Genomic DNA, 576,716 nt, shown 5'->3' on the forward strand with positions numbered 1-576,716 from the left:
GGGAATCACCTCACAACCATAAAATATGGCAAAATATGCATACTTACTTTATGATTGGCGCTCTCAGAGATTATTTCCTAAAGTTATGCATGTATTACCTGCACTAAGTGGACCTAAATTTGTAATGCAGTTTATTTAACTTGCAAAATATGGTAAAATATGCTTTGTATATTATTTACTAATGTGGATGAAGAAAACAGGTTTTTTGTTTAGTAGTAACTCAAGCAGAAGAGAAGTGCCTATAGAATGAACAAAACATAAACTGAAACTACTTATATTCTCTCACAAAGAATTAGAAAATTATTACATCCTTTTCCACCCTCTATATTCCCAACCAACATATCATGAGTACAACTATTTACATTTCAATCTTTAATTTTATTTTGAAATTGCAGTGGTTTCCTAAGTTGAAGTTCATTTAATATTAATTTTTTTCCTTTATTCCATTTATTTTACCTGAAAACCAATGTTACATTATAGAACAAGAAAGGAAATTTGTTTTAATCCAGGCAGCCACAGGAACATAAGAATATATGACTTACCGTATCTCCCCAAATGAGTAATTTTTGCAAAAGCTTGGGTGTTTTTTTTTTACTAAGAAGTCACTGAGAAATGATTCTTCAGAGGCAAGTGAAATAAAAACAATCTATAATGCTTTGAGTCCCTAGCCAGATACCAAAATTACCACACTGACTTGAAAAAGTCTCTTTTTTCTTCAAATAATGTGCACAGTTTTAGTGAGTGGATTATCATTTGCTGAGATACTGTAGAAAGTCCACAATGGTCAGAAAAAAATAGCTAATTCTTCTTTACTGTTGTACACATCCATATAAAATATATATAAAGGGAGGAGACAACTAAAAACACAGAATCATGTTTGAGTGTGCTATTAAAACAGTTTTATTGTTCAAATTTCTTTAAAAAAATCATGAAGTTTTTACTACGTTCAGAAACGGGGATAGACAAGCAGATTTTATGATTCAGAGGTGATTTTGGACACCTCATCATTGCTTTTCTGAAAATAAAAACTAGTAATTCAACTATTTTCTGTAGCAGATAAGCATTTTAAAATAAGCTTTTATTAACTCAGAAGAACTGCCACCTATTTGGCCTATGGATTAACTGCCCAAGGAATACAGCAGGTAGAAGAAAAATTTTCAAGGCATCTTGACCAAGGGCGACATGCAATTTTCCCAAATATATCTACACCAGGCACACGACTGGGGCCTGTGAAAGAGCCTTTGCTGAAAACGCGTAACTTTTTGTTTTGGCACAAGAGCAGACTAAGGAAAACAACAGAAGAAAAAAAAATCCCTTGTTCCAAAATTGTGACTGTCCTCTGTCTAACTTGCATTTAACTGTCTTGAGGCTCAAGTCCTTATGTGTAAAAATGCAGAGAGAGGTCCCATTTTGCAAGCGGAACAGCAGCGGGACAACCCCCACTTTATTTCATCCCTGTCACAAGGAATGTCACTGAAGCTGACATTCATTACCAAGTACTTCCCACCTCGGGTGGCCCATGCCTTCAGCGCCTCTGCAATGACACTGGAGGGTTGTACACTCTTCACATATTGCCTATGATTTTTGTAATGGAAGTATTATGCTGCCCAGGGATTTTGTGTTTGCCATCTCTAGGCTGCTGGCTTTATCCATTCGGCTCAGCCCAGTCAGTACCTGTAGAGTAGGAGACAGAACTAAATATCTGTTTTCTATGCACGTCTAGCAGCTGGGGAAGCACAAAATAAAATGTTGTTTCGTTCTGTCTCCTTACAAAACGTGCGTTTCAGTGAAGAAGCTGTATGTTTCTTTGCGAGTGTTCCTCTGATGCCCTTGCCACGTCTGTGAGGCAGAGGCAGGGGAAGTAGTGGTGCTGGTGAGAGTGAATCAACCCTTCAAGACGGGTAATGATTTCATAGTCGGGAAGAGCCAAACTGGCAATATCAAGGCCCAGCATCCGCGAGACGACCTCTCGGAAGTCTGCCAGCTGCAAGAGCAAACAGAAAGGAATTACTAATAAATTAAATATCAAGCAAAGGAAATGCCTGGAAAACATAGACATACAAAGTGTTTGTATTAGCAGTGCAAAATATAGGAATGTCTGCTGTCGCTCAATACAGAGAGATGAACAGGATGGAAACAGTCTTTTGGGGCGTACCTCAAGTTAAAAAAACAAGTAAATAGCTGAGGTGCTAAGGATCTTGGATACAAATCACAGTTTCAAGTGTTCTTTAGTATCCTTCACAGGCATATCTTCCCTCACCCGCGAAAACTGAGGAGAATACTTGAAGAGGAGTTGTAGTTGACCTAGATGACCGCAAACTATACAGACAACTGGAAATTCTGGTGGGCACATCCCACAGCACAGGCTAAGGTGCTGGTCCTGACCTCCCAGCTCCTGACCACTGCCTGGCACCGCTCCCCTCCACCCCACACTTTCTTGTGAAAACTGCAGCAGAAAGGAGGAAGTTCAAAGATAGGTGGAAGTTTGGCACACCCTTCCCACCCTTCCGTCCAACTTTGACTTGGAATCAGGATGCAGCCAAAATTCAAGATGCAGCCTGGGAAATGCTCATTTTTCTTCTGTGTGCAACTGCTGAAAATATATCATAGGAAGGGTATTTGGCAAAGTAACTAAAGAAACCAGCTTCCTCTCTGCAGTTCCACATGGAAAGACATCCACAAGTAATTGTCATCACTAGTGACCCCGCCAGCAATCAGATTGAAAACTTAAGATCAGATGAACATGAATGCTGATTTACTCTTCTCAACGCAGAATATGGATCATTATAAGTCCAGCTTCAATGCCCCTTCAATGGACAATGCATTACACAGTCCAAATGACCAACACCTTGATACCCCTTATCATAAACACACAATTAAAAGAGGAAAATGTTCCTATTTGAGAAAATACGCTTCTCTTGGTATCTATTTGAATGTCAAGATTCCCACTCCCAAGCAGGACAGAGACTCAAAATGTCACAGAATCATAAAAAGCATCAAGAAGCTGGACTCAAGCTCTAGTGTGGCAGCGCCCTCACTCCACTGATCATGCTGATGGCTAATGGTAAGGAGGAGATAAACACACTCCTGAAAAGGAGATAAAAGCACTCCTGAGATACTTGTCCATCCCCAAGAAAACTGTGCAGAACTCTAAAGCAGTTATAACATCTGTGAGCAAGCTGCAGAAACCCTGGAAACAAGGTCTCTGTTCCAAGATTTTGCCAGTTTTTTTCATCCCAGTGCAAACCCTAAGGAGCTGCCATCAGTTCGGACAAAGAACTATGGAAACCAAGACAGTACAGGGCAGAAGGATTTGAGAATTTGGTCCCAGCTATCGCTTACCAAGGCAGTGCAATGTCTTGGATGAAATGTTGATCTCAAGGTCCACGCTTTGCACGAAATTTCTTGCTCTCATATCTTCACTATTGCAAGAAATTCAGCTTAATTTCAGCAACTGTGAGTAAACCAAATTGCACTACAACCATGTACCAAATGCAATCAAATTAAATTTGATGCACAGATGCAGATTATTGATCTGGCAGAATTTTGCCAGAGGAAATAGATACAAACAAAAAATGTATACACAACCACCTCACTCTTTATTTCTGATGGGAAAAGCAGGTCACAGCTATACTGAATGGACAATAAATATGTTAAGAATTCAGTAACTTTCATCAGCAAGTAACCTAAACTGGAAAGAACACAGAGCTGTTAAAGACATCCTTTAAACCATTTATTTATGTGAATTTTAAACTGAGGATTTTTTTCCACTGTAATGTAATAACACTTAGAAAAAAAACCCAACTTTTCTGACTGTTATATTGTGGCATATAAAGTACAGTGAAGAGAAAGCTGTAGTTCAGTGAAAATGCAGAAAAGGGTTGACTACAAAGAGAAATTCTCCACATAAACTGACACAGAGAAGCATCACTCTTGGATGTAAAAGCGTCCCACCAGAGGACATCAATCTGAATTTTAAAAACTCCAAACAGAAGCAACAGAAGATACACGCTGGACAATCTTTAGAACACTACCGCATGTCTCATGCGGAGCATGATGTGTGTTTATAATCTTAAGTGAATACAGTGCTGTAAACACGACATGAATAACTTCTTTAAATCTTGCAGTAAAACATATAAGACCTAGGAAAAGAAATAGATGAGAAATGCATTTCAGCTTTAAAAACAATGCAACAGAGGTATTTAGAACAGAACAGTTCTGCTGAAATACAAGCTGACAGAAGTACCAGGTAACTCTCTATTTAAGGCTGTCTTCAATAGCAGTTAATATTTCTAAGAGAGTCACAATTTGAAGTAAAGGAGAGAAATAATAAAAGACAATCACTAAAGACTCAAAACCAAAGGTTTGCTACAGCAGGAAGCACTCATGATAAATTTTCTTTGCACCTTCCACCCAGTAAGTAAAATTATCTGAAGTAAAAGAGGGGAAATGAATGCAATTTAGAGCCTTAATCCAAGATATTAGGAGGGGAAAGCAGAAGTAATAATTAGACACTACAGTTTGGTTTTACCCTGTAGCTACAGGAAAGTAGCAGGGATTTTATTCCAATAGAAAGAAAAAAAAAAAACAGGGGGTTTGGACGGAAACTAAGACTGGAAAAAATCCTTATAACAAAACCATCAAAACCTCAACCAAAACAATAACATTTACATTCTTACTCTAAGGCTTTGAGTTAAATTTCTATAAAAATAAAATATATTCAGATTTTAATCTGTAGTTGACTGCAGTGGTCTCATACTGATGTTCTCAGTCCCTGTGAACATCTTTTTGTCATCAGTCAGTAGGCATACTCTTTATCTACTCTTATTAAAACAAATGGAAACTATGCTGATATTTATTTATATTCAGAAATATGCAATAATGATATATGAAGTCCAAAAGCTTTTCTGTTCACCCCACAGGCAGAGGAAATCCAGTATGGATATCTATAAACTTACACTTATTCTTGTAAAATGTCGATATATCCAACTAATTCTCCTCTATACATCCATTCTAGTAATCTCTACTTTTATGACTCTTCACCTACAGTTTCACCTCTCCGGCTTTTACTCTGTAGTATGAGTTAATAATGCTTTGAACACCACTTTTTTTATCGGTCTTATATGTCTGCCCAAGAATATGCATGCTTTGTTTTATTTGCTACAGTCACCAGAGCTGACTGTTAATCCTAAAGCAGATTGGCAGTCTTATTACAACCTCTTTACAGGACTTCACTTCTAACAATTTAGATGCTTTGATTCTTTGCATTCTTTAAAAAAAAAAAAAAAAAGAAGAAGCAAAAAATAAAAAACACAGAAATGCCAAAGCTTATTTATTCCTCTTAAACTTAGTAGGAATTACTAGTCTAAAGAGTGAAGAACAGCCAGAAATACTGTGTTAAAGCCCAATTATGAGTTAATTTTAAATAATTTCAATACGATCTTAATTTCTGACTGCACTTGGGTATGTTCTGCCTTTCTTTATGATCACTAGACAAATCAATGACTTAGCCAGTTGGCAGTAGTTAAATTCTGCATACTTTTAATTTTGACAGCATGGAAAAGCCGTGCAATATTATGATGTTATTTAACGTTACACGTAGTGATATCCATGGAAAGCAGAGCATACCTGAAAAACAACATGCAAATGCATGTACAAGCGGGCAACCTGGCCACATCAACAATTCCATCAGGTAACGGCAATTTCAGTTTCTAGTGGTTTTCTTAACACACACACACACACACACAGAGATGACATGGCTGTGTTTACATTCAGATTAAATACATACGCTTATGCTCAGAGAATTATTTAACATCTGCATTCTCTACATTTTACAGAGAATGAGAGAAGCCTGGTCTTGTTTAGCTTCCCTGAGAAGGAAGAAGGAGTGAGTCCAAAGCAGGTGAAGAACTACACAGGGTTGGGGATAAGGAAGGAATTCTCCTTGGGTAATGGCTCAGGAGAAATCAGGAAAAAACACTCGTGTTAGTGAAAGAGAGAGTTTAGAACAAATTCTCTTATTTAGCAACAGTGGCTTTATATTAAGGGCAGATTTTAGCTAAGTAAACTGTTAAGATACAGGAGAGTGTACTATAAATATTACTGGCAATTCTCATATTCTTAAAATGTCATTACCGCTAATCAGCACTGCACAACTACCAGGCAAAGAGCTGGTTTTGGAAACAGCTTTTATTAATGTGCTACCCACAAAATCCTTACACCCTCCATAAGGCGAGTTACCACAAAAACTTTTCTTACCTAAAATTTAACAAAGTTATATGTCACAAATTGGTCCAAAAGAATTACATTCAATATTAAGTCTGGTTTGTTTTGGTTTTAATTTTCTGATCTTTTCCAACATTCTTCGAATTTATGGGCTATACATGGTAACTTGCAATTTTTATACCTAAGATATATGGAAAAAACACACCTTAAAAAGATACTAGGATTTTAAAGCATTTTTATACTTCTCCAAAAGATAATATAATATTTTGCAGTGAACAAATAAAACAATACCTGTACTTATTACTCATTCTGTTGCACATATAACTTGAAGATGAGCTTTGTCTCTCAGAATCACAACTGCCACTCTGGCTCACAAGCTCGAGCTGAAATTTCCTTGTTTAATAATGTTCACAAAAGTTTTCAGCACCGCTGGAGAGCTGGTCCACATATACCACATTCTTATATTCTAAGTAACAGCTAGCACTTGTCAAATACCTACACACCTACCTGTCTCTCTCTTTTTTCCAGTTCTGCAAGGGTTGTTTTAAGCACCTTCATCTCACTGGTAACTGCTTCTAACATATTTTTTGTTTTTTCTTTGTCTTCAGCAGCTTTATGCTCCTTTAAAAGAAGTTCTGATCTGACAGAGGTAAGTTGTTTCTCAGCCTTTTCTTTCATTCTTTCCAATTTGCCTTGAGACTTATTGAGTTCTTCTATTGTTCTGTTCTGCTCCAAAGTTTTGATCTGCGATAACATAAAGTAATGTTAAATTTGTCACACTTTGTCACACACAAACAAATAATAAAGATAATCATGAGTAATCACTTTAACGTGGGTTCTTACGGGTTCTTGATGAAATCACATGTACATGTGAACTGAAAAGTGATTATCAACTCAATTAACAAAAATATTTTTGTTTCAAAGACAGTTAATTCTCTACAGGTTTTGTGAAAAGAGGTAACTGAACAGACAAAAACCCACAGTGAGAGTTCACTCTCTGCTAGCCTCTGGAAAAATAGGATGAAAAAGAGTTACCACATGTTTTGCTGGTAAAAATCCTTCAGTTGGAATGCGCACCTACTTATCTATTTCACTCCATCAACCACAAGACACAAACTCACATAAAATCAACCTTCCTTTTGTTCCAGCAGTGACAAGCTATCAATGACTGCAAACCACTTGTTTTTACCTGAGTTAAAGCAGGTAATTTATTACTGCTGCAATGTAATAAAACACAGGAACAACGAAAATTTAGCATCTTGTCTGGTTTATGTGGAAAAAAAGCCTTTTTTCCCCCCATACTTATCAGAATAGATCTTCTGTATGGGAAAATATAAGATTACAGCCATATCAGCAGGAAAGAAAGCGATGCATATGTTATATTTTTCTTACACTAGCCCGCAAATTTACATTGTACTTTACAGATCCTACTTAATATATCAAGACAAATTGAAAAATACCCAAAACATTGTAATATTATATTTGCTTTCGCCATCTAGGTGGGTTTGAGCAGTTCCCCATATATTGTAAATGAACTCCAGCTGTATCCAACTGGAACTGAAAAATGGATAGAAGCACAAATGTAACCTTTTGACTCACCTTAAGTTCATTGGTTTCAGACAGCTTGGCTTTGAGATCAGTATTTGTTTCCCTTGCCAGATCAAGCTGCTTCTGTAGCCTCTCCATCATCTTATGTAACTTTCTGACAGCGAGATTGGCCTCGTCCCTCTCCGCAGCTAAGGCGGACCTGACTTGCTTCTCTTCTTCCAGCTGGGTTATTTTCTGCCGCAGAAGGTTCATGTGCAGCTCTTTGCTTTCAAGTCTCTCTTTCTGAGACTTCAACTAGTTTTCCAAACACAAGGATATTTGAAAAAATATATGTGAAAGACAATAGTACCAGACAGATTGTTTTGCAAATCTAATCCCTGTGTTGCGCATTTAACTTGAACTCCTATTTCTCTCTTGAAAACTCTGTAAAGCACTATAAACATACACACTCTAACTTATATACCTTTTATATTACCAATTCATTGTGATTCTCCATCCCTGAATTTGTGCACTACCTTTTAGAATGAATTTACATGTAGACTGCACCCTATTTGAACATAAACACTTGTGCATCATTCAAAACATCTGAGATTGCTTGAAATATAAGACACTAGTCAAATGCAAGAGGTAAGAGAGATTCATTAAGGAGGCAGTGGTTTCAGTGGTGGTAGCTTAAGATATTTCCACCTTTAAACAATTAATTAAGGCTAGTGTGCAAGAAGGAGAACCAACTGACGGAAATAAGAAAGCTTTCATCCACTGCTCCAGTGCAAGGTCCAGCAGCTTAGTTTTGTAATTTTGGGGCTCAGGGAGCTACCTGTTTTCTGTTTACCTGAGCTGAGCTGCCAGGCTTTACTACAGAACATCTGAGGAATGCTAACATACGTACTGTACTCCCTGCTAGAGAGGCAGTTACTTCCAGAAAAAATACAGTGCCATTTTAGACCTTAAACAGACCTAATTCTAAGCTCTTAACCGTTCTGATAAGCTAAACCCAGAAGATTTCACTCTGTTGTAACAGGATGATGGAGGGTGTCTGACCAAATTTGAACAGATTTGCTCCTAAAGGACCACAGTTCTTGTTGGAAATCTTGAAATTGTTGGTGAAGTACAACCAGGGTCCTATTAGTTTCTAGAGAAGTTTGTGTAAGATGCCCCCCTTCCCAGCAGATCCTTTTAGATTTAAATATCGACAGTAGTTGTTTACAGAAGTATATTTTTAATATTTATCAAAAAGTAGACATATCTACACATATAAACATGCATAACTTTATACATTTATTTAAGAAGTTTTTAAAAACACTATCATGTATTTTACCAACTGCTGGGTTTAGCTGTTTTAATACACAGTCTGTTTGCACAGTTTGCAAACCTTACCAATTCTTTTTATGTAATGGATGTCTTTGAAATTCCTTGTACACATATGAAGCTCCAACCTGCTGCCTCCAGCAAGCCACTATAGAAATATAGCCATAAAAATGTTTACCTGTGAAGCAAACAGTAATGGCATGTCCTTTTTGCCTACCTTCCTTCTTAGGCTATATGCCATAGTCTTGTTTTCAATCACTGCATCACTTTCCAGTTTCACCAACTGCTCTGCCCGGGCTAGAATCGCATCCACATTCATATCAAATCCAACCTCTGCTGCTAGGCTATCCAGCTTCATCTTCTCATTAAGTTGCTCCAGAAATTTCAGATACTAAGAAAAGATTTGGAAAAGTGGGTAAAATAATAATAAAACGTCAATAAAAGTTCTGAAGTGCAATTTAAAAGCAAGTCCCCTTACACCAGCAACCAACTACATTTAGCCAAGTCCACTATCCACAAGAAATAACATACTCAAAGGGTATGTTTATAGTACACGTTCCTGACACAATTGCAAATTCTCCATTTGTCCTTTTTTAGTCAACATTTATTTTGTGCATAACTCCCTGGACCTACTGTATTTATCTTTTTAGCAAGACCTAGCAGACCAGATTGGGTTTTGCTCCTCTGCAGTAAGAAGAGCACTAGGTGTTTGTGTCTGCTGCTGACTCCAGTTTCCGTCTGTGGCTCTGCTGCTTTACACAACCAGGCACCAGGAGAAGTTAGAAAGGACAGCTACATCCCAACTAATTGCAAGTGCTGTGATTGCCCACTACTGTGAGCTCTAAAACAGGTAAAACTGGTACCAGCGATGGCAAGGGTGAGATCCAGTGTAGTCTGACACACAAGAATAACATGATCAATCTTTTACCTATCTTTGGGACAGCAAGTTTTAGAGATAAGTTATTGGTTTGCAAATTGCTTTAAAGATTATTTTAATTGTATTTCCATCTGGTTTACTCATGTGAACACATACAAATATCAAATATTATTTAAACAACAAACTTGAGCCCAAGATGATACAACATAGCAAGAAACTCTTTTTGTTTCATGATGCTTCTGGTTCAAAAAGTTAAAAACAGCAGCAGCAGAAAACACTGCAAGGTGTTCATTAACAGGGAAAAATCACAACAAAAAATCTAGAGAGGAATTAAGAAACTAGGCCCACGTGTTTTTCACAGAGGAAGCAGAGGGGAAGGAACAACTCCATTTTCTGGTTTGCTCCCAATGTGACGGTGGATGCTTCACTGAATTTCACTGAATTTTCACTGAATTTTTAGAGTTGGAAGGGACCATAAAGATCATCTAGTCCAACTCCAAAGCTGGAACTCCGAAGCTTCATTCACGAAAGTTATTGTATCATAGACTAATGCAAAACAGACAGCACCAAATCATTGATTCTTTGCAAATTCAACTTTCCAAGCATTGATCTTGGCCTGGTAACACGCTACAACTTCGTCTTTCTTAGCTGTATTGGATGGCTGGTTTAGCTTTCCAGGTATTACTACATCATTTTTCAAACTCTTAGTATGCAGACGTGCTATAGGCTAACAGTGTGTTCATTCATAGAATTAATAAAAAAATCCTGGTAGCCTTGATGGACTAAGGATGTAAAAGAATCAAGGACTGTACGATCTTGAGAGACTGCAGAACAGATGACATACTAGAGAAAGACAGAGATCAGAGAAAGCTTTGAGATCAGAGAACCCTTGAAGGACTTCTGATGTATTTACAGACTACTTTTAAACTGGGTTTTATTTTCACGTTAAATGGACTTTGAACTCAAAAGTTTAGCTAGTTTTTCCAACTAAAATTGTCAGTCAAAGAAAAGATATTACTACTCCCTACATGATGCCTGATTTCGCTAATTCACATTACTTGCAGCACTGTGAGTAATACTCCAGCTGATCAATGCAATACAATTAGCTGTATCTGTCTTTTAGTGACTTTTATACAAAAGAAAACAATGCATGCAACTACTTTTTGCTTCTCGAGCTTCAAAGCATCTTGCATTAGATCTACAGACAGTAATTCCTCTTCCAAATGTTTCAGTTGATCCTGGAAAGCCTCAGAAGATTGTTCAGCTTTCCTGCTCCTCTCCAGAGCTTCTTGGTACAATCTTGTCTGATTTTCCAAAGCTTCAGTCAATTTAGTTACTTGAGTTTCAAGCTGAGATATCATCTAGGAAGCAAGCAAACCAATAAAACATACGGGGTTAGGTGGGTGTGGAAATGTTAGAAAGATATGAAAGATGCATCCTCAGATTATTAAAAATAGGGTAAAATATCTAACTTTAAAATAGATGCATTTAAAAAGACAAAAAGAGAAAAATCTGCAGTAATTACCAGGAGAAAATGGCAAAAGTAGTGACACGTGAGACATCCAAAAGTGAACAGCAGAAACTGTCCTTAAGAGGAGTTAACTGACTAAAAGGGGCTAATATCTATACAAAATTAATACAAACTGATTTAGACACAATCTTTCCAAAGATGTTAGCAAACCAGCAATACCTGGCAGTCAACTAATTTTCTTCAAAATAAGCCAAAAAACATTAGCCTATTGAGAAGCTGAGTGAAAAAAACAGATAAGAGATTTAGAAAATGCATGCAGCATTTAGGGGAGAATAGAGATACAGATAACTAAGTCTCAGAGGAGTGCTTCCCAATTGTGAGTTGTTAAAGGGTGTTTAACTAAAAGATTTTGCTTAAAAAAAAAAAAAAAAAAAAAAATTCTGTAATCCAAGCCAAAGCCCAAGGCTAGAAAGATAAAATCTCACAACAAGAAACTAGACTAATAATTCTGAAAACACTTCTAGCTCTACACTGTCAAGTTTGCAACACCTACATCTAATGTAACGGATTTTATGTTGTAAACTACTTATAAATTAAATGCTTGAAAGCATCCGAATATGCTACTGCCAAATAATGACAGTTCTATCCAAAAAGTTGCTTGCCTCCCTCTTTCTCTCTCTCCTCATCTTACTGTCATATAATTATTTAGTTACATAAATAATTATGTTGCATTTGTAACTCAGTGTTCAGACACTCGTCTCCAAGCCGACTCTTCATTTTAAACATCTGTTTGCCTCCTGTTAATAAAATGAAAAATAAGCACACAAAACTCCTATTCATTTTAATGGCACAGAGACTGCAATTAAATACAAACAATAGTTTGCACCCAACTCGCCTAAAAAACACTGAGAAATTACTGCTGCTCATACAGTGGTAGAAAACACTAAAGAATAAAACTGCAAAAATCCACACACGTATTTTATGCTTTTCTGTATCACGTATCTGCAGAGCAGCTCTGGGCACAGCCCAGCCACGTGGGGTTTTTACCGGCTTCAAAGGTCCGTAAACATGAGAAGGTGAGGGATCACGCCATGGAAGGTGAGGCCACAAAACCACCGAGCTGTCAGTTCATCTTCCAGAGCACGCTGGCCCAATCTTCATCCTTCAACAACTTAGGCATTTCCTAAAAGAGAGCTGTGCCCTTCTTACCCACCCGTGCTTGTGTCCACCAACTTACAAAGGCTGCGTTTTTGGTCCCACGGTTCTGACCTCCACAATTTCCTGTGCCGATGACTCGCGCAGCTTGATTGACCAGGCTGCAAAACAACCCATGTCCTGCTTTTTTTTTTTTTAATGTGGCTACCAGATCATTTCAAACTAACACCTTTTATTTCTTGTGTTACAAGAAGTTGCAAATATTCATTTCCAGCAGGGACTCCTAGCTTGGAGACAGCAGGGTTCACCCCTGCTGCAACTAAAAAACCCTTAGTAAAATCTTCCTGAAGCTTATTTTTCTCTTGTGCTAAGCTTTTATTTTTTCTTGTGCTAAGAAGAGGGCATGTACAAGCCCCAGGCCCAGCCCCACAGCGCACCAGAAGAGAGAGCAGGCTACAGCTACACAGTCGTCAGGGCATTTCCCTCAAGAGCGCAAGGGTCACAGAGACGGCCACATGGTGGACTCAGGATAAGTGCAAAAAACCAGCTTGTAGGATGAAGTTACAAGGTCCTTCACATCATAGTGGCATTTTTTTTTTTTTCTGTTTTCCAAGATAACTAAAGATTCTAATATTATTATTATCTTGGTATTCAATAAGCTATAGTGTTCTGGTTTGGTAAGATGTTATCTTAAACTTCCACTGCTTTATACATACCCATATATGCACCTAGTACACTTTTTTTTTACGATCCCTACCAGCTGAAAAGCATTAGAACTGCCACATCTCTTATCATGGTACTTACAACTTGTATTTTGCTTTACTGCATTGCACTCACCGTCCCAAGCTGAGAAGTTCTTGTCTGTTGAGCCTTTCCTTGCACGCAAGCCTCTAGACACTCTCGTGGCCCTTCCTGATACTTTTTGAACGCCCTTTTTTTGAATGAAATGATCATAACTGTGCGTGCTACTCAGAGTGCAGCAGCCGTGGATTTATACCGTTGCATAGTTATGGGTTTCATCTTCTTCTCAACTCTTTTCCTAGTAATTTCTCACATTCTAGTTGGTCGGGGCCCTAAGTCAGTACGTATATTACTCGGCTTTTATCAATGTTTAATTTAATTTCCCAAATAATTTCCCACTCGGTTCTTTCAATTGGAAGGATAAAGTGGATAAATCCCTAAAACTAAATATGCATTTGTGACATTGCCATAAAAATCATCAAGGAATGAGAACAACAGGAAATTTTAATGGGAGCAGCAGTAGAGCCTAATCAATTTTGGCATTTAAGAGTCTGTATATCAATATGCAATGACACAATCTGATAAAATTAAAATAATCTACAATCAGATCAGCTGTAGGTAGTCAAGAGAAATGGTTTTGGCCATATGAATTTAATTTGCTGCAAGACACCTGCAACAAAACTTGTCAAACAGAAAGGACCTGATCCCAGAGACCTCATAACCAGGGCTGAGCTCCGAATGAAATAAGAACATTTGTTTGCCTTGGACTCCAGGTGCCCATGAACTCCTCTGCTATGTTACAAATAATAAATGACAAAAACACCCCAAGAGCTGTCCAAGCATATTCAGATGACACACATCTTACTGTAACTGCTGAAAAGATCATTAGGACACTAATTAAAAGCAGTTTCTTAATCCTGAAATAGAATACCTATCACTGGACATTGTCAGAATATATACTGATTTTTTTTTTAATGAAATTACAATTTTTGCTAATGTTAATGCTAAGGGCTAGTATATGACTAACTCAGATGCCCTTCAGATACCAAAATCACCATAATTAGGAGCCATAATGTTCAAGAGCATTTCAGATTTCACAGAAACTCTGACTGTAGCAGTTGCAGTGAATAATTTTCTCACAGGGCTTTTAAAATTTAAACTTTTCACAGCTCTGACACGTGACAAGTGCACGTGCAGGGGTGAGCCAGACATAGCTGACTGGGGCTTGGATGTAAAGGCGAACATTTTGCCAGTTCATCTAGTATATACGATCCTATACGCAAAACTCCTAGAGAAGCTGCAGTGATGATTTAAAAATGAAAAACCTGTTTAGAGAAGCCATCAAAACACTCAAACAGGGAGGGTCCTCTTTCTCCCAGATTCTTGCATTGTTTTCTCCTGATCCCACTAATCTAGTTCGCAAAGACAAGCTGCTTGCAGCGCTGTCCTGACAGACATGAAACAATCTTTACTCAGGGAAAGGAAAGACCTAATTGTAACCCTCCTCCTGTTATACATTAGTGCATTCATTAGCACATTTTTAATTTCCAGCAGCAAGCACTCATACCCCTAGCTCTCCTGGCATTGCTGCTGGATTGCAGCCACAAAGGGGCTGTTTGGAAACAAGCTGCCTTGGGCACCAGCAAGGCTACCGGCTAATTTACCCTGCCAAGAAGTTTAATGTCTTGTTTTTGTGGGTCTTTTACTTAAGGCAGGACAGTTTCCAGAAAGGTCTATAAAAAATCCTAGCTGAAGACAACTAACGTTTTTCTTAACTGACTGATAGTAAACCACACATATTCTAACACTGATGTTATATCCAAATCTGGAAAGAAATTCACCCAGAGATGCAATAGGAATCTGACTGACACTTATATACCAACATGTATATTCTTTACAAATGGAACCTGAGAAAATGGTTTTTTAATTCTGATTTGCAGAAACAAAAACAGCTCACTGTAAAACAACATTTTGATAACAAAGTCTATGACCTATTAGAAACAGATTCACGGATGCATAATATTGGCATTTTAGCTTATTATTTCAAAGCCCCTAATCTTAATGTAGAAACTCTTCTGAGGACAGATGCCAGCACTGCTTTAGAAACATAGTTCGCTTTGGGGCAATGCAAATAAATCTTTTGAACTGAGTCATAGCAGTAAAACTTTAAAACTCCATCACTTTACATACTTAGCAAATACAATGATCCACAAAACTTCATCATTCAACTACAACCACGAAATTCACTAATCAGTATTAAATTTAAAGCTAATATTTACATTTTGGGAAACTGAGCCAATTTTTTAGAAAGGTCTAGCATTTTGGGGGAGTACTGCTACAAGTATAGCAGGCAATTGCTATATTTGCTAGCAGAGGCAGAATGCTACACTAGACATACCTGACATAGCTTCTCTACTATATAAAAATAAACCAACAAAAGCTGGCAATTGCAAGACCAGCATCCTAGTTCCAAAGCACAGATTTAGGCAGCAGCAGATTGGAGCCCATACCCGCTCTGTCTTAGGAATAAAGGCTTCCTTTTAGCACATATATTTCATCTTACAGCAATAATACTGAAAAACAGATTTGTCTCCATCCTCAGACACACCCCCCCCCAAAAAAAAAAAGAGAGTTACTTTCCATTGCAAAAGTCATCAGGTCTTTCTGGGAGAGAGAGAGAGGTTAGAGCACAAATGAATCTTAACACTGTTATGGAAAACTATCTGTTTTTCTGAACACTAGTTTCCTTACCTCTGAAATAAGAACAATTACAGCTGCTTAGAAAAAGAATAGTCAATTATTGTATATTTTACAGTAGTTCTCTGCAAGAGAACATGACTTCTCCAAGCAATGCTGTTACTTGGAAAACCAGTCACATCCCTCTCAAGCAGCTGGAAAAATTCATATCTGCAACAAAATTAAGACTGAGTTTGAATCCTCCCCAGTATTACTGGTCTGCAGGATGATGAAGTGGGCAAGTCAGCATGTAAAGCTAATATTAAGGAATAATATCAGGAGCACTAGGAACTGAAATAAATAGCATGCAGTATGCATGTACTGTAGTATATCCACAGAGAGACTAACAGTTGCTCAATGTGGTACGCAAATGGACTTAGACGCAGCTGAATCTTACAAAAGCAACAGATCACCTGAAAAAATTCCCAGGAGCAAAACCTTTTTACTCAATAGCTACCAGTCGACTTAAATTTGCCTTTCTCAGCAGTTCTCAAAATAATCAACATCTCAACAGAGTGTACTGTATGCCAAAAACAACAAATAGTACAAATACACATGCACATAAAGTTCTCATTTTATTTCAATTTGAAAGCATTTCGCTTATGGAAACAACACTCTGTGACATATAGCAAAACTTTAAGAAGCTTCTATATGAAAAAATTGCTGCGACACTTCCACTTCAGTGGATCGCTTTCAAATGTTAATAATTTTCACAAAGTTTCTTTCCATTGAAATTTGGCATACTGACTCTCAGACTATGGTATAAGGGGGCTGTTTTCTATTTTTTAACAACATATTTAATCAAAATGCACAGGGGTATTTTCAAGACCTACTTCTGATCTTGGACAGAACATAAAAACATTTGCTAACATAAAAAATTGTCACATCAGCAGGTCATGCTATAATCTTAAAATCTGGCACGGACACAGAAGTTGTTTTTCAGTGGCTCGGTAAAAACAGCTTTTGATTTAGTGTGTGACTTTTAATTATATAATAGTTCTCGCTGACAAAATTAATATATGCCCATGTAAGCAAGTGAGAAACTTCTGTGCAGTGTGGGGATACTGACATTGGTCAGACTATATTCTGGCTCGCCTTCCTCCTGAGCTGGCCCTTCTCTACCTGTACGCACAAACACACCTTTGCAAACACTACCAGCCAGACCGCCTCCAGCCAGAGCACAGAATACCCAGCTGCCTTCCTGTTGCCTTTCTCCTGGATGGGGTATAGTTACGGTTTCAAAAATGTTTAACTGTAAGTGTTAAAATACTTTTTTCTTTCTAGTTGCAGGTTTTGAGGATTGAAAGGAAAGAAGTTGCCTGGGGCAACGCATCAATTATGTCTGCTTTGAGAAACAAGTCTGTTCTTGAAGTCACTATTGTAGCAGCAAATCCATACTTGTTCACATGTTCCACTAAATCATAGTGACCATGCGGCCACTTTTGATGTCTGCTAAGTGGCCCTGAAAACAAATTACGTCTTATCTGAAAGGCCATTCCATGTCTTTTCTTGCTAACAGCCCCTATTATTAGTTTAATTTCTGACCTTTTCCTACTTAATAAAACATAGATGCTTTTCACCTATTATTTCAAATCAATAGACAACAAAATTAAATGTTTCTGAAATTTCAAAACCTAAGCAGAAGGAATCAACACTCTAACAGGTGAATAAAATGAAAAATAATCCAAAGAGAATAAATACACACATTGGGCGAGTGCAGGAGTTGCTGACTTACTATTTCTTTACTCTGCTCTTTGCAATTTATTTCTTGGATCCTCTCCAAAATGGCTTTCTCGGAAGGTTTAACTATTGCAGATCCACCACTGAGTAGCGTAGCAATTTGCTCTTTAAAAGCTTCTAAAGAGCTCTGAGCAGTCCTGGCCTCTTCTCTGCTGCTCTTCAAGCTCCCATCCAGCTCACTGGAAGATTTCTTCAGACTGTGCAGTTCCCGCTTTGAGGCATCCAAAGCTTTCTGGTTAACACTCAGTTTATCTTGGAGGTTTCTGATCTCCATCTCCAAATTCTGTCTTTCTATTGTAGCGCTGCCAAGATCCTAAAATACATGAAAGATTAAACCAAGTTTTTAAAATTTGTTATAACCCCTCCACACACAAAGCAGGGAGTAACTCAGAAGCAGGTACTGCAGATAAAAAAATTAGGACCCATATTGCTCTTATGGGCTCAACATCAGACCTTTATAGAACTCCCACTGAAATTGATGAAAGCCCAAAATCTGCTGTTATCACACTGTAGACTAACCTCTTGCAGTGGCCTGCAAGAAGTAATACATGAAAAAAAATTTGCAGGTAAACAAAAAACAATTTTTTATTGTAAAGCTATTGCTATCTTATTTTTTCATTCAGATAATACAGACTTAGAAAACAATCAGTGAACAAGATGTAAAACAAATAAAGCCAAAGTATTACACCTCAGAGGGGAAAGAATGGGATGGGATGGAATGGGATATAATATTTCAGTTGGAAGGGACCTACAATGATCATCTAGTCCAATGCCTGACCAAAAGAATACACAGGAACTCTTTGCATATAGTGTTAAAAGCAGAATTAGAGGTGATGTCTGAGATAAGCTTTCCTGAATGTGACAAAAATTCCTGAGATTATTTATACACAGATATGGGGAGCGAGGGGCCAAACATAAAAAAAAAAAAAAAAAAAGATCATGACATAAAGACAGAATACAAAAAAGTGAGTCCAAATGCTCAAATACCAATTTTACCTCAAAGAAGAAATCCTTAGATTGTGAAAGTCAGAAAAGTTTTCAAGAAGACAATTATTCTGAGTTACGTCATCTTCTGAAGAAAGCAAAATCCCTACTACCATAAGGTCAAGTCTGCCTGAGGAACAGAATAAAGTCAACGAAGAACTATGTGTACTTCCACAGCACCTACAACTGCCCCCACCTTCTGCCCAGCTGGGCTGCTGGTGTACAGAAGCGTGACTGGGGAAGGACTAATGGGATGGTGGTTCTGTATAGTATCCTTTTAACTTTGGGGGTTTTTTTAAGAAGTCAGTTCTTTGCATTTCAAAATACACTTAAAGACAATGTCATCTTCGGTAGGGAGACACGGTACTGTAAGATAAGGCTACCTGGTGAATAGCCCATAGGACTTTCTGCTCAGGGACATCCTCAGATCATTGGCATTTTGTCATGGCTCTCATTCAGCCCCTGACACCCATGATCCTTTCTTTCTAAACCCAGAGTTTTTAGAAGTTATTTCCCCTTTACCTTCTGATGAATCAAGACTCAGTTTGGAAAGAAGAAAAAATAGCCAGTACATATATCAGTTGTATAAAAAATATTGACCCAACAGGGCAGAGCAGACAGACAGAACTGTGTCTCCTGAGTCATGATGCGAAGGCAAATGATGATAGAAAATGAAAGAAAAATATTCCATCTAAACATAAAGAAAATATCATCTCTCTTATTCAGTCAGCTTGTGAACCTCTCTCCTTTCCCCACAATACCAATATTAAGAGTGCTTACACGTTCACATACAAGAATAACATTTGCAGTGAAAACAGCTAAAAGACTAAGTCTTCGTTCCTCAGGGTATTATCTGATTGATAGGAACAAACAGGAAAGAATATTACTTCACACAAGACACAAAATTATGCCAAAGGATGGAATATTTATAGAAACTGATTGAATTTCTCTGGAAGCTTCAGTTATGTAGTAGAGGCTCAGTAAGTGGATTGATACGAACTAAGATTGTGTACACTGGAGTTAAAAAATTGTTCCCGGAGCAGCTGTGAATATGGTGACTACTCGGGGCTCTCTCAGGGTCTATGTGTGCTTGCTGTGTAGCATAGTAACTCATTTGTATTAATGGAATACACGCCAATCTAGTAGTAAATCTGGGACAATTTATGTAGATCAGCAGTGAGGACAGACAAAAATGGAGTTTGGGAGACACCCTTGGAAATAAAGTATAAATATACAATACTAAAAATACTAAAATTTGTAAATAGCTTCAAAAAGGCAAACATGGAAACACATAAATGAAAACAAACCAAAACAAACCCTGTCATTTAGGAAATTATTTCTTACTACCCCTTTCTAAAGTAATTGGAGAACTCTCTTGGAAACAAATGTTGGCATGATCCCTTGCTATTTTCTCTTTTTTAGTCTAAACAAGTCCTATTAATAGAAAATTCCCACCTGTGCTTAGAATTACATTGTGGTAATTACAGCAAAGAATAAAGATTGGTTTATTTCAATTACAGTTTTCAGCAGTGTGTATTTTTCCTTTCAGAAAAGCACTGCAAAAGTAGCTTGCCAGTGCCAGGGAGCTTACCTAATTACAATCTTGTTTCAATTTGTGAACATCTGCAAACACAGTTGAATCAAAAGACCAAGGTATAAAATAAGGAACTGCAAGCCTGTTGATGCCCAAACATTTACAAAAAAAAAAAAAAAGAAAACAAAAAACCCCAAGCAATTTACAGAATGAAAAGCCATAAAATTCAAAGCATTAAAATTCTGAACAATCTTCCTTGAAACTTGTCTTGAATGGAGAGCATTCACACTGGGTAGCTTCATCAAGGTCAGCCTGAACATTGAACGGTATCCAGAAATATAGGGACTGCAACACGTAAAGGTGGTATCCCAACTAGAAGCAAACCTGTAAGAGCCGAAGTGATCAGTGCACGCAGATAAAACAATTTCCACCCCAGAAGACTGAAAGGATGGAATTGCAACAGCTCATGTTTTCTCTTTGGCTCCTCGACTTTTATGGCTAATGTCCCATGGCTCTGAATTATATGAAGGTTTTGGTATGCAGCTTGTAGAGTCAAAAAAGCTACCCAACACTGACACACAACAAATTTTGAAAACAAGAATAATTATGGAAGCCAATGTTCAAAGGAAACAGAACTAGACATTAGGTGGATTTACCCAGGGTGTCCCAAGTGACAAGAAATTGGATGAGAGGAAACGGCCTCAAGTTGTGCCAAGGGAGGTTTAGATTGGTTATTAGGAAAAATTTCTTCATCAAAAGGGTTGTGAACCATTGGAACAGGCTTCCCAGGGAAGTGGTTGAGTCACCATCCCTGGAGGTATTTAAAAGATGGGTAGATATGGCATTAGGGACACGGTTTAGTGGTGGACTTGACAGTGCTAGGTTTATGGTTGGACTCAATGATCTTAAAGGTTTTTTCCAACCTAAAAGATTCTATGATTCTATTAATACTGGCACCTTAATCAGCATCAGGGTCTCAATATACTAAGCCAATTACACGCACATATACAAAAAACGCACATTACATTAACAGAAATAGTAAGGTATAAAGGAGAACGCAGGTATCTAAATTAATTCTTACACCAGCAGCACCAGTTACCAGTGTCATACCACTGTAAACTAGCTTGCTCTTATCTCCTGTCTTCTCTGATGATTCAGGCTGCAAATATTTGTGATGCCTGTTGAAACCGGTCGCTAATACGTATTTTCTTCATGAAATCTTAGGAAGTAAAAAGAATCCAGGTTCTAACTGAGAAACTCATTACTTTATTTATCTACTGGGACAATAAAAACCTAAAATCAATTGATTGTGCCTCCTACAATCAAAGTATTTGGGTATATTCAAAATGTAGGCAAGTTTCTCAAGGTTAATTAATTTCCTTAAATAATAAGTTTAGATTTTAATTAACTATGTTTTCATACAATCAATTGATTTTAATAAATTTACACTGATTAGATGCTTCTTAGATAAATTTTGTTCATCAATAACATAATTTAATACAAGTCAATATTGAATATTGAAGAGTATTTTCTTGGGTAATTTTGCATCAGTGGTACATGCAGATATATTTGTATTAATTAAAATTAATTGATTATATTTCAAAAATTTTCTTTAAAGACATCGCATGGTGCACATCTTTGCAAAACAGATGGTTAAATTAACACTTCAGAGGGAATCACAAATATTTCCAGGCTGAATCATCAGCGAAGATGTGAAACAGAACAAGTCAGTTTACTAGTTCCTGTGGTTCATCAATGGTGATGCTGTACAAAAGGCAAATTCATCTGGAAGTACTAATATATGCATCTTCTTCCATACCTTAAATAAATACCATATAGGAATTTATTAAATAGTAGAAAGAAACTTGGTTAGAGCAAATAAGACATTTTTTAAGGACATACAGACATTCTCAAAGAATGTTATAATTCTGTAATTATTATTATCATAATCAATAATCACTGGCTGGATACACAGAAAGAAAGAATAAGTACTCTGATTCTCAGTCTAGAAATCTGGGCAGCATTTAAAAGTTATTTTCCATCAAATGCAAATTTGATATCCAGCACTGCCAGAATAAAGGTATGCACAATATTTACAGAACTTTAGCAGCAAGGTCTTGCAATATTCAGTTAGAAATGCAAGAAATTCAGAATTCTAAAAGAAAAGTAATACATTACAACAAAACCAGCATGGTGCCTTGATTTTGTTACTTTTATTAGTTTTGAGACTGTATTAGTTTCTGTTGTTAGCTATTGTGATGGAGTGAGGTTGAGAGGGGAACAGATAAAATTATCATTCACTTCTTAACGCTCCTCAAATGAAAACGAGTTAACTGCAACAAATACTCAAGTATCAAATATACCAAAGAACATTCTGAATTACTCTCGTTTATTAACCTTAAAACGTAACCAACTGCCTTTCATTTTCTTCATCAAGAATTTCAGAATCTACAGTCTGTTTAATTTATCATTGGACAGCTGCCTCCTCCTGGGACATAAAGGCACCTGGTCAAGAGAGGGAGTTCATAGAAATCCCAAGGAGCCAGAGTGAAGAACTCCCTGGCAAGAAAAACTGACAATGATTCAGAGAGGTGGCAGGGAACAGTGCGGTGGCTGAGGCTTGCTGGAGAAGAACAGTGACAGAACAGAAGAACTGACAGAACAGTGTGATGGCCTCTATACATTTAGGAAGAATTTTGAGAGAAAACTGGAGGAAACAGGCCACCATCTCAAGATGGCCATACAGAAGATGGCCAATATGTTTGGTCCTGGGAGCTTCAGGCAAACGCAGGCAAGAGCCGCTTGCGCTCAGTCTGTGCTGGGTAAACTCTGCTACAGGCAATTCCATTAATTAAAGCTCAGAAAACAGTCCAGGAACAGCCACCATGTGTGCGTGTGTCTTGTGGCGCGGGAACAGTATAGATTTCTGCTTTTCGCCTTCACAGGGGAACATGTCACAACATGTGCAACTCTGTTCATGTGCTTAAACTGGGCAGCAAAGAATATGACAAAGTCAAAGAGACTTTACATTATGGATGCCCTTCCTGTAACCTAATAAGACACCCATCAGGGGAACAGGGGATGCCATACATTCTCCTTTAGATACGTGGATTTAAAGCATTTTTGGGTTTTTTTACTTATTTTTTCATTACTGAATTTCTTAATATACTTTTGTGAACACAAAACCTTCTCAACGGATTTACTCGGTATCTGCAAATTTAAGTAGCTAGACTGAAGCAGCACTGGAGGAATCTGCAGCCTCTAGATAAGCCCTGATGGCATGCACTTCATTTGAAAGGCAATGCTAATAATTTAGCAGGACATTTCTGCAAAATGGAATAAGTAAATTATGGTTTTGGCATATGCACAATAATGAAAGGAAAATATTTTTCATACAACTAGCTCAACTTTGGAAATATCTTGGCAGTCAGAGCAAACTTGCAAAACAAACCACAAATGAAGCCCTCATCGTGGTTTAAAACATCTCCCGATTCTGGCTTACTTAGTGAGCAAACTACACTCTGCTCTTACCCACACACCTGTGTTTGAAGTCAAGTACGAGAACAGAATGTTTGCAAAAAAGACCTGTTTTAAGCTTTTGGTGCAGGTTCTCCCTCAGACCCATTTGAGTCTTAGAAAATTTTACACAGCTTGGTAAGAAGTGTTTTCAGAGGTAAGTAAAATTTATGACCCTTGTGGTACTTAACATTTATCTTCCCCACAATAAATTCTTTCTTCTCCAGAGCACACTGTCAGCTATTTCTCATTTCCTACGTATTTTGCCTACAACCAAGTCAGAACACTATATCTTTTAAAGTGTTTGGTGGTGGTCTTCTGTTCAGGAAAAAAAGTAATGCCAGGGGGATAGGGACAACATTATATTACATTTGCAAACTTACTTGCACAAGGTTGCCTTTATGTTAAAAAATTCCACAAACTCAGTCACACACAACTCAGATACTATTTGGCAGTCTAAGCTTCTTCTCTTATTTTCTTAAGTTCTGGCCATCAGCTTTAACCACACAGCTCTAGTACCTGTGGGAAATTTTCATTATTGTTTCAATAAACTGCTCCCTTCCCACAGTTATCACTCAAAGTACAAAGTAATAAGGGAAACTGCTACAGAAGCTCACTTTGTTCGTCCATCGTTTGCCAAGCACAAAAACTCTTAATTGTGAGTTCTCCTGGAGCAATTAAATCCTTAAATCACATCCATTTCCTTTCCAAATCAAACCTGGGTGAATTTGGTGAATATCTGACTTACAACTTAACTCACGTTTCTCATTTCAGCATCATTTCCTGCTGCACAGATTTCTTCTGTGGATTCCCCACAGCAAAACAGTACTTGCCTGCAAGAGCCATCCTACTCGCTACAACTTTTTGGTTATGAGCCAACTGAGTATTTATAGTTATGAAATACAAGTTTATAATGCAGTGAAACAAGATAATCTGAGGTGTCTGGAAGCCAAAAGACTTTACTTCTAGTTCCTTAAGAGAAAGAATAAAATAGTGTCCTATCAATTCCTTTCAATTTCTCATTAGAATTTTTAAAGAAAGCGAGTAGAAGAATCCTCAGAAAACTTGCAATATCATATAAATATTATTTAAAAGAGCATTTTTTTGTTGTTCCATGCTTGTGCCTCAGATATACTCATTAACTCTATAAGCATGTTTGTGCAAGCACAGCAAAGGCTACAACAATATGAATGAAGCAAAAACATAAATTTGCAAGCATCATCGGAAGACATCAAATCTAAATCAGATCTATCGTACACAATGTTATTGTTTAATCTCCATATACACTGAAGCTTTTAAAAATGCCCTTTTTAGGAAAGACCATAGTTACCTGACATCTTTCAGAAGCATTTTTTTGTCATACAACTCTTATTGAAAATTAATTTGAAATTTTGAGAAAACATTTGAAAATTAGACAAACATACACGTCATGCAATTATGTACCTCACTAAGTTTTTCCATGTCTTGACAGTATCCTGCTGCCTTTTTCTGCTCCTTGGTCACTTCTGAAACAAGCCTCATGATAGTTTCTCTACTAGCTTTGGACTCCATCTCATGGACATTGATAGCTTCTTGAAGAGCAGCAACCTGGTCTTTTAGTGTTAGGTTTTCCTTACATATCTCAGAGACCTAGAGAAATAATTCAAATATTAGTAACTTTTTTAGAGCACTTAACAATGACGTATATTCGTCTCAGTATCCCTGCACCTAATCATCCCAATAAAGACATAGTGCTTCTGGTGACCCCTAGGTCAGATTTAAAATTACATTCATAGAATCACAGAATCATTCAGGTTGGAAAAGACCCTTGGGATCATCGAGTCCAACCATCTACCCTACTCTACAAAGTTCTTCCCTACACCATATCCCCCAACACCACATCTAAGCGACTCTTAAACCCATCCAAGGATGGTGACTCAACCACCTCCATGGGCAGCCCGTTCCAGTGTTTGATCACTCTTACTGTGAAGAATTTCTTCCTAATGTCCAGTCTAAACCTACCCTGTTGCAGCTTGAATCCATTCCCTCTTGTTCTATCGCTATTTGCTTGTGAGAAGAGACCAGCACCAACCTCTCTACAATGTAATTCTACTACTCCTTTCCAAAAACAATAGAAAGACAACTAAAATGAGAACCATATTCCCACCAGAAACCCACACTTTATAGTGTAATGTGGTTCACATTTACTCCCACGCAATCTCGGTGATCTATTAAACAGGTGGAGAGCTACTGTCGCTGCATTTCTGCGCTGGACAAGAAGCAGTCAGAAAATGAAAATGGATCACGCAGCTAACTTCATGGAAAAAGCAGACCATTTCAGTTTGGCTTGTTAAGATTTATGCCTTTCATTTGGAATAAGAAACTGAAAGCTACATTTTATGCTTCAAACTTTTTAGGCATGGGGAGATTTTGAGTTAGTAACAGCTATTTAATAAGCATTTTCAAGAGCAGGGTCAAATACCTGGTGGGCTGCTGTTCTGAGCAGCCAAAACCTGGGAAAAAGAAGTCACTTCCAGGTGGATTCTAGGGATGTTTTGGTACATTACGCTATTTCCAAAAAGTGGAATAGATGAATGTGGGCACTTCAAAGAGTGCATAAGGTAAAAAATGTACCCTGACTCCTACTGGCAAGATGTTTGCTAGGACTAAGCCAGATCAATTCAGTCTTAAATAAAACCACAATGTGGAAAAGAAGCTAAATAGACGTGCCATGACAGAAAAATGAGTTGCTAAGTTTTCCTAATGCACAGAGTTTTCAGCACAAATTAGATTTCCCAACTAGATTTATTACTAAATTATTAAAACAAGATGTCAAAGTATACTTTTTTTAACTCCAGTTATTTCCTTAATTTAAAGTGTGTAAGAGTTACAGCTTAATACAAGCATCTTTGCCTCTAATGACAACTAGCCAAGTTTTGTTAGAGTATCTATTACAATTTCAATGTGCTTGTAATATTATGAGGACAAGTACTTTAAGAAATCAGTGATATGTACCTTGATAATCTTAATTTATTAAGTATTCCTTATAGCCAGAACTCTTCCAATAATATGAATTTAATGAAACAGAATTTCCTAAAATATCTAATATGCTCCCAAGTGAAGAAAAATAGGGACAGCAAAGACTAGACAGAACATGAGAAAAATGCATAAAATTAGGATAAAATGCCCTTCAGCAGCATCAATATATGTTAAAAGAGTATACAATTTTTATTTCCTAAAAGGAAGCTTAGTTTTTGGAACTTTAGAAGTATTCTGAAGGGAAATAACAAAGAAAGACTTATGATTAAGTCTCAAAAAGTTATTTACAGCATTTTGTTACAGGACATAGTTAAGGTTGGTTTAGGGTATGCCATTTAAGATGTTTCTATTTAATGGTATGTTGGCTGACATAAGTGTTAAGATCTAGTGGTACAGTTTACACGTCACCTAGTGACTCCCAGTGTTACTGTTTTCAGGAAAGCTTTCAGCCAACTTTCTAATCAGGGCTGTAGTTGGGAACTACAGGCTGATAAAATATTTATGCAGATAAGAGCAGACTGAGTTCACTGAGGTCTATTAGTGTTCAGCACCTTTGAAAATCAGCCCAATATGAAAAAAAAAAAGCTGCCTTAAATGATAGCACTGTCTACAAATCATTATTTAACACAAATATTCCTGTCTTCATCACTCGCTTTATTTCTTTGACAACCAAATATTCTTCTATTAAATCGCTATACAGAAACACTTGCTTAGACATAATCACCTTTGACGTTAAATGTTCCTGTGGTTTCTCTTTTTCTCTTATGTCTGTGTCCAAGAATCCAGAAAGCTGTGTAAGGAGCTCCTCATACTTTCTGCTCATTTTAGAAACTTGAGTCATACTTTCTTCACGCTCCTTCAAATATTTACTAATCAGACAGAAAAAAATACACACATCAGTATGAATGTTCTCTGAAACAGAATTTGAGGCAAAAGACATTATCCCAAGATTATTGCTAGCTTCTACATACCACAAAATGAATTTCACAGAATCTTCTTCTTGGTTGGAAGGGACCTTTGAGATCATTGAGTCCAACCACAAAAAAAAAAAAAAACCAAAACCAAAGAAAAAACAACACACCACCAAAAAACAAAAAACCAAACACCACAAAAAAAACCCAAAAACAAAATCCACACAAAACAAACACCCACAACCACACACCATACCCACCCACAAACAGACACAAACCAACAATCTCGGGCACTAGAGCATGCCCTGAAGTGCCACATCTACACGTTTCTTAAATACCTCCAGGGATGGTGACTCCACCACCTCCCTGGGCAGGCTGTTCCAGTGCCTGACCACCCTCTCAGTAAAGTAATTCTTCCTAATACCTAATCTAAACCTCCCCTGCCGCAACTTCAGACCATTTCCTCTGGTCCTGTCATTATTCCCTTGGGAGAAGAGGCCAACACCCACCTCTCTACACCCTCCTTTCAGGTAGTTGTAGAGGGCAATTAGTCCCCCCTCAGCCTCCTCTTCTCCAAACTAAACATGCTCAGTTCCCTCAGCCTCTCCTCATATGACATGTTCTCTAGACCCCTCACCAGCTTGGTGGCTCTCCTCTGGACACGCTCCAGCAGCTCAATGTCCTTCCTGTAGTGAGGGGCCCAAAACTGAACACAGCACTCAAGGTGAGGCCTCACCAGTGCCGAGTACAGAGGCACCATCACTGCTCTACTCCTGCTGGCCACGCTATTCCTGATACAGGCCAGGATGCTGTTGGCCTTCTTGGCCACCTGGGCACACTGCTGGCTCATGTTAGGTCAGCTGTCCACCAACACCCCCAGGTCCTTTTCTGCTGGGCAGCTTTCCAGCCACTCTTCCCCAAGCCTGTAGCGTTGCCTGGGGTTGTTGTGACCGAAATGCAGGACCTGGCACTTGGCCTTATTAAACCTCATCCCATCGGCCTTGGCCCATTGATCCAACCTGTCCAGGTCCCTCTGTAAAGCCTGCCGACCCTCAAGCAGATCAACACTCCCACCTAGTTTGGTGTCATCTGCAAATTTACTGAGGGTGCACTCAATCCCCTTATCTAGATCATCAATAAAGATATTAAACAAGACTGGCCCCAAAACTGAGCCCTGAGGGACACCACTGGTGACCAGCCGCCAACTGGATTTCACCCCATTAGTTACAACTCTCTGGGCACGGCCATCCAGCCAGTTTTTTACCCAGTGAAGAGTACACTTGTCTATGCCACAATTCACCAGCTTCTCCAGGAGAACGCTGTCGGGGACAGTGTCAAAGGCCTTACCAAAGTCCAGGTAGACAACGTCCACAGCCTTCCCTACATCGAGAAGGTGGGTCACATGGTCATAGAAAGAGATCAAGTTGGTTAAGCAGGACCTCCCTTTCATAAACCCATGCTGGCTGGCCCTGATACCTTGGCTGCCCTGCACTTGCCGTGAGAGCTCACTCAAGATGATCCTCTCCATGATCTTTCCCGGTACCGAGGTCAGACTGACAGGCCTATAGTTTCCCAGATCCTCCTTCCAGCCCCTCTTGTAGATGGGCGTCACATTGGCCACCGTCCAGTCATTCGGTACCTCTCCTGTTGACCAGGATTGTTGATAGATAATGGAGAGAGGCTTGGTGACCTCTCCCGCCAGCTCTCTGAGTACCCTTGGGTGAATCCCATCCGGCCCCACAGACTTATGCGTGTCCAAGTGCATAAGCAAATCATTAACTACTTCCTCCTGGATTATGGGGGGTTGTTGTGCTCTCCATCCTTATCTTCCAGCCCAGGAGGCTGTACACCCTGGGGGTAGCTGGTCCGACTACTGAAGACAGAGGCAAAAAAGGCATTAAGTATCTCAGCCTTCTCCTCGTCCTTGGTCGCAATGTTTCCCCCCGCATCCAGTAAGGGATGGAGATTCTCCCTGACTCTCTTTTGTTGACGTATTTATAAAAACTTTTTTTGTTGTCCCTTATATTAATGGCCAGGTTGAGTTCCAGCTGGGCTTTTGCCTTCCTAATTTTTTCTCAGTATAACCTAACAAGATCTCTGTACTCTTTAAAAGTTACATGTAATTCTCTATATCTGTTATTTAATACACATAACTTTTGTTGTTGCCTTATGTGTAAACATTTCTTCATCTTTGCTTTTGGCTTGCACTTAAAAGAATATTCTATGATCCCAACCTTATTGTCAGCACAAGAACTCAATAAAACACAAGAACTGCGTGACATCAATAAACACTGCCCTCAAGATACTAGACATGGAGGCTGCAAGCAAAGGCTTACAAAAAGTGAAGGGGAAGAGAGTGTTCAAATTGTAGGAAAATATGCTAAAAGCACTTCACATCCCATCTCTGGCAAAGCTGACAGTGCTGGTCAACAAACTCTGGGGAAAGAGAAGCCCTTCTGGACTAACGGAAGTGTAGGACACCCAGAGCAGCTGCAAAGGGAAGCTCACCAGCAGAAGCAAATGGAGATGAGAGACATGACTTTGCTGTACATACAGTCTTTTGCAGTGTAACACTACCCATGAAAGGAATCAAATAAAAAGTAAAATATCAAGGGACTACCACAAAAGTATTTAAAAAAGGTGGCTTTTTGTCCCCAATTTCATAACTCTCAAAAGGTGCGTATCATGCAGATACATATCCCACATGAAACCTCTGTTAGCAGCCTTTAGCAGCTGGTATCAGTTTGTATACGCTCTATAAGAATGAACCACCAAATAACAGAGGGGTCTGTTTAACTCATTGGCATAAACGTGGTTACATCCCTCCCGTTGCCAGGGTCAAAGACAAGTCCAGCAAACAAGCATTGCCCCAGTCTGCATAGGTGGCAAACATAGAGATGCAAATCTTGCTCCAGATGCTGCAACACCGAGCATCACTTCTGAAAAACTACAAAGAAACAGATTAACAAAAATAGCCAACAAAGCTCAAAATGACCATTAGTGTAATCCAAATATCAACTCCAATACCTCTCAGGTAACACCCATGAAAGAGTTACTCAGTGGTAGAGTGCAAGAGCTACTGAGCTTCGAGTGGAGAGACAGGGTACCTTCTAAAGCAAGTTCTTCACAAAGATTTGAACACTAGAATAAAATGAGATCTGAGATATCACCAAAGAGCTGTCTAGAGCACATATTTTACTGAAACTCAATTGTTTATCAGAGCATACCACTATTTTGTTTTCAAGGTGGACATGCTAGTCATTTCTGGACTCATTCTTTTCCATTTCTGATTTCTTCCTCTCTAGGTTGGCAATCAAAAAGGCAATGGAGCATCACTCCATAATCAAAAAGCAGCATGAGACTCCTATAGTAAACGCACGGTGAGTGTAAACCTGGAACGTTAAATGGTTATAAACCACTAAGCAAAAGAGATGGTCCATGAAAAAATTTAAGATGTGTGTTGCCTTAGGAGAGAGATCAGCACAGTTGTTGTCAATGCTGCAAAGTGGAAGAGAGTGGAAGAATAACAGGGAGGAATGGAAAATATTAATTACTGCTCTGGACAGGACGAGGATAGTTCCAGGCACAGCACATGCTGTGAGCCAAAAGAGCTCTGCCTTCTGCAGCAGGCACTGGCCCTCAGAAAACAAGTGCCTCACAGCTTCCTCACCTCCAGGCACCTTCCTCCCCTCTATAGACCCTGCAAAACTAAGCTGTGAAATGGTCATTAAACTGCAGCCCTGAGGAGGGGTATGTCAGAAGTGAAAAGATAGGAGGCTCCAGACACGCCATACATGCATGCCTATATGTTAGAATATTGTATGAGATCCATCGTCAACCCCGCAAACTGTTCTGTGGTTCTGAAAAATCAAGGCACATCACACACAGAACCATGCCTGCTTCTAAAAATAAACAATCTGAAGTACAAAGCACATACTTGACAACTCTACGAATAACCTAATTACCTTCAGTAGGGCCATAAAGATGTAAGCACCTAGAAAATTGCCAATCGGGTACAAAAAAGTAGAATGCAGCTCTTTCACAGTTTTGCTAGCTCTTCAGAACTAATGAGCAAAGAGAAGGGGAGGAAAAAGAAAAAAAAAAAAGTCTTTTCACAGTTCAGGCTCTAAAAATACCTTGGCAATATATCTGTTAAGTAGAAAAACACCATTTCCAAAAGGAGAGGTGTACATCTTGGAAACCAATCACAGAGTTCATTAAACATTTTTTACTATATCCCTAAGTATAGAATGTAAATGTGCATTTCATTCCTATTGGCTTGCTCTTCCCTTTTACTAGTGGTTTTCAGTGAAAATCTTTCTTGAACAGCTAATTAAGACTAGTCATGTGCCATGTACTACTTAAGTGGCCACACTAAGCGAGTAAAGTTCAATAAGTCAATAGATTGACTAGTATTGACACATGTAACCACTAGCTGAGGATGAGAAAAAGCTTTGAAAGCACACACTGTAGGCCCATCATGGCCAATCCAACATGTTTGTACCTTCCAAAAGAGCAGACTCACCCTCCATTTGTCCCCTCTCTTTTGCCAGCACTCCAGCGGTACATTCCAGGTGCACAGCAAACTGCACCTGGGATTGGTAGAGCTGGAAATGAAGCTTTTTATTTTGCTCACTTCTCTCCTGGAGCAGTTCCCTGGTCCCAATCACCGTGCAGCAACAGAAACAGAAGTGCTGACACAAGTGTCAGGGGCAAAACAGAGCTGCCAGGACCACACTGCGAGTGACAGCACAGATTTGTGCCGCATACAATTGATCATATCACTGTAATGACAGGCTAGCAAGATACACAGTATTTTGGCAGTTTTCTCCCAGTGAGTCAGGCAAACAGGATAGGAGGTTTTTCTTCCTTTTTTTCTTCCCGTTTTTCCCTCCAGAAGTAGCATTTTAAAGAATCTTAACAACCGTTATCTCGGAGACGGTGATGTTTTCTATGTTGCTAGGATGCATAATACACTTCTTGGCTTAACTATCTCTTATATCACTTATATTGGGATCGTATCTAAAATGTTTGGTGATCAACATCAGCACACTCCAGGCAGGGCTTTTGGCAAATCAGCTGGTAATAGACAATTGCACTGCAACGGATCTCTCTAGATTTAAAAAAAAAAAAAAAACAAAACTTGATTATCTTTTTCTAATGCGCAAAGCCTGGAAGAGCTGTGCAAAATACAGATTTGGAAAATACAGACAACTGGTGAACAATTTCCTTGCTTTTCACTAGACAATATTGAGAGAGACATAGATATTAGCCTCGTAATGGTGGGAAAAAAAAAACATTATAAAAGTCTATAAAGTTGTATTTTAATATACTATGACTGGCGCTGATTTGGGAATTTTAGACTTCAGAATATTTTCACACCAATCAATTTTATTTGTAATCAACACTGCTATCAGTCTCCATCCCACAGTCCTAAAATATTAGCAGTTATGCAGAAGTGACAGCTCAGTGCTCTGGCACACTATGCTAAGAACACTATAGCTAAGGATACCATCTTTTATTAAAAGTTTCATGCGATCAGTATGCACGTTAAAAACAAATAAACAAACAAACAAAACCCACACAGCCATGTCCAGAAGAATGCAGAATAAAAGTCAGACAAAGCTAACGTTACTGAAAGCTGAACAAACATTAGTACGCTCCCTTCAGGTTGCTACTAACTAGGAATTATACCATATTTTCGTTATTACACTGCTCCTAACGGACAGATTTACGCTAAGGAAGAAATTCACTGGACGCTGTTCTGGTTCCAGCTGTGACACAGAAGAGGGGAAAAGAGACCAGACCAGTGCAGCAGCACAATCACTCACCACCGCAGGGCCCACACAACGTGTCAAGTGACAGGTAAGTGTCTGTAAAAGATGCCATGTGATAAGGACAGACCAGGGCAGTAATCCATATTTGTAGGTACTGCCCATCACAAACATGCTGTGAAAGGCACAAAGTTTTCCTCAGTGCCATACATGGAAATACTTGAATGAGGAAACCATATGTATTTTTTCTACTGCGTTCAGACAAACAACCCTCTGTACTCATTTTTTTTAAACAATGAGTTTACACCAAGCTGACTCCTATCATCATTTCTCCTCCACAGGACAAATCTCTCAAAACCCCATTTATGGGCTAACGACTCAAACCAAAATTCAAATTTCAATACCTTCCACACACTTAGGTACAACAGTTGTGCAAGGCATTGTAACAGAATTCAGACCTGCAATAAAGTCTGTCCACCAACGTAATTTTCTGCATCAACAACTGCACCATTCTGTCACCCCAAACAAAAAATATTTCTCATCTCACATGAATCTTACTTAAGTTTGGCATTTTGCTCATGGAGCTCCTCCTTCAGCTCCCTGTTCTCCTTGAATGCTGCCTGAGCTGTCAGCTCAGCCTGGTTTTTAGAAGTGGCGAGCACACATGCCTCTTCCTCCATCTCCTGAACTCGGGTTTGCAAAGACAGGAGGCGAGACATCTGTCTGGCATTGTTTTCCTTGTAGCTTTCAGCTCTAGCCTTCAGCTCTTGAAATGAGGCTTCTTTAGAGGCCATTCTGGACCTGAGTTCAAGAAGCTACAGACAGAAAAGGAGAAAACTCATTAAAAAAGGAAGAATAATTTTGCCCGGGCTGAAATACATGACTGCATCACAACTTTAATAATGTGACAAGAAACACATTTTGGAACAAAAGACTAAGAGTCTTCTATCACTACAAGACTGAGTGGAGATATGCAACTTTATTTTCACATATCTAGGAAAAAGCAATAGAAGAAAGGGGTTTGCTAAACGAAAAGCTGCTGTTGTGATACAAAATAACTTTTCAAGATAATCTCCTACAGGAAGATAAATTTATTTACACATTCAGAATTTAGATAAAGCCCACCTTAAGTTCTGCTGCACAGCCTTAACTCGCCTACCTTATGCATCTGCATTACAATACAGTAATTAACACCACTATTCCCTCTTTTTTGCCTGCTTCTTCCCTGCTCCCAATTCTGGTGCACAATTCCACAGATAATCTATAGCTGTGGGGAGTTGTAACAGCAAAGTATCCTGTTTTACGAGGGTGGAGCCTTTTGATGATATGCAGCATATTCAGAGGCAAAGAATTTTTTGGAGAGTTGTGCTGTAGGCAACCTCTTCTTAGTTTATGCAAATAGATTTTTTTTGGTCTGATAATCCAATAAATTTAGCTGGATTTACACAGAAGTAGCAAGAGAGCCTTTTAAGGAAGGGTGGGAGGAGGGACATCACTGCCAAATGTCAAGAACGTGTCCCAGAGACGATGCTAGAACTTCCCAACAGTTCATGGTGTTCAGTTGTTTTTCTTTACTTTCCCCTCTCTCTTTAGGTAAAAATACCTTTTTCCATTGAACTATTTCTGCTACACACTACTCTAAAAGACTGAGCTTCAGGCAGACACACCAGGCACATAAAATTTCAGTGTGTTTTGTTAAAAGGAACACGTAATTTAAAGTGGATTTTTTGTCACAAGAAGCGTTCAGGCATGTTTCAGCTTTCCTGACAATTCCAATCATAAGCAGCAAGATGCAATCTGAAGCATTCATCCCCTACTACATAAAATTAACAGGCAAATAGTTAAGCTACATTAACTGCTCTTTATGACACGTGCTAGGGCCTTTAACTTGTAGCAAATGTTTTAAGGGAATAAATATTTAAGACATTAAACTGCAATTCAGGATGTCAAGAAATCCATGGCTCTGCCAGAAGCTCCCAGTGTGACCAAACACAAGACACTCAGAGAAATTCCAGGAGGCTGGTGAGCCGACTGAGTGGCGACTGCCTTGCAAAAGAGAAGTCTTGCTTCTCCTGCTCCCAGCCACGCTCGCCTGTCCTCTCCCTCACACCAGCTCTGGTATTTGTTTGACTCCTCCACAAACAACTTAACTAATGCAGCTGACAGAAAAGAATTCACTTTCTACAGAGGAGGAGGAAGAGGAGCTGGCCACATCACACCGAGGAGTGAGGTAGGAGGATCGCTCTTGCAGCAGCAGCATAGTCCTGATGAGCTTATGCTTCACCTGCAAGTGCTGGTTTATCAGACGCTTTGGAGCTGCCATAAAGCAGCACTGATTTTGAGAAAAGCTGCTATGCCTTGTCCCGGGCTCACAGGCTTCTTTTCCATACTCCACACTCTTCTTTGCGCTAGCAGAAGCACTTATATTGCTATGAGGTGAAATAAGATTGGAAAACTGACCCGACTGAAAAACAACCCAGGAGAGGCTTTATTTTTCCATTGCATTAGTCCCCCAACAACACAGCGCACCGTAAAACTACACATACTTTGTGCCAACGCAAGGGATGGGGCAGTGTGGGGAAGGAAATGGGCAGCTGAAGGAACAATAGGATTGCTTTGCTTGGCAGCTGGACCAAGCTATGGTAGCTTAAAGCATTCACAACCTTAAAATTTCTCTGTGGTTCAAGTCCCCATCTGCAAAATGTGATATTTTTTCCTCTGTCCATTGTCTTTGTGGTCAGTTCCGATAGCAGAAAAAGCAAGAATAATCCCATATCATGAGTTTTACAGCACACTCAGCAGAACAGGGTTCTGACCTCAGCTGGGTCGTGAACGCCTTTATTAACAAGAGTACAAACAGCTGCTTTCTTGACTATTCTGTCACTTTTGCAAGCACAGTGCTGAAAGTTCTATAAAATTGGTCAATCATGCTGGCAATAAAGCCATTCAACATTTCCAGTAATAAATTCTTTCTATGAGAACATGAGATTCCGTATGGCCTTTTAGAATTGAAATGTAAAGTACGGATCCTGGATAGCCCTTAAACATAGAGGAACTCTGCAGTTATTTCAGGATCAACTGGTCAAATTCAGGCTTAGATGGTGAACACTCACTCCTGTAGTTCTGACTGGACACTGTATTAATTCATTCTCATACACTATCACACTTTCTTCCTGTTTCCCATTCAGCTATCCACAATTAAAAAAATTTTATTTCATTGACAGAGCCTTTTTTAATGTTCATGTGCTATGCAAGTATATTGCAAAGTACTTTGCAATGTGCAATGGAAATATACATTTGTAAAATGTACAGATGTTTAAAGTACTAGTTGGATGGATGTTCACGATTTCCTATCAAACTTTATGTACCTATGAATATTTATGAATGTATACACCTACGTCTAAGTATGTAAATAAACGTAAGCACTTTATGCCTCCTAAAGGCAAATTTGACTCTATTTTAAAACTGACCTCTGCCTGAATTGCTGAATTGGATCAAACCCATCTTATTCAGTCATATGTTAAAAAAAAAAATTAAGTATAAAACTAAAATTATCCTCTAATAAATCCTCGCTCCCAAGAACCACCATTCCCACAGCAGGGACAGCAGAAAAAGATGTATGTGTGTTCTTCAGTCTCTCTAGTTAAAAGCAACTTCATTACTCAATCACTACTTCACTGGTGATGAAAGTAAAGCAAATTTGGGGAGCTGTAACTTGACTAAAGTGGAGGAATAGCTGAGGACAGTTATATCTTAACTCACTGGCAACAGCAGGACATCTATCAGAACTTTTATACAACTACAATTTAGAAATATTAACTTGTTTAATTACAAAAGATTGCATTTAGATGATGATAAAAAGCTAGATTGCTTTAAATCTTTCAAATATAAGCTTATAAACAGTTCTTGAACATAGAAGCACGTAGAGTAAAAATTGCATGGAAATTCTATGCTACAAGAAACAAAACTGTATCAAAAGCAAGAAATTCTGGACTTTCTGCAAACTTTCTGTTCTCTGCAGAAAGTGACTGTAGAGAATCTTCATGCTTGGAGAAGGATTTGGAAGTATTTTTAAATGTACCTCTGACTGGGCATAATCATACTTCACCGAAAGTGCTGCAAGTTCACTTTGAGCAGTTTCAGCTGCAGCTCGATAGTGATTCATCTGCTCTCTAGTGACAGGAATATCCAAAAGAATGTGATCATGAGATTCCTGGGAAGACAGCATGAAAGCAAAACCATTAGACATCGAATCTTTTGAACATTTTTGTTCCAGTGCTTTTTTGATTAAGCTGATTAAGGGCATCTAATTCCAAATATGTTATTACCAGAGTAACCAACCCTTACTGCAAAATAGGATAAGCAGCTACTTTTCTACCAGCCACCGCTTTCATCTGCAAGTTCAGCCAGCAACATCAGTGCTAAAGGATCTCGGTGTGCAAGATATTCCCCCTCAACAATCCCATGGCCTCTCACTATTTTCAGCTCAAGTTGTTTCCTGCAGTTTCAATGCATTTAGCAACATTCAGAATGTCCCTTTTTTACAAACTTACCCAGTCACTCCTTCAACCCGTGTAAACTTTAACCCAAAGGGAGGTCTCAGGTGTCTCTTATGCAAAGAAACACTGGTTTTTGGACTTCAGTTACGTTGCCTGCACGCTCATTGTCATGTTGCAAGAAATGGTGAAAAAGAAAAAGCAACAGCTATCAATCCTCTCTGTGCCACTCACGATTTTGCAGATTTCTATCATATCTCACCTTCACTGTCTCTCTACTAGGTTGAAGAGTCCACACCTACTCAAAACACTCCTACTTGCTCCTCAAAGTCACTTTGTGGCTTGCCCATTTGCGCTCTTAATTCTAATCTCCCAAGGCGAAAGGTTCTTTTGAACTCCTTCACTTGGACATAACCTCAGCTTTCTTGATGATGCTGTCTTGTCCCCAGAAATCACCACACTGACACCCTTTTTCAAGCCCTTGTGATAGATGGCAAGCAGGGGCTCTGTGCTTCTAGCACGGTCTCCTCCACACCACTTGTACAACTCTTTAGCTCTGCCTTTTAGATTCTTTATAGGAAGCTTTCTTGGTTTTGTGTGGTTCTGCTCTTCTACAGCAGAGCAGAAACGCGTCGGATTTCTTTGCCTTTGTTACTTAAACCTTTCAATATGAAAATTCAGACCTGAGGTCTTGATAGGAGTTTCATTAGACAGGACATTGTTTTCAATTGACAGTGACTACAAAATTATGAAATTTAACATCTTCGGAACAAGATTGTGTTTAGGTGATGCTGGGAGCACACATGGCAGAGGACAGAACATGAGATTTTTATTCCATCAGCTCCCACACAGGACAAACAAAACTGCGACCCTACTGCATTTAGGTATGCATTACAAAATGCAAATCTCCTCCAGCTACTGACCGCTGTTAAAACAAGATATTCCAATAGAGACAGAGACAAGATGCCTTCACTTCATGCTCTTCTACGTCAGCATTGGTTTCCAGGCTGAGATGAATTACAAGTTCAGCTCCTACCCATTCTAAATAGAAAACCAAAAATTAACAGCTTTCTAAATAGGTGAACATCTAGCAAAAGAAGCCTCCACAATGAAACACACACAGATAAACCCTGGGCAAAACTACTAGTTTGGACTGTATCAGAAGATAAATTACCTGGGATTAGTTTCTATGATATTGTCAACTCTTTTCTTTAATCTTTCTTCAGTGCGCGAGGGCACACCGGATTAGATCCATGAAGTTTAATCAGCTGTGCTCTTCCACAAAGGAGTTGCCAGTCTCACCAAGCCAGACCGATACGTGTAGCAGAGCTCACGGCCACGTGCAACACAGCGCACAATCTGAGAGATAAAAGGGCTGCTGATTTTCTCAACACGTTATCACCTTTCTGAGGGAGTAAGAGAAGGTACGTGCCATCTCTTTGCTACTTTGTCTTCCTTTTTTGCTTTAACTCCACTTGTTTCACATTGTACAACCACATGGAATTCTTTGATGTAGAGAGTGTGGTTTTTTTTCATTCTGTAATACACCAGGGCTCCAAAACCATGGCTGGAGCTTGCGAACAGTAACACTGTGTATGTTATTTATGTACGTTATTATATTTATCTTACTGTACTGCTGTATGTTTTCTTATTCTTCCCTAAACAAACACAACCACTTATGACTCTACAAAAAGAAGGAATACATCTCAAAACTGATAAAATAAAATTTAAAAAAATCAGAGCATAGCTGAAGAAAGGAGCTCCCTTCAGCGGCAATAATCAACACGAGAAAACCCTTTACAGCTGGAACTTCTGAAACCTACATTTGTCACACAAATCTATGAGCACTTTTAAGACGCAGATACACATCCAGAAGGATTTAAAAGAGGTTTAAATAAAGCCAGGTGCAAAAGTCAGTGTGAATTACCATTTCACTCATTTACAGCCTCAGTGAGATTTACAGAAGCAGATTTCTGCATCCTCCAGTGCCTTTGTAAATACGAAGCTGATCATACACGGTGACACCATGCTAGGAAAGTTGGTATGATACTTTTGGCTTTATCATACTTTTGGCAGGGAACGTGCACGCTTTAATATTTAAGCAAATAGTTTTCTATGTTTTGCCAGCAGCCATTCACAAGTCTGATCGTTAATCATACCTATAACAATGCAATTAACTTGCCATGACTCTACTATAGGGGTAAAATTTGTGATGCAGATGTGGCAGTTTTGTATCTCTGGAAAAACTCAGATTTGTAATGTTTCATGAGTACTATGTAGTTTATACTTATTACTGTTAAGAAAACAGAATGAAGAAAACGTTAAAAGAATAAAAGGCAGTGGACAGGAGAAGCCTTCATATGTTATCACTCAATCAGCTCTAGATAATTTAGGTTTTGGGTGTTTCTCTCATTCATCTTATTTTTTAATCCCTTTCAACTGACCTGTAAGAAAATGAAGTTTTAATTTCACTTCAAATGCTAAACAAAAGCTAAACCTATATTTACAATAGAGTAATATCTACTTGGACCTTTGGCTTTACTAGCAATAGGCGATCTTCAGAAGACCTTTTTCTGCCTGTAACTAGGCCCAACTCATTGCTTGCAGTTTGTGCATGCAATTCAAAACTTCTTTTTGTTGTTGCTGTTATATGCCTGTGGAATTTTTATGCATTGGTGTACTGTTCCAGAAACACGTAAAAATAGGTAAAGTGTTCCCAACAGCTCAAATAAATTACTGAAGAGATTATCTAAATACTTTTCAGAAGGGTACTGCTTAGTTCTACCCTCCTCCCTTTGCAGTACTCATTGAAAGGTATTACTGAAAGATAAAAATCACTCTCTGGTGTTGCTCATCTACTGAAAAGGCCAATTGCAAGCTTGATTAATGGGCCCAAATGAAAGTTTCATTACCATCGAAAGTTTAGTCTTACCCTCTACTACTACAAGCAGCAGTTAAAGCCTTTTCATCTTTCATTTTCCTCTTTCTTAGAATAAGGTGACTTTGCATCTAAATATAATAAATGCATTTGTGATGAAGGACAGCAGTCATCTCAAGGCAATTACAGAGATATGTCACCTACTGCAAATGTTACTTAACATGCTTTTTGTTTTACTTCATCCTTTGCTCTTATGGCTAAATTAAGGAACTTGGATTCTCCTGATGCATTGTCTCACAGCTTTTCCAAAATTAATAACAAGAAGGAGCTGCTGTGTTTAATCTCAAAATAAAACAGAGCAATTGCTAAGACAAAATTTAGGAGAAAAATGTGACAAAATTCAGTGCTTATGCAAGAATTTTTGGAAACCACTTGCTGTTCTACTGTTTTTAATTTTTCAGTGCTGAATAGAGTTAAATAAATTTTGTAGGAGAATAGCTTAAATGAGAGATTTAAAAAACAAACTATCATGCAATGCTAACACTCTTGCAATTTTCGTACAGTACCTACTACAGCCAACAAAATGGCAAATATTTTAGATATATTTAACTGTGTGGGTATATAAAGTATATATACTATTAAGTATAAATAAAACTAAGACTGAGTAGTGCTGTAGTTTGATTTATCATTTGAAATCCACATTGTATAAGTATGTAGTTTCTAATGTGCTTCCGAGTCACGAAAGTAACATTCCCAAACTCTCTGACTTCAGGTGGGTAGCATGTGGAGCAGGTTACTCCCAACTCTGTAACTAAGCAGTGCTAACAAAAACTTTGTTAATTGGGTCAGAACAGGTGTGTTTAATATAATGGCAGTGACAAACTACCAAAATTCTGGGGGTTTGGTCTCAAGATAGCGTAAGTACAAAACTGATATTCAACTATTGAGGATTTATTTATTTATCAGTGTGTGAACACTGAGCTGTTCACACAGTAATAAACCGTTTATCCTTTGGAATACAAAACCGTTACAAGTTTTCTACTATATCTTTAGTACAAAAGAGTTTGCTCCTTCTAAGCAATATCCCCCAGCGTCTCCTTTAAATTCCCATCAAAGCCGGCAAACCAGTTTCAAAGGAAGAAGAAATGCAAAGAAGAAATTCTTAGATAACCGTAAATGCCTACTCTGCGAAAGATACTCCCTTCTGCAACACTTAATAAGAAAAAACTTCTCGTCCTTGAGCGTATAAAGATAAGCCGTAACGATCAGCTGAAGTTCATTGAGCTGAAGCGCAACGCCTACCGCCGGCACAGCTCTGCAGCTGCACAAGCTGGGGTTTTTTTTTGTTTTTTTTTGGTTTTTTTTTTTAAAAAGGCGAAATTATATTTAAAATTGAAAAGGTAACTCGCAAGGGGTGGGGGTGTGTGCGTTACGGTCAGCCTCATCATCCGTCACCCTCTACAGAAACCGCCAATTGAAAGCTACTGAAAACCGGTGGGGCGGGATATTTTTCCAAAAACGGGCTTTATCTTTTAATAAGGGAACTGAAAATAAAAAAAAAAACACAACCCCCCCAAAAAAAACACCGAACAAAACAAAACAAAAACCGACAAAAAAACCAAACCAAACAAACCCAAAACAACCCCAAACCCTCTACCCTTTCTGCCTTCCCCTCTGCTCCCGCCCGGCTGTGCCAGCCTCGGGGGCTCTCACGGGAGCCACCGGTGGCCTTTCAGCGGCCCGGCCCGGCCCGCCCGAGGGCTGCCCGCCAGGCCCGGCCGCCGTCCACCCCTCTCCCTCCTCCTCCCCGCCCGGGCTGCCGGCCGCCCCGCTCTCCCTCGGGGACGCGGTGCCGGGACGGGCCGCGGCCTTCCGTCCGCAGAAACCACCGCCGCCCCCGCAGGGCAGGGTCGGGCCGGGTCGCTCCCCAGCCCCCGCGGTACCTCGGCCGCCGCGCCGCTGCCCCTGTCAGCCAGCCCAGGGGCGGCGGAGGCGACCCGGGGCCCGGCCCTGGCGCTGCGGCTCATGGCGGCCGCGGCGGTACCGCCGTCCCCACGGCAACACGAGGCGGGCGGCGCGGCCTGCGCCCTCCCCTGGCCGGGCCGGGGCGGGTCGGGCGGGCAGCGGGGCTCCCAGCCTGGGGCTCGCGATGGCGTCCCCTGGTCAGGGAAGGGGGGAAGAACCCTCGCTTCCTGGAGGTGGACGGTCTTTGCAAAGGGATGCTCATAGAAACGGGTTTTTTCCCCACTTCCAAACAGACATTACACAACAAAACTTTAGAAAACTGCCTCGATTTTTTTTTTTTCCCCCTCAAAAAAGTCAAACCAGAGGCAAGCAGAGCAGATGAGATGTGAAGGGCAGCGGGCTCTGACTCAGGCAGGCTTTCCCCCTCCCCGCCCCGCCCCAGCAGCTCCCTCCGGCGGCCCGGGGCCGGCAGCCCGTCTCGGCTACCGCTGCGGAAGGAACGGGGACCTCCTCCTCCTCCCCCCTTCCAAATATCGTAGATAAAGATGGGAGGAGAAGAACCACAGGTCGCCGTAAAAGAAGGTTAAACCCCCAGGTGTGTGGGTGCCGCGCACCGTTTGCTTTGGAGGCCCTTTTGTGGCTGCTGACCCAGGGCCACCGGGGACCCCGCAGCCTGGCGCCACTGCTGTACCCACCCACACCTCAACAAGTGTGTCACCTTTCCTAGGAACCCTGCCTTATTCATGTTTTTCCAGAGAAAAAAATGGAAAAAGCTAGGGATGGTACTGATTTTTATTATGGGCCACGAAGACGGTCAGAGGGATGGAGCACCTCCCCTACGAAGACAGGCTGAGAGAGCTGGGGTTGTTCAGCCTGGAGAAGAGAAGGCTCCGGGGAGACCTCACAGCAGCCTTCCAATATCTGAAGGGAACCTACAGGAGAGCCGCAGAGGGACTCTTTGTCAGGAAATGTAGTGACAGGACAAGGGGTAATGGTGTTAAATTGGAAGAGGGGAGATTTAGATTAGGAGGAAATTCCTTCCTGTGAGGGTGGTGAGGCACTGGAACAGGTTGCCCAGGGAAGCTGTGGATGCCCCATCCCTGGAAGTGTTCAAGGCCAGGCTGGATGGGGCTTTGAGCAACCTGCTCTAGTGGAGGTGTCCCTGCCCATGGCAGGGGGGTTGGAACTCGATGATCTTTAAGGTCCCTTCCAACTCTAACCATTCTATGATTCTATGATTATTCTTTTTTTTTCTGGTCCTCCTCCCTGTGTGGGTGATGCCATTTCACCACCACCACTGCCAAGGACAGGGAAGACCCCAGCCCGAGCAGAGGGGGGCCAGTGTGGATCATCACCTTATTTAAAGTGCTGCATCGCTAAAGCACAGAGCGAGGCAATGCCACGCCTGGGACGGAATCTGCCACTCCATTCATAAAGGAAAGGAGAAAACTCGCTAAATGCGAGGAAGCAGTGCTGGGAAGAGGCTGGGGGAAGTGGAGACCTGTGTGGGGCTGAGGCCATACAGCAAAGGTGGTGGGAGCCACCGTCCTCCATCTCGGGGAGCATCTGGGGACAGAGACAATCACCACAAGCATGATGTGATAACAGCTCCCTGGTGGCACGTTGCCATTTCATCCTCAAGGGCAAAGCAATGCAACATGGCATAGGAGGTAGAAGAATGCATTACAAAAACTGTTGTTCTTGAGGACTGCCTACACAAAGGCTCTTGCTGTTGTTGCTGTAGTAAAGGAGTGAAACCAGTCGGGCATTTCGGAATCAAAATTACCTGGTGCTGACAGAGGGGATGGCGGTGCAGAGAAGGTAACTGTGAGCAGCGTCTCTGAAGGGAGACAGCCCCTGAGCCCAGTGACCGCTGCCTGGGAGGAGGGACCCAAGTTTTGCAGTGCTAAACTCTCAAAAGGAGCCAGGCAAGAAAGCAGCCAGAGGAGAAGAGCAGGGAGCTTGGCCAGAGGGGAACTGTGCACCCAGGCTGTCACCACACGACTCAGAGAGAAACACCCAGGCAATCCCTAGTTCCCAGTTTAATTCCATTCAGTTCCCAAGCAGAAGTTTATTCCAAAGCAATACAAATATTGATTAACACAAAGCCTTAATAGTTTCATGAGGGTAATGATCCTGACCTTTTTTTTCCCCCTTTTCTATGTCTGTGACTGTTGTATTACATGAGGTACCTCAAATACTGTGCTGATGGCTAGGGACCCCAAAAGTTTTTGTAGTTTCAAATGCGGGAGTCGTACTGGATCAAAGCTGCTACCACCATGTGGTGCAGAACGATGATCCAGTGTAAACTCCTTCTGCAATTTAAATCTATTCAATAGTTTTGACAGGTTAAATTTGTACTGGCTGTCTTACATAAAACCAGCATAAATTTGGCACAAGTTTTAATGTCCTCTGCAAATTTGGACAAAAATATCATCCTGGATTTGTCCAGCATCTGACTGCAGTCTAATCTGTCCCACTACCAGAGCAGCGTGCAAATGCAGGGCTAAATGATTGTGAAACTTTGTCCTAACTTTCTTTAGCATGTGCTTGAGCGCATTTCCCCATCGCCAGTCCTGCAGTGCCACGGCTGGTTCAAGAGCTATACTTCAGCCACTTCTACAGCCTTCCCTGATGAGGAGAGAATGCTTATACAGCGGTACCTTGCTGTAGCTCTATGAACTTATTCGGCTTTAAAAAAATGCTGAATCTGATGAACTGTAGCGAGAGTAACAGCAAAAGGGGCAAGAAAAAAAGCTGAGATAGAACAGAATTGTAGACTAGCAACATTAAAAAGGAAGATGAAATGTGTTTCTCCAAAAGAGATTCAGGGGTAATTTAATCCACAAGAATTCATTATCTACAAATTTAGCGAGAATAACTAAAACAGACACACTTTTACAAATAACTTGGCATGAGAGGCATGGGGCATGGCTTGCCATGGTTCTCATTTGCTTGCCTTCCACAGGGTATCAACTCCAGAAGCACAGCATGTCCCAACACCAACCTGCGCTCCTCCTCCACCCACCTCGAATCACTGGTATCACATCCTGTAGTAGAGAAAGTTTTCTTGAGGAGTGCCTTATCCTCACCTTACCTACTTCTAAAAATAATGAAGAAATCAAGACGGGACTTATTCCAATTTCTTTTTTTGTCAGCTGACGCAGAAGCCTGGCTCACGACCAGTGACAGATGATTTCGTGTAGAAATCCTAAACATGTGTGTGAAAATACAACTTCATTTAACAAAGGGAGATACTGCCTCTCTGGAGATAATTTCATAACGCTTTTACAGACTTCAAAGTGGAAAAGGTATTAATGCAATTATATTATCAGGAAAAAATAGGCTCATATGGGAAAGTGGAGAGACAATATCATTAACTAATATGATTAAGATGTGTGTGTGTGCAAATTGTGCGTCTGTAAATTGTGCCGTACCAGTTACTATTGTAAATCCAATAGTGGACAAGTTTAAGAAGGATTAACTAGATGAAGTGTAGCCATTCCTCTGCCTAACCAAAATGGGACTCCTTTTTTTCTCCTCCAGAACATTGAGTTTAACACTCTCCTCATCCCGTGTGAATTTGCACGGCTCAGCTAAACTGATGGAGGTATCTTGTGGGGTCAGTAACTCTTCTGAAGGAAATAATCCAGATGGTTTTGCAAACCTGGACTCCCCCACTGGGACAAAGCGGGGCGGTGAAAATGCAATACGCATATGGGGGAACTAATCAGACTTGGGAAAGAATTGAGATTCTAACACGGAATCTGTTTAAGCATGATTCCACCCCATATTTCAGGTTTGAGCAAGCCATTTCCCAGGGAAAAAAGAGATCGCTTCCGGACAAGTTTTCCTGAAGATCTCCTGAGTGACAATGAAACAGTTCAGCCTGCCCATGAGCGAATATTAAATGTCTTTGGACGACAAAACAGTAACCAAACATTTTTATGATAGCATTACTAGATACCTTCTTATCTTGTAAGGGCAGAATAACCGTGAACTGAAAACACAAGGCAAGCAGCAATAATGAAAACGATGTAAGAAACACTGTACTTACGCTTCCCAAAGAATATATTCTGAAGTTTGGGAAATTACAGTTCAATTTTTAAACTTGTAAATGCAAACATTATATCCAAAAAGCAAGCTATGTTTTAGTGAGAGAGAGAAAAGAGGAGTACTAAGGTATTGTCCACATAAGCAAATATTTGGTTAAAAATACTTTATAACAGACTAACATATCTCTGTCTCTCTGTGTATGGAGACACAGCAGAGAGAGGACACAGAACAAAATGGTTTGCACAGCTGCTTTCCAGCTCAGGACATCAGCAGTAAGCACACAATGTTAAATGAAAGCAAAGGCAAAAAATTTCATTATATGATAGCTGCAGCTATTGAAAAACAAGTATGGTTAAAAAAAAAAAAAAAGGCAAGTCAGGACAATCTATAAGAAATTACTTTCTTTGAAAAACTAAAAGTTTCTTCTTCGAAAGCTTCTGCTGACATATTGGGTCATTTTCAGTTTGGGGAACTTAAAGCAGATATAAAGTCTTTGAAAGTCTAAACTCAATTCATGCAGTTATTTTGGAAATTCTCTATATGTGGAACTTAGGTTTCCACGTATGTATGGAAACACCCTGATTTGCTCTGGGCGAGCAGCTCCTGCTCATGCTCCGTCACCATCCAGAAAAGTAGCAGCAAAACTTCTAAGGGCCAAATCTAACACCAGTGATGCCGTCAGAACTGTGTATCCAACACGTTCTGAAGGCATTCCAGTGAGTTCTGATTCAGGACTGGTGGAAATCAAGAACACAGCCTGTAACACAGCCCGTAACAGGCAAATGGGGATACTTTTTGTTCAATGTAAATATACCAGGGCCCTTGCAGCAAATTGTAGGCCCTTCTCTGCCTGGATGAATTTGCATTTTGTCTGTCTCCCAGATCCCTGACTTTAGGCCATGGGTACAGGCACTCCTGGGGTTGGAATCAGGGCCATTCCGCAGATAACACAAGAGTCACTGGAGGGAAGGAAGAGCAGCTGAAGGGATCCTTCAGCCAGATTGAGGGAGCACTCCTGGACCCTAACCCTTTTCCAGAATTGTTTTGTATTTCACAAACACACATCCTAGACCAAAATAACAATGATATATGTATATAAGCCATGTAGGACCAGAGCCCAGTACATTTTTTGATCTACAACAGCTAAGACGTTTTCCTGGGAGGTGGGAAATAAGAGCTGAAACCTATTCCAGGCCATGAATGGCTGTTAAAAGCCAGGTCTCTGTTTCCTGAACAATCTTTCTATACACACCACCGCATGGGTTTACCAGTTTGCAGGTCCTTCTCTCCTGCGTTATTTTCATATACACAAGCATTTTACAGATTGAGCCTTGCTCAGCTATTTTAAGGAAACTCTATGTCATATATCTTACCTTAGTCTGCTCAGCTTTTAATCTTCTACTTCATGGAAGACTTGGAAAAGTGGAAACCCAGGAAAGATAAGAGAAATTCCTACAAGCATGGAAGTTTTTCTTCACAGGAAGTTTGAAAGACTATGATCATTTAGCTTACTGAAAAGTGATAAAACAAAAGCAGCACACAAACCACTGAAATAGTATAATGATATTTGAGTTTTTCACAAAATTATATAATTTATTTCAATATTCTTTCAACAGTTTTCAGTCATACAATCAACTTATTTTCCACATAAGTTTATTTTAAGCCTTATATATATAATTATTGTATATGTCTTACCTAATCAATTATCAAGTATTCAGACAGATGTGTGTACTGCCTTCCACTGTGCCTGGGACGTTACTTTTCCTCTTGTTTCATCACAAATTAAAATCATCGCTATCAAAAACTGATTCACAAATACAGTTGCTCAAAAGGCAGAACAAAAAAAAAATAGAAGTCAGAAGATGTTGGTCTGTTGTGGTCCTCAGAATTGCTGAAAATGCCCTTGTTTTTGCTGTAAATGTTCAAATGGCACATGAAAAGAAAATCTCAAGAATCTGCGTATACAATTCAGTAGTTCCCGAGTTATGCCATGCAAGCATTTTGGGCAATCAGTTGTAACACCGATGTACAGAAGCAACTTTCTAGAATACTCAAGAAAAAAAAAATAATGCTATATTTTAACATATGCTTTTGTTATAACATATGCTTTATATTGTATAACAGTAAATGCCACTTAAGTGCAGTAGACACATGCTGCCATTTCATGAAGCTGTATTACACGAGTAATTTACACTAAGTATCTACAACAGCATTTCCTATTTTCAACTGAACTGCAGCTAACCCTACAGCAGAACACAGTGCCTCATCAGACTATCTGTCTTCACTACTTTTTCGTGGCATGGAAGAATGTAACGCTGGCATTACAGCACCATTTTATTAATTTATTTTTTTTCATAGAATCAATCCAAATTTTACACAAATATAACTAAAACACAGAAAAGTATGCTGCATATTCAATTCTGTTGATAGATACCACTTTGCAATTACAGCTACAGAAGTCAAGGAATGAAGTATTTGGAAGTTACGGCTGTGCACTCCTCATGTAACTATGTAGTCATGCTGTATATTACCATATAAACTTCTCTTGTGAGGGGCAAAACGTGAAAAGTGGACGCTTAATAAACTGGAGAACAGAACTAATTCAATTTCTTTCGTTTTTTTCCATCATGACATCACGTCTTATATTACCATTCAAATGCTAATCTAAGAATTGCATGTCTTACAGTACTCATGAAATCACCACCCTGTTTCCTCAGAAACATCAATGCAACCATCTCCCATGAGCTGACTCAGTAATACCGAGTGAATACTGCTGCGTCTCCCGAGTGATTTACCATTTTGCAGGATTCCATTTATCATAACTTCAGAATATTAATTTTCAATGACCTGCATTGTGGGTTCCCAGCTTGAAAGCAACCTGAGCCCAGAGAGGCAGATTAACAACCAGTGGAAAATGAAACCAAGCTTCTCAGCATGCATAAGGATTGTGCAAAAGGCAAATCTGTTCTTCAGGGGTGGCCTCAACAGTGAAACAACCCGTTCTCTTCTTGTCCATTACACACTTTTAAACCTCCCCAGCAAATTAAGTCAGCACCTTACAAACAATCTGTCCACAGGCAAAGATTTCTTCCCCTCATCATGTTGCCTCTCTGAACAAGGCAGGAAGCTTGCATTGCACGTATTCCACAACTTCCATCCCTCTGTCCTCAACCCAAAATTGTTGCTTCAAAGTGCATTTAAAACAAGTTACCAGCATTTTCACAGGTGAGAAACTGATGCTCCAGTGCTCCATCGTGTCATTTATGTATTTGATCAAAGTACCAAAGCTGGAGTCCCCCTGAGCTCTGTCCAATCAAGAGACCCTCAGCTCTCTCGACTGGATTTCTAATTTATGCAGTTTAATCAGGTGCCCAAGGATAAGCATGAATTGATCCTTTAGGAGTACTAAGTCAGAAATACAAAGGAGATGGGAACACTAAACCCAGGTCTCAAAAGCATAACCCTACCTACAATATCACATTGCCTCCTGAAATTCCTAGCATCTTAGTTTTTGAATACCTTAACTTGGAAATTTACAATACTAATATACTTTCAGATGTAAGAACAACACCACAAACACAAATAATCAAAGTCATCAGCAGTTGGAGCATATTTATCCACTGTATAGATCTTTATTGTACAAACACAACAAGCTGCAGCTGATTCCAGAAGACAAGCTTTGCCGGCGATTTCACTGACCAGAAGAGGAATCCAGCTTCATTTTCGAAGCCTGAAATAGGTACAAAATGCTGCCCCATCTTTCCCCTCCCACTTCTTTGGCCTGCCAAAGCTTACTCTTGTCTTAGGTTAAGTGTAAACACAGAAGTCTTTCTAAATCCACTTTCTACCACACAGTCATTTAAATTCCCTGGCTATAGCAACACTTCCAGAACATACTCAAATAACGCCACTTCTGTGCCCTCTTTTTCACTGTGTAAGATGTAGGTAAAATGGAAAAGGAATTTTCTCTGCTGTCTACTCCTGTTGTCTGTAACAGCCACCCTGGCTACCAGGGGCAAGTGCACCTCCTTTTAGCAGCTCTAGACAAAAGCACAACCCAGTCAGACTCTACAGCTAATTCTGCCACCGTTTTCTAACAAACCTTTGGTTATCACTGACATTGCACCAGTCCTCTGTCAAAGGCCCTATTTCAAACCATAAAAGTATTTTAAGACTTAACAGAATCTATTTTTCATTTTTCCTCTATAAATAGATAATGCATTTCCATTTTCCTCTCACTTCACCCTGAAAAATCATTAAAATATCCCTAAATTTTCCAAAAAATTCTGAGTAATTTGAGACCAGGGCAGAAAAGAAGAATTTGGCATCTAACAGCTCCAATCAGCAGCAACTTGTATGGTGTATGTTTCTGTCACATACACTTCTCAGTGTGACTGGGGTTGTATTTTCCCCATGAAAATCATGGCATCCTTCTTAAAGAAACATATACATTTGACTATAAATAAAGAGAATTATCACAATAGAAAGAGGCAGCAGTGCTTGAACCACAAACAATGCTGACAGGCCACCTTTAATTCAGATCTGTATTAAATCTAAAATCCAGTTAATGTAACTGGTTGGATTGGTTGGTTGGTTTGGGTTTTTTTTTGTGTGTGCTTTTTTTTTTTTGGTAGAGGTTCTTAGATAAACAGTATCTTCCATATTCTTAAAATAAGATTGTCCTTCCTCCCCCTAATCTTCCTGCCAGATGCAACAACTCCCCTTCTACAGGCAAACTGGCTAGCAACATCCACTTGTAGTTTAAAATTAAAATTTAATTTTCAAATTCTAAATTAATATTTACAAGGTATCACCCAAGAACTCTTCTCTTAATGTACAGCAAACTATACTCAAAACATCAAAAGTTATTTGTCCAAGGACACAAGAAACAAGTAAAAACAATTTATGTAATAAAGTCTTGGTAGAAGTCAACTCAGTTTTCAACAGCTTTAACATAGGATCCTACAATGGGTTGCAAAGAATCTACCTGGAATTAATTTTTGCATTCTCTAAAATATTAAATTTCATATGATGCATGACACATGGAGCGCAAATTATCCTGAAATAAGTAAATACACACTAGTGTGGGATTGAGGAAATGGTTTCTGAAGCAGATTTTTCACTTGTTAGCCATAAACTCATACCCACTCCTGAAGAAAAAAATATTATGGACAACTACATGTTCATCTTAAACATCTGCTGACACTGGGCATTAGGAAAACAAAATATATTGAAATGCAGATTGATTTATGTATACAAAGACAGCTTGTGAACTTTTACACAACACTGAAGTCATTTGTGGAACAGAAACAACAAATCACTTGGGAGGAAAAAGTGCAAACCAAAAAAGAATCTTTGCCGAAGCCAAGCACAGAACAGAGAAAGTAATTAAAACTCAGACTGAAACTCTCTTTCAGAATATTAGGAACCATTTAACTAGAGAGCAGCATCAAACTGAACTATCCCGTATTTTCCATTTATCATCCATTCAGGTTCAGAAGCCTGAATTTGTTCACCTTGTCCAGGTTTTAGGCCAACCTGAGTGTCAGATTTCAGTGTCCTCAAACTACAGAGAGGCGCGGGTTGAAACTTGTTCAAGGCTTGATGAAATGGAACACTATGTTCCCATTTCCTATCTCCTGTTAATTTTCTGTAGTTTAGATCACCCTTAAAAAGAAGCAAGTTTGACTTCTGTAGATCAGCATACAATTCAGGAGCAACTTCAGGCATACGAGAGAAGTCATGTGGCAAAGTCCAAAACATGTGATCATGGTAAACCCAAACTCCCTTTTTCAAATTGCCCTCCCAGTTTATCCCACATTTAGACATCCACTTATGATTAGCTGACTGCAGCTGTTTAATAGTCCAGTTAAAATCATGCTTTGTGGTATCTGACACATACCATGGAATACTTTTTCCATGAAAATGGACTTCATCAGCTAGCTTTGATGATAACAGGAAATCAGCCAACACAAGATCACTTAGAAGTTCAAATCCAGCATTATCCAGGATTATGTCAACTCTAACTTTACTATTTTCTGTATTGTTTTTTTTGGCATTTACGAGTACCGACCAAAGTTTTTCCATATCATTCACTAAGATGTAAGGTAAGAGATTTTCCAGGGATTGTAAAGGACTAGATTTCTGAGAGCTGTCTTCACCAGCTGAAAAAGAAAGGTCACACTTATTCCCCCACAATGACACCTAGAAGGAGGCAAAAACAAAAACATTTGCTAAGTCTCCCTGTAGTTACATTCTAAACTTCACATATACTAAAGATGTTGTTTGTTTTTATTTTAGGGACACAAAGGCTTTAGCTCCACATTTTCCTCCAAGTTTTAATAAAATTCAACTTCTTGTCCAGAAATATAGACAAGATTTTGTGGAAGAAATTAAACAATGCTCTGTATTTATGCAGGCGACAGAAACACGCATCAGAAGTGACAGAGATGGAAGATTTAGATCAAAATAAATACAGTGATCACAAAGCTTAAACCACAAATATTCTTCATACTGTAATTCCAGAAAATATCACTGGAAACATAGAAAAAGGTTATTACATGCAGCCAAGTAAGAACTTGTATTTTAAGTATACACTAATGAGGTCTTTATGAAGATTCCTTAAATACTTGATGTGTGCTGTTGCCAGCTAATGGACTTATTTGTTATCCTATGATATTTCGTATTCTAATCAAAGGCATTATTTTCCAAGAATAATGCAGTTACAAGCCTTTTAAACCACTTTTGGCCTAGACTGACTTCTCACTTTTTTTCCAAAGAAGTCTACAAATTTTTAGAGTGTCAATAAAATTAACTGTTTTAAAAATGTATAGTTAAATAACAAAAAGGCCATCTGGAACTTGACTTCAAATGTTTTAAGAGATACTGGTTTTGAGGGAAAATAAGCTGGGTTTTCAAATACACAATGAAGAAAATGTGTAATGAAAATGTCACGTTTAATACAAGTAACCGACAGCAATACAGTATGGCTGTCAGGATTTCATCATATTTTTCCAAACAAAAGAGCTATATTTTAATTTCCAGATGAAGTTCAAATTCCTTATAACCTCAATTTTTTGTTACATAGGAGACAAATTTTAAATTCTTATGTTATGCACTACTAGTTTACCTGCAATAGCTTAAAAAGTTCCTCCTTAAGTTGCTTTTCATCTAGATCCTCGATGTTTTTAAGAAGATCCTGAAAGTAAGTGCATAAGGCAGTAACAGCTTCTTGGGATTCAAGGAAATTTTGAGCCTTTCCTTCCTTGAATACGTCGAAGTTGTCAATAGGTGGGCTAGAAATGGAAGAACAAATACATTAACACACTTGCCACATTTTCCATGACAGCACATGAAACAGCTGATAGCGCAAGCTCAAAGCTCAGGTTTTTTAGGCCATACTACAGGCCCTAGTTAGATTTTCCACTTCTAATTTGTCATTCTAGATTTTCACACATTTCAATAACAGCCTGATACCATATCTCGCTGAAACAGTCAGTATAGAAAACATCTTTATATTTCTAGCAATGTATTCTGAAAATGAACAAGTGTTCAGTCACAACAATCCTGGGAATTGCACATACAGTGACAATTTTGAACGCCAGTCTTCAAAACACAGAGAATTAAAACTGTAACATAGAAATGAACTAATGTAGTGAATTGCTGGCCCCATTTTAAGCATGTTTGTGTGGGCTGAAGTGTATTTCCCTTACCAAAGCCTCTTAACAGTGATATGAAGTTATTCTTATGAAATTTTTTAACTAGAACATTAGAAATTTAACACAAAGACGACAAAACAATTCAGCTCTTGTAATACGTGAGAAACGTAGACTCATCTATTATGAGACATACCTGCACATATACCTTTTGACAAATGACAAAAAACTTCCACCCAAGCATATACGTAAGAGCAGCTAAATAATGGAGATAAGAAACTTAAAGCTTACTAATGAGAAGTATCTGCTCAGTTTTTTAAGTGCAGCCCAGCAGATCCATCCTATATTTGAAATTTCTGCTACAAGAGTTGAAATTACACAATATACCAGCAGAAGCAGAGTCCCATTACTGCGTTTGCATCACTGTCATACTATGGGCAAATCCAGTGCGCATGGAGCTTTCCATTTTTTTTGGCAGCAGTGGGAACTTAAACTGCTCATTCCTACCCCATTACATCGTACTGGCACCTCGCCACAGGACCAGCACAACGAGATTTTCCTGCCAAGTTATTTTTAACCAGGATCAGCTCCCAAAGTTCAATGCAACACATGGTCTGCAAACACTGCTGTAACCAAGAAGATGGTGTAGAATGAACACCGGGGGCTGCTTAAGCTGGGTCTGCTGCTGTAATGAACAGGTCTCAAACAGTAACTTCAGATGTCAAGCAAAACAAGTTAGAACGGCCAACAGCAGCTCTCACATTCTGTGTTTTAGGCTAACATTCTTAAGAGATGATTCTAGACTAACAAACCTTTTAGGAACGCTACATAACTTTTATATTTCAATGCACATCAGTCTGCAAGAAGGTCAAGCTATACAGTCAAGCTTAAGAGTTTTCGTGTAGAGCAAGTCACAGAAACTAAAGCATAAAACAACCTAATAAGCTTCACAATCTGCTGCATGGAAAAAGTGTTAATTTTAAATCTGAGGTGCGAGATGAGAGAAAAAGGAATATGGTAAAAGCTTAAGATTTTCCTTTATCTTACTCCCCACCTGTTTTCCTTTCTCCTAAAATAAAAATGGGATAGAATAATGTTTTGCAGAGTAACGTACCAAGCTAGGAAATACTTACTTCTGTGCTAATGCTGCATGAATTCTTCGGTACATGTAACACTCCACAAATAACCAAGGGGATTGAAACCAACTCGGTTCTCCATTTCCATTTGATAAATTTCGTTGGTAGTCTAGGTATTGGTTCCACAGTGCAGCATCGGGCAGCTCATCTTCTAAAGGGGTCACTGGCTTGTCTGTCTGCAGTTCATTCCGCAGTTTGGAGAGAAAAGATATAGCTCTCTTCTCTGCTTCAACACCCTTCTGAAATAAGCGAAAAACAAAAGTTCCTACTCTGAATATTTACTCCCGTAGAGACACAGATCAATTTTTCATGAAAGAAATGAGCAGTAAGTTTTAACGGCCAAATAGAAGTCCCTGGCAAATCAGAGCTTGATTCACACATTTTAGTGAACAAAGCTCACTTTCCACCTAACAACATAAAATGAATCGCTCGCAGGACTTCTTTTTAGATTGGACTTTTTGCTTATTCAAGAGGAATAAAGAATTGAAATATTGCCATGTTCAGGAGATGCTGAGGTCTCTTAAACACTGTATCGACACAAAAACCTGAGAAAGCAAAGCAGTTGCAGAACAGTGTCATTCATTTAGTGGCAGGACAAACAGATCAGAAAAAGGTTAGACAGAAAGGTGTACAAAATTAATGAAAAATAGCTACAAAAAAGGAATTATAAAGAAAAAAAACCAAAAAGATTGAGACAGACAAGTAATGACTGTAGTAAGAAACTAATAAAAACAAGGCAGAGAAGGGGTCTCAAGGATTAAGGGGGGAAAAAAATCTCAGGCAAAAAAAGACCTTACTCTTACCTCACCATGTTCTTCAAAAAATTCATTTTTATGTCGATGCAGAGTATCAATAACCCTTGTGAGGATCTGGGGCAGTCTGTCTTTAATTGTAAAATATGCAAAGGATCTAAAAAGGAGAGGACCCAATTTTTATTACTTAGAGGAAACGATAGAGAATAGAAAATAAAATATCTTCTATTTTTTAAAATAGATGTAAGGTCTTAAAAGTAAGTTTATGTGCCTTTAAAGCAGCGGACACCAATAAAAACCAAACAAATCTCAAATTGCCCAAGTTCTTAGGTCTACTTTTGAAGAAAAATAAGTTAAACGGCAGTCATTTCAGGGAAGAAAATGCAAAGTGACTGGCCCCGCCAAAGAGCAAAAATTGCAGTTAATTCTAGGCTAAAACGCATTCTCCAATTGCTGTTACCCAGATGTAAAGTGAGGGAAATTTAAAAGCACAGAGATTTGTTTGAAGTTTAAGTGTATCTTCTATCAACAACAAAATTCCTGCTACTTGCTCTCCACTATATACTTGATTTACGGATTTACGTTTTCCCGGAACGCTGTTTATATAGAAGGAGAGCGATCGGAACATGACCAGCCCTACGGGGAGCTTGAAGAATGATTTTTATTCGAGGGTTTCCATCCCGTCAGTCGGAGCCCCAGTCTCAAGGACTCCGAACCCAACGCTGAACCCAAAGAAACCCGGGGAGAACAGACACAGTCTGCACCCTCCCAAGCCCTGGGCGGGTCACTAACGGGCCGGGACAACCGCAGCGGCAAGGGGGGACGAGGCAGCAGACGCCGACTCGGAGAGACGCCCGCTCCCGGGGCTGCGGCGGCGGCAGCGCGGAGCCCGCGGCGCAGGGCCCACAGCGCCGCCTCCCGGCGACACCGCCCAAGCCGAGCGGGCCCGGCCACAGCGCAATGCTGGCACTGCCCCCACCCGCAACGAGGAGGCCGGAAGCCGGCCCCCGGCGTCCATCGCTAGGCCGAAATCCCCCACCGAGGGGCCCGGCGCCCGAAAGCGGGCGCTCCCCGGCCGGGGATAGGAACAGCCGGTGCTCCATCTCCCTTCTGCCCCCCACCCCGCTGCCGGTAACGAGCGCGCCAGGCCGTGACGGACCCCTTAAACCTGCCCGAGAGGGAGACGGGTAGCGCCGCTACCGCCGCCATCTTGCTCCGCCCCCGCCAGCCGGCTGAGCCGCCCCCCGGAAGCGGCGCCGGGCGGCCGGACGTTACTGCTGACTCAGCCGCGCCCGCCGCGCGGCACGGCGACGGCCGCGCGAGCGAGCGGGCGGGCGGGGCCTGGCGGCCCGCGCGCCCTGGCGGAGCTCGGCGGGCGGTGGGCGGGGCCGCTGCTCGCGCGGCGGAGAGAGCGGCGCGCCCCCCCCCCTCCCCCAGGTCAGTGCTGGCGCGCGCGGCGGCAACCGCCTCGCCCCTCCCGCCGCGGCGGCGGCGGCGGCGGGCGGGCCCGCGGGGAGGGGCGGGCGGCGGGGCGGCCCGTGGCGGCTCCCGGGGCTGCGGGAGGGAACTTGTGCTGGGGGAAGGGGCTGTAGAGCCCCTGGCGGCACCCCCCGGAGCGGGGGGCGGGACGGCGGCACGAAGGCCCCCGGGCCGGGCCTGCCCTGCCGCAGCGCCCGCGGGAGGAGGTGGGCGAACCGGGGCGGCCTCGCCCGCCCTTCCCGCCGGCTCTGTTCCTCCTGCTGGTACGAGGGCCCCCCGACGCCCACGGGCCGAGCGAGAGGAGGCAGTTTCAGGGGTGAGAAGGAGCCCAGCCCACGGGAAGGACAGATGGGGCCGATTTCCTGCCCCATCCCTTCCTTCGCGCCCCCTCCCCCGCCCTGGGCTGCCCCGGCCGGAGCCGCCGCAGGAAGGCGGCCAGGCCGCTTTCCTCCGCGCCCCCCACCCCCCTCAGGTACCGCTGCCCAGCCGGCCGCGCGATCCTCGCCGGTGGCGCGGCGTAACGGAACGGGACAGGGCGGGGGGAGGGGGAAGGTACCCCCCCCGCGCGCCGCCGCTGGGCCCGGCGGTGGCGCCTCTTCGCGGCCGCCAGGGGCGCTCGTCAGGCGCGCGCAGGCCGCCGCGGGGCAGGGCCCGAGCGCCGCGGGCCGGGGCGGTGCTGGCCTCCCTCTTCCTGCGGGGGCGCTCTCGCTTCATGATTGGCTGCGTGGCGGCCTACTTCCTGTCCGTCCCGGCAGGCAGCCAATGGGAGCGGGGTTCTACCACTCCCCCCGCCCATACCGGAGGGGGCGCTCTTGGCCTGTGGTGGGTGAGGCCTTTCAGGGCCCGGGCAGGCCTGGCCGCCGGCGGAGTGGGCCTAGTTTATTCGCCCATCTCGCCGGCCCTGCCACAGTAAGCTTGGGCTGCCCGGATCTGGAAAAGGCAACGGGCATGAATAAAGTTTGTCTTGTGTTAAAGAGACGTTGGAGAATAAAGGGCCGATTTATGCCTGCTGCCCGGAGATGGCGCCTGCTGTCCTGTGGTGGTAGCGCTTTACCCCGCTTGTTTCGTGGATTGCTCAATTCCCCACTTGCCGGCTAGGTGCCTCTGCTGCCATGCGTCTGGCATCCAGGCTCCTGGGTGGAAGTTAGACCATATGGTCACTGCTTCCTTGTAACGTACTGTTAGCCTGTACAGTTGAAAAATCACCCCTGGGGTCACTGTGATTCAACAAAAGGTGTTTGTTGGCTAGGAAAGTACAGATCTGCCTGGCATTTGTGAGTCTCTTTCCGCTAGTCACACCACGCTACCGGAGACTTCTGCCCTTGCCCTGGCTTTCAACCGCCTTGGGTTGTGGTTGCCGAGTTTTTCAGCGGTCTTGATTATCCAGAGGGCACGGGCCTTTACACAGGCTAATGTGCCTTGTCCTGGGCAGAGTCTTCTGGGCCACTTTTTAAATACAGGACGTTTAAAATTTATATAATAATTAGTTTATTCTAATAAGTATGCAAATAACAGGCTTACAAATTGGGCAAAAAGCTACAAGTGAAGAGCATATAAGATTATGCCAAATATCAATTACTTATTCTGTGGTAGCCTAAAAGTGTTTTATGTCTTTTTTGTTGTTGGTGGTGAATTGTATACCTCTTTCACCAGAATTAGCGTAGTCCCCATCCATTAAGTTGTGTCAGGATGAGGTTTGGGTTTGCGTTTTTCAAGTTGAGCATGTATTGTGCTAACATCTAGATATCCTTGTCAGGATGGAGGGCTTGTTCCAGTTGGCCCACAATGATTTGTTCTCACAGGAAAATGCTGATTTGAACTGTTACGTTAAACGTATGCGGTGGTATTGAAGATCCTTCTTAACACAGTTTTTGAAAAATATTATGAAATTGGCAGGTTTTTCAAACTGTACAACTTAATGACTTTTTTTTGTTGTTAATAACTTGCTGAACATGGATTTTGTGTCATGATGGAAATGGTCTTGGTTAGTAAAAGCAGGTGGGGGCAGGGTTTTTTGTGATTTTTCAGCAAGTGAAACACACGCACTGAGGTATTCAGTCTGTGAATACTTTTAAAAGTTTATTTGATTAGTTCATACAATGTAGCTTAAGTATAATGATTTGCGCTTAGTTTGAAATTACAGAATATGGACGGCATCATGTTACCATCAGATCTACAAGCAGGCCTTGAGGTCCCTGTTGCCCCAGTATGCACTAGCAGCATCAAGACTGTAACCTGATTGACTCGCCTCTTCCTCTGTTCATGACAGACAAACAGAGATGAATCCATACTTGGCTGTTTGCAGTACAGCAGTTTGAGCTCACACTGGCCAATCTGTGTATTCCGTAGGTGACGTTCCCATACAAGCACATAATTGTGGTTTTTATTATGTATAAAATAATGATTCTCAGAGTCTGATATCCTCTTTAAGGTGTGTGCTTGCTCATGAGTAATTTCGTCGGTGGGGTTACTGAGAGTAAAGGCTGCTACACAAAATGAGCAATCGAGGGAAAAGATGCCTGCTTACATATTGACATAGCAACCAATTTCACTTTTCCACCATGTGTTGCAAGCACATCTCTGTAGCGTGTTTTGATCTTAATTAAGAGCATTTCCATAGCATTGAAAAAAAGCTGTTTAATTCCACCAGTGCTCATGTGCTTAGGAGTACTAACACATGCAAAAACAGTATGGGTCACCTTTTTAGATAAGGGGAAAATAATACTATTTCTTTCCATAGGATTGATGGAATGATGTATTTTGTTTTAAATACAGTTCCAAGGGAAGCAATGAGACTGAAACTTCTGCGCCTTCAGGCTAGACCTTTCCACGTTTTAACAACAATATGCCAGTGCCAAAGCTTTAATAAAACTGGACATCCGCTATTAAAGCTGGATAATGAAGTTGACAGAACAGCTCACAGAACAGCAAAGTCTTGGAATTTCTATGCTCTGAAAACGGCTTCCCCTTGTTTGACAAGTCGACATGTGCAAGTCAAGAATTGGCAAATTCTCCAAGGAAATGTATCGGCTATGGGAAAAAATGTTTCTCATCGGAGTGGGGAGGGAGTTTTTCCATCCTGGAAACCTTTTGGTGTGGCAATGATGGAAAACTACAGTCTCGGTACAGAGTGTATTAAAAAGCTTAGGAACATATCATCAAGATTTTACTCAGTTGTATCAGCTGGTAAAATTATTCCAAACCCCAGTAACCAGCCAGTTAAGAGGCCTCCGAAGGCACCAAGGACCAAGCAGCCATCCAGAACTAACCAGCCACTACTATCGGACATGGAGGTAAAGTATAAAATTTACAGTCTGCATAACATTAAGGGAGCTTCATCAATTTAATTTAGATTCAGATTTTGGTTTAATTAACATTTTAATGAAATTAACATGTTTATTTGGTGAGGAGGTTTTTTCGTTATTAACCCTAGCCTGGCCACGAAGAGATTGAAACTCTGCAAACAGAAACAAGTTTGATAGAAACTAGCATGTCTGGTATTTTGAAGATAAAACGGAAATTTATGAGCAATGTGTAAACAAAAGTAGAAGGAAGATAAGTTATTATTAAAGCAGAAAGACAAAATCCATTAAAAATCATTTTAACCAGTGCTCTCAAGTCACATTAGTATTGAGAAATAAAGTCCAGCTTTTAGAATAATTTGACTTTCCCTAGGTATCCTTGCCTGTCCAGTTCTGCTTAATTTTAAGGCTTCACTCAAACAGAAATCAAGATGGAAGCAAATAGTATTAAGTCTATATTCAGATTAAGTTTCAGATGGGAAACAGAGGTGCAGATGTAGCCTGTGTTACTTAAGGAAGATTATTCCATGTGTAGAAATAGCCCCTTGATCTCCAGGCTCCTACGTCTACAGAGTAACTCCAGCAGGAAACTGGTTTGGATAAAATGAGAGATAATTAAGTGGAATGGTGCATAGTTGTGGCTGTTTCTCCTTAAGATAGTTCTTTGCAAGCCTCAGTACTAGCCAAGGCAGACCTTGAGCGTACTTGAATATAAGCTCTCCGAGGGAAATCCTGGTGTCAGAAGTGTTACTGTTCTCCTCAAGCTACAACTGTGTTCCAGGGTATTGTTAATAAAATAGTATTCTAGATGAGACTGAAACAAGTATTGTGCTTTCAGAAATAGCTTCCACGTTGCAAAATGTGTCTGTTACATGATCTACGGAATGTGAGCACAGAAACTGAGGTTTTAATGCTTGCCTCCTCATCAGCTAAGCTTCTGTTTAATATTTTGTGTGATGAGCAGGAGTATGTTTTAAGGTAACATAAAGACTGCATTATAGACAATTTCGTTCCCACTTGAATTTTCCTGGTGCTTTGAAAAGAGAAAGTGAAGAATATTAGTCCTGAAACAGCATGTAATGGTTCAAGCTTGTTATTCACGCTGTGGCATTACTTTCAGAGGTTGCTTCTTTTTGATGGTGGGTGAATTGAAGTGACTTTTTTTTTTTTTTAGATTGTTGAGGCTTTTAAATGGCAGCATAGAAAGCAAACAATTTCTTTGTTGGACATTTTCATACATATATATGCAAGTAATATGCACTGCTGTTTTTACTTTTCTTCCATTGTGAAGAAATGGAGAAAATACTGCCTGATATACTGAAATAATAATATACTTTCTGAGGAAGCTTCCACATGGCAAAATGCTGTGCCAGAAACCACATAAACTCAGACCTAACAAAAACATTTGCTATTTTTGAATAATCTCCATGTGGTTTTATCAGATAGACAGCCTCATCTACAGGGGTACAGAGAGGCTCTCACCTTGACTGCAGGCTGACGGTATTTCGGAATAAGCTTTTTTTTTTTTTTTTTGCCTGTTTGTGTATTTCTTTATAGGTGTGTAGTACAGAGAAATAACTAAAAGATGTGGCTGATTTCTGCAAGGTGAATCCTTGAGGGTTTTTTCAGCATGCTGTTGGTTTTCCCTAAACCCTGGTGTCACGAAAAAGCTGATCTTGCCTTCTGTGTGGGTGTGGAGGCAACCAAAAGCCCTCCAGTGATGCGTGCCCTGTTGCCAGGGCAGTTACCTGGAGGCAGGTTGTGGAGTCTTCTCCTTCTTGGTCTGCCACCCTCCAAGCCTGCTTCTAAGGTTCTCAGATGAACCCCGAGGATCTCTGTTGGTTTCTGTCTGGAAGGGCCTGACAGTTGACACCTTTCTTTTGCAGGACAGTCCATGAATGAGGTTTTTCTCACCCCCTCCCAGCACTGGTCTTCATGTGTTGTTTACAGGCAGACTACTGAGCACCAGCAGTGATAAAGGGTCGGAAGACCAGTTTTTTCAGGACAGATGGAGGAGTTACTTGAAAGCAGAAACTTTATTGAAGTAACTAAGTAAAAGTAAACTTGTTACTAAGCAGTAACTAATTAAAATACTACTTTAATTAGTCCATCAGTGAGTAGTGCCACTACTCAGTTTAGTTAATCTTGTAAAGTCTGGTAGCATGAAAAGCCTCTGAGCTAATCTTTAGTTATAGCTGTGTAGTCTAGAAAAAGCTTGAAAGTCAAGTAAAGATGTAGTATTTACGATGCTTAAGATAAAAACTGATTCCAATGGTGTTGTGGGAATTTAAATTCATCTTACAGGTTTTCTTTCTTAAAATTTTTTGTATGCTTAAAGTGGAAGGGATGGGCAAGAATTGTGGTTCCATGAGCCTGTGCAGTTGATATGGAAAATTAATTGTTCAGGTGCTTAGGATGGCTCCTCCTAAGGATAGCTGTTGTGGTGCTCTGAAAAGAATCTCAGTGAATCCCCAGCTGTAGGCAGAAAGGAGGAGGGTGGTGAGTAGCTGGAGTTTCTTTCTAGCACCAGTACACATCTTGTATTCTGTCATTTTGAAGTTTGCAGGTGAAAGTGATGTAACAGAAAGTATGCCATTAAGCCTGACCAACCAGTTAACACATCTATTTTAGGATTAGCTGACTCACTCAGGGTATATACTTCTTGGCTATATCTCCGCCAACTATCATGGGAGTTTAGACATCCAGAGAGCCTGTGAAAACATGTATTTTAGGTGTATTAATCAAGCAAACCAGTGCGTATCTGAAGTGCTGCTTCAGGCATGTAGTCTTAGCCGTGAACTTCTGGTTCTAAGTAAATGTAAAGTCTTTACATTGAAACTAAAGTTCCAGCAGTAAGATAGAATTTGTCCTGTAGTGCATCTGCCTTGAAATGAGCAAGAGCACAAGTAATAAACTATGGGAATCATGGAGCAGGATAGAGAATTTCAGATTATATACTAGCTGAAGGTAAGTTTGCTCCCTTAGCTCTTGACAGAAGAGTTTCATGGCAGAGTGTGTGTAATTCTAATAACCAGAGCTTTCTGGAAGAATCTGAAATATATAATTTGCATTGGCAGTTTAGAGATTGAGGATGGATTTATACAGAGGAAATAATGATAATGCAACTTTTCAACAGTACTGCAGTAAGGGAAATGAAAACACAATTTGGTTCCACTGTTAAACTCAGCCTTGTAGCACAGTCGTGGAAATATGCCTACAAAATTGCTCATTGAATATTGCAGTTACTTTTAAAGTTTATTTTCTGTTAGTGATTACTTAATTAAGATGATAAGTAAGCAAAGCTTTACAGCGATAACAAAATGTTAACATTAAAAAAAGAAAAGAAGGTTTAAATGTGTGGCTGTGATTCTGATGGCTAGTAACAGGCCCCCCATGGAGTAGAAGTCTTCTTAAGCCTTGCTGTTTGATAGCGTATGAGTGCTACAAGAGTATAAAATGTATTGAAGTGTATTGTGGGTATAAATGTTTGCAGATGAGTACAGTTCTTTTGTTCATTTGTTGTTAGTTACATACCCATTTGTATTAGTTACAAAAAAGCTGGGAAGTGACTGATCCGTGAGACACATTGCTTTCTGGATATCTTCCACTACATTGTACTAAAAAACATTATCATGGGACAGATGGTATCAGAACAAAGAAATCCACTTAAAATGAGTAGTAGAATTTTTAAATCGGTTTATTGTGACTTGTTTGATTAATCAAGAAAATCTTTGCACAGATGACTTTCTGATTTCTTTGCCATGCATGAGTCAGTCTCGTTGCAAGTCAGTATCACTTTTCCAGTCATTTGTTTCAATATGGCATTTTAGTTATTTATGATTGTGGAATATTGAGACAAACTCTGGCTGTTGTAGGCTGTTTGACTGTGGTGTCAGTCGAGACCATGTTGTTAGTGCAAGACTCAGCTCAGGATGGACACTGTAGATCTGCAGCACCTACAACTGTCCCAGAAGATATGAGATTTTCTGTGCCGTGGTGCTGCAATGGCTCCTACCCCAGGGGTTACCTGGGCAGTGAGCTTTGTGCGTGGAAGAACGTGGAACTTCTGCTTGAGAAGCAGGCTGGGATTGTTGAACTCCGTTTATCTTTAAAATATGAATGTTAAAGCTGATGTTGGGGGTGTCTTGCTTTTGATTTCGGTAGTCAGCCAAGTACGTCATAAGCTGTAGGATGGGAGAGCAGTAGCAGGTGTAGCTCTACTGTCAAAGCATTTGATTGGTGTTCGGGGAAGAAAAGTTCACTTTGTGGCTCTATCACAAAGTTTTTTGGTGCAATTTACTCATGTGACCTGGTTTGATCTCAGTCTGTGATTTGCTTTCCCACTTAACAGGGAGCAAGTAATCTCGATAGTATTTGTACACCAGGTGGACAGCATGGCAATGATATCGTAGAAAAGAGTGAATAAATGAAAAATGTCACTCTTAGGATAAATTTGAGGCAAAGAATTGTCTTATGAACATCTTGCTTCAGCCTTGCCCTAACTCAAATTTTATTCCTTTGGCACAGAATCTGATGCAGTGCACAGCCTTTGCAACAGCAGATGAATATCATCTTGGTAATCTGTGTCATGACCTGACTTCACATGGATATGTTGAAATAACAAGTTTGCCTAGAGGTAGATTTTTGAAACATATTAAAAGCAATGTTATACCTTGGGAAATGGAATATGGGTGAGGTATTTAATTTTTATAATTTCATGTATTCTGATTCTGGTAATACCCTGCAATATATCATACTGCCTATAAAAATTGCTTTGCTTAAAAATTCCATTTGCCTAAAAAACCCACAACTAAACCTTTCAGAATAGCAGTACAACCAGCACTTGCTGTTACCCTATGATAATTTTTCCCTCAATTACAATAGCACTAGAAGTATTGAAAAATTAGACGCACGCAGGAAAAATAAATTTAGAAACTTTCTGATATGAAGAATTTCTATAGAAATTCACTAAGTGAAAAAATTCTGAAACTTTTCTTTATTTTAATTAATCTTTCAGTAATGTGAAGCACCGTAGTGCTTCAGCTGTCAAAACAGGTTTGTAATTTGAAGTGTTGCATCTTCTTTCCATATCCACACTTCTATTAGTGTAAGTCACTGAGGGTTGGAGAGGAAGGCCTGCAGAAGAGAATATTGCTGACTAAGTGACATAGATTTGTACATAAATGCTTAGTTCTAGTAAAGAGAATGCAGTTGATACTTTTTTTTTTTTTTTTTTTTGGGGCCAAATATATCCTAGCAATTGTTGAATGCTTTACTTAGCTAGGCTTCAACAAAATAATTGGTTCTAGTTTCCATACAAAGTATCTCTGAAGACTTGGGAAAGTATAGCTTGAAAATAGCTGAAATACATACTACAAGAGAAAAACAAATGGAGCTTTTTATAGCTTAAGGAACCTTGTGCCCTAGAACAGCTGTGATTTTCATATGTTGGCAGAGAATGCCTTTTTTTTTTTTTTTTTTTTCTTCTTTGAACAGACTATATGAAGCTAAGACAGTGACAAATAGTGTTTATGGGCATTTCAGTAGAGCTTATCAAATATCTGGTTGCCTCTCAAACACTTAATAATCTAAGTGCCATAATGCTCTGGTGGGTCTCTTTCAAACACAAGATTTACTAATGATCAGCTTGCTCAGGAAGATGAACATGGAAAAATAAGGTGCTGTAGAGTATAAGCTTCATGTTCCTTTCTATTTTCTTTGTATTAAAACTAACACTGATTTCACACCTTTGGGACAGAAACTTTCTACGATCCCCAGCATAACTGAATTATCGTAAGGCAAACGTTGCTGGTATTTTACTCGAGGAGTGTGGGTTTTGCCAGTTCTTTCATTTCTTTATGGTGTGTTTTTGACTCCTCACAATAGATGCTCTATTTATCAAAAGTTTGGAGGAAGTAGTGATGAAAGAACATTGGATTGTGCCAGCAGATGTGTTGTGGTGGTTGGCTTGTGCGTGTAGCAGTGGTTGGTTATAAGCTCAAACACTGAACCTTGGAAAACTGAAAAATATTAGCACATAGAAATCTAAATCAACAGTTACTGTGAGGATTTGTTGCTTTGTAGTGTTCTTCCTAAACATTATTCAACCTCTTCAAAAATATTTTAGAGGCAGATCCTGTAGCTCCACTTACAATGAAGCAAATTCTTTTCAGTTGTGTATGTTTTGGCTGGAGTGGATGAATAAAGATAAGGGTGATATTTGAAAAGGCGAATGAGAAAATGCAGACAAATATTTCTTCCATGGTAAACTCAAAGTTCACACCCCAAACTCGCTCTAGTGATTCATCAAATCATGTGTTTCTGAACTGGAATAGCAAGTGAAAGAAAAGAGTTCATACAGACCAACTGTGTGGTCTTGATTCAGGTATTAGCAAAAGCGCTACATGGGTATGTAGTCATTGCTACCTCTGATATGTAGTCATTTCTCTCTGCTGCCTTAGTCTACCTGGCCTCTATGGCTTGGGCAGGAAGGCAGAGAGTGGAATTTGTACACGGGCTGAATTTGATGCCTTGTCACTTGTGATCTTTCTGCAAAGGGGTTGAACTTTTTAAGGCTTAGGTGTTAGGCCCTGCAAATTCCTTTTTGCGGAGTCTCACTTTATAACAGACGATAAGGGGTTTTGCTCATCTAGCTTCCACTAGTTCTGGAACAAAATGAGTCATGCTGGAAAGTAACCTTTTTTTGGAAAACCACATCAGAACTTCTAGAACTTTATCTACGTTAGCGAGTAGTACATTGGGGCAGGCCTGTAGGGGAAAAAAACAAAACTCTGTTTTGAGAACCCAGCGTCTGCATTTTGTAAGTTTTTCCTTAACACTAGCTCAAGTCTGGTCCTTTGTAACAAATGCCCATTAGCAGTTGGAGTACCATAGATGCATTTTTGGAGCTCATCTTTCAGTTTAATTTAATGCAAAAAAAAAATCCAGTTTGAGTACTCTGACACTGTTTTGCAATGCACACCAGAAGTGTGGTAAATAAGGGTGGCTGAAAGATTGGTTTCAAAAGCACACTTCTGATCCGAAGGAAAATGCAGATGTACCTTCTCCTGTCTTGGGGGTACGCTCTTTCAAGTTTTTGACTGTCAAAGCAAAGTCAGCACAATTCGAGTGCAGATTTAGATTTCGAGTGCCTTTACTATGTAGAAAAGAGAAAGATGTTCTGAGCAAGTAGATTTGAATGGTAATTTCTCTGCAGCTGTGGGCAACTTCCACAGTTCCCTCACGTTGCGTGTCCACTTCTGTATTCTGTTCTTGTTTATTTACTATGCCCTGCATCAGTTTTCCCTTAAGTCTTTTGTTCTCCAAAACTGTTGCATTTCATTAACTAAAGATTCCAGTGAAGTTCAACGTAGCGGCTCAGTCTGTCTAGAGTGTGACACTTCAGAGAAGCAGTGTAGCTTGATACTGTAGTTGTTTCCTGGCGAGCATTTCCATGAGACAAATAAAATAAGGGGCTGACTGAAGTGTTAGCATGTAACTGTTAAGCTGGAATTATATGCTTATAGCCATCATATTTAGAAGTTTGACTAATTTTTCCAATTTTTTCATTTATTTCAAACTAGATGCTGCAAACGTTTTGGTGATTGGGACTGAGAAATCTGCAAAAGAAGATGATCCTGGCATGATTTTTTTCTTCAGGTAAGCTAGAAATCATGCCCAAAACACGGAATAATATTATTAATAAAATAATAACAATGGTGTGAAAGAAGTGCTGCAGGTTGATAGATCATTGCATTGTGTTACCTCATGAAACTCAAGGAATAACTGTCCAATCAGAATGATAAAACAAAAAATCAGAATTATTTAAACGGTTAAAAAATAAATTACCTTCTCGTGTTTTTTCATTAGACTGTGGTTAAAAAGCAGCTATTACATAGTTTTTGTGAAGATAGTATTAAGTTTCTTGATTAACAGTGACAAAAATTACCATTGTACAATGAGTATTGCATTGAAATACATTTAAAACAGTATAATTACACCTCAGTTTTTCCTTGAATTCACAGGGAAGGGGCTGTTGTGTTTTGGAATGTGGAAGAGAAAAGTGTAAGTAAAGCAAAACTGTTAAAATGTCTTAAGTAGATGTTTTGTTGTTCCCACAAAGGAACATCCTCATCCTCAGGATGCTTGGGCTTTGGGAGCTTGGATCTCTCCATGAAGGAAAAGGACTGATTCTTCCCTTAATGAGTGCAGCTTGCCTGCTGCTGCCCTCAAGTGCGTGGGTTGCTCATATATATCACCTTTAAAACTTGACTTTCTGCACAAAATGAGCAAATATATGTGTGATGTATCAAGTGGATAACATTTTCTACTTCAGGCCAAAACTCTGAAGCATTAATCCAGTGAGATTGACAAAAAGAAAGTTCTTGCAGCTCTATATCCTGAAGAAGTAGATCAGAAAAATCAACCTGTGAATGTTTGTTTGAAAGGCACTAATGTAACAGGAAATGTGGTAGAAGCAAAGTATCATTCTAGACCCGTTACATTCAAAACTATTCAAAACTTACTTTCGGATAACTTTGAAAGAGACGAAATTTGTAAGCAACTTTTTAATACTGTTTTTTGTTCTACCAGTTAGCAATTTTCCTGAAGAAAGATTTTTATTGGTTGGCATAATTGTTAAAATATGTTGATACTGAACTGACATACCCCTTATGATAGTTTGGTGCTCTTTATTATATGCCACAGGCATACCTGTTTTTATTAATATATTTATAGTTTGGGGGTTTTATTAATATATTGATTTTTACTACTGGTTAAGTCAAACTGGATTCTATATACAAAGAGAAAAGGTATCGATCTTATCTGTATACAGGCAGAGTATGTGAAATTAAATGGTGTATTAAATAGATGATACCGAGATGCACAGAAGTTCATGGTAGGATTTTCATTAAAGGAAAATACAGAGCAGTTATTTCCAGACATGAACAATTTCTGGATTCAAGTTGGCTTTTTCCGTTTCAGACCTGAAATGTTCCTGATTTCCTGTCTGTTTTGGGGGGTTTTGGTATATCAGCTGGCCTACAAAAAGATACTAGTTCTCTCTTCAAACCTTGCCTGTAGCTTACTTAGGCTGCTACAGCTGTAACTATGCTACTGATTCACAGGTATTACCGAAGAACGGCTGACTAACTCCTCTTGATTTTTATGATTTGGGCACCTCTGCCCACTGGAGTACTCCGAAAAATGTAATTTTGTTGTACATGCCTAAATACCTTTGAAAATTTGATACCACATTTTTCTTGTCAGCACTAGTTACTTTAGTTGGTCCCTTGCTAACTTTATTTATAAAAGGAGGAAAACTGCCTCTTTCTGCTTATTGAAATCATAGTCAAAGTTTTAACTCCCATAAAACTCCTTCAAATGGAGGAGGTGTTTTTATGCACACATTTTGATGAACTGAAACCAAAAAAAAAAAAAAAAAAAAACAAACCACCAAACTGCTCTATGAACAGAAACTGAAAGTAATTCAGTAAAACAGAATGTAGAGAATCACTGTGGATGGACAAAATTGCTTTTTACATGTACTTCCGAATGACTATTAGGAGAAGAAAAAGTATTTTATACTAACGGACACTTAACAGAAGAAGTAATAACTACAGACTGATCAATGAGTAGAAATTTAAAATGTAAAGTACCCTTTTCAAATACCTGCGTAGGAAGGTTGTGTAACATCTTCCCCACCAAAAATAGCAAGGGCAAAAAGCAAAACTAGCTTTGAGATGGAGTCTCATCTGTTGGGTTTTTTTTTTTTTTTAAAAGGAAATTGTGTGACGTGATTGCCTGTAATAGCAAGAATTTGCATTTAGTGAATCCAGAACATCTCACTAAATGCACTGTGTCACAGGTAGTCCCTTCTATAAAATTAGGCTGGGCCTTGATGAAACTCACATCAGTCAGTGGAAGCCTTTGTATTACTCCGAATAGGTAAAAAGCTAGCACTGAAATACAATTTCTCATTATCCAGAGCAATGGAAGAACTTTAGAAGTATGCATATTACAAGACACATGAATTTCACAGAATTGGTTACGGTCTGTAAAGCTTTGTTAAATCTTGCTCTGTACTGGCCCTGGGAAGCCTGAGCTGGTTGTAGTTCTGGAAAGGACTGTTAGTCTATTAACAGCATAATTATTACTGTATTAGTAACGACTTCTCAAAGCCAGCTGGAGCGCTTGGATCCAAATGAACACACTCTTGGAAGTCTGGCATGCTACGTTATGGATTGGCTATTAACTCTGGCATTGTTTTAGCGGGGCTGGCATTGCTGAGCTGCCCCTGGACGCAGCATAGCTGGTTGGCTGAGCTGACTGGCCTCACAGCAGACACTGCCTTGCTTAAAAAATGAAAATAATTCTTTGTACCCTTTTGTTACCACAAGACTTGGAGTATATGGCTGGTACTGGTCACGCTAATACTAAATTCAGGGTTATGAAACAAGCAGTTGCAGCTGTAGGGTTGGGTTGGGTTTTTTTAGTGAAAAATGTTACCGTGTCTTACATAGACAGTATCACCAAAATTCTTGAAAGCAATGAAGAAAGGCAGCACTGCAAAGAAAATCCCTCTTGCAGGTGCTCCAATAGATTTTTTGGGAGTACATAGCCTGTAGAATATGCTTCATGAACTATTTACTAGCATACAGTTTTGCACTAAAAGATTAACTATATCTGTTATTTTTAAGAGAGTGTTTTGAGTATGGCTTAGTAGAAGATTCACCTCTTCAAAGAATTTAGGCATCAAAAGTGTATTGTGGTGTGTTTTGTTGGGTTTTTTTATTGGCTGTTGTGTAGCTAAATGCCTTTTAAAAACCTGTAGGTTTTTTAGTTCAGAATTTTTTCTAGTTGCAGAATGATTTTTACAAAGGGAGCCTTGTAGCACATAGAAAGGAACAAGGATGAGGGATCCTAAATCAGATGTCAGAGGAGAAAGTTTTGTGAGAGAAAAGGGTTCTTTCTTCCTGCATCAGGCTTTAGTGTGCTTGAGAAGAAAAAGACAGATTACTTCTGCAAGTAAAATGGCACATGTAGCTGTGTACAGGGTTGAATGTTGGCAGCTGAAGTTATTTTTACAGATTCCTGTAGTGGTAAAGGATTTTTGCAATATAACCCAACTCTAGTAGCTGAAACCAAACTATTGATTTTAGCAGCAAACTAGTAATTTTGGCAGAAACAGCCACCTGATGTGCTTATCCTAAAGATTCATTTCCACACTCGGACGTCTCCCAGAAATCTTGTGCAGCTCGTTGTTCTAATACTGAATACGTCTGCATTGTCTTCACTGCCGCTGTCGTTAATCCTTACCCTGTTTCATATATGCAGCCATAAAATGACATTTTAGTCTTCACAAATTCCTTGCAGTTGTTCGTAGCCACAAATTCTTTCACAGAGTGACAGACAGCTTCAGAAGTAAACTGTGTTAATAATCATTTCTGTACTTAGCCACACCTATGTGTTGTTATTTAAATAACTTCAGCATGAAAGTTGCATTCATCAACCTATTATATATATGCGAGGTCTTAGCAGAGTGATGGTATCCTGCATGGTAACTGTTCCTACGTGTGCAATTGTCTTTTTCTTAGATGAAGAATATAATGCGAGTACTGGAACAGCATGAAATTCAGCCATATGAGGTTGCACTAGTCCATTGGGAGAATGAAGAGATAAACTATAGAATAGGAGAGTAAGTATCTTCAGACACTCTTGATATTAATAGATATCTAAAACAAATTCAAGCAAAAGCAGCTAGTAAAAATATACTTTTCCTTACTCTTTTTCAAAAGAGTAAAATGGGGAAAGGAGAAAACAGTAAATCTAAATTGACAAATTTTGCTGAACTTCTAAACTTGCAAGAAATGGCCTTTGTGACTTGGTTATGCACTAGATTTTGCAAATTGTGAAGCTCCATGCCCATAAAACTGAACATGTTCTTCATTAATCCCAAACAGAAACTGTATCTCATAGAGAGAAGGTAAATATGCATTATTGAGACAAATCTGATTTTAAAGAGGATTTTCTGTATAGGCTTTCCTAAGTGCCATCTAGATTCATATATGAAGATGTAATTCTGCACATACTTCACTTCCTAGGAAAATTGTAACTTGAATACTGTGGAACGATAAACTTTGCAAGTTGTCTTGCCTTGTTAAATAATGTTTCTTCACCATGGGGAGCAAATCATCTCTACAGAAATATTTCTCGATGTTGAATGATTATAAAAATTATCTGTAATTTTCCAACAGCACCAAAAAACAACTCCTAGACAGGACACTATAATACTAGAAGCTGAGCTAATGAGGTTGAGTTTACTTAAGGTAACTTGATAAAAGGACAGGTTTGGGGTTTTTTTTCCTGGCCATTTGAAAACTGCATGTAGTATCCAGTTGTGTGATTCCTGACATATTCCATTGTGTTTATGCAAGTTTCATAGTGAGATTGACGTGATAAATGGAACGAGTTTCGTGCCCCCTTTTCTTTGCTCCTGGTCCCTTATGCAACAGAGGTTTCAGGAAAAGTAACCTCATATCAGGGAGGGAGTGGTGTTGATAAAAGCGACAGAAAAGGAAAACCGAAACAGAAGGATAATAGAGGAGAAGGAGTAAGCAGGATGCTGGCCTCTCTCCTGCTCTCTGAGCTATCTGTGTGTATATAGTAATGCTGTAGTTACCATCATAGCTTGCTGCAGTTTCATTTCAACCTAGAAAACTTGGTCATAATGTTAGCCTTAAACTGGAGGAACTAATTTTCAGTCATTTGTTTTAGTTACTGTCAGGTTAAACATGAGTAAAATGCATGGTTGGGGAAGATACCCATATAGATATGGCATACTTTATATAAATAGCCAACCTTTCTTGCATTGTTGATTGTTCTTTAACTGTTCCTTTGCTGGTGGCTTAGTCAGTGAAGATGCTTCAATCCTGTTTTACAGAGGTCAGTCAAAGCTTCATAAAGGAGAAATCTTGTTAAATTCTGAGCTGGATAGTGATGAAGTTATTCTGCAGAAATTTGCTTTTTCAAATGCCCTTTGTCTTTCTGGTAAGTTAATATTGTTTGTAATACCAGCTTAATGCTACAGATTTTGTGAAATGTCATTATAAGTGGGGCCTGTACAGTGGCAGGTTGGAGAAGACTCAGCGTTCGGTTTAGGCAAACTGTAAAGATTAATTGTGCTTCAGTGGGAGGATCAGTTTTCGAAGCTTTTTTTTGTTTTCTAGTTCTCTGTAAATTGGAATTACCTCATTCAATGTAAATCATCTTAAAGATGAACAAAGCATATTAAGAAGCATACTTTGCAAAAGAAACACATTCTACTGAGCATCCTGTCCCCCACCCTTGAGAACTATTCTAGGAGAGCAACAAGTGTGGAGTCCAGTATTAGAAACCTGTTAGTAATCTTGGGTAATTCATCCTGACATCATTTCCCGTAACAGAAAAAGCTAGATGTCAGCTAAAGAAGTAATGTAGAGCAGTGATTCCCAGCTGGGGAGGTGTACCAGTATCAAAGGTGGGGACCAGAGTCACGGATTATGTTTTCCAGGCTTATTAGCCATGGCAGGAGACAGCGGGAGGCACTGGGAAGGAGTCAGGCTCAGCAGTGGTGCTGCTGCTTGAGGAAATAGACCTCTCTGCTGCTTCAGACCTTGAATGAAGTTGGAAGTGGGAGTAGAAGCGAGCAGCAGTAAGGCCATCCTCAAAAAGATCTTTAAAGGAAATCTGTTCTGTCTGTCTACCCCTACTGCTTTTAGGGTAAATTACAGGATTCCTGTAGTATTTGGGGAAGTGCATCTTTAAACAGAAGGGACCTCAAGCCATACGTTTTTGAAGTGATACACCGTTTGATCAAGGAGTGAAGCATAACTAGATGGTTCTTGACTGTCAAAAGGAGAGCTATTGAGGGGAAAAAAAGCATTTTGTTCTCTATAGTTTTTGTATTCATAAAGCCACTGCATGGAAGAGTAGCGCCACGTATAATGCAGCAAGCGATTTATTCCCACAGGTAATTGGTACCAATTTACATTAGTGTGAGACACGCACATCATAAAGGAAAACAGTTCAATAATGTTCAATAATAATAAAGGATGCAAGTACACTCCCAAGTCGCATTTATGACACAGCAGAAACCAACCTCCGTCAAATAATTGGTGACAGCTAAAATGCCTATTGGCTTTTTTTCAGGGGCTAAATTAAATGTCATTTAAGTCACTGACTTGGATTAGGCCTCTCTATTCAAAAGATGAGTGTGAAAAATGCTTGGCATTGGATTTACTATCAGTGCCCTGACTAGATGATACTGTCAGTTACTACCACGAAAGAGTTCATTTTGACAATTAAATCTTCCCTAATTAATTTTCTGAATGAATAGGGTTAATTTTTGATCTGTTGCTACTTCATTCTTGTCTGGGAGTCTGTGACTAAAGAACAAAGGCCTGAGTTATATCATCTTCCTGTAGAAACATCTTGGCAGGCTCAAGCTGAGACATGGTAGAATTTGTGTGGCCATTGCCTGTGCTGAACAAGCTTCCACAGAAGAGAAGTTCTATCTTCAGTGAACAGTATATTCACCTAAAACCAAAATTGCTTGAGTTTAGCTTCCACAAGTGCAGGGAGTGTGTCCATACAAGCTAACTCCCCATGGTTTGAGGGTGCTGCATCAAGTACTGGACAAATGGAGAGTGACACTAGAAACACAGTGGAGACGCTTGAGTGGCACCACATGAAGTCAGCCTGATTCCAGCGCAGCTCATTATCTCCAGCCTCCTTAGAATGGAGTTTGCAAAGGCTTCGAACATACAGTAGAGCTCTTAAACACACAACTTCTGTGCTGAAGGAAAAGCTCAAGGTGGTTCTGCCTGTAGAGCTGTGTCAGTGCCCGGCCCAGATCTGTCCGTAGCTGTACGAACATTGATTGTAGAATACTAACAGTAACTTCCTGCAAATAATTTTTGTAGGTACCAACGTGTCTTGAAGCAGCATGTTGGCAGATTTAAAGTTATGATTATTTGAAAGCATATTTACCTCTCACAGTGTTGTGCTTTGTCACCTCTATGTTGCAGTAAAGCTGGCTATTTGGGAATCATTATTGGATAACTTTGTGGAATCTATCCAGTCAATTCCTGAGGTGAGGCCTTGTTTGTACCTCTCCCTTCCTTTTCTCCTGTGCTTTGTAAAGGATCAGCCCAGACACAGCTGAGGATATGGAAAAAAGCATTGAATGCTTAATACATTTGGTGGTAAAGCCATCAACATAGAACACCTGCAAAGCGGTGGGACGAGAAATCATCAGTCTTTAAAGGATTGGGAGTGGGGTTTTCTATTGGAATAATGTTTCCCACGTTGTGCCACTGTCAGCTGCCACAGTTGAATGTGTATCAGTGACAGGACAAGCAGCATTTAAAAACGTGGCCAAACACAGTGTGTGGCAGCTTGGGCTGAAAGTAATATGCTTTAACTTGAATATACTGAAGAGTTTGAGTGAATTACTTAAACCACAGTTTTTCAGAGTTTGAGTGAAATACTTAAACCCACAGTTTTTCATGAGACTTAATTAAAGTACAAAGCCTGTATATAAAAGGTCGCATATAAAAATGAGATGCGTAGGGTTCAAAAGAAATAATATACTTTTTATTAATTTTTTTAATGAAAAATTAAATGGTAGCACATTTCTTTGTTGTAAAGAAGCCGTCTATAAGAAGCCTAAGTTGTAGCAAGGTAAAAGAACACTGTCATGACTTAACAATAGTCGGAAGAAAAAACAAATGATCTCTTGTTCAGGAAATCATTCATAGAAATGCTCCAGGATTTTGCACAGATACTGATGATGACTCAGTGATTTATTGAAAAACCTGGATGAACAGTTGCATGGTGATACTGTGACAAAACTATATAAGCAAGGCACTAAGCAAACAAACCCCAAATGTTTATAAAGATGATATGCATTCAGACTTTAACTCATACACATACTTCAGGCTGTAAAACTCCAGGCTACTTAACTTCTAGTACATGCTACTTGATCAAGCAGTGAAAAACTTGTTACTCTGCAGATACTGAAGTCACGAAGGAAGGTGAAACTGTCTCATGCAGATGTAATGCAGAAAATTGGAGAACTCTTCGCGTTAAGGTAACTTTTTTTGGTTACACCCAAGAGATTGTATTACACAGAACTTAATTTTTAAGTTGCGCATGATACAAAGACCAGAATACGCACTAAACATAAGGAGCTTCCCAGTACTAATTCATGTAGTAATTCAGGTTCAGTCAGCTGCTGGCATAGTCAAGGACTTCTCTGCAGATCTCTAAAGTTAAGGAAGGTGAGAAGTTCAGGGACAGTGTTGCCATAAGGCAAAAGGCATTTATGCCCAAAACTGTTACACTGAATTTCACTGAATTTTTTTTTTTTAGAGTTGGAAGGGACCATAAAGATCATCTAGTCCAACTCCCCTGCTGAAGCAGGATTGCCCAGAGCATGTCAGAGCATGTTACTCAGGACTGCATCCAGGCGGGTCTTGAAAATCTCCAGTGAAGGGGACTCCACAACCTCCCTGGGCAGCCTGTTCCAGGGCTCTGTCACCCTCACCATGGAGAAGTTTTTTTTTCATATTTGAGTGGAACCTCCTATGTTCCAACTTGTGCCCGTTGCCCCTCATCCTCTCACTGGCAACCACTGAAAAGAGTCTGGCTCCCTCCTCCTTCAACCCACCCTTTAGATACTTATAAGCATTGATAAGGTCTCCCCTCAGCCTTCTCTTCTCCAGGCTGAAGAGGCCCAGCTCTCTCAGCCTTTCTTTATAAGGGAGATGCTCCAATCCTTGAATCATCTTTGTTGCCCTTTGCTGGACTCTTTCCAGTAGTTCCCTGTCCCTCTTGAATTGGGGAGCCCAGAACTGGATGCAGTATTCCAGTTGTGGCCTCACCAGTGCAGAGTATAGGGGGTACAGTATTCTCAGAAAAGTTTCAGGAAATGTGACCAATTTTAAACAATCACTACAATTGTATTCTTATTATGAAATGAGATTCTTTTCATATTGTACTTAAAATTACAGGAAAACTTTGGGGTTTTTTAACTGCTATGTAAATATTTGGTCCTATATTCACCAAAAGGAACTTTGAATTACTGTAGTACCTATTCTTTTTAGACACCGTATAAATCTGAGTTCAGACCTGCTGATAACACCTGACTTCTACTGGGACAGAGAAAAACTGGAAGAGCTTTATGACAAGACTTGCCAGTTTCTCAACATTAATCGCAGAGTTAAGGTAAGTACCTTACGAGAATTTCCACACTCAGATCAGCTGTCTTTGGCTTAGCAGGGTTACAGACTGCTCCACGAATGTTTAATTGTAGAAACTGAATAAAAAATAATAGGATCTTATACACTAGCCCCTTTTCCATGTGTTCATAACCCACTCGCATCTTTTGCCCAGTTTAGGTTACCAGCCATGCCTCACATGAATGGATTGCGTATTTCCTGAGCCACTAAATTAGGCTTTAAATAGTTATAAAGAAGAGGAGATTTAATCATTGTTCTGAAACGTGTGCAAGAAAGCAAGTTAAAAAAAAAAAACAGAGTTGTGAAGCAGTCTTCTTACTGACATGATCGTTCAGGTCAGTTCGTTGAAGGGCGACGTAACGCTTACTGCTGTATCAGAGTAAGAAGCGCAAAAACTACCTCTTCTGGTGGTACAGCAATCTTAAATATTTAGTTACTTTTGAGGCGTTCAGATAAGCTGCATCTTCTTTTGCTTGTGGCTGTTTTCACAAGTAGGTATCACCCAAAAGCAGTTTAATACCTGCAGATGCTTACCAAAATTCCTGTTATTTTTGTGAACGTATTGAAGTAACAGACTCATTCATACTGAAAACGCTGTTGCTTGTGCACGTTGCCTTACAGGGCTTTGCGTTCTATTCTTTTGCGGAAAAAGGGCAACACCTTTCTAGTTCTTCTGTTCAGTGAGCCCTTCTGTGGATTGTGTTCCTTTATTTAGTGATCTCATTCCATTTACGGACTCCGGATTTCCCATGTATTTGGAATCTCTTGCAGGTAATGAATGAAAAACTTCAGCACTGCATGGAGCTGACAGACCTAATGCGAAACCACCTGAATGAAAAGCACGCTCTGCGCCTCGAGTGGATGATAGTAATACTCATCACCATAGAGGTTGGTGGGTTCCCCCCCCCCCCATCTCACTGAAAATGTATTAACAGGTGCAGTTTGTATACTTCATATATGGTTTCAGAATCAAGATTATTTTATTAATGTAAATGTACAAGGGGCTTAGTCTTCAGTTCTTCGCAAGTAACTTCTGAATTGCAGCTATACTTCTTTTTCAGATTATCTCATTTACAGTGTAAGCTGTTTTAAGGATTATTAAATCAAGTAAGAATTCCTATCAACGTGTTTGCTATTCCACAGGTTCTGTTTGAACTTGCGAGGGTAGTTTTCTGATGACAGAAGAAACTCGGGGAGAAGAAAAATGACAAAACCATAAAGATTGTATGGCCCAGAAAATTCCCGTCTATCATATTCTTTTGGAAAACAGTGGAGTTGTGTCTCTTGATAATTATGTACATATTCTACTCAAATAAAATTTAAAAAGAAAAAAAAAAATCAGTCCATGAATATTATTCCCAACCGCTGTACCTAGTGATGTTAAAGAAGTCTTAATCTATGGATGTGCTAGTGTAAAGCTGAGCTATTAGTGATGCATTTGTAGGGGAAGTAGGCCCAGATGGGGGACCGATGCAGGGAGAGATTGAGCTTTGTCTCCTTCATAAGCAAGGACAGAAAGATGGGTCCCTTCTGTGCTGACTGTGTTAATTTGGTGAAGGAGTCTACTACCTTGTCCCCTTGACAGTGAAAAAGACACTTCATGCATCTTTCACCTATCTACTTCATGCATTTCTGACTGATGATCATGGTTTTCCCTCATTTTCCCCAGCTCCTTCCCGGATAGCCATGACACTGTCCCAAGCTTGGAAACAGCACTACTACTTGTTCTCCTTAAGTTACCTGGCATGATTTTAATATACCCAGCAGGTATATTTAATGTTATGTTCTACTCCATGACAAAAAGGTATTTACATACTTGTATGGGAATGCATTTATTTAGAAGGTATTTCTATAAAAGGGGAACTAGCTGAACTTTTAGCTGAGGTTACAGGAAGCTGTAGCAGAATGAGAAACTAAAGTAAGGCTCATGAAATTTCTCTATTATTAGACTGTCTGTCTTATCCTATTACCTGATTTTTACCAGTAGAAGTTGCAAGGAGTGGATTAGCACAGGGTCAGATGTCTTAATTATCCTCTAAGGTAAAAAAGTTTCTGGGGGTTTTTTTTTGTTGGTTTTTTTTAATCTACTCCTAGTCTACAGGTCTGTAGATCGCTGTCTCTACCACTCACTCTTACAAGAGGAGGAGGGGACTTTCTCCTCAGCAACTTCTCTTTCTAAACATGTTTTCAGGAACTACTACACAACTGCTATTTTATATCCTTTTTCGGAACCAGGTTACTCCAGTGTAGTGCTTCAGGAACATAACCTAAGAATTTTGTTAAAAGCTCCTGAAGCATCATTAACAAGCCACAATGACTAAATTCAGGCTAGAAGTGCAGTTACGTTTTCAGGAGCTTTCTGCTCTCTCATCTCCTGAAGTAGCATTTCCCAAGTGTGATATTAGACTTCTCTTGAATACATCAAACACTTACACAGGGAAGAGAGTAGAGTCAGGCAAAGCCAGGAAAAACATCCAACTACAGACCCATCCTTCCGCTGTAAGTTATGTTACCAGTGCCACAAGAACCTCTTGAGAAGCAGCAGCTCCTCCTCAGAGTAGGCTGTCTCCTCAGAACGGGTCATACCTGGAGGTCTGGGTTCTGGAACAACTCAGCTCCCGCTGCTCTGAGCTGCTGAGAGGGTCCGAGCCCTCACCCCCACACAGGGAAGGGAATGGCTCAGCTGAGTGGCTTGGTGGCAGAGTCTCTCAGTATGACACTGAGGAGCAGCTCCTCGGCACTCACCTCCTGATTTACCCAGGGTTATTATAGAAACAGTGCATTAGATCCTTTATGCAGTAGAAAAACTTACCAAGCACCACTTAATTCCAGTAACAGAGAATTAGGTGATATTTTAATTTTTCTAGCAAACATTTTTCACCCCTTTAGGCAAATAGGCTTCCCCCCCCCCATTTGAGTGTAATACTTGCGCTCAAGACTGTGAGTTCCCATCCATCTCACATTTAATGTTTCAGTATTTCAGCTAAATGGCTAAAATGTAAATTTGCAGGCCAGCTGCATCCATCAGGAAAAGCGACTTTTAATGAAGTCGTTTGAGGACCCTAGATGCTCTTTAAAAGCATAAAGTGTCAGGCTTGATTACTTCAAGTGTTCTGTCTTGGGAGCTGTGTCACATTATGAGGGGTTTTTCTTCTACCAACTGACCGTACAGTCTCCTGTGAAGTGAGAGAACCAGAGGAAATGGTCTGAAGTTGCGGCAGGGGAGGTTTAGATGAGATATTAGGAAGAATTACTTTACTGAGAGAGTGGTCGGGCACGGGAACAGCCTGCCCCCAGGGAGGTGGTTGAGTCACCATCCCTGGAGGTATTTAAGAAACGCATAGATGTGGCACTTCAGGGCATGCTCTAGTCTAACCATGATGATTCTGTGATTCTGAGAGTATTCTCACTATGTTACACGTAGATAACCAGGACCAAGCTGGGAAGTTGAGCGCGTCAAGAACCTAACTTGAGCTTTCACAGCAGAGCCCTCCTGTGACCAGACAGCACTTGGGAAACTCCGGGAAGCTTAGGAGATCTCGTGGGGACCCTGTGCCAGTGCATGCGTGGCCTCACCAGGAAGAGGTTCTGTGGCAGAGGCAAGATGAGACTCCAATTCCAGAGGCAACACAAAACCGCCTGAGCTGTGAGAACACAACCCATCTTTTATCTGCCTCATCCACCACACACCACCACGTAACTGGAAAAAACCACCTTCACAGTTTGCACAGTTCGAGCCTTCACCAAAATGGGTCTATTCTAACCAGTAAGGGTCACCTAGGGGAAAAAATAAAGATGCAGTAGCAATAAATACAGATTATGTATCCTGACTTCCAGTCCCATTTTTGTGGGGTAGCAGCTCTCTTGTCAGTCGCTGTTCTCCATCGTGTGGCTCAGCACATCAGCCCTGCGGGTGGTACATGACACCTCCCTGCAAAAATCTCATATATTTTTCTGCAAAAATAACGTAGATTCAGTGCAGCCAGCACGTACCAGCTTGGATGAGGAGGATGACATTCTCACCAACTTTAAGCACCTGCCTGAAACAAGAATACTAAATACAAGAACACTAAAATATGGAAGAAAGAGTCTCTCCTTCCCCATCCTACCTTAGTCCTAGGAACTGAACAAACTTCAGCTCCAAGTTTCTTAAGGGGAAAATGAGACAGATACTTTGTGCCCGCTAAATGACTTTATTTACTGATAGCTCAGTAACAAAGTTATCTTGCACAAGGCTGTACCAGACATAAAGACAAGACAGGGATGGATGTCCTTGGTAGTGATAATGGTTGTGGGGAACCTTTGCCACTTTATGGACCCTTCATGTATAGACCAATTTAGAAATTGCAAAAGGCACTGGTGTACTGAGTTTGCCAGTTTACTTTTCTCAGGCACTTTCTGTAGACCATCAAGATACTGTCCAAGGAAAGTCTACAGGCTGGAAGCTCCTGATCTGTGATGTACCACCTTCCTTCACCAGTTAGAATTTACCATCTACCAAGAGTCTCATTATCCTTGTCTACAGACTAGCCTCTGATACTAGCGTGACAATGACAAAACAGAAGCCTGAGGTACTCAGATACAGTAAGTGATACCCACGGTGCTTAAAAACCAAAGCCACTGCCTGAAACACATGTTGTCTTGGGGGGAGAAAAGCTTAACTATCTGTCTTAACTATCTAGGAGGGGGGTAGAGCGTCCTGAAACACATATAGCCCCAGCTGAAAAAAAGATTATTTTAAGAGACTGCAATTTTTTTACAATCAGCAGGAAAGCAAAGGTCTTTGTTAGCCCTATAAAATCATTTAGCTGTAGCTATACACTGTAGGAGGTAGCCTGTTTCTCCCCATCCCCCAGCTGCCTGCCAGTGACATACTTCTTGCCATCACGGTACTACACGTAAACCCCAGCTGCCTGAATCTCAGAAAACAATGCAGTTCCAACAGTTTGGGGTCCTCCAAGGCTTTTGACAGAGTTGGACAGACCTAGTTGCACTGTGGATACAACAAAAAAGCCCCTCTTCTCACACACATAGCATGACAACCACCCCCACTTCTGATTCTTCCTAATAAAGTTTGTTTAAACAAGGACAAGCATTATTTTCCTTCGCTCTGTTTTGAGCTGTTGAAGGCATCACAGCTACGTCTAGTACCACCATTTCTCCCTGTTGGTGCTTTGCCCGTTTTATGTCCATCTTCAAGCTCCAGCCATTCAATAAGTACATTTTCCAAACTGGTGAAACATGCCTACTAAACGAGGGTAACCACCAATGAGTATTGCCTCCCCCGTATACTTTTTAACTTTCCTAACTAAGCTTGAGCCAATGCTGACAAACTACTTATTCGAAACTGTTTATTAAGTATCTCATGAGCTTAAAGTCACCATTTAGATGATATTACACAGTAACGTGAACATAGTATCAAGGCTATTTCACTTGGAGCATCTTTCTCTACGCCATATCTCACCCGCACGGGCTTTAAAAAAAGCACTCCCTACAGCTGCAGTTTGAATCCTTTCTTCTAGGGAAAACAAACCATGCAAGTACATACATTCCTGTAACTTTATAGTCATGCTCCACTAAAAAATGTCACTCCGGCCAAGAATGAGGCCGTGTGAGGAAGAGGAGGCTGAGGGGAGACCTCATCACTCTCTACAACTACTTGAAAGGACACTGTAGAGAGGTTGGTGCTGGTCTCTTCTCACAGGTAATTAATGACAGAACAAGAGGGAATGGCTTCAAGCTCCAGCAGGGTAGACTGAACATTAGGAAAGAATTTTTCACAGAAAGAGTGGTCGGGCATTGGAATAGGCTGCCCAGGGAGGTGGTTGAGTCACCATCCCTGGATGAGTTTAAGAGTCACTTAGATGTGGTGTTGGGGGATATGGTATAGGGGAGAACTTTGTAGAGTAGGGTAGATGGTTGGACTCGATGATCCCAAGGGTCTTTTCCAACCTAGACGATTCTATGATTCTATGAAGAATGTGCTGTCACGTTTGAACTTTTCCCAGCTAAAAGCGGGCAGGCCCAAGTAACAGGCTAACGTGGGACTGAGGCAGAGCCAGAAAGTCCAGGAAGGGCTGACCTGCACTGCAGAAGCAGCGTCAGTTCAGTTACACCAGCGATTCCTGACGGAGATGAGACTCCTAACAAGAAAAATTATATACATACAGTTAAACCATTTCTTTAGATGATACGCATTGTACTAGCAAAAGGATTTTTATTATTATTACTACTTTTTCCCCCTGGTCTAACTTGCAGCTACTCACTAGCTGATGATAAAGCTTTTGTTCACCAGGTGTAGAAACAATTCCTAATTAACACATTGATACCAGAAAAACAGCCTACAGAATGACTAAGATCTATTTCTTCACTTTTTCACCTTATACAAAAAGTGGGTTACACACACCATAGTCCTCCTTCACCTCGAGGAGAGACAGAGCTACTCACAACAACAACATGAAAGCTCAGATCTGCTTGGGGGCTGCCCGCTCCCCTGTTGCGAGTGTGAGTGTACCCCAACAGCCTCCCCACACCAAGGAAAAGCAGAGCCGTTGCACAACCGTACGTACGCCAGGGGTTTTCCTGGGGATCACTGTCACCTGCTTTGTGCTTCCAGTGCCCCGTGAAAGATGAGTGAGATTCGGATGGCGTGTGTGAAAAATACTAACAGGGAGGGAGGATACAGCCCTGGATGAAAAGGTTGGAGACTATCAGAGGTACAGTATTTACTCATCCAGCGAGAAGCTACTGCAGCTGTGGTGCTTCCCACCCAGCCTTCTCACCAACACACGCCACAAGTGGAAGTGTCAGAAATGGCAGCTGCGCTAATAAAGCAGATTTTACAGCACTGGTATAAACTCGTGGTTTACTACACTTGTACCAGCGTGGAAGCGGTGCCCCACACCTTCAGGGAAGGGTTCCTGCCCATTGCCCAGGACACAGGCTCCCAGCTCCCCACGACTCCCCACCAGCAATGGTCCCGCAGTGAGCAAAGAGCTCCTCAGAACAGGGCCTCTGCTCTCTGATTTTTCAAAGACGCTGAGAAGTTTGAAAACTCGCTGAAAATCTGAGCAGTTTTAGCCTGATGAACATCACTAGAGCTGTGAAGGTTTTGACTATAACGATAAAAATCTACTATTCCATTCCACATTTCAACTGAACTCTACCAAAAAGACACACTGACAGGACTCGGGTCTGTCTGGCTCAAGTTCCTCCCACTGCTTGAGTGAATTTTTACTTGGATTAGCAAGACACCTTCATTATCCTATTAACACTTAAATCAGCAGCAGTATGCTCATTTACAATGCAAAACATGACATTACCAGACAAAATTCTGCCTTTCATCTGGGTACGTGCAGACCAAAGCAAACCCAAAAACCTAGGGACTGATCCTATCAGCAGCAGCAACGCAACTAAGAATGCTCTCAGGTGTGCGGCAATATCTGAATCAGTCCAAACAGTCCTTTTAAAAAGTCCTAAAACTAGGAAAGGAACCCTAAAACAAGTACCTCAAGAAACTGGGGCGAAAAAAAAAAACCCACCAGCATATAAACACTAAAAGCACAATAATACCACCTAATGAGACATGGATAAATTTTTATTATAATTTCAGCTGCATGGATTGTAACTATGTTAAAAAAAAAAAAAAAAAAACACAACAAACCCTCAAGAGATGAGACTGTAATAGAATTTTAGAATCGCGTCTTAAGTCAGGTGTCCAAAATGCAACAGATGAACTGCCTATTGCTCCCTGCCACACAGATGACATGTCTCAGGTGTAAGTCAGCATCGAAGGTGTGAAGTTCAGCAGCGTTAAACTCAACACAGAAATCTTCCTACAGATTTCAATGGACCTTGAATCAGACAGGATACTTTAAGAATTGTTGCATTATTGCCGGATTAAAGTATTGTGGTCCAAACCAAGGTGCTTTAAAGCTGAATTATGAGCTATTAATAAAAAAAAAAAACCACATAACTAAGTTAGTTTTTCTCCAGTTTCAGAGACAGCACAGAGGAGAATCCCACATGAATGTCGACACAGAACTACTCAAGTACAACACAGAAGAGAAAAACCAGGCCACAACGCCTGCCAGAAACACACTGGTTTTCCTAAATAGCCCGCTCTATTTAATTAAAAATTATATCACTTTCACCACCTTCCATGAGAATGAGAGCAAGCTTCCACTACCAAGTGACTTGAGTTCAAACGTCCATCTACTCTCTTCACTTTGTGTTTAGTTTGCAGAGCTGAAATGCAAATGAAATGCACAAGGAAAGAATGTGCCTAGCAGACTGCTTAAATACACGCTAGAAACTTTTTGCCACGCGCTCCCACAGCAGAGCTCAGGGAGCTCTTAGAAACACGTCCCTTGTAGTTGAGCACATCACAGGTGTCCTTAGGCAGGTCCTAGAGACGCAGTTCTGTTCAGCTGCTTTATTCAAAATACTGCAGCAGCAGCAGACTATCAACTTCCAGCTCCGCTAAAATTAAAAGTTGCTGGATTTTGAGATTATTTTTTTTTTAGGACCTAACTAGTTAGTTTTCAAGTGCAGCTTGACTTGGATAAATAAATTAATATTCATGAGCTATACAATCAAAAGGTCCCAAGCCATCTCTATCGAGACTTCCATTAACTTTGGCGGGAGACGGCAGAGTCAGACTCACATAAAACTGGGTCTAGTCCTTGATCAATTTAGATCCTGTGAAAATAACCACAGCCTGGAATGACTGCAATCATCTGTGGATCCACAAACCAGACAAGATACAAGACTGCTCCTCTCCCTCTCAGCACACTTGCTGTCAAGATGCTAAATTAGAAGAGTCTGGGCCTTTTTTCCATAGCACATCTTATTTAATGACTGTGGAAACATCATCCCAGCTCCAGCTAGCCCCTCACAAGCTTGTTCAGATAAATACCTTAAAAAAAGTAATAATAATCTGGACCTAATTCAATTGTAGCATGTGCTGTCCCTACGAAACAGCAGAAGGCATACAGACAGCAGGAGCAGCCCCCCGGGGCGAGGGGTGCAAAGGAACCCCCTTTAACTATTCCTGGCCAAAATACCTTCCTACAAGTTTTTCAACAACAACAACAAAGTTTCCCTCCGAAAACCGTTCTGCCCGCGCCAGTGCTCCAGCTGGCGAATGCCACCTTACAACGCGGTGCGGGACTCGGGAGAAATCACACCCAAGCCCGACGCGGAGCTCACCCTTCCATTTCCTCAGGGACTTCTCAGCCACTTGCCGACCTCTCTGCTCCACGCTAAAGATTCCCTGTTAATAACTTTGCCAGACTGACATTTATTCCCCCCCCCACGTATGGCAGTGGCCGTTAGCGCATTTATCAGTAGAGTTTTTTAAGCACCCGTAAATTCTATAGCGCATCTTAGATTGGGATAAAAGGAGGCCTGGCTACAGCCACCTTCCCACCGCGCTCCACTCCAGCCCAAAGCTGCGGATTTGATTGCCACAGAAGACTGTTAGGTGCCCCCATCCAAAAGCCGAGTTAAAAACACCCAGTTCAAACCTCTCGCCCCCCAGAACAGCCGACAAGCGAAGCCAAGCTTCCCACGCTCCCGCCCCGAACGGCTCCTTTGGGCAAGCGAACTCCTAACACCCACCCCCCACCACCCCGACGGCTCCGCCACGGCTCGCCCGGGCCCCGCAGCCCCGAGCGCCCCCCGGGACATCGCGTCCCACCCCCCCCCCTTCCCGGCTTCCGCGGCCGCCGGTTCGTCCCCGCCTCCCCCACCGCCGGTGGCTCGGCGGGAAGCGGAGGGACGCACCTGCGCCCGCCACTTCTCCCCGGGAGAGGCGGGGGGGGGACACGACACACGAGGCACCCCCCCCCGCTCGCCGGCCAGAGCCTCGCCTGGCCGCCAAGCACCGCCCGCCGGGAGCCACCCGGTGACCCCCGGCGCCGAGGCCGGGCGCCCCCGGCGGCGGGCAGCCTCTGCCGCCGCGGCGAGGCCGGCAGGGCGCCGGGAAGGCGGTGGCGGCGAGCAGAGCAGAGCAGCGCCGCCCCGTCCCGTCCCGTCCCCGCACGCCGCCGCGGCCCCGAGCCGGGCCCCGCTGGGGAGCCGGCAGCCACCCAGGTCCGGTCCGGCCCGGCCCGTTATCCCGCAGCCCGGGCAGCAGAGGGGCGCTGGCAGCGGCAGAGCCGCCCCCGCCCGGCGGCGAGCGGAGCGGGCTCGGAGGGAAGAGAGGGCCGCCCCCCCGGGAGTTTTAAAGGGGCAGCGCGCCCGCCGCAGGGCCCGCGCCCCGCTCCGGCGGGGGCGGCGGCTGTCGGCCCGGAAGGGTGCCCGGGAGGCGGCGGCGGGGCCGGTCCCGCCGGGCGGGCGGGGGAGGGAGGGGCGGGCGGGGGCTGGGTGGCTCCTGCTTCTGCTGCCGCCGCCGCCGCCGCCACAGCGCTCGCCGCCTCCCCTCCCCCCCGGCGGGGGCTCCTCGCTGCAGCCTCTGTGCTCCGCTCTCGGTCATGTGACCCTAACGTAACCGGACAGGAAAAGCCGCCGCCGCCGCCGCCGCCGCGCTGACTCCGTTGTTGCCGCTGCTGCTGCTGGGCGCGGAGACGGCGGCGGCCCGCGCGGCACCAGGCGCTTCGGCGGCCCGCGCCCCCCAGGTGAGCACCGGCCGCGCCGCGCCCCCACCCGCGGGGGGGATCCCCGCCGCTGCCCGCACGTGCGCCCGGCCCCGCCGCACCGGCCGCGGGCCCGGGCTGAGGCGGCGGCGGGCGGTCGGGCGCGGAGGTGGGGGAAGGGGGGGGGGCGCGGCGCGGCGGGGCCTGCTGGGCCCTACCTCCTCATTGTGTGCGAGGGGCGCCCGGGAGGGTTGAGGGGGGCGCGGAGGGGGCGGCGGGGCCGCGCCTGGCGCCGCCGGGGCTGCCTGGCCTCCTGACAAACCCCCGCCGGGCCGGGCCGGGCCGGGCGGTTCCATCCGGGACACAGCCCGGAGCGGGGAGGGGGGGAGAGGGCCGCGCCGGGGGAGGGAAAGAGAGGGCGGGGGGGGGGGGGGCGGGGGAGGGTGCCGGTGCCGACGGGCTCGGCCGGTTTGGGGCCCGCGCGCCCTCCCGCCCGCGGCGGGGCGGCCCCCACCCCCCCCCCTCCCGTCCGGCGGCATCCGGCGGGGCGCGGGGCGGGGCGGGGGAGGGAGGGGGGAGGGCGCCGCGCGGCGCGGGAGGGGCGGCCCCGCCTGTCTCTCTCTCTCCTCGCAGAGGCTGGGCGGCCCCGGCGGCGGCGGCGGCGGTTCCCGTCTCGCGCGCCCTGGCGGCTCCGCTCGCGCTGCGTCTCGCGCCGTCTCCGTCCGTCCGTGCGCGCGTGGCGTGCGCGGGGGGGGGGGGGGGATGGGGGGTGGGAGGGCGGAGGCGGGGGGGGGGAGGAGGAGAGGAGGGGCGGGGCGCAGCCAGTGAGAGCGGCGCGCGGCCGCCCGGCCTTCCGCCCCGGCGGCCAATGGGAGGGCGCCGTCACCTGTGTGCCACAGAGGCCGAGCGTGACTCCGGGGGGTGGGGGGGGAGCAGCAGGCCACGCCCCCCCCTCCCACCGCCACGATGGGCGCCCCGCCGCGCGCTACGGCGCCGGCAGGCGGCGGGAGCGCTCGGGCGGCGCGCGCCCCTTCCCGCCCGCCGCTGCCGGCGCGCGCGCGCGGTCCCGTTGTGGCGGGCGGGGCCGGAGCCGGAGCCGGAGCCGGGCCGGGCCCCAGCGCGGGTTCTCCGGCCGCCGCCGGGGCTCCGGGGCCTGTCGGGAGGCGGGGTGGGAGGTCTGGTGTCCGCCGAGGGGTGCGAAGGCGGAGCGGGGGAGCGCCGGGCCGGGGCCGCAGCCGGGCCCGGCAGCTGGTTCCCGTCAGCGCGGCCGGCGTCCCCCGCCCGGGCGCGCTTCTCCTCCCTCAGCCCTCCCGGCCTTTTTCTCCTCGGGCCGTGTCTCCGCCGGCGGGGTGCGGTACCGGCTCTTTCTCGGTCTCGCCCCTGACTGGAGCCCACCGCTCTTCCCGTCGGCGGCGGCGAAGCGAACGTGCGCTTCCCCAACGGGCTCGGCCTCGCGTGGCTTTTCACCCACCGTCGAGCGAAATTAGGTAATCTCTAAAGTTGGGCTAAACGGAGCCAGGCCGGCCGGGCGGGGGAAGGACGGTCCCCGCGGGTGTGCGGGGCGCAAGAAGTATTTGAGAGGGCAGCCGCATCGGTCACCACTAGAACCCGGCCTTGCTGGTGCTCGTCAGCATCTTGTAGAGCTGAGGGTAACACTCCTGAACGTGCGCATGCCCGTACCGTACGCTTCTATATGTAAAAGAGAGGCAAAGTGATTTCCTTGCTCTTTTCCTCTGCCCTGTGATTTCCGTAGAGTACAATTCTTCCGGGGCTTGCAGTTCAAGCCATTTAAATGTCTTTCAAACACACGGCAAAAACCTAGAAGTGTCGCGCGCGTGAACAAACGCCGTACCGTTCTGTGAAAAGATTAATTCGGGTCTCTGAGGCAGGGTAACATCTTCAGCTGCCGCAGCCACTGCTGTTCGGATAAGGGTGAAACTATAAGCTAAACAAATTCGGGATGATAATAACTAGAAAGAATGCCTTTCTGGCTCGGAGTTCCCTCACATCGATGGGTTTGCTCTGCCTGACAAGCTTCGCTGTCCGTGTACAAACCAGACTTGGCACTGACGAGCTAAAAAATGTAGCGCACAGAATAATCTAAATTAAAGCTACCAAAAAAAAAAAAAAATCTAGCGTGTTTTCCGTAACATCACAAAGTCTACCCGCGTGGAGCACCTTGTGGGATTAAATAACGATAAACATGATTTTTGTTACTGCTGACAGTGAGTAGTCCCTCTTTCGAGAGAGAGAGAGGATTCTAGCTTATTGTTTCTACAAACATAATTATCCAAACAGTAATTTAGGGGGGAGAGGATGGACCTGAAGAGAGTTGGAACCTGTTGTTTTTGGGTTTTTTTGTCTTACTAACTATAAGATAATAATCAGCTGTACCTTAAATTATATTTCTTTCTTTGCCCTTACACCCCTGACTCAAATGAGCTCCGATCTCATGTGGATGCAAAGGAACGCATTTGGTCAGCCTGGTTCTTGGTTTAAACATGAGGGCATTCTTCACTCTCCAGCAAGTGGAAATACTTGTTTCTCCAATGACTAAACATACTGGCATATGCGGAATACGCTTTTATTCTCTTTCCTGAAAAGCCACACTCTCACTGTATAGAAGAAACAAGCTGTTTGTACGCTACCTAAAATTTCAACGGCTTCCTATCAGATTTGGAGGGGGAAAAAACCCCAAGACTCTTTATAAATCTGCCCCTTTTGATCCACTTCTCCTGGTTTCAATTTCTCTTTCTTTTCACAGAGCATCTGCACTGTTCGGGGCACAACGTGCCCACATATTTTGTTGACTTCTCTTGCTGTTTTACATGGCTGGGTACAGACCTACATTACTTCACGCTTTCACTTTTTCTGCCTGAAGCTCTATTTGTTTTATAAGTTTATATCCACTTGTTGGTCTTACTGCCATGTATTCATCCATCCAATCGTATGCGACTGCCCTGAGGAGTTTCCTTGGCTATTTTTTTCGCCAAGTTATCAATTCAAGGCTACCCCCGGATCCTTGAGAAGAAGTTCACAGCTCTTAAGTAGTTGAGGGCAGCCTCCAGCAGCTGGCACAAGGACACAAGGAAGCGGGGGGGGGAATGTGTGTGCTGCAGAAGCCCTGGTTTGGGGGGGGCTCGGTTTGGTGGCCATGTCTTACCTACCTTGCGCCCATGGGACAGAACTGCACCTCTCACCCTTCAGGTTTCTTGATGAGGCACTGCAGCACACAGGCTCCTTACAAAATGCAGTTGTAGCTGATCTCAATAAATACACAAAGTAGTTGAATGAAAAGATTGGCTCCTCCTGTTCCGATAGTCCGGAGGGCTTGCCAATACCTAGAATGAATTCATTGTTTCAGCCTGGGAAGACTCAGGTATGTATCTGGTGTTTCCCAGGAGGGGGCATAACCATCAGAAATGATGAATTATTTAAAGTTGGGTTTGGATTCAGCTGGATGGACACTTGCTTTTAACCTGAATTTTTGATACCTCGCTATATCTTTTATGTAAAAGTTATCTAACTTGTCTTTTATTGGGTTCTGCTCTTGTCTCTCCCACCCACTGAGGTGACGGTGACTGATACCAGAAGGGAGATTTATTTTTCCCGTTTGAACAGACAAGTGGTAGCCACCACCATCTTACCACTACTGTTACCAGTCTATTTGCAATTCTTTGCATTGTTTTTACTACTTATTAATATATTTCTTCCTCTCCTTTAGCTGTTTATGTTTCTATATCCAAGTCCCCCTGCCATGCCTTTTCAGAACTCTTTAGCCCTGGCTCTGCTTGGCTCTTTAAGCCTCAGCAAATCACTTGCACCTTTGTGAATTGCATTGCCTGGTATGAAACAGAGATCCTTGCCAGTGTGTAAGGTATCATTTATACAGTAGCTTGGGATTAAGAGGTGTTACTAAAGCATGACATATGGATATTAGAGGAAGCGATTTGTTAAGAGACAGCTACTGTTGCATCTGTGCATCTACTGTGAAGTTTTACATGGAAGTCATTTGCTTTTCAGAGTGTAAAAAAATGGATTTGGCCAACCATGGACTTATTCTGCTGCAGCAACTAAATGCTCAGAGAGAGTTCGGTTTCCTGTGTGACTGCACCGTTGCCATTGGTGATGTCTACTTCAAGGCACACAAGTCGGTCCTTGCTTCTTTCTCCAACTACTTCAAGATGTTGTTCGTTCATCAAACCAGGTAACTATAAAAAGGTTCGCTGTTTAAATGTTGTTCAGTTTGGTAAAGTAAGGAGGTCTAGCAACATTTTGAAACCCGAAAATGTTCTTTTCCCTTCTTGCTACGACATAAGGAATATGGAGTCCAGTCTTATCTGCAAACTAGAATCTCAGTTTAAAACGTGTTAAAGTTGAACTGTGATTCATTAACGTTATAATTTAGCACAAGTTCATTATCCTTAAAAAAGCGTAGGATTTCCACAATTGAATATTGAAAGGATCCTGTCTTCACTCTTGCACTTTCCTTCCCCCGCTTACTGTCCTCTACTGTCTTGGTGTTATTCTTGACGTTTCCATAACATTATATACAACCCAATAAGTAATAAAATACTACATATTGGAATGCTACATGGTGGAAAGTAAGGGAGTACGTGGGTTTTGGGGCTTTTTTTGTGGGCAGCCTTACATGGAGGGCATTGAAAAGACAACAAAAGTGTAAAACTGTTTGAAAGATTTTTTTTTTTTTGGTCTTTTTTTTTGTTCTAATTATTTGAACTATCTCAAAAAATTTATCTTAAGTGAGTGAAACTCTTCTCTCTCTGGCTAAGAGTTCTTAGCCAAAAGTAAATATCGAGGACAGAAGCGCATTTACACTTGTGAGGCAGGACTGCAGGCAGATGTATTGGTCTTGATGCTCCATGAAGAGCACACAGTCATCTCTGGAAGACAGCATTGCAAAGGTTACTTTTGAGTAACATATCTGAATTCAGATGCAGTCAGAGAGAGCGCTCGAGAAGGGTGCACCTCAAGAAATGGAAGAATTGGCTATAATTTCCTCCTCAGCTTGGTAGCCTACTGTGGTTAGAGCACTCAGACCACAGTGCGCAGTCATGTCCGTTTCTGGATTTCTGTCTTTTTATTTAATGTTTGTTTAATGTAAAAGCTACAAATAACTCTGGAAAACAATTGAAATCCCAGATCCTCTCCTGTTAGCTAACTGTCCTAACCAAGACATTCCCGATTTCCTTTCTTCTTCTGTGAACCTTGCCTCTCTTTCTGCACAGAGGTCCAGCTTCAGCCGTAGTAGTGGTGGGTGTTCAGTCCAGAGTATCCTAAAGCTGGAGAGCAGGGTGTGCTCTCAGCTGGAGGATGGTGTTGGTTTCAGTCCTGTTAGGCTGAAGAGGGGCATCACAGCCAAAGCTCAGCCTTTGTTGAGCGCTCTTACAGAGGGACTGTTAGGCTGACTAGGTGTACCACCAGTGCTACTGTTTCTTCCTCCCTGTTCAAGGAACGAAGCCAGCATTCTCCTTTGTAAGGAGCCCGGCCTCCACAGGTTAGATGTGCCCAGGCTACACCTGCTGCATCAGATCCTCAGGGGATTCACACCCTGTCCTGCATGGTTGCTTGGCTGTAATGTAGTTGAGACAAGGTGATACCACACATTTGCAGAACTATAAACCTTAGTAAACCATAGAAACCAAACAGGCAAGCGCCAGGTGAATTTTAGGTGTTTTCGGGGCTAAGTACCAAGTAGAAGTTTAAAGGATTGTGAATGTAGAGTCCAGTGCTAGCACGTTTTAATTTAGCTACGGATGGGTTTGAATCCAACAAAAAAGGCAAATCTATAACGTAACAGCAATTTACGAAGGTGTAGATTGCAATGGGACAGCTTTGTCTTTCAAGCCAGTTACTTCCCTGAGGAAAAATATGTCATCTTTCAAGTGGCCAATAAGATTAGCTCCTTTACATTAAAGCATTTCTCTATATTTATTGCAGATTCTGACTTTGAATTTAAGTAGATGCTGCTGGTTTTTATCAGTGCTTGAATAAGCTATATCTGGTAAAAAAGATTTGCCTTATCTCTTACTGATCATTTTGTTTCACCTTTCAGTGAATGTGTCCGTTTGAAAGCGACTGACATACAGCCAGATATCTTCAGTTATCTCTTGCATTTGATGTACACTGGGAAGATGGCACCACAACTCATTGACCCAGTTCGGCTAGAACAAGGAATAAAGTTTCTGCATGCATATCCACTAATTCAAGAGGCCAGCCTTGCAAGTCAGGGAACTTTTTCTCACCCAGATCAAGTTTTTCCATTAGCATCTTCATTATATGGCATTCAGATTGCAGATCACCAGATAAGACATCCCCCTAAGGTTACATCAGCGACTGACAAACTCGGGAGAGAACCAAGGCCACAGACATCACGGATGAACCCAGAGCAGGTTTCTGAAGGCTCACAGCTCTCGCAGTTAGCTACGACTCTGCCACAAGTGACGCGGACAAATATGTCCACTTCTGACCCATTGCCATCTTCGTTATCTCCGGAACTGGTATCTGCTGCGGGTAATAATTCGCCTGCAGGAGAAGAGGCCAACATGGAAGCATCTTCTTCAGATGAACAGCCTGCCTCGCTCACAATAGCACATGTCAAGCCAAGCATTATGAAAAGGAACGGAAGCTTCCCAAAGTACTACGCCTGCCACCTCTGCGGTCGCCGGTTCAATTTGCGAAGTAGTTTGCGTGAGCACCTGCAGATCCACACGGGAGTTCCCTTCACATCTAGCCAGCAGGGAGAAAGTAATATTTCTTTGTCTCTGTGTAACAACACAGCTGATAAAGATGCCGTGGAAGTGCCTGAAGCAGGGATGATTAGTGACAGCGAGCTGCAGCAGATCTCAGACTCCCCAATAATTGATGGGCAGCAGCAGTCAGAGACACCGCCCCCGTCCGATATTGCAGACATAGACAACTTGGAGCAGGCAGATCAAGAGAGGGAAGTAAAAAGACGGAAATACGAATGTTCCATCTGTGGTCGCAAATTTATTCAGAAAAGCCACTGGAGGGAGCACATGTACATACACACTGGCAAGCCCTTCAAGTGCAGCACTTGTGACAAAAGCTTTTGTAGGGCTAACCAGGCTGCCAGACACGTGTGCCTAAACCAGAGCATGGACACGTACACGATGGTGGACAAACAGACTCTGGAACTCTGTACTTTTGAGGAAGGCAGTCAAATGGACAACATGCTAGTACAGACCAACAAGCCCTACAAATGTAACTTGTGCGACAAAACGTTTTCAACTCCCAATGAAGTAGTCAAACATTCGTGCCAAAATCAAAACTCTGTCTTTACACTAGAAGAAGATCGCTCCATTCTGCTAGGTGGTGGGGACACAGAAGCCACAGAGACTGATAACGCAGTGTTAGCCTCCATCAAAAAGGAGCAGGAAGCAGTGTTGTTAGACTGAATGTGAAACTTATATCAATTTTTTAAAGTTTCTTTACTCATTTTTTTATTAAATCAATTTTTTCCTCCCCCCACCTCTTACCTCACTTACCCCCGCCATCTTTTCCGCCAGCCTCCTTCCCACCCTTTGTCTTCAGCAACCAGAACTGTACTGGCACGTTAGGAAATTGGACTTTGCCTCTCCCACCAAAACAAACAAAAAGCTCTTGCATCAAACCACAACATAATTGATTTTAATACAAAGGAACATGTGAAAAAAATAATCCAGCTAACTATGTTGATAGTATTAGTTAATCCAAATTTAATAGATTTTAAACAAAATTTAGATTGCTTAAAAGTGTATTTAGATACAATGATGAGTGTAATGAGAAACAGAATATCAGTTTGGTAAGCAAAGAATATATATGTATTAGTTTCCCTGGTAAAAGGCATTTTAAGAAGATCTGGCAAATTAAAACACCATGCTTTTTAGAAGTCCACATGCAAGTTGATTAAGGTTATAACTCAAAACCCTCAGAACTTTTCTCAATGAATGCAAAAATCTCTGTTCATTGTGTTAAAAAGAGCTGAGGATGTTGGGTTTCTTTCAGCCTTACGTTTTCCTTCAAGTATGCCTTTGGGTATCTGTTTCAGATAGCATCGAGTCAAGCAAAGTAGTTACTTAGTCAAATTTTGACTTAAGTAGCTGTAATAATAATGTGATGGCAATCTTTATATATATATATAAAATACTGTGTATGTATAAAGATTTTATATATATATATATATATATGTAAGGTGTTTGTGTGTATATCTGGTACAGGTAAATAAATGCACACATCCTTTTTAAGTAACAAAAGGGATGACTACTCTCAGATTCAGCCCAGAAAGTCTTTTAGTTGCTTGAGAAAACTAGTCATGGCACAGGTTATTTTTAATCAAATTTAAAACATCCTGAGCTGCGTGCATTTTTATTGGCCTGTTGGAAGAGAAGCTAATAGGTAAGTGTTGTCACCCAAGCTACAAAGGAAACTAGAGAAGTGACATACTGGTAAGCACTGGACCATCATCAGTGCAGCACATGCATGTGTTGTTAAGCTCTAGGTTTGAGTCATTCTGGATGAAAGGAGAGAGAAAAGCTTTATTGCCTTACTCAGGCAAGGAATGTCCATGATTTCACTTGGTCTAATGGCAAGTGGTGCAGAGACGTTCCAGCAACAGGGGATCATGGTTGTTTTAAAGTGAATCTGTAGTGCTGGCTGGCAAATGCTGCTCTGCGAGAGTCCCATTATTTTCAAAGCCAAGACAAAGTCTGCAAAAACTGATAGGGTGAAATCTGTAGTTTTAGTTACTGCTGATGGTAGCACTGCATCTTTGTGTTAAAAATCAAGTTGCTGATTCTTATTATTTTATATAGATGCCCTGATATTTTGCTGGTAGCCTAAAAACCTAAACTGACAGCAGCAGTGAAGCCCACGGAGCAATTACTGGGCCAAGAGAAGGCATAAGCGGACAGAACAAGTGCCCCATCGTAAATGGAGACAGTGTGTGTTTTGGGGGGAGGGGCGGGAGAGGGCAAGTCACAAACCACAGCTCTTCTCTGTGTATACGTTTAAACTGAATATCATCTTTTTGTGTATAGTTAAGTTCTCAGATTTGTAAGTTTTTATACATCATTTCATTGAATAAAAACTGAATTAAATGGGATATGATTTATTGAGTTGAAGGTGAAAGGTTGTTGGCTTTCGATCTTCCTGAAAGAGCTATTACTGAATTGGTTTTAAAGCCAAACAATGTATTCTGTGTGTTGGACTAAAACCTCCGTCATACAGATGAACAAATAGTTTAAGCTTAAAACAGTGGATTTAGAACAAAAAGTCACTACATATTTCGGTTTTTTCCCATTTATTATAATGTGATAATTATTGTAAAGTTTATTGTAAGCAGCGTTGAGTTTATTCTCTCTCTTGTATTAGATTTAAAATCAACTGATTTTACTTCAAAGTATAAAAGTGGTTTGAGGTAAAAAAACCAACACCTTACAGAATTATTTTAGTGTTGCCCATTTTAAAACTTATTTTAGGATCTTCATCTACCAATATAATATGTGCTTTTTATTTCATCTCACTTAATCTGAAATGCTTTCAGAGTAGGAAAACGAAAGAATAAATCTTTCCTAATTCAGAGTAAGGTCAGCTTTTGAGGTAGCTGTGGTTTAGGGGATAGTCACAAGTTCATTTCCAAAATGACTACAGCTGCTAAAGGTGCTGCCACCTCAGCTATTAGTTACTGCTTAGTCAGATGCTCTTTTTTTTCAGATCTCCAGTCGTGCTCCAGCGTAGAGCACAACAGTTTAGCTCAACTCCCCAGGTGGTTGGTTGTATCAGAAGGGTACACATGGCCACACAATTTTTGGTGATATATTCAGTACCCCAGGTCCTTACCTTATTCCCGCTCTCACCCCTCCTTCTCCACTCTTTGGAGAACATGATGATTGCTCAGTTACATGTTGAATGGGCTCAGGTGAACTGATTCCACTGAAAAACAACCAGTCTTAAAAATGCTTTTTTTTTTTCTGTCAAATCTGTTCCCTATTTTAGCTCTGCAAAGGGCTTCAGATGACTGCAAGGGCAGAAATGGGCAGAGCGGAGGAGTGGAGGCTTACTGAAGCCAGTGTCACTGCTGGTAACACCCAGGGTGAAGAGGGTGGGAAGCGCTGACTCCCAGTGGGGCAGGTCCCTCCTCTGGTGGGAGTGTGGCCTCGCAAGCCTGTGTACTGCCCAGAAAAAAGGGACGTTGTAGGGCAGGGAACAAGCAACCGTGGAAGAAGTTTGTTATGACAGCACTGCTACTGCAAGAAATGTGAAATTGCAGGCTCAGCAGAGATACTTTCACCTGATAATATTTATTATTGAGAAATAACAATGTCAGGTAAAGAAAAAAAAAATCACAATAAAGAGATTATTTTTATATGTGTTCAGCTATCATAATGGTTTATTCTAAATACCCTTTATTTTCTGATGCTCCATAGTGATGTTTAAGTCATTGCCTCTCACTGCTTGAGCAGTTTTGTTCCTCTACAATGAATTAACAACAGGATATTCTGGTTATTAACAGCTGCATCAAGAATATGGGTAATGGCAGCACAACTATAGTTTTGTTCAAGCTTCTTTGTTACATCTCATCTGAATTATTATTATTACTGTTCCGGATAACTTTAAGCTTTATCTTTAAACTTTTGACTCAAATTTGTGACTGAGTTGCTCATTACTCATTGAGTCTGCTCACCTGAAATTGTTAATTTTCTACCAAATGAAAGAAGACAGCTTTGCAGGAACTACTGAATCATTAGTGAAAATCTGCCATCATTCAAGGCTGTGGGCTGGATTTTCAGCCCCATTATATTTCCGAAGGAGTAACTTCAAAGTTAATTTCCCAGGCACATCACTTGACAAAACCCCTCTGCCTTGACTTCAGAAGTACCAAACACCTACAAGTCTAGCTGCTCAATAGAAGTAACAGATGATTATCACTTCTGAAAGCAAGTTTGCAGTCCCCTGCAATCAGACAATATTTTTTGTCAATTTTTTATCAGGTATCTTCTTGGTCACTAGTCTGATAATCACTCTGCTAGGAGATAATTTATTAGAAGTACTAGTGTTACAAGCATTCAGTAGTTTAAACTGTGCTCTTGTTTACACTGCAGGGCCTTTAGTTGCTTTCTTGATGTTTAGAGAATCTGCTTTCTGGCTCTTCAGCTCCAAATCCCATAAAAAAACAGCTTCAGTCACAAAAGACAGCCAGTTACAAGGAAAAAAAAATAGATTTGTTTGCTTTAAATAATTTCTTTGACATTACAAAATCTTTTTACATTAAAGGGAACCAGGTTCTGTGGTGCCCGGTGGCATCACAATCATTTGCAGTGGTTTTCACCCGATCTACTTAACAGCAGGATTACCTTTTTAAATGACTTTGCCTTTTTGGAGAGTAATATATTCTTTAGTTTTATCTTTGGCAATTGAAGACCATCAAGCAATTATCAAGCAACTGAAGACCAAATTGATTCATTCTTAACCAAGTTAAAGTATTTTGCCTTGTTTATATTTCCACACCTTTTAATCTTAAAAAGTAAACAGAACTACAGAACTCCTCATTTTGGAGGTCCATCATTGGCTTATTTGTTCCTTCCTAAAAGTTGACAGATGTTCCCATGTGGCAAGATACTTCATAACTAGGAATGGTTAGGAGTATTCAGGCCACTGAAAGAAAACAAATTCCATTTAACATTTTGACTTCAACACTGTAAATAGTACACTTAGTTACAGCAATGTTAGTTACCTTCCTAATGAAATCTAGGTGATACACCACCAGTGGTGATAAAGGCTGGCTGTTTAAAAAGCCCAGCTGTTGTGCTACCTGAGGCACTAGGTTTCCATTTCTACAGCTCGTTTTGTTCATTTGTTTTTGTTTATAAAATTGCCTGTTGTTGTCACTGCCTAATTAAATCCCACTCATACCAAAACCAGAGTAAAACACAGAAAGAAGCAATGTCTTTCGCAGCACGCCTCGTTACCATATATTTGCCAGATGATCCATGATCATCTCTAGAAGAGAAACTGACTATCCTTAAATATGGGGTTCTATCAAGCCTGCAATTAAAAATGACATATTTTAATGACATTCAGCCAAAACCATGAAACAAACTTCCTCCACAGTACAGCCTTGCTGCAGTGCTGTCTGTGCATCCATGCTTCTGAACAGATCACGTGTGCCAAGATACAGCGCTCGGCATGGTCTCTGAGCAGCTGTCAGTAACTGTTGCCACCCCTTGCAGTACCACTATTTTAGCCCTTCTGCCAAAGGAGCTGCCCACAAGGACTTCTTCATATTCAGTCCATGTTGTGTAGCCTTGGGCAAAACTGAAGCTTTCCTGGAACCTTAAGAAATCTCAGAGAAAAGAAGCAGAGCCAAAAAATGCAAGTTAACAGAAACGCACACTTACTGGTACTGCTCTGCAGAGTGTGGAGAAGGTACCCCAGCACAATCCCTTTTCAACAAATGAGTCTAAATTCTCAATTCTCTAATTTATTGCTTCAACAATTCACATGCTCATTAACTCACTAAATCAGTAAACCACACACTTATGAGTGAAAGGGTTCCCCAGGTGAGGGCGTTCATCCTTCTTCCTCCATCATGCTGCAGGTGTCCCCTCTATCACCCTAGGAAGCAGGAGAGGCTCAGCAGCCCGGGTGCAGGTGGATCTGCTTCCAAAAGCTTTTGGGGATAAACTGAAAGATTCCTCCCAGCTTAGAAGTTTGGTCTACACCTTTCCCATGGCTTACTGCAATTAGTTCTGAAGTCTTTCAGAAGCTACCAAACAGTTCCTTTTGCAAGGCTGCAGAGGCAGCAGACCTAATCTCCTTCTGGCCTCGGTAGCCAGCGTACTGGCCGCTCTCTCTGCAGCACATCAGGCCTTCGCAGGAGCCGAGTGAGCAGCCACTGGGGGTCTGGGCCCCATTTCTGCTGTTGCCTTGTGCGTTCCTGACTTGGCACTGAACACAGCTAGAAATCTAGAACTGAATCTGCAGTTTCCCTTCAGAGACCACTGAAGCAGCTTAGTATTTCACACGTGCATTTTGTGCACATACATCACTGACGCCAGCTGGGGCTGTCATGCTTTTTCCTCTTTAACAGCTCTCCAGGCTGGAAGGAAGCTCACCTACCAGGGAAGAGAGCGGCTAGAAGAAGCTGCTGCCTGTGCCACATCGATTCCTCCAGCTTTTGGGGTGTTAAGAAACAGGAAGCATGGCTCTACATGCATTTGGGGTGCAACCCCTGTCAACTTGTGAGAAACCAGTTGAGGCTCCTTTTGGCTGAGGGGCGAGCGGTGAGTGTGCAGAAGACAGCACTAGATGGTGCAGTCTCCCCAGCGCAAGCACCCAGGCGTCCCGGCTCGCTGGCCGGCAGCCCTTCCCAGGGGCAGGCACTGCACACCCCAAAGACCATTTCCTTGACAGCATTCCCGTACCGAGGAGCTGCACTGGGAAGCCAAAGGCGGCAGAAAGGACTCTCACAGCCCTGCCTTGCAACAGGCTTGTCCCCGAGAGCAGAGCTCTTAGAGCAGTGGGACGCAGAGCACTCAAAAGCACCAAGTCCCAGGGCTTGCAGTGTCAGGTACACAAGGGGGGACCTTTTCGCATCTTCACCGACAAGAAAATTTGTAATTTTAAATATTATTAAAATTTAATTTTTATATATATATATTTATATATATCATACCGTCACATTTGCCATTCAGGACTGACTAAGACCTTTTTCCCTCAAAAGGAATTGACTCCAAATCGGGTTGATTTTGTGGTGGCATAGTTACTCAGTCCCTGAAAGTGCAGTCCTGTATGAGGACAAGTGTACGCTTTTGGGAAGCCCTGAACGTTGACACTGGTCACAGCCTCTGTGGTGGTTAAACCACCACTGTGAGCTTCCCATCCCAACAGAAGCAGGTCTTTCCTGACTACCCTACAAAAGGGTAAAGCCTGGGAAATGAGTAGGGCTACACACACACAGAGTGGGTCAGGTCCTTCCACCCCAACAGCAACACTTGGGGGATGTGAAGGGAAATAGTCTCTCAAAGCATGTGATGTGCACGTGCTGATGAGGAAAGGAAGGTGATCAAACCATCACCAAATCACCACCACTCCCGTTGCTGGCGGACAGGCCTCCACACACAGACATATACACAGAATACTGAGTCATAATTGTTCAATAGTAATCTTTGTCTTTGATATGATTGCATTCTTACACAGAAATATTTTTTTTAAATCTCATTTTGAAGCATACATGAGCCATCTTTGGCAATATTGATAAAGGAAAGAGACCCAGGACAAGTCCTGATTTGTACAAAAGAACTGAAAAAGAACCTTTGGAGAAACTTCACCCTTGTTTGCTGAGTTTATTAAAGGTGAAAGTTTTGCTGCCCTACTTATTATTTTTCAATAAAGCTGTAGTACGATCGGCATTTACAAAAAACATCCCAGAGGTATGACTTGAAAAGTGTGCCACTGTGCACCACTCTCCTGTCATAGAAGGTTTGTGAAAGAAACACACTCCTTCTCCCTACAACATCAAGCATCAATAGTTGTGGTGACAGAGCAGCAACCTGCACGCTGACTTTCAGCACTGAGAGGCCAGGGCCTGCAGGTTCTACGCAAAGTAATGGCAAGTTACAGAAGAAGCGTGGCCAGCAGGTTGAGGGAGGTGATTCTCCCTCTCTACTCCACTCTGCTGAGACCCCACCAGACCCCACCTGGAGCACTGCATCCAGTTCTGGAGTCCCCAACATAAGGACATGGACCTGTTGGAACAAGTCCAGAGGAGGGCCATGAAGATGATGAGAGGGCTGGAGCACCTCTCCATCGAGGTCAGACTGAGAGAGCTGCGACTGTTCAGCCTGGATTAAAGGAGGCTCCACGGAAACCTTATTGTGGCCTTCCAGTACTTAAAGAGGGCCTACATGAAAGATGGGAGCAAACTTTTTAGCAGAGTTTGTTGCAATAGGACAAGGGGTAACAGCTTTAAATGAAAAGAGGGTAGATTCACACTAGATATAAGGAAGAATATTTCTTTTACAACGAGGGTGGTGAGACACTGGATTGCCCAGGTCGCCCAGAGAGGTGGTAGATGCCCATTCTGCCCATTCTAGAAACATTCAAGGTCAGGCTGGACGGGGCTCTCAGCAACCTGATCTAGTTGAAGATGTCCCTGCTCATTGCAGGGGGGCTGGACTAGATGACCTTTAAAGGTCCCTTCCAACCCAAACTGTTCTATGATTCATTGATTCTATGACAACAGACGCCGCGGCAGGGCGGCGGGGACTCCCCACCCCCGGGACGCGCAGCGATGGCAGGGGTGCTGGGGGCCAGGCGTGGCGGGCCCGGCCGCGCAGGCCGCGGGCCGGAATGGCGCGGCCCGCCAGAGGCTGGCACTCACGGCTCGGCGGCGTCCGGCGGCGCTCGGTACCTCAGGCGGGCGGGGCGGGGCGTGGCGCCGCAGGGATCGGCGGGGGCGGCCTCTGCCGCGGGGCGGCTCCGTGAGGGAGCTGTAACGGCCGCCTTAGCCGCGGCGGGCGGTTCCGCAGCAGCGCGCGGGGGCAGCGCCGCGCATGCGCGGGGCGGGAGGGCGGCGCCGTTGGTGCCGTTGGTGCCGTTGGTGCCGGGCGGCCGTCAGACCCGTCGGTTTCCCATTTCTGCCAGTGTCACAGCTTGTGTGAGTGCGGGGACCTGTCCGTGTTCCCCTCCCCGCCGGTGGTGGGTGTCTGAGGAGCTTCACGGGAGTGTCCCAACCGAAACCTGCTGCTGGGGTGGGCAACAGAAATTGGACCCTCCCACTTGGCTTAGTAACACCAGTTTTACTTAAAACTGGACGGACTGGGGCAAGGTATCGTCTTTCCCACAGGCCAGAGTGATTTTGGGGCCGGAGTGCAGCAGCCCTGGGGAGTCCCCACGGGTAAAGGTGTGTCGCAGAGCAAAGGGCCGCGATGTCGCCCGCCTTTTCCGAGCTCCATCTGCTGCCAGCCAAACAAAAGCAAAAACCAGCTGGAGGAACCACCTTTCAGCTGGGCGCGGAGCTGTGCCACGCAGAGGGGACAGCTGATCTGTGGTGGCAACAGCAGCTCAAGCGAAACGGGGAGAGAATGAGAGACGACTACGCGGTTACTCAGGAAGCAGCCACCTAAACAGTAAAGCTGTGACCATGCCTCGCAGGACACCACCTTTCCTGTTTTGGGGTGGGGTTCGGGTTTTTTTGTTTTGGTTTGGGTTCTTTTACATTCTGTTAACTGTTTCCTCTTAAGAGAGTGGGAACGCACAAGGCACAGAAGTAACACTGAGGTGTTTTACCTTTACCAGAGGATTTTGACATTGCAGAGGTTTCTGCGCTAACTTTGCAAGGCAGGTGTGTCACTTGGGCAGTTCACAGTGACAACAGTTTTCACTAAGCAGTCGGACCATGCGCCCGTCTTAAAGCAAGAGTGGAAGCAGGGGCTTCTAACTTTCAGTGTCTTTCACAGATGGAATTGAGGACACACAGCCTCTGCTCTGCCAACCAAGGGGCAGCAGTGCTCTCATGATAGTGCTCCTCTTAGGGCTGCTGCTTTCCCCTTGCCCACGCCACCCGGGCAAGAGAAGGTGCTACCAAACACAGTATGCTTGCCACAGAGAATGGGAGCACCAACTTCGGTTCTCATTAGCTCAAGGGTCAGAGGTCTCTAAGCATGGGATTTGTATCTGCATCTTGAAGAGAAGACCATACCAGGAATTTGGAGATTATGGTTGTATTGATGCTTTTTTCCCCCTTCAGAAACTGTGACAGATGGATCCCCTTGCTCTCAAAGGAATTGCTTTCTGCACCAAAAAGTTGTTGTCCTACAGAAATTAAAAGTTCTCAAGACCTGTGTCTCAGCACAAGTCCTTGGTAGACCCATGAGAAAGTCACCTTGTGTTGCAATGTCATATAAAACGTTTTCCTGCTTCTGGTACTCCTGCGATGGAGTGTGAGGTGATGGCTTTACCATCTGGCTCTGCCCTGCTGATGTCTCCCCCAGGGTGCTTACAGCAGCTGAGGATTTGGTTGGTGAGAGGAAACAAGTGCAGCAGCTGCTGCTGAGAGGATTTATTTGCTCTGGCATGTAGCTGCTGGTAGCGGTACTCACTTGCAGTGCCACACCTCGGTGGTGGCTCTTATGTGGGAAATGAGCACATTTATTGCTGTCAAGGAATGTGATTAAACATGTCTTTGAGGACCAAGAAATAAGGATACAATGCCACTGGCGCTTAGCACTCATGTCTGTGCCACTGAGCATAAGGGAGAGAGGTCATTTGCAAAAGAGGAACACTCCAGGATTTAAGCTGTCTCCTGGCTAGCGTTGAATTGCTCTGACTGAAGCAGGTGGTTTTGCAGAAGCACCAGCTTGCAAGCACTATAGAAGAGGGCAGTTCCTCAGTTTGTCTTTAAAACCTACCAGGTGAGCAGCAAAATCCTTCTTCAATGTCTGATGGGATCAGGGTGCATTTCTTGGTATCATCCTACAGTAAGAAAAGTAGTAAGATTACACAGGTGAATTGCTCCAGCTACTCAGAAACCCAAGAGAAACTGCAGGGAATAACCAGAGCAAGTTAAGCACCTGCTGAAGAGGCAGTTAGGTCCAGGGGTGTGCGCCAAAGGCATACGCTGCAACCAGCCACACTGGACCTGTCAGGAAAGCCACAACCCCAGCACTCACTTAGTTTTGATGCAAAAAAGCCACAGCCTGGAACAAATCATGTAAATGTGACCAAGGGGCCACAGTTTGCCCTCCCAAAGAGTTTTCCACCTTGTGCCAGGGCTGGGGCTTTTGGACAAGGCTCAACTTGTAATCAAGGTGTAGATTTAGGATTAGGGTTGGATTGGGAGAGAGAGCAGGAGCCTCTCAATGGACCGGGGCTGCAAAGGAGCTGCCGAAGGAAGGGGGAGGATGCAAAAAGTCTGTATAAGAATGGGTGGGGAGTGCATCAGGACACTGCCTGTTCAGCTGGAATGACACCAAACGAGTATTTCAAGCATTGCAGCACTAAGCAGAATGTGTTTTTCTCCCCTTCTTTCTCTGTCTTTTCATCCCTAATTTCAGCTTCAGTTTTCCCTTTCACCTGAGAGCAAGCGCAGGAGACACCTCTGTTTCTGTCCCTGTCTCCTCATAGGAAAGGGGAGAAGGAGGCCGGCAATTCCTTGCTGCTCCCTGTGAGAGAAGTGGGTTGATCTGCTGGGATCTTTGGTCAGTTGTGCAGGCCTTTGCATGGAGCACACGTGTAGCTATACTGAATATTAAAAGCTTTTTAATGGCCATGACAAAAAAGGTGAAGTCTTCAAAAGAGCAAGCGTTAGCATCCCTGAATTAATCCTCGTGGATAAAGCTCCTGGCTCTGCCACAGCCTTGCCAGTTGTTCTCTAAGCCTGGCATCTCTCCCAATGGCACATGAATGCCTAGCGCATCTGACAGAAAGACAGTTAAAAAAGCTTTATTAATGAGAACTTACTCTCTCAACACCACCTTATTTTGCCAAGCAGTTCTCAGAGATGGAGGTAACAAAGGTCCCAGTTAAGCAAGTGCAGTAAATAGTCAAGGGGCAGACAATACCTACCATCTTTTCTAATTCAGATTTCACTGAACTGCAAAAAGCTTTAGGAGTGAGGTGCTCCATGTTTGCCATGGAAAGAAATGCTCATGCTCTTTTGAATTTTCAAAAAACTTTTCTAGAGGGGAAGTGAATTTGGCCTCATGATGACCCCACTGCCCAGCTTCACACTGTTCCTGTAAAGACATAATCTCTGGTTTCCTATTCAACATTAGGTTTTCTTTTAATAATTGTTTGATAGTAGTCTTATTGTTATATGTGACTGCATTCTTACACAAAATTCTGCTGTGATTTGGAGCCCAACGTGATGTGTTGATGTGTGGATCCAGGGAGCCCCAATTGCTCTAGTCCCCACCAATATCCCTCTCTCCCACCTGGACGTGCAGTGAGAAGGGCCACATAGGGTAGATGAGTCCCAGTGACTGATACACATTTATAGTTTTCTTTAACAGCTCTGGGGGCCTCGTTACGTTGTGGGGTCCATTCCCAGATTGCATTTTTCTTTAGTAAGTTATCGAGTGGTCAGGCTATTATACTAAATCCTGGAATATGTGCCCTCCAAGATCCTAAAGTCCCTAGCATGGCACATAACTTATTATAACTTTCTTATTCTGGGGCAGGGTTAACCATTGGATTTCTTGTAGCACCTAATTGGGGGCTATTTTCCTCCCACCTATCCATCTGACTCCCCAAAAGATGGATTCGTGACTGGGTCCTTGTTTCTGTTCTTTTGGTATCTCTACCCCAGTTGACTGTGGGTGTGTTATAGCAAGTCTTCGTAGCCTGTTCACAGGTTCTGTGAAGTGGCCACCTCTCAAAGACATCACTGATGCGCTGCCCCACAGTGACCTCTTGTGGAAATTTTAACATTTCCAGCTTTTTAACTACTGTAGCATGAGCTACACGTATGGTGGGACTATGGTTTAAGCCTTGAGATAGGCAAGTAAATGTATACTGGAGTCTCTGCCAGATGAAAGCAAACCTCATCCTATCTGCCTCCAGTGCTGGGATGATAAGAAACATATCTTTCACATCGATAGTTGCTATGCATCATTAAGAGGATCGACTATATCAGCTATACTGGGAACAGCTGCGGTGAGCGGTTTGGCAGCAACGGTCAGGCCTCCATAATCTGCCACTTGCCATTAGGCTTCTTTTGAGGCCATAAAGGAGACTTGTAGGGGGATGAGATTTGCAAATGATTCCTTGTTCTTTTGCCTGTTTTGTCGATTCAGTAAGAGGATGGATGGCACCAGGAGGGGACTTGAAATGTGGAGTGCCAACTAGCTTGCTATGGGCTAAGGTGGCACCTGTTTGTAACAGGCTAACAGGGGTGCATCACTATGAGGCAAACTGTGCGGTAAAGGGGGTGGTTACCCTTGTTTGCTCTTTTCCCCATGGGTCCACCCACGAGTGACCCTTCAGTAAATCTGGCACCTGTGGTGAGGACCTAAGAGTAAGGCTTGGTGGACTGCTCGTCCATTAGACAGAATTAATTTAGCCCTGCCAGTGGGTAGGTAGTGACTTGCCCATGGATACCTGCAGTTGAAAGTAATTGCTTGCTAATTGAAGGCGGTCCTTGGGAAGTGCCCATATCTACCATCTATATTTGGGCTCCTGTGTGCATGGCTAATATCATAAAGTAGTGGTCATTAACTGCCACCATCACGTCAGTGCTTGAATCTTCAGCAGAGCAAGTAGCAGCCACTTGGACTGTCACAGGATCAAGCCCCAATCTTGGTTTCCTGCATATTCATGGTCTAGGGTCAGTGCAGACAAATGTGAGTATTCCAGAGCTCACATCCCTAAATCCTCTGCCTTAGTCATTACTTTCTTAAGTTGTACCGTGTCACCACCATCCCTAAGTACGGATCCCAGAGGATTATCATGAAGAATTGATGGGGAAAACACAGCCAATTGCTGTAAAACAGGTATTGTCAGCGTTTTTAACTGAATCGGAGATTGCTCTTTACTTAAACACATTTTCCATAACCACTTATGCTCAGTAGTGACAGTGGGTGCTCCACTATTTCCCCATTTTGCTTTCTCTCTTTTGCATAGAGAAAGGCTAGCTCTTTTCCATCACTTTTACTTTAGCTGAGATTCTCCTCTGGTTTTTATCATTTGTGGTATATACTGGTATATCTGCTAACATACACTGGAGGACCTCTTGGAAGATATTACCAGTTAACCCTGGCTAAGGCTAATGATTCCAATGCTCCCTCTGCTCCCTTTCCATCATGCTACAGGTGTCCCCTCTATCACCCTAGGAAGCAGGAGAGGCTCAGCAGCCCGGGTGCAGGTGGATCTGCTTCCAAAAGCTTTTGGGGATAAACTGAAAGATTCCTCCCAGCTTAGAAGTTTGGTCTACACCTTTCCCATGGCTTACTGCAATTAGTTCTGAAGTCTTTCAGAAGCTACCAAACAGTTCCTTTTGCAAGGCTGCAGAGGCAGCAGACCTAATCTCCTTCTGGCCTCGGTAGCCAGCGTACTGGCCGCTCTCTCTGCAGCACATCAGGCCTTCGCAGGAGCCGAGTGAGCAGCCACTGGGGGTCTGGGCCCCATTTCTGCTGTTGCCTTGTGCGTTCCTGACTTGGCACTGAACACAGCTAGAAATCTAGAACTGAATCTGCAGTTTCCCTTCAGAGACCACTGAAGCAGCTTAGTATTTCACACGTGCATTTTGTGCACATACATCACTGACGCCAGCTGGGGCTGTCATGCTTTTTCCTCTTTAACAGCTCTCCAGGCTGGAAGGAAGCTCACCTACCAGGGAAGAGAGCGGCTAGAAGAAGCTGCTGCCTTTGCCACATCGATTCCTCCAGCTTTTGGGGTGTTAAGAAACAGGAAGCATGGCTCTACATGCATTTGGGGTGCAACCCCTGTCAACTTGTGAGAAACCAGTTGAGGCTCCTTTTGGCTGAGGGGCGAGCGGTGAGTGTGCAGAAGACAGCACTAGATGGTGCAGTCTCCCCAGCGCAAGAACCCAGGCGTCCTGGCTCGCTGGCCGGCAGCCCTTCCCAGGGGCAGGCACTGCACACCCCAAAGACCATTTCCCTGACAGCATTCCCGTACCGAGGAGCTGCGCTGGGAAGCCAAAGGCGGCAGAAAGGACTCTCACAGCCCTGCCTTGCAACAGGCTTGTCCCCGAGAGCAGAGCTCTTAGCACAGTGGGACGCAGAGCACTCAAAAGCACCAAGTCCCAGGGCTTGCAGTGTCAGGTACACAAGGGGGGACCTTTGTCACATCTTCAATGATGAGAAAAAAATATCCTGTCACACCTGGCTGACCAGGACCGGGATGGTGCATTGATGTCACTCAACTGTTCAGAAGGCAGGAGACAACCCTTTCACTGCTACTGACCTGCCTTTGTCCTCAGCATCTTGATGAGGACACTGTGGTATGGAATGACCTGTGGGAGGGCCTTGTATGAGTACCTGTCTTTCCCACTGTAAGCACTTTGAGGTAGTGATAAATTAATAGATAGAAATATATATGTGGGTAGATATTCTGAAGACAGAGACAGACAGTTTCCTAAACACCAGGATGCATTGCTGTTCTTGAAATTTTTGCCTCTGTGGAGAATGGAAGCCTTTCTCTAGATCTAAGCAGCCAGTTCCTGCAGGAAAAGATGCTGGAGGTAGAATAAGGCATTGGAGAGCAGCAAAGAACAGTGTCCTCAGTGAGCCTCTAGGATGCCCAGGTGTGACAGGTCCCCTGGCCCTGAGTGGAACAGGACTGGAATGGGAAATGAGCCTCGAGGGGGTGTTTTGTGTCCCCCACACTCTGTCAGCAGCGCTGCCAGGAGAGAGCTGTGAGCTGATGAGCAGGTGGTAGAGAGACTTCAGCAGGGCGGAAACACCATCACTTCCCTGCACGCTGTGTTCCAGCTACACCATGGAAGTGCAAGGCCAAGGGGAAGTAACTGTTTGGGCTTCAGTGCGGCTGCTGCAGTTCCCTGTCCCTGGTCCAGAGAGGAGACAGGGCCTGAGCATGTCCTGCCAGTGGGAGTGTACACGTATGCACACACACACACATACACAGAGAGTACACAAATGTCTGACTGCTCCTCCAGCCCAGAGTGTCGCCTTCTGAGGGGCATGAGAAACATTAATTCTCCAAGCATCAGCCCTACCACTCCCTCTAATTTTCTCTGCTTAAAAACCAGAGTATCTTCTCCCTTTAGGGACACTCTGTTCCCATGGTTTGGTTACATTTTGAATTCACAACAGAATCAAAAAGAAGTGTAGGTTTTTTGCTGGAACATTGAGACAGGCTAACCTCAGTACAGCTCATTCAACAGTCTATTTTAAGCTCTTCTGAGCTGAACAATCATTAATATTTCAGTCTAGCTCATTTAAAATTCAAACATAACCTTCTAAACTTCGGTCTGTGTCCTATATCTAAAGTAGGAGTCAGCTAGATGGTTTTGGTGTCTTCCGTGCTATTACTTAAGAAAATAGGTAATGAGGGGGAAAACTGAGCTACACTGAACTTTACACTTCACAGATCATAATTAGTTGTCCAGATACTTTCATAATTATTTTTTTTTTAGCAGATTTTAAAAACTCTTACCCCCTCTCCTCCTGCAGAAAGGAAAAGCACTAGCTTCACAGCGTCTTTGGTTCATTGCTAAGTGTTACTTTAAAGACACGAACTTATCTTTAAAGTTAAGATATTCTTACTTCAAATGTTTATATATATGTGTAAACATATTCTTTAAAAAGGACTGCATCACAGAGATGTCACTGTGGTCATAAAGCCACTATTTGCTGCAGTTACGTATTTATTGATGGAACTCATTTGTTACAAAGCTAGTTTTCTCTCCACTGTGTACAGAGGGAACTCACTTCATTTTGGGTTTTTGTTGTTTGTTTTGTTGGGGTTTTGGTCAATGTGGTTTTTTAATGATGGGGGTTTGTACATAGCAATGAGTGGTTCAGAACATTTCTGCCTGGAGGAGCAGCCCATGGTCACGGCAGGCTCAAGTTCTGGGAAAGCATATTGGTTAAAATGCAGTTGGCTTGAGGAAGGAGAGTATAAAGTTCAGTACCTAAAATGTAAGCTCCATAGCCAGTATAGTGCACTTCCTGACTACAGGACAAAAGGTAGAGAATAAAGAAACAACATCCCACCTTTTCCCTTCCATTTCCCACTTGTCTCTGTAGAGTGGGATCTGCAGCCCCCAGGAAGCTCCCACTCTTTGCATGACATCCTGCTTCCCCCGGCTGCTCTGGAGGAGCTGTTTCACTTCTTTGTGTTGCTGCGAACAGGTCACAAATTAATGTTCAATAAAAGCACTCACTTTTTTTTCTACTCGTTTCAGTCTTTTTCTGGTTTTGCAACAGATTGTGGAGCCTCTCTGATTTTCTTCTAATGCAAGGTTTATCATAATAAAAAAATTTGTTTCCATTAACAACAATCTTATATCACTTGATGCATGTTTGTCTCTGCTCCTGCAGCCCTTCAACTGTGCTCTTCTGCTTCCCTGCATGTTGTCAGTACCACTCACTGACACTTTCCTGCTAGTTGTACCTTGCCGCTCAATGGGGACAATTAATCAATACCTTACATAGTTTACAACTCAAAATTCAAGAGGCGTTACATTATTTTTCAGTGATGTGCCAAGGTTCCTTGTTTCTATGGTATGTTGTAGAAATATGACAGGTTGGTTTGCCATTGTACATCATCACTGCACCTCATTGCTCCTGTACATTAGCCACAATTAAAAATAGAAGGTTTGATGTCTTCAGCAAAATCCTTTCTGCTGCTTAGATTGTAAGGTTTGATGCTCCCCTGTGACCCAAGCTCTTAATAGGAAAGCGAAAACAAAATGTGATGTCTCCTTTATTGGAAAAATAAATAACTAATAAATAACAGGAATGTCCAGAGCCTTGAGACACATCAAGAAGTGATTACAGAAAGAAGTATTTTATCTGTTTTTTCCATGAGCAATTACTGTTTATGAGTGAAAGAAAACAAAATAGTAATGTCAACATAGTCAATATGCTGCCATAGTGAATATGAGCATACTTCTACCAATTGATATCAATATCGGCTTAAAGGGTTTGTCTGTTGTTTTGTTTTTTTTTAATTAAACATATTTTTGTGTGAAGGGCTGTAAGCAATACGCTCAGTCTTTGCCGTGCCATTCATACTGATGCAGGTTCCTCCCCTGCATCTGTGAGGCATTAACTGGCTCTACTGTGGGTAAGAGAGAGGATGTAGGAGCTTGAATCCAATTGCAGGATCAAGACAGATTATGCAAAAATCCAATAAAAGCATTTCCCCAGCAGAGAGACTTATGCCAAAGACAATAATGCTATTTTCATGATTGTTCAGCAAATATTCTAGTTTAGAAGAACTCGTGTCAGCTCCAGAATAATGGGCAGGTCATATTTGTCTTTGTAATTCTTAATTGCTCTAATGAAATTACAGTGAAAACACCACCTGGGAGATTAAAAAAAAAAGCACAAAACAAACCCCCAAAAAACCAAACAACAACAAAAAACCAAATGTATTTGGGTTAAGAAAAGCTTCCTATGAATAAAGACCCCCATTGCCACCAGGGCCTGTGGGAAGGCTACCTTTCCAGCCAGCATCTCAAATGGTTTGGCTGACATTTCCCTCTTGCCCTGTCTCCCCCAAGCACAGCCTTCCCCCAGAGCTGTAAGAAACCTTCCAGCCTCCTTTGCTTTAGTGAGCCAGACTTGAGAACTTTACTTTCTTTGGCCACCTCCTCAACTACAAAAGCAAGTGAAATTCAAATCCCAAGGTCAGCCTCCTCCCATGTTTGGCCTCTTCCATTGATGCAGTGCCAGAGGGTCTCAGCAGGCACAAAAGGTGATCCTAGTGCTAGGGGCCGGGGCCAGATGCACAAGTCTGTAAAACTCACACTCACCCCCAACACTGTATGGAGGGGAGGCAGTCCAGGACCCTGGATTGCCTTGGATCCGGACACCCTGAAGCCCTGGGCATGCACCACCCAGGCTACTCTCAAATATTGGCTGAGCATCACCTCTCTCTGTCTTTTAGTTTGTGAGCCTCATGGCCAGCACTGGAAAGGTGAGAGGGAGAAGTGTTAGTACAGGCAGTTGTGTGTCAGGTTTTCTGCTTCATACAGCTGTTTCTATGGGAAATGACAGGCACCGCTGATTATGTCACGCTGACCCTAGGACTGTCTGCTGAAAATCTCCTAGAAATGAGTTTAAAAGTTCACAAGGAACCTGCTTATCAAGCGGAGACAGGTTCAGTCTGCCAGTTCAACTGGCATCACTGTAAGGCCAAGGGTGCACAGAAGACCGCGACAAGGGGACAGTCGTGTGGGAAGGAGGTGGGAATTGCTGTCAGACTGCTTCCCGAAAGCTTCTTGGGATGTCTGCCTTTCAGGACAGCAGCTGGCTTGTAAATTCCTTGTAGTTTTACACAAGTCCCTCTTGTCTAGCTGCTTAGAGGAAAACGCATCTTGCTGGTCATTCTTTCTAGTCTGGTGCCTTTGTGGGAGGGACAGGGACATACCTGTAGGCTAGATTATGAGAGGGTCAAGCTGCTGCAGGACTTGACACAGAGACCATCCCCAGGAAGCAGTTCCCATGGAATACTGGACTTTGTTTTCCTCATTTTATCATATCATCAGTCCCAGCACCAAGAACTGAAGTATGAAGGTTTTCAAGCTCTAGAAACAGATGTCATTTTCAAGGTGGAACAGGAGACACTTCTTAAAAACATTCCTCTAGTTTTAAAGAGTTGATATTATTTTTTCAAGAGGATGTTGAACAGCCACAAGCCTTTACTACACCCTTATCTTTCATTCTCACTTTTGTAAAGACAAAATATAGCATCCAACTAGAAACGATATCAGCACTAAATTAGATATTAATATTGTGGTGGCCAAGCTTCCATCTTGTTTGCAGCATCTTAAAATGTTCACAGAGCTAAGAGTTACCCTCTTTTAACACACTTGATCCATCTCCCTGAAAGCAGGACTCTAAACCTTGTGCTGCCAATCCCACTGGGCTTCTGCTCCACGTTGCTCCTCATTCCAAACCATATCCTTCCTTGCAGGGCCATCAGCCGCCTCAGGCCGGCTCCCCTCCCATGTGGCAGCATGAATGACAAACACGCAGCGTTCCAAATCCAGACAGGACCATCTCAGGAATCCTCTGTGCTTTTGGCAAGCTGCCTGCCTATCCCCAGGCACTTGCTGTATCCAAGCTGTGCAGGTTCCTCAACGAGCACAGCTGTCTCCCATATGCTCTGGATCTGAATGGGAAAGCCAGATCCGCTTCCATAGCTTGAGCTAATAGGCAGGATACTTGAGCTATTGCCAATAAAACAGCTTTACAGAAGAGCGAACAGCAGAGAAACCTCCCTGGGATGCTAGAGGCTTGGTCTCCAACCTCTACTTTCATGCCTGTTTAGGGACTTCATGTTAACCAGATAGTATAAATGCATAACCTTGCAAAAGGACTGGCAGAGGTTGTGTGCCCTGAGCACAAAGTCCTGTGGGAGATGCTGGTTTGAGCTATACCTCCAAATGCCAGAGCTGGGCAGTGAGATCAGTTGCCTGCAGCATGACCCCCCTGATGCAATATGAAAGCAAGAAGAGGCACAGGCACCCTATAGTGTTTGGACATCCCTGCCTTTGCTGCGACCAGTGCAGGTATGTATTTGCAGAGACTGGATTTAGCATCTTAGCTGAGACAGGATGGTAAACATGCGGCTTTACAAAATGAGTTCAGGTGTGAATCTATGCAAGTCTTTCGAGACACAAATGCTGCTAAACGTCCTTAGCCATAGAACACAGACGGCTCGAAACGTTTCCAAGTCCAAAGTCTGTGAACATAAATCACAAGCACCTCTTGATGCCTGGTGCCATGAGGAGTATACCCCAGCTGAGCAGAAGCGAAGGAGCCTAGAAGACACCAGTTATGGGCCCAAGGTCCTTAATCTATATTCTATGCCAACTTTTTTGTGGACGTTCGTGTTGTTGCTTTGGTTTTTTTATACTTCAGTTACACCGGCAAGGCGTATGATTTACTAATTTTTCATTCTGGCTCACTGAATGCTGTTACCTATCTTGAATTTAAAGAGGTGGGTTTTTTTTTTTCTTCACAGTCCTTTGAAGTACCTTATTCTTATTACTTCTTCTGAAGTACACATATTTTATGGAAACCTACAACCAAACTGCAATTTAGTTCTGTAATTAGTTCCTTTAATTCACATCAAAAGCTCAACAAATGAAGCGTCAGGAGCAAATCGAACTCTCTGAAGACGCAGCAGCTATCAGAAAATAATTTACAGTAAGCAAGCTGAAAAAAAACCACCGCATACACAAGTTAGAACAAATTTGTAGTTGTATTTTATTTAATTAATGAAAATCTACCTTAAAAACACAAAATCAAATCTGGTAACCCAATACATTGGATTAGAGAAAGCTTCAAGCTTTTAAGCACAAGCCAGAAGTCACAGTCTCAAATGAGAGTTTCAGAGGCCAAAGCAATGCGCTGGAACAAAGTAGTATCTTTATGTGGAGCCATGCTCCTTGCACCATTAGCCTGGGTTCGGGTGCTGTATTTTTTTAGCTGTCAGTTATAAGAAAAAGCTTCTGTATTTGTTTTATAGTTAAGTTTGGTGCATTGCTTACCTAGGTCCTGGATTAATGGAGAAAACGGGCAAGTTAAAGCACTTGCCTGTCCAATTACTACCAACAGACAATTTACATTGTGGTAAAGCTAGCTTTATTTAAATGAGGTTCAGACAAGAATTAACTTTACATATTATTAACAGCTTTGGAGCTACAAACATAAGAATCAGGATTACACAGGTCATGCTATTGTTATTTCATTTTACCTGCTGCAGTTATTGCAATATGGCTTAACGTACATAGGTATACAATTTGTACAAATTCAGCCAAGTTTGCATTTGTGAGGTGTTATTAAGAGCATGATTAACTTGCAAGCCAACTTAAACCTGTGGAAACCAACCAAGGTTCTTGGAGTTGTCCAAAGCCAAGGGGGAAAGCTGCCGCTAATGATGGACAGAGATAGACTGGATTGTTTGAAACCACATTGTTCGGCTTTAAATATTTATATAATTTGCTCTGAGGTAAGGAGAAATCTTTTGATGCTTCCACGCAGGGCAGCACCAGATGGTGCAATCACACCAGTGCAATCAGTCAATTGCTTGCTGTACGTGCAGCCTCGAGGAGAGGCAAACACCTGCCATAACAAGAGCATTTGTACACTAAAAGTTGATTTTAAAATAAATTACTATACAGGTAGGATAGTGAGCTATTGTTCAACTTGATGGGCATCGGGTTCACAAAGTGCGATCTGTAACCTTCACTTTAGAAATCAGAGCTGAAAGTACGGACTTGTACCCCGTGTTTGATTTTAACGTAAACAACAAAAGAGAGGGCCAACTCCTGTTGGGGACAGACATCCCAGGACTGTCTTGGGGCTTTTTTCCATCGTTAAATCACCCTGCTCATACTGGTCTACAGCTGCTGTCAGTCCAATCCACCTTATGTGAAGGTTTTTAAGATCTCAGCACCCCAAAGGTCTCATCAGCTTTTTACAACCCAAAGCAGAAATCATCACCAAGCCCTCACCCTCCCCTTCCTACTCCCCCGAGTGAAGACAAGGAACTGATAGGAGTGGGGAGGATTTCAGGAAATGCTGTGGTGGGAGAGAGGTTCAGGCAGGGGGGTTGGGAAAGGAGGAAGCTTGTATGCAGGAAGGACCTTAGATGGTGTGGGTAAAGGCTTGGAGTCGGATGGGGCAGTGACCAGCAATAAGCAGACTCCAGAATAAGAGGGCTGTGATTTGAGGGTTGTGGTACCGCTGGGGTTGCTACATGAGCAAGACGGCAGGGACATGGTAAGTCTGGAGGGTTCTCAGAAACCAGAGAGGACTGGAAGTAGAAGTGGTTGGTGGATCTGACACAGGTCAGGGCTCTCCTTTTGTCTTGAGAAATATCATAGTTCTACATTAAAATCACAACTGGGTTTAGGATATACATATAAATATTCAAAGCAAGACAGCCAAGTTTTTGAGAGATTTTACAAGGGGAAAAACCTGGAACAATAAATAGGAAACTACATGTTATCAATTTCCGCTCCAACAGTATTAATTTCCTCTCCAGACTACTCTAAAAAAATTCATTTAAGGGTACGCCTAAATAGTACAGAAGTATCATAGCTCTACATTAAAATCAGAACTGGGTTTAAGACATACATATAAATATTCAACACATTACAGTCCAGTCCTGAGACCTGAAGTCTGGAACAACAGAAGAAGGGTATTCTCAACTTCCTTTCAAGCTACACTGTAGAAGTAATTTCCGACTAAATCAGGCCTGCACAAATACAACTGAAGGATGGATAGAGATACCTGAATGGGACTGAAAGGCAGCAATCTTGAGCATCTTGCTCAAGAATTTGTGCGTGATCCAGTTCCTGCTCTTTGATAAAGACACACCTGCTACTCGGCCAGAAGTCTCGAGTGTTCTCATCAGTCAGCCCTCCTCTTCCCCCTCACACACAACTTGAGCAGCATCTACGGCCACTCGTAGGTCAAATCAAGGCAGCTACGGAAGATGTGGGGGACAAGGAAGACTGCAGAAAGAAGGCAGGGGGATTCAGGCATGAGTGAAGGGATTCAAGGAGATGGGACAAACATGACACATGTTAAGTGAGGGGACAGGAATAACCGTGGCACAAATTTTAGTGGTCTGTCCATTCACTCAGTTGTGCCTCTCCAGTCTAAACGATATATTTCGGGCAGAGGCAAATGACCTTCAAATGGAATACATGTTGGATATAGCCAACATTAAAGGCATTGGTTTTTTAATAGAAATGACAAAAAACGTGAGGTCTTCGAAAGAGCAGATGTTAACATCCAAGAATAAAGGGTAGTGAATAAAGCTCCTGGTTCTGTCGCAGGATTGTCAGTTGTTCTCTAAGACTGGCATCTCTCCAAATGCCACGTGGATGCTTAGCACATCTGAAATAAAGACAACAGTAAAAAAAGCTTTATTAATGACAACTTACACTCTCAAGAATATCTAATTTTCCCAAGCAGTTCTCAAAGATAAAGGTCTCACTACTTAGTTAAGCAAGTGCAGTAAACATCCCAGGGAGAGACTGTACCTACCATTTCTGATTGAGATTTCACTGAAGTGCAAAGAGCTTTGATATATGAGGCACTCCAGGTTTACTGTGGAAGGCAGTATTCACATCCTTTAGGATCTTATAAAAAGAGCTTTGTTATAGAGGAAGCATGTTTGCGGATTAAATCCCATACATTAAATGCATGTCATGTAAGCGTGTATCTAGGAAAACTGGAGACCACCTTTTCTACCTCCCAGAAATACCACCACATATCACATGAACTACAGGCCAAGTCAAAGGCCATTCAAGTGAGGGTAGCTGTAGAGAAAAGAAACAAGGTGTTGAGTAGCCAGAGAGAGGGGCAGTAAAGCGAGAAGAAAAAAATAAAATAAAAATAAGATCTGTGGCTTGTTGGTTAAACTGGAGCAGCTGCCTTTCACCAGAATAAAATAAAAATAAAATAAAATAGACACACGGGGGTTTTACAGACCCTCAAAAATATTTTGGAAAAAGAAAATAAAATTGCTGGCTAAAAATGTTACTTACATTCAAGGCCTCAGGAGCCACCGAGTTCTGACTTTGTGGACTATCACAAGATATTCCTTCTGGGCAACTATCATCTTCCCATGTCTCTGTTTTCCCATCTTCCAGTGGTAGGTGATGTTGTTCTTCCTCACTTTCTCTGCATGTTTGCTGACCTGCGTGTTGGTCTGGGATTTCCATGATCCGCTCAACCTCTTTTTCCCTTAATTTTGGTGGGTGTATGTCTAGGGGGTCTTTGGTTGAATCTTCTGAAGTACTTAGTTCTACTGTGGATTTCTGAAGTTTCATACTTTCCCTTGAAACATCTTCAGGGCTAGTCATAATTGTTAAAGAATTCTGACTTTGTCCATCTTTCAGCATTTCAGAAGTTAACAGCATGTCTTTTGTTTTTTCTACAGTTGCATGAATTTCTGCAGACTCTGTTAAGGTAGCAGTTTTCACTATTCCCGATTGCTGGAGCTCTTGTTCTTTACTCCGTATCTCTTTCTCTTTTACTGGAAGTTGATGATCCACCTCTGTACTTTTCAGGAGTTCAGGTATATTCTTATCCGATGGGCTTTTCTCTATGGACTTAATGCACTGCTCTGACTCAAAGGCAGCTGACTCTTCTGTTTCTGCAAGTTTGTGAACAGCCGTCTGGATGGCATTTAATACAATTTTCGTACTCTGAGACTCTATAGTCACAGACTGAAAAACATCCTTCTCAAATTCCGTGTGGGTGAGAGGCAGACCGTCACTTAGAGGAAGACCATTTTGTTCGGGTTGCCCTGTGCTCTGGGGTCTCTCTTCCTCCTCTGATATTCCATTCATTGATGCAGGACTTACTTCAGGCTCAGGTGCTTCCGCACTACCAAGCTCTGCAGTCCCACAGCCTGAATAGTCAACAGTAGTAACTGGGACCTCTTCAGAAGCCATTTGCTCTGGTGTGGTTGCCGAGGGCTGTACAGTTTCGGCTGTTGTGTCTGCAGGTACTACAGTTTCTGTTGTGACATGCTCTTCAGCCACTGCAGCTGCTACAGGCACAGGCGATTTCAGAGCCTCCAAGCTTTCAGCTTGTAGGAAGGCTGAGTCAGAGCCTTCCTCTTGCTGGACAGCAGTTGAACATTCTTCACCTCTCACAGCTTCCCATTTTTCAGATTCAGATACTTCTTTGGCTCTTTCCATCGATTGCTCATTTTTTTTATCTTCTTTCTGAAAGTCCTGACGGTTGGAGGTTTCCACAAGTTCTTGTTCTTTTTCCACAGTCTCTTCTTCAGCTAAGCTGCTTAGTGTTTCACATTTCTTGGGACTTATGTCAGTGAGGACAGTGCTTCCATTCTCAGTGATACCTGCGCATGTTGATGCTAAATTAGATACGCTGTCTGCTTCAATGTGTGTGGGAGCCTCAGTGACAGCATTATCTCTCTCTAAGTGTGTTTCAGTTTCAAGCACAGCATTTTCCATTTTGCCACCTTCAGTTTCATCACTCTGGGAGGGGGGTTCAGTTGTTTTTTCTCTGCATTGTGGCTCTAGGATGGGCACAGAATCTTTTCCTGTAATCTGCTTGCCAGCCCCATCCCTTACACTCTCCTCAGCAGTTGCAGCTGCTTCTGAGCCAATTGTTTCTGAAGGAAGGGCAGAGGTTTTTACCTCATTCTGCAAAGGAACCTCAGTAACAGTGACTTCTGTGCTTTTTACTCCAAGTAGCACAGGATCATCTTCCTCTCTCTGGGCAGGTGCCCTGCTAGGAACTCCTTCAGTACAAGCTTGTTCTTGTGAGTCTAAGTCAGGAATTGCATCTTGTCTTTCAGGTTTATCAGAGACCACAGTGACAGCTGCTTCTGTGCACTCTGGTCTCACGGTGAGGGTTTTGTCCTGTCCTTCAAGCTGCACAGGCTCTTCAGCTGTAAGCCCCAAGGCTGAGGTTTCATCCTCTGTCTTGTCATGCACCTGTGGAGAATTAAAACAGACCTGTGAAAAAGGGTACGAGCAGGGAGGAACCAGGAGTGTTCTGGGTGAAGAACCAGGAGGAGGAGGATTATGGGAAGAGTGTGAGGTGACTACACCGAGATTAGTGGGTTATCAAGATCCCAGCTCACGTTCAGTTTCTTGGGACACACAGCTCATTAAACAAAGGGCATCCTAAAGCAAGGGACAACTGACAGCGCTTGAAACAAAGACTAAGCCAGGAACATGGTGGGGAGGTAAGGAAGAAGATAGGAAAGCAACAGACACAATAACTCCTGTCTATTTGAAGCTGAAGATAGTGGTGTCATTTCATTACCCCTCTTAGCTGAGGTACTTCTGCTACAATTGTAGCTCTGCCTACAACTGAAGATACCATCTGCTACATATGGTACCATATGGATCGCATATGTGATCGTCCCATCCCTGGAAGTGTTTAAGGCCAGGCTGGATGGGGCTTTGAGCAACCTGCTCTAGTGGAGGTGTCCCTGCCCATGGCAGGGGGGTTGGAACTCAATGATCTTTAAGGTCCCTTCCAACTCTAACCATTCTATGATTCTATGTATCACATGTTTTCATGTAATATCTTCAGTCACACTGCACTGTGCAGGAGCCCTAATAGCAATTGTTTCAGTACCTTCTGATCCGCACACATCATATCTCACTCCATTTCTGCAGGAATTGTATCCACCTCACTCGGCATACAAGCCTCAGTGGCTGCTGCTTCTGGACATCTGTGTGTCTGTCTCTTTGGAAACAAACTTCAGTTGCCTCAGGCTGCGCAAAGAAGATCCTTGACCGTAATATTACCACAACCCGCTTCTAAATTACGTATAATACCTAATACTTGCTGATTATTTTTTTTTTATTTTTTTTTTTCTTCAGAGAAACCTTTGTGTTATATGTAATACTTACTGCAGTCTGCTCTTCTGGAATACATTCATCTCTTGTCTCATCTACTGTCAAATCTGCTATGGGCAGTTTCTCTTGTTCTGAAGGCTCCTGCTTTGCAAATGGCTCTTCTTTGGGAGTGACTGCTTTGATAATGTGAAAGTCTCTGTCTTGTGATGAAGGTTCCTCTACTGTCCTCTGAACTTCAGATATTTCTTCATGAGCCTCTACAACTGGTTCTTCACATGCCTGCCACTGGCTTTCATCTTTCAATACATCTACATTTTCACATACTTCTGTGCTTTCTTGTGTTGCAGCAGATATTTCACTTCTCTCTGAACCTTCCTGTAGAATGCTCTCTTCAACTCCATTTTGGCCCTGAATGCTCCCTGCAGTTCCCAGGGCCTGGAGGTCATCATCCTCCTTGTGTTCTTCTTTTTTCAAGGACTGTTCAAGCAAAACAGTTTCCTGACCTACAACTTTCCCATTTTTTGCATCATCTTTCACTTCTGATTCAATTCCTTGCACTGTTGCAATTACAGTTGCTGTCATGGTTCTTTCACTAACCAGCTGGGCTGCATCTGCTGACTTTACTCTTTCAGCAACTTCGTGAAGAACTTTTTGTGTCTGTTTGTCTAATTCTTTCAAGTTTTGTTCAGTGGCCTCTACTTCTTGTACGGGTGTAACTTCCTCTGTAGTATCTGGGGTTTCTAACAACTGTGAAACAGCAGAAACCATCTCAGTTGTCTCCTCAGCAAGGGACACTTCCATTGTTTCCTCAGCACAGGAAGCTTCTGCTCTCTCCTCCAGAGCTGTCACTGCTTCTGAGGTTAGCTCTAGCTCGCTTGCTGTGGTGTCATCACTTACATCCTTTCCTGTCTCTAGCACTGTCTTAGCAGCTACCACTGCTTCTTCCACAATAACATCAGATTGAAATGTTTTCTCAGTTTCTTTCTCTTCCTCTTCTTTTGCCTGCTCAATGCACTCTGTCAGAGCAGCAGATATCCAAGATGGTGACCTTTCTTCAATACTGGTAACCGCCCTTTCCCCTTCCACAACAGTAACAGTAACCGCATGTACCAGCCCTTCATGTCCTTGCTCAATTCTTAGGGTCTCCTCTAATTTTTCTGCTCTCACTTCCTCTGAGGTTCGCTCTCTCATTGCTTCAGCATCTTTTGCTTGTTGGGCTTCAATTTTCTCCTGCTCTGCTGCTTCGTATTCAGATAAAGGAACAACAGCTGGAATATCTGAATCTTCTTCATTTGTTTCTGCCATGTCTTCTCTCGCTTGCTTAAGATGAGCTGGTTCTGATTTCCCATCTGACTTTTTCTTCCTACGCCCAGGCATCAGTTTTCTGAATGGAACCCACGATTCATCTTTTCCAGGCTCACCATCTGATGTTGAGTGCTCCAGGCTAGATCCCACAACAGAGTCTTCAGTTCTCTCTTCCATTCTCGTTTTGGATTTCCTTCTTGGAGTGACTAACCTTTTAAATGATTCCCATGTTGAAATACCTTCACCTTCAGATGGGCTTCCAGCTTGTTCTGGGGAAGAATTCCCTTGCCCTTGATCACTCTCCTGAGAACTAGTAAGAATTGCATCTGTTGCTGTTTCTTTGCTCTGTCCAGATTCTTCTACTTTTTGGCTTTCTTGACTAAGCTTATGTTCAGTTTCTTCATCAGATGATGATGATTTTCTGGCTCGTTTCTTTGAAGAGCCTACACATATAAAAGCTTCCCAGGACACAGAGGTGTCAACCTTTCTTTTGGGCTCTTCTGTGGCTTTCTCTGGTTTCTGGTCCATCCCGTTTTCTTTTAATTCTTCCTGATTTTCATCAACAGCATTTTCAGTTGCAGACACTGCAGCACTCTTTGTCTTATCAATTTCTTCTTCTTTATCACTTTCAGAAGGTCTTCTGACACGTTTCTTGGGAGTCACCATCTTCTTAAACGATGCCCATGGTGTAACACTTTCTCTTTTTCGCTCCACATCTGAAATTGCAGCATCTTCATTTTCAGTCACCTGCATTGCATCTACAGATTTTTCCAAAGAAGGAATTTCATTCACCTCCTCAGGAGAAGATGCAGAGCTCTCCCCCTTTTGTTCCTCTGGGCTATCTGGGGAATCTGATAAGTGCTGAATTGGTTCACCCTGTTCCCCTAACTTAGATTCTTCTCTTTTGCTTTTATGCTTCTTTCCAGACAGTTTTTTTAATCCAGTACCTGTAAAGAGTTTCTTTAAAGGGCTGCCTTGTAGTTTAGTTTTTTCTTGAGAAGACAGCAGTTCAGCTTCATTTGTGATACCTTCTGGAGGCCTCTTTCCTGCTGCCTCTTCAGGAGTTATTTCTGTGGTTATTTCATTTGGTTTGATAGCATCAGTCATAACTGTGCTAGTTTTGACTTGTAGACCTTCATCACTGGGTTTGATTGACTGCTGATCATCCTCTGTGTCAACTGAATGTTCAGAAGTAGAAGAGGACTTCAATCCAGGGGCACCCAGAGCCAGTTTTGTTTCTTGTTCTTCGCTTTCTTTCTTCTCTGTGGTTCTATCTTGAGCTTCTCCTTGCGTGTCCAACTTTCCAGTGATGTCTTCTGATGTGGGTGAAATTTTCAATTCTGCTTCCTCTGTTTTTTCATCAATTGTTTCTTTCCCTGGTGGAGCAGGTTTATCTCCTTCTCTTCCTTCAGATTTTTTAAGCTGTTCACTGGAAATTTCAATTGCCAAAGATCCTGCTTCAAGTTTCTCTTCAGAGGATATTTCAGTTCTGTCCTCTATTTCACACTTGACTCCAGTTGACTCTGTTTTTTCTCCCACAGGTAGGATTTCTGAGGATGTTTTCAGTTCTCCATTCACACTGTCAGTGATAACAGGTACCACTGACCTTGTTTTTAGTGGTTTCTCTGTCACCTCACTTTCTTTCTCTCCTTCTTCAGTTTTTTCTTCCTTTTTACCAAGACCCTCTGAGATGTCAACCAGTTTCCTTTCTTGATCATCTTCTTCAGCTTTTTCCTCCTTTGCACTTTCTTTATCATTTGCTGCTGCTACATCCTCTTTTTGTCCCTGCTCATCATGCTTCATTAGCTCTTCCTTCTCACATGCTTCAACTCCTATGGCTGCCACAGCCTTTTTTGACTCCTGCTTTTCACCTTCAGTTTGCTCTTTCTCATGCGCTTCAATAGTTACTGCTGTCACATTCTTTTCTTCATCTTGCTTCTCGAACTCAGGTTTCTCCTCCTTTTCGTTGGTTTCAGTTGTTAATGTTGCCCCCTCTTTTTCTTGCTCCTCTTCTTTTGTAGGAGACGGTAGTTCATCTTCTTTAGGCTTCCTAAAACTCTTCTTTTTTCTAAATCCAGTCCATCCCTGAGTAAAAAACTTTCTTAATGGTGATGCAGTTTCAGTGGCTAAGGCGGTTGACTGAGAACAAATCTCATTTGCTTCTGGTGTTTTAGGAGATTCGTCTTCTGTTTTATCATTTTTTGGTGTGTCTTTGGTGTTCTCTTCTCCAGAGAGCGTATCCTCAGGCATCGCTATTTCTTCTGAGCTGACTTCTTTTTGATCATCAGCTTCTTCAGGAACTTGTGTTTCTTTTTTTGCAGTAAGCAGTTGAACTGGTTCTGCTTTTCCTGTCTTTTCCTTCTTTACTGTGAATCTGAATCCAACAAATTTAAAAACCCTTTTAAAACCCAGATCATAAGACTGTGGCTCAGATGCGTGGTCTTCTGTGTCTTCTTCTTCCAAAGATGGCAATTGTTTAACTGTATTAGCATCCTCTTTCTCAGTATCCACACCATCCTTGGTGCTCGAGTCAGATGGACTTGTCTCCATAGTTTCAGTGTCTTCCTTCAAAGTTACACTGGAATGTTCTGTCTGTCCAACTGTTAAAAAAGAAAGAAAACAAGCGGAGTTAGTTACCTTCTCAATTTAATGTTATATTATACCTTTACATAAATATATTTTTTTTTTTCATTTTTATCAAACTTTCCTAAACAGACATGTTCTATTATCTGTGTGCCTCTTCTATGTGCTACTATTTATATTTATTTATATATTTATTAAAGACTAGCTTTTGTTCTAAGATGACTATAATTCCTTAACATAATACCATGGGTATTTCCAAAGTTTATTGGCAAATGCACCTTTCAAGCTTATATTCTCGCATTCTCTCTCCTCTTGAAGGATTTTTGCTTTACTTTTTTAAGGGCATGGATTTTGTGTTTTGGGGTTTTTTTTGCTTGGGTTTTTTGTTTGGTGGTTTTTTTTTTTAATTTTATTTTAAGGCAAACTTACATGAGAAAAAAAATGTAGTTATATCCTATCATTACTCAAAGAATATACAGAACAATATATGTAATTATTCCTGAAGCAAAGCTCAGTGAATAGAAAATGAAAGCAGAGAGGCCTCTGAGAGAAAAGAAAAAAAAAAAAATTTAAAAGTACGTTGACCTAAAATGATGACAAGAAAAGAAAAGCTCATTTTACAGCTCTGTCCCAGAAGAACAATAAGATGTGAAAACGCCCATGGGAAACTTCCTATTTTTCTGAAAACCTGTAACCCCTAAACCAGTTATATTACAACAGATTTGTTTTAAAGATCACGAGTCATAAAATCTATGGCATGTTCAAAACACCAAAAGATTCTCGGGCCTGGATACTGCCAGGATTTCCAGTTTAACATAGTTCTTGACCCCTGATTTTGTACAATAGGTGAAAGTACAAGGGCATGAATGAGCAGGTTCTTCTCTCTGACTGAACTTTTTGGAATGCTAAGACAACAAAATAATAAATTAAAAAAAAAATCATCAGTGTTAAGCAGCAACATCTTGGGAGAAGGCATGGCCCCTTTCTTCTAAGTTATACATGTGCTACTTTGACGCCAAAAGGCATACAGGACACAGCTTTCAAAAGTATGTGCATCACCGAGTTCCCCAAAGTGATTCAGTTTTTACTTGATCCATCTTGAAAGTCAGATCTAACTCTGCAGTTGGTCCTGCTTTGCACAGGGGCAGGACCACCTGATCTCCAGAGATGGTGGAGATCCTTCTGACCTAGGCAAGGAGAATCCAGGAAGCATCTATGTCCCCTTTGAGAAGAATAGCATCTTCATAAGCACATAGACCATGCAGCCTATGAAAGGCTGAAACACAACTAAATAATAAGCAAAACTAAATCTACAAGTATACTGGCTTCTAATAGCTATGTAGAGGATAAATTATGTTTATATTCACTATCAGCAGCCTACTGGTTGTTGTTTCTCAGTTGCCCCAAGCAAAGCTCGCTATTTTTCCCTTTATCTAACAGTTTAAAATTATTTCCTTTAATTGTTAACTCCCAATTCACTTAAAAGTCTGACCTCTGATAACACCCCGACTCCCTGAACATTATAAAACAGAGATGTTCAAACCAAGTAATTTGTGAGGGAGCGCAGTAAGAAGAAATGGATGTTTTACTTGATTATTACTCCATTGGTAATATGCCTCTTGAAAGCACCAGAACGCTCCACGAGCGACAATAACTTACTGCAAGAACACTGCAGACAGTGAAGGGAAATAAGGCTGTAAGCACAGACAGAAGCAGCAATAACTTTTTATTTTAAGATGGTTACCAAAGAAAAACTGATGTGCATATTTTATTAATATTTTTGGACTCTCGTGAATCAAGGTCCAGAAAGAAATTCATTGTCATTTCTGTAAAACTATGTAATTTAACAGAAAGTTTATCATGGCTTAATGGGAATTCACAAAGTCAGAGACATTTCTTCAAACACTAGGGTACATATCACATATGTTATAATTATTTAGTGACAGGTCCTTTAATATATTTTATAATCTTTAATATACTCTAGATGTATACACACAGGTAGGTATCTATCAGGTAGATAGACATATATTAACTCTTCTCATTTTCCTGCGTGAAGGTGGTGATATTTCTTCCCTTTGTCTATGATAGGAAACAAGGTCTATAGTCTCCCTTCTGTTCTTCTTCAGTCCTGCATTAACGCCAATGTGCTTACCCTTAGACATATGGAAATCTCCTTCTCCATCTGACAGGACTCAAGACAAAGGTAGAGCAAAAAAATGGGGCTGAGAGGCAGTGGGGAATGCTGGTAAGAGGATATACAAAAAGTTGCAGTTGAGTCGGCATTCCTTTTTTTTTTTTTTTATTCTTACAACACAAATTTAGTGTTTCAGAGGAGTTTCAGGGGTTTACAAGTAAACAGGATTACTGTAAGAGGGGAATAATACAGAATATGAATGAGTGAGGTATTCTATTTCCAAAGTGAGAGATAAGATGCAAGGCTAGTGTATAAAGGCATCTCGTCATATTTATGATAAGCATTCAAAGGATATTCACTTATTCTAGCTCTAAATTGATGCATTTGTAACACCTTAAGACAAAGACTTGGTATCTGTAAAATGCTTTGCGTGTGAGAAGAGCTGAGTAACTATTACAAAATCTGTAGGTATGGGTATGTATTAAGATAGCAAACGCAATCGCAAAAGTAGAGGACACAGTTTAGAGGCACAGTGATAAGCTTTCAAAACTGGTACATCAGGCTGACAGTAATTAGGTTTTCCTTGTGAGTCCAGCAAACACACCACCTTGCAATACTTCAATGAATAAATTGCAAACGGAAAAACTAACAAAAATATTGACTAACTGAATACGTACTTTTAATACCAGTCTGAAAAGCTGCAACTATGCTACACACGTCACATTTCCATCACTCCCTCTTAGCGCACAGTGGATATGTATACTTGTAGCCTTAGTCCAGGCACTACCCCTTCAATTCCACAACAAAAAGCATTTAACCTGTCCAGAAGGTATTTCAACCCCAAGGTAACACAGAGCTTGGATGGCAGCTGTTAAGTGACCTGCTGCTGTCACTCCCGATCTCTACTTTGCCTGCTTCTTTCCCATTTGAATTACTGGAAGAATCTTTTAAACTGAATTTCTGATGCCCTTTCTCAGCATTAGAAGAGAGAGATGCCATTCGGGAATTTGCCTGCACGCTGCCAGCATTTTTATATCCAGTGAGGCTCAAAAGGAACAGAAGACCCGAGAAGTCAACTGTACACTCTGAACTTTATATTTAGCAGTCAGATTCTTTAATGACGCTTTTATTAATGACATTCTTGGTGCCCAAACGTTGTTGGTACACTTCTGAATGCAAAGCAAACCCTGAGTAACCCCACTTTGAAAGCTTTGGAAGTTATTTACACAAGGTACTGTCGTTCAGAGTACTGTAGTGTGTCACTACCACAGAAAGTGCTAGTTATCTTGCCAAAATACCTGAATAAATTAACAGAATTTGAAAGCATCTTTAAGAAACACAGGAGAGCCTCATCAAAATACCTCCCAGGAAAAAAGAGGAAAAAAAAAAATAAATCTAGTAAAACGCTGCTACAAATACAATTTCTTTAGGTCTGTACTTCACCAGCTATGAGCTAATCAAGGAAAACAATACAATAAAGATATATCCAGAGGCAGTGATACAAATCAAAGGCGATATCATACAATCGATCCACTTTGCTATTTAAATCCGCTGTGGCTAAGAACTAATGCTGAAATTCAATTTTAACTGCTTACGTACCAGTTAAGCTTTCAAACATTGTTAATTGAATCAAGGTGCTGCTTGTGTTTTAATAACTACAAGTGTTTTGCTTTATTCTGAAACAAACATACGAGATTGACTATTCTAGGGAATCAGAAATACTCGATTTCACAATTTCAGAGGTAGCTTAGTCCACGATAAGAATTTATTTCTGCTTTATCAGAAGTATACTGATCAGATGTTGGAAAATCACTATTTTCAGAATGACTGAATTCCTGTCTCATCCCATTAAAAATGAAATTAATAAATAACATTTCTCTTCTGGTAGGCTGAAAGACACTATTGCCGGTGCAACTTAACTGCTCCCACCATCTCATCTGTCTCCAGAAGTGAAAACGTGTTTCTCCCTTGGTAGTTGCCAGAGGGTTAAAAAAAAAGAAAAGCTAGCACTCTGACTGCAAGAGTTAAACCCACAGCACTTCATGTGCTCGCAGTCAACCATGGCAACATCTGGAGCTGATTGACTTTTCCCCCTAAGGATTTGCAGCACGGCGCTGGATTTTTTCCATGAATTCCCTACATTCTCAATCTCTCAGATGGATGTCACACACAGCCAGCGCCCGCCTCGCAAACTCCACTGGCCACCGAGAGGCTCCAGAGGACTTTGGGCTGTTTTCATTTATTCAATGTTTAAGTATTTAGGGCCAAATCGTGCTTTCGGTCACATACACAATACTCTCAGTAGGTTTGCATGAGCATAAACGAATGCCGAAGCCATTAAGGCTGAAGGGGTATTTTTCAATCATTTGTCTCCATTGTATCTAGATTTGTCACAAATATGACTTTTTTTAAAAAAAAAAAAAAAACAAAACACAAACACAAAACACACCTCCTGCTCTAAAACTCACATGACACTGAAACAGGAGAAGGCGATTAAAAAAAGTGAATTTGAACTGAGTGTCCACGATATACCAAGCTTTTATTTGTTAAATGCAGTTTTCCTTTAATTGCACAATTCTTCTAAGTGTTAGCAGAAATGCTTAACAGCAAAGTCAAGAAAGGGTAAAAAATGATAAAAATGGAGAAAAAAATAATTAAAACCCAAAACAGTCTGAAATGACAACATCTGAAAACTACACTGAACAGATACATATAGAATGAAGTAGGTATTTGCAATTATTAGTGAAATTGAGTACTTTGCAATGAAAACCTAAAAGCACAGCTTGCTTCTTTTAATTGGTAGAGTGTAAGAATTGGACATTGTACCACAAATCCTGGCTCTTTTGACCTGAAATTTCAGGAGGTAGGTTTTAATAAATCAAACAAACACTCCACTCACTTTGCAGTAACAAAATTAAGCAGAAATATGTCCAGGTGTTACCCTTCTAACCATTTTTTTTTTTTTTTTTTTTTTTTTTGAACTACAAGCTTTCAAGTCTGTGGCACTGCTGCTTCTTGACAATATATTTCACGTATTCTTCCTTCCTTTCCCTCCCATTCACAATATTTGTTTCCATTTCAGTGTACAAATACTTCTTTCATGGAAAGCACATACTACTTCCTTCCCCATTCTATTCACTCAATTATTTCCAAGGACTGACTTGTGGCATTAATTGTGGAGAGGGGTTTCTTTCAGAATAATTAATAAGGGAGGATTTACAGGCATTTTTGCATACTAAATTTCACAATGCATACACACAATTCATAGGCTTTCAAATCATGTTCTTCTTTCAGAGCATTAAAAACAAATACCATTAAGTTCTCTGGTACTTGGGTGGCAACTGAAGAGTTAAGTTTAAAAATTTGACTACTTTTATGTCCATTTTTAAAAACAGACACGAGGAAAAACATTGCAAAATAGCTTACAATTTTTCATGGCTTAGAACTCTTTAAGAAAGCAAAAGCAATGTCCCCAGAAATGCACATAACCTCATATGAAAGTAACTTAAAAGAAAGCACAATCATTTCCGCTGTGATGCTATAACATTCCTCACAAACCTTTTATTTTTAGAAGTTTTTGCTTTAGCTGTACTTGTCTGCTCCAACCTAGAGACTAACTTCTCAAATTCCAGTAAGGGAAGTTATATGTTTCATTCATTCAAGATTTTAAGATATTTCTTCTTTTATTTCAACTTTTCAAGAAACAGCACTAAAAATCAAAAAAACTGTTAAGTTCTTCTAAAATTGTTTTGTTTGTTTTTAAACCAGAAGGGTCCTTAGCCATGGCTCGGATATACAGTTACTATTCAAAGATTTTTCATTATATGAACTCACAGCAATAAACTGCCCTCAAACCAGTCCAGCTGTTCTGCTTGGGAACCAAACCAGCATGCTACAAATATTTATGAAATTTCATGGTTACCCAAGCTGTCCATGTCTCACATTCAGTGACTTGGTTCCGCTTTTTAAACAAAATGTATTCACCAAGTGTAAGACAGATGCAACACTAGCACTTGGGTATTTGGGGGAAAAAAAAAAAAAAAAAAACACAAAAACATTTTTTTCCACTAGGAACAAGATCAGGATAAGCGATACAGGTCAGTAAATGTTGGGACGTTTTTGAGAACCCCAAATGACTAATGAAAATGCACAATGAAAAACAGATTGAAGATTTTCTTTATCAAAACGACTGCATAAAGAGTAACATAAGCATCACAGACAAACTCACCACAAAGGAGACGTAGCTGCATCTGCGCGAATTAGACACAGGATGGCTTAAGACACTCCCGCATACCAATAAGGAGAGGTACTCTGTCCCTTGGAAGAAATGCTAGCTTGTACTACCAGCCAGATGCAGTTCTTGCACAACGTACTATAGGAGCAGCTGTGCTGCAGTGAAAATCCAAGTTTCCACAAGAATTATTAAATAAGGAAAACCTCAAACGATCAAACTGTGCAACCCTATAAAGAGATTGCTTTTGAAAAACAGTTTAACCTTTAATTACTAACAATAAAAGGAAATAAAAAAATAGAGAACCCTTGAGGAAAAAGACTCAGCATGTGATAAGCTCATTAAACATCAAGTTTAATGAAAACCCTATTGTAAACAGCAGTAGGATATCTCCTCCCCTACTAACTGATTCAAATCACGTACAGTCCTCCCCAGGGTCAGCTCCAAACGGAGCCAGACCTCTCCAGGCTTTGTTGTCAATATGTATTGTAACGCTAAAGTATTTTGCATGAATAAACCCCCGCTATTTCTTGAATTCATTCATTAGCTCTAGCAAATAAGACATAAGCAAGTAAACAATTATTAATACAATAAAATAAAAAAGATTTCTTAGATTGCTAAGACATACATCATCCATCTGAGAGAAATTCTGATGCAAATTAGTTATCTTCAGGAAAAAAAGTGGGGTTTGTTTATTTAAATTTTATAACGCCACTTTGTTTCGCAGAGAAAGACACATGTTTGTGCAAAACCAGCAGTTCAAGATAATGTTTTTTCCTTTTAATTCTTTGCTCCTCCAAATACTATTACCTTTTCAGAAAGCCCCATCAGTTTATGGTGCTAGCTCTCACACCTCAGCAGCTCGTGCGCTACTTTCTTAAATAAGACGTAGAGAGTTCAATGCACATAGCAGCGAGGTTTGGGGATCCCAGGCTGGGATCCCACTGCCACACACGGAGACACACACACACACACACACCCCCCCGGCACGGTGTTCAACTCCTATGGATTTTGCTTCACTAAAATTAAAATAGCTATATAGCAACACCTTCATTTCTCTCGTGCAAATATTTTTACAATATATAAATGAAGGTAATTTCTACATTTCCTTCACTTTCACCAAGTTTAGCTCTTAAAATATTTTACTGCATTACTGCTTGGTTAACATAAAATAGCATCATCAGCGTGGTGATGCTGGGAAGATAGGAAACTATCTTCTCCTCCTGTTCCTCAAATTTCAGACACTATGTCATATTCCGGCCCGGCAGAAGAACACCTCGTGAGCATCTTCACATTTATAAAAGCCTTGTATTCCAAGTACCGCATCAAACATCTGACTGAGGTGACGAGACATTTTAAAGTTTCGTCAACCTTCAAACTGGAAACGTTCACATCGTGATAAAAATACTTAAGCCGGACCTTTTAACCCCTCATGCGCTGCCAGGAAACCTGGACTAAGTAAAACAATACTTTCGGGGGCCGGAGGGGCGCTCCGGCACGGAGTCCACAGCAAGCCACAGACCTGCTGCAGCACTAGGTCCCCAGATGTCACACAGCCACACGCACACAGCGTAGACCCAGGCGCTAAGCAGCGGAGAGAAAATAAAACCGAACGAGCGCGGTCACAGGATCGCGGTGCCGCGCTGCCCGGCCTTACCCGCCATCGTTACGGTCCCCAGCATCTCTCACGGTACACCGAGCATCAGAACCTTCCTTCTCACGGTCTGCGCGGCGGGGGACGCCCGAGGGGACAGCCAGGGGACAGCCAGCCGCCCCGCTCCCGCCTTTCCCACCGCCCCGCTCCCGCCCCGGGGGCGGCTCCCGCCCCGGCCCCGCCCGGCGGGGTGCGGGCAGCGCCGGCGGCCGAAGGGCGGCTCGGCCCCGCTCCTCCCACGGCTGCGCTGCCGGCCATTGAAATCCTTATGCCTCGAAGCGTTCGTCTCGCAACTTTCACTTCAAGGATTTACTATTTCCACTCTTCCCCCCCCCGCCTCTGGAAAGGGGAGACGCCGGCTCTGCAGTCAGACACAGCCGCCTCCTAACCAACAGACCGCTCCAGTTCCCACCTTTGTTAATGCCCTCTTGCTGCAGGCTGCCGCAAAGCATCCCCACCAAACCTCAGCAGATACAGCTCAACAGCCCCGACGAGTTTACCCCTCATTAACAAAAAACGTACGAAACGCTTTTGTTTCTCTATTATGAAACATTTGCTCCTTTGCCTATTAACAGTCACTTAGGGATTGGGGTTTTTTCGTTGTTGTGGTTTTTTTTTTTTTTGTGTGTGTGTTTTTTTTTTGTTGTTGTTGTTTTTAAACTGGAATTCTCTACAACCTACTTACAGTATAAATTGTCTCAAATTCTGCTGTCAAGGGTTTCAGAAAGTTACTACTCCGGAGACTTGTGCTGCAGTAATATACTCCAGCAGCTCTTACTGCTAGTAAAAAAGGATGCAATATGATAAAATGTAAAGGATCAGTATCTGACACATCTGATACAGGTGACCTATTACAGGAATTGCCATGGATTATGTTGGATACCTCCAAAGTTCTGATGATACACAGATACCTGGGCCAGCTGTTCACAGCCCGCCTGTGGCTCCAATTGCCAGCACCAATACACTTCCCAGTTAATTTAATCCAGTAGTGGCAACTTTGATGTGTCTGGATCATCTCTCCAAATGTGAGATTTAAATAACAATGACAACAACAAACACATCGATCAACCCAAAAAAACCTTCAATCAAACATTCCTTCACTGAAAGCAATTACCTATGTTGCCTCAGTGTCATGATACTTTATTCCTGATTTTACAAATTTTGCAAACAAGATGAAATAAAGAGTGGGGAACGTGAAGTGTACAGCTAAAATGATTTCTTTCTCTATGTGGAGAGATTTGTCTACATGGACCATTTAAAAGAGAATTCTTCCCCACCCTTATTTATCTGCCTGAACACACACGGACCAGACTCTGTGAGGTCCAGAGGGGTGGATATAGACAGGTACAAATACCTGAATGTTATCTTTACTCGAAGAACTATCTTTTCAATGCTTGACCAGACAGGTTTTATTTGTCGCTATGGATGGTGTCATTTTCAGCTATTGTTACCAGAAAATACATACCGCATCACCTCCATAAAGGTGTTTTTTTTTTTTTTTTTTTTACTTTGAGAGCAAACCTGTAGAATTGTTTTCCATTTCATACAAGTTTGGAGCCAAGCTTAGATGGTAGCATAAGACAACAATAAAATAAATCCCAATTAAAACATCAACATCACACAACCACATGAGAGATGATCATCACAAGAAAGCAGACTTTTCAGGCAGGCTACTCATATACCAATTCCTAATGCTGTCTACGTCCACAACATCCTGCATTTGGTTACATGTAACCATCTGCATTCAAAGGGAGCTTCTCACCTCTTCTTCACCACACATCCTAGGAAAACAATTTCTGTATAACTGAAGCATCAACCCACAATTATTCAACAAAAATTACCTTGACTATTAACTTTAAATCCATGCCTTTTTAAAGGCCTTCTCTGTTACTTGATCCAGAAGTTGAACATCAACATGAAATCTCTGATACTACTTCAAATCATCAGGTATTTTCTCTTCCTTCATGACTTTGTTTACTGAGTATCCTCTCTCCATTTCCATCCACTTTAGAGTGAAATTTTAAAAGGTAAATTTAAGAATAAACATAAAAGGATTTCTGCCCTATGAAGGAAGGGACAGGCCTGTGCAGCAGAAACTAACAGAGGAGGTTGAAATTGAGCTGTTCCTTCAGGTGAATGGTTGAGACCGGCAGCAGGCAAACGGAGGCACCACAGGGCACACTGAGAGAAGAGGACCATCCTTAATGGGGAGCGTGTAGCATCCCCCACCTCCCCCACCACCACTGACAGCTTCAATCCACAACCCATTTGTTATCACTGCTATAAAAAAAACTCATCCCAACACAACAAAGCCCTAGAAGAAGCTCTTGAGCAACCAAGAGATCACTTGAGTAACTACCTGTTCTCTAGGAGATGGCTAGTTGAGCCCCATTTCAACTTCTCACCCCATTTAGCATTCAGGCCTCTACAATCTGTCCACTGAATGCAGATTTTTACTTACCATATGTTCCAGTGGCCTCTGCTTGCTCTGCGGGTGGTTCTTGGAGGGGTGAAGCCACCTCTGGCTGCTGCTCATCCGGCTCCTGAGATGCTGTAACAGCTCCTGGCTGCTGTGGCTCCTGCGGTGGGGCATCACGCTCCAAATTGTCTTCATTAATATCAGGGACCGGTAAACTTGTATCTAAAACCTGCATGGTCAAGTATTGGATGAAGGATGGTAGGGCGGGAGAAAGAGGGGGGGGGGGAAGAAAAAAGTAACATCAGTATTAGGCCAACGGTTTTTTCCCCACAGAATGTTTTTCTTTTGTTCTCATTTTGCATCTATACATGCAAGCATTTCAGGAAACAAATACTTCTTTGTAGTATCGCTCCTTTTCAAAATTATTAACTTTAATAAATCAAAGTACTTTTGTGAGGAAAAAAAACCACACAAGACATAACCTGGGAGTATTTATTTTACTATTCTCCCACATGAAATATGTGGAACAAATAAAAGAACCGAGGCTTACAGACAATGGCCTATAACCTTGTGTAAAAATTGGTTTCCAGCATCCTTCTAGCATGAATGAAAACTTGAGGATGATATGAATCCAGCTGACGGAATGATATTTGTCATTCTTCAAAACATCTGGCACAATTGCTTTGATATATGGAAGAATTTTGGCTACATTACAGCCTTTGGTATCACTCTCTGCTGATGTGCTTATCTTACCATCATAAACAATACATCTATAAAGAAACTGAACTATTCAGGAAAGAAAGCAGAATTTTATATATAAATCCTATGAGGAAATTCAGTGAAACTGGGATTAAAAATGGAATTTTTGTGCTTCAGTTATTAGGCAGACATTATTCTCACGGGGCGGGAAAAAGCTCTGCAATTCTTTGAGGCTCAGCACTATAGCATCTGAAATATTTTTTCTAGATTTTCTAATATTTTTTTTAAATAATCTTTTTCAGCTTCCACATTTGATACATTTTATTTTCAGAATTTTAATAGGCTTGCCATATAACAAAGGAGATATTTTTATTTAAAAAGTATGCTTCTGAAAGTACAAAATGTGTTGTGGTCATAAAAAAAACCAAACACCAAGCTTCCTTACCCTTTAATTATTTGTTTAATCAACTAGCTTTCCAACCAATTGTATTACCTTCCAAAAGAAACCATTTCAATTAATTAACCACATCTTAAATCTCTATTCCTGAAGCGTAGGTTTGCAGTTCCTCTGGTAGAACAGCAAACCTTAATTACATATCGTTGTCTTATTATTCAGCTGTACTCCCAAAATACTGGCATTGAAGCCCTGTTAATTAAGTGAAGGAACCACAGGATCCCATCTTTCAGTGTAACATAACATCCAAACACTTAAAGCACCAAACCGGGATCACAAAGATGCCACATTCCTGACAATTCTCTTCCAAAACTCACTAAAAACAAGCTTCTGAATGGGAAGATCCATTTATTTATTTTTATTAGCAATTAGCCCTCTGCAACGGAATTTCAAATCAACATGCAAAGTGCCGGGCAAACGGCTTTCCTCTTATCATTCAACCCCCTTTTCACCCTCTGGGCGGGATCCAAGGGAAGTGCCGTACCCCGGCTTCCACAGGCAACGAAGTGTGCGTTCGGGTTCCCAATTTTCAGTTCAGAAGCCCTTAATTAAGCCAAATTGTTTCCACCTGGCATTGCTGCACTCCTCAAAGCTGCCTTTCACAGCCACATAATCCACCTCACGAAAAAGGACCCCATTCTGCTCTACTGCCAATACCACAGATGGAATAATTTGGCTTCAGAGTTTTCACATGCTGAGACCAGATATTAAATAGAAGAAATACGGAATGGCTCAACACTCAGATTACATTCCTGCTTCTCACATCATCCTTCTCATAAATCTAAAACACAGGAACTCAGGAGGAATGAAAATGCCACACCACCGAACAAAGGCTTGTAAACTCTGGGAAGCTCTTCTGCAGTTGCACAGCATTAACCGAATGGTAATAACCAATTAAAGAATAACAACAAATAATAGACACAGGAAATAGCAACCTAATTCTTAAAGGGCTTTGAGACTCTTTGATACGAGCTTATCAAAGGACAATTTTTTTTTTTTTAATAATAAATTTTACTCATGCATTCTTGTAAGACCTGCAAACACAACCTTAAATTTGCTGACTCTTAAGAGCACTTGGCTACCTGAAGATAAATCCACGGATGCCTATGTCAAGATGAGACCCTCAGAATTAGCACCAACAATTCTTTGGAGTCACAAGAAAGGCAACAGCACCGAACATCTTACCACTCCTCACTGGATTCAAAGATTTTCTTGCGTTTCTTTCCAAACCTCCCCCCGTCAGCAAACCATTTTAAAGCTAGAGTCACCTATAGACACGTAAAGTCTTCCATTTGCCTAAGTGGCAATATGGACCTATGGTCTCTGCAAGGAACCAGGGTATAAAGGGATTAGGTACCCCAATACAGTACAACTTGTCTGCTTTTTAAATTGAGCCCTGAGTGTTATTATAAAATATTAACTATGGTAACACTTAATGTTCCCCCAACTCTGAATTTTTCCTACAGTCATTACGCATTCAGGAAAGCAGTGACTATACATCATCCTGAAGATTTGTGACCAAAATTCAGAAGTCACTGGACCTAGCAGATAACCCTTTGGATCTGTAAAATGCTATGACACCTTCCAGTATGAAGAACAGAATGGCATGTAAAAACATTACTACATGTGAGACAGTTTTACTACCAGCTGGTATAATTACAATTCCTGTTCACTCTGTAGATAAATGCAGTTTTGAAAGCAGGACACATCAGTCACAACTGCATAAAAATGTAAATACATGAAAAACCTCAGTATTCTCAATTTGACCAGACGTGCAGCATAACCCCACCCTGCCAGGGAATAGGGACCTTTTTACCCCAGTCTCTTGGGAAAGAGTTTGATGTGATTCTTGGCCACAGGAAGGCAAATTTAGATTTTCAAACCAAGTGTTCTACTTTAAATAACTGAACAATAAAAAGCCTAATAAAACAGTCATATTTTTTGCAAATTAAAATACACACAAAGCAGAAGAAAATATGCCTCTTTGGGGGGTCGTAATGTGAAGGGAGACACAACAGCATCACTAGTTTAAAAAAAAAAAGTTTTCTGTTATGAAAAAAGTTGCTCAGGCTCTTTATGAGGGTCAGTGCAGTCTGTCCCATTGCATTAGTTCTCAAAAGAAACTAATTTCAATTTTCATTCACATTAACTGCTTCATTTCTCTGAAGGGATCTAAACTGCAGTTTAGTCCAATTATGTCTAATTTAGTGAGCTGTGTTCTTAATTCCACCGAGAATAGTTGCAAAGTTTAGACAAATATGAAGTCAAAGTTTAGAGAGAGATGGGTAAAAACCTTAAAGACAAAATTAACAATATTAGGAATCTTGTTATTCAGCTCTGTGTATTTATCTACAGATAATGAGACAATACAGGTTTATTAACATTTATCAGGCTTCTGCAGCACACATTCATCGCTGTCCTTAGATTTTTAAGTTATGAATTTGTTGTTTCATCAATGCAGGAGAACAGAATAGAATGGATTATCCAGTTCACTGATCCTTCAGCTTCTTCATTCCCAAGACAAAGGGCCACCACTGAAGCAACACTTTGGGTCCTGTCATGCCTCTATTCTATACATAGAATCGTCTAGGTTGGAAGGGACCTTTAAGATCATCTAGTCCACCCATCAACCTAAATCTGATAAAAAAAAAAACCACCCACAACCCATCACTAAACCACGTCACTAAGCACATCATGCACATTTATTTTTATTTTTTAAAGATTTCCCTCACATCCACCAGAAAGGCGGAAACAAAGGGTGGCCACACAGCTAATGATACAAAAAAACACATAGGGCTTGTTGCCCACATCACTCCAACCAACAGCAGCTTCTGCTCTATTTTGCATTACAGCGCTAGGGTCCAACTGCGGGACTAAATGCATACAAAATTAAAAATATATAAAGAAAACTTAACACAGAGTTACATGAGATACGGATGAACAGCAGGTCCCTGATCTCTCACTATACATTAGCACACGCTTCATTCACTATTCTGGAGAGGCGACCAGCACCCAGCTTCTTCCCCCACCAGCAATCACCACCATTCCCAACATTCCTTGTACCAGACCCGAATCATTCCAGGGATTCCTCACACCAGGCCCAAATGCACCAGAGTTAATTTTGCCTCATTCTGTTAATCCTGCGACACTGATTCTACTTTAGATTACTAAAATAGCCAGATCCAGCTGTCTGAACAACTGAGCAAACTAACATAATGGTCTCTAATATTTTTCCCGAAGCTTGATTTTGAAACCTTGGGAAAGCTTGCGGCACTGTTGGTCTTCTCAGGGGGTCTGCTCTTAACACACGCTGCTTCATTAAAAAGATATTCAAACAACATTTGGAAAAAAAAAAAATGGAATTTAGGTCATTCCAACTCTTTGTTCACAGCAGTTTGTCTTGTTTTGCATTAGCTAAGGCATTAGAGGTTCGTGGGGCATCGCAAATTCCAGGTGGAGAAAACATAAGGCCCTTACTCTTCAAGGCACGTAACAGCATAATAAATTTCAGCATCTTATTTCTGGGTAACATCTCCCACAATGTCAAGAGCCTTCTCCTTACCTTTCATTCCCTCAGATCCATCCTCTTCTGTCCTAACTCTCAGCCTGACTTTGTTGTAGCATCTCTTTAGGGATGACTGCCCTCAAAATCCACACGGCTAACACAGAACTGGCAGGTTTTGCTCCCAAATCATCTCTGTGATCTCTTTTTGCAACCTGTGAAGGAAGTGTTACTCCCAACTTGTCATTCTGGTCTACGCCTTCAGCCCGATCTGACCTGAGCTCCTTCCCAGGTCTCACATCTGTCAGCTCTCTGCACAGCAGTCCTGGGACACCACCTAACGTGAGCACCCACAGAGGCGCAAGGCATCCAGACGCCAGGGATCAGTTAGAACAAGGACTCTTCCAGTAACTACAGCCAGGGCTTGCATTTCCAACCAGAAGGACTTTCAAACACCCAGCGCTCCTCTTTGCATCTCTTTGGCCTCCATCACATCAAACGCAGGCTAATTGCCTTGGCTTTCAAAGTGCTGGGACACTCCCTCTACCACCTCCCTCTTATCTCCTGTAGGATTAGGGGGTTATTTCACGCCTTCAGTGGATCCATGACACTAATTTCCATTGTGCGTTTTTTCAATCAAGCGGTTTTACCCATTCTCCCCAGCCACCCCACAGGCACGGGTGGACCTCCAAACCCTACCACCAAACTACATCAGGCTCTTCCTTCCTTCCCAGTCGGAAGAGAAGTGCTTAAAGGGAATCTGACCCTGCTGAACCAGGAGAACCCCATAGCCTCCTCACTCAGACCAAATGCCCCAAACTGGGGCTCTGAGAGACACAGCCTAGGGACTTTCCTCCAGTACTTGATTAAGCTTAGTTGTACCATCGCTAATGTCGTATTTTCAGGCTGACTCAGCTCCCTCACCAGAGCGCAGTTGTTTAAACAGCAGATGTAAGTCTGTCCCAGCTGTTATTTGTCAGGCACTCAGACAATAAGACACTCTGACATCTCAGCTGGTAACCTCTTTAGAAGAGACAGTTCCAAATATTTACTGTCTAGCAGACACTTGCTCTCATTACAACGCAGGTAGCGTAATCAAGTTACTACTCAGAAATGGGAACTATCCCGAAAACACCATTTGAATGATTGACTACACTCGAGTAGGGGCCCTTGCACACCAGCAAGCCAGGAATTCACCACACGACATTCTAAAGCCATCAATTGCTGCAAAAGCTTATCTCTGCCAAAAACCTAGATTTTACTGCAAGAATAGGTTATTAGCGTGCCAGTGTTTTTCTGGATTCTCTCTTTAAAAGTTATTCCCCACACCATTTCAGGTAGCTGTTCCAACCCAGCCCTGCTCCCTCAGCAGGGCCACAAGAAGAAACCTGTATTTAAAACTGGTACCTTGAGCTTCTAAATAAAATAAAAGCAGTGGGTTGTTCGCAATCGCTTTAGCTGAGATGCTGGTAGGATGACGCAGCTCTCCTCCCATCGCCCATGCGGCTCGTAGCTGCTTTACATCCCGTGGGACCTCAGAGGGCACCCCACTGGCATCTCTTCCCAGTCTCTCTCGGAGGGGCATCTCTTCCCAGTCTCCCTCCCATACCCAGCATCCGAGCAGGAAGTCAGGTGAGAAGTGCGTCACTGCCACCAACACAGGAGGAGCTCACAAGATGGAGATGGCCGAACCAACCCAGCCATGTGCTGCCACCACCAGAGGTGTCAGCCAGCTCGCTACCCAGTCCTGGTCACAAGGTCCTGCCTGGTTCCCTGAACCTGCCATTTCTGCCATCCGAGTCCCAGAAGCCAACACATTTTCCTAAATCAGCAGAAAGCAACCTTGCCAAAGAAGCTGAAGAGCTTTCTAGGGGGTTAGCTCCCGGAACAAGCTCATCCAGTGCCAGAAGCTGCAGAGGGGAAGCTGGAGATGCCCTGGGAAGGAGGCAGGAGCACAGAGCCCATCCCGTCAGACACCTCAAAGCATTCGTCAGTCTGGGGCACCCGAGGTTTGCCTGCTCTCCTCTTTGAGACTAATAATCTTGTTCCTACTTTTGGCACTATTATTTTTGAAATCTGTTAAATCCTTCTCAGGCCACGTTTCAGTTTTCTGTGCTGCTCGGGGCAGCCTGACCGGGAGGTTTCACAAGCAGACAGGGTCTACCAGCTTACTGTCATGGAAAGTTTTTTCATTTCCCCTCCTGACCTGCTGCAGATGCTTACCTTGTCCTCGCTCTGGGTCTCACCTGGGCATCATCGAAGATTAGTGAATTCACTAACACATCAGGAAACCGGCCCAGCAAAAGACCCATCTGTTGTTTCCTGAAGGGTTACTGAGTTTAACCTGCTTTTGGAAAGGCAAGGTGAGGGCCAGACACGGTACGAGGTGAGACTGCATCATGTGGGGCAAGACAGGGAAGAGGGACAGGGGAGGAAGAAAAGGGGGGGGGGAGCAGGGAAAAAGAGTACTGCTGCTCAAACAGCAAGGAGATAACTCCACCAGATCAGCCTCCTGTGGGACCACACCCTGTCCCTTGTTTTCAACAGGACTTTGGGTGTCAATTCACAAATCTGATGAATTCACTTCAGGCATGCGAATGGATTAGTACCTCCAGGACCTGTCACGCACCCCTGCAGAGGAGGCTTCCCACAGCAGAGTGGCTATGCGAGATAAGGAGCAGTTCCTCCACTGCCAGTTTAAGCCTCGTCTGCTACAGTAAAAAAAAACAAAAAAAAAAAAAAAAAAACAAAAAAAAACCAAACCAACCCACCAGTTTCAAGTCCCAGTAATATGCTGGGCTGGAAAGCCTGGAGCTGCTTTACATATGATTCAGCTGTGTGAAAGGACGGGGTGAAGAGCTGAGGTCCCAACCCCCTGAGCCCGCATTTAACCTGCGGTGCGTGTGAGCCAACACCCAAAGCCTCCTAAATACCCCTCACACTGTAAACCAAGTGCTTTACAGGGTCTCTCACACCTCCTGGGCTGCCCAAGTGAGAAGCACAGAACCAAGCGTACACTCCCCCCTCCTGTAACCAGGACACCTCCAAAGCTGGTGTCTGGCCAAAGAGTCACGTGTGAATAACAAAACAGCGTACAGACTATAAATTCGGCCCTTTCTAGATGAAAAGGCAAAGAGGCTTTCATCTCGTACAAACATGTGATGCAACTATGTCATGAAAGAAACTTGATTAAGTATTTCGAGGAATTTCCAGTGACAAAAAAGCACAACTGCCGTGAGATTTTATAACCTAGGTTAGACTAGTTGCCTAGACAATTTATTTTTGATTGACTTGCCAAGGCTCGCTCAAGTTGGATTTCCTTACAGTCAGTTTTCAAAGTTTTTCTTCTAAAAGAGGGGCTCATGATAAGCGTTTTAATTTGGAAAGCGCAAGAAAGACGACCATCCTTCAAAATGTCCCCATTGTATCTTCTGCAAACAAATTAGCTCTTTGACAGATTTCTCCAGGGGCATTACAGGATCTGGTAATTTTCAAATTCAAAGGGCTGAAAGGAATAACGATGAAAAATTGCGTCACAAATCTGCACGAAACTACCTTACTGTAGTAAGAACAGACTAAATGAGATAAAAAAAAAAAAAGTATGACTAAACTTCATTAAAACTTATTTTTTCAGCAAAAAGTAGCTGTTTTAGAACAACAGTAGCAATACAACTTCTTACAGAAGTGAAATGCTAAAAGAACTTCCCCACCTTTAAACAGTTCTACTTAAGTAACAAGATAAAACCTCTTTGAAAACATTTTCATGAAGAGTGGAAGACATAAAACACAGTATTAGTAACAATAATAATCTGTATTTGAGAACAGTATCAATGGTATTCTCTTTTTTTTTTTTTTGGTTCTTAGTTCCCATAACTGGATAAATATGGCTGCGAACGTTATGTCCCTTCCTCTAACTCACATTATCTTGATTTCTAAACAATCACAGTAGCCAAACGCTTGCCCTCTACAAACTCACTCCCGTCTAAATTTCAGCATCTGAAGTCTCAAACTGCCCAACACAACTGCTAAATATTTTGTTAGCCAACACCAATCCCTAACGCTTACTTGGTTAAAAGGAAAATAAAATAAATCTCATTTAATTTAAAGCTCATTCTCAATGTGGTTTTCAAATCTGTCAAAACACGCACGAGGAGGTCTAGTGGCAGCCAGGAACTATGGGAAATTCAACTTGAAAGTTAAATCTGAACCACAAGGTCAAAGAAACAAAGTCATAACCAGTTCTCAAGCTCCAACACACCCACGCACCAACAACAGAAACTTCTGAGTATCCCCGCTCCGAGAACCCAGACTCTGAAGAGCCTGAAGAGGATCTCGAGTAAAACGTGGTATTATTTCCCTCCCAACAAACTAACACCTAACCCCAAAGCGACGCTGTGTAAACACCTAGATGCACATAACCTCCCTTTCAGTCCCAGAATCCCCGAAACGCGCCTATTCCAGAGGGATAAATGGCTTCATTCATAATCTATTTTTAAACACCAGACACGTTTAAAAAGAATTTCTTTCAATTCTTCAACGTCTTTATTAAAAATAACACATACCTAGAGCTCCCCTACTCCCCACTGGCTGAGAGTTGGCCAGTCACTCCCCCCCTCTCCCCCCCCCCCGCCTTTCACCCCAATGCGGTACGACACCAGGGAACACGAAAGCCATGGCTACGAGCCTACGCCGCGGCCATCGCCCCCCTTCTCTCCCTCCCCCCCCCCCCCCAACATTTCCCCACCCGCAAAACCTCTGGCCGCACCTTCCACCTGCATCCCCGGGTGGGGAATTGGATGGCGGGGGAGGCTGCGGAGGAGAGCGGCGGGAGCCCCGGGTACCGCAGGACCGCAGTCAGGAGGTTCCTTGGCGCAGACCCCACCGCCGGTGGGTGCGGTCCTTCTCCACCCCCCCCCCCCCCAACTCCCCACGGCCACGCACAAAAGCGCCCCCCCGCGCCCCCCGCCCGCCGCCACCGGGAGTTTTATGACTGCGGCGCTGGCCGTGTCGCAGTCCCGGTTGCCCACCCACCCGGGAGGTTGCCCACGGTTGGCGGCAGGTGCCCGCTGCCGCGGCGGGAAAGTTTCCCCGTGGCGTGGGTGCGCCCCGCGTGTTCCCCCCGCCTCCCTCTCCCCACTCTTCCCACTCGCCCCCCCCCCCCCCCGCCTTACCTTGGCGGGCTCGGCTTCTTCTGCCGATAGCGTCTCCGGGGGGGTACGTGGGGGCTCGGCGGCGGTGCCGTCCCCGTCCTGCGGGGCGGGCGGCTCGGTGGAGCTGCCGGCGCCCATGGCGCTGCCCGGGCGGGGGCTGGCGGAGGGGAGGAGGGCGGCGGCGGCGGCGCAGCCGGGAATGAAGGAGCCCGGCTGTCCGCAAACTCCTTTAGGGAGCGAGAGAAGAGGGGGGGGAAGAAAAAAAAAAAAAAAAGGAAAAGAAGAAAAAAAAAAAAAAAGCGAGCGAGAGCCAGCGAGGAAAATCACCTCCTCCCCTGGTCCCCCCGCCCGTCTGCCTCTTGCTCCATCACATGAGCAGAGCCCCGGACACGCCTTGCAGCATCAAACCGGGCTGATAAGGAGCGGCCAAGAGGGGGGCAGCACCCCGCCCGCCGCCTCCGCCTCCGCCCCGCCGACCGGGGGCCGCTCCCCTCCCGGGCACCGCCGGGCTGGGGGCGCCGCCCGGCCCCCGGCCCTCCTCGGCGGCACCGCGGAGCTGACTCAGCGTTTCTGCCCCTTCCCCGCCCTCACCGGGACCGGGACGAGCCGCCGCCCGCCAGCACCCCCGGGGGGGGGGGGTCCGTCCCCGGGGCTGCGCCCCCCGCCCGGACGCGCTGCCCTGCGCCCCCCGCGGGGCTTCGCCCGGCTCCTGGCCCCGGGGGCTCGGCTCCGTGGCCCCAAGGCTTCAGCGCCGTGGGCTTGCAGACCTCGGCCGTGCTGGGCCTGTCTGCGAGATGGACGTCCGGATTTCAGCTGATGCAGAAAAGTAGGGTCCTATGTCTTAAGCAACTTTGGAGAAAAAAAAAACCAAAATGGTTTTTTTGTTTTTTTTTTTTTTTTTTGTCATGCAGGACAGGTTTCCTTCTATTAATTCGTGCCGGGTTACGTGGCATAAGCAAGCAAAGCAAAGAACACGGTAGTTTCTCTCCTTGCCCAGGGCACACAAAGCTGCTTCTCCCATGACACAAAAGCAGGACCAACCTGTACATAGGCATGCTCTTACCCAGTACTTTCCAAAAGTATCAGCAGGGAAATACATTAAAATAAAGCAGCCACAATGTGACAAATGGGTAGCGACCAGATCCACTCACTGTTCTTCGCCATAACTATAAAACCTTTTTTTCTTAAACACGTAAATCTACCCATCCTCTATGGAGTGTGTTGTTAAAATCAGGTATGATCAGAAGAGTTCACGGTACATACTATAGAACCATATACAGTTTCCTTTAGAATATTTGAACTAGTTGTCACCCACCAAAACACCCATTCATTCAGAGAAAAGAAAAAAAAAAAGCATTCTCTTAAAAATTCATTCTACAAATTGTCTGATTTCTGCACACAGGTTAGTTTTTTCCCTAAAAAAGTCAAGAGAAACCAAGTCAATGGCTGAGAAAGCCCCTGCAACATCTCCCTTAGCTAATATGAGAACCTACCAGAGTTGTTGGTGTTCAGCAGAACAAAATCGCTGTCGTGGATCACACAGATGGAATCAACATCTCCCCCTTTCTGCTTAGTCTCGCTCATTTTCAGATCGGCCTTTTTTCCTATACATATGTGAGTGTGTGTCACAGCAGGAGCACATTGTCCTAAAGCCACTTACCCGACCAACAGTTTTCTTAATCTTTCACTATTTGTTCCTCATCTCCGGGGTTGGTTTTACAGGAGAGCAGCAAAAGTTAGAAGGGAGTGAAAATCAGTTGAGTGGTCACTCGGTTCAGGGAGGTAGAAACAAAACCCACCGAAAGTGATGGTTAACCCTCGGCTTTGCCAGGCTGGAGCTGATGGGGAGCTGCATGCTGAAGGGCAGAGTGCTCTGGTCCTCACTGGAGGAGCAGTATCTAATGCGCTCTGGCCTCCAGGCAGCCTTTGAGGCCAGAGACACAGAGCACTTGAGGTGCCCGGCAGCTCCAGAGAGGAGCCACAGGTCTAAGCTTTCGGTAGGGTCTAACTGCATCTCTGTCGAAGAACTCCCCCGTAGCCACCTAATGCTCCTGGATCACCCATCAGCCAGCATCCACAACAGGGATCCCCAGCCTTTCCTGACTGTCATCCTTCAGTGCCCACCTCTCTGGTGGAAGAAGAGCTGACACCATCTCCATTCCCCACCAAATGTGCCTTTTTCCCTGCCTTCAGCTTCTCTCTTCCAGGCACCGCTGATCCCTGAGGCCAGCCCAGCTGCTGCAGGACCATCTCGGGCTAGTTCCCCTTCAGCCATGGACCCTGGACACAGACACAGAGGCCTTCTGGGTTTTGGCAAGGGAAGGGCAGCTGCAGGGCTCAGTGGCACAGGAAGGGCCAGCCGTGGGGCCTTCTCTTCTCCAGGCTGAGCAACCCCAGCTCTCTCAGCCTGTCTTCATAGGGGAGGTGTTCCATCCCTCTGATCATCCTCGTGGCCCTCTGCTGGACCCGTTCCAACAGGTCCATGTCCTTCCTGTGTTGAGGACTCCAAAGCTGGACACAGTATTCCAGGAGGGGTCTCACGAGCGCAGAGTAGAGGGGTAGAATCGCCTCCCACGACCTGCTGGCCACACTTCTCCTGATGCAGCCCAGGATGCGGTAGCCATGGGCCAGTGTCCCAGCCCTATTTAATCCCTAGTACGGGCACAGCTTCCGTCTCCTTTCCCTTTGCATTTATTTCTTTATTCGCTTTTGGTTTCTTTCCTGGAGTAAATATAGCCTAGGGACTTTAACAGAGATATCCAACATCTCCACTCTCTCCCAGAGACCGGTCGTTTCCCTTTTAGCCTTTTATGATGCTCTGTGCCCTGCCCGTACAGAAGGAGTCGCGATGAATGACAGGTCTGACTCTGGCGTGTGTCGGCCCGTGTTTCTCTATCTTCTGCAGGTGTGTAGAGCAGTTATTGTCCAGACCTTTGCCCCGAACACTGCAACTGCCTCTTGCTGTATCAAAGTGTTTTTCAGGCACAAAGTGTGTTTCTCTTGACAGCCTTTCCAGTGAAGTGGAGGCACGTTTGGTTCAGATGATCCTCTCCCTAAGTCGCCAAGTGTTGGCGCTGAGGCAAGAATGTTCAGGCTATTGACAGAAGTGTGCATACACACTTTTTAGGATGAAACCAAGGAAGCCAAAAGGATAATAATTAAAACGCTACTGGCATATTATCTAGACCTATTTCCAGTGACACATCTTTGAGGAAACTTCTACTAAGAGGTCCAATCACAGACCTTCCGAATGGCAGGACAATCTTTTAGCACTGCAGCTGGCATTTCATTGTTTTAAACTTTGAAATCTGGATAAGTTTCATAATGAGATTTAAAATGCGAAGTCTGTGGACAAGGTTTAATTTACTTACTTTTAAAAATTACTACTTATATTTGATGTAACTGCTGCTGATGCATTTGTAAAGAAGAGGTGAATCACGTGTCTCTGCCAGTGCTGGTGAACTATTTTCCTGCCGTCTTCTGCCTCATCCCTGATTTTCCTCATCTGCTCCCTGTAGCCTTGACTCAGTTGGTCCCTGCAAGTGATGAGCTGTGCCTGCAGAGCAGGGCGGTGGTGAGGTGGGGATGGGAGGGCTGGTCCCCAGCATCTGCGATGGGGAACGGGGCCGCCTGTCCAGCCACAGGCTCCCCGTATCTGACCCAAGCCGGCTGTTCACAGGTTTGTGCAAGACGGCAACTGGGAGCACTGGCAGCTGCCTGGAGCCCTGTTTACACGAACACTCCTGCTGCTTTTATCAGTGGCGGAGCCGCACTGGGATATTTTTGGCGTAAAAGCTAAGTGGAAACATATCATATAAGTGTTCTCGAAATGGGAAGCTCTCGAGAACATACCTTAGATCTGGATAAAGAATGTAGTGCTGTGACTTCACCTCAGCTGTATTTACCACCTATCTTCAGCTTTTTTCTCCTCTCTTTTTTCCAGATGTGATAGGAAATCCCAGGGTGCTGTTAGAAATAAATGCATATGCCTAAGGAGCCAATATGTATCAGCCTAGCAAAATACTGATGAGTGCAAAAGGAAGAAAATGACAAAAATAGCCATGTAAAAATAGTCTGCTTGCAAGCAGTATTGATAAGGCCATAGGAAGAAACAAAGAGAAAGGAATAAATTTTGCAAATTTAGCTGGGAGAAAACCTTTTCTTTACTTCCCAGGAGCTAACACACCCCAGAAAAATCACACTGATAAACGAAAGGAACAGAACCTCTAAATCTAATATGTTCATATCACAGAGGTGATCTGGATCAGAAAATACCTATTCATGGATGAAGACATCTGTGCAATTTAATAAATAATACTAGTAGCAGAAATGGACTTTCAGTCTTGAATTTGATGATTATTTAGGTAAAGGCCATACTTTTAAATAACAAGTGTGTTATCCAGTGCATAGTTGCATGTTACTGCAGGACCCAGAGACCACTGTTGGACATCCCGGAGCCCTTTTGAGAGAGGCAGACCCAGCCTGGAGTATAGTTTCTCTCCTCACCAGTTCCTCACTTCACCTGCTCTTCCCAGGAGGTGTTGGACAAATATGTTAAGCTTCAGTAGTCCAGCTGTCATCACCTGCCCAAGGGCAGGTCTTCATAGGGACATGGGACAGGGCAAGAGATTGCAAAGGTCCATCCCATTGGGAGTCTGGCTGAAGAGATGCACAGCATGGCCTGGCCACTGCCGAAATGATGCTGTCTCAGCCCTTTGAGAGCTCCAGTTGCTGGACAGGCTCTGATCTGTCCCTATCAAAATATTGGTGTTTCCAGGAGGCAAAGTTTTTGTCTACCACAGGAAAGACATTGAGGTGCTGGAGCAGGTCCAGAGAAGGGCAACGAAGCTGGTGAGGGGTCTGGAGCACAAGTCTTACGAGGAGAGGCTGAGGGAGCTGGGGTTGTTCAGTCTGGGGAAGAGGAGACTGAGGGGAGACCTTATTGTTCTGTACAAGTACCTGAAAGGAGGCTGTAGAGAGACGGGGGTCGGTCTCTTCTCCCAAGTTACAGATGATAGGACAAGGGGTAATGGCCTCAAGTTACGCCAGGGGAAGTTCGGGTTAGATATTAGGAAATATTTCTTTACTGAAAGGGTTATCAGGCATTGGAATGGGCTGCCCAGGGAGGTGGTTGAAGCACCATCCCTGGAGGTATTCAAGAGAGGAGTTGACATGGTGCTTGGGAATATGGATTAGTGTTGGGTGGTGTGGTGGTGTGTGTGGTTTGTTTGTGGGTGTTGTGTGTTTTTTGGTTTTTTTTGTGGTGTTTTTTTTTTTTTTTTTTTTCATCGGTTGGACTAGATGATCCTAAAAGGTCCCTTCCAACCTAGGTGATTCTGTGATTCTGTGAAAGTTTTGGTGTTCAAGCTTAAAAGACACAGTGGCTGAAAATTTTTTCTTCACTGGGAAAAAAAATAATTTGGCTTTATAAAGGAAAAAAAAAAAAAAAAGAAGTGTGCTATATGACTTTTCAGAGACAGAAGAAGCTCAAAGGACTCCATTTCATCATTCCCCTGTAGGGCCGGGTGGTCTGCTCTCCTGCTGAGGAGGGGAAAGCTACACCCAGGCTATAGTTTAGTTTCGTGTTATTAGTTTTATAGTCATGCATTGTATGTAAAATAAATAACAAGAGTAAATAACGTTGTGCAGGTGCAAGGACAGTAGATCACCATTGTGGACCCCAGCTTACCAGCAACCTTAGTGACAGTGGCAAAAGTGGAGGAATGTGACCTCCGCTGCAGCGTTTTATCTGCTGCACAGATAAACGCATCTCACCCAGAAAGCCTTTCAGGCAGTGCTCTGAGGAAATTCCTCATCAAGGAAGGAATGCCCAGAGGAGAGAGATAAAGAGGCACAGGAGGTCCCTGTAATGCCATTACCCCATTGTCCCAGCAGCAGGTGAGTGAGGCTGCTTTGTCTTCAGGAGGAAATCCCTGTGGCTTGGGACTGAGAGCACAGACCTTTTAGAAATGCCTTGGCACTGCTGATGTTATTAAGAATGGCAGCATTCAGAGACAGCAGGTGCTAAAACACCACGCTGAATATTAAATTTGAATCTAGAGTGGGTTCAGAGAATAATTTAGGTTGGAGGGGACCTCCAGAGGTCATCTGGTCCAAACTGTTTCTCAGAGCAGGGTGAGCTTAACCTTAGATGAGGTTGCTCAGGGCTTTGCTCAAATGAATTCTTGCTCCCCCTTGCCTATTGCCAGCAGCTGTCCCATGCGTGCACATCAGTAGTATGTGAAGAAAACACCGTCCCTCTGTTACTAGCAGCGATACGCTTCCAGTCTCTGCTGCTGAGGGACCCCCATCCTCTGCAAGCTCGGGTGTCCCCTGAGATGCCTGCCCTTTGCCAGTCGCCCCAGCAGTCTCTGCCAAGCCTGTGTATCTCCATCTCCCCTTCCACAGGCTTGGTGCCATGAGTGGTGCCATCTCCCCTGCGGGAAGACCACCGATACTACCCTGACAGGCACTGGGCTCTGCCCACCACCCGGACAGCCGCTGGTCCCCTCTCAAGAGCCTCATCCCATAAATACGAAGTGGGGTGTGAAGCTCCTCCGTGCACCCCTCCTACACCCCACACCACCTGCCCCCCTGGCAGTTTCTCATCATGTTTTGTGGCTCCTGGCCAAGACAGGAGTGTGTGGAAGTGTGGAAGTTTGCAGTGTGGAAGCTGCATAGGCCATGTAATCCTTCCTCCCGTGATGCGTGCCCTGAGCAGCGTCAACCAGTCTGGGAAACATCTATAGCTGCACATAGGAAATGGCAAAATGTTTTCTGGATCACAACACCAGCAAACAGAGCAAGAAAACAAATTTAAAAGGAAACACAGGGACCATCAGGATCATGTCTTACTACTGTCTCATTCTTCGTCTGGCCTCAGCAAGCACTGCCCTGCTCTGCTACTGCCCACCCGGAACGATGCTGCAAGGATAATTTCCCTAGCCCATTACCTTGACCTGTCTCTTTTCAGCATTCCTCTGGCTCTCCATCAAGCAAGATTTACTTCTCTTTGTCTTCCTCATCTAACCCCACCATATTTATAATCTTTCAGTATTGATGATGGCCACGGCTACCCACCTCCTTCATTTGCTTTCGAGATTTTCAAACAGGGACCTCTATGCTTTGCCTTATGCTGCTCCTGATGCCTGTAGGCAACGTCCTCCAAAACCTTCATTAAATCATGCCTTTGACATCTTGTCTACAGAAAATGGGACAGCAGTTCGGTAGCGATGTGCCTGACCTACGATTACTGATTACTCAGCAACATTATTTCCTTATTTCCCTGTGTCCCTCCATCGGCCCATCTGTATCTATTGCAGACACATCAGGCTTCACCTCTGAGAGTCACCCCTTGGCCCTGACCCCCTGCCTGCATGGTTTCCATCAGCCCCGGGGGGGGTCTGGGCGCAGAGGGGTCCCGTGTCTCCGTCAGCAGCTGGGTTTCACTGGTGAGCCCCCCGCGCCTGGGGAGGCAGAGCCATCGGGTGGTCCTGGGTGGGCGATGCCTCCTCCCTTTCCTGGACCGGTGCACGCCGTCACTGAATTGGGGGAAGCCGCGGGATCTGCTGTTTCCGTTGCTTTGTAATGAGATTGTAAATTCTCCGATGCAAGGAAAGCGCTTTTGTTCTGCCCGAATACGGAGGGGTCTGTCTATGACTTGACGTGCCTGTTTCTGCAGCAATACAAACAATAAATAGGCCTTTCCCATTCATAATTTATAATTTTTGTCATGAGCAATAAATAGAAATTTTAGGCTGGTCGCTTGACTGACAAAGTACAAAGCAGCACCCCAACTTTTAACCAGAAGCTTTTAACCTTCTGTCAGCATCAGCATGATCAAAAATAAGCTCACTTCCAGAAAAATAACCAGAAGAAAGATAGCCGGAAAGATAACCATCATCTTTCAGACTTCTAAATAATTCCCGAACTGGGACTTGAGCTCAAAGCATTTTTAGCCCCTTTGTTGTCAAGGCGCATAAAAAAGATTATTGAGGCAGGAAGGAAGCAAGAAGTAGAGCGAGTGTAGATCATTTCTGTAGTCCAGGTTTTGTCTTGGTCATTGTAGAAGAGGGCACTAACGCACCTGACAGGCTGAAACCTTCAGCGACAGCGAGAACTATCTACAGCCTTCGTGTGGATCTGTGTATTAGTCTTGGAAAACAAAAATTACAGAGCCTCTGGGGTGGAGGCAGGAGTCTTTCTGTAAGGCGTCACGTACAGGTGTAAAATTTAGATCAACTTTTGCAGTTTTAACAGACGAAAGGTAAAATGCTTTCCTCGGTGGGTCTCCACTTTTAAGAATGTATAACAATAGCAGCACGTAGTCGCTCAGTCCAGCAAAGCTCTGCGCCTCCCTTGTAACAGCAGGGACAATGACACAGCTGGTGTCACTTCTACGGCCAGCCAGGCTGCCACTGCACTTGGAGTGATCCTTGATAAGATTTCGAGTGAAAGAAGGAGAGAAAGACAGAAAGACAGAAAGAAAGATGGCAAGGAAGCCTCCCTCACTTCAAATTCTTCAGGCTGACCTGTCAGCTTCTATGTTACTACATTTGGACTTGGATTTCTCACCAAGGTCAGAGTAGATTAGAAGCCGCTTTCATATCTGACAGAAATACTACTCCCTGGTGAACGGGGGGGTGTAGCTCCACCGTCTTTAAGTGGAAAGAAAAGTTTGGTCTTCTCCAACCAGCAGCGTGGAGTGCACGGGGGCCTCCCAGTATTAACTCCGATGGGCACCAGGGGGTCATCTTCTCTCCGTAATCCACATCCTCCCCCCTCCCTGTTTGGATCTGAGCAGTGGGCTCAAAAAACACAACTGAAAATACCAGAAAAACATAGCGAGATTTGAAAGATCATATGATCATCTCATGATCACCAGCATTCACTTCTTTTTATGCTGTCTGTGGGAAATGTATTTTCTTTTTTGCTTCTAAATCACCCTAAAAACACAACAGCAGAATTATGCGCAGCCAGGCGAGGGCTTGATTTCAGGAGTGACCTCAGGACTCACATTTCCTCTTGCCTGAAGCTCAATTCACATTTGTAGGGAACTTGCTCAGTGGGAGACATGTTTTTCTTAAATGTTCAACAGCTGCATGGAAGCTAGGCAGCAGGAAAAACAGAGGGGCAGGCGAAGGATAATAATAATAATACTGTATTCCCCCCTTGTCTTTTAAAACTCCGGCTCCCTCAAATAAAAAGTAAGAAAAGAAAATCTGAAAATCCCGATGTGATGAGAGCGAGGCCCATTGGATGAGTGGCATGCCAGGGGTCATAAAGGAGCCCAAACAAAGCACAGCATCCATAGTCCAGCCGTGTTTACAAAAATGTCTAGCTCCACCAGAATTAGTAATTGGATGCCAGAATGCAGAACAGCTAGAGGGTTTTTTTTTCCAGTACAGATCTAAATAACACAGTCCTGAGGAAACGCAATGTGAAAGCAAACGGGAGACAACTTTATAAAAACTCTATATCTTAGAGCAGACTGGCAAAGTAAGAGGATTTGCTGAGGAAGGTGTTTGGGGAAGATGTGCAGTATGAGAAAAGGAAGGAGCCTGTACTAGTCAGCACAAAGCGCCGAAGGTCAACAGTAACCAGAGTTTTCCATTTGGCCACTTGACTTCCCGTATGTCATTTTACATGTCACCGACTGAGCTTACACCCCCTTTTTTCTCTGCCATAGTGATAGTCTACAGCAGTGAGAGCAGCTACTCAGGAAAATTCAGAAGAAATGTTTCCCTGGTTTACCTTCCCTGTGTGGGATGCCTTGCCCCGGCTGGAAATTTGTGCATCTCACAAACAGGGAAGGAAGGGGAAATTAAGAAGGGGAAGCTAAAGAGAAAGCAAGGAGGAAAGAGAGGCAAAGAAGTCAGGAGTGGCAGAAATCAGCAGAGATGATGGTTAAGGTCTCCAAAGACAGAGGAAGCAAAGGGCAGGTAGGAAGGAGGCAAAGATACTCATCTTGTTAAAGATGATAGGTCTTCCAAAAACGCGATTAACAACTTCAAGATGTCCTTCCAGGGACTAACAACACAAATCGAAGTGCACAGGGTTTATCCTAGAAGGAGTGGAGGTCCTTCAAAACAGGTAGACTCAGACTCAAAAGCACGCGTGTGTCCGTCAGACCACGGAGAGGAGCATCAGCCATGTTTCTCTTCCCCCCCCCGGGGGAGCGGGTGCTGGCAAAAGCCAGACTGGGAGGCAGAGGGGGGCTTTGGTGTTCAAAAGGTTTGTAAATAACTTCCACCTGACGCTGCAGAGGTGGGTGACTTGAGGACCAGAGGTGTCTCAGAGAAGTGCTGGCATGGCAGCAGCCCTCTGAGGAAATCAAGGCTTCGTATGAGCATGGATACTACCCCATAGCTTATTTCTCCTTGAATCAGAAGTTGTAAATCACTGCTGCGTTTGCCAGTACAGGTTTGAGACTCATCCTGTGATGGTGACATACAAAAAGATCTTTCCAACACAATAGGAATGCTCTGGCAAAGCTTAAAACCAGCTCTTTTGTATAACTCTCTTCCTGATTTTCAGACCTGTCCTCAGATTTAAGTGGCGTAATGCAGAAGCTCGGTAAATCCCTTTGGCCACTGCACCTGGCAACCTGCAAACCACTGCATTAAGAGCACGTGCAGTTAGCACAGCCACTACATGATAACCAAAGTCAAGTGGACTTTTCTATAGTTTATTCTCAAAGTAGTCAGTATAGACTTAAATCTCCTCCCAGGAAAGCTGGTTGTGGGACAGAAGCCTTTCCAGAGGACTCTCAGTTTATGTTAGAGACATTTTCTGTGCCTGGCAGCCGTTTCTCAGCACCAGCTCTTCACAAATAAGTGCAAACCCACCGGTGGGGCAGCAGGTCTCCCCATGCCCATTCCCTGGCTGGGTATTGCTGCCGGGATGCTGAGGTGTTTGCCACTTGGGGGGCTCAGGAAGGTCGCCTCTCAACCGGCACTGGCAGAGGTCTGGGTTGGTCTTAGACAGAGGCCGGGAACCAGGCACCTTCTTTATTCATCAGTGGTCTCTTCTCAGTGCTATCCAACCTATATTGAAATAACTTAGTTTTTGAGAAGGGCTGCTTTTTAAAAGCACGTTACTCTTTTCAAGTCTGAAGGGCTAGTCGCACCAGAAAGGCAGAGGTGGTAAGTGATGCTTTGCGTGGGTGTTTTTCTTTTCGCACATCTTTCCAGTGACAAGCTGGGACCCCGCACTGGGCTGCACGGGCTGAGCCCTGCGATTGACTTGTGTGAGCTTCTCTGCAACCACGTGCCCTACAGGCAGGGATCAACCTGTGTGACAAAAATTATAGGTTAAAGCCAACCTCTCTGTCGGCTTGTGATTCAGAGGTCAGAAGGCATGAGAGGAGAGGCACTGTCCTGTGGGATCAGACTAAAGTCTGTTTAGCTCAGCAGTGTGACACGGATACCGTTCAATACCAGATTATTACAGAGGAAAAGATGTCTTGATGAACACTTATGAAATTGCTTTTGATTTCATAGGTTATGTTCTTGCTAAGCTCTGTTATGTAGTGGCTGACAGATTTCTTGAGGAGTGAAGTGTTGCTCTTACTTTTTATCTCCCTTACTGCATATTTTAAATCTGATTTCCAGAAACAATAAATATATTTGGAAACTACCGCAGATTGTGTTTTTGTGGTGTCAGGAAATAAACCTGGCAATGGAAAAAGTGATAACATCTTCTAGGGTTTTAACCACCCTCCATCTAATGTTATGATTTTGTCATTTTAATCTCTATTTCAGTGAGCACTAAATCTGATTAAACTACTTTGCACATTACTTTAATTTCAAATCCATCAGCCATTTACCCCAAAGCATGTAATAATGTGACTACTCGCCCATATCCCAAAAGTAATGTGAGACCGGGGTGTAAGCTAGCCAATTAGAAATTTTTTTTCTGTCTAGACATCCACACTGCAGTATCGAACAGATAGTCAGGTTGCTCCTCTGTCCCAAGGGGCTTTTCACATGATTGTCTGATCCCTTTCAAATAAATGGGGTGTGTGCATCAGTCCAAAAGGCAACATAAAGCTGCCCAGAGCCATATTTCTGCAGGTTCCCTGAAAGGCACAGGCAGGAGATCTCTTCCCCTCTGAGGGTCAGAAATGCTGCAGGAGTTGATTGCCTTTACATAGCTGCTGAGGGCTTCCCATCCATCAGAGCGAATGATATTTTTTCCAGGAGGGGATGGTGGTGCAGAGGCAGAAATTCCCTGTGAGTAGGGTGGTGCTGGGGAAAGGATTCCCCTTTCTTGTGCTGCCGTTCTCCAGCATGGCACTAAATATGGCATGGGTGGCATTTACATTGTCCTTGTGAGACTCGGGAGCATCCACACTCAGCTGTGCCTTTTTGTTTGCTTTTTAGCTCTGGGAATTTTTATTGGGGGAAGCAGTGAGCCTAGTTTTTACAAGAACTGATATTTTATGATGTAAGAGAAGTTTAGTTAGTTGATAACTCTGTAGATAATACATCATGAAAGAGTAAATGCAAACCACTGACTGAGAGATGCATATGAGGGTTAACTATATGTACAGTGTTAGTCAATGAGGATGTGATCTACATCCATCCCAGTTGAACCATGGCCCTGCTTAAACCACAGAAGAATAGGAGTGGAAAAAATCATAGAAAATCATCAATTTTGCCTCTCTGGCCCAAGGGAGGATCAACTGTAGCTGAGCTATTCTTGACTGCAGCTCGTCCGCCCTGTTCTCAAAGACCTCCAGTGACAGAAACATTTCAGCTTCCTAAAATAATCCCTCACAGCCCCATGGTGGAGCCTGGTGCCTGCGCAGCACCCTGTCCGCTTCCATGGGAGGCCAGGGGTGTGCCCTGGAGCCCACAGAGAGCTTTAGAGAAAGGGAGAAGAAAGGTCTTTGCTGCTCTGGGGCTGTGCTTCCAAGCTACGCTTCTCTGCAGCACCACTCTGATGCACCACATCCACTCTCTCCCTTCCCCGACCTCTTCTGCCTGCCCCCCCCCCACATCACGGTTTGCTGCTCTCCCTCAGTTCGTGGGGCTGTGACGTGAAGTGGATCCCTGAGACCGTCTGCATTAGGAAAAAATACACAGTTCCCCTGGCCAGTGGTAAATAGCGCTGATGGGGTGGTGGGACTGGAGCACGGGAGGGGAGTGGTGTCCAGGACAGGGAAGGTCAGGGGGGTTTCACTGTGTTTGCTGCCAGGGAAAATGGTCATGGAAGAGGACTCTAACTCGCATTTCTCACCAGTTAACTAACAGTAACTGGTCTTAATAGGGATATTTCAGAAATACTGTTACGCTTAATCCCAGTCTTCCAAAAAGGACCCTACACCAAAGCTTCACGGACTCCTTTCTCAAGCACATGTACGAAGACCAGTCTGAGCCTCAGCCTCAATAAAACCATTTCGAATGCTTTTTACAAAAGATGCTGGATTATGTCATAAAGCAACCCATTATTAAATATATCTTAAATTAACTTTGATATTTCTGAGTACCTGAATTTGCTATTTTTGCCCTTTCTATTGTACTTTGCATAACTTTAAGAAAAGCTGAACTGATTTAAACAGTTTTTGGAAAGGGAGGAGGAGTACCGCCCTCAAGCCCTGCCTGTGGGGCTTGTTGGTGATGTTTTGCTCTGCAGCAGCGTGTTGCAGCAGAGATCTGACCCTCAGCACCGGTATTTACAGTGGAAGAGTTGACAGACCCATAAATATGGAGAACTAACGAGCACAGCTCTGCTCAAAATGTTTCTTTGCGAGTCACACGCGCTTTTCTTATCCAAACTGAGAGAACATCGTGTTGCTAACACAGTACACAAGGTCACGTCAATTTGTGAAGTAAAAATTATTTTCTCTTCGCTGGTTTTATTTTCAATGCCATCATGTCCCGGCTCCAGACATTGTTCTGCAATGTCTCCCTTGCCAGTTTTCCAGGTATCCCATATCGGAGACATTTGTCTGTCCTTGGCCAGAAACAAATGGCTTTAGGAGGAGATTTTCGAAAGAATAAAGCTGCTTTGAGTATTTTCTTTAATACCACAGTATTTTCTGTTTGAAAGCAAATATTCCAAGAACCTGACTACTAGGCACGTCCCTGCTCTTCTGACTAACAACTGCAGCATAGCTGGAGAAGCTGCTCAGGTGAGAGAAGCTAATGGATGGGTTAATGTAAATGTTTATTTTTATATCCCTTCATTCTTCAGCCGCTGGGTTGTACGAGCTGGAAAGCAGGGTAGATTCAGCAAATGTTTACTCAGTTTGCGCCAGTTTTCCAGCATGTCTAGACTCAATAGGAGAATCCACGGCTCTGCACTTGAGCACATGAAGCAGATGAATAATTTAGTTATTGGTTATTGAAACCTGATGCAAGATGCTAGTAAAATGGAGAAAGACTAAATGGCTAAGTACCCTGTTTTTCACAGGGCATCCTTAGTTACAGTGTAATGTCCCAGTGTAATGTCCCGTGGTATCTATCCAAGGAGGAAATACTTTGGAGCATTCCATTAGATAAAAATATGCAGCCAAGAAGAACTCCAGCAAATGATAATGCTCTGCTACAACTGTGTAATGTGAGTAAAAGGCATTGTTCAGTAGGGTCTCTGCAAAAGCAATCTCAGTCCTCTTAAATTGTCGGGCTCTTGATATTTATTCTCCCTGGTCATTATAAACATCATCAATTTCTTTTTTTTTTTTTTTTTAAGTCTTTCCAGTGATGTGGGATGAGATCCCTGGAGGCAGCAGAGACATGAGATAATGTGGGGCTACTACAGATGCAGTTAGTCTTCAGTGGGAGGATCTGTTTAGTGTCTGGAAGAGCTGTGATTTTATAATGTTACCCGTTTTTCAGAGAAAAAAACCTTTCATAAGCTCTGATCCAATTGTTACAGAAGCCAAAGTGAAAAATTAAACTGAAGGCACAGAATAAATGTTGCTCTGCTTAATTTTTTTGAGCTGTGGTTAGTTTCCAGGGGGCTTTTTTACTAATCTTACTGTGTTGTGTAATCAAACATGGTAAGGAAGCGCCACATAAAATTTAGTGTCAGTATAAGCTTTTGAAAAAAAAATGTTGAAATATATATTTTTTTTTTAGTTGTATTTAATTCTGTTTGTTTAAGTTTTAACAGCCTTTGTTGTGCTTGCAAATGCTTACAGTGAAATACTGTGTTGGGGCAAGGGAGACAGAATTGGCAGTGACTGAAAAAAAGTTCAGCTACAAATAAAAATTAACCTGATGTCTGTTTACATAATCTAGGCAAAGTACAAAAAGTAAACACAGAGCATTATGAAATAACAATTAAACTATTGGATTCATTCGCTTTTAATAGTCCAATAATATAACGTGTTTTTAAAAACAGGCTTTTTAATCTGGCACCTCCTTTACTCAGGAATGCTCTGCTGCAATCCAGAAATGCAGACAAGCATTGTGTGTGTCAATAGCTTAACCAAAGCAGGGGAGATGTTTGAAGATATTTGAAATATGAATTACATGAGATATATCTGGCATTCCAAGCAAAGTGTGAACATCTTGTGAAGCTGGAAATGTTAAGCTTTACATCCTGATCTGAAAGAGTCACCTTTTGCACAAACTTCAATATAATCATCTGTAGTTAACTAAGAAAAAAAATAGTAATTCCCTTCAAAAGAGATGAACAGAGTTTGTCTGAAATGTATTAGAGACCTAGGAGAAAGAAAAATTAAAAAAAGACTCTTTTTTAATGTCTGTATCTTGCAGGGAATTGAAATCTGGTACACTGAGAAAGGCTAAATTGTCCTGTCTGTATTATGGTACGTATAATTCAGGTCACCATCGCTTAATGACAGTTTTTAACAGCAGGATTTCACCACTTTTAAAATACGCTCTGAAAGCAAAAAGTTCAGGATGACCGTTACAAATTAAATGCTGGAAGAATTTTTTCCTCTGAGAAGATCTTATGGTCTTCCCGCCTCCGTCAGGATGTTTGGATCTTCTTGAAAACTTGCTTGGTTCTGGGGGGGTGGGGGGGGGAAGGAGGCCATCAGGTACCAAAGCTAATGAGAAAACATCCCATGGAGGGGCAGCTACAGGTGGAGAAGGGGACATGAGTCTTTCTATAGCTGATTTCAGGCGACACTTTGAGATGTATGAGGAGAATTATCATTGGTTTTGTAGATATCTTTCAGCCCCATCTTTCCAGATCATAAATACCTGTCTACAAGTCGGTTTAATTGTATTAGCTTGTGCAGATAAATATTAACTCTTGTACTATTATTCCACTTACATTGTTATACTCTTGTGTGCTGTGTAGTAGTTCTTATGTTATCGCCACGATAGTCTTAAGAGTGTAACCAAAGTGTGGCTTGTAGTGAGAAACTACATTTTCATTAGACTAACAAATGTTACTGGAGAAAAAATAGGAAGGTTTTCATCATACAAGCTCCTCTTCAGAGCTACATGATTTTTTAAATTAAAATACCATTTGCAACAAACTGTTTCATTTCAACTCTAATAATTATTATACTTTGTAAGATAGCCTATCACACGGCCCATGTTATCTAGGTAAAATATTGATGTGTTACTCACATGTATATGATTATAATATTCTCATGCCTACCTGACATCTTGCACTGATTTAGCTGTCAGTTTGATCAAACCCCACTTAATTAAACTAGTGCAAAGTCGTTGTGACCACTCATTTGAATCAGACTTGTTTGATTTGGCCAGACCCAGGTGGGCATTGGTTTAAGATGAACTGAAACAAATCATTCTCATCTGAGTTCATGTGGGGTTCATAACAATAGAACTGCTTGGCTTAGTTAGGCTTGGAGTTTGATTTCACTTTTGCTAAAATACCTGTTTTGATACAACCTTTCTTGCAGACATAAGCATAGCCATCGTGGGATGCTTGTGATGGTGGCTGTACTCATCAAACACTCCTCTGCGCCTGCAAACTCCGTCCCTGGCAGAGGCATTGACCTACTCTGACGGCGCTGGGACAGTGCCCAGGACTGATTTACCAAAGCAAGAAGGGAAGGCTGAGGGAGGTGTGGGATGTGCAGTGCCCTGCCACTGCCGCCAGCCCTCTTACCACGTGTTGTCTCCCTGTGAACTGATAAAGGAGCAGTCTCATCAGTCCCAGCATTCGCGTTCAGCTGTGTCTGGCCCTGCAGAAGCTACATCTGCCCTCCAGACTTCGGGGGTGCCGGTTGTGGCAGCCTGGGGTGCGAGGAGCTGTGAACCCACATCAACGGCCCTGAGTCACCAGAAGCATCTCCGATAGACAAGCCATGCTGCCAAATTGTCATATTTACTGAGGTAGTTTCTTCATCTTGGGGAGGGGGTGGTTGTATTACCCACAACGTACTGTATGATTTAAAAAAAAAAAAATTCAACCCCAAAGCAGCTTTGGCAGTGAATCTGCCAAGGATTTCAAATATTCCTGTGCTGGCAAAGTGCTCCTATTGGAAACGTGTCAGTATATAGAGAAGTCCTGTGCATGTGCTCACAGGAGTTCACATTGATCTACTTAGATTGATTTAGCGTATGATTTTAGCTCACTCATAGCTGTGTCACGGCTGAGACACAAGACCCATAATCACTCCTCTCTTAAAAGCATTATTGGCAGCGTGAGCTCTTAGCGAGGAGTCGTCTCATCTCTCTAGGCTGGAAGAGTTTCATTCCCAAAGTGAGATGCATTCGTGTGCGTTGCCCTATGCCGTTACACGTAGCTGATCCTGTTATTTGTATGCTGCTTTTGAAACCATCACAGTATTACCCACAGTGATGCCCAGGACAAAAGGACATCAGAGGAGCAGTATCCCTCCCAGCAGTGGCAACTGCTTTCCTAGGAGCTGCCTACTACGTTAAAGAAATGAAGTCTCACTGTTTATCGAGCAAATAAGCAAAGTTAATTTGATACCACAGGCAAAACGTCAAATTCCCATGTGACGTCCCTTTCCCTCCTCCCTTCTCACTGCAACCAAGTGGTGGAAAAGGACAGTCCATGTAGTACAGCGCCTGAGAGGAGGGGGGAAGGCAGGCGCACCCCTCTTCTCCCACGGGAGCTTTCCCGGGGGCCTGCCCCACTCCTGGCAGCATCTCAGAGACCCACAGGAGACCCAGGGGCTGCAGCCCAGAGCATCTGCCTTTGATCTCTCTGTCCTGATCTCAGAGCAACCCTGCCGCCACGCCAGCCAATACTCCCCACTGGAAATAAGAAAAAGAAGGAGAAGCTTTCTAAAATATTTCTTCAGCTGAATTTTTGTTCATCCAGAGAAGGGGCCGTGAAGTGCGTCTGCCTCTATGGCCTCTTCAGTCTCCTCTTGTCAGCAGAGCAGGTTCCTGGACCACAGGATGGCAAGAGGAGATGGTAAAAGGAGAGTGCCACAGAGTCAGCAATCTTCCTAGCAGAGGACGTGGGGATCCCCCTGATTCGGGGATGAAAGTCCAACCTAATGACATGACTCTATTTTTTACAATTGAAATAGCAGTAACATTTGACTTAAGCATAAATCTGCAGTTCAGTTACAAAGAGTGAGTTTCAAAACTTCTGAATTCAGAAGGTGATACTCTCATACTGGAGCCATTACGGTCACAGCTGTATAAGAATATGGCCCTGGGGAATGCCATCATTTTCATTATTCATGTAGCCTGGCCTATTTTCTCCCTTGTTCTGGAAAGACCCGCCTTTGTGTGTGTGTGTGTGTGAGTGCATAGGCACGTGTGTGCCTGTGCGTGTGTGAGAGAGAGAGGATATAGATAAGTTACATTTTTCAAATAAAGTAGCTGGAAAATATCGTTCTCCAAAACATAATTAACTCCATGTGTATTTTGCTAGTGCCACCATAGCTGGCAATGTCCCCAAGCAGAGTTATGGCTGCTTGACCGCCCCCATATAGCACTGAGGCATGAATTTCTGGCAGGTCCGTGACGTCCATGCGGGGATGTCCCAGATGCTGCAGCGCTGCTGCTGATGGGAGGATGGCGGATTCCTCCACTCAGGGGACAGGAGGGCCACATCCACGGGTCTTGTGGCCTTCAGGGACTTCCAGCGATGAAACCCTGAATACAGACACAGGCGGGAGCACCTTCTGGGGCTGGCTGGGCTTGCCTGGGTGGAGGCAGTGTCCTATGGCAGGGGGTCCATGCTACCCAGGTAAGGGAGGGTGTCCCTTTTGCGGGGGGCACATTGGGGCCTTTGGCAGGACAGCAGTGCTATCACAGCAGGGATTGGACACTCAGCAGTGCCACGCGTGAGTGACAAAGCCTGTAAGCAGGTAAGTTACTGCATCCTGAGGGAGCGGTGCTAATAAACCTATTTAGCATCTTGTTCACGTCCCCAAAAGGTTTCACAAATATTAGCTATGCTGAAACGTTTTTACCTGCTGTGCTGTGGGAACCAAGGTGATGTCCTAATCCAAACTTCTAAATTTTTTCCCATTTTACATTCATAATTGGGACTACATTAGTACAAATAAATCAGTGGCAAATGCTCCTCTCCTCCCCCCGCCCACGCCGCGGCTGGTGCTGGGGCTCCGCAGGGTGCCAGCAGCCCGGATCACTCATCCCTCCTGACATTTCCAACTTCTCTCTCTTGACTGAACCATCTGCACGTACACGAAATGGTGGCACTTAATGGTTCTCTCCACAACCTGCTTGGCTTTGACACGATGCTGCTTTTTAATGCATGTAGTGAAGATGTCTAACATTTCTACATAAAAGCATTCCACTTCCATAGCGTTTTAAAGTGCCACATATTTTTGTATTAAAAAAATCCACAAAGCTGTGGTTCTGAAGGAAAACAGTTTAAATTCAAGCCATAATCACTGTTGTCAGAGGCGGTTTCTGATTCGCAGGGCAGGTGGGCACGCAACTGCGGGCTGGTGGCATGTCAGTGGGTACACTGCATCCAGGGGGTCAGCCTGTGCTCACAATGCTGGTGGCCACAGGTCTAAGGCGCATGTGTGCGAGAAACAGGCTGGTAACTCAATCAGATGTGAAGAGTCACCTTTCTGCTTCTGAATCACGCCTAAACCCTTTGGAGAAAGTAATCATTAGACTAGTTGCAAAGATAGGGGGCACTTAGCGTGATGCTGAAACATGAAGCTGGAAAGATAAGAGGTTAAAGATAGCGCCTGCTCATCATTCAGGCCATCTGGATTTGGTTTATGGTACACATTCCTCAGCATCTGTACTGGAGACCAGAGGATTTCCTTGTTTTCCTCGGCTTTCATTCCCTCAGCCTGTATCACAGCCACCCACCACTGCAGACGCAGTGTGCTGCGTAAAAAAATTCTATGAACTTTAGGGGAGCTACAAGCACTCAGCCGCTTCCAAAAGCTGGTGGATGAGGAGTCACCTAACGGCTGAACATCATTCTGCCTTCCTCCCTGCTGTTACAGTGCCCTTTATGCCTTTATTCACATGCACATATGGGGGGAATAAAAAGAGCTGAAGTAGAGGAGATACATCATCCAGCCCACGTCCTCCCCAGCTCCCTCCAGAATCACAGGATCACATGGGGTTGGAAGGGACCTCCGGAGATCATCTAGTCCAACTCCCCTGCCAAAGAAGGTCCACCTAGAGCAGGTTGCACAGGAACGTGTCCAGGTGGGTTTTGAATGTCTCCAGAGACGGAGACTCCACCACCTCTCTGGGCAGCCTGTTCCAGTGCTCTGCCATCCTCAAAGTAAAGAAGTTCCTCCTCATGTTTAGGTGGAACTTCTTATATTCAAGTTTGTGCCCATTTCCTCTTGTCCTATCCCTGGGCACCACTGAAAAAAGACCAGCCCCGTCCTCTTGACACCCTCCCTTTAAATATTTATAAGCATTGATCAGAGGCAGTGGGACGCTTGCTGAGGTTTGCCGCTTCTGGGTACCCCTCTGTCTTCTTCTGTCAGACCATGCTGGGGTAGCAGAGACCTAATGCCATGGCTTCATCAGGTGCCTGATCTAGTTTTAGGACACCTGGTGCTGGGCCAAAAACCTATCAGTCTCATGGTGCCGAGCACTGATGCGGTGCCCATCAGTGCTGCCAGCTCAGCCTTCTCCAAAAGCTTTCTCCAAGGAGTGTCGGGTGGGCTTTGTGCCGGGTAGCACATTGCCTCCAGAAGCTGACGGAGAGCCAAACCCAGCATAAACACAGGCTGCTCTGACTAATGTGACAGAAATATGATATGAATAAAGTCTGCGCTTCCAGGTGACCCAATGGCACAGGGAGATAATGATTGAATGACTGTGGATCCGTGTTCTGCCTGCATTCACGAAGCTGGGGCATGGGTGTCTCCAGTTAGGGACCACATCAAAGCCCTGGGGCAGGGGAGAGGAGATCATTTCTTCCTTCACTCAGCTATTGGCACAGGAGGATTGTGTCCACAGTCTCTTTGGCAGCATTTACCCTGGGTCTGCAATATGCAGATTAAAGAGATGATAGTCATTGTACTGAGTCCTTCACCCCTGGCGAACAGTCTGAAGCAGTGACTGACAGAACCACTCCCTTTTACGGCCTGGGGTACTCTCAGTGGTCTGCAGCCCTCTTACCAGCCAGATCCACAGCTTGTGTTGTTTACAACAATTTGAGGTTTGAAATTGCCCTGTTAAATGAAGTACAAAGCCAAGCTGAGAAAATACTAAATAGATTCCTAATTTGTAGTTGGCTGCATTTCTGTGGAAATATGGATCATTACTGAAATGAAAACCGTTTCAATAATGAGATTAAAAAACACGTTTATTTGATTTTTTGCATTTAAAAGCAAGAACAAATTAATGGTAAAGAATACACAAAAAGAATAAAAAAGAACATATCTGTATCTCTGGCCAGAGAGGAACAGGGGGGAAGGCATCACAAAAGTGACTTTACCACTCCTGCAGTCCTTAGGCCACTGTTACTGTGACCTACGCAGACCTACACCACCCTTGCTCATCTTCATGCCTCTAACTGCAGCCCTACCTCCATAAGGGGGTCAAACTCAAGGGGACTGGGTCAAGGGAGGGTCTCTAGGAGCTGTAGGCACGAAATGTGGGGGTGGTTTGTCCAGGTGGAATAGCACAAGGTGGTCAGAATATGGCTCAGGACGAGCAGGTTAAGTGATAATCACATCCACAGTTATTTAAAAATAGCAAAGTCTGAGGTCACTCTGCAGAAAATGGTGTTAGAAATGCCACAAAGAATAATAAAGATCTGTGAGACTGATTATAAAAAGAAGGCAGCAGAAAGGTGGAGATTTATGAGAACTTCTTATAAGTCATTATGGAGAGAGCAGGGAGAAGAAACGGAAATATATGTAAAGACTCCAGGGAACATGTTCTAATCTCATATCTGAAGATGCATGTGCATATATAGACAAGTGATTACTCCAGTGTATTGGTAAAGGCATATTCAAACAGGTATATACATATGCAAGCATCCATTTGCATTCACTGCTATGAATTATGCATGTACAGTTTCCTGTAAATGCAGTGTCTTACGGCTTTTATTGGTACAAATCAAGACTCCGGCAGTTTGAAAATATGGTCCTTTGTGTCTACTTACACCTATGCCTGTGTTTTACTAGGCTATTGTGTGCATTTTACATAGGCTGTGCTGCAGAGATCTATACCACTAACAGCAGTAGACGGGGATGCTGTCAATCTGTACGGACAGCACAGCTACCTCCGGTAACAGAGCACTAACGTGACCATCTCTCTCATGTCCTGAGATGATGTAGAACAGGCTCATCACTTCACAGGATCCAGCAAGGAAGCAGTGCTGGCTTGGAAAAGAAGAAAAGCGCTGACAGCTTTGCTATCACTGATGTAAGTGAGATCGTCACCTGGCTTTGCTTTGAGGCAGGAGATTTGGTTATAAAGCTAAATAAGATGCAGTGATTGATTTTCAGCTGGCGATGGACTCACTGTGCAGCCATAAGCAAAGCACTCACTCTTTTGTTCTTGCTTGCTTCCACACACACACAAAAAAAAGAATATGGGTTTTTTTTTGGCACCATTAATCAAAACACCATTTGTAAGGTGCTCTGAGAGGATAAGGTTTCAGAAATGCCAGTGTTGTTAAAGGATTGCCTGAAGACAATGTCCTCCCAGGTGGGAAGATTTAAAACTTTATTGTGAAGGCTTCAATGGAAATTAAAAGCCATCCTAGCATTTGGGGTTTGCCTTCTCTGCTTGAAGGGTGAGTATGGTCCTGTGGATGTGTAGAGCATTAAAGCTCACTGGGGCTGGCACCTAAAGCCCAAGTACAGCACGAGACGGAGCTGCTGCCTACTGCCAGGTCCTGTCCTGCCTTTCCTCCTGATGTTGGGGCAAAGTGGAACAGACCCTCAGGTTGATAGCAGACCTCAGTTATCCTGGAGAGAAACAGAGGGGGAAACTCTACCCATTTCTTTCTGTTTTGAGCCAGAGTGTGAGTGCTGCCCTGTGCTTTGTCCCCCTCCTTCCCTGCCCATGCTTCTTCACGTAAAATCCCAGTGATCAATACTGATTAACTGTCATCAGAAGAAAGGTCCTTCCTTCCTTTGTGTCTTGCCAGAAAAGCAGGGATCTTGCCAGCCCATTCCATGGGAAATGTTAGATACTTCGCAGCCTGTAAAACCAAGTGATAGCTTTTGCCCTGGACAGTGTGTACCTGAGGTGCCTCAGTCAGGAGCGAGGTTTGTTTTTCCAGCTGATACAGCTGAGGAAGACACCAAATTCCTGGGCTGAGAGTCCTTTCATTTCCAGGTGCTGCAACTGATGGGGTAAAAAGATACCTGCCCTGCAAACCTGGCTTTTCTTATGACTTCAGAGTTCGTGTTAAAAAACAGTAGCATCACTAGGATTAGTTAGCAGTATTTAAGTGGAAAGAGAAATAAAAGGAGAGCCACAAAGAAAGATTTTAGTGCACAAATCTCATTCAGTGCCATGGTAGTTGTGTGAAAACGAAGTTAGTCACCCAGTCGGCAGCAGTTAAAACGTAAAGGATGGCACTGGATGAAAATGGACGTATTCCAAACCTTCTTAGGGCAGGAGCTCGCTACAGGGGTGAGATTTATCTCACCATCCCACAGAAAGCTGACCTTGGGGAAAAAAAAAACAAAAAATACCTTTTCTTTCTTCTGGCTGACTGGATAGCACTGGCTTATGCCAAGTGCACCAGACAGTCTGCAGCAAGAGATGAAGTGAGAGAAAAGGGGAGACTCCGTGTGATGAGGGGTGGGGAAGGAGAAGAAGGAGGCAGGACCACTCTTTCCAGCAGGAGCAAGCTGTTGGCTTGCCCAACCACCCTGCCCACCACCACGGGTCAGGCCATGCTTCCAGATGTGGAGCTGATGGGCAGCCCCGGCAGCACGGCATCGGCACAGCCTGGCCCCTGCCTGCTCTGTCCCTGCCTCCACCCACCGTCCCAGGTGGGTACACGTGTCCCTGCGGCTGGGGAAGAGCATGATTTAGGTTAAATTTAACACGGCAAAAACATTGCTTCTATTTGGAGGGCTGTGGAGAAGTAGAGCTGGAAGGGGTGATAACTTTCTCTCGCTTCTCTTCTGCGTGCCACTGCTCCTGCTTCCACACAGCTATTGGCACCAGCAAGGTCTTAATCTTAAGCAATTTGATTTTTGAACCCACATTGTTCCTTATGGACTGTAATAATTAGTCATATGGGCATGTACTTTGTTTTATCTTGAAACACTGGGCTAATTTGATTGACCACAATGGGTCCTCAAGTTAGACTGTGCTATTTTATATATGGGGTTTTTTTTAACATTGTGCACACACTGCGCAGCTATAACGGGACCCTTGTGAATCTCGTCAACAGTAACACGGAGACATTCTTTTCCAATTTAAATGATACTGTAGCATCTCGGCATGTTTGGAGGTCAGGCAGCCTGGCAAACCGATGAAAGCTCCCATGAAACAAATTGTTTGTCCTTTCGCAGTTGGCCTGCTTGGCACGTCTTGCCGAGGAAGCGAGTTATTTCAGCCCTGCAGAACTCAAGTCTGCAACCTTCACTCGAGTATCAGACTAGTTATCAGTGCGAAAGGGGAACAAGCATTTGTAAGACTAATTCCCTTCTGTCCAGAGAGTCAGCTGAGACATCTTCCCTTTAAATACGTTTTTCCTTCCCCTGCAGCAGTTTGCTCTCTGTTACCTGAATAGGGCAGATTGAATGGGTAATAAATCCTAAATCATTACCAAACCTTGCAAAAAGGCTCCAAACACTAACATTTAACTGTCTTCATTTATTTGGGAGTCTTTGCACTTTGGAAATTTGGCCCAGACACAATGTGAAAGGTTGCTCATATGATACTTTTGGCATAAAGAAAAACTAGAAAGTGCTTAGAGCCCTCTGCTTTCAGAAGGGGTTTGCATGGTTATCTAAAATTTCATATACTCAGCCAACTTTCTAGGCCTTTAGAAGCTTGCCAGCACTACAGTATGGGCTATCACTGTGTCAGAGGAAATTAAGCTAAAATGTTTGCTAGTTTCAAAATAAAAAATAGTTCCATCCCCCAGGATATAACAAATTAAGCAGTGGCTCCATTAGCAGCCTGCCAAGCTCTTTGGGTCTTGTGGAGGCTCCGTACCACCTCAGGTCCTAGGCCAGCTCCAAAAGATGCTGCGGCCGCAGGTCCCGTATAGCTGCCTCCTTCCTTACATTGTTCTGAACAGTATTTAGTGTCAGTAAAGAAATGGGTGGGGGAAAAAAGAGAGAGAATAATGCTGAGTGAGTGTTCACTCAGGATATTTACTGTGATCAAAAATAATCATGCAATTATCTTTTTTCCTACTCAGTGATTGGAAAACCAAGTGGTATTTCAGTTGTATTATCAGATTTTTGGAGCCCCTTGTTCAGAACGATTTCAAGCATTTTATTTCATATTCTTGGGAACTTCCTAAGGAAATATTTTTGAAATATTAGGCAAGAATGAAGAGGTACCACTTGACATGAGCTAAAGGTTTGGCTTACTCATTTTGTACTCCCATTGGCTTACTTTTTTCATGATCCCACAAAATCACAGAATGATACAGGGTTGGAAGGGACCTCTGGAGATCATCTCGTCCAACCCCCCTGTCAGAGCAGGTCCACCTCATGCGGGTTGCACAGGAACGTGTCCAGGTGGGTTTTGAATGTCTCCAGAGATGGAGACTCCACCACCTCTCTGGGCAGCCTCCCTTTAGGGTTTTTTTTCAGTTACATATCAAAATGGTGACCTTTAAATTTGCTTATTCATGACCCTTTAGTGCCTTTCTTTTACCTGTGTTTTAGGAAGCCCCAGACCGATCTAAACCTCAGCCCCAGACTGATCTAAACCTCGGCTTTCATACTGCAGATACAGCTCACACAGCGTTAGTGCAGCTCATTGGGTAAATAATTATGTGACCATTGTTTCAGATTACGTTAGACTAAAGCCATAATTGCTTGTAATTCAATAGGACAAAGGAAAGGAAACATCATACTCAGCAAATTAGGCTTCATATGACGGCATTACTTACGAAACAAGCAGTTAGTAAAGGACTTTTAAGGGCTATAAATAGTGGAAACTTGTAGATTCAAAGAGTGGATATTTTCCTGACAGAAAGCAGAAGCGTTACAGCCAGCAGCTATTGACATAACAAGGGAAAAAACCCTTCTGTAGCTGAAGAACTGAAGAGCAGAATAGGTGGATCGCATTCATTAAACCACCCAAGAAATGCTTTTTTCAAATTTTTCTGTACTTCTGATCAGTGAACTGCAGTGCTTCAGGAGACACCGGGACATGCTCTTGAATTGAAGTTCATATAACATTTCTGAGTGAAATCCTGCCTCCCCTGAGAGCAGCAGGAGTTTCGGTATTGATTTGGCTGGGGGTAAGATCTCAACAAGCGTGGCAGGGGGAAGGACAATATGCTTGATTTTTCTTTTTATAAATTCTGAGCATGTAGAGAAGGCAGAACAGTTCTGCACCGGGACCCTTCCCCAGCCTGCAAAGCTTAGCAAAAAATGCTTAGCCTTTTTTTTGTGTTGCCTGTGTCAAGGGATCACTGGGTGTCTGGAGGTGGCAATGCAGCAGAATTTAGTCACTTGGAGTCACTGTCCTGAGCCGTGTCCCTCCAAAGAGCTGCCCTTGTCCCCATGTCATGCTGCATACAGCTGTTGATGGGAACCCTTGTCTTGCCTTTTCTGAGGAAAAGGATTGGGTTTTGCAACACTCTGAAGTTTTTAGTCTTCCCTGGTTTTGATGAAAAAATTAAAATCAAAGTGCTTAAGCCCTAATAGAAAACTTGGCTTCATTGTGGATTTTAGTTTCATCTCTATCTCATTAAATTATTTGTCCATTAATGTCAGGCAGTAAAATGTTCATAAAGTATTCAAAAAGTGATACAAATCCAACCATTTCCTATCATTTATCCCATGGAAATTATAAAAAGCTGGGAAAATAAATCCTCCCCCTGCTCTGAAATGAACATTTGCAGATCTATTTATTTCCATTTTTCATCTTAAAAAAACAATATTCTGAAAGGTTTTTTCTTCTCTGACACATGCTTTTGCTCGAGTCAAACATTTTCTCTAAATCAAAACTCTTCGAATTTTCGATATTGCCTGCGGAAGCATGAATGTTTCTCACGAGCCTCTGATAATGAAGACCTTGTACCTACCAGTGGTGACTGAGGTATCTGTTGGGAAGGGATCACTCCCATCTTTCAGCAACAATATCTTTTTATCTTATCCTAGAGCATTGGTTCAATAGGCTAAAATCGACATTAAGTCTTTTATCAAGTCTATACACTTTATCAAAGCACTGATCAAGAACTCAAAAGGAGTTTGAGTCACAACCTAAACAGAGGGATGAAAGACGATGAGTTGTCGCCATATAGATTGATGCCAACAATCTCTACGTTCAAACAAAAGACTTCATTCCTGGTAACCTTGCCTTTGATTTTATCTCTAAGCACCTCCCACCTTCTTTTCTTCCCCTGCTCCCAGTAGGGCTGGGCGGGTGTCGGGGGAAGGGCTCATAACGGATCAATAGACGTGGAATCAGGCTATAGGTGATTCAGAGGCAGCAGTAAAAGATTATAGATAGCATCCAGGGTGTATTCAAGTCAGCTTTTCTTACAGAGACTAGGCGAGTAGGGAAAAGATACATAAAATTTACCCTTTAATATTTTTATCACATTCTGAAAATGGCAGCCAAAACTCCAATTTACCTTTGCCTTTCAGTATTTTTCAATGCTGAAATATGACTGTGTTTTTATCCAATACAGTATGGTTTTGAAATGTGCTAATTTTTATTTAAAATGTTTAAGAAAATGCTTCATTTCAAATTTTCCAGATTTACACTCGCATTTTTTAATTTGCCAGAACATTTTAAATCATTAATAATATTTTAAATGGTTTTGAACCAACCAGAAGTACTGCTTAACTGATTGTTTTTTGAACTGAAAAATCAGATGTGGAAACTTCTGTAATGCTGAATGCCTCTGCTTCCGCTGACGACAGTGCACATCACGCTGCAGGTGTACCCTCTAGCTCTTCCCCACTGCACAGTATTGGGTACAAAGTAAGAGCCCCACGTCTGCTGAAGAATTTTGCAAATTTTGTGTCATTGTTTTAATTTTTCTCTCATCTCTTAAACTGTTGTCTAACGAGCACTCACCAAACCATAAGAAGGTGATTTACAAATTTCTCTTGCTCCCAGCAATTTCAGCAGGCAACTGAAATAAGCCACATCTCCGCCTGACGTTGCTTTGTACGTGCTGCTCATGGGACAAAGAATGAAAGCTCCAGCCTCATCCCCAGCTCCTCCTGTGTGGCTCTGCAGTCCCCAGGCACAGATAGACTATTATAACTATATTTAAATTAAAGAGTAAAACCCACCCTGCTGGCATCACTGCTCTTCTGCAGGCAAGGGCTAAGCTGTGTACTCGGTGTAGCGGTGGGACCAGGTGCCAAGCAACAAGACCTGCTGGAGGAGGCACTGATGGGAAATGAGTTGTTCGTCAAGCCCCAGCCCTGGTGTTATTAATCAGCTTTCTAGTCTAAAGGTGGGCATCCAGACTGAGCCTTACACAGCGCCAAAGTTCACGGGTAGCGTGAGGGAGCAACTCTCAGGGCCAAGGGAAAAAAAGTCACACGTGAGCCAGTACGACAGTAAAATTATTGGCCCTTTCACCACGTAGAAATAGATGCGTTTTGTCTCCTCCAGCAAATCCCCTGGGCCTAATTATTTGCTCTTCTGTCTCCTCAGTCCCTCAGGTCTGTGGACAGTAAGTGTTTGGCAAGCTAGTTTTCACAGTCACTAAATGGTTCTGCAATAAAGCTCAGGACAGTAATTAAGATGAAAATACTTTCCTTCCTGTGTGTCCTCCTTTTAACAGAGCAACTAATGGCAGTGCTCTACCTCAATGTACGGCAACAGAGTACACCTGAAGAAGCAACACCAACAGTATTTTCCAAGCTTGAAGTTGTGCGATACATCTGCCTTTTCCTACTCTTCTTTGTGTATAGCACGGTATTTTTTTGTTGTTGTTGTTGTAGAAATAGAACCATCTACAGATCTTGAATGGTTTAAATTAAAGACACAAGTATGCACTTAAGAGCTGGAAACATTTGCACACTCACAAGTGCAGAGCCAATCTTGCCTCTCATTAAAAAAAAACAACTTCTCAGCCTTTTACAAGAGGCAGCCAAGGCGTTTCTCTCCACTTCAGCTCTTGAAATGCCAGGCAGCATTTACCCAGAGCACTAAGAAGCTATTGCATTATGCCCTAATAGTATCCACATATTGATCATGGGCAGAAGATTTCTAATTGCACATATTTCCGTGATTAAAACGTTCAGACTGAAGTGGTGTTTATAAATTATTCTCTTATACATCAGAAGCCCTTTCCTGTCCTATCTGGCCCAGGCACTCCCTCCTCAGGATGAGGACTCCGTGGGTGATGCAGGGTCGCGTGTCCCTGGAGCAGCCTGATTGCTTCAGGCATGCGGGGGATGCGGGGGGATGCGTGGCCAGGGCGGTGGGACACAGCGGGGACCAGCCAGCAAAAATGTCAGCCTCGCTTTCCCAGGCACCACAGAGCGGACAAGCATGGGTGGATCCTCTCCCACCTGCAAAGGAAGGTACTGTAATTACTAATCTTGTTTCCTTAGATAGGACAGGGGTGATTTATTTGGTATTTTACTCCTATAACACCTTCAGCGTGTGCGTTACCCCTTCGATTTTACTCCTTTCCTGCTGTAGCTGTGTTGCACCACTGAAACATCTTTTCCTGGCCATGAAGCAGAAGTGAGTGACCAGGAGTGAGAGGCTGAGACTGTCGATCAGCGCTGATTAGTAAAGCAGGTCCCAGTGGCCAGCGCTCCCAAGGTGGGGGAAGAAGCTGGGGAACATGGGAGGAATGAGTCCTGGGGAAAGCAGAGTGGGGTTGTGGGTCTGGAGAGGTGAGGCGGTCACACCTCTGTGGCTGGGGTTTGGCAGGCTCCTGCCGGGTGTGGGGAAAATATAGTCACATGAAAAATAATGCCAAGATTCATTTTTTTTTATTGGTCCATGAAACTGTAGTTTCTTAGCGTCTCTCCAAGGCCTTGCAATAAAAGCCCTCCATTTCTCCTGCCAGCGTGGGCAATGAATGGCTGGAAACTGGGACTTTTTCTTTACGTTTTTTCAACTTTGATGGAGAACTTTACTTGTTATTGCATCCACTTTCTCAAAAATAAAGTTGATGGGATTTAAGTATCAGAGCAGCTTTGAAGTCCTGAGCTTAAGTCTCTCCTCTGAACCAAATTTTTGCAGCCTCTCAGTCTGTACAGGTTGAAAAACGATCAATGAAGTCAGTTTGCCCTGTTTTGAGCATTATCTATCGGTGAGATGCAGAAGGGCCAGCTGGATTATCTCCTGTTCATGGGTTGTGACCCATTTTCAGGGCTGAGTAAAGGCCCTTACATGTGAGATTGTAGCAATTTAGGATTTTAGGAACATTACCTTGTCTTGCAATGGATTTACAAACTTAAGTCAGTAAGATTCCTGGTTCTAAAATATAACAACTGAATTACAAGCAGAAATATGTGATAATTAAAATATTCCATGTAATGAAAGTGTATCGCAGTGAGAAGTGGCATTGGGAAGAGTTTGCTCCTTATAAATTTCTTTATCACCATGAAAAGGATCTTGTCTCTCCCTGCCGTCTCCATTTCATACCTTCCTCTCCCACTGGCTCCCTGCTTTAATGAAATCTGTAGTAATTTGCTTGTCTGCCAATTTACAGAATAACTGTTTAGGGACAGGTTCAATATTACAGGATGGTCAAACAAGCAAAAATATCATGGTCACATAAAATCAATTTTCTTGAGGAAGAACAAAAATAAAGCTAATGAGCTCCCTTCCCTTTACTACTTGGTAAGCCTTAGAATAATTTAATATATGCAAATGTAAGCAAAGAGCCATGGAGGGATATACATTTTACTTAGCATTATTTTGGAGGTGATCTGTGCTATTGTACGACATCGGTTTGAGTAAGACGGCCATTTCCAGTTCACATTTACAGATGTGAAAGTGGTGTGTGTGCCTATAGAGATGCACATGTACACACACCCACCTGGCAGCGATCGTCAGTGGCGAGAACAACCCTGTGCTGCAGCCGACGTGTCAAAGGTCAAGTAGAAGTTTTTTTGTAAACCTGGGGAAATCCTGCCCTGAATAACCAATGACTTGACCTTTGCCAGCTATTAGTCTGGTCGGTAGTAATTATCCAAAGCAGATTAAATTATGAGACTCTCAAGGCGAGGTATTTTGCATAGTGAATAAAACCAGGGATTAAACACAGGCACTTTCCGAACGCCAAGGGAGCTGGCAGCGGGGTAACGGCTTCAGAGGAAAACCAAGTAAATTGCAGTTTTCTCCCCTGCTCCTTGCTCCCTTTCCTGAGCTTGCCAGCCCCAAGCGATCCCTGTTGCGGGTTGGTGACCGGGCACCGCTGGCTTATCCAACAGGCTGCAAGTGATACCCAAATAACAGCCCTGTGTTTGCAAACCGGGCAGGCGGTGTGTAGGTCCTGCCTATGGGAACACCTTCATAAACTCCTGTATGCCAGGTGAGGCTATTTTGAGGACAGATGTTAGTTTTCTAAGGCCTGATACCTATTCCAAAAATGCCATCCTGGCTCCCAAGGTACCAGCCATCTCCTCAGGCACCCGCGAAGCATTTCCCCAGTGGCACAGCCGTCAGCCTCAGGATAAGACCGGGCATGTGCGGTCGAGCCGGCAGAGTGGGCAGAGCTGGCTGGAAGGCAGGATCCAGACGCACCGGCTATTCCGACTGGCTTCCCTGCATTGGGACAGCCGATGGAGTGCTTCCCACACCTGCTGTCTCACCTGCTTCAGGTGGGAATGTCTGCATGGGCTGAAGCACCTGGAGGTGGGGGTTTAAACTCATCCCTTTGTTTTCGCAGGAGGAGGTTGTGGAGGGGCTGCAGTTTGCTGCCTCCACCATGGTGAGGGTAACCAACACCCTAACACTGACTAGCAGCTGGGAGACCAAAACCTCTGTCCCACCACAGCTCCTGCTCATCTTACCACACGGCCCTGCAGCTGGCAGCCCGCAAACCACATCTGGCCCCCTCAAGCCAGCCGGGAGTCCCAATGCCATCCCTCCTCCTCCTGTCTGATCCTATGCTGGTGGCTTCCAGATCAGCCGGGCAGGGCTACAGGACACTTTGGTGACCACAGGCTGCTCCAGCACCAGCGTAGTAAGATCGTTTCATGGCTTTGGGCTGGTAATGGCTGCTCCCCTCAGGAAGTGTGTGTGGGGAAGCAGCAGTGGGCTGAGGAGATGCTGTGTGATGAGAAGAAGGAAAACTGTGGGACCAACAGCCATGAGGAGAAAGCAGTATTTCAGATAAGAGGCTTATTGCAAGTATGACTTGAATCCTGGACTGGCTGGAAATTTGTGGAAGAGGAGACCAAGCAAGCAAACGAGGTGAGTCCAAGGCTTCTGGCAAAAAAACAAGAAAGCTCTGTGCAATGGGAGAGTTTGAGATATTTTAGAAAAAAACAAAAAAGGATATTGCAAAAATTTGACAATAAGAACTATATTTTCAGAGAGAAGCAATGCTAGGGTAGTGCAAAAAGCTGGCACCACCACCTTCCTCACCCCTGTGGGGAACAGATGAGCTCAGGGCACCCAGCGAGTGCCCCCTGCCTTGTGTGGGGTGGGCTCTGCCCTCCAGCCTTGTCCTGGGCTAACCCCCGGGGGGAAGGGGCTGCAGGAGGAGTGGGGAGCAGTGCCTCCGTCCCAGGGTGGCTGCAGCCTCCGAGCTGAACGATTATGTGAACTGTCACAGGGGGAAGAAGTATGGCCAGGCACAAAGAGGGGGTGCTGCTGATCTGTCTGAGGTGTCCTCCTGGCTCACCGATTGGGACTGAAGCGTCAGCATTTGGATAAATCGGTGGCACGAGATGTACTGAGAATCTTAACAAAGAGCAAATCGACCTTTCATCAGCCCTTTGCAAACCCTCGGGAGCTGTGGGGAGGGGTGAGAACCTGATGGGGGGTAAGAAATGCCTGCACCTGCCAGACCTCGGTTGTTCTAGAGAAAACTAAAACACCTGAGGGCTCAGGGGGTGGAGTGAGAGCTGGCTCGTCCAGGTGTTAGGACCTTTTTCTTTTTGTTTTTCCCTTCTGGTGGTTTGAAATAAGAGGCCAGGTCATTGCTCTTGAAGTCTGCAGGATGTTGCTTGGACTGCAGCAACCCAGTCAAACGATTGAGCAGGTCAGTGGTCTTAATGTTGTCCCTTTGAGAGGTGGTGGGGAAATAGCTGTAGTGCTTCTGTGGTCCAGGGGAGTGGTGGAGTCATTTGCTCGTGTTGATTTTGGCCTTCAAATCTTTGCAGGAAGCCTTTGGTTTTTCAGCACGCCTTCATGAGAATGATCAAGCCTTCCCATTTACAGGTAGTAAGTGGCCTTAGAATGTGTGACCCAGCTTTGCTGCCTTTGTCCCTAAATCTGTATGTGAAAAGTACAAGTTTACTTGAAGAACTTTTGCTTGCTAACAATTAAAAATTTTGAGCATGTGGTGGGACTTGGACCTCCAGAGGTCCTCTCCATCCTGAGTGGTTCTACATAAACTGTGTGTTTAGTGGCAGCATCTGTACCAGATCGGAATGAATGGTGTATGTGAATATTTAAAATTATTCTAAAATAATTTTATTAGAACAAATACAGACCTCTAACCTGTTGACTCTATGCTGGAATCCTCACTTGTGTTGAAAATAACTTTAAAAAATTGTTTTAAATTTATCTGGAGCCACCTTTATTCTTAACGTACTAGAGGATGGATCTGGAACATTGCATAGGTGTCGAAAGGAGGAGGTGGAGGGTACAGTTAAAACTGGAGTTTTAGTGTTGCAAGTTCTGTTTATTTCAACAAGAACCGTGTTTGGCGCAAACAGATCTTAGAAAAATGTCTCCTTTACATACATTTTGAAATGTTTTTGTCTTTTTTGGGAATGTATAAGCGTGTTCCACTTATTAGCTATTGTATAACATTTAATTATGTAACTATAATATGAAGCACAATAGGTAAAATACAATACTTGTTAAAATATTGTCCGGCTGAAGAGGGAAAGCAATTAATTTTGTAGTAGCGAGGTGATATTTAGCTTGCTAATGTTGTTTCATGGGTGTTTCCTTAATGCATTAAGTACATTGCAGGGATATGTGCAGTGGTTATACGAACCTCGACTTTATATTCACAACCAGTGTATCGGGACACAAATCCTGATGGTCCTTGCTGACCGTTAGTGAACAAACTACGGATGCTCAGGGTTTTCCTCCTGTCTACCCTCCCCACCTGCCAGCTTAACCGCTACGTTTCTGGCACAACTTCACAGTTTCTACTTAGACATGAAGAAAAACCCGAGCGTAAATCTGATAATAGCTCGTATGGGGCTTAACAAAACAAAACTGCCGAGCTAATTCCTATTGGTACCTGTATGTTATAAATTCTGGTTGTCATCTATGTGCCTGTTGGGCACTAGCATTTAAACAAAGCATGCAGAATTTGAAATATGGGCTTGATTTTTTTTTTTTTTTGAGTCCAGCATTTAATTTTATAAATTGTGGGAGAGTTTGGTGTGGCTTTTTGTTTTTAAATCTGCCATGTATGCCTCTCCACATACTGAGTATCCTCTGTCTTCACCTGGTGGTGGGCTGTGGGGAGCAGGGTTTGCCCTGTTTGTAGGGTGGGACGCTGTGGGGAGGGCACCTTGGCCAGCCCTGGACTTGGCGCGGCGCTGTAGCATGACAGTGGAATTTGAGTAATGTTCTCAGTAAAGGAAGCTCCAGTCAAACTGGTTCCAGTGCCGATCGGATCTGAATGGTCCCCAGACACTGGTTTCAAGATCCAGGCAAGGCTTTCTTCAGTCTTGCTGCAGGGAATGCCTGTAAACATTTCTGTAGCTGTTCAGGCTCAAGTCAAGCTGGTTAAGGCAATATGAAATTCAAGGTCAAGAGGTGAAATGCTGCTAAATTTAAGATTCAAGTTTATGCACACGAGTAAATGGTTACTTGGATCATTTCCATTTCAGACGCACTAAGTAAGGTATGGCTCTTCCAGCGTCCGTCTCCCCCTGCAGCTGGGTACCGTTGCCATTTCACGGGAATTATGAACTGAAAAGGTCCTCCCCAAATATGTCTTCCCAAGTATGCAAGCCAAACTGTTCTTGTGCATCCAGGCTTGTATCTCTAAATGTTTGGATGTGGCTCTGTAGGTTCACTTCATCTCCCTTTATACAGGATTAAACAGCATATTCTCCTGTTGGCTTGTTCCTACCTCCAAACAGTGGAGAGACTTGGGCATTAGAGATGCTTGGGATAAGAATCCATTCACAGATGCACAAATGTATCTGATGGGATCTTCTCAGTGGGAGAGAGTGAGGTTTTGGTGGTTTTGTGTTTGTGGTGTGGTTTTTTTTTTTTTTTTTTAAATTTTATTTATTTTTCTTGTGTCAGAGCTTAAAGGGATAAAACTAGAGTACCAGCAGAGAGGTAGTACTTCAGGGAACCTTTTTCCACACAGCTACTATATTTTTTTTTCCCCAGCATGATGTTGGGATGGCAATGCCGTTGGTCCTTTCTGGAGGACTTTCAAAACAGACCATCTGTCTTTTAAACAGCTTGTGGCATTCTGGGTTTGATAATTGCAGGTTGTCTATACAGCTCCCAGACGTGTTTAAATCATTTGGTCATACCGGGTGTAACTCTTCTGCTTCCAAGCTGGTGTGTGGTTTGTTTGTTGCTGAGTAAATGCAGTCATAGGATAGAGATGTCTGAATTTAGCAGAAGGTGAGGTTTTCTTCTGCAGTGACCTACGGCAGAGGAGGCACCTGTGAGAGGGGATGCCATAAATGCAGGAGTCTGAGACTGGTGCCTCCTGCCCAGCTCCACGGCAGTTGTTGCCACCCTGTTGATTCCCTGCAGCTGCTATAGGGGATGCCAGGCGTGAGCACAACGTAAGATCTTCCTTCCTTCTCTGGGGAATTGGTAGTCAACACTGTGAGGAAGAATTGATGGGAAACAGCATGCCGGCTGTGAATTAAAGCATTGGCTCTGGGTCTTCTCTTGTAGTGTTAACTTTCCCTTGGAAGATATTTTAGATGTCTTTTCTTTTTTTAAATTGATGACATCTTTCACTTGCTGGTCATCTCATTTTCTACTATTTCTTTGCACCATTTGATTACATGTGATGGAGACATGCAGGCACTGTGCTATATGCGCAACCAATAAGCTGGGTCCTGAAAAGCTGGAAGTCTTCTCTGGCATTAGGAATATAACTTTGACCAGATGTTGATGGTAATTGAGTTGCAATACCATGATGGGAATCGCTCAGTGGGAAACAGCTTTAAAAATGTCATAACTTAAAACTTGATTTAGTGTATTGCATAAAAGTGAGCATGAATTGTATTTGATACGTTCTCTTTTTATTAGCACTCCACAAAGAAAAGTTCTTACGGTCCCTATAGCATGTGTATTTCAGGTCTTAGAGCTTCCCCAGCGCTAACTCTTTCCACAAGCACTGCAGTTCATAGGTGCACAGAACAGTTTGCCTTGGAAGGGACCTGGAGATCACCCAGTGTAGGGCTGACTTAAAAAGGTCTTCAGGGTCTGGTCCAGCCAAGCCTATGCTGGCATGTAGCAGTCTGGCTCTTCCCAGTCATTACTCAAAGGTTTAAGTTAAAAAGTTTCCTTGGGAAGCAAATATTGAAGATTTGACATAAAAGCTGCATGCACATATTACATATACACAAGCATGAAAGAGTATGTATTTATTACACTCAAGTGCACGGAGCAGGGAACCATTATTATGACCACACTTGTGGAAATATTTGAATTTACCTTACTTCACATAAACACTCTGGCCTTAACCCCCCAGTGCAGGGTGACATGTGTAGCGCAGCAGCCTTGTCCTCAGGCCAAATGCTGGAAGGGGGTTTCACTGTTGCCATTTCAACCCTCTCAAGCAGGGGGTCCTAACTTGGCCTTAAAATTTTTCTCTGAAATATGTTCTCAAAAAATTTTTCTATGAAAAACTTCATGTTAAAAGGGGTGAAACTGGCTACTGTCTGTTGCCACCCCAATAATCCAGCGGAGAGCGAGCCTCCCCCGCCTCCTGCACTCGCTGTGGCTGTTTAGGTGGCCATCAGCTCCAGCCATGTCCTGCTGGAGCCCAAACTTGGTGCTTGAGAGCCATTACGTGTGGGTAAGCTCCTCACTAAAATGTTGTAGAGAAGGTAAAAAGCTGTTAGCTTTTGCATTGCTTGTATTTAAATCCCACCCTGAGAAGCTCACCTTGTTCTTGCACCTGACGTTGTTTCACATAAATCCAGCTGCCAACTGAGAAGTGGAAAGTGTCCAACTGACCCTTGTGTCTGATCTAGCCTTTCACGCCAAGGACCAAAGGCAATAGCAAGATATTTTGGGACAAGGACAGGATGTTAGTCTGGTGTGTCCTTCCCTCCAAACACAAACCAACTTCAGAAGGACTGTACTGGTGGAGAAGGTCCTGTGGACAACCCTCCTGTGCAACAGGCAGGGACCAAGCGCATTAAGTGGCTTAAGAGAAAAGAATGGTCACTAAACAGGCAAGATAGTAAATGAAGAGAGAACAGTATTAAATAATGGATGTACTTTATTAATGAATTCAGACTTGAGACAGGCACCACTTTTGCAAACTGTCCATCAGTACGCAGGCACACTTTATTTTCATGTTCACAGCAACTGACATTCCAGGGTTTTGCATTTTAAAATGCAAACGAAGAAACCCGTCGTACATAGTCTGATGTATCTCAATGTCACTAGTTTTCTGTAGCTCGGCAGTAGCAATAACAAAGTATTCAGTCACTACAAAAAGCAGATCTCCTGGTAATAAACAATGGGGTGGTTTGTAACAGGCTTTAGCAGACTCAGGGGTAAGTAGGGGAAGCCACCTTAGAAAGCTGCCATGTCACAAAACTGCTCAGAGCGGAAGCAAAGGCAGAGAATCCTTCACCTGCAATCACATTCCGAGTAGCAACAAGTGATGCACTTAGCCATAACACTTAACTTGAAAAGATTTCATTCCAAACCCCTTCTTGATGAAGGCATTTGGGCTTGGAGCTAGGGCGGCCCAAGGGAAGGTACGGTGGCAGTTTCTACAGCTCAGCTGATGGCCAATAACTCAGTCCCTTTGGATTATGAGACAGAAGCTGCATGCCAATGTGGATTATCTTTAACAAATCTAAAAAACTAAAAATGAAACTAAAAATGAACTGAAAGAACCCAAAATGTAACAGCTCAAGGGACTTTGCAGATAGTTAACCAGATGGGGGGGGGGAGCTATGACAAAACAAGAGAGGGTCATTCCAGCTTTCCTTGAATTATTGAAGCTATCAAAACAATATAACAAATCCTGTGCATGTGACGGTAGAAAAAAAAATTACAGGATGTTTGTCAACTCTCAACTAACTGAGCTGGAATGGTGTTTTTGGGAAAGTCAGATAAACAGTCCCAGCACATGTGGCCTGAAGGGACAACACGGACACTACAATGCAGAAAGCGTGTGGGTATCACACCGTAGTTTGAAGTTACTTATAAAACCTGTTGCTCAGACATCCATATCCCATATGGGATCTTCACAGGCAGGCAGCTAGCGCCACGTTTATTATCCCACACTGCACGGAGATAGGTCCAACACAATTGTCAGTGACCAAAAGTAGGGCACCATTATGGTTTTCCAAATGTCTTCAGGCAAGATGGAGGGAAAACCTCATTTATTTTTCTTGAAGGAATGCTACTAGGAAAAACTATGGCTGGAAACCACGCTGATTTTCTTCTGGAAGTCTTTGGATTTTTCTAGGCTGGATAGCTCAGTGTGAGCCGGACTAAATTACAACACAGCTATGTGTATGAATAACGTGGTTGTATTTTGGGGTACAGTTTAATAGAAAATATCAGAAATTTCTCTCCCCAGTAGCTGTGAGAGCCACACTTGAATCTTGCTTTCTACTGATCATGTTTGTCCTGCCCAGTGTAATTAAAGCATCCCCAGTCTAGGCTGTTATGAGTTCTGCCATCTAATCAGGCTAAAATATCAACTAGCTCTATTTTTTTTGCGTTTATCTTCACAGCAACCCCCACGGTGCTGGGGGACCACGCTATGAATAGAACATGTCTGAAATGCAGTCAGCAGACATTTCCGTGCTACTCCAGGGAAGGCACAGATAATTATTTTAATTGTCCCCAGTTTGCTCTTCTGTCCATAATTATAGTTTTGAGTTTATAAATAACAAAGCATGATTTTAAAAACCAAAACAAACCCCTCAATTACAACACAGTTCCTGAGATAATTAAGTCTCCAAATGTGGCTGCATAGAAGGGAACCAAAACTACATCGCAGAAGCCCATAACATACAGATGTGCGTAAGCAGAGCAAAGCGACAGGATGGAAAACGTCACCAGGAAAATAAACTCTCTCATCATTATTTCACTGCTTCTTACCTAAAAAAACAATGGCCTATTGTTTCGATTCAACCTATTGTTCTGTTGCATTTTTTGCTATTGAAGAAACCAAGAGTCAGTCAGAGAGAGCTTCCTGAGGAGCAGCAGCTTGAAAAGCTGAATGCAGTTATCCTGTACCTAAGGCTTGTTTTGATGCAGATTTAGGAAAAAAACGTAAAAGGCAAGTTACTGAGGTAAATTAAAGCCCACTGTTTAGGATTTAGCATGTTTGACTACCCCTTTCAAATAGAAAACACACTCCAGTTTTACAAGTACGGTGGTTAAAACCTGCACCACGAAGCAGACCAAGTCTCTGCCCTGTGGCATCCTTGCTTGGTGGCCGCTCCTCTGTTGTTACTGACTGTTGTGCACTGCCAGGAACAGGACAAGAAAAACTCTGGGTCGGGAGCCAGCACAGCAGGAGGCTTCATTAGCCACGAACAGGAGCAAAACAAGGCTTCAGAAGGAACCGAACAACCAGCTTCACCACAAGCGGCACAAAATCAGCTGGACAGCCTGTAACATACGCTCTGGATAAACAGAGACCTATGGATCTGAGACAGCTATAGCTTAAGTGTTTCAAAAGATCTTTGCCCGACAAGGAAACAAATTGTATATTAAAAACCTTTTACAAAACACATGCACTGGTTCTTTCTCTGCTTAATATCTTCCTTGCTTGAAGCTTGGCTGTTGCCCAAACGCATCCAGAGCAACGCTTGATGATAACTCAAAAATGCGCAGTTAATCTGTGTGTAGTCTCAGCTCCTGAATGCCAGGACCAAAAGTGTATTTTTCAGCAAGAAATAGTCTTGATCACCCAGTACAATCATGTTAACGCAAGTTTTTAGATGGCTAAGATAAGGAAAATATGTCTGTAAACTCCTTTGAGAAAAGACGAAAACTCTAAGGTGAAAAATTTCTCTTTTTCTCAATGTCATTTTATCCATAAACAAGTATAAGCCCCAGTAGAGAGCTTCCAGCACCACAGCAAGAAAAACTTTAGCTTGCCTTTTTTTTTCCTTCTTTTTTTTTTAACCTTACAGCTATATTTCATCATAAAAACTAGTTTGAAGAAAGAGTAAACTTTTGCTCTTTGGTCTATCTTGACATTCCTCTAGAGACACGTAACAGGAATATTTCAGATTCATTTTTGTCTCCTACTTGTAGGAAACAGGAAAGTTGCAGTTCTTAATTTCCAGGCTTCTGAAATGAGAAAGATAAAGAATTTATATGTTGAAAGAAGACATCTTTGCTTTCTTCAAATAAAAAAAATAAAAATAGAAGCATTACAACCCAAAAGCAGTGTTTTAGTGAAATTGGCTACTTTTACCTCAACCACAATAAGCAAAAGCATTTAGTTATGCCACATGCACCTCCCATTTATTATCTGCGTAACCCTACTAGGTGAGAAACAAAAATCTGTACTCATATTCCAGTATGATATGACTTTAGATTGTATGTTATTGTAGTAATTGCTGCTGACTGAAAGCCATTACTGTGGAATGAAATGAAAATAAGTCACTTTTTTGTTTCATCGGCTCTATTTTGTGTATGCAAAGGAAAGGTCTTCAAACACCTCCTATCCATACCTGAATGAATGAAACCATCTAACAAGCAGCTTGCAACTTTAGGACATCCATTTTGGTGTCCTCCCCTCATGGGGTTCCTTATGGCTGTGAAGATGCTCAGAGTCAGAGCTCTGGGATTCTCTCTCGCATTCAGAAAAGCTCTGAGGGTGGCAAAATACCCGTGCTGTGTATTACAATCACTCTGATGCTCTGCCAGTTTTGAAGAGGAGGCAAGTGCAAGAATATATTTGCAACTGTGGACAGCCATGGCCTTCCTAAGTCATAACCAACCGAGGAAAACAACCACCCCCCCACCATCAACCCACATACCCAAAGTCACATTAGCACAGTATGAGCAGGCACCTGCTGATGATTAAATTAGAGGGATCCTCAGGGCTCACAAGGGTTCTTAACAGCCTTTACTTTTGCAGTGTGGGTCAGGTTCATAAGTTTTAAAAAATTATTTCTTCTTAATGGCAGACTTCATGGAAGTAATTCTTATTCTGACTGGTCCTATCTACAGATAGGTCTGAAGGAAATAATTTCAATTATCTTAGTGTATGAGCTGGGCAGTATAATTTAAACATGGTACTGGCCAGTACTGGTACTGGCCAGTGAAGAACTAGCCAGATTCCTTTGGGTTCATTTCCAGATATTAATATGTTTCAGTTTTTTAATAGAGCACATTGCTCCTACAGAAAGACTGTAATATGTTGTCTTTCATATATTAACTATTTGTCAACAGAAAAAAAAAAAGCTGACTTTTTCAACAAAGTGTTTACTTTCTTAGAGTACATTCCAATGACTGGTATTCTGCAAACTTTTGTGAGAACTATCATCTGCTTCATTAACGCAGTGAAGGGGTGGAGAAAAATCAGAGAGGTTAATGACATCCAATGTTTCAGCTCAGTAAGAACCCCACACAGGTACCCCAGCAGCAGGAACTTTTGCCTGTGTCTCTTTCACAAGTCTCATGAGGCTGTGTATTGCAGAGGAGGATAAAAACTGCACACCAGAACAACTGTTCTCAGCTCTGCATGTATGTTTATAATGAAACATCTGCAGCTCTTCCACAAATTTCTAAATATTTTTCAATTACCACATCTTAAAGACTTGAATCAGTACTAATGAGTTGGCACAGTATCATATTACTAGAAATTCTACAATGTACACTAAAACCCTAAGAAAAGAAGACAAACTAAATGTAAACAAAATAAAAATCCTTGATCTGCCACCATAGAAACAAAACCACAAATACTTCATAGAGTAGTACCAGCTAGAGTGTGGGTTCACTTCAGTAAATGTGTGAAAGCAAAGAGTAATACTAAACTTCTCTACAGAAAGTTTGGAATAAAGATTACACAGGAATATAGTTTTTTCTGTCCAAAATGAGAAATGTACAAACCTAGCACATGAACTGGATGAATTTTAGAGCTGATGAACACTGACTACCTTGTGTGGTGCTCACTGGGTATTACAATACTCTCAAGACATTTATTTAGATTGTTAAAGGTAGTAACACAGCTGAATATGTGCCTATATTGATGAAAAATATATATGATCTGCCTGTTTTTACTTTAAAAGGCTTAAACTTGCCGAATCATTCATCTGTCTGATGCCACCAATACCTCCATAGTGAAATTAAGATAATTTTTTAAGAGTTGGATATACTCCTACCTGACTGATGTTTTTGTGACTTTGTTAGTATTGCTTTTTACATCTGAGAAAATGCTATCACTGACTAAAAGCCAAGTTTAACATTTTCATTTCATGCACAGCTTCAAATGAAAGACCTTCACAGTTGGAATGGAGGATTTAATCTGCTTAATTATCACTGTTCTTCAAAACTCAGCAATCCGTGGTTTGGATGGAACTGTGTAAGACGAGGCAGTAAAAGCACCGATTAAGCAGGCTATGTGAATCTGCATGTAGATTTTACATTAGGATTCTGCAGTCATTTCAAATGATTCAGAAGCAATTACATGACTGACAGATGATGACTCAATATGTATGCATGAAGCCCATCGCACATATAATGCCCATCAGTAGCAAAAATGGGATACATGCCAAGAAGTGGTATGCCTAACACCACCCAGCAACTGAACAGTCAGTGATGGTTTACATATAAGCCAATTACATAGTAATTAGTACCTGTGCATGCTGGTTAACTTTCAAGCTAACTGCTTTTTACTTGTCTTGACTGGCACACACGAAATGGCAGAATCTGCTCTCAGCAGATGTTATGTGAATGCTGTGACATTCAGGTATGGGCAAGCGAACAGTTAATGTGGTCTGAATGGTAATCTCACTGGGTTCTGTCTCCCCTCCTCCAAAAAATCCCCAAAACACAGAAAGAGAAAATGAAAGCCAGTTCTCTCAAACCAGAGCAGGCAGGGTTTGCTAGAGCAGAGCTCAAGTGCCTGGGCACATCTACCTCAAAGCTGTGGCTGATCTGGGGTCCCTTCACAGTCCTATCAGCTGACAGTAATATTGTTGTTCTGTGTAAAGGCAACCCTCTTACTCTCCAGACCGATTTACTGAGGGAAGGGAGAGAGTTAAGTGCTGAGAGGAGAAAGTCCCATCACAGGCACACAGGGTTTGCCTCAGTCAGGGTAACATCCTCCCTCACTCCGCTTACTATGTGACAGAGTTAAGATGGAGTAGCATGGAATATTTTCATAACAAGTTGGATTTTTAAGTGAGGGACATGAGCTCCACAAAATTAAAACAGGACACCAAGAAGATATACTTAGAGGAGAGGAGGAGGAGGTGGTGGTGGAACGGGTGGGGGAACTTCAAGGAAAAGGGAGAGAACCCAGCATGAAAAACAGACAGGCTAAGAGGACAGATTCATGTCCCTGAAATGCTTATTACCGTTTGAGAGATATGACAGCAATAAGGAAAAAACAAAAACATGAAAAAACAAAGCAAAGCTCATGAACAAGCTGAGAAACTTCTCCCCTTGTATCTACGTAATGACAGAAACACAAGAGAGTAGTATCAAAGATGAACTAGATTATTTCTTTTGAGGCGACTAACACGACACGATTTCTTCAGACTGACTTTTTCCATAGCCAAGAGCGGTACAGTGGCAGAACCAGCTCCTTCTCATGCCAAACTGACAGAGGCAGGACATCCAAAAGGCACCATCAATGTCCACCATTGGTGTACACCAGCAAAGTGCTGGCCACCATTCAGCAAACGAGAAACTCTTGTGACAAAGCGCACATTATGAAATATTCCCCCAAGTCTCCCCAAGGAGAAGTCCTTAAGGAAGATATCCTTTGTCCTTGTGTGAAGCCCTTAGTGAAACCAGGGCCTAGATAAACTCCTGACAACCTTTTTTTTATATACATATTAGAGACAAACATCCTCCTCCAAGCTGGAACAGGAAAATAAAGGCTGTTGACCGACCTGAATTTGGACATCACTCTCAAAACAATCCTTTCACTTGCTCTGTGACGGGGTCAAGGTCAATGTCATAGAAGCACGGCCTCGTGGGCAGCCCTGGCATGGTGCTCATCTGTGGGAACAATAAAATGAAGTTATACTCCCGCACCTGTAAGCAGATAATCACTCCACCCATGTAAACTTTAGATTAGGAGAAAGGCTGCATTGTTCATCATGGATTCAAACGCAGATGTGCTCTCCGCATTTTTTGTTTCTGTTAAAAATGTCAAGCTTGGTACTTTTTGGATTCATTTTTAAGTGTACGCTTCTAAAAGAGAGGAAAGAGAAAATAAAAGCCAGAAAATACAGGCTAGCATAGCAACCTAAGAATAAACTCCTTAACAAAATAAAGACACTTTGGGACTTGTTCCTCAAAATATTTATCCAGAACATTTATCCGTTTATATCTACTAGGAAAAATCAAACAGGAAAAGGTAAGGACATAATTGCCCGAATTCACCTGGTGATATGAATGTGTTGAACTTGGATCTCTCCCACAGAAAACCAGAATATAGGAGCAGAATTAATCGCAACACTTTCCTGACTGATTACTTGATGTATGGAACAAATTGGAATAGTTAAGTAAATGTACATGGGTTATAGTTGAATCCTAATTTAGCAGTTAGAATTAGCAGGTTGAGATATGAAGCTAAAGCAACCCAATTATGTCAAACTATACGTAATTAAGATCCTGATCTAGCATAAGACACCACCATCTGCATACTTTTAAACACGTAAATACTTCCATGGACTTAAAGTACACTGTCAGCTACAGCTCTGCTCATGCTACTTCTACTATTACTTACAGTTGTCATTTTAGCAGCAATTGAAGATGTGTAGATGGTGTGGAAATCTTGAGGTGCTGGTCAACAATACTTAGGCCAATTTAAAGCAGAGGTACCCCAGCTTCTCACTTCCCCTGCCTCAGGAATGCCCCCTTCTCCCTCACGAAGGAGATGTCTGCAGAGCAGGTTCAGCAGAATAATGCTATTTTTTGATCTGCTTCATCTTCTCCTGTTTCAGCAACTTGACCCAAGAGGGGCTTCCTCGGCCCCAGTGCCAGCACTGGCACAGGGTAAAGGCTGCGACTGTGGGGCAGTTTTAAGGCAGGACCAGTTTTGATCAACCTGAACCACTCTGGATTCACACCCTGTCTTCCTAGGATAACTGTTAGAAGCCCTGACTATCCCACCACATTTCCACTAATTCAAGGCACTCTAAAAATAGCATTTGGGCTCAAGGACTCCATAAACCCTTTTGATATCTTAACCTCAGAGGTGGAGGATGCCCCTCCTATATTAGGCTCTATACTAATACCCAAAGAGATGAAAGACATTGCAATCTCTGGAAACAAACCCGGAGTTCAACTTAGCTCAACCGTTTGTTGGCTAAGAGCCTTTAAGTATTAAAACTTATTTAACAGATGCTAGATTTTGAGGAAGAAAATTTTAGCTGGGGCAAGTCAGTGGAGCTCATTAAAGTTGGACTGATGTGACCACAGGAGATAACCTTCAAATATGGCTGTGTAGGAAAAAGCCCACCACACTGGCTTGAATACCAGACACACTCTGAACACAATAACCTATGGAAAGGGTCAGATTAAGGTGCGTTTTCATGATGTGAGCTGAAACCCATTGCTGAAAGGGGACAGTTGCACCCTGTGAGCCCCTGGGATGATTCCCCCTTGGAGCTGGCTCTGGCACTCATCTTACTGCAACAACCTCATTCAACACATTGAACTGATGAAAATACGTGTTTTTGTGGCCAGGGTTGGTCAGCTGATGAATTAAATCTGCTTACTGCATAAGCAGATCACCACCAGGCCACTGGATGCAGGGGAGCAGCCAGAGGACGCCGTGGCCATCACCTCCCAGCAGAGAGCACGGGGCTTGGGCGGCTTCCTCCCTCTGTCCTCCCAAATTCCCCAAGGAGCACAGCTCAGCTACAGTGTTTTCTCTGGCCAAAGGCAAGCTCTAACAGGCTAATTGCTCTCAAAAGAGGAAAAATACATGACCACCATCCTAGCTCCTCCAGAGAGACAGATTTACAGTCCCCCCCTCGGGCTGGAGCAGGCTGTATTTCTTTGTAAATCAACCTGTTCCGCTGCATATTGGGTGCCTGAGTTAGCATCTCCCTTATGCTTCAGCTTCGCTGATGTAACGTTTCCATCACGGGAATACAAGCCAACTGTAAGATCTCTCCACCACAGTCCCATTTACTGCAGAAAGCTCTGCTGCCATTTCAGAGGTTAGTCCCACGTTGGGCAGGGGGAAAGGAGCTCGGGGAGCTCGGTACCGCTGCAGCCATCAGCTCAACTGAGACCTAGCTCTGAGAAAAAACAATGCAACAAGCTCTTTTAGTGGACTCGGTACATTTCCTCTGTTTTTAAATATAGTCCTTCCTGATCTTTTGTTATTGCACACAGTAGGATTAAAAGACAAAACTGTCAGCTTGCATGGACCAAACCCTGCCACTGATTGCACGACATCATTTTATTGTCTGACGTTGTCTTGGCGTCTTAGCTAAGTACTAAAACACCTTGTTACTATTCTTTATCCGTTGGCCACACTAGTTGGACTACTACATCATTAGCATTACTGAATTATTTTCTGATTCATCGCAGTTTATGAGTTAATGCTTGACAAGAAACTCCCTTAATGAATTACATTTGGCTGGGAGGGGAATGAACAAATTGCCAAAGACAACTTTCTGGTTACTTGGTGACATCCGAAAGTAAAGTCCCAAATTCCAGGTTCCTCCTCCCCACCCCCCACGCCTTTTTTTTTTTTTTTTTTTTTAATTTTTTTAATATATCTACGAGCTTGGTCAGTCTTCATTTGCCCTGTATAATAAAAACAAGAATCAGTTTAGGGGAGTTTTTCCTTATTTTCTTTAAAAGAAAAGTCCTACATGTGTGCTTTGGGTTTGTTTTTTTTCATAGGCCCAGTTCTACACTGGTGTAACTCCACTGTATTAACTAATGGAAATCCATTACATCTATAAAATGTGAATAATAAACCAGTTTATTGCCAGTTCAGGGAATAAATTTTCAATATGAGAATGTTTGTAAGTCAACAAAAGGGAATGAGTTCATCCGAATTAAAATTACTGCTGCGTAAAATGAAGTACAGGGCAAAAAAACCCACAGAGGAAACACCTTGGGATGAATACCTATGCGAATTACAGAGTGAAAATAAAATACATCCTGTCACTTTCCCCATGGCTCGGTCTTCCAAAGAGGCAAAGCCGGGCAGATTTACAATCATTTCTCTCTGCTCTCATTATTTGAGCACACAGAGGTAACGTGCAGCAGAATCCATCCCTTTTTTATTACTTCAAGGTCAATAGGAGGAGACGGCTGGCTGGCTGAGGAGATTACTGCCGATTATTCCCCCGCCAGCCCTCCATTTCTTTCCTGCAGCCAAAACCGCAGGAGAGAAAAAGCGGGCTCAATGGAGGCTTCAGCTGACTGGCTTCCCGCAGGGCTGCGGGATCAGAACAATCCTCTTCCCTCTTGCTGTTCTCCACCATGCTGAACGAAGGCACTAACGAGCGAGCTCACAGGCTGTCCTGAACCGCAGCAGCCACGACCCAGAAGCATCCCCTTCTCTCTTTCCTAAGTAACCAGAGCCCAGATTATTGCGCGCGGAGGGGAGGATGCTAACCTGCCCCCCGGCTGCAGCACAAACCGTACCTGCGCAGTGGCTGGCAGACTCCCTCCACCTCTCCACGGCTTTCTGAGATAACTACTTACTAAAACGACTTCATTTCTAAAACTTGAAAAAAGGATGATGAGCAGTGAAAGAGAAAATATGCCTGAACCATAAATCACTCTGGTAATCAGCAGGTACGTACGGCATGAAAAAAAACAACAACAACAAACCACAGAAATTTATAGTCATATGGCAGCTTGCTAGGCGTCTCATACAATATACACCCTCTATACGTTGCATGGAGATCAGCACAACTCTCCACTCTAATATAACAACGTTTGGGCTGTAGATTGGTAGCTACGCAACATCACACAGCGTGGCTGCGAGAAAAGAGTGGGGTAAGAAGCAGTGAATGACAACACATTACCCACTTAAGACCACAAACTGAATTCAGGTAGCTGAAATAATCAGTACTTCATTTGACCAAAACTGTCATTATCACACTTCCCCTGGGAGAAGGAATATATAAGGCATAAACTTTGCACCTTAAGACTTAATGCAATTCTTATGAATGCGTTATGCAGGGGAGAAAAAAAAAAAACAACCAGTTTTTATGAAGAATTAATCCACCTGCTGCCCAAAATATATCACTTCGGAATTAATAGGGATTAGTTTTGTAGGAACTCACTGGAATGAACCATTTTCTTTGCAAACCATGCAACTGTTTACACAGCCGTGAGAGCAAATCAACTGCAGAAAGACAAAGTGAAAAATACAATGCCTATTTAGTACTATGGCACTCATGTTTAGGAGGCAAAAGCAGCAAGTCTTATCAGTTAGCTACCCTGAGGATCATTTATGTTCCTGGAAATGCACAACCGGTGGAAGATAAAATACAGGTTTTGTTAAGAAAGCCTGAAGGCTACTTTTACTAGAAATTTATGGTCTTTCAGAAGTTTACCTACATGACTAAACAAAAATAACACAAGGAGCATCCTTACAAAAGGAGGATGCCAGTTATTTTCAAGGAAGCTATATGAAAAGTGCTGTTCCACATCCTGTCTGAGAACCCATCCACTGTCACTGGAAGAGTGACTAAATTGAGCTTCCCTGGACTTTCACTTAAATTACAGTTACATGTTGACTTGTAATTTTAGTTGGCCATAAGGTCTACGTAACAGTTGCACAGTCAAGCACTGAGGACTCTGCTAGCCAGGTTTGTTATGGTCCCAAGAGGAACTATACTGCTGAGCTTCACAGAATCATAGAATGGTTAGAGTTGGAAGGGACCTTAAAGATCATTGAGTTCCAACCCCCCTGCCATGGGCAGGGACACCTCCACTAGAGCAGGTTGCTCAAAGCCCCATCCAGCCTGGCCTTAAACACTTCCAGGGATGGGGCAGCCACAACTTCCCTGGGCAACCTGTTCTAGTGCTTCACCACCCTCACAATAAAGAATTTCCTCCTAATATCTAATCTCCCCTCTTCCAATTTAAAACCATTACCCCTTGTCCTGTCACTACATCTCCTGACAAAGAGTCCCTCCCCATCTCTCCTCTAGGCTCCCTTGAGATATTGGAAGGCTGCTCTAAGGTCTCCCCAGAGCCTTCTCTTCTCCAGGCTGAAAGCTTCCCTTTTTACCATACAAACACCTATCAGTGGTTGACATATCCTGCCTTTTACTTCAAGTGTGTATACATGCATTCATATATGTATCTATATATTTTTTTCATGTATCTATATGAACAATCCTAATAGGACCTGAGATCACCTTAACTGGGTTAGCACAATGGCATGATGTGCAAAACAGATGGTCCTGAGGACTACATCCAACTCATGTTTAGTGTCTTTTTCACCCATGAGACAAGATGTGCCTGTTTTACAGGCATAGCATGGTTTCTAGATAGAGAAAGAAAACCAGAGGAATCTGTACTTACACAAAATAGGGAAAACAGACGATTAGAAGATAGGAAAAAAATCAGCAAACACCTTATTGAGGAAACCTCCCTATTCTGTGGCTTATGGAGTTATTGTCGCATTTGACAAGAGGTGCAAGTAGTTCATATAATCTAATTTTATCCTTTTGTTAATTAAACAAGACAACCCACAACCATTTCAAACTTGAAACACTGCAGAAAACAGATGTTGTTTCTCGAGAGAATCTAGCATACATGTGACTGCAGATGACTCCTCAATAAAATCTGATGGGGTGAATTGCACATCCCATACTCCCTCAGCAAGAAACAATACAATAGGAAACTCAAGAATAGCTCTATAAACCTGCATGCATTAGGTTCAACGTGCCAGAATGTGTTGGAATCCTGAGGCGCAGCACGAAGGAGCTACGCTTCAGGGTTTCAGTAACGTTTCCTAGTGTGAGCTAGAGCTCTGAAAGACAGATCCACCACCAGAAATTTGCTCCCCTGCAGCGCATCTGTCAGTCTCAGCGCAGGCGAAGCTGAAAGGAAAAGCTTTCCTCCCTTCCTCTGAAGAAATCCCTCCAGGTCTCCAACCTTGCCTGCCTTTAGAAGCACTCGTTATCTCCAGTGACAGATTACTCCCACTGACACCTGTGGGGCTGGCCACGCACTGGAAGCCAGCACCAGGGGAACTGCAGTCCATGGGGTGGGAGAGGGAGATTATCAGTCACCTCACTGCACTGCATGAATGGAGGAGTGAGTGCAGGTCTCATTACCGGATGCCTCAAGGTCCCTGCACTCCCCATTTTAAACCCACACTTGGAATTTTTTCATGAGACTATCCATGCAATGAGGGTAGCGGGTAGGACAACAGCACTCTGAAGCATGGGACTGTGCAAACACTTCCAGTGAGCGGTGACTTATTTAGTCTTCAAACTGGCCTGTCCTGCACTGCACAGAGGCACTCAGTGGGCGATGAAGAGGGAAGCCAGTGCACAAAAATTAGGCAGCATATCCTAAGTATCTCCAGCATCAGCTTGCAGTTTGTTCCACAGGACCGGAAAATTCCCCTGCTCTGCAGAGCTCTGTCACTTCAGAGGCAGCCCATATTTCCAATGACAGATGAAAAATAAATTTACATGAAAATGACAGAAAAGAATAATTGTTTGAGTATTGTTCGTCTTAATTAAAAGAAATACAACAGAATGAAATGGCCAAAACAAAATATACACAATTTAGTCTACACACATACACACACCCCAGTCCTCCATATCCAAGAGGGGAACAACACCATACCCAAGACTGAACTGATGCTCAAGTGACCTTTCACCACCTCTTAAAAACAAACAAACTTCAAACTCTCATATTAGGAAAAGCAGATGCACCATTATCACAGATTATCACAGAATTCTCGGAGTTGGAAGGGACCTCTAGAGATCATCTAGTCCAACTCCCCTGCTAAAGCAGGATTGCCTAGAGCACATTACTCAGGACTGCATCCAGGCGGGTCTTGAAAATCTCCAGAGAAGGGGTCTCCACAACCTCCCTGGGCAGCCTGTTCCAGTGCTCTGTCACCCTCACCGTAAAGAAGTTTTCTTCTCATATTTGAATGGAACTTCCTGTGTTCCAGCTTGTGCCCGTTGCCCCGCATCCTGTCACTGGGAACCACTGAAAAGAGTCTGGCTCCATCTTCCTTCAACCCACCCTTTAGATACTTGTAAGCATTGATAAGGTCTCCCCTCAGCCTTCTCTTCTCCAGGCTGAAGAGGCCCAGCTCTCTCAGCCTTTCCTCATAAGGGAGATGCTCCAATCCCTCAAGCATCTTTGTTGCCCTACGCTGGACTCTCTCCAGTAGTTCCCTGTCTCGACGATGGAGGCAAGTTGGGGCTTCCTTGGAAAAGTATCAACCTTTAAAAACAAACTAATAAATTCAGCTTTGGAAATGGCAATAATTTCTAAAAATCTACTTTAATAGCTACATAATGCTTAAGAAAATATTATCTCATTATTTTTCATTGCCTGAAAATAACAGGGATTTCTAAAAGCAGCTAAGCAACGATTTTAGTCAGTGTTTAAATAACAGTTTACTTATAAGTTTTAATGAAAATTTGCCAAACCTGATGCTAGCCAGAGGAGGTAGGGAGAGTGAAGATCATATTTTCCTTCTCAGGAAATCTTTAACAGAAAAAGATCCTGTTGCAACGTATAAGAATCACAGTAAGAAACTCAACACATTAACAGCTTTCAAAATGATCAAAATAACGTTTGAAAAGATGCTGATGGTACCCTGAAATATACTGTGTATTCCTTGCAATAAATGGCTCTGTTTCACTGGAATGCTGACTGAAATCAGGTGGAGAAGTCCACCTGGCATTAATTATTCTATTATCATTGACTCTAACTTTAAAGTTTCTACATTCTCTGGCAATTGTTCGATTTTGTGAAAGGATTTACAACAACAAAATGCATGGACATTGCTCTTTTGCCATCAGCATCTGGATGAAGTTATGAAAGTACTGAATATTGGTTATACAATCCTAATTGACCTTGCTGCCAGGTGCTCAAGTGAGGCAGAAGTGCCCTGTTAACATTCTCTGAGGGATTTCCAGGACCCTACAATTTACTCATCTTGAGTGGAAATACTCTGAATCTGAAAGTGACCTCCTGGGCACCCTAGGAAAAAAATAAAACCCACACAACAGTCCACATCTGTCTAATACAGCTTTTGGAGACATCTGTGGGTGCGTATCTCCCAAAGGAAGCAGGGGACGAGAGGAATCGGCCAATGAAGCATTGCCCGAGTTCTTGGTGAACAAGTCAGCGTAATGCCGCTGGAACTCAAATGTTGCTGTTAGTGATGTGCTGAAGCACCGAAGACCCAGAACTGGCATTTTGCTAGTTATTAAATAAAATGTTTAGGCATAGATGTAATCTGTAAAAGAATGAGCAATTTCCCTGATTAAGTAAAACATTTGTGACTCACAAATATGACTGCAGTTCCTCTCAGCAGAGTTGTCTCAACTCGTTTTCATCTTACAAGTTTATAAAACCATACTTGAAGCAGAAGAAAATGACCCCCCTAATAGGAGCACAATGGGATCAATATTTTAAATTTTACTCGAAAAATACATCTCTCTCTCTCTGAGGTAGCACGTTAGATGGTGTTTAGTGCAGTGTACTATTTTTTCATACCATCCCCAACACAGCATGATGTTTCACAGTGTATTCAGAGCTGTTTTCTGCCTTAAATAGGTTAATTTTTAAAGAAAATACCACACAAATGAAAGCTACAAAAAACCAAACAAACCTCAAAAAATCAAACAACCCTACTCCCTCCAAAAAAAACCCCAAACAACCAAACATGCAGGAGATAAAGGGGGAGAGAAAAAACAGGGCTACAAATTCCAGGTGTCTTGTTCCAAAACACCTCCCTCAATCCCAGCCCACTCAAACCCATTTCCAGGAGTAATTGCTCCCTTGGCCAAGGCTTACATCCTGATTTTCCTTTCCCCCTTGGGCTTTCAACAGAATCCCTGGCAGAGGATTCTCACTTGCTGCCTCTTGTACAACATCACCTCCTCAGCCAGAAAAAATCCTTCCCTCCAGCTCACTCCTGATGTCAGAGGCTCCCAGGACCGTTCCCATTCTTGACAAGTGTCCAATATATCAGACAGTGCTGGAAACGCGCCTCTGAGGGAATAAATCCAGAGGATAAAGGCTTTTCTCTCATCTGCCATTTCAGCAACAGGAATATCTGAAGTATCTGATGTTTGTGGGACATAATCCTCCTGCTTTGTCCAGTGCTCGGGTGTCCTGGTGAGCAGGAGGTGTCCAAGCTGTGCCAGCAGCTCAGGTTCTGCTGAATGCAGAGCAGGTTTTGTGGTGTGTGGGGGGGAGAGGTCTCAGGTGGACCCATCCCAACTGCCTCACATTTGCTCAGGGACCAGGCACCCTTCATTTCCTCTGAAATCTGCTTATTTTTCACTGATAGTTTGTCTAGAAGGGCCATTCCTCAAATACTGGAGCAAGTCCCACTTTGTGCTCTAGATCTTCATTATGTCATTTTGTTTAGAAGCTTCGTAACTTCCATATGAGACTTTCCTTGCTGGTCAGACAGCCCAACATATTAACACAGAGCCTCAATTACAGCCCAGAAACTGGAGACGGTGGCAGCAGTAGACAATGTAAAGCAAATATGTATGCTCAAATGCAACAAACTTTATCCTTCCCAGTAAGCCATGCTAGAAGGAGCATCAGGAGCATCATCCAGACATTTCAACGACAAAATACAACACGGAGAAACCCCAAAAGATTGTATAACTATGGTGAATAAAAACACATTTAACTGCTGCCATACTAGCCCTCTTGGTTACGATATACTAGATCCACTGACATCTGAGAAAGTAAAGTTCCCTACGAAACACCGTATCAGGCAAAGATGATGTGTGTATATATATATTTTTATATGGGAAGAATCGCTTGCAGAGAAAGTAAAGGGATTACAGCAGAGGACCACTGAACATTAGTTCTTTTTAACTGTTAAATGACCAAACTGGCTTGGCCTCGTTACATCACTTAAACTAATTGCCAGTGGTGACCTTTATAATACCAAAGGGTGTGAGAACTTTGGAAAACACCTGAAACAACAGGAGCTGAAAAAAGTGGAAGAAGAGGTGACTATACTTGGCTAATCCCATCTGAGCAGACACAATCAGCACTGGGAAACAATAAAACCTAGGATATACATTTCACAGGTGCAGTTCAACTTCCCAGTCTATAGTTGTCATGGGAGATGTCAGAAAGAAGAGCCCAGGGGTTTGTCTCCAAAGAATGATCAACTGTGGTGGGCACACACAGCATAAATTACTATCACTGTACCATCATCCATGTATCAACCTTGACTTGTGAGCATGTCAAATCTCATTAGTCAAGTTTCTATATCTACTTTCTCAAGTAACTTGTTACTTGGATCAACAATTTAAATGATTTGCTCTTTGTAGTCCCTAACACGTGTTATTTTGTGACAAACTGAAGCAAACAGGAAATAGGCAGTTACAAACAAACACCATACATCATAATTCCGGATGCGGCTGCTTTCTAACCATAGGCAATTTCGCCTCATCTCTCTCCAGGCAAATTACTGTTTTGATATGCTAGGTCAATGCTATCCTAGCTGCACTGAAGAATTAAAAAACTTTTCCTTTCTACTCGTTCCTAACCCAGAAGATCCAGAATGGACCTCTGTAAATCAGATATTCTCAGACAGAATTCCATTGCAGACCTCTAGCAGAACATATTACTCAATACAGCGTGTCCTCTAAAATCATATCAGAATGTAATGTGGTTCCCTTTGACAAGAAAGCAAATACAAAAGAAAGGATATTACTTGGCTCAGCAATTTTCACCCTATAGTCTCTTGACCCACTATTTTAAGAGGTCTCCAAAAGGCTGCTAAGAAAAGTGAGCCTTGAATAACCTATGCTGGAGCTCACACTTCCCCTGGAAAATGGAGGAGCATAGAAATGCTTTGAAAAAGGCCGAAAGCCACTGACTTCTAATGTACTAGTGCCTTAGAGCCACCTTCTTTGCAAGTTGCCTGAACTGCCAGGAAAAGGGAAAAAATTCTAGCCATGAATGTGTGACTTAACTCTCTTATGGCAATACTGATTTTCAAAATTTCTCTAAAGTGATACCTAAAACCCTAACTTCCGTTCACTGAGAGACCCACGAGTTAACAAGCTGTCAAGACAGATTTAGTTGTCAAAGGAAACCAGACAAAATTTTGCCAACTGACAGACAGCACAATCTTTATTCTACAAGTGTATATCTTTACATAGTATAATAAAGACTTATATTTTTATATTTATAAATAAAATTATTTTCAAAGTCCTTGAAAATATGAATTAAATATATTAAATACGTCTGGGAAACACATGAAATAAGATCTCCATTTTTAAAAGGTGAGTGAGATATAAGGCAGAAAAGGTTAAATGATCTGCCAAAAGTTACAAAAGGAGCTGAGGCGATGCCAGGAGAATGGAACTTAGACCAATCTATGAATCTATGAAATTGGTAACTGATTCTTATCCTAGTCCCATATAATTGAAACTCAAAAATAACTATGCTAAATAGTTACATTGCATGAAACATCTTTTTCTATTACATAATGAAGCCTTTGCATCAGTATTTTTAAATGAAATACAGCTTTCTCCATTTGTCAAACTTTGCTCAGTATGAACTTGCAGTAAGTCACTTTTCTAATCACAGTTTCTGCAATATAACAAAGGATAACAATATATTTGTATAAGCAACAAAAATGTTGTTAAACTGTTCAATTAAAATTAACCATATTTGGAAACACACTTTTTTTTTTCTGTCTGAAAACCAACCCAACCCCCTAACAGATGTTTTGTGGGTGGCATTCAGTTTTTTTCCCAAATTAATCATATGAAAGGATACAAAAAGTGGAAGGCAATAATGAATTTCTGCATCCCAACACAAAACAAGTTAACGTAACTCTTTTTTGTGTTTTAACAAACATCTAGTACAGGAATGATCTGTGGGAACTTCTCAAGCATTAAAAAACATATAAAAAATGCCATAGAAAGTTTATGTGTGCACATACAGGTCAATAATAAAAAGACTAAAATAAAATGATAACAGAGAAATTAAAAAACCAGTTAGAATATAATCTCTTCAATGCCAAAGTGAAGAAACAAGCAGACAAAGCCATAAGCTTTATTTACTCTTATGATATAGCCCCCAGGCTCCTCCTAATCAAAACAAGGCCAGTCTGTAATGAACTTTCATTTTTGGCAAACAAACCATTTACAACTCTGCTGCTCAGCCAAAGGCATAACAAACACAACCCGCAACACATCTGCTAACGTTCAGCCTGCCCCCTTCCCTCCTGGTGACCCCAGGAGCGAGGGCCCCCCGTGATGGCAATGCCCCCGTAGTGTGTCACTACCCACCTGCCTGGGCATCCTCCTTGAGGAGGGGCTGCTGGTGAGCAAGAATCACAGAATCACATGGGGTTGGAAGGGACCTCTGGAGATCATCTAGTCCAACCCCCCCCCGCCAAAGAAGGTCCACCTAGAGCAGGTTGCACAGGAACGTGGCTAGGCGGGTTTTGAATGTCTCCAGAGACAGAGACTCCACCACCCCCCTGGGCAGCCTATTCCAGTGCTCTGCCACCCTCAAAGTGAAGAAGTTCCTCATGTTTAGATGGAACTTCTTACGTTCAAGTTTGTGCCTGTTACCTCTTGTCCTGTCACTGGGCACCACTGAAAAAAGACTGGTCCTTTCCTCTTGACACCCACCCTTTGAGTATTTATAGGTGTTGATCAGATCCCGCCTTGGCCTTCTCTTCTCCAGACTAAAAAGACCCAAGTCCCTCAGCCTTTCCTCGTGAGAGATGCTCCAGGCCCCTAATCATCTTTGTAGCCCTCTGCTGTACCCTCTCCAGCAGTTCCCTGTCCTTCTTGAACTGGGGAGCCCAGAACTGGACACGGTACTCCAGATGGGACCTCACCAAGGCAGAGCAGAGGGGGAGGATAACCTCTCTTGATCTGCTAGTCACACTCTTCCTGATGCACCCCAGGATGCCATTGGCCTTCCTGGCCACAAGGGCACATTGTTGGCTCATGGTCACCCTATTGTCCGCCAGGACAAGAGCGCTCTCCCTTGGACACAGCCACGGATTGTGCTGCCAGCTCATCATCAGCATCCTGCTCAGCGTTGGGATTCTTGCAGTTATTCTTGTATGAAAATTGCGTATTGTTTATTTGTGGGAAAACTCAGCTTTATCTTTGCTTCCCCATTACATTCCCCCTTTGTCAGACTGCTTAAATACTGACTGTGAAGTTATTTTTAAATTGATTTTTTGGCGAAAGTTATTAAGAAATTTAGGTTTTTTTCTTTTTCCCAGAGAAAAGTAAAGAGACAAAGAGCTTCGCAAACTCAGAGGGAGCTTATTTATGCTGTCACAAACGTGCCCTGATCCCATTCTGGCCAGATTACCTGCAGAGCACTCGGTTTCCATGTCTACTTGCTGCATCACATCTTTACTACAGGTGCCAAACACAATGGCATTGACGCTCTTTATTACAAACCAGATCAGAGCTCTGCAGTCAGCACGACTCATTCAGGGTCTCGGGCACAAAAGTAAATCTGACACACGCAGTGCCAGCAGCACGACGTTGTTTCTCTCCGGTGCATACGAAAAAGGCTTTACTCTGCTCCCTGTGTGCCGCTGCACGTTCCCTCTCCCCCTGTGCTCCTGCCGCTTCCTTGCAGCCATGCATGAGCCTGCAGGACAGTGCAGGGCACGTGCCTGGCCACAGCCGAGAAATACAGGAATGGGGAAAAAGTCATTAAAGGCTGAGGAAGGTGGGAAGCATCTGTAGCTACTTCGCTGAGCTTTTTTGTGAAACATCTTCTTTTTATCTTCATTTGATGCAGTCAAGTAGCAAAAGCTCCTCGTGCCGTCATGTACAGAGCAGCAGGGCGTTGTGTCCGCACAGAAAACTGGTGCAGTGTGATCAATTAATACACAAGTTACAGGCTTTAAATCAGGTAGAAGGCAGGCAGGGAGCGTGCCGTATCGCATCAGAGCAAATGTGCGTGTTCCAGGGTTTTGTCTCTGACAGTGGCTGGTGCCAGATGCATTATGGAGAAAACGACGGAGGTTGCCAAAGCAATGTCCAACACTGAGAGTTGATAGCTGAACACCGACCGAACCCTTGAACACCATGCTTAGCGTTTTTTCCAAATTACTTACTTACACTAATTACAACCCTGCGTATTGTTGATGGCCAAAACCTTTTATAAATCTTATAAATCTTGGCCTCAATGGCTTTCCTGTGTTAATGACTTCCACATTTTAATCACACATGAGAAAGTATTTCCTTCTTTTATAGAGGTATTAATATAGATGCCTGGCAACGTCTCTTCACACACCAAAGATATTTCAAAGAAAAACTGGTTTCCAGGCAGCTTCAGATAACCTCTAAATTCTGCATAACAGCAGATGGATATAATACAGGTATAAATACAAGTCTATGAAATTCACAAGACTTCAGATGTTACAGATACAAAATTTATACGAATACAGCAACTTAAAAAATTCTTGGCTTTCTCAGTATTTCAAGTATTAGAAACACATTAACCTGTCAAGAGTCCTAAAACCGTTTCTGTGTTAAAGAAACTGAGAATCATTCAATAAGCTTTAATTAAACATAGAGAAACAAAATGGTAAAACTGCTAAAGAATACGAACCTACTACCAAATCGATTTGGGGATAACAGCAGAGCTCAGGTAACAGCAATTACCTTCGAGCACACATTTAAAATCAGCAAGTCTATAGAAACCACCATATTGTGTGCAAGCTTATGTTTAAAACCAACTTCAGTGCTCTGTTTTCAGAGGAGAATGCCTAAACATCAATGTGTGGCTGAATTGTAGTCTCTGTAACATTCTTCTGCTTTTTAAGATTCCTGTCTAGTTACTTACCCGCTAATTCAAATTTTAGCTGAGAAAGATACGTTACATGAATTTTCATTTTTGTGGGATCCAGGTTATAATGGAGAGGTAACCTGGATGATGTATGCCTAACAAATGCAATAACCTTCACAACTGAAAAGCTTTCTTTTTACTGTGAATAGTATGGCATTGCTCCTCCAGTTATAACTTCTGAGTTCAGCAAGCCAGCTGAAGTGGCTGCAATGTCACGTGAACAAGGATCTTTTACGTTTTTGTGGATCTGCTGGGATTACTCGGGAGGGTGACGAGAAGCCTGGCAGAACACTGAAAAAACCAGCACAGGTCAGGAAGTCATTTCTGGGAGCAGATGTTTGCTCTAATTGCATTTACAGATGGATGCCATACAAGGGGAAGCTGGCATTTAACAGGTACTGTACTCAGATCCATTTCACTGTCATTAAGGCTACTATTAAAAAAAAAAAAAGACTCAGTGAGAGAGAAGGGAAAATGATGACATACCCAGGGCGCAGCTCCAAATAACCTGGGAGACGCTCTGTGACATCCTTATTACATCCTCTCATTAGATTTTGACCCTTGCCTAGCTCATTCTAATATTTAAGGCTTATAGGCTCTTTGTTAGTGAAGACCCTTTGAGCCCAGGGTCCTCCCTACGGCAGCACAGATTTACAGCTTCCAGAGCATCTCTGCACCCAATTTGCTGCAAAGAGGGGCACGGCTGCAATCCTGCCTGTCTGGCCACGCTCCAGTTCACCAAGGGGTTGCATGAGATTTAGGTCTCTGAATAACCAGCAAGAACAGTGGGGCTTGGAGCAAGAGAGGAGACAGAGGCTCCTGCCATCCCTCTCCCTCAGCTCTTGCTGCCCAAATCTCAGTTGCTGCTCAACCAGTTTCTGGATCACTACTTTTGTTCTGGAGTGATAAAAAGCAAACTGAAAATAACAAAGGCTTACCTATAAATGCTAAATAAATGCTAACTATAACCCTTGTGGAGCTGATTTCACAAGCAGATCAGACGTCCCTGCACGCAGGGCACCACCACCCCTCAGAGTAGCAGGGGCTGATACGGCTTCAGCAATATGATTTTCATTTGCAGACACATGACTGTCAGAACCCTAAAATCTGATACTGTATTACCTTTGTGACTGATATTAAACACGTGTCTGGAAAGAATTAAAGGGCAGTCAGTTGTCTTGAATCAGGGAAAATTTAAGAATTTTTCTTACTCAAGCGTCAAAAAATATTAATGTAACTTTGTACTTTATAAAGTGGAAAGACTCCAAAACCAGGCAACGTTCCATGTACCTGCAGTGATAAGTAGAAGAATGGTTAGCTATAATGTAGCTTATAAAAAAAACCAACCCAACTTCTCTGTAAATTTCTTTCCCATCTGGGAGAATATGGCATTTCCTCATGATGAATGCCAGCAGCAAACTGTCATGCTGAATTTTCCTCTATAGTGTGTATTTGGTTCTGAATCAATCCCAGAGGAGACACCAGACAACATCAAAACAGAAGCCTTTAATTGCTCCATAAAATGAAGATGATTTTATCCCCTTAAAGGTGATCTTTTATGAATATATCCCTGGAAAATGGTGCCCCACAAAACCACTAGGCATTACACTGCAGTTATCTGGGATTCATCTTGCATATCATTTTTTTTTTTAATTAGAAAAACTGTATTGGAAATCATGTTGAAAGGCCTACAAGAAAGCATGTTTTTGGATTATCATGGCTTTTGTACCTGGGAAACAGAATTCAGACCATATCTTTAATGAAATGGTCCATTTGGCCTAAACAACCCAAGGAAAGAAAAAAGTTGCTATCCCTTTAGAAAATGTCATTTTAAAGCATATCAAATGTTTTCCAGTTGCAAGGTATATGTAGGTTTGGCTAACATTTCAGAGGGGATTCAGTTTATCCAGAAAAAAAAGCACTTCTATCCTGGAATAAGAATGCTCACAGCCAGATGTACCAGAACAGCCATTCTGCTTAAATTTTAACAGTACCTCATTCCAGCATGACACGTGTCCGTGTGTGGTGGGCATCTGTGTATATATTCACCAATTCTCCCATCCCAGTTTCTCTCTTTATGACTAGGGAGTAAAGTGAGTCTCCCAGTTGTGCCCATTTTGCACTGTACATGTAAAGCATTAGGAAAAGGCATTTAAACGATTTGAAATGATTGCTGACATTTCCTTTAGAAAATGGTGAAAGAATACAGTCTTATTACAGATTTCTGCAGCAGCATCTTTGTCAGCAATATAAGGAAGCGTGGTTTATTGACTGTCACAGCTTGCTCAGCTACCAGCGCTTCTTGTGCGGATGGCCTTTCTACATTCAAATGAGGATACCCTGCTGGTAAAATACATTCATATAATACCATTAAAGCTTATCTTTCAGTGAATGTGGCCTGTCTTCGAGAGCTCCCATGCTTTGGCTTATTAGCTTATTTGTTCAAACTGGCAACTCGGGAACGGAAACAAAGTTCCAGCTCAGAGGAAATGCAGTTATGAGACTTGATGGTCCTCACGCAACACAAGCATTCTGCATTACTGACCAACCTAAGCTATTAGGAAGCCTTATTTGCTTGTGTGGCTTTGTGGCCCATGCTTTTTTATGCATTGCCATGGAGGAAAGACAAACAAGTGCTTCAAAATGAGCTACCCAGGGCTTTTAATCACAGCTTCTGTGTCTACTCCTGAGTGACTTCAATTCAGCTGGTAAAGTGCAGAGCTGCTTGAGCCTCCGTCCAGCCTCAGTGGTGGAAGGCAAACCTTCACCACCCCAGGGATGCCAGCTTGTGGGCTGCAATGCCACCTTGGCTCTTTTGCCTGAAATGATGGCCAGAGCACAGGCCATTAGGATAATTTTTATTTCCTTTTTGATTGAGTGCCTGGGAGAGGGAAGACTAACCACTGCACTTCGGAGGCACTCATGTGATTTTTATGTCTCTGAAACTTTTTTTTTTTCTTTTCTTTTCTACTGGCTTTGACCACTTCAATAAGCTTCAGTATTGCTCTGAGTATCTTTCTCCCTCTTACATATAATCCTTTATAGATTACATGTCCAGTTCACTAGCAGGGGACTATTTGAAGCAATGCATCTATTTGTATGGCTGTGCCAGACAGTTCTTCCTCTTATGCTCTTCCTGTGCTGTGTTTGTAATTGTATCTGTCTTTCAAAAATTCAATTAAGGGACAGTTAATGAAAATTAATTAATTTAGTCCTTGACCCAGAGCAGCACCACATAGATGACATATTAAAAGTTCACGACGGAGCAATAAGAAAGAAGCAGGAAAGTACTGGTAAGACTCTTCTGCATTTCTCAAAAGACTGAGGAAAGATGCTCCAAAGTTGCTTGTTAGAAAGGGTGGAATGTGATGTGTTATACAATGGGAAACAGCTGCTAATTTCTAAATAAGGCAAGAGGAGGAAAGCAAGAAGGTAAAATGGATGCAAGTGTTGGATCCTGGATGTCTTCTTTATTCCTAATGAAAAGAACATCTCAGCATTTTTTTGAGGAAAAAGGGTGTAAAATATGTCATAATTCTACAAGTGAGGTTTAAAAAAGACTAAGTTCTTTGGATGAAGACTGGCAAGAGGGGGTTCCAAGAAATAAATAAATCAATCTGCAACATTTCATCAGAGAAAGAATTCTCCTGCTGTCCAAACTATTTTATTTTCCAGCAAAGATGCAAAAATCCTCAAACACATCACACTGTATATTGATGCAACTTTTGTATTTGATTCTATTCCAGCACATCCCCTATATTGGGGTGGGGGAAAAGAGAATAAAAGAGGAGGAAGGACGAAAGATATCCTAACGATCAGGAAGGCAGCTACTACGAAGTATGACTAACTTATTTGCCAACCAAAATAAATGGGTGAATATGCACAGGAATTTTATCCCCACGAACGCTTACTAGTTCCTCCTAACTGTAGTCAAACCATTCATATTCTTGACGATGTAACCTAGGCGTGAACGTTTCTGAAATCTGATTTGAATGACTTAATTTATTCTGAAAATACAAATCTAGACCTGGAAGCATCCTTAATTGTGTCCTGCCACTAAGGGTGTGCAGGTATGCCCGTATGTGTTGGTACGTATTCCCACTATTCTGAGTGCCTAGGAAGGAAATGTTTTCTTGTCAAAAGTAAACTATTTAAAAATAACTGTCTTGCAGTTTTTACTCAAATTTTCCTGCTAAGTTTTCCCCCCTTGTGCACATTAGCTCTCTGTTTATTATTTGAATTTATACGAGATTTTTCCTTTTTCTTTCTTTCTTTATGGTATCAGCTATTCCAAAGCCAAATGATGAGCGACCGGCTGAGCTGACAAGGTTGACTATGTTGAAACACTCCCACCACTTCTGGCTTGCTGTACCTGTGCTTCACAGCACATTAGAATCATAGAATCGTCTAGGTTGGAAGAGACCCTTGGGATCATCGAGTCCAAACATCTACCCTACTCTACAAAGTTCTCCCCTATACCATATCCCCCAACACCACATCTAAATGGTGTCACAGTGACATTAGTCACAGTGTGTGCCGCAGAGTGCATGCCCCACCTCGAGGTTCCAGTGCTATAAATTGAATTTGGGGATGCAGCCAAACAGCTTGTAACTTTCCCTCTAATACACAATGCAGGACTTTGTGTTGCTAAAACAGAAACCCAGGATAAGCTTGCTCAGGCGCTCTGCAGAGAGTTAGCACCGAGAACGGAGCACGTGGGCTGAGTTTGCCCCAGCTTGCCTTCCTGGGACTTACAGTATAGCTATTCCAGCAGCCACATTTCCCTTTATGGCAGGGCCTTTCAGAGCATCCAACCGCAGTAATTTAACCTGCCTGTAAAGCAAGGCCGTGTCAAACACAGCCTTTCAGCGAAGCTGGGCCGCCCCCCTGGCACTCATCCTCTCAAGAGCTGAAAATGACTTGACTTCACAGAATCAAACGGAAAAAATTAAAATCACGCTTCCACGCTGTTCTTCATACGGTCTATACAAACAAGAGGAAATTAGTAGGGAATATAAATGTGCCAAACCAATTACAGTTGATCACGCTTTTCAGACAAGCACCATTTAGCATTACCTGCCACCTGAACCGTCAGCCGAGACGGGCATGTTTCTGCTCAGCTGGAGAAGAGGACTGTGCCCAGCACAGCACCCGTTCACACCTAACCCCAGGGGACGTAAAGGGCTGGAAGCAGCGCTGTGCTTTGAGCTAACACTCTTAAAATGCTTCGGAGCAAGAGGAGCTGCAAATACTGTGGGTGGAGCCTGAAAAACTTCTAAGTGGATATTTCAAGGAAATGAGAATCAAATGATGCATTTACACACAGTCCGTTACAGTTATGTTGTAAGCAACAAATTAACCTTCCTTCAAGTATCACAGGACCTAAGGACTCATTAAATCCCTTAATAGTATGATACTTTATGCTAGTTCACCAGGTGCTATTAGTAGGTGTATTACTGTGTCCTACCACAGTAACTCTTCTTTTCCTGCTTCATTATAAAGCAATATTGAGTATCGATATTTTTTGCTGTTTGTGTTAAAAACAAGTTTAAATGAAGTTGGAACTTACTGTTACTAAAAATGACTAAAAGTTACTGAAAGTAACAACTAAAAAGAAATAATTATAAAACAATTATAACCAAAGCAATTGTTACTAAACCTAAACCTTTTTTTTTACAGCTGTTTCTTCCCTGATGATCACTCCTTGGACCTCTATAGTTGATGAATCAGTTTATAGATGGGAACGAATCAGTAGGTGTGGTATTGCTGCTGATGCACCGTTGTGGTAGCCATGGGCACCTGTTGTTCTTTGACCCTCAACAACCCCACAACAGAAGGATGCTCCAAGAGACCAGGCAAGGTAGACAGCTATTTAACTTCCTCCGTCTCCAAGGCAGCTCTGCCAAAAGCTCATTAATATCCTCTCGGGTCCTTGAAATGCCCTCTCCTGGGGCAGTCTATGCCAAGGATGCATGGAGCCTCTGGGCCAGTCACAATGGGATGCTCTTGCCACTCATTCCCAGTTAGGCTCACTTCAGCTTCCAGTACAGTCAGCTGTTGGGATTCCTCTATCGCTCCAGAAGTATAAATGGGTTCTCCCCCTTTATAGCTTGAAGGTATTAGGGTACGTTGTGCACCACTGTCCACTATTTAACTAATATAATAAATGCATATAACAAATTTGTTTTAACATGGTCTGGTCAGATCTGTCGTTATCTCAACCCTTCATTCCTCATGTTGGGTGTGAAAAAGGACTGTGGTGGTTTAGCCCCAGCCAGCAACAAAGAATAATGCAGTCGTCACTTGCTTGCCCACCCACACCCACCCAGTGACGGGACTGGGGAAGAATCGGAAGAAAAAGGACAAACTCGTGGGTTCAGATAAAGACAGTTTAACAGAACAGCAAAAGAGGAAAAAACAATAATACCAATATAGGAATATATAAAACATAATTAATGTACCACTGCTCACCAATCAAACCTGGGAAGCCCCCAGCCTGCGCCAAGGCCAGCTCCCTGCCTATATACTGAGCATGGCATCACATACTAATGAATACCTATTTGGCCAGTTTGGGTCAGCTGACCCAGCTGTGTCCCATCCCAGCTCCTTGTGAAAATGACCCCTATCCCCACTGGAACCTGGACAGTTTCACAAACCAGTCATATGAAACCGATTACTCATGATGAGACTGTTTATTAAGGAAGATCCTTGCCAAAGTGAAGGTAGATCTACTGGCTCAGGAAACAATCATGGAGAAATACACTCCGCTAAAAGCATATTATGCCTGAGACAGGAAATAAATAAACTTCATAGCATGATGTGAAAACAGAAATAACCATTCAGTAAGCAGAGCACGTGAGCTGCCTTCTCAGTACCACAGCTAATATTCCCCAAATCAGAGGGAAGACCTGTCCCAGGTTGCAACCCATGATATCTTTAGAAGCAAAAGTTAGCTTTATGTTCAGATGAACGCGCCATTGAGCCAAAAGGTATTCATTCAGGCACAGTGCCCTGCTTCGGCCATCTTATCAGCTTTGAGACCACAGGTAGTCTTTCCCATGCCCACTGTGCCATATGATGTACCATCACAGATGTCCATGCTGCACTGCCCAGCATGCGATGGGCTTCTCCAGCTTGTGCTCCATAGCCTAGAAAAGTGCTACCTTCAATGCTTCTCAAAAGCACCAAAAAGTTTATTCGTGAAAAGAGTTAAGTGAGCATAAACACAGAGCTTTGGAGAAGTTTTTGTTTCAGCAGGAAGATTTTGCCCATCTCCTTTCAAAACATTGATGTTTCTCACACTGAGTTATCACGATGCTAATTTGACATAATTTTTCTTCAGTTCTGCATTTCAAAATCAAGTTATATCATAGCAGTGGCTATAAATTTCTTTTCCACATCATACGCTTGCAACCCTGCTCCACGGGCTGGAAAGCCAAGTAAGAAACAAACAAGAAAACACTGCTTAATTTCCAGACTGGGAGGTCACCAGTAAACAAACTCCTGAAACCGCTACCTTAAAACAGATTTTCAAAAGCCTTAAAAGCTTTGGGTCAGTGACTAGACTATACATGCTCATCCAAAATCTGAGTTGCTGAGGCAACCAAAATATCTCTAACCCTATGCAGACCTCCAGGACCGCACTCCTTCCCCTGTTCTCCCCATGAAAACACATATCCCTGCCCACTTTAATCTCTGATACCATGGCACCCTTCCCAGAGCACTGTGATACCCCAACCCTGCCCCCCCCTTCCTCTCTTTAAAGACATGACACAGAATCCAGCTGCAACTACACCGAGATTTGGCTTGGAATAGCATGTGCAGCGTATCAGTTCCTGGAACTTCCATTTTGACATACAAAGCAGCGCGTTATTATTGCTGAATAAATAAAAAGATTACATGACAGCAAAAACAACCCACTTCCTTACAACATATTGCAAAATATTGCAAGTTTCAAATCAGTGCTGTGAAGTATTTTGTAAAGGTGAACGATTGTAGGAGTCATAAGGAAAGAAAATGGACTGGGATTGTGATGATCTCCTTGTGTGCAGGTCTGGAGCCCTCAATATAGAAAGGACATGGACCTGATGGAGCGGGTCCAGAGGAGGGCCACCAAAATGATCAGGGGGCTGGAGCACCTCTCCTATGAGGACAGACTGAGGGAGCTGGGGTTGTTCAGCTTGGAGAAAAGGAGGCTCCGGGGAGACCTCATAGCGGCCTTCCAGTACCTGAGGGGGGCCTACAGAAAGGCTGGGGAGGGTCTGTTTACAAAGGCCTGCAGCGACAGGACGAGGGGCAATGGTTTTAAGCTGGAGAAGGGGAGATTTAGATTGGATATTAGGAAAAAATTCTTTACCGTGAGGGTGGTGGAACACTGGAACAGGTTGCCCAGGGAGGTGGTTGAGGCCCCTTCCCTTGAGATATTCAAGGTGAAGCTCGACGAGGCCCTGGGCAACCTGGTCTAGTAGGAGGTGTCCCTGCTGACTGCGGGGAGGTCGGACTAGATGACCTTTGGAGGTCCCTTCCAGCCTGGACCAATCTATGAATCTATGAATCTATGATAGGACCATTTCATTTGTCAAACTGCCCATAGTTTTAAGAACTAAGAAATGGGGGGAAAAAAGTTCAATATGATAAAATTTTCAAAGCTTTGTGACATTCAGATACCCAGTTGCCCTCAAAAATAATAGGACTTTTTTAGTGCCTAATTCCTACCTAGCTTTGTAAAACCTCACTGTATGCAGCTCATTACAGACTCAGTTCACCTATATGTTACCAAATAAACTTCAGCAGTTTCTACTTTAACTTCATTAGACATTGAGTTTCCATGGAAAATTTAGCTACAAAGAAGCCAGAGGAAATCTTCCTAACTCCCAATATCAGCGATATCCCCAAACAAGATGCCAAAAGATCATCTTCTTGATTTCACTACGCAATTCCTTCCATTGGCAGCTCTGTCTCCTTCACTGTCATTTCAGCCCTTCCCAAGAGAAAAATCCATACTTTTCCTGCACCAATTGTCCCATGGCACTCACTATAGGATCAGCAGCAGCAGTGTGTGCACAGCTGTAAAACATCTGGTATACAGGTGTATGAAACTGCATTTGCTTGCTGTCTGGCTAGTCACCACACATTTTTTGGAAGGATAACAAACAGTTATCCTCTAGAAAGACAGTACCGCTGTGCTCGCTGTTGTAAGTTACATTTATCTTCAGTGTTGTAATCTCCAGAGTAAGGTTGAAGAGTAAATGTTATAATTCATTTATTAAGAAAGCAAACTTTTATGTGAGACAAGCACGGTCCTTCACTTTGGTACCGATAATCTAGCTCAGATCCTGGTTTATTTCCGAGGATGAAGTGGGTGGAGCTGCACGGCACACTTTAAATAAATCCTCCTACATGGTGTGAGATGGAATGGGAGCAAATACTTTCATTCACCAGCTTGAACTTGAATGCCAGCAACATTACAAACATTAATCTTAAATATAGTACCAAAGACAGACTAAACACAAAACTCTACAGAAGAAGTATAAAAGTAAAGTTGACATTTAAAAGGCAGCTTACACAGAGCACAGAAGAAAATGTTTCTTTCAGCATAAGACATTAGATATTAGGAAAAAATATGTAAAAAATTAAATCAATGTCGTGCTTGCCAAAGGCTTTGATTAGGCAAAATTGCTCATTCCAAAGTCATACTTAAAATAGTACAAGTCAGACCTACATGGCAAAAAGTGTAACTCGCGCCCAATGCTCACTCCTGGGCAAGTGTAACTCATGCCCAATGCCTACCACAAGCACAGCAGGCATACACGGGCAAGCTTTAACACTACAGATGCCACAGTAGCCCTGAGGATTTCAGCGTGGACTAATAAGCCACAAACGCTTTCAGAATCCCTCAAGAGCTTGTACTGTAACCGCTAACTGCATCTGCATCACTACCACCACCCACCCGGCTATGCACTTTCTTGCTCACAGTACAGACACCTGAGATTTCTGCATGTGTATCAGCAACAGACATCGGGCGGCTTGTGTTGTGGGTGAACGGGAGCAGCATTTGCTGTATCCCCGTTCATGCCCAGTAACTCACAGAAGGCACTTGATGAGACACTGGTGGCACTACGACTCTTGCTACCCAAACCAAGTTCTCAAAGAGCAGTTTAAGAAATAGATTTTCTAATTTACAGCCTATTAAATATATGTGACTTGGCCCATATGACAAGCCAACATGACAGTTCAGCTTGCAAACTCAACATGCTTACCATCCCAAAACTCTGAACTTTCCTCTGCTCTTCTCCTCCTCTTGCCATTAAGAAAGAGCACAGTATACAGCAACACAGCACCAAACTCAAAATGTGGGCAATGAACCAGAAAAACAACAACTGTGCAATCTAGTCAAGTTACTCAAGTGATGGTGAAATTGGGAAACACTGACTGAGCTTCTCCAACCACTGACATACCCAACAAAATGTTGGCTTTTTCCTTCTAAGTTAACTTTCTTCAGAAGGCTCTCTCCCCAACAAAAGAGAAGGTCCATCACTTTACAGCTCTCCAAAGCCTCCCATTACTGAAATGAAACTGAACAAGAATGAACGCTAAATGGATAGGCACGAAGACAGAAAACATGAGGCAGGGATTTTAGAAGGAAGGGCAAGTCTTTGCTATAAAGCAAAGCTTTCCAAATGTTTCCAGCTCTGAAATGGATTGGCAGCATGAGGTGATAGGTGCTTTGGCAGAGAGAAAACTGACAAAATAAAATGAAATATGGGTAGGTTATTAAAACAGCAAGCTTTGCTGGCACCTGCGCTTTGCTGAAATTCTAATCAAGTTTCCAAACAGAATTCCTATTTGGAATTAAAAAGGAACGTTTCACCTTTTGTCAGAAGCTTTAAGGCTCATTTAATTAGTCCTGAAAACAAACGGGTGCAATATTTTCTTTAACTGATGTTATGCAAACACACACGTTTCAGTTTACCTGTGTTTCTACAGACTTCATACTTCTCTATCTTTGCTGTTAAGGCAGCTGGAGTCAGTGAGCAGATGCCTCTCATTTTGATACTCAAACAGCAATTCAACTATATCCGTAAGTCTCCACGCAGGCTCTGCTCTCCATTGAGTCGCCAGTACAGGACCAAGCCCAAGCCCTCTAAGCGTGTTACTTGCAGCTTTTTGATTCAAAAGTAAATGCTAGGAAAATATACCAAAAGAAGTGAATTTACTTTACCTCTTGCAAATACTCTGTAGCTAGAGTGGGAAACGTGCCACTCCAAACACTTCCAAAACAGATGAAAAATAACAAATCCCTTCTTTTTGCTCAAGGGGTAAGAACAATATTCAGAGACATTACATCCATTGCTGAAGCATCAGTTACCTCTACCTTGTGCTCATCCATAAAGAACAATCTCCAAAAGATGAAGTGAAGATCTAATAAGGAGTTAGTTTTCACTGAATAAGTGGCAAGGAGTCGGAGGTGATATTCCAACCAAAACAGTGAGCATCATTATGCCCTAATGCACCATCTTTGCTGTAGCGGTTTCATAAGTTATTGCAAAAACAGGCTTTGCAGCTGCTTGGCTGTATCTTGGGATTAGTACTCAAAAACGAAAGCAAAACAAATACCTCAGACACTATTAAAAATCTCTTCCTGAAAATAAAGAGATTTTGCTTTCAATTTTTGTTAAAAGCTTGGCAGATCCCCTCAAGGATTTGCAGAAAAGTAGCTAAACTTCAAATTACAAACAATTTAAGGTGATTTTTTGTTTTGGTTATGGAGTTACTTGATTCTAGTTATCACAATCTTTTATTATTTTATTAAAAATAATAATTGTACCTCACTCATGCCTCCTCTGTGACATTTCAGAAAGTTATAGATGAAAAGTACTGTGTAAGACATGGCATGCTACTGCAAATATATTAGATAACATACTATCAAATGGGAAGAATGGCACTGCAAACTGGTTTTGAATAGTACATTTGGGAGTTGCTAAGGTTGACCATAGAGCAGTAAACATCCACTGCCTGCCACCTTGTTTGTCTACCCACTGACAAGCAGATTTTATATCAATTAATGAACAATACCTTTTCACACACTTTATCTAAGGGTATATGAAGGAACTTGTGATACGAGTTAAATAAACTTGTTATCTTATGCAAGTTAAATAAATTCAAAATAGGCAAACCTCCCCTGTCCAGTCTCCTTACTGTGAAGTTATTTACAACATACCTTATTTATATTTCATGAATGCCTCAAGGCATAAATAGGCACACTAAGAAATCAACAAGCAATTTTACAATTAGGTAATTGAGTCTGCAGACTGCAGTAAATATCCACAGTTTCTAGTCATCAGCTAAAGGCAGTATTCAGAGAAGAATCTCAACCCAAAGGGAATACATGAAGAAGACTGAAAAATGGCTAAGTGTGCTATTTGAATGAATACAAAAAAATATTTCAGGAGAAAGTAAGGTATCACTTGGAAAACCATGATTGATTTGGGGAGAGGTAAAGCAAAATTATTAAATAGAAGAATCAAAATATTTAAAGTCTTGCAGCTGGAAGAGGGAAAAAAAGGCATTGAGAAGAAAATGGCTTTGAAGACAGAGCAGAAAATAATATTCCATATATGAAATGATACACAAAATGGGTAAGTAAGTAAAAGCCCCTTCACAGCAAGAGAAATAACCAGAAGCTGTGAATCTCAGTGACTCGCAGATGCCAACAGGATGGAGAGGCAAAAGACTATTTGCTGCCAGCAGCCAAAACAGCACATCCCAAACCAACACATGGTGCCAGCTCATGAAAGAGGTGATGAGATTTGTCACTGCACGGAGGCCCCACCACACCACCTGCGATGACAGCCCAAGTGACTGAAGATGACTTTTGTTTCTCTTCCTGATTTTGCATTAAGATTTGCTACAGTGTTGCAACACTATTCCCTAAATATATCAAAACTACTTCTTCTCTGAAAGACAGCCAGGAGAACAGTACAGGGAGAAGAAACAAGGGAGAATGAGAGGGACTGGCGAGCCAAGGGGAAAACCTGTCCTGTGCAAACAGGGACAGCATCAAAGCCACTTTTAAAAAAGTAGCCAGCATAAGCAGAGGAAGGACGAGCTGAACTAACAGAAAAAAAAGGCAAAAGATTTCATCAGCAAAATGCAAAGAACAGAGGCACATGACTTCAAAAGACAACTATTAAAAGATGGAAATAATGAAGCAGCAGTAATGATATTACACAGTCGTTATAAACAGATACTGAGATCATGCATCATCTCTAAAGCGGTACAATCAACATCCATCCCAGCAGCCTTAACTTCAGGAACAATTCTGCCATGGTGCCTCGGAATTAGGTAGCATTTCCATTTTGAAGACCTCAAAATCCGAACAGCCAAAGCAGAAACGGAAACAATAGAACAGACCATTGCAGTTGGAAGGGAGCGACAACAATCATCTAGTCCAACTGCCTGACCAGGTCAGGGCTGACCAAGTTAAAGCATAATATTAAGGACATTGCCCAAATGCCTCTTAAATACTTATAGGCTTGGGGCCTGTATCGATCACCTCTCTAGGAAGCCCGTTCCAGTGTTTACCCACCTCTCGGTAAAGAAATGCTTCCAAATGTCCAGTCTAAACCTCCCCTGGTGCAGCTTTGAACCATTCCCATGCATCCTGTCCCTGGATCCCAGGCAGAAGAGCTCAGCACCTCCCTCTCCACTTCCCCTCCTCAGGAAGCTGTAGAGAGCAATGAGGTTGCCCCTCAGCCTCCTCTTCTCCAAATTAGACAAGCCCAAAGCCCTTAGCTACTCCTCATAGGACATTCCTTCCAGCCCTTTCACCAGCTTTGTTGCCCTCCTCTGGACGCATTCAAGGACCTTCACATCCTTCTCCCGTTGTGGGGCCCGCAACTGCACACAGCACTGGAGTTGGGGTCACACCAGCACCCCCAGATCCCTTTCTGCGGCGCTGCTCTCCAGCCACTCCTCTCCCAATTTATACTTGTGCCTGGCGTTACTCAGTCCTAGGTACAGAATCTGGCATTTAGCAATATAAAAAATACTAAGAGGTTGAAGTTTTCTCAGAAATACATGTTTAAAACAGCAGTATGAAACTACTTATTAATTTATCATATGCATCTTAAAAAACATTCTCTGTGTAATTAGGAATCAATACGCCATTGCATCCAAAGCCAGATAATTTAAAATGTAATTAATCTTTTATTCCATGTAAATTATAGAGAGCTGTTAAATACTCTTCAGAAGTAGTAGTAAGGTAGAAATATTTACACCTGATTTTCTTTTTTAGCCTTTTTAGGAAATTATTTTTTTCCGTTATTTCTACAGATTTTAAGAACAATTTCAGCAGCTGGTTTCGTCTATAAATATAGTGCTACTACAGTTGGGCTCAAATACATCATGAGATAAATGAAACAGAAAAGTACAGGGCAAAGACGCATTTATGTTAAAGAAGTACATTCCTCTCCATTTTATCTTTAAACACCAAAGAAGTCAATCAGATCTTGACTTGTTTTCCACAAAACTACAACAACCCTTTGACTTTTGTTGTTTTTCTGTTGGATTATAACATCTCCTGCAATTGTGTTCATCATTTGTAAGAAAACTAGCCTGCTATATGTCCCTGCTTTTAATCCTTCCTCAGTAGATTTATCTTCTGAAATTCTCATGGCAAGAAGTTGCATCAGACTTACTTAATACATGGAACAAAGCTAATACGAAGTACCCGGCAAGGCTTCCCCACGTCTTGCATTAGTGCTGAACACATCAACTCATCTATTGAGAAAAGCAGACCTAATCTCACCACCAAGTGAGAACAGACCTAGACTGTCTTTGTCTGAATGCCTGGTGGTTTCTCCTCGCTTTACAAATGAGCATTCCACTTTCAGTTTGATATGATCTTGTAGGTAATTTTACCTCATACAAAATGACATGCTAATGCAACACAACCAGCAGGTCACTCACAGCATTGGCCCAGCCCATACAAGAGAGATCTTTGCACTTCTGTTAAAATGGTTTTAGGTGAAGGTTTGAATGAAGACATTCATCCTACAATTACAGCGAATGTACTTTATGCACTCATCCACTTTTTCTCCAAGTTCACCCTTAATTTGTCAACTTTTTCTCTGAATTTACCCATAATAAATTCCTTGAGGGTCCACATGAAATTCCCTCCTTGATATTTTTCACAAAGGTACAGAATAAAATTTATGGAAGGAAAAGTACATTTTATATTATATATATATAAAAATTAAATTAACAAGTGGAAGATCATTCTCTGTGGCAAGGGCTAAATTAGGTTTTCCAGGGATTTGGCAGTAGTCAAATACTGCAGACTGCCATGGTTTCTAAAGATTACGCCTGAAGTTAATAGAGAGTCAGCAACCCCACCCCATAAACAGTAACACAAGATGGGAAGGAGAGCTAGGGTTGAAGATCAGGAAGAGTCCTGTGCTTTCTGGGGTCAGATGTAGGATGTCAGAGCTGCTTACTGCTTAAGCAAGTAGCATTAAGAACACACCTTTCATTCAGTACATTCCCTGGCTTGCTCCCCACTTGGGAGAAGCCAGAAGCCCTCTAACCGACATCCCTCCCTGCCCTTTGTCCTTTTTGGCAAGCCTGGAAGAACAGAACACGGTGACCCTCATGCAAAAGGATGTAACACTTCACAGTCAGGAAGTAAAAAATGGGTTTGAGTGACACAGTGATGGGGCCAGCAAGTCTCGCCTTTATAACTGCAGGGGCACAAGAAAGGAGGTAACTACACACACGCCTTGGGGGTATGCATACTCCTGCACTTCTGCACAGGCGCTGCAGGCACACGGAAACACCTACATACTTTAAATGAACTCAGGACAATTCATTGGCATGCTCATTTTGAAATTTCGACCACACAGAAAACCCCTGCGTTTGGATGCATATGCCTTTCAGTCCCGGAGTGATTCCCATAAGAGCATATATGTGGTTATTGTTTTTTTTAATATACAACTTCCTCTTGGCTGGATCCCCAAAGCTGTAAGTTCCACACTTTATTTTTAATATATGCCATAATCTGGTTTTCCATTTTGTTTCCATAAAATGTTAAGTTTTATGGTGCCAACAACATAGCTAAATTCTCTCCCTTTAAATAAAAAAAAAAAGCCCTTAAATTGTAATTTATTCTCCTCCTGAGCTGAAACCAAAAACTGTTTCTACTTGATGGACCAGAAAGCACACTCTTGATTTCTATAATACAATGATGGATTTTTTTTCCCCTCCATCAGTTCTGCTTCCCAAACTGGACACATTCCATCCTTTATGTCAAATGTATCAAAATAAAAACTGCCTCCAGCTGCCAAAACAGCTCCAAGGAGAAAAAGGGGGTGGGGAAGGAGGGAAAAAAAAAAAAAAAGAGGGGAAAAAAAGGAGGAAAGAGGTTGGGCTTTTTACTCTTATCATGAAGGGCTCATGGTCATCTATGCAATTACATCAATCTGTTGCAATAAAGTGTAATAAAATTGAACTCAACTAAGACAAACAACGCATGGTTTGATGCAATGGGTAAATAAATGCATGTGTTTCCAATGCAGTTCATAATCCAAACAAAATGGGGATAAACAATACAATGACGATTCTTAATACTCTCAACAGTCAGCAGAAATCTCTCTTGTTCAGTTATAGTGAAATTTTCCATGAACACCTGAAGATCAAACTAAAAGCATCCTTCTATCAATGGATTCGTTCTCACAATTCACACTTCTCTGTACTTATGAGGAAATTCTTCTTACATCAAACGGTGACTGCTCCATTCATTGCACTCCACCTCCAGTAATGACACAATGAATTGAGCCAAACAAGTACAAACCAATGGGTGGAAAACTGCTCTTTTAACATAAATACACAGAAATTCTTAAGACAGTTTCAACAGGAAAGAGGTACCACTCAAAATGCTGGTCAGTGGCAAAGCTGAGCAAGAACTGAACAGTATAGCATATACATTTCCTCTGCATACTGATATAGTGCATACAAGAACCTGAGTACTCCATGGTAGGGCTGGATTTGTGTGGGCAGTTACGAAATAGTAAAGAGATAGGAGAGCAGAAGCGCTACGAAAGTGCTTGCTGTCAAACAGGCACACGCATCTTGCACAGCAGTAACACGCTTGGAAACCAGACGCTGGACCTGGGCCAAAAGCACGGCGAGAAAAATCCGCGGGACAGCCTTCCGAACATGCACCAGCTGAACGAAGCCTGGAGCTACTTGCAAGGGAACTTCTCTGTGACCAGGGAAACAGGACATTCATAAACTTGTAATATGAACGGTACCGCATGCAGGACGCCCAACTCCACCAGCGTTTTTTTTTCCCAGGATAATAACTGCAGACGCCTGTATTTTGGCTTATTTCATGGATCAGAGATGTGAAAGTCACAGCCTTTGTTGTACAGCTTTCTTGACAAACTCCCAGATTAACACTTCATTTCTGAGCACTGGCAGTTTTTGACAGTAGCGCAAATGCAGTAACTTTTGAGCAGCAAGAGGCAAGTGTTGCACATGGAACTGGGGAAAAACAACTCAGTCATATCACCTATGTGATGCTACTGCTTTTTTTTAGCACACTTGGGAGCGCATTTGCCACATTGTGATACGTATCATATAGTATTGCCTAAAAGAAAAAAGAATAAGATTTTCTTACACCATGTTATCGGCATTTCTTAAAAATTCTCCTCTATTAACACCACTGAGATTCAACACTGTACTTCTGTGAAGCACCCTTCAGGTTACAGCTTGAGTACAATGGCCTCAGTGATGTCCGCAAGGACACTCCTCCAGCAGCATCCTCGCTCCTGACAGCAGACTGAAAATAAGGAGCCAAGCGTGAACTTTAAGTGGTGTTGAATTCCATGCGGTTTGGTGGAAAAGATAAACGAAGAATAAAATGAGGTCAGGAGATTTATTTTCACTTATCTAAGGCTTAAAAAAACACTAGAAACAGTACAACAGGTTTCTATAGGTGACAAACTGTCACCGTTCTTCTGGCCTCAGTCTTACTGACTGGTTTTATTAAGTGAGCCAGTAACAAAACCAGATTGTCTCAGCATTAGAGTTTACTGATGATTTACTAAAAGGCAAACACATTATCCACATTCCTCTGCTGCTTTCATTCACAGTACGCTTATTTGATTGCAACACTGAAACCAGAAGGCTATCATCTCAAACACACACCCAGTATTCAGTATTGCACCACTGCTAGGTGGCTTACTGCCTAAAAAAGGTTTGCTACCTTTGTAAGAATTGTTGTGAGACACGTTCCCTTCACACACATCAGTGCAGCTTTCTCATCAACACATACTCAATGCTCCTTTTTGTTATAAAACCAGAATTTAAGGAGAATCAGAAAAAGGTCTTTCTGATGATTGCAAGGGATATAAATGATATTCCTGTGATTATCACAAGCCTGCATAGATTTAAGAATTGATGTGTTGGCTGCTAAATGATGATTAAAGCAGAGTATCTTCATGCTATTTTGTATATTGGTAGAACCAGTTAATTTGGACCCAACCATCTTTTTAAAATTGCTGATACAAACACATGGGCTCAAATTGAAAAAAGTAAAAGCCTGTAAAAGTGAGATAAAGAATAGCCTCTCATGAATTTAGGGCAGCAGTGCAGAAAAGGAAACCATGACCTGATTAACTAATTCTCACTAATTTTCAAGAAAGCATATACTCTGAGGTTAAGTTTAGACTCAAAGTCTTCAGAGCATTGCTAAGCTTTAAGTAGGACAGCACGTGTAGCTCTTTAACATTTTAAAAATATTTTCTCTCCAATTCTAACATTCCTATATATGATTGAACGGCTCATTCTGCAGTTCTTCATGTCACTAGCTTTTCTTATTAAGCTCAAAACCCAGCTCCTTATGTTGCCTAAAGAAACATAGTTATTAAAGAAAGATGCTCTGGTCAGGCACTCCAGCCTAAAATATCATGCAATTACAGGGTTTTAACTTCAGAAAATTCCGAGTCCCTGGAGAGAAACTGTTTAGCCTACAATTAGCTCCAAACTTCGACACGTTATTAAAAAAACATTATTAAAAATGTGAATCTGGTTAAAGAGGATGTTCCACTTATATTAGGCATTTTTGTATGACTTCAAGCAAAAAGGCGAACGTCCAGCTGCCAAGCGCTAACCTGCAAAGTACCAAGCGCTGGTAGAGCTAGCATGGCGTTATCACCCACTGCATAGTTATGGAGGTAAAGAGTTTAAAGTGTTTCAAACGGGCCAAACTTTGCTATAAAAGCAAACACCCGTACACCTCGTGCCGCATCGCATGCAGATTTCTTGTGGCCGCCCCAGCCTGCGCCAGTGCCCGGCACGCTGTGTGCCAGCCCTGGGAACACCCAAATGAAAGGACGGGTCTCACGCACAGCCCTGCAGATGGCAAACCCAGGATTTCGGCACGGCATCAGGTCCTGATGTTTAGAGAGTCACCACAGCCAAGCCCGCCTTCACGCAGCCCCCCCATGCTTCAGTTTGGGAATACCTAACTAACACACACCTTCCAAACATGGGAAAAACAGGCAGAGGGTGGCTTGGGCTCCACGTCAGCCTAAGCCTTTCCATGCTGAGGTGGTTGCAGCTGCTGTTAAGTTCTGGGAGCTAAATAATGTTGACATGATTTTCCTCTGTGACAAAAGTACACCACGATGCAGCTGCTGCATCACAGTTAGCACTCAAGAATTTTTACTGGTGTTGGTAAGATACCTCATACTGATACATTTTTATATGTAATTGCAGTAACAAAATGGTGAGGAGAAATAAAGTTATTTCTTGCCTTACCTGTCCAACTGTTAGCTCAGACCTGATCATATTTCTTCTCCACAGGCCTATGGAAAGCTTTGGTTTTAGGAGTCCAGCTCCACGCCAAGAAATAATGTTTTTGGCTTTTACATTGTAAAAGAGAAGGAAGCATTAAACAGAATTTTCCCACAGCTGTGTGGAACAGGCATCGAACTGGAGAGGCTTAATCTTGGTGTAAAAGTAAATATACTCTTATCCCCCAAAATATGAGAAGAAAATGGTAGAGGGAAAAGATGGGTGGAGCTGGCAGACATACCCACCATGGAGAAATAGTTGTGAGAGAGGGAAGTCACCATTCTGGACCAGGTGTCCATAGCTGGGTTTTAGTCCCAGACACAGGAAACAACGTCAACTACTGAAACATTATTTCTGCTGAGAAACAGAATTTCCTCAAGTACACGAGGGTACACGCCTTATTCTTTCCTTCTATTAAGAAAAAAACAGAACAAAATCATCTTTTGACAAGTGATGTTCACCAGTGTGCAGGAAAAGCAGTTGGGAAGACAGATAACACTCATAGGTCAGCATCAAGTGTTATTTCCGAGTACCAAAAATGCTGCATCTGTAGCAGCCTGTGGGTCACTGTTGTACCATGCTGAGAATACTTCTTTTAATGGACTTTTCTGCCTGGGAGATGTCTCTTGACCTATAGGCTACCAAGGTGGTTTTATGCAGTCCTCTCCTCAGTTACTGTCAAAAGGTAACACTCCAGTCACGACGTTTCACAGTTTCAGAAGTGAAGAAAGTTTGGTCTTTTCAAAATAAACCCATTACCACAACAGCGAAATACAGTATATACCAGCATTTGCAACCTCTTTTTTTTTTTTCTTAAATAAGGACACATGAGGAATATCTCAGGAAATACTTCAGGATTTTTGAGTGGGTGGGTGGGTGGTGTAGGGGAAGAGTAGCAGCATAAGCTTCTTTTAGTGTTGTCCACAGAAAGTAGGTCAGTCTACTGTGATGGAAATACCCCCATCCGATTCCTCACATTCTTAGACATAAACATTTCATGATTTTGCAGGCCAGGAAATCATGAATTTTATTGGTGGTCCTGCCCCCAATTTGTCAGGGGACCTTACTGTTTGCATCCCTGGATTCCTTATTTTAAAAACTGTGTCAAAATTTTTCTTGTCTTGCAAACTACTAATACAAAGTGATAGTATGCAAATGTTGAGTATTATAATTTCTATAAAGCCTGTGTCACAATGTAATAAATTAGAGGAGCTCAGTTTCTAATTTCTTGATAAATGCTATTTTATGTACAGGATGTATTTCAATATAAAACAATTTGGAAAATGCCCTTCCTTCCCTATATAAGCTATTTTGAAACTAATAATAGACACATATTTTACTATGTAAAAGTATAACCTATTTTTAACCTCACGTTTTCAAGCAAAGTTTATGAAGAAAATACTTTAAAACAGGAAATCAGAGTCCATTTCCTGTTTTAACAAGGATAATCCCTTGACCAATAGGCACAAATATTCATTTCTCTTTAATGTTAATTAGTGCACCACTCATCCTATATTTCACAATTTAATGAAAGCAAGCAAGTTGCTGGGGACTTTATTAAAGTTCAAAACATCTTTTACCTTATTTATCCGGAACTCAATAAAACTGTTCAGTCACAGACTCGCAGCCTCCAGCTAGGTTCCTGCTATTAGCCTTAAATCACTTTTAGAGTTGCAATAACAGTAAGTTGCCAAACTCAAATATACAGCTATCTACATCTGCTAGATAGTTTGTCTCACTGCACAGTCGGGAAGAATTTCAGTTATTTGACCAGAACCGTAAAGATTTTTTGCTGCTTACCAACGAATCGATACTTTTAAAATCTGCACATTAGCATTTGAAATAAGTATCTGGAAGAATGTTGAAGGGCCAATGTTTTTTTTTTCTTTAAGTGAGCGTAAGATAGCCTCTCAAAAAAATTGCACGCAGACAGGAGTTTTGCAAGGTAACTATTGCTTGGAAATGGCTGAATCTCTAAATTTCCAATCTGAACCATGAGGCACCTTTTCAGAAACTGTGATTTCTTCAACAGAAGAAGCTGATCAGGCTGAACAAACAAAAATAGGGAGCATGAAACATCGTTTCATTTCGTCCCCCTATGGAGGAACAGCGGAAAGCTGGAAGTGACAGAGCACGGCTGCTGCTACCAAGCTGAACCAGGGCAGGCAGCAGCAATACCCACCCCTCCCCAAAGCCATCAGACTCGGTGACCCCCTGGGTCTGGCAGCACTGGCCTCCTCACGCAGCAAGTCATCCGAGGTATCATGAATGGGAGAAGTAGGTACCTGGTTGCCCTCTCTAACGCTCAGGTCTGTCCATCTTCTGTATGGATAACGTAATCAAAATACGAAACCTTAACACTGCTGTTTCAAGACCTTCCATAAACTGATTTTTGAGCTCTTCGCATTTGATCAAAGTGCACACATACGGGGCTGATTAACTGAATGAGCTCTTAATCAAACCCGTTTACTTGCTCTGAACTGGCACAAGTACCCAACAGGCATGCGAAGCTCGTACGTGCCTACGGTTCCACTGCAAAGTCCCTATTTTGTGTCCGAAGTCACACGTAAAATCTAAGGGCAGTGGAACAAAATTGCTGCTGGCTTCTGTCCAAGTTGCACTTCCCACTTTTAACTGGTATGTCTTTCTTTATAGCAAGCCCCATGCAAACAGGCTAATGTGTATCATTCAAAGAGACCTTATGTCCATATGGAACGTCAGTCTCTAGATTTTTTCCTTTCTGAACTGATGCAGTTATATTGATTCTCGCCTGGTATCGCGGACTGTAAATCAGAGACAAGGGAACGAAACAGAAAGAAAGCATAACCGTGCTCATAGTTAGGTCTTACTGGGACAGACAGCAAGGCCCTTAATGACTCCCAGATTCTCTGAAGGCCTGGAGAAACTGTTCTTTCACAGAGGTGCCCCCTTTGGCTACATGCACCCTACAGGTGATTCTCATTTTATTTGCCTGCACTAATGGCATGGGCAACCTTAAGACAGCTGCACTGAGTTCATTACACACAACTTCACAGTTCTGATGAGGGCAAGACGTTAAAAACCGCGCTGAAGAAATGTTTCAAAGGATAATGAGTTATCTTTGTTCCAGCATTGCTTAAACTTGTCCACGCTAGCGAGGCACTACCCTTGATCAATGAATCCGTACTGCCTGAGCTGATCTGTCAAGTCAGGTAATCTTAACTGAAAACACGTGCTAAAGCACTTGGGATCTAGGCATACCAGTTTAAGAAATTCCTCTGCAGCAGCTCTGACCTACCATACCTTCCACAGAGACAGCATGGCTGACCATGTCCTCTGCCCCTGGACGTGCAAAGCAAAAGAGGCAAAGTAAAATTCCCACTACAAGGGATGGGAGGCTATCAAAATGCGTTTTCAGGCTACCAAAATGACAAAAGTGAAACACGAAAGTCACTTTTTGCAGTTGTAAATAAGCGCCTGTTTTAAGGGTCCTGTTCAGAGAAACTACTTTAAGTTAGCAGTGGCACACACTCATTTTTGAAGTCTAAGGGCTTGAACATAATGTTACATTTCTATGGATGTATTTAATAAAAATATCTTTGGAAAAGAAAACCAATAAAACCTGATTGATACAAGTAGTACACTAGGTTAATTTTTGTCACTAAAAAGTTCATTGTCAAGGGTTTAGAGCCAAGCGTAAACATTTGCATTAAAAAAATTCTTCTCTGACAAGGCTTAAAATATGGTAAGATGGGAAAATATATAATATGGACACTGAATACAAAGAACTAATTTTACAATAGTCATACTGAAATTGATTGTAATGGAGGTTGTATTGAGAAAAATCTCATCTAATCTAAACATTAAATAGCTTACCAAACCACAGGGTCTATTTTCTTCTGTGATAGGTTGTATAATGGTTTCATTCTGTCCCAAAACAACAAGTCCTCCTCCAACTATTCAGTTTGCTGAAATAACACACATGCCTACACAACTTCTTTTTTCAAAACAAAGCAAAATCATTTCTTTAGTTTTGCTAACTACAAGTGCTGTCCCTTGAGGAATGTAAGGCTAGGCTGAAGGAAGCTGTAATAAACTGCAAATTAATTCTGCTGATACAGCCAGCAACGGGGCCTGGTTTTTCATTCAGAAAAGGCAATACATTGTATGATATTATAATGTAGGCTAAATAATGCTTACTAGCAAACAAACAGAGCAGTCAAGAGACACAGCATGAACTACACAGAATCTAAGTGCTTTGCCTCCATTATCTGTCAAGATATTTCTCAATGCCTGAGGAGAAACAGAGGCTGTTTAGGTTTTTTTCCTTTTTTTTGAGGATGTAAGAGGGTAATTTACCATATGTCTGTGTCACAGCTATGGCAGGGAGATGCAATGACCTGAAGCAAAGTATATTTACTCTATATTTCCAACAAGCACTGGCTTATCCACATCAGTTTAAAACAGTTGAAGTACACAGCAAATGCTCAGAGCATATGGAAATTTCTGAACTATCATTTAAATACATTCTTTTCTATGTACTTTCAAAACTTACAGAGACAATAATATTTTTTTCAAGTCAGCTAAGCTCTACTCTTCTTCTCTCCAATTTAAAAAAAAAATCCTTAGTCATCAGCAAGGCATGTTCTGCTCTCCTGTAACTACATTCATCAATTACTCCCCATGACTTCTTCCTGGCCAGATCTTAGATCATGTCATTGTTTCAACTAATGCTTCTGGAACATGTTCAAATCTCTTTTACACTCGTGGCTTTTGCTTCAGTGCCCTCTTCCAGTTCTCCATGTACATCTTGGATGTGTCTTCAAATCATTTCACAGGTATCTCCTCCTCCCGCTGGTATAACTCTCAATTTAACTTCTTTTCCTTTCCAGCCAGCCCCATCTTTCCAACCCTACCCTCAATCTTCCACTCCCATCTTCTCACCACAAAAGGTCATAATCATCCTTGAATCTTAGTTGCCTCATAGTCCACACACCTGGGACATTTCCAAAGGCTACCACTTTTCATGATAATCCACTTTTTCCTCATCCCTTCAGCTAAATCATTTACTTGGGCCTATTTTTGTCTCATCTACAGAGACCCTCTCTGGCTAACCCAATACCGCCACAACCACATCATGGAATCCACCAAGGAAGAGAAGTGGATTTGCTGTTATTACACTAATCATCCCCCAGCCTCTAGCTTTTAAACGCAATGAACTAAAGGTGACTGTCCTCACCTTCACTTCCAGCCATTGATCTTACTTATGTGCTCATCCCCTGCCTCGACAACCCTATCCTGAGTAATTCATCAGCCTTCCACCAAGTGTAACGTTACTCAGCATTTCCGCATGTGCACACCTGGTCGCTGTGCAGGAACGATGTGCCCTGTGTAATTCAAAAAAAACTTTCTCTGCCCTTCCTGAGAGGGATCACACGTACTGTAATAAATGCAAAGGCACATCATCTAACAGAGGAGTGCGTGGGCTTTTCTTTTCCTGTTAGCATTTTTCAATTCAGAACTACACAATTGCTAACCTATATTTCCCATGGGAGTTTAACTTCATAGCTTTCCTTTTCTGTTACTTTTTTCCACACTTACTGCAGTTATCCCCAAACCAACCTATGGAGTCTATGAGCATCTGGTATCTTCTCTAGCTATCTGTTTGGGGACCTCTGAGCACTGCTACAAGACAGCAACTATACAACACCAAAGGCATGTGCCAAATGCCGCATCACCAGGGATGTATTTTGGACTGAGAGAGGTCCTTACCATAGCACTACTCCTTTGTAAACCATATAAAATCGTATTGTAAGCTAAATGCTTTACAAGGCAGATATAAATCTCGTCATCATTCCTGTTTTTGAATAATCACCCTATGTTACACAGATCGTCAGGACGAGTTGGGCAACTCACCAATAATTATTCAGCTATCCCATAAGAGAGCCTGAGACAAGCGACAAAATGACAGTTTGGAGACAACCTGGGCCTCATACACCACCGGGAAACTGCAAAATCACAGGTGGGCCTGGACTCCAGCTTATGTTCAAAGGACACCCTCAAAACTTGTTATGCTCTTAACCACTATGAAGGAAGAAGTTAATTCAACAGGGAACAATATCTTCCTTCTAAAAGTATTCATAAAAATATTTACTTTCAGGGTCTTTTCTCCCTTACAATACTTGGGTAATATTTTAGCAGGACAGTCCTGGCTCTCACCTACAAATGAATTAGGGCTTTATTGCTCCCATAAACTTGTTTCAAACCACACTGGGTCGCCCCAAGAGTTCCTTCCCAGAGAATATATATTCAGAACTAGTTCCAGAGACTTGAACTGCTTTCTCTAGGGGGAGAAAAAGAATATTGCTGTAATAGACCAACCTTTCTTCAGATATGTCGATATCTGAAGGATGTCAGTTCATTGTGAGAATTTGGGAGCTGGCGTGGCTCCAAAGGCTCCATATATTTTCCAAGAGACCTTGCCTGTGATTTTAACCCATTAGAACAAAAGTGCATGGCTGGAAAAAGGTAGTACACATTTAAAAATCTCACTGTGATTTAAACACAGCTATATTACTTGCACCAGTGATTTGGTAGCCTCATTTCACAAAGGCAAAAGACAACAGATTTTAATTCTACGACCAGCCTGCATTCTTTGCACATCACTTGAAAGAACAATGGAAACGTGGCTGAATGTGAGAAAGGACCAAATTGCAATGGCTTTTTGGGTGGGGGTGGAGAGAAACATACACACTACAAAAATCTAATAATTCTCCACCCAAGCATTGCTAGTGAATGACCTCACTGGTTTCCTACATATACTCCAGCGGCTTTCCTGCCATCGCTCTGTTGAGCCAAGCAATGATGTCAACAGTCCACCTGTGTGAGTGATGTAGCCCTCTGGGTCATGGTTGCAGAGAACTTGGATAAAAGCTGTGCCAGTGTTAATTAAATGCACCTCTTGTTTCACTGCTGATTTCCTCCGATAAGGCCCAGCTCATTTTTCCTGGAAAGACTTCCACGCTGTAAGGGAACCAGAGCCAACCATAACACAAAACAAATATTGCTTAGAGAATATGAAGACAACACGTTAAATATTTAGTTTTAAAAAAATAATGATTGCCTATCAGGGCTGGTGTAAATATGAATTTCGTTAATTTTCATGTGCTAACGACGAGGTTAAACTACAACTGTTAGTTACTACAGATAGTTTATTACCTTTCAGCAGTACTTATCTCTTTCATTTGTAATGCTCTTCCCGGTTAAATTGGAGCAAAATTCTAACAACCTGCTTTACCACTGATAAGTTCTGCCAGGTTAGAGTAAGACGAGCTCGTTCAGTAAAAAATATGCTTCGAGAATCGAGTTTGACATTTAATTAGCATCAGAATTACCACTACAACTTGAATGAACGTGTTGTCTAATAGCATTTATTCTGCCATCAGAAAGGTCTTAACTCTAAGAAGGCTCTAAGCAGCTTAAGTATTAAGGATCCTCTTCCATTAATACAATTAGCCAGCAAGTAATGAAAGGAAAAAAATATATACTGCTCCTTCTTTTTTTCCTATATAAAGAAATCTAATCCACTGTCATGACTGGATGCTTTCACCATATGCTGTCACCAGGATCTCTGTAATCCCTCTACTCACAGCATCTGACCTCCAGCCACTTTAAGCCTTCAGGATGTGCCCTTTTATACTTGCTTTGTTCTTGTAGACATCTTCAGATAGCTTTATTAGTAAAACAATTGTCAAAGGAAGACTCCCAGTTTTGGAACCTGATATCCAATATATTCCTTCTTGCGCAACTTAAAAAGCACTTCTAGCCCTAAGACTCAATTGCTGACAGCAGTGCACACTAAAAATCTGAAGGTGGCAAAGTAGAAAAGTGATCTCAAAAGTAGTGGTACAACTCTATTATGAGAATTTTTTTCCTGATGATCACAAGTCTCAATTCTGAAAGGCAGTAAGGTGGACCTCTTGCCATAAATTTAATTCTAGAGAAAGAATTGTATGGTAAGGATGTTAGGAATACATTCATATTCATTCACTCATTTTGATTTGTAGCAATTGTGATAGTTCCAAGGAGTGTTCTGTCCCACATTCCTGAGCATTAGCAGTATTTTCCAAACAACCAATGATTTAGATCTTTAGCTCTTGGAGATCTTATGTTTATACAGTACCTTGGCCCACAAACTCTCTTGGAATACATAACAGTAAGAGTATACTGCCCACCCAGTTCCTGATATGGGAAAAGTTCCATGGCTATACTACCTCTCACCAAAGTCAGGGTAACTCACTTGGACGTAATTTTACAATCTCGCCCAGTAAGAAATCTCATATATAAAATGTCCTTCATAAGAATCATATTTCTTGTTTCTAGGCAGAAACCGAAAAAGAGAGGTAATCCTTGAATTTGTTTGGTCTATACTGCTCCTATGGTCAGTTCCTATGGATTTATGAGGCTGAACTGCAGCTAGTTTGTGTTGAAGCATGCAGAGTGTGACTCATTCAGAAAGCTCAACCCAAGAACATTTCACTCTAACATCCTACAGAATAGGTCCCTCATGGATTTGAAGTAGTTGCTGCCCATTCTTCACATTCAGTCCTTCTCACAACTTTATGACACACAACTTCCAGCTAGAACTTGTGACAAATTTTATTCTGTCACCAGTAACTGGAATCTGGTCTTACACAATTTAAATACACAGCTGTGTTCCACTTCTGGTGGATGCACATCATGTGGCCATGCAGAAGGAAAAGATATCCCCAAGTCCAGTGAGTTGAAGTGACACAGTTTCCTGAACTCCAGGAACTCTCCTGGTCAGAAAGTACTTCCTTCCTTGTTTCAAACACTTGATTGTTTCAGAGGGAATTCAAAACAATAGATTAGAAACTTTCAACCTTTCCTAAGCGTACTGCTACACAAGGAAATCAGGCTATGCTCTGGGAAGATGAGATAACATTGGGAGAGTACTCCTTCCGGAAATGCAATGGCTTTTGCATCCCTTCTCTAGCACCATTCCATGAATCAGCTACCTATAAGTAATAATTCATGCTATGAGATGTCAGACGCAGTTCAACTACTGTTTGGAATAAGATGTGCATGGTTGGCAAAAGGCATGAGCTAGCTGGCTTATCAGCTACTTTAATAAGGCATGTTGGGGAAGAAAGTACCAGGAACTTTCTAATCTAAGTCTGTACTTCTAAGGACAGGTAGCAAGAAAGGATGACAATTGCCTCTTTTTAGCACCTCATTGTCTAAATCTCTAAAAAGGAGAAGGAATGCACTACTACTTCTGCAGTTAGAAATCTAACCCTTCCCACCATAACTTAGTTTTACAGAACCAGCAGAGATCATAGAATCATAGAATCATGTTCACAAGGACTGGGAATAGATCAGGCTCATCAGCTGAAAAGCAATAATTTTAATCATACACTTTTTCCTAGCACAATTCCTTTAATCTAAATATATTACAGAATGCTTTGTAATGACAGAAGAACGATTTAACATTCAGAATATAATCATGTAACTACAGCTATTTACAGGCTGCTATTTGCATAAGGAAAGGCAACAGACACGTAAATTTATTTTTCTGCAGCATTAGGGTGCCTAAGTATCCTAGACTAACTGAAATACATCAGAAACAGAGCCAATAGCAAGAGTCATTCTCTCAGACCCTGTAGTCAAAGCTCTTACGTGACACTGCATTTTCCTAACTCTTTTCCCATCAACATAGAGCTACAAGAACCGTGAGGATAAAAATTTTATAAAAACCCAAGAACTCACCTGGTTCTACACATTATTTTTAGAGGCAAACAGGAAATGCACTTCCCTGTCAAGCTGGGTCAAAGGGGAGTGATCAAGTTGAATACTCTGCACTCACCGTTCCTACCAAAGGGTAGATGAATCCAGCTCCAATACTGGCTCGCACATCACTAATCGGCAAAATGAAACCAGTGGGAACGCCCTTCCTCTCAGGCTGATGGGAGAGAGATAGGTGAGTTTTTGCCATACAAATGGGAAGATTTCCAAATCCCTAACGGAAAAGGGAAAGAAAATATATGAAAAACATTTTTAAGATTACAGTAAAAACAGAACATAATTTCACTCTTATTATCAGTATCTTCTAGAAATCCTAAAATCCATATAAGCAATAGTTAACCTTGGTTTTTTAACAGCTAATATTTCAGAAGCGGACAGAATACTGTATTTTAAATGCTATTCTCTCTCAGCTCAGGCCTGTATTTCCAGAGACTTGGCTGTAGTGATACCCAGCTTCTAGAATGGGCTCTCAATCTAGGGTTAGGTGCAAAAGTTGCCTATACAATGACTAGAGTGTGCTATTTTCAGAGAGGGTACCACACTGAATATGAAGCCTACATCACTTCAATAAAACTGCAGTACGGCACTTCCCTCTGGGCTCTAATGACCTAGTTAGATACTTACCTGAGAGCAGGATTCATAGTCCAAAACTCTCTAAGGGTACTAATGTCTTCTTCTTGGGGGTAAACAGAAATGGCTCATGATGCTTTGCTTTATTTTTAAACACGACAAAAAGCGTGTGAGGTGATGGCACCCACTTCACCAACGACAGTGCAGTAGTTACTCAAAAAGTGGGAGAAAATCAGCGAAAGGCCCTTAGCAGCTCCCCCCACACTATTTGTCTTCCAGGTTATTGATTAACCTTGAGTCAGGCACCTTCCACTCTTCTGTTCAATTCCTTGACAAACAGGGATGCAATTCACAAAGCCAGGAGGAGAGGCAACACTCCAGGGAATTGCCTCCGCAGCCCAGCACAGACGACAATCCTTTAATGACATTGTGAAAATATTTCCTAATAATACTAATGTTTAGACTGAAATATGGATTAGAGAATCACAGCAGGAAAAGATAAAGACATGGATTATTTTGCTTCAAGTGTACTAAGTAAGCTTCTTTTCCATCTAGAAAATCAAATTAATTCTCAGGAGGTTTGCATTATAGAGAAGACGGCTACACTTCTGCCTGTCTGACCGGGCTGCTGAAGTATACTCAGGAATTTTTCCATGACCATTATCCATAGTTTCTATTTTCCGACAGAAAGGCTCCAGCCATATTTACATGCTGAAGCCATTCCATTACATAAAATACATTCGCCTCTCTGCATGTTTTCAAAACTGTTTTCAAAGTGTAACAAAGCCCACTCCCGCATGCTTTAGGAACGGTGATCTATTTTACCTTGTAGCATTTATAACCCCTTGAAAATAATATGAACAGCAGGAAAACAAAAGATTTTACAAGTATTGGGAGCTGTGTTGTTAAAATGTATAGCTGTGCATAGGTCTTTTTGTGTCTGCCAACTCTTTTTTTGCAGGTACAAATGAACACTCATATGCTAAAATCAGGCATGTTCACTAGCTGCTACTTTTGCAGATGTGCACTTGTCACATTTATGGCAGCAAGCCAAAATTACCACTCTGCATAGAAAATAGAGTTTCATCAACAGTCTCAGAATGATTCCAAACACCACACATATCTTGCGGGAGATTGCTTTCAAGGTTAAAACCATTCTGTTCTATCTAATCTAATCTAAAGCAATCCATACTGACCTCCACAGGTTAGCACCATGGGCAAGCTCATGCCTTTTAGCAAAGCTTGACTAAACACTCCAACCTGAGAACCTTTTACCCCCTGAGCTTTCTTAAGAATCTCATCCAGCAGGTACCCGATCGTGCAAATTCACTGGTGTCCTTACCTGCCGAGTGTAACGATCAACTTGTGACTGCGCAGCAGGAGACAACTCTATATCCTGAGCTCCATACACCTTCTGAGCAATGATCCTTATTTTTTCAACAATAGGAAGCTGCAGAGACAAGGAAAAATACAAGGACAAACATTAGCCAAGAGAAACCAGCATCTTGTTTGCTGAGTGAGAAATCTGTCGTTTAGATTCATCCTTGTTAAATAGGCTTGCTAAAGCATTAAACCAAGTAAAGGGCACTGGTGATGGATATGATATTCAGCTACAGGTACAGAGATTACACCTATGATTTTGGCTACTCCATCACTTAGGAGCTGCACGCCTAAAAGCGGGGAAAGAAAATTACTGCCATGCAGTTTTAAGACTCAAGAGCTACAGCACACTGCAGGTACAAGGAAGCAAGCTCCACCGGGTTAACAGGGATCACTAGACAAATAAATTTCATTTCACAATAAAGATAACCTATACAACGAGGGAACAAGGCAAGGTAGCAGGCAGCTTGGAAAGGTTCCTCTGAGAAGCAAGGAATTGTAGCAGAAAATTCCTGACCCATCACTGCTCCTTTGATTGTATTTCCTTTTTAATTTATTCTCACCTCCTATCCTAACACAGGTATTTTTAATTGTAGCATTGATATTGAAAGGCACTTCGGACACTTAAAAAAAAAAAAAAAAAGAATATGAAAGCACTCTAGGATATACTTGGAAATCGTGTCACTAAGTTCAATCTCGGTCTCCACAAGTATCCACATCTCGTTATTCAGCCCAAACTGAATACTTGCTCTGCCTTTATGGCTTCTAGTTGAAGGCAGACGCAGACTTTCACATTCAGGCTGCTAGAAATCCTTTTACAGATTTTCAGCAGACAAGTTTTTGTGCTCAGACCAGGCATTTACTTTTTGTGCCATCATTTCTGTTTATTTAAACAACTCTTTCCTCTTTCTCTCTCCTTTTGTTTTGAATGGCCTTGGAGAAAGCAATTATGATCCCTAAAGCCTAATTTAAACAAGTCAACCTCTTGGACTTCTTTCAATAGGAACAGGACGATGGATCGTACCACCAGTTCAGCTACCTCAGTGCTGACCACAGATGGCCAGGGATGTGCGCAATACCCCAGGGAACACCCCGCCAGTCATTTGTAGTTTAGCATATTTAATTAACAACACATGTGGAAGAGGTGTTGAACAAAATCTAATGAGATATCACTTGAGGAAGAAGACTTTGTAATCTCAAGCAATACAAAAAGCACCAGAATACAAAGTGGAACTATTTTATTTTATTTTATTCCAACAAAGGCAGGAAATTGGTTTGTGAGTAACAAACTATCTGGTGCATTTATAGGAACTTTCATAGTTAATCACATTTTTGCAATGCCTGTCTAGAAGCAATGGTTTTGCTGCAAAAGCATTCAGTTGAAGGGTTTATGTGAGACTGACCTTCTCTGTATTTATGATTGAATTTTAGAAAAATTAAAGTAGTCTGTCTTTACTTTATAAAGAACTCCAGTAACAAAGACGTCACAAGAAAAGAAGCTTGCCAGACTTTCAAATAGCTTAAATGTAAGGCAGTTAAAAGCTACTAAGGCTCAAATAAAATCCTTCCCTCAGACACAAAATTTCACGCTGAGGCTTAAAGATGTTCCACAAGACACTTTCTGAATGTGCTGACCATATGCTTATTGCACCTTAATTGGGTGGAACGATGTCATGTTCCTGACTTCAGGCTTTTTACAGGAATCCATGAAGTTAAAAAAAATAATCTAATGAGGATTGGTGATAATACATTGCAAATATCCCGGATATAATTCCTGGCAGCATTAAGCTTCAGTGACACGGATAGCCATCATGAAACTTCTTCCAGGTTGATTATATATATTCATACCCACGGCAGTTTTGAACACGATGGAAGAAATGCCAAATGTGTTGCTTCACTTGCCTTTTGGGTGCTATTTGCTTGCAGTCAAGGACTAACAGCAACAGCAAAAGGAACTCCACTCCCTGTTGTCAGTAGGCCAACACCAAACCTAACTGCTTTCTGTTTAAACCTCAGCAAATTCATTGAGATGGAGAAGTTCAGTTAGATTCAACTTGCATTTGTGTCAAACTACTTTGACAGCAGCATAATTACTACACCCTCAGCCCCCTTCCAGCAACCATAGCTAAAGTTTCCAAACGAAACCCAGCAGGGCTCTGGCTAGCATCAGAGCAGACTGCTTTAATGACAGCGGTGGCATTCTGCTCCTCCCGGGATGTGCTCAGTATCTTGCATGACTGAGTCTGTGCTCGACAGTCAAACTGTATCCCTATGGATTTATGTTTAGGTTTTTTTTTTTTAACCAGATACTTTTTCAGGCCAGTACCCACACCTCAAATTTTGCAAGTTTAACCTCAGAAGAATGGCAAACAGAAGTGTTTTTCCGAGAGCCTCACTTGTCCTTACCAGGCATGTGCATAGAAACGGGTGAGGACATGCGCATGGTGTCAGAGGAGAGTTTGAGCCTATTTAACCTCACAACACAGAGAGATGAGTCCTGGCTGAGCCCAGGTCAGACAGCAACCAGCAGGGAGGCACAGATGCTCTCTACACGTTAACACAGCCCATCCATATGCACACTCTCAGACATGCTTCCCTCCTGAAGCTGCAGGAGTAGCGAAAGGAATACACTACACCATGCTAAGGATCCACCTGTTTCCTAGTAATTAGTGGGAATTTTAATAGATTACCTATTTAGAATCACAGTGCAACAGCATTTCAAGCTAAAAAGTTTCCCATGTTTCCGTTATCAAGTAGTACTACTACGAAACTTCATTTTAATTTAACTTAAAGAAGTGTTTTCCAAAGAAAAGTCACCTAGTACTTTATACAAGAAAAAAAATTTCATTTTTCTTGAAAATAACATAATGGTATTTATCAGAAAAGAGGCTCTAATAATTCAAGAGACTTTTTACGTATATACCACAGAAGAAGCCTGGATGTTTTCAAGACACTTGTAGGAATAATTTGTGCTTCTCCTAACTTGGTCTTTAAGGGAAAGTTTAGCTTTAGTTTTTCAACAAAACTGTTGATTATTCAGCACTTCGCTATGGAAATACTCTCACTGATGGGCCCAGGCATCTACCATATGTAATAATGCTTCACAGTGCTAATTTATATGGAAAAGTGCTTAGCTGAATTCAAATGGGCTGAAAAAGAGGCATATTGCACAAGTAACTAAATCATTAAGGGATTTTAAGCCAGATTTTTGCTGCAGCTGATACCAGACTCTTCTAGAAAAGTCACATGAGCTACCTAATTTGTACCTTAAGCACCTTGGTCAAAAAACACCTTGGGCAGCAGAAATCGCATATCTCAGAACCCTTAGAAAAAAGAAGTACTTTCACATCTCTCACTTTTTTTGTCTGAGAATTTTCTACAATGGCCTAGGATGTTTCTGAACCAGCTGTTCATTCCCACCCACAAACTACAATGCGGCACCCCGAGCTGATGCAACTATTTGCAGGCCATCAGTAAAACAGTTTCAATAAAAAGAGGATTAAAAGACTCATCCAGATGGTGAGAGCTGATGCACCTGTACGAACAGCAACTTTGTTCCACAGCTCCTCTGCTACCTGGACAACCACGGTGATAAAGATATTTATAAAACGTGCAGAACGTCAAAAGCATGAAAGATTTAGGATCAGCAATAAAAACTGTTGCTCTTCTTATTTCCCTTATGTAAAGTTGTGAATGTGACACAACTAAGTACATGTAGGCGGAAAACAGGTGACAGATACACTACAGGCAGTATGGATTTAGACAAAACCTGATTTTTATAGATATTCAACTACGTCTTAGTACTAACGCTGAAGGAATTATGGCAGCTTCAGAGAATAAACTGCAAACTCAGTTTTAGGTTTTTGAGAAAATGATAGCATGAAACACTCAATGTAAAGTTATACTGAACATGAGAAGGTGGTACAGGGCCACACGGTATGAATATCTCCTGACAGTATTAAGTAGCTTTGGTGTTTCTCTCAGAAACACCCAATATCCTCAGCATCCTTTGCATTTCTGAAATCTCACACGTTCAGAGCCACCAAAGCCATATGCTTCTTCTGAGGCAAGCACAAACACACGTGCCTGTTGAGGCTGCCAAGCACCCACACCATAAACAGGATTATCTCCCTGGCTAAAGCATAACAAGTGCTACAGCAAAAGCACACAAACTGCTTTCACGAAAACAGTGTCTGTGTAGCTGTACATTTCATTACTTTATAGAGAACAATTAAACCAAGAAATCAGCACTGATAAACAGGAGAGCCTGTCATTCCCAAGACTGAATTGATTATCCAAGATGGAATCACACCAGTACTGTCACCCAGCCATACTGCCAGTTCCAGGCCATCCCTCTTGCAAGACGTGATGTTAGTGCAAATTGGTGCCGCTTATTACAAAATCTTCTTTCTTCCTATACTATCAACAGCAAGGTTTTTATACCAAAACATAGTTTTAATAGTGTTTCATTTCTGCTAGCCTTTCCTCACATCTCCTTCACTCTTCATCTCTCCCTGTCGGCTGCAACAGCAAACTACGGATAATCATTTTTCCACGTGGGGCATGATGAGGATTTCTATGGACAGCAGACCAGCTTCAACAGACCCTCCTTCACCTTGCACCCAGGTCGGGGCAACTCCTGGTATCAATACAGGCTGGGGGACAAAGGGATTGAGAGCAGGGCTGCCGAGAAGGACTTGGGGATACTGGTGGATGAAAAGCTGGACGTGAGCCCACAACATGTGCTCACAGCCCATACAGCCAACCACATCCTGGGCTGCATCAGAAAAAGTGTGGCCAGCAGGTCACAGGAGGTGATTCTGCCCCCGTACTCTGTTGTGGTGAGATCCCACCTGGAGTCCTGTGTCCAGCTTTGGAGTCCTCAACACAGGAAGGACATGGACCTGTTGGGAGCAGCTCCAGAGGGCCACAAAAAAGATCCGAGGGCTGCAGCACCTCTCCTATGAGGACAGGCTGAGGGAGTTGGGGTTTTTCAGCCGGGAGAAGAGGAGGCTCTGGGAGCAGCCTTATAGCAGTCTTCCAGTACCTAAAGGGGGCCTACATGAAAGATGGGGACAATTTTTTTAGCAGGGCCTGTTGCAACAGGACAAGGGGTAATGGTTTTAAACAAAAAGAGGGTAGGTTTAGACTAGATATAAGGAACAAATTTTTACAATGAGGGTGATGAAAAACTGGCACAGGTTGCCCAGAGAGGTGGTAGATGCCCCATCCCTGGAAACATTCAAGGTCACACTGGATGGGGCTCTGAGCAACCTGATCTAGCTGAAGATGTCCCTGCTTATTGCAGGGGGCTTGGACTAGATGACCTTTAAAGGCCTCTTTCAACCCAGACTATTCTATGATTCTACAATCCTCCCTTCCTCTGCTGCTCACGCTCACCCGTGTGCCAGTGCAACTGAGAGGGCAGCACCGCTGTTTGTGCAGCTGCACGTACCAGAGACAGTGACCCAGGCTAAAACATAACCCAGGGGAAAAAAAGAAGGCTATTTTAAATCAGATCAGTTCACACATCCAGTTTACCATAAAGGCAAAGGCAGTGTAAAGCAGAGAGTCAGAGATGGCTTAAACGCCATCGCTACAGAAAGAATTGCTCATCCTGGTCAAATCTGATCACTGACACGTACTGGCAGAAATGGTGAGTTGAGGCAGGGACATGCAGCTTGGGCTGGGATTCCTGAAATCAGTCTTGTTGCCAGAAGTCAGTATCATGTGAAATGAAACACGCACATAACCAGGGACCTGGCTTGGGACTGTGCTTGGGATTCCCACCTTCTGTATCCTACTCTGGACACCTGACCTTAAGCTCTTTGGCCACTGGAGAAGGGAGTTCATCTTTTGAACCCCCTATAGCCAATCCTTGGGACTGCTGAAAACAACCCCTGTTCCTTTCCTTCTTCCTTTCTTCTGCTTTTAAACATTCCTCCTGACTTTCTCACCAAAACAGAGTCCAACAGAAAACGTGTCTGAAAAGGCAGAGTCAACAGCAGTAAGTCCATAGTCATACTTCATTCCACATTACTATGAGAAGCACTGGTGTTATCTAGCTTAAATTGAATACCTTAAGTGAATGCCTGTCAATGCAGCACTGTCTGAAAGGGTCTCTTCATAGTTATACAGCATAAATATTTAAAAGTACTTTATTCTCTGAGAAAACTTAAGATTCTGCTGAAAAAAAATGTGTTTAACCAGAGAAAATACAAAAGCGCTATTCACTTGTAACTTACACATGTAATACTTCAACTTCTTTAAACACTAACTTTAGTCTCACTGCCCAGTTTTAATTATGAGGTCACCAGTTTAATTATGAGGTCACTAACCTCTGGGTTTATTGTTGCTAAGCTGCTTATGTTTTAACAGAAATTCTTGAAATAGTTCAAAATTTAAGGCAGTGGCACTTTTTTTTTTAAAAAAAAAGATTTTAACTTATGCATTCACTGAAAGCACTAATAAAGAATCGCTGGTTGGCTAAGTGAAACAGCATGCAGACATCACTCATTCCTCTTCTTGGGAAGGTTGCCAAATGAAAACATATGATGGGAGTATGGCTGAAGGTGCTGTGTGGGGTGACACAGAGCAGTGCTAAAACAATAGCTGACTCTGCACATTCGAACTCCTACTTCTAGCTTTTCCCCTGGATAAAATAAAAACACATTTATTAAAGTATCTTTATATTCTGGTTTCAGAAGATCTGTGGCTGACAAAAGGATTCCCAAGTCTTCAGCACTCCTCTTCCTTTGTTGGCTCAGGACTAGTTTGTTTTTTAATTTGCGGAAAAGCATATTCAGTCAAGTTAAACAGTTTGTGAATCAACACCTAAGCCTGTGGCCTTAGAGATTTATTTTCCATTTCCCCAACTTTGAAACCCCAGCTGTGCCTAAGAAAATTGCTTCATGCAAAGAATAGGAAAATAATGAAAACAAACATGAAAGTGCAGTGCTGTCAAGAGCCTACATCCACAAAAAGAGATGGAGTGGAGGAAAGATAGCTTCCAACCCTAGAACACCCAATTCAGTGAAATAAGCGTCCAGACTCCACCAAAAACTCTTTGATGGGAGTGGGAGGAGAGGCTGGTACAACCCTGTGTGGAATTCCTCTTTAATGTGGCTTCACTGCTTGCTGGCTTACTAGCAGTAGGGTGGGGGGAAATAGTTTAAAGACTAGCGTACCCTGGAGGGCAGCACAGCTTGCATTTCAACTTGAGAAATTATTCCCATCATTTATTAGGAAAAGTTTCAGTAAGGAGCATATATAATTTGGTTTATTCTTACTTCAGTAGTGCTTAAGGACCTTCAATTAGGTCCATATATGATTGAACTCTACGCCGGATAAAGAAAAACACAGAAGTTATTTGCCTCCAAGGCAAAAGAACAGAAGTATGTTGGGCTGATGTGATGGCAGACACACGATGGATGGCTTTCATGGCTTAGCGGCTTCATGGTATTAGTGGAGGAAACAGAAAATACCCCTGCTGCCCCCCCTCTCCCAATTCAATCACACTGGGATTCAAGGCATGACCAGTTTACAATTGAAGAGAAACATTCAGCCTTAGGTCATTCCCCTGGAGGTCAGCATCCCCAAATCCAGGCCCCATGAGCCCTTCTTGACTCTGTCTCCCTCTTAAAGCCACTCCCTTCTCCTTGTACATACACCAAGGAGCCTTCTCCTCCACTGACCGGTCTTTTCCCTTCTTCATTACTCACAGCTCATGCTTGTTACTGGAGACCATGGCCAGGGGATGGAAGAGAAGTTAACACAGAGAACTGCTGCCAGCAGAATTTTCTCTGTTTTGGTGTTACCCTTAGAACCCTCTGAATGACCCATCATCTCTGACAGCTGAAGCTGAGACTGGAAGAACTGAGTTAAGAGGCAGCCCACACCATACTGCCATAGCACAACAGAGGCAGAGGCAGCCAAAACCGTGGGCTCAGATGCTTCAGATTTGCCCAAGTTCTTATTATGCTCCCAGGTGGGGGAGAAAAATACCTCCCTGAGAAGTGCTACTACTCAACCCAGTGGATGGCCCCAAGCTGAGAAAGCTCTCCTTCGTTCTGCAGGTTGGCCAGGCAATTCACTGCACTCAGCCAAAATATATGTGCAATCAACTTCCACTGTACAACCTGGAAATATTTTCATTTGTCATGAAATGCAGATGACTGGCAAAAGTAGGTGTCATCCGACAAACTTGGAAGACCGGAACAACCCCTTCTCCTCTCTCCCTTTTGTGACCTTTACACTCTTCAATTTACATTTCCAATGCAGCATAAATCAGGTGAGTTGAGGCTCCTCAATCATATCTGTCAGGTTACCATGTCAGTCTTTTCAGGGGACAAAGCTAACTTGCTGACAGATCAGACATGCTGATCCTGCCTCACGCCATATGCCTGTCCTTCTCTTCTATCTCCTGCAGCATTAGCCCACCGTGCTCCAGCTGCCTTGCAGGAAGGGGCAATGCATGTCTTAAAAAAACTGGTGCCTGCCTTCACTCAGACCTCTGTTTCCTCCCTCAGGTTGAGGAGGGCTGCTCTAAGTCAAGGGAGAGTTCACCACAGGAGAAGAAAGGAGACCAGGATGGTGAAAGAAGGCAGGTTACTCAACAGGCATGCATTAGGGGGGAATACAGCTTCCCTCCCTGCCAACAACAGGCACTAAAGCCAGAGAAATTTGGGAATGGGATGCGTATGTTTCCATCCTCTCCTATCCTCCCCCTAGTTATCTAAACTCACTTTTAATGGGTCAGTCAACTTTATTTTGAGTAATAGCTTTCTGCTGCAACTTAAAGACCCATACTTCAAGAAAAGTGAACCCAGAAAGGAAGTCAACAGTGATAAGAGAGCTGATATTTTGATATTTTCCATATGTAGCAAGAATATATATTAAAAGAAAAAAAGGATAGATTATTTCTTAGAGAGTTCAGGAGGCCTTTAAAACAAACCCATCCTCCAAACACTAAAGAGAAATACTCAGCAAGAAACCAATTCAACAGTTAAATAAGAGAGGTTAGCGAGCAGTGGGGGCAAAAATCCGTATTAAACCCACATACAACTATAGTATTTACTACGACTACTGCCAATAATCTTCTAAACTATGTTATAAACTCTGGAGCCTATCATATAAAAACTCTCCCTTGCTCTTGACCCGTCCCCCCATTCCATGCAATTCCTAATACTGTAAGCACTTCATGGTACGCTGTATCTGTTTATGTCCTTTTCTTACACTTTTAAAGTGACAACACTGCTGGGGGTTTCTTGTCACAAGGTCATTTCCTGTACTTGATCCATGAAAAGGCACTGGCACACATATACACTCCCAAAATCATATATGCCGCTATTCTACGCACTGCCCTCAAAAACATGCTTGAAGCATATTCTCTTCTCATTTCAAGTTTTGAAAAATACTTGTTCATTTAATACCAAATGTCAAACAAACCCTTGATAGAATCAAGAAGCATTAAAAAATAAAAAAAAGTGCAAGCATCGGCTACTAGGATAAAACCAAAAGCTTCCCTGCTCAGAGAAATAAATAAAAAGAACCTGAAAAGCAATCTAAAAAGTGTGACGACAGAACACCATGTCATGTAGAGATACCTGAGGAAGTTTGAACAGACTGAATCAGATGCTTCAAGGAATATAACCGCATTAGCACAGTCTTCTAATTAGACTAGCTTGCTATGACACTCAATAGGACCACTTAGCTGAGCCCGAGTCCTGAACTGACACAACTGTGTTGTGTCCACTGTCTAAAATTGCTCATTCAGCACATGTTTGGGTACCACTGGACAAGATGGAATAAATGTATAAATATATCTCAGGATTCAGAAAAAAAATAATAAAAAAAATCGCTGATCCTCAACTTTTTACCAGTACTTAACAGATATAGAGAAGACTTTCTTGTTCTTCTCACATTATACACATTTGTAAACACCTTTCAAGGAAGTCTTTTTTTCCAGGTATACATTTGGGAATTACATACATAAAGCATTGCAGAGATGCAGGCCATTAGGAAAAAACACAAAGAGAGCCCAGTTGACCTTGACTATCCTGTAATTAGATGCCTGAATGTATACTAATAATATAGTTTGCTGCAAACTTGGTCTAACTAGTTAAAAAGGATCAAATATAGGGGTTTTGGGTTTTGTTTTTAAATCCCCAGGGTAATGCTTTCTAACAAAACATGAAAATGTTGAATGAATCTATTATGGCTACAGTGGTCTGTGCTCTTGGAAGTTGTTCTAATTATAGCCAGTTTTGGAAGTAAATTCTGATGAAGTTTTGCAGACTGGGGAAATGTTCCAAAGAGGAAAGAAAAGAAAAAAACCCACACCACCACAGCAAACCCTGTCAAACTTGAGGCAATCAGGACTTAATAGTATTCAAGTAACTGGACAAATCTGGCAGTCACTGGAAGGACGAGGGATAGAACTTTTCACTTACATCCCTTTTAGGCACAATGATGGAGGGAAATCATCTGTCTAAATCCCATCTTACTACCTCTTCTCTTTCTTAATTTTCTGTCATAGTTACCCTCTTGAACAGCAGAACTCTGTCCTCAAAACGGCTACATCAAAAAATCCTATTACAATCTTAATTAATATCTAGGCAGGCTCATTTGGAAGAGGTGACTTTCCCCAACATCTCTTTGAGCCCAGTGACCAAACGGCCTATCACACCATACAAGTGACAGCACTGCTGTTTCACTCTTCTACTTCCAACTGCTTCAGTCCCCATCCTTTGCACAGTAAGAATGAAACAGAAGCCTGATCTTTACACTTCACTGTTTTTGTTGGCCTGAATTAACTTTTTTACAGTATTTTAAAATCTTTATATGTTTTTATAAAATCCCTTCAACATATTTTTGAGGCTTATAATGCTTGTGTTAACTTATAGGATATTAAGTTGATGTAAAGATGTGATTAATTCCCTTTGTGCTTAAGATCATGCTGCTTATGTGACAGCACAAAAAGATGTGTCTGGGAAAGACATTAAAGTAGAAATCAATCCCATTTTCTTCCTCCATAAAGGCAGAATCCACCCCTACCAATCCTTTCTACTCATCCATACCGCAAGATTGTAAGTTACATAGAATGTAGTAACATCAGAGCTTAAATATGGGACTTGTCAAAGGCTAATGTGCTATCTCTGTAACACAAGTGTCCTACGGGGAAAACTATTACACGTATTTCTGAAAGAATTTTGTTCTCCATTTTATTATGCAAAACCCATAAAATGATATCCTCAGTTTCCAGAGCATCTCATTAGAGACAAACTTAGAAAGGCAGATACGTCGTTCATTATATGGCTGCAAAAATGTTCCATGGGCAAAACGCCCTGAATAGATGCCGCAGCGCTTACATTCCCAATGTATTTCCATCTATTCTGTGAAGGCAGTGGTTAATACTAATAGGAGTTGGCTCAATTACTGACATTTGGGAAAACAGTGGGGGAGGCAGAAAAGAAATAAAACGGGCGCAACAGATATGAGGTACATATCAGGGAGGAGAGAAACTGAAAGGCAACAGTAGGGCATATCTACCTCAGCCTGAACTTTTTCCTGGCGAGAAGAATCAAAACAGGAACTTTCAGCCATTTAAAAGAATGAAGCTGGGGTTCTGCTGTTAAAAAATAGCATTCAAACATTTTCTGAAGAAACCTAAGTAGCACTGGGGCACAGGATCTGAAATTTGACAAGGGCATCCTTGGTGCCAGAGAAGTCTATTTTGCTGACCAAATTTTAACCCACCCGCATTTGGATAGTGAGGAAGGTCCTGAGAAATCGTTTGTATAGCCTTCCTGGCAATACCTCCCTCCAAATGTCCCGCCTGCGTGGGGGGATGGTAGCTCCAGCTGCCCAAGCAGCCCTTCCTTGCAAGCTGCTCCTTGTGATAGCTCACGATGCTGTGATGTTACCTTGCAGATGACTGCATTAACAAAGTCTCCAAGACATGGAAAAAGAGTCACCACCCCAGGCAGACATAGGATTGAACCTTGGACCACACTATCCTTTGTTAGGTTATCTGACTAACTAAAAGCTACGCAAATTAAACACAAAGCCCAAGCAAGGATCAAAGGAGCAATGATAGGTGGAGGAACCCTAGTAATATAATCAGTAGAAAAACCTAGTAAGTGAAAACTAGAGCACACTGAATTGGCCGTTTCCTAAGACCATCCAAGGGGAAGGATGAGACCATTGTCCTTAGTCTGAAATGCACTGAGGTGAGTCAGTGGGGGAAACTCTAATCAGAAAACTTTTGCAAACAAAAGGGGGTGACTGCCTACAAAGGTACAGGGACTCCTTATGGGATGTAGGAAGAGCAGCGTTTTGGGTCTGTGTAAAACTTAAGGAGGGAATTTATGAAGGGGATTGTGTAAAGATTGTTAGGGAATGTTTAGTGGAAGGACTGAAGATGGGGAAATTGAGTAATCAAGGTGGATTGGAGAGGAAGAAGTATGGGGAGAAGATAGAGGTAAAAGGGGAAAAAGGGGCTGGTTGAACGTAAAGGTGGCTGGTCAGCAGCTTGTCTGACCACACTCTGTCCTCTATTGTCATTAAATCTGATTTCTGACTACCTTCTGTGTTCTCTGCTCTAGATGTGTATGTATGAACACAAAAGAGCAGGAGGAAAGGTCTGAGTGCCAGCAGCTGGAGTGAGCCCTGAACCTCAGGGACTCATGGATCCTGGTGTCAACAACTGGAGCAGGGCAGGGGCACTGGGGGCTGCTCCTGGACAGACTGAGGATAAGGCCAACAGCAGCAGTGACCCACGTATTGTGTGTGCCATATTGTACTAGCAGACTCCAATCCCGATCAGCAAGAAGGGAAGGAAGAGAACTGGGCCACCCCTGCTCTTCGTGTTCATCTGAGGTCTGTGGGTGTGTACGTGGGTAGAGGCAGTCCTCTCTCTCTGTGGTGACCTGTCTGGCTGGGCAGACGTGCAGCGTGAGGGTGCACGTGGTACCTCTAACATCCTTCTCATACAGGGAGTGAACGCTCCAGGGAGCCACAACTTGGTGCAATACTCATGACCGTGAGACAGTAACTTAGGACCGTGAGATCTTTGTGGAGAAGTCTCCCACAATAATTTGTGAACGTTCCATCATATGTTCCAGACATACTTTTATGTTAAACAAGAAAGTATCAAGAAACACCATTTAATGCACTGCACTAAATAATGAGCATTACCAGCAAGTATCCTGCTCCTCTGATTAGACACGCCACAGATTGATTGCTTTCTCCAGCTTCTGTGATTTTAAGCCAAGTCAATTCGCTTTCCAAGTATGTTAGATAGCTTTTGTTGCAATGTTCTTCTTGTTTTAAATCCAACACCGATGCAAGCATGCTTCCATTAAAAAAAAAAAAAAAACGAAAAAGAAAAGGAAAAAAGGTATCTTACCTCCAAGTTGTAGAGATATTTGAAACTGTTTTTCTGATTGGCTGCCTTTTCCACAGCTTGAGCTAATTTTACTGCTCCTCTACCACCAGCCGACCAGTGATTGCAGGGTACAGCGTCAAATGCTCCAGACTGCTTTGCAATCTCACACACCAGATCAACCTCAGCAGGAGAGTCCGTTCTGCCAACCAAACAGTTCCATCTCATTATTTTGTTTAATTAGTTCTCTTTTATAACCTTACATCCTTAGACTTAGTCTACCATCAGCAGTTGTAAAGCAAGTCTATATAGAAATGCATATGTATTTACATGTTTCAAGAACACTTTTTATAATTGTTACAGTTAATTAACATAGAAGATTGATATTTCCATAACAGTATCTACATTTTTGGTGGTTTTAAAACCTTAAGAACAAGCTAAGAATTTAAAGGTCTTTATATTTAGGATGAAAAATCTTTTAACAGCTTCTTTTCTTCATGCCAAAACTGATTAATGTAAAAACCAAGAAAACTGTGAAATTTGAACTGTGGATTTACTCACAAGAGTAATGAAAGAACAGACTTACTTGAAGACATTTAGAGCAACCACAACAGGAACTCCAAAGAGTTGAGTAATTTGAATCTGTTTCTGTAGATTACAGCAGCCATCAGCTACCAGCTGGAGGTTCTGTGCAATTAAATAAAAATTAATGGAAGGGGTAAGATACATCAAGTCTTCTCCAGCCAAAGAAGTTTCCATAAATGAAACTGAACATAAACAGTGCTGAACATAACAGCTGCAGACAAGTAAAATGCTTCCAGAAAAAAATACTTTGGCACTTATCTTATTAATTCTTATTTCAATTAATAAGCAACAGACATATCTAAATAACTAAGCAGTGTCAAAAATCTGTACATGAATGTATTGCTCTTTTCTGGGACACAAGAAGACAGCGCAGCATGTCTGATGATTGTGAAAGGGCTGTTGGTCTCCTGTTTGCAAAGTTTATAAACAAACTACAGCAGTAGGGTGGGGGTTGACATACAGATGTTAGATGCATAGACTAACCTATATACGCACACACCCCAGATAAAAACACATTACTGGATTTCCTTATTTACTCTTTTACCTCACACTTGGTAGGCCCTGTTTTAATTGCAACAACACACATATCCTTAGCCTGACAAAACCAAAAGACCAGAATTTGTCTACAGCAAAGAGACAAAGAAAACAAACCTGTAGAATCCACTCTTGTTTGAAGAGTGACATCCAACACCAGATGTGAAGCACAGACAGATTAAAAAATTTGTTTAATGAACATGTTAAGCTATCATTAATTCCAAGGAACGTCTTTGACCCCTGCACCACTCTGCTCTTGTGCTGCCATAAATGCCTGTATGACAGACTGGAATGAAGAGCTGATCAGTCTGAAAACTTAGTGGTTCTGGAAAAATTACTGAAAAAAAAAGTTATTTTTCAGCTAGCTCAGATCCTCAGTACAATCTACCATGCAGTCACACCCATAGCACACACAAGAGGGATAACACCAAGTGGCTGGGGGAAGATGAGAGGGCTTTACTTGTTGTTCACGCCTGTTAAAGGTGTTCACTGAACGTCAGCATTAGAGCATGCTATTCTTAAGCCTGAGGCTGCACATTATCCAGCCAGAGGAATGAGAAGTTCTGATTCTCCATATACCATGGCATTTTGTCCCTTTAAATGAAAACTTCTCCTAAAGTTTTATAATAGTTCCTCTTACCTCTTCTGTGTATTCTTTCTTCAAGGGGGCACCAGCAGTTACCTGGAATAATAGACAATTAAGTCATCACAGATTGACACTTGCCATATTCCTAAATGGTCAGAAGTGCACTTTTGCTTACTTTCTATACTGCCAGTCAGCACACACATTGTATACAACACCATAGCTCGACTGCAGCTTCTCTTTTATTCCAAGTTACACCAGTACATGGAGAATAGCAACACTTCCTATTGTATCTGGGTAGCAAGATGCAGGTAGTGACTCAGCAACCAGCTGTAAAAGATTTATTAGAAAGGAGGTAATTGGATCCCATTCTACGTGCTTCACAACACACCAGCAGTGCAAAGACAATGGACAGCATCCTCCAGCAGCTGGCTGAAGGAGTAACAGTGAGAGAGATGACCAGAAGAGGAACATGATCTTTGGGTGACCTGTAATAACTGTCCCTGGCAAGGAACTGCATGCAAGTAATTTACTTTACTGGAAAGCACAAAGGTATACAAAAAAACAGTATCACTGGGATACTATATTGAGTCTTCAAGGACTGCATACGTCTATCCCAGGCACTGGACTTAGTCACTTTTATCTCAAGCATTGGTCTCGGTCCATTTTATAGTTAACCTCACAGTAAAAGTATCTGGTACTCTACATGCCTCTATGATGCATTACGTAAACAAATTAAAGTTTTATACTTCTAAAGACACAGATCACACAGAAATACAGACAGTTATTAAGACATATTTAAGTCCTATTGTTGCTAGATTGAATGATAACACGCATGAAAATATACCCATCATGATAGGCATGAAGGAATATAAAGAAAACTTGTATTAGAAGTGGACTAAAATCATAGAAAGTTATACAGTTATGCCAACTTGAAAGACTGAAAAAGGACAGCTCAGCTTTAGCTCTAAGAGACAATTAGCTGCAAGGGAGCTGCATTCCAAAATTTTGTGGCTGTGGAAACAGCTCTGGTATTTTCACCCAGTGAGACTGTTTCCCTGGCAGCATCCCTCACTTGTGGGCTGCTCGACAGATGAGAGTGTTTCTAGGAGTCAAGTGTCTGTCTGCTCGGCTAGCAGAGCCCAACCTGATTGTGTGATTGAGGAGTACTTCTACAACCAGTAATCTGTACAAGTCTTTTCGTGGCTTAAATAGCAAAAAATGATACACTGGTGACTTTTGGTACGCTGGCAAAACACTTGCACAATTTTATCAGTTACCTTAGCATCCCTGAGGGAATTAACCTGAGCAGATTAAAAGGACAGAAGGGGTTCCCATTATTCCAGTGAAAGAAATCTCAAAACCTTCACTAATCATGTTCTGCTCACATACTGCAACCCGAACTCTTCTCATTCCTCCTCAGCTGCCAACTTTCCCAGCCTGCGACTACTTCAGTGCACTTACAAATGCTATTGCAAAAGGCAGGGAAAAGAATATATATATATATTATAGTTTTTGTTTTCTTTTCATGCAAACAAATTTCCCTGCCTCAACAAGATTTAATACTTCTTCAGAGCTCTCTCATACCTCTCCTCTCTTGCATTACCTTTGTACCAACAGCTGTATAACAAGGTAACTCAGGAGGGACACCTAAATACTGCCCCATAAGCCACCCCCAATATTTCTTAAACCAAGATATTTTACTTATTTCAAATATTAGCAACAATTTTATTTTCCAAGAAAGTTGCAAAAACTTACATTTGGCCCACCTCCATGCATCTTCAAAGCCCTCACTGTAGCAACAAGTACAACCACACTGGGAACCAAGCCAGAGGCTCTGCATTTGATGTTGAAGAATTTCTCCATCCCAATGTCAGCACCAAAGCCAGCTTCAGTTACTGTTAAACATTAAAAAAACAAAACAAAACCACACATAAAACATGCTTTCGGTTAAACAGTGGGGGATATTTCTACTTTAGCATACAGTGCACTTAAATATACACCAGTACTCGGTTTTGAATGAACTTTCAAATAGAGGTCTATTTACATTACTGAGTCTGATTAAAAAACTATTCCCAACACAGAAATAAATTATCTTATTCTTGATATGTACAACATGTCATCAAAAGTAGTCACATGGGAAAATAAACCCCAAGCAATCCAAATTAGTTGGAATCAAAGTTGTTTAAAAACATCTCGTCCTCTAAAATAGCTATTTCTGTGTAATTATATTTATTTAAAATGTTTAAAATTCTTACAGATCTAAGACTTCCCTACGTTATTCCTCTTCCCTTTTATTTCACTGAAAATGGGCTTTCATCGTAATTAATGGACATAAATTCTCCTAGGTTTGCAGAACTGCTGGTCCTCTCTTGCTTTTGTGGAGCAGATGTTTAATTATAGCGACACGCCACCATTTACAGTCATGTCTCAGTGTTGAAGATACTGTGAAACAGAGAATTCTATGAGGGGACTTAGCACCAAAGAAGTCAGACATTAATGTAACATGACTCAGGACGAAAATCTGTGCAGAATTAGGATATGCCAGGAAAATTATTCTTAATAGAGCTATAAACGAAAGAGAAGATAGTCTGTATTAAATGACATCACTCTCTTCAGAACTAATTTCCTCTGATTTGTCAAATATCAATTATTTCAATTGCCTCTTTTAAAATCCAAATAATTTCTTTTTATTAGACAAGTACAAGCACATAGTAATTCAAAAATTCAAGGGCTTAAATCTCCTGTTGGTTGAAAATTTGCCAGCGTAACTATTTCCCACCAGAACACACTGAAGAGTTGGGATCGATGTGTGCCTCTGGAAGATGTGAAGGGACAAGCCAAGGTGGGAGAACAGCTTGCTCCAGAGGCTCCTGGACCTGACTCCAAGCAGGGCTGGCCATGTGTCCCCATAACCACAATCAGCTTGCAAAAACCTGCCAGCAGTTTTGACCCTCACGCTTAGAAGGGGACCACAAACAGCTGATTGAACATTTCAGGGCGGGAAACCATCAGCGGGGTCAAGGAGGAGGAGGTGCAGCTCAGCTCTGCTGCTGTGGGAGAAAGCATCTTTCTGTTGGCAGCCGATGCGCTTTAGGAAGTCCCAGCCTTTGTGCATTTGTCCTCACCCCACCGGTCCTTTTCCACCCCTTCGTTTTGCACAGGCTGAAACAATTGCCTGCGTGGCTCTGCTGAGAGGGAGGAAATAGCTGCTGGGGCTGGGGGAGGAAGCAAGAGCTAGCAAACAAGGGGGTGGGCATGCGGGGGGGAGCAGGGACCTCTTGAAATAGTAACATGGCAAGTGTCATGATTAACGTTCCCCAAAATCATTGTAATAAGTGTATTATCTTTTTCCTGAATAGCCCTGAAAAAGACATACCGAACATGGAAACAAAAAAACCACCCCCACCCCACCCCCACCCCCCCAAAAAAGAGGTTTACACAAACACAGTAAGTCACAGGAACAAAGCTAATGTTAGAATAAGTCATATTAAAAGCAGAGCCAGGGATCACATGCCTACTTTCCAGTAAGCCCCATTCTTCTTCTCCAGTCTCCTATGTGGCACAGTGTGATTAATGAGAACTCTGAGTCAGGAATATATAACCATGATCAATCTTTAATATAAACAACAGATAAACTACCAAGTACTTGAGAGGGTGGGAAAATAATTTGTCTCTTATGGAGATTGCCAGCGTATACACATAGCAGTCTCCTAACATTTCCAAACAAAGTTTCCAGGGAGTTAATCCTCTTCATGCCAAGCCTTTTCAAGGGTCAGTTTTCCTTAGAGAAAAGGGGATTGCAAGTCTACCTTTCAGTGAGAGAAAAGCAGAGATTTCAGCCTCCCAGCAAGCCCAGTAACAGCACACACAGCCCTTCAGGGCTCTCCGGGAGGTGCTCAACACCCTTCAGGCAGCCCAAGCAGCCAGGGCAAAGGCCCAGGAAAGCTGCACAGGGGCACTTATCTGGGGAGCTGTGCATATTCCTCTATTCTTTGTAATGATTTCCTTTGATATGGAGGGCAAAACGCACATTTTCCTAAACAACCCAAATCCTCTCTCAATGTTTGAAAAGCTAAAGAACCCCAGGGTGAGCGCTACGACAGGGAGAACGGGATCCCTTCACTGGAAGTGGAGGAAAGGGAGAGGAATGTCGGTGCTTTCTCCAGTGCGCGGAAGGAAACAGGATGTAGTAGAAAAGCTGCCTGGATGAAAGTTGCTAACTCCCATTTTATTTCCTCTGAGGAATAGTGAGGAGATAGAGTAATATGCCAAGCTATTATATTTTAAAATCTTTGTGCTGAAACACTTAATACAATTACTTTCACATTGTTTCCTGCTTTCAAATGAAAGCGTCAATGAAAAACAAATGCAGACTTTAAATGGGAAGTTTCAAGCTAGTCTACATTTAGAGATTATGAGATAAAACAGTTAATCGCTTTAAATGTAACAACAGAAATATAAAGTAACACACGGGTTCACTTATTTGGTTTATCATTTCTCATACGTGGTTTGTCAACAGAAGGCAATTACAGGTTACCTGTGAACTGACGAAAATTTTGGGAACAAACATCTACCTAAGCAGATGTGGTCTGCTGCTGTACCACAACTGAAGGAAAGTTAGTGATGCAGCCACTTCTACTTGGCTACACAGAGTCTTCACCCAGCTTCAGGTCCCCTCCCTAAAAGCCTCTCCATCCCATCCCCTGCCAAGTGGCCACTTCCCAGCCCCCTGAGCCCCTGCTACTTGGGCTGCTGCCCTGCAAGCAGGTAGGGGGTTTGTAAGAGACAGGATGATGCTGGCACCAGGTTAATGGCTTGCTTTGATTTCCTGGCCACAAACACAGCAGCTCTAATGAAAGTAAAGACATAAGTGATTTGCCTTCAGCAAGCTCACAGAAACCACACAGGTGATTTGCACTTCCAGCCCCAGAACACAACCCCATGGCAACACGTGGTGACCCAGATCAGGGATTTTAGAGTCCCAGGCCTTGCTTTGTATTCTGGATCCCCTTCTTGCACTGACGAGACTGGACAATGATCCGGACAAGTACTAAAAGATTATTTTCTGGGTATAATTTTCAGTGAATACAGCTCCCTGGACTGTCAGTGCATGGTCATATATAGTGCAAAACCTAATTCAACAAATACTCCGTTGTTTGATTTTATGCTTCAATTTTATAGCCCAAGTATCATAAGGAACATTAGAATGAAGATTAAAAATTAAAATTTCATGTACCAGCAGTGCACTACCATTACATTACTTTTAATAGTGGGTCACAGGTCAAATCTAGCAATTAATATAGATACATATCAGAAGAAGTAAACTGCATCAAAATGCCCCAATAAGTTCAAATAATTTCTTCTCATAAAAGATCCACGTGAGGGTGGCCAAAAGCTAGGCTCATCCTAACACACCAGGGTAACTGGAGAATCTTGTTTTAAAACAACAGCAGTCAAAACACAACACACAATTACTATAGGTCTTTCTACAGGTCATTTCCATAACATCTACTTCACTCCGTTCAGCTACCAAAATAACCAACAAACCATAGTTTTCATTCAGAGCAAGAACCAAAAATATCCAAATCAGGTACAAAAGGGGAAGGAAAAGCTCATAAACGTGGAATTAGCGATGATGAGAAGTCTGTCAGGTGGTATAAAGTCAGAACAATTGATACTCTTCACTGAAGTCTCTAACTCCACTTGAGGGTTCAGGCAAACGAACAAATCCCTCTGACGGTTTTGTTTCTTGTTTATAATTACCATAACCTCTTCATGGAATTACTGCCTTGCCAAGCACATCTGGGAATATTTTATCACCTATGCATGACAATAGCTTAAATAGTCAGTGTCATGGTTTAAGCAGCTAATCAGATTTCATCGTCATGCTTAATACAAAATGTAATTTTTCTCCGCCTAAACATACATCTATCATGCTATAGTTGCATTAAGTGGTTCCACATTAGCCTCACATTTACATACTGCTTAAAAGCCTTACAGAAAATGATGTTTAGAATTTTTTTAAAAAGATATTTCACCCACAATTGAACTTCATGTAAACTGGGGGTAATTTCTAGTGAAAGTAGCTTCTCCCTGCTCAGCCCTTTCTATCAACAATCAACGTCAAAATAAAACATTTGTACTCTAAAGGGCCCAGACAGATGCACACACGAGGTGAAGCTTTAGGACACGAATTGTGAGCCTGGATTCCTGAACAATGTAAAAGGAAATGGAAACTCTGAGCTGCAAGCTGCCATTTACTCCCCGCATGTAAACATATCTGTTCTGGTGCAGCTGTCGGCTGGTAAACTCAGGAAAAGAAGAGTTCAAAGTCACAGAAGCACATGAACTGTGAACCTGGAGCTGGAAGCACGCTAGCTGTAAAGTACTGATACGTTCTTGTTTAAGTGAAAAATACCCATGTGCACAACCGCCAAGATAAACTAGGATGATCAGTGATTTATCTAACAGGATATCATATTTTTTTGTTAGTATAGCTAGGGATGAATAAACCAGATGTTTGTCCATTCTGACTCTAGCAATTTATCTGATGTGAACTTCATTATTATGAGTGATTTTGGAATGCAACAGATACCTTTTTTTCTTTTTCTTTCCCCTCTCTCCTAACAGAGGGAGTTTTCCTGTTCTTTTTTTTCCCTGACGCGTTCTCAGATGGCATGCAACACAGGCACTCGCTGCTACCACCACTGGACACAAAGTCCCGCAGAAAAATGCACATGCATATGTTAATTTTTTCATGCCATGAAGAAAATAATTTGCATTGGTTATCAAAGTTTTTACCTCCCCATTGGAGTTAACAGGAACTTTTCACCCTTTGCTCTGCAGAAGTACAGGCACTGGAGGTTTCTGACTGTTGACCACCAATCCATGCTTTTGTCTCAACCAGCAGATATGGGAGTCCTGGCATCTTAAGGCAAAAGGATCACACTTCTAACAGCTATTAATTAGTTTTCTTCCACAAGAACACCTGACCAAAATAAACTTTATTCTCAGAAAGCAGATTATATGAAGTTATCTTCAATAGTAGATTACCATTCACTCAAGACTCTGCGTGGAAGTCTCTCCAAACGTAGACAGAGAGCAGCCCATCTGCACGAGCACCCCCAGAGAGACACGCTATAAAAGCCTGGTTTCTGGTTCCACCAGAATACCCTCCAAGCCCCTCTAGCACTTGAGATCTCTCTTAACATAGATTTCTTCGGAGGAAAAACAATCTCCTGGAAATTTTCACCTTCTCCACACAACCAAAATACGTCATCTGAAAACAAAGATTTACATTCAAGTACCTTGCCATCATACCCCATGACAGCAGCAGCTCAATTCATGCTGCTTTCCTGCAAGGACACTTGTCTCCAGTGGCCGAGAGTCTCGGGCCTCAGCTGACTGTCACTGCCTCCGGGCAGCAAGGGCTGCATGGGGAGCTTGGTTCCCAGGAATACACCTCATCCGAGTGCTGATTCCCTTGGGACCCCATAACAAGGTATTTTCAACCTCAGCAACATTTCTTTTTCCATACGAGACGAATTTTACCACTGAAATGCACAGCAGCTTTAAATGAGAAAATAGAGATTACAGCGTAACTTCTTACAGTTATTCACTTTGAATACCAACTGCCGTTAACTTTCCAAGAGCATCCCATACATTAAACAAACGAATAGGCACAATGACTCATATAGATTATTCCCAGACTATAGACAAAAAACTAGCAGAAAGCTCACTTTATTTACTACAAGCCAGACAGCTGAAGATAACTCTTAAATCCTGATTCCCTCACAATTAAGGATACAATTCCTCTTTGTGGCTTTTACAGGCCTGCTTATGGATGTATGCTGCATATGTTGGATTTGAAATTCGGCGGGCGGGGAAATCAAACTGAAAACTCCAGGAGCTGACAGGAGTGGCACTGTGTGACAGAAAGCATGCTCTGCCCATCTCCGCAGTTCTGCTTGCCTCCCTCTCTTGAAAATATACAGAAGTGCAATTCCTGCCCACAAAGTACCAATTTAGGGCATGGTTTTACACTGTGGCTCAACCAAATGAGCACCCTGCCTTGCTGAAAGAGCAATTCCTCTTCCCTCTTAATTCTTCCACCTTTCTCCCCTGCTGCCCAGACTTCCAGCAGGTTTTGGCACTCATCTAATTGGGAGGTAAACTGCTGGAATTTGCTAACAAGAAAATAAACAAACAGAAAAACACAGAACAAAAAAAATTTAAATTATCTTTATCCACTGGGTTAGATTTGAATCATCTGAAGTGAGACCAGCCAAGTATCTGAACATGTTCAAACAAGCAGCGAAAGCAGAGAAGCAGAAGCAGGGGAAGGAAGGGAGCCACATTTCAACAGTGGCAAACTGTTAATTTATCCCTAGCCACCTTGTCAAACCATACTCTGATATTTCAAATGTAAAATTTGACATCTTCTCATAGCTCACTAGTAATGAGCTCATTATTTAGATTTATTACTAGAGATTAAAACCCTGAAGACGTCTTACAAACCACAAACAATTCATTCTAATAGAAATAAAGTGAGCTGCATGTGGCTTCACGGGGTACATGTTTCTCTGAATCCCTCTGCTAAGCCTGCTGGGATTTACAGCCACTTCTTAACTCCTGTGTCCTATACTCATGTAAAGACCCATAACTCACAGGCTAAATGTTGGCCCCTGACATGAATTGTAATGCGTAGCTGAATACACTAACCAAATATACACAGCCTCCTCTTTTCTAATCTCCTTCTGATACAATATGAACTAGAAAAAAAAAAAAAATCAAACAAAAGAACTGTGAATTTTAGGTTGCATCCTTTTACCATTCATAGCACGTTTCCTTTGAGGTAACAGAGTATCATTTGCTCATAAGACAGATGATCACATTTTTAAAATGGAACACAATTAATGGCACAGGAATAAAGCAATTACGTTATCTCATACTTAAGAGATCATCGTGGCCTTTGGCAAAGAATTATTAGCCTTATGGTAATTACAAAATTAAAACGTCACCACTTTTTTATTTGGAGTTCTGTGGAAGGAATAATTAACAGCAGCACTGATGGATCTTCATCTGAGGCTGTTCTTTTACAATTCCCCAACTGCAAAGAGTTTATTAATTTATGGTACCCATAGTATTACCCTAAATGCTTAAAATAAAATTCATCACACCTAAACCATGTTTCTCTCTGGGTATCTCATTACCAGACTTTCATTTACTTTCAGTTTTAAAAGACCCAGTTGGCTGAAGCTCCTGCCACAAATACACCTTCCATCAAACTGAAGCTGCTCTCTGTTGAGCTCTCAGGTTTTGGCTCCTCCTACTCCCCTTGGAAGACCTACAGAAAATGGACTTTGAACATGCTTTGAGAAGTCATGTTACAAGCACCTGGAAAATGCTGACTTCCAAGAGGCAGGGAAGGAGCCTGAAGATCTACTTCCCTGGAAAAGTTCTACCCATTTCATCGAATGGCCATTAAGTAACACCTGCCTTAGCACCAATATTGCGCTGCTTCATGAAAAAGAAAATACAGCATGTGAAGGATCTTATTCTTGAGACCGAACACCACTTCAGCATATGCCCTGGAAGATGACATATTTTCTAAAGAGCAGCAGAAAAATCGGGCAATGAGCGATGATACAGGTAGCGAATGACTAATACAGAATTTTATGCAGCCATACAAGATACCCTCTGAGACTACAAGGTACCCTGTTTGAGACACTCATAACTCAGTGACAAAATCCATTTAACCAACTACCACCACACACCGGGCGGTGGCTGTTCGTGCACTCCCGCATACCTTCACAGATGGGCACGGCTGTGAGAGGCAGCCAGGCCAGGCAATCACCTTGCCAGCCACATGTGCTCCTCCTTGTTCTCATCACAAAACAGAAAGCGCCTGTGCACGGATGGTGGGAGAGCGGTGTCGGCTGAGGCTACGGCGGATGCCACACAACAAAGAGCTGCCGCTGAACCAGGATGATCAATGCTCCTGTCACTTGGTGCAATCACCCGCGGCATGCCAGGCACCGAGTCATCAATCACCGCAGCGTAAGCCTACTCCATAATGCATGCAACTATTTGCCTCGGGCTGCCGCCTTCTTAGAACTCCCCCAGACCCTTTACCAAGGCACACATTTTCAGAAGTATTCCCCACTCTGCCTTTCTAAAATCCTGGGGAGCGCCTGCTTATTATGATAATGATTTTGCCCATGATTTAGGCACTGTCTTTTCAGTGTACGCGCTCCTTCTAGAAGAAGGAGCAGGTTCTGGTTTTATCTCATTCCGTTCAGTCTTTGCTGGGAGACAGAACGCCTTGCCTTCGTGGCTGCCCTGGGAGGGGACGCCAACACCACTAAACTTGCCAAAACTACTGAGCCATGTTTTAGAAATTCATGAAAAAAGGCATCTCCTCTTATGTATCCCCAGGAAGACGACTATTCCACTGCACTGGCAGTTTCTCTTGATGAAAAAACGGCCCAGTGAAACATCTGATGCAAAGGTGGTAAATTACAAGACCATTCCAAGAGCTTAGCTGGAGAGCTCTGTGCTGGTGGAAATTCTACAAAAAGTGTGATACATGTTTCAAGCACATACAGAATTTAAGATATCAATACACAGAATGACTTTCCATAGAGAGAGAACACAACAGATATTATCAGTAGTATTTGGGGAGATGGAGAAAAAAATGCCTAGTGGTGAGAACATGCAGCATGAGCCTCAGAAGAGCAGACAAGGGCAGAAGAAGCAGGCATGTAAAGCCCACTCTGCTGCACAGACTTTATGTAATAGCCACATGCATGGAGAAATACAGCAGGAGCAACCTTGGAAATCGTGGAAGCTTTTCAGATGTGAGCCCTCCAAAACATTTTGCAGATAGGCATTAGCTTGGTTGTAATCACCCACATTTTTAAAATAAACTCTACACAAAGACAGTATTTGAACCTCTACTCAAAGTGTAAGATTGATGGCTTGTGTCAAACTTCTTAATATGTATTTACTGTTTTCCCTATAATTTTTGGATGAGGAAAAAGGACTCAGCTGGTTAAAATTGCTGTGGAAAATAACTGTCTGCTGAACCATATGTGTGTGCATATGTGTAATCTATCTTATAGAAAGAATTACAAACTGAGGAGAGTGAAGGTACTAAGGTCACACACCAACAAATCCCACATGGAGAAGGATTTCCCTACATGGATTTCCCAGTTAAGAACACAACCAAAACCAAAATCAAACCAAACCATAACTCTGCTAGTTTACAGGCCAAATCCTTTCATCTGCTCATGGCTACACCAATTCTTTAATGCCTATTGTGAATTTATCCACTTAACCACAATTCATGTAATTAAGGCAATGGAATTGCCACTGCAAACTACGCATTACCATTTCTGAAATATTTGTACATTATTAGTGGATCCTCCTTGACTACAGATTATAAATTATCAATTTTTTTTTCGGTTCCTCTTCATAATTGGCCATCATGTTGTCATCTCAACTACTCTCTTGTCCTTGGCTCTCCTCCGCATTTTTGTGCTTTCCTACTCCTCGTGCAGCGAAGGACCCCAGACTACACACTGAATTCCTAATCGGCTGCAGGAAAAGCTGAAATCTGCAACCAGTGATTTATGAAGCTGTTACTCAGCCTCTTGGGAGCTCTCTTTGAGACGCGGTGGATGGAGGCAGCAGATAGATGCAGCGTCCTCATGCATGTAAAGCATCTGCTCCATCCCTGAAGCTTCATTCCCCCTCAGAGCTTGTAGCTGGGGCTAAGCTGAAGACACATTACAAGCATGTGCCTTATTACTGCAGAAAGCGAAGCTGAAGAGCTTGAGATTGTCAGCTCCAATAAAGCTGTCAGCACAGCAAATCAAGGATAAAGGGACCGACAAAAAGACCCTCCATATAAAAGACAGATAGGCCACCCAAAATTTAAAAGTAGTTGTAACCCACATTTTCTCTCACTGTATTTGAATCTGTTTTCTCAATCAAATCAAATTAATTACACAGCAGTTATATAAAACTGCAAAAATAAAATGGCCAGGTCAGAGCAGCAAACTGACCCTGATATACCATTTAGGATATTAATATTTTCTTTTAATGTATTATTTTTTATAATCAGAGAACAGTCTCCAAACACTTACAAATACTGTCAACATCTGACCTTCAAAAGCACTTTGGCTATTTGCCAAAGCAACAGTTTTCCCATTAACAAATCATACAGCCATACATAATGTAGTATTATTTGCAATCTAATTAACATGTTTAGAAATGGTTCAGAAACATATTTATATCCCTAGTCATGAATTCTCGATATTTTTCTTTAAACCTAATCCCACTGGTCATAAAAATCACGTATGCAAGAAAACTTAATTTCTGTTCTCAAAGAGAAGTAACTATTTTCTTTTAAAACAATCTAGAAGTTCCCAGCATAGAACAACGCATATGGTTTGTTGTTTGAAAATTTAAAAAACCCAACAATTTGACATCAGCATACATTCTGAGAAATCACCGTATGTTCCTTTTATATTGTCTTATTAAAGAGTACTTCGTAAAATTTATGAGGCAAAACTAAACATCTGCAAATAAAAATCTTAGGAACCCTCTGCATGTGCATTTTTCTTCCGAGAACATCTAAAGACATACCTTAACCTTCTCCCCAGACCATAACATAATTTCAAACTGGGCTGGTAGAAAGGGTAGCACATGATGAGAAAAAAACCCCTAAACATTTGAGAGTTCTGATCCCAAAGAAGACAACGTAGCTTTGAACAATTCTCCCTGAAATGCCTTTTAACTGAACTCTCAGTGTGCGTGTCTTTATGGAATACCTGTGGAAAACAGAAAATCAACCTTGCCAAATATAAATTCCTACTAGTTTATATTAAAACTCTGCCAACCATAATTACCCTAATCAAAAATGGAAATACATTTTATGTATTTATGTCCTTACCACACTTCACATTTGTATTGACTTCTCTGGAGCCTTTAAGATTTAAGTCAACAGTTCACAAAGTAAATACACATATAAACAAACCTTGCCCCCTCTATCATTGTACATTATTAACAATTTTAATTATAAAAATTGTCAGAAATCAAAGCACTCCTGCCTGCAGATTGAGAACGACTCAGAAAATAAAAAGCAAAAAATGGATTCTCCAACCTGATAGAAATGCTTGAACAAATCTATTTCTTATGCAAGTAGTCCACAAAAAGAACATTAGATTTCAGTATCAAAACGCCAGTAAAACAAACAAACAAAAAATCTAATAAAGAGCTTTCGTTTTCAAATGATATTAAAAATAAACCATCCACTAAAATTAAAATTCAGCCTTTGAAATGGGACTTGAACTCTTGATGCGTATTCTACCCTGCTGACCCTTGCTAGAGGGTGTAAGTCAATATGAAATACTCACAAATGGAAAGAGGATGATGGATTTTCTGCCAAGTAACCCTAAGCAAAAGTAATGCTGTTAGCTAGGAGGCCTGCTTTTACTTCCTTTGCCAAGTGATGAATTAAGAGAACTTCCTAGCATATATGTTTTACTGTTTGCATTTTTTTAATCTCTGGCTCTCTCTTCTTATAAATAAAAGCAATACAACCAGTAGGTAACAAAAGAACAAAAGGAACTGCTTATTTGCTTCTTACGAGTTGGGAGTTTTAAAACTAGGTAAGATTGCTAACTTGAGGAGGGAAGGGAAAACAAATATGACAGAAGTTGCATTGTCATCAGTTTCTACTCAGTAGAATTGTATTTTATTTATCAGGAACTGGCCAGTGCCTCTACTTTCTGAATGAATGACAGATCCTTCCTATCTATTTTTACCTCTGGATAACTGTCCTGAGACCGAGAATAATGGATAGCCCTTAACAGTTGTACACTCCATACTTTTAATTTATGAATGTCATTGACAGAGGAAAGACTTGTGTTAAGTTCTAACATGTTGCAGAAGAGGTCAGCATACAGAGCATTAAAATACCACGTCAGCTTGACAGTGAATTCCTTATGCATATTTAAGTCCTGGCAGCTGCCATGGCTCTACAAGAGCCCTGTTACCTTAAAGTTCCTATTACCGTAGTGTTTGGTTCTCCCCATTTGCTATGGTGAGACAGTTCATGCCCCTAAGAAAGTTTATAAACTAAATAAACAAATGGGGAAGAATGAGATTAAATATGCAGACATGGAGGCTGAAATAACTTGCTTAAGGCCATGAAGCTAATCAAGGATGGAGGTGGTAATGAGATGTATGCCCCCTGACATGCACTATGGTGCCTCAGCCGCTAGACTCAGAGAACGTGCGCTGCTGGTGGCAAAGGGTGGACTCAGCAACTCTGCCTCCTCATCTTTTCCTGTAGAAGAAGGAGGAGAAAGGATGGGGCTCCTCAAGACACCAGCTCCTCAGGAGCCAGCCAGCAGGAACGTTCACGTCGCCCTTCCTGCCTCCCCATCGTCACCACAGCAAATCCCCCAGCCACAAAATCCCAACCCATACACTACCTCACAATATCTCCCTTCTACTCTGAAAACCCGTGTGAAGAAAACAAAGCGTGGCTTTCTCAAATAGGGTACGCATGTCCAGTTGTCCACTTGCTTCTGACCCAGCCCGTTCAGTTATGGTGGGACACTTCACCCAGCACACGCGCAACACACACACACACGTGCCACTTCACAGCTCTTAGCCTGGGAGAAAACCATTTGATTCCTTTGCCAGTGAGGCACACAGCAGCATCCATCCACCCGCAAAGTTTCAAAAAAACTTGAAAACAACCGTGCAAGGCCACGCTCTCTCTTCAATATCTTCTATTGTGTCATCGTCGTAGTTTAAATTGCTTTCCTCACACTGAAATCACTTCACCCGTGATTTCAAACTCCTCTAAATGTACTAAATAAAATACCTGGTCTCTCACATGACACCTGGCCTGAGAACAGTGGTAACTGCTGGTCACTAGGAGGAAAGGCAGTCAAATACATAGCTTTGTAATCCTGCAGGGTAGCCTTTCTGAGCAGACAATACATAACTATTAATTGCTCAAGTTCTAAAAGAAAGGAAAAGACAGACAGAGTTGCTACACAAGAGAATGAGTGTCAGAGCCTGCAAAAGAAATTAAAACAAATTGCAAGTGTCTTCAGCCACACAAATTAAAAAGTAGAAGCTAATAAAGTGAGGTCTCCATAATATATTCAAGATGGAATTAAAAAAACAAAAATTAATAAGAATTGAATGCACTATTCTTAACAAAGAGTGCATCAGGAATTTCAAAATCCTGGAAGAAAAAAAACCCCAATCATAAATCTTGTATAAGCATTTTAAGCAAGTCCCTTTTCTCTTGGTGCCTTGTATCTGAAAAGTATTAAAACCTGTATTTAAGTACTGTAAAAGGAGTGGGGGAAACACAAGTGACTTAATGGTTTTCAGGCACATTTTTAAGAAAAGAATAATTTTTAAAAAATTGAGATACTTTAGAACCTTTGTCTACCAGAGGTTGGCTATGCCAGATGCAAACCTTTCTCCAGCAACGAAAATGTGACAATATCTCATCAATGTGGCCTTCAGGGAAAAAAACATCTGCTACAGCAATATATAGGAATGTGTTAGCAAGGCTAGAAAAAAATTATGATTACATGATTAAGAGAAAGAAGAACAGGCAGCCACGATAGGAGAACTGAGGGACCAGCCTGGGGGCTCTCATTTACTATTTGCTAAACAACCTCAGAAGAAAGACTGAGGAACACTGATGGTGATGCCAAAGTTTGAAAGTATCACCAACGTGGAGAGGAACTAGGATATCACACAGGAAAAAGCTGCTGTGATGTTTAGGAAGAAATGAAGAGAAACAGAATGAAAGTTTTTAGTAAACAGACATTGCCACTGGAGATTAATGACAAAAATCTGTCCTACAATTTGGGAACTTCATACTTGCAAACATCAGAGAAGAGCCTGGGAGCCTAGCAGTATTAAGTCAATCCCAGAATGAGTGATGTATGGAAAATGAGGTAAAAAAAAAAAAAAAAAAAAAAAAAAAAAAGTGACTGATCTGAGGATAAACACCAGCAAGGTAAGAATGACTTTGCAGAGCTCTGTGCATGCACCTGTGTTGAAGAAAATGAACACTGTGACACATGCAGAAACTAAAAAAGCAGATACGCTGTGCTGTAGGAATGGCAAGTCTAGCATTAATTATAAAATATTAGAAAAGCTGTGCTTGTTTAATTATACAGTACAAAAATTATCACCCGAGAGAGAGAAGGCTAAGCTGGAAGACAATATTAGAGAAGAAGAGCAAACGAGTCCAAATTGGCCACAGAAACCCAGCTAGCTTATCAGCAGTAGCAGCAAGAGTTAAAAATCCAAGCTAGTTTCCAACTGGAGCTCAGTCAGTTTATGAAGATCATCTGATACGCTTGTCAAATAAAGCAGAGAATTCAGCTAAATGGCTGATGATTTATAATTACATGTTCTTTTATTCCTGCAAATTGCTCCTCATCACTCTGGATATCAACAACAGATTTGGGAACATACAAATTTACAAACATACAACATTTACAAATACATTTTGTGGTGAGGGAACGCCAAGCGAATTTCTAACACTTTGTAGACATATTTTTTCTTTAAAGGGAAGAAGTCTCTCTGCAAGACAGTTCATAATTTGGGAGCTTTTCTCTTCAAAATAGCATCGCCTCTCATTGAGGAAAACATCACTGTTTTAAGACAAGTGTAATATTAGTTAGACATAATTCAACAGTTCACAATCAATACTAACTTTCTGGTTTGAATTTAGCTTTGCATAATTTACAAGCTCACAAACTAATTCAACTCTGAAATACAGTGACATAAGATACCAAGGTCAATGCTAGAATTCTTCCCGACACACAAGACTTTCAGGGCAGCTCTCTTCTACCCAGCCTTCCTTCTGAAAAGCTTTAGTTTGGCAATGTATCCTAAAGATCAGGACTGTCACAAGAAAAAGTTTCAAGAGCTCTGTAGTGAAAAAGTGGAGTCACTCAGAACTTTCTCAAGGACTCTGAATACACAAAGATAATAAAAAGGTTTTGACTCTCATGTGGAATAATTCATAAATTATTTCAAGACCATTTTAAGCATTTTCTGCAATAGGAAGTCATTTAAATCATTGTCACCTGACTTTCAGTGGCAGCAATCCATAAGCAAGGGATGCATGATTTGCACCCAGATTATTTGTGACAAGGCAGTAAGTAAGATCAGCTTTCAGGAACTTTGACTTCCCGTCAGTGAAGGAATATGTGTTGCACGACAACTCGTCTCTGAAGACTTTCCAGCTTACTGCTAAGAAAACTTGCTAAGATTTTAAAAGCAAAGGAGAACAGGAGAAGATTTTTTTGTTTCCACTCTACAACACGTGAAAGAAATGGAACTTATTTTTACCTCGGCAAATGTGAAGAAAGAAATAAAAAGGGCATCTGGGATGTGAATGGCATCACCATTCATAAGTGAATGGCAAAGATTCACAGATATTCTAGCAGTAATGGTACCTTATTTTGCAGTTTGTGGTACCTCTGTGCCTTGTACTACAAGACCACGATTTTAAGAGCCTTGCAGCAATACTGACTAGCACAGTATCACCTTCCTCCCCAATATCCCACTGCCACAGTTGTGCTAAGCACAGCTGCTTGAGCAGCTGCACTAGGAATGGGATGAGGGAAAACACTGTCAAGTTTTGAACATCCCTTCTCTAGTTTGTAGCACACACGTCTCAGAGTAGGTCAGCTACAGCTAGGCTGACAATGCTTGCCCCACGAAACCTTTAGCCTTGCTTTAACACTTAAAGCAAGAAAAAACCACAGTGATTCAAAGAGCAAAATATTGGAACACAATCACATTACATTTTGTTGCTTGTGAAAATAAGGAGTGAAGAAGTAAGAGATGAAATAACACAAGGTAGAAAGACGCTGGACAGAATCTTAAAGCTCTCTGGAGGAGTGTCACTGCATGGAACCCCCTTCTAGTAGTATCAAGCAACAAAAAATATGAAAAAGAAATCCTTGAACTCAACATTTAAATGTAATAATATCACATGTACTACTGGTGCCAAAAGAAGTTTAGCCAAAGTATTTGGGCTTTATTTCCTTTTTTGGAAAAAGACTACTACTAGGAACATACTTTGAAGTGTCTTATGATATTAAAAAAATCTACTGGCAATTATTCAGTTAGTGTATTAAACACACATAAGGTGGTTTATAAGCTTGTTATACAACGTCTGCTCTGAGAGGATGTAAATCGGATACCCTTTGAAATACAACTTTGTATGTACTAAACAGATAGAGCAGCTAGCATCATTAGTTTATTCTAACAAGTGTAGTAGCACAATAAAAAGAGTCAATTACTTAGCTTATAAAAATTTACTGCTTCTACTTGATTTTATACCATTACAATTGTGTGACAAAGTCTTTCCAATGACACCAAGTGGACCACCTAAAGAAAGAAACAGAAAGTGAACTTTTCTTAAGAATCATAGAATGGTTAGAGTTGGAAGGGACCTTAAAGATTATCTAGTTCCAAACCCCCTGCCATGGGCAGGGACACCTCCACTAGAGCAGGTTGCTCAAAGCCCCATCCAGCCTGGCTTAAACACTTCCAGGGATGGGGCATCCACAACTTCCCTGGGCAACCTGTTCCAAGAAAGGTATCAACAGCCTGCAATAACCTTCCTCTTGTCACCTGATATGAAACCAGGAAAGTTGAAGTCACACTCCACCTTGCCTAGCGCAGCGTGCTCCCAGTGTTGAATGGGACGTGCTTAGTAGGAGTAGGAAAGAAAGCAACTGTCAGACATATACTCCAAGCCTGAAAAACAAACTTCAGAAGGACTGTGGTTTAGGATTCCAAAAAACATATTCATGCTTTGTTTTTTCTTCTGATTTACAACAACCTCTTTCCTAAACTGAAACACCTTCAAGGGATTAAAGAGATGGATGGGGCAATCTGCTGAGTTGTTTATTGCAATAACTTCTGACACACTGACAAATATGACTCAGGAAAGCTCATTCCTCTTCCTCTTTTATCCTTTAAGTCTTCAAAACACCTCCTGGGCAGCCTGCATTCACTGGCTAAAAAACCTAGTTCATCCTTTCTATTCACCTTATCAGAGTATTAAGAAACAAAATAACTGATGCAGAAAAGGAACTTGGATTTTCGAAGGTATTTTGTTGCTTTAAGCCAACGCAGGAGGAGGAATGAGCTGCAGAGAGATGTGAAGTAAGAAGCCGTGACCATGTTAAATGTCTTAACCATCAGAAATGATTACCTCCCCCCGAGCAGAGCACCAGACTCATCACAAGGAGTGACCAGCTGCATTCTATGTTGATAAAGTTGCCAAAACTTCCCTGTCCTCTTTTTGGTTTATCGATATCTCCTTTCCCTTCTTAGCAAGGCTGCCTGCATACATGCCCACAGGAGTGAACAAGGATTGCAAACCACTTTCCCCTTGTGGCATGTCTGAAAGCTGACAAGTTAGTATGGGTTCTGTACACTAGTCCCCTCCATTTCTGGGTGCAATTCAAGGCACCTCTCTCTAAATAAACACCTGTCCCTAGAGAGACATTTGAGACATCAGCAACCAGAATAAATTCCATCTCATCGATGCTTCTTTGCACTCCTCTGCTTTCCCTGACATGAGACATGCCTCCTGAAACCTGCAGAATCTCATAATTTCTCTACTTGCAAACTACACCAAGATTTCCCCCTCCCCCTTGGAAACTACCATAAAAAAAGAAAACTGCTGGGTGAGCGGGACGGCAATACTACTGTGATAAAGGCACCTTTTCCTGTGCTTTGCCAGCTGCCTGTCAGTAGGCACTTGTCACCTCTTGCCCCTTGAGTAACTAGCAAGTCTTTCTACGACAAGGACTTAATTTTTTTGTTCTGCATACACGCAGTGCTTATGACTGGGACTCCTAATTGGCAGCAGTTACAGTATGATTGAACCCACACACTGTTTCCCAAATCCTTGAGAAGTGTGCGTGTGTTTAAGAACACCCAAAACTGTTTTGTGAAATGTTTCTTTCCTATACTGTAGCATCTTATGTGGCAAAATAATCTCAAGAACACTTGCCTCCTTAAATAGTGTAATCTTTGGAGTTAAAATCAAGTGTTTTACATATACATCATATATTGTGTTGGTCCAGACATGGGACTTCTGCTGTCAGAGAAACAAATGCAACAATTCTTTGTTCACTTAAGCCAATCACTCTAACCTACACATCTAGAAAGCTGGTTAATGTTCTTGTTTGCAAAAATTGCCAATAATTGCCAATTAAAATCTTCCTCAAAGCAATGGTGAGAAACTATGGAGAAAAGAAAGATGAGGCGCAAAGGTCGTTTCTGAAGAGGACTTCCAGCAAATCAAAACACACTCCCCTGAGACATGAAAGAAGAACACAGGCACAAGGAGGATTTTGTGCAAAATTGAAGCTTTACAGAACCGGCAAATTTATCCTCAGGGCTGCTAGGAAAGGCTTCAGTTGCAACTCACACCAGGTGTGGCCTTCAGTATTAACCAGCTTCTGTGGATCAGCCACGAGAGTTTGATGTTCCTACATCAGAGGAGAGTGACGAAGAATCAAAGGGGAATGAAAGAGTTTAACACTGCAAAAGCAAAACAAAAAATCCACAAAGAAGTAATTGCCTAGACACAGATAAAGTTGTATTTCCCCACCCAGTCACAGCACAGGACTCAGCCTAAACACCAAGCTCCTTTCCTTGCCACTGCTGAGATGTCAGCCGTCTTTGCTGTTCAACAATTAAGGTGAACCAAAAGCAAGTGATGTAGAATTGGTTAAACAGGCCAGTTTAGGCCATCTTTCATACAAAAGGACAATGAAATGTCAGGAACAGACTTCAGGCTGCTGCTGGAGGGGCTAAGGAGACGTGTGAGAGACCACAAAGCTCTGACAGCAACTGTGAAGATGGGCACATTCAACGTGCCCCATCGACACGGCTGCCCCGGTGGCCAGTGCAGGGGCTGCTGGATGAGGGGAATTTGCAGGGAAACAGGCCCGAAGCAGTTAAAGGCTGTGAAGATAAACAAGTGCAAAGCCACCCAAGTGCTACCCGAGACATTGCACTAAAAGTTCAGTGGCAAAAATCATATTGAGAGAACTCAAAATCAGAGCAAAAGGACCGCGCTGTCAGCACGTAGCAACAAGGCTCGGGGAAGAGCAAATGGACAAGCTGAGCTAAAAGGCTTAGGCTATCTCAAACTTAATGAGGGCCTGTGATTCACTTGGATACCTGAAGCTGAAGCAGGGAATGCCTTCAATTAGTGAGAGTTCACAACACGACTCAACGGTTAAACTTTGTTTAGATTTTTTTTTTCTTTTAAACCAGACATCATTGTTAACCGACACTACTCAAAAGGCACAGCACGTTGCAATTCCAGCTGCAGAGCAAGCAAAGAAACAGGCAACACAGGCCAGAGAGAAAAAGTAAGGTTTAAAAATAAATTTTAAAAGAACAATTTGTGAGGATTTTTTTTTTTTTTTTTTTTTTTGCCATGGCACACGGTCGCACAAACAGCGGGATCCACACAACAGATTGGTTCTTTGATGCTGGCTGTCCCAATTCACCCTCCCCTGCACCAGCTCTGGTGTTTTTGTGACTTTGGGCTGAACTGCTTCTCTGTTAAGTCAGCAGAAAACTAAGCCAACAAAAAGTGCAATAGGTTTCTGCCGGGATGTCATGCAAAAACCGTTGAGCACAGGCTGAGAAAGGAGACAGGCTTAGCTGCTCTGGCAATGCAGGCTCTGTCTGATTAGCCAGTGCATCCCCAGTAGCTTTACTGTCACTTTAAAGCTCCAAACGAGGCTATAATATTATAAATATTTATTTCAGCACAAACACCATCTTATGTGGTATTATCTCATCTTCCCCCTGTCGCACTTATAACCGTCTGTCCAGCCTCTGTCTGCGAGGGGAAGGAAAGGGATTTTTTTTGTGGTCTTGATTGAAAACAAGTACAAACTCTCCAGTTTAGCTTATCATGTGGCTCTATAAACAAGTGTGCTGGCAAGTGAGGGGTTGCACAGGACTGGAAACAAGCAGCTGGAGGAAGGAGGCTGCTTAAGTCAGGACAGAAAATAAAAAATACCTGTATTTGTGAAACTGTCGCGCAAGTTCTGGCCATGCTATTCTCCTTAGTACTGTGTACACACTTAGCAGGAGGTCCTACTCTAAAATAACTATGGCTTAAGGAAAAAATAAAATAATAAATAAATAAAATAAATACTTAAAAATAAATATATAAAAATAATAAACATGTAAAATAAATCTATAAAATAACAAATATATAATAAATATGTATCATCATCCCATCTCACAGTGAGTAATCTAGCATACATACATTAAGATATTTATTCTGCTATACAGGAAATTAATTTAATTGCAAACCCTCTCACGGATTCCTTATGTTCCGGCTTTGGATGCAGCTGCACAAGGCTGAGAGCCAATCGCATAGCTTGTGGTCCCCAAAATGCCTCTCCCAGCCACACAGTTCTGCCACTTATGCTATTCCCAGCACCTCTGGGACTCTTTCACGAGCTCATGCCACTAACCTACATGGCAAAACATGAACTCCAATTGCTCATGTAAGAATCTAATGAGTGCCAGATCCACTGTGAGGAAAGGATGAACTGCACAAGAACAGTGGCAAGATAAACGTGGAGCAGTGAAAATTTTTACTTTTAAGGCAGAGTGAGTAAATACACTTGTTCAGCTACTTACAGAACCATTTACACTTGTGACTACCTGCAAAGCTTATTTAAGGAGGCCACTCTAGGAACTATTGCTTTTAATAATCTAACAAGGATCTAAAAATCATGCTGAAGTTCTTTGCTCAGCAAAGCAAAGGCAGTCTCATTTTGAAATCAGTTTCACAGGGATTTGTGTTGTGTAGAATAAAATCTGAACAAGAGCCTTTAGCTGGCAACACACAAAGGTTTTCCTCTATTGCAGCTACTCTCCTTTGTCTCCCAACAGAGAAACTGGGGCCAAAGATGAAAAAAGCAAAAAAGACTGTTAAAGACAAACAGGTGGATAAGACTACAAGAAAAGCATGAAATGCAAGGATATGCCCTCAGTGCCCGAGGGAAGCACTGAATGGAGGGGAATCCAAAGCCAAGGTGACATTTTCGGGCTCCAAAACCTGGATCAAGACTCAAGATTGCAGCCAACCTACTTCCTTTCAGATGATACAAACCAGACTTCCCCCTTGAAAAGATTGCTCACTGCAGAGATCAAGTCACTTCACCCAGCCCATAAAAAATGTTAGCTACCCTAAATGCTGCTTCATTTAAAAAAAAAGATGGAGAACATTTCTTCTAGGCACAGAACACTTAGGGAGATCAGAAGCTTATTTCTATAAAGATGAACAAGCAAATATAAGAAAACAGAAAATCAGTAATTATTCTTTAAAAAGAAGAAAGCCCTCAAGATAATGCAATACACACAAATAGAATTTCTACCTGTTCAATCTTTCTGTTGTTACTCAGAGAACATGTGTGACATATTTCTTTAGTTTTTTTTTCCAAAGTCAGTATGATCTACAACAGGTTTCAATCCTTTGTTTTTTATTGGTATTAGATTTTGTTACTTTTGAAGATTTCTGTAAGAAGATATCCCTCTATCTTCCTGTTCACTAGTCAACAACTTTGTATAAGAAACCTTTCTATTCTCTATCTGTAAGTATATAGGTTGATTCATATCATAACAAAAAAGTATATGCATTCTATAACAATGCAAGCAACTCCCCCATCCTTTCTATGATTACCAATGAATTTAAATTGCAACAGTACTTTCAATTAATTTGGTTTCCTTTGTGTAATTTGCAGCAATGTGTAGGTATGCCATACGCATATACATAGATGCTTCTCTGCTAGTTTAAGGGTGCGAGCAGGAGAAACCTCATGTTTCACATCACTGCACCTCTCCAAGAGCATCGTTCCACAAGTACTCATAATTCAACTTTACCGTTAACGTAAGCCTACTGCAAAGCAGGAACACCCCTTTCACCTTAAAGTTTAAACACATTCAACAATTTTTATGAAAACTGGCTCACTGTTCAGCCACAAGTTTATTTTGCCTGTGACCCTAACAATAAGCTCTACTTGTCTGTTGTTGCTTGCACAGGCTGAATTCTTAATATAAAAAGAGTCTGCCCACCCACATGCTGTCATGGGAACACGAGGGCCTCCTGGTGAGGTTTTACAATGCAGCTGGACCAATATAATGGCTCACTGCCATCAAAATAAGGCAGTCTTACTCTGTCTTCCATCACCGTTCCTCTGCTGTTCCTCTGCACTGGCTCAGGGACATCCGAACCCTGATTTGCCTGAGTTTGCTGAATTGGCAGAGAAATAATTTGGCAGGAAAAGGGAATGGTTTCTGTCCGTTTATCAAGAGAAGTCAGATGAATACTAATACAAGGAACTACAGGATGCTTCTTTCAATGTAATCCAGGCATTTAACAGGTTCAGCCATCTTGTGGAATCTCAAACATGGTGACAGGAACGCTTGAGACAAAGGGCAGGGTGAGGGAACCATAGAATCATAGGATGGTTAGAGTTGGAAGCGACCTTAGAGACCACCTAGTTCCAACCCCCCTGCCATGGGCAGGGACACCTCCCACTAGAGCAGGTTGCTCAAAGCCCCATCCAGCCTGGCCTTGAACACTTCCAGGGATGGGGCATCCACAACTTCCCTGGGCAACCTGTTCCAGTGTCTCACCACCCTCACAGTAAAGAATTTCCTCCTAATATCTGATCTAAATCTCCCTTCTTTCAGTTTAAAACTGTTACCCCTCATCCTATCACTACGCTTCCTGACAAAGAGTCCCTCTCCGGCTCTCCTGTAGGCTCCCTGCAGATATTGGAAGGCTGCTATAAGGTCTCCCTGGAGCCTTCCCTTCTCCAGGCTGAACAACCCCAGCTCTCTCAGCCTGTCTTCATAGGGCAGGTGCTCCATCCCTCTGACCATCTTCGTGTCCCTCCACCAGACCCGTTCCAACAGGTCCATGTCCTTCCTGTGTTGAGGACTCCAAAGATGGACACAGTATTCCAGGTGGGGTCTCACGAGCCCAGAGTAGAGGGGCAGAATCACCTCCCGTGACCTGCTGGCCACACTTCTCTTGATGCAGTCCAGGATCTGGCTGGCTTTCTGGGCTGCCAGAAGAAGTGCTTTGGGTTTTTTACACTTTTAATTTAAGATTATTTAAGATGATTATTAATAGTAGCATAAAACGAAGTAGCATTCTTACCTTTCAATGCTATTTTATCCGTCACTTCCATCACTGTTCGCCAACTTACAACCATAATGTAATAAACAAAATAATTACTTACCTACAAATCCTTTTTCTCCAACTAATTTAAGGGCAATTTTATCTGCCAAAACAGAAGAATTTCCATGTGCAATGTTAGCAAAAGGTCCAGCGTGAACAAAGACGGGTGTTCCCTGAACGATAAAAAAATATGTATCATTAATTTAATGGATAGATAAGAGCACAAGCTCAATACTCTTGCAGACTAATCAAAATTATATATAAATCAAAAGCACATACAATGAGTAAGCACTGTGGGATAATTCAGGGGGATTAGACACATCTCAGGTGCTTGAGACCCCATTTGTGTCAGAACCAGCTTCATTCACAGAAAGGTAATGGACAGCAGTGCAACCTGTAGGTAGCTGACACAACTTCTCTCCCAATCTTGTCCTAATCTTTCATATTTCCCATGCCCGAATGCTGTGGAGTGCTATTGTACTACCATCAGCACTAAGTGCATCGCTGCAGACGGTACCCAAATAGAGCCCAGCTCCTGCCCTGCTCCATTCCTTACTGCTCCTGTTTTCCTCATTAACTGTAATTGCCACTCCTGTGCGGGAACAGTAGCCATTGGAAGCAATGAGGGACCAGAGTCAATGGTTAAAGAGCCGGAGAGGGAGAAGGGAAGGGACACGGCTGGGGTGCAGTGGGGATGCTGATATACAATGGGAAAAGCATTCACCGCTGCTGGCCAAGTGCCTGGGAGCCCGGGTACACACACAGCTGAATTCCCCTAAGATAGATACTGTACAAATACACAAAGAAAGTGGACTCTGTAGCAGGGAGCAATCTAAAACAGCAAAAGGACAGGCGAGGAGTTAACAAAGTAATGGCATAGGGAAATTTGTCAGATAGCAAGCAAATCTCAGCTTCCCCGTCATTTTTTTAGCATCACAAGGAAAGGAGAAATTAGAAAATTAGCATTTACAGAAACAGATAAGAATTAGGTGAGATATATTAACTGCTATCTGTTCTCCAAGTCAGAATACACAGTCAGAGCTAAGGATGTCACTTCAGACAAAATACTTAAGCAAACAAATCCCCCTTGTTGTGTTAATGCTTTCAAAAATCCCCAGCTGGTTAAAGCAAAGGTAAGCAGATAACGTCACATTATCTCCATCAGTGTTCTTCTCACACTCTGTATTAGGAGCTACTGTCAACCCTCAAAATTTCAGGCAACCTACTGGGCAATCTTCCTCAATTTTTGACCAGAAATACCAATTAAGGAGGACAGTGTTCCACGGATCAGCTGCAGGCCACATCCAACAGTCCCATGAACCACAACTTGGAAACTATTAACCATTTAATAAAAGCTGGTTGTTCCCCCCCACAAAGTGTCTTAAGAGAACAACCTACATAGACAAAAATTTTCATGTTTTCCATAAAACACCAGAACAATTGGATTACAGTAGTGAAACACTTGCTACTACAGAAAACAGATTTTCATGTTTCACTAATACTGAATACAAATCATATAAAATATATCAACAACAAGCATCTGTTCTTATTGCTTCTTCTAGAAGTAATTATACATAATTATTTTGTTTAGAGTGAAGACAAGTAACTTTTTATCTACTGGCATGTCAAAGTACAGGTTCTAATAAAATGGGATTTATTTTTTTTTAAAATCAAGAGTGGAAAAAAGAGAATATGCATACATATGAGCAGGGGACATTCTCCAAAAAATGGACAATTAAGCTACAATCCAAAGACAGTTCTGCTTCATACATGTTAGAGAAGAAACAGTGAAACAGGAGCAGAAAAAGTAAATAAACCAGAAATCATGCCCTCTAACAAAAGGAATGATGCAGATTATTATCATCATAACACACAATTCATAGTATATACTTAGGAATTTTTTTCTTGTTTTCTATCTGCTAATGACCACATACTGCAATATCAATTGAGGTTTTACATATTTATGCAAAAAAATTAACTTGAACTATGTACACTTTTAAAGCTTCTTACAGTATTTAGGCATCAATCTAAAGGAGGTGCTGTGCAAAATAAATTACCCCTATCCCAAAGAGTTTATAATTTATACAAAATAAAATGCAAGGCACTTCCACCAACCTAATTTTAAGTTTTACTTCCTTAAGTTTTACTTTAATCCAGTATTTACTTTTCTGGTATTCAAATAAGTAAGACTGCACTTGCCAGCTACCAGATTGAAATCCACAGGATTAATTCTGATTTGTGTTTTATTACTCACTAAGTTCAATTTTACTTTTCCAAGCCCTTAATTTCTTGTGGCAAGCAACTACAGGGCTGCTCTCTGACCAGAGCCCAGCACACCCATGGGCAGATGAGATGCACGGAAGCACAAACACGGATGATGAGAGGGCATCCCAGCCCATCCTGTGTCAGGGCGTGCAGAGATGTGGGACAGAAAGGTCTCCCACAACATTCCCTGTGCAATTGTGCTTCCAAGAGTTTACCTGCACAAGGTGGATGGGAAGGAAATTTGGTTTGTGGGGTCCAACATCCAGAATATCACCCCCTGCCACTAACTTGAAATCCAAACACACTACTAAACCATTGGCATGGACAGATCTCCCCTGGAGCTCTGAAATCCACCAGAAGAAAAGGAGGAGTGATTTGAATGGTCTTTTTACAAGGGTAACCCTGGAAGAAAAATAGTCTAGGTACCGAAGGGAGTGAACTCCAGCAGGATCTCGGGAGCCTCAGGCACACCCTGGAACAGGGACAACAATGCCTTCTCAGGCCAGCTTCAGTAACTCAGTGTCAGCCCATCCATCCTACTTGGCAGACTGCCACTTATTTTCCTTACACTCTTAATAAACTATATGGAGAAACAAACAGTGGCACAGGGATGCATTCTGCTGACTGTTTTCAGAACAGGAAATTCTATTTTCCAAGTCTTAATAAAAGAAAATAAGCCCTGAATGCCAATAAATATCTGAAGCTATCTGGCAGCTAGAAGGATGTTTATAATACTTATTACCATCCTCCCCGAATCTTTACCCTGAGTGGCACTTCAAATTTAATATGAGCAGCCCATCCCAGAGCAGCCAGCCTGCAACTACAGAGTTGTCCCATGGAGCAGCTGCTCTGTTACGCGTGGTCTAAATAAATGCTAAACATTCAGGGATCAGTTCATGAGGGAACAAATCTGTCACGACAAACAGGGATAAACACTATGAAATCATTACGCACATTTCAAACAAAGTCATCTCAGTTCTACAGCACTGGATATAAGTTCTACTGAAGCCTACATTTGTTGTAGGTGGGATGCTCCACATTTCCCATTTTGAGATTTTAGTGTCATTCCTGCATATAAAACACTGTCAATCACTAACGCCTTGAGACAGCGTTTCTCGTGATAGAGTAGCAGGGTTGCGATCAACCCAACAGAGAAACCTCTTTAAAAACCAGCAAAATTAAAACAAAGACATCAATTCACATATGAAAAAAATGACTGCCAGTTCTACACAGGACTGGCATTCCGTCATTTTTGATTTATGAACTTCTAAACCTCTTCTCCAGTGCGTGCAGATGCCTGTGTAAATCTGGTGCAAATCTACTGAGTAGGTCACTCTTCTCCCCTTTCGTAGGCCCTTAGAAGCAACTTCTCAGACCTCCACAGCTTAACACAATAACCACCTACAGGTCCTTTGCCAGATCAGAGGAGCACAGCTACTTTCAGCCACTGCTACCCACAGACACTATCACTTACAAATTATGCCAAATTAACTGGAATTCACAGAATCACAAAATGATATGGGGTTGGAAGGGACCTCCGGAGATTATCTAGTCCAACCCCCCTGCCAAAGAAGGTCCACCTAGAGCAGGTTGCACAGGAACGTGGCCAGGCAGGGTTTGAATGTCTCCAGAGACGGAGACTCCACCACCCCCCTGGGCAGCCTATTCCAGTGCTCTGCCACCCTCAAAGTGAAGAAGTTCCTCCTCATGTTTAGAAGCAACTTCTTATGTTCAAGTTTGTGCCCATTTCCTCTTGTCCTGTCACTGGGCACCACTGAAAAAAGACTGGCCCCATCCTCTTGACACCCACCCTTTAAGTATTTATAGGTGTTGATCAGATCCCCCCTCGGCCTTCTGTTCTCCAGACTAAAAAGACCCAAGTCCCTCAGCCTCTCCTTGTAAGAGAGATGCTCCAGGCCCCTAACCATCTTTGTGGTCCTTCATCCAGAAGATCTTCTGCTCCCCCTCCTCAGGCAGCCTTTTTGCCATTCCCTACTACCAAAGTGATCTGGAAGACCTGCTTTGGTGAACAGTTTCATCCCTACTTGCAGGACAGGTCCACAGCACAGCTGCATTTGTGTTCTCTGTAATCATATTATCCTGTTTTTATACCACCTGTGTGCTGCAGGATCATTTCTGATGTTACTGTTGTCAAGTCAAGGTGCTGTTGCTAAAGGTCTTTATGCTTGTATTGAGAACTTGTTCTCCCTGAAGGGGTTAGGATTACATTGTCCAATTACTATTGGCAGCCTCTTTGGAAACTTAAGAGGTCCCTCTTCTTTTGGATGTTACTTATTAGGATTTTTTTCAAGTGTAATTTAGGCTTCAGTTCTCCTCATTTCTGGTTTGTGAGAAGAAAGACTTGCAACTTACATACTCATCAGAAATATGTCATTCTCTATATAACAGAAGAGACTTTATTACATCCACCACCTCAGGGTACACTAGGATTAGGTTGTCTTAAAACCTGTCATACTGGAAGGCTCTAAACTCACAGGTGGATCACTGCACTACATTCAAGTGCGCAGGGCAAAACATCTTCCTTCTTCCTCTTCCTCCCTTTTTTGGTAAAAAATGGAAGCTATTAAAATTAGCATCTCTCAAATCTATTAACATGAATAATTCAAAATAACGAAAGGTATTTATTCACAAAATGGGATTTGACACAAGCTTGAGGCTCAAGAACAGCAACAGCACAGGCAGTAGCAGTGTGCTATTGCATCTCTACACAAGAGATCTTGGAAAAGATTTAGATTTATCTTGGAAAAGATTTAAATAAGCTGGAGATGCCCATCCTTGGATAGGTGACTCGTATTAGCCTGCAAGCCAGCAGGTATTCAAAGGGTGACAGAAGTTCGTCTTTAAGACTCAAATGGCAGGAGTGGAGCATGAAGCAGTCTTCTGAGCTGCTTTAGTTTTAAAAATAACTTTGTAAGAAGAATTTTTGGGAAAAATATCCTCGGGTGCTGCAGTCAGGGTCCTCCTAACAAGCAACAATGTTTGATGAAAGTTAGCAGATGTTTCAGTCATAGCGTAGATTACACTAGAAAAGAATACCACATAAAAGGCAGGAATTTCATTGCATAGAAATATGAATATAAAGAAATGCAGTGAGAAAAAAAAAGCATGCAAGTCCAAGAACTAAATGCCTATGGATCAAAAGAATCTCTTCTGACGTTTATAACTGTCTTTTAGAACACTACAACAAAACCACATTATTTTTCTAACAGACATGCAAAGCACAAATAGAGTGATGCAGACTAAACGCTCAGAATCAAAGCTACCTTGTCACTGATGCTTAATGCACAAAATGTTATCCAAGTGGTGATTTTAGACACAGTTCTGTCCGTGACATTTTTGATTCTACATGACCTCCAGTTTCTGCTATTGGATGTTATATTAGATTCTGACACACATATATATTCTACCTACAGCCACATGCAAGAATGGATGTTCTGTGCAGGAGGAAGTAATTAAGATGGCTATAGTAAAATAACATAGACTTAAATTATTTTTTTCTAGTATTTCCTGAGAGTATGAAGTCGTCCTTATCCAAACACAAAAGCGTAAAAGGTAATTATCACTTTGCCATGCTGTAGAAAATAAGACATTTTTACCAACCGGGCATTGCACTGGTATGTTTCTACATTCTTCAACTTTTCACCACACCAGGAATTGTGAAGTATTCCAGCTACATAATTTTCAAACTTTCAATCATATATATTAATTTTTCTTCAAATGCATTTGTTTCCAAAACTGCTTCATTATTTCCCCATTTTTCTTCCTCCTTCTCCCCATGAATATTGCTCATCTTTCAGCTACTAGTGAAAAGGCAATACTAGACTGCCCAGACACAAGTTAGGTTGTATTAATTCTGCGTTCTTTGAGCTGTTGGAAGAAAGCTCACTAGATTAAGTGTAAAACATTCCTCTCACAGGCCAGCAAAGCTTTATTTAGTCCCTGAAGGCACTATGGCAAGATAGGGTGAGTGGGAGCCATCTTTCGAAAAAGTGCAAACAGGACCCTCCTGTGTTTCTGAACAGGACAAACTATAATACAGAATAGAACAGCCTCAGCTAAGCATCCACTGCTCACTCAAAATGCTGGGCTGTGGGAATCATCATGGGAATATACATATAAAGGAAATACATAATAAGGAAACTTCCCTAGAAGAGCAAGATGGGAAACAGAAGGAAGTCTATTACTTGGAAGCCCAACCTGTCCTCCAGAGTGCTCAGAAGCAGTTCAAGAGTGCACTGCAGCTTGTTTGCAACACTAGGCAAAATTAAAACTAAAGCCGGCGTCTCAAAGAAAGGCAAAAAAAACCCCACCAAAACGGTATAAATGCAGATGGAGTTGATTTGTTAACATACACAAATGAATATTTGCTATAATACTTTTATGGATTTGACCCCGGCTTGAACCAGGGTCAAACCTGAAGTTGAAAGTTAAGCACAGTCGCTGGAGAAGCACGACAAGCACAACATGGAATCTGAAAGCCAGAGAAGGGCAGGCACCATAAGCCGTACTCACCTCTAATGTCTGCATCAGTGTGGGCTTAATTGCGTCTTTCATCAAAACTGCCAAAGCACCTGTTACTCCCTAAAAAACAAGAGAGTCCACATTTTAAGGAAGTCAGTTCTAAGGTGCAACATTTCTGAGTTACACTTAAGCTTACAGTTAAAACAGGGTTACACGTCAAACAAGAAAAAGAAAGTGTGCTCATAACCATGATGGATAAATGGTGATACAGCGTTGCATAAAGAATTTATTTAGATGTTAACTCAAGACTTCTAACATACTGTATTTACAGTTTGCCAGAAATAGTAACAATTTTGCTCTGAATACACTAAAAAGTCAGTAAGTAAATAGTCTTTCTACTTCACGGAGAGACCAGAAACAGAGTTATTAAGTGATCAGCATGAGGACGTTCATGGGAACACAAGATGAAGCAGAAGCAAAGGCCACTGAGACCTGAGAAAGCAAGAAGGGAATAACTTGCTAAAACTGCCTGAAGAAATTACAGATGTATTTCTTTCATGACAGAATCAATAGCATGAATCAATAGCTAGCAACTACCAGAGAGGGTATTTTTCAAGACTTGTTACAAATATAAATGTAATAGACACAGGATGAAAGCAGACACAGAGCTGACTAGGGGTAGAGAATGAATACATCATGAGATTAAAAGCTAGAGGTGCCTTACTGTGATGATGAGAGGACAAAAGGAGCTGTGTGAATTGCTGCATTTTAGTTGTAAAAAAAAAAAAAAAAAAAAAAAATTACTTCTTCCTAAAAATTTTGCTGGAAATTAAGAATAAATTTCATGCTGACTGAATTTAAAATAAGAGAAAGTCATGACATCACTCTACACTAAAATCCAATGCCCATTTTTGAAATCAAACTATATGCAGAGTGCTATCTGGAAACCACAAGCATAAATTTCAATTTATTCCTAAATTTCTTTGATTTTCAGAAGAAAATGTGTTTTGTTTTGAACTAACTAGATCACGGATGGAAAAAAAATGCAGTAGTATTATAAGCAGTGGCTCATTTGATTGTTTGAACAATCAAACTCTTGTGTGAAAATCAGAATGACAAACAAACGAGAGACATAAAAGTGTGTGGTCATTACGTTAGTACAGTATTTTATACAAATTCAAGTTTCCCCTTTCTGAGCACCACATCTGAACATAGACTTCAGAGGAAAATGAGGCAGAATATTTGGCCTTGGATAAAAATGGATTGAAACCAAAATAGTAAAACTGGTTTCTACTAAAGCATACCAAATGTTTCCTTGGGGAAGAGTGAAGGAAAGGAGAGAGAAGAGGGAAAGACGTTTCTTTGCTCTGTGCATTTTGTAAACCTCCACTATCTACAAGCCCCAATAGTCCCACAAAGAGGTAATAAGAGAAAACGGTAGCAAAACAATATAGTTTTCCCCTCTTCTGAATTAGTAAAGAGTAAATTTCTTTTTCTTCATATGTTAATTTTAGAAGTTAGGATCAAAACGCAAGGGAACACCAGTGTGTCAGCTCTCCCATCGGAATGGCTGAGGCTCCATCGCTTCCATAGAAACAGCCTGGTGCTATGTTGTAACCATACCCAACTACTCTCATGGGAATCTAAAGCTGACAGCCTAAATATAAAGAAAAGGAAAATATGTTTAAAAAAGAAATGAAATTATTATTGCTTTTCACCTCCCCAGGCTCCTTTATAGCTACATATTGTTTTAATTGGTAAGATTATAAACTACTTATTTTAGATAAAGAAATTAAAAATGCAGAACAGATCTCAACAAACAATATTTCATAAAGGTTCATTTAAACAGTACCCAATAAAAATCATCTGCTTTTAGAATAAAGTGTAACTTCCATATTTCATCCATAAATTAGTTTTCTTTTTAGGACAATGTAAAAATAGCTGCCACTGTTACCGCCTTTGATTTCTTGTATTTTAATAATTTGTAGAAGCCTTTCTAAAGTGGGTATCTTTCTTAGAATATTAAACTGTAAATCTAAGCAATATAACAATTTGCTTTATAAAACTAATTTGATTCACTTCCAAATCTGAGCCACTTACAAAGCAAAATAGTAAATACCCAGTCCCAACTCTAACAATTTAACATGAAATGGAACAAATTTCCATCCTAGCAATCTCTTCATTATACCCCAGCTTTTAATCGTACTAATTTATCAAAACAGATACATTCTTTTTCCTGTTGCAGAATTTGAATTCATTAAAAAAAATCCAAACCACACCAGAGTTTGCAATATAGTTACCGAATAGATCTAGAAGCCTGTTTTTTTCCTGCTGTTTGATCAGTTCAGCAGCCAGCTGGGACAGAATTTCTCAGACCAGATGCACAATTTTTCCCCTTCCCCTTCCCACTGAAGGAAACGATGTCCCTCACTATTTGCTAGAAACACAAAACTGTAAGAGCTAGTTAATTGTTTGTCTTTGGTCTCATGGAAAGCAGATCTGTGTACACACACTAGTTAGGAGGCAACAGGTAACAGAAATACCTGAAGGAAAAGTTGGTTAATTTTACATTTTCTTCCTGTATCTCAGTTTTTCTGTCATCACATAGCATAAGCTATTCATCATTATGCTAAAAGAGAAACAGCTGCTGATAATGTTGAGCACATGAACACTGAGATAGTTTACAATCTTACCACGTAAAAGGCAATTGTAATAGCTTTTCAGCTTTCTAGAGAAAAAAAGTCAAATGGAAAACTTTACATCAGATCTTCCAGCTGGTCAATGGGAAGGTTAACTACCTGAGCAGCCACAGATCAGCCCTAATGCTCTTCTTGGGACACCTGCCCAAGGACTGTCAAGGGTTAACTCATGCCGGCTGTAGATATCTGCTTAGGGGGTTCTGTTGTCTACTTCATGCCGGATGAGACCACCAGCTCATTCCAAGCAAGCACGCAGGCAGCTATTTGCTCACCTAAGCCCTGTTGAGTGGAAAGAATCATAGAATGGTTCGGGTTGGAAGGGACCTTAAAGATCATTGAGATCCAGCCCCCTGCCATGGGCAGGGACACCTCCCACTACACCAGGTTGCTCAAAGAAAGGAGAAAGAAGGCTTTGATGGAGAAGAAAAAAATTAACACAAAATCAAGACACCTTTTTCTCCCCTCCCCCTCCTAGACAATAATGGCTCAAATCCTGCCTCCTTTGCTTTCTGGTAGTTCTTCATCAATCTGATAAGAATTGTGAAGCAAAAAATACTTCCTATGCATTTTAACTTTTTGGGGAAACTTCATCTGTATTAGATATGCATTCTGGACATGACAATTCAATCTATCTAAAGCTGAAAGCAAAGAAAAAAGGATGCAAGGACTCCAATTAGCACACATCATGTATTTCTGTCTTCCGTGGTTCTTAAACAGGTTTGGTGTCAGCAATAGTTCTTGAAATCTAAACAGCCAACAAAGTTTTCATATCTATCTGACCTGACTGTCAGAATAAAGTTTTCATTCCTTCATATCCCCAGTCCTCCGAGCAGCTAGTAAACAATTCCCACAGCTCACTCAAAGTCCTGGATCTGACTCTCAAAGCTATTTAAGGAATCAGGTTCCCATTTCCAATCCAAAGAAGATAGATAAATTTTTTATAAAAGAATTAGAGGCTTAGACATTTACACGCCAATTAAGTGTGTGAGAGCCCAAGGATCATCAGCCTTCCACTGACTCACTGTCAGAAGAAAGAAGTAAGACTCTGAATCAAATATATATGGACACTCAACTCTCCTGGGTTCCCTCCTGGAACCGATCCCAAGTATTTCTGAAAATAATACCCCTTCCCTTCTATCCACAAGCCGTTGGGGCAGGTACGCTCCCCAGGACAGAAAAGATCACAGAGCACAAAATAAATTACACACGTGACACAGGAAAGGCAAACTTAGATGAAAATCCAAAATATTTTCAAAGCAACCTCCAGTGGAGCAGTCTCTGAAGTCTATCAAGAGTGGAAATGAAAGCCAGCATCAGATGACAAGGAAGGTGATTGAGAGTAACTACTGTGAAATGAATAAGGGTTACACAGACTGAAGGGCAAAGAAAAACCCTTTTCTTTATAAGAAAAATAATGAAGTACTTGTAATTTCCCTTCATTTGAAACTATAGTGTCTAACAAAACGATAATATTTTTCTGCAATATCAGTTCTATAAAAAACTAAACCCTAAACCATAAGCTGACAACTGCAACGACTTATGTTTAAAGTGAAGTATGTACACAATGTTTCTGATGAACCAGAGAACAAAATATATTCAGCTGACAGTTCACTTATAAAAGTAAATATGAAGCTATTTTTTTTGGTCCTGGAATTATTGAAATCTATCAGCATGACACAGAAAGTAAGCTAAGAAGAAGTCTTATTTAGAAAAATAGTGACATATTTATTTAATATTTTTCACAGCTGCTGAAATACTGATCTAGGGCATACATACCCATTTAATTTCATATAAAGATATGGCACATGTCCATCAAAATTCTACTACACTGTAAAAGCCAAAAAGCAATTCAGCCTTCAAAATACTGTACAATGAGCACCACATTTTGGCAAAGACTTCTGTATGTTCCATTACAGAGGACAGAAAGTTAATCCATTACTCTCGTGGAAAGAGTCTTCTCAATTCATGAAATATTCAATTTATCTTTTTTCTATTACTCCTAGCCTGCCTCTGCATCTGGTTTATATCTGCCAATGTGTATTTTAGATTTTACTATTGTATTATTATAAATATATTGCATATAAAGCCAAAATTAAGAGCAATTGTGTTTCTGAGAAGTATATTGTGTGTACATCTGGAAACCAATCACAGAGAAGGGTTTAGTGGTTTTGGTTCACGTAGATTCCAATGAACTAAAGACTACTGTCAAACATTTAAACTTGCATAAATTCAACCTGGGTAGTATATATAAAACATGAACCCCAAAACTTTAAGTGGCAGGTAGGACCGACCACCACCCATTATTTGGGTTGTGCGGTATGATAAAGCTGCCCTTAAAATTTGCTAAAACTATATGCAATTGCAGTTCTTTGGGCAAAAATGTTTCATGTCAAGTGGCTATGAGATATCAAGCTTTTAAACTTGATTTTGTTTTATGAAAATTAAAAGTCAAAATGATTGAACTGTTCTTGGACTGAGAGCATGCAAAAACCATGTACATTGTTTTTCCTATGTTCACTTGTCTTGAAATCACAGAATCATAGAATGGTTAGAGATCTTTCCTTTCTGAGCTATATAAAGCTTTACCTCCTCTCTGACCCTGACTCGAAAGAAGGGTAAGAATTCAGGAGGAAAATGGATTCCCATCAAACTTACCACATCTGAAAATTTGCTCAAGATGTAAACCTTGGGAAAACAAAAATCACAGTTCACCGATACTCATTAGTGAACGCTTAGCCTTGCCCCATCCTGCCCAAAAAGCTTTAGCCGCAACGTGCGGCGTGCTACAACCAAGGATGTAATGACTGTATCTACAGTCTGCACCAGGCTGGACCAGCTCTGGGTCTGGACACCTGGACCACAAGCAAAGATCTCTTCTCCTGGATCTTACAGGAATCCTTTTCTAAGACGTACAAGGAAGAGATAAAACCTGCGTGGTCCAAATGAAGAGGGGTCAAAAGCTGGGTTTTCAGAAGAATAGTAACAACATAGGTAGTACAGGCAGCAGGGGGAAGAGTAGATACAGCATTTAAAATCTAGAAACGGTAGGTTTAGTTGGAAGCTGTTCAAACAGATTGACCACCTGTGGGAAGAAACCAGGAACAGAGATGAAATGCTACCTGATAGAACTGAAATTTATCTTCTTTGTACATATAAATTTTGACATGGTTTGGTCTCTGATTATACATCTCCTGCTGTTCTTTCCACAGGATTCAACTTTCTAGACTGCACTTTCACAAGTGCAGTACAGTTATTCATAAGCTCTCTCCCTATGTACAAAGTAACCAGTATTTACTTTGATAAAGAAATCTTACTACGGAAACTCACTACTAATTTCCTTTTTGACATTTCATAAGGCCCAAGACCACGGCATCTGACTTCTTCACCAATATTAATAAGTCCCGCACGCACAAGGATCAAACTCAAAAGTATTCACCAATTTTTGATGCTCAACCTGAGACAACATAAAATATTTTCTCCTGGTTCAAAGTTCTTGATGGTATTTCACTCTTTTTATAGACTTCAGTTGTTTAGCTCCTGGCTATCAAGCCAGATGGAGTGATGTACAACTCCTCTTGTACTGTAAGAATCACATCACACGTAAGCTTTGCAAAAAACACAGGAATAGAATTCAACTCTCCAAAAAGGCACTTTTCTGCCTTAACCATGAAATCAACATCCTATTCTTCCCATTTGTAACACACTCCACAACAAAGGAGATAGGAATTTCTGCACTTCACAATCATCACATGCACCCAAGTCCACCCCGTGCATGGTATGAAGAAGAAAACCTGCAGAAGAAAAAGAATGCGGCAGCATAGCTCCAGATGGTCATAATACATATCCTTGACACTGTGAGGAATATTTTTTCTGGGCATTTCTTCTATTGTATAATACAGAACAATGCTTTAAAGAAGAACTAGAAACATATGTTCAGCACAAGTGACACTATCAAATGAATGAGACGTTATGCATAGGAAGTTTGCTAAAAAAAAAAAAAAAAAAGGCCAAAGAAAACTGAATTAGTAACAGACATTTTGCTGAGCACTACTTTCATTCTAGGTACACAGTGGAAAAATCTTAAAGTTCTTTCTGCACCGTTCATAATTTCAGCTCAAACATTATATTTCCACAGAGCAACTACAGATGAAACAGACTACAGAAAAGCAACTGCTTTCATTCTTCAAGCTGATTAGCATTAAGTGGTTGAAGACAGGTTAAATATTTTGCAATATTAATACATTAAAGTACCTTCACACAAAAGCAGCATCAAGATTAAAATCATGTATTTCAAATGTGGTTTTAATTCTGACACTGAATTATTCTAAAGTTTTTGCATATGCATTATAACTCATTCCCCATCCCCCAAATTTGGCTAAGACAAAGTTATGCAATTGAAAAGGAAAATCAAAACTTCAACAGCTAGAATATTATATGCAGTTCTTCATGTCTCCTGCATAACTGGGAGTAGTTGATTTGCTTTGAATTTTAATGATGACTGTACTTAGACATTTTGGTAACCTTATCTTAATTTCAATCTTGAATTCAGGCAAAGTAGATATTATGTTTTCATTTCCTTATTAAACTGGAATCCATTAACGCTCTGAAGGTATTCCTGGCTTGTGGATTTGCTGTCTTTGCTGACAAAGCAGGATACTGGCTCCTTTGCACATTCTGAAAATGCAGTAAGTTTGTGCAGATGTCCACATAAAGGGAACAAACAGGAAAAAACACAGGTAGTCTGTGTGATACAGGCAGGCATTGCCAGCAAGGTGGCACGAAAGCATGATCCAAGACACATCACAGATGCTTCGAGGATACATTTAGATGATAAAAAAGCATAAAAGCAAAGCATTATCGTATTAATTGTATCTAGGGTATGCTGTCAATCTGCAAAATACAAACTTAATTTAGCAATGTTACACTACAATAGTGCCAAGCACAGTCAGCCTGCTCTTGACATACAGTAGGATTGCAAGGGTTAACTGGTAGCTTCTGGCTGCACCAAAAACTGCCATACACAAACATGTGTGAGCTTCCAAACAATGTTTACTGACTCACAGCCTAGCTGTACCGGCTAGAATTTGATATAAAGGAAGAACACACTGACTTCTTTCAGAAGCTGAAGTAGGGAACGAAGAAACAGCAACTAACAAAGGTAAGGAAGAAAAAGTCTTAATGATGTGAAGAGACTGTCCCAAGCACTATCAGCAACCTATGAATTAAGGATAGTTTGCTTCCATCCTGACTTAGTGGAATAAGCATGCAAGTGGTAAGTATCATTGTAACATCTGAGCTCACTTTACCAGTACAGTAGCAAACATTACCCGCTCTCTCAAATAGGAGCCCACACTTGACTCCCTCCAGCACCAAATTTATTTGCCTCAAGAATTGCAGAAAACTATCCAAGTAGGTTACGGAGACTAGAGACTTCCTGAACCAGATGTTACCAGACAGCGGAGAAATGAGTTCTACATCTTGTTCTCATTGCAAGGAAGTTTTGGCCCAGAAGATGATTTTTCTTCGATATCTGACTGTGCTGTTCAAAGCAAAATCCTTGGCATGCACCTGCCTTTCTAATGCTTCAGGAAGCAAAACAAACACATCAGAGGTTATTCACAGGTCTACAGCACTGAACATACCAAATCCTCTGCTGTTACTGGTTCTCCGTTCTTGTCATTAGCCACCACCATTTTTCCCAGCCTCTCCTTCATATCTCGCAGGCTGGTGCTAAGGGCCAGGATGGCCATAATTTCACTTGCAACAGCAATATCAAACTGAGCCTGTAAAATAGAAACGAGAATCATGAATCAAATCAAAGTCAGGTCCAATACTCACAGAGAATCGTCAGAAATAGACTCAGGAAAGAGAGATTTCACACTGGAATTCAAACAAGTTCTAAATAGTAACCCACAGCTTTTGAGATTACTCAGACTAGAGTAACTTCAAACACTTTGTTTATAGTCCCTCATTAACGTTCTCTTTTACACTTCATTTACTTGGGGATCAGTCTTGCAGAGTGCTTACCCCCTTGGCTCACATTATCTTTAGTAGAAGCTCCCTGAAGGACCAAGAATTTTTTTCTGTGGCAAGAAAGAAAATCACCAGATGTGTTTTGAGCTTTATTGGCATGAGCACAGCATTGTGGTGGGGGTCTTTTTCTGTAACACTCTCCAAAAGTTTTTTATTCTGGTTTCAAAAACATTCTTGTTACATTTGATCATTCTTCTTCTACATAAACTCAAAATTTAGAGTCTATACTGGTAGGTCTTGTCCTTGACCTACGATAATGTAAAATATATATTTGTCCCCATTTTTTGCTTTAAATGAACAAATATATAAGTTCAAAAAAAAACCCCCAAGAATAATATCTGGCATCAGTTCTATTGCTCTTGTAGAAATACATCCATACTATGCAGTATTTCAGCACAAGATAAGCTGTGGTCCTTACTTTTCTTTAAGAGCTTGCAGTACACATTAGCAGCATTTGTACTAATTTACTATTAGTAAAGCCCAAGCCAAGTGCTGTCAGAACGTAAACAGAAGAACGGCAAAGCCACCAATGTACTGTGTGATAGGAATGCAATGCTGGGGGTGAACAAGAACTACACCTTCTTCAGTAATCTCTCTATCTCCAAAAATTAAAGTTTATACAAAAATTTAGTAATTGACATCCTACTGCTACCTATGTAAAAAAAGCCCTCAGGACTGTTTCTATATCAGACCTCTACCAGATGTATCCCATACTGACTAACGCCAGAGGAATCTGTTCTAATTGATGGCATTGCCTGTTTTTAAGAAGCATCTATATCGAGAATTGTTCAACGTATACCTTACCATTCCTAACCATTTGCCTAGTACTTTAACAGCTTCTGCCTTTTTTTAACCTATGTTCCTGTCTTTTAAGTTCCGTCTTGACAGCAACAGCCCAGAGCAGCCCTGTTCAAGGCTGACCTCTACGTACCTCCACGTTAGTCAAAACCTCTGAAGGCACTTGAGCACTTTTCTGCATTGGATGCAGACAGGGAGAGATATATACCACAGAAAACAAAAAATAATCCTGTAATTGAGATTTTCAAATGAAATACTGAAGTTACAAAGCAGATTTTCTTTATTGCCTGGGAGCAGTTCTGTACCTAACAGAAAAGCTGGATACACAATGAACACTGTTGGCGTTACGATGACATGGATTCTACTATCTTTTCTGAAGTTAAGAATGCCCCTGATAAGTCACTGCAGCACACGTAAGACAGGAAAGAAGCCTGAGAAATCTATGCCCAACCCGTATATTGGAATATTATCAAATTTTATCAGGATATTTATCAGGAGACCAAAAAAAAAAGTTTTATTTTTATAATTGTTTCTATATAAACACAAAAAATACAGGAAAACATCCCAGGTAGATGCTCAAACAGTGACATAATATTTAATTGAAAAAACAGGCACAAAAGACTGTGGTAGCAGGTGCTATTTTAACTCTAATAACCTTTACACACCTATGAAGTGCTGACAGAAGCCTTAGCTGTAAAGTAAGTTCTCTATTGATGAAAGGATCCACCCACATGGATTCAATTGCAGGATCAAGGGCATCAGTCATGTAATACTCTTTAGAAACCACAGCATCCCTGTTCATTAAAATGCAGAGTTTTGTGCCTGCTGTGCTCTGCCATTTTACACAGGTGTCATTGATTTTAAGAGTGCTAGAACATCACTCCAAATATTTATAAAAAGCATCTGTTAACTATGAAGTCCTGTTTTCTCTGGATCTCTGGCTAGGCTCTGAAATGAGTTTTCCTAACTGTTCCCTATTTCTCGAGTCACTAAGTCCATGTTAAAATGTGAATGGATATGCATCAGTCCAACACATCAAAATTGAATGCATCAAGGTCATTTTACCCGAAACAGTACAGAAGCAACATTTGACTGCCATATGTCAACTAGTACTCCATAGTAAAACAGCCCATATTTAACTCAGCAGTATAATTACAGTGGTAAAATGCTGCACAATGAGGCTGGCAGAACTTGGCTTAAAGATAATAATCACATTGAGTCACTGAAACAAATCTAAATATAGGAAAACATCTCAAGTGTCAAGGGAACTTGTACCAAGTATAATATTTTGTAGTTCCAGCCCATTATCAAAGATGAGTATTAGCTAATACTGAATTTTCTGTAATTAAAGACAGAAAAGTCTCTACCCAATGTGTTCAAAGCCAAACCAAGCCAGCATTTCTAGTGGAAGGTGCTCCTGCCCGTGGCAGGAGGGGTTGGAGCCAGATGATCTTTAAGGTCCCTTCCAACCCAAACCATCCTATGATTCTATGATTTCTCTCTCAAGTTCTTTTCCATTTTGACTGGTTTTGGTCTCTTTATTTAGCCACAAAGCCTAGAAGAGGTCCAAATTGATAAAGAAAAATTAAAGACAGGGTTTCCAAAATGAATGAAAGCCTTATTTCTACCCCAATAGCTATTTACTTCACCTTCAGAGCCTCATAAATTTTATGATCCAGAGTGTTAGACTACGGTATCTTCATCAAATCAGGAGCAACTCCACTTCATCACAATGAGTTTGTTCCACACCTGGCATTGCTGTTCCACAGTGCATTGTTTCAGGAACGGATTTACCCTCATGTCACAAGGAACAGATACCACTGGAAAAGTCTGGCTTTCAATTTATCCGTAAGTTCTTTAGTAAACTTCCAGAAGCTCTCATACAGTAATGTAGGTTAGCTTTTTACACTGCTGAAAAGTACGTATATGCTCATTTTCTGAACTATCCCTTCAAGCCCACATATAAAAATTAAGCATGTGCTCCAAGTTCTTACAGTTTAGATCCCAAAGCTGAGATGCATGACAGGGAAATCAAAACTCTGAATAAAAAGCTCACCATCATTTTCGGTCCTCACCACCGGGACCAACAACACATGACCCACCCTTCCCCTAATTTTTTAACATTATCTTTAAATCACATTTAAATTATATAAATACTACATAAACATTTTGATGGACTTAAAAAAAAAAGTTAGAAAAATTGTACAAATTAGCCTTATGAGGGCATAGGGGTATCTTTTATACTCCCAGGATGACAATGTTGAACCCCTAATACATGTAATTTTTTGAAGTGCTTTCAACACATCGTGCAATATGCAATGTTTCTGAAGCTTCAGACTCAGCTACTCATTGACACAATGAGTTTCACTGCAAGAATATACACTATACAACAGCAACAGATGTTAGCATTGCAATTCAAAGACATATGCTGGAAGAACTGCAGAAGCTTCTCTCAGCCTCTAAAGCAAAGTCTGTCTGGAATGAGATATATTAACTGCCTTTACCTACCTGACGGACAAATCCTTTCTCTGTATTTGCCTGCCCAACTGTTATTTTGCGCAGGAATCTGTCATTCGTATCCACCACTGAAATAAGGGAATAGCAAAGGCAAAACATGTTAACAAGGACTCACGGATCTGGATGTTTTTCCAGGCGTCTATGTTACACATGTAAGATTCAGCCACTTGAACAGCATAACCAGACAACCACGCTCCTGCATGTCGGCATTAGCACCGACTTGGTTTCTCCCTTCTAGTTGATACCATTAGAAAACACGTTGAAATAACTCAAATACAATTTCTCTGAACAGTATTCGAAGCTAACAGATTCTTAATATTCTAATATACAAATTAGTATTTTATCTACGTAAGAAAAACCTGTCTTAATAGGAACAATGCACCTCAGACCTACCTCAAATAATTTGCTTTGTTATTGCCTTGTTAAGAACTGATTTAAAGACTGTATGATGTAGGTTAAACTTGGTCTGTTTCTCTTTTAAAGGATGATTATGTTGTCAGATTGGTTCTTCCAGACAAGTCACTTTCTTGGACATCACGGTAACTAACTCCACATTCAGCTGCATAGCATTCAAAGGAAGTTTTTTGTCAACTGCCAAGACCAACCATCTGCTTTTTAACACAACTTCAATTTCAGACAATTGTACTTCTAACCTGGAAACACTTTTGGTATTGCAAGGGCATGTCCAAACCATCCTGTGGAATTGCTAACTTCACTAACAATCATCGCGAGCCAAGTTCTCCAATTCTGCACTGAAAACACTCAACTTCAATCGTGCTTTTGTAGGAACCAAAAGGCAATACTGAGAATAACTGAAGAACTCTCTCATCTGCTGAGAAGTGAAGATGATGTTTCTTAGGAAGAAACATTAGGATGATGTTTCTGTTTGTTAGAAAATGAGACCAAACTCCAAAACCTCTCCTTCCCAGGAATGGTAATCCCTACAGAATGCAAAAATAGGCTCCCTCTTCCTTACAGGCTCTTTAGCCTTATAAATGTTTCAATTTGCACCAACCCTAAGAGAAAGGGTGGAAGGTACTCTTGATCAATTCAGCCTGTAGCTTGGCAAGCAAGTCAATATTCTGGCAGATGTAGATCTGAGTCCTATTCATTCAGAGGCAGAGAGCCAAGGAACTTCTGGAGAAGTTGTTCGTACCGGAGGTCGGTGAAATTACCTCCTCCCACTTCTCCTGCTGCTTTTGGAGACTAACAAACTTGTCCGTACAGAAAAGGACAACATAATTACCCAAGAACGAGAGGGACTTTGAATCTCAGTACTACACAGCCCCAGTTCAGGGTTGGAAGTGAGCTGGGAGAAAAGCAAGATTTAAGCCGCTTCCCTTTCTTGGGCATTTCTCATGGGGCTATTGTAAATACCATACGTGCCTTCTTCCCACTACATGGTATTTAGGCCCCTAATTTTCTCAGGAATTCCATTTAAGGGATGGTGCAACACAGATTTGGTTAACTCATTTTGTTTTCTATTTATATACAGTCATACTCTAAAATACTACAGTACTGGCAGAAATTGCAGAGCAGAGCCTGGTATGTGGAAGCAGTAGCCTCATACCAAGCTGTGGTACCATATGCCACCATGAAGCCATATGCCAAGCTGGTCTCTCAAGCAGAAACTTACCCCTTCTCCTCTCAGCCTCACGAGCAGCCTTAAGCAGACCTAAATGTCTTTCCTGCCAACCCAGGCACTGCTGGGAGCACGGTCTAGCCTTCCTATCAGCCTGGACAGCCAGTGGGCTGCTTTTTATCTAGCCCTTCCTAGTGAAATCATGTCACCTGAACAGCTTTACCATGAAATTATAACTGTCCATGCAACTCCCGGTCACTGTGACACGCCGGCTTTCTCACCATGGTCAGAATTCATTCCCCAGGAAGATTCCAACAGTTGCACTTAGAAGTAGTAGAATAAGAAAGAATTGGTTTTGCCACAAAAGCCATTTTTCCTTCTCCAAATTTTCCCTCTTCCTTACCGAAAGTAAACGCTTCAGGAAAGTTTAGGTTCAAGCAAGTGTTAGGCTTAATGTATCTACTTCCTTATCCTCTAGAAATATAAACAGGATTCTGAATACCAGGGGAAGGGTAAGTAGGGGGAAGCTTTCCTTCTTTTCAGTATGTTGTACCTGTTCCAGCTAGTGTAAGATGACAATGCACTTTAAGCTTGTGACACTTAAGGAAACAGGTTGTGACTAAAATAAATTTTCAGACAATCCGATGCTTTCTCTTCTGCCCTACAAATTCCCTGGTACGTAACAAGCGTCACAGACACATGGATTGCAGGAAGAATCCCAAATAAAACATTTTCCAAGTTATCTCAAACAGTCCTAAAAACATTTTTTTTTTTTCTGAATCTGAAACGTTTAAGTTGTGTTAGATAGAGTTGTACGGAATAAAAATTTCACTAACATTGTTTGAGATGAATTAAATACCTCACTTGAGGTTACAGCATTTGAGCAGTGTTGCCTTCTTTCTCCCAAACCCGGGCTGATAAAAACCGCTGAGTCATATTACACCAAACATTTATATTATTCCTTCATCCTAATACAGGTCTCTTCCATGCAAACACACTGTGTGACTAATAAAAAACACCTTATGCCACATCCCTCAGTATTACCTTGGGAAAAATATCCCAAGCCTGAGATGACACGCACACAAAGCATGGCCAAGGCTCCTCACTTCTCAGTAGATTCACCTTATTTCTCCGAGCATCACAATTCATTCCATTTAACTATTTGAACTAATAACTTTGGTGTTTGAGAACTTGGTAAGAAAATAAAATCCAGCAAAATTTAGCTCAAAATTTCATGCAGAATTCACTTTCTTAAAAAAAGAGATACAGAAGTTGAGGTAAACACTGAAATTCAACCCCGGACTAGAACTGGAAAATGCAGAGGGGAGTTGTCGAAGGGTGTGAGAGTGGATACTGGTTTGCTTGGCACACATAGCTGAAACCATACCACATCTTTCACTTCTTCCTAACAAAGCAAACAGCTCAAGACACTTAAAAAAACCACCATAATCCCTAAGGCATATTTAGTCTCCGAGCTGGAGAGGATGAGGGACAAAAATCAAGTAGAGTAAGTACAAATAATCTAAAACCATAAGAGACACAGTTAAGAAAAGAATGGATAAGATTTGTAAGATGTACAAAAAAGCCACTTCCATATGTTTTAAGATGTATTATCTAATGTGAAAGAGACAAGGGTTGTACTTCAACTGCCAGAGCAACCCAACCTACAAATATTAGCAAAGTCTCTTGAGTTACTGCAGATATTTAACCAAGTTTAGAGCAACACACTGCACCCAAATTCGTTATGCACCCCCATTTCCCACTTGCAAATGGGTTGTTCTTGCAGTTAGAGAGCAGAAACAGCTCTGATTCAGGTAATATTAAGCAAATTAGGAAATAAGTTATGATTAAATCCAAGCTAAAGCGAGCCTTTCTGACTACGTACCTCTTTGCCATGTTATGGTAGATGGGTCAATATCAAGGCGTGCAAATTTTTTGATCTCCTCTTCTGTTAAAGTCCCAGGATCAGTCTTGTTTATTCCCAGCCTCTACGCAAAAACAAGTTAAAGAAATGCAATGAACTGGCTTTTTTGCTTCAAAAGGTATAGCTGCTCTGGCTTATCACCCCCACTTTCAGCAAGCACTTGGAAAGCAGCATGTCAGGAGCAAAGCTATTTAAAAAAAGAAAAAAAAGCACACAGGAAATCACCTGTAACTAAAATAGGGGCAAATGTAGATTGTTAATTTAATGGCCTATGAATATTTTTCCTATTTTGTTTAATTTATCAATCTCTTTCTTATACAGAAGAAATTCTTAACGTAAACCAAAGAGAAAATTCAACAGTAACAGTTACTAATAAAAAGATAATTAATTGCTTGCTCCAGTTTGTGGAAATCTTTGAAAGACCCATGCATTGTCTTGTGTGAATCATCTTTGAATGAAACAAAAACTTCAACTTTAAGAGCCCATCGTCCATAAATTCAGTCACTTATAATGAACGAGCCAATACCTTCTGGCTTTTACACATTGACTACTTCAGCAACACCAAACCTTTTTTTAGGTTAATCTACTCAAGGATGGATCAGAAAATTGTGTTTAAGAACTGTGGTCTTCAAAAAAATAAATTATAGAAAAAAAATAAAATTTTAATTTTCTCTGGCATTAGAAAGCATTCCTCAGTGAATTAACCAACATTCTTACACTTCAGGACTGAAAATAAAGCAAATCTAAAAGTCTAAAAATACTCAATTTCAAATAGCTACCACAGTTACTTCTGTATTTAAACCAACAGTTATTTCTAGAAAGCAGGGGACATCCTTTTGAGAGTATTTTGAGAGTATTTCATGGCACACTTTTTTGAAGATTGGTGTCCCAGACTGTGAGGGATGCTTTCAAATCCACATGCTGGCACTGGGGCATTTCCCACTGCACTGAGAAGGGCAAAAAGCTGTTGAGAACAGCTTGCAGGTTTTGACACTTGGTACCCTAAGATTTTTCACTCCAGTTTTAATGAAGATCTCAAATGTCAGTCCTGTATTAATATTGGCCAATTTTAATCCAATTTGACACAGTTAGGAGATAGCTTCTTAGAAATTCTATGAAAGATTGAGAAAGGAGCAACATCCCACTAGCATCTCTCCACTGGGGGATGGCAGTCAGAGTTCAGTGCTCACCCCTCCTGCTTGGTGTATCAGGCATTTCCCCAGATAGGTTTTTTCCAGAGCATTATGCCCACAGCATTTTTCCACAGAAGGCTGACAGCAAAATTTTCAGTTATTTTGATAACTTTCAACTGCAGCAAGGACGGCTGGGCACTGGGACTGCAAAGGAAGCAGCCTGTCCCTCCCGGGGTCTCAACAACATCTATACTGGATCCAAGCAGCAAGAAAAAAGCTGACTGATCTGGATGCAGATGGGAGGAAGGAAGACACAGAGCTGACGTGGGGAAAAGGAGACACAGAAAAGACTGGGATAGAAGAAGTTAAAGAGAGACGGTAAGGTAAGGAGGTCTTAGGCTGATAATTACCGGGAAAAACGGAAAAGAGATGAGGAGCAGGGAAACGATAAATGTAGCTCCTGTTAGGCAAGGGGAAAAAAAATTGCATGGGACCTTCTGTAATTACAAGTCCAAACCACACATGTAAGGGAGGAGTTTCAATCTTAACAATCCTCTTTTGAAAAAAATGTAACCCCATCCCATAAAGATTTTTTTTTAAATTTGACTTTTTTAAGTATAAGTAATCATTATACTAAAAATAATTCACAGTAAAATAATTCATTTAGATTGGAAATTATGATGCATGTATTTGAATGTTATAAAGCCAAACTTTTTTGTTACTGAGTTGCAGCTCATGTGAAGAGAGAGAAATCCATTTCAACGTCAGAGATAGTTGGTATGTCGTGAATAACCTAAGCAGTCCCTCTCCTCCCCTACCTGTTACCCTACACACAGTGTAAACAAGGATAAAATGAAAATACTCCCAAATTCTGATGGAAAATTCCGTGAAAGCTACCCTTCCACAGAGTCAAGCAGGCATTGGCCACATTTTAGTTTACTGGCCTTCAGGCGAGCAGCACATTACGAGAAACTAGTTTTCCAAAACACAAGCTGGTATTACCTCTATTCTCCTTTCCACCCCCCCAATTCCAAGTGCACACTTGGCAGCTCTCCATTGCCATCCGGTGACTCTGAAACACCACGGGTCAGGACGGAAAAGCCAATGAACATGGAACTGGATGCAGAAGGCTGAAGCTGTCCATAAGGGTCATATTCAAGGGGTTCATAATCTCCTTCCCCTCAGCTAGTGGCCTGTGCTGCTCTCTCATTATTGATCAGAATGGCAGCTTTATTGATACATTAACTGCATAGGAAGCTCTTCTGGAAGCATTCAGGAAGCAAGATAGGATGCAAAAATATACTACACACACAAATGTACTTCTGCCCCTCGAAGGAAGAACACTGTCAGCTTGACATCAATAAAACCCCAGAACTATATGCTGTAATAAACTTTCAAAACCAGAAAATATTGCAAAACCAAAGAATGTGAGCTTTCAAACGTGACTTTACCATAATAGGAAAAGTATCTTAAAAACTCTAACTTTAATATTACATTCTGAAAGACACAGCATTTAAAAACATTATTGGTTTATTTCAGGAGAAGAAAATAGCAAAAATGTTAGTTATGAAAATAATATCAGACCCAGATCCTATTACTTCAAGGATGATGCTTTCAGAAAAAAGTCTGGACTTGATAAATTCATGAGGGAGGTTTATACAAACTCGGTCCCATACATTAAAGAATTTTAAACAAGTTGCGCAAGAGGGTACATTTTATGAAGCGATAACAGTTTAAATTGAGGTGAGGCTACACTAACAACTTACTCTCAGACGGGCAAGCTGAATAGCAGAAAATCCTCTCACGCCATTAACTACTGGAACCAGCCTATTATACAAAGCCTAGAAAAAACACACAAGAGGTTAAAGAAAGAAAAAATTACAACCAGGAACTAGTTCAATAAAAAGATAATGTTTTTATTTTACTCAGATTAATTTCAGTAAGAATTTCCCAACCACAAAAGTTGTGGACTTCTGGTTAGTGATTTAAAAAACAATTCTGAGAAGGCAGTAGGCTTTTGAGCAATGCTTATGATGTAACAGTTTAAATCCAATTACCAAAATTACTAAGTTTCACCAACAAATATGTATTATTTTTGAAACTGGGAACCCTTTAAAACTTTAACCAAGGTCCAAATTATTCAAACTACAACTACTATTTGCGAACTGGCCTCAATGCACATTTGTGTTGTATCAAGTAAAGGGGATGACAACCCTGCTCCATTTTAATACTGTAGCCAAAAAAAAGGAGACTCCTTCCTTTACTTCTTCCCTTCCCTTTAAAGACTCCAGTGAGTATTTGTGTTAAGGCTGCAACAGATTCAGGGCACAGAAGAGGACCTAGTTTATTTCCCCACAACTCTTTCTTCTTAAGGTACCTTCTTCTTAGGGTACATCATATCCAACTATGCATCAGAAGTGTAATTTTTAACTTTAAAAGGAGTATAGAAATTATTAAAAAGAATAAGATAATACATGTATAAAAAAATCTTTTATTAGACTCTTTAGTACAGTCTGAAATAGTTGACAATGTACCGGGCACAAGATCCTTATCTTAAAGACTACCTTATGACAGCTATTTGCCAGAAAAATATATTCTATAAGGAAAATTTCCCAGCAGAACACAGAATGGCTTCAACAATAGTTTCTGTTCACACAGTGAGAATATAAAAAGATAATCAACTTGGTTTGCTTTGAAATGCAGTTTACTGAAAAGAAAAAATGTCATGTGGATATCAGAAAGTAGCTCTCACCTTATCAGATTGAGTGTTCTCATGCAAGATCCTTGCATCAATAGCAGCAGCCAGCAAATTATTTGCAGCAGTTATAGCATGAATATCCCCAGTCAAATGAAGATTGAACTAGAAGGTGAAACCAACAAAATCTTTTTATAAGAAACCATTTAACTCACTTTATTAATCTCAGAGAGATTAGCAGCAACAATCGTTGCTATGTCCTTGAGGTTGCAGCTGTGATTAGTCACCTATCAGTGCAGATGAAATATTATCAGGCTGAAAATACACCGAGCTGTATGAAGGACTTGTTTCCACCTCAGTACGTGGTAAACTACCCTTAGTTTAGCCAAACAAAGCCATGAACATCTTCATTCTTTGCTAAATGATCCAAGAATGAAAAGCCCTGGGCTACGGTTCCACATCATTAATACTAAATCACTTTACTGTCAGTATTTACTAATTGACCTGGACCAGAGGTGTGGATTTCTGTTGAATCCCCTGGAGCAGACCGTGCGTGTTGGCTTTGGGGGTGTTTGCCAGCTTTCTGCTAGCCATGGGAGAACAGCCCATTGCTAACCAGGCATGAACTTTGCTGATACAAAGTCTGTCCAAAGTTTTGTTTTAAAATCCTGAAATCAGAAGTTTAGATCAGATTAGTACCTGTATTATGTAGGTACTGTATTTTTTATGTATCTCTGACAGAAGGAGGCAGAAGGTCAGTTTTGATGGCACCACAGCACCAACAGCAACCAACACAAGCCCTTGACTGTGCTCACACTCATGTGCAACAGGGGATCAAAACTGTAACAACGGTGCTACATCAGGGCTCTGCTTGAACCAGCTGTGCACTTTCAAGGTGGTACTTCACCAGTTCGGGCCATGAAGTAGTTTTGTTGAGCTCTAAATTAGACTCTTTTGGGGTGAAACCATCATGCGTGTCCAAACAAGCACTGTGAATATACAACTCCAATTCTCCAGGCAGACCATCACCACCAAGTGCAGCAGCAGCCACCTGGAACTGCCCACCCCCCCTAGAGGGACAGGGACTTGCTGCCTCCCCTGCCGTCTCACCTCCTCCATGGGAATCACTTGAGCGTATCCACCACCAGCTGCTCCACCTACACAGGAAAGCATACGGTCACATCAGGCTCACACTGGTTTTGGGAAAAACCAACCACCCTTAGACACACAAAGTGAAACATACAGTGTTGATGACACAGTTCTCAGCTTTTTAATTTCTATTAGGGGATCAATGGTGAACACAAATAAACAGGATTTCCTTAAACCTTGCTGGCTTTTTTCAGCAGGCAGTAAAAAGGGAATTCTTGATGTGAAATGAAAGCCTACACATGATGGCTGGCCCACACTTTGGCTCTATGAGAGCCACCCTCTGCTCCTGCCCAGATTTAGGACACAGTCATGCACATGCAGCTGTTGGGTGGAAAGACGTAGCAGTCACGAGCAAGCACTGATTCTGAACGAAACCTTCACACCCCTGCCTGAGCGCTCCTTTCCCACTGCCTCTCAGGGTACAGGCAAAGGAGTTTGCTACAGCCTACCCACAAACTGAGCGGAGGGATTAAAGCACTCACATGCACCAGTCTTGGCTGAGAAGCACCAAGCACCAGGAGCCTTCCAGCTGAAATCAAACTTGTTAACTTAAACTTCAGCAAAGCAAAGTAGAGCAGATGGGGAGTGCTTGCCCAGTTAGGCACCAATCTCAGCTGAGAAATGGCAAAAAAAAAGATTGCATTACTTCCTATCAGCATTGAAGACAGGCTTGAACTCTGGCTGGCTCTTACCTCGCCCTCAGGCTCTTAAAGGGTTTCTAGGCAAAAAGGCAGCAGCCCACAACTAGGGCCAACAACTCAGAAGAATAGAAAGAGGAGGTTCAGACCTAGCCAAACGCATGACGCGGGCACAGCTGAACCATACGCATAACTGCCAACTGCCTTAGCTTGGGTACTTCCAATCAATACGAGTGGATTTAGGACTCCTTCTCACGGAAGAATTAGTAACATTTAGAGACATCTTTAGAGAGTCTCCAAGCAGAGAAGTGGCTGGAAGGGTGCGCACTCGCACAAAACTCCTCCTGGCTAGCACATGTCTTTCGTTATGTTTGGGCTTTATCTGCCTTATCAATACACATTAAGTACATGAACCTTGCACAGGAAGATGTGTGCAAGAAACCTTTATCTATTAACCTTTATCAATTAAAAATCCAATACTCTACCATTCAGACAATCCATTGAGTTAGTGAAATACGTAAGGAATTAAAGACAGAAGGGGAAAAAAAAAAAAAAAAAAAAGGAGTATTTCCTTTTAATCAGAAAGGGGTCATAAGAGTCTGCAAATATTACATACCTTTAACTCCAAAAGTAGGTCCTTGGGAAGGTTGTCTCAGACAAGCAAAGGAATTAATGTTAAGGTGTGCAGTAAGCGCCTGAACGAGACCAATTGTGACTGTGCTTTTCCCCTCTCCTAGGGGTGTAGGGGTTATTCTAGCAAAACAAGAAAAAAGATTAATCAAATTCTTTGCTGATGTCAGCCTCGCGAAGGGTATCAGAACTTACAGCTTTTGATTTCAATGAAGAATATTTATACAGCAAATTTCCATAAGATTACTTTATCTCCACAAAAATACTGCCACAATGTTAGCCGCTAGCTCAAGCTGGAATGCTAATATACATGTGTCTTCTATTTAAGCAATTTACTATGATAGCAGAAAAAGAGAAGATTATTTTGGCAAAAGTTCTAAAAAGAATATATTGAATTTAGACATTTACATTACAGCACAAAAGTCTCACCAGTTTCATTAACAAACCATCCATCAAGATACTTTGAGCATGTATTAATACTTTTCTGTAGTAATGCATGAGATGTTTTATTCCCACTGCTCAAACTTTGAATGAAATAATATAATATTTAAAATTAAATATCCAACACTTTTGTTTGTAGAGCTCAACTATCCTCCAGCTTCCATGTCATCATAACCCTCAACAATGACAGATCAGCTGCCTTTTAAATAAAACAGGACACAAAAGTCAATACATTCAACTGAACATGATTTATTTCACATTTACATTTCATGATATTTTTGCAGATTTAAGGGTGATGAGGGACAATTACAATCACAGTCCAACCTCCCACACAAAAGCTCAAACCCCTCATGGTACAACTCCCACATCTAGACCATGATTGAGCCAAGACTCTAACCTCCAGCTATCCCTTTAATGAAGGGACAATGGCAGCTGATTTTGCAAGTCAAAAACTTCATCAGCCTTCTGTGAATGAGAGACACCTCAGTTAAAATGATGTCCTCCCTGCTTTCAAGGTCAGCACATTTGTTTATGATCCATGTTAAAAGTAGGGGGGGGTGTCTTCTTTTTTTTTTCCTTTTTTTCTCTTTTTTCAAGTATGAACCCATCTCACGTCTCCAAAATGCATTCAAATGACTCATTCGAGGCACAGCATTTCTCCTTCTGACCCAGTCCTTTTTCCACTCACACCACTCTCACAAAAGTCCTACTTTTTAGCAAAGTGTAACCATTCGCATCTCCTCCTTCACTACCTGCAGAAAGTGACGTTAAGAACTAATGTTCATTCCCAAGGAAATACAAGCATCCACGCACATCCTAGGCAAAGGTCCTATGACCTCTTCAATACTTGAGCTAAAACGTCTAGCTCTAATTAGGAACACTTCCTTTCCCAACTAGTAATTTTCCCAAGATATTGTTATCCTCAGATCACAATCCAAGTGGCATGAAAACATTAGTGAAATTGTCAAATGCAAGGAGACATCCGTGTTGTCTCCTTGCCTTTAAGATTCAGCTTAGTTCCGTTAGTTCACAGATTGACAAACGCCCTTCTTTGTCCCATAAAACGTAAACACATGAAAAACATTAACTTGTCACAAATCTATCTTTCACGTCATCATCGGATCCTGGGCTTTTTGTCAAAAAAAAGAAGCCTTTGTTAGATATGTCTTGAAAAATTTGGGCAATAGGAGGCAAGCCAAATTAACATCTTCTACATTGTTCTAGGGAAGAATCTTCCTATTCAGATATGTAACGTTTTACCTCAAATTCCAGTGAAATCGATGGAGTTTAGCACATCTCTAACACATTCCCTGAAATGAGACTCTTCAGAAACAGTATTTTGCCTACTGATAGCTTTGAACTACTCTTGTATAACCATGTGATACCTGGGTTTATAACATTTATAACATCATGTTTGCCAACCATCAGATTTTAAAGCATCACCAATAATTTACTACCCAGGCTATTTTGTCATCCCACCTTCCGAGAACACGTTCCCATTGACTTAAAAGGGAATTCACAAATTTTTAGCAAAATAACTATGTAGAGCCAAAAAAGGTGGGAGATTTAGAGCATATCCTGAGAAGAAGCCATTTTATCCACTCTCAAAAAGCAGATTTGGTCCCTGCCATATTTTTATCCATACTATGCCGCCTTCTTTCGTTCTCATCCACTGCAGGAGCACAGAATGCTACTTCATTTCTTTTACTTTCATGTTTGCAGCTCCTGCAAGAACGTATACTTTTTGATCTCTACATTGTCACGACAGCGAGTCCTCCTGATTTTACTGTTGCTACAATGATAGCTTCTATTTTTCCCACTATTTCTGCCCATCTCCATTTTGTCCCAGGATCCTTACTATTTTACAAAGATGCTTCTTTCAGAGCGCCACAGCCAGGTTAACTCACTTTCACTAACAGTTTCACCCTCCTGACCAGTGTTCTAACACTGGTTGCCCAAACCCCATTCAAATATTAGCATGGTTTCTCCTTGCCCCTCATTGTCCTATTGTCTCATTCACTTTTGTTTATTGCCCTAATCTCATTTACTTGATCCTCTTAATCCTTTGCATCAAAGCCAGATTTAAAGAACATATGAGTAATCTTGAGGCACTACTGCACTCATTCAAAGACTTAACAAGATAATAACTCTTTAAGCTATTATTTAAAACACAACAACAAAACAAACACACACACCAAAAAGCAAACTACAGACACCTATAACTGTTTACTGGAAGTTACCAGTAAAGGACTTCCCACAAACCCAGTGCACACACCAGCTGCACTGCTAACAAAACAACTTGTATTTGCAGTGCTTCCTGCTGGTGGTTACCTCTCTTTATGATCATCGGACACACAAAGTTCACATTCGAGAGAATTCAGAGACACCATCATTAGGGTATTTACTCAAGTGCAGCTCAAAACATGGCAGAGGCTGACCCGGCATGCACAGCAGCACAGGGACTCTTTACAACTCTTAAGAACCAAGAAAAGCAAAGATGCAGCATATCAGTAGTTGCATGAAGAATAGTGTCTACTTGTTGCAGAAGATACACACCACAAAGCGCCACATTACTAAAATACTCTGGTATTTTAGCTGGCCTGTTCTAAAATGACTACATAAGATGAGCCAGAAAGCTCTGGGAATTTTCTGTGAAAAAGACCTTTTTCCAAAGAACAAAAAAAGAGAAACACACCATTGCTCACTGGGGGGAGGATTCCTCCCATCAAACTGGAAGGGACAGATCTTGCCTTTGATGAATTTTACTCTGCACCAGCCACATCCCTACAGAGAATGTGGCACTCTGGGAGAACCAGCCTCCACCAAAATGGGGGTAAAAATGAACTGGAACAAGCTTATTTTCATCAGTGTACTCATGCGAGCAGACAATGGTTTGTAGCAGTAAATGAACATGTCTTTGCAGACAGGACCTTGACTTTGTCAAACCAGCTTGGCTTTAACAGCCTACATTTTCAACGTGCTCCTCACATGGGTTTGTTCATTTTAAGTTGTTCTCTCCCTTCTGAGAAGCCCTGTGACCCTTAGCTTTCCTGGAAATAGAGTTACTCAGATGAATATCTAAAGGCTCAAAATGTCTAAAGGCACCTGTGATGGAAGAAGAAAACCAGCAACCGGACTTCCATAAACAGTCTACAGCACTCAGGTGCCACTCCCCCAAGCAACCTTGTCCACCGCAGCAGGTAGGAACAGGCACAAACCCCTGAGAAGTCAAAACCAGGAACCTGACTTTTCAGTCTCTTTCCACCTAGCAGAATTAACAAGATGTGAGGACTCTGCAAATCACACTATTCAGTAAATCCACATTGGTCTGAACAATTCACTTACCTATCCTCAACTTCTCATACCACATGAGACAGCCTGGCAGGACACCTTTGATTCTCAGAGGCTCAGTAGCAGCCTGGAGACTAGAGGATAAACCTGAAGAGCTAAACAGTTATTTTATAGTTTCGATAGTTACCAGAACCTCAGCTTTAAATATTAGCTTTTTTTTTTAAAAAAAAAAAAAAAAGCCTGAAAATAAAAGACATTTCTATTCCAATAATTTCCTCAGAAATCTTAGTTTAAATATCTTCCCTTTTGTACCTGGCCTACTTTGATCAGTTTTTATAAATAAAATAATCCACTTAAGCTGTTTTGTGGACATTGAGATGTTTTTGCTGGCTACACTACTGAGCCTACGCTCTTGCAACTTAGGTCACTGGCTCGCATGAATATAAAATTACAACTGCCAAAGGCTAACTTTAGCTCAAATGTGCAACGCTGTGTTTTGACCTCATGCAAATCTAGGAAAAAAAAAAAGAAAACTCCCTTTAAAATACAGTAAATTTTAATGAACTTCAAGAGACTTTTACTCCCATTTGCATTATTCTTCAAATTTCTTTAATATGTTTTCAATCTAAACACAGAAATCCCACAATCATTTTCCTCCTTAAAACTTCTTACTTTGTCGCCTCCCAAGCAGTCACCAGCTCCTTGGCAAAGTGACTTTTCCATAACATTGGAAAGCCTTCTCTCTTTATGTATATCCAAACAAAGATAAGAATATGCAGACTTTTTGTTTGTTTGTTATACATCGCATTAGCTTACAGTGGAGCTGTTTCTGTGGGAAAGCTACATGAGGTCTCCCAAAGAGAAAATAAACAAACAGTGAGATGATACACCGCACCAGCTGTAACCTCCTCACAGCTACCCCAGCCGCTGTGACTCCAGCAAGAACTTTACTGGATATGTGACAATTCTCCTCTTTCAAATTTCCTATCTTCAAATCATCAGTATCAGCAGTTTCGACGATTTTAATGAGTTCTCCATTCCCGTGATCCACATGGAAACCTGGGAAGCCAAGCTATGGAGGGCACGGGCAATGGAGTTCCCATAAGCGACAGCCTCACCTACACACATCTCCCACCCCAGATTACCACTGTCAGAAATTTATTTCTGAGCACAGAAGAACTGGAACTCCTGTCACTTCATCGAGGTGAGATTATGACAACATTGCAGTGGCATCCTCAGAATGGGACTGGAGCTCCCAGATATGAAAGCACAGTGGTGCTATGAAGCTACAATGACTGAACAAAGCCAGGGACAGACCAAGGAATTCAAAACTACAAACTCTCAAAAGCTGACAAAGGCCTGTCCAAGACAATCCCAATCAGGAGCTGTGCAATGACATGATGAATACATGACAAACTGTCTCGGCCATGACTTTGCCTTGGACTGTCAGGTGTTTCAGTGCATCAACACAGTGGCATTTTCCCCACTTACTCCTCCCTGTGCTTTTCCCTTGTTTTTATGTCCACCATTTTTCTTTTCTTTTAAGCACCCTGGGGCCCAAGAAATACAGTGAACAGAAATACAATCCAATACGTACCCATTAGAAGTAAACTGCAATTCTAAATCTGAAAATTCAATCCCTAAGACATTTACCATCATACCACTTGTACAAGCATTGTTAGTATTTACTTCCCTCTATTTTTAGCTTTCTGGAAAGGTAGTTTGTCATAAAACAATCTATTAATGTTAGGTGAGAACTACTGATTTTAAATTTTCCAGCATCCAAAATTCAACATACTTCTTACTAAAAGCAGCATTATATTTCATAATTTTTCCACATTCTATCATTCCTCCACTTGCATTTTTGAAGTGAACAAGTTTCCAGAATTAACTGGTACAAGCCACAGCACTGGAGCATTTGAAAACAAAATGCTGGAACACACATACACACAGAGTCTAACACATTTTAGATGTAGTTTCATATTGTGTTTACAAATATGCTATCTACATGCTTGAGCGCATGACTCAAGTTACACCAGGCACTAAACTTAGCTACTAGGTCGTGCACAAGCTTCAGTGATTTGCATGCTCTCAGCTTGCAGTGAATGGGAGGTGGTTTGGCAGTTGATGCTCAAAAGCTAATTAACTCCGTGATAACTTGTAGCTCTGACCCCAAGGTGTCTTAACATGAGCCCTACAACAAAGAAAACACACACACACACGCACACAAAGCGAGAATGAAGAAAAGTGAAAAGAACGCTCTCCACGCAGAAGTAAATGGAAGTTATGAAGAAATGAAGTCTTCATCCTATTTTTGGGTGACATGATCTGTTCATCAAACTGCAATTTTTCAGCATACAAATTATGTATTGGATGAGGCATTTAGGCGTATTTGTGTGCATCCAGAAAGTGCGAAGACGACTTTCCAGTTAGTAGCAACTTTTTAAAAAGTCATAAATACAGCTATCCTTAGAGCTAAAAAAGTACATTTGGTTGCATTTTGCTACTCAGAACAACAAGTTTGGGCTCTAGCACATCAGGAATACATTCCTAGACATCGTGAAACATTTAAACCCGACTGGGGAATTACAGGCACAAACATCACTGGCTGCATCATGGATAGAGGTTGGAGATTTTGCAGCTCATTGAATACACACACACACACACACTTTTCACTCCCTTCACATATGAAAAGTTCACATCATACATAATAAATACTTTCTTCAGACCAAATACCCTGAAGCATAAGCATGTATCTTAAATGTTTCCTCTGAAGCACCGAAAACTTGTTCTGAAGACCTATACTGCATCATTCTAAAGGAATTTTTAAATATCTTTGGTTATTATGAACAAACATAGTAATTCAAATGGCAGGTTTTGGTTGACCTTGCCTTGGCAGGGAAAGGATGAAGAAGGCAACTGAGGATATTATTTCACTCCCCAATTTCCACACTTGAGTGGTATTCAGTTTTCACTGTAGTGAACGTTTCCCCACCAGATGCAGTTCCTCACTTTTCTTAAAATCATTGTCTGTTATGGTCATTTCAGCAAACGAGAACACATAAACACAAGTTATATATATTTTTTTATATGTACAATATTTCAAAGTCAAACTTTGAACTCTCTCAGAAGAGAACGTTCCCTTTATTGTAGCCACCCTGCTCCAGCACTCGTTGTGCAGCAGATGTGGCTTTGTACTCACCCCACCAGATGAAGTAACTTCAGAGAAGTTACAAATAGTGAGGTATTGCATGACCAAGTTGTGTAGGTACCAAACCCAGCCATTTCTCTGTGAAACACAGCTCAGTCTTTATAGAAGTGTTATATAAACTTAAGAAGACACAATTCTCTATGTTGCCAACTTTTGGTCTTGCTAGTCAAAACTCCCCCTTTTCTTCCACATGTATATATACACTTCTGTCTGTGCCAACGAAACAGCATTCAGACAAATGCTGAACCTGCTTTTCTCTCTCCAAAGCAGCAAAATACCAAATAAAACTCTACCGAAGGAAACCAGGCTCAACCAGCTATTATTTCCTTTTCTTAAACAACTGCTCCAATGTCCTCCAGGAACATCTTTATACAATGCAGCTCTATCACGTAGCTTTGAAGACAGCTTCATAACTTGGCCTGCCTCAGCTTTGTAACGTCAGGACTCTCAGCCTACAACGGCTCCATCCCAGAGAGCACCAGAAATCCAGGCTGCCCCCACAGGAAGGCAGTAAAGCAAACAGTTTGCAAAACACTACCTCGACTGAGGAACTGGTAGATCAAGGCAGTTAAGAACAGCCTTCTGCTTCTGGATCAGCCTAAAGCTATATTTTAAACCTAATAGGTTTTACTTCCAAGGAAGCAATGATATAGATTTAATTCGGAATATAAAGGACACATAACAATTAAAATAATAACTAAAACCTTCACGTTTGTTCACAATTACAAGTTTCTACTTGGCAAATGCTGTGCCAGGTGAATGAAAAAATGTTGTGTCACTGAATGGAGAAAAAACTCATAGCTTTTCGGAAGAGAAGTGCATAATTCCCGCTGAGCACAGCATTTGCTATAATCGTGGGAACACAGAGCAGAATAAGCCTGCCTGGAGACATGTCTACATTTCAGAGAAAAAAAAAAGTGGCTTTTTTAACTGTGTAATCTGTTCTTCAATAAAAAAAGTATTTATTGTTAATATCAACAGATTAGCATGTAGCTTCTGCTAAAGTTTGTTTATAAACAGCCATAATACACACAGACTATTCAAGTTAAACATTTAAAATTCTGCTAAAACAGTAAGAAAAACTCTACACACCAACAGATAACATTTAAGAAGCTTAGAACAAACTAAAACATACTTTTATAAAATATAAATATAATATACTTTTATAAAATATACTTCAGTAAAAACAGTTTGGAAGAAAAGTTGTGTTGCTTCAAAATATTTCAAAAACTGCTTGCTTTCAGAAGACAGCAATATACAGCTGAAAACATTCAGGGTTCTTATTTCTGCAGTGTATTAAAGAAGATGTAAGCTGCATGTTTATATTAATATGAGTGGAAAGGGTGGACATTAATGACATTACCGTGCATTCTTACCCAGCAACTAGAACATATTTTCCATCTGGTTGATCCTTTAACCTTTCCAGCAGGGACAAACGTACTTTGGCTTTGGTTTGGCCATAGATCTCGATTTCATCTGTAAGCAATCCTATCTCCTTGGCAAGTACATCAACAGCTTTTGGACTCTGTGCTCGGGAAATCTCAATATCACTGGAAAAGAAAACAAATAGGAGCCAGGAGATTTCTCTCAGCTTAGGTGGTCGACGACAGAGCACAAAACAACAGCAAATACTCCAACAATGGGGTTATTGTGTTCAGTTTTTCAATCCTCTCTCACATTTTATTAACCAAACCTAAATACTAGCTAACACCTAATACAATATTGAAAATCACATGCAGCGTTTGTTAATTGTTACAGTTTCACAGAGTTTTCTCATTTAATCAGACTCCAAATATTATGTAATGCTTTCATATCGAGCTAGAGACGTGTCTGCTGGATGCTCAAGCCTGTCCCACTGGAATGGATGTTTCTGGTTTTGTTTTTCTTCTCCTCCCTCCCAGTATATTTCAGCACATACACTTTACCAAAAAGTGCATACATTCCTTGGCCAACAGTCACATAAACACGTTAGCTAAACTTGATGCTTGCGCATGTAGCGCCTTTCATCAGAGGGTACCACCAAGCACGCTAAGCCTTGCTACTCCCCCGTGAGGGCACCAAGGGAAACAAGGCATTTGAAGATCAACTCACGCGCTTCTAAAACACGGCTACATTGAGAATGGCCACATAGCAGGAGTTTAACGCACAGGGCTCAGGCCAGAAGTCCAGTGAGCTTACAAACTATTTCCAGCAAGGACTGAGAGTGGCAGCTGAGGCAGGAGAACAAGCACGGAGCAAGCACACATGGTAGAATTGCCTGAGAGGAGAGGGCTGTAGGCTGGGGGATGCTACCGTACCTGCAATTCCTGACCTAGACCACCTGGGCCCTTTGGATTTAATACTCCTTCATGGATTTTGTGTTTGTGAGCTTGACCTAGTTGCCCCTTATTATGTCCACTTAAGCACTTAGCAGCTGCAAGCTCCCGTGGCAGTAAAGTCCAGGGCCCGGCACACAAGATGTGAGGAGTTGTGTCCTTTGGCTTTGAATTACTCACATCACCACAAAGCAAGTTAAAAAACTACCAAGAGATTAATTACTTTCAGCCTAACTAGGCTAAACTCCTTCCTGCAGTTTCAGTTGATTACAATATTTTTAAGATAGAATCTGGCAATGGCATCAAAGCAAATGTCCTGAACTTTCAAACAGTCTGCAAGACCTCAAATATTCACAGATGAGCACAGAACTACTGCCAGATCTCAACTCTACGTGTGGACTTTGGCTGTTCTGCATCCACCAGCAAATGATCAGTTTATGGCAACTTAACTGCTTGCAATTTTTTGAGGGTATCCTAAACTAGGACCAATATTCAATTCTAATTCTCAAGAATCCCACTTTTGCACCCTGCCGCAGATGAATGAAACCCAGAAATCATCCATCCAAGCACTGACGTAATCCATTACTACAGGACAAGAAGTTACTCAATCACAGCACTCAGTGGTTGGGTTGCAGACCATTTCATTGCACATACGAACCTGGAATCTGCTTTCTTTCAAAGACATATGTCTTTGACAACAACGTACTAAGCACATCCTCTTGCGTAAAAGGAGATACCTTAGGCTTTCTTATGCATTACTTCAAACAACTATCCATAAAAATGTAATGAGAAGACAAGATGGAGTAGCTTACAAACAGCAGATGAGAAAGAATATTTAAGGTTCTCATTCAGAACTCTCTCTATAAAAACAACTTGAGTCCCAGAAGAATATTGGTAAGTTGATGACAGTGTGGTCTCTTAAAGATTTAAGCAAGAAAAATTTGTAGGGTGACTATTCTCCTGTTAAAGCAATTGATGTATTCAGCAAGTGGAGAAGGATGTAGACTACTAGTATGACAGAAAGTTATATCTGCCTAATTTTTTTCCCTACTGAATTTATCAGCCTCTTTACTAAAAGACAGAAGCTACTATTTGAAATCTCAGGCCAGACTATCAAGGCTCCCTGCAGCAACCTCAGCCCTTCCTATTTCCCTCATCTCTTGGGCCACAAATGCCTCCCTCTCAGAGTTCCAGGAGAAACAATGAGGCTTTTCCCACCCTGCAGGTACCACTACTGGCAAAAAGCAGAAGCAACAAAACTGACCACTTCTAAATAAATTAAAAGGTAAAAAATTTCTAGATAAATAAGTTACAAATATTTTTACAAGTCAAGTAAAATTGACAGTGGATGCTAACATTGCTGTTGCCATTTTCCCATCTGTAGCTCCCTCAAGAACCTTCAAGGCAATTAAACTTTTAACAACTTAAAATCCTTTAATGATAGACTGCACACTGATACACGCAATGAAGTGATAAAAGGCATAATTTCACAATGAATTGACATTTATACCCTAACTAATACTAGGGCTAAACAACACATATGAAATGTTTATGTCTAATCTGTTATTTCCGGTGAAAGTATTTTCTAAACCACAGGAAATTAAAGATTTGATTATAACTAGCATTTATGAGAATTGTTAAGCTGCATGAATGAGAATTGTTAAGCAAAAAGTCCACCACTGACAGTGGGAAATCATAATTTACAAAATACAGGACAACTTAAAGATGGGGGAAGGCTCCACATCTACTCAGCCTGTGTGCTGGAGGTTTTTTTTTAACTGTAAGAAAATCTTCTGTTCCGTTTCCAGTATCTTTGGAAATACTTCAATTAACACCCAGATCTCACAGAAATCAAAAAGCAGACGTTCCTAGTTTTAGTGCTTAAGCAGCTCTGCCCCATTTGCAACAAAAACTCCATGTGTTTCCACACAACATAGTGTATTACTGTAAGATTACATTTTATTGCAGGATACTTTCCATCTGATGAGTTATTTTACATTTAAAAGAAAAAAAGACATAAAGCTATAGGGTTATCAAAGAAATGGAAGTCCTATTACTGGTTATATTATATGCCATTATATATTAATTACAGAAGTATCACACTCATAACATCACATTCTTTAATCTACCTTTTAACTGTATTATTTAAGGATAGATTTTTCAGGCTTTAATTCTAGAAATGTTACATGCTGGCCCAGGAAACTTTTAAGCATTTCTTCCCCCTTATGCCTCCAGGTACAATAGAAAACTTATTCTTTTGGCATCTCTGTTTCAAATTACAATTGTGTCCGTTCACCCTCACAGTAAAAAAGTGTTCCCTGATGTTCAGATGAAGCCTCCTGTGTTCCAGTTTGCGCCCATTGCCTCAGGTCCTGTCACTGGGCACCACTGAAAAGAGCCAGGGCTCCATTTGTGCCCTTGTATTTATATATGTTGCATTTATACACATTGATAAGATTCCCCTGAGACTTCTCCAGGCTGAGCAGTAGCAGCCCTCTCCACCTTTCCTCTCATGCAAGGTGCTCCAGTCCCTTCATCACCTGCCTGGCCCATATGCACACACACAAATAAGCACACAAAAATTTCAAAGTTTTCTTACGCTGGCAGAACCTCACTTCAAGTCGTTGGTTCTTCCCAACACACAGCAAAGCCCGTTAGCACAGCAAAGGGCTCAGGCTGCTCTAAATGTCAGAGATGTCAGCAACCCTGCCAAGGCAGACCTAAAATCCCTGTGGCCCAGACAGGCAACTGCTGGAGAGGGTACAGCAGAGGGCTACAAAGATGATTAGGGGCCTGGAGCATCTCCCTTACGAGGAGAGGCTGAGGGACTTGGGTCTTTTTAGTCTGGAGAAGAGAAGGCCGAGGGGGGATCTGATCAACACCTATAAATACTTAAAGGGTGGGGGTCAAGAGGACGGGGCTAGTCTTTTTTCGGTGGTGGCAGTGACAGGACAAGAGGAAATGGGCACAAACTTGAACATAAGAAGTTGCTTCTAAACATGAGGAGGAACTTCTTCACTTTGAGGGTGGCAGAGCCCTGGAATAGGCTGCCCAGGGGGGTGGTGGAGTCTCCTTCTCTGGTGACATTCAAAACCCGCCTGGCCACGTTCCTGCGCAACCTGCTTTAAGTGGACCTGCTTTGGCAGGGGGGTTGGACTAGATGACCTCCGGAGGTCCCTTCCAACCCCATGTGATTCTGTGATTGAAAAAATTCTGGCTACGAGAACAAATACGCTTCCTGCTTTTCACATCTACACAGGAATTTAAAAGTCTAATGCAGAAGAAAGTACTTCTACTGAGGGAAGAAAATAAACACAAGACCAAATGCCATTGAAACTGCTGAGCCTTAACTAGATCCATAAACACCTTCCTACATTAGGGTTTAGCTATTAGGAACTTCTTGTATTTTTTATTCCTGTAGACGCTACACAAGGCTTCGCCTCCCTCCCTCAATGAAACCTTCCAGTTCTAAGTCTTCATTAAATAAAGCTTGGCTCCAACCTATATCATAAAAGTAAAAATTGATAGGAAACAGAAGGACGCGGTCCCAATGAGGCATACAACAAAAAGGCACAACATGTAGTCCACATAAGTAGATTAAAAATAATTAGGCACGGACCACTTTTGGGGTTCATTGTCACATTTAACATTTGCCTACTTTTTTTTTTTTTTTTTAATTTAAAAAAAACCCTATTTATTACCTGGGCACTGGGGAGAGAGGCTGCAGTTTCAAGCAGCGGAGGTCCCACTTCCTGTACTGCTGGGACTGGATCCATCGCTCTGTGTTTTTCACCATGTTCTGTTTTTAAACAAGAAAACAGCACAGACCAGCTGCATCATAAATGCTGAACATTAATTTCAAACAAGTATGTTGAAATAACTTGTATGGCAAAGGTTAACAAAAATCAAACTTAAAAATCTTTCCATTTCATAGTTTGAGGATGAAAGAATAAAACAATCACTGCACTATTACTGTCTTATTGTTTGTCCTCCTTTCAGAAAGAGACAAGACCACTAACATTTAAGAAGCAGAGAAAAGTCTCTGATTAGGCACTTGGAAATTTTATTCTGGTAAAATTTTATTCTCTCACACCTTAAAAATAATTGAAGATCTTAATTGTTCACCGACTGCCTCATGCTGCTTCGACATAAAACAAACTTTTGGACCCTCTATCATCACATCACGAAAATGTGCACAGATAGAATTGATCTTCACTGTCTTACCAGAATAAGTAATGTTAGTCTATTGATACAAATGCTTCTGCCAAGCTTTACTGTAATCATTGGAATTACGACATGTTTGATTTTTAATTTACCTTTCTCTAACTAAATGTAACCGGGATGACCCACCTTAACTAGCTGAGTAAAAACGGAAGGCAGGTAAGATGTTCAAAAGAGCAAAACAAAAATTAAAATCTAAACTGTAGAAGCAATTTCTACAATTCACAGAAATAACACGAAATTTACAGTGTTTGAAGTTACACTAACCTGCATTCGCATTGCTATTGCAAGAGAACCAACAGTGTTTTCAGCAGCATGGTTGTTTTGCTGACCATAGTTGTGTTTCTCTGTAAAATAAAAGTATTGCACTTATAAATCACAAAGCTTTTGTGAGTGGGAGCATGTGTATTTGAAAGCTAGCTCCAAACAAAAAATTTTTGAATGTTGACTTGAAATTTAACAACGTCACCGACAAAATTATAGGTGGCTTCTTTAATACTTCAAATCTCCCAGGAGGATGGATATAGTGTGAAACCCAGACACCAACTGGTTCAGAGCATATTACACAAACACACACATGCATATTACAAAGCATACACATACTTGAAAAAGAAAATTAGGAAACACAGAAATTAATTCCAAGTTCCAAATAATTGCTTTTGGACAAAAAAACCCCAAGCCAAAACAAAAAGCCAGACAGCTATGAGGATTTGAAAACCTACATATATTTTTAAACTGAACACCTAAATGAGCATGGTAAAGATTGTTGTCTTCCACACACTGACTACAGCAAGAAAGAACAATGAAAGGATCACAGAATACCATACAGGAATATTGTCCAATGGGATTTATAACTTGGAATCAGAATATGCAAAATTTTTTGAGCAGCAAAAGTTATCTTCATCGATGTGACATTAAAAGTAGAAATTCTGAAGACAGTTATAATTGTTTCTAGTGGCAATATATCATACAATAATCATACTTCAGCTACTCTAACTAAACATATTATTTTGTCATTTTCCTGTAATCCTTCTTTTGGCTTGTTTTTCTGTTGCTTATAGACTTTTATCTAGGCACAATTTCTCCAAAATTCACATCCTCGTCTCTGTGGGTGTATCAAGGCCCCAGTCACACTCTGAAGGGTGTAGACATAACTGTAATAAAAAAATAACAAGCGTACGCTGACAGCTTTAGCCTTTCGCCCACAGGGGAACTGAAGTGCAAACCCTGACCTGGTCAAGCTCTCGCTCTGCTCATCCCATCTGTGCCGACCATAAAACGCTCACGTTGCCTTGCACAATTACCCCTCCCGACAAGGGTCCCGGGGGTGGCAGGGGACAGAAACCTCAGGCTGGAGCCGGAGCGGCAGGCGGTGGCGTGCAGAGGAGGCAGCATGGCACCCCACCACCCAACACCCAGCTCCATCTCTCGCACCCATCACCGGGGAGAGCAAGAAACGCTTTCTGCAGACACCCTCAGCCTCATTCAGTATGTTTTCTAACCCTTTCTCAAACTTTCTTGTCACTAGACATCTGTACATCAGTGCCAAAGCTAACCAAGCAGAGGGTGACAGTCCTGACACTGAACTCTAATTAAGAAAGCATCTGAAAAGTCCTTCTGCTTGTATTAATACTTGCCATTTTAAAAAAAAAAAAAAAAAAAGAAAAATCTCCTGGAGATGCTCAGTTTTAGACTCAGACAGAGGAGTTTTACTGGAAGAGTCTATCACAGTCCTAAGTTGACTGTTGTTGCTTTGAGACCAGCCTGGGAGAGCTGCCAAAGAGACAAATGAAGTAGGAAGAATGAAGTTTAAAATCCCCTTTCAGACAGCTGTGCTTAGCAGAAACATTTCAACTTTTTATGTTATTTGGCTTAATATGACTTCTTTATCAGGGTGGAGCCAGCACGTGTGTAAATACATATCAGAATTAGACATTTACCTTCAATAAACTACCTCTCTCCGGCTGCCTATGCGACTCACACACTCACCCCACAAATGACTAACCAGGCTTTTGTCGGGGTGAAGGTGAAGTGAGAGGTGAAAGTCACACACACACGAGCTAGCAAGACAGTCACAGGATTGCAACAGCTCTCTTAGGATAAATTTTCCAGATGGGAGCCAGAATAGCGCTCTCTGATTTGAATTTTGGCCAGAAGATCAGCTGAACATTGTGCTCCCTCCTCTGACTCGCCCCAAGGAAGGCCCATCGCCCATCTATTCGTACCCCATCGTGCGGATGGGTGAGAGTCGCTGTCATGCACTACCTGTCTGCTCGGGCAGTTTAGAACAGTGAAGAGGTGGGGAAATGGTTGAATTTCCCACTAACGTACTCAAACCATAGGGGCTTCAGCATTCAAGTGACCCCAAAGGAGCCGGACATCAAATCCCAAATAATTTTGGCATCCTTAAGTTTTGTTCAGGACCTTGATTTTCCTTTCTGTACTTTTACATACAAAGCATTTTCCTGCAAGACACTACCAGCACTCACTTGATTCCAAAATCATTAATGGAGTAAAATGTTGCACTGCTAGAAACTGTAGAACGTTTTAAAATTGTGATCGTCGACAAATCTTTGATCAGATTAAAAACATACTTGAAAAAGAATTCTGTCACTTTGGAGCAAGCACTTTTAGCTCTACTCTCCTGGCTTACATCATTACAGCTGCCCAACTCAACCATGTCCTTGAAAATTTTGAGTGCTCTTAGAACATGCAAGTGTGTTAAACTACATGTATACCTACATTAGATAGAAATCTAGCTATCATCTAGCAAGAATAAAAATTCATTTCATGGCCATTGTTGCTTTCAGGCTTCATGCAGCTCCCGTGACCCCACAGATGTTAAGTTGGACATTTCTAAAGCAAGAAAAAACCCAGAACAATTTCCAAGCACCTCAGCCAGAATCCACCACCTATTGAAAGTGAAGAGTCGATTGTTAGCTCAGTTGTTTCTCCAAGGTCATGACTGCTCCACAATAGGCTTTTAATAAATATCTTGCAATTAAACTAAGTGCATTCTTCCTGTCAAACAGACACCTGTGTTTCATGTACCTCTTTAGTAAGTCTTGAGGCCAGCATTTTTTAAAGCTGCTAAAATGCATTTCTGCTATTCTTTCAGAGTTTCTCCAAGATTCTGACAAGCTCAAAAGCATAAGCATAAAGACAGATAGGCATTCGGTAGATAAGTTCTATTTAAATTATCTTGCTAAAAATCTCATGCTGCCTTTCCAAAGAAATGCTCTACTTAGCACAGCCCACTGATACAACTCGAAAAATGCAAAGAAATCTATATGCTTATGCCAAATCTTACATTTCCTGCCTTAAGAATGATTGTTAGCGTGGTACGTGAACACCATGAGAATGTTTTAATGCAGTTTTCCTGACAGCACTCTTTTAGGGAAGGGAACCACTAATATTATCTATAGTTGTATATAGCAACTAAGGCATGAAAACACTTAAGTCTCAAGACATGGCAATGCAGTTATCCTGCATAACTTCTAAGTCTCTGAAGTCTCCCTCTGCAATGGAAGGAGAGATTTAGGTATCTGAACGTGGGGCTTGCACCAGGCAGCACGTAGAGCCAGGAGAGTTCAGTCATTAGTGGTGCCTGCTCAGGCTACAAGGATTGACACATCCTGCCTTCAGAGACCTGCACCGCCACCCCGAGTCCAACACCTAAGAGGTTTCTGCTTAGAAGGATTACAAGAACTTAAGAAGTTCCATCTAAACATGAGGAGGAGAGAAAGAGAGAAAGTAAAAAAAAGAACTTCTTTACTTGGAGGGTAGCAGAGCACTAGAACAGGCTGCCCAGAGAAGCAGTGGAGTCTCCGTCTCTGGAGACATTCAAAACCCGCCTGGCCACATTCCTGTGCAACCTGCTCTAGGTGGTCCTGCTTTGGCAGAGGGGTTGGACTGGATGATCTTCAGAGGTCCCTTCCAACCCCATATCATTCTGTGATTCTGTGACATTTTTGTTCCTCTTCTCTTTTCCCCATATTCCAGGTAGGTCCACAGAAGTCACAGCATAACATACTGTACAAACCAGCACTAAATAATAGCTCATATGATGACCCAAAAGTCTTTCCTCTGTATTCTTTGAATCCATAGGATCATCACTTATTTAACAATCCTGGTATGAAGAATCTGTTCCAGCCTTTCTTCCCTCACTTGACATCTTTTTTCCTATTTATACGTTAGACACACATATGCACATCCTCTGTACACAAACACCCACTTTTAAAGGACTTCTCCTGAAAATGCAGCTTCTAACCACACTGTGTTGTCACCAACACGCCCCAAACGTATCGCAAAGACTTGGTGTGTATCACTTTCAAGAACTTTTAATGCCTCTTACCTGACAGCAAGTCGCGAGAAAAACTGATAATGGTGGTTCCAGGCTTTATCCAGCTCCCAGGAACATCATCCGGTTTCGTACTGCCAACTATCACTACATCCGCGTGTTGAAGCTAGGGACAGCCCAAAACAAGACAAGCATTTAACGTCAGTAGTACGTTCCTCAATATGCACCTTATTATAATATTTAGATTTATACAGCAATATTCTCAACAACCAAAAAATGCAAACTAATGGCTTGATTCTTACACCACATGAAATTTAGGAACGATAGCATTTAAAACAAAGTCAGGTAAACAAACTGTGAAATCAGGCAAGTGAGACCAGTCGGCACCAATAATATTTAATGGGGATTACATACTTTCAAAGAAAAAGTCCTATCGTTGTCCAAAGTCCTGGCCAACAAGATAACTTGGAGAGACTTAAGAAAGAAAAGGGTTGAAAGACAGTAAATAGGCAATTATAAATAGTACAGTCAAATTATATGACAGCAGAAAACCAGGCCAGCTGACAGGAATGCAAGATGACCTGATCTGCAAACATCAATGCCTTTGAAGAATACCAATTAAAGCATTTTTTCCCTTCTCAGTTCATGTTTGCTAATCAGTGCCTCTGATTTAGTTCAACCTGACAGATGTTGCAGCAAAAATGGTTACTACAAAAATTCTTCTAATCAAAGACATAAGCGTCTTCCTTTCCTCCCTCCTCTGAAACAGGGTCCTGTACCAATTACCGGAATCACCATGAGATAAGGGACAGCACCAGAGGCAGAGGTATAAAGAGCCACTAAAAAAGCAAAATACAGGCACAGCACTGCCTCAAGCCTGAATGTAAAAATTACTTTGGAGACACAGTGATTTGGGGAATATTTTGAAAAATGTAAATTAATACCAAGTGTCACAAACTCGGCGAGCCTCTCTATGAATTGATTTGTGACTGACAAGCGTTCCAGCTTCTTTTTTGGCCAAAAGTGCTCTGACGCAACCCTGCCCAACACTCCTGCCAAGAAAGAACAGCTACAAATCCTATCAGGATAGCAGGTTTTTGGCACCGCTGAGCATCCAGGAGGGGAGAAGAGCATAACTGTGGCGGAAAAGGCAGAAAGCTAAAAAAGCTCCATCTTCTCCTCAGAGGACACAAGGATGGCCTAACCCTCCTTAGAGATCCATGCACGGAAACAAAGCCAAAACTGTGGGAGAAGATTTACTTGCTTGACAAACGACTAATGCAATGAGTTGATTCAGGCGTCGGTCAGAAGTCCCTCAATGCTCCTGTGATTGCCTGCAAACGTAGGGTCTCAGCAGTCATTCAGCCTTACCCAAACTGCTTACGCTCTCGCCTCTGGTGCAAATATCAGCTTACATGCCACTCCTAGAGAGCCACATAAATCATAATGCTTGACCAGCGTCAGGTCAAACCCTACTGAGGAATCTGCAAGTAAATTTGGACAAAAAGACGCTGCAGTGACTTTTGTACCAGGAACAGTATGCTGAAGACACGCTTTCCCCTGCAAAAGAAGGCAGCCTCTGCCCTAACAGTCAACATTATCAACACAGAGAAAAGCGGTGATTATTCTCAGTTATATGAGCCCAACCTTTTTTTTTTTTGGTAACAAAAAAATGATTCATATTCTAGCAATTATAACTCACATACTGTAAGTCAGGTATGTCATCCCATGCAAAGCCTCTGGGACCAGGACTAAGAGCTCTGCACACCACTTACCGTCATGAAACTACGAACCAGTTGAGAGCTGTACACAACAAGCAATAAGTTTGACAAACGTTCAGCCAACATACTTATGACAGAATTGATCCAATGTAACTATAATGCCAGAAAACGACTGACCTGACCAAATATTCATCTCTATGACTACCGATCACAATGTTCAAAAATGTTCTTAACAGCTGGACACAATCATTTTTGTAGCCAATGTTATCACTATTTCAGATGGCTAACATCACAGATACCCATAAATGTATCGGAAAACCAGCTGAACCTTTCATCTCATTGCCCTGCCCCAACTCCTCCATGAAAAAAGTTGTATTACAGCAACAGTTGTGCTATGGGTTGAAGGCACACTGATCTCAGAATCTTCCCCACCACAATCTCCTTTTCCTTATTTCAAAAAGAAAGTAAAGAGAAAAAAAAACAGGTACAGATAACAATTCTAGCTGTCTTGCTATAAGCAAGTATCTTATGTGCAGCTATTGAAAAAGTTCCCATAGAGTCAATAAAGTATGTATCACAAACACTTTATATAACTTTTTTTCCCCTGTGAGTATTTTAAAAAAATTATATCCAGAAACTTGTTTCACTGGGAGAGTGAGTCCACTGAAATCAAAAAAGTTCTTTATAGAATTTTGCGTGTCCTTGGATGAGACGTATGTAATCTCCATCAGGGCATTTTGGTTTCACTTGCAAGAAGTCGTGCCCATGCCTCCCCCGCTTTTTTTTTTTCCCCCCTCTCTTCCCATAACCTACTCTTTTGACTGCCTGTAAATCACTAAAGGAAGCCGCAAGCCCTGGGAGGCGTGTGCAGGCTTATCTCCTACATCAGAAACAAATCACAGCCGCTAGGGATGGAAAAGACCTATGAAATCATCACACCCAACCTCCCCAGCAAACACACCACACAGTCCCTGGACAGAGGACGCATCTGAGAGGAACCAGATGCTACAGGCAGCCATAGCCAGAAGGCTGAGGAGATACCCACAAGGGGGAATGTGTGGCCACAGGGCGAGCAATTGCTCAGTGCCCCGGACAGCAAGGCTGCATCCCACCAGGCAGGCTGGAGGAAGGAAGGGCAAGCATCATGCCAAACCACCCCTAATGCACCAGGCAATAGGCTGAAGACAAAGTAAGCTAATACTCCAGTAGTATCCTGCCTCCTCACTGGTAAATATTTTTTCAGTTGGGAAGAGCTGTGCCAATAAATAATCTGAAACCTTACCTCATAACAAAATATGACTCTCTCCACCAAGATTTAAGTAGAAGCAGATTAAGAAGCACCACCCATTCCCAAGACAGAACACCAAATGTTAAAACAACAATACAGAATTTCCAGCCAAGTATTTAATGATAATGGTACAAAGTAGCTGTATATTCCAGATTACTGAAAACTCATTTTGCATGAAGCCTGCATAAAAATTTCATTTCCCCATAGTTAAAACTGAGTTCTACAAAAGCCATTTTTAAATACATGATCAAAGAAAAAAATATTTGAAATTAATATTTGAAACGTAAAAGCTCTCAGTTTCCTGGTTATGAAGTTAGGCCAGCTAAGATTTAAGAGATGAGATGAGGAATAGGAAACTGATGAAAAGTATTTTCGCAACTCTCCTTATGAGAAAAAATAATTTTACACACTAGTTTACAGATCAGGTTCCACTTCAATCACAGCAATTCTAATTACTTTTTGCAGTCTTTTAATTTTTTTTTATGTCAATGACTAGTTCCAGGCATTCATTCATTCCACCCATTCCACCCAGGCATGTTCTCCTTACATGGTTTCTTCCAGCTCCATCACTACCTCGGGAAGTTCAAGGTTTGCATTCCATTGGCAACTGAGTGGGACAACTATTCATGGTCTGCTCTGATCCCTCTGCCCCAGCCGTGGTCCTCAGGGATGAGTCGCAGTGAGCAGCCACCAGCTCCCTTCTACCATCTCCTTGCCCAGACACTGACAACCCCTTCCCTACCACATCGGCCCGAATGCACCTGCCCTACACAGTGCATGTGAAAATCAGGTCTACATCCCTACTGCGGGATGCTTTAGCAACTGTTCCTCTAGCTCACAGGCAGGGAGATAAATTTCAAATTGTGAGGTGCAGAGATGATGCACATAAAATGCTGGAGCAGAAATACTTTGTCTATAAGCATCCTCATTAGAAGCTCTCACACAGACTCCTTGTCCTCTCCTCTCCCCTCCATTCACAGGATCCATATACCTGGTCTTTCATGCTTACAATACAAAATGTATTTTTCTGCCAGTACCAAGGCTCTTGGTCTTACTAAGACAACAAGAGATGTCTAATAGTCTGAAGCTTAAGTGTTGGCTCTAAGGAACAGCAGACTGTGGCCAAAAGAGGTTCTTATCCAACCTGAAAAAGAAGCTCCCATTCACGCACTCCAGCTGAACTGCTCTCCTACTTTTCAACCAGGCTTTCACAAACAAGTGTTCCGTTTGTAATTATACCTAGATAGAACCAACTTCCAGTGCTTTTACAACAAAATTGTAGGAAAGCAGGTGTCTTAAAACAGGCACGATGTGGTTCACATACAGACTACATGTAAGATGATGTGCTGAAATCATGACTGATTGAATTTAGATGACTGAAATTCAATTTTCTCACAGGCACTAAGTGTCCATGTCCATGTTATGGCAAGAAAATAATCTGTATTTTTTTAATTTAAATCTGATAACCTCCTTTCAAACTAGAAAATCTAATTCTAACATAATAAAGGATTAAGCATGTCGGTTCCCATTCTTCACCTGTAACGCTGAACTGACTTTTGGGTACTCCCATTTTTTAATGGCAACAAGTGATACGTTCCTCAAAGTATGTCACTGGGTCATTTGTCAGGCACTCTGCAGTGATTGTGCTTTGAAGAGTTATCTACACAAAAGCTTAACAGAATGATAACATCTTACTTATTTCCACCAAAATGCTCAAGTCTTTATGTCTTATGTCATAATTTATTTTACATCCAACATATCAATGCAAAAAGAACAGCGTTTCTTCATGGCAACGATGCACAGCTGTGCCAGAACCTTCTGAAATATACTGCTCTCTTTCGTTCGTGATTTTATTTGAAAACCCAGGAAGCTCAAGAGTGTTGAAGGACATGGCTCAGCTATGCCATGATAATTATTTTTAGTTACTGAAGTCAAGCAAACCCAAAATAAAATAAAAAAAAAAAACATTAATGATCTGTTCACCTTAAAATATGAAGTGGGGAGGGAAAAGAACATGCAAAGTATGCCCATTGTTCATGCAGATCAAAGCAAGGAAATGAAAATGTACCATTATTTATGTTATTCCCTTTTCCTGACGTAGGACAGAAAAGACTTGCTTTAAAGGAGCACGCTGTCAGATGGGAGATGGTATTATGTTGTTTGCCATCAGAGCTACCTCTACATCCTTAAACTTTTCCTGAGGTGGACTAAAACATATCTTCCTCTTGATCATTTTCAAAATATTTTTGCAAAAGTGCATGAGGAAAAGAGGCAATAACAAGTTCGTAGCAATAAAAAATATGATCCAGAAAGACCCAAAACCTTCGTATTGTGTCTCTCATTTAAATTGGTAGAATTTCTAAAGAAAACACTTGTTATTATGCTACCCTTTAAAAAGAAGAACAAATCATCAGAGCTAGTCAAAGGTAATGCACCCGCTTAAGGCAGGCGTTACCTCATTAAGTTCGGGATTAGCGCTTCAGTCCAAATGGGCCCGGCCAACAAATTAAGACAAATAAAGTACACCTACCCTTAAGTTCAATTTTTATTTTCCTGTTATACTTTGCAAAACAAATGCATCCCAATGAAAAGTTCATACTCTTCATAAGTTCATCCCTCACTTCGGAAGTGAAGTTACCACGCTACCTTAGGTTATACTTCCAAACAAGGGCACACAGACTGTTACTGTAGAGGTATCACATTCAGAGGAAGAACAAGAAGTGTACGGCCGTGCCTAAAGTCGGTGTATTTTTCAGTAAAAACAGAATGCGAATTAATTTTTCCAAGACTTGGAAAAAATCTCTACATCAACTAACACATTTTCTTACTTGAAATTCAAATAAATAAACCTCAAGAGAAGAAACCTTGTGAGCCTTTAAACCATTTTTACTTAATCAGTGCTTCGAACGAGTGAGAGAAAATGAATTCGTATCATCAGTTATAATCACGTTATCTAACAACGTTGTACTTGAAATGCAGGTTGCCACAAGACAGCAGCGCCTTGATGTCCAGTGGTAAATCTGTGCTCGGTTTCTGACTCTCCAGCTTCTGGGAATATGATACAAGACAATTTTCCCTGCATATATTAGATTTTATCTCAGAGCTAGAGTTAACTATGACAGGGTTACGTCCAGCCAGGTTCAGCAGCCCTTTGAGGGTTACTGGTGACATGCTGCTCCAGGCTTACAGATGAGGAAGAGGAAGGTAGGTTTCCCCCGAGCTCTGCTGATTAGTCCTCCAGGCAATGCAGAAACTCCTTTACTGCCAAAAGTTAAAATGAACTTGGGAAGACTGATGTGCAAAGCCCTCAACTGTCTCCTGCTTAGGCCTCCTATTCTGTTTCCCATCAGCGACCTGCTGCGAGAGGTAAGCTGCGGGGCATGCCAAAAAAGCAAAGCACGATTATGGGAAAGCATCTGGAGGGAAGGAAACAGGTCTCTCTACAGCGTATCGACAGCACTGCACAAGCAGCTCTGGCTCGGTCCAAGTCTTTTGCTGTGAACCCGTGGAAACACCTCTGGCCACCCCGTAACTCGCCCCATCCAGCCCAGAGCAGTCCTCCAGCACAACCCCAAGCAATGAGAAATAATTAAAGAACGAGACCTGGCTAGTATTAAGTTCACAGTGCTCCCAGCTCCGAGAGGGGCATCTGTTTCCTAAGAGCCGTCAGTCACTTGAAGCACAGAGCTGAGACCAGCCCGACAAAAACATCCGCAGCTGCGAAAACAGGTTTGCCAGAGAACTTTCTAACTATCACAGCTGCTTAAACCCATTTCCTCCTCCTGTCCTTGCCTTCCCGGCCCAGAGGTTGGATACTATCATTTTGCATTGGCTGCCACCTTGTGGCATGTGCTATCAAATCAAACACACGAGCTGTCCCCTTGCACCTCACCCCAACAGCGACCCGCAAACAGCCCCTGGGGTACGTGCACCTCTTCCACAGCCGGTATCCGAACCCCCCTGCATGTGCCCAGAGGACAACATGTTCCCCGTTGTACTCTTCTATGAGATTTGGGGCTAAGGAACAAACTGGGAAGTTTGACAGGAAATCGTATCAACTTCTAAGTTGTTTCTGAAAGCTATGCAAGAAGCAACCAGGAAGACCATGTAAATTAAATCCTTCGGATTAAAGCTCCTGAATTTCTCTGAATCCTTTTACAGTTCTCTTCAAAGATAAAGATTGTGACCCTCCTTGTCCCAAAAGAGGCAGCATTTGCGAACCTTTAAGACACAAATTCAATGAAAGTAATTTCATGGAGATAACTGCATCGCAGGACAGGAAGAAAATGTGCATCAGTTTCGCGCCAAGGGAAAGATTGTATTTGTTTGAAGTTGTACCTCTGGATTCTTCCTCTCACAACTACCGGTGTAAAAATAATAAAGTTGTTAATAGCTGCTGCTACCTATGTAATATTCTGGTAGAGGCCCCTGTTTGCCCGAGCACCATTTCTGAGCAAGCAGGAAGGAGAAGAGAAAAGGTGGTAACCCACATTGGGTACCAGCGAGCTCCAGTGCCGCCCGCGACTGGAGGAGGAGTCTGCCTCTGGGGAACGGCAGCGAGGGGAAGCAGTGCTGACAGGGATGCCCGGATGGTGGGGACGCAGGACGACCCCCGGGCACCGGGCAGGCAGCAGAGCACTCACCTTGGTCCGCAGCTGAGGGGCTTTCCACCGGCAGCTCATGGTCGCCGCTCCCTCCCTCTGCAGCAGGCACTGCAGGGCAGCCCCCACCGCCCCGCCGGCGCCCACCAGCAGCACCGTCTTTCCACCTGCGGGACACAAGGCAAGTCATTCAGCTGCTGGGCCACGGAGCTGGAGCGCCTGCGTCACCTCCCCGGCTTCAGCAGGCCACCCACCACCCAAAGCCCTCCAGAAGAACCAGCAAAGCGGCTCAGGGCAGGACCCTGTGGCTCTTACGGAGCCCATGCAGTAACACCAGCCGCGGGTCTTACATTGCTTCCTGGCGACTCTCTAATCCAAGTAAGCAAATACAGCTCTTCTGGTTTTCTGGTATTTTATTTGCACAAATCCTTTCATTCATATTTGTTACAAAGTACATTTGACTTCCCGCTTACAGTTCTGTTACAGAAATCCTTGTCTCAACAACTATGAATCACTGTAAGAGAGACTACTCCTGAAACGCTGCCTTAAACTAACAGTGTCTTCACACACTGTAAAGCCACTTGTTTAAATCTGCCATTTCAATGTTAGCATTTACACATTACAACCCAAACCAAAAGATTTGCTTGGCAGTTATTTACAGGCAGACTTGGATTTCTCCAACTGTTCACACTAATCAAACTTGCCAAGTGAAATCCCTAAGTGATGTTTGTATTTTTGGTTTTGAAGACTCGGATGTCTCGGGTGGCTTCAGTGAGATTAAGGCTGCTAATGGCAGGTAATCCCTGCCTAATCTCCAAAATCTGTAGAACTGAAACCCACTTCTGCAAATACTACATTCAGATCTCACTGAGGTTCCTCACTAGCAGGAGACAAACATATGTCAGGTGGGAAAAGAACACAAACCAGAAAACACAACAAGGAGAAATTATATTTGTCTCTCGGTCAGGATTAAAACTGAGAAAATTAGTTAGGCTAAAATCAATGTCATCGTTATGATAGGAGGTCTCACCTAAATCTTCAAGAAGCTCCATCACAGCACACACTGTAGGAGGAACTAGACAGTCGTAGGCATCGCCGCGTACCAAGCGCCCTAGGTTTACATCGGACAATCTGCAGTGGAAAAATATGGCAATTAAAAAAAACCCAAGAGTTTGTGTAACATAAATCCTCAGTAAAGCTTGTAGCGTGGCTAGCAGCTAACGCCAAGGACAAACACCTCTCATAAAAGTAAATCCTTTGACAGCGATGTACTATGGCTAACCTGTGTCACCCCACATCCCAGTTACACACACACGGAGCCTCAAGAGAGGCCAGGAGAGAGAGCTGTGAGTTCGAACAAGTAACAAGAGCCCACAGGGAGCTCTTTACTGGCCACCCATGGCACATTGGGCCAAAAACACCCCAGTGGCCTCAGTGGAAGCCACCCAGCGCTCCCAGAGCCACGCTGAGCCGGAGGCAATACCTCCTTCTGGGCTCAGCCTGGCTTGATGGGGGGACTCTGGTGCTTCTGTGCTGCCCTGCGTTCTCTCATACACAAGGATGCTCTGAATTCTCCATTCTCTGTCAATCGCCAGTTCTCCAGATAACGGAAAGATAACTGATTTGCAAGACTTTCAGATTTTTTTCCCTAACGTGAAAAAAAAAAAATAAGGAAAGAGCTATAAAAATTTTTTTTAAAAAATGGGCAACAGTCTGCAGTTGAGAGCAAAAAGGCTGCAAGAGCAGCAAAATAGTAACCCAGACACCGAAATCATGCCAGTGGTCTCTCCAGAGAGCAGAGCAACTCTAGACTGATTGAAAAGTTGTGCTAACAGGTCCGAACTATTATAGCCCACTCGCCCACCGCGAGAGAGTGCTGTAAGGAAGTTAAAACCTTCTCTGCAACTTTTCCATCAGTCCTTCTCGTGAAAAATTTGAGGGTTGTGTTCAGTACTGAAATACCTTAAATACCTTAAGTGTCATCAATAAATCAGAACTTCGTTTTTGATTGCTTTAAAGAGACCATGTCCTGAATATACAGTATATAAAGCTGAAAAAGATAATGATCAAAATGACTTCAGCAAAAGGCTCCTCATTGATTCAGCGGCATCTTTTATCACTGCTCAATAGCACAGCTAGACACATTGACTGAGGGATCCATTAATGAAAAGCACAGGGGAAAATTGATTTTACAGAGCCATCAGCCTTGCGTCTGCTAATATTATTTCTCAGTGCTTCACTTACCCATCCACATCCTTCTCTGGTTTCACAGCGTTTAATACCTTACTGCTATACAAGCTTTCTGGGAGGTCAAGGGCAAGGCCCTGCACATTAGGATCCTCATTAAGTCTCAAGATTTCATTGACAATCTAGGAAGTTAAAAAAAAGCATTAAAGATCAGAACAACAGACAAAAGAACAATCTAATTAGAAGGGGGTAAAACCTATATTTTAAAACTACCTTATCACACCACCTTTGCTTCGCTCACACATTACAGCAACTTCTAAATGAAAAAGCAATAACCTGCTTTCCTTGGCTTATAGTTCCATCGCTTACCAAATTAAGCCACCCTGACTCTATTCTAAACACTTTGCAAGGCCAACGTACATTATGAGATATTACACTGCCAAAAGCGTTTTGTCTTTCCCCATTCCAAATCTCAGCAAAAGCTTGACACTGTAATGGCTTCAGAAGACGCTTTTACAAATAAGAAGCCTTGGTTAAAACATAGTTCAAAATAGGACTGGATCGCGTCCCAACATAGGACGTGGACAAGAAGTTGTAACTCTGGAAAAACCAATTATACAAGAGAAAATTCATTTTATTAAACCAGCATATATTGTTATTTTGAAAAGACACTGCACACAAGTTTATGAATTTCAAGTACTGAATCAGATAAGAGTTCAAATGCTTTATAATTGGTCATATTTGATATCCCAGCCTGCACTACCTACCCTTGATTGCGTCATCTGTGAAGTGCAACACTGATCCAGAGGGATATATGCTCTTATGCTGTGACCATAAAGAATGCAATGGAATAAAACATGCTGAAATTTGCTCATGTGAGAAATGTCATGTCAGCACGTCTTTCCATCATATAAATAAAATCAGTGTGCAATCACCACAAAGTTGTATAATTTGATTAATATCCAAGAGAAAATTAAGATAAGTTTTTCTTTTCATTCGCTAATACTATGCCTTCCTAAAATGCTTTTCATGTAAGCTATTCAATATAGCAGTGAACTCTATTGCCCGAACAGCTGATATGCTGCAATCAACATTAAGCTAGGGGAGTCTGGAAGGGGTTAGACTGTCTGCAACTCTGAACCAAGAGAGCGTGCTACTTCCATGTTAACAAAGATTATACAAGCATGTCACTGCCCCTTTAGTTTGCTGACTTCTGAGACAGAAACAGGCATATATATTAAGACCCTGTGCCATTTGACAGCAATAGGACTGGTATACATTCTAACAGAAAAAAAAAGGATGAGCGTACACACTAGAACATGGATATGAAAACATCCACATTTTGCTTAAAAAAATTCTGAGATGCTACCAAATGTTGAGGCCAACACAGTAACTAAAGGAAACACAGCTCATAAACAGCCTGAATTGAATGAACTTTGAACTATATTCCTGCTTCCTGGGAAAATAACTCAGTTTTCCATTTTCATTGCATGTTACTTGAATTCAGCTTTCCATCATCACAGCATTTAAAATACAGCTCATGCAGGGCATAAGCAATCTTGTATTAAATTGCCTTTACTCTGTAGAGGCAGTTATGGCAGAACCAAGAAATGCATGGTACTGAAATCCCTCCCACCTTCCCAAATCAGGGAATGCAAGCCGGCATGTGGATTTTAACAGATGAAAAAACCACCTTTGTCATAGCGAGCAAGCAGGAGAGTCAGCACACCGTTATGAACTTTATTGAAAGTAACTTTCTTCAAATAACAAAAATACCCTGCTTTTCTCTTTACGTACACAGCTCAGCCACTTCCTAAGATATTACTTCAAAGTAACAGCAACTACTGCTGCGCAGTCACTGTATTTTACCTATTTCCTACTGTGTTACTCAGCAGATAAAACACATTTACTGACAGCAAAGTGTATTTGATCTTCATTTCAAAAGCCTGCCCTTCTTAAGTGGGTAGCTGACTACTGGACTCCTAAAATTCTTCACAATAAGCTCCTCTCACTATATCTGTTCTCAAGATTACACTGCAAGCCACTAACATTTTAAAAACAAAGTGTACTGAAAACAAAACAGTACACAAAACCCACACGCCTGCAGGATTTCCAAACTGGCCAAGCACAAGGAGGCCAGCTGGGAACAGCGGCATCTTTTACCACACATTCCTTTTCCGTTTTTACTTTCAGATGCCTCAGGACCATGTATCTTAATACCGTTTGCTATATTTAAAACATACTTGATACTTGCGCTGCGCCTCCAACCTAATGCCTTTGACAAGGTAAGAATTCAGCCCTCTAGGGATTCGGGGCAGATGCTTTTTTTAATGTATACTTTAAACATTACAAGATCAATAAACAGGCAAATAAATTCAACCCCCTCCTCCCCTAAATCCATTAATTTCCCTGAATAACTTGGGCTAGAATCAAGTGCAGTCACAGGAGCAACTGTAGGAGACAGGATACCCCTGACGGTATGAGGGGACGCTGCAGTTAAACACCTGACATGGCAACAAAAACATTACTCTGCTGATTCTGCCTCAGCTTCCCAGGGGACAGCAGACAAGCCTCTTAATTCTCTTTATTCCCACGCTTGCCAATAGGGGGATAACACTTGCTACTTCAACTAAGGGAGCCCCAACTCTAATTTGCATTAATAGAGACCAGTTCAAAGTCAGCAATAAAGATAGGTTTATGGCAAAAGCGAAAAAGGAAGAGTCCTTCGGGTACTGCAGTTACCTCATCCTTGCTGCTGCCTTCAGGGAGACAGATGTGAATAACACGCAGACCAACCTGCCAAAAGAAAATCGGTATAATTACCAAAGGCAAGCAGCTTCTGATTAATAACAAGTGTACTGGCTAAAGCTTACCTCTTTGGCAAAGTTCTTGTTTGTTTCTTGAATGAAGTGATCATTATGTGCCTTGGGGAACAAAACAGGAAAAAAAAAAGTTTTAAAATAATAAATTTACATTAAAAAAAATGTGAGTGCACTAATGCACAGGCCTATGCAAGAAACACAGTAAGGATGTTTGTGTCTACTAGCAGTCAAACAAATAAAAAGCCTAGCAATTCTAAGAAAGAAGCGGAAGGCCATCCAGTGAATTTATTTTGGCTTGATTAGTTTAAGCATGTGTTGATACCTGCCTGGCTTTTAGACAAGAGTGGCCACTTTCTTAATGTAAGTTCACCATTTATGAAAGGTGCCAGTCTGTACCTGAAAACATCGTTCTCCATCCAGCCACGTAACAAGGATGAAGAAGGCAACAGCAATACTAGTGTCTCCTGCAGCGTTCCCGTATCACCTAACAACACTGGTTTGCCTTACCATCAAAACTGAGGCAAATCCCTATCATCGTATATTACACTGAGTTCTGTCAGTTCATCCCAATTGCCAGCAGGCATCTGAGCTAGGACAGAAGTGTCCCCTGGGCAGATTTACCTGGGAGACCACCTCACCCAGGAGTCCTCCTCCCTGAGGTTTCTACAGCTATACGCACCGTTTATATTACGATATTTAACCATAATAATGACAGTTGAATTGTACTCTTCAATTCACTCTTGAATCTCAGGAGGTCCTTCAAATATTTTCATATATTGTAACAATTAAACTGAAAATTCAATATCCAGAACTAGAAACCTCCTAGCAACAGATCAGCGAGGGTTCCACCCTCAGAAGCGTTAGCGGCTTCATAACAAAATGAATAAAACACTTCTCACAGTTATATGATTATATTAAAACCTGTCTTCCAACCCAGACAGCAGGACAGAAGTAAATAATTTTAAAAGGGTGCGTTATAATTTCATTAACTCATTCTACATCGCTTTTTCCACAAGACTCAGTGCCAGTGACTTCCCGTTGGAGTCGAGCCGCTCACCTCGTGGCAGCTGCCAGCACTGGCTTCGACTGTCCCTAGCGTCACCCAAAACGATTTCAGCTCAAGCCCGTAACAACTTACCAACCCGTTAATCCCAAATGGTTCAAAACCGCTGCCAATGAAAAAAAAAAAAAAAAAAGAGCATTTTAAAAGGACAGGCTGCAGGAAGAGTGGCAGCTCCTGAGCAGGGGTGAGAGCTTGTCCCCCATTCCTGGCTCCCTCCCCCAGCCCAGCACTGCTGCATCTCTGGCACCGCACAACTGGTGTCCCACTCCCCAAATCCGGCAGCTGGGGGCGAGGGGCAGCACGGAGGCTGCTCCATTGAGAACACATATGGAGCCCACACTGCGGTGAGGGAAGAAGAGACGGGACTAAGGACAGCCCAGCAGCTGCTCCCCTGTGCCAGCACATGGGGAACCGTATCCCCACACTGACACGTAACCACCAGGACTGCTCGAGACGTTTAACTGGGATGGAGCTGCTGGCAGCACTACACTGTCCCCTGCAATGTCCCCCCCAATTCCTGCAGCCCCGTGGGGCAGGGCAGGGGGGGCAGGGGAGCCGGCAGTGCTTCACCGAGCTTTGCAGGGCAACAGCTCCACTGCTGAACAGATCCTGTCACTGTGATTAGTTTTCAGCTTCAACAAAATTAAGCAACATCCACCACCAATCATTTTTTGCTGTTGTGCATCTCCAACCAAGGTTGAACAAGGATAACAAGCAACACGGGTATCAATCTCGGTATCAATTCAGGTTCAGATGGCTCAAGAGGAAAAGAACACATCTAAACCCATTCCAGGGTGGGCTCGGTCTGCAATTCCTCATTCCCAGTACTGCTGCAGAGGTGGCGACACGTTACGCCGACTGCTGTTACCCATGACTGACTGGCAAAGGAGACCATTTCACTGCCCTCCCTCTGCTCCTCCGGGTGCAACGTGGCACATGGAGACCAGCACGAACCTTAAGGCTCTGTCCACGATACCCAGCAGAGCAGTGCATCACAAGAGCACCTGTAGACTAAAACAAGTCTTCTTCATACCAACAAATACATGTTTAAAATGAGTTCTGCTTCAGTCCTTAGAACCAGACTAGAGCTAGGGGTGACTGACCGCTGGAGAACATCGTCTGGATGAATTTCATCCAGAAGGATCTAGGCCACATGTTCCTACAGCCACCTCATGATGCAAACCAAGTGGGGTAAACAGGGACAAGAGGAACATTCGTTTAAAGCACAACCATGATCAAAACCAAAACACAGACGTAGATGCATCTCAATTGATATTACAAGTGAGCAGAAACCTCCTCCCCCTCCTCACACAATGCTCTCTCCCACCCTTAACAATGTCCCTTCCCTTGTGCCAGCATAAAATGCTCACGTGACCCTGCAGAAAACCAGACTTGGGGACTCATGTGGCTGAAAGGAAGCCCCTCCAGACCCCTCCAGCCCAGGGTGGATTGGATCACTGCCCCACTCCAGCTCAGGGTGCAACTGGATGGAGATAAGAGAGGAGTGAGAAGCAACAGGTCACCAAGAAGACGGGTCACTGTTTGTCTAGCAGTCCTCAAACTTACAGCCTTAAAGGGCTACTTGAAAACATAGACCACCAGGGAGGGTAAAAGACGGGAGAGCTTGTTCAGTCAGTCTCACCAGAAGACCTACCGAACTAATTTCTTAGATTCAGTATTAGTACTTAAAAAATATCTACAGTTAGGTTTTAAAAATTAAAACCTCCTGGGTCCGAGATTCAGCGTGCCCCTACTCAAAATCAACACCACCCAAAATCAACACCACCATCCTAGGAAACAGGACAAAACCACTATTGCCTGCACGGTTCTGGGTCCCACTCTGAATGACAAAGATCCCGAGTTTCTTAGCCTAGAAACCTTAAGAAATCTAAAAAGGAACATCTCCCAGCTTTGCAGGGATAGCAATCTTCATCTACGCGTTTGATTGCCCATTCTCTCAAAGACGGCAGCACCAGCGGGATGGGAAGGAAAGCTCTTCCCAGTGTTAGTCAAACAACAGCTCTCAATTGCTAGGAGACTGCTTCACCTTAAAAAGCGCCGCTGCTTCTAAAGGATACTGACATTTTACACGGAGCATTTATTCCATACAGGCCTTTTTGAGCTGCCTGGGAGTTTTCAGTGCGATTTTCCTTTCCTTAGGACGGCAGCAAGGCAGTCATAAGCTCCAGCTGCCCAAAGGCAACAGGGCTGGCAGGAAGCAGCAGGGTTTTTCCTTCACCCTGGCAATGTTATTCCAGGGGTGGGAAGCGAAGAGAGGCCCACATTTTCAGGCACGTAAACCCTTTTTTCAGGACTGCAACAAACGCTTCAACTAAATAAAGGTTGAGGACAACTGCTTTAACTTAAGGACGTCAATCAACGCAGACAACCGGTGAGAAAAGGCAAGGTTATCTGTACTTACAACGGGGAAGACCGTGTTAGCAAAGGGAGGAAGGGATAAAATCATTCCCTTCCTTTGCAAACCGTTCCCACGGCCTGAAGTTTGCCGTGGCTGTTTCAGAAGGGCTTATGAGACCGAGCTTCCTCCCTCGACCCACAGCCTGGTGGGATCACCTCCTCCTGACGCTTTGCTTGAATAAAGATTACTTTCTGCACCACTGTGCTTCTGAGGTCTCAGACAAGCGAGGGGACCGCCGGGGAGCTCTCGCAGGCAGCGAGCCCCCAGCCACACCTTACCTGAATAATGGCAAGCGTCGGCTCAAGCCGAGGGTTTTCCCTCTTAAGAGAGGCCAAGGATTTCTTCGCTTTCTCGGTGATTTTGCTGCAACACAATAATAACAGGCAAAATTTTAACCAAATAAACCTTTCTAGCACCAGTCAGCAACATGGAAAAACTTAAGTTAGCCAGCATTATGAAAAAATGCTTAGGCGCATATGCTTTTAATCACCAAAATTACTCGTGGATGTAAACTGCGAAGGCTGGCATCCAGCAGGCTGGCACAGAAAACCTTAACAGACCAAAATACCTGTTTTATAGCTATGCGTGTCATTGCTCTGACATGCCCAAAACTTTATAGCTAGCCTATGCCAACTCATAAAAAGTTTTGCCCAGCCCCACCGCGGGAAGCACCCCAAGCCCTCGGTGGGTCCTTCGTGCCCACACCATGCGGTGACAGGCGCAGAGGCCTTTACACCCGGGGCCGCCACAGCTTCGCACGGGCATCACCCGCCCGAACGGCAGCAACCCCGCCACTTCTCCTGGACGCTGTTCCAACCCGCGGGGAGACAGAGGAGCTCTGTTTGCCGCGCCGCTTCTTGGAAAAACCGGTGGCAGCCAGGCACTGGAAAAATCTTCTGGCCGCCGGCTCTCCTCTGTCACCTTCTGCACGTACAGGCGACACTCACCCAGCGACGGGAGGAGGAGACCCCGGAAAGATGCCTGTCGCTCCGTCTGTCCCCCACCAGCAGGGAAGACAGGAGGAAAACACAACCTAGAGCCGTGTTTTGCCACCACGAAACCACCCCCTCGCAGAAGCCAATGACCAATTCAGGTCAATGCCGCGGCAGACAGGCTGTGCCGGCTGGGGTTGAACGGACCGGGAAGGGGGGGGGGGAGGAAAGGGGGGGGGGGAGGGGGGGGGAGGAAAAGGGGTGGGGAGGGGGGGGAAGGCGAGGGGGGAGGACACACACGACACGTTTTCCACGCACACCTCCATGCGCAGCCTCACCTGAGCCCCCGCCACGTAACGCCCGCTCTGCTGCCCCTCGAAACGCCGTGACACCAAAGCCACGCCACGCGAGAAGGATGGGCGGGGGGGGAGGAGATGGGGGGGGACACATTTTAGCACGAGGTCGCCTCCCCTCCCTGCTGGGCCATCACACACACCCCCCAAGAAAAACCAACCTAACGCACCCACCGAGGCAACATCATCCCCCCCCAACCCCCCAAAACCCACTTCCCCCCCCCCCCCCCCAAGATTGCATCAGCCGCTGCCGCCTCCCCACGTGCGTTTCTTACCGCGCTGCCGCCGCCGCGCCGCCCCCGCGCTGCCCCCCGCACAGCCCGCGGCTCGGCAGCAGCCCGGCGGGGAGCACCGGGACCGGGAGCAAGGCCGAGGCCAGGCAGCGCCGCAGCGCCGCCGTCCTCATCCCGCCAGCCCGCTCCTTCCTCAGGCGCCGGCGGCAGCGCCGCGCACGGACCGGGGGGGGCGTGGCCGAACGGGGGGGGGGGCGTGGCCCGATTGGTGGGCGTGTCTCTCCACTGCCCCCGCCCCTTTCGCATCCGCTTGCCTGCGAGGGGGGGAAAAACCACCCCAAATCACCCCCCCAACCATCATCACACACACACACACCACACACACACACGGAACCGGAAGGCTTTGTATACTCAACGTTTATTAAAAATAGTATGAAATGGTCCCTGGGAGAAGTTACACGCTAACAGAAGTCCCTTTTTCTGTTTGTTTGGGGTTTGTTTCCCCCCCGCCCCTTCCTCCCCCCCCCCCCCCCAACTCCACCGATTGCATGAGATGCGAGTTAAACACCACACACACACACACACACACCCCAGCCGTTTAAACAAATCTAGACGTGCGCGGGTAAAGCACAGATTTACCTTTCTATTCAATATTTACAATACTTTACAAGCTATATTAAATAAATACGGGCTCCGCTACGGCATCTTAAATATGTACAACATTATTTCTCAGTCGGGTTTTACTTCGATAGACGCGGGTCCTACTGTAACCAGTATCCCCCTGGTACGAGCTAGTCGGTACCACGACCCACCAGCCCTCCCGATAACAACTTCCAGCCCATGTAAGATAACGTGCGGTAAATAATTTAATCCCTTCTAACAAATTCAAGTCCTTAACTCTTTAAGTCTACAAGTAATTAGCTGTACATTGATAACTTCAGGTTTTCCTGCGGTAAAATAGACGGCTGTGCTGGAAGTACAGTGCTCTGCAGCTGAGGGGAGTGATACGTGATGAGTAAAAATAGCATTTCAATTAAACTCCTCTAATTAGTGATATGTTTAACTCGGTACTGGCTTTATCCACGTAATCTGAAGAATTTAAGCACCAAAAAAGAGCAACAGTCACACAAGATGATTGGTGTAGATATATTTAGGCTTTCCTTTAGGTACAATGGTTTCAAGTAACAGAATCCAAGGCTGTGCAACGGAGATGACGAAGGGGAGTAAATGTGCAGCGTATTGGAAAGCCTGTTCTTGTTGTAAATGGCAGCATTTATTCTACACGTTATTTGCAAAAGAATGGAATGTTTTCTCATTTTTAAGCTACTTTGATTGTACATAAATTGGATTCAGCTCAGCCCTGGCTGGTTTAGAAAATGCGTATTTTGCCTCTCTCTGCCAGGAAAGATCATTTCCTACTGCAGGAGATACACTCCCTGGGGAAGGCAGCTTGTCGCTGAAACAGCCTATGGGCCAAACGTGCCACATGATTGATACTTCACCCAAGCATCTGGCCAAGCCCCATTCTCTCTTGGGCTTACTGACTTTGGGGCTCGAATGAGTACATAGCAGGCCACTGTGTATAACACACAGCTACCTGACAAATTCACACCCAGTGGCTTTCCACTGCTGGGCTCTGAGCTACAAGATACTCAGATTTTGCCTCTCACAACCACCACCATCCTTGGAGGTACCAAACTCAGTCTAGCCATTTTCAAAAGCAGCAGAGCTCCCCTTCTATTGCCCAAAACTTCCTCCAGGCAAGGACTGTGTCACATCCACAGATTCACATAAAAATCTGCCGCTGCCCATCCTCTGCCTACTGTGCAGTTACAGAAAGCAGAAGAGGCTTCAGACACAGAGCTGTCAGCCTGGCATCCCTGCCAAGCACTAGGACTGGATTTGTTTAAAACATAAGAAGCCTGTTCTAAAGTAACGGAGCGTATGCATTGGTCCCACACACTTCGAATCTGTCTGTCGAAAAGTAATGTGCAAAAAGTATGTGCAACTGCACACATAGTGTGTTGGTGTAATTACCAGAACCCTGCTCAGAAATCTGCAGTCACAGGAGCGGCTGCTCAGATAAATGCTCCCGCATGTAACCAGAGTAATCATGTGGGTATTTTGGACACAGAACACCGGTCACCAACTCGAAAGTCCAAATGCTAAGGTTTCCACACGATAAAATGGTTTACAAATCAAATGGCAGCACACCTGGTTCAATGGTAAGAATCAGAAGGTATCACACCTAACAAGGGAAGAGATGCAGAGGTTGAAGAGGAGATGAGAAGTCCACCTGCACTATGGAGCGAGACCCCAGACACAGTGCACATGTGGCCTTTTTCACTTCCAGGATTCTAAACCATTTTAAAAGAAGATACATTTCACATCTATTTACAATATTACTGAGATACAATGGCTGACTGTGTAATATTACAGAAATAAATGATGCCAGTACTGATTGTCCTAGGATATACTCTGTCATGATAAGGCAGTACAGCTAGAAATTACTAAAAGCATCAAGCAAAGCTACTTGAACTGAGACACTGAAACTTTTCCCTTAGAGACTGGACAATATTCTGCTGATTAGGAGAGGGTACTCTCCACAGGTAGTCGTTCAGTTTATCTGAATCGCTATACGCAGACAGATAGGGGGTCAGTGCGTGTTTGCTGCTGGTGGACTTTGCAGGAGTACAAGAGACAGTTTTGCCGCAGAGCGTTTCAGAAGGAGCAGCGTCTGCGTTACGCAGCTTAGGATCCGATTTCCTTGTTTCGTTCTGAGAGGTCTCCAAGTCGGACCCCTCATCTTCGGACTTTATTTCAACATAGTCATCATCATCCCCTTCTCCTTCTTCAGTATCTTTGAAATTAGAAAAATAGTTCTGAGTGGCCATCTGTGCCGTCAGAGGGGAGGCCCTGTTCACTCTCAGGACCTTTTGAGAATCCTGCAGAATCATATCTGAACAGTTTTCAGGGATCTGCTTTCTCGTATCAAGCCCTGTACATCCCAAAGCAACGCCCGGCGTTTGATGGCTGTTGAATCGGAAGTTCCTATTCAAATGGAGCTTCTTCTTGTCCATTTCATTGGGATACACGATCGCTTCTCCCGACCTGTTGACCACAATTGAGGAAGACGACTGTGACCTGCTGTAGGCCTGTGGTTTTACATTGCTTACTCTTCTCCCGAGGGAGTTATAGATGTGATCTTGATGTAAATTTTCTTTGTTCGGTTGGCTTATAATGGTGCTCCACCTCTGTGCCGGGACATGCAAGCGGTTAGAGATCTGAAGGGAAGGCACCGAGCCAGCTGATGGCAACTGCCTCGAATTGCTTTTTGTACCAGCTTCTGTATAGGAGCTCTTGGCCTTTGGGTCTTGAGATTCAGGCCACGGGGAGAAGTCGGCCAGCTCGCCGTTACTGTACGTAGAATGCAAAAGCCAGTCCTCTGCTTTTGAGCACTCACTGGTAGCCTGGGAACGGGGAGGAGACGCAGCCACGGGCGTGGAAAACCTCCCGGCTGATGGCTCCTGAGGGGTGGCCCAACCTTCCTTTTGGACCTTGGGTGTACTTTCTCTAAAGACGATTTGGTCATAAAGCTGGGAATATTCAGCTATTCTGGCACCTAGGAAGGAGAGAGAATTAACTTAGTAGAGGCAAGCAATCCATTCGAATGATTGCATGAAAAATTAAAAATCCCCCAAAGCTTTGTATTGGCCAAGAGAAAAGTTTACAGCCATGTCAGCATCTTCATCCTCAACAAAGTAACATGAAAGAACAGAGGCTGGAAGAGCCGTGCATTGCAACGCATTTCAGTACACTGCATTGAAAAAAAAAGAAGCATAAAATGTCCTGCAACAGTGAGGAGTCGTGCAGGACACAATGTAGCACACGGTTCAAATAATACACCGCTTGTTTCATGTTAAAATGGCAAAGAACATTCTGAAAGCCGTCTGGTAAATAAGATATTTAGGGACTTATTTATAAATAACACAAGAAGGCACGAACGGCACTGTAGTCCATGGAGTCCGCTGGCTCCATGTCTCCAATTTGCTTCAACTGACTGCGGACAAAAATAGTTCCAAAGCTGCTGCATATCCACGACTTTGCATATTCATTAGAAAGAGCACGAACACCAGCTCTTTCTTATCTGACCCCATTCCTTATGCTTATAAATGTGATGTAGATGGTACCTGAGCAAACCTACGTGACCTGTTAGAAGGTCAACATACCTAAAAACGCACCTTTTTTGAGTCAAACTCTGAAGATCACACTATTAAAGGAAATAACTGTATTTCTGTAAAGAGGCCAACAGTGCTTCAGGCATAAGTTCTATTTCCAGCCTAAGCTGAACTGATCTTTCCAGACACTACCCCACTATTTATTCCCAGTTTTATCAAGTAACAACACAAATTTATTGCCTTATAAAGGACTATTCATATTAGAAGCAGTAACAGAAAGCTCATTTCAGCAGTTAACGCAGAAAAAGCGATAACGATACTCAATCAGTAAGGTGGGGAAAGTTCATAATCTTCCAATTCAGACAAATTCAGTTGGAAGTTACTAAAGAAATGTATCTGTATAGAAACCTTTTTGACATACCAATAGCAGGACCACCTTGTTTCTTCTCCTCCAGAATGGCAGCAAGATCTTTGTGCTTCAGCTTCTGTTGTCTGCTAGTTGGCTGTTCCTGCTCTGGACTTTTAACTTTCAAAAGCTGGTTAGCCTTCTTAATTTTTTGGCTGTACTGCCTCGCCATCATAAAAACTCTGTTCTTTGTTTTATCCGCAGCAGTCAAGTCATTTTCCATGCCCTCTGTGTGCACATTGGAGAGAACACTATTGGCAGATTCATATGGGCTATCTACAAAAGGCATCTCACTGGAGAAGGAAGATCTGTTCAGACTCATAAAAGAGTTCTCCTTGCATTGTGCAGTGTCTTCGAGCCTGAGATTAGCCTCGCTGAAGGTGGCAGCCCTGGGCTTCACGGTTTTAGGGAAAATAGGAGTTTCTGGCAGAGAGAGAGTAGACAGTGAGTACTCTACATCTTTACTCAGTTCAGGCGTACTACCAGCATGCAACCTTTCCTGCATATCATCTTTACAAACAGGAAAGGCTGCAAGGAGACGGTCTCTTGTCTTTTCCTCGTTCTTCTTGATATAGTTCTCCAGGTCATTCCAAATCTCATCTACTTCCTCCGAGAGTTTATCTGCTGCAGACTTGTGGGAGAGTGAATCTGAGTTGGAGGAGCTGTCTACCAAGCTCAAATAGTCATTGTCGACAGGAACACGGTGGTAAGGACTTTCATCTTCACTGAACTGGAGACTCTCTTCAGAAACAAACTGCCGTAGATTGTCACAGCACGCAAAGTCTTTTTCCAGGCTCAGAAAGCTCCGCCTTTTAGAGTATTTTAAGGGGTCACATTTAAAATTCAATAGTGGCGTTTCTGGAAGTGCTATGGTGTCATAGATGTTGTCTTCAACGATCCTGAGTTCATCCAAACTTGAAGCAGGTGCTTCTCTACTGAGTAGTATCTCATCCCTACTAGCATGAATGGAGGCCATGTTTTGATCTGCTGTCCTCTTTTTGGAGGGTGAATCTAAACTGCTTTTGTTTTCAGCCTCGTAGAGAGAGTCTCTAGCAGATCTCTGGGGACCACGGTCTGTCTCCTCCCTTCTTGTCAGACCCATCAGCTTTAAGTCTTCGTAGCTTATATTATCATAAACATGTTCGATGTCATCGATGGTCAGCTCCTCTGAAGATTCGGGATACGCATTCATACTGCTCACCTCAGCTCTCTTCGCTTCCCTTCGAGAACTGCGCTCCCCGATTTTATACCTTGCGCTGGCTGGACACATGTTACTCTCACCAGCACTACTGGCCCGCCTAACAATTTTGTGACGAGTGGGGCTGGAAGTCTCGTCTTGATGCACCACCCCCAAGTGCCAGCTGCATGGACGCCCAGAAGAACCCCTCCTTTCTCCACCGACAGCTGAACTAGCATTGGATGTAGACATCGATGGCACAAACATCTGGTAATCATCTTCGTCATCTTCATTCTCATAAGGTGGACGCCGGCTGGGAAACAATGCCTGCCTGATCTGATGGTCAGTCCAGATGTTCCTGACAGAGGTACTTCCCCCCAGGATATTCATGATTAGTGCGTTGCTCTGGGGTGTGCTGAATTGTCTAGGCAACTGTGGCTGTCTGGCTGCACAGGAAAATGGAAGATCGGTATTCAACTGGGTTGACTCTTCATCTGATGGGTCCTTGGAGCTCTGTGGAGATTGGAAATACAGAGGTAACGTTAGCCTGTCCCCTGCAATAATACAGCGATTCCCTCTGTTCACAGCTGCTGTAGCACCAGGGTGTCCTGCAGCACGGAGTCAGGTGGAGATGGGCAGGGTGAGCAGGCTCCTCGCTAAGAGCCAGGGAGCCGAGGTGGCAATGCCAGACTACTTTGCCTCCTAATCCTTACCACGGCTCAGAGTTCACTCTTGGCATTTAGTAACATGTTACTTCAAATACAAGACACTGGTTCATGCAAACACCTGAGTAATTAAAGGCATATTTGTTTGGCAGGGGTTCGATTAAACCTTTTATGCTAACTCTGCAGTTTCACAATTGGATTAAGCTAATCTGACTCTGGGCTTCTGCCAAAAGTTTTGTTCTCCTCCCTTTCCCCTTACCTATAGCCCTAGCAGAAAGGTATGTTATGCTCTCTAGCACATGCCACTGAAAATTTAATTGTCTTTTCAGAGCAAGTTTCCATCCAGCTCAGTTAGCAGATCTAATTTACAGCAAGGCCACATGCCTGCTAATGCTAACATGAAGAATACTGCAGATGTCCCTGGCCACAGGTTAGGAAAGAGAGAGGAGGATAATTCTTTTTGGCTCAAGTTAATGCTGATTGTTTTGGTTGGTTGTTTTTTTCCCCGGCCCCAAAAAGAATAGTTTTTCATCATACAGATGAATATTTCAATGATATGACGATTAATACATGACATAAACAGAAGATGACTTATCTATCTAGGAAAACCACAAATTTCTTTGACATATCTATGATGCATAGCAAAATAGAAGTAAAAAAAATATATACCTGCGTTTCACACTTGTTGAGATTAACACTTCTCCGTTTTTCAACATTTTCAGCAGCTTGACTGTTAAGTCTTTTTCTTCCCCCTTTTGATTTCTGCAGTGAGTTTTGCTTCACTGCCTATAATTTAAACAAAAAAAAGCAAGGGAGGAGTAATAAAATCTACAGTTCTTTGCACAGCCTTGTTCAGATTAATTACTAGCAGCTAAAACAGATGAGGTATCCACATCGGGAGGACAAAATGCTCCTGGGTAGTCAGAGCACTGCCACAAGAATGATTCAGAGTCTAGAAAACTTTCTTTACAATAACCAATTAAATCCATCCATAAAGCTTGTCAAAAGAGGTTGAAAGCAGAATCTGCGTATAAAAATATAGATGTAAAAGAATACATAGAAACTGGATGAGGGAAAGGGTCTAATCTCGCAGTTAAATTTATCACAGAGTAAGGTGGTCACGCAAAAATTCAATTTTCAAAGTTGTCTTTATAATAAAATCGGGAGGGGTTAGTCTTGCTATCACTTGTAGCCTTGAAAACAAGAAAGAGGTCTAAACTAAAAAATAAGCTATTATCCAACTTCCTAGAAAAAAAAATAAAATAAAACAAACAGAAGGCCAGAATGTTATATGTTGAGCAGTGTCCAAATTAACTCAGAGTGAAGGTCGGGCATGGTGGGAACGGGGGGAATCTGAGAAGGTATTGTTGCCAACCTAAGATTAAACAGTAAGTTACTATTATACATTTTTATAGTGGTATTCTTTCGCACTTACTCATTCTTTTGTACTTATGTCAGGAAGAGGGAGAATTATAAGACACTGCACTACACTGATATGAGATACTGTTTTATCAAAGATTTACAAAGCAAATACTGTAATTTCAAAGAGGAAATGTGCAGTAAGCTTCAAAAAGAATTTCAATAATAGGTTTTGGATAAATCATAAAATAAATGGACCACACAAGGATATGACCTCAGCATCAACTAAACCAAACAAACTGAAAATCTACATTCTTTAATACAGTCACATTTCAAAACTGGAGTTTTAGTCTTTGAGCAGGACTACATGTGTGTGGAAACATCAGACAGAGGGGGGAAAACTACCACCTGTCGAATGACTGTGCAATAGTAAGAGATAAATATTCTCATCTTCAGAAATCCTATTCACATCATCTCATATTAAAGTTCACACGTTCCTATCTACTGCCAGCAGCTCGCAGGTCAAGAAACGCCACTTCACATGCAGCAGTGCCTGAATCTTAATATTCAAGTCCATACATGGGACACCTGAAGGTCCTGTCTCTGCATGTGGCCAAAAAAGGCTTCTGTCATGACATCAGCTGGAGAAGCCAGGAAAGGTCAGTTGTGGGCAACAGGTAAAAACAATAGCTTTCTGTCAAAACTAGGTTTGAGGACTGTGAAGGGCTAAGTAAAATCTCTTTCAACCAGTGGGGATTTAATCTTGTGTATAGGGGCTAATTTTATATCTTCTCTGTTAATAAGTAAGAGTGTTGTCTGATGTCTAAATAAAAATATTTCCAAGAGTTACAAACACTTGTAATACGTTCCTTCCTCCTTGCAGTTTTACAGATAATTTTAATCCCTCTTCCATCCTCCCCAGGAAAAAAGAATTTTGTTTTTCCCCCCCTCTTTTTCCTACCTGTTCAGACTCTTCTTCATCATCAGCATCAATCTGTTCCGTAGCAGAAGTCTGGAGATTTTCGTCCTGATCGCTGCTGTAGGCTGGCTCAATGGACTCTTGAAATTGGCTCTCCAGCCCACTGGGCTCCAAGGAAACCTTTTTCCTAGAATTCAGCAGGGCTTCATTTGATCCTAGTTTGGCGGCTTGAGATAATAGGGCTCCTTCAATACTGATCCGCTAAAAAAAAAAACCAAACCACCACAAAACTTTGTTTAGAAGTTTACAGAGATTTTATATTTTAGTAAGACACTGTTTTACATCAGCCTTATAGGCAGTGTTTAAGTTATGTTCAGCTAGCTGCAGTGAAATGAGATTTGTAAAGAAATTAGTAAAACAATCATTATTTTTCCATAGAATATTTAGAACTGAAAAAAAAATATATGCAAAAACCTCCACCCCAATCATGGGCTTCAGTGTTATGGCATGCCGGTGAAGTCATATCTAATGTACCCTGTTCATAAATGTTATACACACACACACACTTTAAATTCCATCCCAAATAAAAGCCTAGGACATGAAATTCAACATGAGGCTTTCAAACTGCACTGGGAACTTCATTACAAATTCTTATAGAAAATGTAAAAATTATAAATGCTCATTTCCATCTGCTTAATCTGTATCGGCTCTGTTTGGTCATATATCATGGCTCAAATATATGACATATATATCATAATAAGCTAAAACTTTCCAGTCTTATTTAATAAATGCAAGGATGTGCTTCAAAGAATAAACACTACCTTTACACATAAAACTTCCATGATTATAGTGGTATTTTTAAGTACCCTATAGTATTATGAAGTACAACCAATATAAGGATCAGTCTTTTTTTCTTTATTAGATATTCCTGAAATAGTTAGCTATATTTCTATTGCTTTCATTCTGATAATCTCATTGGAGATGCTAAACAACATCTATGGTTTTGTTTCCATTCTTAAAATTCACACAACCTAGAAGATGCAGATTCGACAGTAAATACTGTGTCCCGAGCCATCTGAATGTGCTAAGAAATAGAAGAAATGGCTTACCTTCTGCATATCTGGACTTATATCTGAAAACAGAAATAAATACTTCATCATAAATGAGTAATCAAACTGGTGTCAGTCTATATCCATCTTACTGCTACACTGATCTCCCAGTTATGAATTCCCAAAAGGGGATTAAATGCAGCAGCAATTGAGCAAACAGATTATGGGGTCCCTGATGTAACAGAGACAGGATGAGCTGCACTCAAGGTCCTGATTTTGCAACACTGACATGATATGGGCAACTACTCACAATGGCCAAGACTCTGTGTGTTCAGTTGCCAGTTGCTAGCATAGTTACAAGACCAGAACCAAAATGGGAAAAAATAGATTTAAACACTAACATTTTGTTTTCTCTGTACACTTCTCCTCCCCCCACCCCGATGGTGTTTAGGGAAAGTTATAGGAGAAAAGGATCCACCTTCGCTTGTTCTAGATAGTACAGAAGCACTGGGTCAAAAAACAGTAGACGAAGCGGCTTACCTTTTGACTTCAAAACTTTATGGACTCTAGACGAGGGTTCTGAAAAAGATAACAACATGTTTAAGCACTCCAGCATCCCAGAGAAAGTTATGGGCATCTTGGCCAACTTTTTATAACACAGATACCAAAGTTTAAGCTTCTAAGCCCATGCAGGGAAGCCAGATTTTTATTTCTTAGTCACTCAATTTCCTCACAAAAAAGTATTTGTTGTAAATTTTCATCCCATTTATGACTTCTACTTTCAAAAGATTTGGTCATCTCTGTTATTGCTCTAAGTTGCTGGAGGTTTCCTATTAGAAATATGTATGAGGTACCAACAGCTTAGCAGGGCTTTAAAAGTACGAGTAGCTGAACGTTACACAGGGGGCCATTTGATCAGAATTTTGTATTACTCCTTTTACAGGCAAAGCGATAACACTGCAATCCGTCACCTCAGAAACAAAGGAAGATGCTGAAAAGTAATTAAAACTTGAATGTTTTTCAGACACAAATGCTGCTGCATGATAAATCACTACATCAATATTCTCATGAACCCTGTTTACGCCATCCCAACTAACAACATTACACGCCAAATTGGAAAGGTCTTTAAGTAGCTGAAGAGGGGAACACAGTAACTCCAATATGAAGTCACCCAAATACACAGACATTTGTAGTGATTTCAAGAGGAAGCTAACAGTAATTATGGATGGATGTTTGAGGTAGGAGGAAAAAAACACCCCAAGAGTGAGCATAACCACTTCTCAAATCTCTACTGAAATAAGGCAGACACAGCACTATGTCCACAAGGCAGACATTACACTAAGTAAAGATAGTAATCATGTTTTGAAATAACAAGCCTATCACAATCAGGATGAAACCACTCCTGAGACAGTAATTACTTGGTGGGGGAGTGGGGGGTGTGTGAGAAATATCAGATTTAAAGAATGGGACTGGCTTTCCTGCATATGTATTCTTTTATCCATTAGAAAGTACCAACTGTTCTTTATGCATACATCATTAAGAATGTATATCCATGAAATTAAATGCAAACAGTGGATTAAAAAAATAAATCACACAAACAGCAAATGGTTAATAAGATACTCCATCCGTATCTGAGAGTTAAATCTGCGTGGAGTACAGGCTAAAGACCAATCCCAAGTGCCCAGCCTCACCCAACCCTAAACAACCCTGTTTGATTTCCCTCTTGTAATCTTGGTGGTAGTTTATTCACCTGATTTCCTCCTCACTCTGTGCGGAGCACTGCCTTCTTTGGGCTGGTACGGTGATTTCATTTCTCCCTCGGGGCTATAGTGGAAGCCTGGGTGATCTGTGGAAGAAGCGGAGGCGCAAGGAATAAGAGAGGGACAAGGGTGTCACTTCACACGCCTCCGCAGCTCTGTTGGGAGGCAGTGCCACCACCCCTCTGTGACTGACAAAGTGGCACTTCATCAGAGCCTGAAGCAACACAGGCAAGGCGGTGTGCTGCTGTAGGGTAGCTCTTAACCACCCAGCCACGGAAACGCTTTGTCCATTTAGTTGTTCCTTGCTGCAGCGACCAACCCAGCAACATTTATGCACCATCATTGCGTTTAATTGTCTGCCAGTTTCTCAGTCAGAGCCTTCCTGACCAATACTACTGCGTAAGTAAATAACAAGCCTGCTTTACCCAAAGGTTTCCTCAGCATTTTTATCCCAGGACTATTGTTCTCATTTCCCTACGCTGCTAGGGACCGCTGCCAACACGAAGAGCTAACGCAGCCTGCACCAGCAAAGGCAGCAGGGAGAAGGTGCAGCAGCAGGGAGAAGGTGCAGCAGCAGGGATGGCGCAGAGGAGACTGCACTCAGAGCGCAGACGGCAGCGTCACATGCGTTCTCCAGCCCTGGCTCCCGGAGGACACACACAGGTAAACTCTTGAGACACAAGCACAAGCCTGCTGGGTCCCACCATGGAGTCTTCTTGGGGCTGTTCTGTGGTGCAGTGGCTTTCTGCTGTGCCAGCTGCTGTGCTAACCGGATGGCAGGGTGACAGAGGACACCCGGAGCAGCCAGCCACCCTGCCACCGCAGGGGCACTGGGCTGCCTCGTGTCCCCTCCAGAGAGGCCGTGCACAGCGCAGTGAGAAGCTGGCAGCCTCCCTCTCTGTCCTCCAGCTGCAGCTTTGCCTGCACAAATAGGCCATAACACTGCTACACACTTCAAGCTGCCTTTGCTAATTCCTAGCCCTTCGGTGGGTCCTAGCCAGGAGGAGCTTATCACAGAATGATATGGGGTTGGAAGGGACCTCTGGAGATCATCTAGTCCAACCCCCCAGCCAAAGCAGGTCCACCTAGAGCAGGTTGCACAGGAACGTGTCCAGGTAGGTTTTGAATGTCTCCAGAGAAGGAGACTCCAGCACCTCCCTGGGCAGCCTTATGCTACAGAACTGGAAAGATCATACATTTAGTCAGCGTGGAACAAGCAAAAGAGAGTGGCCAGAGTTTACGGAAGGTCTAATCTGGCTCTTCCTTGCTCATCACGCAACATAACTTGTTGGTTGCAGATCAGTCAGCCCAATGCAAACAGAGCTCCACAGGATCTGCACCCAACTTGTTTTTTTTCCACCAAGATCATAATTGCAGGAACATAAGCCTGGCCTTCTTCCAACTCAGATGAAACCAACAGTTAAAGCCAAACTTTTGAAGAAGCTTTTATTCATTTTTAAAAAGAAAGTGAAAAAGAACCAACTTACGTATAGCATCCATTTCTAGAATTGCCTGCTTGGCCTGAAAGAAAAAATAACAAATGAAAAAGTTAAACTATAAGTAGAAGGACAAATGACATTGCATATTACATATAGTAGTGTGTTTATATGTAAATAAAAGCAAGTTTAATTTTTGCATGAATAAATATGGTTAGGGGCATTATTCTCTGTCTTTCTCTGTGTGCTGGACACGTTACACATGTGAAGAAGAATTTTGCTGGCAGGAGCTTACCAGAGTTTATCTTCAGGGCTTGACACAAAACCCTGTTGATCACTGCACCCGGCAACTCCGCCTTGTGTGCCCACCTCCCGGCTGGCAGCGCCAGGGGAGGAGCACGTACCTACAGCACCAGCAGGGTGAGATATTTGGGAGGAATGTAGTGATGGCACATCTGACTGCAAAATCTACTTCGGCTTCAAAGATAGGGCCTGTGCTGCGCTGAGATCATGCTGCACACATTGGGTGTCCTCCATGGGGACACAAACCTCCAGAGATGTCTCTACAAGTCCCAGAATTCAGAGCCATCAATAGTCCTCTCCATATCGCTGGGATTTGGCAGAAAACTGGCCCTAGTCTGGGATCTGAGAATCCCTGGGGTTTTTTGTGATTCACAGAACATTTCCTCCATAAAAATCAAATAGTTTAACTCCTTAATTATTTTTCAATTCTGAAGTCGTTGGCACAGAAAATATTATCAGCCTTGCTTCTTTTAAGGGTTTTCTTGAGGAACAGCTATAAAATAAAAATCATCATTTGATTTAAGATTGAACCAGGATAAAAAGCATCACAGGGTTGCTTAAAATTTGTCACACTTTCTTTTTTGATAGGAAAAGTAATCTGGATGTTTTATTAAGCATATCAACTAATAATTAAAAAAAACTAAAATAAAATAGCCTACATAACCTGCTTGTCATTTTACGGGTGCAATTCAGTAATTTTCCACCAGGCGTCACATAAGGACTACTATTAAATCCTCCAAAATCTGGGCAAGGACAAGTCTCATAACTAGCAACTACTGGTTTGTCAAAGAAAAAAGTGCAGATACCCTCAGAGATTTATGTGGTTAGACTTTTCCTTTCTCCAGTGAAATTATTTCTATGAGCAGAAAATGGCATTATATTTTTGGTTACACATTTTTTCCATAGGTAAATAAAAAAAATCCAAAAAATAGTAAGAATAATATCTTGATACCAAAGCTGAGATCATACTGCAGTGTTGCTTTTTGCAACCTAATAAACTGTGAGTATTTACATTGTAAGCATGGATACTAGCATAAACATCATACCTCTGATAAACTTTGTCAACAAAAAGATAAGAGGAGAATTAGTAATACCAACTGCTAGGGCTTTTTTCTACCATAATTCTCTTTTTGTTGAAAAAGGCAGTACAGCACTGTGTACTTCTGTCCCAGGTAACATTTTTTAGCCATTACAGCATAAAGCTCAGTGAAAAAAAAAAGGTCAGGGAAACCGATCAGTGAACCTAATACTGAAAAAAACAAACCACCCAAACAGCAGTAAAACTCAGTGGAAAACAAAAAAACTCAGAAAAAAAATCCTGCTTTCACATGAGTCAGTGGCTGCTGTGTCACAGCAAGAGTTAATTAGGATTTACACCCTTTGAGAGATGCGATATGTTACACTGGGAAACACCACCTGGAGCTCTAAAACAGGATTTCATAAATAAAAGGACCAGGTTTCCCTTCTGTAAGACATTACAGCTATGAATATGACATCAGGGCCTGGCATAAAGCTCGCTAACTATCTCACCAGAAAGGGCTCCCATGTCCCAGCTAAGGATGCAGGGTTCGCGATGCATGTGTATATTTGTAACGTGAAGTGTCAGCTGCCAATGGCTTCCCTGCAGTGATATCTAACCGAGACAGATCAAAATTAGCTTGGTAAGGTCTACACCTGCTGCAATTAGCGCACCTCGGTGCTGTGCAGACAGGCAGTATCAAGCTAAGGTATGCTTTTATGGCCAAGCTTTCTGACATTGCCATCTCTTACTCATGTCTTAGCAGGCAAACCCTGATACGGACAGCAATGCTGCTAACCCAGTTAAATTCTTCTACTCCTGTACCAAGCCCTGTAGATGCTCTTCACGGAACTTTCCCATTAATTTTGAGGAACATTTAAAGGCATAAGGAAACAACATGTTAATCTCCTGGAGTCTAAACTTTCTGTAAATTGCCATGCATCTTGCAGCTAACAAGATTGCTCTAAGTTAAACGCATGTACAGGGAGATGGTGGTTTTTTTAATTTTTACCTTGGCAGGAATTTTAGCAGGATGATTTTCTAGAATTAACCTCTTCAGGTGCAGAATCCAAAGGCGTTTGTCTTGCTGTGACTTTGCCTGATAAGAAAAACCAATTGTAGCACCATGAGAAAATGCATGACTGCACTGTGCAGGCTCAGGAAGAGATGAGGTCACCAGTCAGGTTACCCAGTGGGCAGGAGGCTTCTGTCATACCTGGACAGTATGTTGCATCTTGGGATTTTTGTAGTGGAAGACACTAAAGCTAAGTGGTTCCTTTGGTATTACTTCAACAAGCATGAGATTCCCACACTGTAAAAAAGAGAGGCACCGATGTGAGTCATGGAAGGAGTTTCGGGGAGACCCAGAGTCAGCGCATGAGCACCTGCTCTCCAGCATACCAGTATGTGAGCTTTGTACACAAACATCTCATCTCTCTTTTTTGTAATTAGCAGCAGCTTGTCGAAGAGGAACAACGTGCGCTCGTTTTTGGCTCGCTGAATGCGAAACGTTCCTTCTAACACCAGCTCCCCGTAACTCGTGAGGTCTGGCCCTTTCCAGTTGGTGAGCAAACTCTGTATCTCCTGCAACAGATCAAAGAAGAACAACCACATTCATGTCAGAGATCTCACTTAAATAAAGACTCAAACAAAAACTGCCGAGGCCATTCCCACTCTCCGATATGAAGTTCAGCATCCCAGAGCGTTAAAGCCACCATACTCTGGAACTGAGGTTGCCAGGTCATCTGCAACGTTGCAGCCAGCTCCTTGGAGACCTATTGCTAAACCCAGACTCAAATGTGCCCTCCTGAGTACTAATTACCTCTGCATGGACCCAATGAAAAGCCCTCAGCTCCCCAGGGCAGCCTGCAGTGAAAGAGCACAACACCATCTCCCTGGACTTGCAGAGATGGCGAACAGTCTGTAATTCAGACATCAGTCTTTCTCGTGCCTGCTCCTCTCTCCCCGCTATGTCCTTAATCAATCTCTCTTAACATTTTTCTCTCACCCCATGTATTCTCCTGAAGTTGTGGTCTCCCACTGGATGAATTATAATGCCATCTCTACGTCCTGCAGGACATCACAGAAGACACCTCTGTGAGGTGTCCAGACTGAAGAGATGTTTCTCAGAAGATTAGAGGACCAGAAGTGATTTGGTCAATTGATCATTTGAAGATGCCAAAATTTATTTGTATTTTTAATGATTTATATATATATCATAGATATTTCTCACCTTATTTATAACTTAAGAAAAAAAAAAAGAATGGAGAAACGTCTAAGAACATCTTCACCAGTCTGTGTTACTTTGCTATGGCTATTCTTGCTTCCTTCAGTTACGTGTTTTTTACGTCAGTGGCAACGACATAGCACTTAAGAATGGTACAGCAAATTGTAAGAGCAGACTAAACCTTAAGGTAGGGAAATCTTTAAAAATACCCACCGTACTTTAAACCTGGCAGCATTAGCAAAGCAGGGACAGATTTCCTTATCCCAGGCTGGTCTCTCTAGGACATTACACTTTAATACAGCATTCAGCTAGAAAACATCTCAGTACATTTGATGCACAAATGCAGCCTAGAACATTCACAGGAAGAAAACTCAAAAGTAGGACACTTAGACTATACACAAGACTGCTATAAAAAGAATTTTAAGACATAACAAAAGAAAAAAATTGCATTTTGTCTCTCTAGGAACTCTTAAATAAGCCAGAGTACAGCACAGGGATCCACATCCACAGATGTCCACCACCGTTGAGGGAGACTTTGCACAGGAACTGCTGTCGCGGTACTTGCAGCATTACAGACCGATTGGCAGGGTGATAGCCCACCGAAGGCCTATCCCTATTGCTGCAGAAACAGATTTTACTTTTTAAAAGGGTAAGTATGAACATAAAAATTTTCCACAACCCCACACATTTGCCAGCTGAGCTCAATAAATTAACAAAAAAACCCCCAAAAACCAACACACCGCAAACCCACACTTTTCCAAAAGCATTTAACCCTCTTTATTGCCAAAGAGTACTGGTTATCATTACATAGATTTATAGAAGACTGTTGGTAAGTCATTAGCATGTGTTTCCAGCAATGTGTGGCAAAGGTTACTCTGCTGCAGGCAAGACATCATCAAACGTAACCCTATTCTTCCTACACAAACAACAAAAAAACACCCCACAAAGATGAAGGCAAATAAGTACAATTTATGTTACAAAGAAAAGAAGGGACAAAGAATAACATGACATAGATTTCTGGAATGGTATAAGCCTATTACTCCCTTTTATAAACTATAAAATTCCCCTAATTTTCTTAAAGCAATATGAATACTGCTGATGAAAATGTAATGTAAAATCGTGATTCACTAGGAAGTCTGAAACAGAGCAACTGTTCTGAAAAACGTCAACAAAACAGTTTGCTCTTGATGCCAGGAGTTACTCAGGGTGTAGCTTTTGTTTTCTCCTCAAAAATCCTTCATTCTTTTTCTAACTATCATATTTCTAGGTTTATACTTTTCAGAAAGCAACTGATAATGAGTCTTCAGAAGCCCAAGAGGGAAGTACTTAGACAAGAAGCACAAGGAACGCCTCAAAACAAAACTAATCAGCACAAAGGGGAGAAATAGGAAACCACAGGATTTCTGAACAAAGTCATGCCCTAGGGTTGTACAGCCGTGCTGTACAATTGAGGGAAAGGAAGAAAGAAAAGTTATCTTGAGTTCCACATTACTGCAAAATAAATGCTTTACAGGATGCTGCTCGTAGGGCAGAGATGTCTGAGATTTTCCTGCAGCAGCTATGACCGTGGTCTCTGAGATCAAACAGCCACAGGCATACTCAACAGGAGCCTAAATTACGACTGACAAAGATTAAAAGCAAAGATAAACTAAAAAATGTTAACGGTATACATATTGACAAAAACAGCTCACGAACACCCATAAAAATCTCTTTGGGAACTCACTTGGAGCCTGATGGCATGTTCATGTTTCCTCTTCATGTCGTTTATATGCCATGCCACTCTCTGCATGGTGTCTATGGCATCCAGCACCACATCATAGCCCTCAGTGTCCTTGTCAAGGTGGTTTTCTATTTCCTAAGGCAGGAGGGGGAAAAAAAAGTCCTGTTATTTCTAAATTCATTTTCCCAGGAGGCCGCAATGCTATGTTTTTATCTGTACTATTTTGTCTTTGCTTTGCAATCACCCAAACGCAACGTTCCTGTCTTTGTTACTATTGCACGTCATTATCAATTTGATTAACAGAAGGTGACTGACAAAGCCAAGCTTTTACGGTCAGCTTAGCAGCAACAATACTTGCAACAGCCGGTGTGAGCAGAGAGGCACAGAGAAAGAACGCAGCACGCCGAGAGGAGGAGACTTCTTCAGACAGCATTTAATGGCTTGCTTAAAACGCAGAACATATCTGCACACTTACAAAACCCTGATGGAATTACACCACGCATTACTTTACAGTTGGAGAGAAGAAAAGCACCAGACATTTTAAATAAGGATCAGAGTCTTTACACTTCACTAGAACATGACTCTCTAATAGGAAACATATGTGGAAAACGTTAACAATAAAGCAGGAATTTCCGAAACTTGCTTAACTCAATTCACTGAATATGGAAAGAGTTCCCACTTCCTCAGTCATTCCTCTCCGCAAAAATCTTACCAATCGGGGTGTTTATATGTATTTATTCCTTCTTTCAACCACCCCCAGCATAGTGACATGTGGAAGAATGCTGGTTTTCATTGGAATAATAAATTTGTGTACAAAAGTGTTTAATCATGAAAAGAATTTTCCAAGCAACTTCAGAATTACAGAACAGTTTTTAAAAAAATCTAATTATTTGGATGCACAAACTGTTTTAAACAATTACCATAAATTCCTCACTCCAAATATATGCATATTCTGTGGAATGATGAAGAAAGACAGAGTCTCTATACGTAGAAATCTAACACCCCCAAAAGAAAGATGGTATAAAGAAACCTGGAGCCTTTCTAAACTTCAGGTCTTGTACCAGAAGCAGGAACTTTGATGTGCAGCAGCCCTAAACAAAATACATTTCTAATGGGTGCTTACGTGCAAAAGCAGGTGGTACTTGAGGATGCGCTGGACAGGTTTCAAGAGATAGGAGCCCAGGGGCAGAGAATGCTGAAGGGCTTCTTGCCGCTCTCTGAAGAACTTGGCCAGTGTCTTGTTCCTCATGCACTCTGTCAACACAGCCACCGACCTGGAAACATCAATACATAGCTTTAAGACACACCGTCTCTATAATTCCGTAGGCAAAGTCAAGAACTGTTTGTTTCTTTCCTTGTTTTAACAAGGGGGCAGCAAGTTCCTAATCCAATCACTGCTGGTTGTTTTTTTTTGTTTTGCTTTGTCTTGTACATTCAGTTATGTTTTCCTTTGACAGGCAACTGTTCCCTCTTACTGGGAATTACATACTTGGAGTACTGCTGAATAAGGCAATCATTTTCTAAAGAAGGTTAATAGCAATGAATAACAAGAATGGTCAAAATAAAACTTCAGATGAGCATCCTTCATTTTGTGTTGAGTCTGGTTGTTTGGTGGGGGTTTTTATTATTACTATTGTTAAGTTAAGAAAAAACTAAACTCCTTGCCCCTGACTCCAACTGGGGGGTGTGGGAGGGCATGATTTTCTAAAATTTTTTATAAACAGGCCAAGGGACAAAGAAAGAAAGGGAACCCAGTATTCCTACCTTGGGTAGTTGGTGCAGTACTGTGTATATATATGGAAATCTTCACTCTGCATGGGGAGGAAAGGTTTACATATATTCAGATTTTGTCAAACTAACATCTAGCACATGTGCAAGGTAAAGATGATGACATTAAGACAACGCCTATTCCAGTTCCCGATCAATGAATTCACTGTGATAGTCCGAACACTACCACAGATCTGCTAACTGAATTTCATTTTTGTCCTTTTTTGGAGATTTTTCCTTTACTTGAAGGAGCAAAATAGAAAACCTATACAGAGATAAAGCAAGTAGCTTTGCAACAGAGCCTCCAAGGTCCTTTATGACAATCTATGCATCAAAAAAACCAACCACAACACACAACAAAAAAACCCACAAAAAACCACCAACACACATTCCCCCTTCAAACAACTGATGTGCACATACCTACTGTTGTGTGTGCTAAAGCACATACATGCTTGCTGGGAGAAGTAAGTTTTGCAGGTTCTGTTTGGTGTGCGATTTTCGATCAACTATAAATAGTTTCACATTTGAGCACAGTCTAAGCATGAAAATTTGAAGTCAAAAAAGTGATTTTTTTTTTTTTAATTTTTTTTAAAAAAGAGTAAATTATGACTCTGTGAAAGCAGGCAGTTATTACCTAAACAAGTTGGAACTAGATTTAGGTGGGTTTCTACACTTGCCTGTCACAGTGAAATTACCTACACTTAATGCTGACAAGCTTCTCAGAGCAAAAGCCAGAGTTCCGTTTCTTTCCTCTTTGGCCTAAGATTTTTTCTTAATCATCATTATTTAATTCAGTGCAAGAACAGGTTCCTGTGTGCTTTAAATGCATACCTGCCTATCAACTTCTATCCCAAATAATATGCCATTTATGCAGCTTTCTGGAGTCCTAAAGACTGCAGAACTGCAAAGTGCTCCTAAAATAAATTACTTTTCCTTTCCAGAGCCCTCGATCGATGAAACACAAGCCTCCGGTAGTAAACAAGACTCCAGTTTCCACTCGAGGTACTTTTGAACGGACTCTGGCATTCTGCAGCACAATAGCTTAATGTAGCCTCGATAAAAATGCAGTTAAATGATTCGTCTTGTTTTTTCATGCTTGGACTAATTTTGCTGTCGCAGCTGGTTTTTACGGTGGCGTCCACAGACCATGTGTCCACACCCAGAGAGAGAGAGCTTGTGCCACAGCCTGTCCATGTCCTCACGTGGGACCCCAGCCGCTGCTCCAACCCTCTCCGCTCAAAACGAAGAATTAACAAATCTCGGAGCGCTACAGACATTAGACTGTATCCTTTTCTATGGCAGTCACTCACTACCAAACCAGCTAGCACTCGTAATAAGTCTGGGTGCTTAAGAGAAAGAATTAGGAAGAAATTCAGTATGATGAAAAAAGGTGATTTATTTTATATACATGCATATATTAATACAAGTTTTTCATTTAGGTACTTTTGGTATAAATTGTAATGTATTTCCACGGTTACAACCACAGAATAATGCAATTTATAGAACTACTTCATAGGCCAAGTGTAGAATATTTTGTGCCAATTTATTTTTCATATATATATATATTCTGCTCAGAAATATAATCACGTCGATTGTTCTGCTTTTCAAACAAAAAGGAAAAGAGCATCTGTTGTGAAATTTTAACAAATGCAAGTATTTTTTGTAAAACAAACACTTCAGGGTTTCAGAGTGAACTGAGTGCACATTCCCCACAAAATCAAAAGCGAGTCTGAAACCCCCAGGAGCCTTTTCACACTCTCCCTCTTGGCTTTGTTTTTTTAGTTTGGTTTGGTTTTTACACAAGGTCAAAACTCCTTTCAATAGGATTTTTGGTTTTAAAAGAATTTTAGTCTAGCTATTAAATGGAACAGACTTGTATTAAAAGAAAAAAAAACCTCTAAAAACTTTGAATGGTTTCACAATCATCCCTGCTTTCTGAACAGACATGACGCCAAATTTCATGCTGCACTTCCATGTGTGCTCGCTTCATTGCGCCACAGCTCATTTCATCACACGAAACCATCAGAGAGCATTTACTTTTACTGAGAGCATTTGCTTTTACCGAGCCATGGGAGCATAACGCCAGTGGAAAGTCAAACACATGTATTTTGCCTCCAGAATGAGATTGTTGATTCAAACTTAGGAAGCTGGAGTGAACCAACTCCGTACTCCTTGCCTAGGCATCAGTGGGATTCACCTGAACGCACTGGGAGAGATGCCAAGAGAGCCACTTCCAAGAGAGGGTCTTCCCCAGCCTGAGGAGGCTGCACCACTCAGGACGGCCGTTCTCCCACTGCCCGCCTGGTCACTCACCACCTTTGTAGGGTCAGAGAAGGGACTTCTAGTTCACACCCCCAGCTGGTCGTCTCTGCTTCACAGCAGACTCCCCAGAGCGAGCACTGTGTTACTGGGAGCCTACCAGGACACAAGCCCTGCAGGCTAAAGCCAATGCCATGAACCGCATTCAGAAGGAACAGGAAAACCAGGACTAAGATGGATTTAATACATTTCTATCAATACTTTCACGCTGGAAGTGAAGCACCATCTATGCTCATCAGTATTTCTTTGGACATTCTTAAACTTAGCTTGAAAGTTGGTGGTTTTTTTGTTGGTTTTTTTTTTTTTTTTCCAATCTCTAGTGTCTTCAAACCAGATGAAAAACAATCTCTGCAGGGAGACTGGAATCGCTCCAGAGATCATTTTTAATCAGGGGGCCCAAAGCTATTGTGGTAAAGGGTGCAAAAACCGAGACCCAAGCCGAGAGTTCACCCACACTGGCTACAAGCCACCACAAAGAGCAAAGCCAAGGGCAAGCAGATCCCAGCTATACTTAGCTTGTCCCCTGCCACTGAATCAATTCACTGTGCGAGAGTCTCCTCCACATGAAGCGATGTGCCAAGCACGTGGCTGCATCCCCAATCTTCTCTCAACTCTTGGTGCACTGCGCTTTTTTATAGCCATAAAAGGCACTTTAAAAGAAAATGGAGACTGAGAAAATGAGCTGAGTCAGAGTGTAAGCTGAAGCCAATTGCCTGGATCTCCTCTTCATTAACAAGATGCTAGATTAGAGTAATTCTCCCTTTCCCCTTGGTTAAGCTGTCGGTGTGTCTTTCAGAAAACATATGTTCTGAATTTCTGGGGTGCTGAGTGAGAAAAGCGACGTGCCAGAATTACGCTCTCCTCTACAACAACTCACTTAAATGTAAACGTGTAGAATACTGAAGTCAATCTTCTAATTAACGTTGGCATCATTACTATGAAAATGAAAGACTGAGTTGGCAAGAAAACTTATAAACAGTCTTTCATGTGAATAATTAAGCTATAGCTAAGCTTGCACTGGAACCCTTTTACCAGCCTCCAACTACAGTTACCAGCAAAACGTCTCCAAGACACTTAACGTTCTAGAGTTAATACAGTTCTTCTAGAGGAAGAGGCAGGACCAAAGCTGGTAGAAACTAAACTAGTCCACCACTATCCTCAGTGGCAGGTTATCCCTGTGCAGCAGCCATCCCACGCTGTTGAAAATAAAAAACCCATCCACATCATCTGCAGCTTGGGGCAGAAAGGGAAAAGCAGCAATTCATGACCGGAGAGTAGGTTTTAAAAAAGTGTGCTTTTCTGCATTTGTGTCTATTTGACGGTGAGTTATGAATGAATTAAAATATCTGGAGGCAGAGGGATTTAATACAAATGTTGTAAGTTGTTATCAAATATTTATATAAAGTCATAGCTTTGCATGGTTATTTTATCTGTTAGTGACTTTTATGTTACTGGCTGGTTTATACTAAAGACATCTTGCTGAAGTCTGTTAACAAAAAAACCCTGCCATTTTAGGAGCCAATTACGTTAGACACTCAGGACAACAAATGTTAAGATAAAGATTCAAATCCACAATTACGAGTTTTTGTTTAAAGTGATTTGATAATACTTCATCTATTTCCCTTAAAAGTAAAAGTTGCAAGGCTGTTTACTACTCAAGCACAAAAGTTATACACAGGAAACACAACGATGTCTGACTGCGTGAGGGACGTATAATATGCTACACTGTCCTGGTTTGAACAAAATCAAATTTTATTGAGCAAGAGCAAACAACAAAGTCAAATTCAAAGAAACAGTCTATCAAATGTGGTCCAAAACTAGATCTGAAAAAATTAAGCTCCCTAGATGTTTTCACAAATATAAAACAATTTAGTTCCAACAAGCTCCAAAGTTACTTTAACCGTAACTGTTCTGTTATACATGAAAAACCAACTTTGTGTCTTTTCCTGAAGAAAGAAATGGCTATTACTTTATGCAGTTACTGAGCTTCATGAAATGCAAAAAGTAAACACAGCACCTAGGGTGAAAACCTGATCGTATGTTTAAATTGCCAACAACTACAGTATTCACAGCTGAACCAGTAGGGTGAAGAAAATGGCATTAGAGCCAGAGCTCATGTAACATAATCACAGTTCCACTGGAAGCGTTAAAGAAGCTCCAGCGCAGCTACATCCATTAGCTAAAGCTGCGAGCTATGACCTCAGTAAGATATTATCCCTGTGCTTTAGTCACAATGAAGATCTAGCACACTCGAAGCAAACAATAAATGTAAGTCCCGTAAGATTTGAAGGGCTGCATACTGCCAAAAAAGGCAGTTTTATTTCCACTACTGAATGCTGGGAAGATACAAGCAACCAAGAATGGACAACTGGAATCTGTTAAGACAGTCAGCAGTTGCTGTAATGACATCTTCGTGGCAAAAAAACAGAACTGTGGGGTATTTTGGTATTGTTTGATTTTGCTTTTAAGTGTTTGCACTTGTCTGGATGAAGCTAAAAAGGGCTTGTTAGGACTGCAGTCTCTAGCAATTTCTGAGCCATCAGGCAATTGCCAGCCAATAATACAAATGCTAAAAGCATTTGACAAGGGAACAAAAAGCACAAGCAATGATACGCAGATGGATTTTGGAACTAATGGCCAGAAAGTCTACCAGAAAACTACTTTCAGCTGGCCAATATGAATGAGAGCACAACTTTTTCCTTGACTTGCTATTATCACTTGCACCACCTCTGTTTCATGTCCCAGCCAGGGGTAGTCCCAGGGGTCCCAGCTATAAGCAAGCAACAGAGCAGAAAGATCTATAGGCTCCAAACTGTGCTATCTGTAAATACCCCGAAGGCCCCACAATTGGCCTTCAATGCATGGGCACTTCTGCTGACTTATGCTCAACTTCTTGTCCACCGGGACCCCAGATCCCTCTTTGCTAAGCTATTTCCTAGTCAGCTGGACCCAGCGTGCACGTGGGGTTATTCTGTTCCAGAAGCAGGACTTTGTGCTTGCCCTTATTCCATTCTCTCTCCTTCAATTCAATATAGGCTATTTGGAGCAATAACAACATGCCACAAACCCCAGTGCAACAGAGGAAAAATACATCCTACTTTTGTAGCAGTGGTGCCAACACTAAGATCCCTCAGTGCTTACAAAAGATCCATTAATAGATAAATAACAGCTTTCTCAAACTCAACTCAAGCAAGTGATCCAGTGAAAGAGCAGCACTAAGCTGGTATCATCACTCCCCTTTACGATAAAATCCCTTATGTCACAATAGTACCAAACAAATTACTGGACCACCATGAGAGGGTGATGCAGTTAATCCTAAATCCTTGTGTTAGACCTATTACGTTGAATGCTTGGTGCTGGCAATAGTGAGTTCAGGAAAAAGTATAACACATGATAGGGTTTGGCTTTTTGTTTCTGTTGGGCTTTTTTTGTTTGGTGTTTTTTGTTGTGGGTTTTTTTTTTTTTTTTAAATGGAAAAAGGCAAACACACTTATAGAGAGATTACCCAAATTTAAACAACTATATGCCCCTTCTTCCACTCCCCTTCCCCAAGAAATAAAATGGAGATGGCATCATTTCTGAACACATTTGGGTTCTAAAGATTCACAGCATACGTAGGTTCTCTGGTGAGCTCTGCAGTGAACTAGAGCCATCTGTAGTACAAATTACTTATTCTCTTATTATCCTACCCATTATAGCCATTCTTCTTCCCCCTGACTGGCTCTCTGGGTTTTCTACCATGAAGGACATCTACTTTGGTTCCCTATACCTCTCCTGCACCTAAAAACTTCTTCTTCTCCATAGTTTTTGGCTTCAGAATTGCCCAACAGAATAAAGATGACATATCAACGTTGAGAAAATTCCAAGTATTTCAGAGAGAATTAGATTTAAATCTTAAGGCTTTGGGCCATCCCCTTTAAAAAGAAAATTAAAGATATGGCTGCTAGATTCAGGAAAAAATGCATCTCGGAGAACAATAAGGCCACAAGTATGCAAAGGTTATTGCCTTTCCTAAAAATGCAGCCAAGTTGTATTCACTAGTTCTTTTTAAGCTGACAAGGCATTACTGGAGTACCACTTGATTACCTATATTAAAAAAGGAGGAAAAAAAAGGATCCTTGTAATACTCCACAAAAAAAAGATCTAAAAATGAGCTCTAGATCAATAACTCAACCAGTTCAGATACACCTACTGAAGAAAACAACACTTTTTTCTTGATTTTCAAAAACGAAAATCAGAGACACTGTCACCTACTATCACCACCTATCACCTACCAAGAGAAATTCCTTCCCTTTCCATTGATTTGCTAACTTTTTTTGGTTGAAGTCACGCAAGCTGTCAGAATTGGGTCTCAAAAGCTAATAAATTAATCTTATCCCCCCATATCACTCTGCAGCAGCTGGTGTTGTGCTGCAGACTCCTGTAGTAGCCACTTACCTTGGAAACAAAACAGTCTGCTATAGCCACAGGATCATTTTCACAGTTTTCCAAATCTTGCAGAAGTTCACTAAAACAAAGAACAGGAAAAGGAAAGACAATTATGGCACACCTTGGAATAGACACACTTGTATATTCAGAGCCAGACAGCGCCTCATCATTCATGGCAGCGGTGTGACAGGGGGAGTCCTAAAAAGGGAACAAGAACCCCTTTGGTGCACCTCTTCCCCCTAAATGTATAGCTGCTGGGTTTTTTTTTTTTTGTTTGGAGGCAGAGGAGCACTCTAAGGAAATGGTATTCCCACATACTTAAAAATTCAAGTCATTGCAATGGGCAGGGATTGCTGATCTCCCAAGCAAAGCTGAGCCCCTTCCTTCAGATTGACAGCTCTTCTACAATAATCGTAGTGGTGTAGTCAGACAGTTGTGTAGCTTGTATATCAACTAACACAATTTAAAACTGACAAAATTTAAAAGATACTGAAGCACATGCCCTGTCCTGTTAAGACTTCATATGTTCTAGAAGCTCTACTTGATTGAGGGAGATGAGGTGCTGGTCTGAAAAACACAGATGAGAACCAGGGATGTATTACACATACAAGAAGAATGGTAATAAGCTCACTCAGGAAAATTTGTCTACCTTTAGTGGGTCTGTTCACTGAAGAAAAATGGTTAGCCTGGAAAAAGTGTTCTGGAAGGGAATATATAAATTGTACATGCATAAAAATAAAACCTTACTGAGTGGATTTTATAATTTTGACATGCCAAGCAGGAAATGAATTCATCGTAACAGGAGCAAAGCAATAAGGGAGCATGTTCACTGTTGTACGAAACTCAGTTCTCAAAAGCCAATGCAGTCAAAGAAAGAGTTCAAGCAGAAGAAGAAAACCTCAACCTCTCTCCTTGATCCAAATAGGCTTTAGTGTTACTGAAAGATGTACTCAGTAAAATGAGAGAAGAAACTCAGTTTTCTGCCAAATTGTTCTCTGATAGAACTTTTCTCCCTACCTCCCCCCTCGCCCCCCTTCTCATCAGATGATTTTCCATTTAGGGCTACTTTTCTCCCAGGTCACAGCTGGTTCCCTGAACGAGTTTTGCATAAGAGTTGCTATGCCTGTATCTAGGGAACTACCCTTTTCCCCTCTAAGCAGACACAATTTCCCTCTGTAAGTAAGAAAAGGAGTAAACCAGAAAAGTTTCCTGACTTGCTCTTCGCTTCTCTAATTGCTGGAGGAAGGAAGGGGAGAAATCAGCAGTCGGTCATAAGGAACAAAGACAGACAAAGACCTCAGGTTCAGCGGTCGCTAAGCCACTCTGTACGGCAACAATTTAAACTCCACACCTCAATTTCTTCTTCATCAAAATGGGAATAAAAATATGACCCTTGCTTGATGGCCCACGCTCATGAAGCAACTTTACATCAGCAAAAGCAGGAAGCGGTAGCAATGGTGACCATAACCATTATTTATAATGACTGAGTCGGTTCCACACATGAGCTTTGGAAACACGATGAATAGGCTCAGAGTATTCCTGCTGTCCCACAGGCCGACGTTCTCCTGATGGCTTAGAGTATGTAGCACCTTGATTGCCATTTCATTCCTACCATCTCCTATAATACCACATTATTTCTTCTACAGGATACAGTAACGCAACGCTTAAAAGATTTTAACATATTCACGCAATGAGTCCAAGTTCATGCAGTAAATATGCTAGTGGCTTGTATCCTCAGCACAAGCCCATGGTGTAAGGGCTGTGGTTTGAAAGATTTTGTTACCTACACTGCGCTCTCTTCTGTCTCACCCGGCTGGTAAGAATGGGATTGGTAAGAGCAGCCTGCCACTGTAAAAATAACAAGTCTGTCATGCTCAGGAATCCTGAAAAACTTAAAATACATTCCTACAGTACCAAGTTGACATGTGAAAAAGCAGGGTTATCATTAAAGGCTAAGTACCTGGCAGGAGGCAGAAGAAACAATAGAGACAAGCCTTAGTTCCCTTCGCCTGAACATCCAGAGGTTTTACGCTGTCACAGACGGCACCACAGCTCTCGGTGCCCGCGACTCGCTTCTGCCAACAGCCCAGGGGGAGGGAGCACGAGGGGACACCGCCAGAGGAATGCCAGGCTCTTGCAGCTGAACCGCTAACAAGACTCAGGCTGAAGCGTGCCACATGTGCCAGTGCCATTTAAGACCATGTACTGAGTTATACAGAATCACAGAATCACCTAGGTTGGAAGGGACCTTTTAAGATCATCTAGTCCAACCAATGAAAAAAAAAAAAAAAAAAAAAAAAAAAAAAGCCACACACACACCCCACCACACCACCCAACACTAATCCATATTCCCAAGCATCATGTCAACTCCTCTCTTGAATACCTCCAGGGATGGTGCCTCAACCACCTCCCTGGGCAGCCCACTCCAATGCCTGATAACCCTTTCAGTAAAGAAATATTTCCTAATATCTAACCTGAACTTCCCCTGGCGTAACTTGAGGCCATTACCCCTTGTCCTATCATCTGTAACTTGGGAGAAGAGACCGACCCCCGCCTCTCTACAGCCTCCTTTCAGGTAGTTGTAGAGAGCGATAAGGTCTCCCCTCAGTCTCCTCTTCCCCAGACTGAACAACCCCAGCTCCCTCAGCCTCTCCTCGTAAGACTTGTGCTCCAGACCCCTCACCAGCTTCGTTGCCCTTCTCTGGACCTGCTCCAGCACCTCAATGTCTTTCCTGTGGTAGGGGGCCCAAAACTGGACACAGTACTCGAGGTGGGGTCTCACCAGTGCCGAGTACGGGGGGACGATCACTTCTCGGGTCCTACTCACCACACTGTTCTTGATACAGGCCAGGATGCTGTTGGCCTTTATGGCCACCTGGGCACACTGCTGGCTCATGTTCAGCCGACAGTCGACCAACACCCCCAGGTCCTTTTCTGCCAGGCAGCTCTCCAGCCACTCTGCCCCAAGCCTGTAGCGCTGCCTGGGGTTGTTGTGACCCAAGTGCAGGACCCGGCACTTGGCCTTATTGAACCTCATCCCGTTGGTCTCAGCCCATCCAGCCAGCCTGTCTAGATCCCTCTGCAAAGCCTCTCTACCCTCCAGCAGATCAACACTCCCACCCAACTTGGTGTCGTCTGCAAATTTGCTGAGGGCTGGAAAAATCTGAACCTGCACGATCATCACCAATAGCTAACGCTAACCCCTTTGGGATGAGAGAGGTAAGTATGAAGAGACTGGCAATTTTTCACCTAGTGCATTCGTTCCTTTTTCAACTCGAATAAAAGTCTCATTACAATGCCTTTTAGGATTAGGCTTTGACTTTTTGGAGTACAAATTATTTTCAAGACAATACACTTATCTTCCCCATGTGGGTGAAGACTTTCAATAGGACAAAGTGCAGGTTAGTATCAAGGTATTGATTACAGGAGGTCAAGAGGTGGTGGAGTCTCCGTCTCTGGAGACATTCAAAACCCGCCTGGACATGTTCCTGTGTAATCTGCTCTAGGAGGACCTGCTTTGGCTGGGGGGTTGGACTAGATGATCTCCAGAGGTCCCTTCCAACCCCATATCATTCTGTGATTCTGTGAGATAAATGCATTTATAGTGATTACAATCACCATATTTGCACACACAATTCAGGTGAGGTGCTTTTTTTTTTTTATTATTTTATTCATTTTATATCATCACCAGACCATTTTGAAGCAAGACACAAGTATTTTTCTCCTCCGTTTTGATGCAAATTGGAGGAAGTGAGAGATGGTAATGACAGGGACATTGGACAGGCAATTTGCGTGGAATAGAAGGAATGGAAAGACGCAAGAAGGAAACAGCATGGTTTGTCCTGAACCCATGACAAAAAAACCCCAACAGTTGATGACCAAGTTCTGCACAGTCTAGCCATAAATGCTAAAGTAACAGAATCTCCAAAAAACTTAATTCTCTCAGTGCCTGACAGAGCACAGCATTCAAAACAAAAATGGACACAGCAGGCACAATCCGGTCTTCATGGTAGAATATTTTCACCATATAAAGTTCTGGAAAAATTAGTCTGAAAAGCTCAGACTTTCAGTAAAAAGAAAATAGACAATCAAGAGAAATTTAGCCTTGATACAACTTCACTATCGCAGAAATCCTGTGGCCAAGACTGATTTCTTTCCACTCAGAAAAAACAACCTTCTTCCACTAAAGGGGAGCTCTTACAGGTTTTATGAAAGCTCCTCCTGACACCAAGCCAGCCCTTACCACCGTGAAGCTCAGAGCACAGGAACTGCTGACTACAGCAGTTAGAGAAAATGGTCCCGAGCTGTATTTGCATGCTTCAGTAATCGCTGATCAACGAGGACCGTGCAGAATGATCTGTGCCAGCAGCAGAGGTTTCAGCTTGGCCTCTCCTAAGATTGTCTGAGTGTGGGTAGAAGTACTGACCTTGAGCATGTTTCTCTGCAGAGTTCCCATTTCAGAATAGTCACGGTAACAGGTGGAGAATTTATCCTAAAATGACACTTGGAGAGAATCTCAATAGGAGATTCCAGGGAAGAAAGGCAGCAAATGCTGACTTAAAGAACACTTCCCCCTTCCAAATAAATAAATTAATAGTGGGGGAGCTTTCCCAAGAGACAGTGGACCAGTATATAGTCAGTGGTTCTGCTTTAAGAAATAGCTTTCCAAAAAGAGATCACAGTCACAGGACTAGCAGTTACCATCCTGACCATCATTTCTGCCATTCAACACAACACCTAGAAATCACTAAGTAGCTTGGCTGAGAGAAATTCCCATTTACTGAAAGGAAATTTCTCAGTGCTATACAAAATCCAAAAAACCCGACCAAATGGTTTGAGAAAAACAAGGTAATTCTGAAACTGTAAAATCATCCTCACAAAAAGCATCTGAAACTACTAACACAGTACTGCCAAATGGACCTTTTTCAAAGGTAAAAATAAATAAAAATGATCTAGAGTATGTTTAGGATCCAGAAGCTACATGCCAAGTTTCACACAGGAGGGAACTTAATCCTGGAAGCTACACTGGGATCCACAATGAGAGTTCAGTCTTAAAAGCTCACAATTTCCATGTAGAATTTTAAATTAGAAGGCCTGAAACACATTAGTAATTTACTAGAGGCTTTGGACAACTTTCTAGTAAATTTTAACCGTTGTAACATATCTATCTCTAAAATCGCCCAGAACTGCTTCTTTTCTTTTTTTTTTTTTTCTTTTTAGTCTCTGCGATTTTTTTTTTTTTTTGCAAGTCAATTATTCTGTATAATGACTGATCATACTTGAAGGTATTTTTTTTAGGTAATATTTGCAATGATGCTGGTATAAATGTGTCCTAGCTACCAAGTCTGCCATTCCGGTAGCCTTTGAAGGATTGGAAAATATAATGGCCAGGACTGGTTTTTTCCATCCTGTGACCGCTGGGAAGCTGTAAGCTTACAATCTTTGTCTCATGGCTCTAAAACACATGATCAGGCTACCACTAGGTATTTTCTATTGCGTTAGACATTTAGTCAGGTCAGTTGTAGCTGAAGCAGGACACAGCAGCTTTCTAGTTAAGTGTATTTCCATTACTCTGCAATAGCTGTTTTAATTTTCAAGAAAAGATTTTAGGTTTCATCTTTGTCTGTAAGTTCTGAATAGATCTGTCCCCACTCTTCCCTTTGATAATGAACAGCAATCCCACCAGCTGAAGCACTTTAAAGTAACTTCCCATGACGATGGAAAAACACTGAAGATGCTCTTTGACACTAATACTCCTCTTTTGATTCAATTAAATTATTTGTTCTTCTTCAGAAAACACAGTAGTTTGGGAGCTGTTTTGTCAACTACAGCAGAGCTAAGAGAGCTTCTACAGGAGTAATGGGATATAAAAGATGGGGGAACTTTATTCCAATGTATTTCTTGCATCAATTGAATATTCAGGTTTTCCTCAAACGCTGAACAAGTTAATTACTTTTATAGTAACTGAGGATTCAGAAAGAAGTATCAGTAGCATGCTCCTAAAAGTGCAGATACCACAGGTCCCACACAGCACGGCACTACCTGTACAAGCAGGAAATTTTACTTCAGGCTTCCAATATACGCTAGAATCCCATCTGCGAAGTTTTAGAGAAGGCTGTAAAGATACTGAACAGAAGCCTTCAATAAACAGAAAGGTGCTTGAACACAGTTTTGAGAAATTAATTCAGGAAGCCCCTAGTAGTACAAAACACTACAAAAGCCAGGTCTGGGTGATGTATATCGGTACACAAAAGGACCCAGTATAGTAGGATTAAAATTTTGTCTCTTGCGTAAGGCAAGAATTTTATTCACAGTGGTCTTGCATTCGGCTCAGTTAAGGTATGGAGCAGGTTAGGCCTAAATTCATGGAAAAACTCAGCATGAAAACAAAAAAAGTAAATGGAGACCACATTTGAATTATGAAATAAACAGCTAAAAAAATCTGATCTCAGCAAACCAACCCTGCTGAGAATCAAAGATAGAGAATTTCTCAATTTATATATATTGGCTGTATTAAAGTGATAAAAGAGTATTTGGTTGGCTTGCTCCCTCCCCATTAACGCAGGCTATCGAACTGTTTTCATTTAGTTAAATATGAATTTACCTGTTGAAACGGTAGATCTCCCGTATGTTTCCAAACAGGGCTGATCGCTCTTCTGTCCCCAGGGAGAGCTTGGTCTGGTCAGTGATACAGTCGAGGTAATCCTACAAGAGAAATGAGAAGCGGGTCTTCAGACATTTCCTCCTTTTCTAGATCAGTAAACGGAGCTATGTTTTATTGTACAAGACGAGTCTCTTCATATCAGTTTCACCTTATTATTACAGTAAAGCCTTCAGTAGCCCCTCTGCAAACAGTCCCTCTATTATACAGCAACAGTACTTATCTGTTCATTGAAACCAAGAAGATAACAAAAGACTGAATGCTAAGTTATAGCCCTTAGACAGGACAGCCAACATTTCTCTTGCTACAGATACACAAATGTGTTCAGATTTCATTCACAATGACAGCTTAATTGATCATTTAACTGGCTTAAAGACAAAAAAAATGTAAAAATAAGAGATGAAGAATATCATTTAATGCAGTCTTAGTAACAGAAGACCTATAGAATGAAGAGCAGAAAGCATATAAGCAACACAGGCTGAGAAAAGCAGCCACTGCAAAAATTACCGTTCTAAAATCATAGTTAAGAAAACAATCAAGAGTTTGTAGAGGTCTCAACACATACACATGCACATAATTTAACCACACATGCAGATACATTGCAAATTATATTGCTCTATACACTAGCAAAGATTTCCTTTTGCATTTACAAGAGTGACACTGTCTCACCCAGGGACTTCAATTGACTAGGAACAAGACAGTCAGAAAAACCTCAGATCAGCAGTGCTCTGGGAGAACAACTTTCCCATCTCTCCCCTCACTTTGATAAGAGCTCAGCTCCCAAAGTGTCACCTTTCATTCTGTTGCTGCTACAGTATTAAAATTTCTCAGATAAGGGCAAACAAATTCAGCAGGCTACTAACTAGCTACAACTCATAAACCAAGAAACCCAATGTGCTGCCACATTCATGAAGAAATTCTGCTGGAGGATGGAAATAAAGTAAAAGTGAAAACAGCTGAAACAATGCGAAATAAAAATAAATAAAATCCCTTAGCCTGGGGCTAGACAACATGGTGTGGCAACCTCCCAAAAGTAACACAGCATTCCACAGTGCTGCAAGGAAGGAGCCCTGCAAAACGTCAATGAGACCACGAAAACTTCTAAAATGTAACTGTCTTAAAGAGTTACTTAAAGAGTCTTAAAGAAAAAAGTATTACAGAACACATACATTGGCCAAGATTTATTCTCTGTGTAAATCCCATGAAGACAAAGGGTTTGGATCAACCATGGATCTGACTTCTGGATTTTAGATGCCCTCATAAGGAAGGTTAAGAACTGCAGCGCTCGAGCCTCCATTCCCTTACCCTTCTTTCCAACTGAAACAGCATCAGCAGAATCACTGGTGTAACCAAGATTCAGGTTTAGGTACCAGTAGGTTTTCCTGTCCCCTCCCCCTATCCTAATGCTCAATAATCCACACGTTCATCACCTCCAGTTAAAAGTACCCCTCATCACCCCCAATACTCAGTATTTTTTGCCAAGGAAAACCAAGTAAGCCTATTCCAAGGCAACCTCAGCGCCTCTAAGAAGAGCAAAAGGCAGCAGTGGGCAGGGAAGCAGACAGGTCCCAGGAGAGCCACCTCATCTCTTCTCCGATGGCACCTGACCTGTACTCTACCTTCTCTCCTCGCTGACAGCAGCCTCATAGTCCAAGCCTGTCCTTGAGATATATGTGTGCAGTAAGTCATTGGAACCGCATCCCTGGGACTCCCTGAACTCGTTCTTGGCTTTTTATTTGTAGTCAGAAGCTGCAGAAGAGTGAAAGGTTCAGGATGGTGAGGCAGAGAGGAGTGCAGCAAGCAATACGGTAGGTCAAAGGCAGAAGTGGATGATAGATTCCGGCCTACTTCAGTAGTAACTAAATAACCTTTTCTGCCCACTAATACAAATCCGCATATAAAAGCAAAGAGCAGAAATGCTCCAGCGGAACTGTGATCCTCTGAAAACATTTTTAGCACTGCAGGAGCACTGCAGCAGCCCGAGCTGGTATGATGGGGGAAGCTGAATGGAATGGAAATCTCACAATGAGTAACTCCATACAGGGTACTTATTCAATAAAGAGAAGTTCCTTTCAAATTCATTCATCTCAGCATAGCTGGACCTTGGGTTTCTTCAAGATAACAAACACCCCAGTTATTTCTAGTATTGTAGACAGTATTATAAACGTGACCTGGTTTGTGCTCCTTTTGTCCTCTTATCCCAGTTTTCTTTCACATACGGATACTCTTCTCAGTCTTTCACCCACCCTTAGTAAGAAAGAGGGAACCAAGTGCTGTCTAGCGCTCCTGCGCAGCAGCAGCCTGCAGGTGCTTTGGCAGTTTCCCAGCATCCACACAGCGTATGCCAGTATCGGGTTATACCACACACCTACAGCTTGTCCTCTCTCTTTGGTTAAAAGTTCCTTAAGACTGCGCTTCAGGCCTCCTTCTCCTCCCAGCACCAGATCAGAAACAAAACAGAAACTAATGGTTGGACTTGTGCTTACCTGGAGCAAAGGGAGGCGGTTATTTCCCTAAAACGCAGTCAGGGGTACCTTGTATCCCACCTCATACTGACAGGGCATCACACAGGATTTGGGGACTGATTTCATGTTCTATTTTTGTTAATCACAGAATCTCATGGGGTTGGACAGGACCTCTAGAGACCTCTAGACCTCTAGTCCAACCCCCTGCCAAAGCAGGTTCTCCTAGAGCAGGTTGCACAGGAACATGTCCAGGCGGGTTTTGAATGTCTCCAGAGGAGACTCCATCACCTCCCTGAGTAGCCTATTCCAGGGCTCTGCCATCCTCAAAGTAAAGAAGTTCCTCCTCATGTTTTGGTGGAACTTCCTACATTCAAGTTTGTGCCCATTTCCTCCTGTCCAATATTGCTGACTTGAGGCTTGTGCAAGTTTGTCAGCCAGGGACATGTTTGCATTGCTGTTACACGTGTGAGTGGGTACCTGAGCTGGACACGGACTCCCTAATGAAGCACTGACAGTAGGGAAGCCACAGCGGCAAAAAAGCTTCAGATATCCGTGTTTAGGTGAAGGAGGTGGACATTGGATGGTCTTGACACAGTGGTTGGTGACCAGGCAGAGCGCAGCAGCACACCACTCGCGCTGGTTATACTGCTTTATAGAGCACGTGTGCTCTCGTAAAGGCTTCATGGACTCATCCAGGAAACAGATGCAGTATTGGCGTATAATGTCCTCTGCAAGGACAACACCACAGGCAGATCAAAGCTACCCAGCCATGGGATTTTTCCTAATTATTTCTTAGCAAATGGTACTTTACCCCCATGGCAGTCACTGCAACCTCCTGCAGTGTATCAACAGCTGTTATCATCTGAAACTGTAATGAAAGGTCTGGAGCTACAAGATAACAGGGCAGGCTGCAACCATAATGACACGGTGCAGAAATCAATGAAATTTATCAGAACGGAGCACCAGCCTTATTCACTTTATTTGTTTCTTGTCAGCATCTATGGACCCTCTGTCGGCACTGAATGATTTCTTTATAACCTTTGCCTTCACTAGCCTTTTATTGCTTCTCTGCAGTTATGGCAAAAACATTTAACTTACTTTATAGGAGAAAAAAAAAATCCACAAATGCCTGTCTCCTTAGATTGATTTACGGAGCAAGGTTTGCTCTAATGGTATTGCACAATTTTCCCATCCTATTTCCTGAAGCTCTCCAAAAACTAGAAGAGTCTTGCCAGGCTGCCCTGCCTTCCTTGCTGGGTTTGACGTTCTCCCCATTTGTCTTTCATCACGCCAAACCCATCAGGAGGAATGTCTGTTCAAAGCTGCACATCTGACTACCGTCTCCTCCATAATCACACGGGAAAGATCTCTGGAAGAACGAAATGATGACAATACTACCCTCAGAGGCTAGAAAATAATTACATGAATTGGAAATGGGAGAAAACTGTCAAGAAAAGGATGAAATGAGCACAAATACCTTCAAGTATTGATTAAGCTAATTTTTTCCATGACCAAACTTTAGAAACAACGCAAAATAGTGGGATATTTTCATCTAGCCACCCAGGTTTTCCTTTGAAAACAGACACACATTTTGCTTTAAAAACAGACTACAGGATGAACAGTAACAAAAAATAGGTAAGCCATTAATGTGGCAACACTAAAATTACATGTTAAAATTAGTAATGTTAATGGTAGCTTTAACATGGTAATGCTAAAAAATGGGTAAAAGCCACATCGCCTTGTAAAACAAAAATCAGTTTTTACCCTGCCCTGCAAGAAGCATATATACTATGGAAGTTCTTAGCAATCCCTTTACAGAACAGGACTGCACATATATGAATATCACCAGAGATAAGGAAAATTGTCAAAAGAGCAGCTTTATTGCATAACCATAGAATAGTCTGGGTTGGAAGGGACCTTTAAAGGTCATCTAGTTCAACCCCCCCTGCATGTACACCTTGAGCAAGAGACAGGCAGACAACGCTGAATATTTGACTAAATATCAATACCAAAAAAAGAAGGAAAAAAAGAAGGATTCTACCCACCAGAAACTTGCTTTCCAACGCCTAAACAGGCTGCAGGAGAAAGCAAAGCTGCTCTAAGTCTCTGGACTTCAGCAACACCCACTTTGGCTCAAGCGCTGAGGACTTACATCAAGAAAACCCAGCCTCTTACCAAAAAATGCTTAAAACCAGGTACTTATCAAAACTCCAGTGACTTCTAGTGTTGCAGCATGAGGAGGAATATGTAATATTAAATCAAGCAGGACCTAAATCCAGGCAGTGCCACAGCATCCCTCAGACCCCAGTTTTCTGATATTCCCTAGATCTGTGCTATTGATAAGGCAGCCTTTACTCCTAGATCCTATAACATACTCATGGGTATATTTTTGCCTGACTTCCCTCTACCCTGCGCAGATGCATGTGGCCCAAATCAGATGGCTGTGCAGAAGAGGAACCACTCAAATGGTTCAGCAGCCCGGAGCACCTAAGCACTGTTTCCACACTGCTTTGAGGAAAAGGCTGCAGGCCAGAAGTAAAACACGCCACAAAGTGGACCCCATTTATAGCCTGCTAGCTAGACCCATGCTGACCAAACCATCTACGTACCTGTAACCAGAGAAAGATGGGCAACCATTGCTGTATAACAGGATAATTAGTATAACATGCTCCCTACTGCTAATTCTGCTGATAATATAGGTAACTATAACCCGTGCCAGTTCCCCTTTTGCCTGATTTTTTTTTATATTACTTTTTTCTTATTATTTATGGACTTACCTGGCATGTACAGCAACATACTCTGAATGCCTTGTGGGTCAAAAAATAGCATACTCTCCACAACAGGTGGCCAAGGATGCTGAATTCTGGTCAGAGCAGCTCACTGCAGCTCTTTTCAATTATTCAAAGTACAACTGTATTCTGCAAAGCAAAGGTGCACTTGTAAACCATACATACTTTGTTTTCTTGCTCTGGTTCCTTTGGGTACATCAGCCCAAGGACTGACTGAGATCTAAATCAAATCCATCTCCTTCCTATATCAAACCCTTTTGTCAGGCTTTCTCCTTAAAGCATATAATTATCTTTATTCTCATCACCTTTTGTGATGGAAGAAGACAAGCCCACTATTACAGTGCAGGTCTCCTGTAATCTGCACAGTGGTTTACCTGGAGACACATGTAGCAAAACATTTCACGCAGCCAAACTTAACACATTTCTGACTGCTTTCCTGCCTTCATCTTGTGTCTTCCATATTCTTCCTCTTCAGTCTCTGTAACCAGCCAAAACTAGTCACATACCTACAGGCAGCCTCATTTTGACTGAAACCATCCTTCCCTTCTGAGAGTGCCCAATTGCTCTTACAGTCATTTCCCACCTCCCATCCCGTACCAAAGCCCTTGCTGTTTTCAGCCCTCCAAAGACAGCCTGGCATGTTCCCACGTGGCAGGCAGAAATCCATGCCCATCAAGATAATTAGCACCCTTAACACCCCACTTGTGAAACTCCACTGTAGGAGGAGCAGAAGTGGCAGCAGCTCTGTTTCAGTGTCTTACCCGTACAGATCCAACAGGCAGAGGAGGAACTTTTCAAATGCTCTTTCCTGTGATGGTGAGAATTTGCTACTTAGCAGCAAACCTCTTGTTTCCATGTAAGTAACACAACCACTAACCCAGGCTGTGAGTAACACAATCATATTGTCATACAGTAGCCTAATACGGCTTAATGCTTATATTTAACTAATAAACATATTTTTAACTATAGCTGCAGTTTGAGCACCATAAAAATCAGAGCCGTGTTTTCTTTCTCCTACAGATGTTGCACATTAACGATGACAGTAAATCAAACCTCAGAAAATGCTTGTGCTGTCCATCATACAGCTTCTCTACACGGAAAACCAGAAACTTAAATGAAGAAGGAAATTTCTCAAGCATGTCTTTCCACCTTTTACTTTTCATGGAAAATGGGGGAGGTGGTATTTGGTGGGGTTTTTTAAAAGACATCTGAAGCAGGAAAACCCTCACATCAGCCAAAGCATGGACAGGTCCAAAAGATCAGCACCTGTCTGGGGCTATGCACAAACCTGCCACCAACCAACAGCCAAACCCAGGGTCTTTCTAAGGACAACACAGACTTGGAGACACGGCCTCCTCTGCTCACTTCAGCAAGGGGAGCAGAAAGCTCCTGTGCTCTGTGTGCTTCCTAACCCCTCTTCCATTTGCTTTATGTCCCTCGGTACCTTGTACGTAGGACTGCTCCTTGTCAGTGCTAGCAAAGCTCTGTGGGAAAGAGCTCCATCGGGCTTCCCAGGTGGGCTCTGAAGCACCCACCTACATGCTGCCATCAAGGGTGAAGGATGAGGAGAGTACCTCCCACCACTGACATCCAGCAAGCCTCCAAATGGGAACAGAAAAAGTAATCCCTATGCTTTAAACAATCTGTTACTAGATGTGGTTTGTGATTGATTTTTTTTCCTCTCCAATGTCTGCGCAGAAGAGCAGAGTCTCTGCACTGGCAGGAGGCCACCTTGCTGGCATCAGTCCTCTCCCCAGGCCCTGGGTGGAGGTGGTGGAGAAAGCCATATCGTGCTCACCTGTGTTAATGACCAGCTTCCTCAGAACCACCCAATTTACACGTGCAGCAGGCTCACACGCAGCCTGTGGATAACAGCAATAAAGCAGGTGTGATACAGTAAGACGATACTTCGCTGACTGCATGTAGAAAGGGCAAAGATTGATGGTGAGAGCATTCATGAGAATATGGTATGAAGAAAGACTAAAAATAGAGGACATTTATGTTTTCTTTCCACTGTTTAACATTGCAGAGTAAGGTGATCGTTACAGACTTCTCTCTACACTTTCCAGTTAGGGTTCTGCAAACAAGTTAAGTTAAAGTTAACAGTATTAACTTAAATTTTACCTACAGAAGAGAAATGGATGAAAAATATTTTTTTTCAGGTAGCTATTCTTGAGAGACAGATTTTCTATAATCAACATTATTTCCTACCTATATTATAGATGTTAAAACACTACCCCATTACAGATACTAACAACTGGAAGCAGTGACCCCTAGTAGGTCCCCTTGGCTTCATCCACATGCATGGAAAGCCACAGGGGGAGTACGTGTCAGCCAAAATTAGCAGTGAGGAATTCCTGAGTCCTAACACTATGCCTTGCACCTGTAAAATGCACAGTTTCTTTGGTTTAGGCTGCTTTTGAAGAGTTGTGCCCATGCAGAACATGAGCACCAGTGGGGTTGTATACAAAGTCAGAAATTTCTAGGGCACATCAACAACATAACAGTCAGGAGATCTTGTTGCAGGACTTCAAGTTGTCAGAGCACAGATAGTCCCAGGAACTGAACTGAAGCATTTGCCCTGGAAAACTTTGCAAGTGAGAGGTGCCTCAACACTCCCTACGCTGTTGCACCGAGTTCCTCCGTAGGGTCCCTGGACTAGGACAACAGCCTCACTACTAAGCATGGCTGGGAGGTACCAGCATAGCTTTCTGCAGCTGTGGGCACCCCCTCACTGCTTCAGAGTCTGAGCCTCTAAAGCAGCCTCTGCACGCCTGCTTTACCCTGCCCCAGTGTCAGAGGATGCCCATATTAGCTTCCAGCACTGCTCCACAGCTCCCTCCTAGGACTGGGGTGGAAGGAGACACATGTCCTACGATCTCCACCAGTGCAGGGTTTTCTGTCCTTTCTTTTTGCCCAAGGCCTGCTTTCTTCTTGTGTCAACTTTGTCCCATCAGCTGTTTTAGAAGGAATGCTGCATTACGACCTGTGCAGCTCTCTGGAGGGTCAAAGCCTGCCACCAGCTGAGCCAGCACTGAACTGCCAGCCTGCTTGGATGGTCTGCTTTCATGGATTTTTGCCACCTTTGCTGAAACTAATGTTTCCTCTAACAAAACACAATCAAAGTTCAAGAAGATTCCTCTGTTCAACTGCAGAAAGTTCATGCTAAAGTCTCCCATCTTAAAAAGACACCTTGGAAGGCAGGCTGTCGATTAAATCAAACTGTAATTTGATCAAGATGCACTAAAAACAGTCATAAACTGAAACTGGGATTCATGAATTGAACACAGACAAGTCCCCTAAATTGTCCATCATCTATAAAGACAATGTGGGTAAATCAACTGGGAACAGAAACTCACATGTAACCCCACTTAGACACTTCAGCACACTAATTCATTGAAGCTGTAACCCACTGATTAAAACCACGACCCATGTTTATCTTCAGGTATCAGCCACCAACCAATGCTAAATCACAGCTACAGGAATTTTTCCCAGAATCTGGCACTCAGAATTGCTGCTCAGAGGTGCAGCAAGAGGCAAGTTCAGAGAGCAGATGGAGATCGTGGGATGGTAACAAACAGACAGAATGTTTACTGACACTTCCTTGAAGAGCTATGTGAGGCCCCCATCTAATGGGCTTCCTAAAGTTAAGAGGAAACACAGAAGAAATAAGCTACAGCAATGAGGACAGCCACATGAAAACATTGAACTGTAATTAGGATGTCAAATAGTTTGAAGTTGCTAGGTAGATGAAGTAAGTGCTCTAAAGATTTCTAAAACTAAGGCTGCAACTGAGGCTTCACATCAGCGTCAATCATCATTATCATCATCATTCAATAACCTAGAGCTTTTCTAAAAGGTACCAGCTGAAAATGTTTAATAATTACAAATTAAAAAAAAATAAATCTCAAAGTTCATCAGATATAATTTAATTCTCACAACACTGCTTAGTTGGTCTGATTATGACCTTATTGAACGATAGTCAAGCAAAGCACAGAGAATTACTAAGGCATATTTAGCCTTTGAATGTGTGAATCACCCAGGAAAGGAACCTGAGTCTTGTGCTGTAGACCCTTGCCCTGTTAAATAAACTCTCCCCAATTTGTAAGGCAAATGAACATTGACATTTTTTAAAGGAGATCTTGATGTGCATACAAGTTAAATGAGACATTCCAGAAGAGAAATGTTTATTTTAAAACACAAGAAGGGAAACTGAGTCTGTTTTCCAAAGAATAAAAACGTAAAGCCAGCACAATGGAGAAAATCTGCACACATCCGAAACACACATTAATCTTAACCTCAGGAACCACATGATTCCCAGAGACTTATGGATGGCTTTTATTATTAATACATGAACAGCAATGAAATGGAAGCTTATAGTAGTGGGCGGTTTGCAAGTAAAAACTTTTAAAAAGTGCTTTATATGCATAATGGTCTTCTCATGAAACCACAAAACATAACAGCTACCTCCACACCTTAATCCGTGGGAGTGGTGAGAGCGGAAAAGAGAGAGACTGCTATGTGGTTTGTTAAGCCGTCAGGTTTAAAGGTCATGGATTGCTAGAAGAACACTGCTCACTGACAAGGAATATTTAATAACAATGATATAAGAAATTTTAAATGGTCAAATATTTCCATGGACCAAAATGGAAATGGCCATAATAAGCAAATAAAATTCCAGAAACTATGGTCTGGCTGGAAATGCAGAAACTTGTTTGGCTTTAAGATATCACTTCCAAATTTTGAAATTTCTTTACAGAAATCCCAATCATTCTGCAAAAAGTGTACCATTCTGCAAAAATGTATCATCTTAGTAAATCGTTTAAATATTTACCAAAAATTTCGCAGCATAAGCTGCACTTCCTCTCTCCTGCCTCTCAGCTCTCAGCCCTATTCCTCACCATTTTGCTGCCCATTCTTTGCAAACCTGCTTTCTCAGGGCTGCAGCCCTGCTGATCTGCTGTCAGTGAACAACAGCAAGCCAGAGGGGCAGAGGTGAACAGATCTCTCTTTTGTTACTTTCTGAATTCCAGAAGGGCTTTATACATCCCACTAACCAGGGACACAACCTCCTGCTCCAGCCTCCGGCGCAGTCCCAGGAGCAAAGTTTCGCTCCCGGAGTCCCCTGCCCACCACCAGCACCCTGTATTTAACGACATCTTCCCCTTGCCTCCTCCCTCCCAAAAGAATAAAGCTTTCCGGAATAGAAGATTAACTTTCACCCTTGTATCTATATTAATTCGCGTTTAGAAAGCGGGTAGGAGGTTGCAAACAGCATGGTTGAGCGATTTAACGCCCTGTTGCAAGAAAAGGGAGGACAAGAGTGGCGGCAGCTGGGCGTTGCAGCAATTCTGCAGCCCCCTGGAAAAGCAGCAGCCTCTCTCCCACCCAGAGCTTGAGAAAGGCTCACCGTACGCTTACAGGCAGCTCATTTATTACTGCAGTATAACTCGCTCTTTTGTGCTGTCCAAACACAGAGCCGACCTGAAAACAAACACAAAGTTACGCCTATATATTTGTGCTGTCTTAATGCCTGCGGTCCCGGCCACACGGTGAAGCTCGGCAACCGCCTGACAAAGGCGGTCCCTGTCCCAACAAGTTTCTGCGCTCCGGCTGTAAGATAAGAACTGGATGCAAAGTAAAGGCAGAGAAAACACAAGGCAGCGATGACATTTTATTCGGTGTCTTTCAAATACTCGGGAACGTGCTGAATGAAAGACGTTTATGAATGTTACCAGCAGAAATAAGACCGAGTAGTGATGATGCAGGTAATAAAAAGTGTATTTAACCCTGGCTTTGCGTATTTCCTAGGAATTCAGCTTACAAACAGCTCTCTTCATATCACAACATAAAGCAATTGCCTTTTCCACATAAGTGGTTTGTTGGGTTACTTCAGGTCCTTCACAACACAATATATTCTTACTGGACGGCTATAAAACATCTTTTTCCAAAGCCCAGAATCCTTCTCATATGCCCAAAAAAACAAGGTTTGGGTTTTGATTCTGCTTTTCTTTTGGTTTCATTTAATGGCACAGATGATGAGAAGCTTAAGGCATACATAGCTGGCAAAATACTTTTGTTTGAGATCTGGAGTTTCAGAAATGACCTCATCTAAAACTACTTGAGACACACACATGAACAACAGTTTGTGTATAGTTTCATCACTTCAGGTTGCTTTAGGATGTTTAATATGGCTCACATCCAGGAAGCAAGAAGTCTGCAGGGAAAACTGAGCAGTCCTACTGCCTCAAAAGAAAGAAGTGATTCAGGTATTTCTTTAAGCGTAGCCAGAACAGCTGTTTACACCTGCTTGGTAACATACCCACTGGTGTTCTTAAATACCTCACCTCTCAACAGTGTCTACTATGAATTATGGTCCTGATTTTTAAACAGCAACTCCAGAAACAAAACAAAACATTAACATTCTCCAATACAGCTGCTTCCAAATTTATTACAGATTTTTGTAAGTGTAACATTTTTCTATTCCAATTTATACTATTGTAACTCTGTTTAAACTTCACAAACTTCAAGACGACCTCTTTAGTACGTACTGAGATCCTGAAGCACAATTTCATTTCAGCTATCATATCTCAACACTACTGGAGAAAATTTTCCTTGCTTTTAAGCCATGCTTTCCCTGAGGAGGTCAATCACAGCTCTTCCTTCATGGATGAAAAAAAACCAAGCAGTGAGAAAGTTCATCAGCTCAAAAGTATACCAAATACTAATCATAGTTAAACTTATCACTGTCATGATAATAATATTTGTTTTGCAGGTAATGGAAATTGCTCAGCCAAATTTTCTAAATGCATAAGGATCAATCTCTAGTGAGAAAGAACAGCATGTGTGCTAACCTGCTTTTCACTGCTTTTTAATGTCGTTAACAAGACAAATTTCGAAGAAGGATGAATCTCACTCTGAATACAACTGTTTAAATCCAAACTAAATGTCTTTTCTCTCCGTACCGGGCAGGCTCTGCAGCTGGCCCCAGAGAGGAGAGCTTGTTTCTAAATCATCACTTTGTTCATAAGGAAATTAAAAGTAAACTGCCTAAAGACCATGCACTCATCACCCGCGTTCTCTCTTTTGTGCTGAGGATTTAAGACAAATAAATGAAGTATGTCAGCAGTCTTTTGTCAGACAGACTAGACTTGCAAACCTGCAGTGCCTGTACGTGAAGCTGAGGTATTGCTTTATAGCTTCCCAGCTGCTGATACGGTACGCTAACTTCTGGCCTTAATGCACTGAAGAAAAATACTAATTGTGAGATCACACATCACTGCTCCCTGAGTGAAATAGAAGTGATGAAAAGCCTCAGAAGAACGCTATCATTACAATCTGATGACTACAGCAATGCCATAAAATTCGGGATGCTTACATAGGAGGGACTGGTACATCCTCGCACATCACCGTTATCTTCTCAATAACATTCAATAAACTTTCCATTAAAGCACCCTGTGAAATTTCTCATCTACAAAATGCTCACAAAGGGCAGCTCTGCAAATCAAACCATTTCTTTTTGGTGGGTGCCGGAATTCTGCACTGCAAAACAAGAGGTACTCTTCCAGAGTAACATCTTCATGTGCAACTTAGGTCAGCAATCCAAAGGTATCTTCCTCAGGCATGTATGTTAACAGCCATAGAAAAGGACATTGCAAACAGAAATTAAGTATAATGTGGGAACAAACATTCTGGGATGCCTTAGCCATGTTGGGATTCCCACCTTTTGAACCCAGGAGGAATTCACTTTATTTTAGAGTTACGCTATCCAAAAAACCCCATGCACGAGTGCTTTTACTAACATACCCCAAAAAATGCCAATGCACACATGCAGTCTTCAGAGTTGTCTTTTTAAACTAATTGCCTAAATGTAGAAAGAGACATCCTCTGACCACAGCACCAGGAGGCAGGAAACTAGGAACAATAAAACTCCGATACTGACTTCCTCTCAGAAGGGCTTCCCTTAATCACTGGTGCCACAACACGTACCTACTGCAAATGCCCAATATTTCCCCTTACAAGGCGTTCCCCCTCCCCCAAGGTGCATATAACTTCAACAGACATGCTCACCTCAGATGAAGCTTTCCATGCCAGAAACCTGCCTCCCTGCTGAGTTGTTCCAGGAGATTTCAGCAAAAACATTCCCTGGGGCCTTTTTGAGAAAGAATGCCCTTTTTTTGCTCATGTTGAAAAATTTTGGTGACCTTTCCCCCTGAGAAGACAAGCACCCCCAGGCTGACTAGCAGGGACATGAACCATACCCTCACATCTCCAAGAGGGGCAGTAGCAGATTGGAGCATAATGGAGACTTTGTTTCCGAGAGTATGCCTTTTGCTGTCTTTGTGCAAATCTCCCCATATTTGACCATATTGTGGGGAGGAGAAACCCCTCAAATTCACGTACCCCCAACAGGAAACTTTTAGCAATGGTCCTTTGCATGTTTCAGCTCAGGCTTCACAAGGTCTTAACCCAAAATTGCCATTCTTGGATGCTGCCAGTCACAGCTGGTTCAGATCTGCTCCTCTGAAGAAAGAGCAGGGAAAAGATTGTTCCTGTGCCTCCGTGACCCTCTGCAAACCTTATGCAGTGTGGAGAAGTGTGCTGTGCAGTTCCAGGGCAGAGGAGACACAAAGGAGTCCTACAGAAAGATGGGAAGGAGAAAACCGGAACAAAGCTTGATGGACACCAGAAGATGGAGACTGAACGTTAGCAGAACTTAAGAGAGCAGAAAAATTAAGAATGGTGATGAAAACATTGTCAGAAGAAAAGAAAGCCTGAATAAAAAGCTGAAGTACAGAGGGAGAACGTGCGCCCACAGCCCAGAAAGCCAACCGCATCCTGGGCTGCATCAGAAGTGTGGCCAGTGGGTCAAGGGAGGTGATTCTGCCCCTCTGTTCCGCTCTGGTGAAACCCCACCTGGAGTACGGTGTCCAGCTCTGGGGCCTCCAACATGAGAAGGACATGGACCTGTTGGAGCGAGTCCCGAGGAGGGCCACAAAAATGATCAGAGGACTGGAGCACCTCTCCTATGAGGACAGGAGAGATGGAGAGGGACTCTTTATCAGGGAGTGTAGTGATAGGACAAGGGGTAATGGTTTTAAATTGGAAGATGGGAAATTTAGATTGGATATCAGGAAGAAATGCTTTACTGTGAGGGTAGTGAGACACTGGAACAGGTTGCCCAAAGAAGTTAAGGGTGCCCCATCCCTGGAGGTGTTCAAGGCCAGGCTGGATGAGGCTTTGAGCAACCTGGTCTAGTGGGATATGTCCCTGCCCATGGCAGGGGGGTTGGAATTAGAGGATCTTTAAGGTCCCTGCCAACCCAAACCATTCTATGATTCCATGATCTAGATGTTCTCAAGCGGCTGATATCACTGTGAGAGTGTATTTAATGTAACGTGACAGATGCATGCACTGTAACAGTGCATTTGCATTATTCCTTCACTTTGCAAAGGTGAAACACAGATGTGGATGTCTTTTTCTACAGTCACAAGCATTTGTACAAATTATGAATATGTGCTTCTGACTCCTATGAACTGCAGGAACAAAATGCATTTTTATTATAAACTGAGGGACAGCATTTTACCTGGGGGGGGGGGGGGGAGTTACTTCAGTAAGTTACTCTAATTGAAGTTTATGCCTATTATAACTAAATTACTACTTGAAAAAGTCATGCTGGGTCCTGAAGAGGAGAAGGTCTGCAGGTTCTGCCCTGGCCAGTACACCTGTCAGCATGACACAAGCAGGAAGCGGAGGTATCCAATTTCTCATCTCAAACTTGCCCAAAACACGCTTCAAGCTGTACTAATTCAAAATTTTAATTATCCTCAACAGATCATATGATAAAACATACCAAACAATGGAAAAGCTCGCTCTGTCTTTGTTACGATGCTTGCCTGTGCAGGAATCACAGCAGCACACCTCAGAACTATCACAGTTCAGCTCTTCTTTCAGGTCACAGGCAAAATGGCTGTACTGGCTAGAAAAGCAGTTGTTTTTAAAACATATCCTGGGGCAATGGGAGTCAAATAGTGCCTGTATGGCCTCCTTTCACTCATCCTAAGCCCATCAGCCCTTATCAGCAATTTAAAAGAAAGCTGAAGATCCTCAGCAGGTCTACAATACCAGTTATAGATCACATTAGCCATGTCCTATGAAGCTAGTTTCTACATCTGTCTAGCATTTTGGTGCTGTTAAGAACAAAGGCCACCCAGATACTCAAAAGCCAATATAAGTTATGCCTTTTTAGTTTATTTTTATTTATTTACTTATTAATGGCCCACCAGCATTAAGTCAATACAGGCATAAAAAATGGTGAAATTCTATCTTCCCCCATTCACTCCATAGTCTTTTATGTCAAGCATGATAACTCTACCTGTTCTCAGGATAACATAGACTGAAAGGACACTGCCCAAAATACTATACTAGGCTAAGTCTTAATGAGCTGACTTTGGATAAAATGAATAGTGCCGAGATCCTACATGAAATTTCACACCATCCATGTTAAAGGGTCATTTGTATACAGCTGTGTATGTTCTTTACATTTGTGTACAACTAATCTTGGAAACCAGCTCCAGGCACATGAAGGCAAGAAGGTAATCAAGCATAATCCAGGTAATCAAGCATTTGGAAAACAAATCATATGAAGAGCGGTTGAAGGAGCTGGGACTGTTTAGTATGAGGAAGAGAAGGCTGAGGGGAGACCTCATCACTCTCTACAACTACTTGAAAGGACACTGTAGAGAGGTTGGTGCTGGTCTCTTCTCACAGGTAATTAATGACAGAACAAGAGGGAATGGCTTCAAGCTCCAAACAGGGTAGGTTTAGACTGAACATTAGGAAAGAATTTTTCACAGAAAGAGTGGTCGGGCACTGGAATAGGCTGCCCAGGGAGGTGGTTGAGTCACCATCCCTGGATGTGTTTAAGAGACGTTTAGATGCGGTGTTGGGGGATATGATATAGGGGAGAACTTTGTAGTGTAGGGTAGATGGTTGGACTCGATGATCCCAAGGGTCTCTTCCAACCTGGACGATTCTATGATTCTATAATCAGCATGGATTCACCAAGGGGAAGTTGATCACCCTGATAATATTCTATGATGAAATGACTGGCTTGGCAGATGAGTGGAGAGCAGTGGCTATTGTCTACCTTGACTTCAGCAAGCCCTTTGAGACTGTCCCCCAATAAGATCCTCATAGACAAGGTGGTGAAGTATGGGTTGGATAAACAGACACTAAGGTTGATTGAAAACTGGCTGAACAGACAGGTCCTGAGGGTGGTGACCAAAGACACAAAATGTAGTTGGAGGCCAGTAACTAGTGGCATATCCCAGGGTTTAATACTGGGTCCAGTTCTGTTTTAAAATTTTCATTAATGATCTGGATGACAGGAATGAGTGTGGATGTATTAAAAACTGAACTAAACCAAATAAACAAAACCAATTGTCCCGGTTTGAAGTAAAACCGAACCAATTTTCTGTTCTGTAATTTTACATCTTAGCTAGGCCTCTTCTAACTCTCTGAAATTAACGGTATATTGTGGAGAAAACTGCTCATTCCCAGAATAAGACCAATGTTTGTGCTCCGTGCCAAGGAATGGCATGCAGAGAGGCCCTTGCTTATACTTATTGCCATAACAACCAAGGTCAGCCCATTTTGTTATTTGCCCCTTAGAGGGTCGGAAATGGAAAAAACGTAGAGGGGTCACATCTGTAGGGAGGAGCGGACAGGACAGGTGACCCAAACCTGACCAACTGGGGTATTCCATCCCATCTGCCCCATGCTCAGTATAAAAGCTGAGGGATCAAAGGGTCAACTCTCTTTCTTCGATGGCCAACGTCCGAAAAGGACTCTGTCTGTTCATCTGCCTTTCATCCTTATCTGTGTTCCTGACTCCAGAGCTGGAATCCAGTTCCCTTTTGTCGCTGAGTCCAGTCTGGGACTTCCCCAGTGCCTGCCAGTGACATGACCGTCATCCTGGGAGCTTGACATGGGTTTGTATATATTGTATCTATTTTCTTCTTTTTTTTTATTTTTAATATTAAATCTTCATTAAAGTAGTTTAGTTCATTCTAAACTTCAGAATCTCCTTATCTCTTTCTCTCCTCTCTTTTTGGGGGGGGGGGGGGGGGGAGGAGGGGAAAGAGAGAGGGGAAGGGCCATCTGTCAGTCTGGTTTTGGTAAATTTGGCTGAAACCATGACACCAACTAAAAACTCCCACCCCACCTCCCAATAAAAAAAAATAATCGCCCCAACCCTCCCAAAACCTAAACCCAAACAAACAAAAAAAACCCAACAAACCCGACCTCACCCAAAAAGCTTGACTGTGCAGCACAGGCAAATGTGCTTTGCTTTACAGCAGAAATTTAGACAGTAGATTCATGGATGTGAGTTTTGACACCATCTCGGTTCTAACTCTAGAACCTCTTTCAAAGTGCTGGAAATAACAGTAAGAACATATTCTTTTCACATATGTTTTCACTGAACAGAGAGAAGGTAGCATAAGCAAATCCCCACTACCAGGGGACAAAAAGCAATAGACAGATCTGTACCGACAATTCTCAGCCAAGGGCAGAGGGTGATTAAAATAGTACCTATTCATTTCCCCCTTTTTGTTCTTATGCCATCCTCAGTCTGGCATCTCTTCAAGTTGCCCTGCTTCTCTTCCTCCTTTCCTCCCCCTGCCAAAAAATCCCACCCCAAAACAAAACAACTTTCTTACTATTTTTAGTCTGTGTACATAAGCTGCTGTATTGCAGTCAGCTGAAAAATTGGCTAGAGAGCTCCAGTTCCAACCAATTTCATACTCCTCTCAACTTTCCACTTCCTGGGTTTTCTCTCATTTCCTCATATTGTTTTCCCTGTAATGATTTTTTCTCTCCGCTTAGCACTGGTTCATTTGCTTGTGCTTTCCTCCAACGGCTCCCATCTTCATGTGTCTCTTCAGTTCCCACACACTTCTTGGGCAGCACTTGTCCTTTGACCCTTCCCAAGCTCCCCTTTTCCCATTCTCATCCCATTTCCTAACCAGCTGCCAAATTGTGACCCATGTTTATCTGGAAAATACGACAGGTCAAGCTGCTTCCCTTCATCTTAGTTTGGCTCAGCACCAGTCAGCTGGCTGCCAGACTAAACGGCCTCAAGTCATAGAGACCTGGATAATCAAATCCTGTAAGGCTGTGACACTCTTGCAGATGTCTGTGGAGTCTTCTCATCCTTCTCACTCTTGGTTAGGTAAATCACTGCAGCATTGCTAAGGTAACTAGTGGAGAAAAGAATCCTGAGAAACACATAAAATGGGCTCCTTTGTAACATGCTTACAGTCATACCTCCCTCCCCTAAGACCAACCAAAGAACATGCACAGCCTGAGGGAGATGGTTCCCCACTGTCCTCACCATTTGGGAAGGAGCTCCTTTAAAGCCCTCAGACCCTCAACACCTACCTAAGGAAAGTCCCACTGCCAACCACTCCATCTCACAAATCGGCTTTCTAGTGCCACACAAAGCTTTTGAGATTCATTATTTATTAGTTGCTATAGGAAATACACTTGGGTATTTCACAGGTAAATTCCTCCTGTTCTTTCATAACTTCAAGAGTATTTGCCACATTTACACTACATCTCCTGTAGTGATGCTTAAAGTATTTCTAGTAAGCATTTGTTGGCCTTCCTACTTGTAAATGGAAAATCTCTTTCAAGATTTTAATGATAGTTTCCAGTTTCTCAAGTTGTATAGTTTACTGCATAGGAGGATGAGACAGAGCTAAGGTTTCCAAAACCATGGAGGTCATGCCTGGTGAATGGTGACTATGCACAAAAGCTGGCTTGCTTCTGCAGCATATGACAACCTCAAACACTCCAAAATGAAACTTAGGCAACAGCTGAATGTAAAGAAACAGCCAGCAGCTACAGAAACCAATAACGTCTTGCAGAAAAAGCCTTCTCATTGAGAACTTGGTGGGGTGGGGTGTTTAATCATGACAAACATTAGTGTTATCAAAGCCTTAGCATTTTTTCCCCGCCCATCGCTTGGGGAACCGAGCAGGTTGGAACTGCAGGTGGGGAGAGTGTGTTCAGCTGACTGATACTTCCTTTTGCAGATGACCTCATACAGCTACCTAAAGCTATATATTCTATGAACAGTGCATTAAACATGCACCTACCAAGAAATCCTTCTTTGTGGGTAGTCATATACACATAGGTTAAGTACACAGACTACAAACAACAGCTAAGGGACTTAACTGTCACCTTTAAAAACAGAAGAACATGACTCCGATGGCACGGTTACAACTACATGGAATGAGCAAAACAATCCACAGGACTCAGCCATATTTTCCCTGTACTAGAAAGGGCAAAGGAAAGATTCTGTTCATATTGGACAAAAACTTCACTGCTGCTAATAAATGCTACAACCACTTATTAGCACCATCCATTCAGAATTAATATTAACGAAAACATAATTCCTTCATGTAACAGCCAAACAATAGGGTTTTCCAGCAAATACACATGCCATATTAAGTACTACAGGCCAAGGACATGGAGTGAACAGACTGCAGCTGTGAGCTGCATGAAAGGGAAAGAGAAAAAGGCAGGAAAGAACTTGCAGGACTAGGATTTGGTGGTGAGGGGGAAGAATCAATAAGTGAGACCCTTCAGATAAAGCACTTAAAGGGGCAAACAAGCTGTCTGCTGTTTGCTTCTTGCTATACATTCTAGAATTGTGCAATTTTTTTTCTAAAAAAAACCAGTACTGCAAAGAGTTACACTTTGTTCACTACTGCTGTCAAACATAATGTTTTTTTCTGTTATTTCTTCATGAACACATAGTAACAACTTTGATTTATCTAATCAAATAAAAACTAGAAACACACAAGAACAATGATTTTACACTAATTCATAAAGACCAGAAATGCCAAATCCATTGTCAGATCCATCTGTCCTGCTGTGAAATCAAACAATGTGAAAAACAGCATTATGGAACCGTTTACACCATCCTAACCAAGACTCCTACCTTTACAATGCTTTTTAGATCCTGCACATACATCCTCTCTGTCTCCAGAATCTCTTGGACGACTCTGTCTACGTAGAGGAGCTTGGGACTGGTGGGCTCTGTGACCAGAGACATAGCACAGTTTTTGCTCGCTGCTTTTGGTTCTGCTTTCCTGGGCATGCTTAGCCTTTTTTCAAGGCCTTCCTCAGGATCCTCTTGCTCCACTGGGGAGTTTTTGCGTGGCTTGTTGCTGGAAAATCGCCTGGCTGGGACCAGTTCTAGCTTGATGGCTCCCGTTTCTTTATCCTGGTTGAACAAGCCCAAGTGGCTGTTTGAAACCAAGGTCATTCTGCTTCCAAAGGAGCAGTGGCTGTCCCTGGAAGAAGCAGAGGAGGAAGTGGAACTAAAGCTGACGGGACGGTCACTGTCTGACAGGTCCATGGTCTTTTTTTCACAGTAGCGGAAAGGTCTGCTCTCCTTGTGCAAATCTTCCCCTTTCGTCTTGGAGTCAAGGGCCTCTGTCACAGCTGGGAGAACATCAAGAGGTAAGTGGAAATCATCTAAAAAAATAAGCAGAAGCGGCTTTACTGTTGCTGCTCCACATAACACAAAAGTTGACAACAGATACTTTTAAAGCTCTTTGCATACAAAACTGCCACAACTCTTCCTTAACTAAAAGACTACCAGAACAACACGATTTGAGGGTCACTGTGGCTCTAATGCTTTTTAGGTGGTGGGGATCCCTTATTGGGGGCTACTACACAGGCACCACGTACCTCCTGCTCACACGCGTGCCTCCAGCACATCCTTCCTGTGCCAGAGCGCTGGGCTTGGTGCACTGCCCAGGCTCAGCACAGGAGAGAAATAAGACTCAAGGATCTTCCCTAAGGTTAAAAAAAACCCTCTGTTGGGCTACCTCCAAACTGAGCACTGACCCTGGTTTGGAGGCTTTGGAAAACTCAAGAATCACACAGTGACACCAGATGGTATCTTTCCTTTTGAATTCCGTAAGGCCAGCAGTCAAACAAAAACTAAAAGCAGTTATCAATTACCAGCTCTGTGGCTTGTACAAAAACATTAAAACCAGAATGACTTCCCAATGAAAATAATGTAGCTTCTGAAAAAAAGGGTTCCCGCAGGAAAGAATGCTGCCAAATAATTCAGTTTTCTACTGGGAAAACAAGTCATTCTGAAACTGTTCAGCTCAAACCAGAATATTACCCCCTGCTGAACTGACCCAAAGCTGTTTTTCAAATCAATGCAACAACAAAGTAAGATGTCTGTCTTCCTGTCAGCATTTCGATTCTACTTTCTTTTTATTGCTGAAATGCCCTGAAGGACAGTGTCTACGATGAAATACAGATTTCTCTCGGGCCAACTTGTGTGTGATACACCATGAGAATCTGCAAAAGCAGCTGCAGGTAAATTCAATACTTCGAGGTTTCATTTCAGTAAGAAGTATCCACCCAAAAAATCCTGCCTCAGACTCAAAGAATTTCAGAATGTCTGTCCTGTGAAAAAGGGAAACATGACAATTTAGGAACAAAAGCAACACTGAAGCTACCCACACAGGGGTAGCTTACTTCTTATTTTACTCCAGCAACAACCTCATTTTGCCAGCAGTTTCAGTAAAGAAACCATAAAGCCAGTAAACTGCAAATTAAACCTGCCCAGTCTTTAAGGTGGCCCTTCTTAAAATGATGCAGACTTGCTGTGCAATTACAAGCAGAAACCTCCCGGACACCACTCCTGCTGCAGTTGGTCTGGGGGGAGCAAGAGGGGGAGAAAGAATTTCATTCAAAGCAGAAAGCCTTTCTCTCATTATTCAAAATCAAACACCACTATTCATTTAAAAATAAAGAACACAAATCCAAAGCAAACAACAACAAAAAAAAAAAGCCCAGAGAAGAATGTTTGATTTATTTGGCCTATCATGAATGCATAACATTTTATTTGTACATGAGTAATTAATACTGCCATTTCAGTGATGATGGTGTTAGCTTTCTGTTAAGAACCATTGCCCTCAAGGTAACACATGGAATTAACACTGAGAGTAATTTGCTCATTACATGGGTCAAAATTGGCCATTAGATTAAAAACCTAATTTGGCACCTCTGTACCCCTGGTTTTACCTTGAAGTCTGAAAATATCTAGCCTTTCTCTGTGACAGGTTCTTCTGGTTTTGCAGCATAGAACCATATTTTCTTACCCTTCGTGAATAAACCACATCAAGTACAAACTTCAAAATAAAATATAAAGCAATAAACCAGTAAAATATTTAAAAGTGAAGAATGCAGTGAACTTCTCTTGTTTCTAAAGGGGTATGGACAAAGATGTTTGCCTTCCTATTGCTTGTGATAAGAAAGTATGCATTTTTGATAAGGAAGAATGTATTTTTGTTATCAGCTTTGGATCATTTTTCATGTTCAGGTAGAAAGCACAATGTTGCTGTGCAGATGTAAACCGCCTTGAAGAACGCACAGGATAAACAAGATAACAGGGATACCCTTCTGCTAATTTTACTTTAGATTTTTTATTAAAATTACATGGCAAAGAAACACCTGATTAACCACATTTGGGGGGGAATAAAAGGTTCCTATGACATTCCATTACTCCATGCTCTTTTCTTCCTGTTTCACTGATATGCAGTCTGTCTCTCAGATAACCTGAAAGTATTAATATGTAATATTTGCTTCACAAGCACTGTCAGGCTCATTAATATAAAAAACAAACAAAACACAGTTCAGGTCAATGAAACCGGAGTCATAGTTTTTCATAAGACACGCTTGCAGCCAGAAGCATTGGGAGATCTTAAAATATCTTAGAAAAACAAAATAAACAAACCCCCTTATTTTCTTGTTTAATGACAATGGCATTGCTTACTAAAAAAACAACAAGGATTAGTTGTAATAGTTAAAATAGGCTTTCTCTTTAACACCTGTATTCCCACTGACCTTGGCAAACCCCAGGCACCCGCTAATTAATTGCACGCAACACAGTTGACTCAAGTTCCTCCATTTTTGTATACAAATGACTATTCCTGTATTTTTCTACATAAATTACACCAAGCAAACTATATGCTACTTGAAAATCTTGGTCTGTTTTGTCCTCAAAGCCTCCTCCTGACTGACAGCCTCAAAAGTTACTTTTTACTTCATTCTTACTCCTTTCTCAGCCGCATGAAAATTCATCATTTGGCTTCTCTGTGGAGAGCTTTTGCTAAAACTTTGCCCATTACATCTCTGACCAGCGAAACGTGTTTCTCAGGTTCCATGGTGGTGGCACCAGAGGCCAGTGCTCCTGCAGAGTGGCAGCTGGGCACCCAGGTGGCTGGTGAACCCAGCAGGGAGGCAGGAAGGACAGGACCAGGGATTTCAGCGTGGCACAAGCCCGGGAAGCACTTTCCTTTCCTCAGCTGGCGAGTCCCGCACCAACCGCTTTGCTGCCTCTTCCCAGGGAAGTCAGGGTTTGGGGACGAGCCCTGGCTCTGCCCACCCCTCAATTTCTGCCTCAGCCACAGGTGGCTGCTACAAACCCACAGCCCCCCCCCCCAGTAACACAGGACCTGTACATCTTCCACGGCTTCACAGGTTTATCTTCAGAAGCTCCGCTGACACTAGACAGGATCCCCCCCTGACACACACGGCTGTTAAAATCAGGAACGGGTATTTTAGAAGATTTCTGCAGTCACAAGTCCATCGGGAAAGGCAGCAGCTGAATGCAGTTCATTGCCACAGCCAAGCGCCCACCCCTTCTTTTCTCAGGGTCTGCATTTGGGTTTTCAGAGCTCTGGTACTGTTTCACCCTAGGGTTTTACAGCAAAGTAGCTCCACTCTTGTGGCAGCTGCCTAAGGTCTGTACAGACCGCCCGGTAAAAATTCACAAGTTAATTGAGGGGGCTGGAGGCAGGGGAGGGGGGGAAGCGGAAACAGACTCCCCCAAGATTGCTCTCTATGCATCATAACAGAGCCCGTGCCTTTGCAAACCCTGCCACCTCCTACAAATCTCTGTCTTTGATACAAACCTGCTATAAATAGCCAATTAATTTCACCCATACCCTGTGGGATTGATTTACAAGCCCCCCCTCCCACCCAGCCACCAATTTCAGGAGCAGCGTCTATGTGTCCCTCCCCGTCCCCCCACAGGTGGGGACAGTCACCAAAAGTCCGGCTGCAAACCGTGGGTGTAACTGGAGGCACCCCCAGACCCTCGCAGAAGGACACGCTCCCAGCAGGTCTCCTACACCCTGACCCACATCTGGGCCGGTTCACTGCTTTTTTTGTTAGCCATTCTTTTGTTCACTGACCCCTTTCAATGACGAACCAAAATAATATTGAGAACTTTTGTGAGTTGTGAATAACGGTATTTAACTCAGTCTGGGGAGGGAGAAAAAAAAAAAAAAAAAAGGAAACTTCAATTTGCATACTTTAATTAAGGAATAACAGTAATTACTTGTTAGTTCAGCACTGAAAGGAGGATAATTACTACTTGTCCCTACTCACAAGGAAATACGTTTCCCGAACAAGGTCATTTCTTGTTTGTGCCTTTGCATGAATGCAGTTGGCCTCTCCCCCTCCCCAGCCCCTGCAGACCCCCCCTGCTCCCCCAGAGCCCTCCCCGGCAGGAACAACCACCTCTCCCTACTCTGCAGCAGTGCAAGGGCAAGAAACACCCGCATTTCACCCCAACAGGCAAGCGCAATATTAATTACAACACTGGATGCACATGCAAAGCAACTATCTAAGCGTACCTCCTGTTTTCAGCGAGTTCTCACCAAAAATGCACACACTTCTCCTATCACTTACTCTTCTTTAACAAACACCTCCTTCCTGTAACTATATGCATGGTAATGATAAATGGTTTTCCATTATCTCTGCAGCTTTGGCCACTCTAGAACATTAGCATACAATGAGAGATAAAGTGCTTTAAGTCAATTTTATATTTAAATACAAAGAACCCCAAGCCCTATCTAAATATAGGTGTTTATTCCTCCAAGTTGTTTACTGCACATGACATTTTAAGACATACTGCATGACTCGCAAGTCAATTTATATTCATAATTAGTATTGTTGTTGCCTTTCTCCTGGCATGAAAAAGAGCACCTCAGATGTTATCTACAAAGCCAGCATTACCAGAAATTACAGGCTTCACATCCTCTGGAAGTTTAGCTACATAAAAGTGATGAGACTACAAGAAATCTTTCCTGTATTTTCCTTGAGATATTTTCATATTTCAAATAAAGTGTTCATACTGTAGATACAATTAAGTAAGGCTGTTTAGAACAATTTCTACGTTCAGTATCAAATTCAAACGCAGCACTGCAATTGAGAAACATAAATGTAATACCTGCCCGACCAAGAAAAATTAAAATACATTCACTACAAGAATCCCAGCATGATCTTAAATACACCCCCCATATCGTCTGCTCTGAATATTGTCCAAGTGAAGGTCAGCAGATTTTTAATTACTAAGTCTTGCATATGAACGCGTATCATTTCTAAAACTAACACCCTCTGTGAACAAAATCCCATCAGAGCGCTACAATATTTGCAGGATTAGATCCCTGGTCTGAACTGTCACAAATGATATGCTGCCAAGTACTTTAACTGAACTTTGAGCAACAGAAATCCCATTTATTAGAAATCTTACGACAAGGGAAAAAAAAGTCACCAACTACTGTGCCTCTGTCTGCCAAATTACTGCCCCCCCCCCCCCCCTTTTACCCCCCGCAGTATTTAAAGCAGAATAGCCTCTGTCACAACCAAGTACGCTAATGTCTGAGAACGTTACTGCAAGGGAAAATCCTCTGCGACAGTATCTCACCACTGAGGAATGTCTCTGGCTCCTCGCACCCAGGACGACCAAGTCCTCTGTATTTTCCCAGTCCTCTCCGAACAACCCAGGACCTACCTGCGCGGCAGAAGAGAGCCGCCGGCTCTGCCCTCAGCTGTTCCCGAATTACCTCATTGGGCACTCAGGTAAAATGAGAAGCTCTTACTAGTCTGTACAGCTCCTTCGCCAGAAATATTGCATGAGTCAGCTTTTATCTATCAAAACCCTAAACACAAAGGCTTTACAGAAACCTGATTCACAACTTTCTCACCGCCTTTTTTCCCAGCGCACCGACGGTCCTCGGCATCGCTAAGAGCCTTAAATGAAACATGACATCATGCAATTCAGGGACAGGACAATGGGCATCACTGTGGGTAACTTTAAAACGCACACTTCACTGAGCAACACCCACTAGCTTCCATTTTTCCAGACACAACGCTGTGAAAACATCAAATAGAGCCCCCACTTCCACAGCGTTTATTACTCTTTGCTCCTTGATTCGCAGATAGTATCAATAAGCATCTGAAGCAATTAAATCACCTGCTGCTATTGTGAAATATCTGTGTTTATGTTAGAAACTCCCATGAACCTGCAATGCAACAGGATGATCCTCAGCAACGGGATCATTCTGGATCCTATTCTGCCCTAAGGTGAACAGAAGCAGGCTTTTCCAGGGTGCTTCCAAAGTTTGTTTTTTTTTTTTTTTTTAAAGAGCGAGAGGAAAGACTTTCAAAAGAAAATGTGAAAACCAAACCATTAAGTGCTCTGTGCTAAATCACAATGAAGCAAAGTAAAAAAAGGGGGGGGGAAGAAAAATAGTTTTGTTGGGAAAGGGACAGTGAGAGGAGAAACTGGAGCAAAGATGAAGAAACAGGGAAACAGAGAAAAGGAAAAAAATGGATATAGACTGGTACTAACCGGTGGGAAAGCTGATAGCTCTCTTGGCCTGCGGAAGGGGTGGGGGCATTTCTATCTTGGAGCTGGGAGGCAAAAGAAGTCAAAAGAGTTCCCGGCTGCTGGCACGGCTTTCCAGGTGTGCTCTCACAGCTGCGTGCTCAAACCCAGCCCGCAAAGAGATACTCTATCTTTAAAATCATACTTGAAATTCACTCCCTCTCTCCTTGTACGTAACATGGCCTCGGCTTCATTCTGAGTTTTCCTAAAGAGCATAGTCCTTGAGTAACGCCTTTCAGCAGGAAGCTGGAGGTAGAAGGAGGAAGCGAAGGCGGCCTTGAGACCATTTGCAAAGCTGTGAAACACTTTGATCTGAATGTCGGGGCTGTCGGGGTGAAAGTCCCTTTTACCCAGGCTGAAAGATCAGGTGTTTACAACCTGCTGCCACATCTGAGATGACTGAGACGTGCTCTCTCTCAAACACATTCTCCTGTAGTTTTCAAGATTGTTTTTTCAATACTGACATATTTACACTACAAGATATACATACACATGTGCACTTTTTTTATACATGCACATGTGCACTCATCTTTTTTAAGATCTGCACAAAACTTCACACAGAGTCACCATGTATCTACAAGTCCTGGATGCACTCCCAGGCACAGAATGGTCAACACTGGTCCAAAAATCCTCAGTACACACAGTGTGGCACCCAGGTACTCAATCAAATAATCTGAACGCGGTGAATTTACCACACATTTGCTGTGCTCCACAGTCACACGTATTTCTTTCAGGGGCTAATGAACCCCTGGACCTCTGCTTCCTCACACATCATGCCCACCTTGCCTATGCAGATTTTATCACCTCTGAGGGAGGTTTTAACTAACTCTCCTGGGCAGACCTGTAGGGCATCAACCAGCCACAGCGGCATTGCTTGGTCACTTCTGTGAAGTCCTATGACAAGCAAACAACATCAGCACCTTCGTTATTTAGCAGTGACGAACCCCCTGAGCTCTGAAGGCTCAAATCAAGCCGAGTGACTGACCCAGAGGGAGCTGGGGACAGAGAGCTCCCCTGCTTCAGTGGGCTGGGTACAAGCAGGGACTGCAGCAATGCAGTGTGAGCTTCAGCCGCTGGTCTGAACTGGCAGTGAGCCCTCAGGAGCATTACAGGGAGTGGGGAGGTAGGGGAACAGAGCTGAGGTCCTTACTCTGCTCTGCCTTGCTCCTTCGTCTCTGCACATCCACATTTGACCTTAGCGCTCCCTAACATCCCCACATATAAGTCAGCAGCAGTTTACCCCACACGTGAGGGTTTCCCCAAGAACAGCCCCTCACCCCCCGTCACTTTAAACATCCACAGCACTGAGAGCACTCAGTGCGGGAGACTAGAAACTCAAAAAGCCTTCTGTTTTACTGACTAATGTGCATCGCCAATGAAACAGAACACAGATGTGCCAGAAAAATAATGGTTTTGTCCCACTTCTCCCCATTTTCCTCATATCCCCTGAGTCTGGCTTTCGTTTATCTGCATTACCTTTCAGATGTATCCCTTTCTCCAGCCCGTCTCTTGCTCTCTCCTGGTGTGTGCACACCGTAAGAACACATAACTAATGCATCAGAATTAAAAGTTTAGAAGGATGACCTGGTTTTGGTTTGGAACAAAGCCTTGATTTTTCTAAACTTGAACAATAAGTGGAGTTTATAGAGGTTAGGAATGATGTTATTCCATAATTCCCAATTGGCTAAGGATTTAGTGAAGAAATAAGTTATCCTCAGCAAAAATTTTTAAAAAAAACCCATAACTCAACCACAGGGTACATTCAGGCTTAAGGACACACTGACATCTTCACTGGAAGTGCAATGTAATGTATTAATAACTCTCTGCAATGCAGTAGCTATTTAATCTGTATACAGTACTGCAGAGACACCTAACAAAAGGAACAAGCCATCACATGCTGCTGATGTACTGCAAACACAAATAGAGTATATGGATCCAATGCTCCATTTACAGGCCTTTTAAAAGGATTATTTTCTATCTCCTTGTGAATTTTGAAGGCTTGCTTCTCTCCTCTTTTAAAAAAGATGGCCCTATTCTATTCTATTCTACTCTATTCTCAGAGCAAATGAAAATTCATTGAAGACATGTAGATATGAATGCCTGTGAAGGAATAATACCCTAGATGATAATGCAATCAAAGCTTTTACATCCTTCTCTTCCCTGCCCATACCGGCATTTTGTGAAGAAGAGTAAACAGCAAGTGTTCAACACAATGGTGCTTGAATGTTTTAGTATTTTTACATTCAAACTTCAGAGCCATGACCTGAATGAAAATCCACATGGACTCTTCTTTCCACCCAGGAAGGATCAGGCCTTGCTGCTGGCACATTACTAATCTCTTTCCACCCTACACTCCATCACTGTAACAGCACTTGGACATCAGGTCTGGTTTCTACTTCTTCCTGGACTAGTCCACTGCTCCCAGCACACGTTCTGTCATGCCAGCATGCTGCTGCTAAGGCAAGTTTTCAACCTCATCTAGCCCAGCTAAAGTTGCTGCTGAAGTTCACAACCTATCAAAGGAGCACAAGCACACTGGAGGTCTTGGCGAAGCCTCCCCAACAGAGCACAAGAGCCTTATTGCTTTACCAAGAACACTGGGATCTTTTTAAGATTAAAAAATGTTAACCGTCTCATAGCTGGCAACGTAAAGTAGGCAAAATAAACTTTACAAAGGGGGACACAGTTTCAGTAGAAGGAAACATGGCACCTAGGAATCATTCTTACTAGTTACAGTGAAAAATTTAATTGTGTGACCACAAAAAAAGGCATCTTCATACAACTCATCTCCTATAACTCAACAAGAAATCCTAACTACAATATCTAGCACAAACAGATTAGTTCTTTTAAACTCATTTTAACACTCTGTTGTTCACTTCCGCCACTGAATTTTTTGTTGACTTCTCAGCTTTTCCAGTGAAAATCCTTCCTGAAAAAACCTGCATTTTGTAAAGGCCAGTTCTCTGGAATAGCTGACTTTGTTAGATGCCAAATAGAAGTGAGTTTTAGAAGCTTTAAACAACTGATGTTTTTCTTTAAATCTAGTTAAATGATTTCTCCCTTTTGCTTTTGAACTGGAGACACTTACTGGAACCTCCTCTGCACCTCAGGAAGTTTAGCAACTAGAATTTTGAAACAGAATTGAAATAATAACACCAGACTCGTACTAACAGATGTTCGCATTTATAATATAATAAAAGCTTTCTTCTGGGTTTGCTCTCTTGAATAAAAATAAAAGCTGCAGAAAGCAGTATTCATGTTTACATCTTGGGGAGAAGAATCCTTAAATTCTACCCAGGTTGGAACTAAGATATACTGATGGTCTGGCTTCACCACAGGCTGACATTTCAAGTCATCAGTCATTTTCTTATGCCCATCCTGCTAAAAGGGAACATTAGGTTTTATTTTTAAGGTGGCTTCATAACAGTAAGCTAACAGCTCTTTCAAAATCACGGTCCAATAGGAATAAATTCAATGACAGTCAAAGGACTCAGGACTTAATAAATGACTGCAACAGATTTTTGTGTACAATAATTAGTATTCTGAAATCTCACAGCATTTTAAATGGAAATAAATAAAAAGAAACCAAGCAGGTGTTCAAAGGAGTACAACACACCACAGCTCTTCTCACATATTGCTTCTATAGCTAAGTACGGTATTTTACATAAATAAGGTCAAAAAGACTAAGACTGCTAAATGGCGACAAAATAACCGGTCACAGCAGAAAATCAAGGTGTCTAATTGCTGCCACATACAAGAGATCATAAAAATGCAGTCACTCCAAATCTTCATTTTTTATTTTCTACTAATGATCCAATCATATCCCGACTGCTGTTTACCTTGATGTGGCCCTTCCCTCCCTTGTCATTAAGCTTTAAGGTATCTCTGTGAAAGCCACTCCAATGGAAAATATGTTTGTGATGAAGAAGTGGTTTCACAATGCTTTCAGAGCTGCTGTAAGGCCATTCTGCCGCGTGTACAATACTTCCTACGACTTTGTAGCTGCTATTTCATAAAGACAAACCATTGGGAACAACAAAATTCCTGTCTCAAACAAGCAATACTTTCCTTAGAGCTTTTGTATGCAAGAAGCAAAGCACGAATTGAGATTGAGATCACTGCAGTATCAGTGTACGGAGCGGTGTAGCCTCTGCACGCATGTACAGAGGGTGTTAATGCCCGCAGCACTTATCGACACATCAGTATTCAAGATTAACAGTGCCAAGAGTCACACTTCAGAAGTCACAGGGCAAGAAGCGAACAGATTAGAGGCTTGGACTTGCTTACAGTGAACATTTGGTGCATAATTCACAGCGACTGACTTACTGAGTCATCAGCCTTTCTCTGCACTTTCTTCTTATTAGAACAATAACATGCCTAATTTGAACTAGAAAGACAGTAATTTTATTGAAGTTATATGTGTTGCAAAGCCCCTGTGCCTTCTTTACCAACAGCTACAGAAAAGTAATCCTACTGACTTAAAAGTATTAAAATTCTCTAACATTCCTATTCAGAGGTATGTTAATTGAATTTTATACATCCATAACACCCAACAAAAAAAGTCAGTGAAAACGGTTCTCCAGATTTCTACTGACCATTGGATTTATTATGCAATTTTTTGTCAATCTAGGGGAAAAAAACCTCTGACAAACACAAACGAGAGAGGGGCATGAAACCTCATTCATAAAACCATACCGCTACATGTTTTACAGCAAGGTAGGAGAAATTTAAAACATTCATGAAAAGGCATCAGATAACAACTGTCTGCTCCCATCCTTCTGTTTTCCCAGCTTTCACAGTCCATGCCATATTACTTCTCTTTTGCAGCCTTCAAACACTTTTACATCGGCCAATTTTCAGACTGCTTGTTAACTATAATAAACAACATCTAAATCCGTCCATGTGGCCCAAACAACTGCCGGTATTCAGTAAACAACGCAGATGAGCTTTCTCAGTGTTTAGATTAGAGACAGGGAAAACAGAAACTTAGACTCCTATTTAAGTCCTGTTAGTACAGCTAAAGGAGTTATTTTTCTCAGATTTCTCCTTCGCGCTGTATTTTTCTTCCAGATAGGGACATTCAATCCCAACGTTTTTCTTGTTGTTTGGGTTTTCCACTTGCTTGTTTTCTGTTAGAAAAAAGTAGCAAATCCCTCCTTATTTAAATATTAGAGCTGAGATCCAAATCAAAATCTCAAATCCAAAACACACAGCCCGGACTTGGAGAAACTTGGCCACAAAGGCAAATACTACGGTCTAAAATGACTGAGGGTGGGAGCTGCAGAGGGGAGGATGTATTAACTCTGTAGTACAACTGCAGGGTTTTCCCAACAAGCTGTGCTAGAAAACAATTCCTTTTGTTGTTTCTGTTTTTAGAGAGAACATCAAAGGCTTTTCAACTCCATACACAACTCCATACATGGGAACCTACAAGGTAATTCAGTGCATGGTTTAGCATTTAAGACCATTCTCATGGCTTACCCAGAGATTCAGTTTATTTTTAAAAAGTCTCACACAGTAAAACATTTATTTTCTCCCAAAACCTGCAATCAAATTAAGAACATTAAGCTGCAACTCCTCAGTGAACCATCTCTTATGCCCATGCTTTTCCTTAAATTCAAATGTCGCCTTCTGACTTTCCCCCAGGGAAAGCTTTCCCGTAACTCTCAACCATGAAACTCATCAAACAAAGAGGTGAGGGGAAAAAAATCCTTCCCCTCTCTCTTGCCTTCTCCCATAGGTACTCTGCTGAGCTGTAGGATCCCTGCAGGGGACTTGCCACCTACAAGCATGAAGCTGGTACAGCAAAAGAGCAGGGAGGAATGGCTAATGGCCCCCAGGCTCCTTCCAGCCCTGTTACAAGGAGGTTGGCTACACCCTGAAAATCGGTTTCCCTCGGTCTGCCCTGACATCCCAAGAGCTCCGAGACTTCTTCGTGGCCGAACAATGCTGGGCATTCACTATTGAGCTCTGAGGCGCAGAGACACACTGAGAGGCCACTCCATCAGTATTATTCCACTAGGTGCAGCCTGTTACCACAGCTATTAGCTGGCGTGCTCACTTTTCAAATCCCCATCTCTTTGGAAACCCTGGCTACCATTGTTTTGTTACAAAGAGGCACAGGTTAAAAGAAGTTTAGCAGGGCCTTTTCCTACTCTCCTCCTTCGGCATCACCTATGACATATTACTCATGTAGGCAGAATTTCAATAAGCATCATCTCACTTCTACAGTTATTTAGAAATCCTGTAGCTATTGAAATATTTTATTAGCAAAGATTCTGGCAAAAGATTTGTGACATCTGTGTAACTTAAATCAGTGACAATTCAAAAGTGATCAGCCATAACTATTTAGTAAGACACTTGAATGGAATTGGGGCTTGCAAATAGTTTCATTAACTGTATTCAGCGAAACAGAAAGATGGCAGATCTCCTCAGTGTCATCAATTTCTATAAACAGTCAGAGATGAAATCAGTTATACTTATTTCGGCATCGAAAAGCATTTATCTCTCAATACAGTAAACCATAAGAGTGGCTATATTCTTCCCCAGGACAAGTGGCATGAGGAGAGTAAAACAGTTCCCTTTTGCAATTGATCAGCATCACTTAATGGAGCACCAGGAGATATTAAAATTTACACTCCAATGATTTTTCAGTGAATACATTTTCTTTATAATCTACAACTAAAAGACTTGAAACATTTTAAACCTTTAAACTATGCACAGACCCTGCCAATTAAAAATTCATTGCAAAATATTTTGAAGGTTAGAAAAACAATCTGGGAGGAACATTCCCCTCCCGATGAAATTAGAGCAAAGTTCTCTGAAGACAATGACAAAGGCATCTGGCTCTGAAGGCCTGAGCAGTATACAAGAAGAAGAGTCAAACTGACTGTGGTCGTATTGCTGCCTTTTGCGTGGCAATTGCCATAGCTGACCTCAACTCAGAAAAATGCGACATCAAAAACTAAAGGAGTTCCATAGCTCAACTGTGACGTTCATGTGTTTGTTGATTGACAGAAGAGAATGGATCACCTCGGGTAAGAGATCTTCAATGGCAAAATTAGTAGAGGCAGCAGAGTCACAGCTGTAAGGATAAAAGCATCTCTCAGCACAGCACCGATCCACTGGAATTATCAAGAAGGGGCTTCAAAATCAGTATTTACCTTTGCCCTTTAAGGTACAACAATATAAAGCCATTTTTAGGAGCTGACATATAGCACTGACAACAAACTGTGTTTCTAGTGGTAATACATCTAGCTCACCAGAAGATTGCACAAACTCTGACCCCGTTTAATCACTACATTTAACATATGTTGATTTTGTTATACGTGTTTTATTCACAGCTAGGGGAAGAAGGATTTCCTGTGTTAGAAGAATATTCAAGAGAAAGTCCTGATGCTGTGGATAATTTGTTGTTAATACTTTTGCATCTGCCAATAACTCTGTCTTGGAAGAACACTGCACGGGGAGGAATGTGGGAGGATGAAAGCCTAGGAGAGCTAGAATGGAAGGCCTACCCACTAAATACTTTTAACCAGTCACCACTGCCAATTTATAGGATTTTGAGTTGTGATCTTCTGTTTTATGGATTTTCTTAGCAGTCACATGCTAACATTGACATACAGGGATGGGAGCAAAACAAATAACATAGGGATTTGCCAGATTTCTTAATGGAGGGACCACGGAGGTTTTTTGTTATCATGTTCCATATACCCTGAACTCAAACCCCGAAGTTCCACTATGTCAGCACTTTGTCTCTAGCATCCAGAGGTGGCAAGAAGCATATTTAAGATAAAAAGACCCGATAATCACCATTGGCAAATAGGAAAACAATTATGGAGTATGCACTGGAGCCCACCATTTTCCCCCTGTATTGACATTCCTTTCTCTTATGTTTGCTTTTCTCTTTTCAAACGAACAGAGTTGGTTTAGGAACGTATTGCTGATACTGCTTTGAGCCTGTAATATTACTCTGCACATAGTGATGTAGCTAGTCAGCACTCCCACTTGCCCCCTCCATTGATCCCCTTTGTTACAGAGATGAATGAGTGTGAGAAGCAACAGCTTATACTGTTAGTTTAAATAAAGGTGATTCACTAGGCAACTCCATATTCTCATCTGAAATAGATTTCATCTTAAGAGAAAGAAAAAAGAAAAAAAAAGAAAAAAATCTTTTGACTTGCCAAAGCGGAAGAGAAGGGATATGAATGCAGCATGTTGGGGTTTTCAGATTTCCAAAGTGCTTACCAGGGACTTTTCCCATGTGAGTTTTAAGGAAACATTTATTGTATTTAAATCAGAAACTAGAGCAGCTATCCTACTAATATTAAAAAGTAATACATACTTCTCATTACTGACTAGGTATCAAGTAACCCAAGAGAATAATTTTTTTACCCACTTAAAAGACATCCTAGTGACGAAAAACAGCTTGTATCACATCAATCGTGCACTAGGCTACCAAAAACGTTCAGTTGATATCACATTACTATTTACATCTGAAGCTTTAAAATTAAATAAACAGTTTCTGAAAAAGGAGTTACGTTATAACCTGGCATAAAAGTTAAATAGCTTTGGCACATTTTTTTTTTATGCATGTAAGTCCTGAGCCCTTAATGTGAATGATTTATCCCTTCTTATCCTCAGAACAAGTGAGCTGACGTAAGAGAAGCGTAAAGCCTTACGCTACAGCTGCTGCCCTGGACTCCATCCCATGAGTTTGGTTAGATGAAGAACAATCCACAGTGAAGAAAAAAACTATCCGTTGTGCTTCTCCAGATTATCTGATGCCATAACTTATATGTGCTCTTCACTAGAAAACTGGTATTGATTGATGGCAGCCATACAGTTCATCAGAAATTCCCCCTTGAAATGGAAGGCATTTAGCACAATTTTAGGAAATGGGAATAAAGCATCACAGTGAAGGCAGAGACTATACATAATGAAGTTTTAGCACTGCAGTTAGTTTGGTAACTTTGACGTTCCTCTTATGTAGAGCTCTATGTCACAGCAAGGGAATTAGGCCCCAATTTTCAGAACTGCCCTTTGTGGAAGGTTTCCAGATTTGATGTCAGTGCTAAGCACTCAGGGTTTCAGACAAGGGGAAGCTGAAGGAGGATGGTAACTTTAGAAAACAGGCCCTGGAGCTAGATATTTAGCTTGTGAAAACAGCCATAACTCATGAACAGTCAACAAAAAAAATTAAATGGCTGCTCAGTGCAGAGCACAGTTTCCATCTGCCATAGGTCATTTGCCACCATTAGGAACAACCCTAGGTGTAAGCCTTGCTAGGCAGAAGCCCAAAGAGGCCATGATCCATTTCACCATCGCAAAAGAAAGCTCCACTATATGAGATTAGCTTCTTTCCTTACACTGTTGGTACAAGTCTGTCCACTTGACATGCCAAATGCATTTAGGTAGATGGCCGTTCTCACCCTTCTGACTTGAGTGGTCACTCCATCACCACAGCTTCTGACAGTGCTCCCAAGCTAAGGCACGGCCGGCTCTCCTCCAGCACGGTCCCGCTGGCAACAGAGGCCTCAGCTAGTGAGCCCCTAGGCTCAGGAATAGGGTATGCCCATTTGGCTACTTTTACTGCAGTAAATAAACCCTTAGCTTCTACACTCAACTTAGGAACAGATATCTCACGCATTTTTATATGACTTGTAATCACTGTGGTGTCCTCTGAAACTGCAACACATGCAGACACATTTTTAATGACATTAAGGAGAGAGGGGAAAAAAAAAAATAGTGTCTTTCAACTTCATGCATACATTTATGCACATATTAACAACATATTCTGTTGCCAGATGATACAAATTATTTTGAGGGAGAAAAGGATGACAACTTAACCTGTTGTCACACACCACTATTACAAACCTCCACTTTTACTGGGAAAATACAGAAAAGGTGAAGCAGTTCTGCTATAATGCTATGCTTTCTAAGTGTGATAAAAAGTAGAGCTGGTGTTAAGTTGCTGAAGCTGAGTTTTGGTGGATATGATACCCCGAGTCAGAAGAGAGAGAAAACTACTTCTTTCTTCAGCACCTACATGCACCAGTGACTTGGGATGCTCCTGAGCCTGTGGTCAGAGGCAGCGGGCCATCAGGAAACACTGAGCGTGCAGACCCTGTAAACCCATTCCCCTTCTTTACACTCCTGCATTTCCCTGCTTATTACAATGGAAAGGGCGTCTTAGGATCTTCACACAGAGGTCGGCAGCCATGACTTTTCAGACCTTGCAGCCACGTACAGAAGGAAAGGGTTAGTCTCATCCCTGCTGAGACTGCTTTTATTGTGAAGAATCAGCAGTTTAACTAATTGCGAGTCAGTTTTACAGTCATATGTCTAGGATATGTGAATAAAACTTTTTTAAAATCACCTTTTATTACAGTACATCAAAATTCAACAGGCAATCACATGAAGGAAGAGGAGGGTCTCTCTTTTGGGTTTTTTTTTTTTTCTGTGTGTGCAAAAATCTTTTATGTAAGCATACTCCCGCCTCCTCGCGTGAGGCTCAGTTTACACTCTGATCATAACAAAAGATGTTTCCTTCTGTAGCTGTTACTCTATACTTCAATCCTCCATCAAAAACAGCCGGCCTTGTAAAAACAGACATGTCAAAAGGTTAAGAAATGAACAAATAGATTTTCTCCAGCTGTAGAAAAGTAGCTGACAAACACAACCCTCTGGATCACAGAGGAGAGGCATTGGACTAAACCAAACGTTTGGTATTTATTTAAAATGGAAATAAAGGAGCAGATTTAATTAATCTAGCAAAAAAGTAAGCAACTGCGTGAAGGAATACTTTGCATTTGAGAAAACCGTATGATCTCTAAGTAGGAAGAAAAGCATCTTAACAGATACATGATTTAGTATATACACTATGAATACAAAGCAAAATCCATTATAATAAATATCCAGTTTAAGTAAGCATTATTGAAAGAGTAAATAGAGTGTATTAGAAATAATCATGTACCTGAATAAAGGTTGTTCAGCAGGGACTACGAACGTTTTATAAATCTGACACACTCATTTATTACAGAGGTTGTATCAAATTTGTAATGCTCCTAAATATTTGATGCTTTGCTTTCAACATTTGGCTTTTATGAAGGATGCAAAATGATCTTTTGCAATGTATCTTTTCCTCTGCTTGCACCCTTTAAACCCAAACAAGACTTAAAAGGAAAGTCACCTTCTTTGGCAGGGTGGGGAAAGGGATTTCCTAAGTTCTTTCTTTTCTCCTCTTTCCTCCCCACCCTCCAGTAAATGAAATTAAAGGTCAGCAAGTATTCAGTGCAGTGGAAAGCCCAAGGTTATATAAACAAATTAATTAGAAAAACTGTCCAAGATTATAATAACTGGCCATGTACTCTCTAGACCATTCTCTAAACCCAGACAGGGTTGTGGAAATACACTAGATATCCTGACACTGCTAGCAAACATGACTATATTTATAAGCACTGTGAAAAAACACATCATATACAAGCAAAACATATCTCCCCAAACATTTGCTCTTGTCATTCAAGATATTAATCCCTGAAGGAAACAATCATATAATGCATTTTTCATCTGCTGTTTTTCTTTCTCTACTCTAAAGGCACAGGAAAAATATATATCTTAAAAACAGAAATTATTTTTAAAATATTCTTTAAATATATTCGTACTCTTTTTGATAAGCTGTATTAAAATTGTTATCTGCTTTATATGCTAGTCAAAATCTTTGCATGAGGATTAAATCCTAGTACGAGAATATCACAGACAGTGAGCACAATACTTCAGGTTCTTCATTTTCAGACCAGTTTGGTCTCAGTGCCCTGCTCCAGAGTCACTTAAATCCCTGTTAAGCCCACCTGTGGGCTTGCCTCTCTCCTCTCACATACTCTCAAGCCCCATCAGTGCTCACAATAGCACCGATGGTCCTGTGGGCACCCAGCTCAGTTTTCACCTGCGTCAGGCTCCTGCTCAAAACCAGCAGCTCCAGGGCTGTTTGTGCCAGAGGGATGGAGCAGCAGGAGTGCGTGGCCCAGGGGCTACAGGTAGAGGAGAGTTGTGTCCTCTCTCTCTGCACCAGTGTTTGGAAACCCCTGGGAGAACAAAGGTAGCTACACTCTGGATCTGTGCAAACTACCAGGCGTAGCTGCCCCCAAGACTGGACACCTCGATTTTGCAGGTTCAACTAGAATCTGTGCCTGTTCTCTTGCCTATCGCAGGACCTTTGGGGAGGTGTTGTGGGTTATTGAGAACATGAGAAAAGAACCTGATGACAGACAGGCAGACTGACGGCCCATATCCTCTTTTTATCCTCATTTAAACATAGGCTTAGCTTCAGGTGTGCAACCTCATTGGTTTAACCGAAATCATTAAATCTTAGAACACGTGTGTGTGTGTGCGCACGCGCGTGCATACATAGCACACACAACACATTAGTTTCTGGACAGACATAATTTTCTATCAGCTGCATCAAACAAAACTGAATTGCAGTAAACCTCAGTGGCTTCAGAGGCACAGTTTGGGGATTTGTACCTCCTGTTACAGCTAGTTCCTTCAGGCAGTGCTAAATGCGTCCTTTTCCTTTCTTCCCACTTTCTCTTACAAGAAGTATAACCTCACTTCAATCCATCTTCTGTAAAGCACTTACATGGAGGCCAGGAGATACAAGTGACTTAGTTTGAACCATAGAAAGGTAAAGTATTGAACTTGAGTTCTCCCTGAAAGCCAGCAATTTGAAAGGAGAATGCTTCTGCAAAGGTTTTAGAAAAATAAGTAACTTTTTTTTTTTCCTATAGCTAGCAATTTTGAGAAAGAGCAAATCTTCCAATCCCAAAATGAAATGGGTGGTAAGCAGACCATGATCTGCTTGATCTTTGACTAAATGAGACAACTACTTACACTTTCACATGTCCCTGTGCAACACACTTCCACAAATCAATCACTAGAGATAAAATAACATTAGCAGTGACAGGAATAAGGTCTACTGACACAAAAATAAAAAATACTTTGCACTTCTATGGTTTCTGTAAAAATTCAGAATAAAGCATGTCCGAAACACTCAAACTCTGCAGTTTCTCTCGGTATCTTCCCCCCTGCCCCCTCCCCATGTCAAAGAGAAATGGCAAATGAAATCCCAAGGAGTAACATCCTTGGTGCTGTGACATGACAGAGCTGTATAAGAATGAAAAGTTAACCCACATAAAACCAATGATGATGATCACCAAAACAGCCCCACACCATTTAATATTTGTCACTCAGGTGGTGAATTAAAAGACATTTGGGTACATCACTGAGATGACAGAACACATGCACAGTGAGACGAACAAGCTGCAACGGCCAAAGGGACTGCTCATCCCAGCTATGCTGGACTCAACGACCGATTCAGAAAAAAACCCTCCTCGGAAAGTTTCTGGCATGAAAACACAGGGTATCAGTATTTGTTGTTTTTCTTGCCACTTCATTCTTGGAAATTAGTTACCTTAGAAGTTACATGAAGTATCACAGTAAAGTTCCTATTTTAAATTCCTCAAGAGTCACAAAATGCTTACTGTATTACATTATACAGCTGGCCCATGACAAAAAATGGCAAACCAAATGAATGCCATATATACTTTTAGAGAACTACATTACCAGGGTTTTTTATAACAGATTGTATGTTTTCAGGGTCTTATAGGAACTCCAAATATCAGTAAAAACTTTTAGAGGAAGCAGGCAAAAGTGAGAAAGATGGAAAAGGTAAAAGAAAAGCAAAGGCTTACCCCAAAACCTTGTCCTACAGCAAATGCAGATTCATTTTCACTGGAGACATAACTCTATATGAACACTATACTTCCCATGTAGCACAACAAATAACAAATAATTTGCTACTGCTGTTTTCAGACATTCTAGAAATGTTATAGTCCAGAAACACGGCTGCAGAGTAAGCCCCCCCCATCCCCCCTGTAATTACTTCTGCACTGTGAAGCCGTGTAACTGGTTACTCTCCTGGAGACGTTCAGCACAGGATTAACGAGTGGCTAAGAGCCATCCTCTCATTCCAACTTTAAAACCGCAGTTTTGATACCACAGCTGGACACCTGCCATCACTGCAGGCCTCAAAGAGGAACACAGCTTTTTTTTTTTTTTTTAAAAAAAAAAAAAAGAAAAAAAGGCAAGCATCTTTCAGGAAAATTCTTCTTCTCCCCTGTCTGTTGCTCTGCAGCATCTTCAGCCTCCTTGGGAAGCGCGTTTATTCCACTGCCAGTTTTGCATTCCAGTTCCAGAGAGCTGCAGGCACACCAAGCAGTATCTTTCAATTAAGTTTGGGAATCCTCCAGAATTGCTTTCCATAAGCTGTCCGGGAAATGCTGCTTGACAAATTTGCACTATGGCTCGGACTCAAATTCCCTGTACAGACTACATAAAGGACTGATGGAAAAAAAACTGTCTTAAAATAGTAACACCCCCCCCCTCCACACACAAGCACTGCATCTCTAACCTACACTGACATAATCTACCAAGTGAAATGGGAAGAAAAATTCCATTTTCAGCCAACAAAAGAGGAAATTAATTAGCTGGATATTAAATGAACTCTAAGAATTTAAGAACAAAACAACAACCCTCTCAAACTTCTTAAATGCACATATTTACATATACAGCATTTCTTTATTCTCTCTTCTAGTCATATGGTTACGTTACTGAAGTTACCAAGTAGGACCAAAGCCATACAAGTCACATACATGGACATCTCTTTAGTAAAAACAGAGTAAAATACATCAGCCTAACATCTTTCTCCAAGACATGTATGAATACTATATTTTCTTTTTTTCAAACACAATTATGGAGGGACAGAGAGTTGTTTTCTGGGGATTTTTTTGTTGCCTTTTTTTTTTTTCTTTGGGGAGGGGGGGAGTCGTTTGTTTTAAATTATTATTTTTAAAGTACTATTTTTCCTAATCCAAAATGGAAAGCTTACAAATCTTTAGAAAGAGCACAAACAAGAGGAAAAGAAAGAAAACATTACTGCTGTGCAGCTACATAAGCAGAAAAAGTCTTTCTCCATGTTCTATTTTGAACAAAAGCAACCTTTTGAACTGACACAGCACTTTGAGTTAACACAAGAGTTAACTCAAAAAGTATCAAACGCGAGATTTAAACTAACTGAGGAAATCCCAATGGTAGATAGTACTCCTAGCCAGCAAAGACAAACTCATGCCTATTGCAATAGGTCACTTTCACACATATATAATGTTAGTTGGTAAGCTAAGGGTAGAGCACGACGCATAATAAGGAACCAGCCGCTGGCATCTGCTGAACACATGGTAATAATAAACACTGACCTTCCTGCTAAATAGAATTTAAAACTTTAAAGAGTACAAGAGTTTAGGTCCTAGAAGCAGAAATCAGCTCTGCAATGGGCAGGGTACACCAGATGGTGCGATTACCACATACTCTAAAACACCTAGTATTGCTCACTATCACTGGCCGTGTTCACTATGGCTTATATTACTGGTAGTACAATGCGTACCCAGGTAAAGTGCTCATAAAGAGTCAAAATATTACTTGAAATTATCTTGGCATTAAAAGATAAGTTCTAGATGTATTGGAGGGCAACAGATATACCGCCTGAGCACTAACTTGAATTACAGCTACAATTTATTGCTCCATCAATGTTTGATAAACAGCAGCGATGTTGTTCTGTGCATGCCAAACGGTAAATTCAAAAGAAAGCTCCTGGAAAATACAGTGAACTAACTTCAGCAGTTATGAACATCACCAGCTACACACTTTCCTGCATTTATTAAAACAACCACAAACCTAAGTAAAATACTGCACCGGTGGGGGCCAGCACCCTGTTCATTTAAGCTTCAAGGAAACTACCTGTCCCTCCTTTCATGCCTTCAGACGAAAGTTTCAACAAGAAAGCTGCAAATGGCAAAAGACTAATTAATGCAGGTTTTTCATGGACTCTTTTTAAACTTCAGAGCTGTGTGAATTAAAGATAAAGTAAGTTTACTCCCTAGAAATCATATTAAAGTTCGAAGTGACTCAGGGCCCCTAGAGAGATAATGGAAATCATGTCTTCAGATAGGCTTTGCAAAGCTCAATTTTAAATTGAAAAAAATGTCAAATCCTGAGGTTTAATTAGTCCTGGCAGGTCTGGACCACTGGGAACATTTCCATAATTTCAATCATCTAAGTAATTATTGAACTTTTTAAGGCTGGATGGTGGGGAAAGGAGATGGGATAGCAAAGGGAAAGGAGCAAAGGGAGGCAGCTTGTTTCTTACCACCAGCATAGCAATTTTTAACCTCTCAGTTCTGCACCTAACTTTGATCAAAAAAGGAAAATAAACTTGACCCAGTGATAACACTAGAAGCCTCTGTACAAACAAACAGAAAACTAATTTAATCATCTTCCCGCTCCCTCCCTCAGGCAGCACCAAGCAAATGAGCTGTATCTTCCTGAACAAAAATTCACAAGTAAATACAAGGTTTGTGTTTTCAGCTCCTTCCTGTGTAACCAGAAACAGATTTGTTCCTTTCATTACTGTAATCTGTGTCCAAGAATTTGGAGATTTTAAAACAAACTTGTTCAAAAATGAGTAATTTTACATATTTCATGCACCTTTCTAATACACCTGAAGAATCTGGAGGAAGCAGGTTTTGAATTTCAGCTGCACAACAACCTCTGTCAGGTAATGCTTGACCCAGTTCCAAGTCAACCCCATTTTTAACAGCCTTGGATTTGGCCACCACATTCAAATATTGATAATGGCCCCAATTCAGCAAACAGCAATACGCACTTTTATCTTTATCACACACGCTTAACTTTGTTCTTGTGAGCAAAGAATGAAGGTCAGAGCAATCTCACTATTCTTCTTAAGCGAAGTCCCTCACTTAAATATTAAACATATCCTACTACATGAGTTTACTTGGAAGTTTTATGTCCATTAATTCAATAGCAACACTTCTACTCCTTTCTTTTTCTTAGTTAAAAGCTCTTCCATCACAATTACACAGGTTGCCTAGACCGCACCGATACCACAGCTCTATTGTGGACTGTATTATCTTGCAGAGAAATTTTATTTGTTTTTTAAGTATGCATTTTTACTTGCTATATTGATTAGAAACACCTCATGTCACCTCATGAGTTATTCTTAATACTGATCTAGCAAATATATGAAAAATAGTCTGTGTTAAGTAGTCTGTATATGGACTATAAATACAGTCATTATATCATTACAGTATATTATATAAGGGTAATGCACTGAAAAGTTTGCCAATTTTGTAAAAAAATAGGCAAGTCCTGAATTTTAAGCATTTACAACGTCTTCAGTTTTCTTCAAGTCAAGCACGTATCTATCCCTGTTTGCCTTACATAACCTAGAGGAGTGGAAACAAATAGAAACTGCAGTGGATATAACCTTATAAATGATGTCTTTGTAATTTTAGATTAAGAACTAGTTCAGACTAATGAAAGTAACATAAAACAAAACATATTCCCCAACTTCCTCATAGCTTTTCTCTGCCAAAAGCAATTAAGAGTACTGAACCTTTGGGGAGTGCAGGGAAGGGAGGGAATGCTTGATGAGGTTATGACTCTTTCTCTGATAAAAACCAAAGATCTCCGACTCACGTTCCACAAGAGACTGAATACCAAAAACCATTACACTTCCGATTTTCCCCTGGCGTTGGTTCATTCTTCTGAAGTCTTACAGCAGCATCAGCACTACATTCAGATCTGTGGATTGTTACATTCTTTAAAAAAAAATTTAAAAAAAAAAATTGATCTCTCAAAATCCGAGTGAGCCTTTTGGTCAAGTTCCCTCTTTGATCTGAACAAGTCAACCCTGAATTCTGAGTTACATGACTCGGAGCAGGAATATTCTGTATTACCGTTACATGTTAAACTCACAGCAGAAATAACATATTCATGAGCGCTTGTTTTTATTGGGTCTAAAGCAACATTTTTCTTGCACTCTTCTGCCAGCTGGAGCCTGGGTGATCACTTTCAGTTAAAACATCTGTGGCTGTGGCCATGACACCTGCCTGAGGAACCATTCCCACTAGCCCCTCTAAAGCTCAAAAGAAGCCTTTGAATATGGGCATACATAAGCTTTCCTCCAGACTTTGAATGCAAGAGGTATTAGAGAAAGAACAGAGGCAATTATCCGCCATCGCACAAGGGAGATACAACATCTGAATCTAGCTCACACACTAACAGCAATAATGTTGCTGCAGTATTTTGGATAAGAAAAACAAAACAAACTCAAACGAAATCAGATTTTCTTCCTGTAGGCAAGGCATACACCATGATCTAATCTGAAATGGCAAACTACCTGGTTCTTGAGGAGGAAAATAATAAATAAAAAGAAAGAGAATAGGAAGGCAGCTTTTTCAGATATGATGCCTACAAGCTCCTTTTACCATGAAGGGCATAGCTAAGCCAAAATTATGATTTCTTTCCTTCTGGCTGATTCAACTTCTCATCACTACTACTTTTAAAAAGCATCAGACTGGACGTTTTCGCTCGATCTGGGAGAGAAGCAAGCCGTAACTTCTGCCATACTGCTTGTTCTCCTCCTGTGATGGGATACTCTCAATTAACCAGTTGTCAGTGCAATCATATACTATTATAAAACCAGAAACCTGAGAAACAGAATACAATGGTTTTACAGATTTTCTTTTTCAGCCACCTCTATCAGGATTCTCTAGGATTACCTTTAATCCTGTAATCAGAAAGACCATTTCACAATGGGGCTAAGAATGTACCAAAACCAAACTAAAACGATACCTTTTTATGCCAAGAGAGTAAAACTGAGTTAGTTCCATCGTCATAAAATGGAAATAGGCTACTGTTTTGTTCACGCTGAATTGGAGAATACACTGTGATCTCAGCTTGCTTTAGAGGAAAAAGTCTACCTGCCCACTAGGATTTCACATTGAGATCACTATCGCAAATTAGCTATTGTGGTTTAACAATTCTCTTCTTTTGAGCACTGGAAACAGCCTTGGACATTTGATTAACAAATTCAGTCCTCCCATGCATAAACACAAGAAAAGATTCCTTTGTAAAACGGCACAACAAAAGGTAACAAACCATATCACAGGCATAAGCACACCGCTGGCACTCTTTCTGAGGTTAATCTCAGGCATCCAACCTGCCACCAGTGAGAAGAAACTTATATTCATATGTATTATTAATTTGCTTACCTGCAACCTCACTGTTTACCTGAAAGTCTGTTCACTTCCCATTTATACTGGGAGAGGTTACAAAAAGGCATTTCAAGGGAAATTCCAAAGCTCAACATAAATAAAGGATTAGTTGGTGGATACTACTTTCAAGATAAGGAGATATATACCAGCAGTAAAGGCACCTGAGCTAATTAAGTCCTTCTAACCACAAAATGTTTACTCTGTACAAAAATTGGCTTCAAATCCTTTCAATGCGACTGCTTGCTACGGAACAGCCAACAAAAGGACTACCTGTTTGCACAAAGTAAAATGAAAATGGAATGACAAAAAAAAAAAAACCCAACCCTAACTTTGTCTGGGTTTGAAACTCAAGCTTGTTTGATTTCAGCATTAAGTTACTAAGTTATGAGTGAGGGATGAAACAATGGTAGCCAGACAGAACATGCTCGAGTAAGCAAAAAAAAAAACAACAACTTTTTAACAGGATTATATCAACGACTAAACAAATATTGTTAAAAAAATTAAAATCTAGCACGAATACACCTTAAAATCAGAGCTCCTGTTTGCTGTTTCAGACAGAACAGAGTAGATATTTGGAGAGTACAGATCATAACCACAGGTTTTATTTAATTATCACTGTACAGAGAATAAGCTAGTCTGGGCACTGCATTCTAAATACAACCAAATGATTACACCCAATCGTTGGTAAATACAGTCCCAGCATTTTGAGAAGTAGCACTTACTCCTGGAAATCCCACACATTTGTGGTGTATTTTACAGGCAAATCCTACGTCATTTCCCAGTCCTTAAAGTAAGGGCAGGGTCTCCTTTCTTCCACCCTGTACAGGTGCAGTTTCAGAGGAAACCCCTGGAGACTTCGCTACGTTTGTTTTTTTCCCCCCTCTCGGTGTGCATTTTGCACATTGATTTCTCCAAACTGGGACAGTTTAATCTGTTAATAAAATGACAGCGGCCTTTCTCCTGCTCATGATACTGAGATTTTTATTATTTTTTTTTAAACAGTATGTTTCATGCTTTCCATTTGGATTGTAATTTGCAGCACAGCAGATCCTCCTGAATTCTAGTACCACGATGCTACTTTCCTTTAACTCAAGTGGAAGTGACCTGTGAGGGCTTGAGAGCTGTAGTATCCAACTATTGTTGCAAAAATGTTTTTAAGATTATATTTGTATATGAAGACCATCTTTTGTAAATCCGCAGTCAAACAGTAACTATCATTGTTACAATCTCTCAACCAAAACCTGTCAACATTTTGACAAACTCATTGTGTTACAGCACGGGCGAAACTTCTCCTGAGAAAGCGCCAGCCACCAAGCCTCGGTTCCCCTAGTCAGAACTCACCTCGTTCCAGCTGCAGGCAACCATCTCCTGTAGCAATACTAACAGTAGGCATTAAAGAGCCTTACGACAGCAGATAGTTACTACTTTGTAAAGATATGATTGGCAGCAGCTTCTTTTTTGCCTCGGGATAAGATCTGGGACGACTGAAACAGAGAAGGGTGGTGAGCAGAGTGAAACATCATTAAGTACTAATCACAGAGGAGAAAAAGTAGAGAGGAAATTCCCCTGAGATGACAGGTTAAAATTCTTCCCTATGGGTTGCCCAGAACACAGTCGAGTTCCTACCAGGTTCTTTAGGCAAGTCAGGGACGTGTTGAAGTATTACAGGCAAGGAAATAAACAGACCCAGATTTCAAAGCCTGGCCCCAGAGCCAACGAAAACCCCACTTTCCCTCTGCAAGCTGTGCCTGTTGCTCTGCGTAAAGCTATCATTTACAGCCTTTCCCAACTCGGCATTAAAAGTATCATATTGCCCTGGCTGCAAGAGAAACAGTCCCTCATTTACTTCAGAGGCAAAGTATGTTTTTATTGCTTGAGTCCATAAGGTCCATTATTTCATTAGCACAGAGTTAACACCACGGAGGAGGGAAAATGAGCTACAGTCACTTCTTCAGTATGCATGAAGCAGAACAGCTTACTATGTGCTGAATTAATCTTGAATTCAGCCTTCACACTGCTTAAAGTTGGGAAAATTCACTGCACAAACTATTATTTGCTCTGCAAAATATTTATATCCAGCATGGATGATTAGCAGCAAAGCTCTGCGGTAAGTTGGCTCAGGGATGGCTAAACAGTTCAGAAGCAAAAACCAAACAAACAACAAAAAAAGCAAACCCAAAACCAAGAAAAAAAAATTACTTTCCTGCTGGTCTTGCTTCTGAAACATCATGGTTTGCACGCTGGGTGAGAGCAAGCAGAGGTAGGTGGATACAGAGCTAGACAGAGGATGGGATGGGACCATTCCTTCTTATGGTACTAGTGATAAATCTGCTTGGCTGTATCATGAAATCATAGCTCTTCTCTTGCAAGGTGGGAACTGTAACACAAGCGCTTAGACATGAGCACGTCAGTCTACCTACAAATCCTTCACTCATTTAATCACTTGCTTAAATGCATTGTTCCAAGAAATTTATAGTACTGAGTCCAAATATGCTGATTTCTCTTGCACTAAGCACTTTAAAATAGTATTTTCTCTATGCTAACACTAGAACTGCTGTTATTGGCAGCACAACTTACAGGAGGTGTTTCAAAACTTTCCTCTTTTGTTTATTTTACTTAGAGAAACTGCATCTATAGCACATAAAAGTTTTCTGGACGTTCCATTCCCACATCTCATTTAAATGCAAAGTATCGCTGAAACATCTTGACATGAAGATCTCAAAGTATCTTAAAACACACTGAATAAACATCAGAAGACTGTTCTGTGACACCAGTCACAATCATACTGTAGACAGAAGGACAGAACACAGAGATATTAAGCGATGTGCTAAGGTCACACAGGAAGGCAGTGGCACTTGTGTGCCCAAAACAGCATGTGGGCCTCCTGAGTGCCAGGGCTGTGTGTGGCTGGGCACCAGCTCAGATGTCTCCTGGCCCACGATGGTGCCTCTGAAAACTCCAGCTGCGCCACCGGAGCCTGTAACTGAATACAAGAGGAGGGAAATGCAGTATGTACTAATGCAAGCACTATACATGATTTTAAGGAGACCCCCTATCTTAAGCAGATGCACACAGCAAAACCTTCCTTGCTCCACACACAGCACCTTCAGAGTCCTCTACATAATCTTTGAAAATGACCTAAATAGAACAGGGTCTATATATACATATGTACATGACCATTTTCAACTGGCTTACCAATTGCTTAACCATCCCATTGCTAATTAAGACAAAAGGCTAAGTTTCCAACAATTAATTTGCAGGTTAGGCCTTGAGTAAGGAGTCAGTGAGTTCAGAAACTCTGGCTGCAGGGACTTGGACTGACTGTAGGCTAACCGAGTGTGACCCAAAATAGACAACAAATAGATTTGTGTGTGTGTATTTACTTCAGGACACAGTTTCTGCAGGGCTTGTTTTTTGTTGTTCTCAAAGTTGGTGGTCCACCAATCAGTTTAAAGTACTCAATTTCCAGTGCAACATATTAGTCCTTTGAAAGTGACGCATTTTAAGCAGAAAATTAGAGTTAAATGCAGTGTCCTTAGAACTTTTAACCAAAACCCACGTATCCATTTATTTACTGCAGTGGTAAATAAAGCCAGTGAATCACTGCATATTTCAACATTCATTGCATCAGACTGTTTACCACTATACTGTTTTCAGCATCAAATATTGATAAAGAGGAATCTTGGCATTTTAGCAAGAGTAATCTCTTGGGAGAATCTGAAGAGATGACAAGGCAACTTTCAGCAACAGAAGTCATAATTAGGACTGAGCCAACAAGCAAATTCCAAAGCTGCTATTTTAACATATTATTTCAATCACTAAATCATATGCACAAGGTTAATAGACATAATATGCAAAAACACACTTCAGCACTTTGAAGAAGCAGATCATACTATGTGTCTAAACTTATATAGATAACTAAGCAACTATTCAACATTACAGAAGTAGTAGGGAGTTTTGTCTTTCTGAAAACAGAGCTCTCTTGTACAACGTTTAGGAATTCCTTCACTGATGAGTTCTAATCCTAACTTTCAAAATACCACTTAGTTTTAGACAAACCCATGTCAATTCAGGCTTCATAAGGTTCTTGTGCTAGGGGTTAAAAAAAAAAAAGGAAAAAAAAGGAAAACCCATAAAAAAACCCCAGCATTCAAGGCTATATTACATACAGCATCTAACACATATTTCCCATTTGTTCAGTAACTAGGCCACAGATTCTTTTCCTTCTGAAACCCCTGCAACTTAAAAAAAACTGAGCTCTTTTGCAAGCTTTGTTTGGTGTTTAGATTTCAGTGGCATGTATATAAAACCACCCAAGAGCCCTCCCTTGTATTGTTATTAATATTTGCAATACAACACATACGAAGAAAGATAGACATCTAGTTAAAGGAGAGATACCAGCCACTATCCTCCTCCCAGTCTGCTTAAGTAACACCTCTCAGCCAGGAGGCACTTTTTTGGTGGGGAGCAACAAAAAGCAAGGCAGAAACACTGGATCCTTCTTTCCTTTCTAACTCTCAGCCAATCTGATTATCAGGGTTTTCAAGTACCCTGCCAAGGTACTGAGAAAAGATCACAGGATAAAGTCTAACAGCTACAACCATGCCATTTAAGAACGAAAGTGACTTCAAGTCATCAGGTTCAGTACTGTTTCCTCTAATTACTGGATCATTTCCTATCTGGACATTTATAGTTTTCGATTTTACAGCTGCTAAAATACCTGTGATCACAGATGACTGCTGTATTCAACCGCATCCAAAGTTCAAGGTAACAAAGTGAACTCAAAGTAGCTTTTATCTTCCTTTCCCTTTAACCCTTCAAACACCCTGAGATAGATGGTTAGTATATAATAATATAAGATACTGTTTGTCTGCAAAGCGCCAAAAAGTAGAAAAAAACGAGAGAGGGGAAAACGAGAGAGGGGAAAACGAGAGAGGGGAAAACGAGAGAGGGGAAAACGGAAAAAACCCTACAAAAGCCCCTCTGGATTTAAACATTATCTATTAAAAGGGCTCTGTTATTTAGTAGTTTAGCATAGTTTTACTCTGTAATCTGCATTCCATTCAAAACCTTTAGAATCAATTTGGACCAGCTCAGAGCTTTAAACCAGGGATTGCTCCCTTTTTCCTACTTACAAGGAGAAAAAAAAGAAAGAAAAAAGAAAGAAAAAAGAAAAAAAAAGAATGTGTATTAATTACAAGGTACTGACTGACCTGGATTAGCCTCTATCCCATGTCAGCAGAAAAGAATTCCTGACATCTGCATCAATTACAAGGGCAGAATAAGCTGTTTGAAGTGATTTTCTTGCGAGAAATAAAGAAAATCAACTTTTGGCTTATTTGGGTGCCTAAATGTAACACTGTAATCTACTAGTGAGATAGTACCTTTCTTATAAAGCCTTTCAAGTTATTTTAGGAACACAGCAATATTTAATCTCATCAAGTTTCTACCTGTGGTGTTTAATTCTAAGTTGTTGGGAGGCCAGTTTTCCCTTATTTACAAATAATTGTAAGCATTTTAACCATGTGGGAGTAGGGGAGCAATGCCTGCTTCTAGGTAAAAAAGAATACAGTCAAGTCCAAGCATTTACATTTCAAAAAGAACACCAAAAAATTGTGAAGACTGCAAAATAAGGCATGAGAATCATTTACTGTCAGAAACCCTGCATTATACCCACAGACAAAAGCAGCTTGATCTGTTCAGCTTACACAGTCCGTAAGTACCTGTCTGAGGGTGACAACCATCTCTTCAATCAAACAGAAGTTTAACGTCAGAAGCAAAGCACGGAGACATGTTCAGTCTAGAAACAGGACTGAACTGATGGCATAATTAGCAATAAAGTCTCTTTGTCATGGTTGATTCTCCAATGTAAGCTGTTGCTTTAAAGACTAAATCTCTTTTTATAAAGTATGATATATCAGAAAAAAAACCTTTACAATTCAGGTCTTCAGCTTCCAAAGATCCCATTACGCTTGAACACCTACTGCTGTCCTTCCAGGCTTTAGAAACTTCTAGTGACCCCTCCAATAGGTGCAGATTTAGCATTTGATCTTTCCATCAGGAAGTCCACATATTTTCCTTTAAAACCAAGAATCCCCACTTTTCCTCCCATACACTAAATCCAACAGGCAATACTTGTATTCACAAGCAGAATTACTGGTGTGGACACCAAAATCTAGCACTGGATTTGGAAGAAAGACCAATTAACATTTACCACCAAAACCATGCCGTTTTGAGTACTTTTACTTTTATCATTTTACATTTTAGCTTTATACAAGGGACCAAAGTATCAAAAGTATTCAAATAATCCCAGTCAAATACAGAATGCCTCATATGTAATGCTTTTTGCAGTTCTTCATAAAATTCAGTTCTAGACAACGAGGATGTCACCTCCGCGGGGACAGGCTATGCATGAAAGTCTGATTAAACTCTTTGAATTCAAGACTTGGAAGATGTTGTTAATTTGAAAAAAAGGTAGAAAAAATGTGACCACCTTTTGTTAGTGACTTAATAGATGTTACTATAAATCACTGAGTAGAAAGAGCACATATTCTGTAAAACTTTGTGTTACGAAGTGTTTCAGATTAAGTATATAGTAGCATAACTTGACATTTAAGTGGAAAGTCTACTTCCAGATACATAAAGTACAGTAAAAAAAATTATATCCGATGTATAAAGTGAAGTATCAATTAGTTGTGCTTCTTGACAGATTGTGAAAACAACTATAGACTGAAATGTTTGAACTGGGATTTTCATATATCTTTACTTAGTAACAAACTATGTCTGCCAAATACAGTACTTGAATACATCCAGACTTGAGGAAACTTGCCAGAATGTCTAACTTGGCAGAAAAAGATTAAGCAGGATCTAGTCTGGTAAACAGGCAGTATTTTCAGCTACGCGAGATTTAGGGTTTTTTAGGTTTGGGTTTCCTCCTCCTCCCCTCCCCCACCCTGTTTTTTCAATTTGCATTCAATTCTAGAAGAATTATAAAGTCTCAAACAAGGAGCCGAGGAGTATCTCTGTGTATCAGTGCTTACAAACACAATTGTTGGCTTATGTCAAAGACAACCCCCATTACATTATTCTTTGAACTCAAAAGAAAAAAAAGGCATAGAAGTAAAAGCAATATATTTTCCCTCATACATTACCTTCAATATGATTTCCCCCACCCTCCCAAGCTTCCCTCCCTCCTTCCCCCCTCTCAGCCCCGCCATGTTCTCTGTATTTTACATTAAAGATTTCCTGGTATGACATTATCAGTGTGGCCTTTCCAGCTCTTTTATTCACATGCAGAAGGGTGTGGGTAACTTATAAAAGTAGCTGTAAAGTAAATATACCTATAAACTTTGACAATTTTATAAAAGGCAGTTATCTGTCTGTATTCAGAAGTGACAACAATACAGTGACATTTTCCCACCACAGATAAGTGCAAGTCTGGTTTTGGGTATCATACGCTTCAGTCACAGCAGTAATTCCATGGCTTTTAAATTCATGGAATTTAAAAGCTTGTACAACAATTTTTATTCTCAGCAAAATGTTGATTTCCCCACCTCTTAAGGAAGGGACCCACAGCTATCTTCCACAAACATGAAAAATCTAAATACAGGCTCAGCATCACCAAAGAGGAAGAGAAGTGAAAAGTACAGAGAAAAAAAGAGCACAAAAAATATTTTTTGTTTAAAAACAAGTACATTCTCAAACATCAAGAGAATGTAAAAAGCTGCATGAGATCCTCCCCAGCAGGACTCATGAAAAAAATAAAAACAAAATCAAAAGCAATCAAACTAGGGGAGAGCAGAGGCAGGAAGAATTTACCTGCCTTCCAACAAAGTCTAAACAACCGTCTTCAGTCTGTTCACAAAAAGAAGGTCTCAGCACTTAAAAATGCATGGTAATTCTGGTGGTTTTGGCTGGCTCTCCTGTGCTCTGGTTACACAACCCCAGCTGGGGCCGGAGCCGGCTCCGATAGGGTTGTACCCTTCTTCTCCCTGGCCAGGAGAGCTCAGCGTAGCAGAAGGCACAGGAACACACTGGTACGGTTGGATTTAGGGCATAAAATGACTCCAAAGGCATGATCTGAATCATATCCACATTTCTCCATCTGTCTGAAAGATGTGTGGCAAAATGTACCGGGGCTGCTGCATTAATAACATGGATTCCAGCCAGGTCTGCAGTGATGAGCAAGTCGCTGTCTGTGATAAATGCACAGGGCGTCCGTATATATTATAAAAGTTTAGGTCATGATAAAAGATTGCAGAGGCACAGCTGTATTTAGAAACAATTGTTCTCAGTGAGAAAGCTAGGCTCAACGTACAAGTTTCTGGAAGTGCTGTACACAGAGCATTTTCCCCAGAAGCACCCAGCACCATGAAGGATGCACTGTGAGTTCCCGTTGCTGCTTCTCCAAACCAAATGAAGCTTGTGATATCAGCCTGAGCCCTTTTAGCTTCGGGCGTAGGCCAGAGAATCAGTACTCTCAGTACACTTCCAAACTGGCAACCTTGTATAGCAGACAAATTCTATTGTTCAAAAATGTTAGGCATAAACGTAAGACCTGTTCAAAAGCCACCAGTGCCCACTACCTTAGCTGTAGCCAGGTCTTGCAGTAGAAGTTGCAGAACTGTAACACACAAGAACTCAAGTTCTCCGTGGCATTAGACTTCTTAGCTATATGAAATGCAGGCATTATTTTCCTTCAGCATTTCTCTTATGAAACACTTTGCTTAAAATATTTCTGAGCACTTCATCAAACACACAACTTTAACAAGAAATACAAATATCATTATTTGGCTAGTTGCATATATCCCAAAATTAGCATTTCAAGATGTAACCTAAAACCTCAGTTCTGCAACACAACTCAGCTGTAGAGCTCCTGCACCCACCCGTTACTCCATCAATTGCAAGAACCCACCTCCTTCCAGGCTGGTAGCACAGTGCTCTGATAACACTGAAGTCTGGAAAAGTGGGTCCAAGCAGATGTGACCCCAAGTGGGTCAAGAAGATGTGAGTGTGAGGGTTTTTTTTTTTTTTTCTTTCAAGAAGTGGAAGTGAGAGGGGATGACAAGCACAGCAGAACTAAACAATTACCTTTAATAACAAATATGGTTTTATAATAAAATTAGGACATTCCTCATAAATATTTCTGAGGAGAGAAATGAGCAACAAGTTCATTACCTCACACTCAAGAAAAATCTTTCTGTCACGTGGAAGGATTTCCTAGCTAGCAGCTGCCAGTGGACCAAGTCTTTAAATACTTTGCCTGTTTTAACAGGTCACAAAATATTTGTGTGGTCAGGTTGAGGAGGGCAACTTTGGGGCACCTTCAATTTCATATTCCAGTGCCAGGTACTGAAAGAGTAGACCAGTTCCTCTAGTTAATACCACCACTTCTTTGAATATGGAAAGCCTATGATTTCCAAAAACTTTACACAGTCTTTAAATAACAGTAATTTATTTTACTACTACTCAATTGTGAAAAAAAAAAAATTACTAAAGACATGAGACACAAGAGGAAAAAAATCCATTTATACATACCTATACTTACAGCCCTAAGGAAGGCTCTCTGTGTTTCCTTTTGGATGATGACAGCTCCTAGAACTGGGATCTAATACTAAGACCGTCTCACAGGGTAGGGATCCTAATCGGGGACAAACCTTGAAACACAGCCATTTTCTTTTTGAGAGAGTTGTAACAGAGTTCTATCTTCCTAAAGGATTTCCTGTTGCCTACAAACTGTATATTTAATTTAAAAAACATTCAAGACAGGACATCCCATCTTTAGAAAGGCCGGCTGGCTTCAGACATGACCAGACAGAACCATCTCCTGGCCAGACATCAAGCAAAATTCCGTAATGATTAGCCTCATACATAACTTGATTCTTCAACTATTGCTTTCCATTGTGAAAGATACGCCCTCTCATGAGATAAGATTTAGCCATCAACATGAAATTTTTATACAGTGAAAACTACAAATACATAAACTGATAGCCACCCTTCTTACAAACATGGACCTTGAGAGGAAGCATGCAGTTCCTAACTATCTGGACAGAAACTAGACATAACAGAACCCAAATAACTTGGATTGCCTGGCTTTCCTGAACTAGGAAAATCCAGACTTGCTAGGAGAAAAGTTATATTCAAGTCTTACCACCTTAAACAATTTCTTAGTCCTTCCATCATCTGAAGCACAGGCTACATTGTACGCATATGGGAATAAAATTGTGTAGTGCACCTGGAAGTTGTGTCCATTTTTAATTATTCTATAAAATATATGTTGCAGGGACCACTGCCAAGATGTGTGTAATGGAATTTATATTAAGCCCTTTTCCACAAAACCCACAACTAAGAACAGCTACTATTTTCAAAGGATTTGGTAACTTTTTGGTCAGAACATGCTTAAAACTGATCGTGCCGTTCAAGACATTAAGAGTCTACCAGAACATAATGTGGCTTTAATTTAAAGAATAAAAACCTCCTGTGTGCTAAATGCAACCTCTCCAAGGCTCCTTTGCCTGCACCGCTAATGGACCTGGATACCGTGCAACAGAAGTAGCCTCCCACCTTTCCCCCTTCACCTCTTGCTCTCTTCGGCTTGCTGACTCCTCAAGAAGTGGCCTTCAGTAGCTTGACAGATCGCTCCAAAACATGCGGAAAGTTTCTATTAATATTTTATCACTCATAAAACATCAAAGCTAGTTCCCCTTCTGGTTTATCAGCAATTCCCCCCTTCCCCCCCCCCCCTTTTTTTTTTTTAAGCTAAATTAAACTACGGGGAGCCAATTAAAAAAGCAAAACCTAACAACTAAGCTTTCCTCTGTATTAATCTCTCTAAATTTAGGGTACATCAAGGCCTCTCAGCCCACTTCTAATGTCAGTGGCATAGTTTGAAAATTAGGTGACTAAAAGACACACAAAACCCCTCCACTACAACTCTTAAGTGATAATTAATATTAGCTGGCTGGAATTTGCTAACAATATAGCGCCTGTCAAAGTTCTTCAGAGTCAGGCAGCAAATAATTGGGAGGTCCCTGTGCTGCTGCACACCTTGGCAACTCAAAGGGCAAAAGGTCTTTGTATTTATGGTTTTTTGACCACTTTGGATCTCTTGGTTTTAAGGCTGCAGTCAGCCCAAGATGAAAGAATGTAAGCTTGACAATCTAATTTATCTTAAGAGTTGGAGCTTATTTGAGTAAGTAATCAATTTTTGCCTCTTATCCTTCAATGTCCTTTAAGTTGCTTTGGAAGAAATATGGCTGGGGAGGAGGGGAAAAAATCAATGAATCTGAAAACAGATTTCTGGCACTTCACTTGAATAAACCAGGAAGATAAAATCTGGAGGAAATTTCAAAAGAGAGAAAAAGCACAGTTAGGGGGATAAAAGCTGATTTACATTTAAGAAACTGTTGACTTTACAGTACTTAAATGTATTTTACACCCTATTAGTGTAAGTAAAATCAATATTAACACTAACAGAAAGATTAACTGTTACTATTGCTCATTTTCTGTATACCAACCCTACACAGTTGGCAGCAGTGTGGAGTTCTTACCATTGCTTGTGTTTCCACACAACGGTATGTGAAGCAGTAAAAAGTCTGGAATATGTGATAGTCAAAAAAAAAAAAAAACAAACCACAAAGCTACCTCCCAAACCCATGATGAAACTGGCAAAGGAAACTACTTTAGTAGTTGCTTTAACAAAAATAACTGTTCTGTTTGGTGACAAAGTCTTCCCATAAAAAAAAAATAAATCTCAAGGGAAGTGATAGCTGTCATTCCTGACCTGAAAAGAGCTAATGTAAAGTATACTGCTAACATTTGTAATAACAGAATAGCACTTCTATATTTTCACTCCAGATCATGGACAGCTAAGATTCCAGTATTACAGAGATACCAGTGTACCCTCTTTTCCAGGGTCTTCTCCAAGAACTATTATGGTGCTCAAATTATTTTTAAACAGGAAAAGATAATTTAAACCTGCAACAGCTTCTTTAGGATCAGCAGTAAATTTCCAAGATGGTAAGGAAGACAGATGCTAAGTGCAACACAAAAATAAAAAATGCTATTTATGAAGGAGTATTCAAGCAATCATTTGCTTTAAAGTATTTTATATACATAGCTAGGCTCAAAGTAATTAATAAATTTAATAATTAGACACTGTTTATGATTCCTGATGAAGACAAGTTGAGAGAGTTGGGGTTATTAGCCTGGAGAAGAGAAGGCTCCAGGGAGACCTTAGAGCAGCCTTCCAGTACCTGAAGGGGGCCTACAGGAGAGATGGGGAGGGACTCTTTTATCAGGGAGTGTAGCGATAGGACGAGGAGTAATGGTTTTAAATTGGAAGAGAGGAGATTTAGATTAGATACCAGAAAGAAATTCTTTGCTGTGAGGGTGGTGAGGCACTGGAACAGGTTGCCCAGAGAAGTTGTGGATGCCCCATCCCTGGAAGTGTTCAAGGCCAGGCTGGATGGGGCTTTGAGCAACCTGGTCTAGTGGGAGGTGTCCCTGCCCATGGCAGGGGGGTTGGAACTTGATGATCTTTAAGGACCCTTCCACCTCTAACCATTCTATGATTCTATGACATCCACCATGAAGGGAAATGTTTCCCTCCTCTTATCCCACCCAGGAGCACTAAGGGTGAACTGGTGCAGGAGCTGGGGAGGAGAGGGAGCGCTGGGTACTCTCTGCTGTGCTTCATCACCCAGTTCACATCGCTCGGGCCCCACCGCAGCTGCCCTCTGCCTCCACTGGCAATTCTGAGCAATGCAAACAGATCACTAAAATTTTTGTCCCAATCAGAAAGGCAGACGCTGGGAACTCATTCACGGCATCGCTATGTTTTACTTTCAGACTCTGTTTGTGGAGCAACTTGGAGGTGGGGTTGTTTCTTATGTAAATGTGATAAAGTTGAGAGTAATGTAGTTAAAAATTCCCCTACCAATATTTTATTCTGGATAAGCAAGCTCAGCTCCAAGTCAGGCTGATGGTCAAATTACAGTTTGCAGCTTAAATACAAGCAATTTTTAAAAAAGCCCACAGTTAGGAGAGGGCCATCTTCAACCAATTTTAAATAGCATCTAATTGAGAGGAATATTTACACTAGAAAACACAGAACATTACTACGCCGCTTGTTTCTTTGCTTTAACAAGGAACCTTTGCTCCTCCAGGAACTATTGAATTGTTTTAGATTTCTCTCAACTTGGAACATCAATTTAGAAATTAATTAGACCAATAGCATTCAGAAGTGCTTTAAATAAACTGTTTTAGACACGTAACATTTGATTGCTTCATGCAATCCACATTTAGTCTCTCTGTTTTGTACTAGTCATAATTGGTTATTTAATATGTGCACATTATTTATAAATCATGATACACAGAATTTTGTATCATGCATAATTTATTTATACAAGGGCAAAAAAGTGCACCAAACAAGCATTACACTTCTTCATTGCTTGAGAACTAAGAATTAATTACCATTGAGACAAAAAGCAAAAGTAATTCCTTAAAACTGGGATCATCAATACAAAAAAAAACCCCAAGTAGTTTTCCAAACCTCACATTTAAGCAGTTCAGGCCATTTAAGCTTTCTATAACTTGCGGATGACTGGAACACTGATCTCTGGTAGGACACCAGCCAGCCAGGACAACATGGAAAGTGCTTGGCATTTGAAAAACAAGTTATTCTTCCTGTTTATAGCTCAACCTTTGTAATCAGCGACTTAACCACCATTACATTACAGCAGCTGCATCTTCACTTCTGATGAGGATCGGGCCTTACTGTACTCAAACGTTTCACAATGTCCAGAACAGTCTACCTTTCACCGCCCTTCACTGCCCGAGATCAAGGGAGCCACCATGACCTCCTCCTCCTCACTCCACTGGGCTGAGGAAGTTTAAAAGCCCATCCAGTTAACAGCCTGTTGGCAACCAAGAAAGCAAGCGGGACCCAACCAGCATGGCCCAGCGGCTAAGGCAGTTCATCAAAATGCTTTCAGGAAAAAAGCCAATTGATTCAATGTTGTGGTTAAATGCATCGCAACACTAACGGAGAACACAAGCCACGCTGCAGAGCACAGGGGCTGCCAACAGCCCAGCTGCAGCAAAGCAAGTGCCCTGCAAGTACTGCTCCGCTGTTGCTTGGGCTGTTGCTAATACTCGTCTTTGGTGGACTGGAGCTAGCCCAAATTTATCAAGAGAGTTATGACAACAGTCGACAACCAGTGTTTCAAAGAAAGATGTGCCAGCCTCTCTCAGCGTGCAGGGAGAGGCCAGCAAGTCAGCGAGGAGTCAGAAACAGAATATCCAATTTCATCACCCTTCCGCTTTGCTTTTCTCCCATTTCCAATCAGATTTCAAATCTGCTCTGGCTTCCCCACCTCTTTTTATGAGCACCAGGGTTAAGAATTTCAGATATCATCTTTATACAAACACTTCCTCCTCCTTTAAGATATGATTTTCGGGGGATTAAAAGCTGCTACAAAATGAGGCTATGAATAGTAAGTAAGGAAAAATAACCTGGCACAGGAAGATGATATTACTGGGGACAGTGAGAACACAGCAAGCCTGTACTCTATTTTTCCCCAGCATTCTTCTAGCTTCCAACCATTTTCGGCTAGAGGGATTTCCTTGGTTTGCAGTGGCTCTCTTATTTGGAGCTGTCTTCCAGAGACTTCTCTGGTCTACATTTCAACTCACATGAATTTTTTACATTCACAATATCCTTTGGCAAGGGAGTCCACAGTGTCTACCCACCTTCTGCACAAATAGCGAAGACCTTTTAGGTTGAATCTCACCCATCTAGTGTCATCTCATAGACCTAAGCTCTTGGCCACAAAATAGCACATTTGGTATACACCGTTTATTCCAGACTTATCTTCCTTTCAGTTAAGCAGCAAGAAGCTGCAGGAACCAGAGAATGGAGCAAGGAATAGTAAAGAAACTAGATCCAAAGAAGAGGATCAGGCAGACAAAGTATACAATCACCGTCCGTCAGCACATAGATGTTTTTGCTCCCATCTCAGCCCGGTAATGTAACATTAAGCCTATGAGTGCACTATTACCATGATTATCTGTGACTTCACGGGCACTTAAGATCTGTAAAAGCCTTAGAAAAGATGCTTCATTTCCCCACCTACTTCTGTGTTTCCTTCAAAGGGGTGTAGCAATAATAAAGTGTAACAACAGCTTTCTCCATAAACATGGCACACGACAGCACATTGCTGTGTGCCCAACGAAAGCCCCCACAGCGCTGTGCATCAGGCAGCACTTGCTAACCTGAACGACCGTACCCTGGGCATTCTTGCCGTGAAAGAATCAGTCTTAGCAAAACTTGGGAGATAGGAATGCTGATGCTATTTTCTTCACTGCATTGAAGGGCGTGATCCACTGGGCAGTCCACAGATTTACATGGCTGCGCTTGCATGTTTTTCCTGTGCAGTCTTACATATTAACGGCAGAAATAGCACACAAACTTAAGTCAGAGGAGTTATAAAACTAAATGAGTCTTATCACGAACAGCAGTAACAGCTGGTAGGCTCCCACTAGTGCCATCAGGTACACAATGCAAGGAAAAACACTGCTGTTCCTATAGGATATTTTACAAATGACATAAGCTTGTTGTCCACTGGGATTTGTCAGCGGCTGTTTATAAAGCCCAGGTGTAACACTGGCTTCCTTCAGGATGCGAGTGTGAAGCACAAAGTCAGTAAGGGAGGATCCAGCTGGGGGAAGTCATGGCTCTTGCTTAATGAAAGAAGACGGAGAGAAAAGAGGGAAAGGAAGAAGAGTCTGTGGGAGTTTAACTTCCTCACGTCCTTCTCTTCAAAGATGTCTACTTTTTTAAGGCACAGAAAAACAACCAGTCAAGCTGACTGGAGAAACCTAAAAAAGGTTCCTGCATCCATCTACCTTTGCTAAGCGTTTTGCGTAAAGCTACTGCTGAGGCAGCATTTGACATATCTCAAAGACTTTTGAGCATGGGAGCCTTCCAAATGGGTACTAAGGCAAATATCATCAGGTTTCTTTCAACCAAGCCTAGCTACGTTATGAACAGCTGTTCAAAGGTATCATGACAAAAAAAATTAATGAGCAATCCACAGGACGAAGCACTCAGTTTCTATGAAAACCATTCAGTCTCATCAAAATTTTGTTAAGCTCTCTCTCTCAAAAAATGTTGTTTTAATTCTATAAGATAGATAATTCGTAATGAAAAAATCTACAAGTGTTCCCCTAATTTTTTTTTGCAAATGAACAGTTGCCCAGCTCCAGATAATATCACAAGCAGTTGCTGGGAACCACAGCAGCGTCCCTGAAAGCGAGAGGAGGAATTTGCGCAGAGGGTGGGGTAACTCCTGTCACAGCCCAATTCGCAATGGTTAACTATGCTAGAAGTTTCAGGGTGACTTTTCAGCAAACATGAGCAGAACAAATGCTAATTCCTTTGCAAGCTAAAACAGAAATACACTCAATCCACTTCCTGGTATTGACATAGCACATTGTTCTAAATGCATCCATTGTAAATAGAATATAATAGCCTTGCCGTAGGAAAACAGTTAAGAAACAGTTATACATGGATCATGGTAGGGGTTTTTTGTTTCAATTTGTTTGCCTACCACTCCTTGATAGCTACACAAGCTTCTTGAAAAATATTTTCACATGTGATATACACACACTTCCATCTTTGTAACAACCAAATCTCCAGGCCCTGGGTTTTTCCCCCCTATAGTACAACGCAAGCAGTGACATTTATAAATATAACTGTTGACTCAAAAGGGTTTGACAGAAGAGGTGGCAGAAAAGCAAACAGTCTGCCCGTTCACTGGGGACCCTTAAGTCAAGGACTAAGTTACAGTAACTTAATTACAGGAAACTCATTTCTCAATTGTCTGCTTCTGTGAGCTTCATGGCTAACTGGAGTATATGGAGCAGTGGGTCAGTGGGTGAGGGGCAGGGAGCAGCCCTGCTAGGTTACAGCAACACTGACTTTTTAAAAGTTTCCAGATAATCAGTTATCTTGCCAACACTTTGCTCAACCCAGCTTGACCCTTATAATTGATAAAGGTTAATTGTGTGAAGTTTGTAACAACAAATACTTTTTTTTTTTTTTTAAGAAACTAATGATACCAAGAATATTTCTTTGGAGAAAAAAAAAAGCAGCAATAAGATGTCTGGAAATAATTAAGAAAGTTCACATAAATGTTTATGCACATAAGTAACAGTGATATTTTAAACATGAGATTAAACACTCACTTCCTAATTCTGGCTTAGTCATACCAGTGAAACATTTCTACATACTAGTAAACTGTATAAACGCTAAGTAAATAGAGAGATGCATATGATCAAAGACTATGGAAGTTTATCTTGTAAGTCAGTGCTAGAGCAGCCACTGGCATACGGCTGGCAATTCTTTTCAGTAAACATTATAACATTCTTTGAAAGTAAGAGTATTTACAAAAATAAAACAACAGAACTTCTCAAAGTTCTAACTTCCACCGCTAATGATTTAGCATCATTAGAAGACAGTAGTATCATGTTTTGTCTTTAGTAGATTTTCAGCAAAATGTTAGAACAGGTCTCTAAGTGAAACTTCATTTCCATTCATTATTTCAATTTTTTTTAACATCTAAAAATTAATTTCGGTGATGAGAAACAAAGCATCCAGATTAAACCAATTTTTGTTTTACTAAACATTGTATCTGTTAAAGCACATTTTTATACAAACTGCTTGAAGAACTTCATAAACTCTTATCACAACAGAATATAACTGTAATTTCAAAATGAAGACTTGACATTATCCATAATTTTAATTATCTATATTTTAATGTATTAATTTCTTACTTCGCCAACATCACTAATAATCCATCTAAATACCTAAAGATGTGTTACTACTATACAAAAAACAACTGTTTCAAGTGTTCTGCACATTATCATGTGTCTGCTTGATTAGACAGACATCAGAAGCTACTGAAAAAACACAAAAACCTTAAAGGTACTGAACAAGATCCTCAAGGCAGTTTCTAGATCCCTGCTTAACTGTAAAAATGTTTCTGGAACATTATGTACCTGTTGGCAGTTCTGGCAAAACGAAACCACATTCACTGAAACAGAGATTGCTGAAGGCTTCATGACTCTTCCAAAAATAAAATGAAACAAGCAGCTCCTTGCCTCCCTCTCCTGTATCTAGACACGAGCAATCCTGTATTCAGTTTCAACCTTCAAATCTGGGGATGGAACTAGCAGGAAAAGGATTGGAAACTGCGACCTGAGATGTTCCAACCTCGAAGACTCTTGCCTTTTCAGTCTCTAACAGATGCACACGCTGTCTCTCAGTCCTCACCCATCCCTCTTCATAGGCAATCAATCTCTGACTACCAGCGTAAGGAGGAGAATCAATCTTTGTTTGGTGGCCACATGATGCCATCAGTAACTCCATCATTAACGATGCTCTGCAGGATTCTTTCCATTCCCTCCCCTTCCTTCCCCCAGACCCCTGCTCCCAGCCCACCATCAGCTCTGTGCTATCACAAGTCCTACCCTCTCTAACTCCTGATGCAAAGCCAAAACAAACTTTACAACTCACTTACTGGAAGTTGCTTACATGGCAAATTAAAATGCAATAAGAGAAAATAAAGTTACCTTTCACAGAGTCAATTTTCCCCAGATTTGATCTGAAAGTTTCACATCATCCCTATGTCTCACTTAATTTACCAGAACTCCTCTTGGAGGCTGGAGAGCTGAAACACGGCAGTTATCTGCCACTCTTCCACAGCCAGAAAAGAAATTCAATATCTAACGTATAATTGGTGCAATTTTAACACATTTACACTTCATTAATACCTAGGGGAGCCACAGATCTGATCACATAGGCTATTTTTAGGGAAGCAACCAGAAAGGTACATGACAATTTGTTCCACATCCTAACTCAAAGCACAAGTGCAGGCTTTGGTTGTAACTTGACTTCATCACAGTCCTTCTAACATAAGGATTTATTTATAAGGGGGCACAGAACATGTGAATCAGAGAGCTCAGCCTTTGAAAGACTAACTGCAACTGTTTCTCCTCTTGTGTTGAGAGTTCTCATAGTAACATGTGTTAAGCTTTACATTGAATTTAAAAAAGAAATTAATAGAAGGCCTTTTGCAGTTAAGCATAGTTTAATACCCTTTACATGGAAAGAAATTTGTCTCTCTGCTGTTACTGATGTGCTTTTTGAAATTATTATTGCAGCATGTTCCTTGATGCCTTTCAAATGTCACAACTGAGGTTCAAATACAATGAAAATATTTATAGATCTCAAAATTTAGTTTTATTTTTAGGTTTAGAGAGAAAGCAGTATAAACTGTCCTGACCTGTAAGCTTTATTCAAAACAAAACCCACATTTGAATGAATACAGCCCTTGTGTGAGGACAGCAACGACCTAGAAAGTGAGCATATGCAAGAGCTACTATAAGTTTTGCCACAAAACCATCAAAACCACCTCATAACCTTCACATGAAATAGCAAATTTTTATAAAATATTTTAATGAAACATTCAGCCATGATTCTGAGGAATGACTCAAGTTAGCAGGATTATAATTGTTTTTAAAGAACAAATTTTCCCTGAAATCAAGTACCAAACTTTCAGATGTGGGAATTTAAAGTTAATGGACCTTGAGAACAAAAAAAATGATCTGATTTTCAGGAAAAACTGGGCTTTTCAAGATTCCACTGATTTTAGTGAAAATTATGCATATTCAATTCCTCCTTGTATCAAATTATCCCACATCTTAAATGTCAGCTTTGGTTCTACAAGAGTTAAGTATCCCATATGAAAAACTGGCATCAGTCAACAAGATCTTTTTATCAAAAGGGGACAAAACATTTTCTCCAAAGCTGAAATTCTAGCAGCCCAGTGGTCCTCTCTCCTCATTATATATTTTAGTACTATCACAGATGATGTGCTAAGGAGGGAGGAAAAGGTTACACAAAAATAAGTCAAAAGTTCCTGCTATCTAGGTAAGCGTGCATACATGCATGCTCTTCCTTAAGGCCAGTAAAGAAAACTCACTTTTTGACTTAAAGTCTTCACAAAATCACAATGTTTTTCTTCAATATTTAGTCAAAAAAATGAAAGAAAACTACTAACCTTCACTCCTGGGGACAGGTTCTGTACCACCTGGTGTTTTATCTGGCATCTCTGCAGACACAGGCTTAGTAAAACCTAATGGACACAAAGCAGAGAATGCATTCTCCATCAAAACCAGTACATTCCAGTAGGACACTCCCCTGCCCCATGACCCCTGTGAAGGATGGATTTTCAGCTTTCATCATTTCTGTGTTTGTATGCAAGATATGTAAACAAGCAAAACTCCCTAGAGATTCACTGCAACACCATTCAGTAGACTGTCACCTGGACATACTGCCAGGTAGGTGGGCACAAAAGGACCCTCTAAAAATTGCAGTGGTAGACTGAAAGCACTAATTACATCTGGTGAACTTTGAGTTTGGATATTCTCCCCCCTCCCCCAGTGAATTTCTAGTGAGAGGCCTATGAACTGGGATGGAAGAGCTGCTTACACTCCCGTACTGCTGAAGTTAATCAAAGAGTGGCCACACAGAGGGTCCCATCAGCCTGCCTTAAACATAAAATGCCATTAACATAAAGCATTACTACATTGTGGAGGACCAATATTTCATCAATCCCAGCAGTGGCAGAGAAGAAAAGGCTTCTCAGGAAGGCAGTGAGCCTATCTCCTCTTACAGTAGTGTTATGTACCATCTGTGGTAATGGCCGATGGTCAACATATGGCCAACACATCCTGACTGGGATCAGACTCGTTTCTAACAATGCTGAGGAAACAGAGCTGATTCAGTGGGCAGATTTCAGATGATCATCAAATCCAGAGAGGGAGACCTCCCTGGCTCACGCTGCAGCAGAACTCAGACTGAACACAAATCAATAACCTTTTTTTTTTTCTTTCCTTTCTTAAATTCTTTTGCTCTCAAATTCATATGGCTTGTTTTGAATCCTACTACCAGGCCTAGAATGAAAACATTTCTTCCCTAGTATCCCATAAAGGGCTTGGGTTTATGTTACAACCCAACTATACAAAATATGTAGGATTTCTTAAGCAATTTAAGTCACACAAAGTAATATAGATGTGCTATCCAGGGCAAGTATACTTGTCATATTTAATTCACATATACATAGAAGGCTTAGAAATGTTAGATACATCTGAGGCTAAAATCCACTGCTGCACCCCAGGGTACAAACTAATTCTTATTTGCCTGACGGAAACTCTACTACCTATGATTTTCTACATCAGCCAGTTCATCTCTACTCAAGATAAAATCCATCAGGTCTTACTCAGGAGTTACTTTGCCCTTAACACAGATGTTTCATCCATACAATGTTACCCATGCTGAAGATTTGGAACTAGCTGAAAATCTTCTCTCAAGTCCCTAAAATCAATAGTGATAACACTCACCCACCTGAAGGTCTGTGCACATGAGTTCATAAACCCCAGCTGGACAGTGTCAGAAACTGAATAAACACGTGCGCCCTCAACAGAGGATTTAAACAACTATAAACACCTAACAGCCTCCAATATCCTTTATAAATTTGCTGTAAAACAGAAACCTACTCTCCAGAAGACATTTTAAAAAATAAATTTGTTCTTCAAACAGATTACTCAAATTTAATTACCTATGCTTACCATCACGAAACAGGTGGCTAGAATAAATACACCAATTAATTCTAAAGCTTGGCAAGCTCCCGTCCAACCCCCTGCATTCAATGATGTGCTACATATTGTCTGTGAAGAACGCACCAGTTTGTAAACCAAATACCAGTTATCCAGTGATTTACTAATAAAGTTGATTCGGGCTAGTTAATCACATAGTGTATTTGAACCAAGAAATCATATCAATAAATATTTACTTCTGTGATTCATTTCAAAATCCAAGGAAATATTTTCTGTAAACTCTACATTTTAAATAAATGTATGATTTATTTTGCTTTTCTCTTCCTCTATGAGAGGTATGACAAAGGTAGTGAAAGGAGGAAAGGTTTAAAGAAAAGAAATACAGAACCCCGCTCTTGTTTTCCATAACATACCAAGTTTCGAATTACTCAAAAACCAGAAGTGAAAGTTTAGCATTTATTTATTAAGTTCCTAGTTTTAATCTAGGAAGGAAATCTCTGATAAGTACTATTCATCGGAGTAGGAAAGTAAATCTCTCTCTCTGCAGTAAGGCCAAGCAGGACTCGTGTAAAATCCAGCAGAGAAGCAGCACTTGAGGTATAAACTTGTTATTAAGACGTAAAAGAAAGTAATTCTTGCTCATTTTCTGAACAAATAATCTCTGCTTATCCAACAAATATTATTGCAAACTTTGGGACACTATTACTAATAATTTCAACATCAACCATATAAAGTACCTTATAAAAACAGTCCTGGGAGACCCTTCCAAATACTTTTGCAGTATAATTATTGATACATCTTTAATCCTCTCTGCGTCTTAGGGTCAGCTATTGTAGCAGTCCACGGGGTACTTGCTATTTCTGAATTCAGCACTCAAAGCTGCTACCTACTGCTTACTCCTCTGAGTGCTTTTTCACAGAACATCCCAGTAAGAGAACTTGAAATACATATGCATTCATAATTTATGAATAAACACAGCCATACTGTTTACATTTCCTAATTAAGCAAAACTCTTTAACAGTAACCAAAAACACTCTGAAGTACGACCATGCATTTTCACAGGCCATAATCAGCCAGGGCCACCCAAATGGGCATACTGGGAGGTCCTAGCTCAAGAAATTTGTTGTTCCTTCTAATAGATTGGTTTGCCTTTAAAATCCTGAGCTGCTAAAAACTGCAGATCAGTTTTTATGTTATGAAAAAATAAGATCTCAGTTCCTTTAAACACAGGATCTGCTCAACAGCATGCTATAGCCGAATTCATAGGAAAAAACATTTGAACTTACAGCACATACTTTAAAAAAAAAAAGCATGCTCAGGAAAAATATGGATTACTTGCATTTCACAGACAAATATAGTCCTTGTCTCTTAAATTAACTATACCTTGCTAAAAATATAATAAGGGTTTCTAATTATTCAAAATAACTATTAATTGAAGTATCACAGCTTTCAATTTTAAAGTTTCATAGAGAAATTTTGATGAGAGAGAAGACTGGTTCCATTTTTGTTCTCTCAGCAATTTACCACTGTACTCTAAAAAGGCCTCAAGCAGCTTGAAAGAAACTATTGTTCATCATAAGTCTGTTTGCAGCTGTAACTATGGAGTCCAACTATGTATTTATGTTGAACAACGATCATCACTAACCAAAATCTAACCTGAACCTCCTCCTTTGTGTCAAATCCCTGGCCCCTACTCTACATCTGTCCAAATTGCTGGAAGTGATCATATTTAAGGAAGCTGGTTGGTTTTCTTCGAAAGTTTTTCAAATAGAGTGCCTTAAGACACTGAATTTCTTTCCCATCTTCAGAGGCACAACAAGCATTACTATTAAGATTCTGCTAAGGCCACTTTATTCATGATCAACATGCATGTTCCTTTAAAATGCTGTATTAAATTTTTAAATGCAGCCTTTTACAGATTAAACGGTCAGTGCTTTATGAATACAGATCAATACATGTAAAACAAATGAAGCCTTAAAGTTCCACATCACACACTGTGCTGTTAACAGTAAAGCCATCTGCTGGTTTATTTTTAAACAGTATTTGGATGAGTTCTTCCTGCTGTAATTAAAACAACAACAACAAAAAGTTAAAGAGTAGGTGAGGACAAAATGAATATCAATAGGTTTTTTGACATGAAATATTTTATAAATAAACAAGGACACTTAGATGCCCACACACAGCCTGGCCAGATTGCCAGCCTTCTCAGGTGAACGGGATGGGATGTTGCATTTCTCTATGCAGAACTTCTCACAAAAGCCCCAAACCAGCACTCAGACTCTCAGGTTGCAGGATGAACCCCAGACTCCAAGGAAGGCTATGGCAAAATTCTCACCCACATTAACACGACCAGAACTTGACATTTAGCTGTTAACTACTGCATATATCTTTGTTACAGAATAAGAACATCCGTCCCTGAGCTGAATTTTGCCATTTGTTTGCCTACAAAATCCCTTCTGGCCCAGATGAATTGCTGCTCTGAACCCCACGAGAATAGCTTTGATCCCTGGTCACATATAAACTTGCTTTTATGGTTTATGCTAACACTACCACAATTCTTTCACATGAACCAAGCAGTGACACTGAAAGAGACTCTAAATAACGTGGACAGAAAGGATAGAAGTTACGAGGGCACAAACCACTGTAGGCCATCGAGCCTCATTGCTGCTCCTATTCACCACCACCCCTCAGCCCTTCTAAGTAACACAGCAGTACCTGTTTAAAATTAAAGTGTTATTTCAAGTTAATATTTATTCCTTTAAAATTGCACTGAATTCTAATAGCTCTTTTCATTCCCTTCCAGCACAGCTCTGGATGTGGGTGTCACTAACGGCTTCCTTTCTTCAATGGTCCTCTCCTTCAAAGTCCCACAAAAATCTCTCAGCCTTTTTTCCCCCTGCACATCAATGCATAGTGAAATGTTCCAAGTTTTTTGTGTGGGTTTTTTTGGTTTTTTGTTTGGTTGTTTTTTTTTTTTTTTTTTTTAAGGTGCTACACATTTTGCTGATTTTCCCAAACCAGGTCATCGTCATTCTTGCACCTTCTTTTCCACAGAAAGGCCAGTAACAGTAGCACTTAACTGCACCAAGAGATGAGCTGGTCCAAGCAAGACCATCTGAGCTACGTTGGCAAGAAGGAGCAAAACCTCCTTTGCACATTTTTTTGCCCCATCAATGAAAGTCATAGCAACATCACTCTCTCTCCTGCCCCCTTCTTCCAAACAGCATAAATCTACAGCATCCTCTGCCTCGTTTCTGGAGCTAATCACCCATATTGCAGCTGCAATCCAAAAAAACCTAACTTTTTCCCATCAAGCAAAGACCAAATCACAGAATCCCTTTGTCACTTTCATTCTGGTTTACTGTAATTCACTGTGTTTGAATGTGAAAAACATCCCAAATGTTCTAATATAAGGAATGAGCTGTCTGGCTCCTCTGTGGTTTAACTGCTACGCATACATCTTCTCCCTCCTCCAGTCTCTGCAATAGCTCTGAATCCGTTCCCAGTGCTATCCCAAGGCTTTGGTCATGGCTTTCCAAACACACTAAAAGATCAAGTTCAGCAGCTAATCACTGTGTTTCAGTCTGCAAGCCAAGACTGTATTTTTTACAAAATAACACAGGATATGAGGTCTAGGAGGGAATGTGACATGGTATCTTCTCCTTCAAACTTTGTATAGAATTAACTTCTTGAAAAGATGAGACATACTCAATATTTGGTCAGCGTCCAGCCATGCTGCAAGACTTCTTACTTAACAACATATGCTGCTTCTATGTGAAACAAAGAGGAAACCATTCCCACAAGGGCTTCTGAGAGGAGGAAGAGGGATCAAAACCTTGACTGACACCCCCCAAATACCTTTGTGTAGCACAAGTTCAAAGCCTAAGCAGAAAGATGTGTTAATTGGTGAAACGCATGTATTTGCTTCTGATGCATTAACTCTGTGATCACAGCAGTTTATCAGCTCAGGAGCAGCAATAGCTTTCAAACTCAAGCCACCTCAGCGCGGGTTGTATGAAACTACTTAGTGTAACTAAGCACCATTCTTTTTCTTTGTGTAAGAATGAACCGCTAATGAGTATTTTTTAAAATATCCTCTTTCATGCATGCAACTTTGCTCAAGATCAGCCCTACAGTGCCTATGATCATGCCGTGCTACAGAAAGCTGACAGAAAACAGCCCCGGGCCTCTCCTGTGGTGCTGGGAAATCCTGGCAGCGCTTTCCCGGGATGCTGCATCTCCGCACAAGAAAGCCACCTGTTCCAGCAAAGCTCCCGCAGGTGGCACTAGCTGCTCCTCGCTGTGCCACGCAGCGCTCAACCTGCGGAAGAAACCAAATGCTTGTAGCAGGAGCTGCCTCTCCCTTCTGGTCAGCTTGCCAAGCAAGCACGACAAATCCTTCTAACTTTCAGATACCTGAATCGTCCTGCTTACCGCTCAAGTCTGGATTTGGGGTTGGATAGCCTGACAGCTAAGCCACCGTACCACCTTTTGCTTATTTCAAACTTCCTACCATCAGAATAAACCATAGTTCTTTCCTAAAGCACTGGGCGTTTTTCAAATTATATACACAATATATTGCTTCTCTCACTCCTCTGTACAGTGCAGTTAATCTCAGCAGCCCTCCCAGGTCTCCACAAAAGTTAAAAAACCCCACACAAACAAACAAAAAACTCCATCAGAATATCGTGCTTCACTTACACACAGTAGGTCTGTCCCTTTGGACACTTTCTTTTGAATCTAAGCTTGAGAAAATGGACAGACTTGGGTAAGGTGGCTCAGCACAGAAAAAGCAAGACAGTAGGTCAGTCCCAAGATATTCAGGGACTTACAGGTGAGTCCCAGCACAGACTGTGTGAGTACAGCAGCAGCAAGTCATAGCTGCCGAGTACAGCTATCGTATCACAAAATACTGGTCATCTACTCAAAGAAATCTGCTACTCAACAAGCAAGCAATGTATTCTACACAAGCCATTTTCTGAGTGATTTAATCAATAACACCGTGGAATGCATTACGCCTAGTTACTCCACAAATAGGAACCAACAGCATAGTTATTATTGAACTGTACAAAGATGGAGACTAAAGGTCTTTAGGGTACAAGTCTTCACATTGCAAGAATAGTCAAACCCATATCCAGAACCATGACAGCTGCCAAAAGACACTACATGACTTTTTCCTCGACAAATTGCCCAGTACTCTAAGAACTTACAGAGTCATTTTATCATGTCACCTGAGGGAGTTAAGAGCCAAATCCAGACTTTACCCATTAGCTCTACAAGCTGCACTTCTGCCTTGCCCACCATTCACCCCTCCAACACGCACATTCCAGGTAGGTGTCTTGATTCAGTTTAAAAAAAAAAAAAAAAAGATTTTTTTTTTTAAATCTACTTTTGGTATTTCCAGAGATCACTAGCATCCCCTCTTCTTAGAATATGTTTTCCTTGAAACTTTTCTCATGAGAAAAATACAACTGCAAATGCATTGAGTCTTGGTTTCCGATAGATTTAATTCCAGTGAGGTGCACAGGATAAACCTCACTGCTAGGCCAAAAATTCAGATTTAATAAATTTAAAAAAAAAAACATTCCACAGCTGGATATGAACCTGTCAAGCTTCAGCAATAACAAAAGTTGCCTTATAGGGCACATAGTTAAGGAAAGGAAACTGAAGAGGAAAGAATTTCAGCAGTGTTGATCTCAGAGTTACTCGAATTCCTTTTCAAAGTTCTGAACTTTGCTACAATTAGGAGAGATGCTGATTTGGCTAATAAACAATCACACAGATGGACACGCAAAGTTTCCCTCTTTAGTCTTTTGCAACTGCAGCTTTAGATTCCTGATTAAGGGCAAGGGCTGCTGCCGCTACAAGCTCCTCTCAAACAAATAATAATAAAAAAACCCAAACAAAAACCCAACAACAATTAAAAAAACCAGCCAAATAAACAAGGGCAATAACCCAACTAGCTTTCTAACAGTCATTTTGTAATCCCATTTCTCTGTTAGACAGGAAAGAGCAAACAAAACCAAACAGACTCCAGACTTGTGTCTGGCATACATAGTAAAAAGCCCCTGATACCTGCTTTCACAGGCTTCAAGTCTCCTCCAAATTGCTTTTCTATTACAGATGTTGTGTGGTAGCACTCTAAGAGATACTTCTCTTTTTGCTTGATGCCTGTGTTTAGGATATCACTTCACTGTGTCTCAGAAAAGACCACTGTTGTGCAAATTCATCATTTCACCACCGGCTCAAGTAGTGCAGGAAATAAAATCAAAACAGGCTGAGAGGAAGCAAAGCTGTTGTTGGAGCACAAAGAATCCCATCACAGCATACAAGTCATATAAAAGTAAATAATAATCAAAGCCTTAAATTAATTTGAATCCAGTCCTATGTGCTGAATAAATATTGCACTGTTGGATAACATACCAATGGATTCCAATATATCTGAAGACTTTTGTTACTACGGGAGAAACACACTTACCATGCCGACGTGCATTTCACCTTCTGACACTTCCTTTTTACATTTCCATTTCTGTTACGGGAAGTTTCTTGACACCCAGCTAGAGTTCACTAACACCGTCACACTTACTTATAGAATAAGGGAAACAGCCTTGCCATCCACTCAGTAAGGACATCAGGCTGCATATAGTACTCAGGGTAGTCTCTCCCGAAATCACAGGACTGTGATAATAATGGGATTTGTTTTGTTTTAAATGAAAGCGTTATAGCCCTCTTACAGAGAAACTCTTGATATTTTAAGGTCAGTAGGAAAGCTACTATCTATGGGATGAACAAAATTCGTATGTATTTTAACTTTGTGTAGGGTTAGAGTCAAGGCACTGAGATAGGGAATGACGTCTTTCCTAAACCCATATAACCAGTATGTGATGCAAACCTTGAAACCGCATTCATGGACAACTTGACAAAGAGATAAGGTACATCCAAAAGCCAATACTCAAAGACTACACAACAGCCCAATGCTTTTTAAGGGTATAAATATAGACAAGTCCATTTCAAAGTCAGCTGTTTTAGGGGTATTTCTTCTCTCCACTTAAATACACATTTCTGAAAGCTCCCTAAAAAGAAAAGAAAAAAGAAAAACAAAATGCTGCTCTGCACCAAATCAAAATTACAAGCTTATTCTCTATTGTGCACATTTTTCGAAGCACTGCTATTTTTCTTCCAATTTTACTAACAACAGAGCAATTAGTATGCATCAACTCCAATTAGGCTGTTTTACCTCTTCTATAAAATGCTTGTGATATGTTTGGCTTCACTGTATATTTTCAAAGAAATAACTTCAGACCTCATTACAGAAAAAACCCACAGAACTTCCAAAAGATTATACTGATGAAAGACAAAAATGTCAGCGCTGTCCAGAAGGTCCATTTACTTTGTTAAAAATTTTCCTAAACAATGTTAATTCAAGTAAACACGAGTGGAAAGATAATTTCTTCCTCAACTGTAAACTCTTTTGGAGAGCTAGAGAGAGGGGAAAAAAAAAAAAAAATGATATAAAGGAATGCTTGGTTTGGCATTGCTGACAGTTGTTCACGAAGGGGAAGCCTACTTAAAACCAGGATAACAGATAATTATCACTTTACACGTGGATCCTTCACTAGTTTTCTCTCTCTGTAACACAAAGTGACTCTGTTACGTGTTGCAAGGAAAGGAATGGGCACACATTCGCCATCAGGAGAAGGGCTCCTATGAAGCCCGTTAGAGTTTCCTTCAACTGCAATTGCCCAAGCACTGTATTACTACTGAAATGGGAGGTTTAGACATGGGCTTTATAATTATCAGACAAGTAATACTCAGTTGGCTTTTCCAGAAACTGACATTTGAACAGCTAGCCAAAGTACAGCCATGCATAACAAAATTACTTACGTACACCCTGTGAAACACAGTTTTTCCCTGCAGCTATCAGAAAAAGCCCATCTAACTTTTTGACTACAGTGAAGTGTGATTAATGAAAAAGTCTGGGGTTTTGTTCTTATCACAGAGTATGTTACATTAGGCCACCAACAAGGCAAATAGCAGAAAAGAGTCAAAGGCTACAGCTTTCTGGGCCCTGTTCTGTTGGGCTTTCTGTTCCAGTCACCCAAACGGTGAGCCTAGCTGCCCCCCTGGTGACCACAGGGCCACTTCGTGTTCTTCCAGCTTTTCCTTCTCCCCGCTTTAAGGATACGTACATCTCTGTGCACATATATATATTTATATACACACTGCACGCACATGATAAAAAAAAAGGAAATTAGTAACAGAGAAGCTAACAGTGCTGCACACATTGACTTGCAGTTTGTCCGAATGAGTGGCCTCATAACTCAGATTGGGATATTTCCTGTAAAAACACTCCATTATTTGTCAAGCCACTCCAGAGTGCAACTGTTGAAGCGTGGCTTGCAAAGAACATATTTTGCAGAGCCAAAGTTTGCAGTTATCTACAGAACACACTGTCTGACGACAATGAAGCCAGGGCCGTCTCACTGTATATTATCTTTGAATAACGTGTCCCTAGTTCAGCAGAGTTCTGCGACTACAAGCTTAGTCCTATTCACTTTTGTGGCAGTGAAAGGCATGTGCATTCTGCAGAGCATAGAGAAACTACATAGTCTCAGATAACATTCATGCTTAACCTCTGGGAAACCACAGTTTTTGTATATACATACATAAATATAAATACATGCATACATATATTCACTATAAGGAATATGGTATATTAAATTAAATACAAATAGAAAGAGAAAGGAAATTATTTCACCCACCTATGATCAACACAAGTAGAGAGCTTAGAAGACGAAAACTGTTAAAAGTCTAAACTGTTAGAAGACTAAAACCTGCCACAATTTCCAAAGGAATTTGAAGGAGCATTTTGACAGAAGCAGCTGACAAACTGCTGAATAAACATTTCTTTTGGGTTAAAATGCTGTATTCTCTAGACAGAGAAACTCCCTCTGTAATGCCATAAACGTACAAAGCTTCTTATCTCCAACAGGCTTTCTCAGAAAAGCTGGATTTATTACTAAACATTGCACCACCAAATGCAGACTTTAGTTGCCACCTCTGAGAACGCTAGTTCCATTCAGAAAAAAAAAAAAAAAAAAATGGAGAAAAAATAACATCACTTACAAATGTTATAGTTGGAAAAGTGACTTACTTCAGCTGAATGTTTTTTCTCCTTTCTAAATCAGTCTAAGAGATATGGTTTGAACAAATCAGTTATAAGTAATTATCAACAACTGCATTTATAAGTAAATCTCAACAAATGCATTTTGACAGGACTTCCATTCACCTTCTCAGAAAATAAAACAAATAAATAATTTAGACTTAGCTTGCAAACACAGAAACAAGGAAATACCTGTTTTGTACTAAAATGATAGTCATCTGACATTACCTCATGGCCACCTTAAAAAAGGGTATGCAAATGTTGTGAGTCTTTTAGAGATTTGTGAGATTCTTGAAACTCTAGCAATTCACAATAATTGTGCTTGTGCTAACAGAGACCTTTTTTTTGTTGAACTGCATGCTGTTTTGCAGCTTTCAGTAAGACAGCAGAAAAATCAGCCAAAATCCTTTAGTGCTTTTTCAAGGACAGTGATCATTAGGAAACATCATGTTTGAACATAGGTTAGTAAGGGGTAGTCAATAAGGGGTTTCCATTAACTTTACCCTACAGTACAGAAGGTGTTAAGATTACAGAGCTTTTTTAATTTCTACACTAACAAATACTTTTCACCTAGAGTCCAAATTCTCCTCACCTTCTACACCCCAGCAAAGCTCAACTTTCTTACTTTCCATTCTAACAACACTGAACAGTGAAGCTTTTTCTCCTTCTGTATAGTTAGTAGAGAACCACAAACAAAATCATGCATTCAGCATGGAGCACAAGTCTTACGAAGAGAGGCTGAGGGAGCTGGGGTTGTTCAGTCTGGGGAAGAGGAGACGGAGGGGAGACCTTATCGCTCTCTACAACTACCTGAAAGGAGGCTGTAGAGAGGCGGGGGTCGGTCTCTTCTCCCAAGTTACAGATGATAGGACAAGAGGCAATGGCCTCAAGTTGCGCCAGGGGAAGTTCAGGTTAGATATTAGGAAATATTTCTTTACTGAAAGGGTTGTCAGGCATTGGAATGGGCTGCCCAGGGAGGTGGTTGAGGCACCATCCCTGGAGGTATTCAAGAGAGGAGTTGACATAGTGCTTGGGAATATGGATTAGTGTTGGGTGGTGTGGTGGTGTGTGTGTGGGTTGCGTGTGTGGTGGTTTTGTTTTTGGTTTTTTGTGTTGTTGTGGTTTTTTTTGTTGTTTTTTTTTTTTTTTTTTTTTTCATTGGTTGGACTAGATGATCTTAAAAGGTCCCTTCCAACCTCTGTGATTCTGTGATTCTGTGATTCAGCAGTCAGCTTTCCCTGCTCTAGCTGGGGTGCCAGAATTACTGATAAAGGGATGTCTCTCTTTGTATCTATTCATAGAATCATATAGGTTGGAAAAGACCTTTAAGATCATCGTAAACCTAACACTGCCAAGTCACCACTAAACCATGCCCCTATTCCCACCAAGTAAAATTTTACTAGAGTGAAATGTGCATCACACATACTTCAACAACACTAGAAGGTGGCACGAAGCATTTCACTGCTATCCTGAAAGAGAAGGTTGTGAAAAAGAATCATAGAATTGTCTAGGTTGGAAGGGACCTTTAACATCATCTAGTCCAACCATCAACCTAACTCTGACAAAAAAAAACAAAAAACATCACTAAACCATGTCACTGAGCACTACGTCAACCCGTTTTTTAAATACCTCCAGGGATGGTGCCTCAACCACTTCCCTGGGCAGCCCATTCCAATGCTTAATAACCCTTTCAGTGTAAAAATTTTTCCTAATATCCAATCTGAATCTTCCCTGGTGCAACTTGAGGCTATTTCCTTTTGTCCTAAAAGCAAAGAGCTACATAAAGGACTTCATTTCTCTTTAATTAAGAAAGCTAAAACCAATATAATTCCCCAAATTATGTCAAGAAGTTTCAAAAGACATGTAAATATTATGTATTGTATTAGAAGTGTGGAGAGATGCAAACAAATTAACTTCACAAATCACTGTATATGCAATATAGATGGATACGTTACTACAATTTACATAAACACAGAACATAAAATCAGGCCACAGTAATACGACTGACAACTCCTGAAGAACCTATTCTTAAGAGGCAAAGCTTTGCATTTCATTGGTCATTTGACATAGTACTGGAAATCAATGCAAGTAAGGGCAGTGTGGTAGGGAGATCTCTGTATAGGCTTGACTAAAGTAAATATTCAAGGGGATTTTACTCAAGCCAGTACCAAGAGCTTCAGCCAGTTTCCAAAGCCTTTTGAATTCTCAGAGCTAAGCCCAGTGAATTCAGATGAAAGTTCCTTTTCTTCCACTTTTACAGGAAGAAATAACTTAAGTGAACCTTCTGCAAAACAGCCTCCCAAGTTTAGTAATTGGGGAACAAACCTAAAGCACTGCCAAGACACACAACTATGCATTTATAATCCTTAATGGTTTATTCAAATATTAAGGACTGACATACTGAACCAAAAAACACAAAGGTATTCCAATAATGCCGTTTCGAGTTATGTAATTCCATCCCTGGTACACAGAAATCCCGGTTCCTCCATTCTTGCTGCCCAGCCCACATTTTGTGCTCCAGGGAACAGGGGCACTCGGGACGCATACTAACAACACCCAGTTTCTGCTGAATCTGGCGGGAGGCACAGGGAGGAGAGGGCACCACCTGGCCCAGCCTCCGCTCGGAGATGATGTCAGCCTATTCAGCAGGGCCACAAAAAAAAAAAAAAGAAAAAGAAAAAGTCCCTGATGTATTTCCAGCACACACAAAGGGCCGTGTATTTTGCCACAAAAAGCAGGAAACCACTCTAACAGCAAATGAGATCCTGCAGCCCTCCAAGCCTCGCTGCATTTAGGCGAGAGCAGTAGGTGGAGAATGAAGTGTTTGCTCCTTTTAGATTTGATGATGGTTACTCCACCTCTCTGCCACTGTCCCCACAGCCTGTGCAGTATTCCCAAGGGTATCACTGAGCCACTATTACCTTTTGCCCAAAGGTCATCACTATGTGCTGACACATCAGGGTACATCAATTTAGCACGTGCCAAGTCAGTTACAAATTCTTCTGTTTCTTTATTATTTTTTTTAATCATCCTCTGTCCCTAGCTCTCCCATTTTCCCCTACAAAACAATCCAGAAATTACTTTTTAAAATAAATAATAGCAACACTGTAGAGTGAGCTCACACCATGCGAGGGACTAAAAAGTCTGCACAGCAGAGAAATGCTGACTGAGGGGCAGATGCGCTCACACCAAATACAACATGAATCTTGATTTTCCCCACAGTGAAGACTTTCACAGGATTTCTGGACCAACCTACAGATTCCCTGATGCTGAATAAAGGCTGAGCTCACATCACAGAGTTTCATCGCTGGAAACACAAAGGTTATATTTAAATTAACGCACTAAATGTGCCCAAAAGGTGCAAGCTGGGACAGAATAGCCCACACCTGTGCTAATGAATGGTCTAAGTCTCCAAAACAGGGTATATAATAACCACTTCTCGTAAGTGATGGCTGAGTTGGACTAGGGACTGAGCCACGTCTGGAAACTGTCTGGGGAGAAGGCCAAAGATCAGATGCAAACCTTTCAAAAAGAAGCATCGTTCTCTGTCTCTGTACCTGTGGACACCTTTCTCTGCACCGTCTCGGCTCCTGTGTAGCCCAACAACTGGTGGATGCTGCCTCCAGCTGTGTCAGGTGGTTTTTTGTGGTTTGGGGGCTTTTGGGAGATTTGGGGTTTTCTTTTTAAATCCAACTGCACTGCAGTTTAAACAAAAGCCATTAAAGTTTGGAGAGAAGCTGCAATGAATCATAATTATTACAAATTATTATTTTCAAAACTGGGTAGTCATTTTAGCATCTGCCCTAATTTGTGGAAAATAGGAACCCAGCATACTTAAAAATAACTGCAGTGTAGGTTGAAGTAACTATCAAACTTAAAAACTACCGGTTATTTTTGAAAGTTTAGAGAGTCTTACACCTAAATGTAAGAAAAGTTTCACCTACTTTAGAACACGTATCCATGTGGTGCTTCTGTCAAATCATTCCTATTATTTGGCTTTATTTGCAAAATAGATATGGGGGGAAAAAACACCAAACAAACAAAACCATGAGGTTTAGATTATGTAAACCATGGAGGGCTAAATTAACATAACATTTATACTGTGTCTAGAATTATTTTGTCTTTTTCCAAAGTTAGCTGTCAGCAAAATTTATACACAAACTCAACTATTTGATCAATTCATTTGTTACAAAAATTAGTAGTCAAAACAGATTCCCTGTAACTACTAGCTTCAAATCTCTGAAGCTGAAGATTCAGCATATTTCTCTAAGGAAGTGAACTGCTCCACTTTTCAGAGAAGTAATTAGAAAAGCATGATTTTCCTCTTCCAATTTAAGCATGTATTAAAGCTGAAATAGATAATGAAGTGCATTTCAACCACATACATGATTTGTGAGGTTTTCTTGCAGTAGTGTTCTTTTTTTCTGCCCTGGAAGGACTCTATCAATGATCTACTTGAACTGATGCAGCAGATTGCTTATTTGGCAAGATTATAAGAAGATACCAAGTGAAATAAAGATTTTCAACCTTTCAACTCTAATAAATGAAAAAAAGATGTATTAGGAAGAACACTAAAATGACCCACAGATTCAGAACTGAAGGAGATGACATGTGGGTTCCCCCAGTGCCTGATTATCAATTGGGCAGTGTTTTACACCCCACACTTCCTCTGGCCCACTCCAGGAGGGCTGCACTCCGATTACTCCTAAGTGTGAACCCAGTGAAAACCCTATATCCAAGTAGCATGAACTAAGCACTAGCACTTTATAGCAAGCATGAAATACACTTTGGAAATCTTCCACTCTTTAATTCATCCGATTATATCAAAACACTGTGGATATTGGCACCTTCAAGACACCTCGCATGAACAGCATCTTTAGAAGTACAGGCTTGCAATCCTAGATTTCCGTATAAGAATCACCAAGACAAAATGATTTGTTTACATTTAGTGATAAAGATCAACATCAGGAAGTACGATACTATAAAGATATTAAAATATTTGTATTGTATTATGCCTATTTATAAATAAACGTATGTTTACATCATGCTTTCCATATACACAGAATGAAGTATGCATTTTTATATCAGTACTGCCAATTCATTTTAAGGAAAACCCCCAGCTACTAATCTCATTCCCAGCAAGCACGCAGCAGGCTTGTGTCACTCACCTTGAAGACCAGCACCCAAGCAAGCAGGGAAGGAAATTGCTCATGCAGGGAAATTTTATGCCTTCCTCACTTACACACTTATTTACACTAAAGAATTTATTCGAGCATCTATATCCTTACGTATGATAAGGGTACAGATAAGACAAAATACGATTTGGCAATATCAAGAAACATACACTACTCTCAGTGTTGAAAGGCTGTAAAATACACTTATGCGAATTACTGTTTCGGGCATTTAAACTACATCTTGGGTTGCAACCTAGGTATGTGGAATAAGTAGGAACAGGGACAAAGAGCTGAGGACTCATCTGATTATCACACATGCCCTGTTGCACCATGGCAGATGAGGCACAATGACCCTTGTGTGAGGCTCCTCCAGTCCCCAGAGTGAAAAGCATTTGGGTTTTTTGCATCTCATCTCTCCTGAAGTATGAGGGGGGAAAAAAAAAAAAATAAAAATAAGCTGCTCTCAGGAATGGACAAGAACCTGAAAAAAGAAATTAACACTGAATGGTAAATTTGGTTGGCAGGGCTGCTTCTCACTCCACTGGATGAGCAGTAAACTTCCACCTCTGGAAGACAGTCCTCTCACATACAAACACACAGAAAAAGAAAATAATTACCTGAATTTTAGAGTTTCATCCAGCTTTTATTTCCTTGTTCTATGCATAGTAACAATACAGATATTATGGTTAGCACAAGCATGTTACCACAGGCCCTGCATCTCTTGAAGTCTGCTGGACATTAACAACCCAGCAGATGGTCATTACTTCAAACTCCCCACCCTCCACCATCATTAATTCAGGAGCAAACTCATTTCAATGGGCTAGCCCTAATTCATAAAGAACTCATTGTCCAGGCCAAATTAATAGCTTTAGATCTTGCATTACCAGATGTGCTTCAGAGAGACAACAACATTTTAAATTATAATGTGCTGTTTAAAGTCCACTTCAATGTCATTTCTCATGAATATTGGTGTATGAGGCAAACTTTAAAACTACAAAACTATTCCCAAAATAAACACTGAAAACTCTGTATTTGGGAGTTAGATTCTAGATGGATTTGGCACAAGTGTCCTCGATTATTCTGCAACCGACTTGATCACAAGCTCTCTACTCTGAGACTAAAAGTGGCACGTAGCCTTTTGAAAGGCTTCACTTCACCCTGAAGATTAATAAACCCTCAACACTGGTGCATCCAATGAAGAGACAGGCAGTTAGGGTGCCTATTACATAAGCAAGACAGTTTAGACCAACAATAAATACGACAAATCAAATTTATAAGAATTTGGAGTAGGTAAACTTCATTGATAAGTGATCAGTTAGACTTTTAATACACGTCAAATGGTGAACAAAAAGGAAGAGAAGGAATCATTTGTCATGACTTGAGTCATGTTGGGTCTAACATTTGTCAGACTGTTCGCATTAAAACAATGGAAGAAACTTTTCCACAGGAACATTTGCAAAAATGAACATCAGTACACTAGAAGCAACTAGCAAGCTATCTTTCCAACTTAGGGAAAAACAAAAAGTAGAATTTTGAAAATATCAATGTTCTTTGTGAGGAAGAGGTAGAGACCATTGAAGGATTGTAATCAAAATAAGAGTAATGAAAAAAGAGAGAGACAGAACCTTCCAGAGAGACAGTATTAAATTACATTGTTATTTTTAATTAATTAAGTTACATTGTTATTGCATTGTTATTTTTCCATGGAATTGAACCACATTTTCTTACCATCCTGTATCTCAAAAACTTCTCTTACTGATCATTTTGTCTGGTTTTGTGAAACATTCTATTTTCAATAAATTGCTATTTTCCATCAAATATTTTTGGCTGAAAAAATCCTAATCAGGCTTCACTTTTAAAATAATTTCTCAAGTGTAAGATTTCATGAAGTCCAATGCCTTTCCCAACTTAAAAGGCTACATTGTGTATTTTAGAAGAGACCCACACTCATACTGCCCCAAAACAAACAACGTTAGTGTTTAAATCTGTACGTATGGAGGGTATTTTCCCCAAGTAATCTGTTTCCACATGGAAGAAAAAAATATAACAATTCTGATTTTAAGGTCTTTCTAATCCCGTTTTCAAGATAGACTAGGAACTACATCTCCAATAAACTTTGACCTCCATTTGATCACAGAAGACTGCGATACCCAAATACAAAATATACAACTATCTTTACTAAGTAATTTCACACATCTAAATTCTGTAGCAAACAAATATAATCCAGGCTGGATTTACCCCTGAAGTACAGTTTACAGCCCTAGCTGAAGGACAGAAGTTAGGGCTGAAATGTCTGCGGGGGTGACAAATACACTCTTGGGAGGTGACAAGGGAGGCAAAGAGAAGAATATTTTCTTTTAAAAAGGAAAACAAGGAAAGGAAGGAAAATCATAGTTATGTCTCCTATCAAATTCCATACTGGTATAATTTTTAATTACAAGAACTCATGAATCAAGAACAAAACAGCATTTGCAGTACTGAACTTATGCAACTGAAGCTCAGTGTGTAAAGCAGGGTTGTTTTTTTTCATGTATTAAATATTTTTTCAAATTCCTACATAACGTAACTAATAAAAATATTTACTTTTACAAAGGGTCATGTAGACAGAACATAATTCTCCCAGAAGGAAACCAGATGTTTAGTATCTTCAAAGCGATGTTCGTGCTGATAAAAGCAGTAGCTAATCTTTCTTTTAGAGGTTGAAGTTCTTGCTGAAGTTTCTTTACTGAATAGCTATATATCATGCTTTTATGAATATCTGCCTCAACAGAATAAGTATTTTTACATTTTTAATAGAATTTTGGTCAGTGTGTATAGTCATCAATGCCTCAATACTCAAAGAGCTATCTTTGAAAATTTTATAAAACAATCCATAGTCCTGCTCTAAGTCCCATCCTGCGTCTTTAGCTCAGGATGAAAGAAGTCACATCTGTTCCATAATAAAAACATTTCAGCAAACTTCTATATAGCAACTTGAATACATTAAGTCACACAAATATTCAAATGTTCCTCATGAGTCATGCAAGAGGTGCAGAATAATACATCAATGCAGTGCTCAGAATTGCAAAAATCTCAAATTAACAATTTACTATCTTAAAACTTACGATAATGCACTAAGAGATCCATAAAATGGAATTTACAAAGGATTGTGCAAATAGATTTCAACTGATTCTGTGGGTTTTTCCTGTATTACTTGGCTGGTGCCATGACTAATATTTAGCTACAACATAATGCTTGCCAACAGATGCAAGATAAGTCTGAAATCCTGTGGGGATAGGCTAAATGTTTAAAAGGTTTTGGATGCATGAACAGAGGCTCTGTATATATCACTCAGAAAGCAAAAGGGTTATTTAGTTGCTTAATTACCCTTAGAAAAGCCTACCAAAAGAAAAAAAAAAAAAGGCAAGGACCAGCTTTACCACTAGAAAGAAGGGGAAAAAAACCCCAAAAAACTACCCTTTTATTTTTTTTTTTATGGCACCTGTTTTTCCATTTTCTGAAGTTTGACCTGATCAGGGAAAAGCAGCCATGAGAGAAGTTTAACCTTATCTGTGCTGGATAATTACGCAGTTGATTACTCCACGTTGTCTGCAATTTAAGAGTGCAGGTAGAAATCAGGTCAAAGGAAGGGTCACAGTTTTGACGCCCATTTCACCAACATCATAAGGGCATACGTATCACTGGGGCATTACTTGCAACATAATTAATGTATGGTATCAGGAACTTTGTATTCAGCCATGTTGATGTTCACTTACAGCACAGTATATTCTTGCTCACTTTTCCCATCTCTAGTGGCCATATTATTTGAAAAACATGTTTAGCTTAAGGAAGGCTATAAGCTTCCAGGTGAACAGCATCATACGGATGCAGAGCTGTACCTCCCAACAAGTGATGTTAAGTCAAGGGATGGAGATCCTCTCTTAAGAGGGCAGGGATACAGCAGCTTTTGGGATAGGAAGTGACAAGAAAGGGCTGAAAACAAACAAGGTTATCTGACACACATCAGAAATCCCCAAGAAAGAGGGCAGTACTATCCAGCACACTAACTTTAGTTAACCAGCTTCATCCAAGCTCAATGTAAGCACTATCAGTTTAAGTACCAAAATATTTAGTCTGTGTAAAAGCAGAGTATCAGCACCTTGCTTAGAAGAAATGCTGCAGTTAAATACAATAAAAGCAAAAGGATGAAACAAAGGACAACAAAGTGGTAAGGATTCAGATTTACACAGCTCTTTGAATTAACACTTTTTCAAGCACTTTGTGTGGCAAGAGAGAACTAAGCAGTTCCCTGTAGGCATACTTGGGGTTTGCAAAGAGAACATCCCACTTTCACTCGCTTCTTTGTAACACACAAGTCAGAAAGAATTAAAATTGTGGAAAAATTGTGGCTGGGTGATGCAGAGGACAAGCTGTGATACACCCCACTGCCATCCTGTACCTATTTCACCCAGCTGCTTTACTGGCCTCTCTCAGCCATTTCTCCAGACATCTGCCTTCCCAGCCTTCAACCAAGTCCCCTTCTGCTCTCAGGTCAGACCCTTTCCTATATATTCGTCTGTCCCCTGGGTTGGACTAGATGATCTCCAGAGGTCCCTTCCAACCCCGTATCATTCTGTGATTCTGTGATCCCAGCCCCTCTCCAGGAGGGCAGGAGCCCCCCATGGAGCTCCCCAGAGTTATGCTGCAACACCTCAAGCAAGAGATGTGCAAGCAGGAGATGGACAAGGATGCCACAGACTTAGAAATCGCACCCGAGAAATTGTAATGAAAACAGTGTGAACATTTCAGTTTTTGGGTCCATGGCTGTGGGTGCTGTTTTGTTTCCCCCCTTCCCCAGAGGAAGCCATTTTCAGCATGACTTTGGAGTGTTACACCTACAACACAGCAACTGTACTATGGAGACAGGACTCATTACTCAAACCATGTAATCAAGCGGCAGTACATCCTTGAATTCTATGCAAGAGTTATTCTGTAAAATACTCTTATTTAGAAAATACAAGCAAGTCATTCTGTTCCAGCATGCAATTTGTTTTTCTGCTCTGGATACACCTGTGACGAAGGAACAATACCGTCACGTCACCTGTACCCCCTCTATTAACTAGTCCTGAACAGAGGGGAAAAAAAATAGTCTTCAAGACAGTTAGACTGCGGTACAGGATGCTCACCAGAAAACAACAGATGTGCTATAATCACTACTACCCATTCATTTCCTTTTTGTCAAAAGGAAAGCAGCAGTCATCAATTAAGAACCCCTATCTACTGGACACAAAAGGAAGTATACACTTTTTCTTGGTCATTTGACCATAACAATAGGAGATGGCAGCGGGAAAGGAGGGACCACTCTGAGCAAGCATGGGGGGGGAAGACAGGGGTGAGTGAAATTATTAAAAAAAAAAAATCCAAGAAGACAAACGTAAGAATTTTTATTCAACATCTTAACATACAAATGTTTAAAAAATAAATCACTTTGTCTACAGATTATACAAAATCCTAATTATATGATTCCTGAATTTGTCCAGACAATTCATTTAACCTTTTTCACAGCACAAAATCCCAAACATGTGAACTGACAAGAGAATTAAGCAGCATCTGGAAAAGGTGTTTCACCAATTAACAAAGCCTTTTTTTAAATAGTTATCACAATTTTTATAAAAGGGTTAATCTAAATGTACTAAGAGTTTAGACTTTCAATATGTTACTGGCATAAATTATTTGGATTAAGTTTTGTCAGATCTGTGGATCCTCCTGTTAAAGACTACATTCACTGGTCAGCTTCATCACTGAAGTAGAATGACAGATGTCATAAAACTGCCAACAACAGAAAACCCTGGAGATGCACTTTATATCGTCTGTTTCAGTCTGACTACAATCAGCCACAAAGGGTTTGGGGAAAACTTATTACAAATTGCTAGCCTTAATTAAGTTATTAGGCCCTAACCTAGCACGCTGAATTAAACCCCGAATATTCCGATGGATACCACTGCAACTGCTCTAACAACCTGGTAGGAGCTTCCCGCAATAGGAAAGCTTTTGCAGGCCTCCACATTGCAACTGAACCCCGACTTCTGCCATGTCCCTCTGCCCCATCGCGTACCAAAAATAGAACCGACTTACAGAAAAGCTCACACGTGGGCACGCATCATTCCTCTCCACCCCCACACAGATTTGCAAGCCCTCAGACCATTAAAGACATGGCCTAAACAAAGCACTCAGTGATGCAGAGATGCTCAAGGAATTTTTTTGTGTAGTGACTTTTAGCATAAACACACTGCATACCAAAACTCATCCTGAATTGTTAGAACTAAGTATATCGATCTGATGTTTCCCTCTCTGCTGCAACAGACGTCATGATTTTAAAAGCTTCTGAAGCCAATGTTCATTCTTTCCAAAGATTAGCATATTCTAAACACCAACTTACTGACATCATTATAAACACACAATATTGTTATACAAGTCAAATGGATAATAGCAAAATAGAATAAAATTCAATAAAATGTCTCCCCCACAACCCTCAAATTTTTTTCAGAATGAAATTTCTCTTAAAACCTCCAGAATTAAGTCTAGCACGTGAAGCAAATTTGGCAAAATTACTGGTGGTTGTTCGGTACAGAGTTAACATCCATCCCTCAAAGCTGTATCTGCCCAAACCATTAAGCTATTCTTTTACAGAACACCACCACTCCTCATATTTTTGGTTTCCTCTTTTTTCCCATGAAATGAATTCTTTACTAAATGTACTTCATCTAGTCCTTGAATGCCTTATCCCGTTACTTGATACATTCCCACACACTCCAGGTTTTGTTGATACAACAATTTTCTGAAGCATTTCACAGTGAACGCTTGCCTGCCAGGGATCCCAGAGAATCTTAGGAAATCCTCTGCCTCTTAGGACACAGGCACAAGCCACGTTATCTCAGCTTTCAAAAAATTTGAGTCTGTCTGGTTTAGCTTTTCTGTTCATCATGAAAAACACATTAAAATCACAGCAACTCAAACCCAAGGCCAAGCAGCACATCTGAAATGAAATGGAAATCAGGAAGGGAAAAGGGGGGGGAAGGGGGGGGCGGAACTTGTGCAAGTGATTAACTTTCTAAGGTCACTAGGCAAATACTTCACATGCATTTGGATATGCACAGATTTCAAGGTAAATAAACAAAATTATTTGCTGTGTGGACCCTGGGAACATACAGCCCCTCCACATTTGTGGACAAAATAAATATGTTAGTAATTAACTGTCTGCAAATAACAGAGGCAACTAGTGTACTGAATTTAGGTCAAGCCAATTATTTTTCTCTAATGTATGTTAAAACATGCAACCTTATTCAAATCTTGCTATTTTTAGAAAATACTAAAGAAGAATTTCTGGTCTTTCCTCTCCCACCCTATGCAAAATGTTTTCCTACTTACAGAGACTGTTCTCCCTTGGATCCAAAGGAAAGTAAGATCTCACTAATGTTTGTCAGATGTAAGCCTCAGTTGAACACTACGCAATCCTGCTAGTGTCCATCTATTAAAGCTACACAATCTCAAAGCACTGGATCTGACAAAGTTGCCATTCTCCTAAAATTTTATAAAGGTTTAAACGCAATTGGATCATCAATACATACTACAAAATCACATTACAAGCCTCACTATCAGCAGCGAAAAATAATAAATATTATTAATTAGTGGTCTATTAGAGCATATTAGTATTCCTTCTGCAGGTCACAGAAGCCAGAGAGGCAATTAACACAATGTACTTTTTTTCTTTTTAATTTTAAACTAATCCATGCTACACTGGTTTCAGCATTAGCACTGGAAGGAGTGAAATAGGTTATTTATAAGTCATCAAGTTTTTCCAAATACCAGTGTCTGTGCTGTTACCCACAAAAGCTCTTCACTGAATGCCCGCTTTCTTGAGAGAGAAGAAAAGACTCCTTTTGGTTGGCACCAGGACTGAGGAGGAAAAGAAGGAGAAAGGGACCTTTCCTAAAGCTGTCTTCTCATTTAATATTTTCTGCAGAGTCTCCTGCCAGCCCTATCATGAAGATTTCTGGAATGTCAATTTGTTTCAGATAATCAAATGAGTGAAATCAGTTATTACAATCAAGTTACATCTGCACAGCATCTAAATCCGCTTTTCCTATGCTCTCGGGTTCCCCAGGTCCCCCAAGACTTTCAGTAGTAGTAAGAACATATAAACAAAATTAAACCCCTAAAAAATAAACTATGAAAGAGCAATTTCTTCTCAAAATGACATACAGTAACATAGGAAATCTCAGGAAAACACGAAAGTTCCAGATCTCCCCAGCCCCATGGAGAGACCACTGTTCCTCCATGAAAGTGCCGCTTTTACCTCCAAAAGGAAGGAATCAAGCAACCAAACAAAACTTCAGCTACAGATCTTTAACAAAACTTTAGTTACAGAAACAGGTGCTAAAACTGAAGACTGCTTAGGTGTCCCAAAATTTTAATTTAATCAGCATAAAATGCCACCATCTTGGCTAACCAACATTTCAGGCCTATATAGTACAGTGTCCTATTGGGGATTTGCATACTAAGCCGTCTCACGGTTAAACTGAGGCATGTTCACTGAGCGCCAATGGTAAACACCTCAGCCAGAGGCACAACAAACATCATCTCTTATATAAATAAAAAATAATTTAAAGTTAAATAATAATAAAAAAAAATAAATTACCTGATAGAGCACTTGCCAAATATATCACCGTTAGATTAGGAAAAATGCAGTCACTCTTCCTCTCCTCCGTTGAATCTCTGGCATTCTGCAGAAAGGAAGGTAGAAATCATGGAATTAGAGAAAGGATAAAAGGGAACACAACTCTGCAGCTCAGCAGGGGCCCCAGTTTATGCCCCCCTAAGCCACACTCACTGTACTGCCTGCCCATTCCGCCCTAAAGAGTAGCTGAATAAAACGTAGCACGGGCTGAATCCAGTTCAGACAGGCTAAAGGGTCAGATTTTGAATAGGAATTAGACACTAATGTGATTCCAAAAATCCCATTAAGAGTCTTACCACCTCTGTGAGCGCCTACCTACATATCTTTAAAAATCTAGATCAGGCAGTTTGTCTCTGGTTGCGGTGTAAGCGTGTGGCAGAGCAGGGAAGTGCTGCTGGGCTCCCAAGCTCTAAAAAGCTTCAGGCCATGCTCCTTCTAGAAATTGTTAGTCTTGATTTTAAACTTAATTATCTTTAATGGCTGGAAACCTCTATCCAAATGAAACCTCACTTTCCTGGTGAGAGACAGGACACATCTCTAGCCGTTAAAGCTAGAACCATGGGTGACTTTCTGAGATCTGTCTGGTACCTGCATCTAATCCAGATACTCTCCTGAGGTCAACAAAGAATTACAAATATCTAAATGAATATCTAAATGTTTCTTCTGCCACTTCACAAAAAGCAGGTATTTAGATACGATTGTGGTGCAGCTCTTTCTGGCAAAATTTATTAACCTATCTTGAAGTCTAAAAAATCCAAGATTCTTGACTTATGGAGGGAAAGAACTTATTTCCTTTGCTAAGTTTGTAACCCTTTCCAGCTTCAGAACACCGACTGAAACATCAACCAGGAACTGAACAAGGACACCTTTTCTATTATTTTCATTTCTCTAAGCCATTGCTTTACATTTCCCTGTTCTAGAGGACCCCAAGATTAATTTACCTCTCCTTTTTTACTATGTCTGTGCTATGGACTCAGCCAAAGGTGACAGTGAAGAGTCCACAGAAACCAAACATCAAATGTTCTTGCTCTGAGCTTTCAAGAAGCTATTCAATGTAAGACTGGATATTTTTTTTTCTTTTTTTTATATCACCATAAGGCCTGTTTATATACTTGGAGTGGAAACAGTGCACATTCAGCTGCAATTGATTTCCTGTATGGCAAAATACCTCAGGCATTCAGCTGGCTGGGAACACTGCGGAGGCCTCTTACCATCACCAGGTTTTTGAGACCAGGAAGCTCTGCCCCATGCTTGCTCTTATGCCAGAATAAATAGAGTCCCTGCTCAGCGTCCAAGTTAATTTGGTCTAGAAGAACCAAACCATAAACAGGCAAGATTTTGTATTTCAAAAATCCATTTAAAAAATACTGGTCTACTTTCAACTTCAACAGTAATACAATCAATTCAGTCTTCCTAATGTGGCATAATGTTAATCTACAGATGTTTTTTCAATACAAAACCACCACTCCAGCTAAGAGATAGATTTTTTTTTTTAAATGAAATATCAACGTTTTCCCTCATCCAGTTGCCATATTTACAGCAATACTTCAACACAATAAAGCAATTTCACAGCAAAAGAATATATTTTTTCCATTTTGGTGTCACTGAGTGACAATTATAATAAGAAGTTTATTTACTGCCTTTAGGTTTTTTCCGTTCATAACTGAATACACAGAATAGCCTCCATTAACATTTCCATGAATATGAAGAAGGGAATACGTGCACTGTCTTACCAGGTTCCTGTGATTAGACTGGAACAGTTGTAACATTCAAATGCCCAACCACCTGACTGTAGCTCAGATTGTAAATTAAGCGAAACGAAAATACAAAGTGAGCTGTAATTACCATCCTACTTCCCATTTAGTCCGTGTGAGTTTCCTTAGTCTCAAATCCTCCAGAGGCAAAGGACTCCATTTCAACTGCTAGAGAAAGTAATTTCTTTAAGAATGCTAGAAAGAGCCAGACTGGCAACACAACCGCAACCATTTAACTATAAACACATACATGTGTACATATGTGTGTGTATATATATACACACATATAAATAAATTAAAATCAGGAAACCAGAAAATCTTGAAGAAGCCTAAACTTTTTATGGAGGCATTCTTGTTTGATATAAGCTTCACTAGTAAGAGCTTCTTAGTTAGTAAGTAAGATTATTTGCCTAAAGCTGAGGGATCTTCTCTAACTCCTAGAGCACCCAACGGCCTTTCAAAGCCTTTGGACTGATGATTTCTCAACCCTCAATATAAGAATATTGCATGCTTTTGCACTAGAAACACTATCACAAAGAAAACATGAGCATGCCTACCTAGAGAAATTGATACTGTCATTTGTCCTACAATTTCTATTTCATCTTTAAAAAAAATACATTATTTAAAATAGCCTTAGTTATTCTAGAAATACATGGCAATTATGAATAAAAATCTTTGTATTCTTAATCACTCTTAGAAAAATATGTAGGATTAAAGCATCAAGCAAGTAGTTTAAGTAGCAAAAACCTCAAAGAAACGTACATTCAGATATTTAAGTTGACTTGAACCACAATGATTGGCTGCCCTATGAAAAATATTCTGGCACCTGGAGATTTCACTATAATATTGAATGAAAAGCCCAGAAACTTGAAAGCTATCTTTCAAAACCCAGTAAAATCAAGGTTCTCCTTCTGGGTATACTCTGCATGGGAAGCAACCAAAATAATTTTCAGTAACAGGATGGGTGGTTTATGTTATTCTCTTTGGAGCCTTAAATCATCTTCACCTCAGTTTTCCTAAAAAGTGTGACACACAACCTTTCCATGCTACACACTAACAGTCCTGACCAAGATGCTCAGTGACAGGCTAACATTATCACTTTACACCAATAAACTGGTTCCCTCAAACCATTGCTTTGGGTCTTGAAATCTCTGCTTTTTAAGAATTTCCCTACCCTTTTTCTGCTAGGGGAAAGACCAAAATAAGCTAAAACCACCCAACTGTGTATAATTGTGTTCCACAAACTTACAAGCGGGGATCTGCTTAAATTACAAGTAGAGTATCAAGACATTGTTCCATTCATTGTCATCTCTGCTCTTAGCTGGTCCCTGACCTTACTAAATCACATCTCACATCCAGACAACTCCATCCTTACAACTTGGATCATATTGTGTATTTGACATAATAAAATGGTATCAACATATGCTGTAGTATTCTAAAACAAATACTCTTGCCAAACAATTGCACATACTGATCCTCTAAAAAAAGCTGAAAATAAAATCATTAGTATAAGATCACGTGTTAAACAGCAAACCACTGTGCAGGTTTAATCACCAGGGACAAAGACTAGAGTAAGAATTTATTTGACATTATTTTTACCAAGTTAAGTGCCAGTACATAAAGCCTAACTTTTCTGGCCAAGGAAAGCAGCTTGCCTGTTACAGCATCAAGGGAAGGCCACACACTGTAGCACCATCTCATTGCATGATGTAACTGTGATGGACAGAAGATGTGCTGCGTCTCAAGGATATGGATTTATTCCACATGCAATCAGCTGAGTGCTTTCCCAGATGTATTAAGCTAATTTCACGGGCTAAGTACTTGCAGCGCTCCTAGAGTTTCCTTCACTCTACCCATTCACAACAGTGAAAAGCACAAAGGCTGAGTTGCATGAGGAGGTCAACAGCTACGAGTGAATCTTTGCCAGACCATCCCTGGTATGACCTCAAATTGTCCCCAGGAAAGAAGTCAGTTGTTGGGCAAGTATGGGCATAGCCAAGTAACTCTGACCCAGGTACCGGAACTAATCACTTGATGATATGACTCAACGCTTATAATTAACAAATAAGAGAAAACAACCCTGTACATTTTTCTGAAATTATCAGAAGACAGGCATTACCGATTCTCTGTTCAGAACAAAAAAGCCTCTTCACGCAGCACAGGCATTGATTTAAAGAAGAGCGAAAGGAAAAAAAGAACCACATAGTGGGCAGACTCCTCATCACTACAACACAGTGGCAGCGAAGAGGCATTCAGATGGCCCTGACACCCATACTCCTCTGGAAATTTGAATAGGTGCATGATGCACACAGCCAGGGTGGGCAGATGAATCTGTCAGGTACGTATGGAAGCACTGTCCCCTAGAGATGAAAGAGGCTAGAAAGCAACAGATCTTCAGTAACAAAGGCTGATTACCAACTTTTCTTCTGAAGACAGCAAACCAGATAGTTGTGGTTCTGTTTTTCCAGAATTCTTCCTTGAAAAGCAAACACAGCTCCTATCCTAGCCAAACAGCATGCAGTGGTGCGTGGAAAAAAAATCCCTTTTCCTCCATACCCGATCATAGGTCCCATCACATCAAAGCTTCACCAGAAGAAAAATGCCTATCCTGCTTTGCTTTGACCTTGTGGGAATTTGAGTCAGTGTCTATGCTGCACTTTGGATGAACAAACTGCTCTGGAGGGGACTGAGGGGTGGAAGAGCCAAATCCATTGAGTGCGTTTGACAACAAGGGTGGTTTATTGGCAGGACTTTATTGCAGAATTGCAGGAAGCACCCTTTTAATGTCAGTACTTTTGGATCTGCACTGTGCATGGGAGCAGCAGGATGGCTCAGCTGTGAGACTGAAGAACTCAAGGGACGTTGTCAGCATGTACAGCCATGACCAAGGAAGCACACCTCTGTTGGTAACAGGCCAGGCTACCAGAAGAGGGTGACACTGCAAGTCATAGAATCATAGAATTGTCTAGGTTGGAAGGGACCTTTAACATCATCTAATCCAACCATCAACCTAACTCTGACAAAAAAACCCATCACTAAACCATGTCACTAAGCACTATGCCAACCTGTCCTTTGAATACCTCCAGGGGTGGTGCCTCAACCACTTCCCTGGGCAGCCCATTCCAACGCTTAATAACCCTTTCAGTGTAAAAATTTTTCCTAATATCCAATCTGAACCTCCCCTGGCACAACTTGAGGCCGTTTCCTCTTGTCCTATTGCCTGTGACTTGGGAGAAGAGACCGAAATCTGGGAAAAACTCACAAGGTTAAATAAGTTCAAGCTCGGGAGAAGGAGATACTGGAGACAATACCCTCCTACCACAACAAGACAGAGGAGACTTCACAGCATAACGAACCTGGTAAGGTAAGAATTGTAAAAGGCTACATCCACTAAGGAGCGTGGCAAGTTAGCCTGTCTGCCTGCAGGGCAGAGACGGCAACCTCCTCAGGCAGCAGGAGCACAAAATGACCAGGATAGACCAAATCAGAGATTTATGACTTCAGACTCATCTAACACGAGAGAGACTGACAATTATCAAAGACTGACAAAAAGGAGAGATTACAAACTTCATATGCTGGTAGTATATGAGAGAAGGCAAGCTGTCTCTTTAAATGCAATGATGATTCATTCTTAAATACATCTTTGTCTACCATTCAAATAGCCTAAGACTGCTGATTCTTCAGAGAAATTAGTGTTTCTGCAACAGGCTGAAGTCTACGATGACATCACTCAGCCACTAAAGTATGACATCTCTCTGAGCAACCGCACAAGGTATGTTATCAGGATAATGAGTAGGAATTAGAAAGTAAACAGTGACAAAGCTTCACGAACACCAGAGTGTGAAGCATGCTAACCTTGGCAGCACCAAACCTGCTTGCAAGCTAAAATGATGTTTCTGCTGATATTAGCTTGGTTGCAGTTTAAACAGCAAGTGGAAATCTTTGTGCATACTGAAGTGATAAGATTACAGACTGGCATAATAAGTAGCTCTTCATTTCACCCATCTATTTCAAAATTCTTCACAAAGAAGGAACTGTAATTTTTCCTTCATATCAGGTATAAAGGACACAAAGCATGATGTTACTTCAGACTGAAGTACCACAGATCAGTGGTACTGATCAGCAGCAAGCAATTCAGCCACTGTATTTCTGAAATGCATTGGGACCTCAACCATGAACCTGAACCCAAGGGGACAGACAACGCAAATACAAAGAAAAAAAACAGCAAAAAAAAAAAATCAACAACCCTCCTTCCCCCAAACCAGCAAGTTGATACTGATATCTAGAAATCACAACAGAGCTGCAACAGACACTGTATGTAATCTTAGGGGACATACAGGAGGGTAAACATTGGTAACTGCTTTAACAAAGAAGAGTTTACAGGAGGTTAGCATGAAAAACTTGCCTGTGTTTACAGATAACTCCACCTAACACAAGCGGAAGCATGGGAGAAAGTACAAGCCCTACAGCCTAGTAGGCTGTAGTGCACTAAATCTAGGAGATAGAGACTACTCATGGGGGCTGATTAAAGCAGAAGCTGACCTCAAAGCCCACACCCAGATGACAACGCTGAACGATGTCAACCGTGACCATGAAAGGAAGCTGGCTGTTACGCTGTCGCTGACACTGCTCCTTAGGGCAATCCAAACAGCCTTCTCTTTCCTGAGCTAGGTATCAAGGTTTTATCTACAACAGCTCTGAGTAAGCAACTGGGCAGGTGATTCAATCACTGTTCCTGTGACACCCTTTTTACCTCCGTGAGAGGACGCGTGCATCCTATCAGCAGAAAACATTAGCTGCACAATACTAATGCCCTGGGGCGTGATCCTGAAATGTCTGAATGGATATGCACCTTCAAATAGTTCAATGTTAACATCCATTAATTTAGCTTTTAAAACATCTGGGCAGGGCTCACATGCAAGTTTCTACAGAACTCATGCTTATGGGAAGAGGCTTGGCACCACTCATGCTCTGAAACTCAAATGATAGAGCAGGCAAGCAAGACTTATAGGATTCAAAGATAATTAGCACTGCTTCAGAGTCACAGATTTGCGTGGGAAACAGCTGCCAGCCCAAGCTATACCTGTTCACTACACTTATAAAACACATGTGCAACTTCCACTAGTGTAACCACCCATGGTCCCACAGAGGACTAGGAAGCAGAACTAGTGGAGCTCATGCAGTGGAAGAAAGGAAGGAAGGAAGAAAACAAGTCATATGCAACAAGTCTCTCTTTTAGATACATTTTTAAACCAATACCTTGCTTTGTATTTTCACAGCAGTGCTCTGCATCATTAGTGAGGCCGCAACCACCTCCATACTCAGGTCCTTCAGAGGGTGCCTCAGTCAGCAGCTGACAGTGGTCTTAAGCAGCTTGTAACTTTGCTTGGACAGCTGCTTCTTTCAGGCCCCCGCGATAAGTATCAGCAGCTTTTCCCTCCATTTCCTTCCCCAGTCCACCCTGACTAGGCCCCTTTCTTTTCCTGCACTTGTAATGAAATTTGCAGTTAAACCTTTTTTAGGCCAAGTTCATATAAACTCGACTTGGTGCATCAGAGTCGACAGACCTATTCAATACAACAAACACAACGACAAAAAATATTCAGATCCTTAAAGTGACTGGAGGAACTTTTAACACTATGAGATAGTTTATTACACACACTCTCCTTCTGAAATTGAAATAACACAAACAGCCTCTGCTGAAAATTTAGGTTATTATTTAATCAGTTCATGTTCATCTCCTGTATCCTTAACCACGTACTTAAAAGACTCCCATACTTCCAATCAGAACTATTGCCACTGCACTGGTGGTGTGCCTAAGACTGACTTTACCTCTTCACTCACTCTGCTCCTGTTCCCCCCTTGGTTTTGTGGTTCCACCCACTCACTGATGTTTTTCTAAAGCCCAAGTCTTGGAACCATGACATCTCATGGGAATCTCAGCTTTTCTTTCAAAAAAGAAATTTCTGTGCATTACAGTTACAACAAAAGAACTGGAAAATATTACTTTAATAGGCTTAAAAACCAAAAGGAACTGAAAAATATTACAAGATTAATGGTTAATAAGCCAAACACATAAGTTTCAGAAGTCTGAGCCACGACTAGGGTGGGGAGGACACTGGTTGGGATTAGCGATACAGCACAACTCTTTAGACGGCTTTGGTTAGTCTCCCAGAATGAAAGGCAAATGAGCAGCTATTAGAAATGCTTTGAAAAACATCTCTAAAAAAAAGGAGAGGGAAAAAGGTTTCATGCCCTCTGCATTCTCAGCTTACAAGAATAACGCTTTCTTCTACTTTTTTCCTCATTGCCAGTACTACAAACTAAAACTCTTTCTGTGTAACCGCAAGTAATGCAGGTTCTCAAAATAAAGCATTCAGCAACACCTCTACAAGTCTTTCTGCCACTCCAGACTTCGCTGAGGGCTGCAATAGTTCTTTCCCCTCCTCCCCTCACCTTAACACTACAAAAGTAAAATGCTGTTTATAGATTAAGTAGTGGTAAAATATCTTCATTGTCCCCACGAGCCAAAATTCCAGTTCATTGTAAGACGATCACCATATATAATCACAATTACTCCAAGTATCTTCAGTACACATTACATTACTAACTTTCATTTTTTCATATGCCATTATTCTATTTTCTATTGTATATTCTAGTTGAATATCCATGCACTACACTTGGCCTCTTAAGAAATTTATGGCAAAGTAACTTAAAGCCATGACTAATTTAATGTGTCAATAAAACATGTTTCCTTACCACAGCAATCATCCTTCTCAACACATGACTGAATACAAAAGGGAGTGCACATCAGATTAATTCCTTTGTACTAATTTATAACTGCCACAGCTTTATAGACGTCTAATCTGAGAAAAGCTTCTAATCAGAGTCCGGCAAACAGCTCCCTTTATCATCAGATTGGATGTTTCAATTATTTCCTGACCCAGCGCATATGACCCTATGGATTTGGGGTACGTGACAGGGCCATGCTGAGCATCATCTCCAACTGCCACCCGGCAACGTGGCGCCTCCCCTCTTCATGACCCCATTCTCCAAAGGCCAAGAACTGCAGCTGTGGCTTGGCTGGGAAGACTTAGTAGAGCCCAGCAATTGTTGGAGTGGCAACAGAGAATGAGGGAAACAAACAAACAAACAAATACATAAAAATCAACACTTGAATGAGTCTTTGGCACACTTTAATGACAGTGCTAAATATCGGTTAAAAGATTTGTTATTTGGGACTTCTTTTGAAAAAAAATATTTTAAGAGATAAAACCAAAAAACGTGTCCATTCTGAGTTCGCATATTTTGTAGAATGCTTCCCTAGGAACAGTTTTGGTTTGGGGTCGGTCTTTTTTAAATACAAAGGACGCACTTAAATTTTAGAGATGATACCTCTCTACAAAAACTTTTTCTTTCTTTTTTTAACAGCAGTATCTCAGGCTAGTCTGTGGAAGTAATCTTCAAAATTGCTGTGTTCTTGTTAGCCTTGTCTTTGGGTTGATCTCAAAACCGCTCACCAGAGCCTACAAGCTGTATGGGTGATGCTATCACAGAGCTTCAGTTACCCCTGTTACCAGTAATCTTTTCAGTGAGGTAAAATGACAGAAGCCGCTATCACAACTACAGTTCTGTTAGTGTTATATGGCTACAGAAAACAGATCACCTTTGCACTGCACAGTTTGCATTCAAAGATAATAAAGCACTGCTTCAAGTACGTGCCTTCATTAGTTGCTATAACCCTATCTAGTTAGCAGGGCTTAAAAACCCTTTCCTGAACTAGAGCCAAGAAATCACAAGCGTAGGAAAGGCAGCAGATGACAGGTATACGTCAATCCAAACAAACACACAAGGAACCCTTCAAACATGCACACTGCTCCAAATGACTTTGCAAAAATACTAATACCAGGGCCACATGAAAAATGGCATCAGTGAAAGGTTCAAACATACCAACCTATACATGTAACAGTAGCAAAAAGGACCACAAAAGGACCTCATGACTTGCCTGAATTACTTATTAAACAAGTAAGCAGGTATTTTCACTTCTCTTCTAGCTTTAACCTTTTAGGTCACAACAAAGGTTTAAAACAAAATAAAATTTAAAAAAAAAAAAAAAAAGGAAAACAAAAACAAACAACACAACCCCATAAAAAACCCACCAAAAAACATCAAAAAAACAACCCCAAAAATACCCGACAGGAAGGTGTCAAGAGCTCAGTGGTTACCTCCAAGCCTTTCCTTGTGAGCACAGTTTATACCAAGGCCCCACCATCAACCCCTTCAGGCCCAAAGTATGCCTTTGGACAGTTAACTTGTATTCTCACATCCTGCCCAAGGAAGAAGGAGAACACATTAGCAGATGTCCTGAAATCATGAGAGCTGCCAAGAAACTAAGTTCACTACTTGAAGATTTCCAAAGCTGCACATTCTTAACATCTACCCTCACTTAAAAGTCAAGTCAATACTGTCTTTGCAAGATGTTGTCAAGACGATAAATTACAAACCAACTTGACTACGCATCTTTTTTTTTTTTTTTTTTTTTTAAATCCTAAGTAAAACAACAAGAAAAACGACACATTAACACCTAGTTTTGGAATCATAACATGTCTTTGCAGGGATGCATGCAGTCATATTGCCACAGGTCGACATTGTTTACGGAGGGCTCTCTAGGTGTGTGAGAAAAAGCCAGCATTGCCATAAACGAACGCATTTAAAACTGAAACTTTCATCGGAGTGCTTTGCATCATTTCTGGTTTGCCAACTGAGACACGGAAGAGAAGCAGAGTCAAAGTTTAATAGCTAAGCATCTGCGCGGGCCTGAGAACAATACCAATATTCATTAAGAGGCAGATCTCAAACTGCCATCTCATATTTTCAAGACAAGCGCCCTATTAATACATTTTCTAACCTTAGCATAACTCTTATGTTTTCATCTCAAAGGACACACACACACATTGGTAAGGAGTTCCCAAAATTATGACAACTACGTGCCACATACACCAAAGTAAAATTTAAAAATAAATCTCAAGGAAGCTATATATTGTGCCTTGCCAACCACAGTGAACTGCACAGCCAGGAGTTGCTACAGCCAGATTTAGCTTTGTACAAGCTAACAGGATTCCTTTATAAATTTAGCTAGAGGCACGGGCAACAAACGCTTGTGGAAATTTGAACCGCCAGTCTCCAGCAGCAAAGATTGTTCCCTCCAAGAATGAAACAGTAGCAAAAGAAGACTATTAGTAGGCTCTTATTACACAGCTTTCAAAACACCTATAAGTCATCAGGTTCTCCAGGCAGCATTATTAAATTGCTGAAGTACCAGCAACATTAAAAGAAAAAAGCCGGGCCACAGCTGTTTCAGAGCCTGCCAATTAATAATTAAAGGAGGAAAAAAGCCAACTAAAGAGAGACCGTATTGGAAGCCAGCTGAATGTACAGCTAAGTTTGTTTCGGGTCCTTCTCCCTCATCCTTGGAGCGCTGTGGCTTGTGAAGAAAGAAGGAAAGGAGTGCCTCAGGTCTGCCACCACTAACCAAAGGATGAGCTCTGGAGGGCTCCTCGTTCATCAAGAGGGACAAGGGCTGGGACACGCGATCCACAAAGCTGGGAAAAGGCAAGGGGCAAGAGATGAGGGAGCACATCCAGGGTCCCCCAGGACAGGCAGGACACTTCTCTGCCCCCATTGCCTCTCCCTTTTCTTCCCTCCCCAGAATAAACGTTCTTGCGACTTAACAATAAGATCAATCATATTTTTATCCCCCTTTAGACCACACTTATCGCAAACTAATTAACGTTACTTTAAACGTAAAACTGAGGGGGCTTTTTTTTTGGAACAGAGTTTCCCAGAAGACACAGGTTTGCTGAAGCATCCGCACAAAACCCGAAGCACCGTGCAGTTTTACCATGTGTTAATAGAAACACCTCCTTCCCCCCAGAAAAAGACTCGATGAAAGCCCCAGACCTCGGCGCGCAGCCCAGGCGCGCACAGGCTGCCCCTTCGCTCCGGCCAAACACAAAGCGCATCGGTGGGCAGAGCACGGAGCAGCCGGAGCCCCGGCTCGCACAAAGGCTGCGGACACAGCACGCCCGCTCCCCGGCAGACCCCCGGGGGCCGCCGCGCCCCACCCCCCGGGTGGTTTCAGAGGGTTGCAGGGCACCGGGTGCCTCACCGACCACCCACCCGGCCCCGACCCGGGCCGGGCCGCATCCCCACCTCCCGGGCCGACCCGGGAGCCGCCGCCGCCGCCCCCTCCCCGGCGCGAACAAAGCCCCGCGCTCACCGGCGGCAGCAACAGCAGCCTCTCGGCGTCCTCTGCCCTCGCACACCCGCTCCTCCTTCTCCTCCTCCCGTTTAAAATGCAGGCGCGGGGGTGCGGGAGGTTATCCCCACCCCGCCCCGTAACTCATTCAGCGGCAGCGCCGGGTGTCCCCCCTCGCAGCGCCCGCGGCCGCGCCCCGGCTCCCTCCGTGCGCTCGGGCTCCGGGCAGCGGCTTAATCTCCAAACTTCCTCCTCCTCCTCCTCCTCCTCCTCCCGTCCGGGCAGGGGAGTCTGTGAAACTCCCCTCCTCCATGCAGCTCCCGCAGCCGAGCCGCTGCCTCAGCCCCTCCCCAGGGAGGCCCGGCCCGGCCCCGGGCTGCAGCTGACTCCGCTCCCCGTCTTCTCCTCCTCCTCCTCCTCCTCCCCCGGAGGCTGGGAAAGGGGGGAAGAGAGATTAACCACTCGGACTTGTCTCTGGAGCCGAGCCAAAGAGAGCAGTCGGATTACAGCCCCGGGAAGAAGGGAGGAAAAGAGGAAAAAAAAAAAAAAAAAAAAAAAAAAAATCAGCTACTGTTTTCAGGCAGGGAACAAGCCCTTGGCTTTCCTGCCCTCCCTCTGCTGTCAGGGCACCGCCTCCCCGCCCGGCTGGATGCCCCATCCCCACCTCACCGAGCTCTCCACCCGCTCCTTTTCTCCACCACCACAGGTTTTAAGTTCAATGGTCTAACGCACGAGGCTGTTACTAAACGGTGAGAAGTTCTGTTAGGTGGGTACGAACTGCTGAAACGTGAAGAGGGGAAGTGCACCCTGAAATACTGCCTGTAAAAAAAGCAAATTCAGAGATGGTTTAGGGACTACACCTGCCTCCTGGCAGTTTGCCTGGCCATCTTCTTTGAAAAAGTGAGTTTAAAGTTACTTTTTAATTTTTTATTCTTTTTTAACGTTGTGTAAGACACGCATGAAGAGAGAAACTGCTAAAATAAAGCCTGAATTCTTCGTACATGTTCAGTGGTCCTTATTCTTCTGCGCCCTGACAAAATCCTTGGTTTCCTATAAAAACCTTATTCTGTCCTTCATGTTCAGTAAATCTCTATTGCTTTTGTTTTATAACGTATTTTCCCCTTCTACTCGTGCTAATATAGAGCACGTGGAATATGAGGAAATTTGGGAAGTTAGAATAGCTCATAGTTTTAAGATGTCAAAACAAGTAATTACAGCAGTAATTCAGATAAGCAGGAAGTTTCAGTGTTTGCCCTCATCTTACCTGTTCTCACTGGAATCCTTTTAAAAAAAAAAAAAAAAAAGAAAGGAAAAAAAATAGCTCTGGCAGGGTCTGGTTCTGTATCATTAGTTCAAAAGCCCAGAGCTCTTTCCCAACGTGCACATTGAATATGCTTTAGACCAGCGCTGAATTTTAAAAGATTAACAAATTCATGCATTAATTTTGGCCACGTTTCAAACCAAAGGTTTGCATTTAATAAGTGGGACTATAATAGCATCTCAACTAAAGAAGAAACCCCCAAACCTCATAGAATGGTTAGAGTTGGAAGGGACCTTAAAGCTCATTGAGTTCCAACCCCCCTGCCATGGGCAGGGACACCTCCACTAGACCAGGTTGCTCAAAGCCCCATCCAGCCTGGCCTTGAACACCTCCAGGGATGGGGCATCCACAACTTCTCTGGGCAACCTGTTCCAGTGCCTCACCACCCTCACAGTAAAGAATTTCTTTCTACTATCTAGTCTAACTCTCCCCTCTTTCAATTTAAAACCATTACGCCTCGTCCTATCGCTACATGCCTTCATAAAGAGCCCCTCTCCATCTCTCCTGTAGGCCCCTGTAGGTACTGGAAGGCCGTTATAGGGTCTCCCCAGGGCCTTCTCTTCTCCAGGCTGAACAACCCCAACTCTCTCAGCCTGTCTTCGTAGTGCTCCAGCCCTCTGATCCGTTTGTTCACAGGAGAGCTGCTCTGAACACCTCAAGTGTTTTAATGACAGCCATCCTTACACATAACACTTATTCACATCGCAGAATTAGAGCATAGTTATCACCAAGGGGTAAGCCCCTCTCCACTCCTCCTTCCTTGTGAGCCATCACTGCCCTATCATGCAGGAAAGGCAGATCATGGAAGGCTGGACTCCATGGTTAATGTTCTGCAATGGTGCTCTACAAAGTCGCTCGATGGGGCAAATGGAGAAAGGGCAAGTAATTTCAGATGTGACTAGTAGCTCCATTAAACCCAGCCCACTGGTCATGACCTCCTGCAGTGCATGGCAGCTCCATGTCTGAATTCAGCATCCAGCTGAGCACACATCCCATCCTCACCACACTACACTCTGGCCTTGTGCTGGGGATAAAAATTCAGCCTTCGTTTGCACGCCAATTAAAAAAAAAAAAAAAAGAAAAGGTAGCAAAAACCTCTCTAATGAATCTACTGGGAGAGAAGCGTTTGTAACTCTTTCCCATTGGGAGAATCAGGGAGTGTCTTCCCTTTATGAATAGATCTTTCAAAGATGATAATAAAACAAACTACCGGTTAATGCATTTAACTCAGGCCAAATTAAAACAAATGAAAATGCACACACATCCCCAAATGGGAGAAATATAAGAACAAAAACCCCAAGCCACAGAGTATTCCAAGTTCCTTTAAGAAACTGTACAGTCTCTGCAAATATGTTTTAAAGGCCTTACATGATCTGTTCCATATGGAGTTTGTTTTCCCTCAGTGCTGTGACTAACAGGAAAAATCTTCAAGAGGAGAAGTCTCTTCCTCTCTCTTCATCCTTCTACCTCCCTTCCCCAAAGGACTGATCATGAGCCAGTCTGGTTTCTGTTTGCTTATGCTAAAAATAGCATTCCAGTGGACTGACCAAATACCTCCAGTTTTCTGTCTACTGACTGATAGAGTATGAACATTGTTGCAGAAAGAATGGTAGAGGTTTAAAGGTCAAGCTTTACAACACCGTAATACAAAACAGGATATCTGAAGAAACACCGATCTTTGGAGGAGTTAGAGACACAGACACACTGTGAAAACTCTTATCTCTGACAGTAATCCATGTGACTATTGGTAAAAGGCCATGAGTGACAAGGAGACTCCAGGCAGGTAAGCCTTTCGCCTGGGTATTGCCTGTGCACCAGAAGGCTTGCGGCATAGGCGAGACCATCATGTTGTGGTGGTTCCCAAACAGCTTGCTCCCAAACCCTGGGCAGCACTTCCACTTGCACAGGCAAGACATGAGCCTCTGCTCCCCCCGCCTCCATTTTTTTCAGCACGCATCTTTTCTTACTCACTCTCGCAGCATCTCTCATACCCTCGTGCAGTAGGACCTCTGGCTTTCCCTTGCACGTAAGGTGGGATCCAGCTCCATCCATCGCTCCCTCCTGCTGTTCCTGCAGTCAGGAACTCTCACCACTGATGAGTTGGTATCTTCCGCACGGGTGGTCAGGACTCGCCTTCAGGTACCACTTGAAAGTAGTTTGTTTACTATGGTTGGGGATCTGTATCCTAACATTATTTTGCCCTTCAGGATTTTCCTTTCTTCTAAGAAGTCTACTTGTATCAACTAGTCTACCAATAGGTTTGTACATATATATATATGGTCTCGAACATCATAGCATTTCTTTACATCATCAGGACTGAATTGCACCAGTCATTGTGTTAATGCTTTTCTCATTTTGGCTGTAACTCAGCAAAACTGTAAGCATCACTTTTAAATGTACAGAAATCTGTGTCACTTTGTCAGTGAAATCTGTGTCAGTTTTGCTGACTGATGATGAATTTCAGCATTCGCTTGAAAAGAAGCAGAAGTGTATCTGTACTGAGTTAGAATCTGGGGGGAGGTGGGAGGGTGGGGATCTGACCCTACAACCGCAGAAAACTGCTACTTGTAAAGACACCACACACTCACACCAAAAAGATACATCTCAGATTTGACTGTTTGGGAGGGGAAGGAAATCTGTAGAAGCAAGCAGCTGCATCCATGCCATGCACAAGGGTGTAAAGCAAGGAAAATGGATGTAATCTTAAACTGGGCACTCCCCGGCCAGGCTAAATTAAAATAAATAAATTTAAAAAATCTGCAATGTGCTCCTTGTCTAGCATCCAAATTAATTATTCCACCCACGATACAATTTAATTGGCAAGCACAGGTACACTCATTTGCTTTGCAAAGCAATATTATTAAGTGTGGGTTTTTTAGACCTATGCCCCTGTTTAATAGAACAAACTCTTTCATGTAGACTAATGCCAAGGAACACACAACCATTCCAGTAATTATATGTTCCAGTAAAATCATTAATATCAAATAAAATGCTATCCTACCTACTTTATGCCTCGGTCCTGTAGGTATTCAATTACCTCCAAGTTGATGAGATACCTGTATGAAAAAAGTTGGAAGCATATTTAAGTCTTTACAGCAACAGCTGCTAAAACGTTTAATCACAGACTACAAAGTTCAAAGTATCTTACTCCCAATCTTACCACAAAGTTTAAGTGGAAGTACTTTAAATACAAGACGACTTTGCATGCCACTAGCCTTGGGAAACAAATAGTGTGCAAAAAGCCTGAGAGTAAGATGATGAAGTTTAGTGGTTACAAGTATGAAGACTGTCAACTTAAGAAAAGAACAAGATATTGTACCGAAGGAATTGACTGAACTTAATCTTTCTAGGGAGAGGGTTTGATTCCTTCTTTGTCTGGGAATGTTTCCATGCAGAAGTAAACATCTTTAAGATCACTCGCTTTCCCACAAAGCAGTATTTCTTGCATCCTCCACAAGTGCAAGTGTATTTTACAAAAAAAAAAAAGCATACAGACCAGCTGCAGTTTTCACAAAATAGACTTCTGGTAAATTCAAAAGCTAGTACAATTATGTTGTCAGCTCAGGTCTCAAATTCCTTACAAATCTTGGTCCTTAAGCACAACCTCCACTTCATTGTGCTTTTTTAAGCATTTTGGTGGATAATAGCCTTCTACACTTCCCGTCCGTTCTTCTCCAGAAAGTTTTTCTGCTGGCTTATTCCTGAAAACATGTGCATCTACACCCTCACAAACAAAAAACTTGTTTCAGTCTTACAAGGACTTTTCTTCTCCCCAATTAAATTTTCCTGGGATTATTTTAGGTTGTAAGGCTAGAACTGAGAAGTTAATTTTGACCTTGTGGACAAAGACAACATTTAATCACCCTGCTCTGGAAAAAAGTCACCACGCTTTCCATACCTCTCACATCAAAGCCACAGGTAAGGATGAACAGTTACATCCCATGCAGGATGCTTACCCCTTTTCTCTTGACAAGACACTCAAAATAAGGCTGGAGCAGGATCCCAACGGTTCCCTATTCTCTGTTCAGTTGCTCACACTGCAGAAGGGTTACTGGGCATACAGGAGGTGCTTATTTCTCAAAACTCAGCTGCCTCTTTTTAGCTTAAGTTGATTATTCAGAAAAAGAGTATTAAGAGATGTCACAAGCAGGTCCTTGGTTTGTGTGTTTAATTTCGTGGCTGCAAGATCGTGCCCTATAAAAGGTTTTTTTCGTGCTGCATTCTTTGTGGTGAGTCCACATGCACAAAAAAGCAGGATCAAATCTGAGGTCTTAAGAACACAATAAAGAGTACCTTAGAATCGCTTTAAGCAGCAAATAGGAGTCACTTTTCAATACTGCTAATAGAGGTTGCTCAGGCAGATGAGCTCATCTGACTACAAGAATCCACTTCAACTTAAAGGAAACTCTTTCAAACATATAACCGCTGGTTTCTTCTGGCTCATATTGGTTATTAAAAGAACTTTTACCACTTAAATGAAAATCTTGTGGTTCTCTACTTTCAGCTGTTCCTTTTAAAGCACAATGCTCCACGATAATTAGACTAATTGTTTTAAACTACCATCTCAGTAATGAGTAATAACCATGCCTTTTTTTTTAAGCAATAAATGAAATTCAGCCCCTGGCTAATTGCTCCCAGATCACCAACCAGTCCCTGGAGTATTTTGCTGAAGCATGACTGGCACGAGATTCTGCCATCCATTTAGTCTGGTTTGCTGCCATCAGAGAGTGACAATCCTGGAGCGAAGTGGTTTGCAAGGGCAGTTCTCTGGGCATGAATTGGAGAGGATCCCGAGGGGCAGACTTCAAGCGGGAGCTAAGAGGACTGTAATCTCCTTTGCTGTATCGCTGTCTAATGCAGCACGCATTCCCAGTCACCGATCGGATAATTGCTGCGCCACCATTCAGCCATCTCAATCCCCATCAAAGCTGCATCCTATGCTGTCCTAAGCAGCAAAAAGCTATCTGGGGGAAGGACTTTCCTATGTCTTAGTGAATTCTAGGAGTGGCAAAAGCCAACCAGGTCATGGGCAGCAGGCATAATTTATCACAGCCCTCAGGCAACATTAAATTACCCTGAACAACTCATGCTCAGCCACTGCAGACTGGTCAGAGGAAGGTGATATATCAGATGCTATCAAGCCAGAACAAAGATTTAACAAATCTGCTCCGGTTTCATTCTGCACATATCTGTATGGGTGCAGACAAGGCAGTGAAAAAGGAAGTCCCAAGGCTTTATCAGGAGTTGTAACTATCAAGGCTGTTAGCCCCCAAACGGGAACTTGCACTGACCTCAGTCAGTACCTATCAGGAAGAAGGATGTAAGCCCTGAAACAAAGATCTGTCTTTGATAAAAAGACAGGGAATCTCTTACAGTTTTTTACAGATCTTGCTACATACATTAGCTTTTGATTCTTTAATAGTTGCATATAACAAAGTAAAGATGCAAAGTATGTTAAACAGAGGGAGAAAAAAGGCAGTATCTCAACCTCAGATAAGGGGGGTTGAGAAGAGAGACCTCAGTGAAATAATGAAATAAGGAAGAAAAACAGAAGAAGAAAAGGGGGAAGGGAAGCAAAACAACAACAATAAAAACCTGAATTGATGTGGTCAGTGGTTTGTTATGATATGTAATGCTAATTCCTTTTATTTAATGTAGAAGGCTATTATAGAAGGCTGGTACAGAAGAACGACCCAAAATTAAAACCAGAAAACACAATGTATTGCAGCATCTTGTAAATACTTGTTAATATAACATTCGTATATACGCCTATATTCGTCATTCTATCTCTGGTCACAAAGCAATTATCTATATAAAAAAAGTATGAAATTTGAATCTTAAAGTAACAGAAAAAGTTCCTGATAATTCTGAGGCATAACCGAGCATCAATTTTCAGTGTTTTGAAAGAAGAGTTCCACCAGTCAGGCAGCCAGCACACTGTATTATTATTGCAGATGCAAGAGTTACCAAATAAAGTCACATCAAAAAATTGAGTCTTTGGAAATAGCAGATCAGAGACTCCCGGAGTTTTCAGTGTCCCAGAGACAACAGTGCCCAACTTTCACTGAATACTGCTACTGGATTACTGTGCTATCTCAAGATATGGCAGATTAAATCACCTTCAGAATATCTTTCTCCTAGCCACGCACAAAGCAATTGATGCAAGAAAGAGACAAAAGTCTGCCCCATTTCCTCAAGCCTTCAACTGTGTGATACATCTGGGTCAGGACAGTGTCCCACTACATCACTTCGACTGAAGAAAAAAGCCAACAAACACTTACATCTGTTAACTGCCTGTAAATCTAAGCAGCTGTGTTGTGAGTCATTTCAGGACTGGCTAATAACTGAATAAACAATTGTAATTGTGCTCCATGAAACTCCCATGTTTTCTTTCAGTCTTGGCATCTCCTCTCATGAAAGCTGTACAAGTTAGGGTGCAACCACAAAAATTCAGTCAGCTATGACAATGTTTACCCAATACCTCTAGTCTACCCACCATCACAAAGCACATCCTGGTTCTGCGCAACTAATAGCAATAACTTCCAAATACTCCAAATCTAGTGATCAGAAACTTAGAGTGATATTTTTGAAAACACTCAGATAATAGTGCCATTTATTATTTATACTGCAATAATGTTCCCAAGGCACAGTGACCAATGCACTGAACGTAGCACTTGCAGAAAATGAAAAGGTGATCCCTACACCAAAGAATGTACAATTTAAGTGGCGTTCAGTGTGTCCTGAACCTTTGAGTAAATGTATCTTAAATTTCAACCAGAAAGGAGGTCTGTTTTTCTAGATCAGTGGTCTTCAACCTATTATCTACTTTTATGAGACCTTGAAAGACAACTGAGACAAGGAGGTTCGTAGACTTTGGTAGACTTAGATTCACTTTACAGGGGCCCACAAATTTGAAACGGATTGAAAATACTAATCTAGACAGATTTGTAAACTCTGCCATGGAATTGCATTCTTGTTCTATTATTTGGTGGCATAATAACCACACAACTGGCTAAATAAGAGAGGCAGTCACCCTGGGAAGTGTACTGAGAGAGAGAGACTGAAAGGGGGCAACATTCCTGAGCCCCACTGACTTCTGCTGCCTTCCAGCAAAGGGCCACAGACTCATCTGTACAGACTGAACAGTTAGCAGCAGCAACTGGAAAAAAGCTACGAGAGAAGGGCCTAGGAGCCAGAAGATGTCACCTTGGTTCTGCAAAGCATTGGAAAGAGTAAAACCAAGCTCTAGGGTCTGTAAAAATCTGCAGATTTTACTAGTAGATAAAGTAATTCCTGTTAGACCTCATGAGGGTTATAGAAAAGTTCGTAATGTTAAGATCCTCTACTGGTGAGCAGATAGCTTTGCTGCTGTGACTAATTCAGCCTATGATAGCTTTGCCAAGGCTATAAACAAAGTTTTGGGCTGCTTTATTGACATAAATACTACTAGAAAAAGCTTTGACGCTCCTCCAGCTGCACATTTCTTTACACCTACAAGACACTGTTATAGGTTGCACAAGACTTAGTTTATCTAGGCAAAAAAAGCAAGAGTGCTTGTGCCTGGAGGCTAAATTTCCTTTGACACGTTACAGCTATCTGGTTTGCCATTCCTGGAGGAAGGTCCTCACAGCTGTGCCTCCCAAAAGACAACCACGTCAGTGTTGTACACTGCTGCACAAAGCTCCCCTTAATAAGAGTGTATGTTAATAAGGTTAGGAGATATCCTGGTAGACAGACAAGTCCAAAAGTGCAGGGACAGCCAGGGGCGAAACAGAGAGTCTCAGGGCTGAGAGAAATAAATAAAGAAAAAAAAGCTGAACAAGGCTGGCAAGCCTGTAAATTTGTTTTTTACCTGCAGAGTGAAGGTCTGTTTTAACTACAACATGTTGTTATGGCCAAGAGATACTACAATTATTTTTCTGAATCTTATGGACTGGTATGACATAAAACAGATTCATTGGAAAGCAATACCTATCGATGCGGACACTGTTATCTGCTTCTTTGTATAAAAACGAGTGAGTCACAGAGCTATTTCTTTGTCTACCATACAGCTGATGTGCATGGCAGACAACGAAACACTTTTTCAGCATGTTTCTCAGAATGAGGTCCCTTTTGACAGTAGTTAACAAGCAAAGGAATGTCTTTATTTAAATCCACATTAGAGGCAGCACACATCTTTGCTACCTTAATCGCTTGAACTATGTAAAGTAGTCCTTTTTTCTATCTTTTTTCTTTTCATTAACCCCCCCCCACCACCACCACTTTTATGCTGCCTTTCTTTAGGCCCAGGACCATATGTTTTGACAAACTGAGTCTATGGGCCTATTATATGCTTCCACAAAATAAATTAAGCCAAATGCTTGTTAAAGTCAGTTGTTCCTGTCTGGGGAAAAAGATTTAACAAATGGGAAAAAAAAAGAAGCGCATTGTCCCGCAACACCAAATATCTCGAGCAATCTCTCTTGCTCTACAATCTACCCTTTTGCAGCCTTTCTGAAGTTCTTTGTGGGGATCTTGAACTGATCATGACTATTCTACCACTCCATTCATTGACACTTGGCACCAACTTTGTTTGCATAGGAGGAAAACAGAATTTCAGAAGTAACCAAGACAATGGAATACATGTCCTCAGAAAGAAAGAGACCTGTAGATTGTGTCTTACATTACCCATCTTGTTTCTTTTGCATATTAGCAAACACATAGCGCCACATATTACAAAAATGAAATACTGAGTCTAGAAAACACTGTGCTGCAAGCAGGTTTTCCACGTAGAGCACATGTAATGCATGAAGGGAGATACTTAAGTATTATAGCAGGAAGGTACTGACAGAAGAAAAACAGGCTAAGAAAAGGGAGGAAAAGACTATCATTTCTGATCTGCCCCATATCCCTTTCTGGAAGGCTGTCCTTTCAACCTTGGAAGATACTCTAAAGCAGAAAACATAGCACACACAAAAATACTCTCGAAAGGGCAATCAGAGAAAGAGCGCGTACACACATCCTTCCTTTTGAGTAGACTTCCCTGAATATTGCCTCAGCTGTCTGCTGAGCCCTCATGGAAGTACTTTCCTTTTTATTAAAACAAGTAATAAAAACCTTCCTCTTCATATTTTGGAGCCAGCAACTCTGCTCAGAGGCAGCAGTTTCCAAACCTTTTATCGCACAAGCCCCTCCCTGCTCCATGCGGACTTTGCACAGACCTCTGCTTTTGTTTCATGGCTCTGAATCATCTGGGCCTCTGGGCATCATGCAGCACTGGAGATGCTCATGTGCTGCATCCTGCCCGTTTGCCACCCATCACGTGGCAAATCTTCCCTCCACTCAGCTCTGTGCAGGTTGTGAACCTGCTTTGACTGGGATCTTACAGACAACAGCTTAGGGCTACGCAAAGCCCATCAGTAATTAATGTGCGGTCACTCGTTAAGACAATTTCTGCCTGAAGACAATTCTCAGCAACTCCAGGCTAAAGGGGGATATATACTCAGTGTAGACATGCTGTTGTGTTTACTATAGTAGGCTAGTGCTAAATTATAGGCATATATAGAATGAGGTTAATCAGAGGAAAATTCATATTCTTCCATTTGAAGAACATATTGGATTTGGACAATGCTGCTAAAACAAGTAGTGAAGGAAATTAAAATTAGCCCTGGATATTTCTCTCAAGAACAGAGGTTCCTTCCAAAATTCCAGTGAAAATTGGCTTTGACCTGGCAGATTTATGAGGCTTTGAAACTTTCAGTTGGAGCCTAAGCAATAGTTTGTTTTGTGTTTAGAATAATAATACTCCTTAACTGAGGCAAAGAGGGGCGGTGACACCACTATTTATGGCTTGTTGTCCCTCTCAGTTTCTGCACAGGGAATGCAGCTGGACTGGTTGTTGCTTTTACAATTACTGCACGCTTTTTGTGTTAGCAACCCTCACGTATTGAAAAGCCATGAAACTGCTCCTCCAGAGCAGAGGATTAATTAAAATGAAAAGCTTTTTGAAAATAATGTTTTCGGTTGCTGTTACTTGTCTTCTTGTTTAGGCCATTTGTGTGCATTTGTTCCAAGCTTCCAAATTCCTCCTCCAAACTACGAACACTAGAAACTTCTAAGTCAAAGCTGAGATCTTAATACAGTATAGGATTCTGTCCTAAAGCACGAAATATCACAGTATGAGCAATAAACTGCCAGTCACCAGCATAGAAACTTGACAGAGCTGTTTTGTCTTCTCAAATGGCTTTCTGCATAAAGTGCTAGAAGCCCAGAAAGCTGAAAATATCACAAAAAGTTTGCGCAACATTTTTGACAGGTGGACATACAAATATAGTTTAAAATTTAGCGTTCTTGCCTTTCTTTTATGATTGCTCAAAGTTTGTATACCTCTAACCTGGGGTTTTCTTAATGTGCTGAAAGTACTTCTTTCTGTACAACCTCCTAAAACTTGGCTCAGCAATGTACTTTGGCTTTTCTAAGTGGCTGTAGTGAATAAAATGGGATTTTTTTTCTTATTGAAAAGGCAAATAGCATTGTTTCTACTTTTGTACAAGAATTCAAGAGCTGCAGAATCAATAGGCTGTTTCATATCCCATCATCAGCAGATACTGGGCTGAAAGCCAGTTTCTTCACGATGGCTTTGTTTAGCCTACAGTTTTGGTCATACTGTAATTCCAGTTAATTGATTGCTAGTTTGTTTGAGTTAGCACAATTGAAAATGGTAATGTAGACATCCAAGAAATATTTAGGGCAGAACAGCTCATTAATCAAAGTTATAGCATGTCCAAAAACTTTAAATCAGTCCAGGTTAGGTTGGATATAACCCCTCCCACCTCACTCCCACCTGACACTCAAGAACTCCGCATCTCCCTGGGATCTGCTGCACTGATGGAGGACAGCTCTCATCAGGACCTAGGGTGAGGCATGTCAGTCTTTTGGTTACAGGTGAAAGCAAACAGAATCCCCGCAGACAAAGCAAACCTTCCACCCAGTCCCCAACACCAAAGGGAGACAGGAAGATCATAGAATCATAGAATGATTCGGGTTAGAAGGGACCTTAAAGATCATCAAGTTCCAACCCTCCTGCCACGGGCAGGGACACCTCCCATTAGACCAGGTTATCCCACTAGAACAAGATGCAACTCACTAAAAATGCAAAAGCAGATGCACTCAAGCACCTTACCCCCATCAGTAGAGACAGGAGCAAAGGTCACTCCAACTAAACCTTTCCTTTTACCTCTACTTTATATTTGAGTGTGAAAGAAGCTGCTGTTTTCTGCTATTTTACATGTAATGACCACAGTATAGTTGTCGATGGTTGCTGACACAGGACAGAACTGTGCAAAGCAGAACCATTCTTCCACCCAAAAAAATATCAAAAATATGAACATACACATACAATTAGATTTACGCATCCAAATGAAGGAGGATGATGGTCATTCTGATAGAAATGTAACAAGCCAAAGTGCTAGATTTTTTAGCACTATCCTATAAAACACAGTGGATAAGAAAAAGCATAACTGATCTAGACACTCATTATGGTATTTTGGACTGATGTAATAAAATAAGTGAAAAAATGGTACCATTCTTTAGGAGGTTCCTTTAAGAGGACTTGCAATTCAGGATCGCATGGTGTAGTTGCAGTCCCACTGGTGGACACTGTACCATAGATGGGATTTGGATGTGTTTACTATTCCATTGTTTGACTTCACCCCCACATAGAATGGTTCACTGTGTGACACAATGGTTTGAGTCTTCAATGCTCTTCAGCTTTCACCACCCATAGAAGAGATTTAATGACAGAAAATTGTAACTTTGAATTTCAGAGCGTAATGAGTTCGTAATAGGCAGGCTGGAATTTGAGCACTGGTCTCTTGGCTCATAGGTATGTGTTTTAACCCCAGAACTACCCTGTAGCCTGTTGATGAGCTTGCATACTGTCTAATATTGCTGTTAGAAGGCATGAACTTCGTCACAAAGGTGGCACCTGACTTCAGAAAACAGATAATACTATACATACCTCTTCTGGAGAGTGGACGTCGGGCTTGACTCTCTCTTATCTCTCTGGACTGGCTGACAACAGCTCACTGCAAATGGTTTGGGAGAATTTACATTTCTTTTCTTTCATCTTATACACATCAGTAAAAAACTTTAGTCTACTTTTGATGGACTGAGCCCAAACAGAGCTGGTCCCTGCTGCCTAAGTTCTGCCCACCGTAGAAAGCCATAAGGAGTTTTCAAAGTGCAAAATTCTTAGTGACAGCTCAGTGTGGAGATGCTGAGAAACTCAGACTCAAGACTGATGCATGTGAAAAGACTGGGGAACAGAGGGTGGTCAGGTCTGAGAAAACAAATCCCATCACCGAAATCAGTGAAAGCTGCTGACAACTGGTTTTGCACACAGAGGCTGTTTCTAAACGTAGAGAAAACTTACTGCTACTAACTGTACTTGTCTGTTTCCTCTTCCTCTTGTCACAACCACCATCTTCCTGATGCGGTTAAAAAGGAAATCTGGAAGTAGGAAACAAGCCAAGTGGTAGCCCCACCTTTACGTAAGAAGGATTCTATGCTTCATGGAAGTGTCACTTTTAAAATAAGGACAGTGTTTCTAGTTTTAATACTTTTTATTAAGAAATTGAACTTCATCAGTCAACTTCATCATCTCAGCACAAGAAAGACATGGGCCTGTTAGAGCAAATCCAGAGGAGGGCCACAAAGATGATCAGAGGGCTGGAGCACCTCTCCTATGAAGACAGGCTGAGAGAGCTGGGGTTGTTCAGCCTGGAGAAGAGAAGGCTCCAGGGAGACCTTATAGCAGCCTTCCAGTACCTAAAGGTGGCCTACAGGAGAGATGGGGAGGGGCTCTTTATCAGGGAGTGTAGTGATAGGACAAGGGGTAATGGTTTTAAACTGAAAGAGGGGAGATTTAGATTGGATATCAGGAAGAAATTCTTTACTGTGAGGGTGGTGAGGCACTGGAACAGGTTGCCCAGAGAAGTTGTGGATGCCCCATCCCTGGAGGTGCTCAAGGCCAGGCTGGATGGGGCTTTGAGCAACCTGCTCTAGTGGGAGGTGTCCCTGCCCATGGCAGGGGGGTTGGAACTCGATGATCTTTAAGGTCCCTTCCAACCTGAAGCATTCTATGATTCTATGAACTATTATATTGATAAATTTATTATATTTTATATATTTGACCTCCTTGCCTTAGGAGATCAACACCCCAAAACCAGGTGACAGATACAACTCCTGAGAGTTTATGTGACATGTGAGGACAGTGAGAGCAGATGGCTAGAGGTGAGATTAAAGAAGCAGTGATGTACTTTGAATGAACAGCCAAAGGTTTTAGACTAGTTGTCCATTATTTTACTGTCTTATTCATTTCTGTCACACAGATTTTTCTCCTTGGAGTACAGCAAAAAGTATACCAAAAAAGTAAAGAGTCAAAAATCAATGCTGTAACAGCAGCAGATTGGCTAAATGAAGTTAACACTCTTATAACTCCTTGCCCTACAAGCCTCAGCCACTTGATACTCTCTTCTTTCTTTTTATTTTTTTTAACAGTCTAACATTAGGAGGGTTGCCTTCATTGGTACAGCTTCCTTGATAAATCAGACACTCCAAAATAAGGAAAACTTTAGGAAACAACAGCTCAATAAGAGACACTATCCTTGCTAATCAAGTTAAGAGATGTCTTCATACTTTTACTGTCCCATGACAAAACTGCATGAGATGTAAACCACCCTAGAGAAAAGACCAGGCAGAAGACCAAGACAGCAGTAGTTTTTTCCCTCAGTGGGAGGTAAGGGAGATGGTACATTTGACTTTCAGATTCACAGTTCATGTGCCTTCATCAAGGTCTCAGTTCCATTTCCAGTCACTGAGGGGTCTTCAACTTTCTTGTTCCTGGCACATGGCAGGAATTTCCCCTGTATTCGTGGAAGCCACAATGAGCTTGTACTGAACACCCTGAGAAGAGCTTGTACTGTAAATGGGACACAGGAAAAAACCACCTTGCATGGGAGCCAGCACAACGATTCACTAGAAACAATGCTCAGCGGCCCAGCCAAGTGCACGGAGCACGGATGGGAAATCCCAGCCCTGAGACAGCCTTCCTGACCATTGAGGGCGAATATTCTGTTCCACTGTGCTTGGCAGTGCTTTGTCCTTCATCTTTAAATCAATTCAAGAAAAACAGATTAATAAGAACCATATGTTAAGCCTGTTTGAGAAAGACCCTCTCCTTATTAGAAGTCGCTACAGGGAGGCACCCACATGCTATATACTATGGAAATCATTATCATCCCTTTGAAGCTTCAGTTAATAGCAGTGTTTCTGTTACATACTGGAAGAAGAGTTGTCTATGTTGAAAAAACACAGAACTCAACAGCAAAGTTAAGTACAATAGTTTTTTTTTTCAGAATCATTTACAGAAGTGGTTTTAATTTAGTTAAATCCATGCGATTTTGTGGATAAGCAAGGGTTGAAAATAAGAAGTACAAAATTATTCTAAGAGAAAACATGCATAGTCTTCACAACATTTAAATCATTCGTATTGCATAGATAGTGGCTAAACCACCGTTTATCAAGACGGGTGGAGTTTTCCTAGTGGAGGCTTTGAAATTGTTTCCTCATAACAAAACTTCAGAATCCTTTTGTCAGCACATATGATTTCCTGTGCTCTTTGCTGTATTCCAAAAGCCAAAATACGCTTCCTATTGTAGCAAAACTCCTGGTTTACCAAGAAAAACAAACAAGCAAATAGATCTGCATGGTGTCAGTACTGCAGGCAGCCTTTTGTATTTGTTGGAAGATCTCATTGGGTTACGGAACAGTAATTATTTGTAGGCTTGCTCAAATATTTTCAACAGAGATAGTGATGAAAAAAAAAAACCTAAGACCTTTCCTTTTGTAGCTGCAAGGTTGAAATCCCCAACAGTAGACTTAAAACTGACCATTAGTTCAACTTTGTCACAGGGCATGCAGATATGCAAAACAAACTCTGTTGATAAAGTAGAGACCAGCTTCTAGAATACCAAAATAGAATGCTCCCTCCCTACAGAAGACACTCATCACTCCTTCAGCGAAACGCTTACTACTCTGTGTTACTCTTAATAGGGACCTACTGGGGAGAGAATATTTAAGTAAAGCCTCTAGTAAAAGCAAAAAGTGGACAGACTGCAAGAATTCAGATAGAAATTGGGCCAACCTAGAGTTTTAGAAGCTTCTAAGCTTGATCTTACTAATTCCATGAAATTACAAAGTGGGTAAAGATGGCCTGCAGGCAAGTTTAGGAAATTGCTGTGATATTTGGTTTGCAGCAGGTAATTTGACTAGCAGACATCCAAGAGAGAAGGAGGACCGCATTGTGCTAGACTACAAATGTAACAAAAATTGTATTCTGCAAATATGTCACAGCTGAGAAAGCCAGATAAAATCAGGAGAAGTAAAAAATGACCATGCCTATACTACAGGTCGACAGCAATATCAGAAGTCAAATCCAGGTCCCTTGAGGCCCTCCTGGCTCATTGTCCCCTAGACCTCTCTCGTTTTCCCAACACCTTGGATCTAGTAAGAGCTCCACTAGCTTATATTGTAGTGTCTGTAACTCTTACCAGCCAAAAGTCAAATCCATCAAGTTGTGGAAGAAACCATTCAAGTGAACTGAAAATGCACACTAGGCATTTGGCTTAAAAAAAAGATTTGGTTCAATGACAATTTTGATTCCAACAATATAGTGTTATCCCTTAAGTGTCAATTGCTAGAAAGACCTGTGGGGTTTGCCATTTTGCTTGTTTGTTTTGTTACAGATTTGTGCAGGACTGAATGGACAATGGTTGTTTTCTACTGAGTTAAAACTGTGGAGAATATTAATGGTTCAACAGAGTGAGGCTACTCTAGAAGGCACTTCATCTCTTAACTCTGTCTAAATAGCACACACAGTAATTAGCATCAATTTAGGTACCTTACTTAGATGTTTATTGACCTGTGTATCTACTCTGCTAGAGCAGACTGTATTCTACTGAAGCCTTTTGAACTCCTACTTGTGTTTGTGGCTTGCAGACCACACAAATTTCCCAGAATAAGGAGAACCTCCAATACATTTTAATTTATTGAATATGTGCAGCCCATATGAGAAGAAGTGTATCCCAGAGGAATGGAAAATTATAGTGTGCACAATGTGTGGATAAGGAGCAACTGGCATTGAGCATAATTAAATTTTGGCACTGATTAATTTCAACCCACAGTGTGCACTAAATTAATCCACACAGCGCTCCTGTGAAAGAAATGCAGAAAAGTCTGAGATTGAGGGTTTGTTAATGGATGAAAATTGACATATGACAGGATAGGGAGACAATTTTAAAGGGATAGCTGCTTCAGATTGCCTTTACAAGTGGACATTCCTATTCTGGAGCAAGTGTGACTTTTTCTAGCTTGCTTAGTCCAAATGCAAAGCAAGCAGCTTGAACTCATTTAGAAAGAGAGAGGAAAACAACTCACTTCTATCCCAGATAAAACCATCCAAATTCCCAAATCAGTTGTTCATTAAATCTACAGACAAGCCTCAAAACCTATTATTTTATGTCCTGGAGTACTTCAGTTCTCGTATATTTTTCACATCTGACAGGTTTGTTGGTATAACTCTGATGATGCTCCCTCCAAAGGACCAGTAGAACTAGGAGTATGCCAAAGGGGGACAAGGATGACTGCAAGTATGGCTCAGCATCAGCCCATGAAAAGGCTAAGGCAGGCTAGCTTGTTTCAGCTCTGATGACATGGACGTCTGGGGAGAGAAGGTTTATAAACTCATAACTAGGACAGAGAAGATGAATAAGGAACAATTGTTCATTATTTCTCACCATATAAACAAATTAGTTTATCCAATGGCAGGTTTAAAAACAGATAAAAACAAAGGGAATACTTTTCCACACAACAAGAAATTGAGCTGCATGACTCACTGCTAAACTAAGTTTGGATCTGAAAAGTATTACCAGGTTCAAAATGGGATTAGGCAAGTCAATGGCAGAAAGGTCTATCGAGGATAACTAAACAATGGCCCTAATGTAATATCAAGGGGAGGAAATGCCCACAGCACTGATGGCTAGAAGAAAGAAAAGGTGAACGGATCATTGCTCTGTTTCTTAAGCTTTTTCCCTAAGATCTTGGTACTGGCTGTTGTCCGAGGCAGGTCAACAGGGTGGTCAACCAGTATTGGACTTCTTAAGCTGATGTTTTTGTGAATTTCTAGTGACTACATTTGTGCTTAAATGGATCTCAATGTTACATTCAGAAGAAGTAATGTTAGACAGAGGTTTCTTCTTTTTTGTAGCACATATGATGACCTGGGTCATGTGATTTCTACGTATTTCCTATCTGAGGAGTTCTACAGCTGTATGGGAAGGATGGTGAGCACTATCCCTATGAAATAAGAAGGTAACTATAAATAAGTCAGTTCCTTCCATGCCCTGTATTTATTAGCCTAAAAAAAAATCTCTTGCTATAATAACCCAGATGAGTGAATGATTTCTTTATGAGGGTCTTGACATTTTGGTCACATCAGACTAAGTGAATGTTATGGTCATTATTCCAGGGGCTGTATACTGGGAATGAATTTTCTTGTAATCTTCTGGCTCTAAAACTGGATTGAAATACACAACGAAGTCTTTATGGTCTTTCTGGGCTCTGCCCATTCTACAGTTACCAAAAACAAAAATGACAAGAAACTCCTCTTGCTTCTGTGTTTATTTCCACATTTCATGGTGGTTTTTTCACTTGATAATGCATTTTACAGATTAAAACTCTCTCCAACCTATTTTTGGTTCCAGTGCTATTAATGTATCTATTAAGAAGAGGTTTTCAGTTAAGGATGGACAAATTCATTTTGCCTAGTTTTGGCCTCAAAAGAAAAAAAAAAAGACGGGATCAAAAGTTCAGTTTGACCTTTTTATGATATCCTTCATGTTTACTAATGAGAGAAGAACCAATGAAAAAAAGATGGCAGCAAAAAATAGACATATACTGGGCCAGTTTCTGTGGGGTGGTGGAGAGTCTGCCATACCCACTATAGCACACAAGGTTCAATCTAAAAAAACCCCAAAACCCAGACCCCGGGCCTGGATGAAATAATGAGTTTAAATTGCAGGAAAAATGTAAATTTATACTAATAATGGCAATAAAAAGGAGAGCAAGAAGGTGTACAGTGGACCACAGTTTTTGCCAAAACCCAAGATTTTAAAATTATCTAGCTTTATGTAAAGGAACCAACTGACAGATGGTTCCTATATCTATTCTTTTTTTAAAATACAAATTTGTTTTTAATATAAGTTGTGAAGGGATTAAACATTATGTCATGTAGGTGTTATTTAATGTTATACATATTATATGTCCTCCAGCATTCAAATTATTTTAGAAATTAAAATACCAGCACCAAATCAGATTCCATTGAACCTGCCTACATAAAGCCAAAGCCATCCAACAGAGGGATGGATGATATGAGTGGTTTCCAATACATTCTGCTAATCATTTACAGAGTTTTCAGCGATAGAAATTATATTAGAATTGTAGCTGTGGTAAAACATGTTTAAGGAAACAAAATTTGTTGATTCACTAATAATAGACAAGAAAAAAAAGAGTAGATTTCTACCGAAATGCAGTGAGCATATAAATTTCAGGAATGACATACCTGAGTGTCATGCATTTGTTGGAAGCTTGTCACAAAAAGAAGATGCAAATAAAGCTGAGGAATTCTGTGTCGCACTGAAATAATCAACCTTGTGATACTACTCAAGAGTTCAAGTATTATATGAGCAATTTATGAATAGCTTCTGAAAATAAGAAAGCGTATTTTTTAAAATTCTATTGACAGAAGAGTCAAAGGAATACTTTTTTCCAGAAAATTCTAAAGGCTTGTTAAAAATAACAAGAGTGTTACAGCAACAAAAGTAGGAGAGGAGGAAGTGAAGCTTCTTGGTTTTCTCAGAAAGCAAGGCTTCCATAATCATATTTTCCGCTCCCGGACATTCTGGGGACTATTGAAACATTTCAGTCAAAATAAACATAGGCTAAAAGTCTCAAAGATGATTATAAACCCTCAAGATTTATTAAATTAGAGGTTGGGTGGAGGTATGAAAGTATGATACCAAATAAATGCTTTCATGTGGTAAAGGCACATAGGACTAAGCTGTTCTAGATTCCCATTCAGGTCTCCCATTCAACACATACCAGCTGCAAACTAGACAGAGAATATCACAGGAGCATGCTACTATGCATTAACTTATTTTCCCCTACTGACCTGAGGATGCAAACCCTCCACCCGGATACTGAAAACATCAGTCTTGTTCCCTCCTCTGCTTGAGACAACTTGAAGATGTATTTCTAACTTTCAAGAAAAGGCTCAGACCACAGATGCATATGGCACAGTTATCTGAATTTTTGGCCTATACTCTATCCAAAGTAAGAAGTGCAACTGGACCATGACAGCCCCACTTCCCAGGGGAGCGGGCAAAGGCTCAGGCCCCTCTCGCTCACGTGCCAATATGGCCATTCCAGCAGGCAGTACCCAGGATTCTGCTGCAGCCTGGGAAGGACTCTCATGTCTGAAACACTAGGAGGGGATGGCATCTCTGCGGAGGTGGGACTCAAATCCCTTTGATGGGAGGAGAGATATGAACTCGCATCCCAGGACAGTATTCCAGCAGACGAGCTGTTAGGTAAACAGGCAATCCTGCTGATGGACTTTTTAAAGCCAGACTTTCTATTCCTCTCCTCTTCCCCTCTGCTCTTCTACCATTTCCTAAAATAAAATATTCCAACAGCAAAGAACTCATTCTACGTTGAACACAGCAGCTCTCCTTCATCTTTCCCTCATGGTCTGTATCACATAGTGCAATCTGAGATGGCTCTGCTGGAGTTTTTGTGCCTGCTAGTCACAATGATGAACACATTTACATACAAAGCTGTATGAACAACAGTGGTCTGAAAAATATACTACTGCAAGAGATGCCAAAATCTCTTTTTCACCATTGTTTCTTGAATCAATGAAGAAATACAGAGAAGACAAAAAGAAATGGCATTAATTTATGTCTCTGACTGCTTTACACACACCCACGTATCTCAGTGGGATTTCTGGAAATAATGCAAAGCCTCTCCAGCACTTAAGATGCAGAGCCTCCAAATACAACTGAAGAACTCTACAGCCAATAAGCAGCAAAAATTTACATAAAAATAGAAATTAATTTACCTCACCATAAAGAAAATGCTCTGTATCTGGCAAGCAGTAGGAGCCTGAATTTGAATGCACTTCTTTGCAAATAGTACTCAAGCACTGTCAGATGCATTCCACCGCTACTGTGAGACAAAGCAGACAGCTTTTATTTCAACTGCTACTTATTGTTCAGTGAATGGGGTATTTTAGGACATACCTCAACAAAAGACACCTATCTGATCCAATTTTTTCTGAAGCATAAGCATGTGTAAGATATTATAAGAAAAAAAAAGCTTTTTTTGTCATCATGTTTTTCCATTTGCTCATCAGCTTCTTGATTTTTTCTGTGGAATGGGAAAACAAAGCCATGCTATGTTCTCAGCAGGGCTATTTTCATAGGGGAATAAGTTTCAGAGTAGTGACTTGTTACTCTTCCAGTATTAAAAACATAAAAATAAAAACCCAATTCCTTGTCCTTCCTTCAAAGAGCTGGAAGACAGAATTTCCAGCGATATTCCCAGTATCTCTGTGAGCAAAAAAACAACAATAGCAAAAGTTTAGTGCACATAATAGAGGAAGGAATTGACAATGCTTGTGTTTATTTTATGCAGAGCATGTACTCAGCTGTCACTGACTTCAATGCAAATGCCATTTTCCACAACATCAACAGTATGAGACTGACGCTGTAGGAGCCATACCCTAAAGTGGGAAGCACAGTATAAAATTAGCCAGGCAAAGAACCAGCAGTCTCTTTGGAAGCTACCACAGTGTGGGATGGCAACATACAGATTCCTTTTACCCAATCTGCCTTAATAGGACTTTTCCCATAGTCTCTCTTCTTCTCTCGTTTTGCCTTTAAATAAATTAAATAGCAATAGGAAAGCAACAGGGCCTCTAGTTGCAGTAAACACAGGTGAACAAAACAGATTAAAAGTTCACTTCTTATGATCTTATATTCAAAGAAAATAAAAAGCTCACGCTGGGACTTGGTGTGGCGTTTTGGAACACAGCTTGCCTTTCCCTGATTACTTGTCTGACCTTTGTACCGAAAACCGCAAACTATCAATACAATATGCAGAAATGATGTCAGGCCTTTGATATGGAGGGTGAGGGATGGCTCATTTGGGATATTTGTTTTAATGACATCACAATCACACATTGTGTGGTTTGAATTAAATAGATGCTTTTGAGCTTAAAAAACTCTATTGATCTTTCAAATGATTCTTTTATTTTTGTCTGGCACTCTGCTATGCTCCCTAGCACTTGCCATTTAAATGATTTCACAGCTGATGCAGTAAATACATTGAAAGATATAAACACCTCAGGTTTATTTGAAAATTGAAATAAATATAACTATCTTTGTCTCAAAAAGCAACTGAGAATTAAAAATCGGTTCCTGGTAACTGCAATGGAAAGCCAGAAGTGGCACGTGCAAGGTCCCTATGAAACAAATTCATATGGAATCAGAACTGTCAATGAATCATTTGCCTCACAAAAATGGCATGTCCAAAAAACAATTTCCCAGTTTATGCCTCTGTCCATAGTAAATATGAATGAGATGCAAAAATAATCTGTAACCTGCATGCACTGAACATCAGTGCAAGTTCCACTTCCCATAGGCTTTACAAGTTGATGCTGATGCCATAGGATCCTGTATTATGTAGCATTAATGAGAGTTAGACATGAAAATAAAATCTGAATTAATACAATAGCTTAAAATACATTACTCTAAATGGTCATCTCAAAAACAAATTAAAATTTTCATTCCGATTTCAAGTTTTCACTACACTTACCCGGTTTATCATCCCTATTTTCAAGTTAATGAAGATAAGATCTGCACTAAAACTAGATTTTTGTTTTGAAACTGACTGCGAAACCCCAAATATTTTCTCAATTTCCTTTCTCTCTTCCTTCTCCCCAGACTCCTACTGAATTTCTTTACACATTTGAAATATCCCAGACAGTTTTCCATCTACTGTGATAAAGTGCAGCAGGGACAGGACCACATTTCACATTGAAACCAGTGTTATAAACAACTGGAGAAAAAGAGCACTGCCAGAAGCGTGAGGTGACTTGATCGTTTTAGGCTAATGGCCTGAGCATTCTGCGTGGTTGTGAGTCAGGAAGGAATGAGAACCCTGTCATGTCCTGTTTTCTCTAACTGCCTTTCAGTGAGGACAAACTTGAGCATAGCCTAGATATGTTATTAGGACTTCATAACTGCAAGTTATTAATAAAGGACATTAATAAAGATCTAAAAGTCTCAAATATCATAAAAACATGAAAGACTTTGCTAGAAACATATCAGAGACATCAGTAGCCCTCAAATTTTCCCTGCTTCCTTGATTTACTCTCAGTGCCAGCCATCAATGGTACAAATGAAGAGCATGTATTAGTTCAGGACACCCTTGTTCTGAAAAGTAGTAAAGAAAAAGATGAATGCAGATTACTAGTACTTGTTGAATCAACACACACAGAAATAAGAAAAGAGGCAATATAGAGGAAGCTGAAACAAACACTTTCCTTTTGCAGGCAGTCTCTTTGCGAAGGAAACTACATGGCTGATACCTGGCATAGTTCTATAACAAATGGACTGTCCTAACACTGTGTTTATTTAGCATTTGCCCTACTCCAAGCAATATATGTATGTGAATTCACATACTTAGTTTGGTTTCTATTGATGTACTCATTGAGTTCTATGTGCTTAGATTTTTATTATATGTACTTCTGCTGTATTTACTGTGAACTCTAACTATTGAAACAATGCCTGCAGTATTCTGTGAACTGTTGGTCTACGTCTAGAAGGTGTACTGAGAAATAATTTTTCTTAATAATAATTACTTTTAATTCACTTAACTGTAACTGTCCTTTGGTTCCAAAAGTACAGTCTGACAGCAGCAGCTCTTCATTTAAACCAAACTGCTCTCTACACATGTGGATGAGACCGTCACTATGGTAGCAAAACACCTGGGATAAAGTCCTGGGCCATTGAAAAAACTAGTTTTATCACTGACTTCAAGGGGACCAGTATTTAGCCTTCTACCATACAAAACAACAGATAATGAGGCTTTTGTTAAATATTTTGGCCTACCTTGCGGATGTTTTCCCTGGTGAATTTGCCACCTGTCTCAGAAAAACCTAAGCTTATTCTTACCAAAATAAAAGAAGACAAGACCCTATATCTTTATACCACATGTTTCCCTTAAAAATAAGATAATGTGTTTACCATCTCTGCGCTTCCTCATCTTGCTTGGGCTTCATCAACCTGGCTTATCTCCGATGCAAGCTGGTACTTGCAAGTTTAGTAGTTTACACTGAAGACAGTGTAGTCCAAGTATTTTCTTCATCACACAGACAGAATTTCACATGTGCTCTGTACTAATGTATTTTCCTGCAACCAGAAACAAGGACATATGAACTTAAATCCTTTGGCACTCCACTGATATAAAAATATACCATCCCACTTTTGAAAAACAGTTCGGTCAATTTTCTGAATGAGTTTCACATGAACGAAAGCGTGTGTTCCTGATGTAAAACCCAGATCCCTCACTGACGAGAATGTAACACTAGCCAAAGTCTAAACCTTAGGGAGTAGAACAGGACTGTGTAAAACATGGGCAAATAATACCGGATTACAGTAACAATATTAATGCTAGAATAATACTAGCTACTTATGCCAGACAGACACAAAAAAACTTGTAGAAGCTTAGGTGATTCACAAACACTTGGCCTAAAACCTGAGTAGCTATTAAATCTTTGGCCATATTTCTAGTGCTGGAGAATGTATTTTTTCTAATTATGGAATTGTTAAAGGGCTGTTCTCAGCAAAGTAGATGCAAAGAAGAAGAACCTTTTCATGTTACATACCTGCTCTCTACATTCAGGGCACCCGTGCCTTCTATAGGTAATCATTACAAAAAGCCCAGGACGATCAATACAGTTGGGTTGCTGTTTCTCATACGTCATCAGAATCTCAAGTCTGCCTCATGGGTGTCAGAGATAAATCTCCCATTAATCCAACTTGGGATCAAATTGTCCAAATTCAGAAAGTCACTCCTAGGAATACCTGCTACAGGTGGAAGTGGCCACGCTGTTGGTGAGGAGGTGAGTTAAGACAATCATGACACATGGCTAGATGGCCTAAAGTGGATAATTTGGAGGTTATTAGCTGCCCCAGTGGACACACTGTCTTGCAAAATGTGTTTTACAAGACGTGAGAGACGACCACAGCTTTGGCTGTCTGCTCTTAGGCTGAATAGAGGATTGGTAGTTTAAACACAATGCTCACAGCAATTTTAATAATAAAATTGGTGCTGTGGGGCAATAAACACACACAGCTCATCCCATTATAGTCCTGTTTGCATGTTAGTAACGATTATTTCCATCTTTTGGCATTTTAGAACCAAATAGCATTCTCATTCCATCTGTCCCCTGAATTACTACCGCTTCCATCATTGCTGGGGCAAAGATGCTGGTTTTCAAGCTCCTAACTCAAACTGCCTCCTGTTCAGGAGCAAGCATTTCCCACTTGCAAGCTAAAACTTGAGTTCCAGGTACTCAGTCGATCCAAAAGTCAGATCCCAGACATCTCTAGCTAGATGTCACTTTGCTGTATGTGAATTATCAGTAAATTCTGTAGCAAAGTCACAGGCTTAAACCTTTTATTTCAAAAAGGGTAAAAGGAGAAAAGGGGCTTAATTTTTGATTATGTTTTATTGTTGTGGTTGCAGGGAAGAGAAAACTCTTCGGTTCTTCTAACCAAGTTATTCTTCCTTTTTTGTTGTGAGGTGTTTTTTTGGACAAAATGTTAATCATCTTTCTCACTTCTGCGGGCTTTCCACTAACTGTTGTAGCACAGCACAGAACCTGACTGAATCCATACCATAGATCCACTAATATTAACCTTTAATTGATGTAACATTTGGGATTTACGGTTGCAGAGCATGCACAGAAAGCAGAAAATACTCAGGTAAGTGTGAGATACCAAGACATCGAAGAAGTACAATACAAATTCTCAGAGTCAAATATTGCAAATCATACATAGACAACTTGCAGGCTCATTGAGGACCAGAAGAAAAAGAATGCTACTGAGATAGGAGTGACAAGAGAGAGATCACCATCTCACCGATTTATGAAGACAACAGAAAGAAAGGATTACCCTGACAGGAATTTTCTTTTTAATGGCTGTCATATAGGTACAGTTAGCACAGAGTTAATACAGTATGAAAAAACCCTTATGCTACTGCTTTGGAAAAACTCCAACATCTTCACAATAAATAAATAAAAAATACAAAAGCTTATGCCAATCTTCATTTGCAGTTCTGTGAGCTTACATATTTTTCCTAGAATACTAATCTCTATTTTATTTATTCGCATTAGAGCAATTTCAAAAATTCCTCCTCAGCCATGTCTCATCATGTCATAATTATTCATCTTCATGAAGGTTTCTAACAGCCTCTAGTTACAAGACCATGACGTTTTCTAATAAATTATAAAGTGAAAGGATAATTTACTCTCCATAACCAATTAATCTTTGGCTTCTTAGCAAAACTTGGTTCCAAAAATAATGTGTCCACTAGTCTAGAGGGAGCTGGACTCCAACAACCAGTTCACCTCACTCCTTCCCTGGAAATAATCAACATACTTGAATGCTTTCCAGTTCCAACCAAACAGGACAAGCCTCAAAGAACATTTGAAAAGGGAGTCTGCGGTAGCTTCTTTGAACTCTCTGGTCTTCCTCAATGGGAGAGCAGACCAATGAAAGCATTAGCATCTTGACATAAAGACAAAGGAAGGATTGAAATGAACATGCCTCAGTCTTGTTTTGGAGCAAAATCTCATGCATTTTCTATAGACCTTTGGCTAACACCCCCTGAGATCAACAGAAATAGCCCATTGACTTCTTGGCTACTAGTGTGCATAGTAAAGATGGGAGGCACCATGGTGTTATACAAACAGCAGGAGCAACCAACATAGACTTTTGGACTCGTTACAGTACAGTAATCAAGTTAACAGCTTTTGAATTGTAGGTATATGAACACCAGGCGTAAGTGTTGTGGAGCCTAGTCTAATCTAAATCAACCTTTTATAAGAGCAACTGGTTTTTTGTTCATTTAAACTCAGGTGTCTTCAGTATCTACAAACATGTGTTCTGTCTTATGCAGACAAGGTCAGTGAGATGTTTTAGGTGTCAAGGGGGAAAGTTCTCACATTTCAGGAATGGTAGAGGGAAGATTTATAAAGTTTTTACTGGCCTGAAGGAAAGAAAGAAAGCAGAAACATCTGCCAGAGTCATGAGTGGATTGTTGGCTAAATTCATTCAGCGGAGGCGTCTGAAATAGATCATCTCTGCCTTTAGCAGTAGGCGTTAGTGGAGTCATCAAAAATAATTACTACAGAGGAGTCCAGGATGTACCTACAGGGAATAAAACTAATCTGAAAATGTAAATTAATTCCATAAAGTATGGATAGAGAAGCCAACAGTTCTTACACTCCTGGGCTCACACAGTGTACTAAGTTCTTACGAAACGAGAACAGAAATACCTTTTATTTGAGTCTGCAATAGTACTTATGAACATGCCACTAGAAGAGGGGAAAATCACTGACAACAGAGGTTACTACAGATACACCTACGATCACACTACCCAGAGCTTCTGTGGTAAAACATCCACCCACAAGCATACAAGCGTGGATTTCAAACATTGATATGGCCTGTGATGTTTCTAATGTGCTCTAGAAACTCACCGGTGCTGACAGAAGCAAACTCAAGCAGGGGGAAAAAGGGTTCAAACAGTTGAATAGCAGTGACAGTAGTACAAAATTAAACAACTCTCTCCCTTTTAAGTTTTGAATAAGATCAAAAGGAGGCTCTGCAGTTCCCGAGATGAGCCATCACGAGTGTGTTTGTGCTCACCACTTGGCACTAGCCTATAAACAAGGTACAGAACACCATAGGAACAGTGACGCGGCCATTTCCCACAGCAGCCCTTTCTCCCTCCTCGTAAACAAACCCAAGGCCGCGTGTATTCTTTACAGCCGCCGTGGCCTCTCCTCAGGAGCTCACATGAAAGCGCTTTGACTGTGTTTTGCATTAGCTTGCTTCCAGTGCCAAACAGCCCCCGGACTCCCAAAGCGCATACATACCGCAGAGCCCTGCTCTGGGAGGGCAGCCAGCGGGGTCACACGCAGCCCACAGCCTGGGCCTTGCCCGGGGCCTGCAGGCCCAATGCACAGACCCCAGCCCCCTGTCTGCCTCCCAGGGCAGGGGAGACCCTTCTCCGACTGGCAAACCCCGCTAAGGGTGTGCTTTGCTGGGAAATGCTGACAGGGTCTGGTGTTACCCAGAGGGTAGGCTCCGTACACCTGCTGGGTGCCTGGGAATGGCGGCTGCTTGTTTGGAGTCTGGGTGTCAAAGCTCTGGCCTTCCCGCTGCACTGACGCAGCTCTGCAGTGAAAGCGGCCAGGCCCCAGGCACGGGTAATTCTTCAGGGCTGTTGAAAATTGATTAATCCTACGTTGGCGATGGTCAAACTCTCAAATGAAATGTTACAGGGAAATTATTTTAATTCCTTCCTTTCTGAGGGGCTGCTCCTGTCCTGCCCCTCTGTTGCTCCTGCTGCGGGCAACTGCCTGAGCCCCGACCATCACTGGTTTGGCCTGTATAAAGGGAGCATGGAAGGCATCCCAAACTGTGTCTCTCTGTGCCTCCTCTCTCATATCTCCCCACGGAGGCCAGCTATAAATATATGCAAAGGCAAAGATAATCGACATGTAAAATAAATAATAAAAAGGATGCCACGAGCTCACCCTAGCCATTTTTTGCAAGATAAAACTTGTGGCGATTCTACTAACTTATGTTCTAGTTTTCCTCGTCTGATTTCAGCAAAATGTCCCACTTCATGTTTCTTCTTTGCATACTACTACCTTTCCCTTGAGTCCCAATACCATGTTGTATAAATTATAAGTATTCCAGAAAGTGAATACTTTCATAGATTAAGCAAAAAGATGACTGCATAAGAGCTGACTAATTCTAGAAGCTATGGGTGCTATCCCATAGTTTAGCCTTTTAGAGAAAATTAGGTATGTTTTTAAGTCAAAGATCTTTCTAATCACATAGTCCACAGTCTCCCAATTGAGTTTTCCACCATGGGGACTGCTTTGGGCCTCTGCACATGTCACTGTGAAGACATGCCTCGTGCCCAGGTGGTTTGGCAGGAAAATAAACTTGTAAAAGCACACTTTCTTTATCTTATTCACAATTAATGATTTGATAAAACATGAATTTAAAGGGCAGAGTAAGTGCTAAGCTACTGTATATCCAGAATTTCTCCAGGAAACCAGCCACACAAGGTTTCACACATGGGACAACAGAACTTACCATTTGAGAGGAAACTAGGAAGAAAACAGTTAAGACAACATGTGTTTCTAGCTCATGGTACATTTTGGTTTCTGATTCTAACAGACAGACACCTCAGACCTGGTTCCACTGGAAAACTTCCATACATTTTGATAAGGACAGGATTTGAATCTCTGTTGTGGTAAGAATATAATAAAAAATTTACAAATTTGTTTTAAAAGCTACCAGATGCATTTCCCTTCTGGCTTGAGCTAAAGCTTGGAGGTGGAGGAGAGGAAAAAATAGCTCCTGTAATTAAACTCTTCAGAGTAGGACTTAAAACTATGTCCTGTGTACTCACAGTGGCTGGGTAGAACAAGCTTTCATTGTCCCGCAGGGAAAGGAATAGGCATGATCAGGAAGCCAGAAGGCATCCTGAATTATCAAGAAAAGTTGTTTTGGGGTGGGGCAGGGAGGACAGAGGAAGAAACAAACTGGCTGGTCAGGTCCAGAGAAATGCCCAACATCTGAAGGATAGAAAGCCACTGCCATTGGTCACCACAAAAAATTTTAAAAAATTTAAAAAAAAATAAATCAAGGATTTGAACAAGGAAAAGGGTTAAATCACAAAGGGTAAGCAGCTCTAGCAGAGAGGAGACCTCAAGGACAAGTCTCTCCATCAGAACGCTAACAGATATGAACTGTGTGGAGAATCAGGTGCAGGTAGATAGATGTCAAAAGCAGATTGGATTGCCTAGTGTGTTTCAGACCCACAGACATCATCTGAGGGGGGTGATGAAAAAAAAGATAGTCAAAATTCAGAGAATGGAGAGTAGCCCATGGACGTCAGGGGGGAAAGGGTCAATTCATTTAGCTTGTCTTAATCTCTGCCAGTTATGGCTATGAAGGGACAGACCCTCTTCACACTGAGGTCACCTTCCAGGTCTCAGCCTTCTATTCCTCCTTCCTGGAGGTTACCTCCAAACAGAAAGCCATTACAAAATAATCTATGTCTGTTGGGAGTATCCAATGTAAATGCACAAATCCTTCTTTGTTAATAAACTAGCAATGAGAAGCTATTCTACTTATGTATGTCTAATATACGGAAAAAACACAGCTGCTCTTAACTCTTTATATAAAACTGAGAGTCAAATGCCATATGTCTGACCTGGGCTTCCTTATGGGAGGGATGGCTGAAAGCTTGCTCTGAAAGCTAAAACTGAAACATTATTGTGTGGTTCGACCAAACAACCAAATCTCTTTGGAGATGCAGTATTACAGGAGGAATATTCCCTCGCTAAATAGGGAGGAAAGGATGCTCTGACAAACCAGGGAAAAAAGTCTATGAAACGAATGCAAGGCACAAAGGGACTTTTCTGCGTTACGGAAGGTAACTTCAGAAGGTTAGATCAATAAACCTGAAGTACATCAATAAGCCACTTTAGATTTTAACAGCCTTTACCCGAACAAGACTATTTCATTTGGATAGTTTGCTATCAGAAGGCCAATAGTTTAATTGCATCGCATAAACAGTAACCCAATTAAAGCTACCTCAGCAACGCATAGATACTGTTCAAGTAACTCTCCCAAGCAACATAAATGGTCTTAAAATAACATCCTTTATAATTGCAAAGGAGATCCTTGGGTGACCACCAGAGAGATGAAAGGTGAAAGACACAGCCCTTTACCCACAAAGTCTGCTTCCTTACCCTTCAAAATGCAATTGTATTGCTTTTAATGTGCTGGCATGTTCTCCATTTTTTTTCTCCTAGCTTTGCAGTGAGATCAGGCTACAGGAAGAAAAGCACTGTGTTAACAGCACAGTGTCTTAAGGACTATTTTTATTGTTCCTGATTTATTTCTGACCTCCTGGTTTTTTTTCTGCTTGACCTTTTACATGAAGACAAGGAAAACAGCACATTTCATCTGCCAGTTCAGTGCATTTTCTTTTCTTCACTCGCAGAATTATAGGGTTTTAAGTGAATGTCAGCTATTCTGCCTGGAGGCTTTCACTTCATAGCAAGAGTATACCTGGCCTTTCCTTTCCTCGCTGGTAATAGCTTTTGTTAAGTAAGGGAATGTTTACCAAGCAAAACCAGCTCAGCCTCTCAGAGTTGTGCTGAATGTCAATGTTTTGGAAGTGGGTTTTCCCTGGGAGTCAAAATCGGTGGCATATAGTCAAGTATTTTCTTAGTGCAAATGGTTTGTTTACCAAACCTGCACTTTTCTCATCACATTTCCTTTGAACCATGATAATGAATGGCACACACGCACCTTCCCAATTGTGGGTTATCATATTGCCTTATGGCCAGAAACTGCTGTTCTGTTTCACCTTCCCTCACCACTCTGCAACTCTAAGTGCATGGTCCCATGGTTAATGCAGATACTCGTGTGCTAAACCCACGCATTGAACCAGAGAGAGACAGAAAGAGAGTCAGGTTTGAAAACCTCAGCGTTGTGTTAGCACCAGGGCTATGTTAGCATCCTTGCATTTAGGGAAGCTGAGAACGTCTCTCCTAATCCCCTCTCCTAATCCCCCTGCTCTCACATTTCCCTGAACTGTCAGCCCTCACCCCTGTCCTGTTCCCAGTCCTCCTGCTTCTTATACTTGTTCCAGAGCTTCTAGAACAACAGGAGCACCAGGAGAGTCATAGGTAGGTCACTAAGCTGAGGTGGGTGTTGCACGGGGGCAAATAGGTTCAGGTCTGATCAGCTTCAAACAAGGCTGCTGCCCCTGGGAAGACTGAAAGCTGAACAGGTCATGGCACAGTTTTCTCCTTCTTATTCCCCCCCCATTCTAATAAGACACTTGAACTCCCTGTCTCAGTTATCACTGCTGCATTCGCTGCCTCCTTTCTAGCAGCTCTGTTTGTCTTTGCTGCCTATGCAGGTAAAAGAGGTGGAACCTTATTCCCATCATCCTGCTACAAAGAGGGACCAGCAACAGACACGGCCTGAGACACGGAGGCTTTTCTTTGTGGTTAGAAGTTGTTCCTGGGACACCCCATCCTTGGTGTGTCCCTTACCAAGGGGGCCTCAGGGGCCTTGAAGTCATTTATAGAAGCTGTTTAGAGAAGAGAGATGGAAGTACCAGGGAAGGTACTGGGTGCAGGTTTGCCAGTGGTGCCAAAGCTCCTCCTTAGGACTCCATGGGTTCCTCATTAGGATGCAGAACACCCCAGCACCAGGTGGAGAGGCAGCAAAGTGTTTGTGCAGGTCTTGAGCAAGAGGTACGGAGGGCTCTAGAGCTCCAGGAGAACCTCCCTGGCTTCTTTCTCCCTACCTGATTTGTAGCATAGACATAGGTATTCAATAACCTGTCTTAGAAACTTCCTGTCTGCAGTTCACACGTGTCCTGCTGCCCAGCCTGAAGGCAGATGCAGCAGGCAACTGACTCCACCTGACAACAACCACACAGTTAAGGCCTTGTCTGCCACTTTTTTTGTTTGGCTCACAACAGAAGACCCAAGAAGGTGACTCTGAGCAACTGCCCTCTTTACCCTCTCCTTGTGCACAACAAATGACTTGTAGCCCATTAACTATTAAAGAAAGGACAATATCCTACTTCATCCTAGTTGCTCTGTGATTAAAACGATGAGAAGGCTTCCACTTCTCTGCCTGCAAGCAGCTTCATCCAAGTTTCTTCCAGCTTGACGCCTGCAGTGCGCAAACCATTAAGACCTCCTGCCAAAATGATAACATTTCCAGTCAGTCTTTAGAAACAGCAGTGTCGTTTTCCTATTTGCACAACTGTGGCAACAGGAAATGAAGTCCCAGTTAAATTAACTTAGCTGGTATCTACAAACTAATAAAATTTCCTTATAACAAATTTGAATGTCTCCTGTTTTCCCCATGTATTCAAAATCCAAACAATGTTCTTCTTTACTCAAAGCAAGTCGTTGAACTCTCACAACAGCAATTCTGCCCAAGAGGTATTCTTTGTCATAGGGACTTTAAACATATGACTTTTATTTTGTTATTAAAGAATTGTACTTAAAAATATTTCCCACTACATTTCTGTTTTCAGAGCTTAGGAGGGGCTGTTGATTCAGCCTGTTGCTCTATTCCCACCCCATGTGCTGGTACTGAAATGCCCCTTACAGCCTCATCCACATAGAAAAGCTACAAGATATACCCATCTTCTCCAAGTGTAGATGCAGTAGTACTGGTACAAACGTGCCGTATAACAACATGGTTAAGAACATGAAAAAAGTCACAGTAGATCAAAAATGGCATTTAGCACTACGTCCTGTGCCTGACAACAGCCAGCAATGGATATCAGGAGGAGTAAAAGAGCATGGAAAGCTCAGACCGACATTCTGCAAGATTTCATGCCGAGTTTCCAGGGATTTGTGTATGACAGACACCCTGAACCACAGTGGGTGTCTTTGTGCCTGTTAACTATCACGGCATTTTTCATCTGTGAACATTCACAGCCCATTTCTGAAGCTCTGAGAACTTCTGGACCCTACAACATACTGCAGCCAAAGATTGCAGAGCTTAAACATGCAGCAGCCTGTGAAGACACAGCTCCTGTTTGTTTTGAACCTGCCACCTGATGGCTTCATGGCACACTCACCTGCTTTGGTAATGGAAGCAACAGAGAAAAACTCTTTCGTGTTGACTTTTTCCTTCCTACTCTGAATTTTATTGCTTTCTATTAAACGTCCTCACTTTTCTTCTTCCACACTGCAAAACTATACCCTACTGCTTCTGGTAAAGAAGTCTCATAAGGAAGAGAACAGACACCTTTCTACCAATATGGCACTGAAAAATAGAAAAATACACACTGTTAAGGTAATTCTTTCATCAGAAAAGTCATATTTCTCTGGTTATGAGTAAAGAGAACCTGGCGAAGTAGTGCCAGCTACTTTGCATTAACTACTTATTTACATGCCACTTCTCTGTGGTAAACACGAGGTACATTATCCTTCAGGGAGAGTGAATCATCAGTGAAACAGAGATAAAATTTATCATGTTTTCATGTACCCAGGCAGGTACTAAGGAGCAGCTGACACCCACGCTGTAAATTCATGTCTTACTTCACCCGTCAATACTTAGACCTAGTCCAACTGAAGGGGCCTTGCTTGGAGATGCTGTGGTATCCTTTGGTCAAACAGCCCACTGACATCCCAACCACCCAAACCACTTCAGCCTCTGCAGCCTCTTCTCCCCCAAGCTGTAGCACCAACCCGCAGACTGGAAGGCAGTCCTTTTCTCCCCACAACTCACTCCACACCACCAAATCCCTGCCCACCTCTGCTGGAGCCCAGTATCCACCCCACTCCTAAAGCAGACCCCACTGAAAGACCAGACCCCCTGCCAGTTGCTACAAACTCTATGCCAGAACCTAAGGAAAAGTCTTAACATTTATGGCTGGTTTGCCACCACATCAGCTATTGTAGTCTGGCCCTGGTAAAATGGAAGCATCTCACTGTGCTGGCGCAGAGATAATATTGGGGGGTATCACTCACAGTCCCTTAACCAGGACCGAAAATTCAGTACATGGGGACAGACACAAAGAAAATCTCCATTCGCAGTTAGGAAGGCAGGCTAACACGCTGACAATACTCTGGTCAGAAGGAGAAAGAGAATACAGCGGAGACTGCTTGAAGAAAGAAGACAAGCTTCCTAAAATAAACAAAAATTTCTCAGGTATCACCCAGACTGGTTTGCCAACAACCAAACCCATACAAATAAGGACAGTTTGGAATAGTGGAGTAAACAGTTGCAAGATAACTGCATGGCAAACAAAATCCCTTGTCTATTTTGCGCACTGCATCTCCTGCTATTGAAATACACATCTTTGTACAAAGGAGGGGCCAGCATTCTCTCTGTTAATTGCCCAGAGGGGCTAACTAATTTACAACAAGACACTGGTCCTCCTATTATATGCTTTTCAATTGATCACATATGATCACATGTATCTAAAGCCTGTCCTGCCCATTTTCTGTTCGTTACACTGGCCTGACCATTCACATTCCCTTTCTGCCGCTACCTTCTCTTTTTCACAGGAGGCTGAAGTGAACCAGTTTGTCATCTACAACATTACAGAAAAAGACCATTACTGAATGAAGGCTGAGGTCAACTAATGTCATGAAATTCCTGCTAGAAAGTAAACCCATATCATCTTTAAGTATGATTCCTGCCCATTTCTTCAACGTAAATCTGCCCTCTTCCTTTTTCTGTCCTGATGAACAGAAAATTCAGTGCTTTCAACAGTAACAGCCCTCAGAAAGCCCATCCCTTGTTAATCCTAAATAAAGTGGTCTTTGCCAGTCATCCCAAAAGACAGGATTTCTCATGTCAGTCTTCTATGGTTTTTGAAGGTTTACTTAAATGATTAACTGCAACTATTAAAATGTTAAGCTAGATTATCCAGCAGTGCTCAGCCATGTGGTCAAAAGTCATTAGGTCATGTGGGAAATCAGGCCAAGCACTTCTTGTAGGAATTCACCTAATTGTGTGCTAATTTTAAAATGGGGTCTCTGCAGTTCCCAGTTTATGAACCTATGAGACATTTCCCATTTATGCTTTCCAAGCACAGCCTATCCACTGGATTGCTCAGCACAGATCAGTGCTGTTTTTTGTGAAAAGAAATGATGTGTTGAAGGCAAATTACAAACTTAAATATGATCAGCGCACACCAGCAGCTAACTGAAGTCCTCTCATCTTTCTCATTCTTAGTGTTGATACAGGATAGCGCCTGCTAAGCCACTAGAATGACATACAGTTTAGCGTCACCAAAACACAGCAAGGAAGGGACTTGAAGAGATTGTACAGCCCAGGCCCCTGCACAGAGGGAGGATCAATTTTATTTAGATGCTGCAATCAATAAAAACCCTTCTGAGGGTTTTGCTAAGCTTGTTCTTGACCCCAAGGGGACTAGTTAGGTCAATCCAATGTTCATTCTCATCTCGTATTACTATCTCCTGAATAATACTTACATTATAGTCCTTATAATACCTTGCTTACATAATTGTCAAAATCCTCTGTGATCTATACAAGCTTGAAGAATGTTTCAACCCTTTCTAGGAAATTCAGGGCCAGTCTATTCTACATTTCTTTCAGGTAATTACATCAGTTCTTGGAAACACTGACATCACTGCAGATTGATTGATCAGGGATACTGGAATAAGGAGAGGCATTGAAGGAACTGGAAGAGGAATATCCTGAATTTGCCTTTGAGGCCACAAAAACAGCAGCGGGAAGGAAGAGTGTCACATGAAAGCACGTCTCCTCCAGACAGCATCTATCCAGATGACAAAAGAAATTTAAAATAAATGTTTATGACACAGGAAACAACAGGAAAACAGGAACTCTCCTGCATAGCGTCAGGGAAGCAAATGCATGTTTCAGAAGAAGGCTGTAATTACAGCTTTTTGGTATTTGAAGTCTCCTTAAGCTTGTAATGTTTCAGAAGCATAGTACAAAATTATCAGTCCAAAAGATACACTGCATCTAGGCTTTTCCTTTTTTTGCTTTCTCTGCTGCTTCTTTAGAGTCTGTCAACAATTACCCAGGATCTCTACAAATAAAGCAGTGTTTCCTGGCACTCTTATCCAAGTTAGGCATTTTGAATGGCTTTCAGATGCACAGCTTAGATGTGCTTTAAGTGCCAACAACCATAGCCATACTCCAAACTTTTGCTGCTTCTTCAATGTTATTTTCTCACAGAAGTTTCCACTCCCACCATGCTCATGATCGGAACTATCCTCCTCGAGTATTAAGTCCCCTGCTGTATGTAACTACATTTACTGTATATTACTTTTGATAAAGTCTGTCTAGTTGTTTTTTTTTAAATACTGTCTTTGTCAGCACAATATGTGAACTGGCTATTTATTTTAATAGCCCTCATAAGATAATCATGGTGCTTTTTTTTGTGATATTTGGGCACTTGGAAAGTCTAACTACCATCCAAATGTATTCAAAGTAGGCACCCAGTCTAGACAGCTTAAATGCCGATGTATTGTTTCCTATAAATTAAGCTTTTCTAAAGGCCTACAGACAGAGAATTTTCCTGAGGGATCTCCCTCCTTGCCCATTCACTTCAGCTCTAATCATTGGTTTCCACCAGCAGGTCCATGATTCCAATGTGGAGTAACTGCTGGGAGCTGTAACAGCCTGAGGTGAGACAGTCTGACCAATGCTACTGATGCCAAGTCTGTGAAAAACCAAAATCTTGTGGTACTAAGAAGGTGGCTGATATTTTTAGGAGTAGATGAAACTGTTTGGATTTAAAAAAAAAAAAAAAAAAGAGTAATTTTAAGGTATATTATGCTGCAACAGTCAAGCCAGGTTCAGACTTTTCTTGAAATGGTCAGAACTAGTCCTCAAGAAAAAGGACAATGCAAACAGTTAGCATTAAATGACCAAAAATGTGAAGAAAGTGACAGAAACCACTTTGAACTAACCCTTTTAAAGCTTAGCCACTGAGCCAGCTTGTCTTTATCCAGACAGAAGTGGTCTGAAGGCTGGCAGGAGGCAGTGCTCCTTCTCCTGCAAGCACAGAAGGCTGGGTGTCACCTTCATACCCCTGCCATCTTGAGTCCATGACAGCTTATGATTTCCTCTTCTGAGTCCCCAGGGATGCCAAACAGGATGCAAGAGTCTTGCTCCGTGTAGCCAGGGACATCCCGAGTGTGTACACCTGGAGTGTATACTGCTCTGGAAGTCAGGCTGCTTCTGTCAGCACATATTCAAAGTGAACAGATGAATCTCTGTGTGTCAGTATTTTATCCATCAAGGCAGGAAGCAGGAAATTCTGCCTCAGAAGTAGATCTGTCAATATTTCCTGAAATCTTTGGCTGTAATGAAGTCTTGTACATGCTCTGGTTTTGCAGAGGCCGCTGGTAATTTGTCCCTTTGAACTAAAAAGAAGGCAAGAACTACATTGTTAGACTTTAAATAGATTATTTTTTTTCTGTTTGTTCTTTGAAAGTTTTATTACAGAACCCCTCTCCTCTTTTTCCGTCTGACTGATAGAAAATCAAAAGATTATAAAATGGAAAACATCTGATTGTAGGAATGAAGCAATTAGTTGCCATCAATAACAACAGCATATTATTACTGACAAAAGCATGTCTGCAACCTAGGATCCTTAAATAGAACGTTGCAAAAAAACCCCACATACCAACTGGGTTTAAGATCCATGCCAGCTTAATGGGAGAATGCAATAGCAAACTAACTGATATTAGCTTTACTTATTACACTAGTTTAATGTATTTGCTCTTTGTTCTTGGAACATTTTATTGCATTTGATAATTACATTATGAATAAACACTCCAAAAGTGTTTTTAAAAAATGGAAATAATCAGGTAAAGTAACTGCTACGTCTATTAGGCCTAATGTTCCTGCATTCGTTTAATGGTACTGCATAACCAGAAGGCCACTCTGTCCTGCACATAAAATATATAAAAATAACATTGTTATTCCTGGGCCACAGAACATAGTCAATATCTTACAATAAATAAACCAGTAAAGGCAATTAATATGGATTTTGAGAAACGTTATTAGTGATACACTTAATGAAACAGCTTGAAATTATGTCAGGAGGGGGAGGTCATCAGAATTAAGGCCGTTTCAAAGACTTCTGTAGCAAGAATCAGCGAAGTGTCTCTGAGCTTCGTTTCTCTTCTCGGCACAAGGCTGCTGGGCTCCAGTTTTAGAGCTAATGCTGCAAAAAAAAAAAAGTTAAGTCTTGCCATGCTGACTCTCATAAGTCTCTGGATAAGTCTTATGCGATCTTTGACATAGGAATTAGGCTACAAAACTCTCTCACGGAAGCCAAGAATCAAAATTGTGTTTTGCTTGGAAGTGTTTTTCAGCTCCCAGGAATTTATAAGGGTTTGTACACAACAGTAATAAAACAGCAGTAAGAGTTCTGCAGTTAAATCACTTTCCTTAGCAAACCAGGAAGAAACAACAGAGTGGCCTTGGTCTTTTATGTTTAAATAAAAACACCAAGAGCGATCCTTCCAGCCATATTAAGTGGCCTTGGTATAATCAAGGCCCAAGAATATCTGTTTGCTTAACCTACATTATGCGAGATCTCCATGTGACAGGGGAAAAATGTGCCAGTCTGCTCGGCTGAATTCATTACTGGAAATAGGTCACAATAGAGTTGAAAGTAATTTTTAAAACATACAGGGAAAGGGTAGGAAAAAGGGAGGAGATAATATAATTCTTTGCCTTGATACAGCATCACTTACTACGTTACTGTTTTCTCATTTAATAGGGTAACATCTCTGTTTTCCTAATGGAATAACTTAGGGCTCTGTCCTGACACAAGACAGGTGGCAGGAGAGAGCCCTAAATTATTCCATTAGGAAAACATATCACTTATCACTCTAGAATATATAATGACGTAATATATAAATATAATTATATGTAATAATGTAGATTATAATATATACATATATAAAATTAAAGTTTTCATTCCTGTCTCATTATGATTTCATGCAAATCACTTGAGTGAGACCATTTTGCTGGGCACCATGGACATCCCACCCTCTCCCCCACCTAATAATTTCCTCTGACTCATACGTGGTTTGTATCTTCAAACCTGGCAGAAGTTGGCTGTCTCTTTTCCTTCAGACCAGCTTTCAACCCAGGCTTTCTTGCTCTCTGAAAGAGGAAGGGCTGGGAAGGCAACAGAAAAAGCCGGGCCAGACCTCTCCCATCTCCCCTGGTATCTGTAGGGGTGTGCACCAAAGGCAACAGCTGTAGGAAAGGAAAAGGAAGAGAAAGGCGCTGAGGAAAGGGAGAGATAAGGAGAAGCTGTTGTGCAATGGATCACAGGGCGTAAACACGCAGGTGTGCGAACTGCTAAAACAAAATGCTCGAAGGCGAGAGGACTAATAGGAGGCATCGGGATAAAACTGGGCCAAGTTGAGTGTCATCTCTACACAAAGAGACCTAACTGAACGGCTCTGTATAAAAATAACAACCTGCCTTGCCAGCCACATTCTCCCTTTGGCCCCCAGCTGTTTCCACTTCCTTAACATATGTTGAACCAAATAAAGTGTTTACTAATTTCCCATCCAGCTTTTTCAAAAAAACACAAGAGCATGCACTGCCAAGGCCGGAAGAAGGTGAAAAAGAGCAGGCAAGAAGAACAGTAGAAGATAACTAAAGCGCTTAATCAGTGCATTTCTCTTGGGTTTTCTGCAGATCTTGCTTAACTGCTTCATTACCAGAGCTGGCATCAAGATGACCCTCCACAGCTACCAGTTTTGGGGAAGCCAAACGGATGTCCAGGGCAAAAGGTAACAAAGTGGGATCGGTTCCCTCCACAGGGGAACCAGAAGTACCTTTGAGTGGCCAGCAGTAACCGTGACAAAAAGTTATAACTACACCACATCTGTCATTCACTCTCTAGAGGGGGTGCCCTGAACTGCAGCCCCACACACGGTCCAGTCAGACAGGAAAAGCATTTTTTTCCACTTTGTCTCCTTTTAGCAATACTGTTAATAATAACACAATAGTCAAAAGCTGTTGGTACATTTGCTGTTTATCTATCATTCTTTCATCAGCAGAGCTCAAGGGTAATTAGTGCACAATTCCCTGGCACTGGTAATTCTGCTTATTCATGAACCCAAGTTAATAACCCAAACCAGTAATCCCAAACTGCTAATTTTCACCCACTTGTATCACATAAATAGCAACACTGTAGATTTATTTATTCACCAAGGAGAGGGGGAAAGAGGACAGAGACCAAAGTGAAAGCCTTGCTCATATTCAAATGTCCTGCTGCTGAACATGGTGCAGCTGTGCACAGCATCTCTCTGCACACTTCATACTGATGCTAGCTAGCTGTGAGAGCACACTGTACCTGTAAGAGCACCTCTGCATCTTCATAAGGGTGTTCACATCCCAGTCTGTTCAGATGGAATCGTTTCAGTCTGGAGTCACGCTTTCAGAAGATACTTAAACCAGTGAGAAAGCTCTAGGCAGCAACTGCACCACACCCTGAGACCACAGAAGCAAATCTCCTTTCGTTCCTTTCTCACGCTTTTCCCTGTGAGGATGACTTTTATGGAACAACAGGTAGCAGAATAGGTGAGTTAAAAACCACAATTAAAAATTAATCCAGTGATTACCATGTTTAATGAGTCCAAGTCCCTGGAATTTTATTGAAGTAAAAACCTGGAACAGCAGCATGTGTCTCCAGTCTATGGAGAGGTTTGGGCTGGGTTTGAAGCTTCATCATTTATTATAACTGCTTGTTTCCTACTATTTATGCACTTAACTAAGATGATCCAGTTAATGAGGGAGGACAAAAGGGCTTTATGCTGTATCACTTGTTCTCAGCAGGTTCCCCATCAGCATGCAACAACCACAAAGCAGAACATGAAAGAATTATTTTTCCATTGTGAAAGTGAGGATCTTTGTTGCTCCCACATCTGCCGAGCAAGGCAGGTAAAGATATCCTCATTCCAAATCTGTCTGACATCTCTTCACTCTAAATCTGCAGCATCTGGGTAAGCTACTTCCATCCACCGGGATACAAGGGCATACAGTCTCATTTCCTTCTGTCAGTCAGGGTGGCTGCTGCTTGCAAAGAGCCCTGCCTCTCTGCCCTGGCACGCTTCTTAAGGTCAGATTCCCTGGAATCAGAGGAAACCCCAACCAAAAGCAGAGATACCGGACTTTTTGCTTCCCCTTTCCAGTTACTGCTCTTTCACTTGTCAGTAACTTCAGCACTGCAGACTGTGTAAGTGAGAAGGACACGGGTAAAGGAAGCTTTCAGCCTCCTTATCCTTCTGTTTCCTGGTATCATTCAGAGCTGACTTGACTTCCAGAGCCATGCGAAGCTCTGATCCATTCTCATGCGCTATCAGCCAGAACACAACACATCCCAGCCATGACCCCTCCATCCTCCTCTTGGCACTGTGGCTCTACAAGCACAGTAGAGTTTCATTAGGCAGGGGATATCCCCTGGGGCCTTCTTCAGTACCCCTTGTTCCTTTGCGAGTATGGTAAAGGAGCCTGGACAATAAGCCCCAAAGAACTAATTCACAGTAGCTTGCTACAGAAGGCAGAGTAATTAAAAAGAACTGAAAAGCTTACAAAGCAGCTGCCAGCCCAGCAAACAGAAGCATTCTCCATACTGAAAAATGCGGAGTGCAGGTTTTAGAGCTCCTTGACAACACAATCCTCTATGGAATATAATGAAACTAGGACAATAAAAATACAAGCTGCTCTGCTGCTATAGTTAAGACACTTGCCACAGCAGAGACAAAGGAGAAATTAAAAAACAAATAAAAAAACAAACCAACAAACCCCCCCCATATGCTATAGAAGAGTGAACTACAGATTCCTGGCCACTATGTATCCCCTTATCTGTTCCAATTTAGCCCAGATAAGTCCAGTCTTCATCTTTCCTCTGGTCACCACAGCCTACCATACCAGACTTTCTTCCATTCTTAACCTGGTCACAAAAATCTGCCCAAGAGATAGTGTAAAGGAATACCATGTTCCCTACCTTATTTGACTCTGAATGAGTCAGTCTCTCACCAGTTGCACTTCTGATGTGGTTTATTCTTAATCAGTCCAACAACCCTTTGATTTTGCTTCCACACCTGCCTGATCTTGTACTGGCTTGTCCTTCTGTGGCATTGGTGTCAAAGCCCAAGCCTTCAATCCCTTTTTAATTTATATGCTGTTAACATGTTCTTAAAACACCCCCAGTCAAAGAAAGGTGATCTCTCTAAATCACCTAGGCTTATACTCGGGAAATTTTCTTAAGGTCTGACATGAATCTCAATGGCTGCAGTTTAGGCCATTTTTTAATTATCTTGTTTCTACTGAGGAGGTTAGGGAAGGAAAGCAGGATGAGTTTACAGAGACAGGAAAACAAGTGCTATTACTTATTTGCTCCGGCTTGGCAGTGCCGTCACAGAGTTGCATCAAGTTCACTGTGTTAGGAGCAGCCTGAGGCTGTAAAACAATTTGCTTCTGTTTCAGAGCAAATCAGCTGCATGTCAACCGAGGAGCACACGCGGTGCCAATGGCTGACAAACTTCGAGCCTTTTCTCTCTGACAAGGGCTGGCACCATCTCTGCATTCAGATGCAGCTTCTCCTTTGCGTTCCACCAAGGATAGGTAGACCGCACTGCTGGGGGCAGGGGCGCGGGACGGCACCGCTGCAGTAAAGGAAAAGGAAGAAAATGCATTGCACATTATAATGTGTTCTGCATTTCTAAGTTGCCTACAGGTTATCCATAGGCTGCTATTTTAGTCATAGCCATTTTCTAGAACTCAGTGGTCCTTCTGCTGACACTGTATAACAATACAGGTGCAGTAGCTTATATGAACAAGCTCTAACCTGTTCAGGACTCAAAACCCCCCCTCCAAGGACACTCACCATTCAGTCATTTCTTTCCCTTGTTTTCTGCCATGCTGCAGACATTGATGTTCTTCTGCTTTTTCTCATTTTCCACTAAAATTGCCATAACCTCATCAGCCACCACGTCTCTTCCCATCACCTTTTCTGTTTTCTTTTATAACATTTCCCACTCATACACTCCAAGATCTTTCTTTCATTAAGTCTATTCCCCATATAACTTCTTTTTCTCAGGCAGGTCACCCACGTTTTGCTTTATAACTTGCATACTTCCTTCTTCTCCTCATCCAGCTCTGCCATCATCTTCTTTGTTTGTTTCATCCAACTGCTGACACAAATTCCATTTTCTCTTAGACACCACAGTGCACTCTTTCCCGGGAGCTGAATGGATCGTAACACAACCATACTACTTCCCAAACAATCATTTACATTTCTACAGTGCCTTCTAGCTGTGCATTATAAAATGATCTGAGAAGATGAGTTAAATCAGCAACATTGCATTTCTGAAGACAGGACTACTAGCATCTTTCCTAACTAGGTGGAATTGGGTGCAGAATGACAGGCTGGTATCTCCAAGATGGGCCATGCAATATCATGGCCAGTCTTGTGCAACCTACAGCCTTGCTGTGGTCCCGTGCTCTGTTCTGAACTCCCCTTTCACTTTTGTTTAGAATTACTCTGTGATTCCATGGGCTTTATTTTTTATTCTATAACTTCACATAGTTCCATTTTAAAGCTGCTGATGCCTAATTTCTTTACAATTGTCAGCTCAGTTTTGCATTGTTTCAGAAACAACATAGGGTTCTATAGAGATATCTGAAAAAGTGAAGCTTTTTAGAAAATCTTACTTGAAAAAAATATCCTAGAGGTAAAAATCAGTGAACCTCCCCCCCAAGAGCATAGAAAAAAACCCCAACCCTGCAGCCACTATAGTGGATCCTCCAAAGGAAAGCAACACACTGAAGTTGTTGGATTACACTATGTACTTGTTGCTCTCTTGCTGGGAAGACAGGTGACCTAAGTGTTTCACAGCAGCAGGGTGCTAACGCTCCAAGGGGAAGGAAATTAGTCATTCCTCATTTCTCAGCTGACTTATGACTACCTTGGCAGTGATGTAAGTGAGGAAGCTTGTCAAGTGGGGAGGGAAAAGAAAAGGGGATGGGGTGGCTAAGGGGGGAAACACGCAAAAAAGTAAATTGTATTGCAGATCCAAGCTGCTATCCGGACAGCACTGCCGGAGAGGAACCGTTTATCCATGAACCCTGCTACCACAATGCTCTCACGTCTTCCACATATCCTCATAGCCACTGAAGGACTTTTACCTCCCCATCCATCGTACTAACTGAAGCCCCCACTGCACCGTCAGATCGCTCTTACATCTCCCAAATTTCTTTCAGTGTAATCGCCCTACTTTCTCAGTATCCCATATTCCCTGCACCTGCCCTGACTTTCACAATACTTACATTTCCCTCCCATACGCATTACCTGTTTGACTGGGCAAGAGGCAGCACAGGTCACGGATGATTCAGAACACGAGTGCTGACAGCAAAGCTTGCGGATCATATGGGTAAGATAACAACTGAACTCAAACTTTCCCTTTGTCTTCTTTCTCACAACGACTTTTTGTGACATTTTTAAGAACTTACCATCTTTGAAACTTCTACTTCCAATGAATTTGGTTAAGATTTAAAATTTATGGGTGAAATTGCAGATTAATGGGCATAGCCTTGTACTCCAGGAAGATGCCTGTCTCCATATCTCTCTTAGATCTTGTGTTGTTCTTAGATAAGTGATCCTTCACCTATTTCTTTCTACAATGTGAAGTGAAACAGCCAAACAGAAAACAGGACAGGGCAGAAAAGAGAAGGTGAGGTGAAAGAAAAGCAGCCAGCTTCCCTATCAGTCTTTAGTAATTTTGGCAGCCCATTAATTATTATTTAGTCTCCTTTCCTGACACGTAGGAATGTCACTGATGTCAACATGTCAACAAACAGTACTGCAGTTACCATAGGTCAGATGTAGACACCTCCTAAATAACAAAACCAAAGCCAATCCTGGAATGAGCCCGAAGACTCAAGAGCTGTTAAGCCATCAGTGGTTTGGGTTTTTTTCCACAGGTTTGGCAAGTTATTCAGTCTGGTAGCTAATAACATTTTGTAAAGGTGAAAATCCGTAGTCTTGTTAGCTTTCAAACACGGAAAATAACTCTTCTTTGATGCTTTCCTTCCTTCCATCTCCTCTCAGGTTTGAATGTCAATAGCTGCATAGTGATATGAAGGTACTGCTCAGGCCTGTATTTTGCAGCTGGTCTGTAACTAACTAATCTCTCAGATCTTCAGCAGATATTTCTGTTTTACTCTAAAAAAAAAAAAAAAAATTAAAATCTTTTGTCTTAACTCAGTGTTCTTCAGTCAGGAAAGATGAGTATCTTAGAATACAGGACAAGAATGTTTCTTTAAATTTAGCTTGTAAAATAATGACTCTTATTGCTATTCTAGCTGTAAAATGTCACATTACTCCCATTGTCCTATTTTCACATCTTCTACGTAAAACCTGACAAAAAGAATATAACGCGGTGATAACCAGTTTGCTGTAACCTTGTAAGGATGAAGAAATGGAGACTGTTACTGGTAGGGGAGTCACTGCAAGACTTTATCCCCTCTTCATTTTAATAAGGACAATAAAAATTGGTCATGAACAATGTCACCTGAAGAACTTGCTTTCTTATTGACTGTCCTAAGCCCAGAGATATACCTGCCATCAAGGAGGTGATGAGCTACAACAGGAGAATTTGTGGACTGCTTCTACAAATAAAACCAAGGTCTATTAACATGTTTTTTCTTTTTCATTGAGAAGTTTGAAATATTACTTTTCAGGGTGTGGAACAGCCTTTTCACTTAATGAATAACGTTCTGGAAAAATGACATTTTGCCTAGAAACTGTAAGGAATCATTGTAATTTCTCCTGTCATTCCTTTTTAACCTATCCTGTTCTCTCAGTCATTCACACCATGAAATGTGCTGTACTGCAAGTAGATACGAGGCCAACAACCTGAGGTTTAGTACTCACAGAGATTTTTGTTTATATGCGATAGATGTTCCCCTGACACATCCCGGAATCAGTCCTATAGACACTACTTGCAGCCAATTTGATGGTGCATTTGGTATATGTTGCATCCAGCTGTTTGTCTCCATCAGTGGCAGGGCTGCTGCTGAAACATAGAATCATAGAATGGTTAGAGTTGGAAGGGACCTTAAAGATCATCTAGTTCCAACCCCCCTGCCATGGGCAGGGACACCTCCACTAGAGCAGGTTGCTCAAAGCCCCATCCAGCCTGGCCTTAAACACTTCCAGGGATGGGGCATCCACAGCTTCCCTGGGCAACCTGTTCCAGTGCCTCACCACCCTCACAGTAAAGAATTTCCTCCTAATATCTAATCTAAATCTCCCCTCTTCCAATTTAAAACCATTACCCCTTGTCCTGTCACTACACTTCCTGACATCACTACATACTCACTGGCTCCTCTTGGCTGTGGTGTCAAACTGCTTACATTCATCAGCTGCAAATTCTCTTCTCAACAGGGTAAAGGAAATTAAATCTCTTCAGCCTGATTTCTGTCCAGAGTTAATGAAGTTTATTTTCTGCTTGATTATGAGTAAATCAGGAAGTTTTAAGTATTTTCTATTCAAATGTATTCAAATATATATTTTTTAAAAATCTTATTTTATGGAATTAAAAGAGATGCTTGAAATTCAAGCTGTAATGTTTTAGTGCCGTTGGTCAAGTAAGTTTTATTTTCACCCCTGATTTGAAGAATATGTAAGCACTTCCAAGGCAAACACTTCATGTATGTAACTTTTTTTTTTGCCTGAAATACTTACGTGGGGATATGTAAAAGGTGGTTTTGATATGCAGGTGCATCGGTAAAAATTGGCTGACACTCCTGGTAGGCAGACACAAAATGAACGTATCTATAGAACCAGCGATGAAGTTTAAAAAAACCAAATGAACATTCAGATGTGCATTTTTTGGATTATTCAACCTTGTGTTAGTAATGTGTCTGGGAAGACAGATAAAACTGAGGAAGCTGGGATGACTTGTCATACAGATCTTGAGGTCTATGACAGTCTACTTAAGGGTTATTATATGTCACTGAAAAGGAAATATTTTTTTTAAGAGCTATTTTTATGTTTCATTCTGTGCACGTGTAAATGATAATTTGCGATCAGCCAGCTTTGTTCACTCAGTGCTGCCAAAGAACATCCCATGTAATAAGCTTGGCAAAATCCTCAATTAAATCAGGTCAAGGGAGGTCAGGGCCCAGCAACCTTTCCAGAAAGGCACGCCAGAATATTTTTTTCCTCACCGAACCAGAGATAAACCACATTTTGCTTCTCAAAGAGGCAAAAGGCTCCTGACTCCCATATGAACAAAACTGTGCACAACAGGCACCTCCATTGAAGTCGTAAGAGGGAGCAGAGAATCCCTGGGAGCCACAGACAACTCCCTAGGGCACAACAGCATCTTTTGACTCTGCCCAAACCCTGCTCAATGCCAATCAGAAGGCACACAAATGTTCTGATTTCTGGAATAAAGAATTACTTAGAAGGACAACTTCTCTTGCAAAAAATGTATAGCTTTCATATCTAGCTTGTGGAAACAAACTAAACACTGCTAAGCCTTGGTTCAAAAAACAGGCAGACCCAGGTTTGTTAATGTGGGCTATAATAGCGAGATACAGATCTAGGGGGAAACCTCCAAATATGGCTAAACACACTAGGGTTTCTGTCTCCTCATATTGTTTTCTAACACTTTTAGAAGCCTGCACCAAACCTGAGCAGAGGCGGTCTTAATCTGGTGGCACTGCATAACCCCTCTCCTTTCTCTCCATTAAAAACTGGACTTAAACCCACTCTAAAAAAAGGCAAAGCAGGAAAGAAGCAGTCACTAGCCAGGGGATAGACTTTCCTGCCTCGTGTTGGTTATTCAGCAGGGGAAGCGTGTATGTAAATCACCTGATCCAAAGCGTGTTGCCCTAAGAACGAATGACGCATTGGAAAAGGTAGTGGAAGAGGTAAATGGGCAGCAGATGGAAGTAAAAGAGAAACCTACACTTGAAAAACTTGGAGGAGAAAGAGATAAAAAACATGGATAGGAAGTTCCTTTTGCAAACAGGACTATTCATTATTTCACACTGAAGGAACCTGCCTTTATACGACCCTTTCCTCAAAAGAGGTATTTTCAGTTGCGAAGTACACAAGGAGACATAGCAGTCACGTGTACGTCAGGCCATTCATGAAAACTAAAATATTAGCAAATGCTGCTCTTACATGCTAGGAAAGGCACAGGATTTTATTAAAATTGACATTAACACTGCACATTCTGTTGTCTTCACTCTGACACTGCTCTCTTTAGCCTATTTTGCTCCTTTTCTACTCCCTTTCTGCCAGGATAGGTTGGTGAAGCAAACAAGCAGAATTGTTACTTGCACAGGCTGAAAAAGAAGTTGTCCTCCATGGTCCCATGCCAGGAAGGCAGGACCGAGTGGCAGTCATCTTACCTGACAGAGACAAGCAGTCCTTTTCCCCCACAGTGAGATCAGCGGTCCCCAGGCAGGAGGAGTAAAAGCCGGGATCCTGGCCAGCTTTCCCCATGCCCCATGTGGCACATCTTCTGCTAACTCCAAAGCCCATGTTCAGATGCCTACTTCTGCACATCACGGATGTGCTTCAAATTCACTGTACTCTGCTATCAATGTCCTCACACGAAAGACAAGTTCAAACCTACCGTGAGGAAGGGCATAACGCCTTAAGGCAGGGCTGACAACGATTAATCCAGTACAGCTAAACATGATGCGTGCAGGGACGAAAACTACCCTTCAGTGAACATCTAGACAGAGAAGCAAAGGCCTTTTATCACCATTCTGTCATGTGCCTTTGTCAGCATGAGACATTTCCTACAGAGCCTTTAGGAAAGAGAAGAAGGTGGTCTGAACATCACCACACCTCTGGCAAACACCATCTCATTCAGTTTTCTTCTGAACCCCCTTTTTTCGTGCCTTCTGCTTTTCAGGTCCTCTTGGTTCTTACTCCAGTGTTCAATGGAGGCTGCTCACAGTCCTCAGAAGCAGCTCATTCACCTCCCTTTCCTCACAGTCCTCAGCAGTGAGATTCAACTACCCTCAGACAACTTCTGCCTCAGAAGAAGACAAAGCTTCAACTCATTCGTCCACTTAACAATAGCATAGTGAAACCAGCTAAACTGAGACAAGGGTATCGAACATGACAGTATTACAGTGTTTTTCCAGAGTGACAAAGAAAAAAATAAAAATCAGAGACGTTATTCAGATGGAGAAGGAAAGAGGTGCAGAGCCACTACTTATGAAAATTACACGATGCAAGAAAATTATAATTCTTGCTGACGTTATGTGCAGTATTCAGTACTTTGAAACTGAGTGCACCCAGCTAAAATGCCAGTTTCTAGTTTAGTTTACAGACTGGACCCACAGAAAAAATTGCATTGTGAATGATTTAAATTACAGTCTATCATGCTATAACAATACACCTTCGTTCTCAAACAAATGTTATCTCCCGCCAATACTAATCCTGACCAAGATATACTTCCTTTCACTACACTGGAAAAGAAGATTATACCTCTAGCATCCCATGCCAGAAAAGATACAGTTCAGACAGGAAAGGAGCTGTCTGCTACCCCCAAATTCTCTGATGTTTGCTGAAATCCAATGGCTGTTTGAAACAAAGAACCACTTGAACCCCATCCTTGAGACAGTTCAGTCCCTCTACTTTAGAAGCAGAATAACCTCAGGAGATCAAATGCTAGGGAGGACAGATTTCCAATAATATAATAGGCAATGCTACAGACACTGATTACCTCCCAGCTCCTGATTTCTAACAGAACAGACTTCGACGTGGTACTAACAGCTATGCCACAATGCACTGGAACCACAGTCACTGGTGCAAGTGAGATTTATTCTTTAAAATATATTTTTCCTAAACTCCTCGGAATTTCAGAAATAACATGTCTCAGTCCCAACTAATGGAAATGTCTGTGAGTTGTTTGTTTTGTTGATTGGATTCAGTAACACAACTGGGCAAACACCAGAAAGACTATTTCCACCAGACAGGGCAAATTCAAATAGCATGTCCTTTCCTGCTTGCACTTCATTGACAGTCCACTCAAGTGCTGCCAGATTGATGGCTTACCAAAGCTTATTTTAAAGCTACACACATTGTTTGCAGATAGTATGCTTTAAGTGTATGTTAGAAAGCTTATCCATATCACCAAGTAGGGCTAGAACAATAGGGTTTACCTAGTTCACTGCCACTCAAAACCAGCTAAGCATTATGCTCAAAAAATAAGGCTTTAATTTCAGAGAAGCATTTGCCCTCAAAGAGGACACACTAATTATTTAATATATTCAACTAACAATGAGGTTCATGAAAATGAAATTGGTTTGCCAAAGTAGTTTCATATTCAATATACTGTTCATCAGGATGTATTTATTGTCCCCTGTTCAGACAATTGTAATGAATTTTAAATACAGAAAAGGGAAGAAAACTTTATGGAGAATATACCAGAAAGCTGTGAGCCATTGGAAAAGCACTTAGATCGGTCACAAAGTAATCCTGTGACACATTCCTGCAAGTAGCACATAGCTAGCTGATTTGCACTACATTTTTTTAATGCTTACTAAAAAAGAATGACAGAAACAAGGCTTAGACTGGCTAAATATTTCAATATAACTCTATCCCATGCAATACAGATTTATCGAACAGAGCCACACGGACATCCTCAAATCACTCACTTTGAAGCAGTTTGCTGGCTAGACTATAGCCTGTGGCCTTATAAATTACACAATATGGAAAGCCTTCTCATGGCTTTGTCCGAGACCAAATACGCTTTCCCCCCTACCCAAGAGCATTCAAATATAATCCCAGGAAATCCTGTTGTATTTACAAAAGATGCTGTCATCCCGACTTGCGCTTCACAGCTCTCCCCAGGTGTGACTGGGCACTTCCAAAATGAAGTCACTGGAAGCACAGGCATGTCTGCAGAGTTGCAAAGTGCTTTTCTGATATCAAACACTAAGAGGTGTAAAAAAACAAAACAAAACAAAAAACCACAGAAAATACACAGTCTTTATGCTCAACATTTCTTATTAAGCAGCCAGCTCTGAGAAAAATTTCTGTCTGTCAGTATTACTGAGCCCTGCGTTTGTCTGCCCCACTGCAGCACCCTTGTCTCTCACACAACCAAGAGAAAGCCATGCAAGGGTGAGAGCTCTGGCAGCCTCACCACGTTCTGCAGAGGAACTCCAGAATGCCTGGAGCTTCCCATACTGTGCTGCCTCATGCTGCCGAGGAGGGGCTCAGAGAGCCCCCGCTGCTGGTTTTGGCTCCGAGACCCTCTGTGCCAAAATCAGTGCATCTTTAAATCCAAAGGTTACCAGTTTCTGGTGCCAGGAAGTGGAAGGGGGTGGAGGGTGTAGCTCTGCAGCCCATCCCATGGCACTAGCCTAGATCTGTGATAAAGCCTGGGATTTAGGGGAAGCAGTTTGCATGAAGACCCAGGAGGGAACTCCCCTTCTACTGAAACAGCAAATCTTTCCCACACAGCGTCCCGGCTCATGCCCACACACGGCGTTGGTCTCAGACCTGGAGGGATCTGCCTTTCTCTATCTCTTCAGGCCTCCAGAAGTTTTCCTCCCCCACTTTTGGCACTGATCCCGAAATGCAGCTGTTCCACAGCAATGCAGCAGCTCCTCTTTCCCTGCTCCTCCTTTAGTGCAGGCTGATAGCAGACATCAGTGTGTGGAGCCCTTCCCAGGAGGGAGCAGCCAGAGTAATTAAGCTCTAGTTCTGCTTGCAGGGATCCCAGCTCCAAAGGGAGAGGGTTCGGTGGAGCAGATACCAGCAGTCTACATGAGCGAAGGCATGTGCTCCACCAGTTGGTGCAAACAGTGATAATTAGAGCCCCCTTCTATACTCAGTGTATTCAAGCCAGACTACACAGTCTAAGCCTGGCTCAGTCTGATAATTCCCATTTTTCTGTGAAAGCAACTAGTCTTTTCCCTTTCATCTCTCCTGCTTTTTCCATCTTTAAAAGCCCAGGCTTTCCCTTAGGCATACAAAACCCCAAGGACATCTGTGACGGATTTGGAGATGCCTGTAATTGTACATATAATCTTTTAAATGTTTGTTTGATTACTGGAAGGCAATTTACTGTACAAAACGATGACTTGAAACCAAAACACAGGCTGCCTGCATCAGGCAGGAAAGAAGACAGCTGAGTTTCATACAGCTCAGCCATTTACCTTCCCCTTCTGGAGAGGGTTTTCATGCTTGGGACCACTGGGCCCTTCATGAGGCACTTGAGAGACTCCAGAGGGGTCTCATCTCTTCTTTCAGATGATAAGTAGGTGTGGGAATACTCTAGGGCAAGGCAAGAAACATTCTCATGCGATTGTACAAGAGCTTCCTGAGGTCAGGCTGATCTGCTATGTAAGAAGAAGGAAAAGCTCGTGGAGGACAGATCATCTGAGTAGGTTTAAAGGAAGAGTTCCTAAAGTATTCAGAAAGACTGTTAAGGGAGACAGACTTCAGTCCTACCTTGCCTTCACTCACAGTTGAGGGTCCCACTGGGCTCCATTTTTGAGCTGGTAGGCTTCTGAAGACAACAGGTCTGTACGCGGATTATCTGCCTTTGTATTTCTTCAGTGCATGTGTGTCCCTGCAAAGTTTAGTTCTTAGGAAATATATAGTGCTGTTTTATGGACAAGCCTCCGCTTCTAGACTCAAAGACCCTGAGCTAGAGGACCTGTGGGGCAGGACAAAACCAGGGCATGGTCCCAGGACTAAAGAATCACGGGAGGCTTCTTCAAAGGACTACCACATAAAAGATTTTCTTCTGTAAATGGCTGTGACCTAAATGATTGAACAGAAGGGCAGAAGAGACGAGAGACTCAAACCGGGTCAGACCATAATACCCAGTCTCTGAGGATCCTTTCTGTCTCTGCAGGCCTCTCATATTCACGCTCTTGCTCCAGATACCCAGATCCAGCTTCTGTTGCCACAACACCTAGCTGCCTGAAGCTCCAGCTGCCCTTCCAAATACCTTCTCTCTCTGGGGCAAACATGCTCCCCCAGCCTTCTTTTCCTTCTGTCTGGGAGATAAGTCATGCACCAGAGCCAGGGGATTAGTGAAAACCTACCTGGCAAAGGGCAGCCTTGAATACTCTGTCCTGCCCAACCCACCCATGCCATCCCACAGTGACCAGACTGCTTTGAACAATGTTTAAACGTGTTCTCCAAAAGCAGGTTAGGCAGCACCTGGTCCATCATGGGTGAATCCCCCGGCAGCTGGGCAGAACCTTGTTTGCTGCAGCATGACAGCGCTGCCTCTCACAGCCTGGGTGCCTGGGAGAAAGCAGGGGGAACTACAACAGCTCTCCCTGGCTGAGCAAGAGTAATGGGCCCAGAGAGCTTAGAAAAAGGAGAAAACATCCTCCCACTCTGTCCTCAGGCTCTTCTGGACACTTAGACCTATCAGCACCACTGCCTGCAGGAAGCAACGGTGGTGAGAGGAGGCTGGAACATTTTGCCTCAGGATGATAAACAACTCTCAGAGGCTATCCTGGGGATTAACAGAAAGAAATCAGCGTAAGAGAAGCTAGTAGGGCAAAAGCAGCGACAGGAAGGAGCGACTCCATCACTAACCACTACCACTTCAGCTCTCCAGTCGCAGCTTTTCCCTGCTCCACATCCCCCCACCCCTCTTTTTATTCCACATCAGGATGCAGGTGTGATGGAAAGGAAAGTGCTGCAGGAGAATTCTGGTCTGCTCCTAACAATGGTTTCATCTGTTTGACAAGCCCTCCCCCTAGGCTCTCCCCTGCTAAAAATAATCAGCACTTCAGCCTTCCATGGGAGTTTAGCCTTAAGACTGTGGGATCGGTGCTTTATTTCCTCCTTCAGCCAAACACTTTTCTTTCTTCAGGCAGCAGAACTTGTTCCTTCAGGTTTGCACCACCACTGGCTTTGACACTCAGCACACGCAGGCTGGCTAAGAGCCATGGGCTAGTCTGGGTGAAGCAGTGGTCAGCCCTGCATTCCTCAGCATCGCTCTGGTTTCTCCTCCTTCATTTTCACCCCTTCAGGCATAGCCACGCTAGCCAAGGCAGGCTTGCTCCCCAGCTCCAGGTGCAGTCAGAGAGGGGGAGCGGGCAGGGGGGCTGCCCCAAGGGCACTGAGAGGACACTGCTCCGAGAGGACACTCTGGTCGCTGCCCAGGGAGCCGCACTGTGCTGGCTGCTGTGAGCACACACATCCAGGCGCGCGTCATCCCAGCATATTCAGGGCTTCCTGGAAACTACCAAATTCCAAACTGAAAGTTATTCATGGGGAGCTTCTGCACTGGGGCTGTGCAGCTAATAATTACATATTGCTGTGATTTACAAAAATACCAAAAATAGCCAGGAAGATCGCTGTGGAACTCTTTCTCTCGAGTAATGCAAATCTGCAGAAGAGTAACTGCTCTCTCCCACACATGCCATGAGTTCATAAGACCCTTTCCTCGTCTAATTCTCAGTGCACTCTCTTCTCCTGTTTTTCCCTCCAGCAACTCTTTCAAGGTAAAAATGAAAGGTGTTTTACACTTTGTGTCAGCCTTCAACTTCTCCATCAACTGCTCTGTGTTGCCTCTAGTGACAGAAGTGCAAAGCAGTGTACAGTAGGTTATGCAGCAAGGAGGTACAAATTAATCACATTAATGGGAGAAACTTCACTCATATTTATCTAAGCATTATACAAACAAGACAGCAGCATCTTTAAAAAAAACCACCCATGTTATATACTCCATCTAGTGCCTAGTCTTTGTAAGGAGATGTTTTCTTCCTTGTGAATACAGGAGCACAGAACACAGACAGAAAACCCTGCCTGGGAACACTTCCTATTTTCAGCCAGACACCTGGCAACCTCCTCAGGAGGAACTGAAATGCTGAAAGCAGCAGCCAAGATGGATTTGAAGTTCAAGCCTACATTATTTCCTTCCCAAGTGCACAAAGTTCACTGCTGCCAGTCTCTCCAGTGTTAAAATATTTCTGCAGTGTTTGTCCAGTCTTTCTCAGAATCCTACTTTCCCGGTATCCTTTCAGCATCCACAACTATTATGGGAAGAATATGTTCATGATTAATTATCGAATATAAATAAGGTTTAATCACAGATAAGCTGAGTATGAAATCAGAAAAACTGATGTAGGCAGCAAATTTGAGATTATGAGATCAAGGTTATCATGGGCTGCTGTAGTAATTTTCCCCCTTCGTTTCCTTTGTAGATTATCATCACAAATCCCACTGTTCATGCACCGACAGATAAAGAGAAAAAAAATATGTTAAGTGATATTTCCAATATTATATGGGCAGGAGTGCCAGTCTTGTGCCAGTCTTAACTACCTGGCTGACTCTTCACTAAGGGGAAAGCACCAGATGCTCCTTTCTTTGATGTTGGCATCTGACTTGCTGCTTGGGCAACCAAGTAACTCCTCTGCACCTGCAGGCCAATTCAAGCCTACCTTCTCCCATTACGCAATTTCTTTGTTCTAAGACAGCAGTAGAGCTAGCCCGAACACAGCATTACAGACATGCCTTCGAGTCTGTATTTCACTCACAGGCCTTTTTGCACTTTTAAGCTCCTATTAGGCTTCTAAGCCCACCATAGTCCATATTATAAGGTGACTTGTACTTACTTCCCAAGTTATTTAAAACCCCATGCTTAATTCTCACACTGCTTATGGAAATAGAGAGAATTCTAGTTTTCATACACAGCTTATTCCAAAATCCCTTAAGTAGAGAATAAAGAAAGATTTACTTCAGAGTCAAGATGGGGAAAGTAGGGGGGGAAGCTTTTTCTCCACAGCTCTTCTCAGTCTTGTGTTGCATAATTCACTGACAACTTATGAGTGTCTGAAGAGAAAGAAACTGCTTTGGAGTGATCTCCCTCTTGGTGGTTACCTTCTCTCAGCAAAGAGCAGGAATTAAACACCTACACATCCTGCCCAGAGGACAAACCATGCCTTGTGCTTCACATGAGCAAGTAAGAGCCTTTGAGTGGATTGGAGTTGGATCTGCTCCTTGGGATAAAAATGCCTGGCTAGCCAGGATTGCAGAGGTCTGGGTGAGAGTATGAAAGACTCACAGTGGAGGAAGGGAAATACATGGATAATTAATTCAATGAAAGGAAATGGCTGGAAATTAGTGACCATCTTCTTATTTAAAGACACCTGGTGAACATGACAGTCTGCTGGATGACTAGCGTGCAGCCTTCTGCATCTGTATCACTACAAAACACATAGCAATAGGTGACTAGGTAATGCTAGGACCCTTCTACAGTGAAGAGAAACCCCACCTATCTAAGCCTATCAGAGCTCGAATGAGGTGAATCTCACCCTTTGCATCCACTGTCAACTCTTAAGGTATTTAACTGCATGCCAAATTTTATGCATTCTGTGCAGTCCCTTTTTGATCACAGACAAAACTCTAGGGTTTTATTCCCAGATACATACTCCTAGACCTGTGATTGGGGTAACAGGATATGGTCAAAGGTAACAGGAGTGTGGACTCAACGAGACAACCCATTTCCAGGCAGAAGGCCTCTCTGTTCCTACATAATGTTCTTGTGCCATCTAGTGGTCCCCAGAAAATGGCAGTAAATGTGGTAGAGCACTTCATGGATTTTCTTGCCAGCTAGAAGCAGCTGGAGATAAAAAGATTATTGTATCTACAAAAGGTTAAGGGAAATCCTCTATTCGATATGACTAGGCTTACTCTGAGAAGCTAAATAATACAATAATAAAAAGAAATCCTCTCCCCCCCCACCTTTTTTGTTTTTTTTTTTTTTTTTTTTTTTTTTTGTTTATGTATTCAGCCCTTGGAGAGCATAACAAATATGCCAGGGTAGTTACGTGGTTCATAAACCAACCAAAGAAAAAAAAATATTATTTAAAACATTATTTACTTTTTCTTACAAAAGGTATTTTAACTCTGGGCAGAGATACTGGTCTGCAGGCAATACAGTCTCCTGGTAGATCAACTGACTCTGAATAACCCATGCAGAGAATATTATTTCCCCAGTCAGCTGCTCACAGGAGGACTCTGCTTTCCTACATCTAAGGGGCAGGAGGAAACACGTCCCTCCCACAAGACAAGTCTGCTGCATGATTATGCAGGTGAAAATACACAGCTTTCAGCCAAGAGAGACCTTCATGCTCTGAAGGAACATCCCACAGACAGCAAGCAAGTTCAGAGGGTATTCCACCCTTCATGGCTACTCTCTGTGCTGATTTTCATCCATCAATCACATTTAGTCCCCTCTGCCCTGGACTCCCAGTGAGATGTGAAACTATGAAGTGGGAGCCCACAGACATCTGACATCAGCACAGAATTAAAAGGAAGCGAATTCTGAGGCAATTTTTGATCCAGGCCGGATTGCAGGTCTCCCATGTTTGACTCCTGCATGTAGTCTTCTATTACAGGACATTTGTTCAGTGTAAATTAGCTAGAAGTCAAGCTGCATTGGCTCTGTATTCTGGTGGGATAATTAGGTCTACCCAAATTTATAACACTGCAGTCTCATTTGGAGTGAGCACTGTGCTAGCTAATTACAGCATCAATTACAAACTGTTTTCAGCTGCTAATCAAATGATCCACAGAATATCAATTATGTGCTAAAGAAATTCACTACTAATTCCAAATAATTACATTCTTGAACTTTACAATTTGTTCATCAACAATTTACTAAATGAAATGGGGAGGCAATATCCACAGAGAGAGTTACTCACTTCGATTTGGAGGTACCTGCCAGATTTCCTGCTGGCAGTTAAAATAGACAACAGATGACAGCAGCTTGCTTAACCTCTGTTTATTACCTCAGTCAAACTTCTACTTGTGTTTTGTCATCTAATTATAAACAGATAATCTAACAATTTCAGCTGAAAGGAAGACACAGACTTTGGGGTGAGGATTGTTTTTTGTTACAGATGTGAATGGAGTCCAGGTGCGGTGCTGCACCGACGTAGAGAAAAATCTCAGTAAAAATAAGCACACAAAAATTGAGATCTTGCTCCTGACCTGTGCTTGCTGTTTTCCTAGGTCTTCTGCCAACTCAGCACACTTTGCATACTACTCATACTTGCTTCTGTCAAATATTTTTGCATGTGTACATCAAGTGTAAAGTTATATACCCTTTAAATAGAAATCACATGTGGGAAACTCTCGACTTACCAGCTTTGCTCATGGAGTTGATATATCCAGAAATAGCTTGCACCTTGGTGCTATTAAGTAAGGGAAGGTGAAGTCAGTTACCTCTGTGGGCTGACCGTAGCCTTGAAAAGTTGATATTTCTGCTCTATTATTAAAACCACACATGGCAGACTGCCACATAGTGAAGGCTGATAAGACATGAAGTGCTACCCTGTGTAACCCAAAAGGGCTAAGACCCGTGTCCAGAACCCGCACACAAAACCTGGGAATCATGCTACAGCTCTGGTCCTCGTCACAGTAAATACTCCATCAGGTATTGTTCGATATTACAGAACAGCAGCAATATATAGACACAGGCTTGAAGGTTAGAATGAGAACACCTACCCATATTGCTTACATGTCAGATCTCGCTCTTGAATCTAGTCAGTAACAAGACAACGTGAACTCCAGGCAGGAAAAGTCAGGTCTGAGGATGCAACCAGATCAAGCTACTCGCTCTGAGATACCAAGTTGAAATCCAGTTACTGAAGACAGAAGACAAGTAGCCTTAGAGCTCCCGAAACCTTGAAGTAATTGAACTAATGAGGAGTTCCGTACCATTTGGTTATTATCTAATGCTACCGCAACGTTTCATGTTTCTATTCAAGAAAAGGAACACTATTCTATTAAAGAAAACGCTTTTCTATTAAAGAAAATGCTCAAAGCTCAAAAAGTACCTGTAGGAAAAATATAGTACAAAGTGACAGATGAGAAATGAAGGACAGAAAGAGGTTGAGGTAGGTAACATTAGAAGATGAATAAACACGAAGCAGCTATTATTTTGCCACTGTTCATTCATCATGAGTGCACTCAAGGCATGCTTACTAGCAGGGAGAAGCAGTAGTTAAAGGTGACCTTATATAAAACATTCCTGTCTTCTGGCAGGAAACAAGAGACTTAGTAAGATTCTTTCTTCCCTTAGAGTTTTTTTTTTTCCTAGACTTAATTCTGTACCTCCCAAAAGCAGCAATGTTTAAAGTTTGCATAACATTTCCTTCCTGGGAAAGTGGCAAAACCGCAGCCTCTTATGAAGCACCAATCCATATCACATGGGGCAAGAGTGATTCTGCTGTGCCACATACTTCACCGGTGCTCTATATGTACACATACACCTTTTACACATTACACTTACACATACTTGCACAGCCAGAGTTAGCACTCACAACAAGAAATCTCCCTCTCTGGTACAGTCCGTTACCACCTTTCATTTCTGATGCTTTTATAGCAAAGTGAGACATTCAAGACACCATGTATTTAAGGTTTGCGCATCATGTTTGTCTCTCCATCTCACCGAGCTACAGAAATGAGCCAACAAGCCCCGTTCAACTCAGAACATACCCTTAAGTTGAAACACAATCTGGAATGCTACATACCAACGAGCAGTTGTTGGCTTGACATCTTAGCTAGCAGACAGCTTGGTAATGCAATTTCTCATTTCAAGGCCGGTCTGAAATACAGTTCAGCATGAAACAGATCCTAAATCTCTTTCAAGTGATTACGCTTGCATATGTTGCTTTGGTCTCCAAAGCAGCAAAAGGAAATAATCACAATTCTTTTCATGCTTTCTCAAAAATGCAGTTAATCGAAATGAGTCAGTAGCTCCAATGGCTTTTGATTTCATAATAGATAGTGTATTTATAAATATTTCAATGCTTCCTTTTGAAGTTTGGGGTTTTTTCTCTTTGCAGGACCAGCTACTACTTACGTTAATTGATAATTCACCCTAGTTTAAAATTGAGGATGCTCTTACTTTATACCATTTTGCAAAACTGTATTAAATACACCATTACTTAATACTTAAATTTATAAAGCCAGGTATAACTGTCCAACACTCTGCTTATTGATTATACCACCTTTTTACTTTGACCAATATATGAACTTCACCGAATTTTAAATGATTCTTTTACAGATTCTCCCTCTGTATGCTTCATCTCCATTTTCCAGCAAAAAAGGGACATGGAGACCAAAATTAGAGAACAAACTGCTGTATTGTATTAAGCTAAGAAGCACTCTGAGAAATAAACAGGAGTGGTGTCACAACTGTCCTTCTTGGCAGCAGCTAAATCATCACTCATGAGTAGCCTTTACACATAATCTCAGGAGTCACACAGATTTTTCAATAGCCACATAATCTCCTCAAGATTAAGACAGTGTTAAATTTAATGCATCCCATCTTATAAACAGGAACAAACAGAATGGCCAGGCTCAAACCTACGGCACTTCAGCAGTGAAGGAAAGATTCTCTTCTCCTCACCTCCTTCACCCCTTTACAAGGATACTTACTCATTGCCTAGTAGCTGCTGCTCATCTCTCTCTCTTTCTTTCTTCCTCAGTCATAAAGCCCAAAGAACAAGTTTCCTAGTACACAGAGGTCACACTATTATTGAAAGCGGCCTAAGATCTTCAGACTGAAAAAGGGGTGATCACAACAGTACAGAGTATTGCTAATTAATGCCACAACACCAAAAGTACCCTTGCTAAAACCTTTCACACCGCTGCTCCAAACTCCTCTCCACCACAAAAAGCCTTCCACCTGAATCCATTAGGCCCACTCGTTAACCCTGGCTAGACCTTGGGATTGCAGGAGGGAATGTAAGGCTGTTGCAAGGAAGCACTCTCAGAGGCTTCTGCAGGTTTAACAAAACCTAATCAGTATTTTTCCCTCCTCTTTTCTTCTGGCTACCAATCTATAGTTCTATCTTTCTAAAGCTATTTTTTTTAGGTCACCCTGTCAGAGGAGCTTCTCTGCTTCAGCTCACCTGAACATCAAGTATGTTGCTTATACAAAACCAGAAGTCACAACAGCTTTCTAGATTACCTCGCATCACCAGGAACAGTTGCTGCACGAGACTTACATCACATCTCATACTTATTTGTCCCTGGAAGGCAAAACCAGAAAGTTTTTGTTACCTCTTCCACCTGGTAATAGTGCTTGCATAGAGCTCTCTTTCACAGCAAGCTGCTAATGAACATATTTCTCTTTACCAAAGAGTGGTACCTTGGCGTTGGTCCCACAGAGAACGGGCTATGACAGCCTTCTGCAAGCTGCATGAATTATTGCCATCCTATGAGTCAGCTAAAGGAATAGCTTGAAAATACTAAAAGCCTTGTGACATTTGGACTATTTGCACTACAAAAACAATGACACAAAAGCTTCATTAAAATCCAGTGCATAATCTACAGACTAGTGTCCTGCTGCATATCCATCGGAAAATTAGTCTGTTAAAGCAGATCCTCTCTTTGAAGCACATCTATGACTGTCATGGGTCTCCACGGCTGTGCTTGTGTATACTCTCAGTATACATACCTTGAACTTGGTATTTTGCAAGTGGTGTTCCTCAGGACAGCTCCACCAGCACTGTCACATTCTAGGGCAAAACTGTCCAATTCTGGTCTCACCCTTTCAAGCTGATCACTAAGTGATCTCAGTTACAAGATCTTACCCTCAGGTAGGAGACAAGAACTTACCATCAGGCTCAGGACAGCTCCTCATAAACAACTCCAAGTTCCTCATAGTTCTCCTCTTAAAAATCCTTCAAACGCCTCCTCTGTCAATGCTATGTCTCAAAAAACTTGGTAACTGATGCCTTGAGACTATGCTCATTGCCCATCGCACTGATCAGTATTGTTTTTCCATGTCTTTGACTATGTTACCTGGGTCTTGGACTGCCTTTGCTGTCTATGTTTTTACCAGAACTAGTTCAATGCAGTTCCAGTCTTGTAGCTAAAGTTAACAGTGATCACACACCCTGCAATAGGATGTGACGTTTAACTGGTAACTTGCTGCTGTGCTGATTCAAGCTTCAAGGACTCTCTTCCATCTTAAACTTCAATGGACTTATTGTCCGGCTTTCATGACATTAAGTGTCCTCATTATTTACACTCCACAAGCATAGGGGAGTTCCATCTACATGGGCAAAGACTTGGCTGAGGGGTTACAGCTCTCTTAGATGTCTGATATAAGTAACGTTAGCCAAAGAAATAACGAGATGCCTTGAGGGTTATGAGTCACGAATACAATGTCTGTTCTGCAAAAGCAGAACAGATGACTAAGCTCAGGTGGGTGGAAATCTTCAAAAACAGTACAGCAGCCAACTTCTTAATGATGTCCATGGAGGTCTGATCAGTGACAGTAACATGAAGCCAAGGCTGAGCCCTTCTAGAAAAAAAAAAAAACAACAACACTTCCTAACACTTCTATGTACTGGCAGAATTGGCTTTTGAGTTTTTATTTCTTTCAAATGTTTTGCTGGAAGCAGTGGATTAGTGCTGCGAATTCATGTTCTGTCAGTACCTGGCATTCAGGTACAGCTGATCCTGATGTGGACTGCGAGCTGGATGCTTTCTCAAGATTTACTTTTCATCAAGTCTATGACATCTATGTAGCAATTAAAGAACCAAATCAATCAGATGCTGACTGCACATCTACTTGCTTAGAGGTCTTTGAAGTGCTGCAGCTTAGTCATAGCAAAACCACAACCTGAGGTTATGGCTTGCATGCATCTGTTCATCTGGGATGCACAGTACCACGCTAAGACCTCCTTATACCCAGAAGCTGCTTTGTTTTTTTGTTGTACTAGCGTAAATTCATTTGGTATATGATAATACACAAATACACAGCTGATAAACTGCAGCCTAATACATCCCCAGTACACCAGCTCAGACCCAGTAGCTGTTCTTGGGCACAGCTATCTCCATCAAACACAAGACAGCAGCGCTTAGCTTTAAACCATTTATAAAGAAGTTAAATAGCCACAACCTGCTATTTTCTCCAAGCTGAGCGCAGTGCACTTAGATGATTACCACAGCCCAGCTACCTTACGGGAATCTTACACTCCATCACATGGGTGAGTCCTAAGCTATAGCGGAGATGAGCATATGTACCAGATTAACAGAGTCCTCTGACTTCAGACACGGGGCAGAGAGTTGACTCGAGCAACACGCAAGGAAGGCCGACGCCAATTTGGCTGAATTTGCCTGAAGTTACATGCAGCAGAGGGCAGGGTGGGAAAGCATTTAACAGAATATAGACAGCTTCAAAGGAGGACTTCTCTCTTCCAGGGTTTTCATCTTGTGCTGTGGGTGAAGCTGGCAGGAACCGCAGCCCCACGAGGGGGCTCTGCCAGCGCAGGTATCAGCAGCATCGGCCCTTCCAGTGAGCAGCTCCCACTGGTGCCCATTCACATCTCCCCTGTACGCCAGGCTTTTAGTCGGGAGCATTGCTTTTGCGGGAAGCAGCCTTAAAATAAACCAAAACAGGCCTTATTTTGGTGTGACATGAAAGCATCTCCCAAGTGTCAGGGTCTCTAAAGCAGTTTCAATTTCAGGGTGTTAAACTGGAATAGTTGTAGGTATAACAGGATAACCAAAACAGTAGTTCCCTTTCAGGGAACTGAAATATATAGGGGGCATAACTGATAGCTGCCATGTGATCTAACTGTGCCTGGAACACGTATAAATAAATGGTAACAAGAAAATTATGGGTGTTGTGTTCCTACTAGATCTTCCCCAGCCGAAAACACTTGTACCAGCAATAGCTTAAGAAAGCCTGGTATGGACAAGGTTTGTGAGATCAATCAAGTAGGGAAAATGCTACCGCGTATGAGAAAAATAGCTTCCTCTTATGCAGAACCGAGCACAGTGAAGAGGAAAGGGCATTTAAATAGCACACGCTGATCAAGATAAGACAGCTGAGTTTGACCTCTTTACACCTTTTAATACAACCTCCATTAAAATTCTGAAGTGGAAATAACTGTATAATGGCTATCACAAAAGCATAAGGAGAATATACATTCCAATTCAAGGAAAGATTTGCCCCTGCGATGCATAAGAAAAAACGAGTGACGAAGGTCATTTAAATGCCATTGTACGTGTCCCCTGGAACAGCTGCCTGGGCTCGTTGGTAACAGCACCTGTCAAACACACGGTGCTTGACTGCTCCTGGCTATTAGCAGAAGCAGCCACCGTGATTACCAGCACTAAAAGAAATACAGGTGCAAACAGCAATGACGTAGGAGGACGATGCACAGAAACAGCGGTGACAACTTCAGCGGGCTGCAGGGATGCCCTCCTTCCTCGGGGTGCCAGGCTCACATCACCACCATGATGTCTTCCAGCGGCTTTCGGGTCAGCGCCGGCACGGTGGCATCTTTCTTGGGATAGCCAACGGGGAGCAGCAAGAGTAGCTTCTCGTTCGCCGGGCGCTGGAGCAGCACCCGGAGCTGGGGGCCGCAGTTGAGGGGTGTGGAGGTGACTGTGTACAGACCCGCGTTCTGCAGCAAGACAGACAGCAGCAGGGTGAGACAGAGGTCCCACCAGACCTGTAGATATTCTCCTATTGACTAGCGCAGAAATGCTGCTTTGTTAGATTCTGCTGCAGGCTTTAGAACATCTGATTTACTAATAGCCTCAATGGTACCATAAAGGCTGCCTGCTTTGCTTACAGAGAAATACGGCGTTTCCCCAGTGCAGCAACAGCACGTTCTGCTGGACACATCTTTACTCTGCACAACAGGAGCCTCCCTGCGGTGCTCAGTGTAATGGGGCACCCACTGCCACAATGAAGTTGAGAGCCAGTTGTGGGGATATCACTGGAATACCAACCCACAGGGTTCATCTGGCTCATCCAGAGAAATGTTTCAGGTCTTGCCTCCACAGAGTTGGCAGGAAGATGCCTTACAGCTTTGTGAACATTGGCTCCCGCTCAAGAGCTGTAGCTCATGGGGACAGGGGGCACAGGCTCTGCCTAAAAACTTGTCACAGGAGTCTGTTGCCATCTCTCACAGTGGCCAATGTTCTGGATTACAGCAGAACCCCAAAAGAAGTCTATGGATCGCTCCTCCTCTCATATGAAATCTCACAAAAAAGCTAAGCAATCTCACAAATAGTAAAGAGCTGACTTTATCCAAGCTATGACCGGACAGCTGAGGCACTTCCTGAGATGTGCTCATGTGGATTTCAGTCTCTCCCTCTATGTAATGCAAGCATTTTGAGATACGAAAGTCAGCCAAGGAGAGGTGCTCAGACCTCTCACAGGCCTCTGTCAAGTAATGTCAAGTAATCTCTACAATCTCCTGAGGAGAAGAAGAGATAATGGTGGTGCTGAATGCTATGAGTCCATGGCACTGTGTTCTTTAACATTGTCGATTAGTTTTTAGGAGCTGGGAAAGAGACAGCACTAAGAAGCCTAACAGATGGTAAGGAGCCTCAAAAATCCCACCTGATGGTGGGCTGGCTGAGGGGAAAGTGGAGCTTTGTCACTCCTACTGCTTCTGACTAAGGTGCTAGCAACACAGTGCTGGTTCTGCCCCATCCCTGGGCACCCCCTTGGCTTTCAGCTCCATGGAGGGGCAATACAGAGCCCTGTGCAGCAGCAGAGTGGCAACAGCCCAGCAGTGTGCTTCTGCACTGCTCACTTCCCTTATTTCCTATCCTGAAGATCCTGCTGAGGAGCAACAACAGAATGGAGGAGAAATGGCAGTTCCTGGTAGGAAATTGGCCTGATATAAGAGGTGGCACCTTGCTGTTATCCTGCTGACAGGCCAAGTTAGCTATCGGAATAGCTTCACTGTTTAAACACTTGTTTGAGTACATCAGATACAACAACCAGAACTGAGCACTGAAAAACCACTGAGAAAAATCCAACTAGCTGGTTTCAAACACGCTGAGCTTTAGAAATCAGTTCACTTTCACAAACGCCTTGGGAAGACTGATTGAAATAGTACAGCCTGTTCCGTGAAATATGTCCCTGATATTTTTTTTTCCAGCACCATGTACTAAAAATTATTTGGGGTCAAGCCATTTTTTAGGGATTACTGAAAAGAAGGGGCCGGTGTGGCACTGCACATCGGTGCTTGGGTAGCCTGCGGACCCTGCCAGCCCTGTTAGCATAAGGCAGAAACCACAGGGGCTGAAGCCTGTGCAGGGAGAAGAGTGGCAACTCTGGAAGTAAGCTGTGTTATGTTTTTCTTCTTGTTAACCAGCACTGTGGGTAGGAATCACCTTCTCAGATGTGGGTCTGTGCAGAATAACTTTAAAACTCAAAACTAAGGTATACTGCCAGGAGCTGGAGTAATCCAGAGGACTGATAATGTTAAACTCTAAATTGGGTTCCACCCTCATTTGGGCAGAATAATCTTGGTATGTAAGCCAGATCAATAGATTGACTTCTAGTACATTAGTTCTGTCAACGTACCTGCAGTGCAGCAAGCAGGATACCACAGGCAATAGAAACACTGATTTCATTGTAGTAGTGGGTCTTCTTTTTGCCATTTGGAAGCCGTCCATAGACCTGCTTGAAAATGAGGATCAGATACGGAGCGGTGTCCAAGTACTCTTTGATCCAGTTTGTTCTGCAAAAGAATAATGTTCAAGACATTTATTTTGCAAGTTTTTCACTTTACCGTAAGTCACATTTACTGCCTGCAAAGGGGCACTAAAGGTACATGACAATTACAGCAGTAGACTAAAGCTTAGAACATTCACTGCAAAGGATTAAGTATTATCAGCTTTAGAAGGGGAGTGGGGGGAAGCTTGATTAGAGCTCTCAATTTTAACCGATTTGACTGAGGAGTTGATGCGCTCACTCTGAAGAGTGCAATTGCGTAAAAATACAAGGTAATTCTGGACCTTTTATCTATGAACTGGCTGCATGAGCATTTGCTCTTGAGATGATTTAATTCCTGGAATCTTGCAGATTTACGGCTCCACCTGTTACCAGCAGCGCCAATTTTTTTGTGACTGTGTTGAAAACTACTGGCAGAAAAGCTCAAAACTTCTTGGTCTGTGAGGCAAATATATAAATATATTCTCACAGCAAAAAATGTTATTCTGTTTCTGGGTATTTCAGATCTGTTAGAATTCATTTGCTTCCCTATTTTTTTAATGACAATATATACAATTATGATGTAGGATTTAGATAAAAAAATGTGTGCTTTCTACTGTTCTCACTCAAAATTTAAAAAATACTATATTTTAGTGGTTTATATAGCACAAACATTTACATAACACAGAAGCACCTGAAAATTAAAAACATTATGAAACACATTGGACAAATCAACCCTATAAAGCTTTGTGCATACGCTTCATTTGACAAGCCAAGACTCAGAAGACGTCTTCCCATTGTGTGAAGCCAAGCAAATCAGTCAGACTTTGGAGGGCATTTGGAACAATTAAATATTGCATAATTCAGCACTTGCATAGGGCCAAGACTTGGGGTTACCTCAGTCAGCAGCAAAACTCCCAAAGGCTTTGTGAGCGTCGTTGTTTGCCAAACAACAGGAAAAAACTGGGACAAGGGTAACGGCAAAAGAGGTTACGTGGAAGAAAAAAAAAAAAAGATGGGGCCAAATGCTTGGAAAGATTTCAAGATGGAGAGTTTTTCCCTTTTACTGGAGACAATTTTATGAACAGCCACCAAGGCACAGTTCTACACATTTTTTAAAGTTTTTCTTTCCAAACTTGAATCTTAGAAATATATTAAAAGCAGGAGGGAATAAGAAAAAAGGGAAAGTATACTGGAAGAATTCAAGACAAGCTTCTTTTATCACTTCAGTTTTCTAAACAATGGTGCGTTTAGTAAGATTCCCATCATCTTGCGAATCAAGACAAAGCCATTCAACGGGAAAGGGTGTGCTGGATATTGGAGTGACTTATTACATATTTCTTGTGGTAAGACTGAAACACACAGGCATAGTGAGATTTTCTTTTGTGTGTATCAGTTGGGTGCATCTCAACTGGCCCTTCAAAAAAGGTAACTAGAATTAACATATACAGACAGTAAATTTTTTTTCAGCTCTTTCAAGGTGGGAACTCCACCTTCCTCAGACAGGAGTTTCTCCCCAGCTGTAAATTAGCAAAACGTCCACAATATAGTGACCCTGGCAACTCTCTGGCTGAGGCAGTCTCTGACCCCCACCTTCCTTCTTTTTCTGTGATCAGGAAAAGTGAGAAATATTTACAGCTGCCCTCCTGAGCAGCATCAGAAAACCGGGGAGAGTTTAAGGAGCACGGACTCAAAAGAACATTTTTAAAAACAAGGTTTTTAAAAAATTGAGCTGAATATTTTTGGCTTGGTTTCTTTCTTCCTGAAAATAGGGGGGAGGGGGGGGGGAAGGGGAGGAGAGGGGAGGCAAAAAAACCCCAAACAACCCATAAATAAAAAAAAAAAAAAAACAAACATGAGTAAAATTTCCCAATATAGTCTTTCCTAGACCAAACACAGTTCCCTTCAAACCCATTAACCAAGCAAATTTTTCATACCTCAGTCTTTTCAGGTCATTAACCCATCTGTCTCCCATCCTTTTTTTGTAGTTGATTTCTTCTTCTTCTTCTACGATCTCACGAATCTTATGCTTCAAATATGGATCTTGCACTACCACAAAGGTCCAGGGCTCAGTGTGTGCTCCACTGGGTGAAGTACCTTAATACAAAACCAGGGAAAGATGAAAGCCCAGTTGTTACAATGCTGAGGGAGGGTACGCAATGAGAAGCATCAGCTCTTCCCTGTGGGCTTTCAGGCCGACTAGCAGAGCAACGGGAAAGCAAGTGGATGAGATGGGAAATCAAGTTGATGAGACAGGAAGAAAAGCACTGAGATAAGTTCAGACAGAAAATCCCATTCATTTCTTTCTCCAAGAATGTGAAGTCCTATTCAATGACAGAGGTTAGTCCTTTCATACAGCCATCTTACAGGAAATCAAAGTTAGGGTTTTGTAAAAATTCCTTTGTGGTTCTTATGATGAGGCGGTATTATGGTGCAATAAATGCACACAGCAATGTTAACGCAAAGCATTATACCCAAAGCAACACACCGTCTGAATACACAACCAACTCTGAGACATGGTTTTAGCTGAAGGGCAAAGCGAACGGCTTTCAGGGACGCAAGGCGAAGCGAACACCTGCAGGAATCTGTCGCTGGCTGACAAAGATGAGGAGCTGCGCAATGCAGACATCTGCCATATAGCATGCAAGTTTGAGTTTGTTGTCCCAAAGACAGCTGGTGTATGTAGGTGTGCACATATTAAGTCTGCATTTGCTTATTCAGCCTTGATCATTCCACACCAGCACCGCTGGAGAATATTTTAACTGCCTAGCAGATGAAAGCCAGCAGCTGAATATAGTTATGTGTACAAGCTCACAGAGAAATAGGTTAAGGACACTTAATAGGTTCAGGTCTCTCTAGCGCCTCATACACATTTTAAAAATATTTGAAGGTCTTGAACACATACTGTATTTCCTTATTTAAGCACTGATTTCAGTTTAAGAAACACTGAATAAGCAGCTTGAACTATCTTTTCTATTAAAACGTGTTTATACCATGAACCTTGCTTCTCCTCAGGTTTGGGAAGGAACTGACGACATTTATGGTTGGCTTTGTTTTCTTTTCCTCCACACAGCCCAAAGCATTCAGGGTTACTAAGTACTTCATCTGCACTCCAGGCTTGTTCGCTTTGCTGCATCTGCCAAAACATGCTCAGTGTTTTAATGACTCCCAGCTAATTAGAGTAAGATGGAGACTCGTTACAGTGCAGTAGCAAAGCTGCTTACAGCTTTTAAAGGGAAAACAATGCACATCAATTGCTCAGAATCTCTATATTATTAATCCTGCTAGAGGCTGCTGAACTTTTCTCTGAGGCAGCTTGTGAATAGTGTGAATATTTTCTATACTAACAGCAACTGGTTCATAGAGGAGAAATAATGAGGGTCAAACCCACTTCTGGCTGAAGTCAATGTTACTACAGCAGAGATGAGATTAGGTCAGGACATTACAGTAATGATCTGAAACACATAACTTCTCAACACAAAACCAAAAAAAAAGGCAAAATTCCTTTCTGACACTCAAATAACCTTGATCAGGGTCCTCAGCATAACTCTCCAGTCATATACGACAGAGACCTAGAACTGGTGCTGAAAGGACTGGAAAAGTTTTTTTGTTCTAGACTGAAACTTTTTTTCCCTGTAATAAAACACAACCATTTATGTCAACTGAAATATTTCATATGGCTGGGACAATTTCATCAATTTGTTTGGAGAAAAAAGCCCAGCAAACAAAACCCACACATGATAAATATCATCATAATGAACGATATTTTAAAGCATGTGAAGTACACATGGTTTGACATTTTTGAGAGAAAACACTTCAATATTTCTAATTGAAAGATGTTTCACTAAACTGTACGTGAATTTTATTTTAAATAACATCTTTTAAAGCTTAAAAATGAAATGTTTTGTTTCGTGCAGTTGAAATGTTCTTTTTCCCTTTTGGGTGCACTGCAAACACAGAGGAATTGGGAATGCTCCAAACGAGTCCCCAACATACAGTTGTTCAAGCTGAGTAATTTCCAATCAATCAATGGGTGCTCATTCATTATGGCTACAGGTGAATCTAGGAAAACCAGAAGCCAAACACCAATTCCCTTAGCTTTTCTACACCACTTTTACACAGTTAAACAGCAATGCTAATTATTTGGGGTTTTATTTCCCCCAGACCTTGAACCACTCTGTTCCATACCTGCTGTTCTGATGACATTATCGATAACCTCCCTGGGAACCGGCTCATCACTGAGAAACCTGACAGATCGCCTCTTATTAAGAAGCTCATAAAACATCTTCGACCTTTTGATCATTTCATCCTCAGGGTAGCGCTCCGCAAAGAAGGGGACATGGGCAACGTCTTCATCAAGTCCTTGCCACTCTTCATCAATCTCTGCAAGAAAATAAAAGTGGTTAGGGATTGTTTTTTGCTGGAGAACACTGTTGATATCTTTGGCATTGACCACCGTAATGCTCTTTGGCCTGCGTTGGCATACGCTGCAGTTCTACACCACTGGAAAGGCAAAGTCTGGGGTTCCAGTTGACACAACTCATTGATCCCCAGCCACTGAATAAACACCTTGTTTAAATACTGAGAGGCAGGAGGGCCCGGGCTGACTGTAGCAAGCATGATCCATGAAGAAATTACGGCCTTCTCCACTCCAGTCTGCGAACCTGCCTGTGAAAATGGGTTACAAGCTGAAACAGCAGTTTAAAGGTGGCCAACCTTTCAGCCCACTCTTCTCAGTAAGTAAATGTGAACATGTGTGTTCCTTCCTGAGCAGTCTAATAAGAAAAATATCCAATTATTGAAGTTAAGGAGAGCGGTTAACTACCAAGATGTGAGAAATCTCCTCTGAAGAGCTGAATGTCAGCTTCTTCCCATATTCATGTTTCACAGAAGCAGCATTACGAGTCTAGGCTCTGCACAAATGTGTCGTTGTGGTTCAGTTCTTTGGTTTCATGATACTTTCAGCATATGGGGAAATGGGTGACAGGCATCTATACTATATCAAATGTGCAATATTTTGTTTCTTGTCTGTAGTTTAAGAACTCAAAGCAGTTTCTTATTTCACTGAAATCTGTCGGGTTTGTTTTGTTTTTTTTTTACACTAAAAAAATGCATCTTCTGTTGTCTCTGAGATCTCTTCTTTCTCCTCTGCATTCCTAGAATCAGCAGATATAGAATTTTTTTGCAACTATGATGTGGAAGTTAAAGCCGTTTAAATTTTGCATTTTGCCTAGTCAATAGCATTGAGCAATCTGCTACAGAGGACTGAGTCACGACAAAATATTCCAGTTCTTTTCAGTCGCCATTAGTTTATTATTCTAGAATCATAGCAATCTCCAGTACAAATTCAAACAGAAATGATTTCTGTGTTTTAGTAGTATGCAGTTGCCTTAGAGACCAAGATGATTTTTGGTTCATTTTATAAACAGCAGTGAAATATCCACAAGTGTGGCTCAGCACGTGCAAGAGGCTGAAATACATCCAGTTTCATATGTTGAATTTAAACAGAATGATTCTAGTCCCCAGACAATATACATTTTCATTTTGCATACAAAGAAGTCACCCAGAAAGTTTGTTTGGTTTAGCATTTCATGGTTCTGTTAAGCACTCTCAGTCACAGTCTGCAAGGTCCTGGCTCCAGGGTAATGGGAAGCAGTGACTCGTAAAAATTGTTTTTGTGGGCATCTTAAACACTCAAACTGAAAAAAGCATCCTCTTCCTAGTGTTCCTTTTGTGATTAACACTTCATAAAGTAGATTATTTACTATCCAATAGCAACCAGCTGTCTAGAACTTGCCCTTGGCTAGGATTCTGGTGATCTTCTCTTTCAGAAACATTCGCACCCCCTTTTTTGCTGTTCCTCCTCCACACTCAGTGAAGGGAACACCACGGGGTTACAAGGGCTCGTGTTTACACTAACAAGTAGTGTGGTGTGATAGGACGTTGAGAGGAAGAGCTTCTGCTGGGGACCCAGTGTTCAACATCCTACATGTTTGAGAGTGGTAGGGTAGCTGGGGAGGGAGACGGTTAGAGCTCTGCATCCTTTCCACCTCTTCTACGCTATGCATGGTACCACAGGATGCCATTTTCCTGGACCACTATGTTAAGCTGGTAAAAGCTAATATGCAACCTCTCCTTGAAGATTCACAGGGAATGCAGCTGTGGAACAGTTTGCAGGATGCATCTCTCTGCCTCTTGTATCTCTGTCTGCTGGTTTGGAAGAAGGTGCAACCCTCAGCCCAGGGGGTGGGTAAGGCCCATGCAATCAGAGGCAGTGACCTTAGCTCAGTTGTACTGAGACAATAGCTGTGAAGATGTGAGAAAAAAACATGAGCTAAAGCCATACTGCATGAGAAAGAAAGAAAAGTTGGAAGTAAAAAAATCTTCCACAGACATAAGTTGAGACAGTGATGGCTGGCAGCCAAAGGATTTGAAAGAAAAAGTGATGACCCAAAAACGTATAAAACCTTAAGGGAAAAAATGGAGAATTGGGAGATAGCAACTCAGCAACCCTTTCTGAATTGACTGAGGACTGTCTGGCCAGTAGAGAAAACCAGAAGTTGTCCATTGATATAGACAGGACAGAAAATCATGCAAGATTTGGGCATGGAACCTTTCCTGCAAGCTCCTCTCGAAGGACTTACAGGCCTGGAAACTGGATGACTTCCTGCAACTGTCTTGATTAATAAAATTAATTCTCTCTCTTCAAATCCATCTTGCGTATAGCAGTACTGAAACTACAACAAAGTTATTCATTGCTGAGCTGAGATTTAACAGCTACACAGAGTAATACGCATCTTAACTTTATCCATAGGCACTCATGTAAGAGGAGTTTCTAAATGGGAGATATATTTTCCATATGATAACAAAAAACTTCCTGAAATCAGCTGAGGTTGTGCGCTGTCTATCAGAAGGTAAAATCTGACCAGAAACTATACTGAAAGTAGGTATTAGATTAGTGTCTTGTCTTCAGGTCAGACTATACTATTTGTGCTGATATCAATGTGCTGCAGTGATCATCTCTATCCATTTCACAAGTTTACAATGTTGAGTGTCCTGGGAAATAGAAATAGACTATTTCTAGCCTAGAAACAGTCAAATAAAACCAACTCTGGGACCCAAGAGTTCTTATGTGCTCTCACTATTTACTTTCTTGTGATGAGGTTTTTATCGAAGTTCAGAAAGTAGGAAATAGCATACATTCAATGCAGGATACCTTTTATTCAGCCACTGATGGAGGAGACTTGGTGGTCTAACCTTGGCCTCTAAGCAAATTGAAGCCCTGCTTGGTCACCTCTTTTTCTAGTATTATTGCAAAACTATCAATAAGCATTTTGAGTTAGAGATACCTTGACTAGTCTATAAAATACTGAAGACCTTTACAAAGGATGTTTGTCAGACAGGACCAAAGGCTGGAGGAAATTTTTGTCATCTCTGTATCTAGTTTTGAAACACAAGGAAAGGAAGGTGATAAACCATCAATGCATGTATGAAGGTTGAAGGACAGAAGGAAGAAGAGCAAGACTAAATTACTTATACAGATGAGGACAGTAGTCAGAGAGCTGACTCAGATGATGTGCTTAATTCAAAGAGGACGTTGCTTGTGGCCGGTTGAGTGCAGAGGCCTAGGCTACAAAATGGATGAGCTATCAGTGCCTGTATAGGACACGAAAAAAAATGTGACAGGGAGAATAGAATGAAGGTGCAATAACAACAGCAGAACCTGCTTGGACTTGTACAGGAAGCATATTAAAAAGGAAAAGCTAATAATTGATGTTGTGGTTGATTGTAAAGAAATTAAAAAGTAGCATGGCTAAAAAAGGGTTGCTTTTTGAGACACACTGACTTCTGGGATACTGCAAAGCCTACAAAGGCCCCCAAGGGCATGTCTAGATCAGGACACATCTTTAAGAGAGAGTCATATTACCCTCAGCTACATCATTGTTATGAAGTACATGGTGGAAGCATAGCTTTCCAGATGAAGACCAAAGAGGAAATACGATAATACTAGAAAGCAGGCTTCCCAGCTGAAGCATCCAACACCTTAATAAAATGACCCATCCTTCTCTTGTGCAGTGACTCTCTTAGCTTTGGTTTCAGTGAGAGGGGAGGATGATATAAAAAAAAAAAAAAGGACCCCTAAACTAATATTATCAGTTCATTCAATTTAATTGACTAAATGAAAGGGTAAGGAAAAGTAGGTCTATAACCATGGCTCTCAGTTTTTAAGGGAACAAACTTGGGGAAAATAAGGGATTAAGAAAAATGGAGAACTCAGATTGAAGAATTCAGAGATCAGGGAGCAGAGAGATCTGGCAGTTCTTTAAATCAGAGGTATAAAAATAGTCTTAGGTGTAATTGGTTGAATAAACATCTCAATTCAATGATCTAAAGGCAACTAGGAACAGAAGAAAAGGATTAGCTAGCACACAGACCTAGGCCTTGTAAATCAAAGTATAAAACCTACAGTATTACTTAAAGCCAAGCTGCATTACATTTTTTGAGGTTCTTGCTTGTTTGGGTGTGGGGTTCTTTTCCACGTAAATAGAGAAGAAATGAAGCTGCTGTGTGGTCTGGATGATAACATGATGAAACAAGAAATGTACTTCCAGAGATGTTGAACATGGGACAAAGATGAGGTGACTAGTGAGAATGAAAGTATGAGAATCACCATATCTGAGCTTAAGTTTTGTAAACAAAACTTAAAAACCTTAATGTATTCAAAACAGGTACAACTGGCTGAGGCAGAATCGCCCAGAAGTGAAAGAACTGACACACAAAACCAAAACTCTCCTGGCAATTTTTTTTTTTTCTTGTAATAAATTATCTATTATTTATTCTTTTCCACCATGTGTCTACCATTGATTCTTAGCAGTTAACATTATCCATATGCTAAGCTAAAATCATTATCAGCACCATCTGTTTAGTGCATGCTCTCTATATCTTTAATTGCTGTGTTTGGACTTACTCCTGTTTGTACAGTCACGTTATACAATACTGCAAATGTCTTGTTTACATCTCTGTATTCCATCATTTGATGGACAACAGGTATCCTGCTAGTCAGTCTATTATCTTGTCAGCCACATTCTCAAGATGGCCCTCAATTCTGTTATACATTTGCACTAGTCATCAGGCTTTCTCCTTTTTAAGCACATCTGAAATGGGTTTGGCTCAGATATCACAAGTGAAATCTCATTTTAAAAGTACAATTTCTCTAACTCTATTAGAAATTCTTCTCTGCATACATTTTTGGACAATGTTTGTGTTCTTCCCAGAAATTCATACTGGAGGTTAGAATCAGCCTACAAATCATGTAATACATTTTCCCTCAGCTTGTAGCAAAAATTCTTACTTTGAGTTCCAAATAATAAACTCACACTGAGTACCACGACTTGTCATTTAATTTCTGTTGCAATTTATTTTACCTACACTGATACTTCCCTATGTTGTTCGTTCCCAGTTTTATGTCATTAAAAAATTTCTCTTAATACACTCCTCAGTTTTATGGATAGACCATAAGATAATATTGGGGCTTTGAGCAACCTGGTCTAGTGGGAGGTGTCCCTGCCCCTGGCAGGAGGTTGGAACTCAATGATCTTTAAGGACCCTTCCAATCCGAACCGTTCCATGATTCTATGAATACTAACACTTGGTCCTGAGACTGATCCTTGAGAAACCTCACTAGTAACCTCCGTCTAGACCAATGCGTTTGCTTTCCAAACCAGCTCTTTCAGTTTCTTTTAGAAGGAATTGCTTTCTAAGCAAAGAATTCCTCTCCAATCCTCGTTTCCAGTGTAAAGGTACTATGCATGAGAAAACAACCAAATGTGTATAAAGAAAGCATTCAGATCTTTGGATTTAAAATGCTGGGCAACTGACCCTGTGCTTTTTGCTTGATTAGTGGCAGACTGCTACATAACCTGCCATGACAGGAATCCCGGTAGTGAATCCAATCCTGAACTGAGGGTGTGGCAAATAGGGAACTAAAAGAGATGGGATGCCCTACTAGTGGATTATAAATAGTGGTTAGCAGGCTGAAACCCCAAGAGTCGGTCAGGGATCTCAAGCGAAAGAAGTACCAAGTGGGAGAGGCAGACCCTGGAAGAAAGAAGCCAGCATCAAAATATTGTGATGTTACCTCAAACTGGAACATCGTTGCAAAAAGTTTCCCGAGATCTTTAGAGGAACGGCTGTTTTATAAAGAGATTTGCTGGATTGTCTAGTAAAAGGAAAGCTGGGAGGTAACCTGATTGTTGCGTGTAAACCACAGGAAGGTATTTATTCACCCGGGGTGGAAAAAGTATCCTTTAAACTAACAAGAGGATATAACAGAAAAAAATGGTTATAGACTAGTGTTAAAGTAGTTTAGGCAGGCAGAGGAGGATTTTTAACCCATAGCAAAAAGTTCTGGAATAGCTTTCCAGCAAGGTTAAAGAAAGATGGTCCGAAAGGGCCATTTTTCAAGTGCATTCAGCTGATGACAAAGGCTGGAGGTGTCTGCAGCAGCAAGGAGATAAACACAATGATGCACCATGTCCACGTAAATCCTGCGTTCCTCAATGACACAAAACATGAACTGTCACTGAATTGGAAAATTAAACTGCTACTGCCTCATTCATGTCCATGGTATTATTAAAAGATATGGAAAGCCTTTGAACTTGTGTCGAGAAAAAATACTTCTAAGTGGGAGAGGCTTATTATAAAAAGTATCACAAGCAATAACCACTACATTTTCAGAAAAGATGGAACATTTAGGCTTTTGCGCATTGCTTTATAATCCTTAAGTAGAGTACATCACCAAACAAAGTCCCCACAATTAAATACGTAGTAATAAAATGCCTTTGTTAATAACCTCTGCAAAGGTTCCCCAGAGTAACAAGGATACAAATAAAATACATTTTCCTCTTCCACACCACTGTAAACTGGGTCTGTATTTACCTTATCCATCAATTGTATTGATCTGAATATATGAACAAGGAAGTCTTATGTTTGTTCTTGATTTGAGCCTAACAGGTGTATTGTAGTAATTAACTGGGGAAGGACGTGGTTTCAGAACCAATATACCCTAAGTTCCCTAAATCATTTGCCAAAAATTGTCTTGCAAGATCAAATTGTCTAAACCTGAAGCAGTGGGAGACGAGATGCCACCATTTTGGGATCAGATGCCCAGCATTAGTAGAAAGCCCTTTTGACTCATTATTCAAGACAAGGCTGAAAAAAATGTCTTTATCTTCTGTATTTAAATGGTAATCATACACTGCCAGACATACACACATACAGACCAGTCTTGCCAATCCATGGCACAACAATCTCTCATTCTGGGTCTCATAAATGCTGGGAAAAGTTACAGGACAGATGGGTATGCAAACAAATCTGAATTACTGCCAGCTAAGGCATTAAACAAATGGACTGAGCGAATGCTTTCCACTTGACGAAAGAACTGGGTTTCTGGCTTCTCTGAGAAACATCCTTCTCTTCAGCTGCCGAAAGCATAACACAGACAAGCTCAGGAGCACCTGGTCCTCCTCTTTTTACCCTTCACTGCCAATAAGAGACTCTACTGGGTCTACCCAAGCAGTTCAGCTAATTACACTGAACACTTTGTTGCTCGAAAGTGTGCCTCTCTCAGGGAAAACATCCCTGCTGGTGCCACTTCAGGAAAGGTTCAGGGGGCTGTTGTCACCCCAGTAGAGTTCAGTGCTTCTCTTAGAGAGTTCTTCACTCTCTTGGCAAAGCTCCCTCACTTTGGTCTTGGCCAGGTATTGAAAGACATGGTCTTCAGTTGCCCCTTCCTGTCTGGGGACTGTTCACAATTCAGCTTGTTCACCTACAGCAGCCCTAGATACCAGCTTTAGGCAAGGCCTTAAAAATGTTTTCTCTCACCTAACTCAAATTTTCTTCAGAGGAACTTTGTCTTTAAACACAAGTGAACTTGAGACCTTTAAGTAGAAATGAGCTTTTCTGATAAAATAAGATACATTAGTAAAGTAGCAGAATTTACCCAGCAAGTAAAATATTCTTTACCATTAAGGAATCTGTTTATATCCATGTTTCCATTTCAGCATCTAGAGTAGTCAGTGAAAATTCTAAGACTGGTAACAAGGTCAATATGTTTTGATCCTTAATTGCAGCATTAGCAGAGTAGCAGATCCTTACCAAGCTGGCTATATTTTCTTCTTACTTAGGCTGGGCTTTCCCCTGATGAACAGCAACTTCCCTAAGCATGACGCAATTACTTTAATTTTTCTGGAGATAAAAGATATGCCTGTTTTGCAAAGATGGTGGTTTGAATCACACACCATTAAGGGAAAAATAATTATTTGTTGTTGAAAGCCACATAGTAAGAAACCCCAATTTAATGTTGGATGACATGGTACATTGAGAGAGGTTTTATTTAAAAATAAATAAATCTCCTTTTAGCAACAGCACAAACGTGTCTATCTACCTGTCAACTTTTTGTAAGCAATTTTAAACTACTACAATTTTGAATTTAGCAGCTGAATAGAAGGGAAACAACTAAGACATAAAAGAATAACATTGTATATATGGAGCTGTGGCAGTGAGGCTCCTTGTTAAGAGCTAATAGGTTTGTTTATTTAGAGGATCTAAATTTTTAAACTGATAGAAACAGCTGTCGTCACAGATGTCACTGATAATTTATAGATTATCACTTGAACTACCCACAGGAATTTTAATTTGTAGCAATTTAACTGAACTAGTAAGCCATTAGTGACAAAGGAAATACGGGATAATTTTATACAGAATCTCTTTTGCAATGAACAAAGGAAGATACAACACAAGAAATAATTTTTAAAGAAGTTTTGTATATTTGGGAAATAGTCAACATGGTTTAAAGTGTTCCACGTATCAACTATTTCTGGAAACTGATACACAACATTAACTCAAAGTACACTAAACACTGAGAAGTAAAGAGAAATAATGGTTCTTAGAAACAGGTAAATGTGCAGAAAAACAATGCAGGTTTCAAGATTCCTAGAAGCAGACTCAGGGAATGTGTCATTATGCCACAAAACACCCATAAAAAGCCTCTGAAAGCAGTTTGGTGAGAAAGAAAACTGTATTAACTGCAAGTTTAAAAACTTCACAGGAAGAAAACTGCACTTTTTTGCTAGACAAGGAAATGAAGAGAGCTTATGGAAGATAGTCAGGGAGCAAAAAGAAGGAACGGCACATTTTGTGCTCAGACCTTTGTCCAAGCTGTGCATCAGAAATCACTGCTTAAAAAGAAAGAGACATTCTATGCAGGTTCAAATATGAGGTTGAATGAACAGAGATTAGTGCCATCACCACATTTTATTATTAAATATTTGATCAACATACCTCCCAAATGATCCCAGTGCTAATCCAGCTAAAGCTCTCGTGGGCATTCCTAGGAGTCATAAATGGAGGACTTCAGTAATAACTGTAATAAATCCATTTCCAACTTTTCTGGGGGTGCCGATACCAAATATATAGCACTGGATAGTAAAGTGGGCTGAGGTGTCTCAGCTTGCAGATAGAAACTCTCTGCTCAGGTCTTCCCTTTCCTCACACTAATGAGGCCCGGGAAGAGGCTTGGGGGGACTTCAGCAGTACCTCCTTTCTTTCTCTACATTGCCCACAGGCTCCCTCATGGGTCTGAGCTCCACTATGCAGAGGGACAGACAGGGGTCTTTGAAAACTCATTTTCTTTTTGAACTCTGACCTGTGGGATTGGGAGGAAATACAGATTTACACCAAGAGGGACACGACATGAGGACAGCTTCCTTCCAGGGAGCTGACAAGCTGAGGGCACAGCAGCAGCGTAGCACTACGCAAGTCCAGGAGATCCCGTCTCCTTTATTTGTACCAGCAGATAAAATTCAAACAACAGAAGTGCTCAGGTAGATAAGAGTTTTCTTACCTTCTTCCTCTAAGTGGTGGTCAGTGCCATCTTTTAAATCTTCATCCACCCATGGGCGAGATAGAGGCTTGCTTTTAGACTCACATTTTTCCTGCTCTCCATTTATCTTCTTCAGTATTACCCCAATCAAAGCACATATAATGGCTATAAGGACTGGGGTTAGGGAAGAAAAGAGTTCCATGACTACGGAAACGTGGAGCCTTCCTTCAAGTTCAGTAGTTTCTCCTGAAAAGAAGAGGAAGAAAAGGGAAGAGCAGAACAGCAGTACGCAGAAAGGGGTGGACCCAAGGTTCAGTCCTCGACCCTATCCTGCTTCTACTTTTCAGCCACCGCCCCCACAACCTCATCTGTGATGTGCTCCTCCTGTTAATCAGTCCCAGGTTTATACATTTGCTGAGAAGAGACTGCTTATAAACAGCAAGCAGAGGCACTGACCATATACAAACCCACGAATGCTGTCCAGTGCAAAATAAAATTAAAAAAAAAAGATCTTCCAAAACTCCAGACCAAGGCAAAACACTTCTCCCCGCCCTTATTTTTATTGTTATGGTGATTCCAGTAATGTCTCTCTCGTAACAATGATTATGAGAAAGAGACAAGTGGGAATGTGAATTTTAAAAACTGATGGCATCTCTTCAATGTTTAACTCATAAAATTAGTCATATTGCACATATCCCAGGAAATCGGAATATCACCAATTGAATATCAGCTTGCAGCACCACCTTTGCCTCTGTAAATGGGTCAATAAAACAGATAAGCAAAGCGGCAACATTACCCCTGTATGAAGCATCAACGAGGTGATTCACAGAACCCTGTATTCATTCTGCATGTTCTGGGGGAAGAAAAAAGAATTCAGGGAATCAAAGTAAAAAATATTTGAGGGCTGAATATCTATGCTGCAGTGAATTTTAAAACTGTGAGTCAGCTATCTTGTCAAAGGAAAGATTAAAAAGCGATAGGATCCTGGTCTAATCCAAGAATGGTCAATGTCTAAATGCTTAACCCATTTTTTACCCCAGCCAGCTGCTTGGGAATTGAATCAGCACAGCAGCCCTGAACTGATGTCTTTATCTGGGACTGTCAGGACACACTGGGTAAGCCCCCCACACAGGGCCTGCTTTAAAGTTTCTGCATCCATGTCAGTCTGCATTTTGGATAAGCCCACCCAAGAAAGCGGGAGCAGTCGTGGCTGTAACCATTCCAGAAGATGGTGTGTCCCAGGGCCCTGGCAGGTCACACACTGTGACAGGCACCTGCCTGGGGGGGCATCACAGGTCCCGCCTAAGGCACCCCCTCTTTCCTTAACGTGGAAACCAGGGCACACAGGGGAGAGAGAAGTTGTTGGGGCATGCACAGGTTTCATCCCGACAAGTTCTCAGTCCATACCCTAGCTGCTCACGTCTCTCACCCCACCGGTTTTGCAGCACTGGGCAGACCCTTGCTGGTCCCACTTGACACTGCCAGTCCAAAGGGTCCATACCTTCCCATGCTTCAGTAAATACTGAGCTGCCTTGAGGAAGGGTCTGTGTGTCGGGAAGCACAGATTAACAACCAGGTTGCTGCACAGGAAGAGGAATGTGTGGCCATACTGGTTGGTCATGCACTACGTTAGTCTGGCTGACAGTCCGGCCATGTATCCTCCTTTAATATAAGCTCTCTGTCAAAGCCAAGCAAATTGCTCAGCTGTGCACATAATTGTCTAGATGTGCCCAGAGGCAAAATGAAACTGCCTCACAACTTGTACCCAGGCTGGAATTTCTTGGCTGCCCAGCTCAGATACAGAATAAGTACTTCACTGCAGTTGCAGGACATCCTACCTCCAACACACAGTCCCCAGGTCCCCATAGGTCCTCGTCCTTCCAGGCAATGCATGGGATCTGTGTAAGACGGGTACTCCAGGACCAGCCAAATACCTTCATAAGCCCATCAGAGATGAAATAAAGAGGACATGCAAAAACTGTACATAATTATCTAATCCAGTAAAGTTTGCAATAGACAGGCACCTACCTCTGGCCAAGAGGGCAACCTGCTTGAAAACCCGAGACATGAGTCTTCTCCCTACTCCCCACAGTCAAGTTGTGACCTGGGACACCTGCTTGGGTCATCGATCTTGGGCTGCACGTAAAAAAGCTCCCAAACCCATGCACTGTAGAGGAATAGAAAGGACAGCAATTATCACATGGGAAAGAGTTAAATTTATCCTCTCTCTCCTCAATTCAGAGCAGATATTTAAACTGATTTGTCTTGCCTGATGGCCATCCAGTCATGGGAGGAGATACTTCACCTCATCCCAATTAGAAATATTAAATTTGTTCATGTGAGTAGAAGAGGAACCTGCAGTTTCAACACAGTTTCTGTGTTGAAAAGACATTTTCAACAGCCTACTCTATGCCAAGGAAGGAAAAAGGAATGCTTTCTGAATGGCACTGACTGTTTCTCCCCCAGGGAATATATTCTTGTTAACCTTGAATATTCACAGACACATAAATTAGGATCTGAATGCTTTGCAGCCGAGAATCCATCCTGCGGTGAGACAGGTCTGTGCTGAAAGAGCAAGAGAAGCAATATAGAAGGTTCAATGCTATTGTTTAAAATAACTACCTCTATTTGCAGTGCTGGGAACTTTGTAATCTCTCGCTCTTCTGGAATAACTTTGACTTTCTTAGAGGTGATAAGATATTAATTTTCCTCCAGCAGAGCAGAGAAAGAAAGCAAGCTAAATAAAAGTCCCTTTGGTATTAACTTAAGTAAAATCTATATTCGGTGTTATATATTCAAGACTGTTAGCTTGAACTTCAGCCCCACAGAAATCCCACAATACCTTGTTTTATTAAAACCTGATTTAGTTTCAATAACTCCATACCATAGACATTCAAAATATAAACACATTGATGCTCAGAGGAACTGTGGGAAGGAGTGGGTGGACGCAGTCAATTTTTATATGGTAGATTTTAATCAGCTTTTCTATTGGATTTTCTTCAATCCAAGCTTTATAGAAATGTTATTATTATCATGACAAGTTCAAGCAAATTTATTACCATTATTTCTTCTGTTCTACTGTAAACCCTAAAGCCTAGAAGCTGGATTTATTTTTTTTTAGTTTCAAAAAAGTCAGGAGAAATGTTACAAATAACCCTACTTCTAAGAATTAACGAAGCTTTTCTGACAGATGTGGAAAGAAGATAGAAAATTTGATAGAAATACAACTGTTGAGAACACCAAAGTACTGAAGTATTACTGCATGAAATCCATGTAGACAGTCTTAAAAGATACAAACCATCATACTAAAAGATTTTTGGACAAAAAGTTCTTTAATATTTCCCATTAAATTCTGTGCATAGTTGTTATTCTAAAGGAAAAAATAAATGTACTAAAGTATCAAATATAGCCCTTTATTCTTCTCAAAGCAAAAACGCGTGACAAGCAAGTGTCATTTATAGGCTACAAGGCCATATCTAGGTGGTACCACGCAGTGTGTTAGCTCTGCACTAAGCTCATGTGACTCTGCTGCTGAGGGTTGTGGGACCAACCTGCTACCACTTCTGTTTTACCATCCTACTGTAGATGTACTCCCTGAAAGCAAAGCCACCTTTCACCATCTGCTTCAGATACTCCTCCCTGGTTCTTCCCATCATTCCCATGACCTCAGCACACCCCTCTCATCCTGCTTGGAGGAGACTTATGGCCTTACTATGAGATTGTCTCATGGCTAGGCTGGGGCAAGACTCCTGAGGAGTTCATACATGCATGTGGGGTCTAACAGAAGAGTTACACAAGAAAAGTAAATGATAGGAGAGCCTTCAAATGCCCAAATTATCAATTAACATATTACCTGTATAGGATGAATGTGAGCTACATAAATGCTCAGAGGTAGAAGGGGAAGAGACTGAATGGCTGGGCAGAACCAAAACCATCAGCCCCCACAGTCTTTCCTACTAATGGTTTTATATCATTATTTTATTTGAGAACTCTTAAGACTTCTTATTGGATGCTATAGGAAACCAATAAAGTCTACACATTCAAAAAGGGATTCAATACACCTATTCAGATTGGATAAACTATCAAGTGCACAGTATGGCAGTCAGAACACCTAATTGAGGAAGTCTCTGAGACTTTGGAAGATATACAGAAGGCGGGACCCTTTTGTGCAGTCCTTAGCTTCCTAGTCATCTACCCTTGGCCACATACAGACACAGGCTATAGCACTAGATGGCCTCAGATGGCTAGAACTTGGTATGAGAATTCTTAACATTAGTCAAAAGCAGATCTGTGTAAAGCAGAGCAGTAGCAGAAAAAGAAGAGCACTAACAGGGAAGGTACAAGAGAGCAGAGTAGGGTGAAGGAGGTAGTTGCAATAAATATAGCAGAAGTGTGTGAGAAAAAACACATTTTTGGGTGCTGACTACAGTTACCATTGCACATGTCTCTTGCTGAACATTATCAGTTACACACCTACAAGGAACACGTGCTCTATTTCTGCTACTAGTCAGTGCATAAGCCATTGTCAGGACCCCCGAGCGATATATCGATGGGGTGGTGAAAGTGTCCATGTAGAAAAATTGACATGTTTGTAGTTAGAAGCAGGAAAAAGTCACCAGTGGGTATTGTCTAGAGAGGCAATAAAATATTACATTAGCATCAGGGACAGAAGTGAGTTTCAGATTGGAGTTGGCTTTCACTGAAAAACAAACAAACAAAAAAGGCTATTCCAATGCCATCCGTGATCAGCCCCCTGCTCAGCATGTGTCTGCAATGGGCAAGGCAGAAGCACACATGAACTACTTAATCCAATTTCCCAATCAGCACAGAGACAAATGTCTGGGATCAGCTGAAAGTTATACATCATCAGGTATTGGCATTACAAAAAGTATTGTTGGCTTGATAAGCGTCTTCATCTCTGTGATACATCTAGCACATAGATCACTTGCATCAGGTCATTCTCAAAGGATATAGCTAGTGGTTAAAGAGAAAAAGAAGTAGAGACTTTGGTAATAAATTTGCATTTATATTTTACATGCAGTTAAATATCCAGTTGGACTTGAGCCTAGGAATCAAAGTAAAATAATTTAGACTTACAATTTACTGTAGCTGAAAAAATTTTAGAAGTGTTGTTTGATTAGCTTCTGTATGTATTCTCTACAGTCTCTACACTGCCTCAGTCAGTGACCAGCACGAAGTGCTTCTGAGCAAGGTGACCCTCACTTTTCTGCTGTCTCTTGCCTCTTCCACACTCCACACATACAACCACCTCCTTCCCTTCCCCCAAGTCAGCTGTATGATCTCTTTATGACCCCTGGAGATATCAGATATCTTGCCCTGTAGCACTAGATTTGATTATCTTTTTCATTAACTTAGCTCAGATTGCCACAAATCTTATTACCGCTTATGAACTAGCCTTCTGAAATCTAACAGTACAGTGGGTAATATAATTACATCCCATAGCAATGAAAGCACGAGACAACAACGCACAACGCAATAGAGTAATTCTTTCCATTTGTCCTCAGTATACCGCCCTCCAGTTGCAAGCTCCCTGTTTTTATATATTACAGGGCAGAAGAAATAACCTATATATTGACAACACACTTCATTAATATCTTTCTAAATAGAATAATCAATTTATTAGGCTCTATGGTACCAGATAAACCATTACTCATGCTCAACAGGACAACAGTAGTCCTAAAAATATTTCCAATTTCAGAGAATAACTTAGATTTTAACCCAGAGATTAATTTACACTCAGATTCATACCAGAAGGAAAAATTTTCTACTGCTGTGCCAACGTTACCACCATGAACATGTAGGAGTGAGTTTCCCCGTGGCAGGATCCCGATAAATCTTAACATTAATGTTGACGCAAAGCTGCATTGGTGAGCTTGTAGAAACTCATTAAAACTTTCAGCTCTTTAAGAAGAGATCATGAAAACATCACTGAACTTACATGAAGAATGACCAACGGTCTACAGATAACACAGACCTTGAAAGTTATTTGCCTGAAATATGGGGATTCATAAATACACAAAGACAAAATATTATTTTTCCATTAAGCACTTCTAGGCATAGACTCATAACAGACTATGTTAAAACCAGTTTTATTCTGTCAATACTGCTAGGTTACCTTTGATACCAGCCTGCAGGGAAAAGCAAGAAAAAATAAATGGGTTGTTTCTGAATAGCTATGTAGTAGGTGGGAGAGAACAGTCTAACAGAGGCTGTTATAACCTCTTTGGAGTAGGGGTGTTCAGGGAGGAGGAAGGAGGGGTAGGCAATGGCTCCCTCCCAATTGCCAGCAAGTTGAGAGTAATCTCTTCCAGATAAAAATATCACAGCAAATTAATCCTCTGCATATCAGGCGAAAGAGGTGAAGGCAAAGGCAAAGTGCAGACAGAAATTCACGTAGCAGCTTATGTACGTCCATACTGCCCGAGGCGTGGGTCCAAAGCACGCGTATGGATAGACCTGAACCACCTCCGTTATCAGAGCCACATCGTTATCATGATGCCAAAGGAAAGAGGTACCAGCTTAGCCATGACCCTGGGCAGATACCAAGGAAGCTCCCCACACCAGCACCCCTGCAGCTGCAGCTCCCCAGCCTTCCTCCCCAGGTACACAGAGCCTGCACGTGCTCTGCCTGCCTGGGCTTCTGGTTGCAGCGCAGGCATCAGCCCAGATCTCTCTTACTCATCAGTTCATGGCACAGGAGAATGAGTGTGTTTACAGTGAATTTATAGCACTGCCCCATATGATCAGACTGTTCAAATCACGGTGTGAAGTCAAGTAACAGTTAGCAGTAGAGAAATGATAAGTGGATGTCCTTTGCAGCTGACGTAAGAAACAATGTTATCATCTTTTTGATGTAGAGAAGAAATACAGGGGGAAAAGAGAACTAAAAAATAAAAAGTTAAAAAAAAATTAAAACCTCTTACTTTTCAGAGGTGGATTTTTTATTTCCAATTGTTAATATACTTTTTTTGTGTACTTACAGAGAGGGAAATTGTCTTTTGTTCCATACTGTTGTGACAGGACAGCTGAATGGCAGCATGCAGCATTTAAAATCAGCATTTCAAAGCCTCAGCTATTCCTAGAATAGCTATTTCTATTGCTTCAGTTCTTATTTGCACCAAATCAAAACATGGTTAGCTTATTTGAAGATTTTCTTTGCTGATTACATCTTAGCTTCTGAAAATTTCATCTAGGAAAACAGTTTTAAGCTATGAACGTGAAAGGAAGCCTTGAATTCCTACGTAATCATAAACAGCAATGTTCAAAGGGTTTGGCTTTTTTATGGATTGTTTTTTCCTTTTTTTTCTTTCCTTCTTTACATGCTTTGAATGAGTTTCAACTTCCAGCCTCCTGAGGAAATCCATCACAAACCTTGTCCTTACCACAGAGGGCATCCACAACCTCCTCTCTTCCATGAGGTGGGTCTCCCCATCCCTAGCCACAATCCCTCTCCAACTTCTCTCCTTTCACAGGGGCTACATTGCTGTCTACAGTGTTGCTTGGAGAGTGGATTGGCCACGCAGGCTCCTCACCCAGCCTAGCAGCCAGCACTTCCCCTTCTTTGCTCTCCTCAAGGGGCCTTTGCAGCCCCCTGGAAACACCTCAAAGCAAAATCCTTCCTCCCTTCTGATCAGTGGCCAAGCGTTAACTGTCACCGTGACTCTGGTTCAGCTGCATCAAGGATGATGCTGTTCCAGTATTTCCCTCTCCCCCTATCTCCAGCATTTGTTGCTTGCAAAGGGAAGCTGGGAAGTGAAGATGGCCGTGGCCATGCCTATAGAGTCCAGATCAGCACATATGCTGACCCAGCTCTCAGGTAAACACAGAGGCATCAGACAATGTGGGAGACACTTTTAGAGTGTCTGATAATGTGAAATATCTTGATATCCAGGGAAGGTGAGATAGCTGGGTGGTCAGGTCAGCATGTTCCACAGGGGCCCTGGGGCTGGAGAGCCACATGCCAAGGGACCCAGGGTTACAGATCTCCTTCCCATCTTGAGTTACCCTTTTATAGAGCAATCCCAAGCACGCAGAGAATTTAAAAGACCACCACAAAAAACCTGACAAAGATATTTTTACCCTTTTCCCTAGGGCCAGAAAGGAAAACCTTTTCCCTCCACCCCCCCTAAACCTCTGATCGAAGGCTTCAAGAGATGCAGATTTCTTGCCCAACTCTACTGTTATTTTTACCCTGTGTGTAAATATTTACTTCATAACCTGTCACACCAGGTAATCAGCAAATCACTCCTCTCAGGTTGCAGTTCCACCACCTGATGGGTTCCCCGGGGGTGTTTAACATTCACCATCTTCCTCTTGGAGAAAAAAAGCTGCAGCTTTCCCTGGCTGGTCCACAAAACCAGGATCTCTCACAGTGACAGGATCTCTCACAATGACACTTAGTTCAAAATCCCAGCACTGTTCAAACAATTCACTTTACTCAGCTAACACTTCATTGCAGACAGTCACTCTCTGAAATGAAACTGGATATTTGTGGGCTGTTTGAAAAATACAACTATGTGGCACAATTAACTGTTTGAGGTTTGCTACTCCACCAGCCAGTGGACTTTACATGTGGTTTGTCCAGTGGGGTTAGATCTGATTTAAGTATGCAGAGCTTGGAAATGGGCTTGGATGAATTTTTTCCTTGGGATTTAAATTCTTTTAATAGCTCAGACTAATTACATAGGCAAAATCCACTCTGCATTCCACTGTGAAACTCTTCCCTTTATTGCCTCATTAAAACAATAAAAAAACTCAGGTCATGACAGCCATTTGAAAAGATCTGTTTTCTGACTGAAAAATATTCCCTCGTTCCTTCTAAAATAGGAACATGGACCTTGACACCAGAGGAAAAGTTCACAAAGGGAAATAATGATCAATATTATCTGAAAGATCTGAAGGACCTCATGTTGCCCCACTGCAGATATATTATGGCTGGTACGAGGTAGAGGAGGCTCAGACTCTACAGAGGTTAGTTTACTTAAAAAATTATGAATGGGTATTTATTTCTAAAAGATACGATACATGCCATGACTGAGTAAACTCGGAGATCCAGGCATTCTTCCAACATCCTTACCCTTACCTTGCCATGTCATCAACATAGTGACAGAACAGGCTGCTGCCCTCCCTGATGCTCCCAGATTATCCTGAGCCACAGCAGAGTCTCTGTTTACTGCACGATAAGTTCAGTTTGGGACAGCTCTGCATGTGCTGCTGACGCTCTTTTAAAAATCACCAAGGTGCTGCCCCAAGACCAAGTGTTTTCCCACCAGCGATCAATCACGTCTTACCTTGCAATCAGTGCACTGCAGTCCATTAACAGTTAATCGATGCTGGAGCATCTTCTACATCCAAAAAAATAAGTAAGCTCATTTTTCAACATTGACTGAAACTGTTTGTTTTTTTCAGCGTGATTTCACTCCAAAATGAAAAAAGAATTAGGACCTATGTACTTCTTTCTCTGTGCTGCAGGTTCCCACTGCCAACCGTGAGGCATCGTGTAACATGCTTTGCTGTCAGGCACACACACAGAGAGGATCCTGCTTTAGCCCTTTGCCAGTGGATTTTTGTAGCTTAAGAACCCAATTGCTCATTTTAGTCAGGTTCTTCTCCGTAAATTAAAAAGTAGCAGAGCTTTATCTCTGAAGCTAGGCAGGGGCCCTGTCCTAGCCCTGCTGCTAATTGAGGTGACCCCTGAGTAGCTTTGCCTCGCACCCAGTGTCAGCTGCCTTTGAGGTTGTGCTGACAGCAAAAATAGAGCTGGTATGTGACCAGCACTCAGTTATTTCCCCATCCTCAGCTGATGCCTTATTATACAAGGCTCTGAGGGATGTGGATGTACAACCAACAATCTGTGAAAGCATATTTCCCCAGCGGTTCCTTCCGAGCAGCACAGAAGTGTCAGATGAGGACAGAAGCTGGCATTATGCTACTGGCATGACTGAATCACAACAGGAGCTCTGTTGTTAACCATTTAACAGTCTAAACCTATTGTACAGCACTGTCCTGTCTGGTTTCTGCTCATCATTATTCTTATTAGAGAAGGATCAGGAAGTTAATTGTCCAGCAAAACTGTGATGAGCTTCTGAACAGACACCAGGCCGATAGATCCAAGCAACGGTCCAGCTATTCCAGCATCCTGGCAACGGTGGCACAAAATGACTCAGATGATGCTAAATTCTTACCTCCTTCAAAACCAGGTCCTTTCATGGCAGTGGTTCCTGCAGGTAACTGTGATCTCTGAAAATATGTCAGTCTTCCCTTCAGAAGGTAAAGGCTTGAATTATCATGACCCTTTTGTTGATGAGCTTCTTGTGCTAGCAGGCGGCATAAGAAAAGGTTTCTTTTCCACACTGTTCATCACACTTCTCTCAAACCCTCCTGGGGATACACTGACAACACGCTGACACAAGCAGACAACAGCACTCATAGCCCAGGGGAAGGTAGTAAGTTCAGGCCTTCCAGAGACAAGTTTCTCTTCCCCAATGTTGTCTTCTAGAAGCTGCTTGGTAACAAGCAGCTCCGCTCATTTACTGTCTGCCTGCTCATCTGCTCTAGCTCCCCACACTGTCCTGCGTCTCCATCTTCCTCTTGCTTCAGTCCCCTGCCTCTCCCCTCTCCTTTTAGTCTCTGCCATCCAACTCTATAACATGTTTTCCTTTTCAGCTTCCATCACACAGCCAAAAACTCTTTAACAGCACAAGTAGGGCCTTCCTTTCCAATTAGGACATGAGAGCCAGGGAGATCCTAACCTGAGCTATCTGGGTGCTGGCAGAGGAGCTTGCCTTCAGCAGTCACCACCCACACCACACCACACCATAGATCCCTTCCAGGAACCAGTGGCTTCCCCAGAGCTGCACCACCTGGCAGGAGACCTTCTCTGAGCAAAAGAAGGAAGACGGCACTAATGAAATGCCTCTCCTGTCATCAGTCCCCCATTAAACCTATCCCATAACTCGATAGGGTAAACTAACAGTGACATTCAGAGTGTGATGAGGCAAACTTAAGGCAAATTCTCTTGTTGCTGTTAATTTGGGGACCTCTGTTGGTTTCAGGAGGGATTATTCTAACATTCTGCCAACAAATCTGACAAGAAACATGTCACGCTCTCTTTTGTCCAGCCCCCCAGTTTACAGTTATGTTGGTCTCATTATTTCCACAGTGTTATTGCCTAGTGCATTGCACTACCTCCAGACTAGCACCACAGTGAGATTAAAGGTAGTAAGAATCTTAACCTTACATTTCATTGCTCTTGTCAGTTCAAGTTAGCTACACAATGTCATCATATTTTTATATAATACAGAAAAACAAGTTGTTCTTTTATTATGCCTTTTAAGTAAATTCATTCCTTCTCTAGGCAGCAGATAGTAAAATTAATGTCTGTTCTCATAATATTTTATGATCTTGGACATCAAATATTCCCTGGTCGCTGAATCAATCAGGATTCATTGACTCCTATTAACTGTTAACAGGGCACCGTGGTCTTCAATCAGACATTCATAATAAGGCTTTGACTCTGTGAAATCATGCTAGATAACCAGGAAGTCATTTAAGTTACATGCAATATCTGGTCTGCAGGAACTGAGAAACATAAATACTCCTATTTTCTTCAGTGCATTGATGTGGAATATCAGCCAAAGTCTGCATAGCATAACGTTAAAGTATGACGTCCTTAGCTTCATCGCTTTCATATAATCCCTTTTACTATTTGGTTGTGTTTCAAGTAGACAGAAAGACAGACAATCTCTCTGATCATCCTTTATCACAAGACATGAGAAAATTCAGGGTCTGTAAATTTTCAGAGAATATTTTTAGGAAATACAATTCTGCAAGTGGAACATTCCCACTGGCAATTTAAATGGATGCTATAAGTGATAACAGGGACATCTTCACTTACAGTTATATTCACAGTTGCACATACAACTATACAGCCTATCATGAAAAAAGCCTTAACCACCTCACTGGATACTTTAAAACCAAAACCAACTCTATACAGAAGCCCATACAACTGTTGTTGAAATATGGCAGTAATATATGACATTTTATGTTCTTCTACTCGTAAAGTTTAAGCAGCAAATTAATTTATCTCACATGCGAGAGCAGCATCACGAGCCCCAGTGGCAGTTAGCAGTGTAAAGCAAATAAGGTTAGGATCCCTGCACACATTGTACTTCTCAGAATACGCATTTCAGAAATAATTGCTCTCTTGAAAGAGTTAAAAGCCTCTGCCCCTTTCTAAATGCAGCACAGTAAAAACATTGCACTCTCGCTCTCTCTCACTAACAAGTATGGTTCAGTAATTGTAAAGTCATTTTAAATTCTAATTCAAAGTAATTTGATTTGCAGGAAATGACAGTTAATTATTCATGCAAATGCCTCTGGTAGGTGTGGCTGGACTAATGCACAATCCACACAGTAGGCAAGAGCACACACTCCCGTGTTCCTTAGACAGTCTGTGATATCTTTCATAATACTAAAACAGTTATTTTATTTTATTTTTCTACAAATCACTACCTGCTGAGAGTAATTTCCATGTGGAAGGTGAAATTAGAGGTGTAGCTCAACATAAGGAATAATTGTACTCCAGCCAGTTTTAAGTACTGCTTACAGCAGCCAACCTGCACCTCTGTGACAGTCCAGACCTGCTGGTCTGCGTTTCACAAGGCCTGGCCATGAAGAACTTCCTTCTGATCACCAACATATCTGAAGGTATGTGTTTACGGTCCTAAGCAGGGCCCAGAAGTTCACATACAAGGGGTCAAGTCAGACAAAAATCGCCCTGTCTGAAAAGTACTGCCTAAGGCAATGTTTTGACAAGGGAAACCAGCATCTTTTGCATGAGGAGAGGCTGACCCTGCTGTGCTCAGCCAGGGCTTTCCGACTTTTCCCTCCCCGCAACACATTCCTCACGCATTAGCTCTCGCTCCATCACACACGGTTAGCGACGCTTCACTGGCACTCTGTGTACACTCTCCCACCTATTTTTGGCTCTACTATGGCACCAATTCCCGTAGTAAATAAGGTCCTTGCTGTCTGCAGTCTGTTTATCCAACGCTAACACTGTGAGCTAGGAAAATGCCACTACGCCCACAGCACACGCAAGGGAGAGAGTGCGAGAGACCAAGCTGTGGCACAGTAGGGTCTGAACACCTCTCCTCCCCTGTGAACACCCCGCCTATGCTTCCTGTCTGTGCTTTAAGATAAAAGATGCTGCACAATGTGCCTGTGAAGCCCTTCCCTCTGAGCACAGTTTTTCACTTGAGAACAGTGTGATATGTCCCCATAGACCGACCGGACAAAGGGCTGGGACACCGGCTGGATGCTGAGTTCCTGGAGACCATCTCCTCAGCTTCAGGATGCATTGCAACATTCAGTCATGGCTATGGGTGCAAGTGACACCAATTTTTAGAAAAGCACCAGAATAAACATGGGAACGGACTTTTGAACCAAGACAATTAGGGGAAGCTGTAATAAAAACTAAAATTAGTGGGCATCTAGAGAAGTAAAATCTACTTGGGATGATCATGCCAGGAAGAGTTAGTATGGCTTTTATAATGAGAAGGTCTGCCTTGCTTTCCCTGGAGATCTGCAAAGGGATCATCAAACCTGTGGATAAGGGTGACCTGGTTGGCACAGACTGCCTTGAATTTCAAAATTGTCTGCCAAATGGTTAGAAGAAACCAAGCACCCATGGAAGGTCCTAGCACAGCTGGAAAATACAGTAGCAGCGTTTTCTCAATGAAGAGTAAGCAACAGCTCAAGCTGGGTCTGTGCTGGGACCTGTGCTGTTCAGTGTATTTTCAGGAAATTTAGAAAAGGGTGAAGTAGGAAAGCTTATCAAGAATACAAAGTTATTCAGGGTAGTCAGGACTAGTACAAACCATGAAGAATTGCAGAGGAATCATATGCGACTGAGCTAAAAAAAAAATCCCCCCAAAAACTTTATAGCAGAACTGGCAAATGTTCAGAGAAAGGCAGGACAGAAGATCAAAGGCAGAGAAAGCTGCTGTATGAGGAACAAATCTGTGAGGTAAGACACAGCAGTCTGTGAGTGAGGTGACTTCTGGGCATACGAGAAAAGTCTGCAAAGCTGTGACTGGGGGTAGGGAGGGTGGGTAAAGACCGGCTGTGCGCTTCCCTAACAGCACCAGCGCTAGAGGACATCAAGTGAAGGCCGTAGGAGTCAAGTTCAAAACAACAAAAAAAGAGCAGCAGGAACACCTCGACAAACAGCATTGCAGATGATGTAAGATTCTGTGGCTTCAAAGAAAGGCTGGACATATTCTGACAGAAGGCAACTCCCCAGGGATCACATCTGGCCATGAAGCCTCTGAGCTCAAAAAGGTGAAGTCTGGAAGAACACCGGGTATCACACATACTTGACTTGCTCGGACTCTTCTCTAGGTCTTCACCTATGGACACTGTTAGGAGCAACACTCTGGCCTAGGTGAACCTTGGGTCAATGCTCCGCATCACCAGTGCTGCCACCTAAAAGCACTAAAATCTCTCCTACAACAACCTTTCAGCACTTTTATGGATTATCTCACCTCTGGGATTCTGTGTTAAATCTGCCATTTTCCTTAGCTGCTTCCCCAAACATTTTATAATTCTGTCCGAATTGCACATTTTTAAAACATTCATAGCTCTCTTCATAGCAGAGGCAAGCTTGGCTGCACCTCCCAGGTTCTGAAATAAGAGCACAAACACAAAAAAGCACAACCCACAACTTCTAGGCTACTCTGCTGACGATTTTAAGGCTTGGCAGCAGCAATAAAGCTCTATGTACAGTTCAGTTTAAATTTAAGAAGGCCTTACAACCGGAAAATCCTGACACTGCAACATGTTGTCTCAAGGATGCAAAAATGCTCTGAGAAAGAACTGTACAGCACACAGGAGGACAAGGGAGATCTCCAAGATGTCCAAGAGATGATTTGTGAGCTCTATTTCAGTCATTCTCCTCAGCTAAAGGTCAAAGAGAGGAAGAAACACTGTTGAAATGTGACACTATTTTACACGAGAAGTGGTTTGAGAACTGGAAAAAAAGAAAAAGAAATAAAGTGGTAGTAGGAGTTCAGTCATGATACAGTGCTGATCAAGGCCTGCTTCTACTTAATCTCAATGATTTTTTCCACTGAATACTGCCTGGATTCTCCAGCAAATCAGTATGCCAGGCAGGGGAGAAACTGTACTGCAGCAAGAAAAGAAGAAAAGGAAAAGGCAGCTGTCTTTTTCTATTTGCACATTTCTGATGCAAGAGGAGAGATACCATAGAGGTTATCCCTTAAAGCAAAGCTCACTTGGTATTTTTTTGTTCCCTTCTCACAACCTTCACAG

At 41.8% G+C, this 576,716-nt stretch overlaps 8 protein-coding genes across 10 annotated transcripts; 2 read left to right on the plus strand and 6 right to left on the minus strand.

Moving 5' to 3' along the window:
- Window positions 1–1,783: 1,783 nt before the first annotated feature.
- Window positions 1,784–42,939, minus strand: CCDC170 (coiled-coil domain containing 170). The gene is made up of 11 exons (XM_074144605.1): window positions 42,856–42,939; window positions 37,620–37,751; window positions 34,097–34,353; window positions 27,578–27,722; window positions 25,279–25,464; window positions 17,797–18,114; window positions 11,119–11,319; window positions 9,299–9,472; window positions 7,825–8,067; window positions 6,733–6,969; window positions 1,784–1,984 (listed from the first exon to the last, which is right to left on the minus strand). The coding sequence occupies exons 1-11, from the start codon at window positions 42,937–42,939 to the stop codon at window positions 1,784–1,786; spliced, it is 2,178 nt and encodes a 725-aa protein (XP_074000706.1).
- Window positions 42,940–49,286: 6,347 nt separating this feature from the next.
- ARMT1 (acidic residue methyltransferase 1) lies at window positions 49,287–57,806 on the minus strand. Its single transcript, XM_074144606.1, has 5 exons — window positions 57,636–57,806; window positions 56,528–56,633; window positions 55,722–55,963; window positions 54,063–54,228; window positions 49,287–53,137 (listed from the first exon to the last, which is right to left on the minus strand). The coding sequence occupies exons 1-5, from the start codon at window positions 57,683–57,685 to the stop codon at window positions 52,370–52,372; spliced, it is 1,332 nt and encodes a 443-aa protein (XP_074000707.1). The 5' UTR covers window positions 57,686–57,806; the 3' UTR covers window positions 49,287–52,369.
- A 44-nt stretch (window positions 57,807–57,850) lies between these two features.
- On the plus strand, window positions 57,851–79,857 carry RMND1 (required for meiotic nuclear division 1 homolog). Its single transcript, XM_074144607.1, has 12 exons — window positions 57,851–57,913; window positions 60,731–61,248; window positions 65,785–65,893; window positions 68,841–68,916; window positions 69,282–69,321; window positions 72,852–72,952; window positions 74,198–74,304; window positions 76,323–76,387; window positions 77,310–77,386; window positions 78,402–78,522; window positions 79,308–79,424; window positions 79,680–79,857. The coding sequence occupies exons 2-12, from the start codon at window positions 60,745–60,747 to the stop codon at window positions 79,710–79,712; spliced, it is 1,350 nt and encodes a 449-aa protein (XP_074000708.1). The 5' UTR covers window positions 57,851–57,913; window positions 60,731–60,744; the 3' UTR covers window positions 79,713–79,857.
- A 13,257-nt stretch (window positions 79,858–93,114) lies between these two features.
- Window positions 93,115–96,791, plus strand: ZBTB2 (zinc finger and BTB domain containing 2). The gene is made up of 2 exons (XM_074144232.1): window positions 93,115–93,320; window positions 95,190–96,791. The coding sequence occupies exons 1-2, from the start codon at window positions 93,115–93,117 to the stop codon at window positions 96,550–96,552; spliced, it is 1,569 nt and encodes a 522-aa protein (XP_074000333.1). The 3' UTR covers window positions 96,553–96,791.
- Window positions 96,792–117,035: 20,244 nt separating this feature from the next.
- AKAP12 (A-kinase anchoring protein 12) lies at window positions 117,036–147,637 on the minus strand. Its single transcript, XM_074162479.1, has 5 exons — window positions 147,308–147,637; window positions 137,524–137,710; window positions 123,210–127,060; window positions 120,354–122,279; window positions 117,036–119,700 (listed from the first exon to the last, which is right to left on the minus strand). Exons 1-5 carry the CDS (start codon window positions 147,422–147,424, stop codon window positions 119,692–119,694), a joined length of 6,090 nt encoding a protein of 2,029 aa, XP_074018580.1. The 5' UTR covers window positions 147,425–147,637; the 3' UTR covers window positions 117,036–119,691.
- Window positions 147,638–185,382: 37,745 nt separating this feature from the next.
- MTHFD1L (methylenetetrahydrofolate dehydrogenase (NADP+ dependent) 1 like) lies at window positions 185,383–343,482 on the minus strand. The gene is made up of 28 exons (XM_074144426.1): window positions 343,349–343,482; window positions 342,067–342,151; window positions 338,358–338,408; window positions 338,227–338,280; window positions 335,542–335,666; window positions 334,328–334,428; window positions 333,340–333,464; window positions 325,742–325,853; window positions 321,655–321,734; window positions 320,868–320,965; window positions 316,228–316,401; window positions 307,895–308,031; window positions 306,602–306,648; window positions 305,549–305,656; window positions 304,563–304,637; window positions 301,625–301,727; window positions 298,149–298,225; window positions 294,452–294,592; window positions 286,162–286,230; window positions 279,425–279,536; window positions 255,807–255,946; window positions 254,106–254,147; window positions 252,933–253,033; window positions 252,371–252,548; window positions 238,925–239,032; window positions 237,074–237,226; window positions 192,228–192,336; window positions 185,383–188,448 (listed from the first exon to the last, which is right to left on the minus strand). Exons 1-27 carry the CDS (start codon window positions 343,477–343,479, stop codon window positions 192,247–192,249), a joined length of 2,817 nt encoding a protein of 938 aa, XP_074000527.1. The 5' UTR covers window positions 343,480–343,482; the 3' UTR covers window positions 185,383–188,448; window positions 192,228–192,246.
- A 448-nt stretch (window positions 343,483–343,930) lies between these two features.
- On the minus strand, window positions 343,931–397,495 carry PLEKHG1 (pleckstrin homology and RhoGEF domain containing G1). Of its 3 annotated transcripts, XM_074168318.1 has the most exons (17): window positions 396,963–397,495; window positions 376,642–376,742; window positions 370,047–370,116; window positions 363,288–363,334; window positions 362,647–362,797; window positions 361,527–361,658; window positions 358,978–359,160; window positions 358,793–358,888; window positions 358,589–358,675; window positions 356,307–356,340; window positions 354,810–354,905; window positions 353,600–353,638; window positions 353,120–353,142; window positions 352,053–352,271; window positions 350,402–350,518; window positions 347,906–349,580; window positions 343,931–346,928 (listed from the first exon to the last, which is right to left on the minus strand). In XM_074168318.1, exons 1-17 carry the CDS (start codon window positions 397,380–397,382, stop codon window positions 345,826–345,828), a joined length of 4,593 nt encoding a protein of 1,530 aa, XP_074024419.1. In that variant the 5' UTR covers window positions 397,383–397,495; the 3' UTR covers window positions 343,931–345,825. The 3 variants fall into 3 exon arrangements, with proteins under 3 accessions (XP_074024419.1, XP_074024420.1, XP_074024421.1); XM_074168319.1 differs by lacking the exons at window positions 350,402–350,518; window positions 352,053–352,271 and having other exon boundaries at window positions 347,906–349,571; XM_074168320.1 differs by lacking the exons at window positions 350,402–350,518; window positions 352,053–352,271; window positions 363,288–363,334; window positions 370,047–370,116 and having other exon boundaries at window positions 347,906–349,571; window positions 396,963–397,382.
- Window positions 397,496–544,855: 147,360 nt separating this feature from the next.
- IYD (iodotyrosine deiodinase) lies at window positions 544,856–561,657 on the minus strand. Its single transcript, XM_074168821.1, has 5 exons — window positions 561,384–561,657; window positions 551,669–551,863; window positions 549,418–549,577; window positions 547,352–547,508; window positions 544,856–545,429 (listed from the first exon to the last, which is right to left on the minus strand). The coding sequence occupies exons 1-5, from the start codon at window positions 561,562–561,564 to the stop codon at window positions 545,247–545,249; spliced, it is 876 nt and encodes a 291-aa protein (XP_074024922.1). The 5' UTR covers window positions 561,565–561,657; the 3' UTR covers window positions 544,856–545,246.
- Between the last annotated feature and the right edge of the window lie 15,059 nt (window positions 561,658–576,716).

The sequence above is a fragment of the Numenius arquata genome, chromosome 2 (genome assembly GCF_964106895.1).
Source record: "Numenius arquata chromosome 2, bNumArq3.hap1.1, whole genome shotgun sequence".
NCBI classification, from domain to species: domain Eukaryota; kingdom Metazoa; phylum Chordata; class Aves; order Charadriiformes; family Scolopacidae; genus Numenius; species Numenius arquata.

What these genes read in the sequence shown, in the direction of transcription:
- AKAP12 (XM_074162479.1), bottom strand. Translation starts at nt 147,424, where the DNA reads ATGGGCGCCGGCAGCTCCACCGAGCCGCCCGCCCCGCAGGACGGGGAC. An exon ending in AAGAAGCCGAGCCCGCCAAG is followed by an intron (nt 137,711 to 147,307) that starts GTAAGGCGGGGG and finishes TTGACCATGCAG; the next exon opens with GTTTTAGATACAAGTTTACC. An exon ending in AGAGGCCACTGGAACATATG is followed by an intron (nt 127,061 to 137,523) that starts GTAAGTAAAAAT and finishes CTTTTTTAACAG; the next exon opens with TTGGACAGACAGAACATTCC.
- RMND1 (XM_074144607.1), top strand. Translation starts at nt 60,745, where the DNA reads ATGAGACTGAAACTTCTGCGCCTTCAGGCTAGACCTTTCCACGTTTTA. An exon ending in AAATGCCCTTTGTCTTTCTG is followed by an intron (nt 74,305 to 76,322) that starts GTAAGTTAATAT and finishes TCTATGTTGCAG; the next exon opens with TAAAGCTGGCTATTTGGGAA. An exon ending in CTATCCAGTCAATTCCTGAG is followed by an intron (nt 76,388 to 77,309) that starts GTGAGGCCTTGT and finishes GTTACTCTGCAG; the next exon opens with ATACTGAAGTCACGAAGGAA.
- MTHFD1L (XM_074144426.1), bottom strand. Translation starts at nt 343,479, where the DNA reads ATGAGGACGGCGGCGCTGCGGCGCTGCCTGGCCTCGGCCTTGCTCCCG. An exon ending in ACAAGAACTTTGCCAAAGAG is followed by an intron (nt 338,281 to 338,357) that starts GTAAGCTTTAGC and finishes TTCTTTTGGCAG; the next exon opens with GTTGGTCTGCGTGTTATTCA. An exon ending in AAATATGTTCTAGTTGCTGG is followed by an intron (nt 308,032 to 316,227) that starts GTAAGAATGCAC and finishes TTGTTTTGCTAG; the next exon opens with AATAACCCCTACACCCCTAG.
- ARMT1 (XM_074144606.1), bottom strand. Translation starts at nt 57,685, where the DNA reads ATGGCGGCGGTAGCGGCGCTACCCGTCTCCCTCTCGGGCAGGTTTAAG. An exon ending in CATGCAGCATTAGCACAGAA is followed by an intron (nt 54,229 to 55,721) that starts GTAAGTATTTCC and finishes TTCCATTTCTAG; the next exon opens with CCCACCTATTGACAACTTCG. An exon ending in AACTTTTTAAGCTATTGCAG is followed by an intron (nt 53,138 to 54,062) that starts GTAAACTAGTAG and finishes GCCTCCTTCTAG; the next exon opens with GTGTCATTGTGGGGGAATAA.
- PLEKHG1 (XM_074168318.1), bottom strand. Translation starts at nt 397,382, where the DNA reads ATGGACCTGTCAGACAGTGACCGTCCCGTCAGCTTTAGTTCCACTTCC. An exon ending in TGTACAAAGCTCACATACTG is followed by an intron (nt 358,889 to 358,977) that starts GTATGCTGGAGA and finishes TCTTTTTTACAG; the next exon opens with TGTGGGAATCTCATGCTTGT. An exon ending in CTGCTAAAATTCCTGCCAAG is followed by an intron (nt 356,341 to 358,588) that starts GTAAAAATTAAA and finishes TTTTTCTTTCAG; the next exon opens with GCCAAGCAGGCAATTCTAGA.
- IYD (XM_074168821.1), bottom strand. Translation starts at nt 561,564, where the DNA reads ATGGAACTCTTTTCTTCCCTAACCCCAGTCCTTATAGCCATTATATGT. An exon ending in TAATGTCATCAGAACAGCAG is followed by an intron (nt 549,578 to 551,668) that starts GTATGGAACAGA and finishes TTTTGTATTAAG; the next exon opens with GTACTTCACCCAGTGGAGCA. An exon ending in AATGACCTGAAAAGACTGAG is followed by an intron (nt 547,509 to 549,417) that starts GTATGAAAAATT and finishes ATTCTTTTGCAG; the next exon opens with AACAAACTGGATCAAAGAGT.
- ZBTB2 (XM_074144232.1), top strand. Translation starts at nt 93,115, where the DNA reads ATGGAAGTCATTTGCTTTTCAGAGTGTAAAAAAATGGATTTGGCCAAC. An exon ending in TTGTTCGTTCATCAAACCAG is followed by an intron (nt 93,321 to 95,189) that starts GTAACTATAAAA and finishes TTCACCTTTCAG; the next exon opens with TGAATGTGTCCGTTTGAAAG.
- CCDC170 (XM_074144605.1), bottom strand. Translation starts at nt 42,939, where the DNA reads ATGAGCCGCAGCGCCAGGGCCGGGCCCCGGGTCGCCTCCGCCGCCCCT. An exon ending in GCAGCGGCGCGGCGGCCGAG is followed by an intron (nt 37,752 to 42,855) that starts GTACCGCGGGGG and finishes CTGTCTTCCCAG; the next exon opens with GAATCTCATGATCACATTCT. An exon ending in CTGAAACCAATGAACTTAAG is followed by an intron (nt 6,970 to 7,824) that starts GTGAGTCAAAAG and finishes ATGTTATCGCAG; the next exon opens with ATCAAAACTTTGGAGCAGAA.